The sequence below is a fragment of the Phyllostomus discolor genome, chromosome 5 (genome assembly GCF_004126475.2).
Source record: "Phyllostomus discolor isolate MPI-MPIP mPhyDis1 chromosome 5, mPhyDis1.pri.v3, whole genome shotgun sequence".
Classification (NCBI taxonomy): Eukaryota; Metazoa; Chordata; class Mammalia; order Chiroptera; family Phyllostomidae; genus Phyllostomus; species Phyllostomus discolor.
Window position 1 is genome coordinate 155264833 of NC_040907.2, and position 444175 is coordinate 155709007.

At 53.4% G+C, this 444175-nt stretch overlaps 8 protein-coding genes, 1 long non-coding RNA gene and 1 pseudogene across 19 annotated transcripts; 5 read left to right on the forward strand and 5 right to left on the reverse strand.

Moving 5' to 3' along the window:
• The first annotated feature begins 12156 nt into the window (after positions 1–12156).
• On the forward strand, positions 12157–26593 carry TAF5 (TATA-box binding protein associated factor 5). The gene is made up of 11 exons (XM_028511955.2): positions 12157–12726; positions 14909–15146; positions 18953–19268; positions 20038–20201; positions 20300–20435; positions 21024–21144; positions 22105–22234; positions 23632–23796; positions 24497–24674; positions 25054–25231; positions 25555–26593. The coding sequence occupies exons 1-11, from the start codon at positions 12174–12176 to the stop codon at positions 25770–25772; spliced, it is 2397 nt and encodes a 798-aa protein (XP_028367756.1). The 5' UTR covers positions 12157–12173; the 3' UTR covers positions 25773–26593.
• ATP5MD (ATP synthase membrane subunit DAPIT) lies at positions 26589–34877 on the reverse strand. The gene is made up of 4 exons (XM_028511959.2): positions 34744–34877; positions 31045–31140; positions 30866–30958; positions 26589–26691 (listed from the first exon to the last, which is right to left on the reverse strand). Exons 2-3 carry the CDS (start codon positions 31129–31131, stop codon positions 30869–30871), a joined length of 177 nt encoding a protein of 58 aa, XP_028367760.1. The 5' UTR covers positions 31132–31140; positions 34744–34877; the 3' UTR covers positions 26589–26691; positions 30866–30868.
• PDCD11 (programmed cell death 11) lies at positions 34491–74201 on the forward strand. 4 transcript variants are annotated; one of them, XM_028511728.2, is made up of 36 exons: positions 34491–35107; positions 36437–36549; positions 37380–37511; positions 38204–38371; positions 40226–40387; positions 41700–41823; positions 42317–42498; positions 46607–46714; positions 47851–48057; positions 48696–48820; positions 48998–49058; positions 49688–49834; positions 51165–51416; positions 51997–52131; positions 52676–52870; positions 53752–53922; positions 54292–54511; positions 55314–55463; positions 55893–56008; positions 57298–57839; positions 58473–58535; positions 62174–62282; positions 63668–63757; positions 63965–64067; positions 64493–64670; positions 66716–66772; positions 67633–67755; positions 68554–68676; positions 69102–69411; positions 69650–69766; positions 70473–70622; positions 70846–71093; positions 71846–72014; positions 72327–72480; positions 72925–73090; positions 73835–74201. In XM_028511728.2, the coding sequence occupies exons 2-36, from the start codon at positions 36448–36450 to the stop codon at positions 74004–74006; spliced, it is 5631 nt and encodes a 1876-aa protein (XP_028367529.1). In that variant the 5' UTR covers positions 34491–35107; positions 36437–36447; the 3' UTR covers positions 74007–74201. The 4 variants fall into 4 exon arrangements, with proteins under 4 accessions (XP_028367529.1, XP_035883132.1, XP_035883134.1 ...); XM_036027239.1 differs by having other exon boundaries at positions 34999–35199; XM_036027241.1 differs by having other exon boundaries at positions 34999–35199; positions 70849–71093.
• A 1647-nt stretch (positions 74202–75848) lies between these two features.
• On the reverse strand, positions 75849–80739 carry CALHM2 (calcium homeostasis modulator family member 2). Of its 2 annotated transcripts, none has more exons than XM_028512371.2 (3): positions 80422–80739; positions 77959–78666; positions 75849–76745 (listed from the first exon to the last, which is right to left on the reverse strand). In XM_028512371.2, the coding sequence occupies exons 2-3, from the start codon at positions 78508–78510 to the stop codon at positions 76329–76331; spliced, it is 969 nt and encodes a 322-aa protein (XP_028368172.1). In that variant the 5' UTR covers positions 78511–78666; positions 80422–80739; the 3' UTR covers positions 75849–76328. The 2 variants fall into 2 exon arrangements, with proteins under 2 accessions (XP_028368172.1, XP_035883136.1); XM_036027243.1 differs by having other exon boundaries at positions 77959–78701.
• A 3009-nt stretch (positions 80740–83748) lies between these two features.
• Positions 83749–87567, reverse strand: CALHM1 (calcium homeostasis modulator 1). Its single transcript, XM_028513946.2, has 2 exons — positions 87016–87567; positions 83749–84383 (listed from the first exon to the last, which is right to left on the reverse strand). Exons 1-2 carry the CDS (start codon positions 87565–87567, stop codon positions 83901–83903), a joined length of 1035 nt encoding a protein of 344 aa, XP_028369747.1. The 3' UTR covers positions 83749–83900.
• Positions 87568–94012: 6445 nt separating this feature from the next.
• On the reverse strand, positions 94013–100487 carry CALHM3 (calcium homeostasis modulator 3). The gene is made up of 3 exons (XM_028511424.2): positions 100097–100487; positions 97791–98046; positions 94013–94954 (listed from the first exon to the last, which is right to left on the reverse strand). The coding sequence occupies exons 1-3, from the start codon at positions 100381–100383 to the stop codon at positions 94463–94465; spliced, it is 1035 nt and encodes a 344-aa protein (XP_028367225.1). The 5' UTR covers positions 100384–100487; the 3' UTR covers positions 94013–94462.
• Positions 100488–113176: 12689 nt separating this feature from the next.
• On the forward strand, positions 113177–190545 carry NEURL1 (neuralized E3 ubiquitin protein ligase 1). Of its 3 annotated transcripts, none has more exons than XM_028513322.2 (6): positions 113177–113905; positions 170216–170457; positions 170912–171233; positions 183127–183816; positions 187399–187545; positions 188083–190545. In XM_028513322.2, the coding sequence occupies exons 1-6, from the start codon at positions 113821–113823 to the stop codon at positions 188319–188321; spliced, it is 1725 nt and encodes a 574-aa protein (XP_028369123.1). In that variant the 5' UTR covers positions 113177–113820; the 3' UTR covers positions 188322–190545. The 3 variants fall into 3 exon arrangements, with proteins under 3 accessions (XP_028369123.1, XP_035883138.1, XP_035883139.1); XM_036027245.1 differs by lacking the exon at positions 113177–113905 and adding an exon at positions 154700–154952; XM_036027246.1 differs by lacking the exon at positions 113177–113905 and adding an exon at positions 160359–160488.
• A 3373-nt stretch (positions 190546–193918) lies between these two features.
• On the reverse strand, positions 193919–418059 carry SH3PXD2A (SH3 and PX domains 2A). 5 transcript variants are annotated; one of them, XM_028511891.2, is made up of 15 exons: positions 417603–418054; positions 371514–371594; positions 339507–339582; positions 311097–311173; positions 301721–301812; positions 276552–276580; positions 255746–255790; positions 248916–249047; positions 220721–220834; positions 217190–217273; positions 212150–212267; positions 208034–208371; positions 205756–205805; positions 202955–203074; positions 193919–200978 (listed from the first exon to the last, which is right to left on the reverse strand). In XM_028511891.2, exons 1-15 carry the CDS (start codon positions 417672–417674, stop codon positions 199014–199016), a joined length of 3393 nt encoding a protein of 1130 aa, XP_028367692.1. In that variant the 5' UTR covers positions 417675–418054; the 3' UTR covers positions 193919–199013. The 5 variants fall into 5 exon arrangements, with proteins under 5 accessions (XP_028367692.1, XP_028367694.1, XP_028367693.1 ...); XM_028511893.2 differs by lacking the exon at positions 217190–217273 and having other exon boundaries at positions 417603–418059; XM_028511892.2 differs by lacking the exon at positions 255746–255790 and having other exon boundaries at positions 417603–418052.
• Positions 237749–239130, forward strand: LOC114496183 (annotated as a pseudogene).
• On the forward strand, positions 336659–357578 carry LOC118500900. Its single transcript, XR_004903484.1, has 3 exons — positions 336659–336670; positions 343131–343135; positions 357459–357578. It is a non-coding gene; the product is annotated as an uncharacterized LOC118500900 (long non-coding RNA).
• Positions 418060–444175: the final 26116 nt, after the last annotated feature.

Consider the following 444175-nt stretch of genomic DNA (forward strand, 5'->3'; position numbering starts at 1 on the left):
AGCAACATGGTAACGTTCCCAAACTAAAATGTATTTTTTAAAAGATTTTATTTTTATTTATTTTTAGAGAGGGAAAGGAGGGAGAAGAGAGAGAGAGAGAAACATCAATGTGTGGTTGCTGGGGGTCATGGCCTGCAACCCAGGCATGTACCCTGACTGGGAATCAAACCTGCGACACTTTGGTTCGCAGTCCGAGCTCAATCCACAGAGCTACGCCAGCCAGGGCTTTAAAATGTATTTTTCTTTGTCTTCTCAAATACCTCATCCAAAAATGGTTTCCTTTGAGAATTCCATTAGAGAGGTTTATAAGAACCATACTAAATCTGATTAAAGGAAGTGGATGAATATACTCATTTCTTTTCCATTAAAAATAAAATCTGACCCAGATTTTAAGCGGGGAAATGCAGAGAAAGAAGAAAAGGTTCAGATGGGTAGAGCAATTCTACTTATGACTGCACACCCAAAATCACTGCACATAGGATCTGGCAAAGATGTCTGTACACCCATAGTCACAACAGCATGGAAGCAACCCATGTGTCCATTGATGGATGGTGTGAGAAAAATGTGGCACATGTATACAGTGGGATATTATTCAGCTTAAAAAAGAAAGGACTGCTTTTTCAACATTGCTTCAACATGCTACACACTAAAACATGGGTGAACCTTGAGGACATTATGCCAAGTGAAATAAGCCAGGCACAAAAGGACAAATACTGTATAACTCCACTAGTCCACCTAGAGAAGTCAAATTTCCAGAGACTACTTCCAAAGTAGAAGGGTCATTTCTAGGGCCTGGGGAGGAGGGAAGAAAGGGGAGTTGTCATTTACTTAGTGTGGAATTTCATTTGGAGAAGATGCAAACAGCCTTGGAGATGGTTATACAACAGTATGAATGTACTAAATGCCACTGCCCTGTACATGCACATAAAATGGTTAAAATGGTAAATTTCATGTTATATATATTACCTCAATTAAAAATATACACTCACTCAACACAGAAATGTATACAGTAAAATACAGAATCCTTCTGCATACTCACCCCCTGCATGGACTTGGACATACTTATGCTTATAAGGTGCCTGGTATTACACAGCTGTGTTCTTCAGTGGACATCCTTGAACAGGCCACACCAGATGGTTATTTCCATAATCCTAACAGTGAAATTTGTGGGTCACGAGGTATAAACATTTACATTTTGGTCACATGTTGAAATGGACAAGTTATTTTATTTCATTTTTAAAAGATTTTATTTATTTATTTTTGGAGAGAGGGGAAGGGAGGGAGAAACATCGATTCACGAGAGATAACATGGATCGGTTACCTCTTGCATGTCCCCAATTGGGGCCCTGGCCTACAACCCACCCATGTGCCCTGGACAGGGAGTCACACTGGTGACATTTTGCTGTGCAGGCCAGTGCTCAATCCAATGAGCCACACCAGCTAGGGCTGGACAAGTTATTTTATTCTAAGCCATGGTATACAATGAAAGATAAGGGTGCAGTGAAAATAGGCCCTTTTATTGATGGTGACAGTTTAATTAGTATGACCTGAAAGGAAGCAATTTACAAACCTTTTTCCTTATAGCAATTTTGCTCTGGGAGTCTCTATCCCAAATAAATGAATAAGTGAATAAATAAATAAATAAATAAATAAGCAAGCATTATTTAGCATGACTTACAGGAGCCATGATTTGAGCATAACTTAAACATTCTTCAGTATAGAAATAAGTAGGGTGTCCCAGGTTCGATTCCCAGCCAGGGTACATTCCCAGGTTGCAGGCCATAACCCCCAGCAACCACACATTGATCTCTCTCTCTCTCTCTCCCTCCCTCCCCCCTCCCTCCCTTCCCTCTCTAAAAATAAATAAATAAAATTAAAAAAAAAGAAATAAGTAGGTCCTGAAAAAATTGTGACCAACTCTCTATTAGAATATTATAGTCATTAAAAATGACTATGAAGATTGTAATGATACAAAGGAAATAAATATATTTATAATAGTATAAGAAACAGTAATAAAATGATATCAATAATTATTTTAGCTATTCAGATTAATGTGGTTTTTCTTTGTCATTCTTTCTGTAATGTGTTTTATTTTTCTAGAAAAAGCAGTGTTTGTTTAAAAGTTGGGAAATAAAGAATTTTTTTTATTTCCTTTATGGAATCAAAGGAAAAAAGCCAGATGGAAACATGCTTCTTCATGGAAACAGACATATTGATCCTAAATTTCATATTGAAAAATAAACATTCAAGAATAGCCAGGAAAACACTAGAAAAGACAATCTACAGGGATAGGAAGCTCTACAAACATTAAATACACAAAAAAAGCCTTTAAATGAAAACACTGTGTGTACTACTGCATGAAAAAAACCAGAAAAACCAGCAATTGAATAGAAAATCCAGAAATAGTTCCAACTACACATAGAACTTCAATATATGATAAAAGTGGCATCTCAAATCACTGAGGCAAAGGTAGCACCTTTCATAAAGGTGCTTAGGAAAATTGGTTAGTCATTTTGTGGGGGGGGAAAAAGAGTTAAAATAGCAGGCCTGGTTGCTTTTTCCTTCTTGTCTTCAAGGGAACCAAAAACCATGATTGACCCTTGGTCAACTCCTGGGAATAGGGCCCTTAGAATGTTTTGTCAGTGATTGATGATTTTGCTGTGTACACCTGGGGCAATGAACCATGCTGTCCCAGCTTGTCAGACTGCTTTGCACAAACATCAAGACTAATGATTTGCATGTACCTGACTTCACTGTTGGGGACCTGAACTTAGGTTGCCATGGTTTGCTGTGTAGCAGAATATGCCTCCCATATGACCAGCCCTCCCCTCCCTCAAAGATGCAGATCCTAAAACTCAAACAAGATTCTCTGGGCAGAGACACACCATGTATGTCTCTGTAGTTTGATGCTGGAGAGAAAGTATGTCCTGTGTGGATGAAAAAAAGATGCAGAGCCACTGTTTGGCCTCTCTGGACTCGGCCAATGTTCACCTTTTTCCTTCTGCTTTGGAGCTGAATCTTTTGCTGTAATCAACCTTAGCCTTGAGTACAAACTGCAATTGAGTCTTCCAATTTTAGTATATGCACTGTAGAAGTGAGCACTGCAATTGAGGGTTTTTTAAAATTTATTGATTTTGAGAGAGAGAGAGAAAGAGAGGTTGATCAATTTGTTGTTCTGCTTATTGGTGCATTCGTTGGTTGCTGCTTGTGTGTGCCCTGACAGGAGACTGAACCTGCAACCTTGGCGAATGGGGACAACACTCTAAGCAGCTGAGCTGCCCAGTTAGGCCCTGCAATTGAGTCTTGTGGATACTTTTAGTGAACTGCCAAACTTGAGGAGGTTGTGAGACTTTTTGAGACACTTTTGAAAAAGATAAAAAGTTATATCCATGTCTCAGACCATTGTCGAAGAAAGAGTGTCCAGCCTAAAAAAAAAAGTCTTATCAAGAGTTTGAGCCAAACTGATGACAATTGACGGGAAGCAAAATCTCAATCGATTGATAAAATGCTCCTGAGAATGGCAGTTTTGCAGCTCATTAGCATCAAAGAAGGAGATATAAGGAGGGTTACCTGAAATTCACTGGTGGTAGATTAGGGAGGCAGGAGAAAGCAAAGCAGGGAAATTTTTGAGACTGGATAAAAAGTAAAACAAAGTGACACATACTTCTTTTACATCGGTGGGTACAGGACAGTTAATAATGAACATTAATAGCAAATCACAGAGATGGTATGCAGACAACAAGATAACGATGTGTGATCTGTCTCCTGCTTTGGTGCCAGTGGTTGAGCCTTTGAGGGGTCTGAAAAATTACTCGGACATTTTAAAGGTATGTTATCTTAGATGCACAAAGACAACAGACAATTTCAAAGATAAAAATTGACTTTTGTCAAGGCCTACCCTGTGACTACCCACCATGACCTGCTTTTAGCTAGGAATTTTTATGTTCAGACCACTTTGGTCTGGGTTTGCAAGGCCTGCCAGGTGGGCTAAGCTTGTCAGGTTTAGTATGTGGCTCCTTTTTTGTCTATTATGTTGATAAGATTAGAGAGCTAATTGTAAACTATACAGGCTCTAGAAGAAAACATGAGTGAATTATTCTTCAGCTTGGGTGAAAGGCTTTCTACCTATGATTCAAAATCATCTTGCAATAAAATAAAGATGGACAAGTTTGACTTCATAAAAAAAATTCTTCCTAGTTCCCAAATTATAAACGATATGTAAACACAACGAACAAACTGGAAGAAAATATTTGCAACACACATCTGATGAAGAACCTAACATATAAAAAAACTTAAAAGTCATGGGGAAAAGATAGAACTTAATCCACCAAAGTAATAATATAAAAATAGTTCCAAAATATGAAAAGATGTTCAAACTCTCTGATAAGAGAAAATATAAATTAAAATGTCACTGATATTACAGGGTTCCGGTCAAGATAAAAAGCACTTTGCTCTGGGCCAGGCTGGTATGGCTCAGTTGGAGAGTTGTCCTATAACCAGAAGGTTTCGGGTTCGATTCCCAATCAGGGTGTTACCAGACAGTGGCCCGGTCCTGAGTGGGTCTGTCTAGGGCTAGTTGTAGTGTGTGGGTCCTTGTCTTTGTGTAGGAGAGATTTCACAACATGAATCCAGGCTCCTGTGAGGGTACATTAAAGCTGGGGACAGTAAAACAAGGAAGGGCTTAGCATAGAAGTAACAGGAGAGCCTGGGCTGGGTTGCCTTAACTCACTGGGAAGTCAGAGAAAAGAGGGCCTTGGGGACAGGTTCCGGGGATCAGCCTGGGACAAGCTGCCAGATGCCAATTGCCCTAGAGTTTAGGAGCCACGTGCCTGTGGGGAAAGAAGTGGGGGAAGAAGAAAAGGGAATGGCACCACCTAACCCAGAGGGAGGGCACACAGTCCGTCAGTTTTTTGTCTCTAGGCTTTTATCTTTCTTGAAGGTGGGAATCTTAGGGGAGGTCTCAAGGGAGATTTTCAAGGGAGAGTTTTAGAATATTCATCAGTTCTCTCCAGGTGTGCCCTTTTCAGGGTCATGGTGTCACTGATTGGTCAGTGACAGGGCAGAAAATCTTGGGTCACTGCAGTTGGTCCTGGCATCACCCACCTGGTTTTGCTGCTTTTCTGGGCCTGGAGCTGAAATATAACTGAGGCCTAGATGTCACCTCCAGGAGGAAAGGTTACTACCCTGAGGTCAAAATCCTCGGTTTCCCAGTTTTGCCCCCTGACAGGCACTTCGGCCCTGGTGACCATCTGCACCTGGCTCTAAGTTGCTTGGCCAGTTTGTTCAGCTGTCTGTCTGAGTTTTCCTATTCCACTTGCCAAGGAATTTTCCTAGCTTCTTACTATCCTGTCTCAAATCCAAGCCACAATGGAGAGGATGGCAGTGGAAGCCAGGCAGTCACCTACAGCTTTGAGAGGAGAGGTCTGGTCTGGAGGGTGAGATCCTCATTGCTGTTTTCACTGCATAGCCTCGGGTCTCTTGGTCCCAAGGAAATTGCAGGTGCAGTGAGTGCAATGCACAGCAAGGAAATTAAATCTTGCTTCCACCCTTGCTGGGGCAGCTCAGTGGATTGAGCTCAGGCCTGGGAACCAAAGAATTGCTGGTTCAATTCCCGGTCAGGGCACATGCCTGGGTTGCGGGCCAGGTCCCCAGTAGGAGGCGTGTGAGAGGCAACCACACATTGATGTTTCTTTCCCTCTCTCCTTCCCTTCCCCCCTCTCTAAAAATAAACTCTTTAAAAATCAATCAATCAAACAAATCCTGCTCCCTTTTCTAGCCAGAGGACCAGAAAGGGAAGTGTTCGGAGAGTAAGGAGATTCATAAAATGGTCCCATAAAGTTATGTATGAACGTCTGTGTATTCTCCCTTTTGCCTACTAAGCAGGCCTAGAAGCATTGACTTCCTAGCCCCTTATCCTTGGTTCCTAATACCACTAAAAGAAACCAGTTTTCCTTGGAGAAAGGGCTGATTCCAGCTCCGAAGCCAGGAGAATGCAGGGGGACCTAGAACCTCGTATTGTTCTAAAAAGTGAGGAAGTGCTCAAATAGTGGGCCATGTCAACATAACGTGGAGGCCAGTTTGAAGGCGCTCCCAACGGCTACATCTGGGACAAAATGAACATCAAATAAAAATAGTAACAACAGATAGTAATTTATTGAACATATTAAGAATCTATCCGTCCAAGACAATATGACTAAATGGGGAGAAGGGAAAGCTCTTTCTTAATAAGCCAACTAGTACATGTAAAAGAATGATGGAATTAGAAAATCACCATTTGGTGACTATCATATTAATAATTGATACAGACAAGAATCAACAATGGATGATAAAACTAGTGAGCAAAAGTTTGAGAGGTAACAGGGTATCTGCAGTTTCAAAATCTCTTATCATATGCTTACTGTGGAGAAACCCAGCACTCACCATTCTAAGCAAATTGTCCAAGTTCGGGTGGATTGTAGCAGGAGTAATCCATAGCCACACACTCCCTGAAATGACGCACTAGGAACTCAGCATTACTTCTGTAATATTTTTGCCAGAGATGCATAACCTGAATCTACCCATTAGGAAACATGAGGCAAACTCAAATTGAAGAACGTTCTACAAATTAACTGGCCTGAACTCTTCAAAAATATGTTATAAATTTTTTTAATAAAAAGACTCAAAATAAAGGGGATTATAGAGACACATCTGTGCACAGTGACTAAGCCTGGATTTTCTTTTGCTATAGAGGATATTGTTGGGACAAGTGGAAAAATCTGAATAAGGTCTGTAGACAATTGCTGAGACAATATATAGTATTGTATCACTTTTATTGATTTTGGTAATTATAAACACACACTAAAGTATTTGGTAGTAAAGGGAAATGTCTGCAAATTACCCTTAGCAATTGAGAAAAATTTCTTCCTGAACTGCTAAGAGTAAGTTGAGTTGAACTAAGTCTGAATTCTACATAGGGTGAGGCAAAAGCAGGTTCACAGCGCTGGCTGCTGTGGCTCAGTGGATTGAGTGCGAGCTTGTGGATGAAAAGGTCACTGGTTCAGTTCCCAGTCAGGACACCTGCCTGGTTTGCAGGCCAGGTCCCCAGTTGTGGATATTCGAGAGGCAGCAGATCAATGTATCTCTCACACATCGATGTTTCTCTCCCTCTTTGTCCCTCCTTTCCCCTCTCTGAAAATAAATAAATAAAATCTTTTTTAAAAAAAAGGTTTACAGTTGTGAGCACACAAGTTTATTCTTGTATTATTATTCACTACTGTATTATTTTCAATATGAGTAACTGCAAACCTACTTTTGCCCCACCCTGTATGCATATCTACATAGAGATAGCTGTTCATCTATCTGAATCTATCTGTCTACAGAGACACAAGGATAAAGCATATGAAGTAAATGTTAACATTTGGGGAATGTGGGTGAAGGGCATCTGGGAATTCTTTGTATTGTTCTTGCAACTTCCTTGTAAATCTAAAATTGTCCATTAACAGTACAGAGTTTCCTCAGAAAATTAAAAATGGAGCGGCCTTTTGACCTAGCAATCCCACTTCTGGGAATACATCCTAGAAATCCCAAAATGCCAATTTGAAAGAAAATATGCACCCATATGTTCATAGCAGCGTTATGTGCAACAGCTAAGGTCTGGAGACCCGAGTGCCCGTCAGTGGATGAGTAGATGAGAAAGCCGAGGTACACAATGGAATACTTGGCTGTGAAAAAAGGACATCTTCTCTTTTGCAACAGCACGGATGGACCCGGAGGTTACTATGCTGAGTGAAATAAGCCAGTCAGAGAAAGACAAATGCCACATGATCGCACTTACATTTGCAATCTAATGAACAAAATAAAATGACAAACTGGATGGAGACAGAGGCATAGAGGCATGGAGCAGACTGACAGCTGTCAGAGGGGAGCAGGGAAGGAGGAACTCGATAAAGGGGGTGGTGACACTGGCCAAAGAAGATACAAAATGTGAATGACTCATGGACAGGAACAGCACTGAAGTGGTGGCTGGAGGCAGCGGAGGCAGGGGTGGGGGCTGGGCCTGGGTAGAGGTGGGCAAGGAGGGGGGAGTGGGGACATCTGTAATGGCATCAACAAGAAAGCTAAAAAAAATAAATACAAATGAAATATTTTTTAAAGATTTTATTTATTTTATTTTTAGAGAGGGAAGGGAGGGAGAAAGAGAGAGAGAGAGAGAAACATCAATGTGCAGTTGCTGGGGGCTGTGGCCTGCAACCCAGGCATGTGCCCTGACTGGGAATCGAACCTGCGACACTTTGGTTCGCAGCCCGTGCTCAATCCACTGAGCTACGCCAGCCAGGTACAAATGAAATTTTTTAAAATAAAGCAAATCTGCAAGGAAAAAAGTGAGGTAGAGGAAGTAGTGGCAACATAGAAGAATCAAGGAGTGGTCAGAGGAAGCAAGAGAGGAAACAGGAAAACGTTTGAATTCCAAAATTTAGGAGAAAAGGTAATTTCAAGAACATGGGAGCAACTGGTCCCTGGATTTGTCTTAAATATGGGTGAGCCTCAGCATTATGTTATGGAACATCTTCATTCTTTGTCCTGCGCATTTTCTCGGGCAATCTTTGTCACTCATACGACGCTGACTACCACCTACATGATTTCCAAATCTCCATCTCCTGCCCAAGTTTTTCTTCTTACTTCTAAACCATATGTGCTCTGTCTACTGGCCAGCTCCCCTTGAATGATCTCCAGGGACCTCAAATTCAACATGTCAAAAACGAAATTCATGGAGTTCCTCCCTGACCAGGTTGAATTCTCAGGGAATTCTATCACCATCTTCACAGTCACCCAAGCCAAATGCCTAGAAATCATTTTCCACAATGTTTGTTCCTCATCTCCCAAATTTAAATATGAAGTCCTGTGTCTTCTAAACCTACATATCTTATGAATTTATCCACATTTCCTCCTCCAATTATACTTCTAATATTAATGAGCCCCATCTAGTTTTCACTTGAAGATCAATTTAAAATTAATTAGCCCTGGCCAGGTGGCTCACTCAGTAGGTTGGAATATCGTCCCACACCCCAAAACATTGTGGGTTCAATTTCCAGGCAAGGCACATGCCTAGGTTTTAGTCCAATCCCTGGTTGGGGCGCATTTGGGAGGGTAGTGAATTGATTTTTCTCTCTCACATTGATGTTTCTCTTTCTGAAGTCAATGAATATGTCCTCTTGTGAGGATTAAAAAGGTTTTTCTTTTAATTAATTAAACTAAAACCAAGAAACCAAGCAGCGGTGTGAGTTTAAACTTAGGAGTTAAACACGATGGTAAACTCACACTGGTGGCCAGTCCCCCAGCACTCCCGATCCAAGAGATGGCACAGAAATCGACATCTCTGTAGAAGCTGTGAAAACCCCAAGTCCACGTGTGAGCTCCTGTGCGTGTGTGGGCTGGCAAGCACGGAGTGATGAAGGCCCGGCGGTGACACCACGGACTTCCTCCTTCGGGGCCTCCCTCACCTTCTCTCAATGTTGGGCTTTCCACTCCCTCTGGGTATATAAATGTATCTGTCAGCCAAGGCAAATGATAGCCCCGGAGAAATACAAGTTCACAGAGAAAAGTAATGAGATGTAGAGGAGGGTGCAACTCCCATTGAAGTAAGAAAGTGAACAATCTTGACTAGATGAAACATGAAACGCATCAGATGGAAAGGTAACTGAAGATAATACATAGCCTCAAAGGGAAAAAAAAAGGGGTTCATATTGGTTACATCAGGGTTTGTCAATCTTGGCACTGCTGACGTTTGGGGACAGACAGTACTTTGCTGTGGTGGGGCTGGGGCTGTTCTGTGCATCGTGGATGTTTAGCAGCTCCCGTTAGATGCCGGCAGTGCCACCCTGAGTTGTGACAAGCCAAAAGTGTCTCCAGACATTGTCAGATGTCCCCCTAGAGTAGGTGAGGAAGTGGGGGACGATTACTCACCTGGATTACTTGAAGCAGGAACAATAAATAATGAAGAATTTAAAATGCTGTGAAAATATAACCATTGAAATCAATCAGTCAATCAATAAACGGGCTACATAGCAATATGGATCTAGGCCAATCATGAATTACTGCACTGAAAACTCAGGTTGAGGAACTTTTCTAGGCGGTATCAGGGAAAGGCAAAGATGAAAATATTAAAGCTAACAGACCTAGAGGATGTAAGTGGAAGTATAACACCTATATCGTAAGAATCCAAGCAGATGGGAAAATTAAAGGGGAGGATACATTTGTAGGTATAATGCTTGTTAAATGCCCAAACTAAAAAAAAATCTCAGATTGAATGAGTACATAAAGGACAAATCATGATAGACAGAAAAAAAATCTAATTCTAGATACATTAGAGTGAAATGAAAGAACTTCAAAGAGAAAGAGAAACATCCAGATAGAAAAAACAGCTCTTCTATGAAGGAACAAGATACAGATTGACACCAGACCTTTAAAATATCCCAAAAAGAGAATAGGAGGAGAATAGGAGTAGGGGTTACAAAGGAAGGGGAAAAGAAAATTAAAACTTTATAGTGGGCCTTGCGGGCATTCAGTAAACTTATCTCTATGGCAGTGTAACAGAAAAAACACTCTATTTGGGGTAAGTAACCTCAGCTGAAGTTGCAACCCAGACTCTTTGGAAAGGGACAAAGCCAGGTAAAAGGTGGACCCCGCAGAAAGTGCATAGCTCTAATTTTGTGAGTCCAGTGTTTGGGCTTCAGTTGTACAGGTGGATCTAGTTTCCAGGACCTGACTCGAGACACTAATGTAGGTACTAGAATGTTAATGTACTATTCATAATGGGGTAAACATCTATCCAGGGAAGAGTAAACACATCTAGGCTTGTTATTCATGGCACCTCTCATCTAAGTACTCAATTAATTACCAACTAATTATCAACTAGTGAATGCTGCATCAGAAGAATTAGTTGAATGATCCCCAGGAAAAGGATGAATTCTCCCCACCCCACAAGCATGTACCATCAGATTCAGGTTCTCTCTTTCTTCCTCAGTGCTAAGTAAATACTAACCGATTCTTACTCATTTCCCCCCTCCTCATGTTTCAAGATCTTATTTTGCATATCCAATTAGATTAGTTTTATATTTCGGTCTTGAGATCACCATCAACATCATGATGGGACTTTCTTAACATTTACAGAACACCTTTTAAGATGAAGTAAAAATAACCAATAGCTATTTATTATGTGTTAGGTATCATGTGTACATTATCTCAGTTAATCTTCACACAACTTTATCAGGTAGGCGCTACTATTTTCCCTATTTTCGAAATTGGGCAACTGGGGCAGAGTGAATTAAGTAACTTGCGCTATCTCATTCACCTAGGAAATCAGGGTCAAAGGAAGAAAGTAAGACCTCAAAACCAACAACCTGCATAACTGTGCTGGATCTTCCCAACGTCTCAGGTTCACCTTTCTTGCCTGCACCTATCCCACAGAGCTGTGAGGTTCAAGTGAGATAATGCAAAATGGTCTATACTATTTTAAGATATACAAGTAAAACACAGAAACTTTATAGTTTGTAATAACGAAAAACAGCACAAATACAGAATGTACACATTTCAGTCACAAAATTTAGGTACTTGAAAACTTTTCATTGAAATATAACATGCTGTAGAGTTCACAAAGCTTAGGTGGTGCAGCCCGATTTTTACTCAAGTAAAACCTACGAAAAAAGGAAAAAGAGTAACCACCAGCCAGATCAAAATATAAAACATTACCAGTATTTCAGAAGCCTCCCTCTGGCAAGTGGTATATACTTTTGAGTTAAAGATCTGGATTCAAACCTTTTACTTTCTTCTTGTGTGACTTGGGCAAGTTACCGAATCTCTTTGGATCTCGGTTGAGCCATCTGTAAATTGAGGATAATAGTACCTTATAAAATTGTTGAATTAAAGGTCATATAATGTAGAACGCCCATCATGCGCCTGAATAGAGCTGGTCTGCAATAAATGGTAATTATTTTCAGGCAAATTCAGTAGGCGCTCACCAACTTCAACTTCCTGCCTTTTGAAAGTTGCTCTCGCTCGAATCCTTTCTCTCCCTCTTTCTCGCTCCTCCTCCTACCGTAAATTGCCTTCCCTAGATGTCGTAAAAAGCTCCTCCCCACCCTCCATGTGGCGAAAACTCAATCACACTTGACGGCACAAGGTGGCTCAGCCGCAAGATGGCGGCGCTGGCGGAGGAGCAGACGGAGGTGGCGGTCAAGCTAGAGGCGGAGGGACCGCCAACACTGCTACCTCCACAAGCAGGGGACGGCGCTGGCGAAGGTGGCGGCGGCACAACCAACAACGGCCCCAACGGCGGCGGCGGGAACGCTGCGGCGGCGTCGTCTGCCGGCGGGGATGGTGGGACCCCCAAACCTTCCGTGGCTGTCCCTGCTGTTGCCCCGGCGGGGGCGGCCCCGGTGCCCGCCGCTGCTTCGGAGGCCGGCGCTCCCCAAGACCGACCGACTCTGCTGGCGGTGCTACAGTTCTTACGGCAGAGCAACCTCCGCGAGGCCGAAGAGGCATTGCGCCGTGAGGCCCGGCTGTTGGAGGACACAGCCGGCTCCGGAGCCCCGGGAGAGGCGGACGGCGCCGGCGCCGAGGCGGCTAGCGCGCTTCTCAGCCGGGTCGCAGCCCCGGCTCCCGGCTCTGCAGCCCCCGACCCTCCGGGTACGGGCACTTTGGGCGCTGCCGTCTCGGGATCAGCAACAGGTCCTGCGGCTCCGGGAAAAGGTGAGCCTGCTGATCCCGGGGAGGCAGCGCCGGCACCAGAGGGAACAAGCCGGGAATGCCGGGGCTGGCAGGCCTGCACCTCTGCGGGCTTGTTTTGAATTTCCTGGGCCCGCCTCTAGGGCCACATGCCCGCCCCTTTCTCTGGTGCGCCGGCTGCGCAGTCAAACCCTCTTGGTAGAGCTGTCAGTTCCAGCGAGAGGCTGAGGAGAGCTGTTGAGCACAGCGATGTACGGGGAAGGTGGGCGCGGAGAGCGGGGATCTTCAGGGTTTTGGTCCCTTTCCCTTTTCTTGGGCTCTGGAGCCTTGCGCAGGTCTGCACGAACACTGACAATATTTGTATAGTTCTGCACTAGCGTACATTAAGTACCAGAAATACTTTAGGTTGGTTCTGTATCTTAATTCTCACAGTCCCGTGGTAAGGTACACATTACCTCTATTGGAGAGATGAGTAAACAGGGAGAAAAGCCAAGGGACTGGCTGCGGACTGTGCAGCCAGGGAGTGATGGAACACAGCGTAGCCAGTGTTTCTCAAAATACAGGCTAACTGCCTCGACTATTAAATCTTCTGGGGAATGCAGACTACTGGGCATCAATTCAAACTTAGTGAATCCGACCCTGTAGAAGCCGACCTGGCAATCTGCATTTTTTAATAAATGCTTCCAAGATGCATGGCAAAACTTGAGAACTTCATTTAGGAATAGGCATTGGACAGACCTGGATTCAGATCACGCCTCAGTTACTTTACTGGTGTGATGTTGATTAATTTATTCTCCCTAAGGTTGAGTTTTGCTCTATTAAGTGGGTTATTGTGAGGCCCGGGTGTCACATACGTAGAATGACTGGCATTGAAAAGTTTATCCCTGGCTACCCATTTCTGACAACTGAGGGCCCGCCTGCTTTTCTCAACAACTGCTGCACAAAGTCCACGCAGTAAAATGCACACACAGTGTAAGGTGTCAGAGGTGACCCCAAGCCAATAATGAATGCTCATTGAATTAAATTATCCAGGGCTGAGCCTCTAGGTAATTAATCTGCATCTGTGAGACCTAATCTTTGTGGCACGGCCAGAAGTGAAGTATGAATACTTAGCATTGTAATCCATAGACAGAAATGTGAAAAATGTGATTGAGAGGAATTTTTAAAATTGATTTTGGAGAGAGTGAAGGAGAGAGGAAGACAGAGAGAAAGAGAGGGAGAGAGACAGAGAAACATGTATTTGTTGTTCCACTTATTTATGTATTCACTGGTTGGTTCTTGTATGCTACCTGATCAAGGATTTAACCACAACCTTGATGTATTGGATGATGCTCTAACCAACTGAGCTACCCTGTCAGTGAGAGGAATTTTCTCTGAATGCTGAATTTAATGAATGAAATACGATGTATGAGTTATATTGTTGGTTATTTTGTTATAATCTCTCACCTCTTCAGAAACTTGACCTATATTTTAGATCATAACTCAGAAACCAATAAGGAGGAAAACAAAAGGCCATCAGAGTAACCAAAACAATTTATATCATTTGTGCAGTAAACAGCCTAACAGTATGCTAATTTCAGCTTAAATATTTCCAACAATAAAATTCTGATTCCATTGACACATGTATCCTTATTTGGTATTGCCATATTACCAATAAGTACTCAAGGTGACTGACTTGAAATGGTGGTTTTGGAAATTGTTTTAGGCATATCTTTTGGAAATATAAATAAGGCATGTCTCACTGTTGAAATGCTTACAGGAGTGAGAGAGGTACACATAGGAAGTTAACACAGGATACGATGTTACAGGAAAAGTTACAAAGTACTTTGGACAACAGGGTATGTTACTGCAGCGCATGTTTTAGTGGTGGTGGGTGCCATTTGCACTGAGGCTCGAGAGATGAATGAAGTTCAATTTGCACATAGCAAGTTTTATTAAATCTGTCTTTAAATAAGGTAGCTCCAGGAAAAATACTGGATCTTTTGTTATTGATTTGAAAATTTTGCTTTCAGATGGACAAGCTGAAGGAGTTTGGAGCAGTGACTAAACAAAGTCAAACTCCCATTGAAAGATAACATGATTGGGTTGGGGATGAAAGTTTGAGAGGAGACAAGCGTCAGTCACCTCTGGACCTTAGCAAAACAGCCCTATCACATGCTGCCTGTTAGGTCATTTTCTTGAAAGCTGTTTTTCGTTTTTTAAACAGTTGGCAGTGTAGCTGTGGAAGACCAGCCAGATGTCAGTGCTGTGCTGTCAGCTTACAACCAGCAAGGAGACCCCACAATGTATGAAGAATACTATAGTGGACTGAAACACTTCATCGAATGTTCCTTGGACTGCCATCGGGCAGAGCTATCCCAACTCTTTTATCCTCTGTTTGTGCACATGTACTTGGAACTAGTCTACAATCAACATGAGAATGAAGCAAAATCATTCTTTGAGAAGTATGTGGATTTTTATATATTGTATATATAGAATATATGTGTGTATAGGTGTATGATGTATATATGCATCTGTGACCACACAAGCGTAAGATTGCAACTCAAAAAGTGCTTTGTGAAGGACAGGTACCTGGTGCTATGAGAACCTAAAATGGGGGTTTGATCTAGTTGGAGAAGGCAGGGAAGGCTCCCAGGGGAGGTGGTGCTGGAGGTAAGATCTGAAGACTGGGTAGGAGTTAACCAGATGAAGAGAAGAGGAAAAAGCCTGTGTGAAAGTTAGGCTCTGTGGCTGCGGGTGTCATGGTGGGTACACAGACGAAGGAAGGGCTGTGTGGCTGGAGCGGGGGTGGGGGTGGGGGTGGTACAACATGAAGTTGAACAGTTGGTTAGGGGCTGGAATAGGCAGGTTCTTGGGCCATGCTGAAGGTCTTTGTTTATTCTAAGAGTAGTAAGGGGTGTTGTTATATAGGATTAGATTTGGCTGAGATTCACTGAAAACTCAAACATAATGGCGTAAATAAAATATCTTATGAACAACAGAAACCTGTGTTAGGATTAGATTAGACTGAGAGTGACCGAAAACCCAAAAAATACAGGCTTATATATGATAAAAGATTATTTCTTTCTCTCATGAAGTTTGGCAGTCCAGGGCTCGGATGGAGTCCTTGATTAGCAGGGACCCTGGCACTCTCCACCTTGTTGCTCCACCGCCCCTGTCGTGCAGCTTCCACCTGTGGCACAAGATGGCTCTAAGCAATCACACTCCTCCTTTTTCATGTCATTAGTCAATGCTCACATCTATCCACAAGGGAGGTAGGAAATGTGCCATTTACCTAGGTGTCATTGTGCGCAGTTAACGAGTTCTATTCAGGTGTTCTGTTGTGGAGGAATAAAGAAAAAAATGGGCCCTGGCTGATGTGGCTCAGTGGACTGAGTGGCAGTCTGAACCAAAGGGTCACCAGTTTGATTCCCAGTCAGGGAACATGCCTGGGTTGGGGGCCAGGTCCCCAGTAGGGGGCAGGTGAGAGGCAGTCACATGAGAAGCACCACACATTAATGTTTCTCTCCCTCTCTTTCCCCCTCCCTTCCCCTCTCTTTAAAAAAATAAACAAATAAAATCTTTAAACAGAAAGTAAAAAAAGAAAAAAATGGGTATTTGGGGACAGTAGCATCTCTGCTACAGAAGTCATTGAAGAACCATGTCATTATTAGATTTCACTTTGAAAGGACCTTTTTGCAGTGGGGAAAACAGGTGGTGGGAGAATAGTGACCTTAGATTGACCAGGTTTGGAGGTTACGGTAGTGGTTCTCAACCAGGGGTGATACTGTTCCGCACCCCTGAAAATGTGTGGAGGTGTTTTTGGTTGTCATAGTGACTGGGGAGGGGAGCAGGTGACTTAGAGACCCTAAGTGTTCTGATATGGACAGGCAGTCCCAGTAGCAGAGAACTGTTCTGCCCCAAGTGCCAGTAGCACCCTTGGTGAGAAACAGGGGACTAGGGTGCAGTAGTGTTGGTGAAAGAAGTGGGCATATTGGTGATGGCTTGGATATGGAGCTGAGGGAGAAGAAGGTATTATTATTGTTTTAAACATTTTTGGTTTATTGTTTTGAGAGAAAAGGAGAGAGAGAGAGAAACATCGATTTGTTGTTTCACTTAAATTATGCATTTGTTGGTTGATTTTTATATGTCAGGATCAAACCTGCAACCTTGGCATATTGAGATGACACTAACCAACTGAGCTACCTGGGCAGGGCAAGGTATTATTGATAAACCTGTAGGTTTCTGGCTCCCTCACCTGAATAGGAGTACCCTTCACTGAGATAGAAAACCCTAGAAGAGGACCTGGTTTCTTAGGTGGTGGAAAAATCTTAAGTTCAGATTTGAATGTGTCTTTCACTTTTTAAGAGACGTCAGGTTGATTGGTGGATGATATGTAAGGCTCTGGAGCCCAGAGGGGAGGTAGGGCCTGGAGCCATAGATCGGAGTTGTGTGTAATATTGATGGATACGGATGAGATCGTCTGGGAGGGGTAGGGAATAAGCGAGAGGGAGGGCTAGGCCTGAGCCTTAAGGATCTCTGACATTTGGAGCAGAAGAGCTATAAAAGGAGAGGCCAGAGAAAAGGAAGAAAACCAGGAGAGTGTTAAGTTAGAGATATTGAAGGAAAGAAATGTTTAAGAAAGGAGGCAGTGATATGAGAGTCCTGCAGCCTGGCCGAAATCTTCTGAAGGTTTTCATCCAGGAAAAGAAAATAAGTAAATAAAAATGAAGGAGGCGGTGTTTAAAAGTTTTAAGGAGAGCTCTTTAGTATAAACAATAGACCTAGAAGTGAGGACTTGGCGGACAGCACAGGTAATAGTAATAGAGGAATAATAAAACCCGGGACTCTTGGCCTCTGTGCCATTATATCTGTTCGTTATTCTCTGATGCCTAATGCGGGGCACATAGAGCAGGTGTTCTGTAGTTCAGTGATTTTGCAAAAAAAATTAAGGCTGATGATGACAGAACTTCTACCCTAAGCTAATTTATCTTTTTTCCCCAGATTTTATTTATTCATTTTTTAGAGAGAGGGGAGGGAGGGAGAAAGGAGAGAAACATCAATGTGAGAGAGAAACATCAACTGGTTGCCACTTGCAGGAGCCCAACTGGGGACCTGGCCTGCAACCCAGGCATGGGCCCTGACTGGGAATCAAACCGGTGACCTTTCGGTTCATATGCTGCCACTCAGTCCACTGAGCCACACCAGCCAGGGCATACCCTAACCTAACTTTTCTTACAGTATTGTCAATAAACCTGTTCCTTTCTCAAGGTATAGCCATCATGACAGTTTCTCAGTCCATGCCTGGACCCAGTGCTCAGATGAGGTTATGGGCAATGACTGATACCAGCACTCAGAGGCTGAGATTTCTAATTCATTCAAATCTTAGAAACCCTTAGGTCCTGTCTTGATGAGTCATAATAGGATAACACAGGTAACAGTTTAGGAATCTTGGCAATGTGTGTGTCAGATCTAGGGTCATACTATCTTATGTTTAATCATTGTTTTCTAAATGTTTTTGCATTGTTTGCTGCTCTTATTGAATGCCAAATAATCTTTAATTTTATTTTGTTAGGAAAATTAAGATTATTATAAACAAAAGTACATTTAACTTTACTAATTATTACCAAGGCTGACAGCTTTATTTGACTGCCTTTGGTAATGGTGAGTAAATGGAGGTGCTCGTTCTCTGGTGTCAGCATTTCTTTGTTCTCTATTGTATTATTAAAGTATTGGTGTTTAACAAGTGTGTCTGGTGTTAATTATATAGAAAATGGTGAGTTTATGAGAAAGCCATGTACTGATTATTGTTGAGAGGCTGGATGATAGGTACATTGAATTCATTATACTAATTTCTACTTTTGTATATGTTTGAAATTTTTCCCTAAAAAAGTTATTAGAAGTGGGTTTGAGAGAACATAAAATTCAGTAAAGCAAAGATTCTAGAATTTCCAAATGTCTGCCAAAGGTGACATTGAAAAGACTGTTTACTAATAGTGGACATCTTATCTTTCATTTGCTTGTTATTAATTTCAGATTCTCTTAAAATGTTTATGCTGCATTTCATTTGAGAGTTAAATTGGTCATTTTTAGGATGAATTCAGAAACTGAATTGTAATCATTTTGAAATATGTCACTTCTGATCCTACAGCTTAGTCCAAGATTATTCAGACACGTTGACTATATTCTGGTATGTTTATAAATATATGGGGGAGAGGCAGATCCCTTAATGATTACATTGAAAAATGACTTTTTAAAATCACTGAAACAGGTTCCATGGAGATCAGGAATGTTATTACCAAGATGACCTACGAGTGTTATCTAGTCTTACCAAAAAGGAACACATGAAAGGGAATGAGACCATGTTGGATTTTCGAACAAGTAAATTTGTTCTGCGTATTTCCCGTGACTCGTACCAACTCTTGAAGAGGCATCTTCAGGAGAAACAGAACAATCAGATATGGAACATAGTTCAGGAGCACCTCTACATTGACATCTTTGATGGGATGCCGCGTAGTAAGCAACAGATAGATGCGATGGTGGGAAGTTTGGCAGGAGAGGCTAAACGAGAGGCAAACAAATCAAAGGTATGGGAATAAACCTAAGAACTATATAATGCAGATTATGAAAAACTGTAGCATTTCCATCTACACATTTTTCTTGCAGCTAGTTTGGGAATAATTTTACACTGTATCGTAAGTTTCATGTTCTAAGGATGGTATAAATGTCAGTGAGGATTGGGGAGTGGTTGCATTTAACAGAACCCTGGCTACAGTGGCTGTAACAAGTAAACGGTTTTCTCTCATGGGAAATGAATTGCAGAGGAAGGCCCTCCTGGGCGGGCGGGCACGAGGGCTCCACAGAGCCATCAAGGACCTTGCTCCTTGTTGCTGCCCCGTCATCTTTAGAATGTGGCTGTCTTCTTTGTGCTCACAGATGGCTCTTGCAGCGCCAGCCTTGCAGCTGCATTCCAGGAAGGCAGAGGGGGAGGACGAAAGGCATATCCCTGCTGAATCTTTCCCTTTTTATCAGGAAAACAGTATTTGGTTCTAAAACCCTACATTGTACATTTGTGTGTACATCAGTTGGCCAGTGTGACCTTATATGGCCACTCCTAGCTGAATGGGAGCCCATGGACAGAAATTGTTTAACTGATCATATTGCTGTTCCAACAAAGTCTGGGTTCTGTTACTGAGGAAGAAGGGGAGATTGGCTATTGGGTAGACAAATGCAGAATCTGCTTCAGGGTATAAATGACTATATTTAATTGTGATCCATCTGTCAAGATATGAAAAGAATATATTGAACAAAAAATTATAATTAATTAAAAAAAATGTTGGCCCTTTTGACTTGTAGGTATTTTTTGGTTTATTAAAAGAGCCAGAAATTGAAGTGCCTTTGGATGATGAGGATGAAGAAGGAGAAAATGAAGAAGGAAAACCTAAAAAGAAGAAACCTAAAAAAGATAGTATTGGATCCAAAAGCAAAAAACAAGATCCCAATGCTCCACCTCAAAACAGGTGAGGAAAGCACCTCAGGGACATGTGTGGAGGTATAAGTTGTGTTCTGCAAGGTTCTGGTTTCTTAGTAATTCCTAGTTTGTTTTTTTCTTTCACAGAATTCCTCTTCCTGAGTTGAAAGATTCAGATAAGTTGGATAAGATCATGAATATGAAAGAAACCACCAAACGAGTGCGCCTTGGGCCAGACTGTTTACCCTCCATTTGTTTTTATACATTCCTCAATGCCTACCAGGTCGGTGAAATAATTGGGCAATTTCTGGCTGGACTATCATGTAAAATGGTGACATACTATTAAAAGAAATGTGTTAATTGAAATGGAGTTTTCTTATTTAAACTTGTGACATAAATATAGCTTAAAGACAGCTGTTAAGAAAGGAGAATTGGACACTGCTGTGAAAAGATAGAAGGAGATATTCAAAAAGAACTTTAGCACCTTGTAGGTACCAGAATTCTGTATACATGTGCCCCTGGTTTCACTGATCAGAGTTCTCTGTTAGCCTTTGAGGAGGAGGAAACTAGTTCATCTCTTTTGAATTTGGCTTAAGTACTAAACTTAATATAAACTTAGTCTTTTTTATTAAGAATTCCACATCTTTATAGATTCTTTATAATAGGCTGCTAAGGATATATTTAGTAAAGTGCAAAAACAATGAACATTTGCTTCATGTTATGCACTCCAAATGTGGAGGGCAAAAAAGGGGTAAATGATGACAGAAAAATAACTATCATTATTTATTCTCTGAGATGTGATTGTATTTTGCTCCCCTAAAACAATGTTGTTTAGTATAAAGCTGCTTTTTCTTTTTTGTGTTTTTGGCAGGGCCTTACTGCAGTGGATGTCACTGATGACTCTAGTTTGATTGCTGGTGGGTTTGCAGATTCAACTGTCCGAGTGTGGTCTGTGACTCCCAAAAAGCTTCGTAGTGTCAAACAAGCAGCAGGTGACTGAGATGACCTGTCAGGATGTAAACTCTCAGTTTACACCAATCTTGCTTCCCATGGAATATATACGAGAGATTGTGATCTTAGCTGACTTTCACTGTTTCTTTCTTTAACTCAAAATGCTTACATTCCCAATAGTAAGAAGTGCTTTGGAGTGGCAGACAGGAGACTGGGGTGCTAGATTGGTTTAATTTCTCTGGGCCTCAGTTTTCTTCCCTGTAGAATGAGGGGATTAGGCTGAAAAACTCCTTACAGTTAAAAATCTAACATTTTATGATTGTGTGTGTATTTTAAAAATCTTTGAAGTAGCCCTGACTAGTGTGACTCAGTAGTTGGTTGGGCTTCATTTCACAAAGCAAAGTGTCACTGGTTCAATTCCCAGTCCGGGCACATGCCTGGGTCACTGGTTTGGTCCCTGGTTGGGGGCATGCGCAAGAGGCCAACAGTCAATAGTTCTCTCTCACATCGATGTTTCACTCCCTTTCTTTCTCCCTTCACTTCTCTCTAAAAATAAATAAAATCTTTAAAACCTTGGAAGTAAATAGTGGGAGAATGTTTTTTGTTTTAGACATAAAAATGGCTGAAAAAGAATAAGGTCAGGATTCCATTTTAAAGAAAGTTTCTTGCTGTATTTTTAAATAAGATAATATTTTCAGTAATTTAATATTTCCATAGTTTTTATTTTTGTGAAACATTATGATATAGTGGCTATCTTGACTTTCAGATCTAGTTCCAACACTGAATAGTGTGTACACTTAGGCAAATTATTAACTGCTCTGAACCTCACTTTCCTTTGCTGTGCATTGGGGTAGTATCGCCTAATTTAGAGGCATTAGCCCAGGGCAGGATATGTAGGCGGAACTGTTAGAATGTTATTTTTTTTCCTGAACTGTGATGTGATTACCTTAAAATGTTTTAATGAATGTATTTTAAAAATTCATATTTCTGGACCATTTTAGATCTTAGCCTCATAGACAAAGAATCAGATGATGTCTTGGAAAGAATCATGGATGAGAAAACAGCGAGTGAGTTGAAGATTTTGTATGGTCACAGTGGACCTGTCTATGGAGCCAGCTTCAGTCCAGACAGGTAAAGTACAGACAATGAAAATTGACTACTGCTGTGTTACATTGAAATATTAACTACTGGAAACATTATGCAAATGTTAGGAAAATTTCTGTTAGAAAAATCTCATGGTTGCTTGTCAGTCACTGTCTTTCAGAATCTTGCCATCTGCTAATTCATCTTGGGTGTCTAGGGTAGCAACTTAACGTAACCCAAATTTACAGACTGAGGATGCACAGCTTCAGGGTTTGCTGGTTTTAAAAATTAGTTTTGGTTTTGTTAACCCTTGATTTGAATTGCTTCTTTGGGTTCCTGTTTTGGTTTTATGGCTACTGCTGTCTTCCATCATCTCCAAATCTGTAACAGATTCCTGATATTAAAGGCTTGTTAGCTATTAATTGAAGATTTATCTTTGTATAATCAAAAGAAATAAAGAGGATACTGAAAACGGAATTTGAAATCCATAAATAGGTATTTGCCTATTTTTCATGATCTCTAATATTCCATAGAAATGGGGGAAGGGTATTTTGTATTCATCATACCATTTATATTTTATTTGGATAGATATTAGCTTCTAATCCATCAAGATTTTCATCTTTAAGAGCCTTTGAGAATGAGGTTTTTGTTATTTGATAGGGTTTAGACAGATGATATATTTTTACTTAAGCAAAACTTTGAGTTCAATAAAAACCATACTTTGAATAGTTCAGCTTTTGTATTTATGCTTGAAAAATGTATTTTATTCATGTGCCTGTAGTGTTGTTTCTGCTTTTGTGTCAGAGATACTTCCTTTTAAATTCTTACACAACTCATAGAGGACAGGAAAATAGCAGATTCATTTTAAAATCAAAGATTGAGTTTTAAGTGACATACCATATTTCTTAGAAGCCTTTTTAAATTGACCTTATTTGAGTGTAGTTTTTGTCATTATCCCTTTGTATTACTTTTTTAAAAAATGCTATTTTCTTTTTTTTTTGCTCTGGTTGGTGTAGCTGAGTGGATGACTCTTTGGTGAACCAAAGGGTCACGGGTTTGATTCCCAGTTAGGGCACATGCCTGGGTTGGGGGCCAGGTCCCCAGTGGGGGCCATGTGAGAGGCAACCACACATTGATATTTCTCTTCCTCTCTTTCTCCCTCCCTTACCCTCTCTCATAAAGTCTTTAAAAAAAAAAAGAATTGTTATTTTTTCCCAATATTCTTTAAAAACATTGAACCTCATTCTATAGATGCTTAGTAGATATAGAATGTCATGGCTAATGTTAGTTTGGTTAGTATTTTCCACTCAATTACTGTGAATTCATGTGTAAATTAAAAGTGAGATGTAGCACGTCAGCTATATTTAATATATTCAAATGTACAAATTGGACTTGTAACTAAAAGTTATTCTGGGAATCAAATATATTCTTTTCTCTCCTCTCAGGAACTACCTACTTTCCTCTTCAGAGGATGGAACTGTCAGATTGTGGAGTCTTCAAACATTTACCTGTTTGGTAGGATATAAAGGACACAACTATCCAGTTTGGGACACACAGTTCTCTCCGTATGGATATTATTTTGTGTCAGGGGGCCACGACCGAGTAGCTCGGTAGGTACATTGTGACCTTACACCTGGGTCTAGTCAAGAACAGAAAGGGTTCTTGTTGGGTTACAAACTCCAGCTGAACTCATTTTTACTTGTTATTCAGGATCAACTTTTTGAGATTGTGAGCATTTACGAGTCATTATTTGAAAATGAATTTGGGGAAAAAGTATTACTGTCTATACTTTTGTCTATATCAAGGGTCCTGAGTAGTTTTCTTTTTCAAGGTGGCTTTTTAACTTACTTTCCCCTCCCTCCCATCAGCTGTTTAACCCCCCCTTTTTTAGGTGTATTTTTTATATGTATATTTCATTCTTATCAGCTGTTTAACCTTGGCCTTTCCCTACTACTGTGGTACCTTGTTTCTCTGTCATCTCCTTAAAAGTTAAGGATGAGGTAGCTCCGGTGAGACACTGTGGTGGCCAAAACTTCTGTATTGGTTAGACTAGAAGCTGGGTGGGATAGGAGAGAAGGGGGATAAGGAGAAGAGAGTACTCAAGAATCATAAAGTTAAAAAATGTTTGTACCAGATCAACTTTTTCTTTAAGAATGTTAGTCTCAGTCATTCCTTCTTTTTCTTAGGTAATAGTGAGGGGGACCCATTTGGAACTAACATTTTACATGGATATTTATTTTGGATAGAATTTGGGCATTTCATAGTTAACTGCTAATTACCATGTTTTGCTTTTAATAAATTTTTTAAAAGGCTCTGGGCTACAGACCACTATCAGCCTTTAAGGATATTTGCTGGCCATCTAGCTGACGTGAACTGTACCAGATTCCATCCAAATTCTAATTATGTTGCTACGGGCTCTGCAGACAGAACCGTGCGGCTCTGGGATGTCCTGAATGGGAACTGTGTACGGATCTTCACTGGACACAAGGTATTTTCACGCTTTTGGTGTTCCAGCGCTCAAGGCACAAGGTTACTGTAGAGATATAGTTTAAAAAATGAACCGATAGCCCTGGCTGGCGTAGCTCAGTGGATTGAGTGCGGGCTGGGGACTAAAGTGTCCCAGGTTCGATTCCCAGCCAGGGTACATTTCTGGGTTGCAGGCCAGAACCCCCAGCAACCACACATTGATGTTTCTCTCTCTCTCTCCCTCCCTTCCCTCTCTAAAAATAAATAAATAAAATCTTTAAACAAAAAAATGAACCGATGACAGAGTCTAGATACCATCCATACTACACTTCAAAATCTTTTCATACTTTCTTAGGTATTTTTAGCCCTACTGTTGATTCTTTTCTGGATTTCTCTTCTAGGGACCAATTCATTCCTTGACATTTTCTCCCAATGGGAGATTTCTGGCTACAGGAGCAACAGATGGCAGAGTACTCCTTTGGGATATTGGACATGGTTTGATGGTTGGAGAATTAAAAGGACACACCGATACAGTCTGTTCACTTAGGTTTAGTAGAGATGGTGAAATTTTGGCATCAGGTAAATGACTGGAATGGCTTTGTGGGAAAGGCTAAATGATATGTTAAAAGGAAACAAGGAGTGTTGATAATGGCAAAGTTCTGCTGTTCTACACTTTTCTTCTTTTTAGCTGTGACTCCAGAGTATCACCCTACATGTATATTGACCTCAAGTTACGTTAAACTACTGCTTGAAGTGCTCCTTTAGCAGGACTAGAGTTGTTAATCAGGTTTAGATTTTTTATCAGAAATATATAGCAAATAATACTTAAAGTGTACTTGGCAAAATGTCAGATGCTGAATAGGGCAGATGCTACTAAATGGTTTCCTTTGACTTACCCTTAGGTTCAATGGATAATACAGTCCGGTTATGGGATGCTGTCAAAGCGTTTGAAGATTTAGAGACTGATGACTTTACTACAGCCACTGGGCATATAAATTTACCTGAGAATTCACAGGAGTTATTGTTGGGAACATATATGACCAAATCAACACCAGTCGTACATCTCCATTTTACTCGAAGAAACTTGGTTCTAGCTGCAGGAGCTTATAGTCCGCAATAAACCATCGGTGTTCAAGACCTTTGGAAGCTACTGTTTGAAAAAGGGAGACTAAAAGCAAATACCTCAGTGATTAATATTTAAGCTACGAAGAATGTTTTGTCTATATGGATCTGGAAGTATGCTGCTGGGAAAATCTGAACAGGACAGTTCCACGTTTCTATAGCAACCACATTTAACTAATTTCCGTTAGTTGAATAAGAGGTATTATGCTCGTGGAGGGGACGTTTTTGGTGCTTTGGAATGTGTGGAAACTATGCATTTTCTGTTCAAATGCTATTTTAATTTATTATGTTTAGGAAAAAATTGATTTCAGTAACTCATCCTGCTTCAAGATTCAAATTGAGTAATATAATACCATCATGAATTTTAGCTGAAGAATTCTATGAGCATGTTATGTTTCTGCTGTAAAAATGTAGTTAATGTATGGCACTCAAATACTATGTTAAATGATCCACTAACATTTTTGCTTGGCCCATGACTAGTGGAATGTATTGTAACTGGGTAGGGTGAACTACAGTTCCTTTCTAAGATTTAGATGAAGTACAACCACCTACTGACATCGAATTTGCGCCCGTCAGATTCTTGAGTGCACCCGAACACTCTATAAACTGGGTGAAGGAGTTTAGCTTTCATGTTCTACTTCAGCTAAAATGGCTATACACTTGAAGTCAGACAGACATTTCAGTTGCTTACCTCCAGTACTGAGCCTTGCTTTGGGAAACTAAAATTCAGACCAAGTCACTGCCAGTTTTTTGCCTTTGTTGCATTTTGTACAGTTTTTATATTTTTGATATCTTGTAAATAAAGACAACCAGCTTTTCCAGGTTCATAATTTATTGTACAAATTGAGTATCACATGATGAGTTGACATTAGCTTCTCCAGGCAGGGGAAATTACAGATGAGGTACAGTTTAGAATCCTATAAACAAAGCAAAAATAGTTCAGACACAAACATGTTCAACTCTTAAGATGTTCAGTAAATTGCCAGTATAGGACTATCCATGAACCCCCTGAAATTGAAGGCAAATTCATCAAATTCTCAAAGGAGTCAGTAACCCATCCCAAAATTAAGGTGTATCTCAGCCTTATATAATTTAACCTAACATTACATCTTTAAGAAAAGAGCTGTCAACAATTCAGTATGATCCTAATGTATGCTCATGTGTGGTTGCTTCTCACACACCCCCTACTGGGGACCTGGCCTGCATTGCACCCAGGCATGTGCCCTGACTGGGAATCAAACCCGTGATCCTTTGGTTCCCAGGCCAGCACTCAATCCACCTAGCCACACCAGCCAGAGCTACATAAAGTAACATTTTAAACAGTAGAAAACAGGTATGTTTTCTAGTAGGTATCTGTTATTTGATATCTGAGATGCAATTTCTTTGTATAACAGGGCTACGTGAAGTTAGGAGGTACCTAACATGGGATATAGAACCAAATACATTTGTCAGGAATAAGTCATGGACCACTGCATTCTGGGATATGCAGTCCCCTAAGGATTGGGGAAACTTGTAAGAACAGAGGGAAAATTTTCTACCTGTGGAGAGCTATATTAGATAAAGATCCGGATTTTGCATTTTTTGCACATCATCTACTGCCAAACACAAATTTTCACTTTAACACAGGGAAATGGGGTTGGGGGTACTACAAGAAGAAAATGAAGTCTAAAGGGCATTTAAGAATAAAACTATTTATATGAAAAATTGAAACAACATCAAAATCAAAACCCCCTGGTTTACTACAGAACACCCTGAAACCTAGCTGAACGGAAGTCCTACAGCTAGGGAATTAGGCAGCTCCTCTGAAAGGGTGCCCATGGACTTGGACTCACTGCCTCTGCGCTCCAATGCTGAGAGCAGCTGAAAGGGGACCAGGGACATGAAGGAACTGAATTGTCTGGCATCAGGGAGAGAGCTGGGGGAGAGGGGGACACGCAGCTTTTTGCCAAAGTGCTGGCAGAGGCCACTGTTCTCTTCACCCAAGAAGTCTGGCAGTTGGACGCCTTGAGTCTCCATCAACCTGACACACTGATCATCCACCTCGGTGAGTCCTGAGACCCTGCCCCACACAACTTTCAGGCCCACCCAAACTGTCCAGGGGCTTTTCCCTATGAATGGCCTGTCTTGGCTCATGGTTCAGATTTCCCTAAAATTGCTCAAACATGCAGCATCTGGCCTCAGTGTGCCCTGTACTTCTTGCTAAGTGGCCCCAGGTTTGGCACTAGCAGCAGCCATCTGCAGACTGCTTTGTAGCTCCTATCAGGTAGCTAATAGGGCAAAACACAGGTAGCAGCTGAACTTGGGCTGCACTTCTCCAGAGGCCCCAGAACCAGTGCACCCAGCGGGCAACTTCAGACCATGTCAACGCATCACCCAATCACCTTCACAAGCAACACACTCAAGAGGCAGACTCGGTGGGCTCTAGAACCCCACTGAAGTAAGTTGTCTTCTGTGGGGTGGGTCCCTGCACAACTGATCCTCCAAGGTGGTTGGAGGTCACTGGTCGGTGGTCACAGGCAGTCCTCGCAGCTAAGTGGCCTGGGAATAAATCCTTCCCATCGATGTGCCAATAGCACTCAAGGCTCAACTACAAGAGGAGGGTGTACATGGCACACACGGAGGGCACACCTTGAGTGCCAACCTTGGGTGACTGGGGAGGCCGAGGCACTGGATCCTAGAGAACACCTATTGTATAAGGCCACTCTCCAAGCCTGGAAGATGTAGCAGCTCAACCTAATAGATAGGAACAAACACAAGAAGGCTGCAAAAACAGGAGACAAAGAAATATGTCCCAAAGAAAAAGAACAAAACTCCAGAAAAAAAAAAAAGGAGATAAGCGATCTACTAGATACAGAGTTCAAAACACTGGTTATAAGAATGCTCAATGAATTTAGTGAAAACCTCAACACCATAAAAAATAACATGGAAACCATTAAAAAAGAACCATTCAGAAATGAAGAATACACTAACAAATGAATAATTTACAGGGAATCCACAGCAGAGTAAATGAAGTGGAGAATCAAATCAGTGAGGTGGAATGTAAGGAAGCAAAAAACCCCCCACCCAATCAGAATAGCAGAAAGAAAAAAGAATTAAAAAAAAGAGAGAGAGAGATAATATAAGGAGCCTCTGGGACAACTTCAAGCTTACCAACATTCGCATCACAAGGGTACTGGAAGGAGAAGGGAGACGGCAAGAAATTGAACACCCATTTGAAAAATGACAGAAACTTCTCTAACCTAGTAAAAAAACTAGACATACAAGGAAGAGCGAAGAGTCCCAAATAAGATGAACCCAAAGAGACTCACACCAAGACACATCATAATTAAAATGCAAAAAGTTAAAGACAGAGAATCTTAAAAACAATAAGGGAAAAGTACCATATTTTGTTGTGTATAAGGTACACCAATGTTTTTGGCCCCAACTTCCAGGGGCAAAAAATCTTTTGTTTTAATTTTTAATTCAATTGTTTATTTATATTTAGAAACAAAATTGATTCCCGTATTGCAGGGTATTATTTTGCATACAGATATCATTATTGCTTTCTAGAATTGCACTTTTAACACATTAGCATAAATAAAAGAATTAAAAACATTTATCTAGATACAGAATTAGCACTACCCATGTATAATGTGCACCCCCATTTTTCTCTAAAAAATTTGGGCAAAAAAGTACACATTATACACAGAAAAATATGGTAGTTAGTTGCCTACAAGGCAGCTCTCATAAGACTGTCAGCTGATTTCTCAACAGAAACTTTGTAGGCCAGAAGGGATTGGCAAGAAATATTTAAGCAATGAAAAGCAAGGACCTACAACTAAGATTATTCTACCCAGCAAAGCTACCATTTAGAATGGAAGGACATATAAGGAGATTTCTATACAAGAGAAAGCTAAAGGAGTTCATCACCACCAAACCAGCATTGCATGAGATGTTAAAGGGGTTCTTGAAGAACAAAAAGACTATGAACAATAAAAAGAAATTTAAAAATTAAAAAAAAAAAGAGTAAAAAGGCAATAGATACTTATCTATCACTATTGAATCTAAAAAACAAAATAAACGAACAGGCAGAACAGAAACAGACTCATAGATACAGAGAACATTTTGATGGTTGCCAGGTGTGAAGGGGGTGAAAAAAGAGAAGATCAAGAAGTACAAATTGGTTGTTACAGAATAGTTGTGGGGACATAAAGTACAGTATAGGTAATATAGTCAATAACATTCTAATGTGGTGTCAGATGGTATGAAATTTGTTGGTATGACCACTTAGTAAGTTATATAATGTCTAATCACTGGGGTGTACACCTGAAATGAATATAACATGTCAACTGCAATTGAAAAATAAAAGATGAAAAGAAACCTTGAAACTAGCACACTAGCAAAAAAGGAGATATACTTGCAACCGATTTAAAAAGTTGGTTAATGAATATTACATAAAGAGCTTATACAAGAGAAGTAAGATCTTCACAAAGACAAAAGTCCCAATTGTTAAATTAAAAAAAAAAAGCACATGAAGAAAATATTAAGAAAAATACAAATGCAGAAAAAAAGGTACACCTTCACCAAAAAGACATTATTTTTACTAACTGAATGAACAAAAACTAAAAACTGGTATTATTCAACATTGGCTGGGGCGAGAGATGATATCTTACAAAGCTGGGTGCCTCACAACCCTTTGGGAAAGAACTTGAGTCTAGGAAACATCACAGACACAGACGTCATGTCATGCCCAAAAGCGTTCATTGTAATGTTATTTATATTAAAGCAAAATGTAATAAGAAACATTTCCTCTGTGAAATAAACCATATATCCATAACCACTCATGCATTCAAATTATAGAGAACATACTTGTTATAAAACAAAACACATGTATTAATTATGGCCAATGGAAACGAAATATACAAAAAAGAGCTAAACCAAAAAGGTAATTAAAATTTCAAGTGTAATGGGATATGGGTAATATTTTTCTCTTTTTTCTCCCATAGATGTAATAAATTTTGCATAATGACAATGATTTACTCTTACAGACAGGAAAAAAACTGTTAACATTAAAATGGCTAAATTATAAACTTTTAAATGTCAACTCCTTACCTTTTATGTTGCTTTCACAGCTGGATTTTTCTTAGGCTTTAACTTGAAGTATAAAACCAGCAAAGCAATGCCTCCATATGTGGCCAGTACACACTGAAAAAGAAAGGAAAAAAATAAAGAGGAGTTGCTGTTACAATTATTCTAAAATATAACTGCTTAAAGGTATCATTTGTACTTACATTCATTCGTCCTGTGAGAGTATAAGAGTTGAAATATTTTTTGATACCAGTGAATTGGAATTGGGCATCAGTTTCTGGACCTGCCATGATTTCAATCTTTTAAAAAAAGAGAGAAGGCAACAATAAATTGTTTTGGATGCAATTTAAAAAAGACATTTTTTTTAAAGCTTAAAAAATCTGAAAAGTCGCTGCATATAAATATTGTAAATTCTTATGTATGTCTTGCCTGATACAGCAGTAGCAAAGATAGTGGAAAAAGCCTTGCTGATAAGAAGTTTTGGAAGGAGGACTTTACCTTGGTTGCTTTTACAAAACAATCCAGAATATACCTCAAATCACTTGGCATAGGAAGAAAACACAGTAGTCTCTAAGTCCACCCTCTGACCCAATATTGCTTGATGTTTTCATTCCTGGCTCTATCTATATACCATGGTATAATGTAAATGGAATTAGTCAGTTTTAAGACTAGTTAAAAATTAGATCTTGTGAAACTACAAAGTTTCACAGAGGCATAACCACTAGCTAAATAGCCCAACTTACTATCCCTCTTTTTACAATTTTTCTTATAAACAATTTAAGACCTTCATGGGAAGGCAGAGGAGGAATCATTTACTAAATGAAGTTGATACATAGTAGCTGTTGGTGTGGGGAAGTTGGAATCCTTACTCCTATCACCAAAACAGACAAAAGATTTAAATGTAAATATCCCAAATAGTAAAACTTAAAAAAAATCCTGTTAAAAATGTGGGCAGACATTTTAATTCCCTTAGGAAGGGAAAATACAAAGAACAAAATAGCAAAACATAAAAAGATGACCAACCTCATGATAGAGAAATGTGAAGTGAGACCAGTATTTAGCAGACTGGCAAAGATAAAATTAGGATAATAAGCAGCAGGAGTAGTATGGTAAGAAACAAGTAGTCCCTCTGTTGCCTAGAGTGTCAACTGGAATAACTTCCTAAAGTGCAATTTTGCGGTATCTATCAAATTATAAAATTAGCATACCCTTTTATCTAGCTGGTTCATTTGTTCTGGAGGTATTTAGCCTTATAGAAATATTACAAAGTGGAAACATGTTACATGGTTCAAGTATGATGACCGAAACACTGTTTACAAAAGTAAAATGGAGCCCTCATCCCAGTGGCTCAATTGGTTCAGCAGTTTGATTCTCATTCAAGCCACATGCCTAGGTTGTGGGTTTAGTTCCCAGCTGGGGCGCGGGGCTTGTAGGATAAGCAACTGACCCATATTTTCTCTCTCACATTGATATTTCTTTTCCTCTCTTTCTCCCCTCTTCTCCCCTCTCTCTTAAAAAAAAAAAAAGGAAACTGGAAAAACTAAAAGTCCAAACTAAAAACTTTATAAGGAGACTGATAAATGATGGTTTCCACTGGAGGAAATAAAATGTGTGTAGGCCTTTATTTATGTATTGACATGAAAAGATACCCTTGTGTAATGTAAATTTTTTTTTAAAATCCTATTCCTGGACATTGTATTACAGAGCACATCAATGGTTCTCAAAGTCTGGTCCTTAGGCCAGCAGCATCGACATCACTGGAAACTTGTTAGAAATGTCAACTGCCAGGCCCTGCACTTCAAGCCCACTGAATCAGAAACTCGGGCCCAGCAATCCATTTGAATAAGCCCTCCAGGTGTTTCTGATATACGTTCAGGTTTGAAAAACACTGGAGTAACAGAAAACAATGGAAGAATATAGAGCAAACTTTTCAGAGGAGTTATAGTACGTATGTATTTTACAGAGACATGTATTTCTCTTATAATAGAAATAGCAAAGGCACATTCAAAGATCGTTAGAACAATGCTTGAAAACTCGTTTGTATGACCACCTATCTACCACGACCGACGCCACGCCGAGTCGATTGGCAACACAGACGAGCCGGTCGAGGTCCGGTCGAGATTGGTAGGCAGTGGCAGCGATACGCTGGCTCTTGTTGAAATGGAAGAGGGAGATCTGTGAGGAAGTCATTGCTATGGACACTGGCACTCGCTTGTTTACCATTCAAAGGCCTTCAGAGGCATTCATGTGCACAGAATTGAAATGAAATGGCAATGAAAACTTTGGACAAATGACCTTATTTTTGAACTGTTTCAAGAACGTTCTTAGAGCAATTAAGGAAATCCAAACGTTCTTGGGTCCCTTCAGTGGCCTCGGCCTGTGCGGCACAAGCAGGAACATCTCTATTAGCAGAAACCTTTATGGCATGGCTTTTCTAGTAACTGTTTCATTTTACTGAACTTATTAAAGGCAAATCCCCCCCACCCCATTCACCTTCATGATACATTTTTGGATACTAATAGTATTATGCAGGTTTCTAGGAGAAACCCTACAGAAAGTAAGGATTTAACTTTGTCAAATTATTAACTGATAACCCCCACTATTTGTACCTAACAAACAAATTTAGGAGTATGTGGTGTGCAACTGAAGCAATTTAAGGTGATTTAAAGCCCCCTCTACACAAAGTGGGTGAATTCTGATGTTGGTGATAGCCGGCAGAAGACTAATCCTGACTGAAGAACATGGTACACGAACTGCAGTTTAGTCTGGGTCTTAAAGGATCTTGAGAGGCTGAGATGGAGCGGGGAGTGGAAAGCCTGATGTCGCTGGTGAGATGAACCATGGGAGATAAACCAGGCTATAAAGCCTGGAAACACTTACGTCTGCACTCTTCAGCAAACTGTTGGTTACTTTTTGGCAAAGATCAGAAACCTTTGTGGCAGATGCCCTTCTGGAGTAACTGAACTGAAACTTGCTTAATGGAAGAGCAAATTACCTAAGAATAAGTGTACTATTTGTTAAATGGCAGCCTGGGGGAAAATCTAAGCAATAGGGTCTCCACTTTTGTTTGTAATTAACTGGCGAGAGATTATCAAATATAACTGATCTTTCCATGCCTTTTCTTTGCCTGTAAAATGGACATTTCGGACTAAAGGCCCCAAGTGATTTAACTGCCCTAGCTACTTTCTGATTCTCGATATCGCTGTTTCCCTGTCTGACTGGACATCTACCTGGAATGGTGAGATCACTAGGTGAAGGACGCAAAGATGAGCGAGAGACGCTCAGGGACCAGAAGCAGCCTCCCGCACTTCAAGGAGTTCACAATTCCCCGTCCTGGCTACCTCCTAGGAAAGGCCTTCACGTTGATAGAGAGTGTTGGCGTCTAAATCTATTTCGCTTCCCGTGGGCCTGGAGAACAGCAGGGGCCGGCCACACTCACTCTCGCTCTGACAAAGGCTGCGGCGCAGCGAAAGGAGGTCTGTCTGGCAAGTTTCCTTAGCACAGCTCAGCGAGAACGAGCTGCTAAGGACACACCGAGGAAAAGAACAATTCAGCCAGAGATGAGGTCAGAAGCTCAAGTTCTGATCTAATATCACGTCACCGGATGACCTTGGAAGACATCGCTGAGGGCGTCATTTTTCTCCATTGAAAAATCTAAGGACCTTCGGGAACCATGGGAGGTTTTGGGAGCACCTATTAGCCTCTCCGCACTGCTGCCCAGCCACTGTCGGACCCCTGGCATTGCGGGCCTCGAGATCTCAAACTCCTTTTCCATCCCCCACCGCTCTCGCCCCACAAAGGGAAGACCTCGCGGCGTTCCCAGACTGGAAATGGTCGGATCTTAGGCCGGCGCCACAAGGCTGTGGCGCGAGGTCCGAGGCCAGGGCCCTCTCCGCACCCACCTTGCAGAAAGCACGAATTCCGCAGGCTATGTCCTTCAACGTACCGAGCCACCCTCGGTCCGCCGGAAGAAGTCGCCTCCCCCGCACCCGTTCAACCGGCCTCAGCAATTCAGCCTTCGGCGTCGATTGGCTGTGGCTCGAAGTCCGGCTCTTCCGCTTCCGGCCTCCAAACCTCCTCCCCCTCCTCCTCCACCCCGCCCCCCACCCCCGACACTGAGAGAACCCAGCATAGTAACGGAAGTAGGGCTTTGGGCCCGCCCACGCTTCCGGAAGAGCATCATTGTGCTTTGGACAGACAGGTCTCCGCGTGTGTGGAGACAGTGGCGTGGCCTCCGAGGTTGAGACCGCCGGCGTCGCGAAGCTGGTGAGTGAGGGCAGAGGACAGACACTTTGTAGCCGCCAGGTCTATCCAAGGGCTAGGTCCCCCGGGTCTCTACCGTGCTCTCCGCATGCCGGGTGAGTGATTCTACCACTCCAGCCCGACTCAGAAGCCGGCAGCGCACGAGTGGCTCCTGTAACATCAGGCTCTGTCCCCGGAAAGCTTAAGTCCCCTCTTTGCCTCTGGATGGCCTCTTTGAAGCTCTGGTGTCCCTTTGTCTGAAATGAGTTAAGGATCAAATTTTCAGCAAATTAGACGCTGCACTTGTCTATTCTAGGAAACATACATCCTTTCCCAATCCTCGCCTACCTCTCCGTGGTCACCTCTGCTACAATTGCAAGCCTTTACAGACAGGCTTTTATTCCTAAGGCTCTCAGGACCAAGCCCTCCTATCTTCCATCCTCACTCGCAACTCACTTGTACTTGGCTCTCATGGTTTCTCAGTTGTACTGCAGTTGAATCCTACCTGGTTTACCTTCCTTCAGTTCTGTCTCTCTTCCTGTGCAATCTGTAGCCTGCGGTATATTTTCCTTGATTACTATTCTGTTTGTTCTAACTTTAGCAATCATTCTAACTCCGTAAGTCTCTGCCTAACATTTAACTAATGGTATCTAATTGAAGATCTTCCACAAAAAAGCCTAATCTGTTTTTTAAAATTTAACTCCAATTATTATGCCTTATTTGCCTTGTTGTCTAGTTGAACAGCCCTTTGTAGAAAGGTAACAGCAGGCTTTTGAGCAATTGTTTGACAGACAAAATTGCTGGTGCTCATTGAAATAATTGGCTTTTCCTGTTTCCATGCTTTTTTCTCACATTCCTTCTGCTTTTCCCTTTCCACCTATCAAAATTCCATTCATCTTTAACATTTAGCCCCAAAACATCTTTAGGACGCTTGCATCCTTTACTGAAGCCTCATCACTTCCTATGTTGATAGTGTATAGTCTGATTTGTATTTTAAATTACTTGCATACTTGTTTTATCTTCTTAAAAGTGTTCATGTTCTTTGAAGGTAGGGGGTGATTTATTCAGTTGTGTATATCTGACTTAAATGTAGCTGCTTAATGCTATTTACTACATTGAATCTTTAACTTTTTTCCTTGGAGCAAAGCATGTGGATTTGTGATTGGAAGGAGAGATTTTGGAAAGATGAAATGTGGATTATATGGGCATGGCATCAAATTATCTATTCCTTGGTCCCAAATGCTGTCTAGTTCACTGATGCTAGAAGGCTCTATCTCTTGCCCATCGATCACAGCCTTTAGGAAATCTGACGTCAAAGTCACATGTCCTGGTAACTCTTTGCATTGTTTTTAGGAGACGCAAACATGGCATCCATGGAAGAAAGCTTCCCCCGTGGGGGCACAAGAAAGACCCACAAATCAGAGAAAGCTTTTGAGCATTCAGTTGAACAAGACAATTTATTTGATGTAAGTGGTATGCTTGTTTGGTAAGAGTCAGTAAACACTTTCTCTGTTATATCATTGGGAACAATGAGTCCTGTGTGAGAATTGTGTTGTTTTTCACATTTGTTTGTTTTTGAAGTCTGTGTTTGTAAATTGAACATGTTAGTGAGTTCACACCACCATAAGACTATACTTTTTGGAGCATGGCATTTGATATTTGAGTTTGCAGTGCTCTTATTCTTTATTCTTAGGAATTTTGTGCCATGTTGATACAGGATGAAGAGAAAGCATTAGATTATTGGGGTCTTCCTGCCATGTATAATGGTCAGAATTTGCATTAGAACTCATCATTTTCACCTATGCAGCTATGCTTTAAATGCTGGAGGGGAGGGGACTAGTATTTGATTATGTGGCCTTATGTCTATTTTATGTTATTTTCCCAGTTGTGCTACAAAATAGAGCTCTCTGTTCTATCTATGGTGAGGAACTGAGGCTAAGAGAGGTTATATAATTTAGCTGAAACCACACAGCTCATTATGGTGGAATTGGGAGTTCAAACTGGGTCTTCCTGACTCCATTTTCCATTCATGCATTGTTTCAAGTTGCTACTTATTTTGGGGCCCCCCAGCATCCATCCCAAGTCTGGGGAGGGAAAATGCTGGAGAGAAGGGGCTTTTGAGAACACAGAGGGCAACTTTTGGGCAGGGGGAGTATTGGGATTGAAGTAGGAATTAAAGGAACATTTGGGAGTGAGGTGGAGTGGAGGAATAATGGAACAAGATGACAGATGACCTGAAATTGGAGGGAAAGGCCAAGTTTGCTTTTCATTTGTTGGAACTTTTTTCCCCCTTTAGATTTCTGCTGAAGAGGAACCCACCAAAAGGAAAAAGAGCCAGACAGGGCCAGCAAAATCAAAAAAGTTGAAAATCGAAAAGAGGGAAAGCAGCAAGGCTGTAAAAGAAAAGTTTGAAATCCTTAGTATTGAGGTTTGTTAAAATTTGGTTTTATTTTAAACTAAGTACCTGAGTTGCTTCAGTTTGTGTATGTTATTCTTCCCTCTTGCTTCCTTTTCTTCGTCACTCCTTTCATTCATGTGTGTGAGGATTTTGCTCGTGTCTATAGAGATTCTTGCAGTGTGTGCTCAGAATTAAGCATCACTTCATTCTATTACTAATGCCTGGGATCATGTATTTTTTGTTTGTCTGTTTTTCTTTTTAGCTCAGCCCGTTCCTATTCCAGGGGGCTTTGTTGCAGTAAATGTGTAGGTTAGAACTGGCAATAACTTGAGCAGCCCTGCTCGCATTCCCTTGTGCTCATATTCGCATGGAGCTGAGTGGGTGGTTGCACCGTTAGACCTGGCCTCCGCGCTCCACACTGCCATTGTCTGCACTGGCCTCCGTCCTTCCTTTTGTTGCCTGTCAGGCATTTGAGGTTAGGTTGCTTGGAATAAAATATAAGGTTGAAGTGCCCTCCAGCACTCTGGTGCTGTTAACACTGTTGTATAATTTCCACCTTTTATGGTGCTCAGTCAGATGTTTAAGTGCATTGACACAAACACGTATGTACTTCCTGTAACTTTTATATGTCAGAGTTGAGACTAGAAGCCATACCCGCTGCCACAACCTCCCTATTCATTCTTCTCTTCCCTATTGTGCTGATTTCACTTTTTCTCTTCTAGTCCCTGTGTGAGGGAATGCGGATTTTGGGTTGTGTGAAAGAGGTAAATGAACTGGAACTGGTGATTAGTCTCCCCAATGGCCTCCAGGGGTTTGTGCAAGTAACTGAAATCTGTGATGCTTACACCAAAAAGCTCAATGAGCAGGTGGCGCAAGAAGAACCTCTGAAGGTAAGGAAAATAAGTGGTGTACAAATAAATATAAGATCACAAGTTTGCTGAGTGCTAAGAAGGAAAATTACAAGGTGCCATGAAAGTTTATAATAGTTTTGTTTTTTAAATAAGGGAATTTTGACTTAGACCAGGGAGCCTGGAAGACTTCTCAGAGGAACGGATGCTTGAGCTGAGATCTGAAGGATGAGGCTGTACTAGGTGAAGAAGGAAGGGAGTCCAGGCAGAAAGAGTGTGGTATGTAGCAGAGGGAAGCGGCTAGAGCAGAGGCAGCAAGGGAGAGTGGTGTGGGATGGGGCTGGAGTGCTAGGTGGGGGCCAGACCATGTGAAGAGTTGGTTTTTCATTCTGGAATTAATGACAAGTCCTTGACAAGTTCTTATGGGGGGGGGGGGCGGGCAGGTAGACAGCATAGGGGATAAATTGGAGAGGCGAGAGTAGTTGCCTAGAGACCAGTTGGGAGGCCGTTGTGGTAGTCCAGGCTCTGAGATTGACAGCAGCGTGGGTTCAGTGTTTACTGAGGGCCGAGGAGGTAAAGTCGGTGCTCAGTGACGTAGTGGGTATGGGCAGTGAGGCGGAAGTGTCATGGATGAGTCCTAGGTTTCTGTTGTCTGTAATTTGGTGGAGGGCCATGGCATTCTGAGATAGGAAATCTTGAAAGGGGACCTGGATTGTGAGAGGTGATTGCTATTTACTTTTTGCCACGTTGAGTTTGAGACAAGGAAACAAAAATGCGTGAGCCTTCTTTGTGTAGGTGGTAACGGAAGCTACGAAGGGAGAAGTAGAAGTAGTCGCTCATAGGGAGTAAATGCGGTGAGAAGAGACTAAAGATTGACCCACGAATCAGCACCGCCTTTTAGTTGCTGAATGAAAGGAGAGTTGCCATCGGAGCAGGAGGAGGGCCAGACAGCGAAAACCAATGAACAAAGACCCTTTGGTCTTGAAAGCTGGGGAGGGAATGTTTAATGAAGGAAGGAGTAGTCTCCGGTGTTACATTCTTTTTAAAAGTCACATAAGAGAAGGACTGCAAAATGAACTGTTGATTTGGTGACACGGATCATTCACGACTTCACTGGGAGATAAAGTGATAGAGTGAGGGGTGGAATGCAGATTGCAGTAAGCTGAAGAGCAAATAGGAGATGAAGAAGTGGGCCAATAAATATAGACAACTCTTTTTTTCAATTAAGTGCAGTTGATATACAATATTATAATAGTTATATTGCTTTCAGGTATACAGTATAGTGATTTGACATTTTTATACCTTACAATGTGAGCACCCCACTAATTCTACTAGTTATCTGTCACTGTGCAAACTTATCATAATACTATTGACTGTATTCCCCTTCACTTTTTTTCACCCATCCCTGATCCTTGTCCCCTTGGCAACCATCCCTTTAGTCTTTGTAGACGAATTTATTTTAATTTAATTTTTTTTGAGAGAGAAGAAAGGGTTGGGGCAGGGGTGGGAAGAGAGACAGGGAAATGTCAATTCGTTGTTCCACTTATCTATGCATCTGTTGGCTGATTCTTGTTTGTGCCCTGACGGGGGACCGGGCACAACCTTGCACATTGGAATGACACTCGAACCGACTGACCTACCTGACTAGGGTCTTCAGACAACTCTTTTGAGCAGTCATTATGACAATATTTTGACAAGATACTTGGAGACTTTATGTGGAAATTCAAGACTGATTTGGCCACAGACCCATCCTCCTTTGCGGATGAGCATTTACTGTCTTCATTGCCTCTTGCATCCTTGGTGTGTGAGGATGAGAAGTCGATCCATTGGGCAATGGATTCTTGGTGGTAGGGAAGGATATGTATCAGGGTGGGCTTTCTCATTTGTGTCATGCAGGACCTGGCTAGCTTGCCTGAGCTCTTCTCTCCTGGGATGCTGGTGAGATGTGTGGTGAGCAGTCTGGGCATCACAGAGAAAGGCAAAAAGAGTGTCAAGCTATCTCTGAACCCCAAAAATGTCAACAAAGTGCTGAGCGCAGAAGCCCTGAAGCCCGGCATGGTGCGTATCTGGTTCAGGGAAGGGGAGCCAGCAGCAGGCCTCCTCCCTGCCCTGCCTGGCCTCCCAGGGAGTGTCTCGATCACCTTTTACTTTCAGCTTCACTGTTACACACAGGGGTGGGTCTTTTCCTGAGGGTGCTTTGGATACTGACTGGAAATTGAAGACCTGGGAACCTAATCATTTTACCCTGGAGGGGAGAAAGGGAAAGCAAGTCAAAGATTGGCTGGTAGGGGGAAAAAAGCCTCCAAGGTGCCTTAGCTGGGGACTTGCTAATGGTGAGGAGTTCCTTGAAGTGCCTTTCTCACCCAGACTTCTTCACAGGTTAAGTTTTTTCAAAGGCCAGCTAGCATTTGTGGGGAATGCTTGAGGGCTGCTCTCCAAGAGCAAGAGACAGTGTAGATAGGACAATTTGTCTATCGTCTATGCTAATGGACAGCCCACCGCCAATTCTTTCCATCCTAAAATTAGTCCCAGCTCAGGGCCTCCAAGTCTAGTAGGTACAAAACATTTAGGTAAGCTGCGCTCATTCAAGTACTCTTGTAATTAGGAGGGAGGAAATCAACAACATGACCTTGTAATGTTTGAGCAGAAGCACTGGATGTTGGGTCCGGCCCTGAAAGTTGGGTAGAAAGGGCAATAAAAGGAAGCCAAGTTTCAGGAAATTGACAAGTGTGGAGAGCCTGCTCTGTGACAGGTGCAGTTTTAGACTTTATTTGAAGAAATTCTCACAGGAACCCTGTGAGGCAGGTCAGTATCCCTCTTGTTCCTTTGAGAAAATGGAATCAGAGAAGTTGAAGTGAGTCTTGCCAAAGACCAAATAGTAAGTGTCGGAGCCTGATTTGAATGCTGCTCTGCTTCCCATGAAGCGTGAAGGAGGTGGGCAAGTTTTGGGGTTTTGTTTTGTTTTGTTTTGTTTTGTCTTGGAGGTGGTTAGAAAAGATATGAGGCCAGAAAGAAGGATAGTTCTGTATTCTCACTAGTGACAGTGCTGGGAGTGACCCTACAGGGCCGTGTCTCCTATCTTTTGAACCTTCTGCACGGGAGAGGCTCCTCGTAGGCATTCCATTCTTCTGTGTATAGCACTCCTCACTGTCTGGAAGCGGTAAAATCCTTGTAGCCCTGGAGAGTTAAAGTTGGTATCTTTCCCTCTTTTATCCTCTGGTGGGATTGAGGTTTAAAGTCAAAAGGAGGGTGGGATTATGGGATAAAGTGTTGAGATTGATGGTGGAAACACCTTCCGTAGTGGATGTTTATCAGTTGTCCCATTACCTTCAGCTTTTGAACTTTTGGGAAATGCTTTCTCTTCCTCCAGCTGCTCACAGGCACTGTGTCCAGTCGGGAAGACCATGGCTACCTAGTGGACGTTGGTGTTGCTGGGGCCAGAGCTTTCCTGCCACTGCAGAAAGCCCAGGATTATGTCAGACAGAAGAACAAAGGTGAGGGAAGCAGCGGGGCCAGTGCATGGCCAGGAGGGGGGATGTGTGGGATTATGCTGTTCAGATGCCACTTCAATGAGTAAATTACAGAACGGGTGACCCTGAAGGCTTTGCTGAGATCAGTGGTTAATCCTGACTGATAGAAAAGGGAGCATGTGTGAAGGGCCAGCGAGTGGCTGGGTCTGGCCAAGATATGATGGGCCATTTTTACTGTTTCTCATAGAGGAGATTCCACTGAAGTTTGAGCCTCCAAGGCCCATGAACCAGCCAGTTCTCCTGCCTTTTTGAAATTGTCATATTTTTGTGATCAATTTCCAGATCAACTAGGGTCACTTCAGTCTTGTAACTGGTCCCTTAGAGATTGGGAATTTGGGGAGTGGTAGATTGTAACTGGGCAAGTAGGCCACAGATTATTTCAGGTACTGCTGGAACCCAAGTTAAAGGCCCTTCTCATGGGTATTTTTCCTTTTGGGGGCTGGGGCGGGGCTTACAGGCGCTGAGCTGATGGTGGGTCAGTACCTGAACTGCGTCATTGAAGAGGTGAGAGGCAACGGAGGAGTTGTTCGTCTGTCTGTCGGTCATTCAGAAGTTTCTGCTGCCATTGCTACTGAGGAGCAAAACTGGACCCTTAATAACTTGCTACCCGGACTGGTGGTCAAAGCCCAGGTACAGAAGGTAAGCTGTTCATTGCCCTTACTAACCTCTAAAGTAAAAATAATTTTTATTAAAGTACATGCACATAATCTAAAATTGTGCCGTACACTAGAGTAGCCACTGATGGCATATGGCTATTACACACTTGAAATCTAGCCAGTGATGCATGTGAAATGATAATATTTTGGATATATTGACTTCAGTAAACTACTAAAACAAATTTCACCTCTTTTTTTGACGTTTTTAAAATCTGCTCGAAAACTTAAAATTACATGTGTGGCATGTATTATTGCTGATCAAAAAAGTCAAATGGTATTAAAAAGACTTAAAATGAACTATTTCATCCTTCCTAACCACATTGTTAACTCTTTTAGCTTATCTTTTGAAATCTACCTCCACATTTCTAACATGAGCTTCTATTGGTACCTCTTGATTTCTCAATTGTAGGCCCTGAGTTTTAAACTTCTCAAGGTAGAGGAAGATTTGCCTCTTAATAATTCCTTCCCCTTCCCCAGCCTCCCACCAGAGATAGATTAAAAGTTTGGGTAAATCAGTATTTAGTATTTAAGTTTTTATGTCTATGTAAATTTTGTTTACTGCTGAGCTAGGTAATTAATACACTGTGGCAGTTTGTCGAACAGCTTTTTCCTGGAGTTGATAATCAGCTCTCTTTTTGATCATTTGCTAAATTCTCTTCTACCTATTGCTGTGTCTTCATACCTCCTATAGTTATTTTTCTTTCGCTACATTTTTCCGTGTTTTCAAGCCCTTTCAACAGTCTCTTGGTTACTTTTTTTGCCACCTGGAGCCCCTTTTACTGCCACCCTGCTCCTGTACTGGAGCCTCTCGAACTCTGCGTGTTACTCCTTTTCGGTTTACTCCCTCATTCTAGTATGGCACGTTCTCCAGAAGCACTTTTGGAAAGGTACATGGGAGGTTACTGCCTCGACCTAGTAGGTCAGGGGTCCTCAAGACCACTCCTAGGTTCAGCTCATCAGGAAGACTCTTGGGGCTTGGCAGACAGTGGTACTCACAGCTATGATTTATTATAGTCGAAGGAGGCAAAGCAAAATCAGCAAAGGGAGAAAGGGCTGATGGAATGAAGTCTGGAAGCAACAAGGAACTCGTGTCCAAGCGTCTTCTCCCAGTGGAGCCACAGAGGATATACTTAATCCCTCTGGCAACAAGTTATGATAATGCATGTGAAATATTGTCTGCCAAGGACACTTATCAGCAGATTAGTGCCCTTAATTGGGGCAGGTCGTGTTGGCACCCTCTGCCTGGCATGTACCAAAATTCCAGGCTTGCATAAGGAATGCAAGTGTTTAGCATAAACCGAATCATTTACACGAACAGTTTAGGTACAGTTACTGTAGGTACTCAGTTTTGGGAGTGGTAGGAACCTTCCCGAAGTCCAAGTTCCAAGACACGAGCCAAGTGCTAACATTGGAAACAGGCTTTTGTACCGATCATGGTCTTGGGCCTGCTATGTTTCTTTTCTGCACGTCTACTATATCTGAAATCACTGTTACTCTACTCTCACACGTGATCGATAGTTAAGCTGGGTTTAGAATTCTAGGTCAAAAATTACTCAGCTTTGAAGCATTATTCAGATTGTTATCTGGCCTCAGTTACAATCGAAAAGCCTGATGTTCTTTTCCTGTGTGTGTGCGTTTAAATGCTGTCTTTATTCCTTCTATTTGAAAGTGTCATGATGCTGTGCTTTGGTTTGAACAGCTCTTCATCTGTTTGTGTTGGGCTTTTATGATACAGAAATGCAGATCCTTCAGTTCTGGGAAAGTTTCTTCTTTACACGTGAGATGTAATTCATATAATTTTAAAGTGTGTAGCTCAGGGGTGTGTGTGTGTGTGTGTGTGTGTGTGTGTATTCACAAGGGTATGCAACCACGGCCACTATTTAATCTAAACATTTTCACCACCCCAGTGAGACACCTGGTACCCATTAGTGGTCACTTTCTATTCCTTCCTCCCTGAATCCCTGGCAACCACTAATCTACTTTTTTGTCTTTAGATTTGCCTGTTCTGAGTATTTCATGTAAATGAAAGCATACAATATGTGGCCTTGTGTGTCTGGTTTCTTTCACTTAGCATCGTGTTTTCAAGGTTCATCTGTGTTGTACCACATATCAGTTGTTCATTACTTTTCATGGCTGAGTAGTGTTCCACTGTGTGGATATAGCAGGTTTTGTCAGTTCATCATTTGGTAGACATTTGGGTGATTTCCAGCTTTTTATGAGCAATGCTGCTCTGAAACTCACGTGTAAGTTTTTGTGTGGGCATGTGTTTTCATTTCTCTTGGGTATATACACCTAGGAATGGAATTGCTGGGTTACGTGGTAACTTTCTGTTTAACTTTTTGAGGAACTGCTAGAATGACCACACCATTTTAAATGTCCACCAGCCATGTAAGGGTTCCAATTTCTCTGCATTCTCACAAACACTCATTATTATCTTTCTTTTATTGTAACCATGCTAGTGCATGTGAAGTGGTATCTCATTGTGATTTTGATTTGCATTTTTGTAACTATTAGTGATATAGATATTGAGCATCTTTTCATGTGCTTATTGGTCATTTGTATATCTTCTTTAGAGAAATATCTATTCAAAAACCTTTGTCTGCTTTAAAACTAGGTTGTCTTTTTATTGTTAAATTGTAAGCATCCTTTATATATTCTGGATACCAGTCCCTTATTAGATCTTTTTTTGTTTTAAAGTATAAATTTCTCCCTTTTTTTTTTTAAGATTTTGAAACATCAGTGTGTGGTTGCCTCTAGCACACCCCATCCTGGGGATATGGCCTGCAACCCAGGCATGTGCCCTGACTGGGAATCAAACCGGTGATGCTTTAGTTCACAGGCCTGCACTCAATCCACTGAGCTACACCAGCCAGGGCTCTCTCTCTCTCTCTTTTTTTTTTTTCCTGGAATGTCGGTTACTATGATGCTGGAATTCATGGATGAACCTCTTTTCTGATAATGTGCACGTATTTGTCTTTATTCTACCTTCTGGGAGAGTCTCTCAACTTGAACCTCCCATTCTGTAGTGAAGTTTTGTTTTGATGGCCGAGCTGCACGTGAGGCACTAAATACTGTTAGGAGGTCTGGGTGCCTGGGCAGGACTTGCTGACTGGCTGGGTGTTGCTGTTGGGAGCAGGAGCTAGCAGACTTTTGGGGGGCAGTCTCCAAAGGTCATTGTTTTAAGTCTTCTCTGGCATGTGGCAGACACCCCTCTGGAAAGGACCTGCCCGGGAGGGTCTAAGCCTGACTGCCTGATAGCTAGATGGGGAAGGGGCTGGGTGTCTTCTATGTCCACATCCGTACGATATTCACAGTTTTACTTAATCTACATTTTAAGGTTTGCCGTCTTCATGTGTTTTGAATCTGGTACGGTTTTCCCAGAAAATAACTCCCATTTTCTTTGGAGGTTCCTGATTTAAGTCATCTACCTCATTGCTTTCTTTTGAAGTGCTTCTCACCTTAATTTCTAATTTTGGGGGGGCTCAGTGGGTGAGTTGGCTTGCTCATGGTCAGTGTCTTGCTTATTGATTATAGAGAAAGGAGAAGGGAGAGAGAGGGCGGGGAGAGAAACATTAGTGTGAGAGAGAAAAATCAGTTGGTTGCCTTGGGTACGCACCCCGACCAGGGACTGAACCCATAACCTAGGCATGTGCCCTGACTGGAAATTGAACCTGCGACCTTTTGGTTTATGGGACGATGCTCCAATAAAACTGAGCCACACCAGCCAGGGCCAGGGTCTTTCTTGCGCAGCCATTTTAGTTTTTTTTCTGGGCAAATGACCAAGTTAGCAACAATTTGTCTGAGTTGTCAAGCTGGCAGTTCTCCGGAGACCCTTGAGCAAAGTGCCCTCCCTCCCATTGGGAAATGCTGGGGTGGGAGGATCAGCATCTTCTCTTTCTGGAAGGGAGGTGAGCTTGCTGAGTGAAGAGACAGCCAGTGCCAGGGCTGTCCTGCCGCTTAGAGTCGGAGGAAGCAAGATTGATAAGGGTTGGCGGGGGGAGGGGAGATGTAGCGTCCAGTATGAACAGTGGCTCTCACATTCTTGTACCTTCAGAGAGATGTTTTCCATGACATGTCCTGTTTGTTCCTAGGTGACGCCACTGGGCCTTACACTAAACTTCCTCTCATTCTTCACTGGCCTGGTTGACTTCATGCACTTGGATCCCAAGAAAGCTGGAACATACTCCCCAAATCAAGCAGTAAGTAATGTTGCACCTGTCTTTTCTTAATTCCAGTTGTAGTCCAATCAGCTGCCCAGTGTCCAAGTTAGCTTCGGGGCAGGTCCTAGGACTGCGTGTGCACGCGTGTGCAGGGAGGGGGTGAGGGGGAGAGAAAGTGCCTGGAAGGATCGCAGAAAACCACCGGTGGTTATCTCTGGGGACCAAAGTTAGAGAAGGAGCCTATGGAGGGGGAGGAAACGTTCAGTTTTTATTTCTTATCCTTCCATGTGGTTTGATTTTTTTTTTTTGGTAGCGAATCTTTTGCTTTTATAATTTAAAGTTTTTCAGAGGAGTATTTAACAGGAGAGAACAAGATGTATGCTTAAATAGAAAAATATAATTTAAAAAAATACCATGAGTATAATAGATCCCGTTTAGGAGAACAAGAAATATGTCGAAATAGAAAAATATGATTTCAAACGTGCTAAGAATATAAAAAAACCCAATTTTGAAAAAAAATTTAAGGAGTGTACCTACTTAAAATATTGAGACGTTATGGGAACAGGTCTTAATGGTGATTAACTTTGGGTGATTTTTCTACCCTTATATAAAAATTCAAATTTTCTACAATTAACATGGTGATATTTGAGAAGAAAATTTCAATATGTAGGATTCAGAATTTTTTATCCTAAAGTGATTTATGTCTTGTTTTTATCCATGCTAATGGATACTATAGAGATGTCTTTGTAATAAGCCAAAATAGGCTTTTCTACCACCTAATGATAATACTGTTAACATTTGGTGAACCTCTTTGTAGTAATTATCTTCTCCCTGTAGTCATCTTTGCGTACAGAGTTGAGACATTTTGCATGCTGACACCTGGTGTTCAGGGCGGGCTGTTTCAGGTGTATTTAGAGCAGCGTCTGTTGTAGTGACCCCTCCCATGGTGTCTGTTGCATGTGCATTATTGGCCTGGTGGCCTCGATGCATTGGACATCGTTCCTCTGGGACACTTGGTTTGAATTGTCTGCATGCTGCTTGATGCGCAAGTCAGTTTTAGTACTCAAGCCCACAACCTGGTCAGCACACGGAGTCCTGACCTCCGAAAGTCTGCCCGCAGGGACCTCAGCTCCTGTGTGCCTCCTCCTGTTCATTATGTCCTTTCCCTTCTCTAGGTGAGGGCCTGTGTCCTCTGTGTCCATCCTCGGACCAGGGCTGTGCGGCTGAGCCTGCGCCCCGTCTTCCTGCAACCTGGGCGCCCACTCACCCGCCTGTCGTGTCAGCACCTGGGAGCTGTCCTGGATGACATTCCTGTCCAGGGCTTTTTCAGCAAGGCCGGGGCCACTTTCAGACTGAAGGATGGGTCTCTGGCCTATGCTCGGGTACAGAGTCTCTTTGTTTCCTTAGGATCTTACCACTAGAAGGACTGTTGGGACACATGGGTCCTTTTCTGCTTCTTCCATTCCTTAATTAGTTCCCTGTTTTTTAATATCCCCAAGTGTGGCAGACTGTCTGAGACCAAACAGTGCCTGTTTATTATATTAGAATGTCTTGGAGTAAGTTTGACATATTTGATATCTAGTGGATCGTAGGTGTAAGAATGAGTTAGGATCTATACCAGGACTTGGCCAAGTTTTTCTTAAAGGTCCAGCTAGTGAATATTTTAGGCTTATGGGCCATATGGTCTCTGTCCTAACTAGTCATCTCTGTTGTTACAGCCTGGAAGCACGCATAGACACTGTGTAAATGTATGAGGACAGCTATGTTCCAGTAAAACTTGAATTTATAAAAATGGGCACCAGCTGTGAGCTATAATTTACTCACCCATAGACTGACTATTCTCTGACATAGAGATTCTGCAATGATAAAGAGCAGTTTTGTAGTTAGAGGAATTATTTTAACAGGTTGTTAGAGTGCTGATTTTATGGTAGGTGATTAATGTCACCTTGTTTTGTTTTAACGTCTGATTGCCTCAGATCTGTTGTCTCTGGCTCACCCTTAACCACTTGGTCCTTTGCAGCTCAGCCACCTCTCTGATTCTAAGAGTGCCTTCAGTCCTGAGGCCTTCAAGCCAGGAAGCACTCACAAGTGTAGAATCATCAACTACAGCCAAATGGACGAACTGGCTTTGCTCTCGCTGCGCACGTAAGTGTTTCCGGCACGTGGGGCGTCTGGCGGTGAGCTACTGTGCAGACACGCGTTCGCATTTTCTCCTGGCCTGCTTGGTGCAGGTTTCCCTCCTTGCCAGCGTGATTTCAGTGGCCCTGAATTTTAGGTACCTCTGCCCTGGTTTGTTTAATCTCGTATTTCCTTTTGTTCTAGGTCTGTTATTGAAGCCCAGTATCTGAGCTTTCATGACATCAAGCCTGGGGCATTGGTAAAGGTAAGGCCTCGAGCATCTAGATGCTCCCCCGGCTTCAGACATGTTTTATTTCACAGGTTAATGGTCCGTTCATTTGTCCTCATGGGAACACGTTTAAAGCCACATTCCTTGCCTCTCTGCCTGCTCACTGGGATTTTTTTCCCTCCTTTGGGGAACTTGTCATTGATCTCAAGGTAAGGTCTCAGCAGGACCACCCAACTACAGAGGCGGTAGTCATCAACCCTGGCATGTACGGCGCTTACTACACCAGGTCAAAAGGCAGTTTTGTGATGCTCTGCCTGCCTGGGATGTTAGTGAGGAGCCAGTTCCAGTGGCCTCCCATTTTCAACCCTTTAGCCACAATTGAGCAGCTCCCCTTTATTTTTTAGGAGACACAGTCCCCTCCTTTGGAGAATACATGTGTAAGGCAGACACACATACACACAAAAAGATGCGAAGGTTCCCATAGATAAACCTGACTACATCCAGCACAGTGTGAGGTGTGTGCTTTACCCCTATGAGATTTGGAATAACAGACACAGCTAGCCCAGAAACCTGGACTTCGAAAGAGAGGTGTGACATGCTTTGTTTTAAGAGGTGGAGGAAACCATTCTGGAGGCATGACGGCATCTTCTATTGGGACTCCTTAGGGCACAGTGCTGACCATAAAGCCATACGGGATGTTGGTGAAAGTGAGTGAGCAAATCAGGGGCCTGGTGCCTCCCGTGCACCTGGCTGACATCCTGATGAAGAATCCAGAGAAGAAGTACCGCGTCGGGGATGAAGTCACATGCCGGGTGAGCCTTCGGAAGGGTCTGTGTTGGGGATTTGGCCCAATGGGGAGTAATGCTTTTCGGATGGAGTTTCTGCCCGTTTCCACTAAATGATCCCGCAGTATCTTCAGTGTTATGCCCGGCATTGGGAAGAGAAAACTGGCTTCCTGTCTTTGAGAATTGTGTAGTATGATTGAGAGTTAAAATATCGATACATGAGGAGAACAGGCCAGTCAGTGTGTGACCTTTTGCCACATGGTTTGGTGCAGAGTATCTCCTTGGATCGTATCTCAGAAAGGGGAGGTGAGGGCGGACCGGGGCAGCGAGAGTCGTTGATGATGGCAGTAGCACCTACCACGTAACGTGTATTTTGTGCCAGTTGCTGTGCTAGGCACATGAAATGCATTATTTCATTTAGTCCTTAAAACAGACAACCCTGTAAAGTGAGTACTATTATCCTTATTTTGCAGGTGGGGAAATTAAAGCTTAGGAAAGCCAAGTATTATCTCGCCCAAAGTCACACAGCTAATAAATGGCAGAACCAGTTTTCACATTTAGTTCTGTGTAACAGTAGTGTATCCTTGATTTCTGGCAGAGGTGGGACTTGAACTAGAAAGGACAGGTAAGATTTTATAGGTTGAGGAGGAGCAAGCAGTATGTCAGGCCCCGAAGTAGCCCAAATGAAGCTGCCGAAACTGAGTGTCTTCTTACAAAGGCTTGAATCTCAAGAAAAGCTTCACAAAGTTGTGAGATTAGAGGTGATAGTACACAGTACTTTCATTGTTTTCATTGTATTTTATTACTGTGTTTTCTTGTTTTTTAATTTTCTTTCACTTCAGTCAACAAAGAGATTGATTACCCATTGGCACAATATTTTATGATTTTGGGGTCAGGAGGCTTGTAAGTAGAGGAATTTCTCTGCCCTCGGGAGATGACTTTCAGAGGGATGAGAGATGGTTGGATCTCCTGGTCTTAGCTTACAGCTAATACACAGATGGTAAATTGCCTCAGTCATTCCTGCTATCAGACGAGATCCTAGTGGTCTAGGCAGGAGCTAAGGCAGGTAGAAGTAACTGACGCACGCCTCCGAAGGTGCAGTGGGATGATGAGTGTTGCTGCAGACCCAGGAGGGAGCTTGTGGGAGTAAGTGCATCTGAAATAGAGATGAATGCTCCCAGGGTGGTTGCCGAGCAGGAAGCAAAGAGTGTCTGCAGCTGAGATTATTCTCAGAGGGAAAGAGATAGCAGGTTTTTAGGGACTGGCCACGGCTTCTGGTTTAGGGGGTTGCAGAGACCAGCTCGGTGGCCCTCTTGGTAACGGGTAACTTGATGACAGCCAGTATCCTTTTCCCTAGGTTTTGCTTTGTGACCCTGAAGCCAAAAAGCTGATGATGACCCTGAAGAAAACCCTGGTTGAGTCCAAACTTCCTGCCATTACCTGCTATGCCGACGCCAAGCCTGGTCTGCAGACACATGGCTTCATCCTCAGGGTCAAGGACTATGGCTGCATTGTGAAGTTCTACAACGACGTGCAGGGACTGGTACCCAAGCACGAGCTCAGTGCCGAGTATGTCCCAGACCCAGAGAGGGTCTTTTATGCTGGCCAGGTAATCCTTTCCCCAGACAGGCTCCGACCCTTGGTGACCCCATGACCGCAGATTTGAAGGAGTGGTATGGAGAGCAATTTTTTAATAGATGAGGAAGAGAGCGTATGGGGCAGTGGGCCCGAGCCAGCTGGGTGGAGGGGTTGGGAACAGAGCAGAGGGAAACCCGCAGGAGGTTTCAACAGGAGCGGGCAAACTGATGGACCTCAGACCCACAATCTGGAAGAAACTAGTCTTTAGCGGTAACACGCTGGTGTCCCTCACACAGAAGTGGTTCTGAGGTCGCTCCCGCCACCAGGGGGCAGTGCCATAAAGCTAGCGAATCAGGGTCTGTCTGGGAAGAATTTTTTAGAATTTGAGGTTGTACCAAAAATGTATTCATGTGTTGCTTTCACCTAAAGGCTGACTCGGGGAGGGGGTTTCTGTGTGGCTCTCCATACATTTCTTTTCGCTGCATTCTGATCTGACCCAGAATCTGGGTGGATCTCCCAAGGCCTCTGCAGCGCCCGTGGAGGACACCGCTCTCCAGGGTCTGACGGGCCTCTTGGGAGGAGTTTGCTGAGCAGGCGTGGTTTCCCACCAGGTGGTGAAGGTTGCAGTGCTGAACTGTGAGCCGTCCAAAGAGAGGATGCTCTTGTCCTTCAAGCTATTGAGTGATCCAAAGAAAGAGCATGCGGGACGTGGCCAGAAGAAAGGAAAAACCATTAATGTTGGGCAGGTACACGAACTTCTCCAGATGAGTTGTTTGGGTTTACAGTTCCCGAGAGCAGGTGCCCCTGACACGTGGGGTGTTGGAACCCAGGGGAGGGGAAGGGCCGAGGTGGTAGCTAAGATGCTGGGGCCAGTGGGATTGGGGTTTTGAGGGAGAACCTCATGTATGTTCTTCCCTGTATGTCAGAGCGAAGGGCAGCTGTCCGGGGCAGGAACGCTGTGTCACGGGGTGGCTTTTTGGCAGTGTGCTGCTGCTGTCGTTCCTCTCTGGTTCCTAGGGCCGTACTGCGAGACCGTCCTTCCTCTGGGACCCCGTGGAGGGACTTGGGAGAGGAATGGCATGAACGTACCGATGGGTCCAGGCGGGCGCCTGGGTATACCTGCTGTGTCTTTGGGTTGGTGGTGTGGATGTTGAGAAAGCTCTGATCTTGACCTTTCCATGATTCCTGGTGCTGGAATTGGATGCCTCTGGGCTCTGCCTGACCCGGACGAGGTTGTGCTCTCTGCCCAGTACAAGCGCTATTTTTTTCCTCTCTCTCTCCCCCGGATAGTTGGTGGATGTGAAGGTTTTAGAGAAGACCAAAGACGGCCTGGAGGTGGCTGTCCTGCCCCACAACATCCCTGCTTTCCTCCCCACGTCTCACCTGTCGGACCACGTCGCCAACGGCCCACTGCTGTATCACTGGCTCCAGGCCGGTGACACCCTTCACAGAGTGCTGTGTCTGAGCCAGAGTGAGGGCCACGTCGTATCCTTCAGTGGTATCTGGGGAGTCACGGTCACTGTCAGGGGGAGGCTCTGGGCTGGGCTGTGCTCTTCGTTGGAAACCCCATGGGAAAAGTTGGCCCTTTGACCACTTCCATAAAACCAAACCAATGAGCAAGCCTGCACTTCCCTGTATTTCTCTGGTGGAAAGCAAGAGTGGGAGTGCAATCCCGCCAGCAGATGCCGGTGGTGGGGGCAGAGTGGAGTCCCGGGTGAGGGGGAGGTGGTGTGGCCTGCCCGGCCCAGCGGGGCAGTTCCAGTGCCACCTCTGCCTTCTCAGGGCACTCACTGCTCGCCCCGTGAGTTGGAATAACTAACAGAGTAGTTGCTGTCCTTTTCCACCCTCATTCCCCCAAAGGGCTATTGGGCTCAGAGTGTTCCCTTTGATCTTGGTATGGGTGTTTTGAAGGAGAACATTGCCTCTTTTCTCACAGCACATAAAATCCCCTTGGAGTGCAGAGAGGCAGAGGAGCTGAGGTAGGGTTGGTTAGTGGGAAGGTCGTGGAGGACCGTGTGGGGGGGCCAGTCCAGCTGCCGAGCCGCAGGGAAAAGCCATTCCTGTTTTGGCCCCTCCAGTCGTCTGGAGTTAAGGAAAGGACTGGAACAGCGAGTCTCCAACTTGACTGCGCATCGGAATCGCGTGGGGGGCTGTTGCCACAGCTCGCTGGGTCCCACCTCGGAGGTCTGAGGTGGTGCTGAAGGATTTGTGTTTCTTACAAGTTCCGGGTACTGCTGCTGCTGCTGCTGCAGGTCTGCACACTTAGAGACCCACGGGAGGAGCAGAGGGTGTATGGTGGGGAAAGATGGGGGAGGTGGTCATTTCATCTGCCCTTTCTGCAATATTCCTTGATGAAGTGCCGCTAGCTCCTTTGTAGGAAGCCAGCGCTGGTCTCCACAGTAGAGGGGGGCCAGGATCCCAAGAGCTTCTCAGAAATCCAACCTGGAATGCTGCTCATGGGTTTTGTGAGGAGCATCAAGGACTACGGTGTGTTCGTCCAATTTCCTTCAGGTCTCAGTGGACTGGCCCCCAAAGCTGTAAGTGCTGCTCCATGCACGAGGCCACAGGGTCGTGGAACCAGAGGGTCGATGGGAAGGAGCAGGGTGTGTCGATGCCTTGGAAGATTTTCAGTTTTCAGGGGCATGGTGTAAAGGCCCCTGGTTGGGGGCATGGAGCTGAGATACCGTCCGTGCCCTCCCGCCCAGCTGTTTTCTCCTGCAGGAAGGGCGCCTTTTCTCCTTCACGCTCTGTTTTGATGGAAGGGGTGTGGAGCTGGACTCAGAGAGGGCTGGGGCGACTTTCTGGGCCCCATCTCCTCACCTTTCACACCCCTTTCTGGGCATGTTAATGGGTTGTCTTAACAGAGATGTGTTTCTCTGTTTCCATTTTCTGCCTATTCTGTTTAGATCATGAGTGACAAATTTGTGACCTCCACAAGTGACCACTTTGTCGAGGGGCAGACGGTGGTGGCGAAGGTGACCAACGTGGATGAGGAGAAGCAGCGGATGCTGCTGTCTCTGCGGCTGTCGGACTGCAGTCTGGGGGACCGGGCCACCACCAGCCTCCTGCTCTTGAGCCAGTGCCTGGAGGAGCGGCAGGGCGTGCGCAGTCTCATGAGCAACCGAGGTGCATGTGATGGCGGGGTGGGGGGTGCCGAGGGCTGGGAGGGGTGTCTGTGTAGTAAGTGATGGCCCGCCTGTTCCCCTGAGTAGTTGGGCATTCTAGATACTGACAACACCTTTGATTAACTTTTTAGAATGGGAGCATGATGCAAAAAGTGCATAAATCATTTATGGTTCAGCTCAGTAAACGTGTATAAAATGAACACGCCCATTTACCTATCACCCAGCTTCAGATCAAGATCACTGCCCGCATCCTGGAGGCCCCCTCGCACCCTTGTTCAGTTTAGAACCAGAGCTTCCCTGAGTTCTGGGCCTCCTCAGGGTTGCTTTTGTTGTGAATCCATTCACCTCCCTTTTCGTTCCTTTGTGTGACATACCGTGGGCGGTAAGATGGAATAGGGACCTGCCAGAGGGCTTGGTGAGGGGTTGCTATTCTGACCCTTCTGAGCATTGAACCGCTGCGGAAGATTGTTGGAGCCCTAGTGGGGTTTGGGAGTAAGAAGCTCACAGGAGGGTAGATTCCAGAGAGAAAGAAGGAGAATTCAGAAACCGAAGGAAAGGGTGTGCTTCTGGCATTGGTTGGCTGTATGCATGAGTTATGGCCAGGCAGGGTTAGCACGAGCTGTAGGTGTCTCTCCCTGCGATAGTTTTCCTGCGTATCAGTCGCTTTTTACCGAAAGTGATGTCACCTTCACAGTGCGTCAGCACTCCACTGTTCTCTGCGCAGCAGTGCATTTCCTAAGGAAAAGATAGGTAAGAACGTTGTTTCTTCTCGCTAATTCCTGTTTCCTCTGGGGCTCTGGCAGACTCTGTGTTGATCCAGACGCTGGCCGAGATGATCCCAGGGATGGTCCTTGACCTGGAGGTGCAGGAGGTGTTGGAAGATGGCTCTGTGGTGTTCAGCGAGGGCCCGGTGCCTGGCCTGGTTCTGAGAGCCAGCAGATACCACCGGGCAGGTGAGTGCTTTGGTCTTGCCCACCGTGGTTGGTGGGGGAACCCTTGCCCATTGCTTCCTTCCTTGGATACAGGATTTCCAAACGCGTGGGGTAGGTGAGCTGATTCAGTAGAAACTTTTGGTGTGCCTGTCCTGTGTGAATGCAAATCAGGACAACTGACAGCATTCTAAAGAAGGTTTAGGTAGGAATCCTTTTATTGTTCAAATTAGGTAAATCTAGATTTCTATACATCAGGTTGCATAAGGTAAGACACACCTGAACTTGAATTGTGGGAGCCAGGCCCTTGGTTTCCCTGGCCTGCACAGACTCAGGACATGTGTCCTTTCTTCTTTTCGTGCCTAAGAGTCCGCAGGGCTCCCTTCCCTGCCTCCCTGCTCTGGGGGGAGGGGGAGGAGCGGTGACCGTGTTGTGTCTGGTTCTGCACCGTAGGGCAGGAGGTGGAAGCTGGGCAGAAAAAGAAGGCCGTGATCCTGCACGTTGACATGGTGAAGTTGGAAGTGCATGTTTCCCTTTGCCACGATTTGGTGAATAGAAAAGCTAAAAAGGTAAGCTTGCTGATGACTTTCATTTCCGTGGTTTTAGAGGCATTATATACCCTTCAGCCGCACACATGTTGCCCAGGAATTCTAACACAAGTACTTGGAGACAGGTTGACCTTAGGCCTGGTTTTATCTGTGTCTTTCCCAGTTTACACCTGTCATCCTAGTTGGTCATGAGTAGCACCGACTTCCACTCTGGTTCAGATGGTAAGGGCCGAGCAGGGAGTGGGAGTGAGTGAAGTGGGCCAGGTGGGTTACGGCGGTGGTGGTAGTGGTAAGCCTTCGCCAGCCTGCAGAGTGCGCGCCCAGCCCGCTGAGGGGCGGACCACTCATTTCCCTCTGGTGGGCATCAGGTGGGAGCGTCTGGGTCTGGTGTTGCTAGTCTTTGATTGTGAAGAGCAGGCAGAATTTGGGTTTTTATATGAAATAAGAGTGAGAAAGGCTGAAAACCATTTTTAAAACATCACATGACCCAAACAAAATGTCTGTGGGTAGTTCTGACCTCCAGGCTGCTCATCGATACCCTCTCCCGAATGCTTTTGTGTGAGAGAATTATGGGTTTGAGGGGAATCTCAAATCTCGCAGAGTTTTTCTCTGGGTGATGTCTATGTTTGGTTGTTGTCTGTTAGTACTTTAGTATGTACTAAGCACTCAGTTGAGTAGGATATGGTACGGAGAGGTAGTATATACGGATAACTCTTAATCTCTAGTTGCTTGTAATTTTAAGACTTCAAGGGACAAAGAGAAATAGAAAACAATACTACCCTTACTAAGTATCCTAGCAGGTCCTTACTCTGTCTTATCATCCAAGTGGAGCTGGTACATGTCAGCATGAGCATAGCAGGTTTAGGAGAAAGGTGGGCTAGATGCCTAGCACATAGTAAGCTCTTAGTAGCGACTCCTTGTTGAATGAAAGAGTAAATAAACTGGGGGGAGAGCTGTAGGACTGAGAGAGGCGGGAGCCATACTGTTTTAAAGCTGGAGGAGTACCCTTAGAAGTTACCTGGCAGATTTCACTAGTTTGAGGATAGGACCTGGGACTCGGAATTCAAACAACAAAAGCTAGCTCCAAGTGATTCTGGCGCGGCATCCTGACTTAAGTCAAGCCACCTCACTACACAGGAGGGGAAAGCTCAGCCGAGGAGGTGAAGGCTGGTCTGTCACCACCCAGACTGGCCGCGGCTCCCCTGGCACCACAGGCTCTCCCAGCCCCACTCACTGTGTGGGGCCAGCAGGTGGTGAACAAGTGTTCGAGCCCTGTAAGAAGTGGGGACGGTGGGTGTCCTGTTTTCCAGCTGAAGAAAGGCAGTGAGCACCAGGCGGTGGTGCAGTACTTGGAGGAGTCCTTCGCCATTGCCTCCTTGGTAGAGACTGGCGACCTGGCAGCTTTCTCCCTGACCACTCATCTCAACGACACCTTCCGCTTTGACTCGGAAAAGTTGCAGGTGGGACAGGGTGTCTCCCTAACCATCAAGACCACGGAACCGGGAATGACTGGTCTTCTTTTGGCTGTTGAGGGGCCAGCTGCTAAGAGGACCATGAGACAGACCCGGAAGGACTCTGAGACGGTCGACGAGGATGATGAAGGGGATCCGGCGATGGTCGCAGGGACTAAAAAGGAGCATGCCCTCTCCATTGGGGACATGGTCACAGGGACCGTCAAGTCCATTAAGCCCACCCATGTAGTTGTGACCCTGGAAAACGGCACCATTGGCTGCATCCATGCCTCCCACATTCTAGATGATGTTCCAGTGGGTACCTCTCCTACTGCCAAGCTGAAAGTCGGGAAGAAGGTCACTGCCCGAGTGATCGGCGGGCGAGACATGAAGACATTCAAGTATGGAGGCTTTGGGGAGGGGGCGGCTTAGAGGAGTGGTGGTTGCTTACTTTGCGAAGTGCAAGTGATGGTAGCAATTACTTCGTAGGGAAGGTGTGGAGACTGAGAGGACAAACGGTGTGTAACGTGCCTAACAGGCCGCCCTCCGCATCAGCAGTTACTGTCACTCACCCTGCCCTGCGTGCCTGAGTTATACTCATTTGCTTTAAATCTTGTTACAATATGTTATTGTAGCAGAAACCTTTGCTATAGTAAGAAAAGCAAAAAAAGACTTCAAAGTCTAGCAATAACTTGCATTATTAATTTCATTAATAACTGTGAGATCTTCAGTAAATCATTTATTTTCTCTAGACCTCGGTTTCCTAACTTTCAGAATGAAGGAATTAGAGTATATAGTCTGTAAAGAAAATTATTTTCAGGGTTTCATACGAAAATCCTAAAAGGTCAGATGAGCCCGCTCCTTAACGTGTGCTGCGGAGCATGGGGACACTCAGGCCTGACCTGCTGCCTATGGCGGTATGGCAGCAGGGCAGGCGGTTTTTTAAGCATGGCGGGGAGTGGAGAGAAGCTGATCGCCAGTGTATGCTGTCATGGAGAGAAAGAGAAATGGTTTGACCTGATTTGTATCCCCAGGTTTCTCCCGATAAGTCATCCCAGATTCATCCGAACTGTCCCAGAGCTGAGCATTCGGCCGAGGTAAGGGGAACTCCTGCAGCACGGTCTCCGGGAAAGAGCCGTGGGCCTTGGAGGCAGGAGCCCGCATCCTGGTCTCAATTCTGCCAGTGTCGTGACTGACTGTGCCTCTCTGTCCGGGTTGACTTACCAGTTTTTCTCTAGTGGGGATATTTGGCTCTCAGAGGGCAGGATTACATGAAAATTAATGTAAAAACTGTATTCAGGGCTTAAATATCATTTAAAGGCTTGATAGCAGTTCTGTTTGTAGGCATGTAACAAAAAGAAATAATTCTGCTCTCAACCCCGTTTCCTAAATAAACGACACGTAGCCAAGAATGCCTGTTCTCAGAGCGCACACTGCTACTTGGTGACTGGAATTCTGGGTCGTGCTCTAGTGGACGCTGCAGAGGGGTGTTCTAGGAGGGATTCAGTGCAGAGGAGGAGGAGTAGTTGCATGTGGTGGTGGGTCCGGTTTGTGTGGGGTCATTTTTTCAGAGGATCTTAAGCATTTCGATCCATGGGCCTGTCTGCTGTGCTTCCTTCATAAAAACAAACAAACGAAAAACCCCAGCCTTTCAGAATTGATGGCAGTCCATGAATGACTGTGGGGATGGCTTGCAGAGTCATCAGCCCTGGGGCCTGCCCACGGTGTGAGTCTTACCTGCCTAGGTCTACTATGGAAGGGCCTCTTAAGTAGCTTTCAGGGAGTAAGGTTTGGTCCTCGTCCTGAAGGGCTCCAGTGGAGTGTTTCTGGGAAGGGTTGTGTCTGAGACAGGGAAATAGCCCTGGAACCCTGAATCCCAAATGCCCACAACATCCTCGGAGCTTGAAGGGAAGCCCCTTAGTTCCGGAACAATGAGATTTGGTGGAGCACACATTCCTGTTTGTGTAATCTCTGGTTTCTCTAGTTTTGTAGGGTGTTTTGTGTCCCCCTCCAGTCTCTTTGTTTTGGGGAGAGAAAAGAGACCTCATCATATTAGTCATTTTATAAGTCATCTTCACCTCTGAGGCATGGTGTCTTGTTTAATTGAGGGTTGAGGTCAAGCAGTTTATTCAAGCTAAGGGTAGATGCCTTAAATTAATGAATACTGCAGGGGAAAACCCACGGCGATCCTGAGTGGCCCTTGCCCCTCTCATTAGCTAACACTGCTGTTGTTGGTCAGTGGTCCACCCTCCCATGTCGGGAGGCTGTGGTATGAACCCACATGGTGCCACTGGGCTGTGGCAGTGTGGGCGAGCCTGGCCATAGCACATGGATTGAGCAGGTGGGGGATGGTGGTTGTAGTAACAGAAGGATGGACGGATGAACTTGGGTGCATCTGCCACCTCCTCCTGCACCTGTTTTGTGTTGTTACTTACTTTAATCAAGGCCTCTGAGAAACAACGTAGTGTAACTGTGGATTACGGCCATATTTCTCTAATGTCTGTGTTTTAAAATATATATTTTGAAGTCAGGTGGAAAAACATTTAATTGATGGTGTCAACTTATTGAGGAAATATAGTCATACTTTTATCCCCCACTTATATATGCAGATCTTGTGCACAAAGAAAATACAATCTGTGCTAGAGCTGGGTTCAGGGTTATTGGGGGTCACTCGAGATGAGATCCTTCCCAGCCAGTCACTCTTTTGTAGGAGCAGAGCTTAGAGAGCGGAGCAGTTCAAGAGTCTTAAAATGTATCTCGAATTCATATTGGTCTCTTAGCATTAATTCAATTAGGCAACCCTTCTACCCTTCTTTTTTTTTTATTTTTATTTTTGCAGTTTTTCTGTAGGCAGGCAGTTTAAAATCATTTTGGGAAAAGAAAAAGGATAACACACACCTGTTGCGTGTCTGTCTTCTTTTTTGTGGGTTATTTTATTTTATTTTATTTTTTTGGCTTAAGCAGCCAGATACCTGTGTTCTCACAATCCCAAAGGCCCGGAGCCTGAGGTAAGGTGGTAGAGGGGTTTGTTCGTCTGAGGCCTCTCACTCGGAGTTATAGATGCAGTCTTCCTCCGTCTTCACTGGTCTTCCCTTTGAGCATGTCTGTGTCTCAGTCTCCTCCTTTTCTCTCTTACTGTGTTAAAAATACATAATATAAGTTTACCAACAGTCTTTAAGTTTATGTGACAGTCTCGTTAACTACATGCACATTATTGCGTGATGGATCGTTCAGACTTCGGCATCTTGGCGTGGCTGAACTCCATACCCAGTGATCAGCTCTCCGCTCCTCCCTGCCCCATCCGCCTCTGCCAGCCAGCATTCTGCTTACGTTGCTCTGAATCTGACTGTGTGAGATACCTCGCTTAACTAGAGTCCTGCGCAGCCCTTCTGTGACTGGCTTATTTCACTTAGCATCATGTTCTCAAGGTTCACCCATGTTGTAGCATATGGCAGGGGTTTCTTCTTTTTGAGGCCGGACGATTACCCCCCCCCCATTTTATGTGCACGCCACATTGTCTTCATCCGTTCCCCCACTGAGGGATGCTTAGGCTGCTCCCACGCTCAGCTGTTGTGAGCGATGCCTACAGACACCTCTTTCAGATCCTGTTTCCTTTTTTTAGATTTTATTTATTTATTTTTAGAGAGGGAAGGGAGGGAGAAAGAGAGAGAGAGAGAAACATCAATGTGTGATTGCTGGGGGTCATGGCCTGCAACCCAGGCATGTACCCTGACTGGGAACCGAACTTGTGACACTTTGGTTCACAGCCCGCACTCAATCCACTGAGCTACGCCAGCCAGGGCTTATTTCCTTTTTTTAACATATATTGGGTTGGCCAAAAAGTTCGTTTGTTTTTTCTGTAAGGAGGCTGTGGTAGTGCTTAGATGTCTTTAACTTCATTGGAAATAATTTTGTTAGATTGTTTTTTTTTGTTACTAAGCTTTGAAATATACCAGGCATAATGGATTAAGGCCTACTCTCATGGCCTCATACTAGCATAATTACCTCATTAGATTCCTTGTCTCCCTATGTAGTTGCATTCTGAGGGTCTGGGCTTAGTACTTCAACATAGGGATCTGGGTGGGTGGGGATACAGTTTAGCCCATAACAGGCATTTCAGTGTTGGCTGTGGAGTGAATGCATTCTTTTCAGCTGAACTATAGAAACGTTAGCTGGGCTGGGTGAGGAGGATGGGAGTTCTGTGACTCCTTTGAGATAACTTGTGGACTGATAACTTTCAGACCATATCCTCCTGTTACTTTTCTAAGAAGAAGGAGAATCAAGAAAGTGATAATGGCAGGGTAACATAGGGGACAGAGCCCTCACTTCGCCTCCTGGATCAATAGCACAAAATGAATTTAATAGTATCTGCCCTGATTCACACATGGTAGTGCTGTCACATTCAGTGAGAGATTATTTGTGAAAGCAGTTCTGCTAACTCTAAAGCAGTGGCTCAAGTATTGAGAAAGAAGTAGAATAATTGTGTTTCCTAAAATTATAAAGATTGTTGTGGGCTATCTACATCATAGCTTGTTCATACCGAGGTGAGTGAAGTGGAAAGGGTTAGCTGTCTCGTGGGTGTTGCGAACCTTCCCCTTTAAGGAGAGAAGCGAGGGTGTATGAGTTGGGGAGTCCTGTACGATCTATCCACGGCCCCTTGGTGGGGGGAGGTGGTGTCAGGCCAGAAGCTTATTGAGAGTTCGGTTGACTCTCTCCATTGCCTTTTTGCAAACAGCGAGCTGGCGAAGGATGGCCACACTGCTCTCAACACTCACTCCGTCAGCCCTTCAGAGAAGATTAAGCAGTACCAGGCTGGCCAGACTGTGACTTGCTTCTTGAAGAAGGTGAGTAGTACAGCCTTTGCCTTGTGATGCCATCCTTCCTCAGAAGGAAAGGAGAAGCTGGAGACAAGGGCCGTTAGCACCAGGCTTTGAGTCTGGGTTTGCTCCCATGCTGGTTTGTGGGAGACACTCTAAGGCCTCGCTCCCAGAAAACTGCTGGCCTAATCGAGGAGCTACGTTTACAGCTTATGAATAGCTAACAAGCAGCTCACAGTTCAACATGTTTTAGGTTAATTATGCAAGATGTAAAGAAAATACATCATAAGGCAAAATTTAAAATAAAAGCAGTATTGGATTTTAGACTATTGCCTTTCGTAAAGTTCAGAGGTGGTGCAGAATGATACTGGGTGCCAGGTTGTGCGTCCTAACCCCAGGTGGAACGGGAGTTCCGAACCCGGAAGGGATCAGTGAGAATTGTCCTGGTTGGGACATATGGGAGAGAAAGCGGGACTGGGCTTGGCCTTGGGGAGTAACTTCTTCATTGTCGCCAGATTCTTCTTCTGTAGCATCTATCTGAGCATCTCAGTGGTGCTTCATCCCTTTATTCACCTGGGTCTGTAGATGTTCATGGAGCCTCTGAAGCCCAGTGACTTAGAGTGGTATTTAAGGCTCTTCATAATATGACCTCACAAATCTGGCGTACTGGTCATACTGAAAACCTCCTCTTTTTCCTTTCTTGTCTTTAGTTCTATACCTGGAGTGCCCCTACTCCTGTTGCCTACAGTCCCTCAGGGTCCAGCACATATAACCCTCCCATATTATGAATTCTACACATTCCCATGGCAGATTGCATGTCCTCCATGTTGCCTGCTGCTGTAGTTATTTGCATACTCACCTGTTCACGTGATCGTCTCCTTGTCAGCAGTGCCTGGCTTGTATTTGTCACTGTCACGCCATATGCATCGTGGCTGCTTGATAGACGTTTTGTTAAATTGACTTGAAAATTAGGGTGTATGTTCAGTGTAAATAGTGACAGATCAAAGTCTAAATTGATCTAGAAATTAGACATTGGCCCCTGAAGCTTGTTGGCAGTCCTGGGCACAGCTGAGCGTGGTGGAGCCTGCAGAGGTCAAGGGGGTGGGTCCTGCTGCTCAAGAGCCTCTCCAAGGTCCTTCTAGCCTCCCTGTTAGCTGAGTACCAGGAAGGATGTATGTGCTGCTGGGCTGGCCAAGGCTCTGAGCTGGCCTCGGGGGTGGGGGCGTGGGCCTGTGAGAAGTGGAGGTTGGGAAGGGCAGTGGGATGCAGGGGAGGATTCCTATCCCTTGGGAAAGTATGGAGTTGGGACCCTTTCGGCCCCGCGATTTTAGGAGAGTCTGTATTTTAATGAAGGGAAAGAAGACATGCCTGATCTGTCTCATTCCATGTCTCCACCGTTTTTTTCTCCTCAGTACAACGTGGTTAAGAAATGGCTGGAGGTGGAGATAGCGCCAGACATCCGGGGAAGAATTCCCTTGTTGCTCACTTCTCTTAGCTTCAAGGTCAGTGTGCTTGAGCTGCTGGAGGGGAAGCCCAGGCTCCCTCAGCGTGGCTCGGTGTCTGCTGCGTGTTCACTGTGACACGAGGGACTGTGCCCTCACTCAAGGGTTGGTTTGGGAGACACTTGCTGTGGAGACGTAAATGCTGTGCGGCGTGGGTAAATGACAGGCCTTCCTTCAAACATCAGAGGAGTTTCCTTGTCCCTCCAGGTTCTGAAACATCCTGATAAGAAGTTTCGGATTGGCCAGGCCCTGAAGGCCACCGTGGTTGGCCCAGATTCCTCCAAGGCCTTCTTGTGTCTCTCGCTCATAGGTGTGGTAATGAAATGGCACCTGGTCCGGAAGGGAGGGGGTCAGACGGGGTGGGAAGGGGTCTCCAGTTACTGCCCAGGTTGAAGGATGCCTTTGGTGTTAGAGTCCTCAGAAAGCCTAATTAATGTGCATGGCACCTTCTTGGAACTATATTTCCTTTGGAGCTTTACTCTCTGGCCTGTGTTACTGCACTAAATTTACATAGATAGCTTTCCTCAGTCTCAGCAAGGGCTGTCTACCCCATGACCCTGGGATTTTTGACTACATGGCAGGGTAACCTGGGTCTTCGTGGTTGTCCTGGTCCCTTCAGTCTAGGAACCCCAGGTCTGGGCAGCCTCCACCCTCCTTGGCCTGTGTTTGGTCAGCATTCCAGCTTCTTCCTCGGCTCATATCCTCTTCCCTGAATCAGGTTCATTCTTCTCCCAGGTCCTCACAAGCTTGAAGAGGGGGAGGTGGCCATGGGCCGAGTGGTGAAGGTGACTCCCCACGAGGGGCTGACCGTCTCCTTCCCCTTTGGGAGGATGGGCAGCGTCGGTCTGTTTCACGTGAGCGACTCCTACTCGGAGACACCCCTGGAGGACTTCACCCCCCAGAAGATCGTCAGGTTGGCTGTTTTCTTCCTCTTTTCAGCTAGTTGTGGGGTTGTGGTTTTTTGCTTTTTTTTTGTTTTGCTTTGTTTTTTATTTTAATCATAGAGGTAAAATGCAATTATGTACCAGAAAAAAAAATTGCATAGAAAATGAAAACTTCTTTGGCTCTCTTTTTCTCTAAAACTTTCTGCCATTATTTACTTTGGTTTCTATCTTTCAAGACTTTAACACATATATAAATATAATTTTCCTTTATATCATATCATATAATACACTGTTCAGTAACTTGCTTTTTTCTCATAGCAGTTTATCGTGGATTTTTTTCATTTCCCATGCCAGTGTATCTCAATCAGCCTTATTCTCTCACCTTATTTTTAACTCTTTTTTAGTATTCTGTTAATGTGGCTTTTAATCATAATTTATTTTAAATTATTTTTGCTGACAGACACTAATGTTAATATCTTTGCACATGTTTCAATGCTGGTGTGAAATAAATCCCTAGAAGTAAAATTGGTCAAATGATCTTACACTTTTTGCCCAAGTGACCTCCAGAAGGACTGTGCTGACTTGTGTCCCTGTTGACACCAGGTGTGACCGGCCATTTCTCGCACCCCCGTCAACAGTGCATGTTCTTAGTTTTTGATCCTAGCCATCGAACAGGCGAAACTTGATCTCCCATTTTAGTATGCGCTTCTCATGTTTGTGTGGTATAAACATTTTTCATGTTTATTGGCTGTTTGCATTAGTTCTGTACTTGGCCAGGTTGCTTGCTCATTTTTATACTGAAACATTCATTTTTTTTAATTAAAAAAAGCTGATCTGTAGGTGCTCTCTAGAAAAGGATAGTAACCATTTGCAGTTGAGGGGTGATTTATTTATGAACCTCTTAGATGCACAGAAAGGAGCCTGTCTCACAGTTTTAAAACCATTTTATAGCCTGAATAAACTAGCGTTGAAGAGGCAGATTTCAGCTTGAGACGACGAAGACTTTCTGAGAATCAGCTCGAACTAACAACAGAGCGGACGCCTTCAGGAGGCAGAGACAGGAAAGTAGTAATTTGCTCTTTACAGCCAGTGTCCTGGCCACCGGCACCTGCCCGAGGTCTCAGTTACCGGCACCTGCCCAAACACTCAGCCACTGACCAGGCTAAGCCGCACAGAAGTGTGAGAACCTGGGCAGAGCACACAGAGGGGTTAGAGGGAAATCCAGGGTCACTTCTGCTTTTTGTGGCTTACAGATACAGGTGTGAGTTTTAGCAAAATATTTTTTTAAATCAATTTATTTATAGCCAAACCTAAATAGATATATTTAGTAGCATTCAGGTATGATTCCTTCATCTGGCAGACATGGATAATAAAGTAATTATTTAAGAGTAGACAATCTTGCAAGGTCTTCTCCTTCTTTAGGTTATGATGGATGCTGTGTTATAAAAGGCAGATACCTGTTGTGAGGAAAATTTGGACTCTGCAGTTTCTGAGTCCAAATTCTGCTGCTAAATTCTGTACTTTGTGACTCTGGGCTACTAATTGCCACTTTGGATGAGATATGTTGGGAAACCCAACCGAAGAGTAAACCCTGCTTACTTCCTGGCTGCCTCCCTAGCTAGCTCAGACCTCACTGCTCAGCTGCCTTGAGTCTGCGAGTGTACCCGGTCGTCCCCTGGTCACGGTCCCCTGTGGTCACTGTCTCTCCCCTGAGATCACACGCTCCCAGGACCTGCTACAGGGCTGGTCTCGTCTCCTGCATACTCTCTGCGTGACTCCATCTGCCGGGGGGCTCTCGTGTCCCCTCCTCTGGTCTCTCCTAGCACCTCCTTGGGTAGGAAGAGGAGGTAGTGTGATTTTTACCTGGCAGACTGGTGATCTGAGGCTCAGGGAAGTGACAGGACTGGTCTGCAGCCCCTCTGCAGGTTTTCAGCAGGAAGAAGAACGGAGCCCAGGTCTCATGTCTCCGAGCTCTTGCCCACTGGTCAGCCTCGTGGAGAGGACGCTGAGGCCCCTTGCTGTCCCCTGAGATGCTGAAATGTCAGTATTTCCTTCTCTTTTGCTCTCCTTCCAGGTGTTACGTCCTGTCGACTGCAGATGAAGTATTGACTTTGTCGCTGCGATCGTCCAGGTGGGTGTCTGTGTTATTGGGACAAGAGCAGGAAAACCCACTTAGAGGACAGAGGAGGGGCCACGTGGATCTGATAATAGTCTTTGGGCTTCCCACCTGTCTTCTCTGCTCGTCCGCCTTGTACCTTACCCCCTTTTGGTTCAGAATAGCTGAGGACAGTCAGGCTGCTGGAAGAACCTGTCTGCTAGGCTCTTGTTTCCCAGGGAAAGGTCCAGATAACCAAAGTGGGTATTCAGGTTGCCAGGTGGTGGCCTGCCTGGCAAGGGGAGATGAGTCAGCCCCGGGGTTCCATGGCAGGGGCGAGCGTGCCATGAGTGGGGGTTGGCCTGAGGTCAGCTTGTTTCTTGGTTAGAAATGGATGCCGATGAGGCCAAGGCTTTAGGTTTGATGCTGGGTCGGCCTCCCCCTGTTTCTGCATAGCCAGCTCACGGACACGTGACCCAAGCTGACGGGGCTTCAGGAGAGAGTAGGGCTGCACTCTGTAGCGACAGTTTCCAACCAGTGTGCCACAGGAATTTTTAAAACATGCAGTACCTGCCTATTTAGTCGGGGCACTGACCTTTTTTCTCTTAGGCTGTCAAATAAAAGAATGACAGCAGCCAACACAGTAGCTGTCTGGTATGAATGAATCAAAATTACACCTATTTTTTGTCAGAATGGCAAAAAATGTATTTTTTTGGTGTTCCTCAGACTTTTAGTAGTTTGTGTCACGAGGTGGAAAAGGTTGAAAATCACAGCTCTATCTTGCTGGCAGGGCCAGAATCGTATTCTTACCTGTGAGGCCTGCATCCCAGGTCCGCAGCAGGGAGGGTGGGGAAGGGGACTAGAGGTTTGTGTACATGAGCCTTTTCTTCCTTTAGGACAAACCCAGAGACGAAAAGCAAGATAACTGACCCCGAGATCAACTCCATCCGGGACGTTCAGGAAGGGCAGCTCCTGAGGGGCTACGTGCAGTCCGTCCAGCCGCACGGTGTGCTCCTTGGGTGAGTGGCGAGGGGCCTGGGAGGCCGTGCCGGACTGGACCAGAGTGCCCCCTCAGCCTGCCCGGGTCCGCGCTCTTCTCTGAAGGGGACTCGAAGGAAGGAGGGTCTATGAGTTTCCACCAGTTTTTAAAATTCCAAGTTGTTTTTACTTTAAAAAATGTTTTGAATTATTATTCTTATTCAGCATGTTGGACAAAGAATATGACATGCCCATTTTCAGTTTTAAATACATTTGGGTATTTTTTTAAATTCAATATTTGATCATGATTTGTAAATGTTCTGCAAAGTCACATAATGTGCACGGCTACCAGGTAATACCGCCCTCTCCGTGGTTGTGTCTCCTCGTGCTCTGCTTCTCTGGACTAGCGGCTTGTGAGGGACACACTGCGCCACTCTGGGTGGCTGGAAAGTGCCCTCCAGCCACGTTTTCACTGTGCCTGGTGGTTTTTCCCGGTTCACAAAGCAAGCCCTCTTTAATCTTTCCTTTTTTAGATGCATTTTTTATTTTTTAAAATTGATTTTAGAATGGAAGCGGGGAAAGAGAGAGAGAGATTGATTTGTTGTTCCATTTATGTATTCCTTGGTTGGTTCTTGTATGTGCCCTGACTGGGAACTGAACCGTAACCTCAGGACGATGCTCTAGTCAACTAAACTACCTGACCAGTGCCTCGCTTTATCCTTCTAAATGCCAAGAACTCTCGTCCGCCATGAATGCAGGGCACAGCTCAGGTCCCTGGGAAAGCGGAAGCCTGGGCCTGTGTTGCATCCGTGACTGCTGACCCTCGTCTCTTCCGTCAGCCTCGGCCCCTCAGTTGTGGGTGTGGCCCGGTACCCGCATGTCTCCCAGTGCGGCCTGTCCAAGAAAGCCCTTTGCGACAGACACCTCCCCGAAGGGAAGCTGCTCACAGCCAAGGTCCTAAGGTAGGTGCCTTCCCGCCCCGCCCCCTTCACCCCTTTCTCTGCGAGCCCTGGGAGGAGATTTAAAGGTCCACTTCGGTAGAAGGGCTTGGGCAGTGGTGGGTGCAAGTGTTCCGTCCGGCGAGCGAAGCCCCTTTGCCTGTAACCTTCTGCCTCAGCTGGTGAAAGTAGGTGCGGGGAAACTTCTCTGCATGGGCACCTGTCGTTGGGGACAAAGTAGGGGACCATCACAGCCGCACCCTGTATTTTGCTGCGAAGCCTGGGAAAGGAGCAGATGGTTCATTCTCAGGCACACGGAGTGGGTTCCAGGCGGGTGGGGCCGGCCCAGAAGACCAGGCCGGGGAGGAGAGGGAGGCCGGGGGCTGCTGCTGGTGCCCTCTGGACTTTTCCGCCGTCTTCCTCGTCCACCCCCTCTCTTCCTGTCGTAGCGTGAACCAGCAGAAGAACCTGGTGGAGTTGTCGTTCCTCCCCAGCGACACAGGGAAGCCGGACGTGTTTCCCACCCCCCCAGGACAGCCACTGCCAGCGCAAGGGGAGAGGCAAGGAGAGGCAGAGGAGAGAGACCACAGAGGGGAGGGCGAGAAGGAGAGGAAGAGGAAGAACCAGGAAAGGAAAGAAAAGAGGGAGCAGAAGTGGCAGGAGGAGGCGCAGATGCCCAGCAAAGAGAAGAAAGAGCCTCAGCAGCCACAGGCGAAGAAGCAGGGCAAGCGGCTGCGCCTGGAGCCCGGAAGCGAGCAGGTATGTCCCCAGGGAGGGCGGACTCCCCTACGGCCTCCCCTGTTGTGGGAAGCAGAGCGATTCAGGAGGCAGCCGGGCAGCTGCCCTGCCTTCCCTTGAACTGAGAACGGTGTGAGTCTGGCGGCTGGACACGGGGTGGTGCCAGGGGAGACGGAAGGGGAGGCATTGCCCTGGGCTGCCCAAGGGGGCTCCTGGGCAAGGAGGGCAGCTCAGCATTTTCCCACCTGTCATGTCTCAGGAGGGGGTAAGCAAGAAGCAAAAGAAAGCCGCTCCATCAGAGGAGGACGACAGTGGTGTCGAAGTGTATTACCGGGAAGGAGAAGAGGAGATCGAAGAGAGGAGTGTGCTGCCCAAGGTGAGGGGCGGCCTTGAACGTGGGCATGCGGGGGCTGCTCTGGGGCGGGCAGTCCTCGACTCCGGCCTAAGAGCCAGGCACTCTGGCACCATCCTCTTTCTCGATTTCTGTAAGACAGGAAGAGATGGGGCTGCTGGAGTCTTCCATTGGCCATGAGCTCCCTGAGGACAGGGGCCCTGTCTTACCCCTTGAGTGGGTTGCATAAAATAAATTGTGATCAGATTAAAGTCTAGTTTATTGAGTGAAACAATTAAATTAGTGGGTGGGTAGGTAAAGAGGAGGCTCGGCGCCCCCAAGCCTGAGTGCCCCTCTGCGAGGTCAGAACCGTGCTGCGTGAGCTGCGTGCGGACTCGGGGTGGGAGGGCCTCCCAGACTCGGGCGTCAAGTTCCTTCCACCTCAGAACGCATGTCGTGTCCCTGCCCCAGCCTGCCTGTTGCTTTCTATAGTACATGTTATTGTGTGTTTGCACGCACACGCACAAATGCATACGTGTATTTTTAAAATCTGTATCTAAATGAATTTATTTACAAAGAAAGTGTTTTTGTCACGACTGTAAATTTCCTGGGTGGACCTGGGCCTGGCCCTGGGATGGGGGGGAGGCTCTCTAAGCGTGGCGGGGGCCCCTGTTCCTCCTGGTGGGTGGGGTGGGGCAGAGGGAGCCGCCTGAGCCGAGTGCTTTCCTCACACACCTCCGTGACCCTCCAGGAGAAGCAGACCAGACCCGCAGAATTGCCCCGGCTGCAGCTGTCTTCCAGCTTCGTGTGGGACGTGGGGCTGGACTCTCTGACCCCGGCCTTGCCACCTCAAGGAGAGAGCTCAGACAGCGAGGAGGACGAGAAGCCACAGCAAGCCACGGTGTCGCATTTTGCAGGGCTTTGTCCTTCTTGTAGGGACCTCCTGGTGCCAGTCTCCTGTGCTTTGTGCAGCCTGTGGGTGTCTCTTCCGGCGGGGTGGGGCGTCCTCAGGCCAGGGAGTATTTATAGAGCTTGTAGACCGCCCTGCCAACTCTTAGCTTCTATCACAGGCCTTCCCAGGGCCTGAGGAGCTGATTACTCACCTTTTTTTTTGCCTTTTATAGAAGAAAAAAAGCAAGAAGGAAAGGGAGTTGGAGAAGCAGAAGGCAGAGAAAGAGCTGTCCCGCATTGAGGAGGCGCTGATGGATCCTGGGCGGCAGCCAGAGTCAGCAGATGATTTTGATCGACTGGTGCTGAGCTCCCCCAACAGCTCCATCCTGTGGCTGCAGTACATGGCCTTCCACCTGCAGGCCACGGAGATCGAGAAGGCCCGGGCCGTGGCCGAGAGGGCTCTCAAGACCATCTCCTTCAGGTCTGGGATTTGTCCCCCCAACCCCCGCTTTAGGGCAAAGCCTTATGACAGGAAGGGCCATACCTCCCCAGGTTGCAGGGTTTGCCACCTGTGGGTCATTTTCTCTTTAGCAGGCTGACAGCAGTTGGGGTGGCTGCCACCAGGGGCCCCCGGGGGTTCCCAGTCTCTTGTAGCTATGCCATCTGTGAAAGAGATCTGCTCATTTATATTTTATAGTCCTCTTCACTGAAACGGCTAAGGGTCACATTTACAAGAGTCCCTAACTTGGACAAAGGTCCCAGCAAGTAGAATAGGGAACACAGCTTCCTGCATACCTGGGGGGAAACCCTGCAGGCTGCCATTTTCCAGGCAGAGAGTAGAATGAGTTTCCCGAAGGCTGATGAAGAGGAATGGCCATCCTTTACTTCATGCTCTTAGTTTGGGGAGAGAATCAGACCAGAGATCCTGCTCCTTTCAGCTCACATCTCAGGCCACTTTGAGATTTGGTAGGCTTCCTCCCCGGGAATGGAGGTAGAGCCAGGTAGAGCCTCTGTCTGGGAGTCACAGACCTGGCAGGCAGGGGGTTGGGGTTCTTGCTGCTGTGTGAGCCGCACAGGACAGGGCCTCTCGGTGCCTGCACTTGGGGGAGGGAACTGAGGGCATGGATGGAGCCTGGGGAGGAGGATGGAGTTCCCATCGACGTGCCCGGAGTGGAGTGAGGGGCCCTTTGGGCTGAGACGGTGGAGCTCATGGGCTGACCGCTCTTCCTCCAGAGAGGAGCAGGAGAAGCTGAACGTGTGGGTGGCCCTGCTGAACCTAGAAAACATGTACGGCTCTCAGGAGTCGCTGACCAAGGTCTTCGAGCGGGCCGTGCAATACAACGAGCCTCTCAAGGTCTTTCTCCAGCTGGCCGACATCTACACCAAGTCACAGAAATTCCAGGTAGGAGTCTGGGCCAGCTGGCCCGTGGCTGGAGCATCCCCGGCCCTCAGAAACTGACTCCTGGGGGTCACAGAGGCAGCAGGGAAGAATCCCCACATTGTGGACCTGGTTCTAGCCTCAAGTCCTCCATGCGGGCACAGGATCAGTAGGGAGACTCCCCATCTCTGTGAGCCCGCCCTCTCCCCGCAGTAGCTGGGGTTGGGCCTGCGTAGTGATCAGGGTCTGTGAGCCGGAGTCTGCCTTCTCACGAGCAGAGCTGTTGCCCCCTGTGTCACATCACACGTTGTTCAGCTTGCCGTGGCTTTCCCACAGGAAGCTGGGGAGCTCTACAACCGGATGCTGAAGCGTTTCCGGCAGGAGAAAGCTGTCTGGATCAAATATGGTGCCTTCCTTCTGCGGAGGGGCCAGGCCGGGGCCAGTCACCGGGCGATGCAGCGAGCCCTCGAGTGCCTGCCTAAAAAAGAGCGTGAGTGCCTCGTCCCACCTCTGGGTCCAGTCCCTGAGCACACCCGGCTCTCCTATGTGGGCAAAGGGATTGCTGGTCCCCTCATCTGCGGGTGGTGGTGGGAAGTCTTGTTGAGGCTATATAGCTGTCTGTGTTTCTGTGATTATGTGCTCGTGAACAATGCACAGGGCATTTCGAGAGCTGAGCTCTGAAGACGAAGGAACAAAAAGCAGTCAGCACTCATTCTGTTGCCCCTGCGCCCCAGAGCAGGCTGTGCGCAGTGGGAGCCCTAGATCAGTGCCCATCTGTGCGTTTGGCCCTGAATCTGCCCCATTGCCCGTCTCGTTGTTGCCTGTGCCTTGGGACACGAGAGCAGGGAGCTGGGAGCCAAACTCAGTCCCTGCAGCACATTGTGGTGTGGGGGGTCCGTCTGCTCTGTGGGCCTGAGCTGTCCTCTCCCTGCAGACGTGGACGTGATCTCCAAGTTCGCCCAGCTTGAGTTCCAGCTGGGCGATGCGGAGCGGGCCAAAGCCATTTTCGAGAACACACTGAGCACCTACCCGAAGCGCACAGATGTCTGGTCGGTCTACATTGACATGACCATCAAGCACGGCAGCCAGAAGGAAGTCCGGTGAGAGGGGCAGACGGACCGGGGCTGAATTCCCTGTGGGGGCTGGGGACACTGGCCAAGCGGATGACTTCTAGAGCCACAGCAGCTCCCAGCACCCCCACTGTCTTACTGTATCGGTAAAAACAGCTTTGACGGGACACACCAGGTCCTGGGGCATTCCCTTTCCCAACTTCTGTTTCTGCCTCGGGGCCAGCCTCTGGTCAGTACCTGAAACCTGGTGGGAGATCCCCGGCCCTGGCCTGGGGGCAGGAGTCTTGGGTTTCCCTCATAGTTAACACTGTTAGCCAGCCAGAGCCTGGCTCTGACCGCAGAGAACGTTCCCAGGCGCACTCTCACTGTTGTCCGCCAGCATCGCTGCGGGCAGGGAGGGTTAGAGAAGGGCAGCCTGCGGGCGGGGAAAGTGCCTCACCCAAGCTCGTCACTGAGTGTTCAAGTGAGCTCTCCCACAGATGCACACCTCACGTGTGTCCCGTCCCAGCAGCTTTGTCCTGATTCACCCTGTGCCGTCGGGCCAGTAGGTCCTTCAGCGTCTGGGTGTCTGAGCGCCCACCTGGAAATGAGGGGGTGGCATCCCTCCCCCAGGGGGCGTGGTGGACGTTCACGGCGGTGGTGAACATGAAGGTGTACGTGGGAACGCTGGATGGGACAGGGCCTGCTCCAGAGCCCACGAGCAAGCGGGGAAGGTTAGCCAGGAGCCGTGTGGCGGGGACCGAGAGACAAACTCGGCCCTGCTCTTCCTCACAGGGACATCTTCGAGCGGGTCATTCACCTGAGTCTGGCCCCCAAGCGGATGAAATTCTTCTTCAAGCGCTACCTGGACTACGAGAAGCAGCACGGCACCGAGAAGGACGTGCAGGCAGTGAAGGCCAAGGCCCTGGACTACGTGGAGGCCAAGAGCTCCGTGCTGGAGGACTAGTGGTGGGTGGGCTCGCACGGCCACGGGCCGAGGCGCACCAGGCCAGCCGAGCCTCAGGCTCCCAGCAGTTGAAAACTGTGTTGCCTGGGACTCTATTTAAGTGCTGTTTTTTCTGCAGCGTCCTTGGGGTAATCCTGTTAGGATAAAAGGGCATTTGAGATTTCTTATAAATTCCTCTTTGTTATTTTGTTCAAAGTGGCGACTTCATCTTTTTCCTCATCTAAGACTGCTCAGTGGTTGCAGGCTCCAGGAAAGCCGAGGGTTTCTCCTTCGGGGTGTTCTTGGGGGCGGGGGGCAAAAACGGGAGGGCTGACGGCTGACCATCGGTGGTCAGGGTCCCTCTCTGGGCTGGGCAGGCTCTTGGGCCAGTCAGAGGGTGTCAGCGGGGCCCAGGGAGCAGGCCTGCCCCTCAGATCTCTGAGTCTCCGGCACTCTGTTGGCCTCAGCTCAGCTCGGCCTTCGTGGAGGCCCTGAGCTGGGGCAGAAGGACACAGGCACAGCCCAGGAAGGATACTGGGGAAGCCGGGCACCTGAGAGGAAAGCCACCCGATGATGACATCTTCTCTCAGCTCACCAGGGCCAGGTGACCCCACCTCCCCAAACTGGCCCCTCATGTGTGGCATGGGGTTAAAACGCCCTCCCTGGAAGGGTTTTGCCGTGACATGGGAGCATGTACGTTGTATGCTGCCTGGCAGCTCAGAGGCTCAGTGAGGACCTAGACTGGGGTGCTGTGTGTGGCTTTGGGGAGAACCTCGTGTTTCTCTATGTGCCTCCTAGCTCCTCTGGGGAGAGGCGGCTGGCGGAGGGCACCGGCTGACTGGATGGTGATTCCTTGAGTCCTGAGGGAGAGAAGACCACACGCCCGCCACACCCACACCCGCACCTCCCTTGTGCAATTCCCAGAAGGTCTCCCTGCATCGTTTGTTAAGTAACCATCCTGCATGTTCCAGAGTGCTCAGAGGCCAGCACAGACCCAACTAGCTGCAGCCGGTTGTTTTTCGGCTTGGTCTTAAGAGAATTAAAAAATGTTCTCTGGCAGAGTTTAAGTGTCCTTGAGAGCTAGAGAGCTTCTCTATGGGCCATGACTGAGTCGTGTGCCAGGAGGCAGGACCGGGACAGGGAAGGGCAGTGAAGGTTTTGGAGGTGGGGAGGCGGTCAGGCAGGGGCGGGCGTGGGAGGGAGGAGAAGCCAGGCTGGCTGGGTTCTTGGTTATTAGCACTAGGTTTCGAGAACTAGTCTCCTCCACTGAGAGCAGGATCTTCTGACGCAAGGGATTGAAGCTGAGCCTCCCTGTGAGAGTGGCCAGGCTCCTTCTGTGCCCTCAGAGCACATCAGATAATGACTGAGCCCGGCTGCTAAGAGACCGTCAGCCCCAGAGCTTTCCCGTGTGCCGGAACACCTGCTCTCCCACTCCTGTGCCCACCCTTCTGTCCGCTTTGGTCCTGCCCAGGGTCTCTGTGCCCTCCCTCCCATGGGAGATGGGTTTGTTTTTTTTAATTCTCACCAGAGAACATTTTTTTCCCTTTGCTTTTAGAGAGAGGAAAAGGGAGAAACATTGATGAGAGAGAGAGGCGTCAATTAGTTGCCTCCTACACGCGCTCAGACCAGGGATCAGCACCTGGACTGGGGATCTGCATGCCCGTGCCCTGACTAGGAACTGAACTCGCAACTTTTCGGTTGTGGGACAACATCCAGCCAACCGAGCCACACTGGCCAGGGCAGGAGATGGGATTTAGACCCGTCCCCGTTACCACCAATTGGCCGTGGCATGGCCCATCCCATTATGCACACACCAAGCGAGTCCTTTCTACTCAGAAAACCTTTATCAAAAGTGTAAATATATAAAACAAAGCCAGTAGCGTATGCTGAATTCAGGGCAGCCTCCCAGCTGAGCACCACTGAGCTGGGTGTCCTGTGAGGTTAGACACAAGTCAGCTGCATGACATCCTCCACAGTGAGCCTACTGGTGACTCATTGTCACCTGGCCCTGCTGGCCAGGGCTTCTCAGCCTTGGAGTCCCGCCAGGAAAAGGGCATCCACACCACAGTTCAGAGAAAGGGTCTTTCCTCCAAAGCTGTTGGCCAGGCGGCTGGTGGCAGTAGGAGAGGGGATTCCTTCGGGTCTGAGGGCCTTCCTGTCGGTGCGGACCACACTGTGTACAAGTGCTGTCCTCTGTCCCCAGATCACTTTGTTTCTTTCTCTTGGCCTGTTTTCCCCAAAAGTTGTAGTTTAAAAAAAAATGTTCTGTTGCTGCTGTGAGCAGGCGGTGGGGTGCAGGGTTGGACTGAGGACTGTCACTTGCAGAGGCTGGGAACTGGGCTCTTAGGAGACGAGCAGGGCCATCTCCATGTTGTCCGGGGCTGTGCCGTTGCCCGGCAGACCCTGGGCCCACTTGTGCAGGCGGCTGTAGAGCGGCAGGCCCTGCTTCTCGCGGTACAGATAGACGCCCGTGATGGCGTTCCACTGCGGCCGCGGCTGCGTGCCTTCCACGGGGAACTTGGCCGTCAGCTCCTCATCCTCCTTGCTGAGCGCCACGAAGCCGAAGAAGCGGCGCACGTTGTTGGCGGCCAGCACCCGTGCGTGCACCTCGGCGGTGCGCTGGAAGAGCTGGTCCTCATTGTTGCGGTACTGCTCCCAGTAGGCCTCCTGGCGGTAGCTGAGCGGCGAGCAGTAATGCTTGAGGCACTTGGTCAGGAACACCAGGATGGCCACCACGCCGATGAGCAGCCACCCAAAGAGCTGGCCAGAGAGGGAGCAGGGTTGAGGAGGGGCAAGTGGCTGCCTGGACCCTCACCCACCCAGGACGAGGTAGAGGTGGGCTGGGCTGACCCTGGACCTTAGAACTGGCTCAAGATTCTGATTCTGCTTCTGGAAGGGAAGCAGGCCCTTCTGGCTGTGATTGCACTGGGTTTTCCTCACTTTAACCCACACCTTCTCTGTTCTTAGACTGCCTCCCACATTTTCTGCCATTTCTTTAGCTGCAGCCCTACCACCCCCTCTTTGCATCATCCCACCACATGGAAATCCAGCTCAGACTGACAGGCTCAGCCCAGATGCCACCGCCAGGAAGCAATCCTGCCTTCCCTGAGTCCCCTTGTCCTGGTCTTACATCTCCACTCTCTGCCCATGTGCTTGTCTCAACTCTCACTGGGGTGTGAGTCTGTTGAGGGGTAGGCAGCTGGGGTCATCTTTGTTTCCCCATTCGTCTGTGCAGACATCTGCAGCTTTTAATCACCAAATTTTATTTCTGTGTCTTCCATCTCCTTCGGTGCTGCCTCCAGCCCTGCTTTTCTCTCTCTGTGTTCCTCACGGACCAGAGAGGGGACCTTTTTAAAAGTCTCGTGCTCCTCCCTGACTCTCCCTCACCGCCTGCTTCTCTAAGTTAATGCTTCCAGCTCAGCTTTTCCGTTTCTGCCCAGGTCTCTGCCATTGGCCTTCTCTCCCCCAACCAGTCTTCACTCCCTCAGAACCAAGCCAAGGCTGAGGCTGGGATCAGGGCAGCAGCTGCTGTTTCCTGACTCGACGTCTCTTCCTGGCCCAAAGGCCTCCCCTTATGTCAGCAGGGCCTGAGGCTGATTCACTGCTGGCCGGGGCCCTTCCTGGGATAGGAACGTGCTCGTCCCTGAAGCCAGACGCACCCCGCTGTCAACTCAGGGCCTGTAGCAAACGTTTCCTAGGCTCACAGGGGTTGGTTTGTGCTCATTCTGGCTGGAGTGATGGGCTTAAGGCTCAGTCTGAGCCAGAAGAATATTCTTTTAACATTTAAAACTCATATTTGGGACTGGAATTGTCCCTTGTCCCATCAGACACTAACCCATAGGTTACACAGCTCTGGTACCTGAGGCTGCTAGCCTAGTGCTTCCCTGGAGACTTTAGCCCCTGGAGGCATCCCAGCACCTCCCCTCCAGCCACACCTAGGAGAGGAGAGGAGCGTCCTTTTGCACAGCCTTACCTGGGACTCATACTTGAGCCTGCGAGTGACCTCCTCCCGGAAGCCCGACAGGTTGGCGGGGCCCTCCCCGCAAGGGAACCTGGCCAGGATTTCTGTGGCGTGGGCTGGTGGGAAGCCTTCTCCAGCCGTGAGTGAGGAGGGGTCCACAAACTCACTGAGAGCACAGACGTAGGCCTCGCCGCGCAGCAGGGAGATGACAGACCAGGTGACTGGGGCCACGGCCGCGCGGCCCAGGATGGAACTTAGAAGGAGGAAGTTGGCGGCGGCCGAGCAGTTCTTGGTTCTCCGGTACTGGCACTCGGTGACTAGGTTCCAGGTGTGGTTGTTGAGGATGACGCCGATGAGGAAGAGTGCGAGGGCAGGCACGCCAATGGCCGTCAACCCGTACAGGTAGTTCCTGGCTGGTGAGCAAGGGCAGTGGAAAGCCACCACAGAGAACAGCTCCTGGCTGCCCACTGTGCCCAGTGCCACCAGCCCATTGAAAATCATGACGTCCTTGCTTTTGAAGAAGAGCGATAGAAAGCGGAAGTTCTCGGCGATCAGGGCTGCCATGCTGAGGGGTCAGCTGGGCGACTGACTGCAGGGGTGGGGACAGGCTGCTGATGGATGGTGCCTGGCGAGGCTAGGGAGGAGTGCAGGCAGGCAGGCACCAGAGGGCAGGGCGAGGTCTGGTCATTGTATCACCTGGAGTGGCTGGCCTGGTGCTCCCTGCGGAACGGGAGATTACTGAGAAATGTTTGCATCTGCAAGCAGACAGAGGGGACCTCATGTGGCCAGGCAGGTGAGAAAGGAAGGAGGCCCGGGGGGAATGACGACAGCCACATTTCACTGAGCTCCTACTGTGTGTCGGGTGCTTTACAGCCCTTATTCCCAGCCTCCTGATCCACAGTGAGCTGCACACCCCTCGTGTCCCCACAGGAGGTGGGGGCTTCCCAGGGTGAGTGGCTGAGAGTCAAGTTTAAGTCCGTCAGCCTCGGACACTTAGGTTCATGTTGCCACCGCAGGATCCTCCAGGTGGGGTTAGGGATGACCCTGTGGCTGCGGGGATGTGGGATGTCGACTGGCTTTCTCTCTGGGGTTCCAGGCAGTGCTGATAGGCTGAGGAAGCCAGGGCTGTGACTTCAAGGCTTCTAGCCCCAGGGGAGGAAGAAGGTGGTGGACCTGCTTGTCATCCCTGCACCTCACGAGAACCTTCTCCTTTCAGAGATCTCAGGCTCTGGACTGGGTTAGGGGATCCTGACCCTCAGCATACATCATGACTTTTCTCTGGGCCTCAGTGTCCTCGCCTATGAAAAGGGCACAGATCATTCTGGCCCTTGCCCTCCTCTTAGGAATGCTGGAGGGAAAAGAAAGGGAGTAAACAATGGCCGATAACTGTCCTACATGTGACATGGGACCCTTTGTCCCTCAACTTCTCTCACCCTGTTGAGTCATTAGGGTGACTACCAGAGGTGAGGGAGGCTGGGATGCTTCTCCTTCCTGCAGATACCAGGCAGCTGAGGCCTAACGAGGTAAAGTACCTTGCTGGGGGCCATTCAGATGTGGAGGTGCTTAGGCAAGACTCAACCACAACCTGGGGAGACCTGGAAAATGGACCAGGGCAAGTCCAGCTCAGTGAGTTCGCCATTGCTCTGTGCCCATCTGTGAGAGCCCTGGTGAACCCCTCCTTGCTCACCCATTACCCTCTTCCCTACCCAGCAGTCCTGTCCCACCCAGCAGCGCTGGCAGCCTGCCCGAAAGTGGCTGAGGCCTGGGCCCAGCTCCCTTTGAAGGCTCCACCCACACAAGCCAAAGACAGCCCAGGGCGAGGCCCCATGCGCCCTTCTCCCCTTCCCTGGGATAAAAGTCCGTGGACCAGAGAAAGCCAGGGAGTGGGGGGAGGGGTGGGCAGCTGACAAAGATAAGGAGGCTTGCTGTGTTTCCTACCATGCTTCCGCTCTACACCACCACCCGTCCCCGGTGTCTGCCCTGGCTGTCCAATGGGCCTGGGCAGAGCTGGCCGACCACAGGAGGTATCAGGAGATGGAGGCAGAGGATGGTTCTAAGTCTCCCTAAATCACAGCCCGGGGGCTCCAGCCTCACTCTCTGGAAAAGGGAGTTTGTAATATTGCTGGGTTTGAATGGGTTAAAAGAAGTCGCTTCTCCCCCTCCCTCTTCTGCTCTAGGTTCCTAATGAGTTCCCTGTGGGTGGCCCTGGGTTTATAAACTGCACGCAGTTGGGTGCAAGATACTGGAACACTGGTGGGCAGAAGAGGGACCAGGCCAGTGTCGGGAGACCGCTGGTCTTGCCTCCAAGGCTGGGCGTGGGACCTCCAAGTCAGGACAGGAGACAGGCGGCTGGGGGAGGGGCAAGGCTAGCCCCTGCCTGTAGTGGGGGGGCCTCAGCTAGGGGCCTCTCTCCCTCTGGGAGACCCTCCCATGCTCCCCTATCCCCACACACTCCAGGGAGGGTCCCTTCCTTACCGGGGGCCGGCGCGGGCACCAGTGGCTTTGGCCTCCTCGGGCAGGGCTGTCTCTCCCAGTGGCTCTCAGACATCCGAGCTGGGGTGGGGCAGCTGTTCCACCCGACGGGCCCCTCTCCGGTGACTGTGCCCTCCAAGGGCTCCCTCCTGCTTTTCTCCTGCACAGGAGCAGGGCCGGTGGCGTCCTCAGGGAAGTTTAACTCCAGGGAAGAGGAGGAAACTGCCGGATGGAACTTGCACGCCGCCGGCCAGTGGAAAACATCCCCCGCACCAGGCTGGGGAGGGCGGAGCAGCAGAGGGTGGCGCGGAGGAGAGGAAGTTGGGGCTCCTGTTCAGCAGCTCTCGGCCCCCGCCTGGCTCTGCCTGCCTTCCCCAGCAGAGCTGCTGCGATCTACAGCAGTGGGACTGGTTGGGGGCCCGGCAGGGTGCCTTCCGGAGAGCTGGCCTGGGCCTGCCCTCCTGGCCAATTTCAAGAGCAGTGCCCATGCTTGACAAGGCACCCCTCCACTTGGATGGACAGGAGCTGCTAGAACAAAACCTCAGCAGAGTTAGGGCAGAGCTGCCATCAGACTGAAGCTGACCCATTGCAGGACCCACAAGGCTAGTCCTTCCCCTTCCCCCCACCCTACCCCCTCCCTGCACCCCCACCCTCACCCTCCAGCCCCATCCCCACCCCTCTTCTGGCCCTTCTTCAGCCACTGGCTGGACAAACCCTTGCCCAGCTGGCATCTTCTATCCAGTCTTCAGCTAACTCCTCAGGTACTGCTTCGATCTCAGAGGACTGATGATTGAATTCTGGAATCAGGGATTCTCTGAGGTCCTGTGGGGGCACCGTTCGGACTGGGGGTGGGAATTACAAGGAGGCAAGTTTTTGAGGGAAGCCCTCTGTAATGATCAGATTTGCCCAGGCTGTCCCCAAAAGTGGATGTGAGCCTGCCCCCAACGTCTGTGGGAGTATGCAAGCTAAGGCTGAAAAGTCACCGGTGGGGAATTCTGAAGAGGAGAGTCCTGTGCCAGGACAGGCTGCGTGACTCCCAGGATCAGAGACCCCCGGGCCCCCGTCAGCTCTGTAATGCTTGTGGTTCTAGAAGAGCAGAACTGCTGGGCGGCGTGCTGGCCTCTATGAGCTGGCCTTGCCCACATGCAGGAGTGAAGGGAAAGGGACCAGTCAGTGTTTATTTTTCAGATCCTTCCATGTGCCAAGCACCATTCCATATTCCCCCTCAAAGGTTATCTCCCGCCCTGGCTGGCGTAGCTCAGTGGATTGAGCGTGGGCTGCAAACCAAAGTGTCGCAGGTTTGATTCCCATTCAGGGTACATGCCTGGGTTGCAGGCCATGACCCCCAGCAACCGCACATTGATGTTTCTCTCTCTCTCTCTCTTTCTCCCTCCCTTCCCTCTCTAAAAATAAATAAAATCTTTCAAAAAAAAAAAAAAACAAAAAAACGTTATCTCCCTTTATCCTTACCATATCCAGAGAAGCAGATCTTTTAGCATCCATTTCACAATAGACATGCTGAGGCTCAGAGGGACTCGGTGACTCACCATGGGCCCTGCTGCTCTCGTATCTGAACCCACGTCTGCCTGACCCAAGCTTTACTCTTCCCACTTTTCCTTCCCAGTACCTCCGGGCTGGCTTTTCCCATCAGGAGCCCCTCCACCGGCACACACCTGATCTTTACTCATCTGAATCCTGCCCCTCATTCAGGGTCTAGATCACATCCCATACCCTGGAGGAGCCCTCTGGCCCAGCTTGGCCTGTAGGGATAGCCCTCCTCCCAAGTAATTAAAGGGACAGAGACTGGGTTTTAGACATGGGAACAGAGGGAAGGGTGCACAGGAACGAATGGAAATCATTAAAGCAATATTGTAGGAGTCAAGATCAAAATGAATTCTTAGATGAGAAGGGCTTTCATTTTAAAAACATGTGAGGGGGTGGTCAGCCCATCTTGGCCCTGTTTCCTCCTCCTCAACACAGATGTTCTGGCCCCCGATGGCCCCTCCTCTTACACCCAGGGGGACGAGGAGAGTGAGCTCACAGGTTCAGAAATCAACAAACACGTCAGCCACACGTACCGAGTGCCTACCATGTGCCGTGTCCTTTATACACTCCATTCACTTAATGCCCAGGACAACCCCATGAGGTAGGTGCCCTCACCTCCATGGTACAGATGAGGGAACTGAGGCACAGAAATGAAGCAACTGGCCCGAGGGACACAATTTGTAAGTGCTAGGGCCAGCGCCGGAGCTGGCTCGGTGTCACTCTGGAGTCTTGGGCTGTTCCCACCCCAGGTAGCTCTGCTTCCACTCGTGCACCCTCATCCCCTCCTCAGGGCAGGGCCTCTGAGCTCTTGGGAGCCCCCTGCCCAGGAGGTGGGGGCCCTGAGAGAATGGGAAGACTTCAGCTTCTGTTTCTAACTGCTCAGGCCCGTGGGGTGGTCTGATTCACCCTGGACGTGAGGCAGTGAGAGGGCCTTTCCCATGAGAGGTTCTTCGGTCTGAGTGTGTCCCCTCCAAAATTCGTATGTTGAATCCTAACCCCCAAGGGAGGAGGGGCCTTGGCGGAGTCCTCATGAATGGGATTAGTGCTCTTATAAAAGAGGCTCCAGAGAGATCACTGCCCTCTTTGGCCACATGAGGACAGTGAGAAGGCACTGGCTGAGTCAGGATGAGACCACGAACTTCACCAGAACGTGAGCATGCCAGCAGCACCATGGGCTTGGTGTTCCAGCCTCCAGAATGGAGAATTAGATGCCCTTTGCTTATAACCTGCCTGATCTGCAATGTTTTGTTACAGCAGCCCAGATGAGCTAAGACAGGAAGCCCCGTGTGCCTGGGGTTAAATAAACGTGCAGTTCACCATGACAACTCTTGAGTGACCTCCATGGTGACCACACACCCTGGCTCCTCCCCAATGGACCTGGCTTCTGGCATCTCATGGGTCACAGCAGGCGAGGCTGCATGTCATGTCCTTTTGGGCCACTCCGCCTCCCTAAGGAGCCTGGCCCAAAACTCAGAGGACTCCCGTCTCATGAGTTGGCTGGACGTGCCCTCACTCTTTGAGCTGTGAGCGTAAGGGAGCAGAGACCCTAACACGTCACGGGCCAGTGTGGGTGCCGGGCAAGAGTATCCAAAGAGCCTGGATGGGGACTGTGAACCAGATAAAGTGGGCTGGCAGGGGTTGGGGACGTGGGAGCTTGTCCCCTCCGAGCCAGTTTTGGACCTTTTGACTAATACTGCTCGTGGCTCCACTGTCCACTTCCCCGGGGCCACCCAGGGCAATGTGACAGGTGGAGATGTGAGATCCCCTTCCAGTTCCAAATTTCTAGTCTCGTATGTGCAGGTGAATGCCTGGGCACCCGGGTCTGCTCCAGGGGCCTACCACCCACACCTGTAGCCTTCATTTTTCCATCTGGTTTGGGGGTCTGAAGGTCTGTGGGTTCAGAACTCCCCATTCCTGCCTCTTCACCTGGCCACAGCTCACACTTTGCTGAAGTAGGTGGCCACCTCCTTGCGTGGAGGCCGGGGCTTGCCCCCAGCCCAGCCATTGCCCATCAGTGGCTCCTCCTGGCCCAGCCGCAGGGGCGGCTTGCATTTGTGCCAGCTCATGAGCAGCCTGTTCATGGCTCCTTGATCGGTGATGCCTCGAAGCTTCTCCCTCTCCTCCTTGGCCCCTTCAGTGGTAGCTGGGGCCGCGGAGTCAGCTGGGACCGTGGCCAGCACCCCGTGGGTGTGACCCAGCTCCAGGTCCTGGTTCATGGCCTCGAAGAACTGCTGGATACAGACCTTGGCGAAGGCCTTGGCGTGCTCTGTGCACGTCTCGTCAAAGAGCTTGCGCTCAATGTCGATGTAGTGGGACCAGTACTTGCTTTTGAGGAAGGCGGCCTGCGTAAAGCAGGGCCTCACAGAGCGCACAACAAATGCCAGCAGTGTGGTCAGCAGCACAAAGGACCAGCCCAGTGCCTGCAGGGGAGAGAAGAAAGAGTCAGCCAGGCCCTGGCTGGGGTGGCTCGGTTGGTTGGGCGTCATCCTGCAAACTGAAAGGTTGCTGGTTCGATTCCCATTCAGACCACGTGCCTGGGTTTCAGGTTGGGTTTTGCCCCAGTCAAAGCACATGCAAGAGGCAACCAATGGATGTTTCTCTCTCACATCAGTGTTTCTCTCTGTCCCTCCCTTTCTCTCTCTCTAGAATCAATTTAAGAAAGAAAGAGAGAGAGAAAGAAAAGAAGAGAAGAAAAAGAGAAAGGAAGGAAAAGAAAGAGAGAAAGGAAGGAAAAGAAAGAGAGAAAGGAAGGAAAAGTCAGCGGGCACTACTGTCAGGCGCCCCTGTCCTGCCTACGCCCCGCCCATCAATCGCACTGTCCGTGTCAGAGGAAGTAACACTGGTGCAGGCCTGGCTCCCAGCACACAGGCATGAACAAGGAACTGGAGGCAGGCTGCCTGAGTCTGGGTCCTGTCTCCACTATTCACCAGTTGACCAGGAGTAAGGTGCCTCAGTTTCCTCACCTGTAAGTGGGGCTGGTGACAGCACTATTTTCATAGGGTTGTTGTGAGGGCTAAATGTAATATCAAACTTAGCACAGTGCCTGGTATGTAGTTAGTGCTCAGTATCTGTTAGCCACTATAATGATGCCAATAGGCCCTTGCTGACCAGGCCTCTTCCTTCAGGAAGCCTTCCTTGACTTCCCAGGCCATAGCGACCCTTCCTCCTCTGAGTTCTGTATCTCTGTGTTGTCTCCTGCTATTGTCTGCTGTTCAGTCGCCTGTACCGAGTGCCTCCTCTCTGAGGGCTCAGAGCTGGGCCTCGGGGTCACAAGGGCAGATCAGACAATCACCCACGCTCTGTGCTGAGCAACACTGAACGTTTGGGTGACTGTTTTGTCAATCACTCCCTGTGGGGCCCAGGTCAGGATGCTCCCCCAGCCTGTGCTTCAGGGCCAGTCCCCAGCTGCACGGAGAAGGGTCTGACCAGACTAGAAAAGGGGGAGGCAGAGCAGACCCAAATGTCTACAGTGGGTCTGGCAAAGCAGACCCCAAATGGGGAGCTGCGGAGCATGTGTTTGTGGGGGCGTGGAGCACCCCCTTTGCTGCTCCCTGCTGGAATGTGGGCCCTGGGGCGCTACATCTCCTGACGTTTCAAATGAACCTGGAAATCTGCTTTTTATGTGAACATGTCTGGTTTTTAGATGATTCCAATTAATTCTAAAATTGAATTTTTAATTCGATCTCTGAAGGCCAAATGAAATATGTCTCCAGGCTGGGCAGCCTGTCCTCTGGGAGCGCTTTTAGATCGTGGTGTGATGTTCAGGGCAGGTGGCGGGCAAGACGGGGCTCATGGAGGGCGGGCCTTTGCATGGCGTCGGAGGAGCACGCCGAACAGCCACTTTGTGCTTGGATCCCCCTTCTCTTTCTCCTCGTGCGTCCTTCTCCCTCCTTTCTCTCCTGTTTTTCTTTTTTCACGTGGCCCTCCTCACCAAAGGAATAATTGGTTTTTAGCAAGTTGCCTCCTAGTGCCACAAATGCACCTCTATGTAATCCTCTTTGCTCAGACAGTTTAGCAGGGAGATAATAAAACCCTGACACTAACGGTGAAAACAAAAATCAGGTGGAGGGACAGCTGCCCCAGGTCCTGCTGACTGGGATAGATGATGGGACAAGTGCCCACAGGAGAGGAGGCTCAGGTTTGGGAGGGAATCAGAGTTGGTATCAGACACTCAGAGTGTGAGGTTCGCGTGGGGGGTCTGGTGGTGGCACAGGCCTCCAGGAGAGAGCTCTGGGCTGGAGAGAGGGAGCTGGGGATCTGGACTCGCTGGAGCAGAGTACACATGTTTCTCTCTCCCTCGCAGGGCAGGCCCAGCCCCAGCCCGCCCCCCTGACAGCCCCCGGCCACGGGCTGCAAGGGCATGCCGCCCAGGTGGCCCTCCGCACACTGCAGTGACTGCAGAGGATGCCTGAGGGGCTCAGATGGGTGAGTGCCCAGAGGGGCAGAGGACTCGGGAGTGAGGCTGGGGAGACCCGCGCACTGGACTTCCCATTGGCGGGCCCTCGAACACTGCCTTTAGGGCACATCCCAACAGTGTACCCCCTCACCCACGCCCTCTGTTCCAGGGGCACCTGGACCCTCAGCTCCCACTCCCCAAACAGGGAGGTACCATCTGGGGGCATTTGCCAGGGAAATGTACCCAAATGTCCCAGCCACCCACCGGCATCACCACTGCCTGGGCCTGGGAGAGGGAAAGGATGCAAATTCCCCCAGGCTTCCAAGCTGGAGCTCAGGATGGAGGACGTGGGGCTGGCTGCACCATTGGGTCCGCTCTGGGGACCTCAGGACAGGGCACAGGCCTCTGGGCTCAAGTAGCTGTAGGGCTTTCCCAGGTGGCCCTGATCTGGGTGAGGACACATGGCCTTCAGAAGCCCCTGCCCCAGTTGGGAAAATAAGCCCTGCCCCACAGAGCTCCATCTGAGCGGGGGCCGGTCTGCTGGGGAAACAACTCTTCTTGAAGAGGCCCCATTCTGAGAGGTGGGGAATTAGGCCCCTGCAGAGAGACCCAGGCCTGTGCGAGGAGACCCAGCCCAGGGCCACCAGGCCCCTCACCTGGGAGATGCAGCGCAGGTAGCGAACGGCCACCTCACGGGCCAGCAGCCAGTCGCCATCATAGATCTCTGGGCAGGGCACCCGGGCCAGCAGGCGGGCGAGCTCAGGCGGAGGCAGGCCGGGCACCAGGCTGCCGTTGCCCAGCACGGTCACGGGCACAGCAGTGCAGAAGGCACAGAGGAAGCACTTGCCATCGAGCAGCGTGACGGCCACCCAGACGACGGGAGCAATGAGGGCGCGCTGGGCCATGGAGCAGAACATGTAGCGGAGCACGGCGGGGTCCTTGGCCCGGCGGCCCGGCGGGCGCTTCCACTCCTCAGCCAGCATGGACACATTGTTGTTCAGGACCAGGCCGAGCAGGAAGAGCACCAGGGGAGGCACCAGCATGATGCCGGTGCTGTAGGCGGCATTGTAGCCGGGCAGGCAGGGGCAGTTGAAATCGAAGGCCGAGTATATCTGTGCACTGGCCAGGGCCATGATGCCGCAGATGCCGTTCATGAAGGACTCCTGGTTGGACTGCAGGAACTGGAAGACCATCCGGAACTTGTCCATCGCGCCCCCACGGGGCCTGGCAGGCCCCCTCCCCCCTCACTGCTGCCTCCAGGATGGGCCCTGCGGCCCACTGTGCCCGCGGGGAGCCCACCTCATGGCTGCGACAGGCAGAGCGCAGGGCAGTGGCTGAGGTCGCCGTGTCTTTGAGGAACCTTCTAGTCAGGTGCTGGCTGAGAGGCGCAGGGTGGCCAGTCCTGTGGGTGTAACCAGGGTTCTGCCCCTCCCCTCCTGGGCCTCTCTCCCCACAGCCACCTCCGGCACAGGGAAACTACCAGGGCCACACCCGATGGGGACCGGTTCACTGTGGGTGTGGGAGGAGGGCAAGGAGGTTCAGACACAGGTTCAGATGCAGGAGTTTGGGACGATCCAGGGCTGCTGCAGAGGCCTGAGCTTCTGAACCCTGTTCCCCGGGCTCCTGGGAGGCGTGTCACCTTCCTCCTGTCCTTCCCATTGGGTCTTCCCTCTGCGCTGTACCAGGGTCCAAGAGGGCCCCTCCATGAGTTCAGACAATGATGGTATGATGACGGAGTGATGACAATGACGGTGGGGGCTGTAATGGGGGTGATGGTGGTGGTGCTGCTGATGGTGATAGTGGTGGTGCCGGTGATGGCAGTGTTGGTGTTGGGGATGGTGCTGGTGGGGTGATGGCGGTGACAATGGTGACTGTGGTGATAGCAGTAATGATAGTGACTGTGGTGGTGATATTGTCACAGCGGGGATACGGTGGTGGAGGTGGTGGAGGTGGTGGACGCAGTGCCCATGCAGCATGGCATAGAGTAAAAAGCCCTGGATTTGGAGCCAGAGGGTTTGTATCTGAGAGGTCCGCGGGTCCCCTCCCTACTGGGCAGGGAGCTATGGCCTGAGAGCACAGTGCAGGTGCTCTTCTGTCTGGCTTGCTCCTGTCTCCGTGGGTGTCTGTGTGTTTGCAGACTGTGGATGAAAAATCCTTTCCTGGCCCCACCTCCTACTTCTATTCCCCCAGATTTAAAGATAAAGGGGTGGGATGGTGGGGTTTCATGCCTGGAGCTCAGGCCTCCAGACTGCCTGTGGGAACCGGGCCAGGGCCCCTCCTATCAAAGTGGAAGGAACTTGATGGGCTGCCTTTGATGCCCACCAGTTCTCCCAGAAGAGCAGGTCGGACCCAGCTCCAACCGGATGGCTCCTATCTGCAGTGAGAGTGTGGGGCCGGGGCCGACACAGCACAGGAGCCTGGCCGGGTGGGCTCCACGGGACCCACAGACCCGTGTGTCCCTGTGTGTGCGTCCCTGTGTGCACACGTGTGCTGGCTGTGGCTCTGGGCCTCTGTACCTGCATGTCTGCATGTGCACATGTAATCGCACTAGTGGTCCATGTGTTCCTGTGTGAGCAACCAGAACTTGCACTGACTGGGCCTTCCCGTGTCAGGCCCTGAGCCTGCACTTCACAGGCACCACCTCGTGTGACCCTCGTTCAACCCCGTGGAGGGGGTGCTGTGGCCCTCATTTCACCAAGGTGGGGGCTGAGGCTCAGAGAGGTTGAGTTACCATCTAAAGTTGACACAGGCCAGGTGGGAAGAGAGGGCAGGAAAGTGCTTTTTGGCCTTTGTCTTCCGGCCAAATCAAGTTCTCTTGTTCTATAAGCCCGGGGGGTGGGGGGAGTCAGTGTCACAAATCAGAGACAGGTGGAGAAGGATGGCGCTCTCTTCAGCCCTCAGGCTGGGCCTGGGGCAGATGAAGCCCCTAGACTGGTAGCCTCTGGAGGACCATTTTGGGGGGGCTCCCAAAGGGGCACCCACAGAGGGCGAGCGGGATGAGGGAGGTCCAGCTAAGGACACGCTGCAGGGTCCTTAGTGCATGTCTGACAAGGGTCCGAGCTGCAGCAGAGCTGGGCGCAGTCCCAGGCAGGGAGTGGTGGGGTGGGGTGGGGAGGTGTGGGAGCCCGGGGGGAGGGTGCCTCCAGGGAGCTGCCTGGAGTCCCTGTCGTCTCTAGGGGACACTATTTGTAGCCGACGTGCCCCCTAGCTGGCTGCACGGTGCCTGCCCTCACTACATACACACTCTGCGCAAATCCCGACTTCAGTGTTATCTTGAAATACTTGAAACAAAACAGTTTGATTGGGTCCTGACTACTCTCACTACTACAGGAATGTTGTTTACAGTCATTGAAAGTGAAGGATGAGAGCTGGTGTGCTCACATGCCATTCAGACCGCTTAGACTTTTGCATGGTTGTTACAGTCAGTTTTAAATTTATCACCTGGGGCCACGTCTTCTGAGGTGGGTATTTATCAAACACTTGAAGAGATCATTACTAAGGAGCATTGAGGGGCTGGGTGGTGGGTGAAGAGGGTCAAAAGGTGCAAACTTCCAGTTACAAAATAAATAAGTCTTGGCATGTAGGGTCTAGCACGGTGATAATACTGTATTGTACGTTTGAAAGTTGTGAAAAAGTGGAAAGTTCTCATTGCAGGAAAAGAATGTGTCACTATGGGAGGTGAGGGAGGTTACCTAGACGCACTGTGGGATCATTCTGCAGTATAAACACTTATCGAATCATGGTGTTGCACACCCGAAACAGAGCACGATGGGTCCATTGTATCTCGGCTTTTAAAAAAGAGCCTGGAAGAGGCTCTGCCTGCGGTCACTTCAAAGTCTGATGTGAAAAAGTCGAGCTCACTGAAGCAGGCTCGAGTTTCTCACGGTGAGAAGCCTGGAAGACTTCCTCTGGATGTTTTACACCGAAACAGCATTTGATATCCTTCCCAATACTTCACACTACATTTTTGCTTATAATTCTGCACGATAAAGAGGGTGTCACTGTTTCCACCGAGCTCTGCAGAGATGTCTCCAAAGTCCCTCCGCTGGCCCCGGTGTCACGTGTCGACCGATGTCTCTAAGCACCGGCGTGTGGGGCGTGTGGAGGTTCGGGACCTCTGCCTCTGAAGGGTGCAGCCAGGGGCGGGGCCCGGGAGGGAGACCAAGGGGGTGGCGCCTTGAGCAGCAGCTGAGGCCAGAGCAGTGTCAGTGACCCCGGAAGGGACACAAGGCTGCTAGGGGGAGACTCCTTAGCTGCCACCCCTTCACGTGTGCTGTCCCCCTCCTGGGGCGCCGTCTGCCCGCCCCCTGCCCACCCAGATCCACCTCGAGGCCCCGCCCATTAGCTCAGCGTTTCCTTCACTGAATAGTCGGCTTTTTTCTTAGCAAGAAACCACATCACAGAGTGGGTAAGAGCAACCTACTTAAGGACCCGGGGTTGTGTCTGTACCCTGCCACATACTACCCAGGGACCTTGGGCAAGGAATTTAACCTTTGGGTGCCACTGTGTTCGCAACCGTGAAATGGGGAGGAAAGAGTTCACCTCCCCGGTTGTCTTGAGGATTCAGTGAGTGCAGCACGGTGCCAGGCCCGCAGTGAGGTCTCAGTAAATGATTCTTCTAACCTGGTAATGGTAATACTTAGCATCTCAGCACCTGAGCGTTCCTTTGAAAATGTGTGTTAGTTTCCTATTGCTGCTGCAGAAAAGCCCCACGAACTCAGTGGTTAAAACAACACAAACTTATTCTCGTAGTTTTGGGGGTGGGGGCTCTGAAGGGGGCCTCAGTGGGCCGAGAGCTAAGGGGCTGGCCGGCCATGCTCCTTCTGGAGGCTCCTGGGGAGAATCCGTTCCCTGGCCTCCTCCAGCTTCTAGAACACACCCACATTTCCTGGCTCGTGGCCCCGCATCACTCCAGCCTCAGCCTCCATCATCACGCCCGGACTCTGACCCTCCCGCCCCCCTCTTGTAAGGACACTTGTGGTTACACGGGACCCCCTGGATCACCGAGGAGAGTCTCCCCATCTCCAGATTCTTATTGCAGGCAGGGCTGCGAAGTCACCTGTGAAGGTCGCACATTCGCACATTCCGGAGATTAGGAGGTGGCCCTTGGGGGCCCGTTACTCCATCTGCTCCGGGAAAGGGCTCCGGCGAGCGTTTAGCACTGCTTCCCGTCGTCTCCACCTCTCCCTGCAGCGTGACTGGGTGCAGATGGGAGAGCACAGGATGTCACGACCCTGTTCCAACTGTCTGATGTGGTGGCGGCGGCGACAGCAAACCCGCCCACAGCCGCCATGGGGGGCTGTGCACGGGGCCCTGTGCCTCCTGCCCTCAGGAGTGCTGTCCTGGCACCCACCCCGGGGCTGGAGGAGTCAAGTGTCATGAAAAGCAGCATGCAAAGGGGGCCTCCGCAGAGCGGGAGCCGGACCTTTAGGAAAATGTCCAATTTGCGTAGAAGAGCAGCAGCGTGAGGCGCTGCTCTCCCTGAGCTGTGGGAGGAGCCGGGCAGTGGAGGAGGCAGCAGCCGTCAGTGAGATGCGGCTGCCCAGGCAGCTAGAGTACTGTCAGGCTGTGTTAGCAGAGGTCTTAGGTCTTCACCTAAGAAGGACGTACATGTTTGTTGAATGAATAAATGAAACATGTATTGCCCCTTTCCCAACTCTTTGCCTGTTCTTGCTGCAGCGCTCTGCCCCACCCCCATGTCTTCTCCACTTGTCAAAACCCTTCCCACCCTTTGAGACCCACCCACACCAGGCCTTCTCTGATCCCCAGCTTGGAGCCATTATTGTCCATGCTAAATCCCCGTGGCACCTGGCTCGCCTCTGTCATATCACTTACAGCTTTTGCTTGGTATGGTAATGATTTCCGTACCCACCACTGACTGTCTGTCCGTGAGACAGCAAGCTCCCTTGGGCAGCCTCTGTCATCTGTGTATGTTCTCTCCCCCATTCCCTGGCACAGGGCTGTCTAAGCGGTAGGTGCTCTATAAGTGCTCCATGTAAGAAGGTGAGAGCATTGATGGCCGTCAGTGGCTTTTTACTGGTCCAGATGCTGCATCTTTGCAGCCCACAGGGAGGTCCCTGAGCCTCCTTTCCCCAGGCTGGGATCTCTCCAGTGCTCACTGGGCCACCATCAGGCTCTCTCACCCCCCCCCCAATCCAACCCCTGCTAACACTTTGCCTAAATCTTGCCTCACCCCAATGCCATTTCTGATATTTGCATGGCCTAACCACAGCAGGGGAGGCGGGCGGAGGCTGAGCGGCAGGGATTGTCTGGTCCTACACTGTCTGTTGGCAAGAGCCCAGGAGAGCAGATGTGGCTAGCCTGATATGGAGGGGGCTGGGCTTTGTGGGGGGGTGCAGCATCCGGGGGCCCCCAGACTGCCTCTAGGCCCTGAGGACAAGAGAAGCATGGGACTGCACCGTTTGTGCGGAGGAAGACCACAGTGGGGTTAAGCGTGTGTGGTGGGGGTGAGTCATTAGGGAGGAGCGGGGACCCAGAGGAGTTCACAGGCTAGATCTTCCCCACCCCTTCCTGTCGGGCCACCAGACACTGAGTGACAGTAGTTTGTTGTTTTCTTTTTTCCCCCAGCAAGATCTAACCCTGGTGATTCACGGTTTTCATCCCAGAGCCAGACCCCACAGGCACACTTGGCCCAGGGGTTCTTAACCATCGGAACGGACCGAATCCTCTGGTTCAGTGTGGAGCTGTCTAGGTCCGCCCCCACCCCAATTTGCAGGTCTGGTCCTTACACCGTACGCCAGGAGGACTCCTCCCCAGGGTGCCAGCTTCTCCCTAAGGGCAGTGGGTAGATACTCCTGGAAATGCCTGAGGAAGGAGGCAGCCTTGTAAAGAGATGCTGAGCTCAGGTGTCAGGCCGCAGGTGGTGGGGAAGGTGGGGAGTGGAGAGGTGAGGGGGAAGCACCTGCTAACTGAAGGTGGGCAGAAAAGCCGGGCTGACAGAGGAGCTGCACTGCAAAAGGAGCAGCACCTTGGGGCGGGGGGGGCTGCACCCGGCAGGGCTGCTCGCTCAGCTGTGGTCTGCTGGAAAGAGAACTGGCAGGACTAGGGAAGCTGGGGGTTGGCTGAAAGGGTCAGCCCTCCTGACATTCAAAAGCAGAAAAATCCCCTCAACAGGAAAACATAAAACTATTCATGCGCAGTAGCCAGCAAGAGGCACTAATCTCACTTTCGAGAGGAACTCAACCGGCAGAGCTTGCGAGAGCCTTATCAGAGAAGCCTGGCGCAAGCAGCAGGAAACCCAACCAGAGCACCGAAAACAAACACACAAACGAAACCATCTAGAGGGCTGACCAGCGTGCGGTTCCGAGCAGACTCTGGAGCCAATGCCTGCGATCAGATTTCAGCGCTTACATGGGTGACCTCGGGCCACTGAACCTCGTTACGTTTTCCCTTCTAAAAATAGGGCTAATAATCATTGTATTGCATTAGGTTATCATGAGGATAAAGTAAATCAATGTACAGGGGTGGAGTAGTTTTGCAGTTGTTTGCAGTTTGCAGTAAAAGTAGGTTTGCAGTTGTCATATGAAAACAATACAAATAAGTAATACGATAATAAATAAATAACAATACAAGAATAAACTCCTAACTGTAAACCTACTTTTGCCCACACCTGTATGTAAGGGAGTTAGAACAATGCCTGGCACATAGTAAGCACCATATAAACATGTTGTTGTTGTTGTCATCGTTATTGTATTATTATTATTTAGAATCTGGCACCTAGAACCCAGAACCCGTGGCAGATCATTTTGGATTCCTGCTACTCAAAGTCTGGTCCCCTGACCAGAATCCGCACCGTCACCTGGGGGCCCGTTAGAAACGCAGTCTTGGAACCAGTCCTGGATACGCGGAATCAGAATCTGCATTTCCCGAAAGCCCCGCTGAGTGATGAGCGCAGTCAAGTCTCTGAAGCCCTGCTTTAGAGCACAGGGGCAGCCACCCCCAGAAACTAGGCTATTTGCGGGGAAGGAGGCCAACAAGGGTTAGGCTGGCTTGCCTTGTGGTTCCCACAGCCTGGAAAGGCCCCAACCCTGGTCAGCACTGACCCTTGACGTGGGGACACTGCGGGGTCGGGGGGGGGGGGGCCTACACGTCTGTGCGCTGGGACAGCTTGGTACCCTGAGCAACGGTGGGGGCGCGGTGGCTGAGGCCACGCCCCCAGAGCCGCGGGGATGCTGCGAGGTCGAGCGGCGGTTTGCTGGAGTACCAGGTGCTCAGGAGATGGTTCACCTGCTCCTGGCTGGAGACTGTGCGCAGGTAGGCCTTCCCACTCCCGCCGTCCATTCCCTCGGTGGGCTCTGAGATCTCGGGGGCCTCGGCACCCCTGCTGGCCTTGCCCCGCTGCAGCCCCCGCGCCTGCATTTCGTTCTGCATGCTGGCGAAGAAGTGCAGCACGCAGCGGTGGGCGAAGTCCCGCGCATGCTCACAGCACGTCTCGTCAAAGAGCTTCTGCTCCAGGTCCACGTAGTTGCTCCAGTATCTGCGCTGCAGGAAGATTGTCTGGTCAAAGCAGGGTCTCAGGCAGCGGGCCAGGAAGGCCACCACGATCAGCAGCAGGGTGATACTCCAGCCCATGGCCTAAGAGGGTGGGGAGAGCAAGGTCAGGGGTGGGCGTGGCCGGCATGGGTGTTCCAGAGTCTCACTCTTCCATCCTTCCTCAGGTCTGTTTAACCCCCCGTGTAGCCATCCATCCTACCAACCGCCTCCATCCTCCTCCCTCCTGCTCACTCTCTCATCCTCACACCCATTCCTCTCCCCAGTTACCTCTCCACCCCGGTCGCCCAGCCACCCACCCTCTCCTCTGACTGTGCATCTGTCACCTTCCCATCCAGCATCCTCCAGCCATCCTTCTGTTGTCCATCATGTGTCCTCCCGTCCAGCCGTCTGTCCTCCCACCAGTTCATGTTCTGACGCTCGTTCTTCCTTTAGCTAGTGCACCCAGCCATTTGTGCACCCAGCCATTCGTGCACCCAGCCATTCGTGCACCCACCATTCATCCTCCCAACCTTTCTGGGGCGAAACCAGACTCTGTCCCCCCAAAGTATGCCTCTTTGACATAAAATTATTTTGACCTGAAGACAGTTAAGAAGCAGCAAACATAGGAAAAACTCTCTCTACCTTCCCCTTTTCTGCCTCAAGGCAAGATATCATTCTCCTTTGACTGGAGACAGACCCCCATCCGCCCCGAGACAGCACAGAGGGTGTAAAGCAGACAACCCTCACTCCATCCGTGAAGAGTAAGGAACCCTGTGTTTCCTCCCACGCGTTTACCTGCCCACCGTGTCTGCCCCCGGAAGCCTCGCGCTGCCTTCCTTTGTCCTGCCATTTCTCTACAAAGGTATTGCTCTTTGCTAATGATGAACTATAAGCCAGAATTCTAAGCCACCACTGTGAGTTAGTCTTCGGTTTAGGTTTCTCCCCTGTGATGTGCGTTGCATGTCATAATACACTGTTTGCTTCCCATTTGTTAATGCTTTTTGTTATCACTTCAGTGGGAAACCTAAGATTGGAAGAGGTAAAATTTTGCCTCCCCTGCACACCCATCCATCTATCCATCCATCGTCCATCATCCTTCCCACCCTCACACATATTTATCCACCCCGTCTATGCACCCATCTGTGCTATATCATGGGGGAGGCGACAGGAACTCAGTGTTTTCCCTCACGGAGCTCACACTGAAGTGGAGGAAACAATTAACGGGCGATGACAGGCCAGGGGCCACACTGAGGGATGCGGAGGGGATCACAGGGATTTCCCGGACCTGAACGTGAGGGTTCGGGGAACAATGAGGTTCAGGCTGAGACCTGGAGGAAGAGGAAGAGTTGTGTATGGTACCAACAGTGAGCAACGTTCTAGGCTAAGAGTGAGAAACACCTGGAAGCAGTTCTCCAGGGCTGGAGCCCACACCTGGCTGACTCTGCCCCCTCCTCTCTGTGCGTCCACAGCTCCTGTCTCTTCAAGGCCGCGCTTAAGAGCAGAGCAACCGTGTGGGCCCGGAGCAGAGACGTCCCTCCTCTAACACAAACACAGACACAGACATCTCTCCTTCGGCCCCCACCCCCACCCCTGCTAACTAACTTACAATGCTCGTGTGAGTGAGTATTCTACATGCGAGGAGCACTTACTGTGCCTGATAAACTGACAGCTGCATCAGGACTCCAGCCCTGCCCTCGCTGAAAATTCCACACACTCTTTCCCATGAGCTAGTGAAGCCTGAAGTGTTTCAGCCTGCAGGGACCGTCAAAGTGAAGGAGACCAAACCTCCCTTCATTTTGCAGGAGAAACTGAGGCCCAGAGGGAGAGCGACATGGCCAAGGTCACGGCCTGAACTAGAATCAAGTGCATCCTGAGCACTGGTCCTCTCTACACCACACTGCAGGCCTGCCTTTGCCACCAGCCTGTCTCAGCTCCGCGAAGGGCTGGGGTCACGCTTCTGTACTCTGCAGCCCCAGTGATACTCGGCACGTGTGGTTCATGTAACTACTTTTTGTAGGACACAGCCCAGCAGGGTCTGGGGGGGGGGGGCAGGGGGCGGAGTCTGGAGTCTGGGCTGGGGATGGGGCTGGGCTTTGCTCCCAGGACAATGAGCTGATACTCTGTGAAGAGCCAGGTGTCTGGGGAGAACCTGCATTTGTAGGGAGGCCGGCGGTCAAGAGGGTCAGCAGTTATAGACCCCTGCCCTGCCTCTTCCAAGCCGTGTGACTTTGGCCAGTGAACCAAACTCTCAGAGCCTGCATTTCCTCATCTGTAAAATGGGGTGATGACGACTGCACCCTCTTCATAGGGCTGTTCTGAGAAGTAAATGGAATAACGCATGTGAAATACTCAGTGCGGTTCCTGACACACGAGTGCTCCGTGAAACGTAGTCAGTATTGTTTCTGAGCGGTGGGAAAAGGGTGGCCAACCTGAGGCCCACATGCAGCCCAGGACGGCTGTGAATGTGGCCCAACACAAAATCGTGTTTACTTAAAACATCATGAGACTTTCTGTGATTACGTGTCACAGTGTATTTAATGTGTGGCCGAGACAACTCGTCTTCTTCCAGTGTGGCGCAGAGACGCCCAGAGGTTCGACCCCCTGGGTGGGAGGACCATGTGTATGGGGCAGACAGAGCCGTCTGCCTCCAGTGCTTTCCTGCCACCCAGCCTCCCGGGGAGGGGCCGGCTGACTCCTGGAGGATATGGGTACCTGGCCTCTGTGCCCGGGTGAGTCAGCATCGGTGACCAGGTGCTCACTTCCTAAGGCCCCACACTGTCCTGTACGTGACTCACGCTCCTGGTCCCCCCAGGGACCAGCTGCTCCTTGGCTGTGTCTCCAGGAGTGGGGAGGGGCTGCAGGAAGTCACTTGTACTCCTCAGCCCTTGGAACCCACACAAGGTATTTGGGAGTGTTAGGAGAGGACCTCGCAAATTACCTGTGACAGGCACCGCAGGTATCGAGACACCGCCTTCCTCGCGGGGCTGTCCCTGACCAGCGCGTCTTCCTTGCAGGGTACCTTGGCCAGAAACAACTGGACCTGGCTGGGGGTCATGTTGGCAAAGTCCAGAAACTTCTCAGGGTCCACGGAGCTGCTGAAGGCACACACAAAGCACTTCCCGTCGAGGAGGGCCAGCAGGATCCAGACCAGGGGGGCGGCCAGGGCTCTCTGCAGCACCGAGGAGCACATGTACCTGGGAGCAGAGCAAAGTGGGGTCACAAAGGGCGGCTGGAATTCAGCTGAAGCAGGAAGGCTACAGGAGAGATGCAAAGGTGGACTTCCCAGGAGGGCTGGGAAATAGTAGTCGTAGTTACAGCAAAGGAGTGATTCTAGCTTCCACTGCAGGGTTCCTGGCAGCAGAGGGCAAAGAGGGAGGTGGGCCTGGGGCCCTGGGAGTCCCGGGGCCGCCACACTTTGCAGCTGGTGGTCTTCCTGCTCTGGGCCTTGTAGCAGACTCTGCGGGGGCCCTGCCCAGCCAGGGCACCCACGGCTTTGGCAGGTAGTTCCTGTTCCCCTGGAGGCCTGAGGGCCTCCGACCTCAACCACCTCAATCTGCCTGAGGGCCAGACTGTAAGCGGTAGAATGTTGACAACCCCTCTCCCCTCAAATCAACCTTCAGCTCAAGAGGGATGGGGCCTGGGGAATAAATGCCCCATCTTTCTAGACCCTCAGTGGGACATTTCTGAGGTGTGTCTTACACACCCTCTCAGAAGGACTGAGTCTGCCCACCCATCATTGCCATCCTCCAAGAGCCTGCTTTCGAGGGGAGCCGTAACCAAGACAGCCCTGCCCAATAACCCTCCCTGACATAGCACCTCAAACACCCCCATCCAGGGAGCCCACCCTCCGACTGTGCTTAGGTGCCTCTCCTGACCTACGCCACCCCTCTGGTGGCCTGCAGTGGGTGTGGGTCACAGGACAGAAGCCAGTGGAGCTGCAACCACTGGCTCCCCAAGAAGAGGAAGAAGGTTAAGGGAACTCTCAGTGCATGTGGAGACAGGGAGTGCAGAGCCCCCAAGGAGCACAGAGGGAGGTGCTCGCACCCAGGATGCAGGTGTTTCCAAGTCGCACTGTGTCCAAAAATGACACGGTGCCCGCTGTGTGTGTGCATGGCCCACCCAGCAGTGAATTCTAAATCCCCTGGTAGTGGTGGTGGTGGTGGGGCTGGGGGTCTGGTTCCAGCATTTTCTATGGGGGCAGTGTGGTTAGAAGGGGGAACTGAAGGCTTGTCATGGAGTTACCTTACACACCCTTGAGGACACCTCAGTTGTCCCTGTCAAAGGACAGGCATGGGGGAGATCATGAGTGGACAAAACCCCACCGTGCCCCACCCAGCCACTGCCCACAGGCCTAGAGAACTGAGACGTTTTGTCCAAAACAGCAAGGGCAGGAGCGTGAGTTGTGCTTCTTCCTGCCGGGGGGAGTCAGCCAAGTCACTTCACTTCTCTGTGCCTCCGGTCCCTTGTCCCTAACAGTGGGTCCCCCGCCAGAGCGGGCCCAGGGCCGAGGCGAGAATTCAGAGGCGGTGCACACACAGCAGGTGGCTCGGAGCTCCGCATTGCTATTCAGTGTTGGCCAGCCGGCGATTCGAATGGCTCAGCCCCATGGGCTGATGCTGATGGACGGCGCCCCCCAGCTGGGGGCTCTGAGGACTCGGCAGCGCAGGCTGCGGGGAGAGCCCAAGGGAGAGTGACGCAGCCTGCAGGCTGGTCATGCGTTTCACACCACACGCAAACACTCTGTGCGTGCCACGGGATGGCCCTTCCGCGTGTGTCGAGGTGCAGTCAATCCACGGCCAGCGTGACAGATGTGACCAGGGTGATTCTGTGCCACTCATCTATCTCTAGCAATGGCCACAGAAAGGTGACAAATGACAGGGACAGGAATATCTGTTTCCAGAATGGAAACCGCAAATGGGGCTCGTAAGCTGACGATGCTTTAGCTGGGGAAAGGAGGGGGCACACTTGAGAGTGACTGTGGGGGTGGGCGAGGAGCCCTGACAACACCCGTGGGGTCATTGAGACTTGGGGGTCAGCTGACAGTGTTTTTGTTGGGGGGGTTGCTGACAACGCCCATGGGTAGGGTCAGGGTTTGGAGGTGCCCTCGCAATTCCTGTGCAGGCGGGGGGTTCTGACAATGCCCACAGGGGAGGATTGGGGCTGGGGTGCTCCTGGAGGTGTCCATGCAGGTGTGGGAGGGGCCCTGACAATGCCCACAGGCCTGTGGGTGGTGTGGGACTGTACCTGATGATCCCTGGGTCCTTCTTCCGGTGCCCCGCAGGCCGGCGCCACTCCTCCACCATCACCACGGTCTGCCGGTTGGCAAGGAGGCCGCAGAGGAAAAGGGCGAGCGGCGGTGTGAGCAGCAGGCCCAGGCCGTAGAGGGCGTTGTAGCGTGCCAGGCAGGGGCAGTTGAAGTCGAAGGAGGAGTACAGCTTGACGGTGGCCGCAGCCAGCAGCAGGCAGATGCCGTTCATCACAGACTCGGAGCTGGACTGGAAGTACTGGAAAAGCATGCGGAACTTATCCATGGCTCCCGCCTGGCGGGTGGGCAGCGTGGGTCAGGGGCCGTGCTGGGCGTGAGTCTGGGCCCCCGGGAGCTTCTTCTCTTCCAAGGGTCCCCAGCTGAGCCTCTGAGGTCCAGCTCTCTACACAGGCTCTGATGCCCAGCCTGCTTGTCGCCGGTGCCACTCCCTCCTCTCTGTGACCAGCCAGCCCGAAGCACCTTTAGGCAAATGCGCCCTGCCCTGCCCTGCCGCTCCATGCCTCCCCAGCCCATTCCCGCCTCCCTTCAGGGTGTGGATGTGGAGGCCTGACAGCTGGCAGGGTGCCCCCTGAGGGACAGGCAAATTCTGGGTATGGTAAGGGCAAGACACTGATGGAGCCAGTTTATGTTTTCTGGTCTTGATCAAAACGTGACTTGATTCAGCGGAGCCCAGGGAGAGTTCATGTTGACTTTCAGGCTGGGAGGAGCCAGGAGGGCCACCTTACCTTGCCTGAAGAGTTCTGGGAAGAGAAAACCCTTGAGAAGGGTTTATTAAACCACGTTTCAGCACGGTTTGTCAATGAAAGGCGTTGGAAAGGGAAGGCCTTCCAGGCAGATGGTTCCGCGCCAGCAGAGGCATGGAGGCGAGAAGCACTCTGGTGTGGCCGGCGGTTTGGGGTTGCTGGAAGGTAGTGTCAGGCAGGGGGTGTCAGGAGAGTGGGCTGGAGGGTCAGTGGGTGCCGGCAGCCCTCTGCTCCATTTTATTCCACTGGAAAAGCTCAGATTCCCCTGAGGCACAGCTTCCACTGCCTCAGTCCTCAGCTCAGGTGTTACCCGGACTCTCTCAACCTCCTTAGCTTGGCACTCAAGGCCCTCCTAACTGTGCCCAGCCAGGTCTTCCCACCTCCACTGAAAACCCTGCCCCTTTTCCCAACTTCCCTTCAAGAGGCAGCTCAAGTGCAGGGGGTGGAGAGAACAAGGCTCGGAGGGTTTGAGCACCCCCCTGCCCTCCCATTCTAGTCTCAGGGGAGTCTCCAGTAACGAACAGGCACGGCTTTCAGGAGAACGCGGCAGGAAACTGGGACAGGTCTCGCCCAAGCCAGTCTGTTTCCTGCTCCAGCCTCTGACAGTGGAGACGGAGCTCCCAGGCCAGCCTGGGGCCCTGGGCCCTGCAGGGGGCCGTCTGCTCTGTGCCTGCACTGGCCCCTGCTGGGTGTTGACGGAAAACACTCCAGCAGAGAGAAAGGGAGAAGGAAGCTCACCACACCTCCAAGAAACACCCTAGGGCGAGGGGGTGGCTTCACATTGAAAAAAAAAATCTATATTTTCTAAATTGTCTACTTTTATAGTAATGATTTTTAAAAATTCCCAATAAAAATCATAAAGTATTTTTACTGGAAAAACTCGAAGGGATTGGGGAGCACGTGAAAGGGGAGGGCAGTACATTTGTGGCCTAGAGCCCTGGGCCCGCGGAACCCGGAGAGGCAGAGACAGGGGAAAGGGCAGACGGAGGAAGCCTTGCTTTACTCCTGTGTGCGAACAGCCGTGACCTTGTGGACCTGCTGCACGACAGCACCTCAGTCCGAGTGTCTCGGTGTCCCCCCCCCCCCCCCCCCCGCCCAGGAATCTGCAGCTGTGTCCTTGGGGGGTCTTCTAATTCTGGGGAAATTTAAAAAATTTTTATTTTAAGGATGACAAATCTTTTCAGCAGTGTTAAACATGTGTTAACTCCCAGTGGAAAGATGTGTATAGAACAGGTCTTTGCTTTTTCTCAAATTAGAGAATTGTGGGTCCATGCTGGGCGGTCTTCTAGGTTTTCTGCCCTTTGGAAGGAATCTGCATCGTATTTGAGAGACTTTGGCTCTGCCGTCCCTGGAGTTCCCGTGACGGAGCGCTTCTGTAGCACTGGGCGCCCCCTACTGGAGACTCTCAGAGTTTGATGTGGGGGGCGTGTGTGTGGTGTATATGTACCTGTGGGTGCGTGCGAACACGTGTGGCTTGTATGTGTATCAGTGTGTGCCTCCAGAAGTTCACCTATGGCTGTGTCTCTTCTTTTTATACAGTGAGTGCAGCCTCCCCTGAGGGTTCTCTCTTTTCTTTCCAAAGGAAGACATTGGTTGCGTGTCCCACTTCTCTCTCCAGACTGGGAAGCTACTGTTCCTTCCGGTCCAGCAGAGCGATGGTGCCCTCTCTGTCCGAGAGGCCTGACTCTCTTTCTCCTGATGACAGAGGCCCCTGCGGGGTCCGTGTGACGGGGCTCTTTGGTCCGCGGCTGGCAGGCCTGGGGGAAGGTGGCGTGGCACTTACGTGGACTGCACTCTGGTGATGACACGGAGCCCCGTGGCCCCCAAGGGAGGCGGTCTGACAGATGGCATTGGGACAGCTGGGTAGCCATTTGTGGAAAACTTAAACGGAATCTCCGCCTCATTCTTTATACCAGAATAAATTCCAATGGCTCGAAGACTTTACCATAAAAATGAAGATCATAAAAATTCTACAGGAAAATATAGGGAGGTGTTTGTGCATAGAGCGTGCAGTGCAGTGGCTACAAAGCAGAAGGAAGAGAAAGTGGCCTCGGCTTCTGCGGGCAAAGTGCCAACAAACAAAGTAAAAACAATGAACTGGATGAGGGGTTACCACACACATGCCACACAATGGGGCCCTTTCCCTTAATTTGTAGAGAGAGCATATAAATAATAAAAAAAAAGATGACTAACTTAGAGAAAAAGGGTCAGAGGACGTGAACAGGCTACTCACGGAAAAAGAAAGGCCCCCAACCCTGCAAAGATTCTAATTCTCATTCACAGTTAGACACAGTCCCAACGACCCAGTGCCTTTCCAAACTCACCGACCTGTTAGAAACGGAAGGGTTGGTAGCCTCCGGGGCCAGTGAGGGCTCCGGGAAACAACCACTTTCATACACCGATGGTGAGTGTGCACATTTGGGGGCAGTTCTAGGACAATTTGGTGATATATTCAAAGCAAAAATTTAGATACACATGTCCTTTCACCTAACAGTTACAAGGCTCTGAATTGGCCCTATGGGCAGATATGCAGAAGTGGCCGAGATAAACGAACAAGGGTGCTCATTATAGCTTTGTCTGAATGGCAATAAAACTGAACACAGCCCACATTTCATCAACAGGGCACTGTTTAAGTAAACTATGGCCGTGCCATAAAATGAGATCTGTACAGTAGATATCATAGAGTATGCACGGGTCTGCACAGTAGATCTCATACGGTATGCACGAGAAGAATGAGCAAATCTGTATGTGTCCATTTGAAAAAGACCCCTAGCTTCTGATAAATTAAGAAATCACAGTTAGTACACATGAATATGTAAAAGTTTTAGTATTATGCTTATACTTTTTGCAGGAGATATGGACAGCTGCTACCATTGGGTGGTCAGCAAGGGGGCTATTATTTTCTTCCCATTTTCTATCTTTCTGTGCTGTTTGACTTTCCAAACACTGTGTACATATAAATTTTTCTTTCTAAAGATCAGCAGAGGTTATCTGGGCAGTGGACTTATGAATTTAAAAAATACCTTTCTATATATGAATAGACACATAAGGTTAAAATAAGGTTAAAATATTATGACTTACACAAAATAAAATGACCAGGTTCAACCCTGAACATTCTTCCACACTTAAATTTTTGGCCTTCGTCCCATAGATTACAGAATGTGGAACCATTTTCTTGGTTCACGATACCTTCCTAACTCCTTTCTCAGAGGAAGAAACACATAAGCCTGGTTTAACAATATTATCTCCCCTCCTTTTCCCACACAACTAACAAGCTATAAACATGGCTTTTCAGACTAAACCGAAATGAAGTTGTTTCCAGAGCCTGCTGAGGGCTGCTAGTTTTTGGCATGGAGGCCCCTCCGGGGATGGCTCTGGGCACTGGATTTTGGCCCAAATGCGGAGACCAGGGGTCAAATGCAGAGACCAGGTGAGCTGCTCTGGGAGGAGCAGCCATCCAACTGGATTTTCTAAATTCCACTTCTCTGTACACACCAAAGTCAGCATGGCTCCAGGGTCCCTTTTCCCCAGCTGCCTACGTGCACCAGCTCAGGAGAGTTCTGAGGCAAACGTCGCCCATTGTGGTGGCTTAGATGTAGAGGTGTTTGTGGGACAGGCCAGACTGGGTGTGGCACGTGCCAGTTCGGAGGGCGATGGTGTGGTCAGAGGGCCAAGCTGGGAAGCACCTCCGGTAAAGGCCACACGTCCTGAAGGTCGGTCCACAGAACAACAGATGGATATTCACGGGGCATCTGCAGAGGGCCAGGCGCCGTGCTGGTGCTGGGCACACCCAGGTGCTCACATCCAGATGCAGATGCAGATAGCCCAGCATGTCGGTGTGAATTGGAGGGCTCTGGAGAGGACCTGACTTGGCCTAAGTTTGGAGACCTCCTCCCTCAGTCCTGGGGGGGTCTCTGTCGGCGGGTTTGATCTCCTCTGGCCTAGCCACTGTGGTGGGGAGATGCAGTTTCAGGGTGAAACCCGAGAAGGTGGCCTCAGTGAAGCAAACACCCCCGGAGGGTACGTCTGGGTGGCTGAAGAATATGGCTGACTTCCTCATCGACGTTTTCTTTACAACAAGTCGCTAATGGAAGCTATAAGTGTTCTCCCCAACGCTCTTTCCATTTTGAAAGAGGAAAAGAGCAACCGGTGAACACTTTCCAAGGTGTTCTGATGGACTGGAGGTCTCCCCCCAAAAGTTTGCCAGAGACAAGGGGGATTCTGGTGGAGTTCTAGCGCCGCCTAGTGGTGGTGGCTGGAGAGAGAGAAACTGAGAAGCAGGGGAGGGCTGGGGAGGGTTCTTGGGACACAGGGTCTGCTGAGAGACAATTTTCCACAAGCCACGCCACTGGGAAGAGAGTCTCCCCCCCCCCCCCCCAACAAGTGGCCTTTGGGTGCAAGTCGGACCTACAGAGTGCCTCTGGGGTCCGTTTTGGAGAAGGAGGGTCGAAGTGAGATAGCACGCTGGAGGCAGTGATGGGGACGTGAGTGTTTCCTGCTCTGGGTCTCCGGACAGAGGCCAGCAGCTCGCTGCAGACGTGCCTCCGGACTCCTATTTGTCTTTCAACCTTTGCCCCGAGGGAGTTTTACATTTTTCTGTAGTCAGATTTATCATACTTTCCTTTAGGTTTCCCTTGTCTTTGTAACATTCTTAGAAAGGCTCCCCCCCTTTTTTTCTTTTTGCTAAGTAGAGGTCATTTAAAACACCTATGAGAGAAAAGGGATGCTGGGGTATCACCACTGCTTGGAGCATTCTTCTTTGATTCCAGTTTCGTTATTTGAAACCTCTTTCATGTCCCGCAGTGGCCAAGTGCTCCCTGGCTGGCTTCCAGAGAGCTGAGCCAAAGTGCCTGGGAGTCTTAAGGGTCTCTCAGGTGAAAGGGGCTCTTTTGGGAACTCAGTGAGGCACCTCGCCTGCCCCGGGGGTCTTCCTCAGCTGGGGCACTCGAAAGGCTCTCATTCTGGGGCAGGTACAGTGTCCCAGGGGTTTGGAATCAGACCATCCTCAGGCTGTACCTCTGTGCTCTACTCACCAGCTTCCAGGCAAGCGTCTGAGCTTCCCCAGGGCTCAGGGTTTTCATCTGTGAAATGGAGATGGTGATCCTAATAATAAAATAATAGTAACAACAATAATAGTACCTACCTCACAACGTTCTTATCAGGCTTCAATGAACTAATACAGGGGGAATGCTTAGCCCAAGGCCTGGTACCTGTAATGAAGTGCTCCACAAACATCACCCATCACAGTGGTTGCCAGAAGCTGCAGGGTAGGAAGGATGAGCAGGCGGAACACAGAGGGCTTTTAGGACCATGAAGCTACTCTGCGATGCCGTGATGGTGGATACATGCTGCCCCATACGCATTTGGCCAGGTCAGTGGAGGTTCATCGGTTGTAACAAATGTACCGCTGGGGGGGGTGGGGCGGGGTATTGATACAGGGAGAGACTATACACGCCTGGGGGCAGAGGGTATATGGGAAAATCTCTGTACCTTCCACTCAATTTTGCTGTGAGCCTAACTAAACCTAATCTAAAAAATAAAGTCGATTTTTAAAAAAGAGTCCTCTTGCCCTCTCCCGGGGTGCACACACACTCTAGACTAATGATTTTCCAAGGTGGCATGCATCAGAATTGTCCACAGAGACAGGGGAACAAGGAGAGGCAGAGATGGTAAATAAAATGCAGATTTCCAGGCCACAGTCCAAGACATTCTGGTTCAGTAGATCTGATGCAGGCCATTAATGGACCACACTCTGGGAAACTGCTCCATGTGGACACGCATTCTGGTTAGAGGCTGCTATCTGAAGAATGCCTGCAAGCTTTCCCAGGGAAAGCTGGACACCCATGGGGCAGGCCAGTGCAGGCTGCCACCCCAGCTGGGCCAGTCACACCCACTGGACGGTAGGGCAGGACATGGCTATGCCGGAAGGGGGCTTCTGGCTCCTCCCTCTGCTCCACAGACAGGCTTCCACTCTTGGGGCAGCCCCTGGGCCCAGGGTCAATTGTAAGTCCCTCACACACTTGTCTTTGGAGCCCAACCCTATCCGGTCAAAACACTATGTCTCACATGAAACACAATTTTCCTGCCTTAAACATTTTGAAAGGATTTTTATAAATCTGGCTTTTTGAATCATTGGACTACAAGGGACTCATTGAATTCACAACTGGTTTTATTTCTAAGCAATCATGCGTGTGTTGGGTTTCTTGCCAAGCGAGAAAAACCTGCGGTTGTCTTTGAATATAATGAAATCTTTATGAGTACTCATTTAACAATTAATGATGTTGACACAACATTAAGTTTTGTAGGCAAGTAAGTAACATTTATGAATTTTAATTTTTAAATTTTCCTGCCGTAATTTGGAATCAATGTTTTTTCTCCCCCCCCCCCCCCGCCCGAAGTCCTATGCAGGCCTAAGCCCCGGGCCCCTTGTGCCCATGGATAGAACCCAGGCCTCACGCCAAGCACTGCTAAGGTCGCCTCTGAAAGGACAGTGGACACCCCTGCAAGAAGCAGAAAGGAAAATGCCCAACCCCGGGACAAGGACCACGACCGCCCCCTGGGAAAGCTGTGTGGTGACTTCAAAGGAGTCGAACATCCCGTGACCCACCCCAGGACCCCCCGATCAAGGATCTTTCACTGTCTCCATAGTTTTGCCTTTTCCAGAATGTCATACAGTTGGAATCATACAGTAAATAGCATTTTTAGACTGGTTTCCTTCACGTAGTAACATGCATCGAAGGTTCTTCCATGTCTTTTCATGGCTTGGCAACTCGGTGCTTTTTAGCACCGAATACTGCTGCATTGCCTGGGTGTACCTGTTTATTAATCCATTCACTGACTAAAGAACATCTTGTTGCTTCCAGGTTTTGGCCATTATGAGCAAAGCTGCCATAAATATCCATGTACAGGTTATTGTGGGGACATAAGTTTTCAGCTCCTTTGGGTAAATACCAAGGATCTCAACTGCTGGATCAGATGATAAGAGAATGTTTAGTTTTGTAATAAACCACCAAACTGCCTTCCAAAATGGCTGTACCATTTTATATTGCTACCAGCAATGGATGAGAGTTCCTGTTGCCCCACATCATTGCTAGCATTTGGTGTTGTCAGGTTCTGGATTTTGGCCATTCTAATAAGTGAGTATGGTATCTCATTGTTGTTTTGATTTGCAATTCCCTGAATGGCATAAGATATGGAGTATGTGTTTATATGTTTATTTGCCATCTGCCTATCTTCTTTGGTGAAGAGTCTATTAAAGTCTTTGGCTCATTTTGAATTATGCTGTTTTCTTACTATTGATTTTTAAGAGTTCTTTGTATATTCAGCCTTTTATCAGATGTGCATTTTGCAAACATTTCCCCAGTCTGTGGTCCATTTCTTATATTTTGTTCTTTCAATAATGTCTTTTGAAGAGCAGAAAAATGTAATTTCAATGAAGTCCAGCTTGTCAATTCTTTCTTTTACAGTCCATCCCTTTGGTGTTATAGCTAGAAAGTCACCACCAACCCAAGGCCATCTAGATTTTCTCTTATGCTATTTTCTAAGAGTTTTATAGTTTTGCATTTTATATTTAGGCCTGTGATCCATTTTGAGTCAATTTTTGGAAAGATGTAAGGTTCATATTTAGATTAATTTTTTTTGCATGTGAATGTTCAGTTGGTCATGTACCATTTGTTGAAGAAACTATGTTCACTCCATTGTATTGTCTCTGCTCCTTTGTCAAATATCAGCTGACACCTTTTGTGTGGGTTTATTTCTGGGCTCTCTATTCTGTTCCACTGATCTACATTCATCTGTTCTTTCACCAGCCCACAGAGTCTTGATTACTGTAGCGGTATGGTGCATTTTGAAGCCGTGTGGTATCAGCTCTCCAGTTTTGTTGTTCTCAATATTGTGTTGGTTTTATTCTGGGTCTCTGGCCTCTCCAGACACACTTTCTTCATTTTATTTATTTATTTATTTCTAGAGAAATGGGAGAGAGGAAGAAACAGAAGGAGACAAACATTAATTGGTTGCCTCTCACATGCCTCCAACTGAGGGTGGGGAGGCTTTGGCCCTCAACCAAGGCATGTGCCCTGACTGGAATCAAACTGGTGACCCCCTGCTTTGTGGGATGATGCCCAACCCACTGAGCCACACCAGCCAGGGCTCCAGATACACTTTAGAATCAGTTTGTGGATATCCACAAAATAACTTGCTGGGCGTTCGATTGGGGTGCATTGAATCTCTAGATCAAGGTAGAAAGAATTGACATCTTGACAATATTGAGATCAACTGCGTGTTCTGACCTAAACTTAGCCATGGGAGGCAGGAAAATGGACTGGAGTACCAGAAAGCATAGGATGGCCCCCCCCTGGTGCTGGCCAGGAGACTGCATCTGACACAGTGCCAGGCATATAGGTGGTACTCAATGAATGGTCACTGGGGCAATGAGCAATGCCACATTCCAAAGCACCTGGGATCGGGGCAGTATGGTGCCCGTTCCGTGCTGAGGCGGGTAGAGCAGACTCCCATCCTTCAGAGGGAGGGGACTGGCTTTGGGGACAACTTTGGGAAAGGGACTGTTGAAAAGGGAGCTGGGTGGGTGGGCTGGTTTGAGCAAGGCTCTCGGGCTGACTTGGGTGGCTGTATTGATAGGTTAAATCACTGAATTATTCATTGATTCATTGAATAAATATTTATTGAATATCAGACACTTCCCCCCTAAAATGTCTAGACACCCCCTGCAGTTCATACAGGAAAACCCTGTATAGGTTTTCTGATGCCCTGACAACTATGGGCTGGGTCTTCAGATGGTGGGGGGTGCGGGGGTGCTGTATTCTGGCTAGGGATGGTTGTAGCTGTTTCCTCTTTTAAGGTTGGTTTCTCGACATGGAGCAAGGTGTCATGCTATTGACTAGGGTGATCTCAAGTTTAGGGGAGGTCCAGCTTGGCCTAGATGAACCCCACTCTTGCCTGCATAGTGGGGGATCATCTCTGTGGTCGGTTCTGGGCTCAGCATCCCGGAGGTCAGGGAAGGAAGGAAGCAGACTGTCAGTCAAATTACTATTTTATCAACATGGAGACTCTTCAAGACTTAAACTGACCTGGGAGCTGTGGGGAGTGAGAAAGAAGGGGAAGGGAGAGGTGAGCCAACAGGAGGAAACAGGGCCAGGAACAAAAGGAGAAGGGAGACAGCCAGGAAACCAAGAGATAAACGGGGTGGAGAAGAGCAGAGAATGCAGGGAGAAGAGCAGAAAGACAGAAGGAGGGAGGAAGAGAGAGAGAGCTCGGAGCAGCCAGAAGGGAGAGAAGTGAGGGAGAGAGAAGGAAGAGTAGAAGTTGGAGCTGGTGCTTGCTGGGTCCTCAAGGGTGTGAACACTCACACACACACAGACACACACAGACACACACACCAGGATGCACATGCACACACACAAGCATGTATGCTGCACTCACACCCATCCCCTTCCTTGGGCACCGTTTTCGGAATCCACACTACTGGGGAGGCGGGGTTGCCACGGTGACAGGTGCTGGAGCACCTCCTTATGGATATTAATAGCTTCCATTGAAGACAGCAAAACTCGGTGACTTCATCCAGCCCCAGTCTCCCTGGCAGGTTCCTTTTGCCTCCTCCTTTCCAGGACAGGGCTGGGAAGGGCCCTCAGGGCCACGCAGGCCACCTCCCTGCCTGCTGGCCACCACCTTGGTGAAGGATGGCTTGAGGGTCTATGGGATTCTTCCCAGTATGCGTGTGTGTGTGTGTGTGTGTGTGTGTGTGTGTGTGTGTGGAGGGGTAGGGAGGGATGAGGGGAGAAGGGTGCTGGAGTGGTTCGCTCCCCTGAGCTGGGTCTAACCATTGCCCTTGTCAGGGAGAGTTTCTGAGGCACAGGACCCCTCAGAGAGGCCACTCTCAGCCTCTCCGGGGCCCATGCTGTCATACTGCCTTTTATAGGTCCTGGCCTGACCAGGGATTTGCACCCCGTTGACACTTGACAGTGGTGTCCCTTCCCATTGTACGCAGTTCCCAGGAAGGGCTGGGGCCGGGCTAGAGAGGCGGCCCAGACTGCACAATCTCAGAGGCGCTCAGTCTCAGGCTGCAGCAAGTGTAGGGCTGGCATGCCCGCCCCTGGGGCCCATGCTGCCTCCCATTTTCCACCAGGGATGCCTCACTCGCCTCATCCTAATCCTGGCCCCATTGATACTCCCAGTATCTCCTTGACCCTCTTGGGTCAGAGAATGTTTCTGTCCCGTCCTGAGTTCCCTGCTTTGATCCCTAATGCCTCTCACCTTCCTGTGAGGCGCCTGGGGTCAGGTCGCCCTGGTTCCTGCCTCCAGACCTCAGGCAACACCTGTCTCTGGCCCTCGCTCCTCTCGGACCTTCTCCATCTCTCCCTGGCTTTGCCCACAGCCTCAGGTTTAGATGATGTGGGGCCTGTGACATCTCTGCTGTCCTCCACCCCTCTGTCATCCCCTGGCCCATGCTCCAGAGCCTCCTCCCTGAAGGGAGGGTGGGACTTCAGGAAGGGCCTGAGCCTCCTCTCAGCCGTGGTCTGCGAATGCTGCCAAGGGCTGCACATGTCACACACACACTCCGAGGGAATTAGTCTCGTCTGTGCAGAGCCTTTGGATTTACTGTGATGCCCGGCAGCAGCTCCCAGTGACCTCATTCCAGTAGGCTTCAGGGGGCATATGAGTGTGTGTGAGCATGTGTTCATGCTTGTGTAGAAGTGAGTGTGCGGGAGAGTGTAGAGGTGTGTGTGCAAATGTGTGAGGGTGCTGCCATTCAGAGCCCAGGGATTTCTGGTGCATGAGTCATCGGTCGGGCGTGGGCCTCGGGAAGACAGCACCCCGGCCTTCCGTGTGCATCCTGCAGCTGGCGGGCACGTGATCCCGGGCATCTGAGAGGCTGGAGGCAGGGAGGGGGCTGTCTTTCCCTCCAGACCCCAGAGAACAGCTGTCATGGGTATTTCTAGCTCGCCTGGAGTCCCAGACATTTAAAGATGTGCTGTTTGCAGTGGGGTGGGAATAGAGGGCAGGGAAGGGAAATAAGGAGCAGCTTCGGGGTTTTCCTCCCAGGGATCATGCAGGGGAATTCATCTATCCCATCAGTGTTTTTCTGGTAGTCTGTCCGACACTCTCCTAGAGGCCGGGCCGTCATGGGGAATGGCGTCGACCTGCTCTGTTCCCTCACAAGGTTTATGTTCTAGTGGGGGAGGCAGCACACAGACAGGGGGGGAAGGCTACTTTCAAACTACTTCTAGAAAGTAAAACAGAATAATGGTATGGAAAGTGACGGAGAGTGGTAGCATTCTTCAGCTGGGGAAGGTCATGAGGTGGCAGGTGCACCGTGCCTGAAAAATGAACGGTCACATGGGAGACTTGAGGGAAGAACCTTCCGTAACAGGATGGACGAGATGCCTGTTGCCAGCCCACGTCCTTGCTGAGTCTAGATCAGAGTTGCTGAAGCCAGTCGGGGGGCTGGAGGTGGCCTAGAGGAACACGAAGGCCGATTCCCTTTCCGGGGTGGGGAGGGGGAAGCTCGGCCCATCTCCCTCTGGTAGGCTGGGAGATCCAGATGCCCCACGTGCAGGCAGGAGGAGAATGACTCCCTTTTCCCTTCCTGGAGGCTCACTGGTAGCAGGGCTGAGCCACAGGACAGAGGAGTCCGGTGAGCAGGAAGCCTCCTTTGCCCCAGGCCACAGAGGTCCCCCTGTCCCCAGTTCTTGTGGCTGGCAGAACCACTCGGTTCAGAGTTGGTGGTTCTCTGAAGATTTGTCCCCGAGATCTGTTTCCCCAGCTTGGCCAGCGACCCAGTCTCCTAGGTCGGGTGTGTAGGCACCCAAAGGCCCCTAACACTGTGTGTGTGTCCAGCAACTGGACAGCCTGGGGCTCTTGTTCTGAGTCCTTGCCCCTTCAGATCTGAGACTGGAGGATCAAGTGCCCGGGTTCCTAGTCTCACTACATTTATTCAATCATCCACTCCTTAACATTTTTTTCCTTGGGCTTTTGCTATGTGCTAGAGAAACTGTAAATTAGAGCTACCTCACCCTGCGCCTGGCACCCAGGGAGCTCAGTGTTCTTGCTGTACCGGTTTTCCTTTTCCAGACCGCGTTCCTCTGTCCGTGAGAGGAATAAGCCCAACAGCTCACCCACTGCCTGATATCTTACCCTGACCAGGGCCCGGCACCCACCCCTCCCACCTCCAGGCACGGCGCAGACCTTCCGGCAGCAGGGACGCGGAGCGCCAGGGAGCCACATCTGGCTGGGCGGGCGCGCGCGCGTGTCACTAAGACGCTCATTCACCAGCCCAGCTGTCACCATAACAACCGGAGAGAGGGAATCCTGGCGACGGTTGGGGGACAGGGGCGGGGGCGACGGGGGCCGGAGCGCAGTGGCCGGAGACCAGCCACCACGGGAGCACCCAGCACGCTCTGCGCTCCACGGAGCCCCGCTCCATGCAGACCCGCTGGCGGGAGGGCGCCACGCGCGTTGCCGCAGCAGCCGTCCCCGCGGGCGGGGACCAAGCCTGCCGCTGAGCCATCAGGCCGCCTGGCAGGCCGAGCTTCTGAGCACCCGCGCGGGGAGCCCTGACTCTATGGCCCCAGGGGAGCGCGCGGGAGCCACTGCGCCGCCCACCATCAGCCGGAACCTAAACGCCAGCGGGAGAAAGCGGGGAGCTCCGGGACCCTCTGGCCCCAACCCGGAGGCCCCCACGTGGCCCCCACCCCCGCCGCAGGCAATGGCAGGCAGGTAGCCGGCTCGCGCGAGGACCCCCTAGGCGGGCAGGACCCGCCGAGGACCGCCGAACCCAGAGAGAGGGAGGAGAGAAGCAGCCCGCCCGCCCCCGGCCGCAGCCTCACCAGGGCCCTCCCCCGGCGGCGCGCGCCCGTGCGCGCGCACACACTTGCACTGTACCTCCGCTCCTGCCCAGCCTCGCCTGGCCCCCGCGAGCGCCGAACCCCCTGGGGCCGGATGCCATGGGTAACAACTTCTCCAGTATCCCCTCTCTGCCCCGAGGAAATCCGAGCCGGCCGCCGCGGGGACACCCCCAGAACCTCAAAGGTAAGGCTTCGCCGGGCCGGGCGCAGCTGGAGGACTGGGGCGCAGGTGGAGGGGCAGGGAGAGATGAAGAGGTGTGGTTGGGGATGACGGGCAGGTGCCACCTGTTGTGCCTAGCTGAAGACAGGAGATGTATGTCTCTCTGGCCATGGAGGTGGGCTGGGGTTGGGGGCGGCCTGTGGTGATGGTGGAAACCCGGAGGATGGCGTTCCACGGGGTCTGCGCAGTTCTCCCTGCCTGTACGGGGAACGTCACTGGAGTCCCCTCAGGCCGTGATGCTTGGCGAGCATGCAGGCGCGAGGAAGGGCATTTGCCCGGTGGACAGGGCAGTGTGGCAGGATGCTCAGGGGGCCAGCTGTGCTTCTCACGGGAGGCATCATAGTCTCCGTTTTCATCTGCCCGGGGTTGGAGAGGTCACGCCGGAAGCACTAGTTGCATATCCAATTGGAGGGTCTTAAAGATCTAGGACCCATTTATAGCAGCCTGAAAGAAGGGGCCAGAGCTGATGGCCTCTGGGGTCCTCTGCAGCTGTCCACCTTTTGCATTGGCTGAATCAGCTTGGTTTGTGGTTCCCCCAAAGGCCAGATGTTCTGTTGGAACCCTATGAAGGAGGGTCTGGGAACCCTGAAACCGAGGAACGTTCCCTAGGAAAGTCTTTGCCCTCTGGGTCCCTGACCCACCCAGCACCCTCAGGGAGGCCCTAGGCCCAGTTCTCTGCCCTGCAGCCTCCAGTGCTGTCTGTGACCTTTGGGGACCTCACAGATCTCCTCTGGAAGCTGCTTTCCATTCACCCTCGGAACTAGCCAGCACTGGTTCTGGACGTGCTGATGACTAAGAGTCAGGAAGCAAAAGCCCTCGGGCTTTCATGGAGAACAATCCACTTCTTCAGGCCCCCAGGATATGAGAAGGATAATAGTGCTGCCCTTTGACATAAAGCACTGACGTTTGCAAACAACTTTTATGTAAGCAAGGAAACTGCCTTGGGCCAGTGAGACCCATTTCACAGTTCAGGAGAACCGATTCTTCTGTCCGTTCTCAAAGCCAGGGAGTGGCCGAGCTGGGCTGCCTGCAGGTCTCCCATCTTCTGACTTGGAATTCTGTCCTCTCGTTTGCTGGACAGTTAACCTTCCAGACTGGGGGGAGAGGAGTTGAGACGGGACCGCCGTCCTGCATTCTAACTCCACCCCTTTCCAAATTTCAGCTCTCACTCAGCTCGAGATCAATGGGTTTGTTGTGTGTTTCTGGAAATTCACAGGGTGGTGCCTTTCGTGGCCTTTTAAAATACCACATTTGTTGGCCTTGTGATTCCACCTAGAGGAACTGATCCCAAGGAAATGGAGATGCAGGCAGATACTCAGGTGCCGGGCTAGGATGTTCATGGCAGTGTTGTTTATAGTAGGAAAACACCCTAACAGCCCTGTGATCCTGTGTGTCTGCTTGGTGGAGTACTGTGCAATCTTTAACATGGGATTTTTGATGAACATTTGATAACTTGGGAAAATACCCACAGCGACATGACAGTTGAAAAAGCAGGATACAAAGTTATATAGACTGTAAGGTCCCAATTCTGTTTTTATAAAAAAGATACAAATACCAAAAAAAAAAAAGATCAACCATGGAAAGCAAGTTTCCAAAAGGTTAACTGTGGTTTCCCCTAGGTAATGGGACCATATAAGATTTTTTCTTTTCTTTTGAATATATTGCTCATTTCTGAAATAAGCAAGTACTGCTTCTTATAGTCAGAAATAAGCTGTAAGTGTTAGCATGAGCACCAGGAACAGGTTCCTAATGATGGAGGAAGGTGTGGACATCGTCAGTGACAAGCGGGAAGGAGGAGGGAAGAGGGTAGTGATTGGCCCAGTGACTCAGTGAGCCAGTCGAGAGAAGGTGGCAAAGCCAGGCTGAGTCCTTCAAGGGCAGGGGTCAGGGTTAGCTGGGGGCCAGCGAGTTGACTTGGTGCTTTGATGCTCACAGAATGCCCCCAAAGGTCCTGCTCCATCCTTGACCCCAGGGAAGCCCAGAGAAAGCCTGGATAATTGCACCTGTTTGTACCTGAAGTCTGGGATCACGGGGATGTGAGGTCTTTGTGGCTGGGGACTTTGGCAAGGGAGGGAGTGGGCAGGTGAGGGTCTGAGACTCTCTCACCTCCCGGGCCCCTTCCTAGCTTGCTCCTCTGCCTACTGCCCACTCACCTGGCTCGGGAAACATCCCTCCTGTTGCCTCCCTGGCTCACAGCGGTTGGTTCTTCCATGGGAGTAAATGGTGGGAAGTTCCCTCCTAGTAGTCTCTCTCTCCCTGGCCATCTCCCTTCAGGCCTGATTTACCAGAATCCACTCCCTCCTCCCCCTACCCACACACCTGCTGGAGGTGGTCGTGAGAATTTTGATTCTGCTTCCTCTAAGCCTGAGGTGAAGAATTAGAGCGTGCCCCTCCGTCCTTCGTCTGGCGTCTCCCGATCCTCCATCTCAGCCTGACTTCTTCCCACCCTGCTGGAGCCATCAGCTCCATCCTGTGATTGTTTCACTGTTCAAATTCCCTTCTAGCTGGATCGGCATCGATTTAGGCGTCTTCTCTGTCGCGGCAGTGGCCACCCACAATTCCACTCCCCTCTTACCGGTTGTGATTCTAAGACTGTCCACCACGCAGAGTTCTGCCGGGATTCTTTTTATTATACACACCCTGAATTCAGCTCTAATTCTTAGCAGTGTCCATCCAGAAATTTGCTGGGGGCAGGGAACTCTTGATTTTTTTTCTCTCCTATAATTGCAGTCTCTTTGATTTCTCACCATTTTCATGAAAACAGTGGGAAGGGGCTTGCTGTACTAGGGATCCTGGGTCTCATTGGAGATCTAAGATTAGTCTGGCCGTGAGGCTGACGTGAAACAAGTCCTGTCCATTTCCTTTCGGCTGGGGTAGGCTACGGTCTCCTTCCTGGAGACGCACTGACCTCGCCCCACTGCTGGCGGTTCCCACTGGGCACTGAACAGCGTGGGTCTAGGCGTGTCCCGGGGAGAGGTCCAAGGTATAGCTCTGGGCTTGGGACCAACAGACAGTCACGAGTTGCTGCTGTTCTCTGCCTGGCTCAGACAGAGGTGAGCGCTCCTGGCATCCCTGTGCATTCACAGGCTGAAGATGTACTTGAAGAGGCGAAGCAGAACAAATGCCGGGTTGGACTGTTGCAATCCCAGATGTGGTGGGCAGACGTCAGAAGTGGGGGATCAGGGAAGGATCTGAGCTGGACGTGGAGGGACCTGCAGAAATTGGGTAGATGGCCAAGGGGTGCAGCGGGAGTCCTTGGGTGTGGGGAGGAGTGCAAGGAAAGGGCCCTAGAGCAAAGGCTTGGAGGCGGCAGTGAGTGCGTGCTGTGTATATTCTCGGTGGCAGGCACAGGGTGGCTGGGCAGGGGGCTCAGGCTTCATAGAGACAGGTGCAGAGAGTAGAGGTCTTTCTCCTTCCTCAGCTGTTTCCGAGTGCCTGCCTGCTTGCTGCTAAGTGTTGGGGAAATGGTAACTAGAAAACCTCTGGGGAGGGCTCCTCAGCCCCCGTGGTTGCTCACAGATGGGGACTGGATGGGCCACTTCCTTTTTCTTTTATTGTAGTAAAAGCCCTATGACACAATATTCACCATTTTAACTTTTTACAGTGTACAATTCAATGGCATTTAGTAAATTCACGATGTTGAGCAACCACCACCTCTGTCCAGTTCCAGAACATTTTTATCACCCCAAAAGGAAAGCCTGGACTCATGGAGCAGCCACTCCCCCTTATCCCCTCCCCTGTATCCCTGGCAACCACTTTCTGTCTCTATGGATTTGCCAATTCTGGACATTTCGTATAAATGGAATCACACTATATTTGTCCTTTTGTGTCTGGCTTCTTTCACTTAAGCGTAATGCTTTCAAGGTTCATCTATGTTTTAACATGTGTCTTTTCTTTTTGTGGCTGAATAATGGTCCATTGTATTGTCATGCCACACTTTGTTTATCCACTTGCCAGGTGATAGGTATTGGAGTTGAATTTTGCTGCCGTGGAGACGTGTGTGTATGAGTTTTTGTTTGAACACCTGTCTCGGTTCTTTAGGGTATATACCTGGGGGTGCACCTTTCATCTCTTCAAAGCTCCGGGCCGTAACAGCCGCAGGGACATGGTCCTTCTCCAGCTTTGGCTGGGTGTGACACCAGCCGGCAAGGCAACTATTGTTTCTTTCTTTGCTGTTTTTTTTTTAATTTTTAAAAATCTTCACCTGAGGGTATGTTTTATTGCTTTTAGAGGGAGAGGAAGGGAGAAAGAAAGAGAAAGAGAAAGGTCTGTGTGAGAGAGAAACATTAACTGGTGGCCTCCCCTACGTGCCTTGACCCTAGACCACAGTCGAACCTGCAGCCTGGGCAGGTGCCCTGTCCCGGGATCGCCCCACAACCTTTGGAAAGATGCTCCAGCCCACGGAGTTTCCTGGCCAGGGCAGACACCTGTTGTTTCCAGAGTCTCTCTTCCATGCTGACGGAAGCTCCCGGCTGGCAGAGGGAGGGGCCCCTAAAGCTGGCCAGCCGAGGAGCCCCGATTCTTCAAGGTGGGCTGGAGTGAGCCACGTGACCGCGTCTGCAGTCCCTGGACTTCCTCACTGCTCTCTGAGGGCGGGGGGCCGGGCGTCTGCTCTCAGGACAAGGTCCTGGCCAATTTCCAGCCTTCACCTTCTCCTTGCTCCTTCCCTGATCTGTGTCTTCCTCCCAGATAGTGCAAGAGCTGGCCTTCCTGCCTTCAGTTCCTCCTTTGACGCGGCCACAGTGATCCACCGAAAGTATCCCTTTCATCATGCGCCTCCCCTATACACAGCCTTCAAGGTTATGACCGAGATAGCTATAATCAGATATTCAAGGCCTCCGTGCTTTGCCCAACCCACAGATATTTCCATAGCCCTTGTCTGGGCTCCCTCCTTGGTTGTCATGACGCTGACAGGTTAGGTGAGCTCATCCAGCATTCCACCCCCAGCGAGGCAGCAGACAGACCTGTGAGAGGAAGCTGCAGGCCTCCTCTGCCAGCCCCGACTTCAGGGGGGCTGGGCCGAGATAGCCCCCACGTGGAAGCCGGAGCATCTGTTCTGCATGCTTTGGTGTTTAGTTCTTCCTGACCTTTGAATCCTGTGTTGTTAGTCATAACAGTAATATTTATAGCTGCTCTGTATTGGGTAGTTACTGTGTACCATGTACTTACATGTGGAGTACTTGCATTACTATCCTTCTGGCAGCCTGCTGGAGAAGGTACCCTTGTCAGCATTTTCTAGATGGGGAAAGAGAGGCTCAGAGAGGTTAAGTAACTTGTCCTAGACTGCACAGTTAGCAACCAATGGAGCTGGGATTTAGACCCAGGTCTCTCGGACTCCAGAGTTCACCATTGTGACCAATACAGGGCTGGGAAGAAGTTTATGCTGTTCGTATGGAAAATAATACAATAATTAACAAATAGTAATACAAGAACAAACTCTGGGTTGCACATACTCACAGCTGTAAACCTACTTTTCCCCCACCCTGTATACTGTCCTGCCCCCGTAGAATTCAGTCTTCGTGAGTTCTGTCTTCCACGGTGGGACAGAAACCGGGGAGCAGTCTCCAGTTCTCTGGACAGGGCCCCGAGGGAGAAGAGGGCTACCGTGGAGTTCGCGATGCCCGTCTCAGCCCCTGCCCCTTACACCCCCCAGCAGGGCCGTTAGCCTTGTGCACCTGTCAGCCAGGCATCAGACACTTTCGAGGGAGCCTTCTGTTTCCCCGGGCCAGCATTTCTCAGAGTGAGGCGGTCTGCTGCCTGTACGGACGTCAGCATCAGCCGGAAGCACGTCTGCAGTGCAGGCCCCGAGCCCCAGGCAGACCCACTGTCTCAGAACATTTTGGGCTTGGTGCCCCCAAACCTGCATGTTTAACAAGATCCCCAGGTCTTTCTGATATACCCCAAGGTCTGAGCACTGTCAAGGCATGAGGCCTCAGAACGACCCACGCTGTCGCTCTGCGAGTGGGTAAGCTCAGGCATCTCCGAGCGGGGAGACCGGGGTGGGATGGGGAGGCTGTGGAAGGGAGCTGCAGGGGCATCTCACCCAGGGTATGACAGCAGGGGCACAGGGGCAGGACAAAGCCAGGTGTGTGCAGGGTTCGTGAGCAGTTCCTTCTGCTTGCAGTGTGGGTCCCCACTGGGGAGATGAACGAGTCGACCTCTGAAGGTAGGCTGGGGCCAGGTCTCGGAGGGCCTCAGAGGTCGAGATGAGTAGTTTAGACTTTATTGTGTAGGCGGTGGGAGCCATGGACGGCTTTTGAGCAGAGGGGTACGGTGATTTCATTTAAATAGCAGCAGCGGCAGTGGCAGGGTACAGGCTGAGGCAAGGAGGGAATGAAGCATCTTGAGCCACTGGGAGGTTAATGGAAGCTGCAAGGCTCCTGACCGAGGCCGAGCTAGAAAGGTTGGGTAGGGCAGCCAAGCGGACACCCTCATCTGGGGCTCCCACGGGTGGATCTGGAAGCATTCTGTCCTACAGAGCCCAGTTCCTTCCTGATCCTAGGCACTATGCCAAGTACATTCATGTAGGTTAATTCATTTAGTCTCTTAATACGTGTGAGGTAGGTATTATTATTCCCATTTTATAGGTGAGAACACTGAGACTAATGGGTGTTAAGAATTTTATCCCAAAACCCTGAACTAGGAAATGCAGAGCTGAGATTTCTACCCAGGTCACCAAAGCCCATGAAGGAAAAAATAGTTCTTAGGGAGAATTTCTGCATATGGGGGCTCTTTTCCCTGGTCCTCTGGGATGGCATGTGCCCACTTGCCATCCAAGATGTGCACATCGAGGTCCAGGCATTGGCTCTAAATCCCAGAGCTCCAGATGAGCAAGATGGCAACAAAGTGGGAAGAGAGGGGAGGAAGGAAGGCAGGAGCTGGTCACTGCCCCGGAGATGCCTCCACCACGGTGTGCCAATTGCCTGGGCCTATTTCCTGTTGGTCTGTGACTCTCATTCCTGGTTCTGCACGCCCGCCCGGGAGCTAGAGGATGAGGGGCTACTTCCCACTGAAACCGGTTGCTTTGGCAACTCGGGGCAGGATGCAAGTGGTCTCCTTGGTAACACCTGGGAAACCTGCCTGCAGGGATGGAGAGGACTTGTCTGGCCAGCGGTCAGGCTGGATGGCAAGGGCAGAGCCAGGCCAGACCACTGAGGGCTTGGGCTTATGAGGAGGGTCAGGCTAGTGGAATGGCCTGAGCTGCCTGTTGGCCATTTTCCAGCAAGTCCGAGTCCAGAGGCCCTTGAGGACTGCCTGGCAGGACCAGAAGCACTAATGGACCAGCGTAAGAAGTGGGGGGAGGTGGGGGAAGGTGGGAACAGGATGTGAGGGGGAGACTAGAGCCCCCAGATGACAGGTCCAGCTCCAGGGTATATTAAAAGATGCTTATCAGAGGTCATTACCCAGATCCTGCTGCTTCGGGAAATGAGCAGGTGCTGATGCCTGTGGGGGGTGGGGCTAGGAGAAAGGAAGGGCTGGGAGAGCAGGAGCAGGGAATAGAGGGAGCCACTGGGAGGCAGGTGGGAGGCCTTGGCTTCCTGCTCTAGCTGCTGTTCCAGGGGTAGGCAAGGCTCTGCGCTGGGCTCCCGACCGGAGTTCTCCCTGTGTGAGGCTGGGGTTGTGGGGGTGCTGTGATGGACAGGGCTTGTTCTGTTATCTAACAAGCACATACAAGGTTGGCTGAAAAGTAACTTTGGTTTCTTCCTGTGCAGTGGTTCTGGTAGTGCTTAGTTGTCTTTAACTTCATTCAAAACAATTTTGTTAGATTGTATTGTGACAGCTGTCATATCAGTGTGCATTCATAAAAAGTTATCAAAATTGGTGAGTTTTTGTAATACTGAAGATGGAAGAAAATAGGCAACGTTTTCAGCATCTTATGCTTTATTATTTCAAGAAAAGTAAAAACACAACTTAAATGGAAAAAAAGATTTGTGCAGTGTTTGGAGAAGGTGCTGTGATTGATTGAACATGTCAAAAGTGGTTTGAGAAGTTTTGTGCTGGAGCTTGCTGGATGATGCTCCACGGTCCAGTAGACCTGTTGAAGTTGATAGCGATCAAATCGAGACATTAAAAGGCAAACGATCAGTGTTACGCCACATGGGAGATGGCCAACATACTCAAAATATTCCAATCAATCAAGTTATTGGTGAAAATGAAAAATGTGTCTTTTATTTTACAGAAAAAACTGAACAGACTTTTTGGCCAACCCAATACTAAGCATTGGCGACGGGCCAGGTGCTCTCCTAGGAGTGAGGACTCGGTGGGGCGCAGGGCAGATGAGGGTTCACTGCCACGGAGCTTCCCCTCCAACGGGGGAGGCAGATGGGACAACAGTGACCTGAGCGAAAGTGAATCAGAATATGGTAACAATTGCTAACATGCTGTGTTCCGGAGCCTGTGCTATTATCTCATTTAATCTTTAAAACAATCATGTGACGTCAGTATGCGTATTGACCCCATTTATGCATGGGTAAACTGAGGGTCCATGGCTGGTGTGAGGTAGAGCTGGGATTCTAGTCAAGATCTCTGATTTCAGAGTGCTCACTCTCTCTCTCTCTCTCTTCAAGCAATGTTTTTGTTTTAGAACAGTTTTAGACTTACAGAGTTATTGTAAAATAGCATAGTTCCCATATACCCCATGCCCAGTTTCCCCCATTATTAACATCTTACATTAGTGTGGACTATCTGTGACCACGAATTAATACTGGTACATTGTCATTAGCTGGTGTCCGTACTTTATTCAGATGTCCTCAGTTTCCCCTGATGTCCTTCCTGTGTCCCGGGATCCCCTCCGGGACACTGCATTACCTTTTTAGTCACCACATTGTATATTAGGTTGTCACGTTTTCTTGGACTCCTCCTTGGGAGTGGCAGTTTCTCGCGCTTGTTTCTCACGACCTTGGCAGTTTGGAGGATTTCTGGGTAGGTACTTTGTAGAGTGTCTCTCCGTTGGGGTTTGCCTGATGTTCTTCCCGTGATTAGCTGTGGTTGCAGGTTTTGAAGAGAAGGACCGTAGAGGTGAAGTGCCACTTTCCTCGCCTCATATTGACGGTGCATGCTGTTGTCAACACGATGTTGACCTTGGTCATGTGGCTGAGGTAGTGCTCGTTAGGTTTCTCCACTGCAAAGGCGGAGTTACACTGTTCTCCCTTTTCCGTACTGCACGCTCCTGAAGCAAGTCCCCGTGCGCAGCCCACACTTAAGCGGGGGATAGTCAGGCTCCACCTTCTTGAGGGTGGAGGACACACTACTTGAACTGCCCCACTCAACAATTTCTTAGCTGCTCATCCAAACAGTCACACTTGGATAAGGGGTGTGAAAGAGAAGCCCAGGGAGCTATAACCGGGAACCCCGGTTTCTGGTCTCGAGGGGCTGGGAGGCTTCTTTAGAGAAGTGATGTGAACGAGAGTAGGGGCAGCCTCAGGGTCCTAGAGGGGGTGCTCGTGGCGTGTTGGGCATGAAACTGTTCACTTAGTATCGCCAGCCCTGCCTTATAAATGCCAGTGGCCATCTTAAATGGCACTGTGACATTAAAAAAAACAATAGTTCTACCATATTCCTAAAAGCACCCAGAGGGGGCCGTACCACCCCCTAATCAAGAGCATTGAGCTGGGCGGGGAGGGCACAAGCCCCTGTGCCTGGAGACGGAGCTTAGGGCTGGCCCACGTTTGCCGCTCCGTGCGAGGGGCTGCGTCCAGGCCAGTGTCACCCCAGCCCTTCAGGCCAAGGATTGCGGCTGCTCCCTTGCCGCTCTGTGCGTGGAAGAAGGTGCCGGTCCCAAAGGCTGTCTGTGCAGGGCTGGGGCGGAGGGAAGAGAGAGGACTCTTCTTGGGATGCGGGGTTGGGCAGGAAAGTATGCCTGCTGGCTTACTGGATGACCTTCTTTGCTTCTGTTGTCCCCAGAACACCACCCTGGCTGCTCCAGAGGTTGGGGTGGGGACCGAAAAGGGAGAGCAGTGCCAGGGGAAGGTGCTGTCATATGATTAGGACGGTGGCAGTCCCACATGCTCCTGGCTTTCGCCTTCATATTTTCCGCCTGGCTGCCCCAGCCTCTGCCTGGCATCTGCGGAGAGGCTGATCTTCCCCGGGGATGGGCCGGTCTAGAGTGTGTGTCCAGCGGGGTGTCCCGTGGCCCTGCGAGCGTGGCGAGGAGGCACTGGGCCCCGGTCGGAGTGAGACTGCTAGGATGATCCAGCTGACTCATCTCGTGTGTCGGTGGCCCCTCTGTGCTGGGCGTGGAGAACAGAGTGGGGGGTACTGGGCACCGTCTCTGCCCTGGAGGTGTTCGTAGGTCAGCCTCCTCCCGACCAGACGTCGATCCATGGTGGCAGAAGGGGCCCCGGGGCCCTTCTCCTCCTCTGGGTCTGCTTTCTTTTTCCTTTTCTTTCCCTGATCTTCCCGGCAAATGCTCCTTTGAACACATTCTTCCCGAGGGGAGAGGACTGGGAGGTGGTCAGGTGTGTGCATGAGATTGTTTTGTACCACCTTCTTTCTCAGCCCAGGTCTGGGTTCTCAGCCCCAAAGAGGGGAAGTGACTCGCCCAAGGTGGTACAACTGGATTGGACCGGGTGTTAGTAAGGTCTCAAGGCTCTGACGTGGTGGGATGATGCTCTCAGGAGCTGGCAGAGTCAATCCTGGGACACGCACAGGGACAGATATGATACTTGCCCCAACTGTGATGTGTACTGTCTCAAGGGTCCTACTGAAGGGCTTTAAGCAGAAGGGTGACAAGATCCCTTAGATGTCTTAGAAAGCTCTGGGGCAAGAGAAGGGCAGGGGAGGGGCCAGCCAGGAGGCACCTGCAGTCCTCCAGGGCAGGAGAGATGTGTGACCCCTGCCGGGGCGGGGCCGTGAGCTTGGAGCCACACAGATCGATTTGGGAGAGCCTTTAGAAAACGCCGACTCTGAGGTGGTGGTCGGTGAGGCAGCAGGTGGTTTGACACGGGAGAGCTTGGATACACTGGGAGGGTGAGCCTTGTGGGAGGTCAGGGGTGTGCATGATCCCTCAAGAGCTACGTCCCACCCAAGGCTGTGAGCCATTCGAGCCAGGAGGAGAGACGGTGAGGAGGTCAGGGCTGGCCCAGAGCTCTTGGCTCCATCCCTACCCTACCGTCAATAGTTAATGTCCCCTCTGCTTTTCATAGGTGGTTCCTTGGTAGGCAGAGGCAGGGCCCCTGGTACCTGTGCTGTGATGTGCACCTACATCTGCTATTCCGGAGCCAGGGGCCTTCAATCCCGTCCTGGCCGGGCTTTCTCAGGTGGCTCCCTGCTCCCTGTGGGGCCAGGCCCCCCGCATGTACACACAGACAGTTAAAGATGGCCATGAATCAGATGGGACAGGCCAAGGCTGCCCTGGTTTTCCCAGAGTTGAGATCAAAGCCCCAGGCCCTCAGCCGGGGGCTCAGTACTTGTTGAATCATTGAACTGTCAGGCAGAAGAAAGCAGGAGGAACTTGATGGACAGCCACCTGGTGAACCAGAATGCAGAAAAGTGGCAGAGAAATAAGGCAGCAGGTGGGGAAGGGGGAGAGAGGAGAGAAAAAAAGCTGTTTGTCCCCTGGGTTTTGACAATATTGTAATATATTTGAAGTGTATCATGTGATGATTTGATACTTACATTTGACACAGTGTGAAATGATCCCCACAATCAAATGAATTAACAGTTATCACCTCACAAAGTTACTTTTGTTTTTGGTGAAAATGCTTAAGATCAACTCTCTTAGCAGATTGCAAGTATGCAATGCAGTATCATTACCTATAATCAGCAGGGTGTACATGCAATCCTCAGAACTTACAAGTGAAAGTTTATATGCTTTGATTGACCTCTGCCCATTTCCCTTACCTCCCAGCCCTTGGCACCACCGTTCTACTCTGTCTGTGAGGTCAATGTTATTTTTAGATTTCACATATGAAATATGATACTATACAGTGTTTGTCTTGTTCTGTCTTTTCTCTGTTTTATTTCAATTAGTATAATATCCTTCAGGTTTATCCATGTTGTTGCAAATGGCAGGATTTCCTTCTTTTTATGGTAGGTAATATTCCATTGTGTACATACCACATTTTCTTTATTCATTGATTCATCTGTCAACAGACACTTAGGTTGTTTCCATATCTTGGTTCTTGTGAATAATGCTGCAGTAAACATAGACATACAGATATCTCTTCGAGATAGTGATTTTATTTCCTTCAGATGTATGCCCAGACATGGGATTGCTGAATAATGTGGTAGTTCTGGTTTTACTTTTCTTGAGGAATCTCCATACTGTTTTCCAAAATGGTTGTACCAACTTACATTCCTACCCACAGTGTATAAGGGTTATATTCACCTCTGTCTTTTAAAAAAGATTTTATTTATTTAGTTTAGAGAGGGAAAAGGGGAGGAGAAAGACAGGAAGAGAAACATCAATGTGCGAGAGATATATCAATCATTTGCCTCTCCTACGCCCCCAACTGGGGACCTGGCCCACAACCCAGGCATGTGGCCTGACTGGGAATCAAACTGGCGACCCTTTGGTTCACAAGCTGGTGCTCAATCCACTGAGCTACACCAGCCAGGGCCATCTCTGTCCTTTTGATAATAGACATCCTAACGAGTGTGCGATGATATCTCGTGGTTTTGATTTGCATGTCCCTGATGACTAGTGACATTAAGCAGCTATTTATGTACCTGTGGGCCATTTGTGTGTCTCATCTGGACAAATGACTATTCAGGTCCTTTGCCCATTTTTTAATTGAGTTATTATTTTTTTGCCATTAAGTTGTAAGAGTCCCTTATATGTTTTGGATACTAACCCCTTATCAGATGTATGGTGTGCAAATATTTTCTCCCATTCACAGATTGCCTTTAATGTTGTTGATTGTTTCTTTTGGTGTACAGAAACTTTCTAGTTTGATGTAGTCTCACTTGTTTATTTTTTCTTCCGTTGCCTGTCCTTTGGGTGTCAAATCCCACAAATCATTGCCAAAATCAATGTCAAGGAGCTTTCTCCTGCTTTCTTTTAGGAGTTTTATGATTTCAGGTCTTAGGTTCAGTTCTTTAATTTATTTTAAGTTGATCCTCATACATGGTATGAGATAAGGGTCCAGTTGAGTTCCTTCACATGCGGATATGCAGTTTTCCCAACACCATTTATTTAAGAAACTATTCTTTACCCGTTGTGCATTCTGGGCACCTTTGTTGAAAATTAGTTGCCCATGTATGAGTTGTTCTATATCTGCACTGTCTGGTCCATTCCACTGATCTGTATTTCTGTTTTTATGTCAGTATCATAGTGTTTTGATTACTATAACTTTATTTTTTTAAAGATTTTATTTATCTATTTTTAGAGGGAAGGGAGAGAGAGAGAAACATCAATGTGCGGTTGCTGGGGGGCATGGACTGCAACCTAGGCATGTGCCCTGACTGGGAATCGAACCTGCGATGCCTGGTTCGCAGCCTGCGCTCAATCCACTGAGCTATGCCAGCCAGGGCACAGTTATTATAACTTTAAAATGTAGTTTGAAATCAGAAAGTGTGATATCTCCAGCTTTGTTGTTCTTTCTCAAGATTGCTTTAGTTATTCAGGGTCATTTGTGGTCCCATACAAATTTTGAGTTTGATTTTTCCATTTTTGTGAAAAAGGCCACTGAAATTTTGATAGGGATTGCATTGATTCTGTAGATTGCTTTGGGTACTATAGACATTTTTAACAATATCAATTCTTTTAATCCATGGACACAGAATATCTCTCCATTTATTTGTGTCTTCTTCAAAGTCTTTCATCAATGTTTTCTAGTTTTCAGTGTACAGATCTTTTGCCTCCTTGGTTAAATCTATCCCTAAGTATTTTTTGATGCTATTGTAAATGGATTTATTTTCTTAAAATTTTTCGAATTGTTTTGTTGTTAGTGACTTTTTGTATGTTGATTTCGAATCCTGCAACTTTACAGAATTTGTTTATAAGTTCCATTTTTTTTTTTGGTGGAGTCTTTAGAATTTTCTCCATAAAAGATCACGCCATCTGCAAACAGAGACGATTTTACTACTTTCTTCCTGATTTGAATGCTTTTTATTTATTTTTCTTGCCTAAGTGGTTAGGACTTCCAGTATTATGTCCAACAGATGGGGCAGCGAGAAAGGTCGCCCTCTCCTGGGTGGGGCTGGCAGACCCCCAGGGCTGAGGACACCCTGGGGTGGGGCCACGAGGACGAAGGAAGCAGTGGGACGAGGCCGTGAGTCAGCAGGGTGCCGCTCACGTGGACATTCCTGCGTCAAAGTGGAGCCTCCCTAAAACGGGGGCGCTGGCTGCCTGGCGCTCATCGAGTTCTGCTACAGAAGAGAAGGAGTCTGTGCGCCTGGCGCCAGCAGAGCTGGACACTAGATACCGAGAATCGTGGCGGAGAAACGTTGGCTGTTTTCTTGATGAGTGGTGCCATCCAGGAGAACGGGAAGCTAATGCTCAAAACCCCAAGCTCCTCGATGGTGGGTAGATGGCAGGTTACGTAGGTGTAGGTTACAGATTAAATAGGAGGAAAGCACAAGATGCCGTGGGTTAGGGGTTCGAGGTTGTGCTGGGCGCTGGTGGGTCAGAGGTGAGGTAAGGGTAGTGAGTTATTTCTTCAGGTCTTGGGGACAGGTCTGAGATGTTTTTCAGTATTCCTCTGTCTGACTCATTGAAAAATAGCCAGAGGGTCTTTCTACTTTAGGGCTCAGGAGCTGAAACACAGGTCCGGATGTTATCTTAAGCCTGGCGGGGGTCCCGAAGGTGTGACCCGTAGTCAGGTCTGGGCTACTACTGTCTTCTGCTCCCCGGGGGCGGCTGAGTGTCTGGAGGGAAAGCCCAGGTCTCTCAGGGAAGGGGCGGGGTGATTTCTAGACCTAGGATTTAAAAGTAAATTTAATCATAGTCACTGCAGAATGTGAAGGAACCTGTTTAGGGAATGTGGGTTCCCTCATCTGGTCCCCAAGTTGAGGTTGTGTTAAAGAAACAAAATCTAAGAACAGTCTAGATCACCTATTGAGAAGAGTTTCCCCAAGATTCAGGGCTTGTCCCGAAGGTGGGGGTTTGCTGTCTGGTGCTAAGGTTCAGTTCCCAGGGCATGAGGTTCTATTGTGGGGTGAAGCTGCCATCTCTGCAGGCGAGGTTGTGGCTTGGTATTGAGGTGCCTGCCTATTTGGGGGCAGTCTGAGTTCCATGCTGGGGTGAAGGTTCCTCTCCTGGAGTTTTCCCGTCAGGGTCCAGGATTCATGATTGCAGTTGAGCGCTGAGTCTTGGAGCCAAGAGTCCAACCGGGGCCCCCTATCCTAGGATTGGGTTGAGGTTTCCTTCTTGGCTTCAGGTTTGTTGATCAAACTGGAGGTTTTATACCCTGGGAGGAAGGGAAGAGCTACAGGGTGCCCTGGACATGTCCATGCAACTGGACCCCCTTTTGCTTGCGGAGACGCCTTTCTGAGACCGACAGCAGAGGAGTGGGCCTGCGGGCTCCTGAGCTGATGATTGGAGGCCTGGGCTCCAGCCCTGCCTGGATGTTGGCCTGGGAGTAAGTCACTGGCAAGTTCTAGGTCTCTGGCTGAAAGCTTGGCTGGGTAGTGGTATTGATTCGCAAAGCACCATCCAAGTTCGCTTGATTCTCCCAAAATGACACTAATGATGGGCTCCATAGGCACTGATGACCATTGCTCCGTGAGTCAAATCCATGATGACAATGCTCACGTCGCCCTGGGTACTGCCAGCTTGGTCCAATTAGTGCCAGTCGGATCTTAACTTGTGCTGAGGGGCCCCTGAGGGGAGGGAGCACACACCCAATGGGCTGCGTTAAATCTGGGTCCCTGGGGCTTGGCATGTGGCTCTGGCAGGCGGGAGCTGGGCCAGGCCGGGCCGGGCCAGGCCAGCAGCTTCCTGCCCTGGTGAGCCAGCTCTCACATGGCCCAGGCAGCGGGTGTGGACATGCCACGACCGTGCCATGATCGGAAGGGCCCTGGCTGTCTATGCTCTGCGGAGTGGCTGGGATGCAGAGGAACTGTGGCACCCTCCGGCCCCATCCTGGGTGGTACCCTCCGGCCTCAGTCTGAGTGGTACTCAGCCGAGAAACGTCAGGCTCTGCAGAGGGCCACCGCCCTGCTCTCCTGTCCCGTTTCTTTCTGCCATTGCCTCTGTGTTGGAGCCCCCTCTCAGAGAGCCAGCGTTGCTGGGAAGGAGAAATTCCATGACATTTGTCCTGGACTTTTTGCTTCATGGAGCCCTCCATCTCCCCCCTTTCCCCCCGCCCCACCGGGCTTTGCTCCAGGTCTCCTAGAGCTCCCCGAGGAAGGTGGTGGTGCCCTGTTTCCTGCAGGGCCCAGCTGAAGTGCAGCTGGGTGGGTGTTTCCAGGGCAGCCTCAGTGCTGCCCATACCCACGTGCTTAGGGCCCCACAGTGGGCTTCTGGGCCTCGAATGGGCAAAGCTGCTGCGTGTGGCCTCCTCACATCCCACCCCCACTGCAGGTGGACATTCCTCTTTTCTCCCCACTAGGGGACGGCAGTGGGTGAGGCGCAGCTGTCAGGGTGGGGCCGAGCAGGGGGTTTCCCGACGTTCCAGAAGAACTTCTCCTCCGGGAGCAGCCCCTCCTCCCCTGTGACTCAGGACACTCAGCACCTGAGGAGATGGGGGAGTTTTCTTCCCCAGGGATGAAGGGTGGCTCTGTCTGGGTCTTCAGGGACCCCCAGGCCCCACTCTCTGGGTCTGGCCAAGGTACGTGGAGACTGAGTGACCTGGGGTCCTGTTGGGCTGTGGACACCCAACCCAGGTGCTGAACTCTGGAGTTCACCAGGGGCGCCTGGGGGGACCTGGCCAGTCAGCGGTGCCTCGGGTGTGAGGAGGGAGGAGGAAAGGCAGGCAGGGTGGAAGGCCCTGGGGTTGAGGCATGAGCTCTGGAGTCACACTTTGTCTTTGCTACCTGTGCCACCTGGAGCCAGAGGCTTACCTTCTCCAAGCCCCAGTTCCTTCTCGGAGATAATGCTTGACTAGTAATAAATACTAGTGGTTATTGTCATCATTAGGCTTAACCTTCAAGTATTGACCTAGACATCACTTCTACCAGGAAGCCTTCCTGGACCACCCCGACTAGGTTAGATGGCCTCTGTCCTCTCCCAGTGCCATTCTCTGCACAGTGCATATGGCTGTCTGGCCTGCCCACCTGTCAGTGCCTTTGCCTGCCTGGCTCGCCCACCGTGGCATCACTCCCATCGGTGCTCAGCACAGTGCAGTCACTCGACAGGTATTTTGAAGTGAATGCAAAAATAGGCTGATTCTGGGAAGTGAAACTTTCTCCCACAGGCCTCAGGGGGTTATGCTACAACCTGCATTCTGTTCTTTGTTGAAATGGCATTTCCTGAATACCAGGCCCCGGAGCCAAGACAGAAGAAGGCAAGAGCAGTGGGGAACCGCTGGTCCACTCGTTCGTCCCCTGATGGCACCGATGTCCCTCAGGCGTGTTCCGGGCGCCAGGCCTGTGCTGGCCTCTGGGGACAGACAGGCCCCTGCCCTCGTAGCCCTGGTGGTGCTGAGAGCCGGGCTGAGCGAGGCCGGAGGGGAGGAGCGTGGTCATTAGGCTGAGTAGAGTCAGGGAGGGCTCCCTGGAGGAGGGACTGGTTAAGCAGAAGGGTGGGAAAGTTTGCATAGGTATAGACGGGCGTCCTCTTGGGGGTGGGCAGGGGCAGGTGGCGGAGGTGGAGCTGCCTGTGCAGGCACCAAGTCCGGGCTGGCCGATGGCAGTGTGTCCTGGGGGTGCGAGGGCCTCGACTGACCGTCAGGCCCAACGCGGATGCGGAGGCTGTGGGTGCCACCGATCCCCGCTCTGCCGTCCACACACAGTGACCTTGGGCGGCTCAGGTCACTCTTCTAAGGTGGGAGCCTTGATGCCTGCCACTCAGGGCTGTCAAACCACAGTGGCAAGGAACTCTGTGGAGTGGCCTGGGCCAGGTGAGGGAGGGGTGGACGGCCAGGGCCTGCAGGGTTAGGCTAGAAGGCCGGGCAGCAGGAGAGGCCCCTGTGGGGAACAGGAAGGCAAGCCCGCTTCGCTCCTCTGTTTTGTAAATAATTAAGTTCTTATCTCAGGTGTGTGGTGTTCCTGCTGCAGCAGGTGCGGCAGCTGGAGCGAACAGGAGCTGTGTTGTCCAGGAAGTGGCGGAGTCGCTTCCCTCCCCTATTCCCCTCCTTCCCGGCCTCCTGGCCAGGGCATATGGGGTGGGGGTGAGAAGGAATCTTCTAGGGTCTTCTTGTCGCCACACACCCCTTGGCGCAGTTTCCCCAGGGCTGCCCCACACGGCTGCCCCTTGAAACCCTTCTGCCCCTCCAGTGGCCCTTCTCCAACGACCCATCTCCAAGCTCTGGCGCCCCCCAGGTGTGCCGAGCTCTTGAGGGGCCTCAGGGATGCACCGACCTCCCTGGCTCCAGGCCCCAGACACAGGCATCTTTTCACTTTTCGTGCTGTAATACTGAGAACGTGAAGGTCTGTTTAGTCTTGTCCAGCTAACATAAACCAGCCGGAACTGGGCCGTGGCGGGGACTGTGCTGTAAGTTCCCTTATTTGGAAGGAAATTCATTGTTTTTCACTGAGAGGCAGGGGTGTGGCCTGAGTGGCCCATCCAAAGGTCATCAAGGTGTGTGTGACACAGAAGATGGCCCGAGACGCTGGCCACACCAGTGCCTCAGGGACGGAAAGGGCCTGCGGTCATGTTGTCCATCCCTGTCCTTTTACAGGGGGGAAAACAGGCTCAGAGGGAAGGGCCCTGCCCTGAGCCATGGGGCAAGTTGAAACAGATGGAGGCTCCCGGCTCCCTGGCTCTGAGATCATGCTGTACCAGGGCGCCCCTGGCCTGGGAGCTGGTGGGGGTGGGGCTGTGGGGCGGGGTGGGGTGGGGGCGCTGGACCTCAGCACAGAGGCCTGGGGCAGTGAACTGAGGGGAGGGGACGAGGGGGAGGAGGCAGGGGAGAAAGGAATGGGGGCGGCGAAAGGAAAGGGAGAGTGGCCGAGAGGTCCAGGAGAGGTGGGCTCCAGTCCCGACTCTGCGACGGTGACTTTGTGCCTGAAGTGCCTTCTGTCCCACCTGTCCGAGAGGCTCGGCCTTTCTCTCCACACCTCTCAGGGCGGGTATCGGATGACCCGAGGTCAGGGAGCATGTCGTACCTGTGAAGGTCTGTGTGACCCAGCTCACTGCACAGGTAACTAAAGCCTGGGGCTCTAGCGGGAGCAGGGAAGGTCTTTGCAAGGATGACATTAGCTCGTGCACCCAAGACATCTGTATCTGAGTGTCCAATAAATACCGTGGGGACTGGGGGCAGGGAGCAGGCGAGCTTCCCCAGGCCCGCCTTGGGCAGTTGGTGGCCCTGCTTCCTCAGCTCTCTCCTGGGCCCCTATCCTGGGCCCTAGTCCTTAGCTCCCCCCCAGGCCCCTATCAGATTACATCAAGTACATGTATAGATAATCTCTCTAGAGAAAGTTTCCATTTAACATTCAAATTATTTTTTCATTTATTCACTCTTTCTTTTCACAGAGAACACCCAGCTGGGACATAGATAGAAAGCCGTAACTGACCAGTGTAGGCATTCCTGAGCGCAGAAAAGGAACGAGATGCTAGAAAGTGCAGGCCTGAGAAATCCTAACCGGGAGGCCCCTGGTGCTGGGGGAATGAGGGCAGGAGACTCTGCGTTGTTTACGGCGAATATGCCATTCCCTGCGCTGTTAGCAGTAGTGTTGGTACTAGTACCCAAGGCTGTTTATAAAGTTGCATCAGTTGTCTGCTTCTCACGCTTCGGGAGGCATCCGTTCACAAGAGAAAACCACCACCTAATGAAACATGAAATGCAGCATTAGAAGCGGCAGGAGATGATATTCGGACCAGTGTCCACACTGGCCCTGGGTGTCTCGGGGCAGTGGGAGCCATCGAAGGTCTCAGATCGGCTTTATGGATGGGTCAGGGGGACCAGTGATGAGGGCAGCGTGGCTGTCTGGGGGACTGTGCCAGAGCCGGAACTGGAACTTTGGAGATGCACTGGAGACATGGAAGAAGGGCACCTGGGAGCCCTGGATGGGGAATGGAGGGGCGTGAAGGGAGAGGGAGGAATCCAAGATGGCGCCCCGATTTTCCAGGTGGCTGGGAGGATGGTGGTTCCATTGGGGCCCGAGCAGGAGAGGCGGTTGGAGGGGAAGGTGGTGGGTTGAGTTTGGGGATGTGTTAGAGAGGCAGCTGAGATACCCCGGGGGAAGGAGAGGCTGGGTGGTCAGTGCCTGGTGTGAGCTCAAAGGTCAGGGTAGAGGTCATGGCTGCCACTTGTTGTCAGCAGTGGGTGCCACTGAGACCTTGAGAGTGAATGGCAGGTCCTGGTGGGCAGAATGAAACTGTGAAGGAGTCGTCGGAGGAGTACAAGGAGAATCGAGGAAGGGCAGGGCCCAGAGGGGCCGAGGGGGGCCATGAGAGGGCATAGCGCCGTGGTTCTCAGACCTTAATGGGCCTGTGGGTTGCTGGAAGCTTGCAAAAATGCAGGTTCCTGGGCCCACCTCCAGATAACCTGGTTTTAGTGAATCTGGGGGTGAGTTCTTGGGATCCACTTTTTTTAAAAAAACAATTTCAGGTGATATTGGTGTGAGGGATCCATGGGCCACCCCCTTGTGAAATGCACACCTGAGGGGCAGTCAGATCTGGGTTTCCATCTTGGTTCTTGGGTCTTGAACCGGGGCCAGTCCCTTGGTCTCCCGATCCTCAGTGCCTTTATCAGTGAGTAGGCACACTAGTCCCCCTGACAGGGCCACCGTGTGCATTAGGGGAGGCCGTGGCTGTAGGTCCTGCGGCTCAGGACCTGCTCCGTAGTAAGAGCTCAGTAAACGGTAGGTGCTTCTTGTTCATTACCAAAAGTTTGTGGATGGTGGGCAATAGCGCAGGATGGGCTGCTGGCCGCACAGATGGGTCAGCTTAATGGGGTGCTCACCTGCCCAGTGCCTAGCCCCTGGCAGCGCTGGCCCCACGCTTCCATCTCTGAGGTGTCTTATCTGAGTTGATAGAACTGGGGGCTCCTGGTTTGTCCAGTCAAATGAATCGAATCAGAAGTCAGTTTACGACTTCTCTGTGAGAGCCGCACAGTGAGAAGGACCGGACAGAGTGTTGGCTGTTGGTACCTTGTCTCCGTGCAAGAGGCTGCTCCAGTGCTGGAAGAGCCTGGTATCCGGCCAGGGAGCTGGGGACACAGTCTGAGGGCTTACTGCCTTCCGAGCCTGCCCAGGCCACTTCAGCAACGGGGAGCTGCCTGCCAGGTGGCCAGCACTGGGGCCAGCCCAGCAGGGCGCCATCTCCCTGGCTGTGCTCCCATGGGCCTCAGCGTCACCCCTTTCTCCCTGATCCCTTGGCATCCAATCAACACACCTTTTCTTTAGGTTTGTTAATCCCACCAGTCGGGTCTTTGTTAAATCCCAGCAGGCCTGGGGCTGTTTCATTTCTTGAGGGTAACTTTGTTGCTTTGATCCATCCATGAAAGCTGGTATCAGATTGAATTTGGGGAAGGCTTATTGCCAGGGGCCATGAGGGAACCTTATCGTGGCCCTCTCCCCACCAACTGCCTACACAGGTTTTCCAGAAGGAGTGATTTAAGTCAATGATGGCCTCTCCATATGCAGAAATACTTTCAATATTATGAGGTACTGTGATAAAAATGTCTACCATATTTTAAGAGAAAAAAGCAAATTGTATGATATGCATAGTGTGCATGATATGATCCTGTTTGTGTTCAGAATTGTATATTTTTTCCTTCCCCTCCCCTCCCCTCCCCTCATATTTATTCGGTGCCTACTAAGTGCCAGACACTTTTCTAGGCACTAGGATAAAGCAGTGAACACATACCCCGTCTTGTGGAGTTAACATTCTTATGAGGAGAGACAGACTTAGAAAAAAAAAAAGGCGCCATATGGGATGTCAGATGGTGATAATTGCTGTGAAGAGAAGTAAATCATGGGGTGTGGCAGGGCTAGGGATTATGGGTGCGGGGGCGGGGGTGTCGATGGATGTTTACATTTTTAAATAGGTTGGCCAGAGACGGCCAGGGAGCATTTGAAAATGATGGGAGAGAGGTGAGGGAGTGACGCAGAGATCTGGGGAACAACTCTCTCTTCTGGGGCTTGATCCCTGGGTGTCCATCGTCGGCACATCTGCTCATCACTCCTCCTCCTTTCCTTTGTGCAGACACAGACCGGGTGGAGTGGCTGCCCACTAGCAGTGGCCGGTGGCTCCCTCTGTGGAATAGGCTGGGGATGGAGTGGGGTGGGGAGGAGGGAGGCTATTATGTTTTACTCCAGACTAGTTGGTACTATTTTTTAAGATTAAAAAAAGAAGCATGTATTGCTTTTATATTTAAACTTTAAAAATGAACTTTTAGCCATGGCTGGTGTGGCTCAGTGGATTGAGTGCTGGCCTGCAAACCAAAGGGTCTCCAGTTCAATTCCCAGTCAGGGCACAGGCCTGGGTTGTGCAGGCCAGGTCCCCAGTTGGGGGTGTGTGAGAAGCAACCACACATTGATATATCTCTCCTTCTCTGTCTAACAATAAATAAAAACTTAAAAAAATGAACTTTTCTATCCCTGCTCCTCCCCAGGGAGAGGGTGGTCTGCAGGGTAAAGTCCTGCTTTGACAGGTGTGTTGAGGAAGGAGTGAGGTCCTTGGTGTGGAAGAGCCGGTGGCTGTACCTGATGCTTAGTAAAGGTTCAATTCCTGTTCCCTCCTGTTAATTCTTCTCCCCAGTGCCCAGGACAGGGCTAGGTAGCCAAAAGTGAATAATAAGAATGGGTGGAACTTGAACAAACCCTGGATTCACTTGCCTTACTGGGAGCCCCTGGGACTCAATTCTGGGGGTCCACCTCTCATGCCCCTGGGGGCTGTTCCGGTTGGGTTTGGTGGCTATTTGGGTTGGGTTTTGGAACTCCTTAAGCACTTATCTAGAAGACCCCCAAGTTCCCCTGCAGCCTGTGTGTGGTTTTGGACCTCCTGTCTCAGAAATCACACTGCATCCTCCTCATTTTTTTTGTCATCGATTTAAACCACGGCTGCCACCGGCAGCAGATGCTTCAAGGACAGTTTATGGCTTCCATTATTATACGAGCAGCCTGCCCTTTGCCCAACATCTCCTCATCCTCCCCACCCCTCGGCTCCTGGCAACCGCTCTTCCTCTCTCTGCTTTTATGAGTTTGACCTTTTTACATTTCACGTATAGGGGAGATCGTGCCGGATCCGTGTTTCCCTGGCTTATTTTACCCAGCATAATGTTCTCCAGGTTCATCTACGTTGTCCCAAATGGCAGGGTTTCCTTTTTTTAAGGTCCAGTAAAACTCCATGGTGTATGTATGCTACCTTGTCTTCATCCATTCATCTGTAGATGGACACTTGGGTCGTTTCCATATCTTGGCTCTTGTGAATAATGCTGCAGTGAACATGGGGTGCAGACATCTCTTCAAGACAGTGATTTCATTTCCTGTGGCTGTACGCTCTGAAGTGGGATTGCTGGATCGTATGGCAGTTGTCTTTTTACTTTTTGAGGAACCGCCATGCTGTTTTCCACAGTGGCTGCACCAACTTATGTTCCACCAACAGTGCGTGCAAGCGGTCCCCTTTCTCCACACCCTCACCAGCTCCTGTCTCTTGCCTTTTTGTTGATAGACACTTGACACATGTGAGCCGATATCTCACTGTGGTTTCGATTTGCGTTTTCTTGATGAGTAATGATATTTAACACATTTGCATAGTCTTGTTGACCATTTGTATGTTTTCTTTGGAAAAATGTCTATTCAGGCCCTTTGCCCATTTAAAAAATTGGGTTGTTATTATTTGCTATTGAGTTAAGTTTCTTATGTATTTTGGAATATTAACCCTTTATCAGATGCATGGTTTGCAAATGTTTTCTCCCACTCCATAGGCTGTCCCTTTATTCTGTTGCTTGCTGCCTTTGTTCTGCAGAAGGTGTTTAGTTTGATGCAATCACATGTGTCCATTTTTGCTTCTGTTGCCTGTGCTTTTGGGTTCATATTCAAAAAAATAATTGTCAAGACTGATATTAAGCTTTTCCCCTTTCTTTTTGTCTAGTAGTTTTACAGCGTCAGGTCTTCTGTTTGTTTGATCCATTTTGAGTTAAGTCTTGTATACAGTGTGCGATAGGGGTCCGATTTCATAACTTCCCACGTGGATATGTTTTCCCAGTACCATTTATTGAAGACACCATCCTTTCCCCATTTCGTGTTCTTAGCACCACTGTCAAAGATCAGTTGGCCATAAATGCTGGGACTTATTCCTGGGCTCTGCACTTGGTTCCATGGGCCTCTGTGTCTCTTTCTGTGCCACTGCCATACTCTGCTGATCAGAGCAGCTTTGCTGGAGTCGGAAACCAGGCAGTGCAGTGCCTCCGGCTTCCACTCTTCCTCCTCAAGACTGCTGTGGCTTTTCAGGGTCTTTTACAGACCGTACTGATTTTAGAATTGTTTTTCTATTTCTGTGAAAAATACCCTTGGAGTTGTGATAGGGAGTGCATTGAATCTGTATATTGCTTCGGGTAGCATGAACGTTTTAACAACATTAATTCTTCCAACCCACGAATACAAGCTATCTTTCCATTTATTCGTGTCTTCTTCAGTTTCCTTCATTGACATTTTACAGTTTTCACTGTATAGATCTTTCACCTGCCTGGTTAAAATTTCCCCTATTTTATTCTTTTTGATGACATTGTAAATGGGATTGTTCTCTTAATTTCTTTTTTGGATAGCATTTCGCAGTCATCTTGCCTGCATGTAATTTGACAGCATTTTGGGGGTTGCAGCCTTCAGTGACCCTTCCAAAGCATTCACTTAAGGGTATTTTTATTTTTAGAATAATTGCGATAAAATAGACATAATGCACAATTTACCCTCTCTCCCACTTTTAGGTGTGAACTTTAAAGGCGTTAAGTGCAGTCCATCCGCATCGTTGTGCAGCCGTCAGCCACCCTCCTCCTCCAGAACTTCGTTGTATTTCCCAGACGGAAACTCTGCACCCGTTAGGCAGGAGTTTCCGTGGCTTCCACCCCAGGCAGCCGCCCTCTGCTCTCTGTCTCCATGAATTTGAGTACTCTAGGTATCTCATGTGAGCGGGACCATACAGGGTTTGTCCTCCTGTGACTGGCTATTTCACTTAGTGTAATGTCCTTAAGGTTCTTCTGTGTTGTAGCCTGTGTCAGAACTTTCTTCCTTTTTTATTTTGTTTTTATTTTTTAGGTTTTACTTATTCATTTTGAGGGAGAGGGGAAGGGAGGGAGAAAGAGAGGGAAAGAAACATCGATGTACGAGAGATACATTGAAAGGTTGCCTCTCGCATGCCCCTAACTGGGGACCTGGCCTGCAACCCAGGCATGTGCCCTGACTGGGAATTGAACTGGCGACCTTTTGGTTTGTGGGATAGCACCCAACTAACTGAGCCACACCAGTCAGGACAGAATTTTCTTCCTTTTTAAAGCTGAATGACATTCCATTGTATGTATATACCACATTTCGTTTATCCATTCATCTGTTGAGGGACACTGGGTGTTGTTTCTACCTTTTGGCTGTTGTGAATAATGCTGCTATGAACATGGGCGGACAGATGTCTGTTTGAGACCTTGCCTTCAATTCTTTTGGGTGTATACCCCCAAATGGACTTGTTAGATCACAGGGTGGTTGTATTTTTAGTTTTTTGAAGAACAGATTCAACTCAGTTTTTACAGAAACAACCATTTCTTTTTCTATTGCTTCCTTTCACACCCATATTTGATGTTTTTTAAAAAATAGCTTTATCAAGGTATAATTGACATACAATATACTGCATTTTATAGTGTATAATTAATGTGTTTTTGATGTATGTATACATCTGTGCAATCATCAGCACCATCAAGTTAGGGAACATCTATGTGACCCTCAAAAATTTCCTTTTGCTTTTAGTAATCCCTCTCTCCTACTCCTCCCTCTCCCAGCCCCTGCACCCAAATAACCACTGATCTGCTTTCTGTCACCGTAGGACAGAAAGGACAGTTTTCTGTCATTGCAGAAAACTGCAAGCTAGTTTGCATTCTTAGAGTTCTAGACAAACAGAATCTTGCAGAATGTACTGTCTTTTCCTCTGGCTTCTTCCACTCAGAATACTTATTTTGAGATTCTTTCAGGTTGTGCTGTGTGTTAATAGTTCATTCCTTTTTATTGCTTAGTGGTATTCTGTGATATAGATGTATAATTTGTTTATTTCTTCACTTGCTGATGGACTTGTGGGTTGTTTTCAGTTGTGCACTATCGCAGGTAAAGTTGCTAAGGACATTGGTGTACAAGTCTATGGATGGACATGGACTTCCTTTCTTTTTGAGTAAATACTTAGAAACTAGAATGAGTGGATCATATAGTAGGTACATGTTTAATTTTAAAGAAACTGCCTGTTTTCTAAAATGGTTGTACCATTTTACATTTTCAGTAGCAGAAAATGAGAGTTCTAATTCTCTACATTTTCACCAGTACTTGGTATGGTCAGTCATTTTAATTTTGGCTGTTTTAATAGGTGTGTAGTGGTATCTCATGATGGTTTTAATTTGCATTTCTCTAATGACTAATGATATTGAGCATTTTTATGTGCTTATTTTCCATTTGTGTATCTACTCTGGTGAACTGTCTTTTGGCTGATTAACTTTTTCCAGCTTTATTGATATAAATTGACGCATTACGCTGTGCAAATTTGCGAGGTGGGGTGTGTGGACGTGATGTGTTTTATCTTGTGTAGTGATCACTGCCATCCCCAGCCGTCCCCTCCATCCTGCCACACAGTTGCCTTTTCTTCTTCTTGTCATGAGAACATTCGAGATCTGCTCTCTTGGCAACATCCACGTATATGATACCGTATTGTCAACTGTACTCACCGTGCTGTGCATCAGATCCCCAAACCTTTTAATCTCATGACCGGAAGTGTGCACGAGACACTGGCTTGGGCCAGTGTGTCTTCCTGTTTTCCCCGACTCCGAAGCCCTGGTAACCACCCCTCTACTCTGTCTCTGAGTTTGACTACTTTAGATTCCACATACTGGTGATACCATCTGGCCAGTATTTGCCTTTCTCTGCCTGACTTATTTCACTTAGCATAATGCCTTCAACGTTCATTCGGCTTGTTGCAAATGGCAGGATTTCCTCCTTTCTCATTGACTTGGGTTTTATTGGGTTATTGGGTTTTTCTTTTTCTTTTTTTCCCCCTGAGTTTTGAGAGGTCTTTATACATTCTGGAATCTCTATTAGCTATGTGTTTTGCAGGCTTTCTCCCAGTCTGTGGCTTGTCTTTTTATTCTTTTAAAAGAGACTTTTTGATGTTTTGTATGTAATAGTTAAATAAATTACATCGTTTCCTGGAACACCAACCAGTCATAAAGAAGTTAAGGGACAATATGTCACGTGGAGCATACAGTTCAGCTGGAGGGGGCAGAAGGCTGTGCTGGGGATGCCAGGGAAGACCCCGCCAGCTTTGAAGCTTCTGTGCGCTGTGGGCATCAGTCATGTTTCCCAGAGGGAACGGAGCTTATCATTCTGTCTGAGGCCCTGTTTTTATTTGAAGCGGCAATGTGTCCAATGAAAAGACTACATGTTCAGCTTCCCTTGCAGCTTGGTGTAGCCATGTGATGACATTCTGGCCATTGAGATGTAAACTACTAGCAGAATTGTTGGGTGGACTTCACATAAGCCTCCTTTAAAGGAGGGAGTCCTCTGATTTGGGTTTTCCATGTTCCTCTTGCTTCCTGCCTGGAATGTGGACAGGTGGCTGGAGCTTCAGCAGCCTTCTTGGATCATGAAGCAACTTTGAAGTGTCATGTGGAATGTGGAGTAGCAAGGTAAAAGAAGTCTGGGTCCCTGATGACTGCAGAGCTGCTACAGTTTTATTGTATGTGAGAGAAAACACCTTGTGTGTTTAAAAATCCATGTTATTTCCAGTATTTGGTTACCAGAAATTACTAGCAACCAAATGCAATTCCTAAAGAAATTTGGTTAATATGGCAGTAGGTCAAGGAGAAGTCCGTTCTGCTGCACATATAGTTATATCATTGACGTTATAGGTTAGAATATGTTTATCCTTGCTTCTCATACTTCTCTGAGTCATTACTACTGTTTTCTCCAACATCACAACCATCTTCAGCTTTATTGTCCTCCTGTTCATATTGTTATTATTGTGAATAATAATGATTTTCATTATTGTAAGTCTTTGAGAGGATTCACTTCTTATTGGTGGAGGTTTGTTTGTGTGTAAAACCTATTTCTCTTGTAAGTTATTGCACTGGTGGGTAAAGGAAAAGGCGTCTGAGGGAGGTTTTGTCACTGTGGAACATCTGTGGAAATGGGTGGAGTTGGCACTGAAGCTTCAGCGTTCATTGGGCAGAAGCCATGTCAGTCATTTCTACCCTGAGGATAGCCAGCATTACCCTGCATGGGGAAGCCCTCCCAGGATGGAGTGAACCAATAGGAACGGATTGCAGTCTTCTGCCAGGGTTGGCCGGTGGGGCAGGTCCAAGTCGGCAGTGCCTGTAAAGAAAGACAGAGGAAATTAAACTTGAGATATCAGAAATAAGAAATGATGGAAGGTTCCTGAGTCAGGAAGTAGCACATTTGTGTAGCAAAGCTTGGGGATGGGGTAGAGGGGACTCAAGGACGGGAAGGCCACTTCGGGGGCTCTCGTGGTGGTCCAGGCAGGAGCTGACGAAGGTCATGTGTCAGATGGGTCATGTGTAAAGCAGTTAAGTAGACGCTAAGCAGTTAAGAGGGGGTGGAACATAGACAATAGATAGATAGATAATGAATAAAATCACCCGAGGAAATGCCTGTGTGAGGAAAAACAGGGAGGAAGCCGGGAGCCCGGGTGAGCCGTCAGGCCTCAACGCCAGTGTGACCCTGAGGGAAGGAGGCAGGGAGGAAGGAAGGAGGTTTGGTGGAAGCGTTTTAGACTGCTGTGCAACTCTAAGGCAAGTTCGGTAAAGTCTCTGGGGAGTCCCCGAGCCTGAGCCACAGTCGCTGGTCAGAGGAGCCTCACGTGCCCCAGGAGCAGGCTGCTTTAACATCCCTCCTCGCTCGGTCACCGGCGGGAAGCAGCTGTGGGGAGCGTGGCGCGGGAGCGAACACTGGGTGGGTGGAGGGCTGCAGCCCCGGGGCCCCACTCGGTTATGCTCCCCGTGGTGGAAGACCTAAGAGGAGGCCGCCTGGGGTGAGGGCAAGAGGACGGTGACTGCCGCTGTCTCAGGACTGTCGTTGCAGGTGACAGACGCCGAGGACCGGGAGGAGCTGCACTCTCTCAGATCTCGGGGAGTCCGGGGGTGGGGGAGTTTCAGGGCTGGGTGGGTCAGGGCTCTGAGGCAGGGTCAGGGATGGGGTACTTTCCATCTCCGTGCCCCCCCACCTGTGGGTTGGCTTCCTGCTGGACTGGCGGTGACATGGAATCACAGCCGGACACAACAATATTGAAAGGAAGAATGGCCTCTCTCTTGGGCCTTTTTCTCAGGAACAAGAAAAGCTTTCCCAGAGGGGTCTCTGCAGATTTGCCACTATGTTCCATTGGCCAGAAGTGGGTCACATGGCCATTGCTGGCCCAGTCACTGGCCAGAGGAATGAATCTTTGTGATTGGCTCCTGTCGGAGGGTGGCAGCCCTGGCTGCACGTTAGAACCACCTAGAGAGCTGTTAGAAGCACCCATGCCTGCCCCCCTCACCTCCCCCCACCTCAGAGTTTCTGTAGTAATTGGCCTGGAGCCGGGCTGGGCATCTGTAGTTTTATAACCTTCTTGACGCTAATGCACAGCCAAGGTGGAGAACCACGATCATCTTTGAGTAGAAGAGACGCTGGGGAGTCGGCCACATGCCCCTTACTGTTACTTACGAGTTTTGTGTGGTGTTGGCAAGTCACATGACCTCTTTGAGCCTTGGCTTTCTTGTCCATGAATGGGGCCTGGCACTAGCTCCCTCTGGCAGTTCCCGGGGAGACTGACTGAACGCTTGGATGCTTGTAGACTTTGCAAACTCTCGGTCACTGACACCTGAAGGAGAGCTGCTCATCCTCTTCCTTCAGTTTGGAGGGAAAATTTAGCATCTGTGCTGCCAGGAGCAGCCAGGGTAGAGATTTCTCCTGAGCACAGCTTTTTGCCATTAAAAGGAAAAACGAAAGAGAAGGGACAATGACAGGCGAGGAAGCCACAGGGTTTTTTCCTCTTGGATGATGTGGGTTTGAGTGTGCCGCTATAAATGGTTTACGTACACCAGTTGGAGGGGTCTTCCCCTGCCGCCTCAGTGCAGGAGAGGCTGGGAGGGAGCCTGGTACGTGTTTCCAGCATCCCTGCCTTGGCGTCCCGCAGGGGGCTGGTGGGGTGGGTGGGGGCTGGTGAGTGCTCCCCCCGAGGCGGACTCCGGGAAAGATGGTCAGATAGGGCAGCTGTTCCTCCGTGTTCTAGGACACACCTGGCTACTTGACTTCTTGGCCGTTTCCACCTGAGTGAGCATTGCTGGTGCTGGCAGCAGTGCTGAGGGAACAAGGAGGGCCACCCAGGAGGCTGTTGGGTCATGGGTGAGGTGGCCTGCTGCCTTTGGGTACCACCAGGTCCACAGGGCCCTGGGGCATCATGGCTGGGTGGGTTCCCTCAGGTCTAAGGCCCGGAGCCTGGAGAAGGGGCAGGTGCAGCCCAAGTAAAGACCACCCCTCATCAGCTCTGGCCCCTCTTCCTCGCACCTCCTCTCTCCTTTTCTTGCTTTCCTCATAAAGTATGCTTTGAGCACTACCCAGTGCCTGCCATGGTGGGTGCTGGGGCCCCAGAGCTAAAGAGACACCCGCCTGCCCTCGGGCTGCTCCCAGAATGGGACGGGGACCTGTATCATCACTGCAGGGCTGGGGCGGCACAGAGGGCTGGACATGCTTTGGAGAAGGGCGGGCTGGTCAGCCCTGGGCCTTGGGAGGACCTCAGAAAGATGCCTCCGAGCTGAGCGGTGAAGGTGAGGTGGGGGATTTGGGGTGACCAGTGTGGCCAGGGGCATCCAGGTAGAGGAACAGTGTTCGAAGAGCCATGGACATGTGCGACGTGACCACGTCCTGGGACGTATGTGGTTCATGGGCATGGAGTGTCGGTACTTAGGGTGGGAGGTGAGGCCAGACACATGGGCTAGGGCCGGTTCACAGAAGACCTTGGTTGCTCCCCAGAGGAGGGTGGGGTGTGGCCACTGTGGGACACCTGAGCTGGGCCCATCTGTCAGGAGGACAGGTCAGCCTGGCAGCCCTGAGGAAGGGGCAGGGGAGGCCGAAGGCTGCTGCGAGAGCCGTCCCGGTCAGGATGATGCCGGTGGCTGAACTGTGCTTGAAGCCAGGGGACTGATTTGAGGAGGACACGGCGGCTGCTGGGGGCGGGGGGGAATCCGGGCCGACCCCAGACTTCCAGCCTGGCCGGTGGCACGGAAGGCAGAGACCAGGTCATGGGACCCTGGGGCGAGGCCACGTTGCACGGGGTCAGGAAGAGGACAGGGAAGCAGTGACACCCAGCTGAGAGGGTGCTGGCTCGTCCTTGGTTTCCCCCCAGGCCTTGGCAGGACGGGGATGGGAAGGAGGGGCTGCTGCCTCCCACATGCAGGGGCTCTTGGTTGTCTCTCCCCTGACGATCCCCCTCCTCATCCCCGGTCCAGGGAGCTCCTGGTTCAGAGCTAGAGGCACGTGAGTCTGGTGTCTGCATTTTATAGCTGTGGGGACTGTGGCCGACAGAGGAACACAACCTGCCCAGGGTCATACAGCCAGTTATGGAGGTGGGGTCGGGACTAGTAACAACAAAGGCTAATGTAGCCCACCTGGCTTAACTGGCGCTGAGAGTAGAGCTCTCCTCTGGGCAGGAGAAGTGAATGTTTGGGTGGGGCTGAGGTTGGGGTGGGGCATTTGTTTTAGACGGAGGGGGTGCCCCGGGGGGGAATTTCTGCTCCCATTTGCCTGTCCCTGCTCTCACACAGCTGCTCCAACCCACTTCCTGCAGCCCTAACCACCTCCCCCTGCCCACCCTGGGGAGGGAGGAACCTGTGCAGACATTAAAGAAACTGCCCTTCCTCAGTCTCCCCAGCCCAAACAGGCCTTCCCACACCTTGGTCCAGTTTGACCGTAGGCCGCAGGACCTGCCGGGATCCCAGGAGTCCTGATTCCAGGGAAGGCTTTGTCCTCTCAACGTTGATACTGGAGAGTCCACCCTGTGCTTTGCTGGGGTCTCGGGTAGCTTGCCTGACCCTGGGCTCCAGCAGCTGGAGTGAGGAAAGAAGGGGGCAAATCATCATGAGGGGCGTGGCCTTGTTGGGGAGGAGCCTGAGGGAGCCACTTACTGGACACACGGAAGGTGGGAACAACGGATGGATGTGACAATTGAGATGGGACCCTCTTGGGGAGGAAAATAGGTTTTCTGTCACTGCAGTCACCCTGTGGTGGCTGCCCTTCTTGGGCTGTCTTTTGGGCAGGGGGACCACAGTCCCAACAGCCACCTTCAGCTAGCCACACCCGAGTTCTGGCTCCAGAGGGAGAGGAAGCTGCCACTGAGCCAGCCACACGCTGCTGGTCCCCAGGCCTTTGGGGACTAAGAGCCCCTGGGGCTTCTGGTGACATAGTGTGCGATTGTCTGGGGTTGGGGTCAGGGGCTCAGTCTGGGCCCGGGGCTGGAGGTGTAGCAGCAGGCAGGGCATGGAGTTCCACCAGTAGCTAAGTGGTCACAAAAGCCACCAGCCTCTCCGGAGAGACCCTAAATGGCCCCCAGTACTCTCAGGTGCCTCTGTGCCTGGGGCTCCCACCCTCGGCTCTGCAGCCACCAAGGCCAGGTCACCGTGCTGCAGGTCCTGGCCCTAGGTGGTGGGCACAGAGCTGGTGTAGTTTGGTGGCTGGATCCCAGGCCAGCCACTCACCTTTGCTCTGTGAGAAGCTCAGCTTGGCTTCTGTCTCAGAGCCAAGCTGAATGCCCCCTCCTAACAAGGACCCGCCATCCTCTTTCTCTTTCCAGAGCTTTTGCAGGTTTGTGTCTCAGGGCCTCTGGTAGCTGGCACCCCGCTGCGTTATTCCCGCTTGCCCTCCGGCCGCATGTGTGGTGGTGTAAAGTTCCGTCTCCCGGAGCTCAGATGACGCTCGGGCCTCTGTATCGAGTTTAGGACTGTGTCTCATCCACAGCCCTGCCCTGGATCTGGCACTTGCTGTGCATCCTGCACTGCCCGAGCACACTGTGTGTATGAGTGCATCCCATCCCCCAGCAGCCCTGCGAATTAAGCGCTGTTATCACCAACCCCGTGTTTCAGGAGAGGAGATAGACACCTACTCAGGGTTAGAAGTGGGATTTGAACCCAGGCATGTGACTCCAGAGCCTGCTCTTAACCAGCCCCGAGGCAGCGCCTTGTGTAGGCACACTCGGAAGGTGGTGACGTGTAGGAGACGGTATTTCCAGATCATGGGGTTGCCCCGGCCCTACAGCCTGGACCTACAGGGAATGGCACCCTCACTGTCTTCTGTCCCCCAGGCCCAATGTCTGAGCCCACGTTTTGGAGTGAGAGGCCCAGGGGTGGGCAGGAGGCCAGGCCAGGGAGCAGAGGCCAGGGGGTGGGAGCCAAGTCGGGTGGCCCTGTGCTCTGCCATCCCTCAGTGAGCCAGACCTGGGAGGGGAAGGAGGCAGGAGGGCCCCAGAAGCTGACTCCTCAGAGGTGGGAGGGTGGGCTGAAGCAGGGCGGGGATCCCAGCCTGGGGGAGGTTTTGGCTGGCTGGGGTCTGGGTGGCAGAAGAGGTGAGCACCAGGAGTCCTGGCCAAGCCTTTTGAAGGTGCGTGTGTGTGGGGGGGAGGGAGAGAGATGGATGGGGTTGGGTGAGAGTGGCAGGGGAGGGATTTAACCTGCTCTCAGCTGCCAGCTTTCTTCATAATCCAGCCTGCCCAGCAGGATCAGTCGGCCGTGTTTACTCATCTCCGATGGATGATGGACAAGACTCATGTCTTGCTTCAGGACATATGTCCTGTCTGTCCCCTGCATCACCTGGGGGGCTTCTCATCTCTCTACCTCACCTGCCCCATAAATGTCTCATTGTCCACCCTGCCTGACCCTCCCCAGCAAGGTTATAATTTAGGTCATTTATCACTTGTGACTATTGAGACAAGGGCTGGCTTCAAGTTTAAAGTTCAGTCTACCCCAAACAAAAACAGAACGCTAACCAGGCGACAAGGGGTGATGTTTAATATGCTTCCTTAGAAGAACCCACTGTTGCCCAGCGCCCCAGAATGGCATTTGCATATAAGGCACACGTGATAACACATGCAAAGCCTAGAACACTGCGGCCAGTGGCATTTGTTGCTGAGCAAATGTGCAGCGTGGTGACGAGACAGGCACCGTCTCTTGGAGCTGGTCCTTCCTTTCCTCTCCTCGGTACAACATTTGTACTCAGCGCTGTAATCATATCGGCATCCAAAGTCAGTCCTCTCTGAGGTGGGGCTGGCGATCTCAGCTCTGGCAGGTTCTACCCCATTTCCCGGGTTCTCTGAGTCTCTGGACAGCAACATCGGCAGCAATAGTTACTATTATTTGTTGAGCCAAGCCCCGGGCCTCAGCGAAGCTCAGTAGCTTGCCCGGTCATGTGACAGTCAGTAGAGCTTGCCTGTCTGACCTCAGGACCAGAGCTCCCAACCTCCACGAGGGTGGGGTGGGCACATCCGTCCACCCTTCCTGGCCAGAGGCATAGATCTTATCGCAGACAAATGTTTGCTTCCAGATGGGGGCTCTGTGGGTGTGGGCTCCTTCTGGCACACACTGTCCTAGGGATGGAAACCTGCTTTCTTCCTCCTCCTGTCCTTTCTGCCTGGTGTGGATGGTGACCCCCATGTCATCCGGGCGGGCCAGGGGGACCCCGAGGCCCCGACCTGGGGAGCAGGAGTAGGTGTGTTTGTGTCTGGGAGGGTCTGAGAAAGGGCTGCCTGGCACGGAGCCCACGGCCTGGGAGGGGTGCCCAGCCCCAGGCTGTTTTCTCAGATTCCCTTTCGGTCTCCGCCCCCGCCTCTGCACCTGTTGTATTCCCATCATCCCGGGCGGCTGGCAGCTGTCACTGCTGGGGCACCTGTCCCAGCCCCAGAGGACGCCCTGCGGGCTCCCTGGCTCCGGGGGCCCTGCAGCATGCAGCACAGGCTCTGTCTCTCTGTGACCGTGTTCTCATCTCCACGCTCGTATCTCTCTCTTCCGGGCTCCAGGCAGCAGTCCCCATTCTCGTCCTGGTTCTGGGCATGGCAGGAAGCTCTGGAAGGGTGGGCTCTCTGCCCCCCAATCTCCAGTGCTGGGCCCAGTCTAACAGGGCAGGGACAATGGCCCTGGCGGGTCAGCCTTAAGCCCCACATGCCAGGTGACTCATCAGCTCAACCAAATCCGCCCTTGTTCTTGATGAGAAAGACACGGCCGCAGCCAGGAGCTCTCTCCCGGCTCCTGCAGCAGGGCTGCCTCCCCTCCCCGACTTCCCTGTACCGACCGCTCCAGATGCCAGGCCCCTCTGCCCACCTGTAAAGAGAAGTTGTCCCCTCTCCTGTCCAGCCTTGTCTTCCATGCCTTCTGGCGCCCTGACCTATATGTCACAGTAAGCGTCAGACGGCATCAATGAGTTCGAGTCCTCCTTACCCTCTACCCACTGTGTGACCACGGGAAATCTACAACGGACTAGGCCTCCTCGCTACACCCGTAAAATGGGCACATTACTTCTTGGCCTGCCTAGAGGCGGTGGCTGGACCCAATGTTCTCTCTCTCTCTCTTTTTTTTTGAGGCTGACAAAAAGTTTATTCCATATTTCTCACGGCGTCCAGTAGAGGATAAAACTAGAGAGAGGGCCTGGTTTGGAGGTGGTAGGGAGGGCACCAGGGTGGGCTGCCTGGGGGCTCCCGGGGTTGGAGGGGCAGGCAGACCGAGAGTCTCCAGAGGGGCGAGGGAGGGTGCCCCCTTCAGCCAGCCGTGGCGGAGAAGCAGGGCAGAGAGCGGGTGCAGGGGTCCTGTCAGGAGCCGAAGAGCTCGCTCTGCACAGCGTGTCCCAGCGGGCACAGGGGGCCCCGCCCCCAGCTCCGTGTACCGCACCGCAGAAGTGATGCAGCACATCTCGGATGGGCCCCATGCCGGGTCAGTGTCTTCCACAGCCTTGATCCCCGAGGGTGCCTCCTAGTAAGGGAGTCCGTTTGGAAGGCCAGAAGGCCATCCTCCCCGGGGGAGGTGGGGGTAGCTTGCTGACAAACGAGCAGGTAGGGAAGAGCATCCCGCACATCAGCTTGAACTCCTCTTCCTCAGGGGTCCCCGCTTGCTTCTCACGGTGCCGCTTGCTGTAATGCAGACACACTCCATTTCGGCCGAACAGGTGTGGGTTGTGGAGTCATCTGCAGGCGCAGACTCTCAGCCTTGCTCCGGGACCACCCCCCTCCACAGGCCCCGTTTTCAGTCCCGGGTCCCTTCAGCCAGGCCCCAGTGCTCTCCCGGGCCTCCTTTCCCTCAGAGACCCCGGCGTCTCTAATTCCGATGGTTTCTGTCGTCCAGTGAACTTGGCTCGTGTTCTGCTCTGCAGTCGCTGGGTCTGCCCTGACTGAGTTCTAAGAGGGCAGGCTTGGCCTGGGGCTGCCGGTGCTGGGCCTGGGGGGCATGGGTGAGAAAGGACTTGGTGAGGAGACAGTGGACTGGGTAGCCCGCCACAGAGACCAAGCTGGCCCCCGAGAGGGAAAGGGGTTGGCAGACAGGAGACGGCGGGAAGAAGAGGAGAAGCCTGGTGGTGAGAGGGTTTGGGGAGCAGACTGGGTTCAGAGAGCCTAGGGGGCAGGGGCTCCCTGGGTGGGGCCCAAGAGCAGGTGCAGCTGGGAGTGGGTGGCCAGCAAGGGAGGGTTTTCTCTTTCTGAAGGCCGGCAAGGTTTCCGTCAGCCCAAGTGCTCCCCAGGGGCCTGCCTAGCCCTGCTTTCTGCCCGTGGCTTTGAGGTATAACAGTCTCCCCGCTCCACCCCCGCTCACAGACGATCTGCTTTCTGCAAGATGTCCAGGATGGGCCACCTGCTAGTGGACAGGAAGTGCAGTCGTGTGCCGGTCTGCAGTGCCCTGCCTTCGTTTACGCTCCATCTCCGGGATGTTGCCCTTTGTCCCCTGGAAAACCCCGAGGCTCTGCCTTTACCCGGAACCCTTCTGGTTCCTGGAAAACAGGGTCCATTATCCCCTTGTCTTCTTTCTGCCGAGCAAGAAGTTCCCTGCCCTCTGGCCTTTTCTGTCTGGAGTGTGAGTTAATGTCAGACGGGTCTGGGATCCAACTCCAGCTGGTCTTGCCCTCACTGTAACCTCTCTGAGCCCCAGTTTCGCAGCCTGCAGGGTGGGCGTGCTGACACTCCTGCAGGGATGCTGTGGGAATAATGGGTGCGATTGTGTGTGCGGAATGCTTAGCACGGTGCCGGGCGCTCGGTTAGGTGTTCCGTAAATGGCCACACTTACAGCTGCTCCCGCAGACCCACTTGCAGAGTCTCCATTCTCCGTTCACATCCCCTTTCAGAGCCTTTCATCCTTCTCCTTTTCTACAGAACGGAGCGCTGAAATGGTGCAGCCAGCGCCAAAGGAACCTCGTGCCTTGATCCCAGCGTGGCTCCTGCTTGGCTTCTGAAGGGCGGAAGTTGGGTTTTGCTCACCAGTAGGCCCAGAGCTGGCATTCCCTGAAAACTGAATGAATGAATGAGTGAGTGAGTGAGTGAGTGATTGATGCAGGTCAGAGGTGCACTCACCCCTTTTAGTAACAGAACTCTTTGGCCAAATGAAGTTGGATGAGACTCCTCAATAAAGCAGAGAAGGGCGCAGTGCCAGCTGCCACAGCACCTGCACAGGCCTGGACGCTGCTCTGTGGAGGTGGTGAGGGGACCCTCCGACGCAGGGCATCGCCACTTCCTATTTAAGTTGGGGAAGTGGCTGATGGCCCCAGGGCCCGAGGAAGCCTGCGGGGGGAAGGCCTGCAGACGGCGGTGGCGTCTGGTGGGAAGGCCCAGGGGCTGTGCAGGCTGCGTCCTGTCCTTGACTCCATCTCACTCCAGGGGCCAGAGTGAGGGAGCCGCCCACCGGAAGCAGTCTGGGTTAGGTGAGCCCCCACCCTGCCTCCGTCCCTGCTCGGTTACTTCCCCTAGTCCTGTTTCTGGAAGATTTGGTGCCATCAGTTCCATCTGTGAGATATTTCCTGAGCACCTGCTCTGGGCAGGCGTGACATGACACTGGGCCCGAGGAGAGTGTGGGCACGTCAGGCGCAGGCCCGACCCCCTGGATGCCACTGCTCTCTCCCACGGTGTCTTTTGCCTCCTCCCGTGCGTTCTCCATGCCAGATGGCACGGTGACCTTTCAGAAATGCCGTCTGGTCTTGTTGCCTTCCTGTCGAAACCTGTCAGGGGCTCCCTGTTGCTCTCAGAAAAAAGGCCGAGTTCTTCACCCTGCTCTTCGGGGCCCACCTTGGCTTGCCATCTGAGCATTTCCCCAGGATCCTGCTGCGTCCCTGCTGCAGCCATGGCAACCTGGCTTCTTGGAGGTGTGGGGCTTGCCTCAGTCACAGGGCCTTTGCATGTACTGTGCTCACTCTCTGGAGCCTTCTCGCCTCCGTCTGCCTGCAGACGCACAGACGTGCCTGCTTCCGCTTCACCACCGCTTGTCAGGAAAGCCGACGCTGAGTCTCCCAGAACCTTGCGCCCTTGTTTCCGAACACCGTGCCAGGACTGCGTGGGTGTTCCTCTGGGAGGCTCCTCTGTGAACACCCGCTTCCCTCTGGACTCTGAGTCCGCGAGAGCAGGGCCTGTCTGTGGTTCGTCATCATTGCATCCCCAGTGTGTAGCTTTGTGTTTGGCACATGGTAGGTGCTCAAAAATGTTGGTCAGCTTGTGCCCGGGAGAAGCCAAGGCACTAGACAATGCCACAGCCAGGGCACAGTAGGATGAGGGGTTGGGAGAGGCACAGCTTGGGCTCAGAGGAGAGACGGGCTCCAAGAAGGAGGACTTACTCTATGTCTGGGGCCCTGGGGAGGCTTCCCAGAAGAGGTGTGACCCGCGCTGAGGGGTTGGGAAGACCAGGCTGGCCCCTGGAGGGGATGGCAGGACAGGGCCCAGCTGGATGCATTAAAAGGCAGGAAGGACAAGGGGGGTTGACTCTGCTGCTACAGGGACAGCCTCCAGAGCAGCCTCTTTTGTCTGTTTCCTCATCTGTAGAATGGGTATAAAGTGCAACCTATGTCTTAGGGTTGGCATGAGGACCAAACGAGTTAATGTGGGCAATGTGCCCAGCTCAGCCCCTCCTGGTGCCCAGGCCTCTGAGTTCCATCTGATAGGGGCAGCCCCCGTCCTTCTCATGGCCTCTGCCGCACCCTCCACCTCCTGGCTTTCCTTGTCTACCCAATTCTTTTCCTGAGAACCCAGGTCCCGAAGCCCGAGGACAGAGGCTGGGGGCTGGCCAGGACCTGGGAGGAGGTGGCTGTCCCGTTTTCCAGGGAACAGACCCTGTCCTGCAGAGCCTGGGACTGTGATATTGGCCCACAGACCTGGGCTTGAGTCCTGCCTCTGCCTCTGACCTGCTGGTGAACCTCAGGCCAGTTCCTGAGCCTCTCAGAGCCCCCAGTTTCTCTTCTGCAAAATGGACGGACCAGCGGTCCCCACGGCTAGAGTATAAATTAGGTTGAGCACACGGTACCTGGTGTGCAGTGAGCGCTCCGGGCACGGCGCCCACTGCTTTGACTGTGCCTGGGCCCCAGTGCGCCTGCCTAGAGCTGTGGGGGCCTGCCTTCCCACTGCCCTCTGCCCTCTGCCCTCCCTGTCTGCACCCTGCCCTCTGCCCCGGGTGTGGGCTGTCGGACCCTCATCTCAAGATTTCTCCAGAGACTGCGTGATCTGTGGCAGTGTGTGTGTGCTGAGTGTGTACATTTCAAGGGGTGTGTGTGTTTATAGGCGAGTGTGTGTCTGGGCAGTAGGTGGCAAAGTGTGCACAATGGGGAATGCTTGCGAGTGCTCGTGAGCCTGTGTCGGTGTATACACATGTGACATGGCGCCGATGGGTCATGTGGTCTGCACATATTGTTGTGTATTTGTGCATGTTTGTGATCAAAGGGGCAGTTTGGTGTGGGCACAGAAGTGTGGATCCTGGTGTCAGACTGCCTGCGTTTGCGTGCCAGCCCTGCCACCTTCTAGGCAGGCTACCTCTTCATCTCAGCGTTTCCGTCTGTAAGATAATAATAATAATAATGGTACCCTATCGATAGTGACAGTAATAGCGACCTCATCATTCAGCCCATGGAGGCCAAAGATGTTCATGCTCCTACAGCACTTGCAACAGAGCCTGGAAGAAGACAGAAGCAGGGTCAGCTTCTTGCTATTAAGCTCCACTAGCCAGACTGTAAGCCCCTTGAGGGCAGGGGCGATGTCTGTTTGCTCACCATGGCATCATTGTGTCCCCGGATATCTGCACCTAGTAGGTGTGTAATGACATGCGAACAGCTGAAGGCCTCAGTGAATGGTGAGGTTGTGTGTGTGTGTGTGTGTGTGTGTGGGGTGAGGTGTGTGATGGGGAGTGTGTGTGCATGTGTGCGTGTGTGTGCGCGCTCAGGCCAGGGCATCTCCAGCGCTTTCCGGAGCTGGCTATTTCAGGAAGCCTCCAGTCTCCTCCTCCTTATGTAAATAAACATGACAGATCCCTGCCTGTACCAGCGCTGGGAGGCAGGGGGGGCTCTGGGAGTGGGTGGAAGCCGGGAGGCAGCGGTGAGTGGTGAGCCGGCCACCAGGGTGTGTGTGCCTGTGTGTGCCTGTGTGGCCGGGCGCTGCCTGCCGTGTGCGGGAGGGAGCACAGGAGGGGCAGGCTCAGCCCTGCCATGCGGGCTGCCAACCGCAGGGGAGGAGAGGGGGCAGGAGGAGGGGAACCGGCAGCCAGGGCGGCTTGGTGACGAGGCCTGCTAGCCAAGCGGAGGTGGCTGTGCTGCTGGCTGCCTGTGATGGGGGGACAGATCACCCGGAGCACCCTCCACGGTAAGGCCCCAGCTGATGCCTGGGGACGTGCTCACCCTCAGTCTGCCTGGGGACCACCTGGGGGGGCTGGGCCTGAGAGGCACTGGGGCTCGAAGGTGCAATCATCCCCCTGCCTCTTCACTCCTTGGGGGTCTCCTTTGGGTGGCAGGGACTGGGGTGGAGGAAAGCAAGGGTGTGGGAAGAGCAGGCAGAGGAGGGTTTTCCCTAGCAACCAGTGGAAAGTCAAGCGGCTGAGTCTCCCCACAAAGTGTCCTTGTCCTCTTATCTCCCCAGGTGCTGACAAGCCCCCAGGTGGGGTGTGAGGTCCGGGATGTCCATATCCCCCTTTCCCAGGACAGGGACCAAGTGGTTTGACAGCTGGGGGGACCTGTTCGTGGGCCTTGGGATGCGCTGAGTTCCGTGAAGGAGCTGTGGAGAGATGTGTGGGCACACGCAAGTGTGCATGAGTGTGTGTGTGCGCCTTTGCTCATAAGTGTGCATTGGAGGTATCTGTGGGTATGTGGCTGGGTCAGCTGGTGCCTAAGCACATGGGTGTGCAAGTCACAGTTCCCCACAGCGTGTGCTCTGCTGGGGAGATCAGGGAACTTCTGACCCCTGGGGTTCATGTCCACAGTCAGGCTGAAAAGACCAGCAAGCAGGTGAAGGGGTGACAGGGGGAGTGCGGGTTGGCTCCCTATTCACAGGGCTCCTGTGTGCCCAGCTCCTGTCCCCTCATGCACCTGGTGAGGCCGGGCTCTGGGGAGTGACATGGCTGCTGTGGCACCGCACCCAGGAGCTGGGGTTCCTGTAAAGCTGCCTGGTGCCAGGACGGGGAGGGCTGACCTTGGGGAGTCCCTGGGCCCACCTCCCTGCTCGGACAGGGCACTAGGGGGTGGGGCAGCCTCCGTCTACTGAGTCCTGTGGTGCTGAGGCACCGGCAAAGGCCCAGGAAGGAAGAAGGTGTGGGAAGCTGTGACCGGGACTGGTGGCCAGGTGGCTTCCCTCCTCTAGGCTCTGGACTTTGAGAGAGCAATTTCTAATTAGAAAGGAAAAAGTCAGGGAAGGAGACATGGGAAAAGCAAACCATTGGCTCTCCTAAAAGGAAATGAATTTTGTCCTGGGCCTGGAGCGCTAAGTGACAGATGGAAGGCCCTGCAAGACACATAATCCGGAGCCAGCCGGGGCCAATGCCTGTGGCCTGGGCCTTGGCCTGAGACTCGGACTGGCTGACCTAGCCCTGGCCCTGCCTGCCCGTGGGGCGGGGGCTTCTCTCAGGCCCATTGGCCCCAGCGGGGCCTGTTGGCACAAGGTCTGAGGCAGACCGGCATTTTCCACTGGAGTCAGACTTGGGCAAGCCCGTGGCCTGGGAAGGACCGAGAGGCGCTCAGAACAGGCTCGGGATGCAGCACACTGTCCTCTGGCTGCCTTGGAGCACAGGCTTCAGAGGGGAGCGAGGACCCCAAGACCCCCCTCCCGGTGGCATCTGGCCATCAGGAGCTCACGCACTGGAGTAGGTAGACATGTTGTAGCGAAGGCAAGTGCCTCCCTGAGCCTCGGCTTTCCCCTCCATCAGTGAGGCTGACCGTGGTGCCCTCCTCCTGGGACGGCTGGGAGCATTACGTGGACCATGTGAGGACCCAACACGGGTCCAAGGGGCTTGGAAAGGTGTTCTGAGGCCAGGGTCGCATTCCTTCCCTCTCGCCCCGGGGACAGGAGGATATAGCTCAAGTGCACTCAGGACTCTAGGAGCTGGGCCATCCAGTCTGGGTGGCCCTTGGCGAGTGCTAATGGCCCATAGGCTTTGGCCCCCACCCCCTTGCCAGGACCACTGTCCCCTGTCTGGGTCCCTGCTGAGCTGGCCCCAGCCCCTGCGGCAGCTGCCATCACCAGGAGTAGGAGATGGCAGTTGGGGGTGGTGGAGAGGGGGTTCGCCTGTAACCACACCTGCATGCATATCCTCACATGTCCCGCCCAGGTCCACGTGCACCCATATCTGGGCACGTCCCAGTGGCTCTGGTTTCACTTCCTTCCTCCTGGGAGGTGAGCTGGGGGAGTGGGGGATGCAGGGGACCGGTCCCTTCTTGGGGCTCCCCGCCCACAGCCTGCCCGCTGGGGGCACGGTGGTGCTGTTTCCGGTCGTTTCCTCCCCGTGGGCCTCAGGGTTTGGCTTCCTTCAGCGGAAGCTTTTGGGTTGCTAGGTTGCGGTGCGAGGTGAGGGGGAGGTGACAGAGAGTGACCCTCTGCCATGTCTGTGTGCGTGTGGGGGGCTGCAGACGCGTCTGGCTGTCTGTGCGTCTGTGCGTCTGGTGTCTGCAGGTCGCGTGTCTGTGTTTTAGGCCTCCCGGTGTGACATGCGTTTATCTGTGTAGTCTGGAGGGGTTGAGTGTTGTCCTGTCCGAGTTTCCACCTGTGAGCAGCCGCCTGTATGGGACTCTGCCCTCGACGTGTCCTTGTCATTCCGTAGATGTCAGGGAGTCATGTGGGCGTGTGTGGTGGGGCTGCTGCTGAGGAGTCGGGCCGGTCCTCTGGGACCAGCCTGGCAGGGGACCCATGGGAGAAATTAATTTCCATTTGAAAAACAGTTTTGGCACTTTCACGCTTGATTTCTTTCGTGGGGCAGATTCTCAGAGATCCCCCATCTTGAGGACAGTTGGGGGGCTAGGGAGGGCACAGAGGGAGGCAGCCACGATGCTGGGAGGGCTCCCCTCCCCTCCTCTTCTCTCTCCTTCCTCCTTTGCCCCCTCTAGTGCTACCCCCAGAGCAAGGAAGTGACCCGTGGCTGTGGGGTTGGTGTGATGAGTGGGTGACACGTACCGATGCACCCAGACATACGTTACCTCTAGGTCGGTCTCTGGGCAAAGAGACCCTGGGTGCTGGGGTGCAGGGACCTGAGTAATTGGTTCCTGCACGCTCCTGTCACAGAGGGGGCTGCCGTGACCTAGAGGGAAATGGACAGCAGTTCAGAGGGAAGCCAGGCCTTGCCTTTCTGCAGCTGACTCCCTGCCTCTTCTTGGGTCCCTTAACCCTCAGACCGGCAGCAGGGGAGAGGGCGTCAGGTGGACCTAGGAGACCTGGGATTAGCACAGCAGGAGCCGGCTGTCTCCTGGCAGCAGCTCTGGAGGCTCAGGCGGAAGTGAGCCTGGCAGGTGTGTCTGTGAACATATGCACACACGCGCACCACCCCCCACCTGTGCTTGTGGGAGGGCAGGGGTCAGGCGGATCCATCTCTGCACTCTCAACCCAGCGAGTGCCGGGCACACGGTGGGCACCAGCAGCAGTGTGGTCAGTGGGGCAGAGGGCAGAGGGTGGGGTAGAGGCCCTAGGCCTCTGGGCCACACGGCAGCTGGAGCTGCAGGTGGTCTGCAGAGGCAGATGAGATGGAGCCATCAGGAGCACTTCAGAAGACGTGAGGCCTGAGACCAGGCTAGGTTGGAGAGGAGGGGGCAGGTGGGCTGGTGTTCTCCACAAGAGTTTGCATCCTGTTCCAGGCTTACAGGCCGGTTCCTTTATCTGAGTCTCAGCGCACTCTTTGGTAAATGGGGGGTGATAAGGTTCACCCGGAAGGTCTGTAGGGAGGACTGAGTGAGCTGATGGGTGCAGGGGAAGCACAGTGAGCACTCCGTAAACGGATGTCCAGGCCTCTGTGTGCTTGCGAGGGCGCACACAGCATGCACCTACTTGACCGCCTCCAAGAACCAAGACTCCAGTTTCTGCCTTGTCAGCGCTGGGGTGCCCCCAGGACAGAATACTCCCTGGGTGCTTCTGTCTGCTGTTAGGCACACACACTGGCTATGAGCGTGTGTACACACGAGTGGGCGTGTGTTTGTATAAGGGGAACTAAAGGTGATGTCGGCACAGTGTGTGCATTTATGTGACTGAGGCACACTCCCTGTCTTTCTCTCGGGCCTGGCCTGGGTGGGGGCTTTGGGGAGGCGCTGTGCACTGACCCCAACATAGCTCTCATCTAGAATCCCCTTCTGGAATCTTGGGGTCGGGTGGGAGAGTGGGGAGAGGAGGGCTGGTTCCCACCCAGCAGCGAGGATGGCGGGGGGGCATGCCTGTCTGCACAGCTGGCTGCTGGAAATGTCTGAGACGGGGATGTCGCAGAGGGAGGGAGTGGGCGTGGCATGAGCTAGGCCCCGAGGGTGCCCTTCCTGCCCCTTCCCTGCTGCTCTCCTTGGCTCACCTTGTCATCATGAATGACCTCAGCCTCCCCGGGAGCAGCAGGACCTGCTGTGTGCACAGCCGGGCACTCCAGGGCAGTGATGGGGCTCCTAGATGGCCCTGTCCCTAAACAACGAGGGTCCCTGCACAGGGGCTGCAGAGGCCACGGAGGGGAGAGACACTGAACGTGCTGGGCAGCTCGCGGGGCCCGGTAGGGCGTGTGCGCAGGGAGACAGACGTGAGTCCAGAGCCAGCCCACCACTGACTCGCCGTGTGACCCTGGGCAGCCGATTACCTCTCTTGCTTGTTTCCTTATCTGTAAAATGGGGCTAATCGATACTATATTGCTGTGTAACTTTTCCATTGCTGTATAACAAATTACCCCAAAATGCAGTGGCTTAAAACAACATTTAATGGTCTCATAGCTTCTGTGGCCAGGGCTCTTGACACGCCTTAGATGGGTGTCTCCAGCTTCCTGCTTCGTGAGGTTGCAGTCAAGGCATTGGCCCGGCTGCGGTCCCTCACCGAAGGCTTGCCTGGCCGGGCCCGTGTCCAAGCTGACTCCCAGAGCCGTCCGCAGTCCTTGGTCCTTTCTGCGTGAGCTTCTGCTCAGGGTCACCTTACGACGTGGCCCCTGGCTTCCCCAGACGGAGCAGCCCTGGAGAGGCGAGCAAGACGAACCAAGGTGGAGGCTGAAGGCGTCTTACAACCCAGTCTTCGGAGTAATGCCCGTTACTTCTGCTGCTTTCCATTTGTTAGAAGCTAGTTGCTAATCCTCTTCACACTCGAGGGGAGGGGGTTACAAGGGGAAGGGCACGACTGCCCGGTGGTGAATGGGGAGTCCCTAGGGTCATCTTTGAGGCTGCTTCCCACAGACACTGTACCTTTCAGGGACTGGGAGGGTGCGGCAGGGTTGCACATGAAAGGCATCCGGCGCTGTGTCTGGTACACAAGAAAAAATCACCCTCATGGCCTTTCTTTTCTCCTTTCTCCCACAAGCAAGTGGGCAGCTGTTGAAGGTTCCTGAGCCGGCGGGGCCGTCGTCAGGCACATAGTGTGGGATCTCGGTGCCGGGCAGGGAAGGATGCTGTCCCTGTCGTCCTCACTTCAGTGACTCCACAGGACACCAGGAAGGGAAAGGAACAGAGTGGGGGCTCCCCGGCCTCTTGCCGAGTGATCAGTAGCTTGAAGAACAGTGGCATTTCCTTCAATAGCCCTTATTGAGCACCTGCTGAGTGCTGTGCGCTGGGCACCTGGGAAACAGCAAGAGAAGAGACAGAAGAGACGGTGGTCTCGTCCTCCAGAGGCTCACAGTCCACCAGGGAGACGCTCAAGTAACCCCTAAGGCTTTTCTGGCCAGAAAGCTGCCCTGAAGAACACAGACGCGATCTGAGTGAGCCTTCCTCAGCTGTCCCGAGGGTGGCACATGGCCTGGACCACTCTGGGTATGGAGAAGATGTCAGTGCCTCATCGCTTTCAGGGGATGCCCCAGGGCACCTGGGCTGAGTTCTGTGGGGGAGTCAGAGTTGAGAAAGGCTGCTTGGGGGTGGATGCTTTTTTAGGGGTGTGTGGAGTCCCTGGAGGTACCGAGCAGGGTCCCTAACCTAGTCTGGGGTCAGAGAGACTTCTGGGAAGAAATAGGGTTTACCATCAAGGCCTGAAGGATGCATGAGAGAAAGGTATGTATGGGCAAGAAGGAGGGAGGAGACGCCCCCAGCAACAGTCACAGCAGCTCGACTTAATGCCCAGAAACAAACACAGGGAGGCTGCCATGGCCCAAGTGCAAGAACAGATCAAAACTCCAGAAAAAGAACTAAACAAAATGGGGATGAGCAATCTAGCAGATGCAGAGATCAAAACAACTGGTTATAAGGATGGATGCTCAAGGAACTTAGTGAGGACCTCAGCAGCATAAAAGACCCAGTCAGAAACAAAGGATACACTCATTGAAATAAAGAACAAGTTACAGGGAAACAATATAGTAAAGTAGATGAACCTGAGAATCACATCAGTGATATGGAACATAAGGAAATGAAAAACAACGAATCAGAACAACAAGAAGAAAAAAGAATTAAAAAATGAGGATGGTGTAAGCAGCTCCTGGGACAACTTCAAACATTCCAACATTCACATCATAGGGGTGTCAGAAGGAGAAGAGAAAGAGCAAGAAATTGGAAATCTATTTGAAAAAATAAATAAAGAAAACTTCCCTAATTTGGTGAAGGAAATAGACATGCAAGTCCAGGAAGCACAGAGAGTCCCAAACAAGATGGATACAAAGAGGCCCACTCCAAGACACATCATAATTAACATGCCAAAGTTTAAAGATAAAGAGAGAATCTTAAAAGCAGCAAGAGAAAAGCACTTAGTTACCTACCAAAAAGCCCCCATAAGACTGTCAGGTGATTTCTCAAAAGAAACTTTGCAGGCTAAAGAGATTGGCAAGACTTACTCAAAGTCATGAAAAGCAGGAACCTACAGCCAAGATTGCTCTACCCAGCAAAGCTATCATTTAGAATCAGGTGGCAGATAAAGAACTTCCCAGACAAGAAAAAACTAAAGGAGTTCATCATTGCCAAACCATTATTATATGAAATATTAAAGGGACTTATTTAAGAAAAAGTTCTTATTCAAGAACTATGAACAATAAAATGGCATAAATACGTAACTATCAACAATTGAATTTTAAAAACAAACTAAGCAAACAGGAACAGAGACAGAATCATGGATATGGAGAGTGTTTTGAAGGGTGCCAGATAGGAGGGGGTGTGGGGGAACGGGAGAAAAGGTGAGGGGATTAAGAAGTACAAATCGGTAGTTACAGAGTAGCTGTGGGGATGTAAATCCAGCATAGGAAATAGAGAAGTCAAAGAACCTATACCCATGACCCATGGACATGAACAAGGGTGGGGGTACTGCCTGAGGGTGTGGGGAGTGTTGGGTAGAGGGCGGCCAAGGGGGGAGAATTGGGATGACTGTAATAGCATAATCAATAAAATGTAATTTTTAAAAAAGTTCCCAGAAGAGAAATGGGCTTAGGCCAAGCCTGGAGGCAAGGAGCAGGCGAGGGAGGTGGGCTTCTTGAAGGAGCCCAGAGAAGTGCACACCTGCCCAGCCCACAACCTGCTCTCTTCCCCAAGCCCCCTCCCCACCCGCTCCCCCACCCGCTCCTCCACCCCAAAACTGGCTCCCACAGTCTTTCTGCCAGAGAGAGCCTCGTTCAATGACTGCACCCAAGCTAGTCCATGTCAGACCACCCTGATGCTCTGGGATCAGGGCGTTTGGGATAAGGAAACAGAGGTGTCTGGACTGAAGTGAGCCAATCATTTCCTTTGGTGGTGGTTGTTGCTTTTGTACCAAAAAAAAAGGTGTTATGTTGGGATCAGGTGTTCCAAGTTTGTAAAATTCTTTCATATCCATAAACTCACTGTGTCCTCACAACAACTTGGAGAGGTGTGTAGGGGAGCTAAAATGACCCCATTTTACAGAAACAGACATCGAGGTCCAGAGAGGTGAAGTGACTTGCCCAGTGTCACACAGCACGTCTGTGGCATGGCCAGGGTTTGAACCCAGGGCTCCCTGCCTCTAGTGCTTGAGCTCTTTGCTCCACCCCACTGTCCAGAGAGTGAGACCAGGCTCTCTCATGAGGGATGCAAATGGTGTGCCAGCACTGGCACTCAGGGCCATGGACTCGGAACACGGTGATCCTGAACACAGGGGCATTCGGCGGGTGGGGTTTGTGGAGGTGCGGCAGGGAAAAGACACGTGGGGTCGAGGAACGGCTTGAGTAAAGGTGTGGAGAGCACAGATTAGTGTCAATAGCTATAATAATAATTACATACTAATTGTTATAACTTCATTAATACCTATGACTATTATTATAGCAACCACTCACTGGGTTAGTTTTACACACATCATGTCATTTAATCCTCACAAGCACCCCATGAAGATGGTCTGCTGTGACCCCCGTTTTACAGTTGAGAAAACTGAGGCTCCTGGGGGTCTCATGGTTAGTGATAGAGCTGCCGGGGTTGGAGGCAGCAGGTCCGGGTTCTAATCTGGGCTGGGTGACCTTGGTGAGTAACTTCCCTTTGAGGACGTGTGCCAGAGAGGCACTGAGAGCATGTGGAGACACTGCCTGTTAAGCCACATAGAGTGTGGTCATTGTCATCTGTATTGCTCCCTCCCTGCTTCTCCTCAGCAGTCCAGCTCAGCTGGCCTGCAAATCTGGGGCTCTGCCAGAATGGTTCTGGGGCAGAGCTTGGTGGGGGGCAGTGAGGAGGTCACTCTGGAGGCAGCGTTGTGTCTGGGCTTCTCCCTGAGACCCCACCGAGAGGCAGGAATGTGGCCTGGAGCTGGTCGAGGGTCACCTGGAAGGCCGGCCAGGCTTGTGTCTGGCACCTCATAAAAGCCCAGGAGGAATGGGCTGTGGGGGGCAGTTTCCACTGTGTCAGCGGCAGCCGCGCCTGTGGGGCGTGCCCCCACTATGGCTCCCAAGGAGCTTGTAAACCTGTCACTAGGGGGTGGTGCTTTGCTGGGAGCTCTGCTGAGAGCCAGGAGGCAAGATTGGGGCTGTATCCAGGCCCAATGTCTTGAGGCCTCATGTGGGGACTGGCCAGTACCTCCTCCACCAGCCTTTCCCCACTACACCTGCCGTCTTGGGCTTGGGGAAAAATGAGTGCTAGTATTAGATGCTGAGTAGGGTAAAGCACCCTGGATGTGGCATTGGAAAACCAGGGTTCAAGTCCCAGCTCTTTCACTTAGTTGCTGTGTGACCTCAAACAACTTGGTCAGCCAGTCTGAATTGCACTCACTCATCCACAGAATGAGGACCTCCGGGGGTCATGGTGAACGTCACAGTGCAGGGAGGGGCCCTTTGGACAGTATAGGAAAGAAGTCCTGCCCCGGCTGCTCCTTGGCATCTGAGCAGTTCTCAAGATCAGTTCTCACTTTGTTTTCTCTCCTTCCTTCCCCTGGACCACACAGCCAGCTGAGATGGAGGAGGAGGAGAGAGGAATGGAGGGGAGAGGGGGGGAGCAGGGATAGCAGGGGTTGGGGAGGCAGTGACCCCCCTGGTGAGGGCTGCCGTGCTGGACACCTCTGAGGGCACCGTTCCTACTGTAACCCAGGAGAATGGTGCCCCCGGGGGCGTGCAGGGCAGAGCCTATGTGGCTACAATGGTGGCCTTGGCCGTTGTTCAAAGAGAAATGGTATGTCCTGGGCTGGGGCCACGGGCAGCAGGGAGTACGGGGGGCAGAGCCCAGGGACATTTATTTCTGTGGTGGGACTGGCAGGTTGGGTGCTGGGTGCTCGAAGCCTCCACGGGGGCCCTGGAGCCTGGCGAGGCTGGTGGGTCAGGGCCAGGAACTCAGCTGGGGCTTGACGAGTGACAAGTGACCATGGTCCGCAGACAGGAGGCGTCCTGCAGGACAGAGAGGGTTTTCACGTCATCCCTGCAGAGGTGGCTGGGTGGGAGCTGGTCACACACGGAGCTTGAGTACAGAGAAGAGGGGCTGAGGACAGCTCCCCCGTCAGCGCCTGTGCCCAGGACTGTCCTGACAGCCTCGGGGACCGTGCTGTGGCAGGAGGAGGCACGGGCCTCGGCAGGCCCAGGACTCGGTGAAGGTGCTTCGCAGCTGCCGAGGTCCTCTCCTCGTTCCCAGAGGGGCCAGGGAACGGCCCGCCACTGCACGGATGCGCAGGGAACTTCAGGCCAAGAGGGCCAGGCGGGCCCAGGCTTTGGGGGCCCCTGTTAGATGGCCCAAATCCTTGGCACTGCCTGAGGTGGGGGTAGCGGGGCTGGGTGGGTCAGAGACCCCAGCCTCGCCTTCCTGCGTCTGGTGAAGACCGGGTTTGTTAGTCACCACTGTTGTTCCTTTTGAGGTATAATTTATAGACAATAAAGTTCACCCTTTTAAGTGAATAGTTTGGTGAGTTTTGACAGACGTGTAAGCTGTATAACCACTACCACAATAAAAATACCGAGCACTTCTGTTCCCTTAAAAAACTTCCTTTGTGCTGCTGTGCCGTCATCTCTCTCCCTCTTCCCCAGCCCCGGATCCCCACTGGTCTCTGGGGTCGGGCTTGCGTAGCTTCTCCTTCACCAGCTTGCTCCCGCGGCTCTGCTCCTGCCACCGTGGAGGGGCATTCGCTGCGTGGATGCACCACGTGTACCTGTCCGTTCACCACCGGAGGGACATTTGGGCTGTTGCCAGTTTTTGGTTACTGTGAATAAAGCTGCCGTTCATTTACGTACTGGCCTTTGTGTGGGCATGTTTTCGTTTCTCTTGGGTAAGTGCCCCTGAGCGTGACTGCGGGGGCGTGCTGTGGGTGTTGAACTTGACAAGAAGCTGCCAAGCCATTTTCCACAAGAGGCTGCACCCACCATCCTGCATCCTAGCAGCCATGTGTGAGGATGATGCATGAAACACGGTTTGCATTTCTGTGTTTTGGTGGTTATACACGCATCGCAGAGGCAGTATAACATTGAATATGATAGAATATGGTGTGCTCCATGTGACGATTACAGGTGGTACATGGATGAACATCTGTTTCCACATTTCACCAGCTTTGACCATATTATGATGCACATTTAAAAAATGTGCCTGGTGCGCCAGACCCGTGCTTTCTTGGCTCTGACTGCCGAATGGCCCAAGCACAGCCCCGCGGTCAGATCGCCTGGGCTCCCGGAGCCTCTTTCTGCTTCACGCGACCTTGCGCCAGCCGCCCAGTGTCTCTGAGGCTCGGATCCATCTGCTCCCTCACCTCCCTGCCTCGTGGGCTGGCCGAGGGGGTGAAACCAGTGAATGCATATGAAGCCCCCAGTTTGCAGCCTGGCACACTTCGGCACTTTATTAACAATAATTGCTGCCATTGTTATTAGACGGGCGTGGCCGTGTGTGATGGGTGTGTGCCTTATGTGCACTGCTTTGTACGCCCATGTGGACATGAACCCCGACGCGTGCACAGGGCATGTGGGAGGGCGTGATTCCTGGTCTGAGGGAAAAGGGAAAGGATGCGTCTCTTCCTTCTCTGGCTTCTAGGGTCTGGGTTACCTTCATGTGCTCACAGGTGTGCCTGTGCACTCGTGAGTGTGCGCTTTGAGGCCACAGGTCTGGGTGCACACTGTGCCTCCAGGGACCGGAGTCCCTTGTCCCCTTCTCCATCTGTTGTGCTGTCAGCCGGGGTGGCGGGGCTCATGCTGCCCTCGCCCACCCTGACCCTCCCCGTGGAAGGGGGGCCCAGGGAACACCCTGCCAGGGCCGGGCCTCTGGCCCCTGGGTGTCTCACCACGTTTCCTCAGAGCCAGTGGTTTCTCTGCCTTCACTCAGAGCCCCAAGTGGGGCAGGTGGGGAGAAGAAGAAGCATTTTGAAGGAATCTGAGGTCCCGCGGCTGGTCCACGGAGTGGGATCTGAGCAGAGGCGGGGAAGGGGCGCCCACAGGAGTTAGGTTCTGACCAGCTGCGGGGCTCAGGTCTTTAAAAATCGCTTTACTGAGGTGTGATTGACACACAAAACCACACGTATTTCAAGTGTACAACTGAATGGGTTGTGACACATGCACATTCTCATGAAACCGTCGCCACAATAGAGATGGTGAATGCACCCATTATCCCCAGCGCCTCCTGGTGCCCGTGGTGATCCCTCCGCCTCTCCCCCCACCATCCCCAGGCACCTGATCCACTTGTTTTCACTGGAGCTTTGCATGCATTTCCTAGAGCTGATGCAGATGGGAGGGGTGGAGGGGGAGGAAGAGTTTTGAGAGGAATGGTCGCCCTGCAGGTGATTGGTGAATTGTGTATGCACTTTTTAAACTGGCTTATTTCAGAGTAATTATTTTGAAATTTATCCATGTCGCTGCCCATACCAGTAGTTCATTCTTTTTTATGGCTAAGTAGTATTCCATTGTATAACTTACCATAATAGATGTATCCATTCATCCAACAGGTATTTTTTATGCTTTCATTTCTACCCTTGTGTGCATCCCTAAACAATATGTAACATTAACTTTTACCAGAGGTATTTTGTGAAATTAAGAGTCCAGCTGTGCCTGAGGCTGGCATACGCCCAATGGGTGCATCTTCCAGGCAGGGCACCTGTAGCCAGTGACACCCTTTGCCCTTCAACTGTCGCCTTCCCTGCAATGACCTCCCCTGCTCTGCACTGACCAGGGGCCTCTCAGCCTCTTCCAGGTAACCTTCCCAGACTGTCCGGGTCTCCTCTGAGCTATTCCAGCTCTCACTGCTTGGTGATTGTCGAAGCCCTTGAGCACTGTTTGGCGATTCCAGTCTCGTCTCCTTGGTAAAAGCACAGCAGCGTGTGTCCCCCCGCGCCCCACCCCCCCATGGGCCTGGCATGCAGGAAGCCGCTCCAGAGAGGTCTGGAGGTTGAGCCGTAGGGTGTCCAGTTGGTCCTGGAGAGTGGACACTGGTGTCTAGGGTCCTTTGGGAAGGAGGAAGCAAAAATAGCAAAGTGGAGGAAAGGACAGAAAACTGTACTTGAACAACAATAAAAAAAAAAAAGCAAATTGGTGCAAAGTGGTACAGACACAGCCTTGACTGACATCTGGGAGTCCTCCTCCCACCCTCTGCCCTCCCCCCCCCCCCCCCCCCCCCCGTCTTCCCCTCCTTTCTGGCAGCCCCTCCTCCCCTTCAGGGAGCTGCAGGCTTCTGGGCAGGCCCGATGCTGACCAAACTTTCTGCATTATTAAATTCCTGCCTCGGAGGGACCAGAATTTGAAACATCCCAGGCCTCTGTCATATTCTGTGGCTTTCTACTTCCCCACCTTCATCTCCCTCTCCTCCATGTCTCTCCTCAAGAGGATGGGGTGGGAGGGGACTGCTCTTCCTGGTGGATGGGCACAGATCTTGGGGAAGCTCCAGCCACCAAGGCTGTGTATTAAGGCTGCCATTGATGCTGATACGTGTCTCAGAGCCACAGGGTAGAGGCCACCCATTGCGCCAAAGAGGGGAAGTGACGTCCCCGTGGTCACCCAGCCAGTCTGGCAGACGCCAGCCATCTGACAGCTTGTCCTGTGTTCTTCCCTCTCTCTGCCTTGTCTCCTGGACACCACCCTCACCTGTTTGTGAAGCGCCCTTTCCTGGACCAAACCCTGTCCCGTACCCTGCCCCTGTCTGCAGCAGAAAGAGCTGAAGCTCCCTGGCCAGGGGTTCTTGAGGCAGATCCGAGTTCTGTTTCTGTTAGGAAGCCTGGGTGAAGGGCCACCTGTGTCCAAGATGCAGACAGCGCCGGGAGAAGCAGGAAGGCAGCCGGGTGGAGGGGAGTGGCCCCGAAGGAGGGAAGAGGTGGGTGTGGTCTTGGGGCTGCAAAGCCTGCTGCACCCACCTTCCTGGTCTCCAGGGGTGGCCCAGCCCTGTCGGTCCAGCTCCGATGCCTTCTCCCCCTTCTCCCCTGCACCAGGAGGCCTTCCTGAGACGTGACCTGCCTGTTTGTCCTCTTGGCGCTTACCACTGCCTACCATTTCTATTGTGATTTCTGTCCATGTCTTATCTCCCTTCCTGATTTGTTGGCTTCTTGAGGACAGGGTCCATGTGTGTTTCATGCCAATGTCTTCAGTGCCTAGGACCGGGCTTGGTATTCAGCAGATACATAATGGATACTTATTGAATAAAATAAATGATGGTGGTGATGAGTGACAATGTGTGGTGGTAGATGTTGATAGTAAATGCTGATTTGTCACAAAGGTCGATGGTAGAAGGTAGATGGTGGTAAATACTAGTGAGAAAGAGTAGATGGTAGTTGTTGTTGGTCATAGTGGTGGGAGGTGGTGGGTGGAGGATGAGGGGAGGTGGTGGGAGGTGGTGGTTGGAGGATGAGGGTAGGTGGTGGGAGATGGTGGGTGGAAGATGAGGGTAGGTGGTGGGAGGTGGTGGGAGGTGGTAGGTGGAGGATGAGGGTAGGTGGTGGGAGGTGCTGGGTGGAAGATAAGGGTAGGTAGTGGGAGGTGGTGATTGGAGGATGAGGGTAGGTGGTGGGAGATAGTGGGTGGAAGATGAGGGTAGGTGGTGGGAGATGGTGGGTGGAAGATGAGGGTAGGTGGTGGGAGGTGGTGCGTGGAGGATGAGGGTAGGTGGTGGGAGATGGTGGGTGGAGGATGAGGGTAGGTGGTGGGAGGTGGTGGGTGGAGGATGAGGGTAGGTGGTGGGAGATGGTGGTTGGAGGATGAGGGTAGGTGGTGGGAGGTGGTGGTTGGAGGATGAGGGTAGGTGGTGGGAGGTGGTGGTTGGAGGATGAGGGTAGGTGGTGGGAGGTGGTGGGTGGAGGATGAGGGTAGGTGGTGGGAGGTGGTGGGTGGAGGATGAGGGTAGGTGGTGGGTGGAAGATGAGGGTAGGTGGTGGGTGGAAGATGAGGGTAGGTGGTGGGAGGTGCTGGGTGGAAGATGAGGGTAGGTAGTGAGAGGTGGTTAGAGGATGAGGGTAGGTGGTGGGAGGTGGTGGTTGGAGGATGAGGGTAGATGGTGGGAGGTGGTGGTTGGAGGATGAGGGTAGGTAGTGGGAGGTGCTGGGTGAGAGATGAGGGTAGGTGCTGGGTGGAAGATGAGGGCAGGTGGTGGGTGGAGGATGAGGGGAGGTGGTGGGAGGTGGTGGGTGGAGGATGAGGGGAGGTGGTGGCAGGTGGTGGGTGGAGGATGAGGGTAGGTGGTGGGAGGTGGTGGGTGGAGGATGAGGGGAGGTGGTGGCAGGTGGTGGGTGGAGGATGAGGGGAGGTGGTGGGAGGTGGTGGGTGGAGGATGAGGGGAGGTGGTGGCAGGTGGTGGGTGGAGGATGAGGGTAGGTGGTGGGAGGTGCTGGGTGAGGGATGAGGGTAGGTGCTGGGTGGAAGATGAGGGGAGGTGGTGGGTGGAGGGTGGGGGAGGATGAGTGTAGGTGATGGTGGATAGTAAATGGTGGTGGGTGATGAAGTGGGACATAGCAATAGATGGAGCAAGAGGATGGTGGCAAAAGGTGGCAGTGGTGGTAGGCTGCCATGGTGGTGGGAATACCGGGCGACTTCTGCTTATGTCCCGTCTGTCTGCCTTTTCCTAGGAGGCCCTAGTCCAGCTCTTGGATTGCCAAGTTCTCTGACACTGTGCTGTTTTGTTTTTTTGGTTTTTTTGCAGACTCTATCGGAGGCCCCTTCCCTGTCACCTCTCACCGATGCCACCACAAGCAGAAGCACGGCCCGCCGGTCCTGCCCGGCGGGGTGCTGCTGGCCACACCGCTGCTCTTCCACCCGCACACCAAGGGCTCCCAGATCCTCATGGACCTCAGCCACAAGGCCGTCAAGAGGCAAGCCAGCTTCTGCAACGCCATCACTTTCAGTAACCGCCCGGTCCTCATCTACGAGCAAGTCAGGCTGAAGGTGGGCTTCCCTCCCCGCTCTGTCGCTGCATCCCCCGGGGGTCCCTGAACTCTATCCGCCCCCCACTCCCGGCCCTGCCTTTTGTTAGGCCGTCGCTGCACCTTGCATCTCCTCTTTCCTCTCTGCTGCCACTTCGGCTCTTCCTCGTCCCTCCTCCTTCTGTCCCCTCTTCCTTCTTCCTTCCTCCACCTTCCCTGCATGCAAAGAAGGAAGTGGGGAGGGAGTGGTCGTGGGGACCACCAGCTCTGGCCGGACTGGTGGGAAGTCTCCTGGGGAGGGAAAGGAGCCCAAATGGTGGCAGGCTGGGCGGTGTGAGTCTCCATGTGTGTCTGCGTGGGGGTGGTCTGCAGAGAAGGGCACACCCCCTCCCCCGGGGGCTCCCTGAAGTCGGGGAGAGGCTGGGCTGGGCCGGGCCGGGCTGCGGGCTGTCTGAGGCCACCCCGCTACCGTCCAGATCACCAAGAAGCAGTGCTGCTGGAGTGGGGCGCTGCGCCTGGGCTTCACGAGCAAGGACCCCTCCCGCATCCACCCTGACTCGCTGCCCAAGTACGCCTGCCCCGACCTGGTCTCCCAGAGCGGCTTCTGGGCCAAGGCGCTGCCCGAGGAGTTTGCCAACGAGGGCAACATCATCGCCTTCTGGGTGGACAAGAAGGGCCGCGTGTTCTACCGCATCAACGACTCGGCCGCCATGCTCTTCTTCAGCGGGGTCCGCACGGCCGACCCACTCTGGGCCCTGGTGGACGTCTACGGCCTCACGCGGGGCGTCCAGCTGCTTGGTGAGTGCCCCCCCCCCCCGGGCCCCCCCCCCCCCCCAGCTGCGGGGCACACACTCAGGCGCTGAGGTTCGAAGGGGGGCGCAGCCTCTTCCGGCTGCCCCCGGGCGCCCAGCATAGGAGGCCCCGCCCCCGTCTGCTCTGGGGCACAGAGGCCCCGGGTACAGGTCGCCCGCCGGCAGGTCGGCATGTCCCCAGAAGGAGCCTGCGTGAGCTTTGGCTCCCTCGCCTGTGAAGTGGGTTGGTGGGGAGAATAAGTTCAGTTAAAGAGGCTGCAAGTGAAGTGCCCAGCCCAGTCCTGGGTACCACGCGAGGGCCCCGCCAACGCCCGCTCTCCGCGTCTCCCATCCCTGCAGAGAAAAATGCCGTGGAGGCGGTCGAGAAACTCCTTTTCCTTCTCCCCTTTCTGACTTCAGAGCCTGGAAGCAGTGAGGCTCGTTTTTTCAAAGCACCTTTATTTGAGTGGGAAAGGTGGGGGTGGGGTGGGGGCAGGAGGGAGACTGGGAATGTAAAAACAAGTCATCATCAGAAGCCTTTCTCTTCGTTGAGTTCCAAAACCAGGAGGCTGTTTTATTAATAGTGTGGGAAGTTTCTGGTTTTCGGCTCAGTAGAAGTGGGTTCACAGTCACACGGACGTGGTCAGGCTCTTCGGGGTTCCAGCAGGCGCAGCAGGGCGCCGGGACGCCCGCGGGTGACATGCTTCCCGAGCCTCCGTGACTTGCATGGGGCGCCGGCCCGGCTCCTCGGCCGGTGACGGGAAGGGCAGTGGTCATGCTCCCGGCTACAGAGTCAGGCAGACGCAGGCTGGACCTGGCCCCACCCCATTCGTAGAGCTAGCACTACGAGACCTCAGTTTCCTCATCTCTAAAAGGGGCTAGTAATCACTGTTTTCGGGGTTCTTTTGGAGTCTCAAAGAGCTGAGTTATGTGCGGCTGACGCACAGTAGGTATTCAGTGACTGCCAGTCATCCCCACTCGCCGTGGAGTGGGCAGTGCTTAACCTGAGGTTCAAGTGAGCCCCTTCCTGCTGCTCCGGTGTCCTCGGGGCCCCACGCTTCAAGGCGCTGGGGTCCCAAAGCTTGCATTGGTGCTCCAGCCTGCAAACTTCCGTTTGAGGCTCAGTCTTCTCATCTGTAAAGTGGTTGGGAATACTGGGACTTAGCCCAGGGCTTGGCCACTCGGTGGGGGACGGAAGAATGTCTCAGCTTTTGAGAGTGGGGGAGGGCAGTACAGGAAGAGGGGCAACATTCTTGCTTTTCCCTCAGCAAAGAATGCCCTTTCTCCTAGTCCCCAAAGGCCAAAATCCCACTTGGGCTTCAAGGCCTAGCTCATAAGCCACCTCCTCCCTGAAGCCTTCCAGGGTGGGATTCTCTTCTCCGTTCCTTGTGTCCCGCTGTGTGGCGCCTGCACTTCTCTAAGTGCTGAGGCATGCACCGTGCCTTGGTCTCTTCATACGTCTGTTCCCACACAAGACAGGGAGGGCCCTGAGGAAGGACCCCATGTCTCAACCAGCCAGCTTCCTCTCCAGAGTGGAGTCTTGTGCTGGGCGTGTGGAGGATGCTAGGGAACGTTTGCAGGGTGGCTAGGGAAGAGAGCTGCGGTGGAGAGATGACTTGTTAGATGAAGGTAAGGGTGTGTGCGCGGGGGGTGGCGGGGTGAGGTACGTCTGGCCGTGCGTGCAGACAGTCCGGGCCCAGTGGGAATTAGGGAAGACAAACCAAACTCTCCAGACGCGATCAGCGCCTAACAGAAGAGCAAACAGTAAATCGCTAAATGGTGTGGTCATAGGATCCCTTCCATCTGCTGCTACTGTTTCCCTCCAGTGCTCTCATTTAACCTCTCAGCAGCCAGCCTGGAGGGGGTGCTTTTGATCCTCACTTGACTGGGAATGAACCGAGGCTCAGGGAAGACCTGGCTTGCCTGTGTAGGGTTGTGGCAGAGGGGGGACCTGAACTGGGTGTTCTGTTGCCAAAAGCAGTGCCTTTCCAGTTACCCTCCAGTGGGTTTGAGCCTGAAGGGAGTCAGGAAGTCAGAGGAGGCTGAGGTCAGCGAGGGAGGATGGAGTCCAGGAAGGCTTAGAAGAGGAGGCTTAGGCCGCATCTTCAAAGTCCAAGACAGTGGAGTGGCGGGGTGGGGAGTGAGGAATAAGGGGAGTGGAGACCCAGGGGACATGCCTAGTGAGATGGGGCTTCCAAATCTCAGAGGCTGAAGGAGGGGCCTGGAGAATAATTTGAAGGGCCCCACCCTGGGGCAGAGCCCAGACATCCCGCCTGACCCAGCCCAATTCCCTTCTTTGACTATAAATGGGTTTTCATGCAGCATTTTTAGTTTCATTGGATTTCCCGGCAGGCTCCTCTCTGCACACCCGATAGCCGTAAGGCCCCAGCTGATCCCCGTCCTGGCTGTAAATCACCACAATCCCTGGGCGTTTTCAAACACCGATTATGGCCCCTAAATTCAATTAGCAGATTGTAATGTCTTCATTTGTTCTTCCTAAGTGCATTTTTAAAGAAGAGGTACGTGCAGGATATCGGCGGCGGCCAGCGTGCCCCTCTCTGCCCTCGTTTGGTGGCCTGCCCTCTGGGTTCGCCCGCTGGGGGCCGTTTTCCTCCCTCCCCCCACTTCCCATGTCCCCTCTTCTCTTGCCTGCATTGCACTGCGCCTGGGGCCTCCTGAGCCTCCCTCTGTCCCTCTGCCCCAGCCGCTCTGGCTCCTCGGGTTCCCTGCTCTCCCTCCTCTGAAGATGTCTCTCTATCTTGGTGGCTGTGAGGACAGGCCTGTCTCTCCTGGCATGATGGTTCCCCCACCCAGTGTCTCATCTTTAGAGATTTCCTGCCAAGCCTGCCCCTTCTCCTCCTGCCTTTCTCTGGCACCTGTGGCCCAAGCTCTCCAAAGCCCACCTGGGCAGTGTCCGCTCCGCAGACCTGGGGTATCTGGGGTACCTGGCATATATAGTTAAGTTTGAAAGCTAGGCCACGGACGGATTGGCCATCTCCCCTGACAGAGTGGAGACAGCGCTGCTGCCTGTCCCTGACCGACACCTCCAGGCGGGTGCCCCACCCCCGGCTCCCGCCCTAATCACAACCCGAGTCCACTGGCACCCACGCCAGGCCCCTGCCCGCTGTGTGTGCTCCAGGCCCTCTGGGCTCCCGTTATGCAGAGCTCCCTCTTCCCTCAGGGTGCTCGGCCGGCCGAGCCTGGCTGGTATCTCCAAGAATAACAGCTTCCTACCTCCAGGAAGAAGGACCTGCCAGCAACTAAATAAATACAAGTTTTATGGGGTGATTAATATAATACTTGGAAAGATAAGCTCCTATCCCAGTTTTTCAAACTCTCCCTGCTCGTCTCAGAAATGTTGGCTCTGCAAAAGCAGCCATGGGTCCTGGCAGAAGGCTGGTGAGCCAAGATTCACTTACAGGGTGCTTCTGAGCACCCCGCTGTGACTGCCACAGCCTAGGCACCGTGCAGGGGTGGGGGGAGACACAAGAACTGGAAACCCCTCTCCTTGAAGAGTGCTTACAGTGGAGGGATGGCGCACCAGGTAACTGTCCTGAGGTGATATAAACCCAGTCCTGCAATAAGTGTATGGCTAAAGAGTAAAACCGGGTGGGGGTGGAGCGGTGCAGCTTGGGGAGCAACCCAGGAGGACTTCTTGTAGGAGATGAGTTTCAAGTCAGGAACCCAAGGAGGTATAAAGAATGGACTGGTCAAGGAGGAACAGTTTAGGCCAGACGGGAGGGGTGTGCATGGGAACAGAGGGCGGGTGGTAATTAACAGTCATTCAGGCATCAGATCCTTCAGGGGAGGGGATGAAGCAGAAAGGTAGTGGGTGACTTGTGGAGAAGGGGTGTGCACAGGTGGGAGAATCTATGAAAGTAAAAACTTTCCAGAAGCTTCTGGGCTGTCAAGTTTTCAGTAAGAGGAAGCATGGCATGCCCAAACTCTCCCGCCAGTCAGAAGCCAGGCCAGGCCTGGAATTCGGATCTCCCAGGCTGATCTGGTCATAGGGTCAACGTGAGATTTATTGCCTCGTCAACGTGGTAATGGCTGAGCCCAGGAGGGCATTAGGTGGGGGCTCCCAAGGGTGCATGGCATTCTGCTGCTTCCCAACGTCTGCCCAGGCTCCCAGGTCTTGGTAAAAGACCTTGCCTGCCTGCTGAGGAGGGAGATGTACGGGGACTCCTGGGGTAAGCTCTCTGAGGGTCAGGCTGCTGCTGGGCCAGTCCCTCGGGTGGCGGGCCAGCCTGGCCGTCCTGCAGGGGGAGGCCTAGGCCTCTCTATGGATTGGCCCTGGGTCAGGTCTCCCCTGTGGGGCGTGTCCAGGCCTGGTGGCACGAAGAGCGTGAGCCATCTCTGGCTGGCCGAGGACCACACTGCCATCTGGGGCTTCCGCTTCCCAGGCTAAACCAATATTTACCTTCAGCTGTGGCTGCCAGGGGCCGAGAGGCAAATATTAGTTTAAGGAGCCTGAGCCAAGCTCTTGGGTGGGGAAAAGAGCTGAGGATGCTGATCGCGATTTCTTTCTCTTCGACAGTTTTCATTTCTCCTTGATTCAAAAATACCTTGCTGTCCCTTCTGCTTCAGAGACTCCTCCAGGCACTTTCTTTCCGCTCATCCCAGATTCTGCCAAATACATGAGGGCCCGACCCCGAACCTCCCCTCTGCCAGGAGGACTGCCCGCCCTTCTCTGTTCTCGATGGCCCCTCCTCCTCTGGACCGTTTGAAGTACACGGAGGTCGAAGTGGTATTGGCAGTTGTGCATCATGTCCTGCTCTTCACAAACTGCTTAAAGCCTCTATGTATATATCATAAAGAAAGTTATTGTATCTGTTTTGCAGACGGGGAACAGGGGCTCCGAGAGGTCTGGCAGCTTGCCCAAGGTCGCACAGCTTGGTGGAGCTGCACTTGAGCCCTGGACTGTGGGCTGTGTTACTTCCCAGCTGCTCTAAATATGAGTCCGCCCAGGCTCCCTAGTAAGTCTGGATTCCCCCAAGTGTGGGGACCTCGGACCTCCTTTGTCATCTAGAGTAGGGCTTGCAGGAGTGCAAAGCAGAGACCGTCAGGGACCGGCTGTACACAGTAGGTTCAGGCAGGCCACCAGGGGCCCAGCCTGGCTGAAGAGGGACAGTAGGCTGCCCAGCACCCTGCTTCAGCGGTGAGGGGCAGGCTGCCTGTCTTGCGGTTCCCTGAAGGCACCTGAGGACTTGATCTGGTTCTGCTGTTCATGGGGACCTCTAGTTTGCTGCTGTAATGAATATATGAGGTGCAGCCATATATCATTGCCAAAACTGAATTGTTTCTAATGTCCAGAAACGGTGATGTCACATTTCTACCTAGTATCTCTTTGGCCCAAGATTGAGTTCTGAGGACCTTGGAGAGATCTGGGGCACCCAGGGTGGGGCGTGTGTATAGGAGAGGGGCTGGGGCCTGGCAGTCTTGGGGACAAGGCCCTCATTTCAGAAGCAGGCAACCTGGCTGAATCAAGGCTTGACTCTGCCAGTCACTGGCTCTGGGCAAGTCCCTCAGCTTCTCTGTGTCTCAGCCGCCTCACCTGTCATTCGTACATGATTATCACGCACCACTTATGTCACAGATAGTCTGAGGCTCACAGAGGTGCAGACACAAGTGGGAAAGGCTGTTGTCCGTATGTTAGAATGGAACACCTAATGTACACACCTCACCAAAACAGACGGACCTCCCAGCCGGTTCTCCCCCTGAAAGAGGGAGCCTTAACACCAAGTCCCTGCGGCTGAGTGAGAGTGGAACCATGGAATCTAGACCATTCCCTGGACTGAGATCGGTGGTTCCCCAGCTGGGCTCCCTGGAACATGGGGGCCCCACAGAGGCCCCTCGCTGGGGGCTGGGTGGCTGCGCTCTGTGGCCATCTCTCAGGCGTCAGGCAGAGCTTTCGGCTCCATCGGACAAAAGGATTCCGCTGCTTAAAAAGAAGTTTGCGAACCGCCAGACCCGATCATTCCGAGAACCTATACACCTGCGTCTGAGATGCTGTGGCCTGACGATTCTACGAATCTAAGAGTCTGGGACTCCGGGGCGTTCTGTCCTTTCCTCTGTGAGGCTCAGAACGTGTGTGCGTGTTTTTTCTCTCTCTTCGCTTTCCCGTGGCTTTCGGTGGAGAGGGTTGCGGCGGGTGTGGGCTCCAGGGTACTTCCCGGAGGGCGGAGAATGCCTCGCACATCCGGGCCGCACACCTGCCCTCTCGGCTCCTGCCCCTGCCCGGTGCCAGATGGAGACCGGTGGGAGGAGGTGTGTGAAGCCAAGCAGGGGTCGGCAGATACCCGCCAGCCGGCTCGGAGGCTGCCGGCTGACCCGTGGTTAAAGATTATCCAGAGCTCTGGACGTGAGGATCTAAACAAACAAGGCTCGGCTGACAGCAGGCTCTGCTCCCCCCGCTGCCTGCCCCTCCAGGCCCCCTGCACCCATGCCCAGGCCCTGGTCACCCTGCGCCACCGGCTGTCAACATGAGGGAGGGCCGGAGGGTCTGGGTGAGCGCCGGCCAGCTGGAGTGCCCTCCGCCTGGTCCTTCTCCACCCCCTTCCTTTCTCCTCACGACTAGCCTTGCTCGGAAGGTCATCCAGGCATTCCCTCACGCACGTTTCCCACCTGAGTGCCTCTCACCTCTCTGTCAGTCTAAACCCTCTTGTCCTTCAAGGCCCAGGTCCAGTTTTGTTCTTTCCAAGCTGCTGTCTCTGACACCCTGCTGAAACAGGAAGGAGGACCTGAGCCTCAGTTGGAGAGGGGTATTGATCCCAAAAGGGGTCTTTATCCTAAAGAAAAGGCTCTTTTTTCTTCTAAAAGGGACTCCAAGGAGTAGATATAGGACACACAGGGACCCATGCATGGAGAGGTTTTCTGATAGTCATCGTTGTTCAGAGGTAGGGAGGTGGTGAGCTTCTTTTCCCAGGGGTATTCTAGCCAAAGCTGGGTGAGGACTTGGCAGGGAGAAATAGATTTCCTCCTTCTTCCTTAAGGTCCTGTCTAACCCGAGAATCTAAGAATTTTTGTAATGAAATTGTACTCAAGTATTTTCATGCCTCCAAGCTTCAAACCGTCTAAGGGCTCCTGGCTCTCCAGGGCCTGGGCCCCGGCTCCTCCCTCTCTCCCTGACCCCTGCCCAGGGTCGGGCGCACTGTGGGTCAGTGAGTGGATCGCCCTGCGTGCCACCCTGCCCTGTGCAGGGCCTGGTTGTTTCGTCCCTGCCCAGGGGATCTGCAGAGCCACCGCCAGGCACCAGATTAGGCAGGAGCTGAAGACGAGCAAATGCCTTCCTGAAAAAGGGGACAGGAGAGGGGGGCCGGCTTAGCAGCTTCTCCCATGGCCTTGTGCCACCCCTCCCCCCATCATAAAACCTCCAAAGTGGGCAGCCGTGCCTCCCAGGCACAGATTACATAACTTGTTGCTTCCAAATGTGGGGCTGTCCCACTGCTTGGGGTTATAGGTGGCCTGTCTGGTTTTTCCAAGCTGCCTCCCAGGGCTCAGTCCCGGGCTGCGGTGGGTCCCATGGTGTTCTCCCCCGGCTTTGGGAGCAGGGACCCTTCCCTGACCTCTCAGTCGATGTCCGCTCACTCGGCTGTGACCCTGGCTGTCCCTCTGGGTCGGGGGGGGGGGGGGGGCTCTGACCCAATCCCGGATCTCAAGTTCCGTCTATTTCGGGGCCCTGGCACAGCTGGGCACACAGACGGGGCGGTTATTTTGGAGCTTGCTGGTGGCCTGCAGCTGCTCCTGACCTCACGAGGTGGAGGGGATGGGGGAGAAGACATGGTCGGCCTGGGCACTGGCCCCAGGGGTTCCGTTTTTAGCTGTTTCCCAGCGTCCCTTGACTCCTGCAGTATTTCAGGCAAGGCCAACATTTTCCTGCCTCTTCTCTCTTCCTACCCCCCACCGCTCCTCCTTCCTCTCCTTCTTTCTCCTTAAATCTCCGCTGGTAGGTTCTCCCTCCTGGTCTTGAGGCAGCGATGTCACTCAGTGGTTTTTGTCTTGGGGGTCCACGGTGACCGCTGTAAAGTCCGGCACTTGGGTTCAAGGAGTTCACCGCCTGTGTGCCAGTGGACCTGACTTCGGTCGGCAAGCTCGACCTGAGCCAACACTAACATCTGAAGTTTTCCAGTGCTGCAGGGGGCGGAGGGGCGTCCCACGCTGCCTCTGACCCCTGTGCCAATGCTGAAAGGCAGCTATCGTCACGCCTGTTCTCGCTGTGAGCGACCTGAGGGGGCAGGCTGCTCACCCACAGGCCACTGGCCAAGCACTGGCCTCGGATAGGCTATTTATCCGAGGTTGTACAGCTAGGAAATGGCAGAGCCAGGATTTGAACCCAAGCTGCTGACTTCAAAGTTGTTGCACTTATGCCCCTATCTTGCTTCCCCCAGTGTTTGGAGACTGGTTACTAAAAAACCTGAACTACTCTTTGGTTGCATTATTAGAAGTATAGTGCATGTCTCAAGGGAGGTGATGGCCACACTGCCTTGAGCTGGTCAGGGCACCTCTGGAGTCTGGAGTCCGGCTCTGTTCATTGTCTGACAGGTGGGAAGGCTGTGCGAGGACTCTGAGTACTCCCTGAAGAGAGCTGTTTTCAGTACGGGGCTGAAGCAGTGGGCATAAATACAAGGAGGTGTACTTTAGTTTTAAGAGAAGGAAACACTTTTTAAAAGTCCAAGGAGCTCAACAACAGCACAGGTCGCCTGGGAGGCAGTGAGCACCCAGCAGTGGGCATATTCACGTAGAAGAGGACCCCTTATTCAGGTAGAAGGGGCAGAGAACAGGATAACACACACCCAGGCTCACTCCGACTGTTTTGAGGGTCTGCTTCGCTCCATGGGCTCCGACTGATTGTCCTGAGTGTGTGGGGGCAGGGAGAGGAGCGTGGGGGTGCCCATGTGTGTGGGTCCCTCTGACGGCCTTGTTCCCGTGGGCCCTGGCTGGGCATCTCTGAGCCCTTGTTCCTCCTCACTCCACTGTCCCTGTTCCTTCCCCTCCCTGTCTCCAACCCTCTGGAGTCCTCAAGGCCACTGTCTGGAATCCCTGAGGGGTTGGGGAGCGGGGCGTGTTCTCTGTGGTCCAGGTCAACCCACAGCCTTCCCTAGGTCCCTGCTCTGTCTCCCATGCCTCCCCCTCCTGCTCAGGCCCCCCTCGCCTCTGCCTCTCCGCAGCCCCCCAGCCTGTCTGCGCCTTCACTGTCACAGGGTCAATTCCCTGGAATAATCGCATTTTCCGGTCGGCTCCCTTCTCCTTGCCAAGCACGATGCTGGGAAATCCCAACCAGCCAGGCCCCAAGAGGCTTCTCCAGAGAAATAGGGCACCTAGGGGAGGGCCGGGCACCCTCCCCTTGCTTGAGCCCAAACCCTGCTGTGCCTGGAAGGGGCAGGGGGACGGGTGGGAGGGAACAAAATTAGGGAGGCTTCAGAGGCTGTCTCTAGGTTCAGCCAGAGCTGGGTTCTGGCCTCTGCTGGCCATACCAGTCCAGCCCCCCAACTTCTGCTCTCACACTGAGCACCCCAGTCATCCTTGCCGAGTTCCCTGAGAGAAAGCACGATTCCTCCTGTGGGGAGGCTCAGAGAAAAGACTCCCTGGGAGGGGTTGGCCCGTGATGTGGCCCATGGTGGCATTAGCCAGATTTGGGGACTCCCACAGAAGGGGTTCAATAAGAAGAAGGGCCTGAAGTGAAGACTGTGGCATCGGGAGTCGGACAGACCTTGCCTAGTCCTGGATCAGCCACTTGGCTTCTGTCACGTAACACCTCTGCACTTCGTCTGTGCGGTGGGAACGCCTCCACAGGAAGCTTTAAGGACGAAATGCAGGCAGGATTCATCGTGCACAATGACTTTTACTTTACAGGGCTTCACACAGCTGGATGTGACACAGCCATTAAAAGATACAGTGTTAGCCCTGGCTGGCGTAGCTCAGTGGATTGAGTCTGGGCTGCGAACCAAAGTGTCACAGGTTCGATTCCCAGTCAGGGTACATGCCTGGGTTGCAGGCCATGACCCCCAGCAACTGCACATTGATGTTTCTCTCTCTCTCTCTATCTTCCTTCCTTCTCTCTCTAAAAATGAATAAATAAAATCTTAAAAAAAAAGATACAGTGTTAGCCCTGGCCAGGTGGTTCAGTTGGCTAGAGGGTCTGCCTGTACACCAAAAAAGGTTGTAGGTTCGATCCCTAGTCCGGGCGCATATTGGAGGCAACAGATCAATGTTTCCCTTTCTCTCTCTCTCTCTCCCCCGTCCTTCCCTTCCTTTCTCTCTAAAAGCAATAAAAACATATCTTAGGGCAAGGATTAAAAAATATATATTTTATATATATATTTATGTGTGTGTGTGTGTGTATACAGTGTTAGAAACATAGTCATTGGCATGAAAAAATATTCAGGACATAGTGAGCAGAAAAGATTCCAGCTTTGAAAAGGAAATCTTTATAGCAGTGTTCTTAGTCTGGAGTCTGTTGCCCATGGATGGCTTTATGTGATTCACGGATGCTCTAAAATTATCCACAACATTTAGGGAGAATGTGCATTTTTCTATGGAGGGGATAGGTCAGAGTTATCACATTTTCAAAGGGACCTGATAGCCATACAAGGTTAAAAACTACAGGTGTTTATATAGCATGATTCAATTTTTGCATTAAAAATGTAAGCAAAAATTATATTAAAAGAAAACAAGACGGCAAGGTTGTGCACCCGAATATTCATAGTATTTTTCTCTGGATGGTGGGTTGACAGGCAATTATTTTTCCTTTTTTGTTGAACTGTCTTTTCTACAAAATACAGTCTGTACGGCTCGTATGATTAAAAAGAGACAGGTTTTGATTTCCTATTAAGTCACTTTCAAAAAGGATAGCTTGGATAAATTTGCTCAATTTCTCTCAGCTGCAGTGTCCTTATGTGGCAACAGTAACTTCAAAAGGTAATTGCCAGGACAAGATGAGACAATTTATGCAAAGAGGAGTTCTGGGGCTGTCAGCGGTGCGTTCAGCACGCTTATTTACTGCTCGCCTGCGAAGTGCTCAGGCTGTTCCAGTTGCCGAGGATAAAGAGAGAGGGCCACAGGAGTTAAATTGTAAAAATATCTTTTATAAGCGTACCATTTAGAAGCCATCATAGTTTCTCATTTTGTTACCAGGACCCCAGTATTTGAGTCCCTCTGTGCGCAGTGGCCCAAAAGAAATGCATGAGCAGGAGGAGTTCGTAGCACAGAAAGAAAAAGTTTAATAGTGAATCGGCAATCCTCTAAAGACTCAGCTCCCCAGTGGAGTCTAAGTTACAGATTATATAGGGCAAAATCACAAGTCGTGTGTGTGTTGGGGGGGGGGGGGGGGGTCCAGGTTGTGCTGAAAGCTGATTGGTCGAAAGTGAGGTAAAAGCAATAAATCCTTCCTTCAGGTCTTGACAACAGCTCTGAGGCCAACAGCTTTGAGGTTGGCTCTGGCATCCCTCTGTCTGGTTTCATGGAAAAGCAGCCAGAAGGTGTTTCCACCTGAGGGCTCAGGAGCTGAAACAACTTAGGTCAAGATGTTATCTTTAGCTTGCTGGAGGTCCAGACGTTGTGACCACTAGTCAGGCCCGGGCTATGGTCTTCTGCTGCCTTGGGGTTGAGGGGAGAGGCTGGGTCTATGGAGGCCTGTAGAGAGAGGTGATTTCTACAGCTAGGATTCAAGACCCTTGGTTTCAATTTTGGTGTCTTTCCTTCTAGCCTTAATCCTTTGCTTAAGCAAGTAGATGTTCTTTCTGCACAACTTTGGTTGCCCGTTTGCTCCTTAGTCCTGCGCATTTTCAATGCCTTTAAAAGTCCAGTGTTTTGTAAGGCTAGTGGGAGGATGGGCGCAGGCGATGGGCACTGACTCCTTGGCTCGCCTGATGGTGCCCGCTCTCTCCTCTCCCTGGTCACAGACAGCGAGCTGGTGCTGCCCGACTGCCTGCGGCCGCGCTCCTTCACCGCCCTGCGGAGGCCGTCGCTGCGGCGCGAGGCGGACGACGCGCGCCTGTCGGTGAGCCTGTGCGACCTCAACGTGCCGGCGGGGGAAGGCGACGAGGCCACGCCGCCCCCTGGCTGCCCCATCCCGCAGAACTCGCTCAACTCGCAGCACAGCCGCGCTCTTCCCGCGCAGCTCGACGGCGACCTGCGCTTCCACGCGCTGCGCGCCGGCGCGCACGTCCGGATTCTGGACGAGCAGACGGTGGCGCGCCTGGAGCACGGGCGCGACGAGCGCGCGCTCGTCTTCACCAGCCGGCCGGTGCGCGTGGCCGAGACCATCTTCGTCAAGGTCACGCGCTCGAGCGGTGCAAGACCCGGCGCGCTCTCCTTTGGCGTCACCACGTGCGACCCCGGCACTCTGAGGCCTGCCGACCTGCCCTTCAGCCCTGAGGCCTTGGTGGACCGCAAGGAGTTCTGGGCCGTGTGCCGCGTGCCCGGGCCCCTGCACAGTGGCGACATCCTGGGCTTGGTGGTCAACCCTGACGGCGAGCTGCACCTTAGCCACAACGGCGTTGCTGCGGGCATGCAGCTGTGCGTGGATGCCTCGCAGCCGCTCTGGATGCTCTTCGGTCTGCATGGGGCCATCACGCAGATCCGCCTCCTCGGTGAGTGCTCCCAGCTACATGCCAGCCTCAACAGAACCCCGAGGCTGGCCTCAGCTGTCCCCCTCAACAGACCCAGCATCGAGCGTTTCCTGGAAGAGGGGGCCGATTGGTAGGGGGAACACAGGGGCCAGCCCATCACGAGGAGTTGCCAAGGAGCCACAGATACTGAAATGAGTTCTGGGCAGGACTCCATGGCCCTCGCATCTCACCAGACGCACCCTGGGGAGAGGAAAGGAGCTTAGATGCTTGAGTTTCACTTTCAGAATCTGATTAACACACATTCCCCAGAATAGGTAAATACTATAAACAGTCCAGGTACACACACTCTGGTGGTCCCTTAAAAAGAGAAAACAGTGTTTCCACCAGCATTTAACTTTTGGGGGCTCAGTTTCCATTTCTCCAAATGGTATAAAGGCTTCTGTCTTTACATTGGTTGTAGGTCCAGATAAGAAAAAGAGGTTGGTGTGTTGGTAGCCAGGTGCCTGTGTAGGGTGGTGCCTGGTTTGGGGGCCCTGTGGGGAACCCCTGAGCAGAGGCTTTGGAGGAAGTGGGGTTGCAGAAGCCTGAGCCTTGCTGTCCTGGGTTCGAGTGGGCAGACTTGGACGTGGGGTGGGTAAGCCGTGTTTCCTGGAGTGTTCTGTGGGTTAGTTGTCTGTTGAAAAGGGGCTCTTGGGTGAAAAAAGCTTGGGAGATACTGAGATTTTAAAAAGCAGGACTTCTCAGAGCCTTTAATATGCAGTATGAATCTGTAGGGAGGGAGTAGTGGTGGTTACAGTGTGGTTATTTGAAAACAGTTTGACCAGAAAACTTTTTTCACAAAGCATCCCTTTGGAAGAGGGGTGTCCAGCCTTTTGGTGTCTCTGGGCCACACTGGGAGAAGAGTTGTCTTGGGCCGCACATTAAATACATTGTGACACAGAAATTTTTTAAAATCTCATAACGTTTTAAGTATATTTACGATTTTGTGCTGGGCTGCATTCAGAGCCATTGTGGGCTGTGGGTTGGACACCCCTGCTGTGGACTCTTAGCCCGGAGGGAGCAGGTGTCCGTGCTTTCCAAATGCTGGTCCTCCAATCACTTGCAGCAGACTGGGCTGGTTTCACTGGACTCGCTTAGAGAGCCCACTGAAGTGCAGATGCTTGAGTTCTTTCAGAGGTTTCCATCCTGTGGGGCAGGGGTGTCTAACTCACTTTCACCAGGGGCCGCATCAGCCTTGCGGTTGCCTTCAAAGGGCCGAATGTAATTTTAGGACTGTATAAATGTAACTGCTCCTTAATGGTTAAATGAGAGCTCAGTGCTGCCGCCGGGTAGAAACAAGGTGCCGGGCCGGATAAAACAAGGAGGGGGGCCGGATTCGGCCCACAGGCCTTGTGCTTGCCACCTATGCTGTAGATCTTGGGTAGGTACTGGGCATATGATTTGTGTTTTTTTTTTTTTTTTTAGCAAGTTTGCTTAGGCAAGTTTGGAGACCCCTGGGCCTAACAGCCCCCAGCCTACCCCTCACCCCGGGTGGCTTCATAGGCGAGATAATGTGTGTGTGTGAACACAAGTTACACTGTAAGGCTGGTGGGCTGAGTGCAGGCACATGTGAGTAACTAGTTGCATACATGCATGTGTGGATGCAGTGCTGGTGGCGAGTGCAGGGGTGTGTGAGAGATCAGATACAATCAGTGGGAACTTCCCACTCTGTTCCAGAGACCGAATGAAGATGGCCTTAGAAATACATTTAAAAGGAAATGAGGCCGGCAGGGTAAGAAGTTAGGATGGGGGGGGAAGATAACTCAGGGAAGAATGAAAAGAAACCAAGCAAGATGAAAGACATCAGGAAGAAAGGAATAAAAAAGAAATCGGACTCAGGTGCAGAAAAAAATCCGGCTGGGGTGAAAAGATACTTGGTTAGACTCACCCAGGACACCGCTGCTCAGATGAAGTCAATTACGTAAGGGCAAGGCACGCTCTCGCCTCAGCTCCATCCAATAACAGATAAGGAGCTTTTCTGGGAGGCTTCTGTTGCCCCAGGGGCTTGCTTGACTGGAGCAGGGAAGAAGCTTTAAAAAAAAAAAAAAATCGGGACTTCACTGTCTCCAGGGGTAAGTGGCCAAGGTGGGTGTTGAAGTACCATCATTCGGAATCCAATGCACACTCCATGGAGTGCTCCGGAGCTGTTTGGAGAGTAGGCTGTCTCAGCCAGCGGGCTGGTGTGAGGCGACCCTGACTGACTCCGAAAGAAAAATGAGTCAGGGCCAGTGGGCGAAGGGGAACTGTTTACCTTATAGAGGGATGCTTTGCTTCATCCAAGGCCTAAGTAAACTAAGAATAGAAGGCTATTTTTTTTTTACTCCAAAACTATAGCCAATTTCCTCGTTAATGGTGAACCACTAGAAGTATTCTCATTACAGTCAGGAATGTGAAAGGAATGCCTTTCAGTTTTGTTCTGAAAATGCTAGTCAGTGCAATAAGGTAAGAAAAGCCAATAGGAGGTAGGAATTTCTACAGGGGCTAATAATTAACTTGAAAACTATTAACACTAATAAGAGAAACCTTCTGGATATCCAATGGATGTTCCTAGAAACAATGACTAATAGATGGATTAGAACAGATAACTAGTAATACAGTACTTCCTTGTAGGGAGGGCATTATGTCAGGGACCATGGGGAGTCACCGGCGGGTACGATTTCCTGCTCTCAGGAGGCTCAAGGTGTAACCGGAGAAGCAAAGCTTCGTTCCTGGCCAAAGGACACATCACACCCCAGCATCTATGGTGCTTTAACCCTTTGCACGTGGTGTGCATGGCTGGTCAGTCAGTGCTAAAGAGAGTAGTGTGGTGGTGGTGGGTAGGGGGGAAGAGCTGAGGCTTCCCAGAGGAGGGGATTTGAGGTGAGCTCCCAAGAGGCTCCCTGGATTCTTAGCATTTGGGGACAAGAGCTTTGTGGGTCTTGTCCCCAGCTTTGTGTATACACAGCATATGGTACCTGGTAGGCCCTCAGAAAGGGCTTACTAGAGGGCGAAGGGAGGGACGGGGAGGGTGAGGAGCAGGAGAGAGAGAGGTGTGAGGGAAGGAGGGAGGGCAGGAATGTGGCACAGAGGGTGCGGGAGATGGTGCGGGCATATCAGAGGGGCCGCCAGTGAGGAAGAGAAGGTGGGCAGTGTCTGGGCCCAGTGACAGAGAGGAGCGAGGAGCGCAGGGCCTGCATGGGAGGGTGAGGTGAGGGCGGAAGGGTCGTTCCGGGCGGGAGGCAGGTGACTTTGCTGTCTGGTGTGGGCAACCTGGAAGGTGAAGGATGCATGGGGAAGGGCAGAGGTGGGCTTCCAGGCAGGGGACTGGTTTGGAGACTGCTGGTGTGGCAACGCCAGAGGACCCCTGGCCCTCCACTTTGCAGGTGGGAGTGGAGCACTGGGGCGGGGGGGGGGGGCGGCGGGGATGCCGAGCCAGCCCGTGGAATCCTGCCCCGAGCGCGGTCAGACTGCGGTCAGACTGCGGCACCCAAGTTCTCTCCTGGGAGCCTGCCGGAGGGGCAGAGACCTGAGCTCTCCCCGAGCGGGCCTTCAAGGTGCCAGCTTCCCCTCCTTCCCTTCCTGCAGGTTCCACCATCCTTGCTGAGCGGGGCATCCCATCGCTCCCATGCTCCCCCGCCTCCACGCCAACCTCGCCCAGTGCCCTGGGCAGCCGCCTCTCCGACCCCTTGCTCAGCACCTACAGCTCGGGACCCCTGGGGAGCTCTGCTGGTGGTAAGTGGGCCAGGCCCTGCGGGTCGATTGTGTCTGTGCCAGACCCCCTGCCCTGAGACCCTGGCTGAGGGAGGCGGGCAGCCTCTGTGCCAGAGCTGGGACCCTGGAGGGGCAGGTGTGGGCTCAGTGAACCCTTGTTCGGTGGTGATTGCGGGAGAGCATCCCGTCCTGTCCCCTGCCTGGGTGCCTTTCTCCAAAGGACTTTTTTTTTTTTTAAGCACACAGGGAACACCAAAGGGTAGCTCAGGTGGGACCTGCCTTGAAATGTCTTGGGCCCCCTTTCTCCCTCTATCCGGCCTCCTTCTCTGTCAGTGCTGTGTGGATACCTTGGCCCCTGGTCTGAGAGAGGAAGGCCAGCCCCAGGGCTGCCCAGAGCGCGTCTCTTCTCCCCTCTTCTGTGCAGGAAGCTGGGTTGTCGGAGTAGATAGGCAGCTCTGGCCAATGGTGGGGTAGCAAGAGGCCAGGGCACTCTCTCCCTGTGAACCTGGGGCTGGGCCGGACCAAGCCTGCCCTTGACTGGGGTCCTCTCACACCCAGGGACGGCCCCCAACTCACCGGTGAGCCTTCCCGAGTCACCAGTGACCCCAGGCACAGGCCAGTGGAGTGACGAGTGCACCATTTGCTACGAGCACGCAGTGGACACGGTCATCTACACGTGTGGCCACATGTGCGTCTGCTATGCCTGCGGTCTACGCCTCAAGAAGGCCCTGCACGCCTGCTGCCCCATCTGCCGCCGCCCCATCAAGGACATCATCAAGACCTACCGGAGCTCCTAGCGCGACACGGCGCCCCACCCTGCACGCCCACCTCCTCAGACTCCGGCCCAGCTCTGGCCAAGGGACATGCCAGCGGGGCCCCTTCTCTTCTTCCTCACTTTGGAAACTCTTCTTCCTTCTCCATTAAACCTGAGGCTCCTGAAGGTTTGGGGAGCGGAGGGGTATCGTGCAGGGAGGTGGGGCCAGAAGCAGACCGCCGGGCAGAGGGGAGGGAAGGAGTCCACACTTTGTCTGCTTCCCCCTCTCTGCCCCCAGCTCTTCCCTTCATGCAGAGGGGCTACACTGGGGTCTCCGTCTGTCCCAGTCCTTCCCCACGTGGGACCGACTTCTAGGAGGTCCCTCTAGCCCATGCGGCACCTTTGTGAGAATTAAAAAGTATGTCCCTTCCTCTGGGCAGATGTGGCCCTGAGCCAGTGCACATGGCTTGGCTCGTGGAGTATGGACCGGACAGACCCCTCTGTTCGCTCCTGCAGCCCGCTGCCCGTGCGCGGTGCACAGCCTGCTCTGCTGCCGCAGCAGCCCTGGCAGGTGGCCCCTGAGCTGGCCCTACTCTGACCTACCCCACCCTCTCCCTCTTCCCTGCCCTGTGGCCCTGGCAGCCCGGGGGAAAGAAGGCCAGCGGCTCCCTCCGCCCCCCTCCCCCGGGTGGGCGGCAGCCTCCATACCATGCCCGTGTCCTGCCCGCCCAGGGTGGGCAGTGTGCAGGCTGCAGGCGGCCCCAGGTTCCGAGTCCCCAGCCCTGTGCCCTGGCAGAGATGCGGAGGCCCATCCTGGCTGTCGCCTTTCTGCCCCAGTTGTCTGGCCCCTGGTGTGGGCTGGAGAGCAGCGTCTGTTGTCTGTCAGGGTCTCTGGGAACAGGTTTGCACCTGCTCTCGGTGACTGGTGGCCAGTCCTCCTGCATCTCAGTGCTGGCCTGGGCCTGGCTGACGCTGAGCTGCGGTGGCGTCCCCAGGAGAGGCCAGGGCGCGGGCTGGGGCCAGGGCAGTTTCTTGGAGAAAGACCAGCTTTTTTCTTTACTTTAATTAACTTATTTATATGGAGTCTTTGTGGCGGAGGTGTGTTCCCATCCCTCAGGCCCCTGGGAGTGCTGCCCTGGTGTGCAGGATGCTGGGCCAGAGAGGGCGGCGTTTCCCAGACTCCAGTCCGAAAGTCCGCAGTTAGCTCTGCTTTCCGTGAGTCAGAACGCCTTAAAAAGGGGCTGAATAGGGAGGCCTCCTGGCAGGTTGTGTCCATTTTACACCAAGGCAAACCGAGGCTCCGTGATTCCCTGAGGCGGGTGGCTCACCCAGAGCCACGGAGTGCCCCTCCCTGGGCTGCAGCAGGCTGTCACGGTTGGCTTTGACACATCCAGACGTGTCCAGACGCCCGGAGGCCCGGGACCTGGGAAGGGACCTGGGAAGGGACCTGGGAAGGGACCTGGGAAGGGACCTGGGAAGGCTGAAGAGGGAAGCCTGTTCGTAGCCCCCCCACCCCCAGGGAAGATGAGAGGGCAGGGGCTGGGACCCAGCACTTCCAGGTGGTTACTCCTGGTTCTGGGGCGAGGGAGGGCCTCACCTGCTCAGCGGCTGCAGGTACCCTGCCTCTCTGCTCTGCCCTGCCTGCCCTGTCCTTATAGGCCGTGGGCTGGGGCCAGCTCTCAGCAGTTTTGGCCTAGTCTCCCCACGGCCTCCTGGCCCTCTGCCCCCTCAAGATGCCTTTTATATCCATCCGAGACCGCTTCTCCCTGTGGCTGGCAGAGTGTGGGGCTCTGGACCTGGTGACCTACCGACCAGTTGTGCCGCCTGGCTGGGTCGGAGCCCCTCCGCGCCTCCTCCGTAAAAGGATTGCTTGGGGAGTGGGGAAGACCGTGTGACTCTTTGGAGTTCTTTGGTGGGGGACCACGATGGGGTGCTGTGGTGTGGTGTGGTGGGACAGCAGTGGGGGCCAGGAGGGGCCTTCGTCCTTGCCCTGCAGTGGGCCTTTGGGAAGTGGTGGTTCTGCTGTGGCCTCCCCAGGTTCTGCCCCCCTCAGCCACCCCTTCTGTGGGGGTGGGGTGGGGGAGACGGCGGCCCCGGTTAGTCAAGGGCCCCATTTCTGAGGCAAGGACAGGTCTGAAGTGCAGGGGCTGCCAGGCCTGAGGGTGGGGGAGAGGAAGTCATTGTCCTGTTGTCTGTTAGTGCGGGGTAGCTGCGCCTCCTTTGTGAACTCCGGTCGCTGTGATTGTCAATAAAGGTGATTTGTACCAGCCTGAGGGCTGTGCTGTGCAGTGTAGTGGGCAGGGGAGCACCTATGTGTGTGTGGGCCAGCATGTGTGAGTAGGGGGTCGGGGAGTTGGTGATGCAGGGCTGGTGTCCAGGGTAGTCAACATCAGGGTTAGCTTCCCGGAGTGGGGGGCCAGGGCATGACCTGGCCTGGGGCTTGGACAAGGGGGGATCAGAATGCCAGGCAAGCCTTGTGAGTTGAAAGGGAGAAGCCACTGCCATTTAGTAGCCTCAGGTCCTTGGGCTGTTGAGAACCAGTGTTTGCTGGGGCAGGAGCAGCGGGAGTCCCTGAGGCCTGCTCTACTCCATCCGGCACTGCAAGCTGGGCCCAAACCTGGCCTACAACGCCCCCTAGGGGCTAGTGGAAGGATGACAGCACCTTAGGTCCACAGGGATGGTGCTGAGCTCCTCAGGGACAGGGCCTCCCCACCCCTTGCCCCTGCCCCCGCCCCTCACCTGAGCTCCCATTGGTGGATGCTGAGGCCTCTACCAAATGGGTGGCACAGCTGGGCAGAAAAGGGAGGCCTCTGGTCAGAGACTTTTAGAGGAACTTTCTAGATGAGTACATCTGGCTGGCTGCCCCACCTCTGCCTGGGCTATATCAGGACTGCCCAGCCCTGTGCTAGAGTCCAGCAGAAGTGGGGAGGGTCGGGGGCTCCAACTGAGGGACCAGCTAGGCCGGCTGGATGTGGGTCTTTGCCCCCCCACTCCCGAGATCTGCATCTCTGAAAGCCCTGGTGCCATAGCCCAGAAGCCTTCGCCAAGGTGAAGGCGGTGAAGGGGGAGGAGCTGGAGCAGGATTCTCACCAGCAATGGTGGGAACTTACCTGCCCTGCACCCCCCCCCCCCCCCCCCCCCGTGTCCTTGGGCCCGGATCCTGAAGTTCATTCTGCATTGGTGATAAGTTTGCCATTCAGCTGGGGGATTTTCTGGCATCAGGGAGAATTAAGAGGTGATTGATGCTGTTCAGTTAAAAAGGCCAAAAACTTTATTTGATTTTCTGGGAAATACAAGAAGATGCATGTAAACATAAACAAAATACAAAACAAAACAACCCAAATCTTACAGTCTAGAAGCATGCCACGACAGAGTGTTTCTGCAGACCAGAGCGTCCCGTCCCGGTGACGACGGACACCTGGAAAGCGGCAGGTCAAGGGGCCGGGTCCCGTCCCCAAGGACACCGCTTTTTTTGTGATGAGAACAAAACCCACAATTAAAAATATTAGAAACATGGAAAGAGTTTAGCACCACCATGGATCCTGGGAATTTTTTAGCACTCAGGGTGACTGCACTGAATTCAATGTCCTTTCCTTCAGCTTCTCTGCTGAGTGGGGGAGAGGAGACCACCTCCTCCCGACCCCCACAGAGCCCAGCAGGAGCTGGGGGCGGGGTCAAGCGGACACCACGGGAATCCCCCAAAGTTCTGGAGCCCAGAGACATCCAGCAGTTCACAGGCAGCCATGCAGTCCGCAAACCCACGTCTCGGGGGCCTCCCACTCACACCCACGCCGCTCGGATGCCACCTTCCCGTGGACTGCCGTGACTGGGCCAGATGCAGATTCGAGAATGGTGGCTCTGTTTATCTTCCTTTCTCTGGATTAAACACTTAAGAGCAGTGTGTCTTGGCCAAAGGCCACTAGAAACCAAAGGGCGTGCTCGCAGATGAGTGGGCATCGGACCCCCTCTTCCAAGTCCCTCCAGGGGGGCGGGCTCAGCAAACTGAAAAACCGCAGGTGTCACCAGGGATACTTGAGAACAACCCTGGGGTCCTGGACCCCGAGGCTCCTGTCCGGGGGTGGCGAGTCCTGACCGCGTGGCCCATTCGGTCACTAGTCTCCGCTTCAAGCCGTTTGAGAGGCCAGCTCTGGACTGGACAAAGGACGGTGGGCAAAACCAGCTGGGGACTTGGGAGATGGAGGAATGTGCTGGAGCCAGGGCCTCCAAACTCAAATACAATTTGTTGCTGGTGACCTCCCCTCTCCACTAAGGAATCCAGTGGCCATTCAGTGAGAACCTGCTGGGGACCCCGCCTGTGGGGACCCTGCTGGGGACCCTGCCTGTGGTACAGTGAGCAGAGGAGCTGTTCCCTCTGGCTGGCTGCTTTCATGGCTGAACCCTGCGGCCCTCCCAGCCAGCTCTGGCTGGGTCCTTGGGTGTTGAATCACTAAATTCCCTCCTTACCTGCTCGCTTCTTCCTGGAACATTCAGAATCAACTGCTTCCTTCTTTAATAAAGACAAAACTCCAGACTCCAAACCCTCTCTCGGCCTTCTCACACTTCCCTCTCTGCCCAGAAGACATCCTCTTCCGGAAGCCGCCTTCCCCGGGAAGGGACGGCAGTCCCAGACACCCCGACATGCCACACGTGCACATACTCCTCTCGCCGACGTGCCTCTCGCTCACTTCCAACGTGCTCGAGCCTTCCTTTGCTTTAAAACAATCCTTCCTTCCTCTGTCTCTCTCACCTCCTGAAGTCCAGCCCCATTAGCCGGATGGAACTGGGGGCAAAGGAGGGACCTTTAGCACAGGGACCTGTTCTCTAAGGCCACTAAGTTCTAGGACTGGGATGGGAGAGGGGGCTGATTGTCAAGGTCAAGTGCAAACTTAAGATTAAAAAGATAGGACTGGGGTAGGGGGGGCCTCTCAACCTTACAGGCGGGTTGGGGTCGGGCTTTGGAAGGTAGAGCCCCCTGCCCAGTCCATGAGGGCCAACGTGCCCCGTTTCTCGTCTGGGAGCCCAGGTGCACAGGACAGAACCGGAGGAAAGCTGACCTCAGCGTGGCTAACATCATGGAGCATGCGAACCGGAGAGGCTGCCCCACATAGGGATCATGATTTAGGCAAAAATATCAGCAAGGTCGAGGGGGATCCCTCTGCACTGTTCCCGTGGTGTCCGACGGGCACGGCTGCCCGCCCAGCTCACAGGGAGCAGGTTCTCGCCCCAAGCAGCCTGCCCCCCACCCCAAACACAGACACTGAGGGTCAGCAGCTCCGTCCTTATAGCGGCCTCCCTCGGTGATGGCGCGCACAGCAGTGGGTGGGAGCCGGGCTGCTGCCGAACACGCCTGCAGGCTGTGGCCCAGCTGACGCCCCTCGGCCGGCACTCCCACACCCCGCGGCCTCTCTCCCACACCTTTACGTGGGAGCTGGGACGGTGGCCTGGGCTGCTTCTGCTAGATCTGTTAATGCCAGTGTGAAGTTTCCAACTACATACTTAATAAAATAATTACAAAAAATAAAAAAGACACATTGCACTCTCCAGCCAGAGTTGTGTGTATGAAAACACACTTGCTGCCAGAAGCTGCGAGTCCCGGGGGGCCTGCCCGATGCCAAGGACGTGTACAATGGAGACAGCCTGCCTGGTGTTCTGCTTCTCGAACCCCATTTTACTTAGTTCAAGTGGGAAATTTGCAACACTCACACGCGTGTGCATGCACACACACAATTTCTCAACAGCACACGGCCCTCAAAAAAGTGAGGGAATCTTAATTCTTTAGCTACGTGGATGGTTCTTTTTCCAGAGAGCTCTGCGTCAAGATTCTCAAAGGTTGTACACAGGCATACACACTCAAGGAGAGACACCCATGCACGGGGCCACAGTCCCACTTGGCACGTAGACCCACATTTGCACAGGAAGTCACCAGACAGAAGGGATGGAGCGGCAAGTGTACAGTACTGGCGGTGGAGGGAACAAGCCGGCAAGGATGTCCTTCGCAGCCGAGGAGCAGAGCTCCAAGGGCTCGGACCCAGAGACTTCCCACCCTGCTGCGCTCTCTACCTGTGCCAAGTTAGGAGGGGGCCGCTTTGGTACCTGTGGTGGACAGTTCTGTCCACAGAGACATGAGTGGGCCCCTCAGATGCTTCTCCGAGACCCTCTGGGGACTGTTGGGGTGTTGAGCAGAGGCGGGGCTCGCTCCCCGGCTGGTCATTGAGATGAATGGGTGGCCCGGGCTTAGCACCAGGCCCAGCTGCAGGCCTGTGGGAACTGGTGTCTCACTGGGATATATCTCACAGGGCTGAAGGCACCCGCCTTCCCCAGGAAGATCTGATTACATCTAGGGTTCCTGCCCATGAACTGAACTTGAGGTTACATAGTTTTAGAAAGACTCAAACATACATCCAAAGGATCATGGCCCACACATCAGGAGATGGGGTGAGAGAGGGCTGCTGGGAGTGTTGTAGGACAGGTCTTTCTTAGCAGCTGGCTGACAAACGGAAATGAAAACAAGGAACAGTTTCTGGATGCCCTTGCTCTGCTCTGCGGGCTGGGGCCCCAGGGGGCCCCACACTGCTTCCCTGAATCCCCTTCTTCTGGGTGGATGACACCCAACAGAAAAAGGGGCTGCCTGCTGGTGGGGACCCCTGCCACCTTGCCAGGGAAGTGGGGCAGGAGGGGAAAAAGATCAACACTCACAAGGCCGCCTGTCTGGTCCGAGGCTCTGACTCCTCCCAGCAGCCCCCGCCCCCTCTACCGACGGACGCGGCCACTGGCCCTCCCGCGCGTCCCCACAAGCCCTGGCATCCCTCTTGGTAATATTGCACGTTTCCTGTCTCTCAGATTGTTTTCATTTTTGATTGAGAATGCAAAGTATTTGGAGGGAATAGGGGAAGTGAGTAACCTTAAAGAAATAATATATTAGTTAAATACAAAAAAAGTAGGGGTTACCTTATCTCTCCCCCCACTTAAAAACAAAACGAACTACCAACCCAAGGTCTAACTTAAATAGTTCTACGCCTATTCTGCAAATACTAGTAATATGAAAATAATGCTTGACCAAAATTCCCTTGTCTTTTTTCCTTAGATGATTAAGAGTAGTAACATGCCTTGCTGAGGAAAGCGATGGATAAATGCCAGTAAAATACGCTGCTCTAACATCTGAAAGTGATTAAAATGATTCTATATAATGCCTTCGTCAAGACGGAGGATTGAGGAGGAACAAAGAGCGGCGGCTGGAGCCAGGCTGGCGGTGGGCGGGGCCAAGGGCTGGCGAGGCAGGGCCCCACCGCAGCTCCAAGCAGACAAAACGGCACACCTGCTGTGGAGGGTCCCTCCCTCCCAGCCCCCTCTCGCTGCCTCGGCGCTCCCCTGGCCTCGTGGAAATGGCATGGTGGGGCCAGGAAGCCCAGCCAGGCCCGCTGTTATAAAGTGGAAGAGAGATGAAGACATTGTTTTCCCCTTGTAATAAAAGAAAAAGTCCCTCGACGGAAAGAAAAAGCACCAATGATGCATCGTCAGGCATTATATAAACCTCAATAATGACCTCAGAAGGGCTCATTATGATTAAAGTTGCAGTATACAGCCGTACAATGTCATTTCACATTTTCAATCGCAACTAATGGAAAACTAGGTTTGGACACTGCTGAGATTTCATTTTTCTTTTTCCTTTTTTGAGTCCGATCTGGTTTTCCTCCAGATGGGTCAGAGCCACAGGCCCCTCCCTCCTCCACCTGCTGCTAGCAGTACCCTCCAACATCACAAAGCTGCTCAGTAGCTCTAAGGAAAGGCCCTCTTGCCCTGGGGAGGGCTCGGCGTCCAGGGGCGCAAGGCCTGGCATCCCCTGGCTGTGTCTGAGAGGGACTGGCATGCACCCTTTTTGCTTCAAGTATTAATATTCTCTTTCGGTTTGCAGGGTTTGTGCTGTGCTGTGTACTAGGGGGTGATGGTGAGGGGCGAGGGGCAAAGATGGGGCATGGCAATCCCTGTTCACTGCCCAAATCTACATGCTGCCACCAGGTGGCACCATTCCCCACGTTTCCTGGATGCCTGAGCAACTCCCAGCCATCCTTAGGGCTGGGTGCCACAATGTAAACACGATGACCACACAATAAACTCTAATGGGGGCGGGTAGGAGTGCAAGCACCGATGCAGTGTGGGGGGTCTGCCATCCAACTTAGCTACGTGATTTTGGGAAAGTCGTTTCCTGTCCTCGGGCTGCAGTAACAGGAAGGGATGGGATGGTGTGACCTATGAGGTCACTTTTAATGACCATCCCTTAGAGCACTGGGGATCAAGGAGGGAAGGTCATGGGGGGTGGGGTGGAGCTGGGGAAATGCGGGCCCTGGTGGTGGTAGAGAGCCCGGCGGGGCAGTGCAGACAGTGAGGAAGGGCAGGGAGAGACAGGCGCTGGGGAGCGCTGTGGTCCAGTCCGACTGAGATGCTCTGTGCGCGGCAGATGCGCCCTGCACGCCTTCCTGGCCTGGCCGTCGTGATGCGGATCGAACTGGCTCAGTGCAGACGTCTGAGGAGTGAGGCCGCTGGGGCCCTGCCCTGGAAGACAGCTCCGCGGAAGGTCCTTTCACCCAAAAGTCACTCTACTTTTAAATTTTATTTTAAATAATCATAAATTACTTTTTTTCTTTTAATAAATATGTGCTGCTTAAAAATGAGAAAAGTATATACTGCATCTTTAAGTAATGCACTTTGCTCTCTGGGTTTCTTTCCATTCTACCTTATTAAAGTGCATTAATTAAAAAAATAATGAACCACTTCTTTATCATTATTGTTCAAAGAAGTCCAAATAATATTAATATGAAGACACTAAACCACTACTATTAGTACTGCAATCTAGCAGATTAACTCAATATCCTGCTCTATATAATACTGTCCAGCAGAAGAAAATAACTAATTTCGATTTTAAACAAACTCACAAACAAAACAAAAGGAAACAAAATCTCACCACGGCCCTTTAACAGAGAACACGAGCTGCCGGGCGTCAGTGTAGGGGATGGAGGGGATGGAGGAGGGCTGGGGGGGTCCCAGGCAAGGCCTGGGGGTGGGGGGCGGGGGGCGGGAGGGGGCACTGAAGGCGTGAGACCTGGGCCCCTTGCTCACCTTCAGGCAACATGCACTTCCTGGGCGGGGAGCAGGGGTGGAGAGAGGGCCTTTCCCCCTCTGCAGAGAACACCAACCCTTAGCCCAGGACTCTGGCAGCTGAATCGTGGCTGTGAGGCCTGATCTGTCCGAAATCAAAGGCACGTGTGCAGACCCACTCCCAGCAAAGGGTGAGTCCTTGGGAAGCCGCTTCGGCTTCTTGGAGGGTCCCCTTGGAAACATCGACAATTGCAAGACCCAAAGTTGACAGGGACTTGATTCTCTCACTTCTATCTTTCCAGGGGCACTGCCCCTCGGGAAGACCAGGTCAGCTCCCGGCCCGGGCTTCTCCATCTTCTTGGGTAACTGCGGCATCGCTTGCAGGCTGGGGGGTGGCTGGTGGTGTCTGCTCCAGTCTGGCCCAAGGGGCCCAGCCCGGGTCCCCTCAGACCAGGAGTGGGGCGATGACCGCTTCTCCATAGTTCGCACGTGAGGCTTTCAAGTCCTGCCCAAGCGGGACAATGTACACAGAACGGCGGTCACCCAGCGGCCTGAGAGCCACCGTTTCTCCTGAACGAGCCCCTCCTCCCTCCTGGGGCCGGGCTTCAGGTGTCTGGGACCTGGGGCTTCTCCAGCCCCCGGTGCCTCCGGCAAGTGCCGGGCTCTGGAACTGTCCACACAGCGGAAACCAAGTGAAATGACTCCGGGGACGCACGTCAAACACAACCGAACCGCCTCCCTGCGAGAGTGCCGCAGGGGAGGCCACCCATTACCCTCCCGTGAGGCCGACCGTCCCTAGGCCCCCAAACAACCCCTAAAATAAGAACAAAACCCAAGGCCCAACATAAAAGCCTAAAATCAATAAACCTCCCCCAAAACATGCACAAGAACTGTGCACCCAGAAATGTCCACAATGAAGTCTGTGCAGACCGTGAGGAGGCCCCGTCTGCTCTGCTGACTGGGCCCGTGGGCCCCCACGGGCGCCGGGCAGCACGGGCTCTCTGCTCACGGTCAGTGACGGCTAAGAAAGGTGGTCCCTGCGGGCACCGGGGGAACTGCTTTTTCTTCAACGAGCGGACACTGACAGTGGCCTGGCCAGGGGCAGGTGGAGCTCATAGGACACGTGTCCAAGCCTCAAAGCCAGCGGTGTCTTCTGCCCGACCACCGGTGGTGGGTGGCGGTGATCCCTGGGCAACCAGCACAATTCACGATGACAGGTGAGGACGATACGAGGGCCACCTCTGGTGACGAGGTGCCAACAACAGGAACAGGGCTGCCCGAGGGCAGGGCACAGGAGGCCCCTTCGACCACATCTTTCCCAGGTCTGCAGCCATGGCCCCGCCCGGCTGGGGTTGCCCACGGGGCCTGTCCCCAGTGGCACCGAGCCCACCAGCGAAGCCACCACGGTGCACGCGTGGGGCTCCGCTGTCTCACCTCTGGGCCCAGGCCTCCTGCTGAAGGTGGGCCTCCGCTGGACCTTACCTTCCAGCTGGGGGACAGCCCGGAGGGGAGTATCCTTGAGGTCACCCCTTCTGCAGGGTTCAATGTAGCCCTCCCCCCACCCCCCTCCCGTTTTCCCTTCCCCTATTGTCTTTGCTCCACCCCCATCCACCCTCAGGCTGGAAGGACCCTTCCCCGTTAGTTAGTTCTTTTTTTCCAGGTAGTTGGAGGGCACCCAGCCTTTGAAGGGCCGCGCCCCGTCCAGGATCTGGCAGTACCACCAGCCGTTGGGGTTCCTCTCCAGGACCTCCATGGACACACCCTCCTGGAAGCCCGCCGTCTCCTCGTCCCCCTCATAGTCCGCGATCGAGACGTACACGTCTTTGAGATTGTTGTGGATGAACTGGGACTTCTCGATGGGCTTGGGGCGCACGGGGGACACAGGGATGCCATTGCGCTGCGTGGGCAGCAGAGGCGTGTCTGAGCCCTGGCTGGCGGCCCGCTCGGGCAGGCGGCCCTTGGCCTCCGCGGCAGCGGAGCGGGCGGCGCTGAAGGAGGAGTTCCGGCGGACGCCTCGGAGGCCGTCGGTGGCTGTGAGCGACTCGTTCCTCCGAAGGGCGCAGGACAGGTTGTTGTCCTTGGGGGGTGGGGACACGAACACCGACTGGGGCCGCACCGCCACCTGCCGAACGCCATTCCTCATTTTCACCACCCCGGCCCCCGGAGTCTTGCCGAAGCCCCCGGGGGGCTTGGAGGGGATGGGGGGCGTGGCCCGCTTGCTCTGGTTGACGGTGTTCAGCGCTTGCACCCGCCTCTCGATCTTCTCCAGGCTGTCTGACTTGCCCTCCTGCTTGCCCTTGGCGGCTACCGCGTCTGGCTCTTTGCCAGCGGGGTCCGGCGGCTCGTTCTCACCCGGCACCAAGTAATGGGAAGGGGCCCAGCCCTCCAGCTCCCCAAACCTCACATACCACCAGCCGCTCTCCAACTTCTCAAGCACCTGCACCTCCACGCCTGCGGGGAAACTGATCTCGGAGTCCTGGACCTTCTGGTAGGCGCTGCACGTGGTGTAGGAGGTGGCCTGCCCTTCCCGCCCCTTCTTGGTGGGACGTGGGGACGCGGCCGCCGGGAGGGGGATGATGTCAGCCGAGCCTCTCCTGGACCCCTCGTTGGGACCCTCGGAGGCCGCCTGGGGGGGCAGCTCTGAATCCTCACTCTTGGAGCCCTTGAGGCCCCCCCGGAGCTGGCCCGTGGGTCTCAGCTGGCGCCGCAAAGTGCTGATGTCCATCTTCTCTTGGCTGGGGGACTCCGCTCTGTTCAGGAACGGCTTGGGCCGGACCGACGGCTTGGCCCGGGCACAGGAGGTCAGTCCTGCCTTCAGGTCGGCGTCCCTCTTCGCCCCGACCTTGGGCGTGCCGCGGATGCCTGCATCCGAGGCGGAACGGGGCTTCAGGTCGCTGCTGTGCTTGGACAAGGAGGAGGACGAGGAGGAGGAGGAGCAGGTGGTGTTGATGGTGATGGACGAGGAGAAGGAGGCTGAGGAGTGGTTCTTCCCCAGCTCCGCCTGGGCGTTCTTCTCTGCCTTGAGCTTCAGGAGAGAGGAGGACTTGGGGGAGTCTGATTTGGGGGAGTTCTTCCTGGCAAGGGACAGCGGGGAGTCCCCCGGGGAGTCGCTGCCCCGGGAGGAACGTCCGGCGGACAGGGTGTCCTCTGCACACGGCCGGAAGCCCTCGTTCTCGTAGATGGTCTCCTCTTCCGGGGCCACGTCCTCCGAGGACCCGCCGACCTTGAAGCGGGCCCGCTGCAGCGAGGAGGCGGGCGAGGGCCTGCGGGGCTGGGCCGGCCGCTTGTCCCCCGAGCCTCTGTCCTCCGCGGGCTCCTCACTCAGCTCTGGCTCCGAGTCGAAGCCAAAGGCAGGGATGTCATACTCAGGCTCCTCATACTTGAGCTTCAGCGGGGAGCCCTGGCTCTCACTAGTGCCCGCCGGACCCTCCTCAGCCTCCTTGGGCTTGCTGGGGGGCGCCGGGGGGGGCACCTTGGGCCGGGTCAGTGTGCTCGTACGGCGGCTCAGGTTGGGCTTCTTGCGCTTGTCGATGTAGGACGCGGGGGCCCAGCCCTCCTTCTCACCGATCTGCACGTACCACCAGCCACCTGAGTTCTTGTCGATGACCTGGGGGAAGGGCAGACAGGCCAATGAGCGGGGAGGATTACTCGGGACCCTGTGATGTGCCAGGCTACGAGCTGCATATTCTGGCTCTGGGAGACGTTATCTCCATTTACAGATGAGCAATCTGAGTCAGTGGCCCAGGACCCTGTGCAGTAGGTGATGGGCTGGAATCAAACCCCGTTCTCTATCATCTCCTAAGTGGGGGGCTCCCACCATTCAAGTACCTCTCCCCAGTCCCTCCAAGCCTCTGTCAACACTCTGGTCGAGCTGGCCTCCTTTTTGACCACTGCTTCTGTCCCTAAGCTGCTGCACTCGTAAGATGCACTGTTCCCAGTCCCTACAGAACCCAACTTGCCGAGGACCCACGTGTATAAAAAAACTGCCATTCTACCATTCCACCACTCCCGTCCTCCTCCCACCTCCAATATTACAAGGTCCTTCCCTGGTGACCCTGGAAAGGGTTTCTCAGGTCAGAAGAGAATGTGAAGATGCAGGTGAGCTGAACTGGGAGACGTGGCCTGACTGAGGCCAGAGCCTCCCTACACAGCCCTGCCCTATGTGCCCACTGCCTGGGGAATCCCACTAACTGAAAAGATTTCCTTGGGTTGAATGGTTTTCCCGTGGGACAGATGAGGGGGTGTCAGTCATTTCCATGTTAGTATAAACTAGTTCAAGGAGCTTCTCTCTTAATGGCGATGTGAGACTGGCTAAAGGCCAGGTGTGAAGTAACTGGTTGTGTTGGGGTTCATTTAGATTGAAGAACACAAAGGGAAGGTAGTCTTGTGTGGTGGACACCCCAGAGAAGGGGTCCTGGGGAGAGGAGGAGAAGCGTGAAAACAGTGGCCCTGGGGAACAGGGGCAAGGAAGAGAGGACAGAGACTGCCAAAGGCAAGCTCAGCCTAAGACCAGATCTCTGAGATTGCCATGGACAAAAGAAAGATTTTTCTCATCCCTTGGGTACTCTATTCTTCTATCCTCCATCCTTGCCCACCCCCATACCTACATGTCAAGGTTAGGTAGATCCTAAGGATGACAGTTCTGTGACGTTACCAGCTTTGTAGGTCCTTCCAGAAAACTAAGCACCAACGAGAGACTGATTTCTCTGGGAAACTGAGTTCCAAGTTCCAGGCATGTGATTTAAAACATTCACAGTGGGGATATCGCCTCTTCAATAGGCAGAGCCTGCCCAGTTAATCTCCTGACAGTTTTATATGAATTAATTGGATTTTACTCCATTATCACACGAAGCCACTCGAGAGAAACAACAGAGTCACAGGCCTTCTCTGTCCCCTGGAATGCCATGTTCAGCACCGACTACAAAGCAGTTTCATAAATGTCAGGAGACAGGCCAGGAGGGACCACCCCAGGGCATACATACTACCCCAGTGTGCAGAGCATAACCAAAGCTATGGGGGAGAAGCGGCTGCATCAGGCACCAGAGGTGCCTGTGGTGCAGATGTGGTCGGAACCCAGGTCCTGGCGTCTCGCCTCAGCAGCCTGGACCGTGTCCTTCCGGCAACGGCACTTCCCAACCTGCAGCCCCCCGAGGGGCTCCTGGGAGAGACCGTGTGCCGGGGCCAACTGGGCCGTGCTGCCTGATCTGGTCCCCTGTTAGAAATGCACAGTGACATCTCCATACATGGGCTCTGAGAAGTTTTGCAATTAAAACAACAAAACTGGCTGAATTTTGTTGAACCCACTGTCCTCTGAACTCACCCAGCCACGGAAGCCCTTTGTCTCACGGCACACCCACCACTAGCTCTGTGATTCGCTTTGGGAAGGGCCGCTGCGAGCACGGGGCAGAAACACGAGTCCTGGGCTCCAGCCCTGCCTGCGCTTCCTACCAGCTTCAGGGGTCTCGTTTCTGTGCCGCTCCTGCTTGCCCCGCAGGAACAGTGCCAGCGAGACGAAAAAGAGAAGCGTAGCAGGTCTTTGGCCACCCTGAGTTAAACCCCTCAGCCTCCTGGCCCCAGGCTCACCTCTGCCTTCTGTCCACCCCGAAAGCTGATCCCGTCAGAAATGCACGACTGGAATTCGGCAATGGTGTAGTACTCCACCTCAACAGAAGGGGGCTCTGGTGGCTTCGGCAGCTGGAACCCCTGCAGTAGAGAGGGACTCGGTGAGGAAACCCACCTGATCAGAACGCTAACAGCAGGAAGCACGGCAGTTACACCAGCCAGACAGTAGCTGACCTGAGGCCGTACCTATCACCCAAGTCACTCTCCTTCCTAGGATTCACCTGAGCCGTGTCTAAGCCTTCAAAATGACCCCTCAGTAACAGCAATTCCCACCCTTTCATATCTGGAGGTCCAGTTCTCCGAAACCTCAACAGCTAGGTACCAAACAAAAATGAAACACCAGAGAAGGCATTGTGACGAAGTCTGCACACACAGCCTGGCAGGGGAGGACAGCTACTTCCTGAAGACTGAGGGAGAAGGCTGCAGGGGCGACATCCGGCCGTAGGGGCAGAGCTAGGGGACACAGCCGTCTCTACGGGTGGGGTGCGAGTGCGAGGCAGCGTGGGGCTGGGTGGGCAGGGCCCTTGGCAGGTCATCACAATGCTGTCAACGTCGGCAAGCACCAAATAAGGCCCAGGGTCCGCTGCTCTGCGGACCTTGGAGCCCATGGGCGACCTGTTTTTCAGATGCTGACATGTGAATACCTAGACAGTGTTTGAGGACATTTAGAATGTGGCCATGGCCTGTGACTTGTGAGGCTCATTCATTTATTTTACAAACATTTGCTCTGTGTCAATTGGGTGTCGGACGATGGTCTAAGGCACTGGGCGTCCAACAGCGGACTAAAGGATGACCCCCGAGCCCTGGTGGAGGGGATACTCTAGATCACCCGTTCTATGTTCCGGCCACACGTGGCTCGGTGCCTCCCCCTTGCTCCCAGTGTGTCCTGGTGTCACACAAAGGGGTTAAAACAAAATGTTTTTTGAGTGAAGATGTGTGAGTGGGAGACTAGGAAGGGGGAAGTGGCCGTGCTGTAACGAGAGGACCTGGGAAGACCTCTGCCTTGCAGCTGGGCATGTGTGAGCTTCAGTCGCAGCTCAGCCTTTTCCCAGCTGCACGGCCCCGAGCTCGACCTCTCTCAGCCTCAGTTCCTGCATCTATAAAACAGAACTAAGGTGGGGTCCCTGAGAGGATTGCTGAGATAATGTAAATACTGACTTCTGGCCCAGCCAGGGTCACGGGAAGGGAGAAGCCAGAGCTAACCACCACCCTGTCCTCTGCACCTTCCTCACCCACCACCCTGTCCTCTGTACCTTCCTCACCCTTAGGGGCAAGTCCCAATCCAGCCTGCCAGCTCGGCTGCCTGGGGTCAGAGCGAAAACAGGCTGGGAAGAAGCTGGTTTTGCAGGAACTGGGTATGATTCCGTCCACTCTCCCTGCCCTGGGGCCTGGCCCTGCGGCCGTGCATGTGAGCAGATGTGGTCCAGGCCCCGGCCCAGCCGGACCCCTGGCCAAGTGGGATTCGGCCGGGCCTCGCTGGAAACAGCAGCGCTGCCTCCGCAAGCCCTGCATTTGGTAAGTGTGGAAGGAATGGCCCCATCCTTGCCAAAAGCAAGTCTGCCTGAAAGTAATTAGCTGGGGCTGAGAGGAAAGGCAGGGAAGAAGCTGCCGGTTCAGCCGTGCACCGCACAAGGGAAAAGGGAGCTAGAAAGCCCACGGGGGCCGGTGGCCAGGGCGAGCTCAGTCTCCTCGCAGGGGCCAGCTCTTCCATAATCCTGTCTGCTGAAGGCCCGCTTCTCCAGGGACGGCTGCCCTCCCCTGGGCGGAGGTCACTGGTCACAGTAACCCGTGCTGTTAGCCCAGGTGTGACGTCAGAAGTCTGTTTCCTCGCAGTTGTCGCAGGCGGTGCTTCCGACAGTGACAGCGGACACAGGAAGCGGAGACCTGACCGCCAGCCTGCAGCACACATCGCCTCATTTCATCCCCACAGCAGCCCCAGCAGACGCCCGGCACCGACCCCGTCCTACAGACGAGGACGCTGAGGCTTGCGGCGCGTATGCAACTTGCCCCGGGGGTGGCTGTTGCTAAGTGTCAGAAGTGGAATGTGACTCTGTGTCTGGCAGACTCGAAGCCCCCTTCTTTCCACTGTACCCCACTGCCCTTGATAATGTCCTCTGTTCTAGGGCTCTCGGCCCACCACCACCACGGCTGCTGACCCGAGCCCAGCACTCTGAGTGCCCATCGGCCTCCTCGACAGTCTGGACACCAGGAAGCCCCACCCACAGAAGCCAGGCCCCCAGCAGCACTGAGCATCTGTGAGCTCCAGCACAAGTCTGCCCTGGTGATTGGCGCCAAACTGCCTCCAACTCCTGGAGGATGCTCACTGGTCTGCCCTCCACTCTCCCGCCTCTGGCTTCCACCACCTCCATCGGGCATTCCCCAGTAAGGGAGGCGAAGCTGAAAGGTGTCCAGGCTCACATGGACAGCTGCATTTCAAGCCCCTGGCAATGCCCTGGCCGGACACTCTCGCCGGCCAGTCTAAATGTTTATGTCTGCCAGTGCAGTGGCCGGGATGGATTTATTTAGCTTTGGAGTGCAGAGAGTTTTCAATTATAAACTGTCTAGCTGGTCCCCCACCCCCCGGAAGGTTGGGGTCTGCGAGCTTCCCTCTCTGCCCCCAGCCCCACACAGCTGGAAGAGACCAACAGGTTCTGCAGTGAGACAGCCAATTAACAGGGGGTGGGGGGGGAGGGGGGAGAGGGGCAAGACAGCACACCCCCAGAAAAGGAACAAAACAGGGAGAAGAGATATGGCACACATACCAGGCTGGATTCTCGGCGAGGGGGAGGCCTAGTCCTGAGGTTCGGCGAGCCTAGAAAGAAAACATGGCTTAGAAAATGCCAGCCAGACACTGGGCCACACGGCCTGCCCCGCCTTCCCCCGATGTGACCGCCTCCTGGTCCCATCCCACGTTCACGAAGAGCCCACACTCTCAGTCATACATGCGCACTGTGGTTCGGCTTCCTCAGCGGGAAACCACGGAGCTCTAAGCTGCTTCGGCTACACTTCAGGGGGTCCACGGGCCCTCTGCAACGGCGTGCACATTGCAAAATGGACCGACACTGAGGAGGCATTTTTTAGGAGAAAGGGAATACAGCTTTATCAAAGTACTGGGTTGGCCAAAAAGTTCATTCATTTGTCCCCCCTCCCCCCTGTAAGATGGCTCTGGTAGTGCTTAGCTGTCTTTAACTTCATTTGAAACAATTTTGTTAGACTGTATTGTGACAGCTGTCATATCAGCATGCACTTAAAAAAACTTATCAAAATTGGTGAATTTTTTTGTAGCCATTTTAACACTGAAGATGGAAGAAAATAGGCAACATTTTCAGCCTATTATGCTTTATTATTTCCAGAAAGGTAAAAATACAACTGAAACACAGAAAAAGATTTGTGCAGTGTATGGAGGAGGTGCTGTCACAAATCGAATGTGTCAAAAGTGGTTTGCGAAGTTTCAGGCTGGAGATTCCTCACTGGATGGTGCTCCACACGGTCAGGCAGACCAGCTGAAGTAGATGGTGATCAAACCGAGACATTAACTGAGAGCAGCCAACGTTATTCTGTTACACCGCACGGGAGACGGCCGCCATACTCAAAATATCCAAATCAATAAGGTTATTGGTGAAAGCGAAAATGTGTCTTTTTTTTTTTAAGATTTTATTTATTTATTTTTAGAGAGGGAAAGGAGGGAGAGAGAGAGAGAAACATCAATGTGCGGTTGCTGGGGGTTCTGGCCTGCAACCCAGGAATGCACCCTGGCTGGGAATTGAACCTGGGACACTTTGGTTCCCAGCCCGTGCTCAATCCACTGAGCTATGCCAGCCAGGGCTGCGAAAATGTGTCTTTTATTTTACAAAACAAACTAAATGAAATTGCTGGCCAACCCAATACAGAGATTTTCAAAGCATGGAGCAGAGACTGTGCCTATTTTGTGCTCATGACTAAACCCTTAGAAGCTAGTACAATTCCAGGCAAGAGGAGAGGCCCTCAAAAGATTTCCCTACACAGTGGACTACTACTTGGGCGTAAAAAGAAAGAAGAAAATTTTACCCTTTGTGACAGCATGGATGGACCTGGAGAACATTAAGCTAAATAAAATAAGTCAGTCACAGAAAGACAGATACCACGTGACTTCACTCAGATGTGGAATCTAATGAACAAACAAGCAAAACAGAGACAGACTCATAGATGCAGGGCAGGATGGCAGCTACGGGGGGCAGGGGGTGCAGGGATTGAGCAAAAAGGAAAAAGGACTCATGGGCATGGACAACAGGGTGGTGATGGCGGGGGGCAGGGGGGTATAAGGGGGATACATAGTAATGGGGAAAATACAACAAAAAAAGATTTCCCAACTGCCTGCCTAAAAGATTTCAGGCACAGAGCACGCTTCACCAAGTTTAGAACAGAAACAGCTTTCCTCCAGATTTTAAGGCTGGACACAAACAGAAGCTTGCCTCTCGTAATAGAGAACAGTTTAACCCTCAGCCGAAGGCACTGTGAGCCAGGGGCGCGTGGAGAGTCAGAGCTCGCCATAGAGCAGGGTTTCTCCTGCAGGAACGAGGAGAATCCTGAAGAACGACCCTTAAAAATGTGCTGGTACGGAGAAGTAAAGCCACCCCCTCCAGATCTTGTAGGTTTCTAGAAATTCGTGGAAGGCAGTCAGGAAGGTGGGGTAAGGCCCAGGAAGGTGCCCCTCTTCGGCAAAGCAGCCTGGCATCTGCGGCCCACACGTCACAGCCCGGGGACGACACCTGTCTACGAAGGGAACATCCCTGGCTCTCCACTGGAGAAGGGAAGGCTAGCAGCTCATACACTGATGTCATGTCTCTTCTGTGGAGGGCTGGGGAGGAACTGCCTCGTCCACTCCTGTCTGTGATTAGCATGACACCAGTCGACAGAGTGAGGCTGGGGCCAGGGGTCCATCTAGATCTCAGGAAGAAAATGATGCGGGGGTCCTGCATGCCTTTCTAGCTTTTCTGGCACCCCACGGCCACTCTATAAATATCTCTGCGGCAAGGACCTGGGGCTCCGGGAGGCTCTTACTGATCTGGGCCCTCTGAGGGGCAATCCTGGCGACGGCCGGGGAGCTCTGGGCCAGCTTGGAGACGGTCCTCTCGGGGACCGCCAGGGCGCTGCCGTTGGAGGCGTTGCAGAGGATGGGCAGGCTGATCTCCTTCTTGGCGACGGGGGCCTCCGGGCCCTCGCCTTCGGCTGGTGGAGTCTCTTTGTCCCCCGATGCCTTTTTGTTCAGCAGGTTGCTGATCTCCATGATGTTCCCGATGATCTCCACTGGGCCCGCCAGGTTCTTCTTCCGTGCTGGCAGGTCTTCCTTGGCCTTCTTCAGGTAGGATGCTGGTGCCCAGCCTTCTTTGCCCAGGTATCTGTGGGGGAGGAGTGGGAGATGGGTCACCCGAGTGCTGAAGCCGGCCCTCGTGCCCCGCCCCCAGGCTCAGGCTCCATCTGGCTTTGCCCAGCAGAGCCGTTTCGACCGTGTTCAGCAGGCATGTGGCAATCCCTCTGCTCTGGAGAGACCTGGAACTGAGGGCACCTAGACCTGGAGAAGACACCTAGAACACCGCTTCTGACTACCTCCTTGTTCTTTGCCCCGCCCCTCCTGGTGGGAGTTCCCATAATCCACAAAGTCAGGCAAATGTGGGACCTCCAAGTAAGAAGATTCCTCAAATTTTGGGTCGCCCAAAAGGTAGACTTCGTAACAGCCTGCTACCTCACAATAAGAAAAGGGGAATTCCGGAGATTAAAAATGAGGTGTCTAGAGCTACATGTCCTATTGGAAAGGGAAGTATTATCAAAGAGGCAAAGAGGTAGCCCAGGTGAATTAGAAAACCCGAATTCTGATCTATGGTACCTTGGACAAGTCCCTACCTCAGGGCTAAATTTTTTTCTCTTTGGAAAAATGCAGGGATAAAGTAACTGCAAAAATTTATCCAGAAGGATGAACATATGGAGACCAACTGGGCAGATATCTCTAAAGAAGAGTGACCGAGTGGGAAAGATCCATGCTATGCACAAGTAGCAGATGGATCAAGTTCATGGAGCAAGTCCACAAACAGATGAACGCTAATGGGGACCTTCCGCCTTTCTTTTCTTCCCTCCCTCCCTTCCTTCCTTCTTTCCTTCCTTCCATTCATTTTTTTAGAGAGAGAAAGGAAGGGAGAGGGAGAAAGAGAGAGACATATAGAGAAATCTATTGTTCCCCTTATTTATGCACTCATTGGTTGATTCTTGTACGTGCCCTGACCAGGTACCAAACCCCACAGCCTTGGTGCATCTGGACAAAGCTCTAACCAACTGAGCTACCCAGGCAGTACAAAGGGAACATTTCAAATCAGTGTGGTAAGGATGGATTATTCAGTAATCGATTTGGGGACACCTGATTATCTAGTTAGGAAAAAGAAGTGAGACCCTGGCCCCACACCCTATAGCAAAATTAAAAATGCAAATTGTGAATACTTGCCTAATCTCGGGGGAGTTGAGAAACCTTTCTACATGGAATTCCAGAGGCTGAAACCATACACGAAAAGACTAAAGCACGTGACAGGATAAAATAAAAACCTCTGGGACTGGAAAACAAAACAAAATGAAAACAAAAACCAAAAACCCCTAAACAGGAGAAAAGGCAAAATGCAAGGCTGCCTTAATTTACTGCTCGATGACTTCTGAAAACAAGCTGTCCCCTTTTTTCTCCCGTGGTGCTGAGCTCCTACCCAAAGCCACTTCCCGGCCCAGCAGCTGTCCCTGCCCCTGAGTTGGTGGTAATGTCCCCGTCTGCTTCCTGGGACGCAGCTGGCTCTCTAGAATGGCTCCTCCATGCCAGATGTCTGACAGTCCCCTCCCCTGCCTCCCCATCTGACCTCATTCTGGGGCTCTCGTGAGGTGGGAGAAAAAGGAATGTGAAAGTTAAAGCTTCTATCGGCGACACGGCTTGAGCCTTGCTGGAAAGCTCCGGGAAGGGGTCACCCCTCCTGTGCTCGTCGTGGAAACATGTGGAAGGGGGGGCGGGAGATGGAAGAGGCCCGGGGGTGGGGGGACCTGGGAGGCAGACACCCGTGAACAAATGATGGAAACCAGGGAGCTGACAGACAGAAGCCCAGGACTTCAGGGCAGGAGGGGAACAACTAGTTGAGATGCCTTGTCTTGCACAAGGCCACCACTGAGGCTCAGAAAAGCGAAGCAAGTGGCAGGGGGTTGCACAGGTAGCTGGTGGCAGCGTCTGGCTCAGACGCTGGGGCTCCTCCATCTTGGAGAAAAGAGGACACGGAGCCTGCTGGACAGGGCACGCGCTTTCCTGCGAGAACACAGCGGAGGGTGGGCCGCGGGGCCTCACGGGCGTGGCGGCCAGGCCAGCCACTGCCCTGAGTGCTCCTGCGCGTCAAACCCCGTGTGCTCCCTCGGTGTTACACGGATAAAATTAGATCCCAGGCGGAGAGAGGCAAGGGGACCGGGAGCGGCTGTGTGTGTCTGGGTCCAGCTCCACGCACATCTGCTTTCCAGCTCTGGAGCGTGGAATGACGCCAGAGGGAAGCCAACTGGAAAAGGAGAGATGGAGAAAGAGGGAGGGGGTGTGTGTGTGTTGGGGGGGGCGGGCGGAGAAGAAAGACAGGAAATGAGGATCAACACAGAGCCTGGAATGTTGGGAAATGGCACATTTAAGGGGGTGTCTGACGGACTTCTTAAGGTGGAACCTTTTCAGCAGGGTTTTCTCAGCTGAAGCTCCCGCTGGCTAACGGGCTAGGCCCTTGGGACAAGAGGCGACTAGAAGCAGCAGCACCAAGTGGCTTTATGGGTCAGGGTAGAAAACTTAAAGAAACAAACTAAAAGCCGGCAGTTTTGTAAGATAACCTCCAGGCAAGCGGGGTCGGGGCCCAGTGGCCAGAATGCCCGTGGGCCTCCTATGCAGTACACACGGCCGCTGGGTGTGCAGGCTGGCTCTAGCCTGCACTGCCATGAGCATGCGGGGCCTGGGGCAGCGGCTTTGGGCAGCACACGTCCAGGCACACAGCCCCGACCCACCTAACAGGACAGGAAGAAAGGGCACCTCAGCCCTCCCGACTGCACGCCTGGGGCCAGGGCAGCTATGTCCTGTCAGGTCACACTAAGATTCAGTCCCCTGAGGCTAGTGACCCTCGTCCTGCCCATCAGCACAGACCATCACTGGCAGCTCGCTGGTCAGCCGTGGCCTGAAAAGCCATCTCATGAGTGCCTGCGTCACCTTGGTCACGCCTGTGCCCACTGTGGGAGACACAGCCTAGAACGTGCATCCTGCCCACAGTGAGTCTAGGGTTCCTGGGTGTGGTGGGCGGGCGAGGTGGTCCCCAAAGCCCACAGGTGTGGGACTATCTCTGCCAGGCTGGTTATGGGCAGAGAAGAGAGAAACTAGGCAAAACCATCACACCTGAGTGAGTCCCCAAAGAACCAAAACTTGTCCGTCCTGAGGGCAAGGCTCCCCGAGGGTGGTGCTGGTCTTGGAGTCCCCGGGCAGAGGGGACTGGGCGGGCAGGACTTGGTAGGGAGGGGCGAGTGAAGCCCACGGGTGTTGTTTCCAGGAGCATCAGGAGAGCTCCCCACTCCTCTCTCTTTCCTCCCCAGTGGGTTTCTCAGCTGGAGAGTGTGATTAGGCCCTGGAGAAGGAGGGGCTAGAGAAGAGGCCTGGGCCCAGGCCTCACTTCTCCCTCAGCTGTTGCAACCGCGTGAGCCAGCAGAGTGGGACAGCCCGGGACAGAGCCAGGGTGCTGGGCCGTGGGCGGCGGGGCGGCCTGCTGGGGCCTCAGCAAGGCCCGTGGACGCCAGTGCTCCAGGCGGCCTGAGCTGTGGAGCACATCAGGCAGCCAAAGCTGGACGCAGAAAACCACACTCAGAGGTACTGGACCCTCTTGGCAGTCGCGTGAGAAGGGACTACACCACCGCCCGCAGGCTGAGCCGGGGCCCCTGTGCCCCGCTGGCCGCGGCTCAGTTCTCCTTTATGTGTCCCAGGGCAGAATCTGCCAGATGAGCTCTCTCTGTTTGAGCCGGTCAGCTGCACGGACTCAGCATGGCCAAGCCCCGGCCATGGGTGCAAAGCCGCCGCCGGTGTCCACTCCCCATCTGGTGTCTACCTGCTCTGCTGCCCAGGGCATCTTGCCTCTCTACAGGGGCTCCTACCTGATGTACCACCAGCCCTCCAAATTCTTCCTGATCACCTCCACAGTGACGCCCTTCTCAAAGCCAATCTCGTCCTTGCTTTGGCTGGTGTAAGGCTGCACAGTGACATACTTCTCCTCTGTGGGTGGCAGGCAAAGCAAGAAAGCACAGTTATTTGAGGTCGGGATGTGGGTCCTCCTTGCTGTCTCTTCCTGCCCCCTGGCATGGCCTTTGCTTAGCTGTTTGCTAAGGTGCACTGGGTCAGCCTCTAGCTTTTCCAGGGAAGGGGAGGGGAGGGGAGGGGCCAGGCTTCATGCTGCTCCCAGTGTGTGCCGAAGCAACCAGGTGTTCTGTCAAGTCCCTGGGCAACACAGAGGCCCTCCCAGCCCAGTAACGGGAGCCAGGCTGCCGGGACCTGGAGTCCTTAGGACCCTGCGCTAAGGGCAGGGTTAGGAGGAGCCTGCCCCTCATGCAGCCTGTGTCGGGAAGTCAGAGACCAGCCCTGGGTGTCCCCTGAACAGACCACACTTCCATCTGTGCCCTGGACTGGCCCTCCTAGCCCTTCTCCACCGCAATCCCTTAAATCCTCCGTCTGACCTGAATGCTCCAGAGGCCCATCCTCGGTGAAGCCTTACCTGACCACTGATCGGACCACCTTCCTAACCACGTAACTTCCCCAAGAGGACTCCAGGGAACACAAGTTCAATGACAGAGGTTGTGTGTGTCTTGTTACGATGAGGGTCCCATGGCCCAAGGAGTGGTGGCAGCACTGAGCGCAGCCCCATCAGGCAGGACCACCTGGAGCCCTGAGTGAACCCGTGTGTCTGTGTGTCATCCGGAGGACAGCATGCTGCCCTCACCACACAGGACAGCAGACCCCTCCGGGGAGCTGCCTGCTCTGGCCTCACACAGTCTGGCTACAGGCCTTGTTCAGGATTTCCCAGGCCCTGGGCAAGAGGCACCTTGTGGGAGCTCAGGAAAAGCGTGGGAGGGCAGGCATGGAGAGGCTGGGCCACACGCGTCTTCCCTGGTTCCCTCGGCCTCTCTCCTAGCGGGGGCCCTGCTGCCTCCATGTGGGTCCTTGCTCAGGCTTCCAGGGAGGTGATGCTTCTGTGACTCCTGGGGGCAGCTCTGCTCATCTCCAGGAAGCCCCCACCCCCACCCCCACCCTCTAGAAGAACAAGGGGCAGCCCTGAACCTATGCTGTCTACTCTGGTGTGGGTGCCCCCCCTGCAACAACTCTAAGTGGACTGTGCTATACATGGACAAAGGGGCAGGCGGGGCTGAGCAGGGCGCTGAGGGGGTGGCCTTCTACGAGCTCAAAATAGCAGGACGCTGGCACAGGACGCCGGTCTCTAAGACGCCTGCCCCTCACCTCCTGGCTCCCAGCTGTGACAATCACCCTGATCCTCAGCTGGACCAGGGCGGGCGGCCTGCCAGAGCCTCTGGCAGCAGCGGGGGGAGGGACAGCTGCCACCCCAACGCCCTGTGGCAGGAGGGCCATCTGTTCCTGCTTCCCTGGATTATCGGGGTCCTGTCTGCGGCCCTGTCCCGGGCCGAGATAGCAGCTCCCTTTGGGACGGAGGCAGCTGCTCTGCCAGGCTGTGAGGACGGAGCTGGCGGGCCGCTGGCCGAATCTGAAAGGCTGCCAGAAGGCGAGAGGTGGGTGATGACCCATGGGAGTCTCTTCTCCAGCCAGCCTTTCTCAGCACTGACTAGCTCCTGGAAGCTTTCGGATCGCAGCGCAGCCATGCCGGGGAGGGCTGCCAAGGCCGCCTGAGAACCTCCTCCGGCCAGATTCTGACTCGGCCTTGGGGAAGTTCAGTGTTCTACAGGCCAACCCTCCACTCTCCTGCCTGCTCCTGGTCCCGCTCCATTTTCCAGCGGGGCACGGTGTATCCTGGCCCTGGCGGTGGCCGGAGGGCCAGCGCCAGGCCCCGGGAATCTCAAGTTCTGAGGTTAGGGTGAGGCGAGGCCTGCAGTCCACATTCTGCCTTTGCTCAGCTGGGCTATTTTTAAAAGCTTGTGGTTCGAGCAGGAAGCCATCATTAAAGTTTTCCTAGGCAAAGTTGCTTTTGCAGAGAAAAATTACAGTCCTCCTCTTGGGAAGATCAGAGGAGCCCTGCCCAGCCGCAGGGCAGAGAACAGGGCCTAGACCGTGCCATGTGGGCTCAGGCCCTGGAGCGGCCAGGCCCGCGCACCGGCCTCCGCAGCCCTCAGGGGGCATGGGGAGGGCAGAGCCCTGGGGCCATGCAACCACCCTGCTTCTCCCTGACCTTCCTGGGGTGGGCAGAACCAGAGATGTCCACTTCACCCAGTAAAGCCAAGCCACTCCTGCAAAAGGCCCTTTTCTTGGTGGCCCTGGAGCTGACGTGAACACAGCTGTCTGGGAGTGGACGAGCTCACAGTAAGATATCTGGCTGGCCCAGCCCTGCCGCTATAGGTTCCAGGTGATGACAATTCGGAGCCCTGGCTCCAGGCAAGACAACTCTTCCAACTGGTCTGTCTGGGGGCCCGGTTTCTGCCACGGTTGGCTCGGGCGGCACAGGCGTGGACTGCTGCCATGTGAACACGTGCCGCGTGGGAGTCAGGCCCCCGACCCACGTTTCCCCAAGGGGAAAGCAGGGCCAGCCCCTCCACAGGGCCAGTGCCACCCGCCCCACCGGGGGGCCAGATGGGAGGAGGCCCAGCCAGACAGAGCATGCCCGGCCTCGGGCATGGCTGAGTGGCTCAGCTTGGTGGGGGTCTCTAGAAGGACTGCCCCTTTGGAACAGGAGTTGAGGGAGTGGGGAGTTCTGGGGGTACCTCGGGGCTTCTGAAAAGACCGAGGCCGTGGTCGCTCCAAGGATGGTGGCAACCCTGCCACAGGAAGGGCTGGCCAGGCCGCCCACTGGGTGAGTGGGTGGGTGGCTGGGGGAGGTGGACAGGCCTATTTTGGTTTTGGAGGCAGGGGCTGGAGAGCCCTGCAGTTTCCAAACCACAGACGCCTCCTCTTTCCAAACACTTTCCCCTCCGTCAGCAGTCTCCCCAGCTCCCCTCCTGGCCCCCACAACTTGCCCAACCCCGCTGTGAGGGGCCTTTGGATTCCACAGGCCTGGTTGGCCAAGGGAGTGGGAGCGGAGGCCCCAGGGAAGCGCTGCTTTCCTCTTGTCTAGTCGTACGTGACCCCCTGCCTGATCCCCCCACCAGCTCGGCTCTTCGCATAGCATCTCCCAGCCAACTTCCTGCGAGCGTTTCTTGGCTGCCTGACTTAACTTAGGGCTAAGGCTGGGAAACAATATTGTTCAGATCTCTTATTTAGGAGAGAGAAAAAGAAGTCACGGGCTCATATTGGCATCCTCACGGGTGACCGAAGAATCGTGTATTTGGCAGGGCGTTCAGGCCCATGTCTGTGTGATACGTGTTTGTGTGTGTGTGGCACAGGGGTCATGTACAGGGGCCTCTGTGAGGCTGTGTGTGCCCTTGCATTGCTGCAGAGCTGGCCGCATGTGGTTGTGAGCAGTTGGTATGCATGCTATTTGTGACGTCTCTGTGCGGTTGCATAGGTGGACCTGTGGATGTGGATCCGTAGGTAGGATCCCCAAGTGCCATCCCAATCCCCAAGCTGTGTGCACAGGCCCGTGGGCGTGCATCTGTGGGCTGGGACGTGACAGTGCACTGTGGCCGTCAGGGCTGCGCGTGGGCAGGCGCTTCACTGGTCGCATGTGTCCATGTGGTTGTGGAGACACAGCTGTCGCTGGGGCTCAGTGTGCGAGGGGGTTTGAAGCAGATGCTGGGAGGGGGGTGGGGAAGGGTGAGCCCTCCTCCCTGCTGCTTTTTCCAGGCCAGGGTCCCCCTGTCCTCTGCCACCAAGGCTTGGGGCTACGTCCCAGCACGGCCCCACAGCAGTGCGGCCCCACCCACCCTAGCTCCAGGGTGCCTTTGCTTTACAGTCCACCTGTTCCTGCTGTTTCCACAGTTCAGCCCCCATCCTGTGCTGGCCTCCAGGGTGCAACCCATACTCCCTCCTCAGGACAAGCTGGGCTCCTCAGGGCAGGGGCTCTGAGCCCGACACTCAGCCGGCCACAGGCAGTGGCCACCCCAGAGTCCAGACTTCCTGCTGCCAGGGGCTTGGGGACAGATGCCAACAATGGTCGTATATTTGTTCAGGAATAAGCTTCGGGGTGGGGGTGCAAGTCACAGGGCACCCCTGCCATTCTAGAGACGCCAGTGCTTATCACCACCCCCTCAGCCGTGCTGTCACTCCCGGAGGCGGGAGGAACTGGCCACCCACGGCCAGGGGTGTGGAGGTGTGGAGGGGTTTGTTCAGAGGCCCCACCCACTCTGTCCCAAGCTCCTGGATGTCAGAAAGGCTCCGAACCTGCAAATGTCCTGGTTCCTGACCAGCCTGTGTGGCACACCAGGGGCTTCCCTGGAATCCTCTTGGTCAGCAGCCTCCCCCCACCCAACTCCAAGTCCCAATGGCTAGTGTTGGAGATGCTGGGGGCTCCGGGCTGGGCCTGATACCACCGTCACAGGGGCCAGGCTGGGCCTGCCCCTTGATCCCTTTCCGGCTTCCTGGGGGCTGGCTGATGGAGATGGATTGTGGGCCGGCCCTTCCTCCTACTCTGTCCCTAAGCAATGCTGGGGAACAGCTCTGGCCGAGGGAGCGCCTGCTCAGAGGAGGAAGACAATGAGGTGAGCAGGTGAGAAATTGTGAGTAATGGCCCCTGGAGAGATTCGGAAACACTCAGTTCTCTTAACCTGCAATTCTGAGGGCAAGTGTGGCCTCTCGTCGAGCCTGGCTGCCCCCACAACCGAGTCTTAGGTCCCATGACCCCCACCCCCAGGACACTGGCAGAAGAAGCCAGAGCCGCCTCCAAGTGCTATCCCAATCCCCAAGCAGACCCTGTGCCCGTCCCTCGCCCCCACCCCAAGCTGCAGTAGGCGAGAGAAAAGTCCGGGCAGGTGGTCCGGGCGAGGAGGCCACGGGGCGGAGCCCGGAGAGGAGGAGGGGTGTTAGTGAGAGAGGGGGAAAGAGGCAGCGGCTGCAGGTAAGGAGAAGCCGGCCCCCGCGGTCACCTCGGCTGTGCTGCCTGTTGACCATCCCGCCCAGGGTCCACCGGCGATCCAGGCGCCGCAGATGGGCCTTGCGTCTCTTGGACACTGGTGTGGGAGGTGACGATGGGACACGCGGCGACAGGCACCGGCGGAGAGAATGAGATGAAGATGAGATGGGATGGGATGGGGCAGGAACGGATGGCGGGAGGGGAGGTTCCCACACCCAGGCGGCGGCACATGCCCGCTGCATGGGGCACCTCCGACCGGTGACGCCAAGGGCGTGTGGGGAAAATTCAACCAAAGCCGAAGGGTACACCCCCCAGCCAGGGATGGGGTGAGGACCTAGAATCCCAGTGCCTGGGAGGTGAAGAGGGTCGTTGGCTCTGGCCAGTGCACGGATGACCCTCCACTGCAGTCCCCGGGAGAGGCCGCTGCCCCCGCCATGGCTGGGCAGTGCTGGAGCCAGGGGTGGTGTGGGGCCGCATCAGACCGGGGCTCCCTGCCCTGCCACCCACACACTCCTTAAGTCCTGCTAGTGAACCTGCCACTGTGCGCCAGGCACCGTGTGTGGAAGAGCACACGTGTCCAGGGGACACTCGGGGTCCCTTCCTCACCGGGCTTATAGCTCTCACTGTTCTGTGTATACAGTGACCCCTCCTTTCATAGTGACCCCCTCAGGATCGACTCTGTTGAGAGCAAAGGCTGGGCCTCTGCACCCCAGGGCCCACCTCGAGGCCGTGCACATGGCTGACCCCTCAGAAACGGGGCGAGGGAGGTGCACACGTGGGCAGGGGCCACGGGCCTTGGCTCTGCTACCTCTCCAACTGGATTCCTGATGAGAGAAGCTGCCTCCCCAGCTTCTCGCTGCTCCAGAGCCCTGTCGTCCAGGCCGCCCACCCTGGGGTGCATCCTGCGCTGGTCGTCCGGTTGCTCTGGCCCAGCTCCAGATGCTCCCTGCCTTCCTGCGGGACACTAGGCGGCACGGACACCAGACCGGGACTCTAGGGTGTGAAGCGACACTGCACGGGGAGGGTGCTGGGCTGCCCAGGTCGGGGAAGGCAGGCCGGCAGCTGGAGTCACAGCGACACTGTCGGGAGACACCTCAGCCAAGTGCCGCCAAAGCTGCTGGGAAGTGTTTGCCTTCCTGGAAGGAGGACAGCGGCTGTCTGACCTACTTCTTGTAAGCAGGGGGCCTGGACAAAAGGTGAGTGTGGGCTCAGTCTAGGCCCCACTGCCAGGTTGCTCTGTCACCCTGGACAGGCTGCTGTCCCTCTCTGAGCCTCCGTTTCCTTGTCTGTCATTGGGGTTGACACCACCTGCCCCGGCCAGAAACAAGGCAAGGGACTGGGTGGGCCCTGTGGGATGTAGGTCAGGTCCTGGTGAGACCAGGCTGGGAGGGTCTCTGCTGGCATGAGCTGTTAGGGGAGGTCTGATGGGATTTCTGTCCACAGGGCTCAGGGGACCTACGATGGGATGGCCACAGGGCTGGTGTGGAGGTGGCCGGAGAGGGGACCAAGCTGGGCCATCTCCACCTCAGCCCCGGTGAAGCCCTGGGTCTGCTGACAGGGCCCTGGGCACGGAACCCTTCTGTAAAGCTGGTAAGATGCCCAGACTCGTGGTGGCGGCATTCACAGCTGCCCAAATGTTGCCAGGAGTACTGGCACACAGGTCCCACTAAAAGCATGCAGAACACCCTGTGTTAAGGAGAGTCACCCTGGGTGCATGCACTCCTCCAGTGCAAAACCTGCAACTGGCCGCCTGATTCTCTGTCAAAGTCAAAGCCCTCTACCACCTGCTACTGCTGGCTCTGTGCCAAGCACTGCGCCCCCTTCCAGCCAGGCTGGTGTCTGCGTCCACACACTGCTCTCTCTTTCCTGCCGTGGACCAGCATCCTGTTTCTCCACCATGCACCCAAAACCTCCACTCTGACACTCTTGACACGGTTTTTCCAGGAGGGCTCCGAGGCTACATGCACACCCTCCTAGAGCAGCTTAGAAGCAAAATGCTCCATGGAGAGGTGTGCGGCCCACTGCTGAGGACCATGGGGCAAAGCAGGCCAGCCAGGGCCAAGGTCTCACAAAGACAAGCACGTGGCTAACCCTCTGGAAGCCGCAGGTCCAGCATCAGGAAAGTGGGGATCCCAACAGCACCCTCCTGGGGGAGTGGGGATGGTGTGTAACGGACCGGTCAGACACCTAGGGGTGAATGAGACCTCAGGACACTTGAGGGACTGTTCATTCTGAAAGGTCCCGGGTAGGGGTTGAGGCCTGGTGACTGCAGACGAACTAGAGCAGACCCAGCTCAGGGGCCAAGAGCCTCCACTGCCACAGAAGTGCAATGGAAGCAGAGGGGAGAGGGGGTACAGGCTCCACTCCAGGGCTTAGGAAATAGCCAGGAGGGACTGAGCACCTGGCCTGAACACGAGAGCCCCTCCTGATGGGGCCTGGTCCCCCGGAAACCTGCCATGAGGCGGACGCGCACCGCAGGGGCTGCGGTTCTGGTCGAGGGACTGAAGCAGAGCCTCCCAGGAGCAAGGGTGGGGCTCCCACTGCCTGCCAAGCAGCGGACATTTATTTAGGGGAAGGATGAACAAGGAGCTGGCGCTTGGCAGGCTGCTTACTTTGGCCCACGCGATGGGGAAGAGGGGGCGGGGGGCAGGCCTGGAGGTGGCCTGAGCCCCAGGTGGCAGGCCTCCATCCCTGGCTCTCAGACATGCCCATTTGGACGGTCCCCACTGACCGTTAGGGCAGGCGCGCCTGCTGCCAGGACACGGGAGGTTTGGAAGTCATTAGGAGCCGGCGGCCGGGAACAAGGGGTGCCTCACACTCGCTGGGCTCTGGCAGCCTGCTCTGGGGAATACCTGAGTCCACGGACAGGCTGCCCAGGCCAGTGCTGGCCCGGGGGCAGGCTCCTTGAAATGCAACTAGGAAGACCCAGAAAAGCCACACTGGACCAGAGTCAATCAGAGAGGCTGATGGTGCAGAGGCTGGAGCCACCCCTCGGAGACTGCAGCGCTGAGCAGTGACTCACAGGCCTGCGCCCTTGGCTAGACTAACAGACACCGGAGCAGAGGCCTCCGGGCAGAACGGCACAGGCATGGAAGCTGCGTGCACACAGCCCCTCGGGGGCGGCCTTGCACAGGGAGCACAGGGTGGGGTGGGGCCAGCAAAGGCGGGTCTCTGTGGGGCCCCCCAGAGGAACCCAGGGCTTCGGGAGACTAGCCCTGAGACTCGTCTCTGCCCCAGTGGTGCCAAACTCTGAGATCCGCACCCCTAGGGGATTTCCCCATTAATTTTAGCCCCACATGGGGGCCAGCAGGGGCAGGCCTGGGATAGGAGGGGAGTCAACCCCCTGTGTGGGTCGGACTGAGAGAGAAGGGGCTTAGCAAGTCCAGCCCTCTTCAGGGGTTCTGATGGTTTCGGGGAGAAGAGCGAGAAAGGTGCCTCCAAGAGGAGGGGGACTCATTCCTGGGCCCAGGGTGGGGATCCCAGGGTCAGCCGGCTCCCCGAACCTGCTTCATCACCCATCACCCCGCAGCCCACAGGCCCTCACCTTCCCCAGTCTTGGAGGTGTTGATGTCTGAGTCATCTCGAGTACCATTCTGGGCCTCCAGGTAGGTGGCAGGGACCCAGCCCTGCTCCTCGGAGGTGCTCACGAACCACCAGCCTGCAGAGGGGACGAGAGAGAAGGGAACCATGAGAACCCAGAAGCACGGCAGAGGTGGCGGGGGCCTAGGTGAGGAGGGGCAGGCGCAGCACCCGTCAGCCCAGAAGCCCGTCAGCCCAGAAGCCCAGCAGAGGCCTGGCCCACGTGCAGCCCTGAGGAGCCTGCGCTTGCCTGAGGGGGGAGGGACAGGCCAGCATGCTCCCCGAGAAGAGGGCCTGACGGGCTGCGATGCGTACTTCCACACGTGTTAGATGAAAAGAATTAAAAACGGAAACAACAATACTTCCAATGTACAAAAGTCACCTCGTCGGAAAGACCAAACACAGCCCATTTATGGCCTTTGCGTTAGGACCGCTGGTGGGCCCAGAGTCAGGCACTTTCTCTGCTCCAAAGGCATCCGGGGACACATGCCTCACGGACGCCTCCCTCGGCCACTGTCCCCCTTCCCCATCACGGGTCAGCAGCATTCCCACGTCTGTGCTCCTCGCAGCCGCCCTGAAATGTGTTGACACGTCAATCACGGTAAGTGGGCACTGCACCCTGGAGTGACCCTTGACGGTCACGGCCGAATGATAAGGGCTTGTTCATTCTCTCCTTTCATTCATTGGTTCGTTCATTCCTCATTCAAACGAACGCTGACTGAGCAAAGCAGTCTGAGCACCCAGGTCTTACAAGTCTGCTAAATACCTTCATCCCTTCCTAGTGGGTACTCTTCGCAGGGTCCTGTCTTCACCCCCACCCCATTCTGATGCTTCTCTGTCCCCAGAGCAACCTGGCACCAGTTCTTTCCTGCCCACGACAGAGCTCGCCGACCCAAACCTGCACCGTTCCTTGTCAAGAGACCCGGGGCTTCACCTGGGCACCAAGGAGGGGCACCCAGGGGGGCGCTTCCCAGGCACTCCCAGCTGGGCTTAGCCCTGGGAGCTGCGGGTGGCTGGCCAAGGGCTGCAGGGGGGCACCAGTGGGGAGGGACAGAGGAAAACACTGCCCAGGGCTCAGAACCCAGGGTCATCTCCCAGGTCTTCAGCTGGAACCTCACTGCCCTGAGTGACAAGCCTGGGAGAGCAAACAGCCTGCAATCTAGTCCTGAGTGCCCCCAGCACCCACCCTTTCTGGGGATTCAACTGTTTGCAGCTCTGCAAAGCCCTTGAGACACGGGGCATCTGCACGACGCATGACGATGGATACATGCCATTGTATGTCGGTCCACACCCACGGAAAGTGCAGCCCAAGCGACCCTGGAGGTGAACCTGACCTGGGTGGTCAGGGTATGCAAACCCACGTTCATCAGTAGTAACAATGCACCACACTGATGGGAATATGGATGCTGGGGGGTCTGTGCATGTGTGAGGACATGCAGCTCTCCACCTTATGCTCCATTTTGCTGTGAACCCAAAACTGCTCTAAAACGCCAAAGTAAAAAAAGAAAAAGAAAAAACCCCCTAGATGAGGGGTCTGGACTCCGGAGGCCCAGGCCTATTTGGCACAGGGCCTTGGCTGCGTCACCACCCTCTGGAACCTGAGGTAGGTGTCTCCCTCCCCTCTCTGCCAGATTCAGGTCAATTCCTTTGTCTTCCCCCGCCCCCTCCAGTGGGGTGTGTGGGGGCCACCTTCATTATACCCACCACCACTTGTACATTCTGGGCCTACCAGTCATGGAGCCATGGAGAGGGCTGCCTAGATCGGTCGGGCCATACTCCCCGAGGCCCAGGCCACCACAGTGTGGCCACGGCTCGGACAATTTCCAAGAAGCCAAAAGGCATGGACTTTGCAGGGGTCTCTGCCTGGTATGTCCTTCCCCTTCTCTCAGCCTGTGGGGGAGCACTTTCAGGAACCCCCCCAGTTTCTGCCAAGAAGCATCAGCCTGAGGCCCAGGTGTTCTGCAGAGCCCATGCGGAGGTCCCAGGATGGCGGAGACTTGCTGGGGGGCTGAATGGTGGCTGAGGTGCCCAATGGGCAGGGTGGCGTGATGCTGTGCTCCTTGCACTGCCCGGGTGCCCCACGGATGTGCCAGGGCTGTCTCTGGGTTCTTCCCACCTCAAAATCTTTGCTGCACCAGAAACTTCTGGGGAGCCTGGGAGCCTGCATTATCAGCGGACTGTGAGCATCTCCCCACCCAGGGCAGCAACTTAGGATCCCACTGCACGCCCAAGACTTGGGGCTGAGACCCTCATCATCCTCAAGGCCTGGTGGTCCCCGCCAACTTTGCCTGACAACACTGGCCTGGGCTCCTTCCACTCCAGCCTTAAAATGTGCAGAACGGTGCCGTGTGGCCTTAAGCCTCCGGTCACTTGCTGCTGGCTTGGCTGTGGGCACCTTCACTGAGCCAAGATGGACAGGCTCAAACACTGTCCAGGTGGGCACGGGCACACACGCGCAAAAGTGTCCGCCCCAGCTCCAGGCAGACCTCCCAGGCGCTTTGGCACGTGTCTCACAGTCGGGCCTCTGGGGGAGGCCGCCCCGGGGCTGCACCCACCTAGGGCTGCTGACAGGCCCGTGCCAGATGCCAGCAGCTCAGACGTCAGTTGCTGCAACCAGGGCTCCTGACCAAAGCCACTGCTGCTCCAGTGAGGAACAACTCGAGCCTGAGCCCCGGGGCGTGGCCCGGCTGGCCAGAGAACTCAGGCGTTAGCCAGCCCCGTGGGCCTGCCAGGCTCACCTCCAGTGCACGCGAGCGGGGTGCTCTTTCCTGCGGAGGCTGAGAGTGTGTGGGCATGTGTGTGTGTGGGGGGGAGTGTGGGCCTGGCTATGTATTCCTGAGGACATGGGAGGCAGCTTATGCCCGTGTACATATCCACACACGCCTGGAACAGAGGTGTATCTGCATTTATCATACGTGACGGTGATGGCCAGACACTGAGAAGAGCGCTCGGGGACCAGCACTGATTTTACATGCAACACTGTATTTAATCTTCAGGAATCTTGTGGACTAAGTGTTACTGTCGCCATCATCCCCATTTTACAGATGAGGACACTAAGGTGGAGATAAATGACAATTAGGAAGAGGCAGCGCCGGACTTTCAACCCAAGCAGTCCGGCTGCAGGGCCCAGAGTCTTAACCAGCACAGAAGTGGACAAGGTACGTATCTGCTGTGCACACGAGGGTAAGGTGGTTCGTTCCTTGAGAATGCATGTCCTGGAATGTTGGTACTTTATGTGTGTGCCCGTCTGTGAGTGGGCACGTGCTGTGTGTGTGTGCCGTGAGCAGAGAGATGCGGGGCTGTGTGAACCTGAGTGTGCGCATGTGTGTGGAGGGGGGAGGGCCCTCTGGGGGTAGAGGGGGAAAGTTAGGAATCTGCGGGGAGAACAATTCAAATTCAGGCCCTGGCTCGCTACTTCCTAGCTGTGTGATTATGGACAAATTACTAAACTTCTCTGAGCCTCAGTCTCCCCTGTCTGGTAAGGGAGTAATTAAAGAAGCCGGCCGTGTGCAAGTGAATAAAGAAGATACAGTAGCTCAGCTTGGGGCCGAGCACAGAGTGGGAGCTCAGAAACCTTGCACTACTGTCGGCGTGGTGGCGGCTGGTATTCTCCTGGACTAAGAGTCAGCACCCATGGGTGGCCAGCTGGTGTCTGTGCCTGAGGCCGGTGTCAGGAGTCCTCAGTGCGGCTTGGTGGGCTGGCCTGGGTGTGTGCATGTCCCTGTAGTCCCTCTAACCTCTGGCATGTGGGGCTGCCTCCAGGGGCTCCAGGAGCATAGAAGTCACTGCTTTTGCAGCACGGCTTGCTCTTTCCTCAGCTGATATGTGACAGCAAAGCATGCTGGGAAGTGGGGCCCAAGGGGAGACGTCTTGGGATTTGCCTCCTTGCCCAAGGTGTCTCAGAGCCATCCTCAGCCTGGCTCCTGTCCTGCTCAGACAGCTCCCCCAGGCAGGGGTCCTGCAGCCCCCCTCTCCTGTCCCAACCTCCTACAGCAACCTCCTCCCTTCTGACATGACCTCCGCCAAATCCAACAGGGTCCAGACAGTCAGCCCCACAATGCACAGCTGCTTTTGCACCCTCTGGGAACTAGCCCTGTGGAGACGGTAAGGACCATCCACCATGCCTGTTCTTGCTCTAGGGCAGAACTGAGCTTGCGGACAGCAGCCTGGCAGATGAGGAGACCGAGGAGGCCCAGAGCCTCAGTTCTGGAACCAGAGCCCTGAGTCCGAACCCCATCCATGCCACTTCCGTGCTCTGTGGCCCCTGGAAAGTGACTGAACCTTTCTGAGCCTTGGTGTTGGTTTGTTTGTTTGTCTTTTAATCCATAAGATGGGGAGACCACTTTCCACGCTGCAGGCTGGTGTGAGCACTGGGTGAGATAAAGAACAGCCAGCGCATGCGGTCTGACAGGCAGCAGACACCCACTGCAGGAAAGCTGTGTGCTTTGCCGCATGAAGGACTGAAGTCCCAGGGTGCGGGGGGCCAGGTGGGGCCAAGAGGATGATCGGACCAGGTGGGTCTTGTGGGTGCGCAGAGCCCAGCCTGAGCCGCCTCTTTCACTTTTCACGTCCCCAGGATGACGGGCCCAGATGCCAAGCTGGCCTCTGCTAGCCTTCCTCTCCCGGCCGGCCGGTCTCTGTTCTGGGGAAGGCAGTACGGCGAGGTTTACTGCAGGAGTTAGCTATGCGCTGAGCAGGGGCCGCCCCTGTGCCCAGGGAGGGGTGGCTGCTTCCCGACGGGCGGCCAGACCTGGCTGGCCTTTTCCTGAGAAAAGGCCACCCTTGTTTTTAGGTGGAAGGGGAGCATGTTCTTTTCTGGGGGAAGGGGTTTGGTAGAGTAGGATGGTGGGGAAGCCTCAAGGGGCTGAGCTTGCTGGGAGATCCCCCAGCACAGCCCTGCACCCTGGCCTGGCAGCCACGCTCCGGCAGGTCTTCCCACCTGGGCTGCCTGTATGCTGAGATGCCCCGCCCCCCAGACGGGGCAGGAGAGGGGCTACCTTGTCTATCCCTTTGACCAGGAAACAGTGGTAAGGGAACCCTGAGAGAGGGGCTTATGTCGCTGGACGTGCAGGAGAAACCTTCACTGTGGGGTCTGGGCCTGGTTTTGGGGGTTAAGTCCCAGCTCGGGGAAGTCCTCAGGGAGAATCCCATACCAGCCAGCCCGCTGAAAGCTGCCTCGTTCTGGCCTCTCCTCCTGTGAGAGCCGTGTCTCTCCAGTGCCGGAAGGAGGATGTCATTCAGCCAGGCTGGCTGACGGGCCATGGCCCAGCCCTTTCCAGGAGGCAGAGGCCCAGAGAGAGCAGCAGCGTCACCTGCCACAGCAGCCAGCTCTGCTTGCTGGGCCTCCAGAAGAACCCACTTCACAATGGCCCGGGGGCCAAGGGAAGAGAAGGCAACGCTGGGGTGGCCTGGCCAGCACCCCCACCCCAGGCAGGGAAGAGAGACCCCCCCCCGGCCCCAAGAGGAAAAAGCTCAGGCCCGGAAGCCAGACCTCTCTGTCCAGGTTGAGCATAATCTCCGTTTGTTTGGCCAATGTCAAAGCCCTCTCAGACTGACTCTAATTAGGGCTTCCGAGTTAGGGCTTCCCAGTGTAGACACAGGTGGAAGGATGGGAAGGGTAGAAACCGAGAGGGAGAGACAGAGAGGAGAGAGAAGAGGAAGGAAAAAGAGGTTGCATGACCTGGGTGACGGGTGACGGGCTGGGGGCCTTAGTCTCTCCAGGAGGGGGCTGAGCCTGGCCGAGGGTGGCAGGAAGTAATGGGCACTCCCAGGCCATTGCTGTCCCCAGGCTGATCAGGCCACAATGGCCTCCTTAATGACAGAGGATAATAAGCTCATTAGGGCCGGAGGAGACCAGATGTACACAATTACGACGTGAATCAAGTCTTCTGAGGTCACAGCCCAGCCTAGGACAAAGAAACTGGTGGGGGCAGAGGACCCTGCCCCCCATCCCTTCTAAATCCCACCCCCCACTTTGTCCTTTGAGGTGCTGTCCTCCATGAAGCTTTCCCCAACTTCCCACACCCTCCTGGCCCTGCTCACCCCAGGATTCAGCCCACAGGCGCTTCCTTAGCCCCTCCTCCAAAGAGAGACCTCAGTTCTATCCTGGCTTCAGCTTATGCTAGCTGGGTGACCCGGCACAGTCATTGGCCCTCCTCGAGCCTCTGTCATACCTGTCATATGAGGACAGGTTGATCTGCCTACAGTCGCCTGGCAATCAGGGACTATGGTGTTCTCAATAACCAAATACTCACTGAGCCCGTGGTACATGCCAGGAAAGGGGACACTACAGAAGACACACAGTCGGGACTCGGGCACCCCGTCCCCAGTGCCCTGCAGGCACACAGGAAGGGTGCAGGCACAGCCTGTGCACTGGTGCTGAGGCCAGCAGCGGGGAGCTGGCTTCCACCCACAGCCCCCGGCGCCGACCCAGAGAGTATCGAGCAGGATGAGAGCTGGAGTCTGGAGTTTGGGAGAACTCAGCAGCCTTCAGGTGATTTCCCAGCCTCGCCTTTTCTTTCCCTCCAGGCCCTCCTCCACGTCCTCCGTGGAGTGCTATTGTGCGCCCAGGCCTCTGAGGAGGGCTTGGCATCCAGTGGCGGAGGGCCCCGGGGCGGGGGCTGGGGGGGAGTGATGGAGCTGGGGCAAGGAGAGGCACAGTCCCAGGCCTCCCACACCTGCCTCCCTGCATGAGGTTTGCCTTGCCTTGGCTCAGGCTTTGGCCCCTTGGGAGGCGATAGGTCCAGCCATTCCCATGTTCTTTCCTCGGAGCGGTCTGGAGGGGAGGATGGGGTGAGAATCTGTGAGCACTGTAGGGCAGAGGAGGGGAGATGCGGAGAGGAAGGGGGCTGAAGGGGGCCTGGCCAGGTACATGTCACCAGTGCTGCTCACCTGGCCCACAGCTGGGCCCTAAGGGACTGCTTCTGCCCAGGACCCAGCCTGACCCTGTTCCCGTGACCTTAGGGCAGATCCCAGGCTTCCACCTGAGAGGGCTCAGAGACACCGGAACTGCGGGCGGCCCGTGGCACGCTGTGCCTTTAAGAGCAATGAAAGGCGGCCCACCCTGGGCCAGGCCTCCCCTGGTCAGGAGGCTCTGTCACCATGCTTCTTGCCAAGACACACTCCCGCTTACAGCATGTGGCCTCCGCGGTCCAAAGCAAACAGGAGTGGGTGAGAGGCTCCCCGGTCGCTCCTGATACACCCCCCAGTCCCCGACCTTCCTGCCTGACCCGCTCTTCTGGTCCTACCTCTGGCACCTGCCTTCCTCCCTGTCACTCACGGCCTCCCCTTCCCCCAGATGGGGCTCTCAGGCCACCAGGGCCCCAGAACCTCCCCGGGGCGCCTGAGGCCTGGATTCCAAGACCATTAGCACAGGCTGCTACGTCACAGTTTGGAAGGCTCTGTAGAATCCGTGGCAAGAAGACAGCAGGAACTGGGCTGCTGCCACCCCTCCCCCTCCCCCGCTGCGGCCTGCCCACTGCCCTGGACAGGCCCAGAAGCCCAGTGCTGGGCCTGAGCAGGCCGAGGCCATGGGTGAGGCACCCAGGAGAAGGGGCACGTGATAAAACAGCAGGTTGAAGAGAATTATGGTTTTAAGCAAGGACTCTAGAGCCAGGGTGCCTGGGTTTAACTCCCAAGCTCTGCTACTGACTAGATGCATGAATTACGGCAACAGCCTTAATTTCCTCACCTATTAAATGGACCTAGAGTAGCAACTACCTCACAGAGCGTTATGTGGGTAGATGAGTTAATCCAGGAAAAGCGTTCATAATAGTGCCTGGCCCCTAGCAAGGAGCACCAAAGGGCTGTTATTAAAGTGTGAGTGTGCACCACAGTTACTTTAGAGAAGGAGCTAACACCTCGGTGCCACTCAGTGACTAGTTCCAGGGCCGGACAAGTAGGCCTTAGGTGCCTGGAGTCCCAGGGAGACAGAGCCTCTTGGTGCCCCTGTCATCCAGCTGTGACCTTGGAAGGTCTCCAGTGCAAACTGTGGGTCTGGTTCTGTGCCCACCACAGGTGGGCATCGGGGGCAGGATGCAGTTGAGAGTACAAGATGGCACGTTGGGAAGCGCAGGGTACGCTGACCCCAACAGTTGCAGACACAGCGGTTGTTGACACGATGTTTGCTGAGGGAACTCCCGGAGTGGAAGGTGAGACTGAGTGGTCAGGACGGGGAAGAATTCTCAGAGGAGAGGGGACCCGCACCAAACCTCAGCTCAAACCTGGGGGGAGGGGGAGGGAGGGGAGAGGGGAGGGCCAGGACAGGTAGGGCAGTGGACATGCACGTGGCTCATCCCAGTAGTGCTCACGATGCTTCAAGGCGGGGACATTTCCAGATGAAGGCGAGGGGGGCACTCACCTTCAACGCCGCTATCCTCCACCCACCCCAGTAGAGAGCAGAGCACAGGGGCGTGGCCCGTGGCCACAGACTCCTTAACAGAAGGTGGCTCAGGAGGGAGAGAAGATGTGAAATGTATTTTCAAACTCGACTGTAAAAGGTGCAAACGGTGGGTGAGACGCGGCTGCCCGGGACGAGGTGTGGGAAGACGGACGGGGTTGATGAGGGCAGATGATGCGGCTCGTGGAAGGAGAACAGAGACCAGGAGGGGTGAGCCCCTGAGAAGCACAACAGGAAGGTCAAAGTCCTGTAAAGCGGACCCCTGAAGAGATGCCCAGGGTAACAAAAGGGCATTTCCCCTGGTGTTCCAGGCAAAAGGAAGAGGCCAGTCGACAGATACCTCCAGGGCTGTGCTGTGAGGCCGACTCCAGGGGAAGGGGTCTGCTGGACTCCCACCCGGGGCTGGAGGGTCGCTCTCAGAAGGGGGTGGTCAGGCTGGAACGTGCCTGCCAGGAGGGCGGTGGTGAATGGACCCAGGGCAGAGGCAGAGGGAGCATCGATGGGCCCCTCACAGGCTCTCATCGGCCGGCAGACTGTGTGAAAGGCCTGCTGGGCAGGAGGCATGGACAGGAGCAAGGCCAGAGGTCACAGAATGGGCAGAGGCTCCAGCTTTCGAAGAAGGTGCATTCCAGAGTAGAGACCAGCAACCTCAATGCTGGTCCTGTTCACATGACACATGGGCTCCCTAGGGAAGGTGGGAGAGCCTGGAAGGCGGTCAGTCAGCCCGGCCTCGCGGGACAGAACGACTCTACAGGAAGGAAGGGGCCAGGCCACAGTGGGTGCTGATCAGGAGCACTCACTGGCAGTCTGGGCTGTGCCCACGGCTGACCACACCCACAGAGGGAGGGACAATTCACTGGTTATAACCTAGAGCAGGGGTTCTGCCCGGAACTGGCCTGGTGGGCGTTCTAATCAGTCCCAGGAGCAGGACAGCAGTGTTGTGGGGTGATGCCATCTCATTTAGCAAAAGTGGTGCCAGGATCAGGGGCCAAAAGAGAAGGTCTGAACAGATGGTAACGACAGGTCAGATCCAACCACAAAAAGCAGTGAATGGGGAGACGACAGGACGTGGCTCAGCACAGAGACCTTGTGACTTACTGCCCAAACTTTCTGGAATAAACGGGGGTTGCTGAAATACCAGGTACCACCTGGGCGTGTCCTGGGCCATCGGGTGGTATGGATCACCCGACCTGGCAGCAAGGAGGAGACGGTTCAGTTTGGGGGACTGGAAGTCCAGTAAGTTGTCCCCAAGTCTGTGAAGTTTAGGCTGCTTCAGGAAACGCCTGCACTGGGCGACTCACCCAAGGTGCCTGGCTAAGAAGGGGCAGCCCAGGTCCGAGCCCAGGTCCGTCTCCCGGAACCACACCCACACAGCGTCCCTGAACAACGACTCCAGCTGCCTGTGCCTCTGCCGAGAGAGACCAACACCGCCTGCTCATTCTGTTAGGTCCCCCAATTTCCGCCTGACAGAGGAGTCAGGGAGCCAGTTCCTTCATGCGCTTCTCCTCCGCCCTGAAGCAGACCCGATTCCCCCCACTCTCCCACCCCTCTGAGGGCAGGGGGCTGGGCTGGCAGGTGGTTTCGGGCCCTGTCTCCAGGCTGCCTCTCCCTCACCCTCTCTGAGCCAGCGACACAGGGCGAGGCAGTGGCACCCGGGCTGACAGTGTTCTGGCACAGTTTGCTCCCCAAGAGCTTTGCCAGGAGAGAGTGACTTGGGATCAACATTTCTCAAACCTCAGCTATTTCCACACCATGGACGACTTTTGCCATATCCTTCAACTATGCACGCTGTGGTTCACATAGTAAATACATATTTAAAGCAATCCACTTATTTTCTTAACTTCAAGAAAATAATTTGTTTAGGAAACTCCAGATTGCCACCATGAACAAACAGCCAGGACCACTGGCCCCAACCATAAAATTGTAGAGGACGAAGCGATGGAGTCGATCTGGGCTGGGCAACGGAAGAGCCGTGCCTGCGGGTGGCTCCCTCTTGGCTGCCAAGGGGGGTTCACTAGGAGGGGTCAGAGATAGCTGCCCATCACACGCACACATCAGGAGGCTCGGAAGAGAGCGGTAACAGGACGAGCTTTGTTTACTGAGTGTTGCACAGGCTACATTTTTAGGAAGCTGGCCTTGGGCTAGAGTAATACCTGGCCATTCAGAGTGGTCAAAGAAAGTGGCTGAAGTGTCCTCGTCAGTGAGACGACAACACTGAACAGCACACGCTCACTGGGCTGTGACGAGAAGCCCGAGAGGGAAGCACCCAGCATCGCGTCTGGTGCCTCACGTGTCCAGCCTGGCGAGGAGAGCGGAGGGGGCCCTCCGTGGCTGTGGCCAGTCATTTGAAATGCACATGGTCAACCTTTCTCTTTTAACTAGCTTACTCCATCCATCCAGTGCCTAATAAGTAGACGTGTATGGGTTTGCTATGTTTTTTCCTGTTTCTTTCTTTGCTAAAAACAGAGACTTCTTGGCCCCGGAATCAAGTTGGTTGCAACAGAAAGCCTTAGGCTGACAACCGTCCCCTCCCATACAGCTGAGTTCAGCCCCTCTTCAGTTGGGGCAAAAATAAAACGGGGGCAATTTCAACTTTAAAGACCATCTCCATAAACAAAACAAACCCACCCCACAATTTGTCCAGGGCATTCCTCCCTCCAAACCCTCCTTACTCAATTCCTGGGGAATTTTAAATAGAGGCCTTGCAAAACCCGGCACCACCTGACGTCAGCGGCCCTGTGACAACGTGGATTCTTCCAGGCAGTGTGGGGAGCAGCCACCACGGCTGCCGATGCTTTTCCAGGCTCCTTTCCCACTTGGAATTTGGGAACCACTGGCGTCACCCTAGGAGACTGCGGGAACAGGGTCACCTGGAATGTCCTGTAACTGTGTTTCCTAAACCTAAGGCATTATAGAGTGCTAGATATCCAATCGAGCTACCTAACTAGCACCTGCACAGTGCTTTTATTTTTATAAGGTTTTGTTTATTTATTTTTAGACAGAGGGGAAGGGAGGGAGAAAGAGAGGGAAAAAAACATCAATGTGTGATTGCCTCTTGCATGCCCCCTACTGGGGACCTGGTCTACAACCCAGGCATGTGCCCTGACTGGGAATCAAACCAGCGACCCTTTGGTTCACAGGCTGGCACTCAATCCACTGAGCCATACCAGCCAGGGCCTAGTGTTTTTATTTTTTAAAAAACCTTAAATACCTTAGTATTTCAAGAGGACATTTTCCTATGCTACACTTAATGAAAAACCAGTATCCTTTGGCATAAATAGAAGATAACTAGCAAAACACACAAGCTGAAACAATGTTATGCACTTCTGACATGATAGTAAGGCAAAATTCTAGCAAGACACTATGGTTGGGGCCAGATTTTCTCTAGGTCAAATAAACAAAAAACATCAGCAAGTGTTAATAACACAAAAGCCCCAAGTGGAGACTTTCTTCATGACCCAGCCTGGAGAGAAAGAGAATCAAAAGGAAATAACCTTCTCGTGATGGGACTCAAGGCCATTTAACGCTGTGCCCACCACACATTTGCATGACCCACTCGACGGGAGACACCGACCTTGCAGAAGGAACCTTGGGTTAACAATATGCATGCAGCCCTGGAGTATGAATCCAAGCTGGTCGCTAGCAAGCTTTGGTGTCTTGTGCACACCACTTACTCTTCTGAAACTCAGCTTCTCAAAAAATGCAAACAGAGCCACCTGCCCTACTTTCCCTATAGATTACTCTAAGATAGGAGATGGGGAAAACACTTTGAAAAGTCTCTGGGTTATAGGTAGACGGAGCTGGACGAACTGTTGTTCTGAGCAATTTCGGAAACCTGATGGACTCCTAACTTCCCCAGCGTGCAACCTGCTGCCCAGCCTGGGTGGTGGCCCATCCCTGTGTTGTAGAGAAAAGAAAACATGTGTGCCACCTGACAACTCCTGGTTAACTTTCCCAATAGCCACCTGGGTTTCAAAATAGTATCCCCATTGGACAGATACGGAAACTGCTGAACAAAGTGGCCACATCCTGGCTACTCAGTGGCAGAGTGGGATTTGAACACGACTTTTTGTGTGGTCGGGGGGGGGGGGGGGGAATGCCCTTCATCTTGCTTTTGGCCCATGCAAGCAGGGCTCAGGAGCCCCCAAATATGATAGACTCTCAGGTCCATCAAGGTGCCCCAGCCTCATCTTTCCAAGCCACCAGGTTTGCAAAGCTCCTGTGACTTCCCGCAGCTGGGATTCTGCTCTCCTGCCCTGTGCTTCCCCAGCACCCTGACCTCAGGTTTGGCTTAGCTGTTGCCCCCCTTGATCAGGAAGTCTCTGAGGATAAAGGCCAAGTCTTGCTCACCTTGGCATCCTGTCCAGCCCCCTGCCTGGCTCAGTGTTCCGGATAAAGAGGAGACTCAGTGAGCGGTTGTTGAAAATGAAATGCACAGACAGATGAGCGCAACCCTTCCTCCTCCTACCCTGGCTTCTCCATCCACTCCACAGTCCCTCTTGCCTCAGTATCTCGAGTCCAGTTCCAGGGGTCAGGGTGGGGTCAGCGCTGGGCATTGCCTCCGACTCCCGCCACTCTGGCCCCTGGGCACCTGCCCTGCTAGAATCCAGAGCAGCTATTCAGCCCTTAGGCAGAGTTTCCTCCTCCAGATCCCCAGATGCAGGAGGCATCTCTCTCTGACTCATAGCTCACCTAGGGGGATTTGTGTGCAGAGACCAGAGGCCTGGGCCGTTTTGCTGCTTATTTCGTAACTTGCGGGAGATCACCCAGGAAGCTGATACTCCCATCCGCCAGCTCTCTCAGTCCGCTCCTACACCTGACCAGGCCGTTTTCATGTGGGCCTCTCCCCGCACAGGAATGGAAAGCCCAAGCTCAGGGAGGTTCCCCAGACCAAGCCCCAGGGACAAGCCTGCACCCTGGGTGGGGCTCTTGGAGGAATGCAGAGGGATGGGCGGCCCCTCCCCAAGTTCCTTCAAAGCAGCCTCACCAGCCCTGGGCCTCCACAGGGGCCCCGGCTCCTCTGCCAGGAAACACAATGTCCTCCTTTTGGTGGGTGCAGCTTGGAGCTCTGGACCCATGGACAGCCCCAGGCCCCAAGCCCCAAGCCCCACAGGGTGGGTGAGGAGAACACTACACCAAAAACAGCTTCCCCACCCATGGTGCCCCACTCAGGGTCTAGGGGCCTGTGGAGGATGGTCTAGGAGCAGCAGAGTGTCCCCTGCAAGGAGGGATGCTCTGGGCCTCGGCTTTCTCATCTGTAAAATGGACGCTACACTGCTGGTGCTTTACAGACGGTGGTGATTGCAGAGAAAATGGGGTGTGGCTTGCTGTCCGATACATCCCTTCCTTGCCTGTCCCATCGTTTCTAGTATTAAAAGTCTCCAGAAAATAGCCCTGGCTGGTGTAGCTCAGTGGATTGAGCTCAGGCTGGGAACCAAAGTGTCCCAGGTTCGATTCCCAGCCAGGGTGCATGCCTGGGTTGCAGGCCATAACCCCTAGCAACAGCACATTGATGTTTCTCTCTCTCTCTCCCTCCCTCCCTTCCCTCTCTAAAAATAAATAAAATCTTAAAAAAAAAAAAAAAAAAAGTCTCCAGAAAATAGCAAATGGGTCTAACCTGAGCCCTGACTACCCTGGCCCTGAAACAACCAGCCTGAAGCCCCTGCTGGGTTGTGGCGGTTTAGGCACAGGCCTTCTCTCTGAGCTTTTCCCACCCTGTTTCCCCTTCTGTGTCTCCTGCCTCTGGACACCACCTTGTCCTCCTAGTTCCTACCTGCTGATCTAGTACAGATCCCATCCCAGTCCACGGAGAAAAGGCCACACTCAGACCAGATCCAGAGGCCTCATTCCAGAGTTACCACAGTTACAGTAATTGGTCAGGCAGTATGATTGACATTCATGAACACCAATTAGTGATGGAGCTCTTCCTATCTCTACCCTATCAATTTCTGGTGCCTAGCATTCCTAAGACCCAAAGAAAAGGGGTCTGCAGAGAGTCAACACCCTGGCTCGAAACACATCATCAACCATTGTCAGGCCTGAAGCAGGTAGCTGCCTACTTTCCCATGAGGCTGTGAGCTCTGTAACATAGAGATCAAGTCTTCCCTTTTTGGCTCTGTGTCCCGATGCCTGGCACACAGCAGTAGATAAAAGGTGGGGACTGAATGAATGCCTGATCTCCAGCTCCTGACTACACGTGCCCCTGTGTGCTTGGTTTGGTTTTCTCCACTCGGAACAAGACCTAGCCTTTGATCAACACCCACTATGATCAGCAGGAAGATCCTGGTAGCCGGGGGGCAGAGAGATAGGGTGGGAAGCTGGGAAGTCACTGATCTTCCTGCTCTCCAATACCCTCCTCCCGCCCTCCATGGGATCATCCCACCAAGGCTTAGCCCTTGGGCGGAGACACTCCATTCTAGAAGGGGTTCTAAGGTGGGGAGGTCTGAAGAGAGTAAGACAACAGATGTCTGGGAGTCAAGGTGGGCCATGACCGGCCCAAGGCATCCCAGCTGTGTTCCAGACAGGCCATAACTTTGCTCCCCAGGGAGTGAGCAATATCACCATTGGCTCCCCAGCTCTGGTCTGTCCATTAGATGTGTCTCCATCCCCACTCTGTCCTGGTCTCTGGATCAGAGTTCCAGCCAGGCTCTGACTCCATCCAGGGCCCCCAACCCTGAAATCACTTCTAGAATGAAGATTCTCGCCCACAGGCCCTGAAGTGGTGAGTTGGCCCCACAGGGGCTGAGAGATGGGGGTATGGAAGGCAGGCTAGGCCCTTGGGGTCCAGACGCCTCCTCCCAGCTGCCTCATCAGTGCTGACAAGTCGCTCTGGCCCCATCAAAAGTGGAAGTTCTTTAAGTCCAAGGAGGTGGGTGAACTTGTGTCTGGCTGTGTAGTGAGGCCAGGGCACAGGGCTGGGCTCAGAAGCAGCAGTTAGAGTTAAGCACTCATCAGGGAGGCACTGGGGCAGGAGCTCTGGATGCCCACTCTCCCCATGCAAAGCCCCGATGATGAGGCCAACGACCTTCTCCTCCTCCAAGGAACAGTTAAAGATCCCTGCTGTGTTGGCAAGGAGAGCTAGGCCTTCGCCAGCCCTGGTCCTGCTCCCATTGCCAATGCCGGGGGAAGTGCACCCCTCACAGTGGCAGCACTCTGGGGAGCAGCACTACTCATACCCAAGCATGGAGGAGTTGATCTGATGCCTGCCCTTGGGTGCGGGTTGAGGTGGAGGACAGGGGACAGAAGCCGAGCTCCCAGGGCTGTGCTGGGGCGAGGAGAGGTGAGAGACCCAGGAGCTTTTCATTTCCAAGGGCGGTCAGGCTGCTCCAATGTGCTGAGCCAGTTTCATTATAACCCCACTTGACCTCTCCCGCCCCCGTCCCCCCAGTTCTAAGTACATGGCAAACACACACACAAAAGTGCCAGCCTGAATATTCAGAGGGGTCAGGAGGACACTTGGTTGGTGGGCAAGACGGAGGTGAGGAGGCCCCAGGCAGACACGAGAGCCTCTGGGAAAACTGGCTTCTCCCATTTACCCCAAGGAAGAATGCGGACAGCAAACAGGCCAGGCAACACCACCCCCCAACAACCCCAGTGGAGGTTGATGGAACCCTCCCGTTCTGGGCCTTTGAGACCCCTCGCTGGCTTGAGTTTTGGCCTCTCTCTAAGCTCCAGATCTATTGCTTTCACAGATCTTATTGAACTTGAGAAGGACAGAGGAGGAGGGGCAAGGGAAACTGCATTCTTCCTCAGCAAAGCCAAGAGGCTAAAGTAATACTTCTGGTTGAAACTGATCTCGGCCTGTTTGTGATTACGGCCCCTTGCTTGCTTTCTGGCAGGATATCCCTGGAACCCCGCAGCACTGCCAACAGGGAGAGACACCCTTGCTCACTTGGATAGTCTTGTCCTCGTCTGACATGACCAAAGACGTCCGTCAGCCTCTCTGCTTTCAGCAGTTTTCCAGGGCAACTCTTCAAAACATTACTTTACTTAAAAAAAGAGGGGAAACCAGCCCCCCCACAACCCCTACCATGAAATTCCAGAACACTAATCATATTCCTTCTGTTACCAGCACCATCCTGGACAACACAGCAGCACAAGTAGTCCCATTGGCTGATGCAAATTGAAGGAGAAAGGAAGGCTGGGGATTGGACTACCTTCCTCTTTCGCCTACTCCTCTCCCTTTTATTAGGGGTGAACACACACACACACACACACACACACGCACACATACCCCTTTTGCTGCCATAGCCCAGAAGTGGCTTAGCAAAGCTCAAGACTATTTCTCAGCTGCTCTTTCTCCGGAAATTTAATCTGCAAAGCATTTGGCCTCACAAAACCCATTCCAAAGGTGTCCAGGAGCCCACGAGCCCTGTGATCATCATTACAAACCCAGGGATGTTTGCAGCCAGTGACCCATTTGGCCGCTCAGGAGAGCCGGCTGCAGGCTTGCCAACATGGTCAAACTCCCCTTGCCTGATCCCTCTGAGCTGAAAGTGGCTTTTTCTCAGAGCCCCAGAGGTGAGAGGGGATCTTAGGAGCCCCAGAACCACAACGATGAAAGGCCTGCTTCTTACCTGGCCAAAAGCACGAGGCATGGGGGAGCGCGGTATCTGGAAAGCAGCCACGGCCCCTGTCCTCACTGCTAACCACGCCTCCGTTTCACAGGTGAGGAAAGCCGATGCTCAGAGAGGTAAAGCTGCTTTCCTAAGGTCACCTGGTTAGTGGGTGGCTGAGCCTAGAACCTTGATTGACCTAGATCCTCTTAAAATCCTGGCATTCCTTCCACGAGGGCACGCTGTCACTCTGCCTGTTGAGATGATACCCTGAGCCCTGTGCCAGGCGGCAATCCCTCGACCCAATGCCTTGAGCCAGAAGTGGGTGGCTGGAACTGGCAGGAAGCCTCCCAGAGAGCAGGGAGGTCGCTTGCCAGGCCCGGGAGAAGCCTGGAGGCCCTGCAGGCCCTGGTGCAGGACCGGAGACCCCAGGTCTTGCTGTGGGTGCATCCTGATGGCAGTAGCTAAACATCCTGCCACCATCAAAAGATGGGGGACGGGGCCAGAAAGAGTGGATGAAGGCTGCAGCCTCGAGAGGGCATCTACTAGAAGTACAGACGGTCCTCTCTTCTCCTGCAGCCCAATACGCAGAAGGAAAAGAAGGCTAAGGGGAAGAAAGGCAGCGCCAGCCCAGCCCATGCTGTCATGAAGGAGCAGGAGGCCAAGAAGGTGGGAGACCCTCTGTTTGAGAAGAAGCCCAAGAATTCTGGCATCAGACAGGACATGCAGCCCAAAAGGGACCTCACCTGCTTTGTCAAATGGCCCTGCTACATTCAGCTGCAGCGACCAAGGGCTATTCTCTATGAATGTCTGAAAGTGTCCCCTGCCACTGACCGGTTCACCCAGGCCTTGGACCGCCCAACAGTTGCACAGCTGCTCAGCTGGCGCCCAAGGACCGGCCAGAGACAAAGCAAGAGAAGAAGCAGAGATTGCAGGCCCAGGCCGAGAACAAGGCTGCCGGCAAAGAGGACGTCCCCACCAAGAGGCCACCTGTCCTTGAGCAGGGGATGAAGAGGTCACCGGCCGGTGGAGAACAAGAAGGGTCAGCTGGGGGTGACCACGCACAATGGGGATCCCATCGAGCTGGCCGTCTTCCTGCCCGCCCTGAGCAGAAGACGGGGCTCCCTACCACATCACCCAGGGGAAGGCCAGGCCAGGGCGTCTAGTCCACAGGGAGACCTGCACCACCGTCGCCTCCACACGGGTTAACTCTGAAGACAAAGGGGCTCTGGCTAAGCTGGTGGAAGCTCTCTGGACCGATTACATCGGCAGATATGATGAGGTCCCCCACCAATGGGGAGGCAACGTCCTGGGTTGCATTGCCACGCCAGAAAAGGCCAAGGCTAAGGAACTGGCCACCAAGCTGGGCTGAGTGTACACTGTGGAGGTTTCTGTACATAAAAGTAATAAAAATGCTCCTTCAGGAAAAAAAAGGAAAAAAAGAAGTACAGGCAACAATCGAGAAAGACAGAGTGCCCAGAAACACCGGGACTGCAGGTCTGGCCAACCTCAGCAGCAACCTCACCACCACCTTCCTGGGGGAAGGGACGGACCAAAGGGGCCGGGAGGTGGAGCCTCTGGGCCATCCCCACCCTGGCCCAAGAACCGGTGGCTCTAAACAGAGAAGTCTGCTTTCTCAGGTTGGAGCCTCTGTAGATGACCTTATGGAGGAAGCCACTGCGTATGAAGAAAAGGGTCTGTTTGAACAATACGCAGGAAGCGCCTCCAAGTCTGGGGCCCGCCTCTGCGCTGCCTGTCTCTCGGCTCCAGCTCCTCCACCAGGCTGAGGGGCCCAGGGCTGGGGAGCTGGGGAGCCTGCTCACCTCACCGCCTCACCTGGGTGGGGGCTGGGCCTCAGTCAGTCAGTCGGCCCCAGCCGTAAGCAGGTGTGAGGCTTCTTGTTTCCCTAGCTTGGTAAGGAGGGACAGGGGACTCTCCTTCACCTGCCATTTGAGGCCCTTTGAGCCCTTGGGCCTGTCCCTCAGCCTGTTTAGTGCCAGGTGAACATCTTTGCTCAGGCAGCCCCAGGCACTGTGGCCAAATCATGCTTGTCCATGCCACCCTCCACACCTCTGCATAAGTCATTCGGGTTTGTTCCTCTTAGGGCAGCTTTCTCCTTTTAGCTCCTTCCTTGTGCAAGGCCCACCCTCTCCAGAAGACTACCCTGACCACCCATCCACGCCAGCAATACCGTGCTTTCCACCTCGCATGTGGCAGGTGCACTGTGAAAATGACTGACTCCCTGGGCCTTGACCCTGCAGGTAAGAGAGAGTGCTGGAATGCCACCACCCCCGTGATGGGAAGACAGGGACAGTTGTTTTCTGTTAACTGCTGCACCCCAGTGCCGGGCACCCTGCAGGGCACACAGTAGGTGCTCTGTGTTTGTCGACTGCATGAGCAAGCCTCATCCTACAAAAGCAGGCCCTGTGTGTAGCACCTCACTCAGACAGGCTGAGACCACTGAAAGACGTGGCGGAGGGGGAGGGAGGCAGGATGGCAGCTCCTCCCTGGCAGGCAGATCTCTGGGAAGACCGCAGGTGCCCCTGACCATCTATTAGGTCTGGGCCTGGCCCGTGGACCTGGCAGGGTTGAATGCTGGAACTTTTCTGCAGGAGACTGAGTCAGCACCCTCCCCTCAGCCCTTCTCCTTCCTCAGCCAGGGTTTCAGCGGGACTGGCCTCGACTCTCCTGGGGAGCCAGTGCAGCCGAACACTCTTGGACTTGGCTTTCCAAAGCAGTCAAATCCACAAGGAAGAGATTTCCACCCATCAGGATTTCCAAACCCTGGATCAGCAGTGTGTGCTGGAAGCCCATGCCCCGCCTCCCAGCTGTGCAACCTGGAGGCAAGTCGCTTAACCGCCCTGGGCTCCCACTGCTGCCTCAGAAGGATGGAATGCTAACATCTTCCCTTCCTCTTACCAGCATGTTTTATAAACCACAGTTTCATATCTTGTAAAACAAAACATTCTGATTTGGAAAGAGGTCAACGTGAAAACAGTCTCAAACCCCTTACTGCTTGGCATGAGCAGGCACTCCCCAGGTGGCCTCGACCTCTCCGATGACCGGCCAGCAGGAGTCTAAGGAAACAGACATGCAGGCTTCGGGCCACTGGGCTTAGAACGCTCCTTAAGACACAAGGGTCTGGGACACGGTGATCCCAGGGCGGACTGTGGCAATGCTGACGGGCCAGATGTAACAGGAGAGAGGGATTTGCTCGCACAGCGTGCCGGTCTCAAACTGCCTTGCGGTTCGCTCTCCTCACGGCCAGTCCTTGGCAGACTCTGCCCCTGAGTTTGGCCCTCTCTCGCCTCCCGTGGTGCCTGGGCCACTTCCCCGTAATCCAGTCCAACAAAAGCTTAGGGGAGCCACATGCATTTTTGCATGAGCCTGAGAGGTGCCTAAGAAGGGAAATGTAGAAGCTGGGGCTGCGGCAATTCCATGAAACAAAAACCCCCAATAATTTCATATAGCATGCTTCAAACATACACAGATATGGACTTGAGGGTTACACAAGCCAGAAGCTCCCCCCCATTTACTGGGATTCCGCAGATCAGCTCCCAGGATGGGGAACCCCAGTGAACGCTGGCTCCCACCAGGCTTCTTGGGGCAGTCGGGCTAACCGTGTCAGCCTGACCGCTCCCCTGCAGCGGTCAGGGACAGGGAATGCGGGTCAGCACTGGGAACGCAGAGGGTGAGGTTATGGCTCCGAGGAGACACTGAGAGAGGCAAGGGCGATTACCCTGGGCAACCCCACTCCCACCGAGGTTACTACTGGAGACCCAGCTGCCGAGGGGTCTAACACCACAGGGCTGCGGAGTGACCTGGGGACAGGACGAAGGGCAGCTTCTCCACCCGAATTCCCAGATCCTGACAAATCGTGCTCCCCAGAAAGTGCCGACTCCAGGGTGCAAGCCTGTTCTGTGGGCGTGGAGGAAACCCTGTGGTGAGACCTGTCACTTCTACTGGGGACAAAGGCACTGTCCGTGTGCCGGGGGCGGGCAGAAGGTCTCCCATGTTGCCTGCTGCCTGGGCGCCTGGGCTAGGGTGTGTCTGGGAGGGGGGTGCGGGTACCTGTTAGCTCTACTGTAGGACTCCCAGAGGAGGGGGTGGCCATCATACCTAGAGCCACGTGCCTTGGCCTGGCACCCCTGGCCTCTCCTCCTGCTCTGCCCTCACTCACCCCCTCTGTCCCCCAGACCCGCTGCCCCCGGTTCTCCCTCCATCCGCCAGGCTCTATGCGTCTCAGCTTCTCTGGCCCCTCTTCAGAACGGCCTCTCCCAGGCACACTCCGCCCGCCCCAGCCCCCTGCGTGTTTGCTGTCAGCACCCTGTTTGTCTCCTGCGCTGCATTCTCAAAATCTCCCACCACCTTCCTGGTTCACTTGTGACTGGCTCTCCCTACATGGGAGCCCCGAGAGGGTGGAGTTTTGTTCAAGCTCTCCTGTACCTCTAGGCCCTGGCCTGGCACCTAGTCAACCACCGCACTGGATTTAGTGACAACGGGTCACCTGGAGACTGGCCTTGCTGGGGTCTGAGTGTTGTGTGGTTCAACCAGTCTCCCGGTGTCCAAACCCAGGGAGGCGGCATTTGGGAGGTGCCTGCAAATAGACTCAGTGCAAATGTGTCTGCCCCCCAAAAGGGAAGGCAGCCAAGTGTTGCCCCGGGGCCGAGGCTGGGATGAGCCCTCTGGCACTTCCACTGGATCTCCAAAGTCACCACTGTACCATATTTTTTTTGCTCAGAAATGACTGTCCAAGGAAAATGGCCTTGGAGGAGTTTGGGACAGGACTGGTCCACAAAGCCGATAGGAAGTCAGAGTGACCGGCCACTCCACTTGCCCAAACTGAGCGGGGGGAGACAAGGCGGAGGGCGTGCCTGGAGCCCACGGCCCCACCCAGCCACCTGGCAGCGGGCTCCAGGCAGGTGGCTGGCAGTGCTCAGTGCTGACAAACCCTTGAACACCCCCTAACAGTAGCCCGTGAAGATCCAGCTAAAGGAAAGAGTGATTTCTGGTCCCTGGACACATCTCCCCTGACACCTTCCTCCCACAGCCATGATCACTTGCTTCAAAGTGCCACTATTCTCAGGTCCCAGTCCTGTTGCCCTGCTTTCCACAGCTCCACCCACCACTGCCCAGCCTCCACTTTCTCCATCAGCACACACTTCTTGAGGCAACCATTTACCTGCCTCTCTGTCTCAGCTCCTACAAGCCCAGCCCTCTACCCAGCTCTCCACCCACCTGGAGGTGAAATTCCCTCCCCTCTCTGCCACCCCAAACCTCCTCTCTCCTCTCTCCAGGTCCCAGCCCAATGCCTCCAGCTCCTGCACGCAGCCTTCCCCAGCTACGCCCGCTTCTGTGCTCCGGTGGCCCTTTCCCTTCCAGCCAGCTCTGCGAAGTGGACAACAAGTACACAGCAAAGGCAGTCTTGGACCAGAGTGGACTTTGGAACTGCTGATTAGGCTGATACAGCAGGAACACACATGTGCCCCACTTAGAGAGATGTTGCCAGAGACCAAGGCCTTCTGATGGCGGAACAGGACCTCATGGGGGCCAGTCCTCCCACGTCCAGATGGGGCCGGCTCATCGGAACCAAAGTCTTCAACGGCTGATGTGGAGTTTAGAGTGTTAGTTCACTTCTCTGCAATGCAGATTGCAATAAGCCCGCCTTTCTAGAAATAGCCTATCCTGGCTTTACTGGGACATCTCTTTTTGGGGGTGGCTGGGCAGTCTGAATTAGCAAGCAGGTGGCTCCTTAGCGAGCACATAAACTAGGCAAAAGTACAGCAGATGCACAGACGTCCACTTGAGACCACAGGAAGTGTGCAGGGCTGCCCCAGTCGCACCTTACAGTAAGCGAGCCCTTCAGTGCCCAGCATGCTCGCAACCAGGGTCTCAGCCCCACACGAGCAGGGACCCGATGAGGATGCGCCCAATCCACACGAGGCCTTGGGCAGGGGAGGTATTTGAGAATTGCGAAACGAATGAATACTATACGTAGCATATTTCTCCCTCCCAAGAAGCTCATACAGAACCAGTTCTAACAACGCTCATGAAAATAAATATCTAAGTCACAGAAGAGACACATCCTCGATGTTAAGAAGATTCTAATACATAAAATATGTAACTGAAGAATGCACTACCTTTTGACATCACAAAATAATCCTTAGGACATACAACTGAAAGCTTATTAGCTTGTCTCAGTGATAAAGATAGGTGTCAAATAATGAATGGTTATTTTTTTTAAAGGGCACATAATATGTTTCATTGCTCCCTTATACTTCTCAGGAAACAGAAATTGAGTGATTCCAACTTATAGCACATAAACCTAGTTTTCAGACTCCTGATTCCTGGTTCTTTCCACTATGCACACCATGACAAAGTAAGCAAAAACAGTCGCAGCCAACAGGTTTTGGAGTCCCTCACTCCCTCTGTATCTCCTGTTCTTCAAAACCAGCCTTCCGACAGCCGTTGCTGAAGAAGTTGGCTAGGAAGGCACGTCTATACCCTGTGGCACCTCTCCTGGACACAGCTGACTAAGCCAGGGCTGGGCACCAGATCTAAGGTCTGTCAATCCATTGGCTGGCCAGGAACCAATAGAATTCAAACATGAAATTTTGAACTCAGAGAACCAGAGGTCACTGTCAGCTGGTTACCTCCACTGAAAAGCCATGCAGAGTCTCGTTCTGACAAACCCGCAGCAGCAGACCGGGCTGCTGTTTCGAGTGAGCAGGAAGAGAAGCGAGGCTGGCCTGCCGCGAGACGAAAGCCAAAGCTCGGCTTTAAATCCACATGGTACCCAAGAGAGACAGAGGCACGAGAAGCTGCTTTGGCTGCTGTTGACTTTCTGGTTCTCAGTTCCCAGGTCCCGTGAGGCTGGGAGGGACTTCCCACCCTTGAGCTAGTGAGATTTTCTTGCATTTTTTTCAATAATCCTCAGTGATCCTTTTAATAGCAAGCAAGTCTGAGTGGATGTCTGTCCAAGGCTTCGTTTTCTCACCTGTACAGTTTCTCACTTGGATGGGCCAGCGGGGCTCCGAACTGCTGGTCGGCACCACGCTCTGGTCTGTGTTCCTATAGCTGTGTGCCTCGGGGAAGTGCAAGGGCTCCCAGCATTATCACGCTGGTGCCAGGAAAGAAGCAGAGGCTCAGAGAAGGAAAGGCAGGAAAGGAATGAGCATCCGTTGACTCATATCCACACATCCTTCCTTGGCCCCTAGTCCTGAGAGAGAAACAATCCTGGAACGTTGCATGCAGCTTTGCTCAACACAGAAATCAGAGCAACTGGGACCTTGCCATCACTACGCTGCCAGAACTTAGGCCAGATTATGTCTTGCCCTGGCCAGGTAGCTCAGTTGGTTAGAGCATCATCCCAGTAGGCCAAGGTTGGGAGTTCGATCTCTGGTCTGGGCGCATACAAGAATTAACCAATGAACGTAGTAATAAGTGGAACAACAAATGGATGTTTCTCCCCATGCCCCCACCTTCCTCTCTCTCTTGCTCTCAAGTCAATAAAATAAAAAATAGAGCAGATTGTGTCTACCGCAAGGTGAAGCCAGTGTGGTCCTCGAGCCATAAGAACGTCCTACAGAGGAAGATCTAGACACCGCTTTTTACGTCCAGAGGAGAGGGGTTTCCAAAGACAAGACAGCAGCGGCAGATGCGTGCTTGCTGCCTGGCAAAACTAACAACACTACCAAATCTTTCTGCGAGATTTGTCCCTGTTGATCAATGGAGAAAAAGAACCCTTTCCTGGCTGGGCCCCAGGCCCACTGCTGGGTCAAAACATGCTTTCCATGAAGCCACTCAGGTCTTGCTGGGACTGTCTTTGACTTCTGTCCACCTATGTCCCCTGGGACAGGCTTGTCCTCGGTGCTGAGTACACACCCTCCTCCTCTAGTCCTCTCGGCCGTCCTCAAATTCAAAGAGACAATTAACAACATGACTTCCCACTGCCGATGAGCACCATGCGGGAAGGAGGGACAGAGTCGCCCTTCTGCAGTGACATTCCAGGGAGCCACACGGTCATCTCAGCCAGCCCTTGTCTTTCCCTGACCTGCAGCATCAGCGACTCAGGGATGGGCCTACCCAGGATCAGCCCGCGCTCGCCCTCCCCCCACATCCTCCGCAGAGGGGAGAGATCTCAGCTACTGGACTGGAGGGAAATGACTTAAACTTTTAGCCTGTTACTTTGGCCACAAAATGGTTAAAGTGCCTTCTACTTCATGGGGTCTTTCCACAATTGCAGTGAACGATACATGTGAAGCGCATGTCCTGAAACCTGGTGTTCACTCTTTACTGGCTCTCAGTTGCCCTTCAGACACATCTCTCTTCAGACCAATGAGACTACGGAGTGCTGGCAAAACCACGGCCCCGAAGTGCTCGGTGGCTAAGGCCCCAGGCAGAGGGCTCTGATCAGCAGGTGAAGCCACAGGTGGCTGGATCCCTCTACGGACACTCTCCTCAAGGGACTTCCAGCCCAGCAAAAAGGGGACACAGGCAGAGTCCTGGTTCCCAGTGAGCAAGTCGAGGCCCTGGATGTGTGTGTGGGGGTGGGGGCGGGGGGGAGGCAGGACTGGTGCGAACTAGAACTGCTGTCCTAACAATTCGAGTAGAAATGGCTCAACACACTCACCAAGTCCCAAGGTCAAAGGCATCACAATTGGGTCTTTGTTTCAGAGTTCGAAAGCCTCACTCACCACTCCTTCCAAAGCCAGCTTGCAGGATGCACAGCACACCTCCCCTCCCCCACCATCAGCCGTCCAGCTTCCTCGAACTGGGAAACCGCCCACCCAGGGATCTGTAGTTTGGCCCTCTTCCTTTCTCCCCTCCACCCACTTCGCTTCTCTGGTTAAGCTGGTTGTACAGTCCAGGCCTCCTGGTTTTTAACGGCAACAGATAATGTGGGTTTGCACGGTAAACACAGCACGGCAAGGTCCCTGGGTAAACATCTGCTCTGAGCAGCCGTCTCCACCAAGGGTAAAGGTGCAAAACCCAGAGAAGTGGAAAAGCCATGTTCCCAAAAGCTCTCCCAACCTGACACCCAGCCATGGAATTCAGACCCCGGACAGGGCTCACAGAGGTCATCTTCTCCAGGTCCTGCTTCTAAGCAGCCCCCTGGTTATCTCTAACTTACAGAAGGGGCAACTGAGGCTCAGAGAATAAGGGACTTGAAGCCACCCCACCAGCAGGCCGTGGGCGGAACCCTGCTTCCAGGGACAGAGCTCCCTCGGGGGTCAGTGTGTCAGATGGGGCAACTCTGGGGAGTCAGGAGGCCTGAGACCCTCAAACAGCCACCCGGACTCATCAGAAGAGTAGGCCCCTCTATGCCTTCTCCAGGCCTCACCCAGAACCCCCACTTTGCCCACTCGCTTCCTGCTCTGCTCTGGGGAAGGACTCTCTGTGTTCCCAGGGTGAGGGATGTGGGCTGGGACGGCGGAGGACACCCCTGTCGCTGGGCCTCGGGGAGTAGTCTCCCGTGCAGCAGGCTGACTCCCTTCTGTTTGGGGTCTCGTCAGAAGACACCCCGCTAGAGGCTGGTACCTACTCCCCCTGTGGCTCCAAGGCAGTGAGGTGGCAGAAGGGTCCCTAAGCCAGAACTCAACTTCTGAGCAGACTTGACCTTATACGGAGAAGCGGGCCTGCCTTTCTTTGGAGCAGGCTCCAAAACAAACATCTCTCCCTCCTCAGCTGGTGTCTCCAGTTCCACCAGTACAGATCCCCTCCTTTGGGTGGTTAGGGTTTCCAGAGCCAGGTCCCTGTGACAATGCAGCTTCCCTGGGGTGGAGGGCAGGGGTGGGGAGGTAGGACTGATACAGGGACAAAAGCTGAAGGCAAAACTGCAGAAAGGAGACCCATGGGGGCACCAGGGGTGAGAGGCCCAGGTTTTACACTAGAGATGTGGCTGCTGGTGGTGGCTACAGGCCCAAAGGCAGAACCCGACCTCTCTGCGAAGGGAACGGGCTTCGAAGACCCCAAACCCAGGAGGAGCCATGAGTCAGGTCTATGTTGGCATCACGGCCTAAGTGCCCCTCCCCAAGGAGGCCCACCAGGATTTTCTAAGCATCCCTACAGCTACTTGCTGCTCACAAGCAGGGGACTCAGGGACCCAGGAACATTCCAGTTCTGTTCTGCTTTTGACCTCAGATGACTCATCCCCCTCAAATTTTCTGCGTGTCAGTTAATCTACAGAATGGGTACAGTCATCCCTTGGTCTGCCTTCCTCTCGGAGCTCAGAATATTGGAAGGGAAGTGAGTGGGACAGGAAAAGGGGAATAGGCCCCTCCCCCAGGAGTATCCTCCAAACCCATCCCAGAGAGGCTCCCGTGCATGGTCCTTCCCTCGCAGCAAACCGAAACCAAAACAGAGCCAATTCAAGCCAGCAGACTCCGGGCAGGCTGCTGGAGAGTGTCCTGGGCCAGTCGTCCTGGCCCTGCCGGGGGCCATACGGGTCTGCACCTCAAACTGGCCTCCGCTCTCCACCTACAGAGACTCCTGTGCCCAGGGCACTGAGGTGCTTGGGTCCACTGGGCAAGAGCCTGGGGACCAGCGGCCCCCTGAATGGCCTCAGTCAAGACAAAGCCTCAGCCCCCAATGACAGGGTGGCTGCGGCAGGACCCTCCCTGGCCCCAGGACCTGGCCTCACCCCCCTGTCTGGGCCCTCTTCCCAGGTCCTGGCAGCCTTCAGCTCAGCGGGAGGCAGTCGGCTCACTGCTCAGACACCAGCCAACCCCCACAGGCCGGGCCCTTCCCCAGACCACACGCCAGGGACCCGAAGCCCCTGGACCTCACAGTGACGTCATGGCCGGCCTGCCTCCCCCCAGCCCTGCCTGGACCCTGGCTGCTAATGGGACCCTGTGGGGCGAGCTGCTGTCCGGTGTCCCTGAGCCGGGAGCTGCCTTCCCCAGGGGCCTCAAAGGACTCGGGGACCCCGATCGTGGGCTGGAGAGCGACACCCATGCTGCCACCCCGGCCTTGCAGTAACGCTAGCCGGTTAATCACCCCGAGCGGTGGAGACATTCTTCCACCACCAGGCAAACTGCTGGCCTGTAGCCCAAACCAACAGGGGAAACTTCAGCCTCCTCAGCCCTCTCCCTGCCAGATGGAAATAACGTATAGCTGCAGAGGTGGGGGAGGAGGAAGGGAACAAAAACCAGCCATCCATCCAAGGAGCCGGGCTGGAGCCCCGAGTGGCCGGCCGGGACACTCACCGCTTTCGTTCTTCTCAATGACATCCACCACCTCCCCGGCCTGGAGGCTCAGCTCCGAGTTCTCCTGCTTCTTATAGTTGGACACCACCACGTACTGTTCCAGGATCATGGGCTCGGCGCTGGTGTCGGCACCTGGCGAGGGCAGAAAGCACGCGGTGAGCCAGCGGCCAGCCATGGCCCCGCGGCCGGGGCGCCCCCTGTCCATCGGCCTCGGGGGAGGCTGCTCTGTCGCCAGCGCCGCTCTGAGGGGCTGCCCGCAGCCAGGGTTCGCGGCTCGCTGGGCCCCAAGGACAGGCCATATAGCAAGGCCCCGCACCGGCCCGCTGCACAGCGGGGGCCGGGGGACATGAGGAGCCAGGGGGCAGAGGGAGGGTGCGGGCAGGAGAGGGACAGGCAGAGACGGAGGAAACTCAGAGGAAAAGCCTGCTGCTGAGAGGAGTTAGTCACAGCCCAGCACGAGGGAGGCAGAGGAGAGGCCTGGGCGGACGTGGTCTCTCCAGACCCCTCGGCGACAGGGGTGCGAGGGGAGGGCTGCGGGTGGGCGGCCCATGAGGGCTGAGGCCGGAGCAGAGGAGAGAGAGAAAGGCAAGGCAAGGAGGAGGGCTCCTGCCTCTCCCCCAAGCCCTGTAAACCCAGAGAAAGAGAGTCAGCAGTCCTCCCCTCAGGAGGGAGAGGGAGAGAGCGGGAGAGACCGTCTCTGCAGCCTGGGCCCAGGCGAGAAGTCAAGAAGGTTTGAGGCCGCCAATCACTGGGGTTTACTTGCAACCCTTAAATAGAAACACATGAGACCCATCGAATGAGGAGCCGGGGGTGGAGGCAGGGGAGGGGGAGGAGGGCCCGAGACTGTTTACTTGAAACCCAAGAAGAAAGCCAGCCGCAGGCCAGCCCAGCTCTCGCCCCCCTCCTGCAACTTTTCCTCAAGTTCGGCTCCTTGCCTGCCCCGTGGGCTCAGCAGGGTGCTGCCACCGAGCCCAGGGCCTGGCACATGTGGAGCGGCCTCAGGCTGGCTCTCCCAGACCTGCTTCTGGAGGGGGCCCTGGCCTGACCTGGTTGCTGCCCACTGGCTACCGGGAGACTGACTCAGTCTCCCTCTGCCTCTCCGCCTTGGGGTGTGTGGTCGGGCTCCTAGGAGCCCGCAGCCGCCCTTTTCTGGCAGTTTCATGGAGGGTGAGGGGTCAAGAGGTGGGGCTTAACAGGAGGGCAGGCTCGCAAAGAGCAGGCAACGTCTCTGTCCTCCTCAGCCACGGGACCAGTGCAACACTCACTAAGCAAGCGCCGAACTAGGAGGTGGACAGACAGGCTGCCCATCTCGGTTCACTGGCTGTGTGGCACTGAACATGCTGCTTAAACCTCCCTGTGCTTCACCAGCACCATCACCATCACTGGGATGGAGGTGGGGAAAAAAACACCAGAGACATCCCACACCCTGCAAGGAGCTCAGAGGATCCACAAACCAGAGTCCCATGGGTCACCTCCCACAGGAGGCCGCCCAGACCACAGGGAATTCCTAGCACCCTTCTCAAACGATGCCTCTCCAACTCGATGCCTCTGCCAGTCTCCTGGAAGCGGGGGGCTTCACACCACCAGTCTGGCTAGAGAAACATCTAGAGGGTTCCGGGCTCCGCACGGCCCCCTTGGTGCTTCAGCCTGCAGCCACATTCCCTGTTTGCTTGAGGCTGACTCGGCCGGTGTTCCGTGCAGGCTCGGACACCGTCCCCTGCCGCCCTAACGACGACCGTCTCAGCATCTCACCACACACAGGGCAGCTCAGAGGCCCGGAGAAGCCCAGAGGCTGGTCCCGGCTCATGGAGCTGCTAGGGGTGAACCAAGTCCTCTGTGTCTTAGGCTCAAGCCCATCTCCTTGGATGACAGAACGGCCTCCTCTCTGTTTTCAGACGCCCCGGCCTTCTAGCACAGCGATCCTCAACTCGGTCCCACAAAACCGCCCAGGGAGCCTTTAAGTAGGACAGGTGCCTGGGCCCTACCCCCAGAGATCCAGATGCAACTGGTCTGGGGTGTGTTTTAGACACCCCACCTTCTCCTGTGGATCTTGCTTACAGCCAGGCAGGGGGAAGCACTGTTTAGATCTTGGGGCCTCTCCGTGGCTGAGGATCTATCCAACCTAGGGCGGGGGCAACAAAGGGGAAAGAAACCCACTGCCCCTGGCAGTTGTCTACCACCAGGCGTGGACCCCGCCAACGCCCACTCAGCCCCTTGCAGAGCCCGGAGGGACCCTATCCCAGCTGAGGCCTGCCGCAGGGACACTCACTCGTGTAGCCCAGGAGAGCAGTTCAGGCAGGAACGTGACCCACAGCTGGGCAGCAAGGCCGGCCCGGCTCTGCAACCAGACACAGCCGGCGCTGCACCCGCTGCCCGCAGGTCAGGTGCAGCGCTGGGCGCAGTGCTGACAGGGACCGCCTCCCGCCGGGCCCCTGGGGGACCATCAGTGCTTCTGCGGCTCAGGGCATTTCCTAAGTGCACCCAGCACGAACAGGAGGTCCCCTTCCACTTTATGGGGAAGGAAAACTCAAGATACAGACAGAAGAGGAGTTCCCCAGCAGCATGCTAGACAGCTGCCAAGTCCTGGAGCCCCCCGGTTACCCCCAAGAACGACTCACAAGCCTCATCAGGGCTCACGTGTGGGCAGCATTATGCCAAGTGCTGACCACACTATCCCGCCGTCCGGGTTGTCCCTCACAACAGCCCTTTGCAGTAGGTCTTGTTTCAGCCCCATTTTACACATGGGCAGACTGAGGCTCGTGAGAGAAAGTGGTTTTCCTAACGTCACATGGCTGGGATTGAGCCCAAGCCCACCTGACACCGGAGCTTGTGTCCTGAACTTCTGCACGGTGCCTGGCCCACACAGAGAGCCCCCGTGATCCCTGGTTTCCAAGGGGGGCCCTGGTTTATCCTGCCCCCAGGCACCTGGCACACAGTTGGTGCTTAAGAAAGACCGGAATGTGGGTTCCTTGTTGACTCTTGCCACACTGGCTGACCAGACCACGGTGCCCATTTAGGCAGTTGGCGCCGAGTGTTTGTAAAAGGAATAAAGGAACAGACAGATGAATAAAGTGACTTAAGGGTTTGTTTGGAGCCAACACAGATAAACCGGGTAGAGCCTCACTTCTGAACTGTGGGAACACCAGACAGCTAAACCGAGGAAGGGAGAAAGGGGAGGTGGGAAACAGAGGCACAGGGGAGCGAGGGGCCGGATGCTGCCAGAGAGGACGAGCAGGGGTGCTGGGGAACGGAGAGACATCAGCTCACTGCAGTCCACGCCAAGGAAATCCCAGACACGATTTCAAAAAGGGGAACAATCTCCATGCTCCTTCCCCCCAGCCCCTCAGAACACTGGTCTGAGCCTGAAGACCAGCTCTCCAGGGCACAGGTAGACAAGTTAAGGGAGTGCTCTCCCAGAGCACGGAAGGCAGGCGGTGGCACTCCTGGGAGGCTACTCCGAAGGCTGGGGGATGGACAGATGGACACACAGACACTCTGCCCTCCAGGCTGCCCTCCCCGCCCCCAGCACATGCAGGCTCCCAGCTTGCTCACTCTGGCACCCGCCCCTTAGTGTTTTGCCTGCCCAGGGTGGCCCTGGTGGGTGTGAGCGGGGAGCAGGTATCGGGGTGAGAAACCACTCGGCGGGCGGGCGGGCCGGTGGGTGATGTCATCCCTCAGAGGCTGGATCCCCTCCCAGCCAGGCCTGGAAAATCAGGGGCTGAAGGAGTTGGCCCAGGGGAGGGGGAGGGGCAGGGGAGGCAGACTCCTGTCTTCCCATGGAAAGGGTTTGGCAGAGGCATGGAGACGGGTTGGACCCTTCTGGGGAGGAGAGCTCCTCCCAGGGTGGAAGGGAGCTTTGTAAGAGTCTCACCCAGGAATGGTCCCTGGCGCCTTCCTCAGCCCCTGGCTCGACCTGCTGGGGCCCCGGCAGCTCCCGGGCTCGGCCCCACCCCTGCCGCACACCTGCGCTCCTCCGGCTACCACCTGGATGGACCCCTGGCTCCTGCCCAGCCCTGGCTGCCAACTCAAACTTCTAAACGAGGTTTTTGCCAAGCCAGCCCGCTGCTCCAACACCTTCAGTGGCTCCCTGTGGCCCGTAGAATAAAGGCCAAATTCAAGTTCAGTCTTCCTTGACAATCTGAACTGCACCAGTTCCCCGTCACACCGCCCTCCTATTCCAGGCAATGTTCATCGTTCCCCACGTACGCCTCGGGCGTCGCCCTGCGCCAGACACGTTGACCTCGCAGGTTCTTCTCTCCAAGCCTTTGCCGTAGCTGTTCCCCCGGCCCGGCCTGCCTTCCTTTCTACCAGCCCCCACGTGCCCCACCTGTCTCTGCCCGCCTGGAGCTGCCTGATTGCTCCAGCCGGACTGCCTGCGCCCGTCCTGCACTGAATTTCCCGTGGGGCACTGTTGCCCAGCCAGACCCTGTGCTTCAGACAAGAGTCTCCCAGACGAGAGCAGGTGCCCCAGGACTGGTGCCACAGGACATAGCACCGGATGCAGCAGTTGCCTGAGACACTCGGTGCAAACGCACGTGGAGCCTGAGGGTCTGAAGTCCAGGCCTGCCCTGGACCCACCAGCTCTGGGACCCTGGGGGGACGCTGAGCCCCTCTGAGTTTTGGCTTCCTTGTCTGTAAGCAGGAAGAGTGACAGTACCCACCTCACAGCACTGTTGCAAGCACGGTATGAGGTGATGGGGTTAATGTTCTACGTTAACTGTAAACAGTGTTCGCAAAGCAAATAGCAGGGGAGACTTGGGGAGCAAGCAGCAGGGGTTTAGTTCCTCTGCAGCCTCAGAACCAGCAGGCATTGCAAGGCAAGGGCCGCAGGCACCGGGAGAGGGTGGCTGAGGCTGTGCCCTGGAGCAGGACCCTCCTGGCAGGCAGCAGGCACTTGCCCTCTGGAGAGGCAGATCAGGGCCCCCAGGCCCGCTCTGTGGGGAGGGGTACCAGGGGAAGCAACCCGAAGACCCTCACCTTCAAGGGCCCCAGCATCAGCCCTTACCTCTGAGTTTCCTGTCTCATCAAACACTGCAACATCCTAGATGGGGAAACCAAGGCCCAGAGAGACCTGGTGACTCACCTAAGACTCCGACCCTAGACTCCTCGTCTGGCTGGCTTCCCCGGGCCCACTACTGCCACTCTCAGGCTCTCGCTCCCAACAGCTGGGCTCTTCCTGAGTAGCCAAGCCCTGAGGTGGCCCCTGCCCCACACCCCCCACATGATCTGTGACTGCCCCCCTCCCCCAACACTGGGCATCCCACCAAAGTCCCTCCACCCCTCACAACTGGTTCCTCCCAGGCCAGACTCAGCCTGCCGGCTTCTCCACAGGCCCTTGGACAGCCAGGCTATACGTTTGGTGAATAAAATGTATTGTTGTGGGCCAAGTGGGCTCTGGCTCACTGGCTCGAGGAGAGGGGAAAAAGGGACAGGAGCCCAGTTATTAGCTCAGGCCCAGGCCCCCGTCAGAGGCAACACCAGAAGAAGGACTGCTACGGCCTTGGGTCAGGCAAGGGGTCTGTCTCCCTGACTGCTGCCTCCTGCTCTGGTCCCCCCTCTCAGAATGCCCACCTCCTAGTCCCTGGCCATGGCTGTGGTCCAGAGGGGCTCAGCCTGGGGCTCTGATCCCTGGGGCTGGCCCAGCTCCCTCTGACCTCTGACCCTTCTGCCTTGTTCCCCAATCTCCAAGGCTGGACCCCTGCTCTCAGGTTTGGGCTGGGGAAATGGGGGTAGGGGGGCAGGTAGCACTTTCAGAAATGGAGGGGCTCACCCTGGCTGGTGTGGCTCAATGGATTGAGCACTGGCCTGCAAACCAAAGGGTCGCCAGTTCGATTTCCAGTCAAGGCACATGGCTGGGTTGTGGGCCAAGTCCCACTAAGGGGTGCACAAGAGGCAAACATACAGTGACGTTTCTCTCCCTCTCTTTCTCCCTTCTTCCCCTTCTCTAAAAATAAATAAATACATAAAGTCTTAAAAAAAAAAAAGAAAAAGAAATGGAGGGGGTCCTAGAAAAGCCTCCTGGAAATCCTACCATCTGCCTGCCACAACCTCCCTCTAGCAGCTGAGAACCCTGCTGTCCAGGTTTTTCTGCAATTGTCCAGGAAGTTCAAAGACTAAAAGCAAGCAAGCCCCTGACCCACGGCCCAGCTCTGCCCATTAAGACACAGGGCACAGGCCCACGTCTCTGGGGCCCATCCTGGGCCTGGCAGCCCAAAGCCTGGGAAGCCCCCTGAAGCCAGATGCAGCTCCCTGCTCTGCACCCCTAGGACATGGGGGTGGTGACCTCCGCCACAGTCTGGGGACTCCCCACGCCCCGCTGCAGTTCCCTGCAGCGCGCCAGTGTGGACCCCTGGGAACCAGGCTTCTGCGCTCTGCCTCGAGGTCACTCCCTGCCTGGAGGGAGATTAACAATGCTTGTGGCCCACCTCACAGGGTGGGGGTGGGGGCAGAATGGAGTTCATTGTCCCCCCATGAGGTGGCAGCTAAATACCCCAGCCAAGGCAGCCAGCCCAGGACGCAGCAGAGCTGGGGTTCAAACCCACACACTCCGGGTCCGGAGCGCATTTGCTTACACACTGAGCTGTGTGGTTGCTGCCCATCAGAAGGCTCCAAGGCTGGATCTGAGACCTAAAAAGGGGCAAAAGACAGGCAGAGAGTACAGGCAGCAGAGGAGCAAGGGAAGGCAGAGAGGATGCCGGGCGTGCTGACAAATGGCCACTACGCAGCTCAAGGAAGCACATGGCAAGGGGCCGGCAGCACCGGCTCCCACACACAGATGCCTGGAACGCACATGTTCACACACATGCACTCACATGCACACTGGGCAGTACCTGTCACGTCCTTTTTGGGAGACTCGGCCCAGCTGGAGAGCCACACTTCCAAGTCCCCGAGAGCAAGCAGCAACAGGAGAGGAGAATCAGAGGAGAGAGAACCGTTAGGCAGGCAGGAGGTCCCCCGGGTGAGCGGCGAGTGGCGTGAGTGGCTTCGGGCACCAGTAGAGCCGCCAGCGGAAGGTGGGGGAGGGGAGGGGAGTGATTTCCTGGCCGTGGGCGGGCTGCTGGGCGTGGGCTGGAGTGATTACACAGGCGCTGGGACAGGGCCGGCGGGGCAGGGATAATGAGGTGTCTGCCGAAAGCAGGCGTCCTTTGGAGCTCAGAGAAGCCCACACAATCCTTGCTTGGAACAGGGCCCGTGGGTTACTACTGCCCTGGAGAAGGCAGGCCGGACCTTCCTCTTCGGCCATGTGGGTGGCTGGCCCCACAGGGCTCGGTGGCTCCAAGGGTCCTCGCCAGGCCAGCAGGCTCAGCAGCAGAAACCTGGCGCTTCCAACATCAGGGCTGGGGAGCCCAAGGCCACCTCCCAGCTTGGGGCACCACACCACGGGGCCTCGGTGTCTTCTCTCGCCCTTGCCCCGGCCCCACGCTCTCAGGAGGAAAGACAGGCCCTGGCAGAGTGGGGAGACGCCTCATTTTAGAGTCTCACACCTCAACTCCAACCCAGCAGGACAGGGACCTTCAGTGACCAGAGGAGGTGAGGGCCCTACTCCAGGCTCAGAAGTCATGTCTGACCCGGGCCTCAGTTTCCTCATCTGTGAAATGAGGCTAAAAGTTGTCCTCCTGCCGAGAGAGAGAAGCCAAGTCACAGCTCCTCAAACAACCCATGACCGTGAGATATGATGTAGTAACATTATGAGGCAGAAAGCTCTTAGCTGAATTAATGGTGTGAACATTTCTAGAGGGTCAGCAGGTAATAAACACCGACATTCTGCTCCTGGTGGGCAGCGGCTCGGTTACTCCCCAGGACAACCCCTTGACGTGGGTGTGCATTTTCCCACCCCTTTTTATAGGGGCAGAATTCGAGTTCAGGCAGGGGCAGTCACCAGCCCACGTTCCCGCAAGCACAGAGTGGCAGAGCCGGAAACGGAACCTGGCCTGGGAACACCCGGCGGCGGCGGCGGGGGCGGAGGGGCTTTCTCTGCTGAACTTCTCACCCCCTCCCAGAGGGCACAGTGCTGCCTGCAGTAGGGACACCAGGGAGGAAACACTGAGGTGCAAGTTGAGACGCAAACCCTCACTTGAACGTTGAGACACTAACCCTTGCTCAAAAGCTGAGACGCAAACCCTTGTTCGAAAGTTGAGATGCTAACTCTTGCACGAACGCTGAGATGCAAACCCTCACACTGCCCAGATAGCACTGGCCAGGACTACTTCCTGACCCCGAGACAGAGAGGAATCATAATCACAAGAGCAGCAGACATTTCACGGCATTTACTGCACACTGAGCATCGTGCTGAGCACTTCTGCATAGTAACTCACTTGTTTTTCACAATAACCTGCAACGATAAGGTATTCCCTCCATTTTACAGATGGCAGAAACGAACTAGAGAGGTTCAGTAACCTGTCTGAGGTCACACAGCTAATACAGCATCAGCCTCTTGTGGGGAAACAGACTTCAGGGGATCAGTTTGCCACTCACCATTTAAAGCCCCTAACTCTCCCTTACCCAGCAAGCGGCCTTCTGTCTGCAGGCTGGCTCCCCGCAGCTTACAGTTCTGTCAACCAGGCCGAGTGGGCCTCTGGTGGGGAGGGTTAGCAAGGCCTCTGGGGTCTGCCTGGATTTAAGACCTCTGGGGTCTGGCCGTGTGGATCCAAATCCAGGCTCTGCTTCTTTGAGGAAGTTACTTAACCTCTCTGAACCTGTTCCCTCACTTGTAAAAATCCAGACGAAACGAGACATTTACCTTCAAGGTTGCTGAGAGGATTGAAAGCGTGTGCAGTGAGTGCGCAGCACGGCGCCTAGTACACAGTCAGTGCTCAGTGACTGCTGGCCACCGTCTCCCATGAGCTTGGTTCCATCAGCCAGCAACAATCCCATTCCGCCAGCTGCGAGGGTGAGAACCGGGCGGTGCTCATACTGGATGCACTGAGAAAATGCTGGCCCCTGTTAGGTGGCTCCCCAAAGGTGACCCCGGACATCAGGTCAGTTGGAATGAGGGTAGAGGGACTCCAGGGGAACGCACCCAGAGACAAACATTCTGTGGCCAGAGCCTCCCACCGGCCTGGCAGCAGGAAGCCTCCTCGGGCAGAAGGAGCTAGGGGGCCCTGCCTTCCCGCCCTGGTTGGGCTGAGACTTGGGCTGAGACGAGCTAGATGCACCTGGGCCCTGTAGGGCTTTGAGCTGAGTTGGCCAAGTGGGCCTGAGTTTGGATGTGGGGCTCCATGCTCACTGCCACATCTGGCTGGGGCTGTTACTTCTTGCCGTTTTACCCCAGATGTGGCCACATGGGCCGCCCCCCAGCAAGGCCGTGCCAGGCCCGCCCCGACCCCATCTGACCCCACCAAGCCCTGTGCCAGTCCAGCTAGGAGGTTGCCCACATCTCTCTCCATCTCCGCTGGCCTTGTTCTTTCACACACCTTCCTTTGGGGTTTCTTGTGGGTCCTTCAGAAGAAAACCTTTTGGGAAGTGCGAACCCCTTTTGGCGAGCCAAGGGAAATTATCTGGCTTGGACCTGGAGAAGCCAGGAAGACTTGTTCTGCTACAACAGGGGTTGACAAACTTTTCCTGTAAAGGGCCAGAGAGTCAGTGTTTTAGGCTTTGTGGGCCATGTGGTCTCTAGGGAGACTACTCAACCCTGTGAGTGGGCGGTGTGCCAATAAAACTTTATTTACAAAACCACCTGGTGGGCTAGGCGTGGCCAGTGGTTCATCAACCCCTGTGCTAGAAGATGATGGCCATTCGAGAGAGGGAAACCCTCCCTAAAGCCCTGGGAGAGAGAAGTGGGGACCCTCAGCCCACAGAGACTAAATGCTCACAAGGTCTTGGCTGCTGGGATAATTTTTCCAAGAATCATTTCCAGCCCTGGCCAGTGTGGCTCAGTTGGTCGGGTGTCGTCTTGCAAACTGAAAGGTCACAGGCTCGATTCCCGGTCAGGGCACATGCCCGGGTTGCAGGATTGGCCCCCAGCCAGGGTGCTGCAAGAGGCAACTGGTCGCTGTTTCTCTCTCACGTCGATGTTTCGCTCCCTCCATCCCTCCCTTCCCCTCTCTCTAGAACCAATAAAAAAAACAGGATCATTTCAAAGGGTCTGATACCCTTTGATCTTGGGGTTTGGGCATTTGGGCAGACAGTGGGGATGGACAGCAAACTGAGACCCTACTAAGTGCACAGCTTGAGCTCCCGCCAACCCCTTTCATTCCCCGCAAGCAGGCCTTTCCCTTCTTGCTCCAAAGGAAAACGGGAAGCAAACCAGAAATGAGCCTGTCTTTTTAAAAGAAAGTCTTCTTAAAACATGATTTATTTCCCAGCCCCCTGGATCCACAGAGTTAATCCAGTTCCACGGTTCCCACCCCCAGTTTTCCCCCTTTGGAGTGCCTTCTCTCCAACCCACCCGAGCAAGCCATCTCCCAGGGTGGGAAGGGACCCCCTCGGCCACGTTACAATGAACAGAGAGCCCCTGGCCTACAAAACCCAGCCCTCGGCCAGGAGGCAGATGAGGTTGCTGGCTCAGGGTTGGGAAAATGGAGAGACAGAGGGATGGGGTGAGGGAGCAGGAGGCAGGCGCAGCCAAGTGAGCAGCTGTGACTGACACAGACCAACTGCTTCCTGCCCTCCCTGTCATCTCTCCCTCCCTCTCCTCTGGTGCCAGAGCCAAGGGCCCCCCAGACCAGTGTGCCCATGGAAATCGAGGGGTGTCGGACTGCGAAGCTGCACAACCGATCTCGCTGAGAACCAGCCATGTGACCTCAGGCAAGCGGCTTGACTTCTCTGGGACTCCGTGCTCACGCCGTGAAATCAAGCGTTTGGGTCCATGGATCTCCAGGGTACTTCTCTGATGTTCTAGACTCTTCCAGCACAAACCTGCTGGTCCCCATAATACAAGTGCATCACAGCTGAAGAGAATCTTTCCAGAGAAACAGACTGCCTTTCCAGGGAAAACCACTTGAACACATGCTCAATACATGGGAACTCAAGTGAAAAAAGCAAATAATTCAGGAGGGACAGAGGACAGGAAACTGGAGCAAGATTTTTTTTTTTATTTGTAAAGGCTTTTAACTCTTTTGTTTAAAGATTTTATTTATTTATTTTTAGAGAGGGAAGGGAGGGGAAAAAGAGAGAGAGAAACATCAATATGCGGTTGCTGGAGGCTGTGGCCTGCAACCCAGGCATGTGCCCTGACTGGGAATTGAACCTGCAATGCTTTGGTTCGCAGCCTGCGCTCAATCCACTGAGGTATGCCAGCCAGGGCAAGGGTTTTTTTTTTTTAAAACCTTGGTTCTCATGCTTACTCTTTTAGCTCAGAATCTGGGCACTTAGCAAATATCTGAGCCACTCTTCCTTCCGTAACCCAAGGATAAAAATACCTACCTTGTCTTCTTTGCAGGGTTGTTTTAAGAGTGAAATGGCCTAATGCCTGTGAAAGGTTTTGGATGGGGACACAGAAGTGGAGTGGATGACAGGGGCTGAGCTGGTGACTAAGGCAGTGTGTGCCTAGGAGATAGGCGATGTGGAGACAGGGTCCCTCCACTGGCCGCCCCCCCAGTACTTACGTCCCTGCCAAAGCCAGTCTCTTGGCTTGCAAGACCTGCAAGAATCTAGGCCCAGAGAAAACCAGATGCCTGAAGGTCCTGGCCGAATACAGTGACCTGAGGACACTTAGATGCTGAACGTGATTCTCACCAGGTCCAGGTGATTATAGGAAGTCGAAGAACAGTACTACAGGCAGGTGCCCATGACGCTAAGGCCACTTCCCCACAACGTGCATGCACCCCCGCACCATATTTAAAAACAAACAAACAAACAAATAAAAACAACCCCCCACCTGCATAGTTAAGACTCTTATTAGTCCATCATAAAGTTTCTTTTATCTTTGAGTAACTCCAGAGCAGTGAGAATGCAGTTCCATTAACCCAAATCTAGTCCCAAACCATGCTTCCAGGAATCCTTCCCTCCCTGGTGTAAGGCAAGTTCCATCCATCCAAACTAATAAATCCAGAGTGGGCTGTGCGCCCAGGTGGGAGCGACGGGAGTGAGAACAGCCAACAGCACAAACTCCTCGGAGAATGAAAGCAAACCAAGGGCCCCCGGGGACCAGGGCAGGGTCACCCTCCTTATCCACTTACAGCCCTTGCCCTGGGCTCCAGGGAGGGGAGGGGAAGCAGAGACCCTGCCAGGGGCCCCGAATGGAATGAACACACCCTCACCCCCATCTTGTCCACAGCCTTCCATCCTTCTGAGCACTCCAGACCTCTCCCTCTTTGGGAATTCTTTTGTTTTTACCTCACTGCAGCCTTGAACTGGTTTCTAAAGACCTGCTGTACAACTCAACTTTGCACAGGGCTGCTTCTTAGGTTTCCTACAGACTCCACGTGTTTCTTTTCCTTTTTTGACTAGGCCACCAGGAAGCTCAGCCACTGCTTTCAGGCCATCAGCTAATTAGGGCTGACAGCTGCCGGCCCGTGGTTTAAAGGTAGTGACAGGAGGAGCTCCTCCCTGACTGAGGACATCCCCTGCCACCCAGGGGTGTCCAACCTGTAGCCCATGGGCCGTGTGCGGACCAGGATGGGTATGAACATGGCCCAACACAAAATCGCAAATTTACCTAAAACCTTTTTTTTTTGGCTCATCAGTCTTCCTTCGTGTTTGTGTATTTAATGTGTAGCCCAAGACAACTCTTCTTCTTCCCGTGTGGCCCAGAGACGCCCAAAGGGCGGACACGCTGCTGGTGACGGCGTTGTACTGCTGCAGACGCACGGCAGCTCAGACCTTCACAGCAGCACCGCAGGGCTAGACGTCCGGGAGTCTGGCTTGCACGGTGCATCACCTCAGGGGCCTGGAACAGGTCCTCTTGCTCAGAGCCGCAGGACCAGAAAGGGAACAGTGAAGGTGATAGAATGCCATCCAGGGAAAGGACGGCCCGGGGTTAAGATGGCTAAGGAAGCAAGTGAGCAACCGCCCGGCAGGACGTGCAGTGAGAAGCCACATGGATGGAAGTCTGGAGGTCTGGAAGTCTGGAAGTGCGGGAGGTGCTGCTCCCACGGGCACCGAGATGCACCTTGCTCCAGGCTGAGCATCAGCCTCGGGCCTGTCCTGCATACTTAGGGCGTGAAGCAACCATGGCCTTGGACTGGGGGGTGAGGGGTTAGTGCCGCGACAGCAGCAGCTTGGGGCCCTGGCCCTGCCTTCCAGGCAGGACTTGCTTCTGGGTGGGGGGTAATCTGGGCAGTGACACAGGGTCCCACTGTCACTTGGTTCAACCGTCTTATGTCCCCCATCGGAAACTTTAGTAATTTATGAACAAGAGGTCCCATACATAACATAGCCGGTCACAGAATTCTGAGCCAAATAGATGGAAGCACTGAAGAAGAAATGCAGTAAGGCTGAAATGTCTGGCGGGCATCCCCATAAAGACACAAGGCAATCCTAAGCAGGAAGAAAGGCCATTGTTTGTGTTTAGGTCTCCTCCTTCCCCACCACCTCTGGCTTCTTGGTGGGGACCCAAAGGCTGGAGGGAGCACGTGGGGACTCAGGACTGGAGAGGGGGAGAAATCTGCCTAGGATCACACAGCAAGTGAGTGGCAGGGCTGGGGCTCGAACAATGATACCAGTTCCCCCTTTCTTACCACTCATGCTGGGTGCTGTGCCAAACACTTTGTGAGTCCTATTAATTTAACCCTTACAACCTTCCACGTTTTACGGATGCGGAAAGTGGGATCCAGGAAAGTCAAGGTTGTTCCCAAGGCCCCACAGCAAGGCAGCGGTGGGCCAGGCTTGAGCCCAGGCAGGCTGGCCGGGACCTGGGAACAGAGGGGCCTGAAACAGGGAGCTGCGGTCTCTGGATCCTCCCTGGCCATTGGCCAAGGGAGGCTCATTTATTTCTGCTGGGCTTCTCTTTGTAAGTGCAGCCATATTCCTCCTTGTTTTGCTCTCAGCGAGAAGGGGCCTGCCTCCTTCCCAGGAGCGGCCTTTCCCAGAACTCAGAGTCCACGTGGGGGCAGCCCAACCCGGGGCAGGAATGCACCGCTGACCCTCTGGCCACTCGGCTCCGCAGTCAGAGAACAGTCAGTTTCCTCGCTCAGGTGGGGTGGGGTGGGGGCTGGGCTGGGCCTGGAGCCACTCCACAGTCCCTGAGGGCTGGAGCCAGCAGAGACGGCCAGCCTAAGTGGGGTAGGCAGAGTGGCCAAGGAAGCCTGGGGGGCCCTGCAGCTGCCTGGAGGGGTCTGCACCAGCAGGCGGTGGTGGGCAGTTCTGTTGTCCTCCCTCCGCCAGCTGAAACGACCCGGAGCTCCCTGCTTAAAGACAGGTGCTGTGGTTAATCCGAAGCGCCGTGGGTGGACGGAAGGGTGCTGGATGGGGAGGCCGTGGGGTTCTGAGCCTCCACTCCCAGCAGCTGCTGCCTGACCCCACAGCAGCCCCTGGGGTTGCAGCCTCCCCCTCAGTTCTCAGGTTCTCCCCTCTCCCCATGCTGGGGCGTTGGTATGCGAAGACGAGACAAACTCAACTCTGTTCAGAGTTCCAGGATCCCAGCCACTTCCTCCCCTGGAGTGGTCTGCCTTGGTGGTCCTCCCCCACTCACTGGGATATCCCCTAGCCAAAGCCCATAGCTGTGGGGATGAGGCAGCCACAGAAACGGGCCAGCGAAGCAGGATGGAGTGAGAGCAGCTGCTGTCTCCCGGCCCCCAGCCCTGCAGTCTGCCCCCCTCCCCGGCTGTCTCCACAAGAGCCGTGAGTGAGTGATGGAGTCAACAGCAATGGACTCAGGACCTGGCATGTCAGCACAGGGCCACAGCAAGAGGAACATCTCGTGTTCTCGAGACTGGGCTCTTGCTATCAGATGATCAATACATCGACTGCTAACTATTTAATGAGCATCTATCACGTGTACAGCTTGGGGACCCTGCTATGACCCAGGGACTCGCCACCGTCTGTCTCCGAGCTCTGGAGACAGGGCACGGATGCCCACGGTCACAGAGACTTTCCCAGGTGTTCCCGTCTGCGCCGGGAGCCACGTAGGTTTGGGGAAGCAGCAGGGAGCCACGTAGGTTTGGGGAAGCAGCAGTGACCTCACCCTCATTCCTGACACTGCGGGGGCTGCCACTCCCTGAGGCTGCCTGGACCGACCGGAGGGCACGCTAAGGCCAGGCAGAGCGGCTGCAGTGGGGCGGGGGGTGCGCCAGGGCTGGGTCCTGCGGGCCTTGCCTCTGTACCTGGGCCCTGACTGGGGGGCAGGGCACACAGTGCTTCAGCGGACACCTGGCTGGGCACTGCCATCGACGGGAGCCGGACGGGGGTGGGGATGAGGGGCAGAGCGAGGGACAGCCCCCTTTTCAAGAGCCTGCCTCCTCTTGCCCTGGGACAGATCTCTGTATTGTTCACAGACTGTGTCAACTGTCTCTAGAATGTTTGCTTAGGGATATAGTCCTAGCAAGTATCTGGCACAAGTAGGTGCTTAATTAAAATCTGTCATGAGTCTCTTCAGCCAGATCTTAAGTTCCTTCCGAGTCTGAGCCTGTCAGCACTCTCACAGCACCTGAGCGCAGGGGGGGGTGCCTGAAAGGTGCACATGCATTGTGCTCAGTCCCAACAATTTCACATGGAAACTGAGGCCCATTTACCCCGCTGCCCTTGGGTATTCTTCACACTGGGACCCTGCACCCTCTCGAGTCCAGGTTTTGCCTGTTAAGCCACATACAAGCTGGGGTAGAGCCTGAGCCTAGCTCATGCTGGTCCAGTGGCCCACGGGCAGGCCCTCGAGCCTGGTAGAACATCCCTGAAAGACTGCTGGCTTCTAGCATCTGCTATAAAGCCCTTCAAAGAGACTGAAAAAAAAATTACCCATAACCAGTATGGCCTACGGCAAGATGGATGTAGCAGGAAATGGGAGTCTAAGCAGGAACAACGGGCTTATCTATAATGTCTGGTGGCAGCAGGGCTCAGCGGCTCGGAGTGTGCCGGGCGCCCCAGGGCCTCTCCTTGCCCCCATCCTGCTCCTGCTCAGCGAGGGCCAGGACCAATCCCCGGCGCCCTCAGGAGCCACGTAAACACAGCAGTGCCGGCACACACACACCCCGAAGCTTGGGAAATCCCCACATCTGGCTCTCACGTGACCGAGCTATGCCCAGGAGGCCGCAGCCGGGAGGGCCTGGAGGACAGGGAGGGTCAGGAGTGCGTGAGCTACCCCGGAGAACACAGAGTTAACCCTTTGGCACACAGCTTGGGGCCTCCAGCTCGCGCAGGGCTTCCACCTGGAGAGGAGCCGGAAAGAAGACCCAGCGTTCAGAGGGCCCTGTCCTGGCTGCCACCCAAGTGGGAAGGGTGGGACCGCATCTCCGGGTCCCCCTGGTCTTCACCTGTGATACGAAAGGGCTGTTCTTTCTGTGCTACTTCCGGCCCATCATCAACCCCTGGAGAGACCCACTGGATGGAGGTCCCTTCTCCACGGAGACCAGTTACTAGACAGTGAGCACCTCCTGGTGCCGGGCGTCTGGCAGGGTGCCCAAGGCCCTGCGGCCGTTAAGTCAGGACAGGCACACCTTTCACAGGCCAGGACCTGTGTCCCCCAGGACACCTCTGGAAGGAGTCCCCCTAATGACAAGGAAAGGGCCTTGGGGCAAGTTCCCTCCTACCCGGGCACATATATCCACTTCATACTTAGAGCTTTTAGAGCTTCAACCACATCAGTGAAGGAGCGGTCTTCTGTGACAGTGTCTCTGAAATGGCACCAGGGGCCGGCGCTCCAGGGTGTAGAGGACAGGCCTCAGCTCGGTTTAGAGCACATGGCACGCTCGGACAGCTAACGCTGAGAGTGACCGGCTGCCCTCTGCACGCTGCTCTCCCTCTCCTCCAGGATGATTCACTTGTCTAACCTCAGGGACCCAGGGTGGAAGCCTCACTCACAGCCCTCTCTCACTCTGCCCCACCCCCATCACTGCACCGTAACTGCTGTTCCCTTTCCCACCTCCCTGACCCGACCGAGAGTCCTGAGGACGAGGACCTCACTGGACCCATCTCCATGTCCCCAAGCTCCCACTGCAGGGCCTGGAGCAGAGGAAGTGCTGAGATGTGCAGGGGACAGGTCTGCACAACAGCCACGGCAGGACGACGAGGTCAGCGGTCGGTCTGGCAGAAACCACCAGATCCTAGAAGGGCAGTCCAGTGCCAGCGTCCGCGCGCTCAGAAACTTGCTTCCTATCAACACGGCCCTCAGAGCTCCCCTCCCACCTGCAGGAGAGCTGCTCCTAGTGTCAACTGAGCCACAGGCTCAGAGCAGGGACAGTAACTGAGGTCATCGAAGACATCGTGGACGGGGGCCCTCTTGCTCACAGCCCCGTGACCGAGTGCATATGAAAACCAGGAGGTGCTCTTGGAGCCGTAGGCTCTGGGGAGGAAGAGGAGCATGGTGGGGGCTGACAGACAGAAGACAGAACTGGGACAAGGGGAGTTAAAACATGCCAGGTTTCCTCAGAGGGCCGCTGACCATGCACAGAGTCTTGGTTTGGCCTCTTGTCACTCGCCTGTCCTCCTCGCTTCACAAGGACCTCGCCCTCCTGCAGGCACAGTTGCGCACCCAGCCCTGACCAGGATCCAACACTCCAGAGCCTCAGATGCTCTAGGGCCGAGCTGGGGAGACCCGGATCACGGGAAAGGCAGCCCCCAGACGCCTGCGGGGGCTTCTCCTGCGACCCCGCACCCAGGAGCCAGGAGCGGCAGCGGGGAAGGAGCACAGAGGTGGTGTCTCTCCCTTCTGGGCACAGGGAAGAGAAAGGACTCTGATGGACCCAGAGTTCTCGGTATAAGACGCCAGGTCTAACATGAACGAAACACATCTTTGCACCAGCTGCTGGGGTCACACGTGGCAACGACGAGATCCAGGGGGCAAAGCAGAAAGAGTCAGGGAAAACCACTCTTTTCCCTGCAAATATCTATGTTTTACTGAAACTTTGGAAAATTTTTCCTTGCCTTCACATTTCAAAACTGACCAATTATAAAAATGCCACAAGCCAACTGAGTTACACACGCCACATTTCTATTTCTAAACAAAGTAACTTTAGATCAGAAAAAGGTGCTAAAACAATAAGTAATGCACATTCCCCCAAATCTTTGTTTTTCCATTGGCTTTGTCATTCATTACTGGAAACGTTGCCTTCTCTGTCACATGTCTGTAAACCAAAAACCGAAGTGAGAAACGAGTTATTTTTTTGGCTGAGGGCCGCAGTGGGAAGGACGTCTTTGCTGGACCACAACGTGGGTGCCTCCTCCCCCAAGAAGAAGGCCTTATGGAAATAAAAGGCAGATGGAATCTTGTCACCGCCTCCTGACGAGGCGGAAGGGATGCCAGTGGCTGGGTAGGCCCCTTTGATGGCCGTTCTCCAGGGCCCCGAGAGCAGGGCCAGTGTTCTCTGTCCTCTGACGGGCCCCCCTTTCCCATGCTGGCCTGGCCCCCCACTCGGGAGACAACCGGACGCATGAGCTGGGAGCAGCCCCGTCTGGTCGCTGCCCGTCTTCCCCGAACACCACCACCACCACCACCCCATGGGGATGGCCCGTCCAACATGCAGCCCTGGCCTGATCCCAGAATGCCCGGGGAGCCTGTCGAAATGCTATTTCCTGGCACCACCCCCGGGGATGCTGATTCTGCAGGGCTGGGCCGGGCCCAGGAGCCTGCACGTTCGTGTGTGCCCGGGACCCGGAAGCCCCCCTCCAGGCTCTGCACACGCTGCTCCCTCCCAGACCGCCTGCCCGTTCTCCCTGCAGGAGAAACCGGGGCAGAGAGGAACTAGGCTGGGCTGGGAGAACGAAGCCCCCAGCCAGCTGCCTCTGTCCTGGGAGCGTGCCCCCACCCACCCCTGCTTCGCGTGTCCGGGCCTCAGGAGTCGTGGCACAGATACGCGCACGTGAGCAGCACGCTCCCGCTCTCCATCGAGTCACTGCCACGTGGGCTGGCAGTGGGGCTGCCCAATCAATCAGCCTCCTTTCATTTCCAATTAGCAGGCTTTGAACTCCAGGGGTGACATCAGGCCGAGGACCTGGAGCCATGAAAATTAAAAACTGTTCTAAAACACCAGCCCGGGGGCGGTGTGCCAAGGACGATGCCTTCTTCATAAGACACGTCCGCTTTTGGAGCTGGCCTTTGGACAGGGCCAGGAGCATCCTGGCCTTGTTTGCTAAGCAGCCTGGGCCTTCCTCACTGAAGATGGGCGGCTTGGGCCGACAAGAAAGCCTTGGAAGTGGCTTCAAAAAGTCTTGCTGATACACTCTCCAAGGCTTCCTTTTCAGACTCCTCTCCTGCCTCCCCTCCCCTCCCCTTCTCTCATACCGGGCTGGACACCTCTTCTTCCCTCGACTTCTCTGACTCAGTCCAACCTCCAAGTCCCTGCTCACACCCAGCCTCCCGGCCCGAGAGACCTGCCTGCCCACCTCTCTGCTCACCTCGGTCTCTTCCATCCTCCAGAACACACGTTGGTCTCTTGCCTCTTGGCCAGCCCCACTTTTATGTGACTCCCGCAGCTTGAGGATCACAACCCATCCTGCCTTGTATTTTTTTTTAGTTTATTGATTTTGAGACAGAGAGAGATAAAGAGAGAAGGAGAGAGAAACCTCAATTTGTTGTTGCATTTATTTATGCATTCACGGGTTGATCCTTGCATGTACCCTGACCAGGGATGGAACCCGCAACCTCGGCATAAGAGAACACACTCTAACCAACTGAGTTACCTGGCCATGGCCCATCCTGCCTTGCATTTGTTAATGAAGCCCTGACAAAGCCCTACTTTCTCAGTTGAGCAATGAGCTCCAAGAGGCCAGGACCAGTGAGGCTTAAGAGGAATGAAAGCCTCAGGGAAACCGGCCCTCTGGAGGGGAGGGAAGGCTGCTGCTGGCTGCTTTGTCTCTGTCCATCTCCCTCTGTGGCTGGTGAGCAGAGCAGGCTGGGGGCCAAGAGAGCTGGCTCTGCTCTCTGTCCTGCTGGGGCATCACCTTGGGGAAAGAGGAGGCACTGGGGTCTGACACAGCTGCTTTCTCTGCTGCACCAGGGCCCTCCTCATACCTCTGCCTCGTTCCAGGGCTTGCCCGGCATGCAGTGTGGCAAGCAGGACCCAAGTTCTGCCCACCCCCCACCTCAGGCAGGCAGCAGCCCCACTCTTAGTTGCTTCATTTATGAAAAGAGGAGGCAGCCCTGGCTGGTGTGGCTCAGTGGATTGAGCATGGGCCTGTGAACTGAAAGGTTGCTGGTTCGATTCCCAGTCAGGGCACATGCCTGGGTTGTGGGCCAGGTCCCCGGTTGGGGGCCACATGAGAGGCAACCACACATTGATGTCTCTCTCTTTCTCTTTCTCCCTCCCTTACCGTCTCTAAAAATAAATAAATAAATAAAGCATTTTTAAAAAATCCTCAAAAAAATAAAAAGACGAGGCAAACTAACTTCCTATAGCAGCCAGTATGTATGGGTGGGTTTTGCTTTAAGAAAATTCATTTCTTTTAGTACTAAATTCATGCAAAGAGAAATTAGGGGAATATTAGTCACACTCTGCAAAGGGACCCTTTATACAATTAGGAATGCCTTGTGACCAAGGGGTTCCTTCTAAAACGTCAGGGGGCTCTTCTTGGGTCAGGCCCCTGCTCCTAGGAACTGCCCACCAGAGTTCTTCAGAGCCCAAGTCCTGGTCACCTGCAGATCCTATAGGCCTGGGCCCAGGAAGGAACCCACTTCAGCAGAAAGAGGTTTGGATCAGAAGGACCAGATTTGAATCCCCTCCCTACTTGGCTAGGTGACCTTGGGCAAGTTCTTTAACCTTCCTTTTCTGGTCTATAACATGGGGGACAAGACCCCCCCGCCTGGGTTGCTGGGAGGCTTACTGGCCATTGTGAGGTGGGGCACACCCCACCTCCCCCGTCTGACCGAGGAGGGCAAACGCCACAGCCAAGGGTCTCTCCTGGCTGAGAGCTGGTCACCCAGGGGCTGCCTCCTTCTCATAATAAAAGTAGCTAAGCCCTTCGGCAGTGTTTGCTGTGGTGGGCATAGGGCTGATGTTCACACTTCCTGTGTGTTAACTCGTATTACAGCCTCAAACAGCCCGACAAAGGGCTGCTGTCACCTCATCCCACAGAGAAGGCAACTGAGGCACGGGCAGGCCAAGTGAGGGCTTGCCGGAGACCACGCAGCTGGCATGAAACCAGGTGTTCTGGCTCCCGAGTCCGTGTTCTTAATTCCCCAGAAAACTCTGCGATGATGGCTGAGTCCAGGACCCATCTCCTCCAGGGCCAGGCCCAGGGCTCACAGAACGGAAATAAATGCCTCAAGTAGGTCTTTTCACTCTCACATCAGAGGCAAGGCCCCATTCTCCCCTCCTTTCAGAGCCCGGCAGTAATTAAAACGACAATGGCAACTGCTATTACTGGGAGCTTGCTCCACGCCAGGCCCTCTGTGAACCCAATCCTTACATTTCATCGAGGCAGGCACAATTTCTACCCCCATTTTCCACGTGGGGGCCTGAAGGTCAGAGGTCAGGTTGCCAGGCACAGAGCAAACACGTGGCAAAGAAGGGGTTCGAGCCCCATCTGTCTGATGCCAAAGTCTCAACTCTCACCTACGAGCAAAACATGCTTCTCCTCGACAGAACTACAGTAATGCTGATCTCATTAACTCTGTCCAATAATAATAAAGCAAGAGTTATGATCACTAAAACGGAAGCGGGCCTGAGCTCACCAAATTTTCCAAGGCAATATATAAACTAAACAGGATTTCAGGGGAAACATCAACACTTGCCCAAGAGAACGAACTTGCAACACTCTTGAGCAACCTCATTTGCATGTAAACCAGGGGCAGCTCCGCAGAACTCCTGGGTGGGATGCAGCACCTGGGGCCCTGTGCAGCCGCTATCCCAGAGCCAGGCCGATTCCATGGGATTCTGTGGCCTCCTGCGCCCACTAGTGGCGTAACTTAGAACTCCCCAGCCGTGGGCTCTGCAGAAGGCTGCTTCCTAGAACAGAGAGCACCATTCCCTCTTTTCAGGTCTGCAGAGGAGCCCCGGCTCTGGGGAGCGTGCTCCAGCCCCCTCCGAGCTCCTGGCGCAGCGCTCCCCTTGGGGAAGCCAGACACGGCAACAGGCCCCTCCTACTGCCGGGCACAGAGCCCTCCAGTAGCATCGCCTCCTTGAGCCCTCTGCACCTTCCTGCAGCTACTTGCTCTGATAACTTCATTTATGCATCGACATGGCTGGGCTGCCGTGCCCAGCAATTCAGCCACACACTAACCAGGTGTTGCTGGGGAAGCTACTTTGCAGGTGTGATCAAGTCCCTAATTAGCATACCTTCAGTGAGATTATCTAGGTGTTGGGGGAGGGGAGGCAGGAGGGCAGAGTCCATCAGCGGGAAGGCCTTAAGGGCAAGAGCGGAGGCTTCCCTGAAGAAGAAATTTCACCACTGACCACACCCCCAGCCTGCCCCTGAATTTCAGACATGCCTAGCCAGCCCCACACAGTCGTGTGAATCACATCCTTTCGAGAAAGCTCTTAATACATATACAGCTCCTGCAGGTGAGGCAGCAGAGCCCAGGTGACCAGCACCCTGCCGGGCTGAGAGTGGAAGCCCAGGCGTCTGACTCCTCCCAGCGCCCAGCCACACTCCCTGTCACAGCCCACCTCCCACGGCCGCTGGAGTCCTCAGCTCTAATTTGTCTCTGTGCCTCGTCCTGTCGCTCTCCATTCACCGGTCAGAAAAAGTGCCTCTGAGAGCTAAGTCAGACCGTGTCCCCCTCTCGTCGGGGCCCTCTGGTGGCTCTCCACTCACGGTGGAAGTCAAAAATCCTTAAAGTGGCCCACAAGGCCCTACATGATTCACCTCTGCTCTCACCTCCTGCCCCCTTGCTCCCTCCCCACCTCTTTTCTACCCAGCCACAAGCCCTGCTGCCCTGTCCTAAGCAGGCCAGTGAGCTCCCTCCCCAGGGCCTTTGCACTCACTGTGCCCTTGGCCTGGACTGTGCTCTTCCTCCGATAACCGTGTTGCAGCCTCTTGTCTAATGTACATTCCTGTAAATGCAGTTCACCACTCACAGCAGACTGCAAACTCCTCAAAGGCAGAAAGACACATTCCTATAACCTTAACACCTGGCACGGTGTCCAGCAGGCAGCTGGTGCTCAGTCAGATCAGCTGAAGTTTCTGGTCTCCAAAGAAGCCACACTCAGACCTTCTGCCCCAACCAGAAAAACTCTTCCTCTTCCCACAGAACATCCTGACATGAGGGTACACTGACCTTTCCTTCCTGATCTGCAGGCTGCATGCTTTCTCCCATCCACCCACCCATGCAACAAGCACAAGGCGGGAGGGGGAGGCTGCTACTGGTGTAAGGCCTGCAGCAAGGCCTTCCCTCTCGAGGTGGTGGGACACGGATCATAAAGGAAATTCAAGATAATGAGAGTGTGGTCAGAGATGTGCATAGAAGTAAGGTGAGTGGAGGGGGCAGTTAGACAGTGGAGGATGGGGGCAGCCTCTCTGAGGCAAGTATTAAGCAGAACTCTCAAGGAGCCAGCCAGGTGGGAACAGCATTCCAGGCCGAGGGAAGTGCAAGTGCAAAGACTGTGCGGAGAGAATGAATTCGAAGGGCTCAAGGTGTGGGGAGCAGAGAGTGCTGGAGTGGGAAGGGGGTGGGGGGAGCAGGGGAGGGTAGGAGCCCAGGGTGGGATAACAGGTGGGGGCCAAAGCACACAGCACTCTGAGGCTGGGATAAAGAGTTTATTCTGGTTGGGCTGGGAAGGCCTTTGGGGGAGACTTAAGCAGGAAAGCTCATTATTTGCTACGTTTCGAAGTGCTCACTCTAGCTGGGATGTAGACAAAGGTGTGGAGAGGCAAGGGTGGAAGCAGAGAGGCCCAGGAGGAGCTAGGGTCGTTAGGCAAAGACCAAAGACGAGGGGAGCATTCCTAGTGGGTGTGGGTGGAGATGGGAGAAGTGGGTGGATCTGGAGAGAAAGGGAGGGGTCAAAGGTGACAGCTGGATGTTGGGCTTGAGCAACAGGGAGGCTGGTGGCAAGGGGAAGATGCAGGAAGAGAGGACATCTGAGGCTGGCTGTTTCCAAGGTCACTGGTCCTGCCTTGCCCCCGAGGCTGTCTGTATACTGCCTGAGAACTTTCTCCCTGCCAACTCCACCCTCCCCAGGCCTGGCTTCAAGTCTTGGTTCTGTGCTCAATAAGATATTCCTCCAAGAGATCTTCCAAGGAGGAGCTGGGGCTTTGGGGACAGGGAACAGCATCCATTGTCTCGACGCAAATGTCCCTGGGAAACTTCGTGAGCTTCATGACAGAGCAGGGTAGAACCCTAAACTTGGGCTCAAATCCTCACTTTGCCACAGACTTTGGCCAGCCACCCTCTCAAAGCTTCAGTTTCTCATGTGTAAAGTGGGAATCCCACCCACATGCAACATGGCTCAGAGCAGCAAATGAGGAAATGTATGTAAAGTTGCCAGCACATAGTAAATGTTCACTAAATAACAACAGTAGCTAGCTAGCACTTTGGGAGAGCCTTCCAGGTTGCAGGCAGTGTTCTAAGCATGCTTATATATATTAGTTTACCTAATCTTAATGATTTTTAAAAATATTTTATTTATTTATTTTTAGGGAGGGAAGTGGGGGAGAGAAAGAGAGAGAGAGAGAGAGAAACATCAATGTGCGGTTGCTGGGGGTTATGGCCTGCAACCCAGGAATGTACCCTTGCTGGGAATCGAACCTGGGACACTTTGGTTCCCAGCCCGCGCTCAATCCACTGAGCTACACCAGCCAGGGGTCACCTAATCTTTATTATAGCCATATGAGATGTGTATTAGTCAGGGTTCTCCAGAGAAAGAGACATATATATATGTATATGACTGTGGACAGACATGGTGAGCCCAAAATCTGATGTGGTAAACTGACAGGCTAAAGATGTGGGGAGGAGGTGCAGTTCAAGTCCAAGGCAGTCTGCTGGCAGCATTACTTCTTGCTCAGGGGAGTTCAGTCCTTGTTCTATTAAGGCCTCCAACTGATCGGATGAGGCCAACCTACCTCACAGAGGATTATAGAAGGTTAGAAGGTAATCTACTGTATTCAAAGTCCACTGATTTAAAAGTTAATCTCGCCCTGGCTGGTGTGGCTCAGCTGGTTGGTTGGGCATCGATCCTGGTCAGGGCACATGCCTAGGAGGTGGGTCTGGTCCTGGGTGGGGTGCAGTTCGAAACGTGACCAACTGATGCTTCTCTCTCACATCAAACTTTCTCTCCCTCCCTTCCCCTCTCTCTAAATTCTCTCTCCCTTCCTCTCTCTAAAAGCAATGAATGTCCTCGGGTGAGGATAAAAAAATTTTTTTTAAGTTAATCTCTTTCTAAACCCACCTTCCTAGAAACATTCAGAATAACACTTGACCAAATATCTGGGCACCGTGGCCCAGCTCGGTTGATACATAAAATTAACCATTACAATGCGTATGAATAACATCCCCAGTTCACAGACGGCAGAACAGGCCCAGAGCAGGTAAGAAATCTGCCCAAGGTCTCAGAGGACGAAAGCCAGGCTCTAAACTCCTGCTGTCTGGCTCCAGAGTCGGCACTTTAACCATGACACTAAGTGGCCATTATCACAAGCACACCAATTAAATCCCTCCATCCATCCTTTTCCTGGCCTGAGAGTAGGGGGGAGGGGGGGGCAGGGTGTTGGTGGTGATTCCCTGGGCGGGGCCTTGCATTGCTTAAGAAGCAGCACTGATCCCAAGCTGCAGAGAGAGACTGGGAGTGGGGGGGCCTGTGGGGTTACCCAGCCCGGCTTCCGACTTTACAGAGGGACCCTGAGGCCCGGAATGGAGAAGGGACTCACCCAAGGTCTCATGGCCTCAGAGAGTAATGATGACGATGACAAACTAACAACTATGTGCTGCATGTGAGGTTGATACTGGTATCCTCTTTGTTTTAAAGGAAACGAGGAAATGGAAGCAGAGGTCGTGAAACTCGCCTAAGGTCACACAGAGCCAGAACTGGAGCCTGGAGGCATGTCTCTGAGGCCCTGGGCGAGGGTCTCCGGGGCGGGGGCTGGCGGGGGGGGGGGAGCTGCGACAGAACACAGCCCCAGGTGTGCGGCCCCTTTCCGCTTCTCCCCCTGGGGCTCTGACGCAGGTGACAGTTGAGGTGATGTTGCGGCTCCTCAGGTTCCCACGGCAGCTTCCCCTCCTGGTCGTGGAGGGAAGGCCCTCTGCACCAGTGGGCGGGCACACGCGAGACACCCCTGCGCAGCCGACAGGGCTGTGCGCACACATCTCGCCCCACAGTCACGCACACCCCAAATGGGCACAGACGCGTGAACAGACTCCAACCCACAACCAGACACAGCCCAGCACACTGGCACCCGGGCCCAGCATCTGTGCACCCAGACGAGGAACGCAGCCTCACATCCCGCAACTGTGTAGCCCCGCTCATCCCCAGGTACGCACCTGCCCCCAGTCCACCAACCGGGACACAACTTTCCACATCCCAGGAGACACACAAGCAAGCTTTGGGGCACATAAAACATATGAGCCCATACTCAGAAACGCACACTGTGCCACCACACGGACCCCCAGCCCCCCAACTCACATCCCACCCATCGCATGCAGGCACACACACCTCTACTGATCCCCAGACCACAGACCGCGGACGGATACCTCCCCACAGGAGCCATTAGCGAGAGTCACGTGTTTATACACATTTCCCACATCCTCCAGGCCAGACCCCACCCCCCATGGCTGCTCACCCCCATAAATATAGGCAACACACACGCCAACACGGATGGCTCCAATCCGCCCACCCCCATCTGTACACACAGAGCCCTAACTCCTAGGGACCGTCCTCCCTCCCATCCTCTCCCAACGACACCCCGCCCACACCCAGGCCTTTGCCTAGCCCAGCCTGCCCCACCCAGAGAGAGCCCTTCTCTGACCCTAGCTGACAGCGCCAGCCCACCGCCCAGACAGAGCCAGAGCCGCCTTGGAGGGCTGGCTCCGCCTCTCCCCCTGACTCCACCCACTTTGCAAACTCCGAGTGAGCCCTGGCACCTGTCAGGCCAAGGCTGGGCAGGTGCCCGCCGAACCCCCCCTCCCCGTCCCCCGCCCCGCCCGCCCACGATGCTGCCACCACGTAGGGCTCCCTCCCCCGCAGCAAGGAGAACGCACTCAGCTGGATGGAGGAAGCGGGGTGGAGGGGGGCGCGGGGGGGGGGGGTCTCCGCTGCGGACGTTAAAAACTCAGTCACTCAAGTGCGACCCCTTTCCAGTCCTGGACACCACCCTCCCTCCAAGAAAATACTGCGTCTCTATTAACCTTTCCATCACCTCCGCACCACAGGAAGCGCCCAAGAAGTGGGCACCGCAACCCGGGGGAGGAGGAGAAGGATCGGCTGCCAACATTGTGGGGGCTTAGGCTGTTCCAAAGACACCCCCCCAGTCCCCATGCACCCACCCCCACTGCCCACAGGGGACCGAGAGGGACTCAGGGGGCGTTGAGGGCGCAAGTACCAGAGATCTTAGGGGCACGAAGAGAGTACCCCCAGCCCCGCAGGACCACGGGGCAGGCGGCCATGGACCCCTCCCCCCAAGAAAGTCCTCCGCAGGGTCGGGGAGGCAGGAGGGGAAGACACCCGGACGCTCCCTTACCTGATTTCCTCTTGGAACTGCCATAGTCCCTGAAAAAGAAGCAACAACAAATAGACATGGTTAGGGCTGGGCTGGGCTGGGCGGGGAAGCTGGGCTGCGGGCTGCGGCTGCAGGGCGCCCACGAGCGGGCTGCGGTGGGTCGTCTGCGCCGCTGCTCATGTGATCCCCGCTGCCGGTGAGCCGCGCGCTCTGCAGCCGCACGCACTGCGCGCAGCGCCGGCCCGCGGGTCCCCTGCCAGCTCCGCTCCAGGCACGATTCGCCCGTTCGGCCCCGCCCCGCCCGCACCCCCAACCCCGCCCGGCCCGGCCCCGCCCCGGCCTGGCCCTACAGGAGGGGCTCCATGGGCCACTGTGCCCTTTCCTCCGCACCTTCCTCCGCCCTCCGCGAATGCGGGAGGATGAGGCAGGTACACAAGCACTTCACAAATAGGGAAACAGGCTCTGGGGATGGTTGCTAGAACCCACGCCCTGCCCACCCTGGAAGCCTGCTCCCTACCCCTGAAGGGCTTCCCCTCCCAAGTCTTGGAATTACTAGTTCATGCCCACTCAACTTTTAACTCACAACTGAAATATCTATCTCCTGAACGTACCTTCCTCAGCACTTCCCCCCTCTCCAAACTGGCCTCCAAGTAATTAAACACTGGTGGGACCCTTTGATTAAAGTCTGCCCCTGCCCTAGCCCCAAGCTCCCTGCTAGGACTTGACCCAGCCTCGGGATCAGGGCATTTCCCAGTCCTGCCTCCCGGTGCCCTCTGGTGCTTGGTCCTGCTGTGGCCTCCTCCCACCCCTTCTCATTCACAATCCTCAGGGAAGCCTAGCACACCCCTGACACGCTGGAGGTTCTGTTCAGTGCTCAGGAGCTGGCTGGGTATCTGGAGACTAGAGGAAATGCCTTGCACTTCCCTTGGGGATCCAAGGAAAAATGCCCATTTCGGGCTTTGGTCAAAGCCAACCGGCCATCTGGGTTGGCCTGCTGCAAAGAGGGGACTCGTGCAGAAAGGGACAGCAGGTTCACAAGGAAGGTGCCAGCCTCACGGAGACTCCCCAGGATTCCGAGGCCGGAAGTCTGGGGATGGGCTGGGCTGGGCTGTGGAACTTCGGGTGAGCTCCCAGGTAACTCACCCACACAGCAAAGGGAGAGGGCTCCCCTCGAGTCCTGTGCTTCCTCCAGTCTGGGCTCAGGACTGGGTGGCTCAGAACACCGGTGCCGAGGACCAGAAACCCCCGTTTCTGATACCATCCCCCTACTCCGCTCTCTTGTTTGAGAACTCCCTTCTGCTTCCAAATCCCATACCTCTTCCAACCCTCACATCCACGCCAAAAGGGAGGTCCTATCGCCTCCCTTTTACAGGTGAGGAAACAGTTCAGCCACTGCCCAGGGTCACCCAACCTGGGGAAAGGCAGTGGCTTGTGAGCCCACCCACAGGCATGGAAACTTTGGGGTGGATGGAGTGAAGGTAGCTCTGCTGGATCTGTTGCTGCCAAAGGACTAGGAAGGAGGGAGTTTCCACGTGCCCCTCCCCCCACCTGGCAGCTCCATCTTGGGGTGGAAGGAAGTCAAGGAGAGACTGTGCCCGAGGGGGCCTGGCGGTGTCCCGGAAGCTCAGCGGTGGGGAGCATTCCCAGTGAGGAAGGGAGAGCACAGAATGGTGCCCGTGTCCCGCACAGCAGCCTTGCCACTCCCAAGGAGGGAATTCGTTTCTCAAGCTCTTTGAGGAGTGAGGCCCAGGGAGGGGCAGAGAGTGGATGGCAACGAAGAGCTGCCCCTCCTGGCACCGCCTCCCCATGTTCCCACCGGTCCTGCGGGAGAAGCCCCCTGGGCCTGGGACCACAACGGCCCACTGAGCATCCCCTGGCTGCCCGCAGTCCAGAGAGGGGGTAACTTCCTCACAGTGGCGGCCACCTTCTCCCCGTTTGTGCAGCTGCGAGCTACCCAGGACTTTCTTTGAGCTTGTGCACAGCCCTGGTTGGGGGAGGGGGCTTGCAGACAGGTCATTATCCTGGGACGAGGGGCCACACTGAGGCTCAGGAGTGGGAGAGGGGCATAATCCACGGGAGCGGAGTGCTTCCTCTGTGCCAGGACCGGGCCAGTGATTCTCCACCTGGCCATGCACAATGGGGTCCTCTGGGGAGCTGGTGACAAACGCAGGCTTGGGGCCCCACCCCCATCTGTCTGCCTCTCCAACAAGTGCCCCCTGTGGGTTAGCAGGCTGGGCCAGGGCTGGCTGAGAACCTGGGACCCAGCATGTTTTCTGCCCCCTCTGCTACAATCCTGACGTGTAAGCAAAGGTGGTACCGAGAGGCGCTCCAGTCCCTGCACCACAGTCTCCGTGAGACCCCAGCCACCCTCAGAAACAGTCATGCTCAGTAAGAACCATGTACTTGCAGTGCCACCAGCTTCCGGTGGGATCCCCTGCCGGCCTGTCCTCCAGCCAGGTTAGAGCCCTTCCCACCACAGACTTGCTCCAGGGGGTGTGGCCCCTCATCTTGCAGGTGATGACAGCCAAACTTAGACAAGCTAGATAACTTGTTCGAGGTCTCACAGTGAGTAGGCGAGGCTGGGATTGGGCACTGGGAACCTAGGCCCTGCTCCGGGGAGCGGGTGGTTCACGACATCCCCAATACTGCCAACCCCTGGGGCACTGGGTGCCAGAGGGAAGGGACGCAGGCGCTGGGGCCTCTGAGAAGCACAGGGAGTTAGTGGAGTGGAGGGTGAGTCCTGGCCGAGGGGCAGCTGGGCTGTGGCCAAGGGGAGGGAATGGCAGGCACATTTCCTTCCCAGCATCTGGCCTCCAGCCTCTTAGTTTCTGGGTGGGCACCTTCTAGCAAAGCCGTTTCGCATGTTTAGCTGCTGAACAGGCTGAGAAGCAGCTTAGGTATCCAGTGGCTGGGACTCCCCCATGCCTCACCTACCCGGGCGCAGGGGAAAGGGCAGGGCTCCCCACCTTTGGCACGCCTGCCCCCCACTGCCCCGAGCTGGACGGCAAGCCCTCTTGTTCCCGAAGGAGTCGAGATCGCCCTCGCTTCCCCTCCTCGCCCCAGTTCTCGCCCTGAGCTGACAGCCCCCACCCACTGATGAATCCGCCTGGGGTAGGTCACAGTCTAGCCTGCATCCGACCTGCTGCTGAATCACTATCTCCCCTCGGAGCCACAGGAAGGAGAAGGGAGGGGAGGACGGGGAGGGAGGCCAGCGTCTCCCTCTAGTGCCGCCAGGAGCTAATGTAATTGAAAAGGCCTCCCAGGCGGTGTCCTCACTGTGTCCTCACATCAGGCCACTTGGCTTTCTCTGCAACCGGCCCAGAGACCCAGGCAAACCAGAACGTGGGACTTTCAGGACTCAGCCTGGGAAAGTCACAAACTGGGACAGCTCGTCACCCCACAGTCCACAGGTCTGGCCTGGCTGCAGAAGACGGGAGGATTTCTCCTACCTGGCACCAGCTCTCCCCCGTTTAAATGGGGACCCCTGCCCTGGCTGGCATGGCTAAGTGGATTGAATGCCAGCCTGCAAACTAAAGGGTCACTGGTTCGATTCCTAGCCAGGGCACATGCCTGGGTTGCAGACCAGGTCCCCAGTAGGGGGCGCAAGAGAGGCAAATGTTTCTCTCCCTTTTGTTTCTCCCTCCCTTCCCATCTCTCTAAAGATAAATAAATAAAATCTTAAAAAAAAAAAGGCAGGGACTCCTGAGGCCTCCCTCTACCCCACATGATATAAACAGTCCCTGTCTTGGCCCTTCCTCACTGGTCCTGAATGAAGTTCATAGGGCAGATTCAAGTTCTTAGGGCAGATTCTGGAAGCAGACAGCCTCCAGGTCAAGTCCCTGCTATTTGCTAGCTGCATGGTCATCTTGAGCTACTTACTTCACCTCTTGAGCATCTATTTCTCTCTGTAGAATGAGGGTAATAACCCCACCGAGCCCTTAACACTTGTGGAGGAAGAAACGTACAGTGCACGTAAAGGCGCTCGCATACTGCCCGGCACAGAGAGCGCCACGTAACTTGTCTCTGCTGTTCTCTCGCAGCTGGACCTGACCCCACCCTAGCTGCCACCCAAACGGCAGAGGCCTGCAGAGCCCCCCAAACGCAAGGAAGTGGTTCCTTCTCAAGGACCCCGGCACGACACTGGCAGTGCAGCTCCCAGCAGGAATGATTCCTGCCTCCTCTTCGGAGTCTTGGACCTTCACAGACACCAAAGCGGCCTGAGTTTCTGGCTAGGCCGGCCCGCCTGGGAAAGCCTGTCCCCACACACTGCGTGTGGGATCCGGCTGCTCTGGCAACAATCCCATTTTCAGGGCGCTGCTGGCCCGTGGGCATCGGCTGCTCTGGACTCATTGACTGGGGCGCCTGTACCCTCCCAAGGAATGGCAAGCTCTCAGAGCCCCAGACCACGAGGTGCAGAGGGCGCTGCATTTCCATGTGAATGACACCCATAGGGTCACCTTTCCTTTTCTTCTCCTTGTTTTTCCCTTTCATTTCTCCTGGTGAGACAGGGCTGCGTCCCCGTCTGGGACAGCCTAGAGAAGGGGCTGGTGTTGGAGAAAGAGGAAAGAGGAAGATGCTGGAAGGAGGGAGCGGGAAAGGCATTTATCAATCTGTGTGTTCACCACCCTTTTTTGCATGTGCCTCCCCCCTCTGCCCTCCCTTGAAATTTCCCAGCAGGCATCTGACATCAGTGCTCCAAAGCAGGCAGAGGCGGTGGTAACCCATTGGACGGATGGGGAGACTGAGGTCCTGAGGGCATAAGTAGTGTGCGCAGGCTCATGGAGCCACATGGACAGTCCTGACCCTGAGTGTTCCCCACACTGAGGCCCCCAGGGGTTGGGCTGCAAGGTGAGGGCAGGCAAGCTGGGGGAAGGAGGCCCTGCTGGCCAGGGTTCCCCGAATGAGAGGCAAAGCCAGGAGGGTTCACTGAGGCAAGGGAGAAAGTAGGAAGGGAAGTGCCGCCTGCCTGGGCCAGCTCTGGGAAAGGCTGCGGAGCCCCACCAGGTGGGATCCTGGTGCGATGGGCCCTGCCCTCCGCTGCCTGCCACCCCCTCGCATTCTGGCTCCCATCGGCAAGTGTCCTGGCAGAGGAGGACACCCACACACAGCCTCCAGCCTGATGCCCCGCCCTCCTGTCTGCTGGCTGACATTGAGCCCGGGATGCCCATCTGCAGGGCCTGCTGCCGCGGGGACCTGCTTCAGAGGCTGGCTGCTTGGCCAGGCGGCTCTGGGGGCCCTTGACAGCTGAGTGGTCTTGGGGACATGGGTGGTGCCTGGAACATGGGGGCCGAGGCAGTTGTCAGGCCGCCCTGGCCCGGGGACTGACACGGAGCCCCGAGGAGTGCCATGCTGACTTGACTTTGACTGCCGGACCAACCAATCAGTGCGCTTCCCGCTCCGGCCATAGGCCAGCTCACAAAGGCCGGTGTGGGCACGGGGGAAGACACGACATGCTTCTGGCCTGCCAGTCTGGGCTGGAGATGAAGAAACAAAAGCACCCAGCATAGTGAGACATGTTATATACCCTGAGACGTTCCGAGGGGCACAGGAGTGGTTACACTCCCCATGCAGGGAAGAGACCCTGGGGCTGCGGGACATCCGAGGCAGGTCCCGGGAGGAGGGCTTGACCTCAGCCTTGAAGGGTCAGGGCATGCGGGTCCACAAAGAGCACAAAGCTCTAGCAGCGGGAGCAAGCCACTCTAACCAGAGCGTGGGCGAGCAGAGGGACAGCCAGGGGAAGGGCAGGATGGGGCCGGGGACAGGAGGGACTTTGGTGTCCAGCTGCGAAACCCAGAAGGTCTCAGAGTTGGGAGTAACGTCTGGGTGCAGGGAAGGAAGATTTTTGTTAAGAGGCGAGGTAGACAGCGAGGGGGCAGGGCGGGAGAGAGGTCGAGAAGAGTCTGGTGATGAGGTCACCAGCCCTGGGGTGTGGGCCTGGCCCTGCCCCTCAGTGGCTGGCGGACCTGGGCCGCCCCCTTCAGATGACAGGCGGCCGCCCATCAGTGAGCTTGAAGTCAGCTCAGTGCCTTCCAACACACATTTAAAAGAAGAATAAACTAAATGACCGAGTCCACCATAGTAAGGTTAAATAGTGTTTTTGCACAATTTCCGTTTTCAGATGTCTGTCTACCTACCTGCCTGCCTGTCTGTCTGTCTGTGGGGTTGTGATGTGAAATTCATACTGTGACAGAAAAAGCTTTAAAGACACCGACAAACCCCCGGAGCCTCAGCCTCCCCTCCCAGCATGAGGGGATGCCAAGTGTCCTCTCGGGCAGCCAGCCCTCTGGGAAACCAGTGCAGCGGGCCGGCCGGCCGGCCAGTCTGAAGCTGGGGGGGGGGCGGGGGGGGGCGGGGTGGCAGGGTCTGGGCAGAGGGTCAGCTGGGGTCTGCAGAATGCTGAGGGATTTTTCCACCCTGAGTAGCCCCTCGCTGGGTTTTTGTTCTGACTTTGGGAGCCTTTGCACAGAGTGATCTCGAGGGGCAGCAACCTCTAGGGAAGACAGATGGGGGGGGGGGGGGTGATGAATGCTGTTCTTTGCCCCCGTGCGTGCCCTGGTCCCCACTGTGGCACTGAGGGCCCTTGTGTCCAACAAGAATCCGTCCTTTCTCCTCCGGGGCCCTGTTTTCCAGGGTCCTGAGAATAGGCCCCATTGTGACCAGGGGGACAGACCAGAGAGGCCGGAATTCCTGCCCTGGGTGAAAAAGCTGAATTCCTGGGACAGAAAGGGTCTCATGTGCCCCCAGGCTGGGTCCGCAGAGGCTGATGCTATGGCTACCGCAGACCCCCAGTGCTGGGCTCCTCTCCTGACCGCCCCCCCCCCCCCCCCCCCGGGCCTCTGCCATCACTCCAACCCACAGAAAGCGCACAGGGCCCTGCTTGGCTGCCCGTCTCCTCGCACTTGCCTTGCTACTCCGGGCAAAGGCCCTGAGCGGGTCTCCAGCCCAGGGACAGCTGGCGGTGCCCAGGGCTCAGAGCCGAAGACCAAGAATGTGGGTCGAGCCAGCATGTTTCACCTCTTACTCCTTTGTGACACAGGCAAGTTACTTAACCTCTCCCCACCTTCGGCTGTGGAAGGGGGTGAAAACGGTTCCCACCTTTGTTGTTGGGGGCATCACCAGGGAAAATGTGCAAAGCTCTTAGAGCCACACCTGGCACCTGACGAAGAGCCCTGGCCAACCGCCTGGCTCCATGGGAGGGGCTAGGTTTGGAGTGTGGACCTCGGCCACACTGCAGGAAGTGCTGACTGGCCCCATCACGGCTGTGGACTCTGTCGGACCCTGGCTCTGTTGCCCAGGGTGCCAGCTGAGCACCGTGAACACAGAGGGGCCGGGATTCCCACCTGTGTGCACTCCAAGGAACCCCCACCACAAGTGCCTTTGGGAGAAGGGGGGCAGGGGGGTACCCAGCTGGTTTCCCAGCTGGGAAAGGAAGCCGCGTGGCCCACTGGCCACAGAGCCCTGTGAGCTCCTGCCCTCTGCTCTGCCAGGCTGCTCCCAGCCACAGGGCTCCCTGGACTTCTGGGGACTGCAGGCCAGATCTGGAAACCCACAGACGGGGCAGAGACAACATGTGGTGATAGGGCTCAACTATGCAGTCCCTGGAGAGAAAGGCAAGGAGGCCTTCCCCGTCTCTCTGCAAGTCCCTTTGTCCATCCACCCATCCATCCACCCGCCCACCTCTCCACGTCTTAGCAGAGCAGGTGCTGTAGACCCAGCCCTGGGTCCGAGCAGGAGCGTGATGGCAAAGCCAGTTCTGCCCCCACAGAGCCCACGGCTGGTTGGAGAGACGAGATAAACACCCAGGAAAAGAAACCATGGAAGTCACTTTTTGATGAGGTACCCCTCAGCCTGGTCAAAAGGGCAGGCTGTATAGGAACTGCCAGGATAGGGAGGGCAGAGTGGCCTGGGAGGGCTGCCTAGGAGAGGAGGCACTTCGGCCATGCTCAAAAGATGAGGGTTTAGGAAGAGCAGAGGCAGGAAGGCATTTCGCAGTGGATGGGACAATGTGAGCAAAGGGGCGAGGGCAGGAATGCATGGGGGTCTGTGTGTGCGTGCGTGTGTGCGTGCGTGTGTGTGAAGACAGACACCAGGGCCCCACTGTTGAGCAGGCCTCCAGGTTGCTCCTTGGCTGTGGCCCCTCACGCCCCAGCCCTGGCCTAATTTTGAGCTGGGACTGGGGAGCTGGGAGCAAGGGCTAAGAGCTCCCTGCTTCCTGTGCAGGCCCAGGAGCGCACCCAAGGCCCAGCTGGGCTTGTTCCTGCCTCGGCCTCTGTCAGGAAGGGTGCTTGGAGTGGGACTGCACACTTTTCCCAGCACCTGGCCCTGCTGCACTGCCTGGGACCCCAGGGGGCACCCCCTGCAGGGAGAGCCGTACATCTGCCACACCCTCCTGAGCCGGACATCACTGTCGCACCAGTGCCAAGCACCCGCACGTGCCAGGCCCTGTGACTCCTGATGGTCTCTGAGGCAGGTGCTTTAGGGCCGTTCTACAGAAGGGGTTCAGACCAGTCAGGTGACTCGCCGGGTGCCAGCTGCAGGGTTGCAAAGTCGGGGTCATCTGCCTGCGTGTACAGCCACTACCCGTGCCTTCCTGCCCTCTCTAGTGTTGTGCTGCCTTCCCAGGGAGGGGCACCTCCTCCAGAAAGCCTGCTCTGGTTTTGACACCCAATGGCACTGAGTGTCCCAATTCTGCCCCCAGTACCTCCTGGTGCCCTCCTGGAGCTGCCTGGCAGAATTCTCCACAATCACCCGTGAAAATGACCTTTGTCTGCACTGCGGAGTATGGTGGCCGCCAGCCACTGTGGCTGTTGGGCACTGGAGACGTGGCTGGTGTGACTCAAGAACTGAGTTTTTAATCTGCTTTCACTGTAATTAAAATATCGATGTGAACAGCTGCAGCATACTGGCCAGTGCGCTGGACAGCGCGGCCTTGACCGGTGGTCCGCACTGGGTATCCGCAGCGGGTGGGTGTGGCTCTCGGGGGAACGTGTGTGTGTGTGTGTGTGTGTGTGTGCGTGTGTGTGTGTGTGTAGCTGCCTGAGTTCACAGCCCAGCTCTGCCAGACGGATCGCTTAGGGTCCCTCTGCCTTCCTGTCCACTCTGTGAAGAGGAGAGACCAACAGGACCGTCCGACTGGGTGGATGGATAAAATGGTTTACCACAGTGGACTCAGTACCTGGTGCACAGCGAGGCTGGAGAACAGTGACCAGATGCTCTGAGCTTCCAGCCCTACCTGCCGGCCGCAGAGCTCTGCCGAAGGACTAGCCCCCCGGGGGGTTGGGGGGGTCTCTGTGGAGGAGCCAAGATTTGCAGGTGATAGGAACCACCTGGGACACACTGGGCAGGGCTGGGGTGGGGGTCTGCTGGAGGGGGCGCCTGGGAGGGACGTAGGGAACCTGGCTCAGCTGGCCCCACCGGGGTGGGCCACGCTTGGGTTGTCTGTGTAAGGAGGAAGAAACCCAGACTCGGAGGGGTAAAGCCACATGCCTAGACCCGATGGCTGGGCAGAACTCTGCCCAGCCATCGGGTCTAGGCATGTGGCAGAGCTGGGGGTGGCAGGACTGAGGGATTCAATGCCATCAAAGTGACAGTTCTTCCTTCCACAGTCTCCAGGGATTCCCATTGCTGTCAAACTGCCAGGCTGCCCGGGGTCCTGGCCCTCACTGATGAGACGTGGCAGGAGTGACAGGCAGGCCTGGGTGCCCCTCACTGCTGGGCCCAGTGGTCAATGTAATGAGGGGCAGGTGGCTGCCACATCCTGCTCGTGGGCACTGGAAAGGCGGACAGTGGGGCTCTCTGCCCAGGGCAGTGGGCCCAGGGGGGCCCTCAGTGCTTCTGGGCCCGCCTGGGCCCAGGGAGGGTGGGGGGCTTCCCTAGGGTCTGCACAGGAGAGAGAGGGTCTCAGAGGAATTGGGAAAGACAGCAGACTGGGCCAGCCAGTGCGGGCTCACGGGATCTGGGCGGCCGGCAGCCCTCTCTGCGCCTCGGTGTCCCTGACGGAGAAAACGAGGTGCCGCCCCGGGTGCCACCCGACTTCTGCAAAGAGCCTTCCAGCCCGGCCCTCAGACAGGCCTGGGCCCTTCCTGCCGAAAGAGGGGTCCCCCGGGAGCCCTGGGTGATGGCTGCCTGCCCCCCCCGCCCCCACCCAGCCTCCCTGTCTGCACGGGGCCTGCTCCGCCTCCTCTGGGTCAGCCTGGCTCTCACGACAGCCACGTCGCTGTTCACTGGGACACCCATCACAGGTCCCGGAGGGCCAGCCCTGGGCCACCACTGCTTCCACCTCCCACTGTGTAGCGGAAGCTGGGCCTCTGCCACCAAGAAGTCCCCTGAGGCCCTGGAGCAGGCATGGACCCTTGAACCCCAGAGCAGAGTGGGAAATGGAGACAAGGTGTGATGGGGGGAAGGGAGTGGGCCCAGCCTTGGTGGGAGCCACCACTGAGAAGCCCGTCCCCCCGAGTGATCCCTCCTTTCCCAGACGGTGTCATACTGCTGTTGCCATTGCGATTGTCATGGTGATTACTGATACTGTAACTGACAAGAGTGGCGCGTTTCTGAAGCAGTGACATGACAAAGGTACCAAACCCCCACGACACACGGGCTCATTGTATCCTCACAACACTTCTACGTGGTAGGTTCTCTTACTTCCCCATTTTACAGGACAGAAAGGGAGGATCAGAGAGGGCGTGTAACTTGCCCACGGGAGCACAGCTTGTGAGTGAAAGGGGCAGGATCTGAGCCCAAGCAGCCTTAGCCTAGCACTCAAACCATTCACCGCCTTGTGGCTGACAAGGACACCTGTAAAAGCCAGACCGGTACGCTAAATTAGGAGCCGGTAGGGCAGAGAAAGGAGCAAGGAAGGCGGAGACTCGGGACTAGAGACACCAGAACAGCACCACCCACTTCCAGACACTTTCTTAGCGAGACCGCAGTGTGAGCTCTGGGGTGAGTGAGCCCAGCTTCCGGGCAGACAAAGCCGGCTGTGACACGGGGCAGTATCCGTGGCCACACGGTCAGACAGACAGTGCTGTCCCGTTCTAACGGGCCCCCCTCCTACCCTAGTCCAGAATTGACAGTTTCCTGGGCTGCCTCCCGGAGGCTCTGCCGGGAAGTGCAGTGGTGGAGTCTGCAGCCCAGGACTGCAGGGCTTCCCGGGGGCAGCCTTCCAGTCCCCGGAGAGGCTGCTTCTCCAGCAGAGTCTGTGCAAACTCTGGGGACAGTGCAGCTGGGTGGCTGGCTGCGGTCCTGGGCTCTGTGCCCCTTTGACATTCTCTCCTTCCCCATTTTGGCTGCTGGCACCCCTGAACCCTGCCTAGAGCAGCACCCTGTGCCTTCCCTTGGTAGCTTTGGCCACTACTATCAGGACGTGGCTGTCTCTTCCCCTCCGCTCTAGGCCCCATGAGGTAGGAGCTGTGCGTCTCCCCAGGCCTCGAGCGTGGCTGGGTACAGTCGGTGTTTGTTGAATGAATGTGCTAGTGCATTCCGGGGTGAGGGGGGCTGGCCAGAAGTGGGGTGTTGTCCTGAGCTGTCCTCCAGGCAGACCCTGGGTCTCTGCTCGCCTTCCTTTCCCCCCAGAAAAGCTCAGTGGAAGAGCCACTTCCTCTCGGGGGTCTTCCCTGATCCTTACAGATGGGTCGGCAACAACGGATGTCAGTCTCTGTACAACACGAAGGGGCTTGAGCAGCCTCGGATGACCCGGGGCACTTCCTGTCCATCTGTGAGGACGGCCTTGGTCTCTGCGCTCCGGCCCCTGTGACATCACCCGGAGCTGTCAGGAAACCGCCGGCACCGGAGGGATGCTGCACGCTCTTGCTGACGTCCTGTGTGATGGCTTCACATGCAACTCTGTCCTCCCCTGTCTGGGCGACAACGTCTCACGGCCTCCCTCATCTCCCCTGCAGGCCCGAGTCTGAGACCAAGGGCGCGTGTGCACGCAGGAAGTGCTGACTGAGTACTTCACACAATCATCTCAGTTCTCTCGACCGCCCCAAGAACAAGGCACTATCATTACACCCATTTTCCAGATGAGGAAACCGAGACATAAGGAGCTAAGTCACTAGTCAGTGGCAGAGCTGCGAGCTGAACCTGGAGCTGGCTGACTCCTCTAAGTCCATGCTTAGAACCTTCATGATCTTTCCCGTCTCTTCCCTGGCCTTCCTACCCCGCAGACCCCCAAAAACACCCCCTGCGCCTGCCCGCCGGCCTCTGCGAGGAAGCCCCCAAGCATGCACTCACAAGCGCCCCTTGGCCCAGCCCTCCCCCTCCCCCTCTGTCTCGGAGTCTCCCTCAGTATCCAAGTCCAGGTGGAGATTTGTGCCCCGCCCCCCACAGTCTTCCCTGCACAGCCCCAGCTCCCAGGGGCCACCCTCCCTCTGCAAGGCTCCCCTGCACTCCGGTCTGAGCATCTCCATGGGGCCTGTTGAACCACCTGTCCTGGTGCACAGGTCAGCCCCGCCCTCCTGGGAAGAGGACCACAGAGGACCGGCCCCTCAGGCAGGCCTTTCTGGGAGCCTCAGCCAGGGCCCGCACCAGCCTTGCGCAGACCTGCACAGTCAAGTGACAGAAACTCGGGGTTCAGTGACAAGGGGCTTCAGCCCCGGAGCCCCCAGGCTGGGCTGGACCTCTCCTGCAGCTGCCAGGCTCTGCCCTGACCCTCTGCTGACTCTGCCTATCCACAGCATTTACTGAGCACCTGTTATGTGCCAGGCCCTGGGGTCACAGGGTCAAGTAAAACAAGACTCATCTCCCGGCAGTGGGGTAAGTAATGAACAGAAGCAAATTGATAAACTGGGTTAAGAGTTGTGAGGAAAACGAAGAGGTTGCAGAGATGAAGAAAGAAGGGAGGTCCCTCTGCAGACAGGATTAAAGGGGAGTCTGAGGGGGTAGCTGGCGGGGCCGGGCTGGGTGGAGGGAGGGGTGAGAGGCACAAGCCACCTGGAAGATCCTGAAAAGTCTCCCAGAACCCAGTGGAGCCCAGGACGGTGCGCTAGCTCAGGCTGTTCGGAAAGCCCGTGTGGAGATGGACGGCGGGAGGGGCAGGGAGAGCACAAGAGCTGCAGGAAGAAGGAGCAGCGGGTGCACAAGTGCCCCAGCACCCACCCTTGGGTGGGACAGCCACCCTTGGGTGGGCCAGCCCTGAGGCCCAGAGTTCTACGCTGGCCCCTAGCTTCCCTGCGGGATGAAGCCCAGAAGCTGGTTGATAACGCACCCCTTTCGGCTGCCTTCCCTCCCCTGCCTTCCTTCAGTCACTCACTGGTGTCCCCTCCCAAATAAACTGCTGGGTCTCAAATCTTCGTCCCCAGGTCAGCTTCTGGAGGATTCTAAGCTGAGACACCCACCTTTCCCTGTCTCTGGCCCCCCACAGTCTTCGTGGGCCACGGGACCCAGCACAGGGCCCGCCACACAGCAGGAGCTTTCCCCACAGGCAGAGTGTGGGCCCGCGTGGGAGTAACCCATGTGCTCTGTCCTCTGGCTCCCGCGGCAGCTGCCTGCAGCGTGACGGGTCTCCACCTTTCTGGCCAGGTGCATCAGGCTCACAGGTGCCCTCTGGCGCTTGGGGTGAGGATCGGGGCTCTCCCAGTTACATATTAACTTTTAATGCTCTGGCTTGGCAAGTGCAGCCTTCTCTAGTCAGGAGCCTGATGCTACAGAATTAAACCAGACCTGACCCCAGCCCAGCTCCTGCCTCCCAGGCCCTTTAGAGCAGCGGCCCCTCCTCCCTGTCCGTCAGCCAGGCTCCTGTTCAAGTCTCCACAAGGGTTCGACTCTCCCTTCCAGGCACCAGTGTTTGGGATGCTGCAAGCCTTGGCGATACTCTGGAAATCCACTGGGAAGGTTTCCGAGAGCCGGAAAGAGCACTGGATTTTGAGTAAAAAAAAACCTGATGCTAGCCTATTATTCTGGGTAACCTCAGGCAAATCATGTCCCCGCTCTGGGCTGCAGAACGTGTAAGTGCAGAGCGAGTGCTGGGCTGGGCAGGGCTGGAGGACCCCCTCCCGCCCGGCTCCAGGCCCTGCCAGGTCGTGCGGCTGCCAGGGGAGTGTTGTATGGGTGTGGTGCTCAGGCCTCTGGCTTTCCCTTGGGCATAGATTAGCTGATCAACAACCACAACAGTAATAACAGGTCCTGATTATTACAAGCGTGTGCCAGGCGGTGTGCTCAGTACCTGGCCAGCTTTCCTGAGGGGCAACACAGGTAAAACCAGGCTTCCACCCTGCCTGGACTGCTTGAGTTCTAGCCATCTCTGCCACGTAATTGCCTTTGCGAGTCATGTGACATCTCTGTCCCCCTGTGGCTTTATCTGTAAACTGGGGAAAGAACTGTATCCACCTTATGGATGGAAGCAAAAAGTTCAATGAGCTGAAACACGAAAACTGTTTCCTGCTGAACACCCGGGCTCCCTGGAACTGGCCGGGAGAGCAAGTCAGGCGCCCTGTGGCCGGGCCCTAGGGACGCTGCTCGCACCCACTGACCTTTGGAGACGCTCGGGGGAAAGTAAGCTCTGACATTGGTGTAGCCAACCTGTACCAGTACTTCCTGGGATGCAATAAAGGTCAAGGTGGGCACCCAGTGGGCCCCTTCATCCCTGCGCCCTGGGTCCCCTCTCGACGGCCCATGCACCTCAGAGCTGCACCAGGAAGGCCGGGCAGGCCCCGCGCCTGGGCTGTTAGGTGGTGTGTGCAAAGGTTGAACAGCCAGAACCACCAGAAGGTCTGGAGACCAGCATTGCCCACGTGTGAGGAAAGAACTCCGTCCCTGGGGCACACATTTCCCGTTCCCGACAGGAGCAGGGGGAAGGGGTGCCAACGGGGCCCCCAAATCCTGGAGTGTAGGGAGATCAAACACCTCCCTCTGGGGTCTTCTTAGGGTGACAGCAAATTTCTGAGGTTAGATAGGTGGTGGTTGCACAACTCTGAAAATGTATTAATAGTCATTGGATTAACTGTATACGTAACATGTGAATTTTGTATCGTAAACCACACCTCAGTAGGGCTGGGTGAAAGAAACACCTCCCTCCGGCCCCAGGTCCTGGGCCAGGCCTTGCCCAAACACCCTCTGGAAGCAAGAGTCACAGGCTGGGGGCAGGGGGCGGGGATTCCCCATGACAAACGGGCCATGTGTTCGGGTAGAGGGCTTAAAGGCTTGGTCTTGGGCGGGGGTCGCAGCTGGACCCAAGGCCAAGGTCAGGCCTCAGTTTGGTTAGGGGAAGGGAGACCTGTTTGGGGGGTGCTTCCAGAACCAGCTTCGTTGTGCCTGTCCTGTGGGGGAAGTCAGGCAGCACCCCTTCTCAGAAGTCTGACCCCAAAGCATGTGGGGGCTCCTGAGCCTGGGAGCGGGGTCTCAGTGAGTGCACCCTGAACCGACCCTGGTACTCTGGGCCTTGCACATTCTCAGGGGCGTGGGCTGGCGAGAAGCCTGAATTCCCCTTAAAGGGATCCCCAAACGTGGAGAGTGCCCTTAACTACACCCTCGGCTGCCCTCCCCGCAGCCCCTGGACCACAGACACCATGGGGTCCAGGGTTCCACCTTGCAAATGTGCTTTTCATCATGCCCTGGCTGGGGTGTGGACCTGGAGTTGGGAGAGGCCGAATCTACCCTCCCACGCTTACCAGCCAAGAGGTAACCCAACCAATCTGAGCCCAAGGTTCCTCTGCTGCAAAAAGGAGGCATGAACCTCATAGGATGGTATTAATGGTCGAACAAGATAGATCATGCTCAAGGGTCCAGCACAGTGTGGTAGTGTCAGCAGTCTGCAGATGACACTGGCCAGGATGCTGGCGGCTGTAATATCCAGTGCTGCCACAAGGTGGAGCCAGAAACGTATAAATCCCACGAACTAAGGCCCTTAAGGTGAAAAAGTGGTGCCTAAACTCCAATCAGCGTTAAGACACAACTCGCACGAATCCCACGAACTCTAGAATGCTTGTCTCTTCCACACCCTGCTGTTGCTATGAATGTCTGCCATCCCTACAGCCATCAGCCCCCCACTCCAGGTCCTGGTGCTCGGACCACTTCAATAGCCAGCAGGCTCTGAGAGAATCACAGAAGTTCGAAGCCAGGAGGGACCTCCAAGATACCCCAAATTCCTTCCCCTCACCGATGCTGAAGGGTAGAAAGGGTTAATGGCTGTTCCCGGCTGGACAATGGGTGCCCAGGCCCCTTCCTTTCGACCCACCCAAAGCCAATACTGTCCCTCTCCTGGAAGACAGTTTCTTTCACTATCCGACACTGCCCCAGTCGCAGGGACTCTCTCTAACCTCTCTGGGGGCTGGCTTTCAGCACACTCTCAGCGGGAGGGCTGCCCCCTCAGGGAAGCCTCCCTGACCCCTGGCCAGGCTGGCCTGATGCTGTGGGTCTCCACTGGCTCAGCAGCGGCTATGAGCCCCCTATTACAGATGAAGAAACCGAGGCCTTGGAGGTTGAGGTATCTCCCAGGTCGCACAGCAGGTGGGGGAAGAGCCAGGGTGCCAGCCAGGCCCTGCCTGTGCCATCTGCCTCCCCACAGACCACGGTCCCCCACAGGCAGGGCTGAGCCACACCCAATTGTGTGGGCCCCGCGCCTCACACCGAGGAGACGATCAAAACTGGGTGAATGCCTCCTGCCTGGAAGCCCACAGAGGCAGCCCTGGCCTGGGAGGCCAAAGCCTCGGGTTTGAGATTTAGCTCTGCCGTGCAGCGTGTGTGGGGAGGTGGCGAACCAGAGGACTGGTTGCCATGGAGGGGTGGTGATCCCAGGGAGGGAGAACTAGGGCTCCCCTTGCACGTGACAAAACAGCAAAGCTGGCTCCAGGCACTCTTAGGGGGCTCAGCTCTCCTGCTGGCACCCCAAAGGGGGGCTGTGGCCTTGGGAGCAAGGGAGTGGGCATGTGGGGCCTTGGGCACCTGCACACCAGGGCCATCTTCGCAGGGCTGAGGAGCCACAGGAACAGAAGCACAAGCCTGAGGAAACAACGGGACCCAGCCCATGCCCACCCCCGCACCTGGGGCTGCCACTCCACACCCCACCACCTCCCTCCCACCGCTGCTGGAGGGAGCCGAAGATCCCGCACCAGCCCTGCACACAGAGCGAGCAACCCTCTCTCCCCAGACGCAGCCCTCTGGGCCTTTGCCCCAAGAGCTGGGACCGGGCAGGTGGGTTAGAGTCGACCCCCCTGCAGCTTGCTTCCCCGGCACCACAGCTGGGCCCTCAGAAGACCTCATTCCCTGCAGTCGACACCCCTTTCAGGGAGGTTAGACGCAACTTCCCGTGGGCAACTTCCTCCCACCTGCCCACCCAGGTTAAAGGGGGCCGTGGCAGTGGCTGGGCAGGGTCTGCTTACACAAAGCCCTGTGCAGTGCTGGCCCCCAGCCCCTCGTCGACCCGAGTCCCTGTGCCCAGCTGGCTCTCTCGCTCATCGGCATAGAGAGGCTATTTGTGCAGCTGCCAGTGGCAGAGGGGCTGGAAGGAGAGTGTGGGCCATGTCCAGGATGGGTGGTGGCTGGGACTGCTGGGTGTGGACAGCCGTCTAACCAGGACATAGCCAAGCATGGGGTCGGGGGTAGGGATGTGGATGCCCCGCAGCTCCCCAAAGCCAGTAGGGTGCCTGGTGGTGGAGGGCCAGCCTCACCCCACAGTCCACACCAGCCCTGGCGAGAAATCCAACCCTGGTGAGAACTCTCAGAGCCCAGAGGGGCTCAGGGCGGTTCAGTCCAGCTCCGTCTTCAGCGGGACCCCGTTCTACCCACCCTGTCTTTCCTGAGTGGCCGCTCTGCACCCAGGCCTGGGCTGGCGGAGGAGAGCATCTGAGAGGGCCGGGTGCTACGAGGCACTGGTATGGCTGCATTAGTGCCCTGGGGAACTCATGGCTATGCTGCCACACCAGTCAGTCACTTGGTACTGTGGGCCCCGTTCACGGGGGCGAGGAGTAGGTGGGGGGAGGGGGGAGGGGACGGAGATGGGAAGAGGTGAAGTGGCTCACGGCCACCAGCAGAGCTGGGTGTTCCGACTGTTCTCTCTGAAGTCAGTTAGACTCAGCTCAAAATTTCGACCAGGTGGTGGCCTTGAGCCTTGTGTTCATCAGCCTACGCCGTCCCTGGCACACAGTAGGTGCTCAGTGGAGGGAGGTCACAGCAGACGCTGTCTCCGGTGCTCTTCCCAGGACCTTCCATTTGCCTCCCGGGGAAGAGGGAAGAGCAGCAGAGGTCACCTGGCTCCGCCCCTGTTTTATGCCCCGCCCCTGATCTGTTTCTCTCTCTTCTGTGCTGGGCAGGTGAGGGGGAGGGGCACGGTTTACAGAGAAGGGGAGGCTCCACCACCAGCCCAGGGTCACCTGCCATCCGCAGGGTGGCCTGGGTCCCCAGATCTGGAGTCAGACTCCCAAGCAGGCCTGACCTGGAATCTGGCCAGATTGAGGATGTGGGGTTCTTGGAGGAGCCCCCCAAAATTCTCAGGGCCATCCTGGCTGTACTGCCCCCGCCCCCCCTACTCCGTCTTCCTGCTGGGTCCCAAGGCAGCACTCTGCTTCCCGCAGGGGAGGGCAGCCACAGCCTCAACCCCTTCCGAATTACAAATGGGAAGGAAGGCTGGGGAGCCCTCGCAGAGGAATGCCTTTCCTTGGCTCTGGCCTTGTGCCCACGAGGGGCCCAGGGCAGCTGCCTGCCCTCTGCCCCGGTGCTGGTCCTGCAAGCCTCCCTCAGCGGCCTCCACGTCAGCTCCACCCGTGCAGGGGCCACCCCAACGAGCCCCTGGCCCAGACCCAAACCTGGGGCTCTGCCCTAGTCAGGCACCGCAGCCTCCTTCCCCTTCTTGTTGGCCCGCCCAGGTGTCCCACGACACAGCAGGTGGCAGGGGTGCTGGGGGGGGCCCCCTGGGGCAGATGGAAGGCAGCTCTCTGGGTGGACGGAGCCAGGACAGATCCCATCTGGCCCCATCTGGCCGTGGGCTGCTGCCTCTCCCCCCAGGTCCCTCCGAACATTGGACCATTGTTCTAGGCCACAAGAGGGTGGCTCTGTGGCCCTGGGGCTGAAGAACAAAAACCTGTTGAGCAAGGCTCCGCTCCACCCGTGCAATGTCAAAACTTTAACCAGGATCCCGGCTGGCTTCCTCGGGGAGACATGAGCCGGGGAGGCAGGCCCAGGCCCAGAGCTGAGGGCGGGTGGTGGGGAGCAGAAGGGCGCGGTCCATCCCACGAGCCCACCAGGTGCTGGTGGCGCGGCTGTGCCTGAGGACAGGCAGCAGGTGGACCAGCGGGACGCCCACCGCGTGACGAGAGGGGGGCACACGGCCCGCCCGGGCCTCCATGTTCCCCTCAGAGACATGAGGTGCCAAATGCACGTGTGTCTGCCCGGCTGGTGTGGCTCAGTGGGTTGAGCGCCAGCCTGCAAACAGGTTCCCGGCCAGGGCACACGCCTGGGTTGCGGGCCTGTGAGAGGCAGCCGAGAGATGTTTCTCTCTCCCTCTCTTTCTCCCTTCCTTCTCCTCTCTCTGAAAAATAAATGAAATCTCTGCCGTGGTTGGCAGAGAGCCAACAATGGTCAGGCCTCAGAAGGAGGCTGCAGCCCCCGCCCTGCAGCGATGAGGAGCAGATGTAGGGGTGGGCAGGGGGGAGGGGGACCCCACGCTGCTGTGCCCTCTCTCGAGGGGCTGCCGCGATGGTGACCACGTTCCAGGTCTGTCCGGCATGTGTGCGGATTCCCACTCTACAGGTGAGACAGCCGAAGCACAGAGAAGCGGGGGCAGCCCTGGTCTCGGAATCCAGACCACCTGACCCCGTGAAGGGCTTGACAGTGCTCTTCACTCTAGTCCCTCGACAGTGGCCAGGCGCCAGGCCCCTGGGGGTACAGAAATGTGGGCCCTTCTCACACGCCACCGTGGTGTGGTCAGTGCCACTCCTGAGGCAGCCAGGTGGGCGGGGGGGGGGGGGAGGGGCTGTGGGGAGGGCTTTCTGGAAAAGCCTGAGGCTGAGCAGGATTCAGTCCCTGGATGGGTGAGGAGAGGGGACAGGAGAGGAGAGTGCCCTGGCTGGAAGGAATGGCAGGGCATGAGCCTGGAGGCTGGGGACAGCAGGTGGTCACTCCTGTGACAGGCACTGAAGAATGAGAAGGTGGCTGGTGGGCCAGGGGGCTGGCTGGAGAGATGGAAAGGTGGGTTATAGGCCCTGGGGGCTTCCTGGGACTGGACCTGCCCCAGTGGAATGTGCACCACCCAGGGGACTGGGGACATTGTTTCAGTGGGGTGTGGCCTTAAACCTGAATGAGAAGAGTGTTTGCGGGGCACTGGTTGACAAGGATATGAGTCCTGCCAGGCCAGCCTGGGCCTGCCTTAGCTCCAGGATGCCCGTGGCAACCAGAGCAGGGAACCCGCTGCTCGGCTGCTCGGGGGCTGTTGCACCTACAGAAGCCAGGCCAGGCAATGCCTGGCTCCCAGCCCAGCAGCCCAGCAAGGGGTGCTCAGGCGCGCCAACACTGCAAAGCCAGGGAGAGCTGAGGCAGCCCATGTGGCCCCAGGACACTGCTGGGCGGACCACGTGCACAGTTGGGGGCCACCTCGGGGTGCTGCAGGGGTGCTGGAGTGTGGCTGCCACCATCCAGGCTGCTCTGTCAGAGTTCATGCTTAGGGACTATCCAAGGCTTGTTCCGCGCTGAGCTCCCTTCAGCTCCAGGGGTGTGTCTGTCCCCCTCCTCCAGGACTTGGTGACCGGGGCTCTCCCTACACTAAGCCAGCTACACAGCAGCCCCAGAATCCACACGGGAGACACCAAGAAGCGTCACCCCACCCTCTCTTACCCGCCAGACTGCCTGGTGCAGGCCTTGGCCCTGCCACCCGCTAGGTGAGCTGCGGCAGCGCTGAGCCTTGGTCTGCTCTGTCAAGTCGCCTCCCGAACCACCTCCCAGGGGAGACTGTGGGGGAGCTTCACTGGCATCGGCCACTCACTCGGCAGATGTCTCCTGAGCGCCTGCTCTGCCTGCTGGTTTACAGCGTGAGCAGAACGGGGTCAAGCTCCTCCCCCCCTGCAGCCTGTGCTGTCGTCAGAGGGACCGGCAGTCACCGCAGTGGGTGGGAGGGGTACCATGAGGCAAGAAGAAAGATGAGGCTGGGAAGGGGGCAGGAAGTGCTGGGGGACTTGAAGGAGGAAGCCCAGGACAGCCTCACCGGGCAGCTGTCCCGAGTCAGGATTCACAGGAAGTTTGGGAACAGGCCAACGGGCTCCCCTGGACAGGGATTGAGTGTTCCAGGTGGAGGGAAGAGCCAGTGCAAAGGCCCTGAGGCAGGAATGTGTCTGGCAGGTGTGAGAAGCAGCAAGCTCCCAGAGTGGCTACAGCAGGTGAGATGGGAGAGTGGCAGGAGGTGTCCCCAGGTGCCCCCAGAGGGGCCCTGACTCTGACTGGCATGGGAAGCATGGAGGATTTTGAGCTGAGGGGTAACATGGTCGGATGCGTATTTTTAAATGATCATTCCTTCTGCTGTTTTGCAATGGACCGTAGAAAGCAAGGGCAGAAGCAGGGACGCCAGCCAGGAGGCCAGAATCCAGGTGAGAGATGGTAAGTAAGGGCTGGCCCGGGGTAGCAGCAGGGGAGAGGGTGAGGGGGGCTCAGAGTCTGGACATGTTCTGAAGGGAGTGCCCGCAGGGTATGCGGATGAGGTGGAGGAAGAGGTGTGAAGGAAAGAGGTGAATCTAAAGGAATGCCAGGGGTGGGGGCCTGGGCTGCGGGGGTGCCAGCGGACCTCTGCACTGCTTATGCACCGCAGCAGCACACGTCGCCAGTGTGAGCAGGTACAGGGCAGGGGGCAGGGCCCCAGAGCCACTTTCCTGGGGCAGCGGCATGGAGGCAGAAGCACCGTGGCTGCTGTATGGCGGGCTCACCAAAGGCGTCTATTATAGAGAACATGCTTTCTGCTCGTGGCCAGTCATACAGGAGAGCAGCCGCCTGCAGCTGGGAGGCTGGCCCCACTCTCCACAGAGCAAGCCAGCAGGTGGCCTGGAACCCAAGCCCCAGGTTCCAGCCTGCTGCCCACCTCCCCCACCGAGGCTGGGTGGTTGCAGGCCTGGCCTTCCCTGCAAGAGGGAAAGGGACAGGGCCCCCCACCCCAGCCCCCGTGAATGCTCAAGGCCCCTGCTGCAGCGCACTTGAAAGAGGCCAGGGTTATCTGCACAACTCCAATTAAATCCACAGGCTTTGATAATTTGATAAGCCACTCCACAGTCGCCCCAGAGTCAAAACACGCTGTCACTCGATCCTGTGTTTATGTTCAGGACGGTGGCCTGGGCCAGTGCAGGCAGCTCGAGAGGGCGGGGGGCAGGCACTAGGCTGACAGATCCTCAGCCTGCCAACCCAGGGTCAGCCACCGGGCTGGGCTCCCAGGGGAGCACACTACAGGGCAACCTGGGTATCTCTAGGAGGGTCCCGGGGGCTGAGTGGGGGCAGGGCAGCAGAAGCCACTTAGAACTGTCTGGCCGCAGCTGACCCCACTCTCGGGCCTCAGGCCTGTTTCGTGCTGGATGGGTTCCTGTTCTCCGGCAACAATCTCTTGCCAGGCCAACGGGAAACCAGCCCAGGTGACTGATGCTGCCCCAGGAAAAAGGCAGAAGACCCCCCTGCCATGGTGATTCAGAGGCCAAACGCATTAGAACTGCCCCCTGCAAAAGTCAGGCTGTGGTCTGCACGGTGGAACACTCTCGGAGCCACATTCCCTTCTGCGCCACCACCTTCCCTTGAACAAAACCTTGGAGCCTTCCCACGTGCCAGTGGAGCCTCACTGGCTGGTGCAGGACACGTTGCCTCTGCGAGCCCTCGTGACCGCTCTCTGAGTCCCGCATCATCTCGTTCGAGGAACGGAAAAACAGAAAGGCACTCGGTCGAACAACAGCCAGAGACGCAGAAGTGAGTGGCAGGCCCCGACCCCAAGCCCGGCCCTGCAGGACCACGCCCGCTGCCTCTCGGCACCCCGCTGTCTCCCCGCCCCAGCTTGTGCCATCCTCCCATCCTCCAGGGCCTTGCGGAGACGGGCACAAGGCTCACCTGCCCGGAGGGTGCAGGCTGTCAGGTGAAATAGGGCCAGTTTGTTCAGCTGAGTGGCAGAGAGGGGGGTGCAGAGGCACAAGTCCAGGTGGGGTCAGTAGGTTTTGTGGCGATTCCCCTCTTACTTCACCCACCAGCTGTGGTCCCTCTCCCCTGTGGTGGGCACGTGATGATGGGCCAGGGGCTCCAATGACAACCTTGCGGAAAGGGCATCTCTCTCCCGTGGAAGGAAAGAGAGCAGGGAGTTCTGAGAGGTCACCCAGAGCGGCAGCCCTGGGTACAGACTGAGGGACAGTCTCGAGAACCTTCCTCTGCCCTGGGAGAGTGGGGGGGGCCTGGCAGGGGCGCGCAGAGCGGGAAGACAGAGAGGACATAATGAGAGGCATCGGGCCCACAGTCTGGCCCCCTGACTCCCCCCAAACTGTGCAGGTAGGTGCGAGGAGTGGAAAGACTATGGGCCTCTGACACCAGCAAACTGTGGGTTCAAGTCCCGCTCCAGCTGGGAGCCTCAGTTTCCTTATCTGAGACGTGGGGATGAGGACGTAAAACTCCTGGCGCAAACTCTCCCACGAGCCTGGCACGTAGTAGGTGCCGCGAGAGCAACACCTCTCCCTCCGGTGAGAACACACGTTTGTAACCCATTCTGACGTCTGCCAAGCTCTTGCCCAGCCCTCCTGTCACCTGAGTTTCTAGACAATCCCTGGAGGTGGCAAGAGCCGGGATTAATCACCATCCCTCTGTACAGAGGAGGAGAGAGAGGCTGAGGGAGTATGTGCCTTGGGGTTGTGTGACCATAAGCAGCGGAGTCACACGTGAACTTCACCAATGTATTTCTGAAGGTTCGTCCCCTTTGCTTGTTTCCTATGCTGGTGGCAGCCGGCGAGGGAGGTGGCCTTCGTCAGGGCCAGGAGAGCCTCTCAGCCGGATGATGCTTTTCCCTCGGCCTCTAAGGGCCCAGGCCTTTTCAGGCTTGGTCTTACAGCACAAGTGAGGGGAAGGGCCCCTTTCGGAAGGACCACAGTGCGTGGGTGTGCAGCCCGGGCGCCATGCACAGACAGTACCGATGAACGGTGCCCCGGGGCCGTGGGACACACGCTCTGGTCTCCAGGCTTTCCCCTCCCCGTCACCAGATGGCACCTGCTTCTCCCTGCCTGTCCCAGGCAGTTCCTCTGGACTATTCTCTCCTTTCCCTCTACAGTACCCGTCCCATCTGCCTCCCTGTCACCCGCCCTGGTACTTTAAGATTTCAGGGGAACAGAGGTGTGAAGCGAGGTGACCCATCAGCATCCCCTTCGAGTCCTCTCCCCTGCCCAACACTCTTCCCCGGCTCCCTATTCTGCTCATCAGATCTTTGGTGGAAGCTAGATTCTCCTCGCCACTGAGCGCCTCCTCTGGAGCATGCAGGTGAGAGGAGTGTTCTGAGCAAGAACAGATGGAGTTTGGTCACATGCGTGAGAAGCCGACATGCCTGGATGGGTCATCTTGACCACCAGGTCCAGAGAAGTCCGCTTCTAGGGAGAAAAAAGACCTGCCTGGTTCCCCGTTTCTCCCCAAACACGGCAACGACAGCCACTAGGAACCAGAGGCGCTGGTTCAAGTTTCACACCTGTTACCTCACGCCCACCCTGTTTGTGATGCTAGGAAAAAGCACCTGACTTCACTGGGCTCCAGTTTCCCTCTCTGTAAACAGGGCTACTAATGTCCACCACAAAATGCTACAGGTAAAAGCCATTGGGTGAGAGCTCTGTGCACAGTCAGCGGCATCTTTGACAATGGCTATGAGATAGGCGGTGACAGCTCAGGACGCCATGTTAGTCTGTGGGTGGGACACCAGCGTCCTCCTAGGCCTGCATTCCCACGGGGAGCTTGCGACCACCAGTGGCGAAGAGCAATGACTGCTAAGCTTGGGCATCTGAAAGGTGTGGCCATTACACCTTCTGTTTCCTCGTCTGCTCCTTAGAATAACCTGGGAGCTAGAAAGAGTTGGCAGGAAAGCCTGCTGCCCAGATGCAGAGACACCCTCCTTCTCCAGCCTCGGCCTAGAGGGCAGTGAGGAGGAGGCTCTGGCGAGAGGAGCCTGGGAAGTGGGCCCCGTCCCTTCAACGCATCTCTCCTTAGCCTGCGCTCCCTCTCCTTGTGTCCCCACATCCTGGCCTCCAGCCCGGCCTCAATGTTAGCCCACACCTGCCACTTACTCTTTTGGGGGGTTGACGTCCTCTGGTCGGGCCTCGAAGAACTGGAAGACTTCGTCACACTGTGAAATGTGGGGAGGCAGCCGGACCAGCGCCTGCAGAGAGATGGGACAAAGGGCGTGAGGCCTGATGACACTGGAGCCGGCAAAACCGGAAGTGGGCTCGGCCTCGGCCAGCAGTGACGGGGAGGCTCCAAAACTGTGCCGTGGAAGACGGTTAACTGGTCACCCACCCATCCAGCCAGACAACCAACCAGTGGATTAACCAATCAGCCAATTAATGAAACAACTTTCCATCTATCTCTGTATCCCATCAACTAACCAACCAGCCAATTAATCACTAACCAACCAGTCAACTCATAAAAATAACTAAAATTAAAAAAATCAGTCAACCAATCAATCATCCAGCTAACAGTTCAACCAACCAACCAACCACCAACCATCCAGCTAGCCAGTCAACCAACTAAACAATCAGCCGATCAAACAAACAAACAAAAATAACCACTGAACCCTAAGTCTCAGGGCCCTCGGGAACTACTCCTTCTGCAGGAACCCCGAATGAGTTCCCTTCTGCCCCAAAGTGAAAGATGCTAAGTCTGGCAATCCCAGGTCTTATCCCAGCAGCCTCGTCTCCCAGCAGCCGCCCGTCCAGCTGCACCAGGTACAGTCCCTACACACGGACTGCACACTCGGCCTTGTAACAACAAACTGGTAAGTCTACCAAGGGCAACGGGGCGCCAGCACATTGTCTGATGGGACCTAGATTGTTTCAAAGGGAGAGAGGCTTTAGACTCTCCGAAGCTGAGTTCTGGAGGGTGGCTGAGAACTGACTGGCCAAGGTTGGCGGAGACCCAGTCGGAGGTTCAGGAGCTGAGTGCGGGCAGTGTGCCCTGAGAGCACTGAGCCGGGGGGGAGGGGCAAGAGCCTGAGCGAGCAGGTCTCATTTAGGCGCAGCAGAGGATGCCCGAAGGAGCAGTGCACGCTGGAGAGTGTAGGAAGACTTCTTGGAGGAGTGGGCATGAGCTGGGCCCCAGGGGTTTGCAGATCTGAACAGGCAGAGAGGAGAGGAACTCACGTCCCTTGAGGAACAACTGTCCAGGGAAGGGCGTGGACCCACTTTGCACGTGCTGTCCAGGGGAGACGGAGAGTCTGGTGTGGGCAGGTAAGGGATCGAGGTCAGACGCTGGTCAGAGATCCTGCTACCCACCAGCACGGACCCCACGCCTTGCAGCCTGGGGCACAGAGGTCCCCTGGCCAGGCCCAGTCGAGCATGGAGGGGCAGGGAGGGGTGTCAGGTGAGACCAGGGGGAGCCCTGCTCCCTGAGCCCCTCAATTCGGTATGGGGAGAAAACACTGGAGGGACCCTTTGGCCCAAACAGGAGAGGCCACTGTCAAAGCAGGGCTGAGGGACAGGGCCCGGGAACTCCGGGCTGGAGCCAGAAGGCGGAGGGAACCCGGGACCACAGGAGAGTGAGGGACGGCTGACAAAGGAGCCGTGGCCAGTGGGTGGTCAGTCAGGACCTCTTCACAACCTGCGCCCCTGCAGCCCCTCCCCCAGGGCTGCTTCAGGAACAGTGACACCTGGTCCCGCCGCTCCCCAGAGCCAAGCATGCTGGGACCTCCGGGTGCCGTCGCTGGGGACTGCCACCGTCATGACGTGGTCAGGAGAGCAGCTCTCATCTGCACTTCACGGGTTTGGGGACAGAGGCTGAGGGAGGCCCCTGAAGGGTGGGAAAGACCTCACTGAAGGCAAGCTCCGCATGGGCTGGGACCTGAGCCCGGTCTGTCGGCTGTGCCTCCGGACCCCAGGAGAGTGCCTGGCACGGCGTAGATGCTCAGTCCGTGTCTGTCTGACCGAATGGGGGCAGGAAGGAACAGACAAGGGCCCGGGTGTGCAGAAGCCTGACACCCACAGCAGGGGAATGTGACACGATGAGGGGGCACAAAGCACATGGTGCTCGGGTTGCAGTGGAACTACCGCATGGAGGAGGAGGGCGGGGCGGTTTAGCTCTTCTCTGAGCTGATCAGGTGACATTCAAGTGCAGCACCGAGCACGAGGCACCCTGCCACAATGGCCCCGCTTGTGCCAAACCCACAGCCGGGCGGGACGAGACAAGGCCCTGCCACAATGGGCAGGACGGCGTTGCACAAGCCCCAGCGGTTCCTTCAGAGCCCGCGGCTCCCCTCGGGCCTCCCACGGCTCCCCTCGGGCCTCCCACGGCTCACATCCGCGCAGACAGCCAGGACAGAGGACGCAGGGGCAGTGAGCACGGGATGTGAGGCTGCCGCACATCAGGCAGTGTCCTCGGCCCCTGGCGCGCCCACACCCGACAGACAAGGGAGGCTCTTCAGGCTGTGCCTGGCACGGGGCTGTGCCTGGTGTGGCAGGGATGAGCCAGACACAGTCCCGCACCCACGAGAGCACATCTGAGGACGTGTCAGCCGTTGTGGCCCCGAGGCAGACATCGTTGTCTCCATTTATCATGGGGACACGGAGGCTGTTGGGGGGTGAACTGCAGCGAAAGAAAGTGGCAGGACGAGGCTCTGTGCTCAGAAGGTAGAACGGGTGGGACTTGCCCATACAGAGTTCAAGTTTTCATTTAACGCAAGTGGGATGTGCTGTCTCCTTCCCGAGGAAGGGCAGAAGGAAAAGGAAAGGAAAACTGAGGCAGAAGAGAGCAACAGAAACAGAGAGTTGGAGGAGAGACAAAGAAAGAGACAGACAGACAGAGACAGAAACAGAGACAGAGAGATGGAGGGAGAAACAAAGAAAGAGACAGAGAGACAGAAGGAGAGACAGAAAGATAGAGACATGGAGAGAGACTGAGATGGAGACAGAGACAGAGACAGAGAGATGGAGGGAGAGACAGAGACAGAGGCGTGGGCCTCAGGCGTGTGCAGACCAGGTGCTCCCGGCAGGAGGCAGGCGGGTGTCAGAGGGAGCACTCATGGGCAGCAGTGGGCAGGAGGCAGGAGGAACCCATAACCAGGGACCGGACTGTGTGCAGAGTCGCTGCCGGGGTCACCTCCCTTCCAGGGCAGGGCGGGGGTGCAGGGCAGGCTTCCAGGCGGCCTGGAGCACCGCCCCCCATCCAGGCGCAGACCCCGGCCAGGCGAGGCTCCCCCAGCACCAGTGGCGAACACAGCAGCTCTTCATGCCGACAGAGACCGGCATTCTGGGGGCAGCGGACACGTGGGCCACGAGGGCCGCAGACAAAGGGGCCTTTCGGTGGAGCCACTGCAGACATCTTTATTTAACAGGGAGCCCGAGGGGAGCCACATCGAGGGCTCGTCCCGATTTCAGGCTGACAAGAGGCTCTCAGCTCGGAGCAACTCCCATCAGAGCCGCCGCCAAACCCATCTCTGGCCAAAATCATTTGGCAGGAGAGCCGGTGCTGAGCAGTCCTGGAGGCCTGGGCTCAGGACGAGTGCCAGAGCCGGGGAACCCCCACCCCCAGCCGCTCTGAAAAGAGCAGGTGGGGGCCTGTACACGGGTACTGCTGGGGCACCAGTCCTGGCTCAGGCCGAAGAGTCCGCCATTGGACAGTCAAGATGTATGCCAGGGGGTGGTTAAGTCAGGGCCTCAGGGCCAGACAGACAGGGCCCTGGTTCTGCCGCTCACAGGCTGTGTGACGCTGAGTGCATTATTCGCCCTCTCTGAGCTCCGTGCAGTGGGTCTGACGTGGCACCACCTGTCTGCAGGTTAAGTGAGACCATGAGCACGAGGAGCCCAGCACAGTGCCTGCCAACGTCAGCTGTGGCACTGCTGTCCGCGTCCCTAGCAGTCCACAGGTGACGGCAGTGAGGCACGCTGGTAAGAGCACTGGAAGCGGAGTCCAGAGGTGTCGGTTCCAGTTTCAGTCCTGCCCATATACACTTGCTGCGCCACCTCAGGTGGCTCACCTCACCTCTCTGTCATTTCTTCTAAGGACAAAACAGACTGGCTCTGGAATCTCACACCACACCTCCTGGAACACCTGCTTAGGGAGGTAAGATGAGTTCTGTGGGCACATGTGAAAGGAGGCCTTGGAGCCCCCCTCTGGTCTAGGAGACCCCCCGCTCTGGTCTGGGAGACCCCCTCTGGTCTAGCAGAGTCCCCCACACCCCCAGTCTGGGAGATCACCAGGTTCTCCATCGTAGCGAAGGCTCCGAGCAGCCCTGCAGGAAAGAAACCCACGGGGCCATATTCAGAACAGCCTTTATGAGTCATAATGACCTCTTAGGGCGCTGCCTCATTTAATCACCACATTACCTCCAAGAGATGGGTCTGACTATGATTCCACTTCTGCATTAGAAGAAACTTAAGCACAGAGAGTTAAGTAACTTCCCAAGACCACAGAGCGAGTCAGCAGCAAGCCCAGAGGCAGTGGGCCGGGCCGGCTGGCCTTTGCAAGTGGAGCAGCGTGGGAGGGGGCCCTAGCCAGGCTGTGTTCAGACCCTCTGCTTCGAAACGAACCCTGCCACGAACCCCACAGATCCGGGTAACGCCTGTCCTGGGACAAAATGCAAAACTCTACATTCAGCAAAACGGTGGTGGGCGCCCTGCTTTTCACTCAGGATCAAACATTTTCCTCTTTTCCGCAGCATCACTGCGGTTTCTGGTCAATGGACATCTTACAGGTAAAAGCCTAACGACTCTGGGTGGAGTGGAGGTGTGTGGTGGGGGGTGGAGTTCTGCCCGTTTGGCCCCCGACTCTCAGCCCCCCTTCCCACTCCTGGGGGTGCCTCTACTCTGCCCTGGCTGTTCCTCTTAAATCACCTTTTAGGGAGCTGGGGGCTCACTGACTTTCTATAAACCAGAGTATTTCAAACACACAAGCTCTCCTTCTGAAGGACTTAGGCAGCAAATCCTTTTGAAACGGAAATAGTGTCTAATTTGCGGTTGCCATTTAAGCCATTTCACAAGGTATCCTAGTACCTTGGGGCCTCGGGGACATGTCACCCTCTTCAGGGGCTTCCTCTGCTTGTACGTGGTCTTTGCGTCCTGTCCTCAGATACGGACTGGACACCCACGTGGGGCCACACTTCCTGCTGGCTCGTGAAGACACAAAGATAATGAAAGTGGCCTTCCAGGGGCTCCTGGTCTGGAGAAGATGGATGCCCAGAAATCACCCTCCCACGGGGAACAAGCGTGTGATGTGGCAGCATGCACAGGGCTTTCTGGGGAGCGGAAGAGATGGACTGAGTGGCCAACTGTCCCCAGGGAGTCAGGAGGCTTCTGGGAGGGGCACCATGGAAGCTGGCTGCTTCCCCAGGCAAGGGGCTGGCTCAGGCCAAGGGGCCGAAGCCTGAGGGGTCCGGCTGGTTGGGGATGGCCACACTTCCGGCAGCCTGGACCACAGGGCGTGGAGGTGAGAGGTGGGAGGCTCAGCCTGAGCAGCACTTGGAAGCACCCCACAGAGGGCCTGGCCGAGCTGCTCAGAGGTTCTTGTGGACCACAGGGCTCCTCCGAGGGCCTTTAAAAAGGAAGGGACAGGCTGGAAACGCCTTCTCCTGCGTCTGTCTGGACCAGAGCAGATGAAGAGATTCTACCCACTGGGTTCCCCTGGAGGGGCAGAGCACCAGGGAGGCAGGGAGGGACCCATCTTGGCTCTCTGCCTCAGCCTTCCCCATTGGCCACAAAGTGACTGCCCCAGCTGGGACTGGGCACGCCAGGGAGCCTGGGTGCCTCTCACAGGAGTCCGTCTGGATTGCAACAGGAACCTTTCTCTTTATTAATGAGAACCAGTGACGGGCCATGGCGGGAAATTCCCACGGTGGGAGGGAGAGTACCTGGGACCAAGAACCACCACCAGTAATGGCCTCTGCTTGGAAACGAAGCGAGGGTAAAAATGAATGAGCCCTCGGGAGGTGGAGGGTCAGGTGGGGGGGTCCTTACCCTTCACAGGCTGACCCCCTTGTTGGGTCCGGAGTCCTGACCCTGTCTAGATACAACCCACCCCTCCCCCCTCCCACAGAGAAAGCTACTGATCCCGAGAGCAAGTCTATTGCTGACAGCAGAATAATAGAAACAAGCTCGGCATCTTAGACAGCAAAAAAAATCTGTCTTGCCCACCAGGAAATAGAGGCTTGCATAAACATCACAAACATGGCCAAGGGGGCACTGATGGTTCTCAAACACTTTCATCTCCCCTACGTCCCCACCCCAGGGATGCTTATATTATCCCCCAGACGAATACTGCACACACGTATTTCACAGGCAGGGAAGGAGCAGAGGACGTCTCTTGTAAAATCGTTGGTCCAAGCCCCTAACGTATTGCTCATGCGTGTTAGTGAGATGAAAGTTTTCACTTGTCGAGGCCGCGGAACCATTAAATACGAGCCACATAACCATGTCGCCCATTACATTAATTTATGGAGTCCAAGGAATGCCTTTGGAGCCCTTCTTCACAGACACCTGGCCCTCGAGTGCCACATAAAACAATCGCTGGCTGGCACTCGGGAGGTTTTCCATGACGCTCACCCACCCTGCTGCCTGTGTGTTTCAAATGAACACTGAGGCGTGGGCTGTGAAATCACCCAGAGGCGGGGGGATTGCCTGGCCGGCGAGGGCAGGGGGGAGGTCCCCAGCACTGTCAGACTTTCCACGTCTGCGTCCCAGCAGAGGAGCTGGCTGCTCTGTGCGCACAGCCAGCCTCACGGTTTCGGGCGGAAGAGAATCCCCAGCAAACCCTGGACTCGGCACGCACGTGGTCTGGCAGGTCCAAGGAAGAAGATGTTGCCCTGCCCAGCAGAGCTGCCGATGCAGGGCCTTGCGAATAGAAACCCCAGAGATTCTAAGGACAGGCACGGACAAGGGCAGGGCTGGCCAAGGAGTGGAATATACATGGCATTGACCGTGGACTCTGCTGTGGGAAGCAGTGATGTTGAGCAAAATGCTGGATCCTGAGTGGCCATAGATTGGGCTATTGGGTGGCAGAGCTGTGAAATGTAACCCTGAGTGGCAGTGAACATGGACCGTTATTGCCGTATCCCTAATGAGCATTCCAAGGTCATTCTCAGGTCTCAGACAATTGGACCACAGACCTCAACTTTCTCATTCAGCAGAATTAAAGGTCGCTTCTGCACTGCCCTGCCCCCCACCATTCTCAGGGCAAACACGGCCTGGAAGATGTCTGACTGCTTGGTGACCCCATGACATCGCCCCTTGTCGCCTGGCTCTGAGTCCTCCTCGTCTGAGCTAATCAGGTTAGGAGGCTCCACTCCTGCAGACCCCACTTAACCAGTGCCCTCAGCCACCAGCAGCAGCACCCGGGGCCCCAGAGTGCCCCTGGATCTCATCCTGATTCAGGAATCCTATTCAAAGCCTGCTCCCGGGAGATAAGATGTTATCGGTTTCTAGATGATCTCACAGAGGCCAACTGCGGATGCCTGGGCTCCGCCAGCGAGGCCAACATGAGCCGTGAGTCCTGGCTGGAAGACGCCTCTTCCTGCCTTTAGTCCCCTCCTCCACTAGCTTGGCCCATTGATTTAACTTCTTGGGGAAGAAATAAAGAGAAATCGAAGCTCAGGCCGCAGCCATCAATTTAACTGGAAACGGCAAATGCCATTTAAAAAGAAAGATGAATACAGGCACACCTCCTTTTACTGTGCTTCACTCTATATCAAGCTGAATAGATGTTGCCTTTTTCACAAACTGGAGGGAAGTCCCTCCACCAGCAAAGAGATTACGATACTTGCTTTATTGCAATGCTCTAGAGCCGAGTCCACAGTACCTCCAAGGTCTGCCCGTACTGACCTGAAGGAAAGGAGCTTCTGGTTTAAGGGAATTCATCATTGGGCCATCCTTGCAGGTTAAGGCAGAAAACGTGACCAGGGTAACCTGCGCAGTCACGGAACTCAGACTCAGGTGAGAGTGCGTGGGAGTGCTTGTCTTCCTGCAGGCTTGAGAGCACCAGCTATTAAATGTAGCAACATGGTTCTCTTTTTAAGAAAGATTTTATTTATTTCTTTTTAGAGAGAGGGGAAGGAAGGAAGAAAGAGGGAGCCTCTCGAATGCTCCCAACTGGGGACTCGGACCCACAACCCAGGCATGTGTCCTGACTGGGAATCGAACTGGTGACCTTTTGGGTCGCAGGTTAGCGTTCAATTCACTGAGCCACACCAGCCAGGGTGTAACCTGATTCTTATTTAAGCATTTTCATTGTCAAACACAGTGATTGAGAGTTACCAAATAGTAGTGCCAACAGGAACTTTATGGTAACCACTCTGTGGGGTACAGGGTATCTCAGAGTGACAAACCCTGGGATGGACATTCTCTTACTCAACCCCTTTCACGAACCCTGTGGAAGAGTTGTTTTCACTCCCCTTTTATGGATGAGGAAACTGGGGCTCAGAGAGGTGAAGTAACTCTCCCAAAGTCACAGAGCTAGCAGGTGGGGCGGTGGGATCCGGCCCCAGCTCCGATACGGGCACTCACAACAAAACGTCACCCCACTTGCCTCGCCTCAAGATCCTTGAGTCCAACTCCACGGTAGCTTTCATTTAACCAAGAGATTCCATCTCCGTTAAAGCCAGTGAAGCCCAGTGATAACACTCAATTTTCCTGTCTTGTACTGACAGTAACAAAAATGCAGCATCTGCTGAATGCTTCCTCTGTGCCTCTAATGTGTCAGTTCATTTTATCCTTGGCACACCCCCTGTGGAGGTACTATTCTCCTCCCTGCAGGGCAGGTCCAGAAACGGAGGCTCCAGGAAGTTAAGTAGCTTGTCCAAGTTTCAGAAGCTAGTGAGGAGCTCAAACTACCCAGAGACTTCTCACTCTCACTGCAGGGGCCCTGGGCCCTGCGATTCATGCTCATGCTCAAATCTGCTCCTGGCTTTGGCCGTTTTAATGCACGTGCACACGTGTGCTGTGTGTGTGCACGCGTGTACGTACAAGAACATTTGCATCTATAAAGATGTGTCCCTGAACATCTGTACCTATCAAGACTTCTGTGAATAAACAAATAATGCATTTCGAACGTTCTTGAACTCAGAACCAATTCCAACAACATCCCAAAAGGAATTCAAAGCAACAGTTCTCCTACGCCCAGCAAAATGCCACAACAGACAGAATCCCTTCGGTAGGAAGCCCCTTCACCGAGCTCCCAAGCCAGTGGAAGTGATTTAAAACAGCATTTTGTAAACATGGACATGTCTCAAAAGGAGTGGAGGCTTAGGTGTGAGCCCGATGCCGTCCTGCCCCACAAGAGGGTGGCCCAGTCGTGGGGCGGCCCAGTCATGGCGCGGCCCCGCCCCAAGGGACACCCGTACCCAGCCCTCTGGCCCGGAGACACCGGCTCCAGCATGCAGCAGAGGGGTCGGTACAGACCGCCTCCCTTCACAGGTGGACACATGAGGTGGCCCCCCAGCGCCCGAAAGCCCGGATGCAGCCTTACCCGGCAGTACTCGTCGATGGGCTTCAGCCTCCTCACGGCTACGTCCCGGATGTGGCTTCTCCGGAAGAGGATTTTGCCTGGAAGAGAAATGCTCGTGAGCCAGGTGACTCCAGGTAACGCTGCCACAGGGGCCTGGACCCCTACCGCCTCAGTCCCCTCTCCCTTGGCCACCTCTCCTGCTCCTTGTCAAAACAGTCACCTCTTTCAGAGGGCAGGAGGCACCCGAATCTGAGAGCCCAGGCCCTCTCGGGCAGAGGAGGAGCCCTGGAGGCTGCCATCTTGTCCAGGTCTCCTGTGTGGGTCAAATGGCGGGATCCATCCCAGACGTGGGCGCAGCTCCCGAGAGGCCTCACAAATAAATACAAAGGATGGCCCAGCCCACACGCTGTGTTTTGTTTTCAGGCCCGTCCCTTCTTGAGAAATCGGCATTAGTTCCTGCCAGCCGGGCAGGAGTTCCTATTCTTAGTTTAGGTGGGTGGCTATTTCCAGGGTGTCACAGGCCAATGCCAAGGGGCCTGGCTGGCCCAGCCTGACGGCTCCCCAGCCTCTCTGATGCACAGCCTCCCGCCGTCCAGGCCGCTGCTCAGCCGGGCTGACAGACCCTTTGACAGGAATGGGAAAGGCTTACAGAAAGTTCAGACCCTCGAACCTTCCCAGAAGGCTCCGCTGGGCTAGCCGAATTCAACCATAACAAATAGATGAATGCAAAGTTGTTTTACAGTCATTACATTTTAGAATATAAACTCTAGCTCTGGCTGGGTAGCTCAGTTGGTTAGAGCGTTGTCCTGATACACCAAGGTTGTGGGTTTGATCCCCGGTGAGGGTACACACAAGAATCAACTGGTGAATACACAAAGAAGTGGAACAACAAATCCATATTTCCCTCCCACCGTCTCTCTTTTCCCCTTTCTCTCTCTCTCTCCCTTTCTCTCTCAAATCAATTTAGAAAGAAAGAAAGAAAGAAAGAAAGAAAGAAAGAAAGAAAGAAAACCTGGAGCTTCTAGCAGCCATCTTTATTGTTGCCTAAGAAGGACGCCAACTGAGAGAAAGGATTTGTGCCCAATAAGTGTTTCTTGATGCCTGAAAAGCAAACCCGAGAGACAGTGAAGGGCAGATCGCTCTGACATCATTTGAGCACCTGGATCTAGGTGTTCCTGAACCCAGGGTTTCCCTGGTGCTTTTACTTGTATAAAGCAAGACAACTATTTTTTATTTAAACTAGCTGGAGGTGGATTTTCATCACCTGCATTAAAGGAGTTCTAACAGAGATAACCGCCACTGCATGTGAACAAACTTGTAGACCACAGGGTGATCCACTTAAGCTCCCTCCGTCAAGGCCCAGCTGAAGTACAACGAAAGGCATTGCTTCCCCAGAAGCAGACCCTGAAACTAGAGGTCGAAGGAATGCAAGTCGTCCATTTGGGAGGTGACCCTGGGAAGCACCAGCAGGGGGATGGGGAAGGAAGGCGGGGAAGGGGAGGAAGGATTCCAGAGCCCGTTGATCACTGTGGGTCTCCAGAGCGTAGTTCTGTTGGGGAACCTGGGGGCATCGTGCAGACCACACCTCAGAGCTCTGCCCATCGAGGGCGAGGAGGCTCACGTCTATACCCACCACCCCCTGGCTTGTCATTGCGCTTCCAAGCGCATTAACTCCGTGGCACCTCTAGCTGAGTGTGTCCCCTGTGGCTAGAACAAAGCTCCCAGTTGCTCCCAGGAACAGCTTCTGGCAGGCAGAGGTGAGTGGTAAGGGGGCCTGGGGGGGGGTGGGCGGGGGTACTGACAGCGGCTGCGACAGCCATCCTCCCTGACTTCCCTGCCACCACAGGCTCTGGTCAGCAGCCCTGCTCCAGGGGAACACGTAGTTAAGGCATCACGCTGCGTGAGACTGGTGTCCTATGTGTGCCGCTCATCTCTCCACACACAGTGTGGACGGGAGGCCACCGTCTGCAGTGCCTTCCTCTCCCAGCACCATTCACTCCACCTGGCGCAGGGCTCTGCCTGCAGCAGGCGCCCGGTGGGCACTTGCTGGCCCACTCACGTTCCTCTCTGAGACCCTCCCTCAAGCTCTCCTTCCTCCCTTTCTCTCCGAGGCCAGGCAAAGGGGCCACCTCCCCAGGAGAGGGATGACACTCTGTGGACTGGACACTGTCACCGAGATAAATAGGCTGGACCACGTGTTCCTTTTGAAAGGAGATAAAACGCGATTTATCAGGGCACTGGAGACGGCCGCTTTTTCTTGGGGGAAGATGTCACAGATTTGGTATTCCTGGCCGCTTTGCCTCCCACCCTTTTTTGGCTGCCGGTCGCTTTATTGCCTGCGTGTTGCAGGAGCACATGTGCGCAGCCATGGGGGCGGCATGCAAACATAAACGCATAGCATGAGAAAGCCCACTCTCGGGACGGGCAGAGTGACGGGCGGCTCTGGGGCTGAGTTCCTGCACCTTCGCCCCACGCCAGTCACCCCTCAGAGCTGGAGCTCACCCAGACCCAGTGACCCTGGCAGTCACACGGAATCTCACAGAAACTGGATGGAGGCATCAGAGAAGCAGAGGAAACCAAAGGAGGCCACAGGAGGGACTGGGGCGCACAGAGCTGGCTCTGCCCTGCACTCCTTCTGAAGGGAGATAAAATGTGACTTAACCATTCCCCCCAAATGGCATCTGCCCCTTCTTGTCTTGTGGGGGGACAAAAAGGGAAGGAGGGTGTGGGGAGAGACAAACTAGGTCCCCCTCCTAGACCCCCCAACTCAAGACAGGCCAAACCCCTAAGTTTGGTATCTCGAGATACAGATATCGATATAAATATAGATATATAGATCACATATGGCCAGATCCATCTGCCGGGATGAAACTAGCAACAAACAAGTCAAAGAACAATTGCTGAAGCACCAGCGGTCAAAACGGAGCTCCATCCCTTTGGGACTTCTAACTACAGCAAGAACCACAAAAGGCATTTCAGTGCACCTTCCCACATTTGCAGGGAGATTACGGCTTCCCTTCTTTCCAAAGAACTGAGACAGAAGTACAGGGTTTGATCCATGCCCATCCGAACGGATGATGAAGTTCGGGATGTGTGAGGACATTACAGAGGGTGGCAAACCGCGAAGCAGTCCGGGCTCACAGGAAGAAGGTGTGGTCTCAGGAACGAGAGCCTCAGGAGAAAGCTAACGGTACAAACGGTACAACCGCTCTTTGGGCATTCGCTCCTGCAAGGTGGCTGTCCCAGACCGAAGCTGGACAGAGACCACCACGAGGTCCCCAACAGAAAACCAAATCTCACCAAGCAGGAAAGAAAAAGGGTCAATACAAGGAAGAAACCATTGAGAAGATGAAGGAATGCAGTGATCTTATATGCAATATTCATTAAAAAATTAAGGTGCAAAAAAACCCCAAACAACTGAGGCTCCCAGAAGGTGCAGAAGGTTCTGAAAAGGGATGGATGTGGGTGGGTGGGGTCGGAGGTAGGTGGGAGGGCCCCTCACCCACCTAGCCCCAGAGACCCCTCTGCAGGTAAGGCAGCTGTGCTTCTGGGAGGGGCCCCTCCCCTCCCCCCACAAGGCTCCTGGGTGTGCTGCTCAGGTGCGGAGGCAGAGAATTTCTGTCCAAGCCCTTTCTTGGCTGTTCTGGAATCCCCACGGGGCTTCTCTCTTTCTCGCTGAAATCCCGACAGGAGCAACGTTTTCTTTTCTTGGGGCTTTGGCACAGACAGTGGGGGCTGGAGGGGGGAGAGTGGGGGACGATCTGGAAGGGATTCTAGGACCTTGACTTCTCTGTTAAGAATCCAAACCGCAATCTGAAAGCCAAACCGGTGACCGTATTGAAAGGGAGAGAGAGAGAAAGGAGGAGGAAAATCCCCATTAAGGAAGCTGAGACCACAGGGCATTAGAGGCCGCTTGTAAACGTAATTCAGGCCGTTTATGGTGAGGCCAGGCTCCCGTCTGAGTCTTCAAAGCCAGGCAGATGCTGCCCCAGAAATATGATAAGCACCATAGGGAAGATTACACGTGGGGCACGGAACAGACCTCAGGACGTAACTGGTTTCTGAGAGCCGAGAAGAAGGCTGCCAAGCCCGACTGGGTCCAAGCAGGTAAAGGGAGGCCCCCTCTCCCGGCGCTACAGGCTGGGCTCAGAGGACGGAACCAGCAGAAGGAGCAGGGGCCTTGGCTGGAGTCCTGGGGTTCAAGTCCTGCCCAGGTGCTGGCTGGCTGTGTGACCTTGGAGCAGGTCCCTCGGCCCCTGGGTTCTCTGGATTCCCATCTGGAGACTCAAGGGCCCAGGCTCCACAGCTGCTCCTCCGAAGGCCCTCTGATTCACTGAGTGGGGAGGATGGTGCTGAGAGAGCAGAGGTGTGAGACAAGTGACCAGAGTAGCTAAGGGCTGACTCCTTGCCAGGCACATGCTAGGAGCTTTCCACTGGGTTCTCCCCTTAATCCTCACGACTTTCAAGCAAGTATGTTCATTAACCCCACTCTGCCCAGGAGGAGATGGTGGCCCAAAGGCTGAAGGACTTATCTGAACTCACACGTCTATCAAGTGGCTGAGTCGGCCTTTCAGCCTGGGGGTTTGGAGCTCGGAGAGTGAGGGGGAGACAGACGGCATGAATTCAAACAGTTCTTTGGGCTCTGATCTCGCCTTGAGAGGTATGGGGAGGACTTAGGATTTTACAGACTGTGTGGTGGGCACGCGATGGGCCTCTCCTCCCTGCCGGGTGCTGGGTGGGGCCTGGGGGACAGCCGCCTCAGGGGCTGATGTGGAATTAAGTCAACAGCCATGGAGGATGGGCTGTGCCCTGGGACGCGGAGTGCTGGCGGCCCTCCCGGGGCCTCTGCCTGTCGTATGCCGTGAATGACCGAGTGAGTGAGTGGACGGAGGAGTGTGAATGGGTGAATGACCGAGAAGGGATGAATGAACCAGCGAGGCAGGGAAGCAGGGGTGAACCAGTGTCTGGTGGACTTTGGGGAGAAAGAGCCCCTGAAACAGCAAACCTGCCTGTCCTGAACATAACCCTTCACCAGCCCCCTCCTCCGGCCCTGGCTGGGCAGCTGCCAGCCCAGCAGGACTGGGGGATGCTCACTCTTACAGCTGGGTGCGCATCACCTGGGGGAGGTTGATCTTTGCATCCCCCCAATCTGGCCTGATCTTCTCACCACAAGTGCCCACTCAGGGCCAGGACACACAGGTGGGGCACTGACTCGGGCAGGTTCACGTGCTTGGGGGGGCAGAGGTGTTTCTCCCTCTTTCCCCCAAATACCAGCACTGAATGAGGCACCTGAGCAGTACCTGATGAGTCCTAGCATTTCCTTTTAGAGAATGAATTATGTCAAGAAGGTGAAAGGAGAGGACCTAGATCCTTCTGACTGATACAGTGAAATGAATAAAGAAGAGTCTGAAGCTTCTGAGAACAGTTAAACCCCTAAGCCCACCACAGCCTCCAGGGTCCTTCTTGTGATCTGTGGTACCCACTGGGCTCCTTGGGCAGAAGCAGGGAACAGGGGCCCAGGACGCACAGACCTGCCCCAGCCAGGCAGGGTCTGAGGAACCTCCGCAGATCAGGTACATGTCCTTGCACATGGGCAGGCAGCCCTCCCTGTGTGGGGGCGACAAGAGAGCACTGGCTACATGGTGGGGCAGGGGGTAACAGGAGGGCTGGGCTCAGGGTCTCTTTTGGTCCGTCCCAGCTGATCTGTTCTGGGCAGCCTCGCCTCTTCATGATCCACAGTGTGGATGTGCACATCCTCCTGTAACTCCCTCTTCCCTGCTTTTTCGGCCACCTGGAATACCTGCCATTCCTCCATCCCTCCAGCCCTGTCTTGCTGAAGCCTGTTCCAGGTGCCAGGGCCACTGCAGTGAAGGAGACACGTGGGCACCCTGTTCTCAAGGTGTTTATGAGTGTGGGGCAGGGGGGCTGTACATGGAAGGGACACAGCACACAATTCCATATCTAGTAAGTAGTTCGGTCCCACATGTCTCCCCCCACCTCTGTGTGGGGAATAAAACACAAGATGGGAGGGGGACTGGGTGGTGGAACAGGGGAAAGGATTAAGATGTACAAACTGCTGGCTATAACAACAATCATGGGGATGTGAAGTACAGCACAGGGAATATAGTCAATGATATTGCCATAACCTGTACGGTGTCAGACGGGCACTGGACCTATTGGGGCGACATCACTTTATAAGGTACGTGAATGTCTAATCACCATGTTGTGAACCTGAAACTTACATAATGTTGTATTGTATAATGTAACGGAAAAACTTAACAAAGCATAATGGAAAGCACATAAAATAAAAAATAAAAGTTGAAAGAGAGAGAATAAAAGAGGGTCTTGGGAAGGGGCGTGCCTGGGGGCGGGAGAGACTGTGCAGAGGAGAAGCAGCCGGTCGGGCAGAACTCTGGGCCGAGGCAGCTCTCTGCCTGAGGCCACCGCAGAGCGAAGTCAGGAGACGGAAGAGGGGCTGCGTAGGAGTCTTGTGCGCCAGAGAAAGGAGTTCGGCTTTCTTCTAAGTGCCCTCGGGCCTGGCCACCCACCTCCCTCCCTGTCCACAGGCAGGGTTGTCCCACCCTGAGTCCCTCCCCACGAAGCCTTCCTTGCGAGCCTGCTGCACCCTCCCTCGCCTGCCTCCCGGATCCTCTGGCAGTCACCCCCTCTCGCGCTCCTTCTCCTGCTGTCCCGGAGAATTTGCCAGGGAGCCGCCATCCCCAGGGCCCTGTCTGACCTTTCCAGCCCCCGGCCCGACTCCATGCCCAGGCCAGCTGTCCCCAGCTACGCTGGCCTCCGAGGACACAGGTGTTCCTGACCTTCTCCCTTCGGGGCAGCCCAGACAGCCTGGAGCATCACAGGGGACTCGCCTAAGAGACGGGAGAGGCTGCAGACCGCATGGTGCAGGGGCCTGTCCGACAAACTGCACTCCTGCCCATCTGATCGGAGCTGAGAACAAAAACGAAGGTGGGGGGTGTGTGTCTCCTGGGGTTCCTGTAACAAAATACCACAAACTGCACAGCTTAAAACAACAGGAGCTCGTTCCCTCACAGTTGTGAGGCCAGAAGGTGATATCAAGGTGTCAGCAGGCGGTGCTCCCTCTGAAGGCTTGGGGGAGAGTCCCTCCCCGCCTCTCCCAGCGTCTGGTGGCTCCAGCAGTCCCCTGGCTTGGGGCTGCCTGGCTCTAATCTCTGCCACCAGCGTCACATGGCCTGCCCCTCTGTGTCTGGTCTCCAACCCCCTCTGCCCTTCTGTTACCAGGACACTTGCCTTTGGGTTTAATTCAGGATGATCTCATTTCGAGATCCTTAACTTAATTACACCTGCAAAGACTCCGCTGAAAAACGTTCTGTTCTCAAGTTCCAGGGGTCAGGCTGCGGACATATCTTTTGGGGGCCACTATTCAACCCATCGCAGGGGGTCCTGGGAGAGTCTGCAGGACTGGCAGGCACCTGATGGGGTCTGGTGCTCCTGAGCTGCAGCTGCTCTGAGGTTGGGGACAGCTCTCTGTGCCCCCGTTGCCCCTGGCAATGCCTGGCACAGAGCTGGGTGTCATGAATGTGCTGCCTGTGCCCCCAGGAGGGATGGGGCACTGCGTGGACAGAGTGGGTCGGGGGTCTCAGGACCCTGAAGGGGAGGGGCATGTTATGAGACCTGTGAGCAGAGTGAATGTTGGGTGGCGGGGTCCTCGCTGGCTGACGTCGCATCTGAGAGGGAAGAGACGAATTTCCCAGACAAATCGGAGGAAACATGTGAGGGTTACTGGAGGGCTGTCACCCCCCCCCCCCAAAGTGATGGGCATGCACGTGGGTGCGCTGTGAAGGTTTCTGCCCCCTCAAAGGTCATAGGGTGAAATCCTAATGCCCAATGGGAAGGTGTTTGGAGGCGGGGCTTTGGGGGATGATGAGGTCATGAGGGTGGAGTCTCCGAGAAGGGGCTTAGTGCTCCTGGGAAAGAGGCACCACAGAGACTGAGGCGGAGATGTCCTGTGTACGATGTTCCTTGCGTCTTGTCTCTTCTTCAAGAAATGTCTCCATTTTTTATAAAAAGAAATAAAACAGGCACCACAGAGCTCCCTGACCCTCCCTCACGTGAGGACAGAGCGAGAAGTCTGCAGCCCCGCTGAGGGCCCTCGCCTGCCCAGGCCGGCACCGTGATCTTGGACTTGCAGCCCCCGCACAGTGAGCAATGAAGTGCTGCTGTCCGCGAGCCAGCCGGTCTGCGATGCTGTGTTGCAGCAGCCCACACAGGCCGAGCCAGGCCGACCAGGCACAGGCAGTGCCCGTGGGGAGGGGAGAGGACTAATCAGTCTTCCACCCCCACAGCTCTCCACAGTTGTAAGACCTCTGACCTGCTGCAGTCTGGGGATGGCAGGCCACCTGCTCACCTGCTTTCAGACCCTGACAGAGCTGCAATGACTCTCCTGCTATCGATAGCACTGTGCCAGGCTCGGATGACACTCTGCCACCCAATCCTGCGTCTTGCCTGCAGTAGCAGGGCTTGCTTGCCCTTTACCTGAACTAAGAGAGAAAAAGGGCCATTTTGGCTGGGGGACGGCTGGGGCGAGGTCTGGGTGCTAAGGAAGTGGGCATGTGCAGGTTCTGGAAGGACATGGTCTCCATGGGGAAGGTGCACAGCCCAGGGGTCCTCCCTCCATGCCCTGCGCCCTGGCTCCCACGGATCTCTCTTTGAGATCCACGCCAAGAACCCGCCTCTGGTTCAGTCTAGCACGACAGGCATCTGTGGGTGTTGCCTGTCAGCATTTTTATTACAGTGCCCCAGTTTTCTTTTGAGGAACCACCCCTCCTTCATTCTCAGCCTGTACGATGTTAGTTGGACACATCTCACCCTGAACTCTTGGGGTTACCCGCCGGCACAGTCCAGCTATGAGCATGTGACCAAGTTGGCTCAATGAAAATCAGCCTGAGATGTTTGCTGGAACTACCAGAAAGAGAAGTGCTCTCTTTTTACAGGGGCTGCTAACTTGTAAATTGTAAGCCCCAAGTTGTTTGGAAGCTTCCTTGTATACCTGCGTTACCATTGGGGAAAGCCTACCGGGGAATGAAGTCAACAAAAGAAAACAGAGGTGAGAGCTAGAGAGATACATGATTTGGTCTCCTAGATCCAGCCATGCCTGAAACCATCCTCCCTGGAGTTTTCAGTATAAAGGCCAATAAATTTCTTTTTTTTCCCTTACACAGGATTGAGATGGGTCTCATCGTTGTCACCAGGAGGTTGCTGACTAGTACATCTGGCTCTGGCATTTACTGTTGTGTCATATGGGACAAGTCACAACCTATTTGAACCTCAGTGTCCACAAATAGCTACATGGGCATAGCAATGCTTAGCTCAAAGGACTATTGTGAGGAGTCGACGCACTAGTGTATAAAAGCATCTAACACAGATCCCAGCCCATAATAAGTGCTGAGCAAATCGGATCTTTTATGAGCTGACAGTTTCAAGTCAAAGAGGTGGGGTGTGACCTGGCCCTGCCCATCCCCTTGTTGGCCACGAGGACTCCGAGCATGGTAGTGCTTCCCGTCTATTACCTGGCTTCTGCACGTATGGCCAAATACTAACACTCCTCAGCCTGCAGCGACCTTCCCTAGTTCAAACCCACACTCCCCAAACACACCGTGTCTCCCACATGGACCCCATCCCTCCTCTGCGGGATGCTCCTCCCCCACCAGCCCAACTCGAAGGGCAGAGGATGTAACGCGAAGGACAGGCAGCGATTACTCGGTCCATCTGCCCACCTGGGGGCACTCTCGGATGATTCACCCAGGAGAGTCTCCCTCCGCGGCACCGCCCCCCACCTCCTCTCCCACACATCAGGAAAACAAACCTGCAGAAACCCACTGGGGTTTCGCCATAGATCAAAACCTTAACCCTCCTGTAGCCACAGCACGCTTATCGTAAGAATGAGCACATGGCTAGGAGGGAAAAATGGTCTTCCGAAGTCTGGCTTCGAGGTTCCCATACATAGTGCACGGAGCCGGGCCTAAGAGAACAAAAGCTTGCACATTCCCCCATCCTCAGTGGGGTCGGTGGGATTTGTGGGTGGGTGTCCGTCTGCTAGAGATAGAGCACCTAGTACCACCACGTCGAAGGTTAACCCATCTTTCCTGACCCTAATGGAGTTGAAGGCTTTTTGAGCAGCCTTCTAGAGCTGTGGGACCCAAACAATTTCTTCCTTCCTTTCTTTCTTTTATTAAAAAAAAAAAAAGCTTTGGGGGGTGAAGTATAAATGCCCAGCAGAAAAGCGCACAGGCGTGTGTATAACTCAACGCACGCTCACAAACTGAGGCCACCCGTGTCACCAGCGTCCAGACCCAGACGCGAGGCATCGCCTGCTCCGCAGGAAACCCTCACGGCTAAGGAGCGGATTCCGGGGGGTTGTCAGTGCTTCCGCACTGTGTGGGCGTGGGAGCCCTAGACCGACCGACTGGGTGACATCTGCTGCACAAACACACTCATCGATTTTAGTGCTACGTGCTTTTGTTTTGCCCAGGCTTACTTAAAAATGTGTGTTTTATGCTTTGATTCGGGTGCAGCAAATCGAGTACATGTGAGTCTGGATTCCTGGAACAAGGCCCTTTTTAAATATGAAATGTGAACACACTGTGGGTATATTAATTGCCGTATACAAGGGGTAAATGCTCACCTATAGCGGTAGCTTCGGGAAGAACAGTGTGACCAGAAACAACACCCCTGAGTCTGCCAACGCATCCTCCCTTGCCCTGGAGAACACCCAGGGTTGGTCTTCGGCCCTGACACAGACGGGAGGGGTTTCATTAGCTGTAGGTGAGATCAACTTTGGATCATGGACTGCCGGACAGAGGCAACCCAGGTCTTACATTCGAATCGCCTGTGAGGCAGCCGGCACTCAGAGATTCCCAGCAGGTGTCAAGCCAGAGCAGGACGCTGGCCACAAGGGCACTGTGTGCGTCGGCAGGGGCCGTGGGCTGGCCCAGCCCGACTCTGGGAGGCAGGCAGGCAGGCAGAGCACTGTAACTGACCTCTGGGGCGGCCCTCAGCCCCAGGGCAGGGAGAGGCTTTGTCATCAAGTACCACAGTACTAGAAGTGGCCAAGCTGGGGACAAACACCACGTGGGTGCGACTGGGGTTCCTTAGGGCACAGGCTGTGGTCTCATTCGGAGCTGGGCTTGGACAGGGCTGAGCACACCTGGGAAGGTGCTTAGTAAACCCATGTAGCATGTACACTAATGGTGGGACAGTGGCAAAGGCCAGCTATGCACTGGCCTGCATAGCTATTATCACACTGGTCTGACTTCACCTTCAAGCTATGCTTTTCTATTCTTGATCCAGTGGGAAGGTTAAAAAAAAAATCAGCCCTGGCTGGTGTAGCTCAGTGGATTGAGCGCGGGCTGCAAACCAAAGTGTCGCAGGTTCGATTTCCAGTCAGGGCACATGCCTGGGTTGCAGGCCAGGTCCCCAGTAGGGGATGCGTGAGAGGCAACCACACATTGATGTTTCCCTCTCTTTCTTCCACCATTCCTCTCTGTCTAAAAATAAATAAATAAAATCTTTAAAAAAATAAAATTGAAATCTAGAACCATTCAGCTGCTGGCAGTGGGAACGGAGGGTAAGCTGCCCAGCTGAGAGTTCTCAGGCCTCTAAAACCCCGTGTCCTGGGCACATGAAGCTTCCTGAGCATCAGTTCTCTCGTGTGCCGACGGGACTGCAGGGCTGGGACAGGGATCGGCAACAGCACACAGTGCTGGGCACATGGGGGGCTCAGCACAAGACGCCACTGTTGCAGGGGAGGCTGAGGCCCCCAGCCCACGTGAGCTGTATGGTGACTTTTTGTCTGTCTGATTCCCAATCCCTCCCCCACCCACACTCCTAGTCCACTTCCCAGTCCGCTTTCCACCCAGAAACCAGAATAATTTCTTAAAATGAAACCACTGCTTACACCTTTCCATGACCTCCCAGTGCACTGAGAAGAAAAACCTAAACTCCTTTTCGTGGCCTTCAAGGCCCTGCAGGACCTGGCTCCCACCTCCCTTCCTCTGACCTCACCTCACCACGCCAGCCATGCTGGGCTTCAATTAGTGCAACAGACACAGCCAGTTCTCCCACCCCGGGGCCCGTGTGCACGCTGTCCTGTCTCCCTTTGCACGCCTAACGCCTTCCATCCTTCGGGTCACCACCTCACAGGGAGGCCTTAGCAGGCCACTCCTCCCTCTCTCCCAGGCCTTGACTGTTTCCCTCCTAGAATTCACCGTGATTTGTGGTGATCTTGCCTCTTTACATGAGATCTCATGTTTTACACGACGTCTCGTTTACTGTAGTGTCCGCAGGGCCCAGCACAAGCGCTGGCGCACAGTGGCCCTGTGCTGACGTCTGCGGAGTGGACAAGGAAGTGTGAGTGTGTGGGCTGACACGTTCCGCTCCGGACCATCCCCCTCATTTAAACACACACACACACACACACTGCTGGCTCAGAGTGGGGCTGTGGCAGGAATGGACTCGCCCTCCAGGACCCAGACAGAGCGGGGCCGGAGAGTGTGGTTAACTCAGCGCCGGCAGCAGGGCCAGGCTGTCCCCACTTGGTACGGGGTGCGGGTGTGGCGGGCGTGGAGGGCGTGGTGGGCAGTGGCTCGGCACCCTTCCTGTGGGGGCCCGGAATAAAGGGCCCTATTCAGCCAGTGCAGCCTCAGCTCCTCCACTGCTTGGGAGGCTGCCCTCAGGAAAGGGACTGTGGGACGCTGGGCAGAGCTTCCCGGCAGCCTCTCCCTGTGGCATGGCCCACAGTGGGGGGCAGGGGCACAGGTAGGAATGAGCCAGGAAAGGGAAGTGGAAAAAATGTTCCAGACAGAGGGAAGAGGCTGAGCAAAGGTCCAGAGATAAGAGAGATGAGGCACATCTGATAAGCTGCAGTAAGGTCCATGTGGCAGGACAGTGAATGAGTGTGAGTGAGTGTGTGTGTGTGTGAGTGTGTGTGTGTGTGTTGGGAGGTTACAGGGTGTGGGTGTGGGCTAGGAGTGGGCGAGAAGAGACTGAATGGCTAACAGGGTTTCGATCACATGGGCCACACAAAGCAAAGCAGGTGTATTCAAGCTATTCAATAGTTCAGAAATACACACTTGAGTTCCTGAACCCACAAGGCTGGGGACCACAATTTTAACCTGAGGGGACAGAGCACCTTCCGGGGTCGGAAGCCCTTCTTCCTCAAGGATCAGAAGATGGGGGCGGGGGTGGGGGTCGAGTCCAGCTTTTAGGAGGTTCTTGACTGTAACCTCCTGAATCAAAAGTCAAGCCATTCCTGAATTTCTAGACCACAGAAACTATGTGAGATACAATAATAAATGTTTATTGTTGTTTTAAGCTGCTAAATTGGAGGGGGGCGGTGACTGGTTACACAGCAATCAGTCTCTCTGATACAGGGCCCAGCACTGCTCATGTGAGCGAGAGTCCCTGGGGAACTGAATCAGAGATATTGGGGTGTTGGTTACAAGTGCAAACTCCTGATGTTACCCAGATCCCCTGAATATTACATAGAAGGGGATGGGGGCAGGGGGGACAGCCGCAGTTTTAATAAGGCTTCCTGAGTGACCGTCCTGTACCTTTGGGGCTGAGAAGGGCTGAGCTGATCTGACCCACCTGACAGATCTGGGGAGGCTCCGAGAGCTGATGGTTTCATCCTCACCACACACCCGAGCTGGGGCAGGCCTGGCCCCCACTCAGCACTGGACTCCTGATTCAGTGCTCTTCCTTCCTCCTCTGTACACTTCAGGTTGCCTTTTGAGGAGGTGTGGGCTTTCTTTTCTTTTTCTTTTATTTATTTTTAAAATTGCATGCAGCAAAATGCTACATTACTAATCATGTATCTGCTTAAGAGCTTGCTTTGCTTGAGAAGAACTATGTCAGCATTACCCAAAAGGCGGGTCCAATGCTAACAAGCACAGCGAGTACTAGGCTGTGCAGAGAGCCCGGCTCTGCCGCATGACACTGCATCGGAAACGGCACTCCTATCTACTGAGACACCCCAGCCCACACATTTGTCTCCCAGGCAAACGAAATGCAGCATGTTCGAACCAGAGATGATGAACAAGGACAATGGGGCCTACTTTAACCCGGCCAAACTGTCACCCACGGAGGTAAGACTAATAAGCCAATTTCGTTTGGGTCTTAGAAAGAACTCACACAATCTTACTGAATGCTCTTTGCAGACTGAAAGTTGGGCAGGTCTGGTGCCCATTCAGTCATTCACCCAACACATTCGTTGAGCAGCTACTATGTGCCAGGTGATACTCTACACATGGGGGATATATGAATTTCTTCATTTAATAAGATGTATAAGTGTGCATGATGTGCCAGGCACTGGCTTAAGAAGTTTACAAATGTTAACTAACTTAATCTCACAACAGCCCAACAAAGTAGATAGCATTATTCTTCCCGTTTGACAAGGAAACTGAAGTACAGAGAGGTTAAGTAACTTTCCCAAGGCCAAACAGCTAGGGGGGTGTAATACAGGGAAGAGAACCCAGGCAATCTGGCCTTAGATACCATCCTGTTGACCAAGATAAAATAAGGCATGTTTCCTGCTCTTCCAAAACTCCACTTTTTACAATCCCCATGACCACAAAAGAAGAAGCGGAGCCTTGGAGACATCTTCTGCATTTCCCCAGGTCACGCACTGCTGGGACGGAAGGCCAGGTCTGGTGCCAGGCCGCATGTCTTTGTTCCAGCACACGTGTCTGTTCACATCGAAGGTTCCACAGAAGACAGGCACTCAGACACACACAGGGAGGGTGCTCCCAGACACCAGAGAGGGAGAGAGAGGGCTGCTGCAGGCCCCACTGCAACCTTGAAGAATCCCACCCAAGAGACACCAAAGCAACCGAACAGGGCTCGCTCGCTGTCCTGGCCATCATGATTTGTGACCGTCTGCTGCCCCGCCGGTATTCATGCCTCCAGCTTTGGGGGCAGTGTTATTTATAGACCATGCTTCTATTTATATTTCCATTTCATTCTTGCTAACCCTAGCTAGACTTTCCCCCAAAAAACCTGGAGAGGGGACGATAAGAACTCTTTTTTACCAAGTAAGTCAGGGGGCAAAGGTGAAGGTCAAAGTCTTGGCTGTGTGTGCAGTCTTTCAGCAGGAGCTCTTTGCAGGGAAGCATTCAAGACAAGGGGGCTTTCTACGCTTTCCAAAGGAAATGGGGGGTGGGGTGGGGAAGGACACAAAGCTGGCCTTATACAGAGGCGGCCACATTTCACCAATGCGGTGGGATTGGAGGTGGGCCTAGAAGACCCCAGATCCCCTAAAATGTTTTTCCTTTTGCATGATGTTTCATCATTAGACATTCATTCCTTTGGTCTTCATATCTATTAGGTCACAAAATGTTGGGACCTTGAGAAAACCTAGACAGCATCAAGACCAACCCTTGTATTTCATAATGGGGAAACTTGGGCTCAGAGAGAGGCTATGACCTGTCCTCATGGGGGAATCTGATGAACAAATGGAAATCTATTACAGCGCACAGGAGACCATCCCGACGTTGTAGGAAGAACTGTCAGACATGGCGGAAGGAACTGGGGATGCCAAAGTAGGCTCAGAAATTCTCTCCCACCACGTGTTAGGGAGAAACAAGTGAAACCACGTGCTGTTTCCTAAGGTTCTCCTTGGTGCCCCCCATGTAAACTTCCTGATTTTAGGATCACACAGAAAAATAAAGGCAAAAGAGGGCTTCCTCCTTCCTCATTTCTAGTCCCTTGTTGAACTGTGGGTTAATAAACACTATCTGTGACGATTGTCAGGACAGCATTACTCTGTAGGTTTGTGTTTCCAAAGCCAGCTTTCTGAAAGTCAGTTACTTCCTTCTGGGCACTATGCCTGCAATTCCAGTGCCCACCAGTAGGTGTCTGGTTCAAGTCAGGTACAACAGGTTAAGTGAAAGGTACCAGAGAATGATATAATCTAGACCTTTACTGTAGGAATCAGACACTTAAAAACAAAAATAAAAACACCAGTCAACCTTTAATTGCTATCATAAAAGAAAACATGATACAAAACTTGAAGCCAAGGTTAAAGGAATGCAAACACCCTGCTATAGGTGGCGTGCCCACCATTTTGCATCAAACTCGAACTGCTCATCGCCAGGCAGTACACCTCTGGTCACCCCACACTGCAGCAAGCACTGCCAGGACAGAACACAGCAGCCTAGAGCTCGGGCTTGGAAGTGTTAGGTCCAGTGTGTGAATCCCGGCTCTGTTTCCAACAGCGGGACGGCCCTGGGCAAAGCATGTGCCTCTTCTAGCCTGTGAGCCATCACCTGTGAAGTGGGGTTGCTGTCATTCATGGATACAATGTCAGCACACGCACATTATTTGGCAAACTTATGTACTTCATAAACAGTAGCCATAATGCTTACACAGAAATGTTCTCTCATTTACAACTGTTAAAAGTCCCAAGCCTCACACACAGTTCTGCAGAAAGCTGTTTGAAACTTCTCCCCTATAACCAATTCCATGAGACGTTATCCCTGGGCCACCTGGCTCATGTGCTAACAACTACTCCACTCTCTTTTAGGAACAAACCTTACTTAAGCCTTCTGCACCGATGTTCACTATTAAAGTCATAAATGCATCTCTCAGATCAGAAACAAGAAACCAGGGTGAAAACGTCGCCCACGAGAGAAGGCATGAAATGATCAGTCACCGGCTCTCAACTGTCCTCCGCGGGGCCCCTCGCTTCGAAGCTGAGGTCTGTAAGTGCTTTATGCAGAAGGGCAAGAGATACTCCCTTAAAATCGGGCTAGTTCTTTGTTTTAATCTTTTGCCAGAGACTCCTTAACAGAGACCCAAGCCTTTTTCCTCTCCTAGCGGTACAATAACTGGCCGCGTGCCATGCTATCTTCAAAACCACAGAGGGTTCATAGGCCAATCTCTGCCATCTCCAATCAGAGAGGCGTCTGAAATTAAAAACCTTGGCAATCGCCTTGGCCCCATACTTCACCCCATCTTGGAAGGGGGTGGAGAAAGCATTTCTGACTTACAGCTGATGAGGGAGTGTGGCTGGGGTCCCAAGCAGCCTCCTGGTGGGGCTGGTGATGGGGGACAGAGGGCGGTGCTGTGACTTACTCCCCTCATCCCACAGGGTGCCAGAAACAGGCAGGTGACTCCGGGACGAGGAGGGATGTAAGGCTGACAGGCCAGCCCTCAGCAAGCGACTTGCATGAAGCCTCGTCTCCCAACGTACCTATGCTGAGGTTGGAAATTGATTCACCAATACAGATTTAGCAGCTTATGTTGTTAAACATAACTATGTTTCATCGTGTGGCTGGACAGAACAGTGGTTCTCAAACTTCCCTGTGCATACAATCACCCACGCATGTCATTAAACTGCACACCGTGACTTTGTGGGGCCGGAGTGGGGCTGAGACTCTGCATTTCTGACGAGCTCTCAGACAGTGTGCACGCTGCTGATCCACAGACTACATTTGGAGCAGTGAGCCTTGAAATGAGACCTCATGCATGGAAAGGGTCCCGGAGGGGCAGCTCAGCATTTTGTGATGAGCCAGATACTAGTGAGGAAAGAGTGAAGATGGGGAATATGTAAAACGGAGTTGCTTTAATCAAGCTGCTCAAGTTGTTAACGCTATGAATGTTGAGGCATGAGGAAAGACTCCATTCTGGTTCTCGCTAGCTTGGGAACTTAAGCTTCTTGAACTTCCCATCCTGTGTCAATGTCTGCATATACATCTGGACATACCCCAGACCTCCAGATAACCCTCCAGTACCTCACTGAAGGACTCACATGTTCAGACCACCTGAATCCATTTTCCAGACCGCCAGACATAGGCGGTCCTCCCCCTGACAACAATCCTCTCGACCACCTGGCATCCATCACCCAGACCCCTGACATCTGACTGGTAATTGTCCTGGACCAGCCCTAGGGCTAAGAATGCAGGACCGAGTGTTCTTGAGAATGCACTTCTTACAATAAGAACTCATAACTTTTCTTTCTTCAGAACACTTCTGGGTTTTTGCCTAGTATTTTCCCCAGTTTGCAAACTCTAAGACCCTTGAATAAGTCTTTATGATTAATTTCCAGCCAAAGCCTCCAGGCTTTTTGAGTTCATTCAATACCAATAATCACCAAAGCTTCATGTGCTTCCTGTGAGCTTCACAGACAACATTTCATGCGGGGCTGTCAGCAGCGCTGTGGGTGTCTCACAGCTGGGAATTACGAAGATGCAGAGACGCTGCGGAAGGCTGGCCCGAGGTCACACAGCCACGGAGGCACTGAGTCAGGACCTGACCGGGCTGCCTGGCCCTAAGCCCTCTGGTGCTGAAACGCAATGCCTCCAGCACAGAAAAGACACAGGGGTTCAAGTCAGATGATGAGCACTGAAGAGAAAGACCCAGTGAGAACCCAGATCTGTCTGAGCCCAAAGTCAAGTTCAGATCTACTGGAACCATCACATTCTGGGGCTGGTTGAGCTGAGGCGTCACACAGCCTCCTTTGGCAATGCAACTTTGGAAACTCTCCCTGAAATCTGCCCCAATTCATCCTCACTAAGCTGAAATCCTGCTGGCCCCTTGTGCTGTCCTGGGGGGGAACCAGAAGTGTAGCCCTTTTCCTCCACGCCCTGCCCCAACGGGCAGAGAAGGGCTGGAGCTGCCAGCCAACCCCCACCCCGCTCGCTTCCTCCCCTGCCTTCTGAAGGGGCATTCAGGTGAACAGATGCCATGTTCAGGCCGTGCCAGTCCCTCAGGCCCACTGTGGTCTGGAGGCCAGGCAGCCTGGCATCTGGGGCCTCCTCAGTGGACATCAGTCCTCGGAAGAACTGCGGAGGAGAAGGGGGAGGAGGTATGCCCAGGGCTCAGGGCAATGGCCCCACGCGGGATGAATGGTGCGTCAGTTCGCATGGGCCTGGGGGGTCTCCAAGGGTCAGCTCCACTCCTGCCAGGGAAGGGCTCTGGCTTGGGGCTCTGCCCTCAGGCCAAGGTCCAGTTGGGAGGAGCCCAACAAGCAATGGGGTGTTAGGCTAGGGACCCTATGGAGGCCTACAACCAGTGCCCCTCACCTCTTCGGAAGGAGGGGGGCTGAGCTCCCTCTCAATGGACCCGAGTGTTCTCTCTCCTCTACCACCACCCGCTGCTGCCCCTCCTGCCCCCCACCGAAACCAGGAGCCAGAAGCCAGAGTGCCCAGGGCCTGGAGCCTCCTGGAGAGGGACACTGATGGCAGCGACTCCCCTCCACAAAGCACCTTTCATATGAGCCCAAGTCCTCAGCTATCTCAGGGAGGAGGGCGGAAGTCATTTTCTTTCAGCCCCAGGCTGATATCCAAGGTGGGGGCTGGGGGAGAGGTGCCGGGACACGCTGGTGCTGCCATCTTGGCCAGGACTGCCCCCCGCAAAACCTGGGCAACCTTGACCACCGCCCACACAACCTTGACCGCTCCCTTTTCCCCAGCTCCAACCCATCAGCAAGGCTTCTTAGCTGTTCCTCTAAAGTCATCTCAAAGCTACTTCTCTCCTCTCCTTTGGGGTGCCCAGCCTCGACCAAGCCACTCACATCTCTTGCTGGACCTCAGCCACCTCCAGCTGGCCTTCTGGCTCCGAGCTCCCTCCCCTGCCCTTCCAAAACAGAAACTGGGTCATGTGGCCCCTCAGCCCGGAACCTTTCAGAGACCTCAGGGCACACAGGACAAATCCTCCCCCCGAAGAGGGGTTCACAACGACACAACCTGGCCCTGTGTGGCAGCCACACTGAAAGCCCATGCAGCCTCAGCAACCAGGCTTCCCGCGGTGCAGAGGGCCAGCACTCCCCCGGACCGCCCCACCTGGCTGCCCTCTTGCTCCCACCTCTATCACACCTGGGCTCAGGTAACTGGCCTGTCGGTCACCTACACTTGAGCATGAATTCACCAACAGCACCACTCCTAGGGCATGGCAGTGTGTCCTTGCTAAGCACGAAGTGAAAGGATCTGACCCCCCATAAAAGGATGTTTGAGCATCATGTAAAGAAATGATTTATTTACGGGGTGGGGGGAAGGGTTGAGGGAGAGATGAGTAATGTCACAGACACCTGTGGTCACTGAAATCTGGTGACCGTGCCAACATGCAAGGGACCCCTGGTTGCTCTAATCTAACTTATCTGACTTTGTGCTGCAGCGATTCACAAGAGTTGCACCAGAACCCAGGACGCTGGAACCTGGTCCAGGGCACATTTTCCTACACGTTAAATTACATGGGCTCACTGAGACCATGAAAAGCGATGCATTTCTGCTTAGACTAGAGGCTTCATGGGGAAGACATCCCAAGACACACTCCATTCCGGGCTGAAGATTTGGGGCGAGTGTTTAGGAGGCAGATTCCCTTCCAGTGTTCTCCCTGGATAAAGGAAGGCACAGTGTAAGCTATAATGAAGTGACCTGACTCTTTCCCCGGTGCTGAAACGTGGGCTGACACAGGGGAAAGGCTAGGGGCTCCAATCCCCATTCACTTTCGAAAGTACACGGGTCCTTGCGTGGCTGCCTCCTGCAAAGCTCATCATTCCCAGTGAGGCGTGGCAGCCCTGGAGTGGAGAGCTGAGAGGCTCAGGGCCTGCCATGTTATCACCGTGACCGCAGGTTCCGGGCTGCGCAGCCCCCTCTCCACCACTCTGCCTAGATCAGCCATCTGAGTCATCGACTCTTCAGAAACAAGCTCCTTGCTGCTTTGCAAGTGGCCACAGGCAAGGAAGGAGAAGCAAGAAGTGCAACTGGGGCTGAACCGCAGTGGGAAAAGCTGAATCAGCACAGACCAGGCAGGCGGGCACAGAAGGAAGAAGCCACACTGGTGTTCCGCCACAGAGCCACCTCGAAGGACCAAAAGGTGTGCAGCACAGCTCTCGCTGCATGGCTCACACAGCGCTGTCTGTGCTTCACTGCTTGGAATGGCGCCCTAAACCAAGGCGAACCCATTTGACCCAGGAGAAAACTGGCTCCGGAGGCCGCGTGGCAGGGCCAGAGTCACAGAGCTTCAGCAAACACGCGGAACCCTTTTGTTCTTGGGCTGCACCCCCTCTGCCCCTCACCCCGCCTCACTGCTTATTGCTGCTCTTCACATGCACACCCTCGGTCACACTCAGGTCACTGCCCTTGCTGTCCTTGGCCTGACACTTGGGGCCCTGACCTGCCCATGCCTGGTTCAGTTCGAGTGCCACCTCTGTCCAAAGGCCTTCTTTGACCACCCTGTCTTGGAGGCCTGAGCCCAGGTAGTTAGTTACCTGCCACTGGCCTGGTTATTTTTCATCCTGGACCTTAGCACTACCGGATGTGATCTGTTGGCTCTCTGACTCCCCCCGCTGGACAGTGAACTTCCTGAGAACAGCGACCCAGTCTACCGTGTTCTCAGCCACATCATCTGTGTGCCCAGCTGCGCCCAGTGCAGGGCAGGCGCTCAATGAGCACCTTCAGCACAAACGGACCGAATGCAGGCCCTGAGAACCACCCACCCCAGATTACAGAGCACAAGAGTGATTTCAGGGGTGGGGGCGGCAATTACAGCACGAGAAGACCAGCACTTCCAGAGGAGGTTAGAGGCAGCCGCTTTTAACACAGCACACGGTGCCGCTCAGGCCTATAATCTTGTCAGTCTTTTTAAAACCCTGGCATTACCAGCAGACCCTATTTTTCCTTCTCCGTCATGTAGGTTTGTCTTTTCCTGCCATCCAAGGTCATCAGTGGGGCTCAGAGACCTCTCTGGCCCTCTCCTTAGGGGGGCGTTGTAGCTGCCAGCTGCCCCCCTCCGCCCTTCCAAGGCCCTGCAGGGTGGGGGCATTCCTAAGGGCGCCGGGTGGAACCGCCTGCAGCCCAGGGAGAGGGCCGCCTCTCCCCCACACCACGGACCAGCTCTAGCTAAAGACGTCCCTTCCCCCTGTTTCCTCCTGCTCTGGAACAAACACCGGATCTGCTGCACAGGGCTCTGGGGGCAGGGAGAGGAAGGCCCTAGAGACCCTGTTTGTAATGCTCCCAGCGCCCTCCTGCACTGTGGCTCCGAACTGCCTCCTCGTGAAGGGGCCGGTATGTAAACTGGTGAGCCAGGACAAAAGAACCTAGCACGCTTGCTGTCTAAAAATACTTGTCTCTAAGTTCGTAAGGTCACGAGGCTGCCTGCAGGCTGACAGCTCCTACTTTGATTACGATTATAGGCTCACTTTTCTTCCTAAGCTATCTAGTTTCTCCGTGACTCACTGACCCAGGAATACATATACCTATGGTGGGACTGACTCAGCTATTAGGGTGAAAGGGCTTTCTGGAAGCTCACAGGGCCAGTACCAGCCACCACAGATGGCTTGTGAGGGGGAGGACATCTCGCACAGGCTTGGCAGAGTGAGTTCCCCTCTTTCTGCTCCCCTGCCTGGCTTCTGAAGTCCCCTAGTCCCCGGTCACAGTTGTTTGCTTTTTACATCAGCAGCTACACACTCTAGTTCACTCTGTAATGACCATTTCCTCCCAAGGAGCCTCCTTGGGCTGGCAAACTCAGGATACACAGGAAATCTACTCCAATCCCAGGATGGGCAACAGGAGATGGATTTTCCACAACAGGCTTTTAAAACAAGGCAGAAAGTTCTGTGTAAACAATAGGCTGCTCTGAAAGGCTGCCGACCCACGATGCCTGGCCCGGTGTCCCACAGAACTTCATTTCTAACCACAAAGCAGGAGACCCCGGAAAGCACAAGATACGCTTGCTGTGAGATCATGCTCCCTGGCTCCCTTCACTTCTGCCTGTCTTGTCAACAGGGCACCCACGGGATTATCTTTTCAAAGGTGCCTGTGCAGCAAACAGCCTTCGCCAGAGGCAGCGTCTTGTGCTGGAGCGCATGGCAAGTGTGCATTTAGCTTTGAGAGATGGAGATAGTGTCTGTCTGCAGAGCAAAAGGGGTGGGTGTGCTTACTCTCTGTTACAAGAGATGTAAGCTCCCTAAGACCTGGGTACTTCTCCTGTGAGGTAACCCACTCTTCATGCAGGCATTCATCTGGGCCCCTGGGACGTGGAGGCAATGAGAACTGGAGGCAACGGGACTGGGAAGCAACGGAATTGATGCCAATGGGCTGACCCTCACGCTGTTTGCTGTGCTCTGACAGTCTTCTGTCTCTGACCCAGGAGTCTCCTGTTTCCTGCTAGCAGTCCTGAAACCAGGGAACAGTCCCCTAACTGACTTGCAAGCGGTAAAATCTCAGCTCTCATACCCTTCTTGAACGGAGGAGTCCTGCTCCTGCTGGGGTTGACACCCAGTCTCCAAACTCCAGGTTTGCCCTTTTCCAGCAAACTCAGAAAAGGTCCCAAATTATAAAAAAAAATTATGTAAAAAGTAAAGAAGAATTACTTAAAAAAAAAAAAGAGTGCTCAGCTTTGCAAAATGATTATCACATGCCTCTTTTAAACAGAATGGCATTTGGAACACCTAGAATATGATGTGATTTGTCCCAAAGAGCTAAATTTCACAGCCATTTTCAGGACTATGCCTTAATGTAAAACAAAGTGCCTTCCAGCTTTCCTTGTGGGGGCGGGGATGGAGCTTCTCAGTGCTACCAAACCACCGCCTGTTCCTAAAGACCAGCTGGCACGCCTGCTTCACCGCACGCTCCACCTCCTCATAGTAGAAACTAATCGCTGGGTCTGTAGTCTAGTGAACTGAGTCGCGCCTGCCGGTATCAGTTTCCTGGGTTTGAGAATGTGCGGTGGTTACATAAGATATTGCCACTGGTGCTCGCTGGGCAGTGGGCTCCCCACCTGATGACTCTGCAGGGTGGGAGTGATCTAAACAGGCAGCGATGCTACCTACCCCTACAGTGTGGTGGTAGGATTCCAGGGGAGGCCTGCAAAGTGCCAGGATTTCTGCCACATCTGTGAGTCTATGCTTATTTCCAAATGAAAAGTTTTTCAGAAATGTTGTGACTTAGGAAACCAAACAGCCAATTGTGCTAGATTCATAATTAAATGAAGACAGTGCTTTAGAAGCCTTGGGGCTATCCTGTTGGCAATCGTACTAAAATAATAATTAACTAAATGGTTTCACTTCAAAGAAGAAAAAATCAATTACGTGGCGTGCGTGACCTCAAGCACTCAGCGGAATGAGGGAGCCCTCTCAGCTCACTGAGTCCCCATGAGATTCAGGTCCCTCCCTGCCCCACATGGTACGAGCCTGAAGCACAAGGTGGCAATGGCAGCTGCAGGGTCCTCTGGCATAAAGTCCCAGGTCCTCGCCTGGGCTATGTGGAGGCAGGAGAGACAATCTAGCTGGGACTGGCAGTGGCAGATCCTCCCTGCCCACGGGAAGGCATGGGGCCCGGGAGGAAGGAGCCCAGCTCTGCTGCTGCGTAGCTTACTGGGGGGGGGGGGGGGGGGGGGGGGCAAATGATCTGATTTCTCTCTAAAACAGGGGTGATGCCAATTACCCTGCAATGAGATCTGGACAGAAGATTTGTGGAGTGCCTAAAACAAGGCAGCACATAGTAGGCGCTCAATACATGTATCTGTATTTAAGGGAGAATACTTAATTCATGACCCATCAACAAGTCTTAACGAAGCACCTCCTACATGCCCAGCTCCACCACAGAAAGCCCTGCCCAAGAAACCGCTTGCGTTCCTTGCTGGGATGCCGTGCTAGAGAACCGCCTATGCCCCACGGGAGCCCGTAACTTCTCACCCCTCCTGTGGGCTCCGCAGCACCTCCCAAATGCCGACGGCCTGGACACAGGGATCTTCACCCGCAGGGCCCAGAAAGCAGGTTCCAGCCCTGGTGACAACAACCAGGGACACCCTCACTGAGGACAGATCCCTGATCAACCTCTGTATAGATTTGATGGATATGTACCGTGCCCCACACTGCCCCCCGTTGGCCCTGCGCACAGCCACCCGCACCCTAACCCCTACCCCAGCTGTACCGCAGATCACACATCTGTCCCCTAAGAGCCAACGGGGGTGCCTGGGGTGAATGTCTCCTGGGATGGAGCCTGTCTTTGGCCCCAGGAGACCCCCCAGCCCACAAGCTGACACATCCTCAAACCCACAGGCTGACCCTGGACTCAGGCCATACACCACCCAGACAAAGCCTGTGTCCTAGATCCTAAGATTTATAACTCATGTGCAGAATTTTGTGCCAGGATTTGACTGGCAGATGAGCAAGCACATAACCATGTGAGCCTGGATTCCCTTTCTTCTCTCAGTTTCTTTGCTTCTCTGTCACTTCTACCAGCCAGTGAAACTCCTAGAGTCCCCAACCTCGAGCCTGCTGCCACGTGGGCCAAAGCAAAGCAGCTGGCCTAACGCTCCAAACAGATCCCCGAGACCAGACCCCAGATCAGGGCAGCGGAAACACACACCATGTCCCGGCATCTCCGAAGCCAAGACTGAGGCCCTCGTGGCGATAACGAACGGGTCCTCGCTGCTTCCTCCCCTCGGGTTTTTCTCGCTCTGAACTTCCAGACAAGGCAAAGGGCTGGCAGAGCTGCCCCTGAGAACCCTTCCCGGGGCCGTGAGGGTGCAGAGGGACGCATCAGCTTGGTGCGTCTGAACTCTCTGAGGTTCTGCTGAGTCACTGCTGTGGAGACCGAGGCTGGGAGAAGCGGCAGGTGAGGGCAGCCACCCTCCCCAAAGGCAGGGGGGTAGAAGCAGAGACTCGAGCTGGTGTTAGGTCATAGAGAAGATCTGTAGGGACCCTGCTCTCAGCCCTTTACCGGCTCATGGTCCACCGCTCACTGCTACGGGTATTGGCTGCTAAGGGCTCTCGGCTGCCCCTCCTCCAAAGGCTCCCCCTCAGCCCCCAAGTCCTCAGGAGCTATCTTGCCACACACCACACTGTCTGGGGACGGGGGCAGCCCACGGCCAATGGATGACTGACGTGGCAGCTACAGAAGTTGTCCCCTAAGATGGGACAACTCTGTGGTGCCATCCGCCCTCAGCGCCCTCCCCTGCCCTGCCCTGCTCCCCGCACTGAGAGCAGCCCTCAAAACCCATTTGCATAAGAATCCTTGTCTCAGGCTCTGCTTCTAGGGTCTGTGACCTAAGACAGGCAACACTTATCATTACTCTTCTCTGACGCCCTCTCCTGGGGGACCCCTTTGACTTGGGGCCGAAGGGGTGGGCTGGGACCCCTCATGCCCACTTGTATCTCCCTATGGTTCTCATTATGTTAGGCTGTTTTTCCTCCATCTTTTTCCACCCTGTCCAAGCTAAGTAGAGTATGAAAGGGTTAAGGTAGTTTCTACTGGGGCGAGGGGGGGGGCCAGCGATAGGGTCTGGGAGCCCCACAGCGGGACTCCAAATGGCCAGCAAAGTTATGGGGAGCAAGTGAGCAACAGGGAACAAACCCCGCTGAAGGCAGCAGGGCAGAAAGCGGCAGGACTTCCTTTGATGAATGGGAGCTGGGGGCCAGCCAACCTCATTCCTCGGGACCAGCGAGGTTCCCCCTTTTGCATCGCATGGCGCACGTAAACTGGCGCCTACAGTTCTGCAGCACGACGGAAAATGTATCTTTTGCTGATCTGACAGAAAAAATAGGTATAATCGTGATTCATTCACGCCAGGCAGCTATGGTTGGGTTGGCTGCTGTCGTTTTTTATTTGACAGTCCCAGGGAAAACAGGTCAGTGCCCCTGACTCAACAGTCAGGTGTGGGAGTTTTAAAAACTCTCGAGGCACACCTGTTGAAGATCGCTGCTCTGGACAATGTCACCCACTACACACAGGTCGCAGGTACGTGGGGCTGGAAGGGGTCCGATGCTTCCCCTTTCCCAGGAACTGGGGGTAGCACGGGGCAGGTGCCTTTGTTTATGGACAGCTGTCACTTATTGAGCATTTGCTACAGGACAGACCCCATGCAAACTGCTTTACCTGAATTCTTTTCGTCCTCACCACAACCCTGTAAGGGTTCCCGTAAGGGAGGCCCCCAACCCTGCGGCAACCGTCAGCTTATCCTCTCCTGGGGCAGCGGGTGTGGACGGAGCCCTGGCTCAGAGTCAGAGACAAGATAAGAGTTCTGGCGTTGGCTGCACTTCCTGGCTGTGCAGCTTGTGCAAGTCTGTTAGCCTCCCCTGGCCTCAGTCTCCTATGCAGTAAAATGGGGACATAACCCCATCAAATGAGCTACAAGTGTGGCTGTGCTGAGTCCCGTGCGGGGCACGCATCAGGATGAAGGTTCACTAACACGTATTTAGGTCCTGCTGGAGGCCAGCCATGGGTTCAAGTACCCGAACGTTCATTGTATCCCTACAGCAGCCCCATGAAGTAGGTATTGTCATCCCCACTTTCCAGATGAGGACACTGAGGCACAGAGAACCTTGGAAACCCACCAGAGCCCCGGTTCAGGGGGTGAAGCCTGGCAACCTGACACCCGAGACACTGGGCCGGGGCAGCAGCAGGACGGAACCTTGGCACGTCACCCCGCCCTCCACGAGCACCCAGGCTTCCAGGTCTCGCCAGGCTCCTGTCCTCCAGGAGGCCTTGGCTGCCTCCCCAGCTCCCCGGAGCTCCTTTCCCACCACAGCTGGGATTTCACAGCACAGAGGGTCACATCCTGTCTTAACCAGTTTGCTGTCTAGGGAGTAAAGCCTAGTCTTTACTAGGTCTTGTCTCTCCCCCGGCCTGAGGATTCCTTGGAGAGCAGAAACAAGTCCAGATGTCCCCTGACTCACACCAGGCCAGTCCAGCCCCCTCCCCAGGCACTCATTCCTGGGCTGAGCCCTTTATCACCACCTGGGGGCTGACTGACAACGAGCTCCTCTTTCCCTGTGGTGCTGGCCCCCTTCTTCTTGAGCGAACAGGCAGCCTTCATGCCCAAGGCCAGGTCCACCCCAGTGCCAGGGCACCCACTGGCTTCCTGCCAGCTCTGTGTCCACAGCATCCCAGCTGGGCTCTGAGCCCCTGGTGGGCACAGCATCTGAACTCGACAGGAGCAATGTCTAAGGTCATTACAAACCTGAGTGTGGGATGTTCCAAAGTCCCTCCACACGGCGCAAAGGCAGGTAGGGAGGGCACGGGGCCTCGCCTGGGCAGCGGTGCAGGGAGGACTGCATGGACACCAGCCAGGGAAGTGTGCTGCGTTCAAGTTCTCCGTGGGTCTAGTGGGAGCTGCTAGAGAGAGTTCAGCCTGCAGCTGTTTATCCTTTCGGAGGAGAACTTGGTCTCTGGGCTTTTTGTAAAAAGGACCCTAACTGCAAGAACTTGAGAAACTCCTCAGCAGTTACATGGCCCAGGGCCACAGACGGCCCTGGGGTGGTGGGAGAGGACCCTGTGCAGACAGCAGCCTTCACAATCAGGGACTTCCAATCCCCTGGGGAGCTGTTAGCATGAAGATTCCTGGGCCTGCCCTGCCCGGAATTTCTGGCTTAGGAGCAGGCTTTTCTTGGCCCAAGGAATGCCCCTCCCCAGGTTGCCCCTTATCCCACAGGCAGGGCCATCCAGAGCTTACCTGGGAGGAAGGGAATGATTCTCTGCTTGGGGTCCTTCTGTCCACCTTCGATGGGAAACTTGTCCAAAAGCTGCATCTGAAACACCGGAGAGACAGAGTTCAGAAGCCTGGACCGACCGATCCTTGGCATCCCTTCCCCGCTCCACCCCACGCTACCCACCGCTCCGGGGCTGGCTGTCGTCACACGGGTGAGTGACGCCTCAGAGCCCTCATTTCACAGAGGATTACCGAACCACATGGGGCATAAGCGGGGAGGCCAGAGCTCTCTGTGCATCAAAGGGGGCATCTGGGCAATCTCGTGGAAGGATGGGGACTGGGCGGGGGGCAGGGGCGGTCTGGAGATGCCACTCAGCAGGCTTTCACACCAGGCTGCAAGTGGTCTTTCCAGAAGCTTCTTTGGGCCCAGTTTTTTCACATCATAGGCTGCATGAGCCCTTAAGCCGCCTGTCATTCCAAATCCTCCTGGGCCAGGATGAAGGAAGAGCCTGCCTGCCACTTCAGATAAACCCACCTTCCAGACCCCTTCCGTGGGAACAGACCCAGATGCTGTTTTAATTGCAAAACCAAATCCAGCCCTTTGCCCCCAATGCTGGAAGAACCCCACCTTCGTTTCCTACCTTCCCACCCTGAGATCCTGGCTGTTTTTCCAGGGACGGACCCACTGGAAGAGTTTCCAGAGTTCTGGAGGAACAACTTTTTTTTCTTCTGCTATTCTGGGCTGAAATTCTGTGTAAACTGGAAAAACACACAGGAGACAGGATGGCCAAGGCTGTGGCCCCCGGCGTGTCGTCCTTCTCCCTTCTGAGGCCCAGGCAGAGCTGGAGCAGAGTGCAGAGGGCAGGGAGAGCCCTGCACACCCAGCTGTGTGACCTTGGGCAGAGCCCGGGGCTCTCTCAGTTGACCCTCAGGCGCCTCATTGACAAAATGAGGAAGATGAGTCACGTGACAGCTGAAGTCCATTTCTTCCTTCAAATGTTGTATTTATTGAGCATCTACGTGGTGCACTGAGCACTAAGAAAGGGGCAGCAAAGAAAAAAAAAGCCTCTGCCCTCAGAGAGTCTGTGTTCTAATGCAGGGAGACAGAGAGTAAACAAATGCGTGTGTGTGCTCTGGTGGGGGCGGGGGAGGAAGTGCCATGAAGACAAGTGAACTAGGATAAGGTGTTGAACTAGAACCTGGTTGTTACTTTGTACAGGTGGTGAGGAAGGCCCGCTGGGTGGCCGTTCAGCGGAGACCCACAGGAAGTGCAGCGGCAAGCCACACTGGAAGGGGACCGGGAAGGGCAGCGTTTCCAGGCTGGGGAAACAGGAAGCACAAGGAGCCTGCAAAGACCAGCGTGGCTGGAGCACAGCGAGCGAGGGACCGAAGTCCAGACAACGAGAACCAGGAGGCAGGACCCGCCAGATCACGAAGAGGACGGCTCGAGCTGCAGGGTAGTGGGTGGGCCGCAGCGTGGAGGCAGGGAGACCAGTGGGGAGGATCCTTTTGAAGGTGCCCTGGATCTAAGTGCTAGCACTGGAGGTGGTGACAGTGGTCCTACGTCAGACCTGCCGTGTGTGTGTGTGTGTGTGTGTGTGTGTGCACACACTATTCCTATGCACCATCCACCCACCCACCCAGCTCTCACACGCAACGTTAGGACTCTCTCTTGCACGGTCATTATCCAACACACACGGGCTATTTGGAGCCCACACGTGGAGGGCGGGTCATTGTCGGAGTCCGTTCAAAACAAAACAGAGACTGCACCATTATGAATTTTCACTTCCCCAAATGCAGACCGCAACTTATGAAAAGCTGGCTCATGAATTTTCAAACCCCACCGTTGTGAGTCCACCTCGCAAACACTTAGTAATTGCCTGCTACATGTAAACAGGGCCACTGTGCCGTAACGCTATAAACTTGTGGTTAGGGCTTTAAGAGAAATCAGTATGTTTCAAATAAATTCTACATAGAGTAGGACTCTGATTTGCTCTTTTTCCGATTTTCCTCACTCGTTTTCTGTTCTGCAAACTTTATTTCTGTATCACAGAAAAATTCATGTTCACTGAGGGGAAAAACTAGAAATTACAGAGGCAGTGGCTAGTCTAAAAGAGCGTAAGCATCACTCATAACCCTTCCTCCTGCAAAAGCAACATTAATATTTTGGGATATGTACCCCTTCCAGACGTTCTTCCACGCACACAGATACAATGAGCTCGGCGACGCTCTTACGCTACGTTGGCAGCACACCCCCGGGTCAGTGAACACACTTCCATGTCGGCATTCTCAAGTGTGGCACAGAATTCAATACTTGGATGGGCCGCGGTTTATTTAGCTACTTTCCTACTGTTGGATATTTAGGTTGTTTCTGACTTTTCACTGCTATGTGTGAAACTCTAGTGAAGATCCCAGTCCCTGCATCCATGCACACCTCTTTACTACTTTTTCTATTTTCGTTTCAATTTGTTGACATCTATGCATGTTTATAGGTGCCTTCAATCTTTTCTGGAAGAAGACGGAGAAACAGATGGATGACTGCTGCGTGTCGCCAGCCCTGGGTCTCTGAGCAATGGCCCCACAGAATTCCCGAGGGCGAGAATGGAGACAGCTGCAGAGAAAGGCAGGCCCAGCAACTTGCCCCGGTGTGGTCTGCCCTCTCAAACCACTCTCCTCCTGAAAGAAGGGGGCCAGCTGTGTCTGCCAAACCCAAGTCGGGGGGTGGGGTCACCCAAGTTGGGGCTCAAGGGCATTAGGCTACAGAAACTTGAAATTCCTGGTCAGCTCTGACACACACTTGTCCTCCGACTCATAAATGCTTTTTCAGACCTAGGATTCTGAGATTCTCATTAAGAGTGCGTAGGAAATGCAGAGTGGCCAGGGCAGGCAGGATTCAAGCCTTCGTTCCTTTCCTCCAAAAGCATATGCTGTGCACCTCGCAAGTGCTGGGCCCTCTGTAGGCGCCACAAATCACGAAAGCCACAGTCCTCACACGAAGCGGCTCACAGTCTAGGCCTGGAGCAGAGCGATTCCCAGCCTTCAACACACATGCGAAGCCTCTGCCAACATGGTGAAATGCAGGACCTGATTCAGTAGCTCCGACAGGAATTCAGGTCCTGCATTTCTACCGAGCTCACAGGTGCTGCTAAAACTGCCGGCCTGTGGACCAGGTTTCAAAGACAATAAAACAAGACAAAAGGGGTGTGGAATACCTCATTAACAATTTGTGTCTTGATTGCATGCTGAAATGATAGATGATATTTTGGATATATCAGGTTATATAAAAATACTTCAGAAATGGTTTCACCTGTTTTCTTTCACATTTTTGAAGTGGCTACTAGAAAATTTTAAACTACCTATGTGGCTCCTATTATTCTATTTCTATTTGGACAGGCTGCTCCGCAGCAAGAGGACCCTGGAAGTGCAGTCTGAAGTCTGCCCACACCTGAGTCCCCGGAGGGGTGTGGGTATCCGTTAAAAATGCTGTTTCCTGGGCCCCATCTGGAAGATCGTGACCTTTCCTCCTGGTGCTAGAAACAGACAAGCAAGTTCAGGAGTGACGGGGATGATGAGAACATGCGAGCTGAATGAGGAGGTCGGGAAGGCTTCCTGGAGGAGGTAAATAAAGCCCGCGTGGCAGAGCGACAGTCACAGTCCCTGGGCCCTTCCCGCTACAAAGCAGTCCAAGTTCCCACAGTGGGTTTGAGAGCCTCCTGGAAGGCCAGGCTCATCTTGCCAGCCCTGCAGGTTTGAGTTTTCCCTCCAAAGGCCTCCTGGAGGATGCTGTGCAGCTGGCTTCTCCTTCTTCTGTACCAGAGTCTCCTCTTTCTCCACCTCTGGCTGAAACCCGGCCCTCCTGGGGCCGAGACAAGCTGCCTGCTGAGGGTGCTGTGTCAACAGGTCCTGTCCAGAGCCGTGAGCGCCCAGCCCGCCTGCTCCCCTCCAGCCCTGGCTCTCAGGTGCGGAGCCTAGCCACACCTGGCACTAACCCCACTGTGGGGCTGGCAGAGCCTCAGTGTCTGTCCTCTCTGGCATCCCCGAGGCTCACCACTAACCAGCTGCTGGAGATAGTCTCTTCACCCCCAGGTCATCTTTCAAAGAAAGCAAATCCCCTTGTTCGGACTCCAGAGCAAACCAAATAAAGGCGGCCCAGCTGAGTTTGCTCAGCGTGGGGGGCTCACAGACTGCACTGTTCAGCGTCTACAGCAGAGAGGTAGGCGGTGGAATAAAAAATAAACATCTGGGGCCATGTTTGATATACAATCCCAATGTCACCCCACCCAGGAGGCCAGGCAGGCTGCATAGTGGCCCAGTAACCTGGTCGGTGCTCCCTGTGCAGGGCTGGGTTTGAGAGATAAAGCGCTCAGTGAAAGGCTCAGGGGGCGTCTCCTGAAGAGGCCTGCACAGACCTTCCGGGAGGAGGAAGCCTGGTGCGTGGGCCGGGGAGGAAGGAAGGCTCCGCCCAGCACAGACTTCTGCTGCGGCCACCTTTTGGGGCAGGAAGTGGATTCTCCTGTCACTCCAGCAAAGGCCTGACTCAGGCCAGAAGAAAAGCAGGGCCCGTTGCCAGGGTCCTTCTTAGAGAGAGAGGCGTTTGGCTCGAGGAGCCCTTTGCAACCACATCAGAACCCCACAGTGCATGGAGGATGCCCGGCTGTTTACCTAAGGGGTGGATAGTGTGAGAGATACAGGACTGCCTGGCTCCTGTCAGAGGGCCGCCCCCGCCAGAGAAGGCTGATTCAGCAGCTCTTCCGAGGCAGGGCTGAACAGCAACACACACGGAGCAGAGAGAAGTGTGGGCACTGCGTCCAGCTGGGGCACATCTGTAGCTCATGAGGCTAACTCCTCACCCTTCCGAGGGGGTGGAGGTCCCCGCAACTCCAGCTTTGGGGCTCCGATCCTCAAACCTTTATCCGCTTTTTTCAGCTCAGGAACAGAGGGAACATTCACTACAAGAACCTGGTGGTACCCAGACCCTGAAGGTCCCCTTACAAAGAGGCAAGGCCACCCAGTCTCCCTGGGGACCATAAGAGATCAAGGGAAGCCTCTGCCTTGGTTTGTCCATTTTACTGACTGAGGGCTTACCAGTCCCTGTGGGGGACAATGGGGACACATCAGGGAGAACCACAGAAGCAGAGAGGGACAACAGTGATGGGTGTGGGTTTTCTTAACGTCCTCATCCCTTTGTGGCCTGAAATGCGCTTTCCAATTCCCCTCCTTCTTTGGTGGCCTTATCAAGGGACATCCACTCTGGCCAGCCTTCTTCGACCACCCAGTCTGAGGTCACACACAGCTCCTTACTTTGAATTCAAAGAGCTCTCCTGGTTTGAATTCCCTATTTCGGTACTTTGCAGTCTTTTATGATGTTTTTGTGTGAGTTCCTTCATTGCCCATGGGAAGCCCATGGGCTTCCGCTTGAAAGCCATCGGCATCCTTGTAGAGAATTGGTTGACCATAAACGATTGGGTTAGGACGTATTATCCTTTCTATACACTGCTGGGCTTCCTTTGCTAATACTTTTGTGGGGAATTTTGCATCCATGTCCATTATGGGTGTTATTTTTTTTCAAGATTTTTTATTTTCAGAGAGAGGGAAAGGAAGGAGAAAAACAAGGAGAGAAACACTGCTATATGAGAGATACATAGATTGGTTGCCTCTCACACACCCCCAATCGGGGACCTGGCCTGCAACCCAGGCATGTGCCCCAACTGGGAATCAAACCAGCAACATTTCGGTTTATAGGCTGGTGCTCCATCCACTCAACCACACCAGCTGGGGCATATGGATGTTATTTTGAATTTTCTTTTCTTATAATGTCATTATCAGGTTTTGATACCAAGATTATGCTGGTTTCACATGAGCTGGAAAACATTCCTTCCTCCTAAGAGTTTGTGTGTAAAAGGGTGCTATTTCATCCTTGAATGTTGGATAGAATTCACTAGTAAAACTATCTGGGTTTGGAGCTTTCTTTGCAAGAAGGTATTTGATTATAAAGTCAATTTCTTTAATAGATATAAAGGCTTTTAACATTTTTCTATTTCTTTTTGAGTCAACTTTGGCAAGCTGAGTTTTTCAAGAAATTTGTCCATTTCATCTGACTTACTGAACTTTGAACTTATTGGCAGAAAATTGTTACTAACATTCCCTCATTATTGCTCAACCTGAAGTAATAGCTTCTCTTTTCTTCTTGATATGGGTAATTTGTGTTTTCTCACCTTCTCTCTTTGATTATTCTTGGTAGCTTATCAATTTTATTGATCTTTTCAAATAGCCTATGTTGGGTTTTGTTTGTTTTCTTTATGGTTTTCTCTGTTTATTTTATTCTGTTCTCATTTTTATGATTTCTTTACTTCTACTTATTTTAGGCTTAGTTTTAAATTTTCTCTTAAAGTGGAAATTTAGATTGTTGATTTTAGACCTTCCTTTCAAATGTAGGCATATACAGGTATAAAGTTCTCTCTCAACAGTTGCTTTACTAGCAACCCACAAATTTTCATGTGTTGTCATGTGTTCTCATTCAGGTCAAAATATTTTAAAATTTCCACTGTGATTTATTCTTTGGACTCACAGACACAAGAAACTCAACCCACTCCAAAGACAAGAAACCTAAAGAAAACTATAAACCAAGGCCCATCATAAGCAGATGACTCAAAATCAGTAATATAGAAGAAAATCCAAAAAGCAGCCATAGACAAAAAGGCACATATTTACCTTTAGAGGACCAAAGACAATGATGACAGAAGACTTCTTGTTGGACAAAACTCGAACAAGAAGATGGGGAAAGGCTGTGACACCGTGGGGTCCCCAGGGTCCCCTACATTGACCTCAACCACAGCTTCACTCCACATTAGGGAAGCTCAGTTATGCCCCAAGTCTGGCCAAGTCCTCCATGTCCACAATACAAAGATCTTTTCATCTATCAGTTGGTGAAAAGGTAATTTATTATCCAAATTGGGACACTTCTGAGAGTTAAAGTGAGTGCTGGTAATGGTTATGTTAGGGTAAGAGGTGACTTCTGGGTCCCTCGGTTCCCCTAACTAGGAGCACCTGGCACAGGTCCTGGCATGAAACAGGTGCCCAGTGCCTGTTTGATGGTAAAAATAACATTTACTGGGAATTTTGTGTTAGGTCCTATGCTTATCTCATTTTTAATTCTCATATCAACTCTCTGAGGTAGGTACTATTATTACACTATTTTTCAGAAAAAGAAATCCAGACACAGAGACATTAAATAGCAAGGTGCGGAACTGGAATTCAGACTGTGGCCCCTTGACCACCATAGTCTGAATGAATAAACTCAATGAAAGAAAGAAGTCAGAAATTCCACCATTAGGGTGACATTTCTATTAAAGTTCACTCACAGTGTAAGAATGGCACATCATTAGAAGATTTATTGATATAATTTACCACATTAGCAAATAAAGGATAAAAGCTACATGATCAAGTCCTAGCTGGTGTGGCTCAGTGGACTGAGCACGGGCCTGCCAACCAAAGAGTCTCAGTTCGATCCCCAGTCAGGGCACATGCCTGGGTTGCAGGCCAGGTCCCCAATAGGGGGCACACGAGAAGCAACTACACATTGATGTTTCTCTGCCTCTCTTCCTCCCTCCCTTACCCTCTCTCTAAAAATAAATAAATAAAATCTTTTTTTAAAAAGGCTTCATGATCAGTCTCACATTATAGATGAAGTATTTGATAAAACTCAATATCCATCTATGATTTTTAAAAATTTAACAAACAAGGATAGGAATAAACAAACTTTCTTATTCTGAAAATGTTCATCTACCCAAAACAATCCTCAGTGAAAAAACAAAACAAGGATGCTACCCACCATCACTGCTTCCATCCATTATGGCATTAACGGTCCCTGCTAAGATATTAACACAAGAAAAAAAAAGGGGAGGCAGACAGACTGACTGAAAAGGAAAAAATTGAGCCATCAGTATTAACAGCCAATATAAGGTTACGTACAAAACCAAAGAGAACCCTCAAGAGATGTGTACCTTTGGACCTAAAGGGCACGTACCCCTCATTTAAAAGAAAGGACCCCCTAGACGGTATAAGACACTAAACTTGCATGAGGAACTAACGTGAACAAGTTCCGGAAAGGACAGGGATGACGGCTGCACACCAATGTGAGTGCGCTCAATGCCATCACACTGCGCTTTTTAAAAAAGGTGAAAATGGTAAATGTTATGTTATACACATTTTACCACAACGATTAAACCATTCAGTTTTACCTTATGTATATTTTACCATAATAAGGCGAGAACGAGGTGAGGGCAGAAAGCAAGGTCCTAAGGCTGCAGAGTGTGGAGATGCCACAGAGCGTGGACATGGATGAGGAGGAGTCATCAGCATTCCTGTCACCCCAGCAGCAGCCATGGACAGAGTGTGACGCAGGGCATTCCATCAACTCTAAAGCCTGGGCTCCTAACTGCATCGGCTGACTCAGTGACCCTTTGCAAGGAAGGCACTTACCCTCGTCCATACAATCGGGGAAGAGGATGCGATTCACAGGGAAGATATGAGAACCCTAAGATGATGCTGCAGCGTGGTCCATAAACAGAAAGAGGCAGCATAGGCATGAGGCAACATGGCAGTTACTCAGAAAGTCCCAAAAATGAGGGGAGTTTGAGGATGGGTGGACAGGCGGGATACAGACTTTCTTGGCAAAACCACCACAGCCTCCAGGGCACAGAGCGGATACTTGAAGTATCCCCGAGACAGCAGCCAGGGAGAGAGACAGGAGGCAGAGAGGAATTGTGCACCTGGCCAGAAACTGCATGCGTGGGATGCACTGGGTTGCTGGGGCGTGGGCCCACAGTGTGCTAAAACACAGACACAGGGCGCTGGAAGGCACACCCATCTTTGAGGCGGAGGCCAATCCAACTTCCAGAAGTCTCTAACAAGTCTAAGAGGTCTCCCTTGACCATTTTCTAGAAAACATGCAAGCCTCATTACTTCAAATCCCTCTCCAATTAAGTCATTACCCATGAGGTCCTGTGCACAACACTGGTGTGACTCAGAGAGTGTCAATCACGATCCATGCGTGGTCTGACCGGGAGCTGGGAGAGCCGGGGCACCGGGGTTTCCCGAGCACCGCTAGGTGAGTGCCAGCCTGCGGAGAGGCATGAAAAGCCATGCCACGAGAGCTCGGGGAAGGACAAGATGGGTGTGGCCAGAGCGAGCAAGGTACACTTCCCAGACGAGGACACAGAAGAGCTTGGCCTTGAATAAAGGATAGCCGTAGAAAAGGGAAGATGGCTTTGCAGAGGGAGGAATGGCGAATACCATGGCTTGGCAGTGGGAGGCTCAGGACTGCTGGAGGAAGCAGCCAGGCTGGAGTGAATGGACTTGTTCATGAGTTCCATGAAATGCTGCTGTGTGTCAGAGAAGGCAATAGGACCCAGGGTGGAGGCTCCTGATACTTTATTCCAGTGATTTGCAGATGACTACCTGGTTGCATCAGAGCCGGGTAAGAACAGACAGATACCCACAGGCGAAATGAGGGCGTCCTAAAGCACCAGAAATGGGACACAGAGGAGAGTCATTTCCAGAACTCATCTGGAGAACAGTACTGCATGTGGGTGGAGTCTCTGGGGCGGGGGGAGGGATGGCAGAAGAGACACCCCGGATGCCTACCCAAGCAGTTAACACTCACTAAACTGCTGTCTTCAGCAGCTGGGTCTGGCAACGGACTGGTCGTTCGCTTTGCTGTCAGAAATGGCATCTGCTTTGCTATCAACAACGCTGCATGAGGACGTGTGTGTGCGTCCGTGCATTTTCCCACTGTATTAACTTGCTAGGGCTGCTGGAACAAAGGACCACAAACTGAGTGGCTTAAGCAACAGAAGTTTTTTGTCTCAGTCCTAGAGGCTAGGAGACCAAGATCAAGGTGTTGGCAGGGATGGTTCCTTCCGAGGGCTGTGCAGGAGGATCTGTTCTATGTCTCTCCCGACTTCTGATGGTTTGCTGGCAATCTCTGGTGTCCCTTGGCTTGTAGAAGGACCATCTCTATCGCTGTCTTCATCTTCACATGGCGTTCCCCCTGTGTGCATGTCTGTATCCAAATTGCCTCCTTTCTAATAAGGACATCGGTCATTAGATACGGGGCCCACCCTACCCCAGTATGACCTCATGTTAACTAATTACAGCTGCAAGAGCCCTATTTCCAAATAAGGTTCCATTCTGAGGTCCTGGGAGTTAGGACTTCATATTGGAATTTGGGGGGCACACAAGACTCCAAAAAACAACACCAATGCACATCAAAACCTACTATCAAAAGAGAAAAGACTCGCCCATATTCTCCTACAAAAAGTCTCTTCCCAGACTCACAGTATTGTGCCGACACAGTATTTTGGAAAGTGTAAATAATAACAATAAATAGTGCACAGGGTTGTTGGATCTGGATTCAAATCAGTTTCCTAGTCTGTAAAATGGGGCAATGACAGAACCTGCCTGATAGGGTGGGTGAGGGGAATGAAGGAGACAATGCATGTGAAGCGCTTGGCACAGAGCCTGGTACAGACTAAGCGCCCCATAAATGTCGGCTGTGATTGTCATTACTGTCCTCATCATCACTCTTGTTATGGCAACAGGCTGTGTCCCTGATGCCAGAGAAAGTGCCTGGGAAGCTACAGCCCTGAGATCAGAGAGGCAGTAGGGAGCCCACGAGGGGAAGTTGAGTCTGCGAGATGTCTTGGCCAGGTCTGGCCTGGCTCTGAGTGTCCAGGGTCCCCATGGGAGCCGCCCAGCTGCTGTGCGTGGGCCCGGCATAGGGAGGAGGCCTCCAGCTCTTCCAGCAGCCCATCAGTGCTCAGGGGCTGGCTGGGCCGTGCCTCACATCAACAGGCTGGGGCCTGGGATGACAGCGCAACCCTCGCAGTGAGATGCTCATAGAGCAAGGAAGGCGAAGGTGTGCAGCACAGCGCCATCCCAGGGGAACTTCCGCAGGCTGCAAGGTATCCAAACCAGTGGCTACGGGGCTCCTCTGGAGACTACCAGTGGTCTCATTCCACGCACCCCAACCACGCTGACCCAAGCCTTCAGAGCAACAACATTTGATGGGAGTCAAGAGAGGAAGGTGCCAGTCCAGCCTACAAAGACTTGCTGGGCACCTGAGGCAAGGGACTTGGCCTCTCTGGACAGGCACGGCCTCCTCTGTGAAACACTTGCTCTGTCTCCACGGGGGTTGGAAGGATCCAAGGAGGAGACACGTGAGAAGGTGCTGCCAAGTGCCAGATGCAATTATTCCTATTTAACTTCTGTGAGCCTCAACTATGTATCTGTGAAATGGGGCCAGGCTTATTTCTCCTTCCTGGGGGCTGGTGAGAAGTTAAAAAGGGAAAATGTGTATGTAAAGCATTGCACCTCATGCCAGGGGTCAGGGGAGCCATGAGAAGCAGATGCCTCTCTTAGCGCTGCCTTACCACTATTTTAATACTGCAGTTAATGACGGAATGCTTGAACTGTGAAGTCAGGATTGCATCTCATTCCTTCTGAGCTACATGACCTTGGCCAAGTCACTTAACCTCTCTGGGACCCCGTTTTCTCATCTGTAAGGTGGGGGTGAATAAAAACAGCCACCCCATGGTGGTGTGTGGATTAAATGAGATAACACAGGTGAGCACAGTGCTTGCCCCACGATAAGGGCTTGATAAACGGGGTCAAGGTAAAGAGACTCCAGCAGTATCTTCCTGTCCCTGGTGCTCTCCTGCAGCCCTTTCTGCTTTTGGAGAGCTGTTTAGGGCTGCTGGCCAGGGGACCCAGCCCTCACTGTCAAGGCTGAGCGGACACTGAAGTCCCTCACCTGTACCTGCACAGCCTTCACTGTTTTAAGGATTTTGCTCTTTGTTCCACCACAAGCGCTTGGCCAGGAGGAGAAGGGCATGATGCTAGAGCAGCTGACCACCGGGAAAGCTAGTGACCAACGGGGCTGGGTCAGAGATCCTGGATTCAGTCGACTTTGAGCCTGGCTTCGGGGAGAACACGTAGAGCTTTCCCTGGATCCCAGAGCCTGACATGCGGTTTCCTGGCGTGCAACTGGAGCTACACGCCAATCCCCTGCAACCCCCCACTATGTCAGCCCCCCCCCACCCCCAGCTGCTGGCTGACCCTTCTCTCCTCTCATCCCCAGGAAGGTGTGGGGCTGTGGGAGCTGGGAGAGCTGGGAGCTGGGGCAGGAGAGTGAGTGCCGGGCTGTGTGAGGGTCATCTCAAACTGGAGGAAGAGCGTGGGCTTCCTCCTGGGGCATGAGGAGGCCCTGGAGGACACTGATCAGGAGTAACCCGGTGCAAGTGGGATCCTAGGAAGATGAATCTGCCCAGTGCATGAGATGGAACGGTGGTGAAAGAGACATCTGTGTGCCGGACAGATCGCCAGAAAGATGCTGGCGCCTGCCCAGGGCGTTGGCAGCAACATTTCCCCACAGAGAAAGAGGCCAGCCTCAGATGGGTCTGACTGTGGGGGTATGTGGTGGTGGGGGTGGGGGGTTGTTTTCCATCAGGGTCCTAGCCAAAGTCACCCTGTTCCCTCCTGGGGTGTCTCTAGCTCTCCCCTAGCCCCCCCAGAAACCCCCAAGGTTTCTAAACCCCCACCCCCAAATTTCCCCACAATTTCCTCTTCCACATGGACCTCCAAGGACCGTCCACAGAGCACACAAGGCCTGAAGAAGTGGAGAGGGAATAAGGGAGACCACACCTCCACCTTTCTTCCTGCTAAGCCACACCCCCAGTCACAGTGTTTCTCACTTCCTCTCATCCTAGTTGTCCCTGCAAACGGTCCAGGACTGTGGGCCCCAAAGTGCCCCTGACACCCTGGGATCAAATTCAGGCCAGAGTTTGGGACAAAGATAGCACATTCCTGGCAGAGACGAGGCCAAGACAGACCCTCGCGGCCCTGGGCCCGGCCCACCGCCCGGGCAGTGAGACTGCAGGGCTGGTTCCCTGGCACTGCATGCTCCTGAACAGCAGCCAAGTGGGACACTCATGATCGACGATCCAATGTCCTTGCTTCCTCCTTCCCCTTTTCCAAGCAACCCCTTTCCCCACTTTTTCTCGATTCCAAGTGGGTCAGTGTGCTCCCAGGCCCTACTGTCATCCTTCCCTCCACCCACACCCAAAGTCTTGTGCAAAAAGAAAAAAAACATAGGCTAAAGAAGAAGGCTGGAGACTGGGATCACGGCTCTTCCCTGTGGCCTTGCCCCATCAGTATGGAACCCTCGCTTCCCAAGGGCTCGCCTCTCCTCTGCTTGGGAGTGAGAGCCTGCTGCTGGTGCTTAGCACCCACAGTAGCCTGGCCACCCTAAAACTCAGGGACAGGTGCTGAACGCTTCCTCAAAGACACTGGAGGCTGCGAGTGAGGCCCACATTGTCAGGTGGACCCGGCAAAAGGCCAGGGAGTTTCGGCCAGGAGGACCACTGCACCAGATGACTTGGGTTGGTCACCTGTCTGCTCGCTTCCCCCTGCCCCAAACCCCCGCAACGCAATTCTCTCCCTCATTGGAAGCTTCATAAGGTAGGAAACGGAAACATACATGAAACCTCTTTGAAGGTTCCAGTCAGGAGAGCACTAAGTACATATCATCCCTAATGCTGCTTCAGTCTGCAACTGGTGGCTGCATCTCTGGCTTCACACCCTTTGCTGGCCCTCCGCCTCCACGGCACACAAGTCTAATTCATGACCTCCATCCTGACCAAGCTCTCCAGGCGTGTATCTGGCCACTGCCGCACATCCCCACATAGCGCACGGCCTGCCTGCGGTCCCCGCCCTTCCCGACATAACGTGCTGTTCCACAGCTCCGTGCCTCTGCACGTTCTGTTCTGCCCACTTGGGATGCCCCACCTCACGTGCTCTCTTGCTGTCATCACTCCTGAGGCCTTTGTGTGGGTCTGCCCCTCACTTACTCCCTCCATTAGATTGCTGCTGCCATTTGGTCACACTTACAGACCTGCATGTACCACTATATTGTAATTACTTGTTTAAACACCTGCCTCCTTTCAAAAGGCTGTGAGCTTCTTATAAGCAACATCTGTGCCTTGACATGCCCACTGTCAACTGCAGAGGCTGACACACAGCTGGACATACAATGCGACTACATTTCCCAGCCTCCCTTGCTGAGAGGTACAGTCCTGTGACTGAATTTTGACCAAAGAAATACGAGCAGAGGGGATGTGTGCCTCCTCCAGAAAACCTGTAAGATGTCCCCACAGAAATTTGGATACAGAGATCCACGGGGGAGAGCGCCACCAGACGGGAGAGTCTGGGTTCCTACATGACTCCCTGGAGCACAGCACCCCCTCCAGTAACTTGTGTTGGTTTTGATCCATGACATGAGCAGGAAAGAAATCTATTGTATTGAGTCCCTGAGAGTTTGTTACACAGCAGGTAGCCTATCCTGACTAATACAAAGGAGATCAGTCAAGGTCTGTTGAATCAAATTGAAAGAGGGAAGACAATATAAAATGCAGAATTACCTGGATCCAACAGTCAGACATTACATTCCTACATGACTGAACTATTCCAAAAGCAAAGCCGTCACCCTCCTCCTCCTGCCCTACCCACCAAATCACACATACAGTGCTGAGCATGCCAAGCATTCCCCAGTTAAGACTGAAAAGGGTGGGGACTGAGGCCTTGCCAGCTGACCTGTAAAAGCCACCATAAACAAATGAGCCCCAACTTGAGATCCCGGTTCCACGGGTTTGCAGAAGGCACACAAAGACACAGACTCGCACTGTAGGGAGGGGCCGGCTCCTCCTCACGCAGGCATCTAGAGCCCTGACGCATGGCCATTCGAGCTCACAGGAAGCCTTTGAATGACGGGGACCCACCATCTCTCCAAGGCAACCCACACCCCCTTGGCAACTTCTGGAAAGCACTGAAACCATGTTCCTCACACAGAGCCCAAATCTGCCGGACCAAATCCCCATCTGGTCACAGAGGGCTATGGCCAAATGGGAGGACGACCATATCTGCACAGAAGGGAGAAAAAGAAGGGGATGGAGGACGCCAACTGTCCTTCTCCAGCACCTACGCCCTCGCTGCTCACAGTGGGATCCTGAGAGTAGCCACTTTATCACCTGAGAGCTTGATGGAAAAGCAAAGTATCAAGCCCCATGCAGACCTGCTGGATCAGAATCTGCATTTTAACAAGACTGCTAAGAAGCTGGTATGCACCTTAACGTTAGGAGGCCTCCACTGTTCTTTGCCACGAGGATTCCATCCGATCCCCAGTAAGTGTTCCCCGAAGCCAGGTGCGCCCTGAGCAAAGACAGGCACGCAGAAGGAGGACCGGGAGCTGCGCAGGAGAGCTTGCCTGCGGAGTGGAGAAGCAGGGGCGGGCCTCTCTCACCCCCTTCCCTTGCACACTAGCCCCCCCATCCGCCATTTCACTTTTCACAGATTCCGTTACCCCTGGTCAACCTCCACCCCAAAATACTGAATGGAACATTCCGAAAATAAACGATTCGCAAAGTTTAAATGTGTGCCATTCCGAGGAATGTGAGGAAATCTCTCGCCTCCCCCTCTGCCCTGCCCGGGCGTGAATCATCCCTTCGCCCGGCACATCCGTCCGCCAGGCCTTGTTTCCCGCCTGCCGGTCACTCAGGAGTCGCCTCCAGAATCAGCTCCATTGTCAGAGAGAGAGAGAGAGAGAACACACACATACCCTTTATCACAGCGTACCATTATAACTGTTCTACTTTATTATTAGTTATTGTTGTTATTCCCTTACTGCGCCTAATGTATAAATCAAACTTTGTCACGGGTACATATATAGAGAGAAAAAACAGCCTACATGTAGGCTTTGGCAGTATCCACGGTTCCAGGCATCCACTGGGGGGCTTGGAATGTACCTCCCACAGACAAGATGGGACCCCTGTGCTCAGTTCCAGCTGGCCATACATTCGTTTACCCGTTCCATGACTTCTTGAGCACCTACTATGTGCCAGGCACCGTTCTAGGCACTGGGAAAACAAGCTACTGAGCAGGCAAGGTCCTGCTCTCCTAAAGCTCACACTGCAGCAGAGATGAGGCAGTACACAAGCAGACAATGTTAGATAAGATGATGATAGATTGGGGGAAGTGTGGAAGACAACAGAAGGTGATAACGTGACTAAGAGTGACAGGGCTGTGGCGGGGTGGGGGGCTGGGACCTCTCTGGGGGGAGAGCTCTGTGAGGAAGTGGTCAAGAATGCCTCTCTGCCAGGGGGTGGTGGGGGGTGCATGTGAGCCAAGGTCCAAGGGCCCAGCAGTCAGCTGCTTGAAGATCTAGGGAAAGGGAGTCCCAGGCAGCGGGAACAGCAATGACAAAGACCTCAAGGCAGCACTGTGCTTGGTATTCCAGGAACAGGCGGGTGATTGGCAAGCTGAGAGCCAATGGAGGGAGTATGGCAGGAGACAAGTCCAGAAGGGTGGGCAGGAGCCCACCACAAAGAGCCTGGGGCAAGGTAAAGAGCTGGGAGTTTGTTCTAAAAAACAGGGAGTTTTTCGGAAAGGTTGTAAACTGGGATGTGATGTGATCTGAATTATGTTTTTAAGAGATCACTGTACTTGGTGGGAAGACAAGAGCATGAGTGGGGAGGTCCCTGAAGAAGCCATTCAGTTGCCCAGGTGGGAGGTAACGGGGCTGGACCAGGGTGGGGGCAGAGCTACATTTTGGAAGAGGGCGGATCCAAGCTACCTTCTGAAGGAAGTCTGAGAGGGCCCGCTGACTTGCTGTTGGGTTGGGTACGGGACATGCCCACCAGGTTTGGGGTGGTCCCAACTGGGTTTGAACCCCTTTGGCACCTCAGGTGCTTATAACAGCTGACCCAGGCGGCCCGTGGTCCCCGATCTGACCTGATGGCACCAACAGCTGATTTGGGAACCTGCCACCTCGACAGCTTCCTTCCTGGTCACTGAGGTCAGCCACTAATTAGCCCACAGGAGTCTTGTCTTATAATTTCTCCATTCTGGAGGCCCCTCGGGCCAAGGACTTCCTAGTGCCTCTTTGTTTGCAGAAGGTAGGGCCCAGATGGTAAAAGGGGATAATCCCCAAAGCAAAAACTAAAACTTGGGCAGAGCTACCGGAAGTGGGGAGCTGAAGCAGCCGAGGTAACGAGGCAAGCCACCCAGGGCCAGCCTCAGCTTCCCAGCCTCTGTTCCAGCAGGCTTTCTGGGGGGCGGGGGGGAGGGCAGGGGGGTGGACTTGACTCCTGTCAGGGAACCCAGAAATGCTGTAGGACAAATTCCCCCACAAAGCCTGTGTCCTCTAGCCACCTAGGCACCCAGCAGCCGGATGCGTGTCCAACTGGCAGCCCTGCTGACCCAGGTGAAGGCTTCCTCCCGGCAACCTCACAAACACGGCAGCTCCCCACCTAGGACGAGGTGTGGAAGCGGGAGGAAGGGCAAGGAGAGGAAGGGCTGGCTGCTTGAGGATTGCCAGGGTGCCTGTGTGCAGGCCCACCTCCCTCTCAGGCTCCATCCTGCACGCACAGGGATGTCCCTGACCTTGGCTGTGCCCCCCGAAGTCCTGCCTGGCACCTTCACCCACGCAGATCTCCCTGCCTGGACCGCCTTCTCAGTGTACCAAAGCCCTTCTCCTAGGCCTACCTCCAGTCCCACCTTCTAGTAAAACCCAAGGCAGGAGGAAGGGAACCTAGCATTCATCTGACACCTCCTCTATCTGCCATGTTATTTCTTTTTTCAAAAAGGATCTGACGCCAAATGTGGCAAAACGTGAACATCTATTAACTCTGGGGCGTAGGTCCACTGATGCCTGCGAGAGCCCTTTCTGTAGGACTGAAACTTTCCACAACTAAAAATAAGTGTTGGCTTGGCCAAAAAGTTCGTTTGGTCTTTTCCGTATGATGCCCCTTAGTAGCGCTTAGTTGTCTTTAATGTCATTCAAAACAATTTTGCTAGATTGCATTGTGACAGCTGTCATATCATTGTACATTAAAAAAACATCAAAATGGGTGAATTTTGGTGTAGTCATTTTAATATTGAAGAAGGAAGAACATATGCAACATGTTCGGCATATACGCTTTATTATTTCAAGAAAAGTAAAAATGCAACTGAAACACAAAAAAAGATCTGTGCAGTGTGTGGAAAAGGTGCGAAGGGTCTGTCGGGTAGGCCGGTTGAGGTTGATAGTGATCAAATCAAGACATTAATTGACAACCATCAGTGTTATAACACGTGGGAGAGAGCCGACATACTCAATGTATCCAAATCAATCAAGTTATCAGTGAAAAGAAAAAATGTGTCTTTTATTTTACAGAAAAGGCCAAATGGACTTTTGGCCAACCCAACAGAAAAGAAAAGATGAGGAGCGGCTGGAAGGGGCCAGGCTGGAGCGTGGGGAACCCTGGGAAGAACGCTGTGACGCAGGTGCAAAATCAGGGGGGCTCGGCCCCGGGGGCTGAGAGGAGGGGTCCGTGGGGGTGAGAGGTGGGACAGTGACTGAGAGAGGGAAGGGGGGAGGAGAAGGCAGAGGAAGGGGTCTAGAGAGGAGCCAGGTTTAGACCATGCCGAGGGGCAAGCACATGTGTGACTTATAAGTAGGAAAGCCTTGAAGAGTTAGCCCGCAGGTCAGCTCATGTTCCATCTGTCTCCACTCCCTCAGCCCCACCCCGGACCAAGTGACCGGTCCATGGCAGGTGTTCAACAAACATGGTCAGGTACTCACCCACCCCCCACCCTCTAGTGGATGACAGAGGCCTGGACCAGAGAGAACTGCCCCTCACGGGAAGAAGATGCCAGAGGGAGGGCAGAGCCCTGCCCCACGCCTGTTCCTGATGTCCTACCTGACCCAGATTGAAACAGCTGGTGGGGTATTTTGAGGGCCAGTGTGACCCTACAAAGGGCACTCCCTTTCCTGGGCAAATGGCCACTGCTCAGCTATTTCTAGCAGGGGACAGAGGCAGGGCAGGCATGGCCATAGAAAAACAGCTAGCATGGGGTGGGGAGGGATCAGGTGATAAACAGACAGATAAGACCCAGGAGACCCCCAGTCCAGCCAGAGAAGGGAAAGAGGGGAAAGAGCAGCCAGAAACTCCTGCCCTATGTGTGCCCAGCCCTAACCCCCAAACACCCTAGGCCCGCCTCTCCAGGATGGCCTAGGTCGGGGCTGGGAGCACGGCCCGTCCCCTGTGCTCCTGGGGCTGACACAGCATGGGACAGGGAAGTGGGGCTGCAGTCTCACATCTCTCCGGGGAGGAAACAGCTCATGGGTGGCCATCGTGGGTGTCCCTGGGAGGCAGTGCAGACTTCCCATCAGAGAGCTGCAGCTCATCTGATTCCGAGAGGAATGCCTGCACAGGAGCCCTCTCGGGAGACTGGCAAAGACATGTGACCAGCGCCACAGAGGCTGGGGAAAGGCCACAGGGACAGACAGCCACTCCCAGAGACAGGCCTGGACTCAGAGACCCTTGTGGAGATATAGAGAGACGAGCAGAGAAACTGGAGACAGAGACAGAGAGAGAACACCGCAGGGAGAATCCAAGACTCACAGACAGAGAAAAGGAAATGAACATCCTCAGGGAAAGTGATGCTTTCTCTCTCTCTGCCCAGCCCAACCCTTCCCAGCGAGGGCAGGGGGTCAGGGCAGCATCCATCCCCAGCGGCCCGTCCAGCCCCACCTGCTCCGAAAGCCTTCCTGGCAAGGGAGGGAAAGTGCCCCTCTCTTCTCTGGGGGGCCAGGGCCTCCCAGGCCACCCCTGCGGTGCTCCGGCCCATGTAGGGGCCACATCCAACTTCTGACTGGCAACAATGGACAAGAGGGGTTTAGTGACTGGATTCCAGAGCCAGGCTGCCCGATCTCAATCCTGCCCCTCACTCGCTGCCGGGAAGGTGGTTCTGCAGCTCCACCATTCTGCACCTTGAACTTCACAGCCAAAAATCACAGGTGTTCTAAAGTAGCCCAGCGTCCCAGCTGCACCCCAAAATACATAAAGGAAGGGATAGCCTTGCACATTTTTGAGCCCTCCTACGTGTGGAGATTTCCAGGTCCATCCCTCCCATCTTGGTCCCGCCCCAATACAAGGAAGATGAGGGGAGAAGGGGTGCACACAGAGGGGTCCCTCCACCCTCCCAGTGAGACTCCCTCCTCACAGGCTCCAAGATGAGGTGCAGAGCCCTGGGAACCTGAGGATAAACAACCCATGTCCTTGGGGAGCCCGCCAGGCCGGCCTTCCACAGAGATGCCCCCTAGGGAGACCAGCCGGCACTGTCTCGGCGGGGAGAATGGCCGCTTGTTGTACGCAGAACCATCCTCTCTGCAGGCATCCCACCTCCAGCCCATGCACCAGCCTCGTGCTTCCTGTTTGGTTTGGGTGTTTTTTTTTAAGGTATATCTGAATGTGGTCCATTTAGCCCCAGGGACCCCCCCATCTCAGCCCCATTCCTAGCCTCCTCCCCAGCCCCCCGCCAGCACTGAGCTCAGACTTCCAGCGTAGCTGAACTGGCCACTTTGTTCTGCTGGGCACCAGATAAACGCTCCATAATTAGCAGACGGAGCCAAACCCTGGCCTGGGTTTCGGGCTGTCTCCTGGCCAGCCTCGGAGCCTTTCTTTGCTGCAGCTCAGGGGTGCCTCAGACCTGTTTATGGCTGGGACCATGTGCCCCTAGTGCAGGCTGAACAGACATAGTTACACAGGGGAACAGCCAGAGCCCCTGTTCCCCCGCACCCCGCCCCAGAGGGGCCAGAGGCAACAACGGAATGACCACCATGCTAACTGCGCTTCCTAGCTGTTTCAGGTTCGGTGGGGAAGGTTCCTGAGCCTTATCTCCTGGACATCTCACAACCACTCTGGGCAGCTTCTGCAGTTAGAGCCATTTGCCAGATCAAAAGGCTGCGACTCGGAGAGTTTAGGTGATTGTCCAGGGTCACACAGCTGGTAAGAGGTGGGTGGGGCCAAGGCACCCCCCCACAGACACACACAGAAGACTGTCTGATAGAGCCCGAGCTTCCCAACCCTATGAGACACTGCCCCACTTAGAAATTTGAGAATTTGGCACCAGAAATCCCACAAACTCTTCTGAGAGCCTGCTGTCCCCCAGCTGTGGGGGTCTCAGAGGAATCTAAAATCTTTCTTCCTTGGCTCCAGCCACAGTGAGGATATGAAGGAAATAGTGCCAACTCTCCAACAACTCCTACAGTGGCCTGGTCTGTGGGAACATCCTGAGATGCAGGAATTGCAGCCTCTATAATCACCTGGGGACTGAGACCCAGCTGGGGTGGCAGGCAGCTGGTGAGGGGAATCCCTGCAGCTGGCCTCTCTGGGGCACCCAGCTGGGGGCAGTTCTCCTGCCAGCCAGAAGATCAAACCCTTCCCTCAAACGAGCCACAGCCCTGGCTCCCACAGCTCACCCCAGCTGTCCCACACGCCTAGTTCCCTAAGAGTCAAAGCTAAACCAACTGTTGCCGTCCTCAGGGAGGGTGATGCAAGGACGCCAAGACCGCCAGGCCCCAGATCCAGGAGCTGCCTCCACAAGCTGGCTGGGAGGTCCCCAGCATGCAAGCCAGATGGCGGAGGTCTGCACCTGGGGCACCTCACCCATCCTGTGCCTTCTCCCTGATTCTCCACCAGCTGGCAGCTCCAGCCAAGGCCAAGGCTGCCAGCCTGGCTTTTCCACCCAAGATGACCCTGAGTTTTCTTCTCGGGGTCCCCAGTACCAAACCCAGTGCAGGGCACGTAGCTGGCACTCTTCAAAATGGCTTGAAATGCCCTCGTTCAGTAAGGGAGTCGCAGCTGAAGGCTTCACAGGATGTACAGTGTACACCCACACACACACCACTCACCTGGCCACCACCAGAGGTCTTCCTGCCCTCCATTCTCCAGTTTGGAGGAGGACACGGTCCCCCACCCGCTTTCCAGCCAACTCTCCTGTTGGTGATCCAAAGAAGGGTAGATGCGGGCCCACAGAGGGCAGAGCTAACCGGGAACCAGAGGAGGAGGGAGGTGCCAGAAGCGGTAACCGCAGTCCGAGGCCTCCCAGACGTAACACTCAAACACACCCTGACATGACATCCTTGTGCTGGGAAAACAAGGTGTGCAGCTCCGGGTGGTCATGCAGGTGGCCTGACTCAGACGCTGCCTCCGGCAGAGCTGGGGTTTATTATCCAACCAGAGAGGCGGGCGGACGTGGGCAGGGCATGCGGGCTGAGCTCCAGGAAGCAGCCGATCCTGTGAAAGAGCTGCCGTCCCACCTTCCTAGGAGCCAGAGAGAAAGCTTCTGCCCTCTGCACAGGTACCTTCTCTCCAGGGAGAGTGAATGACCCCCTGCACCCCCAGGAGCTCCCTCAGCAATGCTTCCTGCCCTCCTCAGCCAAAAACAGAAAGAAGGCTTCAGGATGGGAGGCTCGACCTCCAGGCTGGAGTGAACTAGAAGCTAGGCTGCCTGAGTTCCAGGCCCGCTGTCACTTGCTGGCCCTGTAACTTGGACAAATCACTTCTCCTCTTAGGGCCTCACTTCCTCCTCTGTCAAATAAAGGAAATGAACTACATCAGAGGGTGGACAATAGTGTCATCTCAAGGTGCCATTGCCAATTGATAGGTAGTGTCTTCCTGATGATAATTAGTCCTGTATTTCTAGGAAGACTCTGAGGCCCTGTCTGGGCTCAGGAGGGACGAACATTGCCTGCCACAGGTGCAGGATGGGCGCGTGCCAAGGTCTGACGATGACGGCTGTCGTGGGTTTGAGACCGGAGAGTGGCAGCACGAGTGCCCGACACTCACCATCCTGCTTGATGATCTCTAGGAGTCTTCTGGTTGTAAAACTTACAATTCCTCCCCGGACTCCCCAGTGGATGCGGTTAATGCCGGCTGGCCGGCACGTACCTTCCACGCTGTGACAGTTGCACACAGCTGCTTTCTTCCCCCGAAGGGATGCTTGTGTCAGCCCTGCGGGACAGTCACTGAGGGCGCAGGCAGCCCTCCAGGCCCCCATGCCCACACTCTCAAGACTTCACCCAGAGGTCGGAGCCTCTGAGCAGTGCCCAGGTTTAAAGCCCACAGGACATTCTCTTCTAACTTTCCTCGGTGTCCACAAAGGGGCTTCCCCACCCCAGTCCCAGAGGGAGGCTGAGTGACCAGCAAAGGGCAGCGCTGGCTCCTGACTTCCTGGTGCACAAGCATGGGTGTCGTCTGACAGGGCCTTATGTCACTCAGAGCTCCCTAGAACTCCAGGCATGGGCCTGGATCACCTACAGGCCATTGGCCATATAAGCACAGGTACCTAGAAAGGTGCTCACAGATCAAGAACTCATCTGCACAGGAGAAGATTAATTTGAGGGCTGAGTGTCAGGCAAGCTTCTTTCCTCTCTCTGTATCCTTAGGCTCTGCCCGGGGGACGGTTCTGCCGATATAGCACCCCGCAATGTATAACACACACAATGGCAATGGTTCTAGGCCCCTGCCCCCTTCTTTAGGGGTTATTTTCCTTTATGTACAGATGAGTGGGGGCCCTCCCCAATGTACTCTGCCGACAGCCACCACCCCTCCTTCCGTTCTGGACCTGCTGGGCTCCTCGTGTACAGTGTTGCTCCAGCCACGGCGCTGGGGACACTGCACAAAAGGAGGTCACCATACAGACTCTGTGCAGACTCCACCTGCCCGGACAGGGGGAGACACAACGTGGAGTACGCTCTGGCGCACGCCAAGTAACCCCAGGATTCCCGCTCACTGGTGCACTACTTTCCCTCCCGAGTGGCCTGCAGGTACCATTTCACCAGGCCCTCCCTTCCTGCCGCTCCCTGGAGAACAGACACCCCGCAGCACCGCCCCCCCACCCCCCGTCTGTCTCAGCACAGAACCCACCAGAGGGGAAGTCAGGAGACTAGAGGAACCTGGAGTTCACCCCTGGGCCAAGAGGGCCAGATGAGAGGGAGGGACCGAGACAAACGCTGGCTTCCAAGGGGAGAGGAAACCAGCCACAGAATCTCCAGGAGCCACTGGAATGCCCAAAGGGCTCCCCTGAAATCCCCCTCTGTTCCCTCAGGGATCTGAACGATGCCTCTTCCCAAGAGCAAGGAAACACTGTCAACCAATAATTACTTTTTAAAAAGCAGCGTTTTCCTAACAGTGTTGCTGGGAGAAAGGTGGGTTGATAATTACACTTTGGAGGTGAAAGTATTATCTGGAAAACCCTTAACACCACCACCCGCCGCCCACACCTAGAGGCAGACTGAGCGAAGTGGTGAAAGTGAAGTCTGTCTAAATGAGACCCGGGAAGAAGCCTCAGCCTCCGGGTGGGGTGGGGATGTCCAGCTACCTTCCCTCGGAGTCAAGTTTCTAAAGGTCCTCCTGGTGAGGCTGCAGCTTCCCTGTCTGGTCTTCATGCCAGTCACGATTCCAAGGACTGTCTTGATTACGAGTTGTCTCATTTTATTCTTAAGCTACTCTAATGAGCTTTTCTGGGTGGAAAACTTACGATGAGGCAGGTTTTATATTATCCTCATCCTACAGATGAGAAAACTGAAGTACAGAGAAGTTGAAGAACTCAGCACAGGTCATACACAGTAAGGGCGGGAGCAGCGGGTCTTGGAAGCTGACCATCCTGGCCCTGGACCATCCTGGCCCTGAAGCACCCGCCCTTACGCACTGCACTCCATGGCCATGCCCCTCGGAATGTTCCGTCTCGATGCAAGAGCCACCCCCCGATGCTCTGTCCTGGTCCCGTGTCTGGAGCACCATCTGAATCCTAGACTCCAGTCTGATGAGATGCTATGGACGGGCCCTTGGGATTTGCTGTTTGCTATGATGACTTCTAACCAGTTATACTCCATAGGAATGACCGAGAATGATGGTTCAGGAAATACGAAGCAATGTAATTTTAATAATTATTTTCATTTTCTTTCCCTGGTTAGGTATTTTTTTAACCTGTGTGTTTTCTGTCCCATTACGCAGTAATGACCATGAAAGGCGTATTTTATTTCAGACCTCCCACTTTCTCTACCTCCCCACTAGGTGTCTTTCTGAGTATTAAATACTAATGTTGTGAATTATGTGAATTTCTGCTTCTTAAAAAATCACATTACCAATAAGGCTAAGGTTCCTCCCTGATTGAACCCCTTCTCCCACTGATGCCCCCAAACCACTTTCAGAGATAACTCTATTACCAATTTGGAGGGCATCCTTCCAGATTTTTAAAAATATTCATACACTTACAATGTACATGTACTTGCAAAAGATGCCTCTTTTTGTTGCTTCTGAATAACTGCTGTTGAATAACTGCTGAATAACTGCTCTCTGAATAACAATAAATATTGTTTTGAAGGTTGCAGTAGGCATTCATTAACATTTCTGGGAGATCCGCCCACAAAACTGAGATCAATCTCATTTGTTTTGACTGCTGTACAAAGTGGCATGGGAATACCCCAGGTTCCTTAGCAATCTTCTGCAGCTGGCCACTGAGGCTGCTTCCCATTTTTGCCATGACAAACAACATGGCTTTATGTGTCTTCCTGCGACCTCAGTCAAGGTCAAAATTCTCCTCTGTCCAAGGTGAGCAACCAAAATGTCCCACAGCTCGCCGCACTGCTGGAGCTAGAACTGCCACACCAGGCACCAGAAGTTTCTAGGATGCTTGACACAAAACTGTTCTCCAAACTTGGCCAAGTACGTCCCCAGCTTTGGTCCCCATTTGTCAATGATCTCAAACAACACAGAGCTTGCCTGGATGGTTAAAAGACAGGGCCTGCAGAACAGACACCCCACCCCCACTCACTTTCTACTCTCAGGTGGACCTCCCACCCCAGGATCACCCCAGTCTGTCCTCAGCTGAGGTTTGCTCTGGACATCAACCCAAATTAAAGCTTGTATAAATCTGATAAATAGAAAAACTAACACAGATCTCTACCTGCCAAGTCAGGGGCTTGGGATAGAACTCTTCTAATTCTAAAAATCGCGGTGATCCTACAACTCTCCATAAATGACATCGTAACGTGCCCAGACAAACATACACATCCATCTCGAGGCCAGTCATTAGCGGCTAGGGCTCATACTTGGTCCGCCCCTCGTCAGCCTGGCTATTGGAGAGCTAGCTGGAAAAGGAGTGTGACTCTCAGCGGGGTAAGCAGGTGGGGAGTCTGGAGAGATGACTAAGGAAGAGAGAGAAAAGCTCTTCAGAATAGGTTAAGTTCTTTAGAGCAAATAGGCAAACCTGAATGGCCTTCTTGACTCCACCTCCCAAGCAGTGTGGGGGGCGCTAAAGGGTCTCTCCTGCCCCTGATCAAATATTGACCCTGCGCACTCGCTGGCCAGAGTTCAGACTAAAGGGCCAGCAGCACCATGGAGCCAGTGTTTGCGGAGCAATTACTGTTGCAGTAATTGCCTTGTAGGTCAGATTGTGAAACAACCTTCGATGGAGCCTTCCGGCCCTTCCTCGGTGGGGCCAGGCCTTGGGGGAGTCACTTAACAGTGAAGGAGCTGTGCGAGGAAGTTTGGAGAGGCTGGAAGTGTGGTCCAGCTGCCAGTGAGAAGGCAACTTAAGAGCATCTGTAGCCCTTCACCCTCCTCCTCCTCCCCTTGACTGTTCTTCCGAGGAAGCTAAGCCCTTGACAGCCAAACGGGCCTGCACATCAGGCCTCAGCCTGGCCAGCTCCCTGCAGGACAGGTCTCTTTCCTGGTCAGATAGGGCTGAGTGGTGGCTTGTTTTTAGAAGAAACCAATTTGCACTTGAAGACCAAGAGCCTCTCCTCTCCCTGTCCCCAACTTGACTTCGAAAATGCCCTTAGAAGCCCTCTCTGTACCTGACCTGGCTTTTAAAGAGGTGTTTGGAATACTGTTGAATTTGAATTGCTCTGTCAATGGGGCAAATCATGATGGAACGTGGTGTCCCTCTTCCTGCCGGGGCCCTGGAAAATTTTAGAGAGAAACTGGGAAAGGACGAGGAAGTGGCAGGGTGCTCTGGGGTGAACCTCAGGCCGGATCAGGCCTGTGTGTGTCCCGGACGGTCTAAGGCACCACAGTCCCACGCCACTTTCCGGGAGGAGAGAAATGTTCTGTGTCCGCTCAATACTTAGCCGCTGGTCACTGTGGCTGCGGAACACTTGCAATGTAGCAAGTGTGACCAAGAAACTAAATCTATTTTTAAACATTGATTGAATTTAATTTTTAAAATTGAATCTTTAAGATGTTTAATTAATTTAAATAAATTTAAATTCAGGTAGCCATATGTGGCTAGTGGCTACTGAATCCTAGCTACCGGTCCAAAGCCCCCAGGGGCAGGGAGAGGGGCTGGGTCCAGTGAGCAGCCCCCCAGGTGTGGAGGCGGCAGAATCACTGGGTCTGAAGGCTCCAGGCAGAAGGTGTGAGGCCGAGGACAGGGTCTTGTCCAATTAGAAAGTCTTACCCTGGTGCCCATGGAAGGATTTCGGGGGGGTGTGAAAGACCGAAAAGGCTACTAGAATTGTATATGTGCATTCATGCATTTGTCTGGGGAGAGAAAGCCTTGCTTTCATTAGAAGCATAAAAGTATCCTTGATCCCCAAAGTAAAATAAGATAAAATAACCCATTGATCTGTCAGATGAAACTTAACCTCTTCAAGGAAACCTGTCCTGATCCAAAAGGATAAGGTTTCCCTTCAATATGTCTGTGGTACCTTTCTTTGTAGCATTTGGAAGAGCATAAAAGAATATGTATATGTACACACACATACACACACACACACACACACACATATACACACATACACACAATCTGTCTTCCCTCACTAAGCTAGAAGGCCCATAAAAGAAGTAACCTGGCCTGCTTTTGCTCATCACTAAATCTCCAAGGCCTGGCCTCCCACCTGGGACATAGAATGCAGGCCCTTAAGAGCAGATAAACCGAGGGTAGATGAATGGATGGACAGACAGAAGGAAGCAGGCAAACAGGCACAAATGAATGAACAAACGACGAAATAAATCAGGGACGCACTTTACCCTGATGACTCTAATGCTCAAAAACAACCAAATTCCCCCCAAACCGGATGGAGGTGTGTGGCTATATCACTCCAGGCTGCTGCCACCAGTCAAAGCCACACGGGCATCTTCTCTGCTCCCCCCACCGAGAAGAATGCTCTTCCTTCCTTTCATCCCATAGCACGTTCCTTCCCTCTCACTCCGGTATTTATTTCATGTACAGTGGACTCAGTTGTGTAAAGTCTGCTTTCCCCACAAGACGTGGACTCTGAGAGGAAGAGACCTTATCCCTCTCCAAGGACTCTTCCCTGGCCTGCACCATTTCTGCCCTGCAAAATGTGAGCATGCTGGAGGCCTCAGCACGGGCCAGTCCTCTCTCACCCTGGGCCGGCCCGGCTCACTCACCTTCACATGTCCAGCCTCACCACTCACAGTCGCAGCCAGGCTGCCAGAGTTAGCAAGTGGGAACACAGGACACACGATAAACTGTGCATTTTGGGTAATCAAGAAAGAACTTTTTTAGTGTCAGTATGTCCCCTGCAATATTGGGGGCATACTTACACTAAAAAAAAAAGTGATTCATTGTTTATCTAAAATTCAAAACTAATTGAACATCTCATCCGTATCTGGTGACCCTAATCACCAGATAAAAGAGAGCGTGAGTGGTGGGGGTAGCCGGGGAATACCAGGGTAGATGGGTCTTTCCTGCACAGCCCGAAGGCTCCAGCTAAGTGTGGAATGGGCAGTTACCAGGGTATCTGTGGTCTCTCACCCCCACACCACAAACAGCTCTCCGATGCTCCTCCAGAGTTCAAAGCACCCTACCGAGGACCCACGGATGTCACGGGTCACATCGAAGAGACACTGGCTCTCCTGGAGGCGCGTCCTCCCCCTCTTGCCTCCCTGCTGCCTGCCGCCCCGGCAGCACTGGCTGCTGTGGTGTGTGCCTGAGATGTTTCATTCCCTAGGATCTCCCAAGAGCACCACATGCAGAGCAGGTAAGTCCTGGCAGAAACTTTGAAAATGACAACCCAGAGTGATGCTTGGCCTCAAATCTTAGTTTGCACTTACGCTGGGAGGGGGTCAGGGCCACCTGGGATCATTTGCACAAGATTCCAGGTTACATTAGACAGCTGGGAGCCCAGGGCCTCCCTGTGGCACCCTGACCTCCACCAGGAGCAAAAGATACTATTTGAAGAGGGAGAAATTAAGAGAGGCAAGTGTGAGGAGGCCCATGCTGGGGACAGGGAGGGGAGCTAGGGCTCCGTCAAAGGGGCATCCAGGTCCGCTGCAATGATCTGGATACTGTGTATAAACTCCCAAATGGTGCCGAAGTGGTAATGCATGTGACTGGGTGGATAACGAGCTGAACTGGTTCAGCTCAACGGCTCTTCACTGGGGGTTCACAGGGAGGTCTGTGAATACCTGACCCTATAAGTAAAATTGTACACACCTGCTCTTTTTCTGGGGAGAGCCACCAGAGTCACAAAGGGGTCGATGGTCCCCAGAAGGCCCAGAACCGTGAGTTGGTAAAGCCAGCTTAACAGCTTCCTCTAGGCTGACTTAGTCAGCCCAGGACTTGCAGGCTTCCAAAGTAAGGCTCCGCCAAAAATGGGAGTGGCAAAAATGGAGTGGCAAAATGATTCTGAGAACAGCCACCTATGGGCCACACCCCCACTCCCAACACACTCCCCACCGGCGCCCCCTCCATGGCAAGCTCCAGAGAGAGCAGCCGGTGGCTTACAGGACCATGACCACTCTGGCTCAGAGCAGCATCTCGCACAGAGTGAAGGTGAGTGCGGAAAACAAGAAAGCAACGCCACTTGGGGAGGCACGGCACCCCAGACCCCTTCAGCGGCAGCTCAGCACCCCGTCCCCTGCTAACACCACCAGACAAGCTAGCGGGTAACTCACTATGGAAACCACGAGTCAGGAAAAAGGCGGATTTGCTCACTGAATCCTCACAACAACCCTCCTGGGTGGGTACTATTTCAATCTTCATCTACACATGAGAAAGCAGAGCCTAGAGAAGTTTTGAACCTGTCTGGAGTTACATGGTGACAGCACCAATGACCAGTCCCAGGCAACATACCCCCAGTACCTAAGCTGTAAGCCACCCTCTCAGAAAACTGAGCTCCAAGGGCCACCAGTGACCAGAGACGGAGTCAGCAATGAATGCCCTGTGTCCTTCTTCTACGGGCACTGCCATATGCAACTCAGAAACCCTGGCCAATAAGAAAGCTTCCCAAAATGCACACCACGAAGTCATCCTGCCATGAGTTTTGTAAAATGGGCTCACAAAGACGCTACACTTGGCTCCAAGTTAAATTCTGAAAACGCATCCCAGGCCCTTTCCCAAATGCATCGACAGGGTGGCTATGATGCACACGTACAGGCCTGGCCACGCTCATGGCTAGAGCCAGCCTATCACACAAGCCACTCCGCACAGTGTGTCCCCTCCCAACACACAGGAAACAAGCCTTCCAGGAGAGGGAGAAGTGGGGGCAGCGGCATTCCTTTCTTGTGAGATTCTGTAACTAGGAAGGGGGCAGGGGACAGAACAGAAAGGGGGCTAGAAAAGTTCTGATGTGAGAGTTTCTGCTGACTCTCAGACCCCATCTGGCTCATCAATGAGTCCTTTCAGGGTTCCCTCTCCCCGACTAAGTTATCATTTCCTGTCCAGCACACTACACCCATTGATGGGGTGTCAGCAAATCCCACCAGTTTATGCCGGAAGGACCCAAGGAGGTTGGACAGGAATGGAGGGGGAAGAGGAAGAAGACAGGAGGGTAAGGAGTGGCTTTCAATCCACACTCAATGGGATATTCAACCCCACATTGTTGGATTAGGAGAGGATTTGTAATACAGGAAGCTAGCTCACCTCACAGGTAACGTGATAAGGACAATGGGATAAAGTCAGGTACTTGGGGGCAAATACACAGGCCTGGCCTCCCCGAGATGAGTCACCACCAGAGGCCTGCAAAAGAAGGAATGGGCCTTGGTTGTGAGGGCCAGGGGTGGGTGTCTCTTCTTGGTGTTTTTGTTGGCCTAAACTAGGCTCAGAGCCCCGAGGAAGAATTTAGAATGTCTCAGCTTTCCCATACCAGAAAGGGTGGCAGCCTTGTCTGGTGCCTGTCCCATACATAGGGGTGGGCCCCCTAGTGGCCATGTCTGAGCTACAAGACTCTACCCTAGCCACACTGATTGGTCCAGAGAGGGCACCTGACCACGCCGGGTCAATCAGAGTCTTCCCTGGGATTTTTGAATTTGGAAGTGGCAGACAGGCAGCCTGTCCACTGTTGGGAACTACAGATATGAAATTCAGGAGCTGTTGCTAGCCAAGTTCCTCAGGGTACAGTGCCCAGAGAGAAGCAGAGATAAGACAGAGGGAAAGTAACCATGGTTTCAGGTGTTCCTGGAGCCACCGTCTGACACTCCCCTTCGCCAGCTGGTCGACTGCATGAGCTTCTCTGATAGATCCTTCCAACCAAGTCTCCTTTTTGTCTCAGCTAGTATGAGTGGAAAACTACCACTGGTAACCCAAAGAGGCCTAAGCAGACCAGCTGGCATCGAGGGAGGTGTTTGCAATGGAGCTGTGGATTCATAACACAGTCCCCACTCGAACTCGCCTGTGTGTATTAGAGAGACACACATACTGTCCACATGTGCAAACGGGGCAGCAAGAGCCTTATTTGGTGGGACAGACACAGTGGTATGCCCGTTTGTGTCTGTAGTTCAAGAGACTGCTTATTTTCTGTTAGTCTTTTCTGTGTGTTTGCTTTTCTTTGCCTGCAACGATGTTTATAGACATGTCTGCTCATGCACACAGCACCCGCAGCCATCTTCCTGCCTCTCCACCCTGTTTTCCTACCAGCCAGGCAAAGAGGGTGACAAAGCAAAACTATTAAGACCATGTGAAGAAGCCAAAAAGCCCCAAGTGTTTGTCTGCAGTGTCCTAAACTGAGCCCAGCCCAGCCTGCCCATCCAAGTTCCCTCATCTGTCCCTCTGCTCTGACCTAGACTCTGGCCCTGAGAGCTCTGTGGGAGTTCTCCGAATGAGTGAGAGCCCAAAAGAGGCCAGCCCACCAGAGACTAGGGCCCCAGGCGGGACTGGGCACCACTTGAGGTCAGACCGACTCACCTGCAGGTCAAAGAACTTGCTGTACCTCCGGTAGATGGTCTGGGACGTGGAGTCGGACCAGGTCACATTGATGATGTACACCTGTGGGATAAGAGTAAGCGCAGGTGAGTGGATGACCAGGGCTGGGCTTTGAGCAGTAACAGGCACCATTTAACGTGGTCGGACCATTCTTTTCCTCGTCTCTGCCCCCAGGGCCTAGCACAGTGTCAGATACATGTGAATGCTGCATATATATGTCTAAATACACGGATACACATTCATATCTAAAAGGGTATTCAATACAATGCTAAGGATAATTATTTCAGGAGGACAGGATTATAAGTGGTTTTAATTTCCTTCTTTTAATGTATATGTACTTTATACAATGAACATGAAATTGGGGTTGTTAAGAAATTTAAGCAGCTAATTTCCACTGGTTCTCAAGCTTCAGGGTGAATGAGATTTCTGCAAGGGGCCTTTTACAATTGCAAGTGTTGGGGCTCCGCCCTCTGAAATTCTACACAAGTAAACTTGGGTTTTGGGGGCTCAGACATCTACATTTTATTTTTTTTATTTTATTTTTATATAGTAGTTTTAGGTTCACAGCAAAATTGGGTAGAAAATACAGGGTTTCCATATGCCCCCTCCCCTGACCCCACATGCACAGCCTCTCCCATTATCAACACCTCCCCCACCCCAGGGACACATATGTTGCAGCGGCGCATCTACAGTTTTAACAAGCCATGCCAGGTAATCCTGCCACAGCTGACTCTCAGAACTTGCTTGGAACACCACTCGGGAGACCGTAGCATTTCAGAAAGGTGTGATTCATCTCCATCCCTAAGTCTCAGCTCAGCGCCTGGCACAGAGCAGGTGCTCAGAAAACATTTTACAATAAAAAGGAGATCAAGCATGCAACAAAAATTTTAAATTGTTAGAGGCTGTTCAGGTTCCTTTATGGATGGCAGTTACGCACTGCCCCGGGCATCAGAAAGAGGACACTGAAGTGGCCAAAGGAAACAACCTGGCTGACCGAGCAGTGACGGGGCTGCCAAGGGAACAGCTATAATGCCTTTGGTGCCTCCTGTTTTAGACTTGTCACAGTTCTACTCTGAATATTCGACTGCAGACTTAGAGAAAGCTGAGAGCTGGGGTTTTGAACCACCTATATGAAACCATGGTTCATAGGTCCTGGAATCTCTAAAGCCACCTGGGCCACGAGAACAACCCTAAGACAGTTTCCCATCAGAAAAAAGAAGGGACACAATGCCAAGGGCAGTGCCTGTTTGACAAACAGACTTCACCCAGACGCCGAGGGTCCGAGGACAGAAATACTTGTTAGTCTTTGTTGATACCTTTTCAGGATGATAGAGACCTATCCTACTAGAAGGCAGAAATACTCAGAGGTCATGAAAGCCCTACTGAGGGAAGTAATTCCTCACTTTGGCTTACCTGGCAGCACCCAGAGCAATCATGGGCCTGCTTTTGTTTCAGAAATCACATGGAAGCTTAGCCAGTTTTTAGGTATCAAGTGGAGACTCCACACGGCATGGAGACCTCAGGCTTTTGGGCAGGTAGAGAAGGTGAATTGCACCTTGAAGGAAAATGTAGCCAAACTGTGTTAAGAAACACATCTTCCATTGGGATCAAGTTTTGTCTGTTGCCCTCAACAGGGGTTCCTCAAAGGGGGATTCAATTGAATCCCTACGAAATTGTGTACGGGTGACCATTTCGGGCTGTGATGGGGAGGGGGAGATACGTATGTTGATGAAGAAGGGAAGGTAAAGGACTACGTACAACGTTTAAGTCAGACCTTAGCCGTGATTAATGACTTAGCTGTATTCGAGATATTAGAGGTCTCTCCCCCACAGATTCGCTACATTCCTTTGAGCCTGGAGATGAGGCGCTACTCAAGACTTGGGAGACAGGGCCCCCAGAAAGCCAGCTAGGAGACAATGGACTGGAACCTGTATCCAACAAACTTTCATTTCACGTCTTGTAGGTGTCGGTACTCCCCGGAAAGATACCAGGGGACCTGTGGTAACTCTAGAGACAGGGAAATGTCTTCTTTAAAAACTCTAATGGAGTCCCGGCTGAAAACACGGAACCTTTGTCAACTGTACTAGCAACTGTTTTAGATGAATTGCAGCACCATTACTAATGCGTCTGACGCCTTTAGTCATATCCAAGTGCCGGCAGGATGGTTTCTAGTATGTGGAAGGACTGTGCACTCAACAACAAAATGATTTTCCCATATTCTTATCTGCATTTATGTTGTGTTGGTTCGTATTTCTTTAATGAAACTAATCCTGTAGAAACCAGATGATTAAAATCTAACGGGGGAATAATGAGGGAACTCACAGAGTTACAGATTTTAGCTTCAGTGATAGTTGAGAGGCTTACATGACTATAGCCTGTGGGAAGCCGGGATTCCAGGAACTGCAATGCATGACCACACAGCTCCAGGAAGCTGATGAGCCACCCAACCTTGTGGCCCGCAGGGGCCTGCAAGACACTGAGACGGTGTCTGAGCCCCTGTGTTCCAGGAAGGCAACGCTGGTGACACCGGTAAAGAACGGGTGATCGATTGATGAAGAAGTACTAGGAAAACTGCCACAGGACTGCAATTCTTATCCAATTAACCTTTTTCCCAAACCCTGACCTACCCTTCCTTCCCCTTACAAAAAGGTCAGTTTGAGATGAGAAGTTAAGATGGTTTTTGAGGGCACGTAACCTGCCATCTTCTCAGATTGTTAGCATCTGAACAGAGTGCCCATAAGGATTTAAAAAATCACTTTGCTCTGTTGAACAGCCAGACTGACCCTGGGGTGACAGCAGATTTGCAGGAGAGATGGTGCATGGGAGATTGGTAACCTTTTTGGAAATGAAGGCATTTCAGGACTCCGTTTTCAGCATCACCTCAGTTCCCAAGCTCAATCAGGCCCTCCAAGGCCGCCACCTCTGGAAGGCTCTGGAAGGCTCCCTTGCCTGGGAGGTGGGCAGGACTGCCAGCTGCAGAGAGTCCTCTGCCTACACAAGCTGGCCTACTGCTCCCACCACCTTCGACACCTCGGCATCAGGGAGCTGACTTTGTCGTGAAGCAGGGCTGCCTCAGTCTGCTTGGACTGCTGTCACAAAACACCATCCGCCAGGTGACCTACACTATAACCATTTATTCTCACAGTCGTGGAGGCTGGAAGTCCCACATCAAGGCCCCTGGGGATGACCCATTCCCTGGCTTGCAGATGGCCCCATTTGTGCTGTGCCTTCCCAGGGTAGAGAGAGGGGGCTGTGTCCTCTTCCTCTTCTTATATGGGCACTAATGCCAGCACTGGGGCTCCACCCTCACACTCCCCTCTAAACCTAATCACCCCCCACAGGCCCCAGCTCGGCAACATCACACTGTGGATTAGCGTTTCAACGAGTGAATCTGGGGAGGGAGTCTGTGGTAACTCAAAACATTCAGTCTGTAGCAAGGGGTCTGCACACAGGAGTGCGAGGCTTTCAGTGAACAGCCAAGGAAGGGAGCTCAGAGTCCAGTCCCTTCTTGCCCCTGATCCCTAAGTCTCAGAGTCAGCCTTATGCTGGATGGACTGTTCTCAAATGCACCCAAGCAGAGGGCCACCAAGCAAAGCAAATAGAGAGCCAAGTGATGCCAGCCTAAGATGGGGTATTTATGGCCTGTTTTATAGGATCCTAATAAGAAAGAACATAAAATAAAATAAAAGGCCATCCCTTTGCTTATGAGCCCAAAATAAGCTATTGACTATTCTAATAAATAGATGGAGATATGCTGTGCTTTATATCCTGGAAACACATATGTCATACAATAAATTGTTGAAACCATTCAGGTACTGGGTACCACATGCCGGCACAGTGCAAAACATTCATACGCATTAGCTCCTTTAATCCTCAGCTCAGTGAGGTAGCTGCTGTACCACTGTTATCCCCATTTTGTACAGGAGGAAGCCAAGGTTCAGAGAAGCTAAGTAACTTGCTCAAGGTCACACAGGTAGCAAAATATAGAGGAAAGGACTTGAACCCATGTTTAGCTGAGTCCAATGCCCATGCTCTAAACAGTTATCTCCCTATGTATGGATTTAGAAATGTGGATACTTAAACCAAACCACTTGATTGGAAATAAACGACATCTTCTTAAATAAAGCTTTAGATGGTGTGAAGAATCTGTACACCCCTTCTTTAGGGGGTGAGCCTAGAGGGACATGGGGGGGTTAGGGAACTCTGAGAGCCTGACACCAAGAAGAGACAGAACCTGGGGCCCAGACAGAAGTCAACGGTTAGGAATGCTACAAAACCAGACCAATGCAGAGGAAACCCTCATATACAACCGGCTAACTAAGCAGGATGCTATGGAATTTTCACAGGGATTATAATCCACCCCATCCCCCTGCCGACTCCCAGATCCCGCCAGCTGCATCTCCCCTCCCACCTGCATCTGCCCGTCCTGCAGGTCCCAGGTGGGGAGCAGATGCTGCGCACACCCAGTGCTGCCTTCCTGACCTCTGCCCAGGTGGATGCACCTTTAGCTGGTCCCAAGTGGCCGTGCCCTCCCAGGAGAGAGCCTGCACTCACCTGCAGGCCATTGGACGGCAGCCTGTCTCCCTGGCCAACCAGGCAGAGCTCAGAGGAAGGGCTTCACAGGGACTTAACGTGACCCATGCTCCATCCTCTCTAGTAAGCAGGGCTTCCCTTCAGCTCCCAGGGAGAATCAATCTCAGGCTCACAGCCGCTGGGAGGCCTCTCCTTTTTGCAGAGGAGGAACCTAGGACCCAGGAAGTGGATCTGTCAAGGAAGAGGCAGATTCCAGAGTCAGCCTCACCTGGGTTTTTCTCGGAACTCTCCTTAGTGGCTGGGAGACCTCAGCCCAGCCTCTCAGGCCCTCAGGCTCCTCCTGAATTGGAAAGGCCTTGGGGGCTGTGGGGCCTGATAAGCTACACTGGTTATCATCATGGATGCACTCACACCTTTACTGGCCGAGCAGGACAGGAACCCAGACCTCCCAGTTTCCAGCCTACGACTGAGCAGCACGTGGCCAGGGCCTGCCTCTCTTGGAGAAGCCCTTTCCTCCCTACTCTTCAAAATAGTTGAAAAGTGACTGGGAATCGTCTAGATCTAACCGTTGACTTCAACTCACACAAAAGACAAGCCCTGTAGGGAAACAGCCAGCAGACAGGGGCCAGGGGAGGGCTATCCATGGGACCCCTGTCAGCCACAGCCCCCAGGACAAGACAGGCCTGTGCTCCTCCTCAAACACACTTCTCTCCTTGTTGGGCCAAGGACCGCTCCTGCAAAGGGGGGCAGGACGGGCGGGTGGAAGGGCATAAAGGGGGAGTAAATGGTGACGGAAGGAGGCTTGGCCTCACGCACAATACCGTATACAGATGACGTGTTATAGCAGTGCACAGTTGAAACTTATATAATTTTATTAACCAACATCACCCCAATAAAGTCAATAAAAAACATTCTTTTAAAATTGCTCCTGCTACCATCTTGTACTTCCTCAGGGTATGAGGGAGACTCCCCGTGTGGGGGTGGGGAAATGAACCCATGTTCCCTGGTTCACCCAAACCTCTGGGATTTGCCGGCGGCCCCCGGAGCCTGCCCTCCTGGACCACCTACATCCAGAGTGGAGGGGATGGTCAGAGACCTTCCTGGAGATGAGCCCAGAGATGAGGCCGGTCTCCAGGCCCCTTTCTCTCATGTGAGCAGGAGGCACCTGTGCTTTCTCCCGAACCTCGAACGTCCTAGATGATCCCTCCAGATGAGCAATGGATACACAAACTGTGAGCCCAACCCTTCCCCCAACCACGCCCCACCAGAGTTTCTCAAGCCTCCCTGAGCTGGTGCTGCTGGCACTGGAAACGCTAGCAATAAACCTCAGAGAAAAAGCAGGTGGAGGGGAAGGGGACAGGGCAGAGGTCATCTGAGAAGGCCAGCTCTGTATACTGGGGCCCAGATAAACTGCCCTGGTCACAGGCACAGCCGAGATAACATTACCCAGCAGCTGTGTCTCCAGAAAGGTTTGCAATTAAACACCCCGCTTCCACACACTTTGGGGTTATGTTTCCCCGATGGCGTTTCCCTTCCTTCTGGACTTAAAAAGCCCGTGGCTTCTATTTACCCTGTCGAGGGCCGTTCAGGCAGATGGCAGGCGCCTAAGGAAGGCTCACGAAAGACCGGCAACTCCACCCAGCTTCCCTGAAGAGGAAGCCCCAGAGCCTCCTGTCCCCCGGCCCCGCTCGGCCTCTACAGACCGGGGTCTCCACCACAGACACGGCCAGGGAAGCTCCCAGCAGACAGCCACACAAAGGCTCGGACTCTCCAGCCCACCCACTCCGAGGCCATCTTGGGCCGCCTTCCATCTGCTCAGCTCATTAAGCTCAGAAATGTCTGAGGCTTCTGAGACTTCCACAGCTTCCAAGTCTTGCTCCTTTCCACAAGAAAGCAGCCTCCATGCAAATCGGGACGGCAGCTCAACTCCAGAGCTCGGAGAATGAAGCCCAGCCCCGTTCCTACAGCGGGGTGTCCAAGACCGGACCTGGGCTGCCACCAATTACCAGCACACAGTTATGGCCCAGCCAGTCCTAGAAGGCCTAGGACCTGCCTGTGTTCAATTAGAAGTGCCAGCAAGTACTTGACGTTCAACTCTGCTGCAGGGAAGCACAGTCAGAGACAGGAGTTAGCGACTGTGGAGGAAATCGTGTATCTTTGTGGCACTGTGGCTCAGTCTACTAAGGAATGCCTTCTTTTCCCTAGGTCCCAGCCAGCCGCCCCCAGTGACACCAGTTAGCTAGGACTGGGGCTGTTGATTTAGGGAGCAGCCCTCACTTAGAAACCTGGACTTGGAGGGCAACCTCCACCCCAGCACACACACGCACAGGTTGACTAAGAGTTAACCTGTCCTCTGTGCACACCACACCAGGCTCCCTGTGGACCTCATGTTTACGGAGCAGTCACAGTGTAAGTGAACCCCAGGTGAGCTGTGGGAGGGGCGGGGCGGGACGTGTGTTGGCGGAACGCTCCCCCCAGAACCGTGTGTCCAGCAGGCACCACCCAAGCATATGCTGCAGCTGCAGACCCCTTGGCCTTCCTCTGGGAAAGGGGGCTTTTTATAGGTACACAGAGGGGCGGCTAGTCATCAGGCTCCTGTGCAATATCAGACACCTTCGAGTTTCATAGGTGTCCATCACACACACTGTCTGCAGTTGTTTGCACAAACCATGGGCCTTGATCATTTACTGAATCTGGGGGGTAGAGGGTAGGCAAGAGGGTCCGGAGGAAGCCTCCATATCCCCGGTGCCGCCATTTATGACTCTACAGAATGGGGACGGCAGTGGTCACCTCACTCTGGGCTGTGGTGAGGATTCCGTGAGCTAACCCTGTACATCTTCCCACCTGAATGGAAGCTCCCTGAAGGCAGATCAGATCACGGCATGATCATGGCAAGTCGTGCTCAGCATGACACCTTACACCTAAGGGGTGCTTGCTTCACGTCCGCTAAATAGGTGAAGGAACAAAGCAACCAGCGGAAGTCGAGTGAGCACTTACCTGGTGCCAAGCTGAAGACTGAGGCCAAGTGCCCAGCCTCCAGGCCCGTACGGCGCAGCTGGGGCAGCCAGACTCACATTGACAAATCACGTACGGCACCGTGCAGGGCAGAGGGTTGGGGCGCCAGTGGGTGGGGCTCAGAAAGGACCAAGGGCAGTGCTGGCATTGCAGCGGAAGAAGAAGGCTTGAAAAGCAGCTGATGGGGTGAAACTTTAGCTCCAACACTTCCCCGCTGTGTGAGCTTGGGCACATGTCTTAAGCTCTCTGAGTCAGGCTGTCCTTAGCTACAAAGTGGGGCTCACAGTGGGAGCTTCCCTTCAAATATGACAGCACACATGGGGCGCCCAGCACAGAGCCTGGCACACAGTAGGTGCCCGACGCACATTAGCTATTCAGACACCCAGGAAGAGGGAGACGCTGAGCTGCCTTCTTTCCATTGACCATTGGACAGCAAAAGGAGGAGGACAAGAGCAGGAAGTGGGAAGCAGGGGCAGGGAAACACACACAGAGGCGGTGGACCCACAGCTAACAACGAGCTGGCCTAAGGAAGCAGAAGAGCGACCACAACTCTGTTTTCCAGGCAGGGAAAACAATGGCCCCTCAGGAGCGCCTCTGGAAAGGCCCAGTGAGCTGGGACAGGCCCCAGCCGGAGTCAAAGGCTTTTTTTCATTCTTTTTCTTTATTTTCATGTTTCCTGGAGAGGAAATGAGTGTTTGGAGTACGAGCCCCCAGGATTTCTAAACGCTTACACAGACCATCAAAGGTTCGGTGTCAAAACTCTGTCCTTCCAGGCCCCAGAACGAGGAGAGAGATAGCAGGAGTCCATTTTTACAAAGTTTTCTCTTACGTGCACGGACTCTTGGTTTCACTGGGAGCAACAATGATAGCCACGCCCACTGATTGAGCACTTCCACCGTTCCCGGTATCTCGAAGCACTTTATTCACGTTATCTCATCTAATCCTTACAATGAGTCCATGAAGAAGGTATTGGTAACATCTCCAGTTCATAAGTAAAGAGACCCAGGCAGGTAACTGATCTACCTGAGGTCAGATCGGCGGCTTGTGCTGGAGCTCAGGTTCAAAGGCGGGGTTGGCTCTGAGGCCTGACCACTTCATCCTCTTCAATAGCTGCAAAGGAACAGGGCAAAGTCCCTGCCTCCAAGGTTTGCCCTGTGATTCACGCCGCTGCCCTGACACCTGCTGCTTCATGAGAGGGTGACTAGTCTGACTGAGGCCACCCGGACGGCGGGTGGGTAAGGAACCCTCAGTGGCGACCAGCGCTCTAATTTTCCTGGTTTAGACTCAACCAGATCAGCTTCATGAAGAGCTGTCACTCTCTCTGAGCCTCCACTCCCCACCTGGAAAGCGGGGGTAGTGTCACCTGCCTCACTGTGAAGGTCAATGAGAACTCGGGGAGGGACACAGTAGCTGCTCAGTAAAGATGACCTCCTTCCCCCATCTTCCCCTTCAAAGTGCCTGGCATGATCTTTTGTACTCTTAGAGTACTTTGGTACTCTTTTGTACTCTAGCCTCTCTCGTGGAAGTTTCCGGAGTCTCCAGTTAGTTAGCCTGGGTTCTAGAGAGACACCGGTTTTGGGTTTTCAGAGCTCTAGGCACGGCACCTGAGGACACTCGGTCGAACATTTGGACCTTCCTCCCTCCAACTCTGCCTCCACCCTCTGGTCTCGAGCGTGCGTATCAGAGCAAACGAGTCCGACCACCTTGAACCAGCAGGTGCTCCTACAGAAAGGCCCAGCAGTGGGCAGTGGACACCTTGGGTAATGCCAAGGAGCCCAGAGAGGGTGGCCCCGTGCCAAGGCAAAGGGGAGGGGGCTCACCCTACTGCAGAAATTGATAACAGCTCCAGGTATACAGTGACATTCGGGAGCTAGAGTCCTGGAAACCTTAAGCATATCCTCTCCTGAACCGTAAGAAGGACCACGCTCCTGGGCTTCCGAGGGCTTGGATACAGCCCAGTGGATCGAGGAAAGGGTTGGAAAGGAGGACTGTCGCCCCACACACTCCCACACCAATGACTGACCGGGACCCGCTGACCCGGATGCGCACATCCTGTGAACGCGCCTCACTCCATCGTCACACCCTGGGGAGCAAGGCAAAGGTTAACACACACAGTCTGGCTTCCTCTTCCTGGGAAACACAGAGGCCAGGCCAGGCTGGAGGCCGGCGCGCCCTCCACACACAGCCTACGGGGGAAGTGACCCCACCGTTTCCTCCCCACCGGCTGCCACGCTCCCACCTCCCTCTGCACTGCGCTGAGCAAAGCTCAGCTTTTGACACGAGGCTAACAACTGTCACTAGGTGTTTCATTGCCGGGGGCAGACTGACACACACCTTTTGGAGAGCATTTTGGCCATCTCTGTCCCACACCTGCGTGCCCTTTCGCACAGCAATTTCATCTCTAGGAATTCATCCACTCGTGTGTGTGTGTGTGTGTGTTGCTTAGGTAAAGATGTTCATTGCTGCACCATTTATAACCACAAAAAGTGAGGATTATTGAATGTCTGTTGATTTAAAAAATGGTCCAGTTAGGATTCATACCTGTGTTAAAAATAAGATGGGCCCTTCTGTGTCACTATGGGAAAATGTCCACAGGATAGAAAGAAAAAACAGATTATAAAACAGCACGTATACAATATAATTAGATTTCTTTGGGGGGAGGTATGTGTGCAGGGGTTTGTACACATACCTGGACATTGTGCACACATACATGTACATTGTAAAACTGGAAAAAACACAACAAATGGTACCAGTGGTTATTTGGGTTCAGATAAGGAGAAATGTAGTAGTTTTACTTTATGCTTTGTACATTTCTTTATTATTTTACTTCTGTTGAACCTGTATGGCTTTCGCACAGGGCTGTCCAACCTCTGGGCGTCTCCGCGCCACACTGGAAGAAGAGTTGTCTTGGGCCACACATTAAATACATTGCAACACATAATCACAAAACAAATCTCATAATGTTTTAAGTAAATTTACATTTTTTGTGTTGGGCCGAGTTCTTAGCCAACCTGAGCCACATGCGGCCTGTGGGCCACCGGTTGGACACCCCTGAAGGAGATTCCATCTTATAAAACGATTGTGTCCTCTTAGTCTGTTCTCTGGCCAGTGCCAGCTCTCAGAAGCCAAAGTTTAAAACCCTGTCTGCACACACAGTTACCTGGAGTGCTTTAAAACACTATCGCCCAGGTCCCACCCCACACCATTGAAATGAGGATCTTGGAAGGTGGGGTGAACACTAGTGATTTTCAGGGCTCCCCAGGTGAGTCAACTGGCTGTTACAGGTTGAGAACCATGAAGGTGGACCAAAAAAAACCTCTTTAGCTAGAAAGCAATATTACAGTGCAATTTGTGTTACGAAGAGTAAGTTCTGCCTTCAAGAGGTCTCGCTAGGAAGTCTGTAGTCAGTGCTTTTTCTCAAACTCCTGCCTCCAGTTTGGAATTCACCAGCTCAAACGGGGAAAAGAAAACAGGGAGATTGGGTTCCCTAGTTCGATCTGGGGCTGTGACTCCGCGCTCTTGGGCAGCCTGCGGCCGTCCCCACTCCGTGGGGCCCACACCAAGTGACTGAGGGGTCGGCATCCAGCCCTTCTCGGCTCCAGGGGGAACAGCTGACAGACTTAGAGGTGCTGAGCCCAGAGGAGCATTCAGGAGACACACGACAGCTGGTTTCAAATATTTAAAGGACCACCGATACGGAAGGTTCGACTCCCGTCGCAGCCAAAAGAAGGTGATGGACAGTAAGGGCAAACTGGCGGAAAGCAGATCTTCGCCCAGAGTCGGGAAGGCACGTTCCAACCGGAGCTGCCCAAGGGGGGAAGGGGCTGTCTGGTGAAGTGCTGGGATCATCAGGGCAGGGGAGGAGCGACCACTTGTCTGTGCTGTTGCTAGAAAATCCCTTCCCACTTGGCCCTCCATGCAGCCAGCAACACTTAGAAAGTTTTAGCAAGATCCACTAGGGACGCAGCTCCTTCAACAAAAAGTTTTCTGCTCTAAACAGACAACAACCCAAACAGCAGCTGAGTGCCAGGCCCTGCACTAGGTGCTGGACCTGCCTGCAGGGAGCCTGGCAGTCTGTCCTCGGGACATGCATGGGGAGTGTCGGACATACATGCAATTGCTTCCGATGGTCCGATACGATGGAGAGCAGTGACAGAAACTGACTGCAGTGAAGGCAGCTCCTTTGACAGCTGGTTAGGAAAGGCCTCTCTCCAGAGAGGAGGTCTGAGCTGAGACCTAAAGTCAGAGAACGAAACATTACTTGCCAACTGGGGTGGGTGGTGTGGGTGGGACCTCAGTGTGACTCAATCAGAAGGGAACCCCACCTCACATTATATAGAAATCAACTCAAAATGGATCAAATATCTCAGTGTGGGCCAGAAAACTGTAAAAGTCTAAGAAGAAAACATAGGCTCAAATCCTCGTGGACCTTGGACTAGTCAAGGGTTTCTAATATATAAAACCAAAAACGGCAATCAAAAAAAGGAAATAAACTGGAGTTCAGCAAGATTAAAAACTTTCGTGCTTCAAAGGACACCAGCAAGAAAGCGAATAGCCAACCTACAGCAGCGATTTTCAGCTGGTGTGCCACGGCACACTGCTCTGCCACAAGGGATTTTAAAACGTGCAATGCCCCACCCCAGCCAGTGTGATTCAGCTGATTGGAGCGTTCTTCCATACACAAAAGTGTTGGGGGTTCGATTCCTGGTCAGCACACATACCTAGGTTGTGGGTTCAATCCCTTGTCGTAGCATGTAATGAGAGGCAACCAATCGATGTTTCTCTCTCTCTCTCTCAAATCAATAAACATTTAAAAAACAAACAAACATGTAGCCCTGCCTGGTGTGGCTCAGTGGATGGAGTGCTGGCCTGAGAACCAAAGGGTCACCGGTTCAGTTCCCAGTCAGGGCACGTGCCTGGGTTGCAGCCTGCCTAATTCTAATCAAGACCCACTGCCTTCTTTCTAGAAGCCTCCCTGCACTGCCTCTGCCCCTTCATCTGGCACACAGCCAGCTTGTTTAGGTGGGGGTCACATGACATCCATTAGCCTTGGAGAAACTTATCTTGGGCCTCTGAGATCCCCGTGTCGCAGATCACCAATGTTGGCACATAACAGCTGCACCTGGCTGATCAGGGAGAAAGCCTGCCTTGAAGTGCACCTGGTTTCCCAGGCTCATTGAGAAGAAACTGGGTTCTCTTCCACCTCGGACTGGAAAGAGCCGATGGCAGCAACATCTTGCTCTCTTTGCCTGGACAGTTCGCTGGCCCCGAAGACCGTGTGTGCAGTAAAACTTTCCCCATCAAGCAGCAAAACTGGGAACGCCACCAGCTCCTGCTTGGCTTCCAGGATAGAGAAACTGCACTAAAAATCCACTAACCCTGCCCTGACCACAGAAGCACCCACAGGAGCGTTAACTGCAGAACCAGGCAAGATCTGCTCAACTCTAGAATCACGTTTCTCTGCCTGCTCGTGGTCCTGAGCCTGCAGTTTGGTCCCACTTCCTTCCATCGGGCCCCCACCCCAGTGCCCTCCTCCAGGCCAAACAGCCTCTCTGCCCGCAGCCCCCTCTCTCTCTCTTTCACTAAAACCCTCAAGGGCACCTGTCGCTACAGCGCCCACTTCAGCCAAGTCCATGCGTGTCCGTCCCCCAACCCCTTCCTAGAGCTGTCCTCAACTGTTCCACAACAGTTGAAAGCAAGGATTTTATCTGACTTCCCTTGTTTGCCCAACAACTTCTGAGGATACCGGGCACGAGGCAGATCCTCGATAAAGACACAGCACTTCTGTCTGATAAAATTCAGTGCAGTTGAGGAAAGCAGCATCGAGTGCTCACAATGTGCCGGGCTCTGCTCTAGGCAAATAAAATAAAGTCCCAGCCCCAGGGCAGCTCCCAGACCGGTGAGAAAGAGCAGCACCAACAGGTAATTTGCAGAGGAGGCTAGACTGAGAGACATGCGTGACCCTGCGGGAACAAAAAGACAGGCACCGAGTGGGACGGTTTCCCGGCAGAGGTGATGCTAGAGGTGAGGTGAAGATGAAAGATGAGAAAGGTAAGCAGGGCTAAGGTGAGGGGGTGACCGTGATGGGAGGGTGCCCTGGGCAGAAGGAAGGTCACAGGCCAAGGCTGGGGGTGGAGACGGGCACGCAATGGCCTGAGCTGGGGGAGAACCAGGAGCAGCTGGGGTGGCTGGACCCCGGGCCCAAGGCCGTGAGCGGCAGGCAGTGAGCAGAAGAGGCCCTGGCTCCGAAGTTTGCGGGAACGTTGGGGGCAGGAGAGAGTTGGAGGGGAGGAAGGCAGAGAAGCAGAAGTCAAAGCTAAGGAGTTTCCTGGGTGGGAAACTTGGAACGGTTCGGGACTGAAGAGGGAGGGAAGAACAGGCAAACGTGGAGATTTAAGGATGGACGGAGAGGGGAGGAGGGTGAAGAGCGCCTGAGTAAGGAGCAGGCACTCCGGTGAGGCCAGGCCTGGTGGTAGGAGAGGGTGGGCGGCGAAATTCGTGGGGTCCGAGAAGGCGAGAAGGGGAGATGGGAGCCTAGGAGAGGACACCTGAAGACTGAGAAACCCCCACCCCAAGGCTTCCGGGACCCCAGGTGGACCTCGTTTGGGCTGCGATGGAAAGACTGGGACAGATCTCAGAGTTGGGAGCGGGGAGACCCCAGTTCCTGGCAGCACGGGGCACTCTGCTGCTCACTGCTGGACAGTGCAGAGAGTGATGGACACGTAAGATCACTCGATGCAGGGAAAGCATTAGAGACTTTGAAGAAGGAAAGGGACCAAGCGCTAGAAGTCGCAGGCTTTGTTTCACGCTCAATTCGTTCCCAGTCTCCAGATCTGAGAGCAGACCTTATAAACCTCCTCTCCCTCCCCCAAACTTGGCTCAGAACACAGAGCCATTTGGAATGAGTAAAGGGGTACCAGGCCACGTCTTCTGGGCCCCAGCCCACGTCTCCCCGCTCCTTCCTGCTGCGTGGCCAGAGGAGACCCCTCTTCTCTGCCACAGCCAAGTGCAGGACGTCATTGGCTCCCTGTCCCCTCTGGGAGTGGGAGGAGGGACCTGCCAAGCCGGTTGGAGAGGAGCCTCGCACAGCGGCCAGGGAAGCCTGCCAGAGGCTGCATCTGGCCGGGCTTCCCGCACCGATTCCCCATCTGGCCAGGCGCAGAGGTGAGACAGAAACACACAGCCGACCTCCTCCCCCTGTGTTCCCCCCCCGCAAAAGTCACGTCATCCAGGCATTCCCTTGGGGAGGGTGGTCCCCTTCCTCTGACCTCAGCCTGTTTCACTTGGCCAGAGCCCACCCCCGGGGAAGAGGCCCCCTCCCCACACCCTCGCTCACACCCAGGCCCATGCAGGGAAGGGCGTGAGCTATAGATTCCAGCCCTCCCAGGCCGCACACCAAAGCCCCAAGTAGGGGCCCCCCTCTCCCAGCCCTGTATGCTGAGGTGCCAGCTGTGCTGCTGAGGGGGGCAGGGGGCTGGGGGTTTGGGGCACTTGGCCAGAATACCTCATCCCCACCTCCCACCCTCTATGTGGACTCTCCCTGCAGCTTCAACCAAGGTGTCGGGGCTGGGGAGGAAAGGCGGGCAGACCCAGTGTGTGGCTCCCAGCAACTTCCAGTAGTAAATCCTCGCTTCGCTCCTTATTTAGTGTACGAGTTTGGGCAAACTATCTAATTTTCTCTGAGGCTCCATTTCCTTGCTTGTAAACGGAGGTTAATAGGAGCACACGCCTTGGACAGTTTGCGTAAGGATTAAATGGGGAAATGCACGCGAAGTGCTCAGTTGGTACCTGCGAGGCAGACACCGACGCCCTGCTGTGGCGGTGCCTTCTCTGTGCTTCCCGGCGTCCTCCTGACAGTGCCCACGGGGGCGCAGTCTCCGCCAGCGCGCTCCGCATGTTGTACAAGTGGTAAATCTGTCATGACTGACTTTATCTTCCTTATGTATGTTGATATTTATTCTCCCAGGCAAACAGACGGCTGACCGTTTCTGGATGTTATACTTACTGTGTACACAAACAACTTTGAGTAATTTTTTACTCTCTGACGGGGTGCGTCCTGTGCAGATATGACCCCTGGCAGTCCCAGCTCCCCACGGAAACTCTGGGCTCTCACATAGTTGCACCCAGACACAGGTCCTTGCTTGTCATCCCACTGTGCCTGCTATCCCCCCATCCCAGAAGCAGCGGGTCCGACACCAAGCCCCCAACACAGCCACCCAATCACAAGCCCTCCTCCGATGTACCTCCCAGCCCAGGGTGGGGGGTGGGGCGGGACTTTTACACCTGTTCACAGCAAGCTCAGGACAGCCCTTCGGGGGCGGGAGGCAGCCCCGGAGGAACCCGATTTGAACACCACCAAGCCCCGGTGGAGACCGCTCCCCAGGAACAACCCTCTAAACGCAAAGTAATACGTTGAACTTTCCAACAGAAAATGTTTAAATGGGCCAGGAATGTAAATAGCATTTATCCAAAAAGAAACGCAAATGGCAGATCCATCATGAAAAGAGACTCGTTTGAGTCTCGTGTGTCGCTGAAACCAGAAATCAGAACTACAGACGTTATTATCCTTTAGCTGACTGGCAAAACATTCAAGCCCGGGAAGCCCCAGGGCCGATGAAGACGTGGGGAAATAGATACGTCTCATTCGCTGTAGGAGGGATGTGAATTCTTTTAGGAGGGCCACTTGCCAACATATATCAAAATGAGAAATGCAAACCGTTTGACTCTCCAATCCCCCTGCTAGAAACTGATCCTGGAATAAACTCAAAAAAGTGTGTCAAGTTCTATGGTTCAAGGATATTTTTGGCACCATCCATCAAGTTGTTCCAGGATATTGGCGGAATTAAATACTTTGCAACTATCCCAAGAGCTAGATTGTCTACATTTGCCCACCGGAGCATTACCAAGGGAGAAGCAAAAAGGGCAAGGTGCAGAGGAATCGATTCTTTCCGCATACTCTTCATTTAAGGCAGTGCTGGCTTTGTCTAAGAAAGTGTCATTTCTTACTCCACCTTTTATCTGTCTGGCTTTAACCACTGCCCTTATTGGGACTGGGAGCCAGCTCCTGGTCAAGTAAGCGACAGAGCATAGCAACTTTCGCAGCACCTGAGGGAGGGGCGGAAGCCACCCTAGCAAGTCCCACACAGGCTCAGTGCCGAAGGCAGCCACCCACACACGGGACCAGGGAACAGGGACACAAACCCTGGGCACCGGCACACATAAGGCTCCATCTCACAGGAGAAGAGGCTGAGGTTCCGAGGGGCTGACTTGCCCAAGGTTACGGTCAGGATGTAGTAGGCTTGGACTCCAACCCGTGTTCTTTCCAATCCGAGGCACAGCCTCAGGCCTCACACCACACCTCACTGACTCCTGGAAAGCTGAGGGAGCCTGGGGAGCCCCAGGGGCGGGAGGCAGGGAGGAGCCTGCAGAGGCAGCTATGCTAAGAGAAGGAAGGCCAGAGGGTAGGGGGCAGGCCTCCGCTGGGACAGTGTTTGCCAAGGCCGTACTCACTACTGCAGTGATGAGAAAAGACATCTCAGCACTACACCCCAACACCCCACCCGGGAGTGCTCCCTCGGGCTGGAGGCTACTCCCTGGCAGGCTCCCCCTGCCAGCTGGAGGCTACTCCTGGCCTCTAGGAGGAAGCTCACAGGCTTGCCAGGTTTTTGTTTTGTTTCGTTTTGTTTTGTTTATTTTTAGAGAGATGGGGAGGGAGAGAGAAAGAGAGGTAGAGAAACATCAATGTTCGAGAGATACATTGATCAGTTGCCCCTGGCACACTCCCTGCTCGAAACCTGGCCTGAAACCCAGGCATGTACCCTGAATGGGTATGGAACTGGTGACCTTTGGGTTTACAGGCCCGTGCTCAATCCACTGAGCCACACCAGCCAGGGCTTGCCAGGCTATTTTGAAAGCTTGACGTCCCGGGCAATGCGCCCATTGTGGCACTCTCCTGGGCAACCTCTCCCCCATTAACCCTCAGGACACCTTCCGTAGGAGCCTGCGGAGGACACAGGACATGTTCAGAGGGCCCTGAGGGGAGAACAGGCAGGGACGGAGTCTGGTTCTGTCCGTGGTTTTGGCCAACTCAGTTCACTCCTTTGGGCCTTAGTTTCCTTGTCGTTAAAATGGGAGGATACGGAAAAGGGCAGAGTTGAGATATGCCTGCTAATGTGCTCTCTCTCACCCCACTTCTAACAGTCCCTGTTTTCTGGGCCCTCCTGTGGCTCGGGGAGGTTTATCTGGAGTTCTGCAGCAGGCCAGAGCGTGGCCCCCGCTGCAGACAACTCCAGCCTCAAGCACTGAGGCTGAGTCAGCTGGGAGGGGAGGGGAGGGGGACTTGGAGTTGGAGGCTGGGGCTCATGTCCACCTGGGTCGGCATGGGCTCTGGGATATTGGACCAGAAGTGCTCAGGTTCTAGAGGAGGCTCTGAGAACAGCCTCCTGCTGTGGGGGATGGCCACCCACCCCGTCCCCCTGCCCCCAGGCCCTGACGCCACCCCCTTGATCTACACGAATGGGAATCTCAACAGAGGAGTGGAGGGAGCAAGAGTGCTGTCCCAGGGGTTTCAGCCACAACTGGAAAGGGCCACATTGGCCAATCAGAGAACAGGAGACTGAGGCTCTCAGGACCAGAAGGGAACCCAAAAGGTCCCTGAGCCCTGCCCTGTGTGCTTGTGTACATCCAGCAGTGACAGGGAGGTCACAAGTAAGGCAGTCCATTCGACCTCTGGGCAGCTGACCATCAGGGCATTCTTCCCTGCAGTGATCCGAATCTACCCCCTGCCAGCTCCCACCCTGCCCACTGGCTCCGCCGTGGGACCACAAAGAGCAGATCCAACTCCTCTCCTGAAGGAGGGCATTTCACATGCCCCCTCTGCCAGCGTCTCTCTCCTCTGCTCCAGGCTGCCCTACCCACTTCCTCCGGGGTCTGCCCCCCACCACCCCCACCCTCAGACCATCCTCCTTGTAGCCGCTCTCACAGGGCACCCTGGAGCTGAACCCGCCCTTGCAGGGGCAGGCACAGAAAGCAGAATGGAAGCAGGTTCTTACCACCTCCCTCCCGCTACATTTCCTAAACCCTGAACCGCCATGAGTGCATCGAGGAAAGGTGAAGTTGGCGAACGAACGCCCAGGACTGGAAGAGGCATCACACTGCTGCCTTCCCCTGAGCTCCCAGGCCACCCAAACCCTGGCCCCTCACACTCTCGCTTCCAGAAAAACCAAGCCTGCTGCCTATACCCGGGCCACTGATTTCTCGGGTAAAACCCTACCACAGGGGTGCCTATTTCATGCCAGCCTTCTGCAAGGTAGTTTTGGAAGCTGGCTTGTTGACTCTCTTCTTCCTCCCCATGGCACCTTATAAATCTGAGCAGGATGACATCAAAATCTCACCCGAGTCACTGACAAACATTTTTGGTCCGAGTCAGAGAATGGAGCCCTGTGGCACGCCCCCTAGAGGCTCTTTCGAGTCAACACCGACACACTTGGTTTCGTGGGAAAGCTGAGCATCTGGGTGCTCCTGAGCAAATCACAGTTACATATAACAAATTATTTGATTTTTTCAAGCCATCTGAGAGGCTCTCTACATAAAAGAATCATCAGCAGCAAGTTTTTCATAAAATGAGAAATCCTCCTGTACATTAAACAAATCACAAAGTGACCTGTTCTGCACACACACAGAGTTTCATGAAATCTAGCTAATAAAGACACTCACATTTGCAAAGACCTCACCGCGTGCAGAGCATTCCAGGCATGAAGACACTGGGATCATGACTCCCATTGCGCAAGCAGGGGCACCTGGGCTCTGAAAGGTTGCCTGACTCACCTAAGGTCACATAGATATAAACCCAGAAGCACGCCCAGGTGTGTCGGACTGGACTCCAAAACGTCTGCTCTTTCCACTGTGCAAAGCTGTCTCTGAGGTTTCCGTACAGAAGTCTCTGCTCGGTTATGTATCTTCCCTGGACTGAGCCCAGAGCCCCATCCCAGCCTCCCTGGCTGCTCCCCGGCTCCTTCCTGCGATCAGACAGCTTCAGACCTACTGGGAACATGGAGACACTGGGAAACAGAGAGGAGCCCAGGACTTTGGTGGAATCAGCTCCCAATGCCAGCATGTTTTCCCCTAGAGAGCACCATTCCTGCCAGTGCTCCACGCACAGGTTAGAACCTGGCAGCAACCCAGGGCCACTTCTGTTCGGGGTCTGCCCACAAAGCAGGCGCTGTTCAGGAGCAAAGGCCATTCCTGGGTCCCACCTCCACTGCCTGTAAAATGGGCATCGCAACAATAAAAGGGAACTGCCTTCAGGGGCTGTGGTGGAGACCCTGCAGCACCCACCTCACTCCCTCCCACTACTGAGCCTTCACCAAATGTCCTTCCCTCTGCTTGGAACCCCATTCTCCCACCTTCCAAATTTGCACAGCTGTCTCCTGTTCATGCTTCAGAGCATCCTGTTCCTTTCCAGTTGGTTCCTGATCTCAGTCCCTCGCTGCACATCCATATATGTGACTCTGGTTAATGCTTGTGGCCCGGCCACTCTGTAAGCATTCTCCTCAACTGGAATGTAATTGTTTTGGTATACCCAGGAATCTGCAGCACTTGACATGCTGCCTGGTAAACAGTAGGCACTTAATAAATGCTTGTTGGATGAATGAAAAAAAGATCAGAGAAAATGGATATAGGCATGCTTTTTGCAAGGCCAACATGGCTGGGCCAATGCATGGTCACCATTAGGGACCTGGGAGATGAATGGGGGCAGGCAATTAAAGGGTGTGTTTTGCCCTGGCTGCTGCGGCTCAATTGACTGAGTGCTGGCCTCGAACAGAAAGGTCACTGGTTCCATTCCCAGTCAGGGTACTTGCCTGGGTTGCAGGCCAGGTCCCCATTTGGAGGGGGAGGGTGTGAGAGGCAATGGATCAGTATATCTCTCACACATCCATGTTTCTCTCCCTTTCTTTCTCCCTCCTTTCCCCTCTCTCTAAAAGTAAATAAACAAAATTTTTTTAAAAAATAAAGGGTGTATTTCATATTGGGCAGAAGGTAGGGAGCAGCAGAGAGCGTGGGAGAGAGCTTGGGATGCAGGCTGGTCCTTTCAAACGAGATGTCCCACGGCTAATCTGTCATCTTGACAGGCTCACACCCACTGCGGATGACCGCACCTAGTGAATTACCCAGCAAGTCCAAGGTAGAGGAGGGGCAGAAGGAGATGGAGGGGTGCGAGGTGGACATTTCTTCCTTGGAACCAAGGAAACTTGGCCTTCAGCAGCCAGCACATGTCATTAGCTATCACGCAGAGGTGACGGACTTGGGATGGTGATGAAGACTGGGCCAATCTCTCAGTCGTGGGAAAGCTGGTGGAATTCCTGCTGTTCCCCAGGACCTCCCGCTTTCTGTGGTTTGGATGCTTGTTCCTCCCTATCTCCCCCCCCACCCCATACCACCCCCTCCAAGACATTCCGTCCCTGGCAATTCTACTGAAATGGAGTCTCTATCGGGGGGTTGAGCAGAGAGAATGTGCTTTGGAGTTGGATGCCGGAGGTCAAGCCCAGCTCCACCTCCCTTAAGCTGTGTGGTGTTGGACAGCCTACATAACCTCTCTGAACCTCGGTCCAGTATTTGTGAAATGAACCTCGCAGGGTTACTATGAGAATTAAAATAAGTCATGGATACAAGGCACAGAGCACAGAGCCTGGCTCACGGGGTGCTCCATGCCCCACGACTTCCTCCCAGTCCCCTCCGGAATACCCATGCAGTTTCGGTACCGAATTCTGCTGGGCCCGAGAATTATCTTTCCACAGGAGGAGATGTCCTCTCTGCACCCAGACTATGAGATTTTTGAGGGCAAGGTTGTGCTGGCCATCTCTGCACAGTCCTCAGACAGAGAGGACAGTGCTGAAAAGCACGAGCCTAGGTCTGTACCCCAGCTCAGCCGTGTACTGTCTGTGCGACCACGGGCAAATGTTCCTGTGCTTGCTGGTGCCTCTGCTTTGCCTCTCTGTGAAAACAGCGATAACGAGAGTGGATGGTAAAGTCCTGCCTTGGAGAGGGCTGGCATGAGGCTTCGATGAAGGTCCCCATGTACAGAGCTTTGCACAGCCACCGGCAGAGAATTCAGCAAAAGCCAGAGACCATGCTTATCACCCTAGCAGGCCCCGGTGTGGTGTGTAGGCACATGTTCTGGGAGCGAGGGAAGGAAAAGTCTGTAAGAAAGTGCTTCGGACCTGTTTCTCCCTTTTGAGTAAGGGCGGGGCCCGCTGCTCTGAGGCATCCCCATCCCGGTAGCCACACCTGGCCGAGGGAGAAGGCCTGGGCTAAGAGAAAGCTCGCTGCTAGCACGAGCGCCGAGCGCCAAGTCCACCCCAGCAGAAGGAAAAGAGTCCATTTTCCACACGTGGGAGTTCTTCCTGATGATTCACGGACAACGTTCTCAGGTTTAAGAACAGCATTCCCATGTTGCAAGTCCGGTGAGGGATTTTACTGCCACTCCTCAAACGAGCTTCCCCCCGCTCGTGAAAGCAGGCGGGCCAGCCGCTTAGAACTGGGTCAACTTTGAAGCATTGCCCTCCCTGAGATAACCCAGCCTAACTTTTTAATAAAAGCAAGATGATTCCTGGTCTCTTTCCAATGAAAGTTAGGCTTCCCTGACCTTATAGCTTTCCCCCAGCTTCACAAGCTCCACCTGGTGAAGCCAGAATCTCAGCACTCAGGTACTCCACTTCTGGGTGAGGGGGCCCCTCCGTGGCTGAGACTCGGCCTGGAGCCCAAGGGCAGGGCCTCTGCTAGAGCCATCAGCCCTGCAGTCAGAGGGTCCGTCTTCATTTCAGACCCAGGATGAGGAGTCTCTTCCTGAGAATCTGCCTTTCGGGTCTCATAAGAACAAAGAGTGTCTCTGTTCTGCACTTCCTCCCCCTCCTCCTAACCTCACCCCTGGCCCGAGTCACAGTTGAGCCATTGCTGGCTGAACCACGACACATACACTGGTGCATTAATTTATTTTCCAGGTGAAAGGCACTGTCACGACTTCTGCAGCCACATACGGAATAAACACACACGCACACTTTCTCTTTTCAATGGAGCAGTCACCTGTTTACAGCTCATGCGGTCTTGATAGTTCTTCCTCCTTTTGAAGTCTCCACTGTACCTTTTGCCCACTGAGTGGCAAGTTCCAGGAGGCCGGGTTCTTATTTTCTTAACGCTGTGGAAATATGTGCCCTTTCCCCTAATATTTAGCTTTCCTGATACAATACATAGACGGCACTCTTTCAATGCTGTGTTTGCAAGGGACTGTTTATTTAATGGTGATCTGTAGGATACCACACACCGCTGTGGGCGGCAGGCCCTGCAAGAGGGGGTGGGGCGAGCCAAGGAGCCATCTAGAATGTTGTGCTCCCGACCCAGGCTGGGGCACATGCAGGCATCCAGTCTTCTCTGGAGAGTGTAGTTTATTATGCCTCTTTCAAGTTAAAGAGGCTTCACATCACTCCCCCAAGACCCCTCCCACCCCAAAAAGCTATAAATGAGACTAAAATGAACACTTGTGAGGTAAGGAGGTAATGGCACTTTTTAAAGGAAGGATTGTTTGTTTTTGTTTTTTTAATAGGTCTGGGTCTAGTCTTTGAAGATGATGGATTACCACGTAATCCTGGGGAAACCACCCAACAAGTATTTACTGAGCACCTGCTAAGTGCAAAGCTCTGTGGAGCGAGGTGGGGGAGGGGTGGGGTGCTCACAGTGCAATGGAGGAAATCAGACTAACACCCACCATGCACCTAACATAGAACCTAAAGCCACATTTGGCCTTTCTGGAACTAGAGAAGATGTAAGATTCAACAGTAGCCTGTTCCAGCAACTGTCACAGGACTGTCATCATTATGAATCGTACACAGTTCGAGCCAAAAGTTGGATGGTATTAGGTAGGATTCTTTTCCTACAATTATCCCCTCAGCAAATAAGCCCAACTCATTTCCACTTGCAAACAAGGCTGCAGGCCACAACTTCAACAGAGCTGAATCCCAAGCCTGGCCTCTGTGGTGGGAGTAACATCCGGGAGGGTCTGCAGCCCTCCCCCCACCCCAGGCCGGCGCAGGGGAACCAAGGACTTCCAGGGGCCATTCCTGCCACAATATACAAGAATGACCAGTGAGGCTTCAAGGCACTGAGCAAAGGGGGAAAACGAGATAAGAAGGGCTTATTTCAGATTAAGTTGAAAACAAAGGAGGGTTAGTTTTGAAAGGCTGGCTGAGTTCTTAAGATAATGGAAGGAGGTTTTAGGTTTCTGGTCCCATTAGTAAGAACTAGGTAGGGAATTATGAAAAGAACTTTCATTACAAGCAAGGGACACAGGCCAGGAAGGAATGATACGAAGACATTAAAATTCACTGTGTCTTCCAAAAACTCAGCTGGATTGGTCCTTGGGAAGAAGTGCCAATGGCCTGGCAGGTCCTCTCTGGAAGGGAGAGAGGAAAGTGACCTACCCTCCTTCTGGAGAGTCCCAAGTGTTGGTGAGGGTGTAGGGAGAGGGGGACCCTAGGTCACTGCTGGTCGCTGCTGTATAAACTGTGCAGCCGTTCTGAGCAGCAACACGGCAGTATCAACGGGTAGTACCGGCCCTGGGCCCTGGGCCCTCGCACTCCCCCTCTGCGGTGTACGCACTGGAGAGATCTCTGCAGCCCGCCCGGAGTGCAGTCTACGGGATGTTGGCTGCGGCAGTGTTCGAGGTAGAGGGCACTGGGGGCAACCTTAGCGTCACTGAGAGGGGGAGTGAGTAAGGCACCGGGGCTGGAAGCCGCTATGGACCTCCCTGCAGCAGTCAGCAGCCACAGATGCATACAACAGCGTCAACAGGTTTTAAGAACAAATTACGGGAGTAAAGAGGGAAATTACCAAACAAAAGCTACAGCACAAGACGAATGCAGATGAGGTACAAACCGCACGCACCAACAGCATAGTGTATTTTCAGAGGATACATGTGTTTGTATTAAACAGGTTAGAGTGGATGCCTAAGGGGAAAAGGGATAGAAGTGAGGATTAGGGATGAAAGGGGAAAATAAAAATAAAGCAGAAGGAGCACTTTGCAATGATGATAATGGGCCATGAATTGGAAAAAAAATGTGATTAACTCAACTTGCTGCACCTGAGGTCAGGAAAACCAGCGTGCTACCCACTCTTCTGAAAAGAAAAGGCCATAATACCGGGCAGGAGCAGCAAACAGTAATGGTGTAACGCTCAAGGAGCACCGGAGCCCTATCCTAGCAGGGCTGGGACTTACTTAGCATCTAGTGAGTAGCCTGCAGCTCAAGAAGAGGACCCTGTCTGTCCTCTCCTCATCCTATGCATCCGGGACAGTGCCTCATGTATGCTTGTTCAATTAATCTTGCAGAGGAAAGGCATCTATACATGAATAGTTATTATAAGACACAAGCAGAGAAAGCCCGAATGCCCGGGATAAACCTGGAAGGCCCTTTAGAAGACACACCTGAGACAAGTCGTAAGGGAGTTCAGTAGGAGGCAGCACACTCCAGGCAATGGAAATGGCTGAGCAAAGGTGCAGAGATGCTGAGTGACACAAAGGTGACCGCCCTGGTCTAGGCTGGCTGCAGTGACCTGCAGAAGCCCATCTCAGCTGCCATGGGACCTAGAATTAGGGTCCTGAAGAGAGGGGTACAAAATGGAAATGAAAAACTAGTGAATCTGTAAGACCTGGGACATACTTCCAGCACTTGGCTCAGCATCAGAAGCCTCTGGGAAGCCTTGAAAATGACAGGAACTTTGGGTCCTGCCCCCATGTCAGCCTCAGTGAATGCTGAATCGGCCTCTGGGTGTGGAGTGGGTGAACCACTCGTCAATAGGACACAGAATCCAAATGAATATTGGGGGAGGAGAAGTCAAAAGTCACACACAGATCTGGACTCTGGGGACTGGAAAGTAGGCGGTGCCATTCACATAAAGACCAGGCAGTCAGGGAGTAAGGTGAGGTGGGTGGGGAGGGAGGGTCTGTCCTTGGTGAGAAGGTACTGACTGGCCGGGGACAGGAGAAGGTCCCACTGGGGACACACACCTGCCCAGAGGTCATAGATTAAACAGAAAAGAGGGTCCAGTGCAAAAGGGAACAGAGAAGGAAACGGAAGCACAAGGACTGGGGAAACACCTTCACTTAGGGAGCGGGAAAGGGTTAACCGAGGAGAAAAGGGCAATGGTGAGGAGTGGGGAGAACCAGGACAGAGGAAGGCCGCGAAGCCAAATTTCCACCTGCAGCTGCATGGAGTCACATCCCTCTGGTGCTAACTTCACTCTCTGGGTCCATCCCTGCAGGTTATAGAGGCTGAATCTTAACGGGGAATGCAGTCAGCCGGCGGGCAGGCTGCAACCCTGAGGCCCCACCTTCCCCATCAGGTTACAGGTGGACTGGGTGGGTGCAGGATGCCGGCTACTGACTTGCCCTTTGTTTATCTTTGAATGAAGTTCGGCAGTTCTCACGCTGCACAGAGTCAAATACAAAGTGCCTTCGACACTGAACTGGGTGGGCCATTTGAGAGATTTTTAAAGGTGATAGTGACCCTCCTGGGTGACTTGAGAACCCGACCCACACACAGCAGATGAGACTGCCCCATGCTGCCACCACCTCCCAACTGGTCTCCCAGGTTCCTCCGATCTCTTGAGTTCCATCAATCCATCACACCACGTGTGGGGCTTCATCCTTAAACACACACTGGATCATGTCAAGCAACACCTCCAGAGGCTCCGTGAGCTTGCAGAGAAGTCTGGACTCCCAAGCTCAACATTCTAGCCCCGTAACCCCGGTCTCGCCTAGTGCCCCAAGTTGCCACGCCTGGGCCCCTCACTGCTCCCCATCATCTGTCTGCTCTGTCCCTGCCTCCCCAGGGACAACCTGCCTTCCCCTCTTTCCTCCTTCAGGCACCTAAGGATTAAGAGCACACGCTTCAGGAGGCCAGGAGGCCTGGCTCTGACTCCCGGCCCCACCGAGCACGGGCTCTGCTACCCTGGCTAAGTTAAGTCTCTTCCCTCTTTGGTAAGATGGGGATGAGTTAACACCTACCTCACATGGTTGTGAGAATTAATGGGAGGAGGAAAGCACTCAGCAGTGCCGGGTACAGAGTCAGTGGCCCATTAAAGCAGATATGCACGTGCCCGTGGGTGTGTGTGCACATGCACATGGACTCATGTGCACACGCGCCAGGTCATCAGGGAGCTGAGGACATTTCAACCCCTCATTAAAGTGAATACTTAATTCCCTTCCAGAAACTTCCATGCCACTTGCTGTCGTACCCCCACAGAGCCGTCACTTCATGCTACTCAGCTAGCTCACGGGGGAGGGGGAAGGGTGTCTCTCTCCGACTGCAGTTCCACAAGGGCAAGGAGAGAGTCTTGCTGCCGTTCCCTCACCCAGCCCTCCCGCCCTCCGTTCCTAGCAGAGGCTATAATTTAATCTGCCGAGCAATAGGGAGCCGTTGAGCACGACAGTGACCCCACTAAAGTAGTGCCACAAGGAGGCTACTCTGGGGTGGGTCGGCCAGGTCCATTGGGAGCTGGACTGACCACAAGGGTGGAGACCCCTGAGAGAGCTCTGGAAGGAAGGGCTGAGCTAGAGTGGGGGCTAAAGGAGTGAAAAGGGTGGAAAGTGATCTCCCAGCTGAAAACGGCAGTGCGGCTCCACTCCGAGGGAACCACCACACCCCTGCTGGATACACACGACGCTCTCTGCCAAGGCACTGAACAGACGAGCTCCACTCCCATGTGGGCTATTTGCCCATCAATGTCACTTCAATAATCTGTCCTACAAAAGTCATAGCCCAACTTCCCAAAGACATATATGGATGTTTAGGGCAGCACTGTGTACAATGGCAAAAAAAAAAGTTGGAAACAATATAAATGTTCATAGGATAGATTTTTAAGATTAGAACTGCTTACTCTGTACTTCTGAACCGCCTTGAAGGCATGATGATAAATCTCCGTGTGGGTTAAGACAGGTTTGGGTGGGATTTTGTTACTTGCAGCTGAACGCCTACTAACAGATTCACCAGCTTTGCACCGGGCCAGCTCCAGCTGGAGGAGAAATAAACGCAGTCTGACTCCACACGCAGAGAACTCCAAAGCCCTGGGCAGCTTCCCCATGAACTGCCCCCAAGAGAGCAGTCTCATGACCCCGTGTCTCGAGGGAAGACAGCCTGACCAGAAACCCAGCGACTGTCACCAGAAACTAGTAAGAGGGCTATGGAATTAGTCAACATTAAAAAACAAATAAAGATGATTTTTTGTTTTTCTTCCCATCCCCCTCCAGGAAGGGGAATCCCTGGAGGACCAATCTGTAAAGGCTTTGCATGGTTTCCACCCTTCCCCCACACTGCTCGCCAGGCCAGAGGAAGAGATGGGAATAAACTTCAGACAAGTTCAGTAACACCAGCCTCAGCTAGCTTCAGGGTGGTAGGACAGGAGAGAAAATCCATTAATACTGCGTCTACGACAGCCTCCAACTCTAGGAGTTTGTGCTCCTTTTATTACCCCCATTTTACAGACAAGGAAACTGGGGCCCAGGAAGATTAGATAACTTGTCCAATGTCGCACGGCTGTGGTGGACTCCAACACTCCTGTAACCACTGTACCATAATCCATAAGGGTTAACGCCTAATACTAACATTATTAAGGCTGGGAACCTATCGGAGGACAGTTTTGAGAATTCCTGTTGCCCAGGCTGACTTGCACGCGTCTTCCTACTTCCCAGGGTTCACCCTGGCTGATGTTAGGTGCACATGGCAGGGCAGAGGTCACCCTTTAAGGCACTGGGGGCACTGGCAGGGACTGTCTGCTTTGGAGGAGCTGGATTCACTAGGCTGTCCTGGGTACCAGGGGGCCCTCTCCCTGCAACTCTGGGAGCCAGTGGTTACCTGAGCCCCATGGGTAAATCCCAAGTGCCCCGTGCAGAGCCCGCCTGGGGCTGGAGCTTCGATGGGATTTCCCACTCGGATGCGGGCTCCTGCAGGCAGGAGCAGCCAGGCAATCCACGGCCCCACTGCCTCTGTCAACCAAGAACTCACACGGAGGAGATGCCCTCGCTCTCTCTGTTCTTTCCAGGAGTCCCAACTGGAAAGGCCTGTTCCTCTGCTCATCTCTCTGTTGAAGGCTAAACCACTTAACAGATAACACTGACAGATCAGCACTGCCCCATCCCCACACACCTGGGCAGGTGACCTTTCCACAGCAGAACAGAAGGGAGACTGACGCGCGTGCTCTTGGGAGATTAAAACTAGGCGTTAGGGTCCTCACCGGACTGAAACATTTACAGTCTCTCCTCTCCCCTCCCCGTGAGGCCCAGACTCACGGACGTCCCCAGCTCCCTCCAAGCCCCTCCTCGATTCTTCCCTTGCTTTCTTGCAGTTCCTCTTCCATCTTCACCCACTCTGGGTCACAGCTTTTTCCTGGAGACAGGTCCTCTGGACGCACCTGCACCAGCCTGCTTCACGCAGCCCAGCCTCATGGCCTTCCTGCTACCAGGCCCCCACCGAAGCGAGAAGCAATGCTTCAGAGCAAGCGCCCCTTCTGCAGGCGCAAAGCCACGGGAGAACCCCACCCACCCGCCCGCTCACCACACGGGGGCCAGGGAAGCAGGAGGGGACGGGAGTTGGAAAGCTGGTCAAATCCCAGTTCTGCCACCTACTAGCCGTGTCACCGTGAGTGAGCAGGTGACCCGACCTCTCTGATTCCCAGTTTCCTCACCTATACAATGGGAGAAACACAATCTGATGTGAGAGTGAAAAGTGTGTCTGGCACAGAAGAGGCACCGGAGGAAAGTTTTTAAATAGTTATGGTGAGCTTGCGTGAGCTTGTGTGAGACCACTAATACTAAAATCTGAGTATTCTTGGACCCCAAGCCTGACTATAAGGACATCTCAAGGATAAACAATGGCCCCAGGAATATGTCAGAGCGACAATGACCCAAAAACATGTGACGCACACACACACTCACTTCTCCAAACAGACCACCCACACATACAACATACCACACCCGAACACACACAGGTAAACACACCCTCTAAACACACATTCACAGACACCACGCCCAAACACCTGCCAACACGCACGTACACAACACATCCCCAGCTACGCAGGCACTCCACACTCATGCACACCCCCCTCAGGTCCAAACACCCCACCCAAACATGCCTGCCTCCAATCACACACACACACACACACACACACACCTCCTTTTCCCCCTTTATTTTCTGAAAGATGTTCTCACCGTCTGTAAGGACACCACCCTCTCCACAATTTCAAACGATGTCACAAGAAGTTTAAGGTTAACAATGTCCAACTTCCTGCCAACTAGCCCGACTGCGGCAGATACAACCAGCAGATGCAGATGGGGAATTTCACCACAAACAACAGTGTCTTGGTCACATGTCCCCTTGCGCCTGGGCACCGACGCCAGCCTCCCCCAGCCTCCGTTTCCTCAGACAGTTACTCGGCTCCCCCCCCGGCCTGACTGGTGAAGGCTCAAGACTCTAGACTTCTGCTTGTAAGTCCTCTGTTTGTTTATCTCTTTCCTGGGGCAAGTCGGTATCAGGTCACATTCCCACGTTGCCAAGGCCCGGCTTCTCTGGGTCCTGTTTACATTGACTCGCTCCTTCTCTGAGGAGCCTCCAGAAGCTTCTGTATTGATCGCCTGCTCTTCAGTCCTGTCCATTTTGATTCACCCCAGAAATTGCCCTCTTCTACCCTAAAACAACCTGCATTGGACAAGGCTCTTTTCTGACTGCTCTATATCAAGCGCCCCAGAAACCTCCAGAAAGACGGCACGGCCTGGGGAACTGAGTCACGGACAGAGGTTTCCAGCGGCTCCGCAGCTTGCTGGCAGAGGTTTACTGTTGTGGTTCAGGTTTGTCCCAAAGCAGACCATCAGACGAGGCTTTGGGTGCAGGCTGTTTATTGGGGAGCTGGTGCCAGGCAGTCCAGGTGGGGAAGTATAGGAAGGCAGACCAGGAAAGGGTGTAAGCTGGTGAAGGGTGTGTTTACGAGCAGGTTACCTCTGTGGGCATCTGGGGCTCTTGTCCTCGGCGTTTCTGGCTGGAACTTGTCTCAGAAGCCTCCCCTACAGAGCAGGTGTTGGGACACAAGCCCCATCCCCCACTTTTTGAAGGCGACTCCCTGGGAGGACAACTCACCCCCCCTCCTTCATCAGGTGCACCTGCTGGGGCAGAACAAACTCCCATGGCGCCACGGGGCTGGAGGAGAGCCCTCTCAGGCGGATGGGGTGGGGAGAGGGGTGAGGAGGGACCAGCTCGGGAGGTGGGGCTTAGGAATCAGCGGAACTGCTGCAGGTGAACTCAGGTAAGTCGAGGGAACATGGGGCAGGGCATCAGCAGTGTCCTCCACACTTAGGAGTCGTGTGCTTCTCCCAGCCTTCCCTCATTTGTGAAACAGGTGGGAGACACCTGTCACTTCTCGGAGGGTCCCTCAGAGGCAGAGATGACGTTTGTGCCGATACCCACAGAAGGGGCGTCACCCTCTGGAAGGGCAGTCCTGCCACAACACACACCCAGAGGCGGCTCAGCGCGGGCGAGCAGAGAGTGTCATGGAAAAGGGTGTAATTCCAGACTCCCAGCCAGAGAAGTCAGGCCGGGCCCACTGACCATCCTCCTGGTCCCTTGGCCAAGCCTCACAACCACTGAAATGGCCACTACGGAGGACAGTGGCTGCTGGACGCTTTATGCTGTACTGAGTTCTCACGGTGACCCTACATGGGAGTCATGGGCACGGGTGGCTGAGAACACTGAGCTGAGAGGCTTACTCCACTAGGAAACGGTGGCGTCGTCATGTCTGAACCTTTCCACTCCCTTCCTCCAGAACGTGCCACAAGCTCCATCCAAGATGCCACTGTCACCGGCACCAAGCAGGGAGAGGACCTCTCAAGGGTTCTAAGCACACACATCCCTCGGGCCCCACAGGCCCTGGCGGACTCCTCCTGCTGTGCCAGCTCTGATGACAACAGTAACACTTAGGTGGCACCAGCTCTGCCCCAGGCGAGATTGTAAGTGGTTTTAGCATCATTATCTCATGTAATCTTCCCAGAAATCCTACCAGACAGGTAACTGTTACTATCACCATTTTACAGAAGTGAGATCAAGCGATTTGCCCAAAGTCACACAGAAACAAATGGTAGAGCCGAAATTTGCATTCGGGCAATCCGGTTCCGGAGCGCCTGCTCGAAGCTGTTCTCGGTGCTGCGTTCCCCTGTACAGTGCAGGCTCCGTTGTCCTCACCCTCAGGAGGCCACACCCCCGAATGCTGGGGATAGAAGTGCCACTGACCTCCTTCCTTGGGCAAGGATGGACAAAGGCAGCAAGGAGGTGAGGGAACAGCATGCCCAGCCACCTCTCCTAAAGGGGCAGGCTCCAGGGGACACAGGGCCTATGCTGTCTCCTGAGTGAGGGTCTCCTTACTGGGGCAGAGGGGGGATGCCGACAGTGGCACCTGGCACTGTGGCCCAACACAATTAAGGTCAAGTGTTTTTTGTTTTTTTGTAGCATGATGACTTTTCAGTCTGGATGGGTTAACAGGGGGTTCCCAGGACAATCTTTCCAAAAGGGAGGGTAAATGCAAAAAAAAAGTCAAAGAAAACACAGTTCCACAGAGTACGGAGCCAGGGAGAAGCCAAGGTGAGCTGGCCCATGGAGAGGTGGTGGAGATCTTATGGAAGAACACCCTGGGGCTCACACACCAGCAGAGGTATCTGGTTGACCCCCGGGGGTCTGCCCACCAGCTGAGGGCCGGCCTGGCTGGCCGCAGGCAGACACAGTCTTCTTCCCACTGATTACATCAGCAGAACCTGAGCCACGGGGAACAGAAGTCCAGCTCTCCTTTTTTGCGCCTCCATTCTGCTTTATAACCCATTCTACCACCACCCGGCCCCTTAAAGGGACGTTCTGATCACAGGCTAGAAACAAAGCCAAGCAAATTAGCTCAGCCACACAGACCCAGAAGTCGGGTTAGGGGAAGAGTCATCCTGTCATCTCTCAGCCAATGCACCCGAGAATGATCCTTTGGGGACGTTCTGCCTTATCTGCTAGGGGGAGCACATGCTATTTCATTCACTGAGCTCTCGCTCTGCCTGGCTTTACTGGATAACCCACTTAATCCTCACCGCCAGCCTGGGATATGCTTTTCTCATCGACGCTGTAGAGATGAGAAGACCGAGGTGTGGAAAGCCTCAGCACCTCCCTCAAGGTCCCGGAAGCTCCCAAGTGGCAAAGCAGGGAGTCAACTCAGGCAGTCTGGTTTCAATGGCTCCACTCCAGCTCCACGATGGCACTGGTCTTAATCCTCATGACCCATGTGGTACAGACACCACTGTCTGATTTTACCCAGAAGGCAACTGAGGCTCGGAGTTACGCTGGCTCCCCAGGTCACCAGCTTAGTAGTGGAACCAGGATGTTGAACTTTGGAGCCTGAGTTTGTGACTACCACAAGGACCTGCAAGGGCAGGAGGGGACAGTGCCAATGGGTGGTCAACAAGCCAGCGCTGCCTGGAAGTGGGCACGCCAGCTGGCCGGCAAGGCAGGCGCCATAGGGCAAAGCCAAAGGACCCGATACCCCATGCCATTAAACCCCAGTGGGGCAGGACCAAGCAAGTGCCAAGGGCTGTTGACAGACTGGCCGCAGACAGGGACTGTGTAGCCCACAGCTGCTGTGTTATTTTGGGGTGCAGGAAGAGGGGGAGGACTGGCTAAGGACCCACCTCATTCCAACAACAAACTGAATGAGGCAGGGTGGGGAGGGTGCCCCCTCCCAGCTAAAGCAGCAGCCCCAGGCACCTGCTGGGCCTTGCTGAGAGCTGAATGGTCTAGGTGTCAGAAACATCTTGCCAGACACACTAATCCGGCCTCTACCAACAAACACACAGTTTCCCACCCGCCCCCCTCCCCGGCCCCCTGTGCTGGACTTGTGAATGGCCTAGGAAGACGACCCACACAGCAAACCCACCCCCTGTGGTGTCAGGTTCCAGGAGCAAATGGCTTTTCCTGCCTCAGGAACAAAGGAGGGCTGCTCCTGTCTGCCACCCGGCCTCTGCTTCCCCGACTCTGACATTTGTTAGCTCCACACTGGTGGTGGACACCTCACGGCCAGGATCCTGCACATAAGGTGTCCAGACAGAGGACCTGGGACGTGGCAAGGCTGGCTGGCAGGATTCCCTGGAAGGCCGGGAAGCAGGAAGCGTCCTGAGGGACTCTGGAGACCCACTGCCTAGCTCCGACCCCCCCCTCCTGGCTCACGGCTTTTGATACATTTACTTCTCTGTGGCCCTGTGTTCTCCCCCATAATGACCACAACAGGGCTTTCCGCGTTAAGTTATGTATAGAATTAAATGAATACGGTGCTTACAAGAGCGGCTGGCACATAATTAATGCCGCTATTACTATTATTACCATCATTTCGCCTGGAAGGCCCCTTCTCAACTGTGGACACTAGAAGACGGTTTTCCTGGACATTACACAGAGTCTAGTTCCCCAGGCCGGCCCATCATGCGGGAAACTAGACACAGCTCGTCCTTGGTGCTGTGATTCCATCTGCTCAATGGATGAGAAAGGTTTTGGTGGATTGGCCTGAGAGTCTTAATACCATTTACAATATTCTATCCCTAGGAATACATATATATTTTAAATTTCAAAAAGCCAGTTTCCACAACTGTAAGTCAAAAGCTGAGCTGTGGTCCTTTTAAACAAAAATAAGAGTGGGATGGGAGGTAGGGGCTTTGGTAGAATAAAGCTTTCATCCATGGATATATTTCATAAGTCAAGGGTCTAGGCGATCCAGTCCTCCTGCCAGCACAGGGGAGGGGCGTTCAAGACGGAAAGATGCAGCGGGCGCTGCCTTTGCAGGAGCTCACCACACTCAGGCCCCCAGCCGGAGGGACTGCTTTCAGCAAGGTTCCTCGCACACAGCAGGTACAAAACCCATGTTCACTTAGTGACATTCCCTGATACGTGCCCTGTGTTTGGGTCCTGGAGTTCCCATCCACGATGCTGCAGCCAGAGGCTGCGTTTCCCCAGAGAGTACCGCTTAGGGAGTCAGGATTACACCCCAAGCAGAGTTCCCAGAATAACCTCTCCAGCAACGTTTTGGCCAGATTCCACCTTCAGCAAGTCGGGAGGAGGCCTGGCTGCTGAGCCTAGCACCTTTCTCAGTCCTGGGAGAGATTCCTCGCCCAACTTGACTCCTTTCCTGTTCTGACCCCAAGGCCCACCGCTCTCCCGCCGCTCACTCCACTGGGCCACACCAGCCTCCTTGCTTCTCCCTAAAAGGCCAGGCACAGCCCTACCTCAGGGCCTTAGCACTTGCTGTTCCTCTCCCCCAATCACATTTGCTCCAAATGTCCACGTGCCTCACTCCCTCAGATCTCCCTCCAAAGTCACTGTGCAGGGGGCTGTCCCGGGCCACACTCTAGAAAATGGTGCAGCAGCTCCTGCCGCTCCCGCCGCTCCTGTCGCTCCCGTCGCTCCGGTCGCTCCCGCCGCTCCCTGCCTCTCTCACCCTGCTTCTCCACAGCACTCCCCCGGCTCCGTCCGACACACTGTACACGTTACCCATTTCCTTTGTTTGTTTGTTGTTTCCCTGCCCCTACAGAACATCAGCTCCACAAGGGCAGAGGCTTTCATCTGCCCTGCTGTGCTCCCAGTGCTTGGCACACAGTAAGCATTCAGATGTTGATTGATTGATTGACTGAATGAATGATTGCATGATTGAATGATTGAATGAATCAATGGATGGATGGATAAATATGAATAAGTATCAGATCAAGGTCCATCCCTCAAGAGGCTCTTCCATCAACCAGGCACTCTAAACACAGGCTTGCTGACCAATCCAATGCCACTCTTGATAAGTGTTACATGAGAGGTAGAAATACTAAACATACAAATTCACAACAGGAAATACTGTAAGATGATGAATCTGGAAGCTTCCAGGAGCTGGCAGCAAAACCATGAAGGGTGGACATGCTAATGATGGTCACAATCGCTGTCATTTATTGAACAGCTGTCGTGTGCCAAGCACGACGTAGAATAACAAGTATACGGGCTGGGTAGTATAATTATTCCCACTTTACAGATTAGAAGAGTGAGGCCCATGAAGGTAAAGAAACTTGACCAAGTGAAACAAATCAGTAAGGGGCTTCAGAGCCAGAGCCCACTTACCAGAGGCCATTGGTGCCCTGCCCTCCGGCTCCTGCCCTCAACTTCCAACTTCCGGCCCTGAGGCCCTCTCTCAGGGGCTCAATCCAGAGGCCAGGGCCTCCTTCAGCCTGAGCAAGCAGCAGGCTGAAAATGCCCCTTAACTAAACTCGCCCCCCTCCACTTCCCAAACACAATGCTGTGTAAGCTACTAGCTTCAAGCATAAGAAGTAGAGTCCCCAGCAGCTGAAACTTCTGAAGGGCCAGGCCTTCAAAAGTGGTTCTGGACAAGAGTTCAAGGGGAAGCAAAATTTAAATCTCAAAATAGAGGCCAGACCTTGCCAGGGGCCCATTCTTGATAAGAGAGGTTTGTTATCTTATCACCACCAGCAGCTCCAACCACATCACATGCTAATGGAGGGGCTCGGAGGGAATTCCAGCCAGGGAAGGCAGATGAGCGGGGTTTAATCCAGACCCTTGAAGTTTTATCTGGAAACCCGTACAACCCACTCCCTAGCCCCCCAGCCTCTCCAGAAGCTCTTTCCATACTGCAGCAGAGCCACAGATCAGGGCCCAGGCTCCCAAGGGTGCCCTTGGCAGAGGGAGACACACAGCCACACAGACCAGAGTACGGTGGGTGGCGAGCAGAGAGGGCAGACGAGGTGCAGCTAGTCCGACTTGTGTGGACGCTTCCAGCTGGAGGCGGGGAAGAAGGAGAACGCCCAACCTCGGCGCGTGGCGAGGGGGGTGGGGCAGCAACCCATCAACTCTCCAGGGAGCACAGTGGAGCCATCACAGGCTTTGCTCTGCAGAGATCTGCGTTCAAACCCTGGCTTCTCGCCATTTACTGCCACGTGACAGAGAGCAAGATGCTGCACCCCCCTGAGCCTCGGTTTCGTGGCCTGCGAAACAGGGGCCATGGGCAGGGTCGCCGTGGAGCTGACAGGAGACAGTGGACGAGACGCCCCAGCCCAGCACCTGCACCTGCACGGGCTCCACTCTCACGTCCTCTGCCTCGCCCCCACGTCCCCCGCCCGGGAGCTGCCACGTCCAGTGCACACGGGGAGAATGAGGCTGCCTTTCTCCAGCTGCCAACGAGTGATGACTAAAGTAAATAATTAATCCCGGCTTGGAACCGAAGCTCAGGCATTGTTCTACTACAGACCTTAACTCTGTAAGAGGAGGCTCGGTTTGGCAGTCCACTGGGGCTTGCTCAGAGCTCCAGGAAACCCGGGGCAGCCACCTCCGGCACCTCTGCCCCCACCGACAAGCGACGGCGTCCCCTCCGGGTGCCAGGCATGGTGCTGAGAGCTCTGTGAGTCGTTCCAGCCCAGGGGGGCAGCATTCCGGAAAGAGTTTCTTTCTCTGGGAGCCCCACTGCCAGCACCATGCCAGGCCGGCCAGGCCTCCCTCTCTGTTGTTACAAAGAAATTCTCCCACACAGTCGAGTCCCTTAAAATAGCCCTTTGGGTCTGGGCCATCAGGAAACGGAATAAAGCTGGGTCGGGATGGGGCCTACCATGAAAGAATGTACAAAGCAGCCACTTCAAACGACTGGGACAATCCCTTCGTGCTCAGAACCCTTAGGTGGGCGAAGGCAGCGAGGCAGGCTTTCTCAACAAAGAACATTTCTCCGCAGGAGGACCACGTGTCGGGTCGCAGGAGCCCCCACTACCCCAGAGCAGACCCGGAGAGGGACCACGTGAAGAAGGCACAGAGATGGGGTGGCACAGGCACGGGCGGAGGGACATGGGGGCCAACACCCCTGACTTTGTACTTGACTGACAATGCACCCTGCACTTTCTGAACCTCGGTCCCCGTGAGTGAAACGGGGTTAAAAATGCATGTTTTCAGGGCTGTGTCAAGATCAGAGACTGTAAGTAAAAGGCCTGAGTGTCCTGGCACGAAACAGAAATTCAGTATGTGATAGCTCTGATGATGGTGCCCACGTAAGACAGGTCAACGTCTCCTTTGTTACCTGCGTGAGAACGTTCCCGGAAAAACGGAAACCAGCCATTGCTCTCTACCAGGGGCCACACAGGGATGGGTGGAAATGGAGGAGGATGTCCCACACCCACGCAATCCCTCACCCTACCTGGTGCACCCCACCTAGAACACGACCAGCACTGGGTAGCACCCCCACCTCTGACTCCTTGGAGTTGCAGTCAGATCTGCTAAGAGTGATCAGTGTCTGTCGCTGCTGAAGTGCACGATCCAGGGGTCCCCGGGGCAGGTTGGAGGGCTCCACACAACCCACTGCATAACTTATGCTGCATTGACACACACGGAGGAAGGGGCTCTGCCCAGCCCACCCTGCACCTCCACCCAGACACGGGGAGGGTGCTTCCTCACCAGCCAAAGGGAAATGACAGCAGAGAGCCCGAGAAAGCGTCCGCAAGGAAGGGCAGAAAGCGCAGCTGTTTCCCCTCTGCTAACTCAGCCGCCTGGATGTCACTTCCTCCCCTCAGGTAACAGCAGAGAGAGAAGGGACTGGAAACAGCAGTCTCTTCCCATTCACAAAAACAATAGGTTTGGGAAGAAGCAAAGCGCAATTCCCGGGGTGGCTTTCTAGAAGCCACCTTCACTGGGGGTGCGTGGTGATCCTGAGCCAGCCCCGGCTGCCGGCTGCAGGGCAGGGGCGGCGGTGGATCGGGAACAGCCCCTTTTCGTAAAGCATCCCCTTCCCCAAACGATTAAGAAACCAGATTGGGGGACCTAGGGACCTTTCACACAGCTACTTTCTCTGGACTCAGCACTTCCCAAAGCTTCCTTCACACCCACCCTCCCCTCTGCAAAGCAGGCCAGAAAGGAAGCAATCAGCCCATTTTCTAGGTGGGCGAATGAAGATCGAGGTAGGGAGGGCAACGTGCGGAAGCTTTCCACCTGCCAGGCCTCAGGTGGAATTGCCTTGGGGTCCAGCACTCCCCAGGGGTGTCCCCAGGGCTGTGAGGTCTCTGAGGGGCCAAGGCAGGCCCCTCTCTGCATGCAGCTTATGGGCTGTGCAGTGTTTGGCGATTCATCTCAGCTCTGTGGGCCTCCGTGTCCCAGCCGGTACGATGTGGATGCCAGCAGAAAATACACACCTTTGGGGGCAGTTTTGGGCATTTCCATAGAACTCGTACACGGAGAAAACATTCGGAAAGGTTAGCTGTGATTTTTATCGTTAGGTATTCCCTAAAGAATCAGGCTTACTAGAAGATCTGGGGGTGTGGTGGGGGTTAAGTCCACGAAGCGGTAGTTGAAGCATTGTATTTAAAAGTAAAGCGAGTTCAGAGAGAATGGAAGAAGGCAACATCAGCAAGACTGTTTCAGGTCACACCCTTCAAAGACATCCTGGGCCCCCAGGGAGCTGCTCAGCATCAGCCCCCAGACCCTACAAGGACTGAGGCTTCCTCGCTCCTGCCCTTGGGGTGCTGCAGAGGCCGCAGTTTCTGGGAATGTGGATAGAAAACGCTCCGCTGTGACATTCTGCGGCTACTTCGGCAGGTCGGCCAGGGCCCTCCCTCTGCTGGTGAGGCCCTTGCTGCCCCCCTTCTCCTCCTCCTCCACCCTTCCTCTGCAAGACCTCGGGGGTGCAATCAACTTTTATGAGGCAGTCTGACCCCTGAGAGGAAGAACTGTAAACAGAGAGGACTTGGGTCCCTGCCTGCCATCTAGAGTCCCCCCCATGCAAAACTAGAAAAAGCTCTGTTCCAGCCACAGCTGCAGGAACCGCCCTAGGGCCAGCTCTGGAACCCACCAGAAGGCCGCCATTGTGGCAATCAGCTCCCTTTCCCGCACAATCCTTGGCGGGAAAGGAAGGTTCAGAGGTGTCTACACTATAAACGGAATGCCCTCGGTTCGTATTTGAGGCTCTTGGAAGCTGGCTGGCCTTTCCCTTCAGCCCTCTCCCCCACGTGGGCTCCGCCCACATTTTCCCTTCTAAATCCTACTCTTCGCCATCCACATCCTAATTACTCTTCAAGGCCCCTCATGAAGCCTGCCTCCTCTGCCAATCTTCCCTGAAGCTCCAGTCCACAGAGAGCTCTCCCTCTTCTAAACTTAGTAATTATTACAGCAAATACCTGTGTTGTGCTTAATACATGCCAGGGACTGTTCTAAATCCATGACAGGTATTAATTCATTTCATCTTCACTATAACCCTATGAGCAAAGTCCTATTTTCCCCTCATTTGTGTGTGTGTGTGTGTGTGTGTTTACAGATGAGGAAATCGAGGCACAGAGATATGTCATTTGCACTGGGTCCCACGTCAGTAGATAGATGGTGGAGGCAGGGTTCCAACCCTGGGGTACCAGAGCCCGGGTGCTTTCCGATGACACGGGCTTCCAGATGCACTTGGCGTCCGAGGTGGTACTGCCTGGACGCCGCAGTTATCTCCGTGCCCCTCTCTGACCAGCCGGCTCTAACAGGGAAAGAGGTGACAAGTTCACACAAGTGGGAGTCAGAGACCAGAGTGAGGACCCCAGCTTTGCCACTGAATTACTGAGTGAGGGCCACATAAACTGTCTGGTCTCAATTTCTGCATCAGTAAAGGGGAGATAAAAACACCTACCTACCTCAAGTGGTTGTTACGAAGTTCCAGAAAGACCCCCCTCTAAGGCAGCCCTCTAAAAGGTGCCTTCTGCACTCCCTGGCACGTAATAGGTGTGTGCACGGTAGCTCTCGCCCTCCTCTCCTCCCTGTGCACCATATCCCCCCTGGACCCTGCTCAGCACCTTGGCTCAGGTGGTAACTTGCCCGGAGGTTGCTCGGGGGCACGGAAGGGCCTCCTGTCCTCTGTCCAGGCCCCTGACCTCTCCATTCACCCGCCTTCCTGTGGCTGACTCCATGGCAGGTAGCAGCTCTGGGAATCCACTCTTGAAACGCCAGTCACCCTACTGGATGCTTCCATTATGTTTGGCAATTGCCATGGCAGAGTCAGCCTCTGGCCCTGGCTCAGAACCTATTTCCAAAGGCAGAATCTCCACCTCATTTCCCACACACACCCCTTGCCCTTCCTGTTCCCTGGATCCCTGTCCTAATCCATCATCCCTTTCCTGGATTCTCAGAACTCAAGAGGAGTGAGTGTAACTACCGTGTGTGTAACACTATTATTTGTTTGCCTTTGTTTAATCAAGAGGCTTAAGAGAACAGAGTTGCCTATTAGACATTTTCTGGCCAAAATATAGTCTGGTCAGTGACTCAGGCTGAGGAAATTAGAAGGCAGTTTCCAGGGGGACGGCTGTGCAAACCCCAAGTCAGAAGTCCTAACGACACTCCTCTAATTCAGAGCCTCTGCGGGCCATTAACTCAGGCCAGGCCCGGAATATCTCTTTGGAAAATGCAGCAGCTGGCACTTATATTTCTGGAGCTGGAACCAGTCTCCTATGACCTCAAATAGGTTTATTTTTCCCTTCCCTTCCCCTCCCCTTGGCCTGCCACCACACATGGTGATCCCAATCCCGATTTGTCCCCCGCCACCCCAAACCCTCACTCAGCTCTAGAAAGGGCAGTGATAAAAGGCTAGTGGTGCTCCCCGTCCCAACGGCCTTGACGGATGTGGTTGGTTGTTCCATACGTGGGGAGCCTTGTCAGACCTGTGAATCACCCCTAGATCATTTCCTTCCTGGGAGAACGAGAAGGAACTGTTCCCGTGCGCGTGGCCGAGAGAGAGAGAAAGCAGGCTAGAGTGCCAGCCCGTGTGTGGTGCTGACCTTGGGCCTAGGACCCTGTGTGGCCTAGCCCTTTCCTGGAGCACCCCTCTGCTCCTTTCCCCCAGCACATGCTCATCCCCGCTCCTGCCCGGCTTACCAGGAAGCCATCCCTACATCAGCTCCAGGAAGCCATCCAGGTCTGAACAGCTGCTGCTCGCTTACGTTGTTGCTCTTGTACGCTGGGTGTTTTCCACGGGGCATGAAGCCCAATTTCCCATCGGACTATGAACAGCTGGGCCTTCTTTTTTTGCCTCAGTCTTTCCTTTTCTCCTGGCTTCACCTATGGGGTCCGAACTGCACTCGGGCGTTTTGGTGATCAGGATCGCCAGGTAGAAACTAGTGTGTGCTGAGTGCTCACAATGGGGACCGGGGACTAAGTGGCAGCTTTACCCCAAGCTGTCTCAGGTCAGTTTCCCCAGAGCTCTGTGAGGCTACAGGTGAGGAAGCTGAAGCCCAGTGTGGCCGGCCCCAGGCTGTGCAGCGGGGAAGAGCCCGAGGTGGGATTCAAACCCTGATCTGCCCAACAGCACTGATTCCCTCAGGGAACCGGCCCTGAGAAGACCCTTCCCACGCCACCGCTGCCCATCCTTCCTCCCGTGGGGCCGGATCCGCAGTCTGAGAGCCCAGAGAGAAACTGACGGGCTAGGAAATGAACAGGTCTGGGACCAGCTCCTAAACATGCAGCTCCCGGGACCGAGAAAAATCTGTAATGATCTTCTCACTCGGGAGAATGCATTATTTCCACAGGGCCAGGTGTCATCCTGGGTTTGTTCCACTCCTGCCTCACACTGACCTCCCTCCATGGCGCGGGGTGAATGTCCCACACAGGGAGGCAGCCCCCAAGCACCACCCTGCATTGCTCTCTCGCTGCCCTGCAGGTCTGGGGCGGGTCTCCCCACCAGCCAAGAGGAGGGGCCCCATTTCAAGTTCATTTCCTCCCTTGCAGGAAAACTGGCCTGAGTTTACCCAGATCTGCCTTAACCAGCTAGGAAACCCTGAGCAATCTCTAACTTCTCCAAGACTCAGTTAACCCATCTGCACAAAGACGCCAAAGAACCAACCCCACGTTAGCGTACATTCGGGGAAAGGTAGGAGTCCCATGAAATCATGCACATTAAGCGTTTGGCTCCGATGGTAAATGCCAACGCTGGCTATTATTTGCATTCCCTAAAGAGTCCTGTAGAGGATCAGAACATTCACGACTGGTGTTTGTCTGAATTAAACAATCAGGAAAGGAAACAAGAGTGAAAGCACAACGCCTCCCAAAGCCAAACAAATAATTTCTTGTTTGCTTTAGAGAAACAAGCTTCTCTCCACCAACTCGTGACTTGACATACACCTACACAGACATGTGTGTGCAAAGAATTCTGTGGGCCTGGACCCACAGTCTTGCGGAAAACTCGGAAATGAAGACATGTGCAGTTTGCACTCAGCATCATCAGGGTCATTTGAAACGCAAGTGGTCTGGGGCCGAAGCCAGTTTACCTAAGGTCTCCCCCGGGGCAGCTCACATAAGCTAAGAAAGGAGCACAGCTCCACGCCAGGGAGCCTGGCCGAGGCAGCGGCTGCCCACCCTCCCCTAAGCTCTCCCCAGGCAGGGGCTTGGTGGAGAGGAGGGAAGCCAGGGGCTGACAGCACATCCGAAAGATGGAGGCCACATGTCTGCCTTTCATCAACAGACCAAAAGCACAGACCCTCAGTGTCCAGGCAGCTCCCCCTCACCATGGGGAGGGCACGCCCTTTGCTGGATGTCCTGAGAGAACCTCTGCGTTGTGTTCCCAGCGTTCCGGAGCCAGCAGAGCCCTTCCCGTTTGGACCCCAGGCCTCTCATCAGCTCCCTCCGGCTAATGTGCACATCCCATAAAACCTCTCTGTTCTGCAGTCTGCCAAAACACAAACTCAGAATTCACCATCAGTGCAGGAGAGGTGGGAAGAAGGCATGCTTCTCCAGTGCAGAGGCTGCCAGGCCGTATGCGACTTGGGCACAGTGTGTCCTGCCAGCTACCCACACCAGAGTGCCTTACCCAGAACGCCTTACCCAGGACACTTTACCTTCTGCAGTAAGTGTGGTGTCCACCGTGCACGCGCCGAGAAAGAAGGAAACCCTGCGCTTCAGAGGCACAGCCTCCCCAACCTGCTTCTCCTGCTGCTGGGGGCCCCACCTACACTTTTTATTATTATTGTGCACCTTCTCCTTAAACGCTATGCATTTGCGCCCCGGTTGTGTTAGGGACCTCTTGCTACCACCAGATATTGCCTTCCTGGTGAACCCCATCTAGACTTAGGATACGTCAATGGACAAAATCCACATGATAGGCAAAAAACCAGTTAGACTCAGGTGCTGTGACTAGCTGTGCTGCAAATGACTTGACCCCATCCGGTCCTCAGTTTCCTCATCTGCAAAATGGTGCGGTTGGGCCCGATGAGTCTGCGGGTCCCTGCCAGCTCCACAATTTCACAACATGAGACACTTTCTCCTTTAACTACTGTCCACAGTGTTCGTCCATGGCTCTACATGACCCCATCTACTTGGTGACATCATTCCCTGCCCCAAACATAATGTCCATTTCTATGTGAGAAACAGAGATGTCCTGAGAAACATCTCTGAAATGATCGTTTCAAGGGAACTGGACAAGACTTCTTTTGTGTTTTTCACATAAAACAAGTTATTATCAATCTTAAAACCCAAAATCTCTCTTCCCTTTTGCCAGACCATTAATAGCTGCTTTTCAAAAGTGCTTTCTTAGTCGGAATCTCACCAGAAATAAGCTACCATTTCATGACTGCTTGTTATGTGCCAGGAACTGGGCGACCCGCCTCACATGGATGATCTCACTTAATTCCCCCAACAACCCTATGAAGTAGGCACTTTTATTACCCTCGCTTTAAAAAGGAGGAAACTGAGGCCCTCGGAAGTTAAGTAACCCGCCTGAAGTCACTCAAAGCCCCAGGGCTTGACCACGTCTCAGCTCCCTGCAGCGGGTCCCTAGGTCACTTCGGCAACACACCTGGCCCGCTGCCAGTATGTCCTGCATCTGTCATCTTGCACCGCATTGGTCGGATTGGTAAGATTTGATGTTTTCCTTAAAATCCAGAGCTGGACAAGAACATGCCTGGGTCTCAGAGCAGAGAGTGCCATCTGTTGAAAGCAGCACCAACCTTAACTGGGGACTAGAAAAGAGAACCCCCAAAACTTAGCCCACAACATTTGGGACAGGAAAGTTAGGAAGGTGACTTGATAGTGAGTGCTGGGATGTGCAATGCAAAAGGACTTCTGTCCCTGGAGCAGGACCACCACCTGGTGACCTAAGTCCTCCAAAAAAGAGCTTTCTTGAAAAGCAGAGGAAGTTGCTTGTTGAGCCTAATAACGAAAAAGGAACAACTCTATGATCAATGTGAGGGAATGTCCCCCCTGGGCGCCCGCCCACCTCTCTGTCTAGTCAGGAACTAGCCCCCACAATTTACCTCTTCTCCACCCTGAGCCCAGCGCCGTTTGCTCCTACAAGAAACCTCAGGTTCAGAGCTATTGGTGACAAAGGCAGAGAGTCCCTGAGACTGACATTAGCATAAACCCCAGTTCCCTCCCCACAGGGAAATAAAAGGCATTTCAGAGACCAATGTGCAGTCTAGGCAGCAACCAACAGCCTGTTTTAATTGTTAAAATTAATGCTTTGAACAGTCTAAATGCTCCTTTAAGTGCTTAATTTGCAAATAAGATGCAGTCCTTCTGCTTCGGTTGCCCGGCTGCCTGCCTCTCCTGCGTCAAGTACAGGAGCACAGGCTGCTCAGCCGGGCGTCCTCAGGCGTCAAGGACACCCAGTTGACTTCCTAAGGTGCGAAGGATGGGAAGACAGGACTGGCTGAGATGAAAGGCGGCCAAGCCACACAGCCTCCGGAGCTCGGCTCAATCAACCTTAGCCCTTTCTCATTAAGTTAGGGGAAGAAAGGGGGAGGGGCAGCCGTTCCTCGGAGACCGCAGCAAACATTTGCCTTCTCGTGTCTGGAGATGGATCATCACTTTGGAGGAAATGAACCCGGTTAAGGGTCACGTCCAGAGTAGGGATAAAAGGAAAAGCCACAATTCTCCTCACACCGACAGACACAATGACTGTAAGAAGGAAATCAAAGCTCAGGGAGGAGGGCGGAGGTGGGGCCGGGGGCGCGGTGGCTTCCCTCTGCCCGCAGACCCAGGCCTAGGGAAGCAGAGACCAGCGCGAACGTGGGGCGAGCGCGAGGCTTCCTTCCCCAAGGCCGGCCTCGGAAAGAATCCCGGTCTGTGCGAGCGGGAGCGACCCGAGCCCCCAGGGAGGGCCGCGAAGGTGCTCTTTCCTAACAGCGCTTCCCAGCGAAGGTTTGACGAACGCTCCCCCACCACCCATCAACGCTCAGGAGGACAGATGACTTCACCGCTGTAACAGACAAGGGCAGCCAATTGCCAATTTCAAAGCCAAAAAAGAAAACGCGGGGCTGGGGGAGGCAGTGAGTGGAGCAAGGACTGAAAAGGCGTCCCTGGAGAGCACAGCCTCGCAAAGAAACTCCACAACGAGGGCTGCCCTGGGGGCACTTAGCTTCGGGACTTAACGGCAGAGAGGAGCGAGGAACGACTCGGGGGTCCCTGGCAAGCCCCCTGCAGAGCCGTTTGAGGCAGTACTCACGTAGTGCTTGGAGGGGTTCCTCCGCTTCTCCACGTCCACCACGGTGGCATCTTGCACGCAGTAGGCGAGCATCTTCCCACAAAGCGAGTGGCGCCCCCCGGCGGCGTCACCTTCTCATCCCGTCCGGGCTCCGGCTCCTTCCCCTGCTTCCAGGGTCGCCCGGGCCACCCGCCACTTCGGCCCGGTGCGCCGCTGCCCGGGCTCCGGTGCCCACGGATACTGCACTGGCCGGGGCGGTCCCGGAGGGCACGCGGGCTCTGTGCGCCCCGGGCGGCTCCCTTTGGGCCTGCCGCGCTCCCCTTCCCTCCCGCGCCGCCGCTCTCCGGCTCGCTCGCCCGCCCGCTCTCTCCGCCGCCCGGTGGGTCCGGCGGGAACAGGCGGAGCAGAGGAGGGGCGGGGGTGTGTCCCTCCGGCGAGGGGACTGGGCGGGGACCCGGGAGCCTGCTGTCAGCGCGCCGGGGAGGGGCAGGCGGCGCCCCTTCGCGGTGCTCGGGCTCCGGGGGGCTCGGCGCTGGCGGAGACTGTGGGCGCAGGAGGCGGGGGCAGGGCTGGGCAGGCAAAGAAGGGAAGGGAGGGGAGGGGAGGGGAGAGAGGGGAAGCGCGCGCGGGGAGGGGCTCCAGGCCCGGGGGAGGGGCAACGGGGAGGGGGCTGTAGCCCAGGCGGACAGGCCATGGTTGGCCAGCGTGCCCCCACGGATCCGAGAGCGCAGTCGGTGGCCTGGCGCAGCCCTGGGCTACTTCGCGGGGCCCAGAAACTCTGGGTGGCTTCCGAGAGAGTGAAGGGGCGGGAGGGGTGGAGAGGGGAACTGAAGCCAGCGTGCCGGCACCCTGGCTCTTCGTCTTGGGGCAGGGGCTTTTTTTTCTGTGGGGTTTTTTTTGTTGTTGTCCACACCTTTACATGCCCTCTCACTCCTATACCCCCGATCTATTTAATGAAAAGTAGTTTATTACCCTGCTGTTACTGCCCAGGCTGCCCGAGGAAGAGAGGGCATGGGGAATGGAGAAGGGGCTGGCATTAAATCCTTCAAGCCTGAACCTCTTTTGATAAACCACCTGCCCCTCCCTCGCGGGTCACAAAGGATCAATTTCTCCTTGGAAATGTGATCGATCTGCTGCCTGAGTCGTCCATCGATCTGGGCCTCTGTAACTAACCTGTGACATCATTTACCAGAGAGGTTACAAGGCTGCATAACACCACTGCCTTAAGCCCGGGGCTCCCCTGGGACCCTCCTCCCGGCGGGGGAGGAGGGAGGAGAGCACACAATGGTGGGAAAATCCACTGGATTGGGGGCCAGCTCATCATTGGTCCCAGACTCTGGCTTTCTCACCACCTCTCCCTCTTGCGTAGAAAACTGACTTTCCAAACCACTTGTCTGTCCCTGGATCTAGAGCACAATTACTATTTAATTCAATTTAATCCCATTTATTTTAACATTTTTTCCCACTCTAGTCTCAAACATATTTAAAGAGGTAGTGTTTTCACAATGAAACTTATTGCTTCACAATCACAATGAAGCTTTGTGGCCATGGACCAAGGTGAAACAGCTGAATTAACTGCATTCATATTTTCTTCTCTGCCCTGTCAGAACCCGCGTACCAATCTAAGACTTCATTCACACACTTGTTTCATGCAGAGTACCCCACTATTCCGCCTACCTTCTTGGGGAAGAATGCGAGAACACCAGGCAGTGCCACTATCTGCGTATTTGACCTTGTGTAGATCTTTAGGGTCGCCTTAACGTTCTCATTTGTAAAGTGTGGGTGCTGAACTAGATTGGTTTTTAAGATTCCTTCCTACATACGCTCCAAGCTCTTAACAGTACTTATTTCTATGGGGATATTTTGAGTTCTTTGTTTTTCATAATGAACATGTACAGATTTTGACGTTTAAAATGATTTTTTAAATTTCCTCTCTAAAATTCTAGAATTGTAGGATTGATTGAGCACCTACACTATGTTCATTTGCAAGGCATTTAGGGGCAGAAGAGAGGGAGAGAATCCAATTACTGTTTGTGGCACTGAAAACCGAATCCCGCTGACAGATGCTTGTCCCTTCCCTCAAAGAGGAGAGAGTACAGCTGAGAAACAGGGACCCCCTCTAGACTGCATCTAACATAAGGTGATTAGGACTCAAGGAAATGGAAGCCTGGGGTAATCAAGGAGAGCTTCCTGGAGCACACTGCCCCCGTGCTGGACCCTGGAGGGCGGGCAGAGTTTGGAGCACCCGGGAATACTCGGCCTCCTCTGAACTCTCCCAGGCCAGCAGCTGCTTGGACGTGTGTGTGCGTATTTGTCCATAACATGCTCCCTTTCCTCTGAAAGCACCTCGTGCAGAGGGACTGGCGTTAAGTTATCTTATACTTCTTTGCAGTCCTCATATAGCTACGCACACTTACACACAGCAGCAGTCACTTTGTAATAATCTGTTGAATGGATGATCAGTGGAAGAAGGAAAGGGGGAGTGAGGAGATGTGGCACGTGTAACCTGAAGCCTGAACCAGCTGGTGACAGGCCGAGGGCCGGGAGAACAGTGCCTCCTGGGGAAGGGGTCGGGGAAGGGAGTGAGGAGGCACAGAGAAGGAAATAAGGAGACAGTAGTCACAGGACTTCTCTATCAAAGGAGATGATTTAAAAAAAAAACATTGTAAATGCTGGAACAGGGGTCCTGGGAGAAGGCGATCCGGCAGCAACGCTCGGTGATGAAAAAAAAAGCCCAGGCATCGCGCCCCAGCGCGGCCAGCGGGCTGGCCCAGGGTGGGCCCAGAAGAGGCCCTTGGCACTGAGCTCCCCTCAAGGGAAGGGCCTCTGCCGGTGAGTCCAGACAGCCTGTGGGTTCACGGTAAAAGGTTTCAAAATGGCACTCAGCCCCTCCTCCTCTGCGGACCACAAAGCATTCTGAAAATGCTAATGCAGCCTGAGAAGCCCCTGGCGAGGGGAGGTCCAGCTCAGCTGTAGGAGGGAAAGGAGAAGAGGGGGCTTGGCTTGCCTTGGGTCCTCTTGCCAGTCAGAACAGTCAGCTCATCTAGGAGGCACCAGTGGTCCCCCTCTCACCCTTCTGACAAGGACCTGAGCATGACCCCAAGCACCAGAGGTGGGGGAGGGGGGCAGGGCAGGGGAGATGAAGCTGACTCAGTGCTCGCCTACAAGGTGATGGCCTTCTTCCAGCCTGAGAAACCCCAGACAACCTGACATCTCCTAAATCCAGGGTCTTGAAGCACAACTTGAGTGCTTCCAACGCCCCCTGGGCTCCCAATTACCTCAACTGCAGGGAGCAACTGAGTGCCAGCCCTCACCCCAGCCCTATGGTGCTAAGATCTCTGAGGATTAGTTGGCAGAAGTTATTTATACCTGTGGGAGAAAATCTCTTCCCTCCTGGGACCATATGCCCAAGAGTCTTTAAATAAAAATGGCACAGGCTCTCCCTTCTTCCTAGGGCATTTCAGCCTCTTTTCCTTTTTCCCCAGCAGTGCCCTAGGCATTGCTGGCTGTTCTAGACACATGTACTGAGGGCCTGCCTCACATGTGCCTGGCACGTCCCAGAAATGATTGAGACTAGCTGAACACACCTTGGAGAACAGACTTTGGTTCGTTCAATATCCCAGCATGCCTGGCACATAGTAGGTGCACTGGGTGGTCTGTGTTGAAACATCTGCTCAAGGAGCTGGTAGCGCCGGAGAGGATTAGGTAAACCCCTATGTTGCCCCCCTGCACCGTCAATGAACTGGGAACGACTCCAATCTGAGGACCTTGTGTGAATTCAGGCGATAAAATATAATCATGAAGATACCCAAAAAAATTAGGATAAAGGGGGAGGAGGACCCTAAATAAAGATGCATACTGACTGATACCTGAAAATCTGATTTTTCACAAACATGGTTGTAGGATGCTTTGCACTCTTTGCACACTCACAAGCACCTGCAGATCCAGAACATTGCTGTCCCCTGAACTCGGGGTCCCTCATTCCAATCCTTCATTCACACAAACATCACTCTCCCTGGACCCCCACGGAGGTAGAATGGGCCTCCAGGGCGGGGACCGGGTGTGTCTCCAGGGAGGTCTGTGGGCATGTGAATCCTATTGGTTCCTCATATGCAGAGCCCACCCGCCTCCTCTCCCCTGTAGTTTTCACCGCCACCCCAAAGTAGACATCCAGGAGAGCACTGAGGAGAGCTAACGCTAAACAAAGGCCCAGTATAATTCGCTCTCCCTCCTCGGAAAGTTTATGGCCATTGCTAATCATCCATCTGGTTACTGACTGTACTTTGCTCTGTGACAGCTCAGTCGCTACTGTACTGAACCCTTATTTACATCTTTTATTGTTCTCTAACTTTGCTGTGCTTAGGTTGTGCCTTCTAAACCAGTAAGAAGCCACTGAGGGTCTTGAGGACCCTGAACGTAGACTCTGTCACTACCCTTTCCCACCCCACCCCCGCCACCCAGCACCTGGGCCACCTGCCACACACACCCCGCCCAGCACACCCAGCACACCCAGCACAGGGCTTCCTACATAAAAAAGACTCAATAAATGGTTGTCTTTTTCAACTTTCTGGGGTCTCAGCAGGTCATTGTAAATGCTGCTGATGAGAGTGATGTTGAAGAAGATTTTATTTGAACAGGGCTTGGGAGCAGGACTCACCCGGCCTGGGTTCTAGTCCTGCTCAACAACAATGCAGCTCTGTGGCCTTGAAGGCACTCCCTGTATCTGGGTCTCTGGTGAGCTTTCTGGTCCCTTCCATGCCCTAGCACGGTGGATAACTAGTGAGGTCTAGTGGACTGTTACACAGAAGTGTGCGAATTTGAGTGAAATTTGGGGCCCCCTCCTGGCCAAAGTGGTTTTAGCATCTTTAACTCCAGCCTCGGGCCCAGGCTGTGTCCCTTCTCGTCCCTGGCTGACCTCTGGCAGGGACCAGCAGGAAGGCCTGGCACAGGTCACCTGCCAATCTCCAGACCGTAAGCAGCCCAGGCTGCTCTTGCTTCTCTCTCCTCCTCCTGCTTTCCGTTCTCTCTCTGTCTCTTTTTCTTCCCCCACCCCACCCCACCCCACCTCTCTGTCTCTCCTGCTGTCTCTCTTTCAAGTCAGCCCTAATAGATGCATGTATGGGGAGAATCTTGAGGATGGTCCCTTTGGTTTTAGAGTAGACAGTGAGGCCTACCTCCATTCTTTCCAGAGGGAAGTCAACTGCTGGCCAGACTTCTCCTCGCCCTGGTTGCTGGGGAATAAGACCAGGATGAGGCCCCAGAACTGCCCTGACTGCTGAGCCCACTGCTCACTAACTGCAGCCATAATAATAGTCCCCTCCCCCCACTTGGCAAACCACCTGGTGATAGATGCCGTCTCCCTCTGACTCCCAAAGCGGTAAGTTCATCAGCAAAATCTCAACAGGTTTCTTTACCTGGTGCCATTCATTGGGTCGCAGTCTCCTGTGTGAACTTGGACTCTGGTGAGGGTCATTATGCAACAGAATTTTTTGTGACACAGCCACTTGAAGTTCCAGCCTTAGCAAATGACCGTGCCCTGCAATACCAGAGGGGAATCTGGTAACATGCATGGCTACAGAGGCCGCCAAGGACACAATTAGATTCACAGAGGAAAAAATATGATTACATAACTCCAGTCTGCATCCCTAATACTGACCAGACATATTGTCCCGAAACTAGCGCACTATGTCTTAAGACACTGGCAAATGGGAGTGAGGATGGTTTCATACCATCTCTCTCAACTACTAAACATGCCTTCAAGTGTGTTCCTGCCTTGTATGTGGTCACCAGCACCATCTTACTATAAAGGATCAGCCTGCACAGTTCCAACATAACCATAAACTACCCTAGATTTTCTTTTTCAAAATCCCCTGGATTTTCCAGAAGCCAGCAAACCCTGAGCTGGCCACTGAATGACAAAATGAACAGAAAAGAAAAAAATCCCTTGGGGAATTCAAAGGCAGTTCCTTTAAATAGCCTGAAGCCACAACTCAAAACATGTCTGGTTTTAGTTTGACCGCCCCCCCCCCCCTTTTCCTTTTCAGTTCTCTGTTCAGAAATGTCACAGAAATTGCTGTTCTTTGTACTGTTTGGATCTATATGTCTCTTTCAGGTGAAAGATTCAAGACTCTCAAAGTCAAGTCTGGCTCCAGCTCACATCCTGCCCTCTCGGTCTCAAGCAGAAGATCTCCCCAGAGTTGGTTCATTTTCAATGGGCCAGAGAAGGCAGAGGAAGCCTCCGTGGGGGCGGGGGGGGGTGGGGTTCCCGTCTGGGGGAATCTGGCTGGGATTTGGACTGTCATCAAAAAGGTGTTGCCCTAGACAGATTACCATGATACTTTGATGAATCTTACCGCCTAATATATATGAACAACGCATGTCTTAGTTGAAATGCTTTGCTTTACACATACTAGAAATTGAGCTGAGGCAGCTAAAAAAGGAGAGAGAGGCTTATTTCCCATGTGTAGTGGTATCTCATGATCCACAGACATCTGGGCTTTCTGGAATAGAACTGGGAAGTAGCATATCTTTGAGAACAAGATCGTTTTCTCCATCTCTTATCTCTGCTTAGCACCACGTGTCTATTTTATCTTCTCTATTTGTAGACTCCTTTTTTTCCCTCTGCTTCCTCATCTCCATAGAAGGAGACCCCAGCCACCCAAGTGTCTACCAGCCCCTCAATCCTGACACACCTGTCACTCCTCAGCTGCCTCTGCAGTCCAGATTCTGGTTCCCAGGAAAAACAAAAGGATTGGCCCAGCTTGGGTCACGTGTCCACCCTGACCCAATTAATTATCACCGGTTGAGCCACGCAGCACAAATGTGACTGTCCTGAACCAACTCATTGGGCTGCAAATTCAATTCTAAGAAACAGGGCTGGTGTGAGTGGCCCACACACCCCACAATATAGCTACTAAATTATTGTTTACCTTTTTAAGGGCTTCACTTGTTTATTCATTCAATGACAATTTGTTAAGTTACCAACATGTGTCATCCACTCTCTAGGAACTGGGCTATTCTTAGGGCGAGCTGAAGCCGGAAGGACAGTGTTCAGGCTGCCTGTCACTCACTGCCAGAACCAATAAGCAGACAGGGATTGATTCTTCATGGGCACTTTAATCAGATGGCTGGTGATGTGATAAGATGGTGGGTTATGCACCCCAACAGACTGTCTTACATTTCCTTTCTTTTTTTAAAATTTTATTTATTTGTTTGTTTGTTTGTTTATTAGAGAGGGAAGGGAGGGAGAAAGAGAGAAAGAGAGAAACATCAATGTGCAGTTGCTGGGGGTCATGGCCTGCAACCCAGGCATGTGCCCTAACTGGGAATCGAACCTGCGACAGTTTGGTTCGCAGCCCGAGCTCAATCCACTGAGCTACGCCAGCCAGGGCCTCACATTTCCTTTCAGTCCAGCCTTTTTTATAAGGAGAAAAAAGTGTAGGTAAGGGATTTGGAATTCAAGGGGAAAAAAGTGTAGATATGGGATTTGGAATTCAGGAAAGAGGTTAATCAGATAAAAATCCAGTCTGGCAATTTCCCGGACATCCTTTCATCTGGGATTGATTTTCTATTTGGGTCCTGTACCTGTGACCTGGGAGATTTTACATCTGTGTCCAGGCTTCGGGATGTCTCTCCCTGGAACACAATGGCACGGATACCATCCTGATTGCTCATGATCTCTTGTGGAGCTCAAAGGTTGACTTGCTTGTGGCCTCCCGGGGTCAGGGTGGGCTGTGCCCTCAGTTCTAAAACAATAGCTTTTTACATGCACCAACTACTAAACTTATTAACTATTACCTAAAACTAACCTTTTCCAACTCTTGAGTTCCCACATCAAAGCCAGATAAGGTCCTTGTCCTCAGGGAGTTTTGTCACCTTTGGGGAAGATACACATTGCTTTTCTGTTGTTGTTGGGTTTTTTATCCTCACCCGAGGACATGTTTTTCATTGCTTTTAGAGAGAGAAGAAGGGAGAGAGAGAGAGAGAGAGATCATTGTGACAGAGAAACATCTATTGGTTGTCTCCTCATACATGCCCAACCAGGATTGAATCTGTAAACTGGGTATGTGCCCTGACTGGGAATTGAACCTGCAACCTTGCAGTGTACGGGACGACAGCACCCAACCAACTGAGCTGCACCCGCCAGGCCAAGATGCGCATTGTCTGCAAAACCACAACTGAGTATAAAATTGTGGCTGTGACAGATGTAACACGGCGGAGCAAACACAGACGCAAGTGTGAATGGTGGGAATCTTGGAGGGTGGGACTGTCACGTTTTCACTTTTAAAAAATAGTTTATTTAAACACTCAGAAATTCTGTAGTATATATGCCCTTCTCTAATAATAAAAGGGTTGTGTGTTTGTGTTTTTAATTTGCACTCTGAAAGCATCACTGTGGCCCCCGGGTAAAGGGCTGTGGTGAGTGAGGGGCACCGTTAGAAGTTCTGCAGCGGAAAACACGAGGTGACCACGGGGTGGAAGAGGGTGGTGGTCTTGGGTGGAGCAAAGGGAACTGCAGAAGGTGGAACGGCCTCTGTGTGGTAGTGCTTGTCTGGGAGGGACCTGGAGGTGCCAAGGACAACTGTAGCTTCTTGGTCTGTGTCACCAGGGGGAGGGTGGTGCTGCTCAGGTTTCTAACTGTTCTTTAGTCCGTAATGGGGGCTGGTCTAGTCAGTACCAGAAGTTCCCTTTAGCTATAATAAAGATCGTGATAATAATAACGGCGGCAATAACTGTTGTTGTTACTGTTATTGCAACTCTATTGCAAGTAATAGCAACAATTTTTTTTATCAAGCCCCTTTTCTGTGCTGGGCCGGGATTTGTGCTGACCAAGCACTATGCTAATGTATTTATTCCGCAAATGGGAATTTAGTCAAAAACAAAAAATGTCCTCTCTCGTGGAGCTCAGAGTCTAGGTGGAGGAAACAATGAATTACTCAAGGAAAAACCAAGACTTTGGGGCCCTTTGAATCTCTATTTCAATTAACTAATTAATTAATTAAGTAGTTAAGTAATCCTCATCTGAGGACATCTTTTTATTGATTTTAGAGAGAGAGGAAGGGGAAGAGAGAATGAGGAACATCAATCGTGTCCCAAATGGGGATTGAACCTGCAACCTAGGAATGTGCCCTGGCTAGGAACTGAACCCGCAACCTTTTGGCATACGGGACGATGACACCCCAACCAACTGAGCCACCAGGACAGGGTCAAATTTCTGTTTTAAAAATATTTGTTCAGCATTTATTTAATGATGGCTGGAAGAAATAAATTTTCTATTAAGTGGGCACTTCTTTCTCTACATTCAAAATAAAGCATTCACTACGTAACTGAACACAGCGTTTCCTCTAAACTGTTCTCTATTTCATGGTTTTCATACCTGGATAATGTCACTCACGTTCTTACTGTGAGTGACAGTAAACTTACATGGGTATAGCTTTAAGAGTTTAAAAGATATTTTAAGAGTTTTATTTCTTTATTTTTGCTTGTTTTTACTTTCATGGAGGTCAGGTGTTACCTATTTTTATGGAGTTCTTTGTTTCTTTAATTTGGGGGGGGGTTGGTGGTAAGGAGGAAGTTTTCACAAGAGTTCACTTCTCGGGAAGCATATTAAAAGGTCTGAGCTTTACCACAAGTCATTCCTCCCAAGAAAAGGGCACCAGGCCCTGCATTACTGCGCAGTGACCTTGCACCCGGCAGTGACTGCTGCCGACCTCAGGCTGTCTGCTGCCAGGGGTCAGGGCTGGTCCAGCCCAATCTACAAGTGCAAAGCATTCTGCACAGACTCACTGCAAGAATACTCCAGGGAGAGGGGCGGTGCTAGTGAGAGGGGACTCTGAATTTCTACTTGGGCATGCTGTTTGCTGTGGTAGGAACTGGACTTCTGTGCCAGGAGATCCTCGGAAAACCCCACTCTTCCAGGCCAGCTCTGGCTTAGCTCTTTGTCTACCCTACTTAACATATGAGGGGACTGCTGCTCAGACTTTTGGGAATGAAACAGAAAAATCTCACCAATGGACAGCCAAAAGAGGAGCAGATAATGTCTGGTTATTGATCAGGCTGTTACTAAGACATTAGAATGCCGGCTCCACAAGCACAGAGGGTGCTGGTCGGCTTTTCACCACCCCGCCCCGCCCCAGTGCGGAGAACCATGTCCGACACACACGTTTTCCCGAGACGTTTGTTAAAGAATGAGAGTGAATATTTTCAACTTTTTGGGTCATATAATCTCTGTTGCAACTACTCAGCTCTCCCTATATTATGGTCCTCAACTTCACTCCTAGGTATAGATCTTAGAGAAATTAGTGCATATGTTCACCAAAAAGTACTAAAGTATTTATAGCAGCATTATTCATAATAACTCAAAACTGAAAAATGCCCTATTGTCCACCAGTGCTGAGGGGATCAATGAATGGCGTGCCATTCACTTAGAATTCAGTAGAATGCTATAAGCCAATGATCAAGAACCAACAACTGTTACCTGCAACAAACTGGATGAAGCTCACAGATAGTTGACCAAAAAGGACGGACCCTTAGGGCACTTACTATATGATTTCATTTACATGAAGTTCAAAGCAGCCAGAAGTTACTTGTGGTGCTAGAGGTCAGATTATTCGTGGTTGCCTGTGAGGAGTCTGAGCTGGAAGGGAGCACAAGAACCGGGGTGGGGGTGCTGGAAATGGCTTTCATCTTGATCTGGGTGCAGGTTTTGAGCTGTGTGCTGGAGTTGTGCACTTCGGTTTATGTACGTTATGCCTTACTATGGACTGGATGTTTGTGTCCCCGCCAGAGTTCACGTGTTGAAGCCCTAGTCCCAAGACGATGGTGTTTGGAAAGGAGGACTTGGAAAAGAAATTATGTCGTGAGTGTGGAGCCTTCCTGATGGCATCAGTGCCCTGCTAAGAAGAGACACAAGAGAGCTCCTTTCCTCTCCCAACCCCCAACCCCCACCTCCCACCCCGCCCCCCGCCATGGGAAAGAGGACCCTCACTGAGAACCCAGCCAGGCTGGCACCCTGACCTCAGACTTACCAGCCTCTGGAACTGAGAGAAACAAATGTTTGTTGTTTAAGACACCCAATCTATGATACCCTTGTTATAGTAACTAGAATTGAGTAAAACATACCTAAATTAAAAAAGGAAAAAAAATAAATGAAATAAAACTAAGCAAATCAGGCTGGATAAATCTCCGTAAGAGTCTGGTGAGTGAAAACAAGGCAAGTTGCAGAAGGACAGGCACAGGATACCTTTTCTGTAAATGTTAAAAATGAAAAACACAGCCCTGGCTGGTATAGCTCAGTGGATTGAGCGCAGGCTGCGAACCAAAGTGTCGCAGGTTCGATTCCCAGCCAGGGTACATGCCTGGGTTGCAGGCCATAACCCCCAGCAACCGCACATTGATGTTTCTCTCTCTCTCTCTTTCTCTCTCTATCTCCCTCCCGTCCCTCTCTAAAAATAAAATAAAATAAAATCTTTAAAAAAAATGAAAAACACTTGAGAACCAGTGATCTGGGTCCTTCTCTCCTTCTCCTCCTCACAGTGTGTTCTGTGACAGGACTTCCTTTTCAATAATAAAACTATCCCTTCTAGGAACAAACAGAAAACCATGCAAATATATATATATATATATATATATACATATATATATGTATATATACACACATACTCGTACATATCTATGGATATATACATCTGTGGTCAAAGTATTAAAATGATGGGATGATGGATGGGAAGTATCGACTTCAGGATGATGGTTACCTCTGGTAAGAGAAGGGAACCAGAAGACTCTGAAAGTCACTGTAATATGTGTCTTTTAAAAAAGAATTGAATGTGGTAAAATGCTAATATTTGTTAATATTGGGTGGCGAGAACTTAGTTTTCATATCGTTCTTTATCCCCAAATTTCTTTGAAATAGTCACGGTATTTAAATAATTCATTATAAATGAAAAGATAAAATCAATATGAATGTGTTTTGATAAGCACAGAAATCGGAATTCGGTGGTTATGCATGTCAGTCCCAGTTTTATATTACTGTCAATAATCAATTTCTGCATGTTGTTATTGTTGTACAGTATCAGGTCATTCATTTTATTTTAAATTTTATTTACTGACTAGAGAGAGAGATAAAAACATCGATTTGTTGCTTCACTCATCTATGCATTTATTGTCGATTCTTGCACGTGCCCTGACTGCAGATCGAACCCACAGCCCACAGCCTGTGCAGATTGGGACGATGCTCCAAGCAGCTGCACCACTGGCCAGGGCTGGAGTAATCCTTGATTCACAGAAAGACAGTCCTTTCAAATAGTAACAGTCTTTAAGCAACTTGTCTTGCAGTCTTCTGCCCCATTGTATTTTCCTGAATCTCATCGATGATCTGAAATCTCTTCCCTTTTGAAGATGATTTTAGTTTTGGGGAAAAGCCAGAAGTCACAGGGTGCTAAATCTGGGCTGTAGAGGGGCTGAGTCACCTGGGTGATTTGATGCTTTGCAAAAAACTCTGCAGGAGACATGATGCATGAGCGGGCATGCTATCATTATGAGGCTGACAATCACCAATTGCCCGTAGCTGCAGACTTCTGAATCATTCGAATAGTTTCTGCAGAGGAATGTTCAACCTTACCACAAAATTTGATGCAGATTCATTGCTCTACTTGCTCAGTTATTTTGAATGTGACAGCCACACAGTACACACGCTCACTCAGCAGCATCTACGGCCCCATTGACTAATACAGTGAAGCTGTCACTGTAAAGTTCACACATGTGCATTCCAGTTCACTCTCCTTGACCGTGAGGTTACATCGGTGTCATGCAAACTATTCTCGTTACATTAACAATGGCTGGAATCTTTCCAGGCAGACCTCGTATGTCAGAGGAGTGTAGTGGGGGGGCTAGGTTTGGATTCATGCTCTCTCATTATTCTGTGTGCCAGTTTTGCAAGTTTTTTGACCTTTCTAATCGTCTTGTCTATGAAATGGAGATAATAATGCTTACCTTATGGGGTCATTGTCAGATAAAAATGAGACAATTCATGTAAAATGGTCAGCACAGTGTGGGCACATAGTGAATCCTCAGGAAATAGCCATCACTATTTACTAAATAAGCATCACTTGTTCACAGGTCCTGCTGGTTTGTAAAGATGTGCATAACTTTAATCTTCAAGAGCACTTCACAACTACTGAGTAGTTTGTGAATAGGTAGACCCGCCCTCAGGGAACTTGCATTTCTAGTGCAATTCGTTCCAGTGCAAATTTCTCTCTGGGCTGGAGGATCAGGCGAGGTTCCTGTCTTCTTACACAGCAGCCTGCTCTTTTGATGTTCTTGTTGCCCGATTACTAATAAGTCTGATTAGTAATAGCTTGAAGTTTCCTACGTTTTTCCCTAGTAGCATGTTCTTCGACTTCACGTGCAATGTGTTATTTACGTGTGGTGCTGTCAGTGCACTTTCATCACCAGACTTCCTTGCATATGTTCTTCCCCCCAAAACAGTAAGCTGCTCACTTTCCATGGGACGAAAGGGAAAGCCTGGTTTTCTGCTCCACTGTGTTTAGTCTCGAAATGGCATTGCAACTTGGCACAGTCTATAAAACTAATTTGCAACATTTACTACCCAAAACATATTTAGGACCTGGGTAATTTTTATTGCCATAAAAGGTTGACTCCTCAGAACAACTCTCATCATGCTCTCTTGCATGAGCATTTTCGGCACATTGTTCTCATAAACAGTGAGGCTGATCCTTTGAAGAATTGGTCTAAGGTGGGGTATTTGATATCTCGGCCCTGATCAAACTCATCACACTCATCATCAGACTTTCATCTTAAATATCCTGCTTTTTGCCAGTAAAATCCATTTTTAGTTTTAAGGGTAATTGTGTACACTACTTAAAGAAAATATGCATTAGCTCTTCAGGCACTCACATGATACCTATAGTAGAACTGTATCTCAGTAAGAAGCATAACGTTGTTGCAGGATTACAACAGGTGGGTTTGACCAGCTGGGGAACAGGAGACTCCAATCTGGGAGAAACTCCCTCTGATCTGTCATAGAGGCTGCACTCCCCTGGAGAAGCGGGGAGTATCTAAGGGAGCCCCAAGGTAGTGGATTGAAATCACAATGGAAACAGCGTGCCTTCCCACACTCCGGGGCTACTGTAAACAGTCAACACAGCTCATGCCACAGGCTGCACAGAGCCTGCAAGAGCTGTGGGGGTGGACGCCCTGCCCTGGGTTGAGATGATTCACCTTTGTGCATGACTGGGAAACTTCTGCCTCTTCTCACAAAATAGTGGCCCGAGGAGGGTCAGAGACACTGGGGAGCTGACAAAAATGGTGGACGTTAGCACACATGGGTGAAAAGCCAGCTGCCCCAGCACACGTGGATTTGTGGTCCAAGTCTTTAAAATGCAACATGTGGGGAAACATGGGTTTTCTCCCTCCCCTAGCTAGCCCAGTCAGCCAGAGCAGGCCCGAATGTCCCTGAGACCAGCAGAACCCTGGAGACCGCATGGTTTGGGAACATTCCTGGCGCTCCTCCTGCACAGAAAGGAGACCAGTGCTGGCTTGCTGCACAGGACTCCAGCACGTACACGCAGACTCGTGAGAGATGTCTGCAGCTGAACTGTGACTGGGAACCAGCTAAGCCTCTTGAATGATCATGTGGCAGACATCTGTGTTTCTTCAAGGACGGTACTTTTAAATGGAAGAAGGGGTTCCAGGCACATTCTGAAGCGGTCTGGCCTGGCCTGGTGGTAGGATTATTAGTCTTTGGGAGTTTTAAAGGGAGCGAGACTCTGAGACAGAAACCTGCCAGTATTCCAAAACTGTATAGCCTGTAAATAAACAACCCCTTTCCTTTTTCACCAAACTTCTGTCTCCAGAGTTTTGCTCTTAGGCAGTGAGCAGTAGAATCCCACCGACTGTTCAGAACAGTGCTGGCTGGTTCTAAACAGGATTGACTATTGAACTTTATATAATGAGTGTGTTAGCCCTGTGGTCACCAATGTATTCCCACGTGGAGTTGCAACACATTTGGATGTGGATATGATTGTGAGTTTTAAACCAAGTTAAAACATAGTTTTGAGTAATTTTTACAGAATAATGTCTAACAGGATCCTTTTTATGCAAAGAGCTTTATAGATGTGTATCAGGCTCTGTCAGTGCCCTGCCTGTGTCCCCTCGGCCCACCCCAGAGACTTGACCCTTCAGAGGCGTTTCCTTACACAATGGTGGCCCTTCCTTCAAGCACCTGTTCTCTGTTCAAGGGCTTTCTCTGACTATTAGGTCCGTAGGAGCAACTGCAATTGATGAGGGGCTTCAGTTGGTGAATAAAGCCCCTAACTTCCTGTCCCTGGGACAATTCTGAGGTGTGTTCTACACTGTGTCTCAAGGGGCACCGTGGGATTGAGCCCCAGTTGCCCAAACTGCTAACCTATGCATTAATGTACTTGCATTGGCTCTCTCTCTTCCCTGTCTCATTTCCCCACTCCCTCCCTCACCATGCTTCTTCAGATCATATCTCTCCAAAATTATTTGCATTCAAATCATTGACATGGGTACTGTTTTGAGGGGATGCCACAGTGAGACCCTATGTAACAAACATTAAATGATGTGGAAGGATTCATACCTAATAAGGGTATAAATCAAAGTGGATGTCCAACTTATAATAGTTCTCCCACTTGTTACATCTATGCTGCCTCTTTCCTTTTGAAGAGCTGTTTCCCTCCCAGAGGGAACTGCCTCCTTGGCCATAGTGATTGGTTGGGGTTGGACATCTGATCCAAACCAGTAGTAAAATTACCTCATACCCTGGCAATTGTGATTGTTCCATGGAGATAATGCAACTCACACTGGACTAATCGGAGGCCTTTCCTGGGATCTTTCTGACTGGTGCTGTGGGAAGAGAACCTCTTCTTTCCTCTCAGAGCTAGGAAGCTCTGAGCCCAGCACTGACCTTGGCCATCTCGTTCCACACAGAGAAGGCTGTTCACAGTAACAGTGTGTCCGGTGAGCTCTTGGAGAGAGCAGAGAGATGAGTGACAAGAGCATCTTCATGGCATTCGAATGCCTAGGGCCAGTTGATCCTGAACCAGCTCACTCCATCTGTCCCCACAGTTGGGCTTGGTTTCTCTGTACCCCTCAACCTTGCCATAAACTAGCTAGAGTCAGATCTTTGTCAGATACAACCAAAGAATCCTACTGCAGATGTTTAAATTTGGGGCAGAAAGTTGGATGGGGAGTGAAAATGTGGAGCAGAGGGACCATTTTTCAGATACTGTGTTTTTCAGTTCTACAATTTCCATTTCAATCTGTTTTTTACAGTTTCCAGATCTCGCCTGAGCTTCTCTTCACCCAGTATGTGCCTCGTTTACTATACAATCTTTACCATATTTATCAAAGTTATCTAAAGTTCTTGTCTGCAAATGCTGACATCTGGGTTACGTGGGCATCTGTTTCTGTTGACTGATTTACTTCTTGATTGGGGCTCACATTCTTCTTTGTCTTCACCTACCTCATGATGTTTGTATATAGTGAACATCGCAAATAGGTTCTAGACACCAGACTCTGGAATCTTCCACTGACAACTGTTTTCCTGCAGAGGTAGGGAAATTACTGGCGGATCACATCATTTAAGCTTGTTTTTAGGTTTTGTTCGGATGGATCTATTTTAGCTTGAACCTTAGTGTGAACTGGGTGAATGCCTTAGTCAGTCATGGAGTCTTTACTCGTGGGCTCTGGCCCTTCCATGGTTTTTGTCTAAACCCCTAAAACTGGGTGAGGATTTCAACTCCAAATTCTGTTTCCCTGTGTTGGGCAATCGCTGAAATTTCTGCTCCTTGAAGTCTCACTTGAACATGTGCCGTTCCAGGGTCAGCCAAGGATTTGAGAAGAATTTGTACACATATTTGGGGGCTCCCCACTGTGTGGCTCTCTCCTTTCCAGAATTTCTCAATTTCCAGCCATTCTTGTTGCAAACTCCTTCTCAGAATCATCAGGCTTTTGTCCCTCAGGGACCCCTATCCTGTGCAAGCTGACCTCGGCTCTCCCAAGTGTGGTCCCTGGACCAGCAGCATGAGCGAGCATCACAGGGAAATTGGTTAGAAATGCAAAATTTTGGGTCCTGATCCAGGCCTAGTGAATCAGAAACTCTGTGAAATGGAGCCCAGCAATCGACATTTTAACGGCTCTTGAGAGAGCTTAAGGTACCCTAAAGTTTGAGAATGACTGCCTTAGGGGGAAAGCTGTGCAAAAGTGGACCTCACACAGAGTTGTTCCCGCCCTCTCCTGTCTGCTCTCCAGGGTCAACAAGTAGGGTATTTGAGGGGGGAGGGGCAGGTATTCAGAATTTATAATTACTAATTGTAGGAGGGATTAGCCTTAAAAAGACTAGTCTGCCAGGTAAGAATTTGGACATTCAGTGTTCAGTATATATTCTCACTACATTCTGTTTTATTTTCTTCCCCAAGCATGTTCTTGGTAATTTAAAAATAAATTTAAAATATTGTTGGGTTTGGATAAAATGTTTGTAAAGCCCTGGAAGCACCTTATAGTTTTATGGAACACAGCTTGCAAACCTCTAGTTTAAAGCATATGATTGACAGTATGGTTGGGATTAGCTTCAACCATGCATAGGAATATCTCCATGGCAACTGTCACCATAGTATCAGGCCTGTGACCGAGGTGGTAAATGAGCTTGTGTTAAGTGGGGAAGAACATAATATGGTATCTTCCTGGACTCATCCCCGGGCATACCAGAGACATACCTTCTACCTTGAAAAAGGAAGCCTGCCCGTAGTGACCAGACAATGACCTCTTTGCTAAGAAGAGCCACATTGCCAGCGTTCCAACCTGCTGTTGCACTTTTCACCTCCTGTAGGTCAGACTCACATCCGCTTTGGTTCATCAGGCCTCACATGCTCCCCTCACCTGCTCACATTCCCCAAAGTACGGAGGGTCTGTGTTCCTCAATAAGCAGGAACCACCACCACCACCACCACCCCTGCCCCAAGAAAGGAATTGGCCTTATGTTCAGAGTATCCCCACCCTACCGGATTTATGGAAAGAAGAGAAAGTTTATCTAATAGATCACTCCAGCCTTCTTCTCCTTTCCCCTGCCCCATTCCCAGACAGACCCACGGGTGTTTCACCCACCGATGGCAGGCACTGGGCAGTACTTTTCCAACTTCAATGTGCACACCAGTCCACTGCAGACCTTGCCAAAATGTAAATCCTGATTTAGTAGGTGTTACGGGCTGAACTGTGTCCCCTCAAAATTCCCAGGTTGAAGTCTAACCCCTAGCACCTCGGAAACATGACTGTATTCAGAGATAGGGTCTGTAAGGAGGAATCACGGTTAAATGAGGTCATCGAGGTGGATCCTAACCCAATGTGACTGGTTGCCTTATGAGAAGAGGAGAATACAGAGACACGGAGGAAAGACCATGTGAGGACACAGGGAGAAGACGGCCATCTACAAGACGAGGGCAGAGGCTTCAGAAGAAACCAACCCTGCTGATACCTTGATCTTGGACTTGGAGCCTCCAGAACTGTGAGAAAATAAATGTCTGTTGTTTATGCCACCATCCCCGACAGTCTGTGGTACTTGTGACGGCCACCTGAGCAGACGAGCACAGCAGGGCTGGGGAGAGAACTGAGAATCCACATCTCTGACGGGCTCCTTCCTGGATGATGTGGCCGGACCCAGGACGGTACTTCGAGCAGCAAAGACGGAGCATCTGGCTCCCTGTTTTACGGCATTACCAGCAGCTTCCAAGTCCCCTAGCAGGTGGGGGAGGAAGACACCTTTTCTCAAACTCTGCTTTCCTTAAAATGGCTAAGGCAGTTGTTCGCAGCCTCTTTATATTTGCAGCACTTTAGAAATTAGGTACTTACGGAGGCCCCTTTCAGGGATGGGCCACAGGGGTTAGGTTGTGTGAATGAATGAAGTGGGCTGGATAGGACGACAGGACGACAGGATGACAGAAGCAGCAGCTCAAGCAGGGAGCTCATGTCTTGTCTAAAGCAGGTGCTGCTCCTCTGTCTCTGAGCCAGAGTTTATGTTTTGTGTGGCCAGATTTTTCCAAAATTTCAAGAGAAGCTAGACATTTTGATTTATACATTAAATCTCTAGATTTTTTTAACTTAAAAAAAAGATCTTATTTATTTACTTTTCGACAGAGGGGAAGGGAGGGAGGAAGAGAGGGAAACATTAATGTGTGGTTGCCTCTTGCTCACCCCCTACTGGGGACCCGGCCTGCAGCCCAGGCGTGTGCCCTGACTGGGAATCGGACAGGCAGTCCTTTGGTTCACAGGCTGGTGCTCAGTCCGCTGAGACACACCAGCCAGTGCTAGATTTTTCGATTTTGAAGTGTTGGCAACTCCATCAATTGGTCTTTGAAATGCGAGGCAAAGGCGCCCCTTGAGGCCCTGAACACGTTTCTGATCTGCAGCTTGTTTGGGGAGTATACCTGCACAAAAATTTATCACGCTATGTGATTAAGATTTGTTCAATTTACCACTTGTGGGTTACGCCACAACAAAAAAATCTGCATGGGAATGATGATACACATTCCTTCAAGGTACTCGTTACCCGTAGGGGCAGAGGCGGGTCAGGAGTGGGGTCAGCTCTACCTGAATCCCTAGCATTGTTTCTTTAAAGACATAAACCTAAGGCAAATATGGGAAAACATTAGCAGCTGTCTCCTCTTGGTGGAATCTAGGTTTTCCACTTTATTATTTTTTATGTTTGAAATATTTTATAGACATCTTTAATATTTAAACACACACACACAGCCTGAGAATACACACGCCGCATGGGCCAGAGCAAACCCCGCGGAGGTTACCAGACCACTCTCTCAGTCTCCCTCTGGGGCCGTGTTGCTGTTAGGCAGAAATGTTCGCTGTCCCGACCCAGCTCTTCTGCATGCCTGAGTGAACACCTGTTCCCTCTTCACCAGGGGGTGTGATATCCCCCCTCCCACTCAGCCCAGGGCCCCATATGACCTTTATCACCAGACGAGGCTGTCTCAGTGCAGCCTCAGCTGTAAAAGTAATGTTTATACATCAGTGCAAATTTGAAGACACTCTTAAAGGCTTCGCAGTGTAGAGTTACCAGAAAACGGGCTTCTCTGATCCTGAGAGCAATATAGCCTAGTGGTCAGTCTCGGTGGGAACAAACCTGGCTCTTCCAGTTACTGGCTGCATCCCTTGAGCAAGTTAGCCTCAGCCTCAATCTCTCCATCCGTAAAGTGGGAGTAATAATAGTACCATCTATTTGGATTTGTGTGAAGATTTAAGTCTGCTGAGTGACTGTTCAATAATCATGAGCTATTACTAAGTACTTCATATCAGTGTGATTTAACTTTCAAGATCTTTCTTACATCACGGTTTAAGTCCCAGGCCACAGCAGTACTAAACTGATAGCTTCAAAAATGCATGGGAGTATTTTCAACTCCAATTCTCGTAGCAAAAGGGGCCCAATACTGTCAAGGCCGCTGTTCCATGGGGCAGAGGCAGTTGAAACTCAACTTTCTGCCCTCAAGGAGCAATCAGTCTCTGTCCTCTGTGCAGACCCCAAACTGCTAATCTGAAGGGAAAGGAGAATGGTAGATACAGCTCCAGGCTGGTTCCTTTACGGCCTGGCTCAAACCCCAGGGGCAGGGCACGGCCCCTCCCTCTGGGCGGTGGGGCTAGCAGGGCAGCCTGGCTAGTCATGGGCCAGGTGCTGTTTGGGGCTGTGGCTCACGGTAATCCCCTCAGGAATGGCACCCTGTTGGAAGCTCCATAATCCAAAAAGGGCTTTCGTGGTGACTGATGAAGCTGTAAGGGATACACACACAGATCCCAGAAAATCCAGTCTCTAAAAGACTATGATTTCAGCTACTTTTCAGTTGGTGTTTCTTTGCCTCTTAAGCCACAAGCATTAAGTTTCTCTGTTCAAAATTCCAATTCCCCCAGCGAGGCCACTTTCTCTGGGAAATCACTGAGGCACTCACAATTGGTGCCTGGAGTGGGGGAGAGGCGCTGACTGCCCCCTCCCCCTTGCACTTCAGGAGATGCACTCTTTTGACATTCCTGTTGTCTGTGGCTCAGAAGGCCCACACGCCTTCCGAGTCAAAGCCCCGCTTCCCTTCCATTAGTCTGTAACGCCTGTGGCACTTAGCTGGGTCTGCTGGCAGAACCTGGGCGTGTCCCCAGCCTTTCCCTCTACCTCGGTAACCCGCCTCTCTGTCTCTCCGTCCGTTTCATGAGTGTCTGACATCCGGCTCCCTGCCGTGTTCTCAGGGTAGGCCCGCACCGCCTTTCCCTGGCCGCCAGCATAAGACAACCTGCCCCTGAACTTGCCCTCATGCAGGGCTCCTCTGCTCCGCTGCTGCCGAGACCACCTTTCCAAAAGGTACCTCTGACACCCGCTCTCAGCTTAACTTCCTCTAATGCTGCGCCTCCCCCACCGCGAGATGTGTCAAGACCGCATGCTCCCAGTACGGGCGGGATTTCGAGCTGTCGAGGAAAGCCTGAAATCTGGGAGTTTTATGTGCATTCCCACAACCCTTTCTGTTCGTTTATTTTTAGAGTTATTACATTTTTTACATTAAAACAATTATAAAACGTTGCAGTGAGTCTCCCACCCATTCCTGATCCCAAGTCCCAATCTGAAGAGGCCAACCGGTTGCCGGTTCCTTCCGTAGCCTTCCAGACACAGGCGGACATTCACACGCACACTGGTACCTCTTCGTTAGACAGAGGGCAGGCAATTTTTTAATTAATTAAGTAATTTTTAGAGAGGGAGAGGGAGGGAGAAAGAGAGGGAATCATCAATGTGAAGAAGAAACATCGATTGGTTGCCTCTCGTATTCACCTCCACTGGGGACCGAACTGGCGACCTTTTGCTTTGGGGAACAATGCCCAGCAGAGCCACACTGGTCAAGGCGATAGCTGATTTTTTGTGTTGGTATACATTTCAAAAACTCTGAGGGTCAAACAGGACCCATTTGCACCCATGGGCTACACATCATGTAGGTATGAGTGACGGTTCCCTGAAGACAGGGGCGGTGCTTTGCCTTAGCACCCACCTCTGCACCTGGCATGATGTTTTGCACACAGCTGGCACTCAGTAAGTACACTGCTCTTCCACTGGCACAGTTATTAAGCACCACACTGTGTTTACTGCTGGACACAGACTTTCAGGTGAACTGTGACGTGGGCAACCTCTGAACCTTCAAACTTTCTGCTTAAAACACCTGGGGATAGGTGGGCTCGGTTAAGTCTCCGGCCCTTTGGATTTTGTCTATGGGTTTAGAACCTGCTCACCTCCCATCTCTCCCGGTTATCTGGATCTACAACAAATGACAGAAATAGCAGACCACTCCCTGCTCTGGGGCTCGCTGTGACACGGTGTCTGCTTGTGCTGACAGCCCAGCCCTGGACAGAGTGCTGACACCAGCATTCCCAAGCCAGCTGTCATTCCCAGGAGCAGGGTTTCCATTTCTTGCCCTCCACCCGGTCAAGGCAAGCCCGGACGGGCCAGAAACCACAGGACGGGCAGCCTGCTGACTCTTCCCCAGGCGCTGGGCCGGGCCGGGCTGGCTGTTGGCTGAGTAAGGCCTTTGCAAGCTTCTTCCTGTTGGAAGAAGGCTCACTGCTGGGGTGTGTGGGGCCCTCTCCTGAGGTCAGTTCCATTCGCTCCCTCACCTGTGCTCCCAGGTCGCCTCTGGCCAATCCATTTGCACGATGGTGGTGAGACAGGGTGATATTTTCAGTTCGAAACAAGGTGGACCCCACTGAGGAAACACACAAACTCTTTGCAGCGTCTCCCCCTCCCGCTTTGCGGTGATTTCCAGTAGATTCTTCAGTCATGTGACAAGGGCGGTTTTCATAGGTTTCACGAGCAATGTCCCCAGAACTGTGCTGTTATGTCATCCTTTGCTCTCCCACTCAAGAGAATATTCTGGAATGCAACGTGACCTTGTCCTAAGATTCATGTTGAATTTATTTTGAGTGTAGTGTGATATGATTCTTGCTCCCAAAACTCAGGTGGGAGAGACTTGTCAGATTCATTTTTCCCTCCTCAAAGTTACCTCCGGCGTAGAGACCCTGCCTTCTGGGCCGGCAGGAAAACACTGCAGATAGCGCGCGGGGCAGCTCTCCCCTTCTCTGGGAATGTGTGCGAGTCTAGGACAGTGATTTTAAGCCTCTTTCATCTCACGGCACACATAAACTAATTGCTAAACTTCTTGGGCACATCGAAAAATATACTTTTTGCCAATCTGACAAATAGGTATTACTTCGATCTATTCACACCACAATTACTGTTGTGTTGGCCGTTGTCATTTTTTTATTTGACACTCTGGAGAACAAGGTCAGAGCAACCGCCTGCCGGTAGGGTGGTGCAGGTTTTAAAACGTCCTGTGACCCGCCAGGAGAAAACCACCAGGCCAGGGGGTTATGTGGTTGGTGCCTGGGAAATGGGATGAGCCCGCCCTTCTCCTGAGACCAGGTCTTGCTGATATCCCCAGCGTGTCCCTTCAGAGGAGATTGGAGGAAGCTTCCATTCCAAGCTCGGGAATCTGGACTGAGGCTGGGAACCCTCCGCAGAAGTCCGGCCAACCTGCCGCTTGTTGCAGGCACTGCAGGGAGCACACTCCGGTCTGCGGTGCCTGGGGCACACTGTCCCCCGTTCCCTCCTGGGTTCCGGGCTTCCCGAAAATAGAGGCCAGATCTTCTTCACAAACAACTTCTGCGCTGGGCCGCAAACCAAACGTCCCTGAGGCAAGGCTGACTTTCTGCTCGAAAAGAATGAAATGTAGGAAAAACAAACCTCACGCTAATAGCTCGGTATATTATCCTGCCGTCTAATTTACAATTAAATAATCATTTCCAATTCAGTACATCTCACAGTTTACTTGTGGCTCACATCACAGCTTACGAGACAGACGTCACTGTGGCTTTGCTCTAGAGTACATGCTAGTCTGAAGTGGCTAAACATGGAAAGATACTTTGTCGTCACTCCTGCTTTCTTTCCTCCATTCACCGATTATCTTCAGAAAAAAATTAATAAACATCCCTTTTTCCAGAGGAAGCAATATCTAGCCAAGCAAATTATCAAAAAGGGTGTTGCCCACTGCCCTGACAGTACAAATCCAGTCAGTAATGAGCATGCAAACACAGCCTTATTATAATAGGCTATGTTGATTAAAGTGGAAACAGAGTTAAGACCATTTGTTACTAAAACTACCTTCTCCACTTAGCACTTTCTTAAAAGCCACCTTAGTTTTTCACATTACCCTGACTGGGGACAGAGTCACTGAACCAGAGCTGAGTGGCATCTGGTTTATGAGAGGTCTGAGGGGTTGGTTTTTAAGACTGTCGTCATGTATGGTTAGAATATTTGGCACACATGGAACCACCTGAAGTTGCAGGCCGGGAAGCCCGAGGTTCGAGTTCTTCATGATGTTTATCCCAGCTGTGTGTTACCTAAGACCGCAGCACCCTGCCTCCGGGCTAGTTCCATGGCTGATACCCCTGCTAGAACGTGTGGCCCTGGCTGCCCTCGGCCTCTGCTGCCAGCGGTGGCTGACGTCCAGGTGAGAACTGCATCTGTATAAAGGTTGCCCGTAATGAACTGATGCTCAACGCCACTCATACCTAAAGAAATATGAATGCAAACAAAACCCAGAAATCGTTCTTACCCATCAGATGGACAGTGATTAGAACTCTCAAGATACCAGGTGCAGGTGAGCTTGAGGACAAACGGCAGACTTATAAATCACTGGCAGGGGTATGAAATGGACCAGTCTGTCCAGGGGGTAATCTGTCGATGTCTATTCAAATTTTTAAATGCTCATGCTTTCTCCTACCAGTCGCACTGCTAAAATTTTATCACAGAAATATATTCACAGACATATGCCAAGAAAAGAAAAATGTCCAAAAATGTACGAGTTCTGCAGAATTGGTTGCAATAGCCACAAACTGGAAACGAATGAAATGTTCTCAATAAGGGTCTAGTTAAAAACATGAAGTGGGTTCAACGGGTTTGACTATACTCATGGAGGTTTTCAAACACCACCATGACCTAGTCCTGCAACATTTCTGTTACCCCCAAAAGACCCTGTATACCATCCAATCCCCTTTTCCCCCCATGCCATGGCCACCTCTGATCAATTTTTTTTGTCTCTGTTGATTTCAGACATTTTATATAAATGGAACCATGTAATACATTGTCCCTCGTATCTGGCTTCTTTCACTAAGTGTGCTGGTTTCTAGGTACATTAGCACTTCATCCCTTTTTGTGGCTACATAATGTTCCATCGTATGGGTGCACCACATTCATTTTAATGCGTTCACCAGCTAATGGCCATTTAGGTCATTTCCACTTTTTGGTGATTAGAAATAATACTGCTATAAACAGGCACGCACAAGTTTTTGCATGGACATGTTTTCAAATTTCTTAATGTTCAAGTGCTTATAAATCACCTACTGATATTAAGTGATACATAATAACTAAATGACACTGAGTAATAATGACACACAATTAAGATATTTCTTATTCATTACAGCAGGTTCCCTAACAACAGCAATATGTTTGCTTGTGGTAACTCAGATGTAACATGGAACACCTACAGTGATAAAATGGCACTATTTCAAGCCCAGATTTGTGGCTCATTTACATAAACTTTCTACCAAATCAGTCTGAAGTAATGAGACACCACTTTACTGTTTCCATCTAAAAATAACTAGGGCTCTGATGTGGCCTTCAAAATTCCTCTCTGCATGTTCCAAAATGAAAACCTACCATTTTAATTTGATGTACAGGGAGGGACTCAAGTCTCTTCAGGGATGTGGAATTTGACTTAGTATTCTTGTGCATACAGAACCTTGGGCTGGGCTGTGACTTACCCTGTGTGGGATTATCTAATAAAAGTTCAAAAAAAAAAAAAAAAACAGGCAACCTTTGGAAAATAAATTCTGGATTACATAAAACCTCTCCTTTGCGGGAGTTTGGGCTCACATTCGAGCCTCCGCCAGCAGACCATCATGCAAAGAAAAACCGCTGCCAGGTTCTTCCTCCGCAGGCACCGCTCCCCTTCACAAGGGCTGGGCTCTTCTCCCAGCGCCCGCTGCGGGCTGCTCCGGCAAGCCTCCTCGTGGCCTGGGAGTGTGCTCGTATGCTTCACATGAATTTAATATGGAAACGAGATTCTTCTTTGGGGACAGCTGCATAGAGGCCACTGGTAGAGAAGAAACCACACCATAAGAAAAGTGTGGTTGTTTTCTCCAACGGAAAATTACCAGTTTGCTTGGTTTCAATCCTTGGCACCAAGTCTTGGGTTCTTCATCACTGAGGAGACTTCTTCCCACTTGGCTTTCTCTCAGCCAGTGTCCTGGCACGCCATCAGAAGGGAAAATAATTAGAAAGAAGTGTTTTAGAGGGATGAGAAGCACTGGTAGCTTCCCAGATGGGGATAATCACGGATCTTCAAACAAACCCTTGGCCAGACGGTAGCATTTGTCTTCTCGCTTACATCAACTCGGTCAGTGTTCACACCTCCCGAAACATGTGCGCACCGTGAACACAGTGCTGGCTCAGTCCTCCCCCTCTTCAG

Excerpts from the sequence above, each read along its gene's own strand:
- TAF5 (XM_028511955.2), top strand. The coding sequence starts at position 12,174 with ATGGCGGCGCTGGCGGAGGAGCAGACGGAGGTGGCGGTCAAGCTAGAG. Across the intron at positions 12,727-14,908 it reads TCCTGCGGCTCCGGGAAAAG|TTGGCAGTGTAGCTGTGGAA; the intron begins GTGAGCCTGCTG and ends TTTTTTAAACAG. Across the intron at positions 20,436-21,023 it reads CATTCCTCAATGCCTACCAG|GGCCTTACTGCAGTGGATGT; the intron begins GTCGGTGAAATA and ends TGTTTTTGGCAG.
- ATP5MD (XM_028511959.2), bottom strand. The coding sequence starts at position 31,131 with ATGGCAGGTCCAGAAACTGATGCCCAATTCCAATTCACTGGTATCAAA. Across the intron at positions 30,959-31,044 it reads CTCTCACAGGACGAATGAAT|TGTGTACTGGCCACATATGG; the intron begins GTAAGTACAAAT and ends TTTCTTTTTCAG.
- PDCD11 (XM_036027239.1), top strand. Across the intron at positions 57,840-58,472 it reads CGAGACATGAAGACATTCAA|GTTTCTCCCGATAAGTCATC; the intron begins GTATGGAGGCTT and ends TTGTATCCCCAG. Across the intron at positions 64,068-64,492 it reads CTTGTGTCTCTCGCTCATAG|GTCCTCACAAGCTTGAAGAG; the intron begins GTGTGGTAATGA and ends TTCTTCTCCCAG.
- CALHM2 (XM_028512371.2), bottom strand. The coding sequence starts at position 78,510 with ATGGCAGCCCTGATCGCCGAGAACTTCCGCTTTCTATCGCTCTTCTTC. Across the intron at positions 76,746-77,958 it reads GGCTCAAGTATGAGTCCCAG|CTCTTTGGGTGGCTGCTCAT; the intron begins GTAAGGCTGTGC and ends CTCTCTGGCCAG.
- CALHM1 (XM_028513946.2), bottom strand. The coding sequence starts at position 87,567 with ATGGACAAGTTCCGGATGGTCTTCCAGTTCCTGCAGTCCAACCAGGAG. Across the intron at positions 84,384-87,015 it reads ACCTGCGCTGCATCTCCCAG|GCACTGGGCTGGTCCTTTGT; the intron begins GTGAGGGGCCTG and ends TCTCCCCTGCAG.
- CALHM3 (XM_028511424.2), bottom strand. The coding sequence starts at position 100,383 with ATGGATAAGTTCCGCATGCTTTTCCAGTACTTCCAGTCCAGCTCCGAG. Across the intron at positions 98,047-100,096 it reads AAGGACCCAGGGATCATCAG|GTACATGTGCTCCTCGGTGC; the intron begins GTACAGTCCCAC and ends CTCTGCTCCCAG. Across the intron at positions 94,955-97,790 it reads ACCTGCGGTGCCTGTCACAG|GCCATGGGCTGGAGTATCAC; the intron begins GTAATTTGCGAG and ends CCACCCTCTTAG.
- NEURL1 (XM_028513322.2), top strand. The coding sequence starts at position 113,821 with ATGGGTAACAACTTCTCCAGTATCCCCTCTCTGCCCCGAGGAAATCCG. Across the intron at positions 113,906-170,215 it reads ACACCCCCAGAACCTCAAAG|ACTCTATCGGAGGCCCCTTC; the intron begins GTAAGGCTTCGC and ends GTTTTTTTGCAG. Across the intron at positions 187,546-188,082 it reads CCTGGGGAGCTCTGCTGGTG|GGACGGCCCCCAACTCACCG; the intron begins GTAAGTGGGCCA and ends TCTCACACCCAG.
- SH3PXD2A (XM_028511891.2), bottom strand. The coding sequence starts at position 417,674 with ATGCTCGCCTACTGCGTGCAAGATGCCACCGTGGTGGACGTGGAGAAG. Across the intron at positions 311,174-339,506 it reads AATCATTCCCTTCCTCCCAG|GCAAAATCCTCTTCCGGAGA; the intron begins GTAAGCTCTGGA and ends TTTCTCTTCCAG. Across the intron at positions 212,268-217,189 it reads CAACAGGCAGCACAGCCGAG|AGGAGAAGTATGTCACTGTG; the intron begins GTGACCGCGGGG and ends TGCCACCCACAG.